The sequence below is a fragment of the Canis aureus genome, chromosome 3, assembly GCF_053574225.1.
Source record: "Canis aureus isolate CA01 chromosome 3, VMU_Caureus_v.1.0, whole genome shotgun sequence".
Classification (NCBI taxonomy): Eukaryota; Metazoa; Chordata; class Mammalia; order Carnivora; family Canidae; genus Canis; species Canis aureus.
In genome coordinates this window covers 40,701,453-41,278,168 of record NC_135613.1, presented here as the reverse complement: position 1 = coordinate 41,278,168, position 576,716 = coordinate 40,701,453, and the positions used below count along the sequence as shown (strand labels likewise).

The 576,716-nt window shown below is 39.9% G+C and overlaps 6 protein-coding genes, 1 long non-coding RNA gene and 4 pseudogenes across 25 annotated transcripts in view; 5 read left to right on the top strand and 6 right to left on the bottom strand.

The window, feature by feature from the left end:
* The window catches only part of LOC144305176 (uncharacterized), a 9,985-nt gene extending 819 nt beyond the window's left edge, over nt 1-9,166 (bottom strand). The window contains exons 1-3 of the long non-coding RNA XR_013372213.1: nt 8,939-9,166; nt 2,712-3,009; nt 1-221 (exon numbers count right to left, since the gene is read on the bottom strand). The exon at nt 1-221 is cut by the window's left edge and continues 819 nt beyond it. This is a non-coding gene — a long non-coding RNA (uncharacterized LOC144305176). The remainder of the gene's footprint in view (nt 222-2,711; nt 3,010-8,938) is intronic.
* The window catches only part of LOC144310718 (uncharacterized), a 100,000-nt gene extending 84,770 nt beyond the window's left edge, over nt 1-15,230 (top strand). For both annotated transcript variants that reach the window (XR_013376386.1, XM_077892072.1), the window contains exon 3: nt 14,967-15,230. The gene's annotated coding sequence lies outside the window, so the exon portion shown is untranslated. The remainder of the gene's footprint in view (nt 1-14,966) is intronic.
* Nucleotides 15,231-21,236: 6,006 nt separating this feature from the next.
* Nucleotides 21,237-89,040, top strand: KANK4 (KN motif and ankyrin repeat domains 4). Of its 8 annotated transcripts, XM_077892041.1 has the most exons (12): nt 21,281-21,390; nt 49,782-49,868; nt 50,448-50,691; nt 57,362-57,449; nt 63,290-65,227; nt 66,525-66,636; nt 68,865-69,083; nt 70,811-70,898; nt 73,296-73,515; nt 77,051-77,193; nt 81,938-82,138; nt 87,138-89,040. In XM_077892041.1, exons 4-12 carry the CDS (start codon nt 57,434-57,436, stop codon nt 87,240-87,242), a joined length of 3,042 nt encoding a protein of 1,013 aa, XP_077748167.1. In that variant the 5' UTR covers nt 21,281-21,390; nt 49,782-49,868; nt 50,448-50,691; nt 57,362-57,433; the 3' UTR covers nt 87,243-89,040. The 8 variants fall into 8 exon arrangements, 7 of the variants coding, with proteins under 7 accessions (XP_077748166.1, XP_077748168.1, XP_077748170.1 ...); XM_077892040.1 differs by lacking the exon at nt 49,782-49,868 and having other exon boundaries at nt 21,238-21,390; XM_077892042.1 differs by lacking the exon at nt 49,782-49,868 and having other exon boundaries at nt 21,238-21,390; nt 50,448-50,695.
* A 13,633-nt stretch (nt 89,041-102,673) lies between these two features.
* Nucleotides 102,674-103,946, bottom strand: LOC144304485 (serine/threonine-protein phosphatase 2A catalytic subunit beta isoform pseudogene; annotated as a pseudogene).
* An 18,299-nt stretch (nt 103,947-122,245) lies between these two features.
* L1TD1 (LINE1 type transposase domain containing 1) lies at nt 122,246-141,067 on the bottom strand. 3 transcript variants are annotated; one of them, XM_077892037.1, is made up of 5 exons: nt 140,947-141,067; nt 139,774-139,856; nt 130,718-130,798; nt 127,135-128,210; nt 122,246-124,308 (listed from the first exon to the last, which is right to left on the bottom strand). In XM_077892037.1, the coding sequence occupies exons 4-5, from the start codon at nt 128,110-128,112 to the stop codon at nt 122,689-122,691; spliced, it is 2,598 nt and encodes an 865-aa protein (XP_077748163.1). In that variant the 5' UTR covers nt 128,113-128,210; nt 130,718-130,798; nt 139,774-139,856; nt 140,947-141,067; the 3' UTR covers nt 122,246-122,688. The 3 variants fall into 3 exon arrangements, with proteins under 3 accessions (XP_077748163.1, XP_077748164.1, XP_077748165.1); XM_077892038.1 differs by lacking the exon at nt 130,718-130,798; XM_077892039.1 differs by lacking the exons at nt 130,718-130,798; nt 140,947-141,067 and having other exon boundaries at nt 139,774-139,984.
* Nucleotides 136,999-137,456, top strand: LOC144305175 (ubiquitin). The gene has a single exon (XM_077883837.1). It carries the CDS (start codon nt 137,047-137,049, stop codon nt 137,278-137,280), a length of 234 nt encoding a protein of 77 aa, XP_077739963.1. The 5' UTR covers nt 136,999-137,046; the 3' UTR covers nt 137,281-137,456.
* A 398-nt stretch (nt 141,068-141,465) lies between the features above and the next one.
* LOC144305174 (glutathione S-transferase Mu 1 pseudogene) lies at nt 141,466-143,369 on the bottom strand (annotated as a pseudogene).
* Nucleotides 143,370-146,044: 2,675 nt separating this feature from the next.
* On the bottom strand, nt 146,045-149,008 carry LOC144304480 (phosphatidylinositol N-acetylglucosaminyltransferase subunit P pseudogene; annotated as a pseudogene).
* A 13,553-nt stretch (nt 149,009-162,561) lies between these two features.
* On the bottom strand, nt 162,562-517,162 carry PATJ (PATJ crumbs cell polarity complex component). Of its 8 annotated transcripts, none has more exons than XM_077892027.1 (46): nt 517,031-517,161; nt 504,859-504,915; nt 504,591-504,757; nt 501,128-501,322; nt 499,626-499,765; nt 492,967-493,162; nt 490,286-490,414; nt 478,866-479,084; nt 476,008-476,107; nt 473,064-473,155; nt 471,582-471,723; nt 467,763-467,909; nt 463,575-463,651; nt 461,107-461,163; nt 448,307-448,441; nt 442,303-442,464; nt 438,717-438,848; nt 414,778-414,987; nt 408,879-408,998; nt 406,707-407,102; nt 400,524-400,647; nt 394,911-395,085; nt 376,058-376,129; nt 374,631-374,808; nt 369,942-370,052; nt 366,749-366,826; nt 355,808-355,907; nt 309,587-309,783; nt 285,803-285,894; nt 266,269-266,341; nt 253,596-253,688; nt 237,014-237,088; nt 232,311-232,400; nt 231,292-231,409; nt 227,364-227,497; nt 208,804-208,887; nt 202,824-203,017; nt 199,865-200,012; nt 198,677-198,763; nt 194,722-194,836; nt 193,933-193,970; nt 189,146-189,268; nt 188,303-188,407; nt 173,445-173,551; nt 169,980-170,103; nt 162,562-164,559 (listed from the first exon to the last, which is right to left on the bottom strand). In XM_077892027.1, exons 2-46 carry the CDS (start codon nt 504,878-504,880, stop codon nt 164,413-164,415), a joined length of 5,820 nt encoding a protein of 1,939 aa, XP_077748153.1. In that variant the 5' UTR covers nt 504,881-504,915; nt 517,031-517,161; the 3' UTR covers nt 162,562-164,412. The 8 variants fall into 8 exon arrangements, with proteins under 8 accessions (XP_077748153.1, XP_077748154.1, XP_077748156.1 ...); XM_077892028.1 differs by lacking the exon at nt 517,031-517,161 and adding an exon at nt 515,986-516,121; XM_077892030.1 differs by lacking the exon at nt 253,596-253,688 and having other exon boundaries at nt 517,031-517,162.
* A 5,825-nt stretch (nt 517,163-522,987) lies between these two features.
* TM2D1 (TM2 domain containing 1) lies at nt 522,988-563,408 on the top strand. 2 transcript variants are annotated; one of them, XM_077892035.1, is made up of 7 exons: nt 522,989-523,199; nt 525,834-525,903; nt 533,866-533,974; nt 539,630-539,721; nt 548,580-548,653; nt 558,734-558,863; nt 561,245-563,408. In XM_077892035.1, exons 1-6 carry the CDS (start codon nt 523,029-523,031, stop codon nt 558,842-558,844), a joined length of 627 nt encoding a protein of 208 aa, XP_077748161.1. In that variant the 5' UTR covers nt 522,989-523,028; the 3' UTR covers nt 558,845-558,863; nt 561,245-563,408. The 2 variants fall into 2 exon arrangements, with proteins under 2 accessions (XP_077748162.1, XP_077748161.1); XM_077892036.1 differs by lacking the exon at nt 558,734-558,863 and having other exon boundaries at nt 522,988-523,199.
* A 1,539-nt stretch (nt 563,409-564,947) lies between these two features.
* On the top strand, nt 564,948-565,682 carry LOC144310710 (rRNA-processing protein FCF1 homolog pseudogene; annotated as a pseudogene).
* Nucleotides 565,683-576,716: the final 11,034 nt, after the last annotated feature.

Sequence of the window (576,716 nt, the reverse complement as noted above, 5' to 3'; positions counted from 1 at the left end):
AGGATCACGAAGCTACTTAGAACTAGGGATCTACACCCAAATCTGCCTGCATGCATCACCACAGACCAGGCCCCATCTACAAAGACACTCCTCTTTGTGTCCCCCCAGACATCTGGAAGAGCACTGGTGGAAAGTTTCCAAAGGATTCCATACAGGGTATTCATGTGCAGAGCTTCTCACAGAGGCTGGAGGGCATCACTCTTCCAAGGATGGCCCGAAAACTGTTATTGATCAAAGATAAGGAAAAGTACAGAAATTGAGAGAAAGGATTGAGAAACTTTTTTAGAAATTTTAATCTAACAATAAAAAAACTAAGGCTTGTATTTTGTGTCTTTGTGTCTTTAAAAATGTTCCTTATTTTATAAAATCATCAGTCTGCAAGGGTTGGAAATTGACAAAGTCTAAACAAACAAACAAATCTGGTCTTTTCTCCACACAGAGTTTGAGAATCACTTTTGCCAGGGGATATGGTGGACAGAGATGGGGAGAGACATGGATACAAATGGGAAAATGCTCTGGAAAACAAAATGATGGACACAGGAGTATGTTGGACTGGAAGAACTGGGGAAGGTGGGGGAGGAGAAAGCATTTGAGTTGTGTTTTGACCAACATCTATAGGTGGAGATGACGCCTTTCTGGATATTCCAGGCAATGGGCTCAGTAGAAGATAAGGCAAGGAATGTTGAAAACAAGGTGCATCAGAGAAGCAGGACATCAGGCAAGACGGGGCAAATGTCCGTGTGTAGTGAGAAAGCAGCCTGGAAGGGTAGTGGGAGTAAATCACGATGACCTTGGAAACATGGTGGGGATTTAGGGTTTTTCAGTAGACCATAAAAAGCCATGGACTGATTTTGAGCAGGAAGCGAAATGATCATATCTGAGTTTTAAATGATAGTATTTGTTGAGTGAAACTAAATTTAAAAAATTCTCAGACACTGACTGTTTCAGAGAAGAGAATTTGCCTCTTTCATCAGAATATACAAATACACAGAGAATGATTTCCATGCTTGGATGAACACGTGCAAGGATGTGCATGAATAAGGCTTGCTCTGGAAAATCAATTTGCCTCTTTTCTCTTGTCCTCTCCTCTCCCCTCATCTCTCTTATTATTTCCTCTCTTTCCTCTCTTGTTCTTTGTGTCTCATTTTGCACTTTCCAGTAGTACTTCCTGTCATGATTGAAAAGGCCTGTATCTGTACTTGGAGCTACTAGCCACATACGGTCACTGAGCCCTTGAAATAGGGCTTCTGTGGCTGAGGAGCTGAATTGTACATTTTATTTAATTTAAATTTAAATAGCTGCACAAAAATTTTTAAATAGCCACATGTGGTTATTGGCTCCCCTACTGGATAGTGCAGAGACTTTTACTCCAATGAAAATAGGGAAGGAAAAATATAGACTTCAAGAAGACTTCAGACAGGCTGTCAAAGGATAGTTGGTTAATAAGAGTAGTCAGAGTAGAAGGGAGATGGAAATGAATCCTGCTTTTAACCCAAATATGTATGTTTTAGCCTATTCATGTGCATTGAGCCTCTTGGAAAGAGGCCTTGGAGCCAGGAGCTTAGGGTACCGATTTTGATGTATCACTTTGAACAGGTCACTGACGGGAAGGGTAAGAACTGATGTCACTGAGCATTAACAAAACACCAGGCACAAGGCGTTAAGCATGTTTACAGATTACTACACTTGAATGTCACACAAAGCCATCAAATAGCATTCTTATTTCTATGTTATAGATGAGGAAAGGAGGAGCAGAGGGGTAAGCAAGTTGTCCAAGCCACCCAGGTTGCAAGGTGTAGAGCCAGTATTTAGGTATTTAGAACCAGCTCTAAGGCCAAAACTCTTTCCACTGCACCTCTGGGCTTCCCTAAACTCTTCTGAGCATCTATACCCTCCCTTCTTGTCCTCCCCCGCCCCTGCCCCCGCCCCCGTGAGACAGGACAGGCAGTCTTCATGCTGTCTACCCTCCTGCCCTCCAGGAGGGTGAAGAAGACCGAAAGGTTGGGAAGGCCCTGATATGTTGACAAGGCCAATGTGCTGAGTGTGCGTAAGGGAGGGAGGTGATATTTTCTGAGAATACAAACAGGGCACAGTGTTCTGAGATGGTTCTCCACTCTCGCGGATATTGAAAATACTTAAAATTTTCCATTTAAGAAATGCCTGAGGCTAGGCCTTCTTCAATCATGTAAAAACCAATATCAGTTTGGAAAGGTTATCACAGCCTTGCCAATTCCAGCCAACATTAAAAATGCAAATGTTTAGTATTTAAATATAGCCTTTGGCCACCGGCATTCAGGACTTCACATAAACCACAGTGGGCAGCCATCTCCCACTGAGGGCTGGGCCGGCCCACTAGGAAGCAAGGCGAGGCTGTGCCTCAAAGTCTGCTTTATAACCAGATGCCACGAAGGTCTGGGTCCTCAGAGGTTGTGTGTTTGCAGCTGCTGAACTAGACATCCACTCTGGGGACAAAGACCCCGTTGATTTTCTTTGTCCTTATCTTCCCAGGGCCTATCCCAGTCCCTGCTTTGTAGGAAGAGCTCAGGGGACATTCATCAAATAGACTAATTCAATCATTCGTCATCTTTTATGGGTTATCCTATCATATCCCAGGCATTTGGGGGAAATATCAAGTAATTCACTATCTAAGAAGGGTGGTAAGATGTGCAAATAAACAATAACAACATAAAATAGTATGAAGTTAATCTTACCGTAGGATTAATTCTGGAGGTCTCTCAACAGGTGTTTGCACATGTTCCAGATGCAGAGAGTTTGTGTGGTCAGACATCGGGATTCTGGGTGTTCTGGGACATGGAGTAACTAGGCAGTGAGATCAGCAATGGGAGCTCTGTGGAAGAGGCTCCAAGAACCACTGCTGAGGGGGGTTCATGTCCTTGGTTGTCTCCTCCACTCAGACTGTAGGTGCTCTGAGGGCTGGATTGTGCTTTATTCAGCTCTGCACTCCAGTACCTCACATGGGGCCTGACACACAGTAGGAAGCAACATATGCTGAATGAATGAACGAATAAATGAATGAACGTTAGGAATCCATAAGGGATCATGGAAGCAGCAGCATTCATTGAGGGTTTAATATGCAGCAAACATTCAATACACATCTTCTTAGTTAATTAGAAGAACCAAGGTGCAGCTGAGGAGACAAAAACCACATCAGCTACTTGAACAGAGAGAATTGAATGTAAAGGCTTGTTAACTGGGTATACAGAGGTTAACTGGGTAACTGAAAGGGTAAAATGAAAACTATAAAGTATAACAGAGCCAGCAACTGCAGAAAGCAGCTATCACCCTAGGGATAAGGAACCACAGGGGGAAAGTCACAATTATTAAAAGTTAGAGGCTTGGTAGAGAAACCTTGTGAGCTGGAACTCAGACAACGGAGCAGAGGCCCAGCTGGCCCAGCGCTGGTGTCTCTGGTTGGATGTGATGAGCCTCATGCTCTGTTGAAAACTATAAACCGGGGATCCCTGGGTGGCGCAGCGGTTTAGCGCCTGCCTTTGGCCCAGGGCGTGATCCTGGTAGACCCAGGATCGAATCCCACGTCGGGCTTCCGGTGCTTGGAGCCTGCTTCTCCCTCTGCCTATGTCTCTGCCTCTCTCTCTCTCTCTCTGTGACTATCATAAAAAAATAAAAAAAAAATTTAAAAAAAAAAAAAAAAAAGAAAACTATAAACCGGCTTCAGCTACTACAGTGGGGAGGCCTTGCTGTTACCAGGTGAAAGAGCATTGCTGGGGTGACGCTTACAGCTACCCCTCCATGCTTCAAGACCCAGTTCAGATGTCCTCTCCTCTGAGAAGCCTTCTTGATCTCTTCCTTCAGATAGAAGCCCACAGGAAGCAGACAGGAAAACAGAAGTCTTATCTTCCCCCTCCAGCCATGCAGCCCCCTCCAGCAACCCCACTGGTAGAACTTAAGAGGGAGCCAGCTGGACCAGCACATATGTGATTTGCAGAGACCCAGCCCCGTCATCACAAAGCAGAGTACAGAAGGGTTTTGGAGCCAACATGCCATGGTGTCCTAACTATACAGGAATCTTCCCATCGATGTCGTGATGTAGGTCCTGCCACTACCCCCATTATATAGATGAGAAAACCAAAGTAAGTAAGGTCTAAGTAAGTCAAGGTGGCCTGCCTAGTAAGTTGATGCAGCAGCAGCCTGATTTGAAGCCACGTCCATCTGCTCTTAATGGCAATACTCTACCAAGTTTTCCTCATGTTTTTATATTAAGAAAGTGTCGGGAGATAGAACAGATTTGAAGTCCCAGTGCTGTTGGGTTGGCAGCTGGGGATGAGATGGGGTAGGGGGTTCAGGTGTCACCTATTAAGAGCAGGGAAGCAGGCATGGTGAAGTTATGACAAATATCTCCCAGCATGCCAATTTGATCTCTCACTCTACTGTCCTTCAAGAAAGTTCAGATCTTTATTACTTGATCAAAAATTAGCCACTCAACAAGCTCCTCCCCATCCTTCAAGACCCAGCTCAGATGCCACCTCCTCTGAGAAGCCTTTCCAATATCTACAGAGCCAGCCATGCACCCACGCAGTGTCCCCATGGGATCTGATGCCGATACCTGGGTGGGGTTTACTTGACTATATGCTGCACTAGATGGCGGGCTACTCGAGGACAGGCCTGAGTCTATCTGGACTCTGCCCAACGCATGGTGGGCACCCAATGTCTAGGGATAATTATAAAGCCTTATTTCTTCCAGAAGCACGCTTCCGTAGGAGCACAAGCACTATGAGGGCCATATTTTTTGGCTCATTCTCTGCTTTCCAGGAGTTCTGGGTCTAGTGCTGAAGACACGTTGAAAAAACACCAAAAAACAACCCCCCTTGTTGAGTCCTTGACTTCCCGCCTTTTCCAAACCATTTTTCTCACTCAGTCAGATGGAAATGGTTTCCATCGGAAACCCCTGCTAAAACCTTCCAAAGGCTTCCTGCTCTTAGGATAAAGACTAACTCTTCAACTTTTTTGCCTAGGACCCCTGCCACCTGTCCCCTGCTCCTCTTCAGCCTTCCATCTCATTGCCCCCATCCACCCTCCCTCCTCCTCCTCCTCCACCAGCCAGCTACTGAACCTCACCAGTTTTCCCAACTCACCAAGCTCTTTGCATCTTGGTCTTTGCTGGTAGGGGTTTCCTCTACCCAGAACCCTCTCTTCTTGCTCCCTTTGCCCAAATCTCTCTGGCTTATCTTTTAGATCTCAGCTGCTGAGTCACTTCCTCCAGGAGGCTATTGGCAGGGTAACTTGATGCTCCCGGAGCAACCTGCTCCAGATCACGCCTCTTATCCTCCGAATTGTAATGGCTTAGGTTAGCTAGGAACAGTGGGCTTCCTGGCACATGCTTTGTAGAACAGGTATGAATGAATTAAAATCTGCAAACAACAAAAAATGAAGAGCGGTCTCTCCAAGGGAGTTTGGATGTCACAGGCTGCCTATAATGTGGTGAAATAGCTCCCACTGTTGAGGCACCTGGTGAAAAGAGGACCTCCAGAATGGTGGGAAAGGCTGGGACTGGAGTTTGAAGGTCAGGGCTGGCACCTCAGTGATCTGGGGGCAACCAGTCTGACACTATGCTATTTTCCTCATCTACATGATAAAGTGTTTTCTTCCATCCTACTAGGTGCTACAGCTCACCCAGGAAATTAAATTGACAAATGACAAATTAGTGAGAGAGAAAACAGAGTTTAGGAGTATGCACAGCATGCGTACACATGGGGAAAACTCAGTGATGAGCAACTCAAAGGGGTGGTTAGAGTTTGGGATATATATATAGCACGTTTTTTAAAAAAAAAAGATTTTAAAAATTTATTCGTGAGAGACACACAGAGAGAGGCAGAGACATAGGCAGAGGGAGGAGGAAGCCCGATACAGGACTTGATCCCAGGACCCCGGGATCACACCCTGAGCCAAAGGCAGACACCCAACCACTGAGCCACCCAGACGTCCCTAGATATAGCATCTTAATAAGGACAATACATTTGTAGAGCAGTGATAAGACGAAGAAAGGGAGGTCTCAACCTTCAGGGGCTGCAAATTGTAGGTAGGTAAATAGATATGGGAGGACGAATGGACGCTAAGGGCTATTTTAGCAGGTGTGCTAAATAGATCCCACTTGGTGCCATATCTGAGCTGCTAAGTGTCTAGAGTTATCTCTTGCAATTAAGAGTTTAAGAGTGGTCCCCCTGGGTCCTCCTCTTCCTCCTGCAGGAGAGGGAGATATCTTTACAAATGGAAATTTATGTTCTGCTTTTAGGCAAAGAGGGGATAAAGGCAGGGCACTCTTTTGGTGTCTGCCATTTCTCAACTGTCGTCAGGCCAAGATAATCCTTATGACAGAGTGGCATACTTTGGGGTGGCCTATTCTGATCCCTTGCAGTCTAAAAATGCTTGTTCCTCCCTCCACTTAGGATTGGGATGGGACGGTGCATGTGGGAACTCTGTGCAAACTGTAAAGTATGGTACAAATGTCAGGCATAACCATTTCCACAGTGATCATCTCCGGGAGATAATCTAGGCTGCAGCCTTGGCGGTTTTAGTCACAGCGGTCCAATCTCAGGCCTCCAGCTTTCTAGCTCCTTCTCCCCCAGGGACAGGTGGGGACTTCTTGCAAAGAAGACACATCAAAGCTCCAACGGGGGATTTTTATAGTTCAACGTTGCACAAGCTTCCTCCTTGAGAAATAGTCTGGAGCAAAGGTGAGGAAGCTAATCTAAACTTCCTGCTCCTCAGCCCTCACCCCCCACAGCTGGCTCCTGCTGGCTCCTTTAAGACCCAGCCTGCAGGCTGCTCTTGACTTTTGTTGGCAGTGCCTCCCCATCCCCTTGCCCCCTTTTCTCCTTGGGACTTTCCTCCTGTTCTCTGAGGAAGCAGGAGAGACACATCTAATAAAAAGGACCCAGTGCCTCCCATGGTCCCAGACCCCCAGAGCAATAAATCAAAGGACAGAGCTCATGGAACATGATTCAGCCACAGGAATGGGACATTTCCAAGAATAAAATCCCCCTGAAATCGACTCCTTAACAAAGCAAAAGACATCCATAGAGTAAACATTAACACATGCTTGTGTAGATGGGGATGTGGATGTGAGGGAGGGGCTGTGCATGTGTTTGTATGTGGCGGGTGTAGTAGCAGGGTAGGGTACGGAGGTGTGGGAGGGTATGGGAAGGTGTGGGAGGGCATGGGGGTGTGCGGATGCGGGTAGGTAGATGGGGGCCATCAGAAGCTGGAGCAAGGAGACCCCCTTGCTAGTAGGTAACAAGAGTAGAGAGAAGAACTCCGCCCCTGTGGTTGTTCCTTAAATCAGGGCTTGGATGTGCTGACAGGCTCCCCAGAGGCAACACTGGGGCCAGGGGACACAGTGACAGCTGCAAAATGCAAATGCCAGAGGTGGTGGGGCCAGGGGTGTGTGTGGCAGGGAAGGAGGAGGGCAGCCTAGAGGCTGTCTGGCAGCCAACTGGGTTTGCTGCTATCTGGGTGCTCCCAGAGATGGACATTTTGGTGGAGAGTGCAGTTTGCGAGAGAATGGGGTTATGCAACAGTGAGTCCACCAGCGAGGCGACAGCATGCTTGTTGTAAGTTATCATTTCCAGCAGTTAAAGCCCTGATTTATAAAGGCTCCAAAAGGCTGTGTTCCTGCCTCGGGGCCAGCGGAGGTTTTAGAAGTACGTTACAAATGTTGGCTATCGGCCTTCATAAAGGAACAATTCAACAAATCGCCCTGGCCGAGAAAGGGGGAAGGTGCATTCCTCAGCTGGTTGCGTCCCACCCCGGGCTGTCCAGTACAGCAGGGGAAGTCATCTGAGCCAACTCAGGCCTGCCGGTGACCTATGACCTAAGGCCCAGCACAAAAAAAGGGAGCGGGGCCAATCAGATTCCCACCTCAGGAATTTGAACCAAGAAATGCTGAGACATGCAGGCAGTTAGCAGCTGGGCTGGAAGCCATAGGAATGCACTGGAAGGTTCTATCGAGTGGAGTCAGAGCCGCAGGGCCATGAGAGAAGGAGAGATCTGGAGCAAGCACAGAACGGGTTAGTAGGTGTGCAGAGAAGCGAGACTCTGGGAAAGACAAGGAGAAAAGAAGCAACAGGCTGTGATCTGTGGCACACAGCCCATGACACCCGGGCACCTGGGTCCTTGCTCCAGCCCTGACTCCACTTACTGCCTTTCTCCTGAGGGATGGGAGTGGCTCTCTGGTCCGGGAAACCAGTGTCTGACAGAACAGACCATGACCTTCCTGCAGGATGGTAGGGGGGTTCTGGGTTAAAGGAACCTGATCCTCAGTCCACTGTGGCTCTGCAGGTTATAACAAGGACACTGAAGAACGGTGTGAGCGAGGTGGAGAGTCCAGGCATGATGATCAGCTGCCTCCAACCACATCGGGGACGATGCAAGAATTTGACTTTGAAGGCCTTCGCACATCTAAGTCACGCCTCAGGAAGGAAGGCAGTGCTGTGGAGTGGTTACTTAATGTACTAGACTTACTTAACTTAGCCTGGGTGCTAAGCACCTCGAATCCCAGATTCTCTTTCCAATGGTGGGAACCGGGAGCAAATGCACTCTCCTAAGTCTCAGTTTCCACACCTCTAAAATGGAGATAGAGGGGCGCCTGGGTGGCTGTCAGTGAAGCAAGCATCTGCCTTCAGCTCGGGTCATGATCCGGGGATCCTGGGATTGAGTCTCGAGTTGGGCTCCCTGCTCAGCAGGAATTCTGCTTCTCCTTCTACTCCTCCCCCTCCTCCCCCTGCTTATGTTCTCTCTCTCTCTCAAATAAATGAATAAATAAAATCTTAAAAAAAAAGAAAGAAAGAAAGAAAGAAAGAAAGAAAGAAAGAAAGAAAGAAAGAAAGAGAGAAAGAAAGAAAGACATAGAAAAGAGCCTCCTCCCTCAGGTTGTTGGAGGTATTACCAGCAGATGACTTGCCTTGGGTAAGCCTTCCTCTAGCTGCTGTAAACTCCTCCAGGAAGGGCTAGAAGTGGAATTAGAGGTTGAGGAATCTCCCTGGAGAATTTTCTCCCTGCAGTGACCAGTGTGGGGCTGTCCACTGACAGGTGCACACCGTTTCTCTTTGTCACCCAGGGATTCTGTAGGGAAAGAGGCTTTCAGGGTCACCCTGGCTGCAGACAGGCCTTACTGAACCAGGCTTATTAATAGAAGCCTCCATTTCTGTCTTAAAATAGCCACACAAGTTATTTAAATGAGCTTCCAGGTGGGTGGTCAGATAGCTTTTTTTTTTTTTTTTTGCCTTTTTATTGTCTTCCTCTTAGGAGAGTTCAAGAGCTCTCATATTTTTCTATTTCATTTATAGCAAAACAGTCATAACAGGAAGATACATTGCTCTGTGTAACTTCCTGAGTCGAGGATGTTCAGGCTGTCTGAGGGGGTCCCACACCAAGTGCCACTCCTACTCACCCTTCACACCCCTCTTTACAGTATCTTTGGCAGACGCTCATCTGCCAGGCATGTTGGGAGTACTGGCTCCAACAGGATGGGCCTCGCTGGGGGAGGGGCCTCCCTAGGGGAGGAGCACTGCATTTGGAGGGGCAAGGACCTGACTCAGACTTTTCCCCTCCATTTTAATCCTTTAAGCCATAGAGGGTCCCTGCCTGCAAGCAAAGAGTCTCTTTCCTAACCTCAAACCCACACACCCCCTGCCACCACCATTTCTTTCCCTCCATGTGTTTCTTACTCACTCTGCTCCCAAATCCTATTCAGCCATTACATCTTCCTGAACCCTCCATCCATTCTGAAGGTTCACATCACTTTTGTCTTAAAAGTCAGTGCTTCCTCTGTGGCTTTTCAGGGGAAAGTGACTCACCCTCTCAGACCCATTCCCATTCAGTAGAAATATGGCTGGATTGTCCTGCCTCTTCATTGTCACTCTGCACCACTGCTTGTCCTTGCTCATATCTTTCTTTAAGCCACATGCCATCCAACCAGTCTTCTCTTAAGCACCAAAAACTCTCAAAAGCTCACTCACTGAATCATTCATGGCCTGGCTCTCAGCCTTCCTCTCTTGCTGCAGTTCTGCATCACCCTAGGAGATTTCAGTGCCCAGGCAGACAACTGACAAGACTGCTACATCTTGAGTATTACTTTTTTCAAAAAAAATTTTATTTATTTATTCATGAGAGACACAGAGAGGCAGAGACATAGGCAGAGGGAGAAGCAGGCTCCCCATGGGGAGCCCAATGCGGGACTTGGTTCCAGAACCCCGGGATCATAACCTGAGCCAAAAGCAGATGCTCAACCACTGAGCAGCCCAAGTGCTGCCTTCTTGGGTCTTCTTAACCCCAAGAGACTTCACCTTCTCTGTATTTCAGCCACCACTCCCAGGCTCAACCCCAGATTGTGTCATGACCCAGGCCTGGGTCATCTAGATTCCAGTAACTTTCTTTATGGTTGCATTCTCCCATCCTTTTAACTATCTCATGACCTCATACCCATGAAACCTGCACTTTGATTTCCAAGAGACCTCAGCTTTTCAGTCCTTCTGTTTCCTTCAGTCTTTCTGTTTCCTTCAGTCCATCAGTCCTGGTTGGAGTTCAGCCCCTGTAGGTGATCATGAACTGCATTGACACCAGTATCATCACTTCCTTCCTGTGGCTATCCTGCTATGTCTTCCTCTCCCAACAAATTCCAGTTATTTTCTTCTAATCTGAGTGGAGACCATTCAAGTCTAGCTCCTCAACCTGTGTCCTGCCCCCTCCCCGACTGACTCCTCTATTCTTTGCTTCAACTCCCCCACTCCTTTGATAGTTTCTTTTTATTCTATAAGCCTATCTAGGTTATTCCCTCTGACAAAAGCTCTCCTAAGACCCTATCACTCTCCAATTTGACGGCTCCCCACTAGAGTCTATTCGTGTGTGGCCCCATTCCTCACCTCCTACACATTCCCTAGCCTAATCCACTCTGGCGTCTGTTCTGACCATTCAGAAAACTGTTTTCTCTAAAGTTATTATCCCAGGTACTATTACTGTGTGATAAATTACAAATTGCCCCAAACTTAGTGGCAAAAAACAACCATTTTATTATGCTCATGCATTCTGAGGGTAAGTTGGATGGGTCACATAATATAGCTTTTCTCTGCACCATGGTGTCTTCTGACCAGAGACCTAAGCATGGCCTCTCTGTGTGGTTTGGCTTCCTTGAAGCATGGCAGCCTCAGGGTACTCTGGTTTCTCACACAACATGCTCTTTGGCTTCTCCCCCAGGGAGGCACTACCTATGTGCCATCAGCTCCCAGATCTGTGCCACCACAGGTCTCTAAGCATCAGCCTGGAGACCCATCAGCCTGGTGGATGTGTCCAAAGATACATGAATTTCAGCATGAACAAAGTTGAACTCACCATCTTCCACTCTAAACTGGCTCTTCTCTTGGTATTCTTCTTCTCTCTTAGGGATTCGTAGTTGTCTAAACTTTGACTCTTCCTTTTTCCTCACTCCTCACTCCTTGTTTACCAAGTCATGTTCATTCTGTCTCTTAAATATTTCTACAAATTTTATCACTTTACAAATGAAAAGATTAAGAATCAGAGAGATTATTACTTTCCAAGACTAAACAGCTATCAAGTATTTATTCTTTCATGTGTCAATCAAACACTTACAAGTACAACTGAGTTCTCTGAACTGGAATGAAAAAGCTTGGGATCCCTGGGTGGCGCAGCGGTTTAGCGCCTGCCTTTGGCCCAGGGTGCGATTCTGGAGATCCAGGATCGAATCCCACATCGGGCTCCCGGTGCATGGAGCCTGCTTCTCCCTCTGCCTGTGTCTCTGCCTCTCTCTCTCTCTGTGTGACTATCATAAATAAATAAAAATTAAAAAATAAATAAATAAATAAAAGATTAAAAAAAAAGAAAAAGAAAAAGCTTGTAAAACATGGTTTCTGGTTTTCATGGCCAGAGATAGGCAAGTAAGCAGTAGATTGCTATGAGGTATGATAAATGCTGTAATTGTGGGAAGCACTGGGTACAACAGAGGCAGTGAGTATATCCTGGGGTGAGAGGAGTGAATGTAGGGGCTTTATTTGTTAGCTATTGCTGTGTAACAAATTACTCCAAACTATGGTTGCTTAAAACAACAAATGTGTATTAGTTCATAGTTTTTTGGGTCAGAAATCTGGGTAGAGTTTAGTTGGCTCCTCTGGCTCAAGGCCTCACAAGGCTGTAGTCAGACTATGTAGGACTAAATCATCTCAATATTTGACTTGGGGAGGAGGGTTTCACCCTGAAGCACACTCACTTGGCTGTTGGCAGGCCTTATACTCTCACTGGATATTAGCCAGTTTCTTGCCCTTCCAGTGGGCTACTCAAGACAAGGTATCTGACTTCTTTCAGAGCAAGGGTTCTGAGAGAAAAAGAGTAAGGGAAGAAGAGAGGGAGCCCAAGAGGCAAGTCAGTCTTTTTGCACCCTAATCTTGTAAGTGATAGCCTATCCTTTTTGCCATATTCTACTTGCTAGAGGTGAGTCACTAGGTCCAGCCCATACTCATGGGGACAAGGTTACACAGAACATGAATATTAGGAGGAGGGGATCACTGGGGCCATCTCAGACACAGTCAGTTGTGGAGGTGAGGTGATACTCAGGAAGAGTTGGTTAGATAAGACTGTCCTAGGCAGGGAGAATGCTAAATATAACACGACTTGAAAGTAAGAAAGACCTGAGGTTGGAAGAATTGCATGCTCAGGAAGGGTAGAGTATAGGCTGCTATCCATATGGAGATTAGAAGGCAAATTGATGTTGTTGAGATCTGTTTGATAACTAACTCTGTCGTCCACCCGGTGACCTGTGTCTCCCAACTTAACAGCAAATTTCTTGCTTAATATGTTATTGTCCACTGTGTAATTTAACCACATTTTAAATAGTTAATCAATATTGACTATTTCACAAACACAACAAAGCTTCATTATATAGAAAGATAAAGAAATTGAACTTACAACCTCTTTCCTTTTTACAAAACCTCAAAAATAGTCAGAATGCTTTTCCAGGAGAGCACATTTATAAATCATTACCAATGTGAAAGGCATGACTAGTATTTCCAGTTATCAGTGGGTGGAGATGAACTGACACTTTGGAATGTATTTATTTATTTTTAAATAAAATTTTACATTAAACTATAACACAGAAAAGCACACAAATAAAGCACAGTGCAATGAATTTTCAGAAAGTAACATAGTTTCATAAGTATTATCAGATTTGAAAAATAGAACATCGTCACCTCCCAGATCTCCCTTGTGCATCTCCAAAGATATCCACAATCCTGATTTCTATCATCGTGGAGTAATTCTTCCTGTGTTTAAACTTTATCAAATGGAGTCGTACACTCTCTACTTGTTACTTGTTACTATCATCATTTTTGTGAAATTCTAATTTTTTTTCCTCTTTACAATTTTTTTAAAGTAGGCTCCACGCCCAACATGGGGCTCAAACTCACAACACTGAAATCAAGAGTTGCATGCTCTACCAACTGAGCCAGACAGATGCCCCTTCCATATTTTTTTATGTAGCAGTAGTTCCATTTTCACCACTGTTTAGTATTCCATTGAAGACTTAAACACAGTTTATCCATTCTACACCAAATGTTTTCTAGTTTGGGGAAATTATGAATAGTACCACTATTACTATTCATGATTATGCCTTATGATGTACATATGCACACATTTTTTATTAGGTCTCTGTCTAGGAGTGGAATCATATATTCAGTGTTAGTAGCTATTGACAGTTTTCCTTTTTTTTTTATTTTTATTTATTTATGATAGTCACAGAGAGAGAGAGAGAGGCAGAGACTTAGGCAGAGGGAGAAGCAGGCTCCATGCACCGGGATCCCGACGTGGGATTCGATCCTGGGTCTCCAGGATCGCGCCCTGGGCCAAAGGCAGGCGCTAAACCGCGGCGCCACCCAGGGATCCCCTATTGACAGTTTTCCAAGGTGGTTGTACCAATTTGCACTCCAGGAACAGTGTTTTTGAGTTTCATTTGCTCTACATATTTGCTATGCACTTTGTATTATTAACATTTTTACAAGTTATTCTAAAGAGCGTGCAGTGATAAATTATTGAGGTTTCATCTGCATTTCTCTAATAACTGATGATGTTGAGCACTTTTTCATATCATTGGCCTTTCAAATACCTTCTTTTGTGAAGTGTTCATTTAAATATTTGCTCATTTCCCTATTGGATTTTTTAAAGATTTCTTTGTAGACATTCTTAATATATTGTATTGGTTTCCTAGGAAAGCCATAACAAAGTACCACAAACTGGGTGTCTTAGACAACAGAAATATATATTCTCACTGTTCTGGAGGCTAGAAGTCTGAGATCAGGGTGTTGGTAGAGCTGGTTCCTTCTGAGGGCTATGGGAAAACCTCTGTTCTATACTTCTCTGTTCTATACTTCTGTTCTATACTTCTCTCCTAGCTTCTGCATGGTTTGCTGGCAATCTTTGTTTTTCTTTGGCTTGTAAGAGCTCTGCCTTCATCTTCACATGGTGTTCTCCCTTTGTATGTGTCTCTGTATCCAAATCTCACCTTTTATAAGGATACCAGTCATATTGGACTAGGGGTCCAGCCTACTCCAGTATGACTTCATCTCAACTAATTATATCTGCAATGACTATTTCCAAATATGGTCACATTCTAAGGTACTAAGGGTCAGGATTTCAACATATGAATTTTGAGGAGGGATACATTCAATGCATAAAATATATGTTTGAAAACATCTTCTCTCAGTCTATGGTTTGTTGTTACACTCTCTTAATTGTGTTGTAGTAGATTAAAGATGACCATAAATTCTTTTTCACGCTGTCTATTGAGAGTTGGTGTTTATTACTCACTCCTTCTGAATCTAGGCTTGCCCTGTGACTGCTTAGCCAATAAAACATGTTGAAAGTGACATGATACCATTTCTGGGCTTAGCCTTTGAGAGATTGAGCAGCTTCTACTTCTTCTCTCTTAGAAAACTTGCATTTGGGACACCAGTCTATGAGAAACCTGAGCCATATGGAGGGGCATGTGCAAGTACTCCTGAGTTAGCAGCCCTTCCTGAACTCCCAATCAATAACCAGCATTAACTAGCCAGCCACTGGAAAGAGACATCTTGGACATTCCAACCCAAATGAACTTTACATAACTCAACCCCAACCAGCATAACATGGAGCAGCAGATCTGCCCAGCTGAGCCCAGTCAACCCACAGAATCAGAAGAGGGAATAAAATGGTTGTTGTTTATGTCAATAAGTTTTTTGTTTGTTTTTAATGTCAGTAAGTTTTAAAGAACAGAATAAAATACTTATTTAATGTATCTTTTGGGGGGTTCAGTGCTTCTGGTGTCTTGCTTAAGAAATATTTGCTTCCTTCTAGCACATGAGATCTTACCTAAGTTATATTCTAGGAGCTAATTATCTTTCACATTTTTAAAAAAGGTTTTATTTATTTATTTGAGAGAGAGAGAGAGTTAGGGAGAGAGCATGAGTAGGGGGAGAGGCAGAGGGAGAAGCAGGGAGCCATATGTAGGACTTGATCCCAGGACTTCGGGATCATGACCTGAGCCGTAAACAGATGCCCAACCGACTGAGCCACCCAGGTGCCCCAACTTGTACGGGTTAATTTGTATTACCTAAATGATTTTTACATATGATATAACATAGTGGGGGCATATTTCTTTTGAATTTAATAATGATAACGTTTTTTAAAGATTTTATTTATTTATTCATGAGAGACACAGAGCGAGAGAGAGAGAGAGAGAGAGAGAGAGAGAGAGGCAGAGACACAGGCAGAGGGAGAAGCAGGCTCCATGCAGGGAGCCTGATGTGGGGCTCGATCCTGGGACTCCAGGATCACGCCCTGGGCCAAAGGTGGCACTAAACCACTGAGTCACCCAGGCTGCCCCTAATAATGATAACTTTTTTGAATTTAGAATTAAGTGTGCAGTATAAAACACCAACAGAGTAGTAATTTAATACCACACGTAAGTAAAACTCTGTAATTATCTACTTTACCTGTCTGCACTCCTATCACTCCCAATAGGTCTCAAGACAATGACGATTTAGTTACTTATTCACTCATGAAACATTTCTACAGAGCCAGGATTTACATTATATGTGTTCGATTCTGAACAAGGTGCTGAAAATCATCCAATGAGATACAGGCCTTTCTTCATGTAATTACAGTCTTGTGGGGAAAATGGGCAATAACACATAGTTTAAGTTGTAATGAATGTGTGAAAGAAAAGCAGAGATGCTATGGGGGTGGAGTCCAGGAACTCCTAAGTTAGTCCCAGGGTTGGAGGTACATCAGAGAGGTTCCTTGCAGAAGTGACATTTAAGCTGAGGTTCACAGGATAAATATTGATTATCTAAGGCAGAATTCGAGGGTAGGAAATTTTAGGCAGAAGAAAACAGCATGTGCAGAGAACTCTAGGCAGGAAAGAACCCAGTGTGTTACAGAAACTAAGAGGAATCTCATGGCTACAGGAGAAAGGGTAAGGGGGACACAAGTTAAGACTGGAGAGATGGGAAAAAAAAAAAAGACTGGAGAGATGGGAAGGGGCTAGATCTATGAACCTTCTTAAAGGATTCCAGACTTTATCCAAGAGCAGTGGGATGCCTTTGATGGGTTGTAAGCAGAGGAGGGGCATGGCTAGACATGTGTATCTGAAGATCACTAAGGCTGCCTTATAATACAAGGTAGACCATGAGCAATGTCTGGCATAGGCTTCAAAATTCCAGGGTAGTTCCAAGCATGGAGAAATCCCATTGTTTGAATTATCAGGAAGGCCTTCATGGAGGAAGTACCATGTCATAGTAGAATCATTCAGACATGGGAAGATGGTGTGTGTGTGTGTGTGTGTGTGTGTGTGTTTTGGGAGGCAGAGAAGGAAGCATCTAGGTGTAGGGAGTAGCCTGCACTCAATCACAAAGCTAGATATGTAGGGGGCATGTTTGGGGAATGGTGAACTGTCCAGTCTGGCTGGAGGATAATGAGAAATAAACCTGGAAGGATAGGTTGTGGACATGAAGGGCCTGGAATGTATACATGGATACATATATGTACGGCCCATTTTCATCATGCGCTGATCTGTGTTGGCCAAGCTGCTTATTTGTAATATTTACTTACAACCCCCAAATAAATACCTGTGGGACTTTTGTAGTCTTTTGTAGACATGTGCAAGTGGTGAAAATTTTTAGTTACCCGGGGTGCATGTTCACTGCTGAGGTTGAGCAAGATCACCCTCTGCCTTCTTGTTTTCGCTCTCATGCTCTAAACAAGTGTCCGTTTTGTGGTCTACTTAGCAGAGCTTTTTTACATTTTTTTGTGCTTTTTGTAGGTGATTTCACTGTTTAAAATAGCCCCAAGGCACAGTGCTAAGTGCTACCTACCTAGGGGTCTAAGCGCAAGAAGGCTGGGATGTGCCTTATGGCGAAAATACATGTGTTAAATAACCCTCATTTAGGTGTGAATTATAGTGCTGCTGGCCATTAGTTCAATGTTAATGAATCAACAATGTACCTGATGGGGATTAAGGAGTGCACTGTTTGTGATCAGCACCAGGTGATGGATTATTATATTGTACACCTGAAATGAATATTACTTTGTATGTTAACTAACTGGAATTTAAGTAAAAACTTTAAAAATAAGCAAGTAAATAAATAAATAAAATAAACATATAATGTATGTTTAACTAAAAAGGTAAAAACAAAGTTGAATATTGATCAGTTGATGAAAATGTGTCCAGAAGCTTGTAGGAACCTAACCCTGTATTTTCCCCTGGGAGCAATGGTTTAGTATTAGCAATTTCAGTGTTTATGGTCACTTTATAGGATCACTGGGAATAACGAGAATTGACTGTATCTGTACACATATTTCCCCCCTCGAAAGTTGGTTATTAAACATTATGGATACACCACTGGCTGAGGCAGACCCTACCCTACACGCTGTGGACGGGTTAGTGAACTACGCTCTCAGAGCTGGGCAGTGTTTTCTTGAAGCAGGATCTTAATGACACATCTCCATGTTAGCAGCAATTTTGAAACCTTCACAGGGGGTTCAGTCTTCGGAGTCACTAAGTTTGAATTCTCACCTCTTCAATTTACTGGTTGTGTGTCCCAGGCAAGTAACATTGTTATCCTTGATGGGAGAACAATGGCCATTTGACAGTTTTATTGTGAGTCCTGATGAGACCATGTATGTAAAACACCTGATTTAGTGCCTGGCACATACATGCATAGGTGACAAATACCTGTTAATCCAGCCAATGGGAGCTAGGAGGCCTTCCATTCTCTGCCTGCTGCTCAGGGCAGGCTTTGATTACAGAGCTTCAAGATACAGCAGTGTTGTGCTCAGTCATTCTAAGTCAGCTTTTCAGACTCACTCTGTCTGAAACACCCAGGCTGGGCCTTGCACTGGAGATGCCCAAATCGGAGATTCTAGAAGACCTGCTGCCCAGAAGGGGTCCTCTCTTTCTAGGACCACACAAGGGGTCCACCTACCAGTCTAACTCTTGTTGTTCCCTTGTTATGGAAAAATAGACAGTTTTCTAGCCAGTGACTCTGGGTCTGCGGCTCCCAGTTTGGGGGGGGTGGGGGTGGCAAAGGGGTGGGTCTCTTCGCTTAGTCCACTTTTCATCCTGTTTCCTGATATGCTAATCTGGGATTCAGAAGCCCTGGCTGCCCCAGTTCAGACCTTGCTTTCTCTGACTCAGCTTTAACCTCAAGATACAGCTTCATTTCTGAGTCATCGGGCTGAGCTTTCGAGGACAGCAGTCTGGCACTCCTGCTCTATCTTCCCAGGAAAGGTGCTATGTCTCCACACCCCAGTGCCAGTCCTATGCCTAACTTGGCTCACAATGCCCAGAAACCAAGAAACAGATTTTTAATGAGTTTGGAGGATTCAGAGGAAAAAGGTTCCAGGACCAGGAGTCAGAAGACTGGGTTCAGTTCCAGCTCTACCAATTAGCAAACTTGAGCTCGTCATGGAAGCCTCCTGAACTGGAGTTTCCTCTTCCATAAAGCATAAGTAGTAATCCATACTGGGTCCATCCCACAGGGACATCTGGAGACCTACATGAAATCCTGTGAAGTGTCTCCAAACTCCAAGGCATATACCCCTATCCCATGGGCTAGATCAGGTCCACAAACTCATTTCATTTGGCTTCAACAACACTGACCTAGAGTTAGAGTGTTTAGCACTTGTAAAATGAGTTACCACAATTGGTAGACTTCACTTAAATATCTGATGTACAGCTTCTCTTTAAAAATGAGAAGATCTGGGGGATCCCTGGGTGGCTCAGCAGTTTAGTGCCCGCCTTTGGCGCAGGGCGTGATCCTTGGAGACCCGGGATTGAGTCCCACATGAGGCTCCCTGCATGGAGCCTGCTTCTCCCTCTGCCTGTGTTTCTGCCTCTCTCTGTGTGTGTGTCTCTCATGAATAAAACCTTTAAAAAAGAGAGAGGGAGAGAAGATCTGGCCATAAATTCCGTGCCCTTGTGAAGATTAATAAAGAGAAACCTCACTGAAGTGGATTCAGGGTGCTAGAAGGGGAGGCTGCTAGGGGGAGCCCTACCACTCAATGTCAATTACAGGAAAAAACTCTCAATTACTGACCCCTAATAGAAGAATCTCAACAGGAAAAAAGTATCAATTACAGGCCCCAAGAGGGAAAGATGTACATTGCATCTCCTACAACAAATAGCCTACCCCTCCAACTCAGCCACTGAAAACCTGTTGTCACCCTTAACTCTCCCTTCTCTCCACTGCACTTTTGTTCCAAACAACCCATCCCAACCCCCTCCTTCTCCATAAAATAACGCTCTTCTCTTTTGTTTGTTGGACTTGCCTATGGTTTTGCTCTGGCTTCCTTGCCCTGGATTGAAATTCTCTGCTATTCCCAAATAAACCCATTTTTGCTGTTACAGTAACTGGCAGTTTTAGTTTTAGGGTTAGTACCCTGATGGGCAACAACCCACTACAGCTGAGTAGCAGCAGCCCCTTCACTCGAGCAGGAGCCTGGAGCTGCCTTCAAGCTCACCACTACTCCCAGTTACTTCCCAGTACCGGGGCCAAACCTCTGTTGCCATTGTTTGTCATCCTAGGGCTATTAATTTGCTTCTAGTGGAGCCCTAGGAGAAGTGGATCTTTATAATAACCATGTTTCCATCAAGATGGGAAAGTGAAAGTCCCAGAACTGTCCCTTGCCCCAAACTATCTCCCCCTTCAGGGTTTCCATGCCAAAAATGCAACCCCTAAAAAAAAAGCAACCCCTTTGGTTAAGTTTTACCAGGTGCCAACTGACCCTTTGAAAGGCGTGTAAGGGCAGTGAGGGCCGGGATCTGGAGTCCAGCAGGGCTCTACGTTCAACTCCTCCCGTGCGGGTTTGTCCTCATCTGGAAGATGGAGTAGTGTCAGTGATTTTTGTCGTAGGCTGACTGTGCACCACACAGGCATTTAGTGCACCGGTCGTTCAAGGTTAGTGACTGAAACACAAACGGTTTGAACTGATAAAAAGCATTGTGGGTGGTGGCAGTGTGAGGTGAAAGGCCAGATTCCTGAGTGGGGCTAAAGCAACGTCTGGGAAGGAAAAAAGCAAAGGGAAAACGCAATGACTTAGGGGGGATCTAAGTTCGGTTACAGCCATCCCCACCGTCAAGGAGAAAACCCCGGGTCTGTACAAGACCTCGCTGTTCTCAGGATTCTGTTAGGAAGCCTGGGTCCTGCGGGTGGCCTGGGCAAGCATTCCCCGGGGCCACGTTGTCTCCACATCTGTAAGATGAGGACAGAGACGCCCCAACAGTTAGTCACTGTGGTCGTGAAGACGGACTGAGAAATGTGCGGGAGAGCACTCTGGAAATCTGCAAAGCGCTACATACAGTTAGGAGTTTTCGAGTCTCTTTACAAAAAAAAAAAAAAAAAAAAAAAAGTTTTTCTTCCAAAGAGAAACTCTGTCCAAGGCCTTTTGAGCTGATCAAGGCTAAGACCCTCCCCTCGGTTTCGCAATGCTGCCCCTTCCTACACACCAAAGCCCGCGCCGCGTCAGGAGGCTTTTTTTTTTTCTTTTTTCTTTCTTTTTTTTTTTTTTTTTTTTCCCCTAGCGAAGGCGGGGACTCGGGTGGTGCTGGCAGCCGGCGACGCCGGCCGCGCCTGGCCAGTCCCGCAGCGGCCGCGGTGGGTGTGCCCCGCAGCGTGTGCGCCCCGGGCCCAGGCCCTGCCCGCCGCAGACAGGGCGCCCCAGGGGGTGCGCGCCCCGGGCCCCCGGAGTGCGCCAGCCCGGGGGTGCGCGCCCCGCGCGGGGACCGTGCACCGGAGGCTGCGTGCGCCCCCAAGCCCGGGTGTAGCCGGCCCCAGGCACCGCCCGCCGCCTCCCTCCCGACTCCTGCGGCGCGCCCAGGTAAGGCGCTCGGGGACCCCGGCCCGCGCCCGCGTGGAGGGGGGCGTGCCAGCACCCGCCCCGCGCCGCCGCCGCCCGGCCGCCTCGCCCCCTCCCCGCCGCGTCCCCAGCTCCCCTGGAGAGCGAGGCTGCGGCAGCCTGGGCCGACCCGGCTGGACCCCTGCGTGGGGTCCGCGACTGCGCGGGGAGGGCTGCCCAAGGGTGGGCGCCGCTCCCCCTGCGCCCCGAGCGGCTCCCCGAGCCCCAGTGCCCGCGAGGGCGGAGACGGCTGGGGAGGGGGAGGCCGCGCCGTCCTTGCGGCTCGGGTGGTGCAGCCCCCGCCCGGCGCTTCCCGGCGGGGCGCTGCGGTCCGGGATGCAGATTGCGGGACTGGGCGCCCTGCACCAGCTCCCGGGACGACCTGGAATCCAGCTCCCCGTCCGTCCGCTGCCTTTTCCGCCAAAGCCGCTCCCCAGGGTGTACCCCCCGGTATCCCTCGGCTCCTGGCTGAACTTTCCAGAGCTCGCGTTGGGTCACGACCTTGGGCGGAGGCGGGGGGGCCGCCCTGGGGAGCCTGCGTGCCGCTGGGTGGGATTCCCTCCTCCTCATCTCTCCCTTAAGGTCAAGCCTTTGACCCCCAAGTACTTTGTCCCTGCGGGGCGGCCAGTTATTACTTAGCCTGAGAGTTGGAAAGTGGAGCCCGGGGGCCCCTACACCAGGTCTAAATTAGCGCTTGCCCTGAGCATCTGCCAGGGCGGCAGGAACCAGCGGTGGCAGCTCTCGAGAGACCTCCGGTGCCGGCCTGGAGGGCCAGGAAGAGGCATTTTCCAGGAGAAGGAGAAGGAGGGTCCCCCCTTCCTGAGGATGACCCCCTGAAGCCTGGCAAAGTCCTATTGAACGAATAGGGTCAGAGGAGGGTCAGATGCAGCCAGTGACCAGGTTGAGGGTGGGGAGAGAGCGTTCTGAATTAAACACAAAGCCTGCGCAGGTAAAACCAAATGTGGGTTCTTTAGAACCTTTCAAGGCATCACATAGAAGAACACAGAGCTACACTTGCAGTAGCAGCAGAGTCCATCCCGATAGGACCTTTTCAAGTCTAGTCCTCGTGCCCATGTCCAAAGCTCCACTCACTGGACCATACATAGTGTGAGTTCTGGGGAATGTGAAAGGACACTGAGAAAGGGGGATGCCTCAGGGTCCATGAACAAGTACTTGCTCCCTGCAGGCACCAGGCAAGGTAGTGGGATACAGAAATGAAGAAAACAGGCACTGTCTGGCCGCATGGAACTTGCAGTCCGCGAGCCAAGACCAACATGGATCAAATCACTCAGGTTGAGAATTCCAGGCAGTGCTGACCTCTTTGAAAGGAAAGGATGAGGTACTACGAGCTTCTGTGATAAGTACAGGGGTCGCTCTGTTGGAAGGCTGGTAGGAGTCAAATCAGTTGAAGAGGACGGAAGGAGCCTTCTAATCCAGAGGAACAGTATGTGAGAGGACTCTGAGGCGACGGGCCCAAATGTCATCCCCTTGCCTGGGCCAATCAGCCATGATAATGAGCAGTTGACATGCCCCTGGCTGGGAGAGGTAGACAGAGGGACTGTCAAGCAGATGCCGGCGTCACCGGCACACGTGCATTTAGTACCAGCACTTTGGTAGACAGCCCGTACCCTCTCAGGGTGCCAAGGGGCAGCAGTTCTTTCTTCCAATTGTCCTCTATTGCCCACTGTGCTCACAACTAACCAAGGCCTCTGCCCAACAGTTAGGGAGATTCATGTGGGGGTGGGGGGTGGGGGCTCATCTTAAGACTTTTAAAGCTAGAATGAACTCATTGACCATAATAAAAAAAATTCTTAAAAAAAAAAAAAATTCTTTGGGATGGCTTATATGGCATTTGCTAATCTGGGCCCTACTGTCTTTCTAGCCCTGTTTTGGGTTCTCCCACTCCCCTATATCCGGACTACCCAACCCCCAGGAGCCCCCTCTGTGTTTTACTCCTGGTTATACTTCAGGCAGTTCCTGGAGATCACATTGTCTTTGTACATGCTATCCTTTGTCTAAAATACTCTTCGGACTTATTCACCCAGTGAACGCATACCCAGCTTCCAACTTCAGCATGACACCTAAGGTTTCTGCCGTCGCTGCTGCTGCCACCACCACTACCAGGGCCAGGGCCATCCCGGAAGGCTTTTCCTGACCAGAGTCTGTTCTCTGAGTTCCCTGGACCTGCTTTTGTCACAGGGAGCATAAACTTCACTGAGCATCACAAAAGCAGGACTCTCCTGCTATATATTTTTTTCCTCCTGTCATATTTGTGTCTCAAGTACCTAGCACAGAGCAGGATATGTTATGCTTATTGGATGAAAATGGTCTAGGATGATATTTCTTGACTTTTTAGGGAGAGGAAGGAGTGTTACACATATCTTGGTGATTCTGATGAAAATTATGGCTACCATCCTTTCCTCCAAGTGCATATAACATAAAATATCTTGTATATAGTATCACATGATTCACAGCCCTCCCATCACCCACTGACCCCATTTCCAGAACTTTGGACTTTAAGTTTTATAGGAAGCAGCGGCCCAGTGAGATGCAGTGACTGTCTAAGCACCTCCAGCTGGTTAACAGCATGCTGTCCTCCCCCCAGTACCCCCTACTGCCTCCCCAATAACCCCCACTGACACCATCTCCCAACCCCCAGCTCCTGACTCCGGGGCACCTTCCAGTTTTCTCCACTTCTCCAAGCCAAGTAGCCTCCTTTCATCCCTGGCACTTTGTGAGGGCCACTGCTCATGACTGGAAGATGGATATTTTGGTTTTGCTTCAGTTCAGTAGCAGCCTAAGGTGTGACAGGGAAAAAAATCTTATTATGGGCAGAGTTGACAATTAGGAAGACGGATGGGCCATCTCCCTGGCCTGTTTGCTGCCCCTTGCCTGCAATATTATTACATCTCTTTTAGCTGGAGGAGGGCACGTGTGCTTCACAGTTATCTTCTGGGCCCTGGATTGAGTCGTGTGGGCCACGTTTGGCAAAACTCTGGAGGGGATCATTGAGAGTGGGGGCCCAGCTCTTGGTCTTGTCAAAGGCTTTTTGCCTATAGAACAGGCTCTGGGAATGGATGAAGAGAATGAGGTTCTTGCTTCCTACCCTTGGAACTCTTCCCTGCCTGCTTCCTGCAACAAAACACCTCCTTCAGGTTATTCGGTATGTTCTGCTCTGTGGATCAGGATCTTCATTCATTCATTCATTCATTCACTAATTCACTTACTCAACTCATCAAAACTGCACAGAGTCTCTGCTTTGTACCAGGCACTGTGCTGATTCCAGTTTATAAGGAAGGATCACAGAGTGTGAGCCAGGGATACAAAGAGATTCTGCTCCGCAAGGGGCAAGGAAGAAGCAACTCATTCTAATTCAACCCAAACCTTGGGAGGTATGTATGGTAGGGAGGATAGTTAGGGCTTCTTTTTTTTTTTTTTTTTTTAAGATTTTTATTTATTTATTCGAGACACACACACACAGAGAGGAGGCAGAAGCACAGGCAGAGGGAGAAGCAGGCTCCATGCAGGGAGCCTGATGCGGGACTCGATCCCGGGACTCCAGGACCACACCGAGGCCAAAGGCAGGCGCCAAACCGCTGAGCCACCCAGGGATCCCCTAGTTAGGGCTTCTTAATGCTGAGAATGTGCTCACTTCCAAAACCCCGTTCTTATGCAAGTTATGTCATCTCGGAGGAAGAATGACTTTTCTTAACTGTAAAATAGGCTCGATAGCAATCTTGTCCTGCCCATCCCTGGGCAGCTGGGTAGATACAGTGATCACCTCTCAGATGACAGATCCACTCACTTCCAACGTAAGAAACGGGAGCGATACACTATAATAATAATAGCGTGCATGTGTGTAAGCCCTGGCACCTGTAATCCTCTCAGTAATCCTCACGATAGCGACAGTCATTACCCCAGGTGTACACATGAGGAAAATGGGGCTCAGAGAGGTTAAGCAACTTTCCTAGGGCATGGAATGAATCAATGAGAAAACTGAGATCGACGGAACTGTCTCTCAGGATATCAGACGGTCAACCGCTTTGTGCTGTTCCGTAGTGGTCAGTGGGCTTAGAGGCGAGGACATACTGGGATGGGAGCCTAGATCTCCCGCCAGCCAGCTGTGTGGTTCACGCTAGACCCCTAACCTCTCTGTGTCTCGGCACCCAAGGTTTAGGCTAAGGTAGGCCTTCTGTGAACAGTTCCCAGTCTACGTGGATAATGCTTCAGAGTAGGATTAAAGGAAAGAAGAGGGCCCCTCCTGCTAAAAATAGGCCTGTCTCAGTTTCCAGGATAAAATGGATGCTGCCCCAAGACTTCAAGTAGGTGGTTAATGTGATATGCAGGCAGTTATAGATTGGTGGTGTCTGGGAAGCTGGCTGAATGCTCCTTCTCCAAGGGAAAGAGACATATTTTCAAAAGTAATGTCTCACTGTCCCGTCTGGCCCCTGGCCCCTGGGGCCTGGGCCCTGCCCCGCACACAGCTTTCTGGGGACACGGGCATTGTGGGAGAAAACATGAGTTCCCATCTGCTCCCCCCTCTGTTATTTTTCCCCCCAAAGTAAATAGAACGTATTGGCTGGCTATACTTATATTTTTAATGTGGCTGTGGCTTTTCCCGCTTTGTGTGGAAGCATCCTTTGTTGTCTCCGTTGGTATGTATTTCTAGTGTGTTGCTCTGACATCAAGTGACAAGTGGGGGGCACACGATATGGCGCTGGGGAAAACTTGCCCCATGCCAAGATGAAGAGCAGCCTTCGGTGCCGATTCTCCTCCACAGGCTGGTTTTTGCCCAGAAGCCAGAGATGCCGGCTCCCCGTGAAATGGATTTTGATTTTCATAGCAGGGTACCAGGCGGCCAGGCTGAGGGTTTCCAGGTGCTGTGCTTCTCGTGGGTTCCTCACCATCCCACTCCCTTCTGCCTCGGCTGGCGCTGCCATCCTCCTAAAAAGATGCGGAATGTCAACTTGGGTGGTGGCTGATTGCACGTAGGTCAGGGCCTACCCTTAGGAGGCCCGATACTGAGTGAGTGGGGAGGAGGGACATTGCATCAGAAATGTTTGCGTTTCCTAAGAGATTGTTTTCGTGTATCATCTGTATGATTGTAAATAAATATGCAATCAAGGCCAGCACCCCTCTGCGCCTCAGGAAGAAGGGGAGGAGGGGAAGGGAGGGGAAATGGCTTCACCTTGGGCTAGCCCTGTGAGCCTGAGCAACTGCCTGGGCTTTTACTGAACTTCAGCCCTCTCATCTGTAAAATGCTACTGTTCATGCTGACTTAAGGCTCTTCTGATAGAGGAAACAGAGACTCCCTAAAGCTGATTGTAATGAAGAGGGGGAACAGCTGTAAAATGCAGTGGTGATAGTTAAGAACAGGCCTGAAAGGGTGGAGGCAGGCCTCAAGGCAGGGTGGAGGAGGTTCTGAGTTCGAGGTTATGCTGTCTGTGCAGCTGATGCTGGTGGGGGGGGCTCAGGTCTGCACTTGCCCGCCTCCCCCCACCTCCCTCAGCCTACTATGGCAGGAACCTCTCCTTTGTCACTCAGTACCAGTTCCAGAGAGGATCCTGTTTGAGCTCAGTTCTCTGGACCCTGAGACTCTCTCTCACTCCAGGCCAGGTCTTGGCTGGTCCCTGGCCAGCCTGGGCATGGGTTGCTGCTGGGGCACGCATCCTCCCTGGGCCGATCAGATGGGAGAGGAGGGCAGAGGGGGGTCATGTGTACAGAACGGGACCTTTTGTGGCAGGAAGGGCTGTGGGTGGAGATTCCTCGAGAAGGAGATGAAGGTGGGCTGGAACCCCTGCGATATGCTCAGCACAAATACTGACTGAATTGTAAGGCCCTCACAGAGATTCTTAACTTGGGGTTAACAGCCCAAGTTAACCCCAGCTTGTGTGTAGAATTCAGGTTGTGATCATGGTTGGGAGAAGAAAATAGCATCTTCATTTAGCATTTTTCTTTGACTATGAATGTAGGCAATAAAACATAGTGTATTTGTAGTATCTGGGAGGTTGTCACAGTAGAAATCACAAATCTTTTCATATCACATTTTAGCTGCTGCAGATACCTTGAACTATGGTTTATACCCACTGCAGCTTTGAAATTACGGCTGGTGCTAAAGCTTGGAATTTAATGCATTAAGAAAGAATGCATATTACTATATTATGCATTCATTTTGAAAAATTTTAATAATTATATTTCAATATAATTGGCTTTCTTTGTAGTCAAGCTATGCATTTTATTTTATATATTTGAAAATATTCTAAGAAAGGGTCCATTGGCTTCATCAGTCTGCTAAAGGGGTACGTGGCACAAAAAGGGTTAAGACCCTCTAACAGGAAGTCAGTAAGCTATAGCTCCTACTTTCCCACCCTCCCTCACCCTAATCTTTCATATACTCATCTATCTCTGTCTAATTAGCACAAGACATTCTTGAGCAGTAGTAAATTTCATTTAATAGTTTGGCAAATTTGCAAGAGCACATAATTTGTAGTTTGGGTAGAAGGTTTTGATGTATATCCAGAGGTTAATTTACAAATTGCAGGCACACATGGGAAAGTGGTTAGGTGATTCCTATCAGCCCGCAAACCCACCAGCCCCTACATGGATTGCTTGGTCCATCCCATGCAAACCAGTCCGTTGAAACAACCACAAAATGGACAATTGTGTTCCTGAGAGGTTAAGGAGCTTGTATAGCTAAGACTAATTGATGAATCACTTGATCAAATGCAAGCTGGAATCCTAGGAAGAAGGAGGAGACTGGGAGAAGAGGCTTTGAAGTGGGCTCTGAAATGGAGGGAATGCAAAGGAAGCAGACAGAAGGAAGGAGGGAGTCAGTGAGGATGTGGGGGGGACTGGCCAGATGTTGATTTTGAGGAGGAAGCCTGGAGAGAGGAGAGCCCTCTGGAGCACATTAAAATAGTGGTTGGGTTTTTTTGCTCTCGTTTATTGAATGCTTAACATGTGCCAGATCTATGCCAAGCCCTTTCAATATAGCAGTTATTCAGTCTTTACCAACTGCCCAATAAGGTGTGACTAGTAGTATTCCCATTGTATTGGGGGAATAAAGTGAGGCTCTAAGAGGATAAGTACTTGCTGTAGGTCACAGAGGGATTAAGTGGTGGAGCCAGGAGCTCAGACCAGATTTGGCTGATTCCAGAACCCAGTGCTCTTAAAAACCACTATCCACAAACACAGAAGCATCTGTTTGGGTTTTCCCAAACTGTGGCTGCCATTTTATTTTAGTAAGAAAGTGCTTACTATCCATCCCTGGCTTCTCCATCCTTCTCTCCAGCCTTTTGCCTGTTCTTACACCTCCTCCCTTTCCCCTCTCTACCTTTACTCCTCTCACAGGTGCACAGGCTACATTAGTGAGGGAAGGATAAAAATAGAGAGCGAAGGCTATAAGGCCAAGCAGAATCGGGTTCTCCCACTGGCTCTGCTGCCTGGCCAAGACCACGCCGAGACGCCGAGCCTCAGTCGGTATCTGTTAGATGGAGGTAATGATGCTTCCTTGTTTTTTTTTTTTTTTTTTTAGATTTTATTTATTCTTGAGAGACACAGAGAGAGGCAGAGACATAGGCAGAGGGAGAAGCAGGCTCCCTGCGGGGAGCCCGATGCAGGACTCGATCCCTGGACCATGATCACGCTCTGAGCTGAAGGCAGACGCTCAACCGATGAGCCACCCAGGTGTCCTGTGATGTTTCCTTCTTAAATTTGCATGCATTCTCTTTAGTGCTTCAGTGCCATGTTGGATAGTTCTTTCCAGTTGGGTGTCTCCAACCTCTGTTTATACCAGGTGATGGTGTCTATCTCCTAGGCTCCTCTAGGAGGGCTTGCCTGAACCCCTCAAACCTGGCCTGTGGGCAGCCAGCATCACTCCTTGTAGCAGTCAGCTCTGGCCTCCAGGGGAGATTTCATGAGTGCTACTTAGGAGGCTGTCCCCTTGGGCAATAAGCTTCCTTTCCCCATCCCAGAGCTCAGTGGAGCACCTGGCCTGGAGTCCTTCTCAGGAGAACTTTGATCAAAGCAGATGAACTGTGTCCTTCGATTCTCTTTTCAGGACCATTCTTGGCACATGCTGAGGTCCATGTCTCTGCGACACCTCACTGGTTACCTAGACTACCCCTCTAGTCTTACAGATGTGGACCAGCGAGGGCAGGTGTCATGCCCTGGTGGCACAGGGTGTGAGCTGGGGTGAGAACCCAGGCCTCTTGTACTAGCTCACCCCCCGGTCCTGACACTAACACTGAAAGTGTCTCTCTCCCACACTGTCAAGCAGGCTGATATTTCGGGGTGAGGGGACGTTTGCAGAGCACCTGAAATTACATTCTTCTGCAGTTGCTTACTTGCCCCACTCTTGTGCCTGCCTCAGGCTGGCCTTCTCTGACCTAATCTCTCTCATTCTACCCCCAAGTCCTCGGCTTTGCCAGCTGCTGAATGGAGCCCTGTGTCAGCCAGGCCTGTGGGTGGCCGCCTTCGGGTGAAGCCTGGTGGTGCCAAAGTCTCCTGCCCAGAGAATTCAGCCCACTGGGAGAATTGAGGCCTGAAATTCCTAGCATTGGAGTCATTCCTTTGGATGACTTGTCTTCTCTAGAGAGCTATTGTTAAAATGCTAACATGTTACCCCGAAGGGGAACCTGTGAGCTCCCTGCTGCGGCCCTGGGCTTTACGCTAAGTCCTACTGCCTCCCTGTCCCTCAGGTTTTTATCTGTAAAATGGGGATAATAAGAGATTGCATCTTAGGGTTACCCCAAGTATGAAGTGAGAATGGGCACATAATAAATACATACAATAAATAAATACAAAATAAATAATAAAATTAGCTTATTTTTTTCTTTCTTTCTATGGCAGGAAGTTATTCGGTCAGTTCTCTCGCTCAAGTTCTGGTTCTTATTAATTTTTGTGTGTGTGTTTCCTTTAAAGTATTTTGTTTATTTAAGTAGTGTGGTCTCCTTTTAAGATTTTTTTTTTCATCTCTAATTATAAAATGGTTTTGAACTTTATTTTCTTGTCTCTAAAATAGGGTAAGAGATCCTGTCTTACTGGTTCATTGAGAATTTATTGAGCTGAATGAAGTACCTGTGGAGGCCGGGCCTGCCGGAGCTGTCAGTGAGAGCCTGGTATTCTGAGTTAGTCTAGAGGTGGGGACTGGAATCACCTGGGGGTTGGGAGAGATTCTGGGTGGCTCACCAGAGATGGACGACAAAGAGGCAGGAGAAGGGGGATGCAGGGGGGACCCTGCTCCTCCATCCCAGCTATTTGAACGTGGAGTCTGGGTCAGAGGGGACCTGGGAAGACTTTCTGGGCTCTGGAGGAGGATGGATCCTGTGATCTTTCCCCAGATCTTTGGCCTTCCAGGCCTGTTCAGAGGTTCTCTCTGAACTCCCTGGAGGAATGGCATCCTTGGCCTCCTTCCATCACTTATTCACATGACTTTGGTGGAGTGGTGGTGAGCAGACCAGTTCAGCCTAGGTCTGGGAGAGGATCCAAGAGCAGGAGCATCCTGGCCCAGCCTTCTGGCCTGTGAATGAAGAGAGGGGTAGGGTTGAGGGGCAGTGTCACAGGAGTTTTCTAGCAGTCCCCAGAGCAGAGAGCCTCACTTCTAGGGTTCTCAGAAAGAGGATCCTCCCCTCTCCCTTGTCTGCTCTGGGCAGTGAGCATCGTGGTCTGCCCTTCTCTTTGCACTAGCCTGCTGTGAGCCTCACCAGTGTGCTCTCCCGCCAGCCTCTGGGGAAGGCTCATCCCCATCGTCCTCATCATAACTGATGTTGTCCTTCCAAAGCAGAGGAGTCTAACTGATGCAGAAAATCACTTTCCCTAGGGCTGGAGACCAGGAGCAAAGAGCAGAGGTGAATACTGGTTCCTAAGGCCTTGAAACCCAGCAGCAAGCTGCCACTCTGGTGGGGAGGGCGGGTGAAGGAGGTACAACTGGAGCCTTCCCATGTACCTCTGCTTTTGGCCTACAAAGAAGCCAGCATCAATTCCAGCCCAGAAGTGGGGCTAGGAACCATGTGGTTGATTATACCTCACATTTGTTGATTGCCTGTGGGCTATTACTATCCTTTCCTCCTTCCCACCCCTCCCTTCCTCCCTCCCTCCCTCATTCCTTCCCTCCCTTCCTTCCTGCCATCTAATAAGCACTGACTATCACTTATCCTGGGCCAGGGACTGTGTGAGGCAGGGAGCTTACAGCACAACAGAGGAAATAAAGAATCAGATAGCTAATTACAGTTTGATGAATGCATCTGACAGATGTTCTTACAAGGTGCTAGGGGAGCACAGGAGTGTGGGGAGGGGGACCAGCCCTGTCTAGTGTGTGGAGAGGAGAAGATGCTGGTAGGTAAAACTGTCTTGCGGGTTGAGTAGGAGTTACCAGATGGAGAAGGAAGGAGGAGGATTCTGGATAGCAGGAGCAGAGGGAGGTGTAGAAGATGGTGTAGAAAATGGGCAGAGTGACAGTATATGCAGAAAGCTCAGGATGACCACTTACTCACTGAGCTTTTGGTTTTCCCTCCTATGAAATGAGGATAACAGCACCAAAGTCATAGCAGGCACACATGTGAACACATCCTTCCTTTTTACCAATTTATGATCTACCAGAAAGACTCAAACATGCGGAAATAACGGCAATGAGAGACAGAATGTGAGGAGTCCCAAAATCAGTGGAAATGCAATGGAAGGAAAGTAGTGTTTGTTAGAAAGCCTTGGAGGCTGGGCAATATTAACTGAGATTAATATTTAGGATTAGGAAGAGTTGGTACCATTTCAGCAGATCCTTGGGATGGGATGGACTCTGGAAGAGAAGACAGGAAAGGGCATCTCAGAGGTTGGTATGGTGTGAGCCCAGGCACAGAGATGCTCAGGCGCAGGGTGAGGGGCAGAGGAGCTGGTGACCAGCCTGGAAGGGTGGTGGGCTGAGATGAGGTCGGCGCCTAACTGGTGGGCAGGCGAGCAGTGCTGGGTTTACATGTGGCTTTTATTTGACCTCCACAGTGTTTACACAAAGAAGATTTAAGTCAACATTTAAAAATCAGATTTTACATGAATCCACATTCTGGCTTCTTTTGGAAAAAGTCAGGTTTGGCAACACTGGACCCGAATTAATATCCACAAGGCAAGACCTGCCCAGAAAGTGAGTGGTGGCCATTCAGGTGATCATGGCTGTCCAGAGTTAGAGGTTGATATCCCACTGGTCAACCAGTTTGCCTGGTCTTTCCACCATTCAGCTCACTCTCAAATTCATACAGTGTGTTCAGAAAGCTCCTACTGAAGCGCTAATTAATTATAAGGGTAGAGAAAGAAAATTCTAAACCATTAACTTTGTAATTCCTTAATCAGATGATGGAATGAACTTTACTACTTGAGAAAATTTTAATTATGGAGTCGTGGTTAGGTGGGGACAACAGGATGCTTGGTGCATGATGGCTTGGGAAGGAAACTCTCAGAAGAGAAGGATGGGAGCAGTCACCTGAAGAGAGGGAGATGTTGGGGCCCTGAGGTGAGTCATTTTGACCACTTCACTCAGCCATGGCATCTGCTGTCTTTGCTGGAAGTACCGAAACTTGCCAAGGACAAGTAAGGTATTTGTTGTATTGTAAGATGTTACCACCTTATTTTATTAACATTTTAAGCTTAAAAAAATTGGACTTTTGAAGGACAAGATGAAATTTGTGTTTGCTTTTTAAAAGATTTTATTTATTTATTTATTTATTTATTCATGAGAGAGACAGAAAGAGAGACAGAAACATAGGCAGAGGGAGAAGCAGGCTCCATGCAGGGATCCCGACGTGGGACTCGATCCCGGGACTGCAGGATCACACCCTGGGCTGAAGGCAGGTGCTCAACCGCTGAGCCACCCAGGTGTCCCGAAATTTGTGTTCTTTTAAATTGATAAACTAATGGAAAAGAGAACTTTTTTCCATTTTTAAAATAATTTTTACAGTGTGTGTGTGGGTAGGTGGGTGGTCTTTGCAATTTGAAAGGTTCAATAAACTCTATTGGGAAATTTTTTATTTAAAATTAGTTTAAAAATCATGCCAGTGAGTGGAAAACATTTACAATAATATAGAAATACATAAAGGAGAAAACTCTGAACTGTTAAGATTTGGTGATTAAGGGGGTGCCTGGCTGGGTCACTCGGGATGGCATCCGACTCTTGATCTCAGGGTTGTGAGTTCAAGCCCCATGTTGGGCTGGAACCTACTTTAAAAAATGGGGCACCTGGATGGCTCAGTCAGTTAAGCATCTGCTTTTAGCTCAAGTCATGATCCCAGGGTCCTGGGATGGAGGCCCACATTAGGCTCCATCCTAATGTGTGTATAGGCTCATATGTGTGTATATATAGCTGGATAGAATTTTTTTTAAATGGGGTTTTACATACTATTCCACTGTTTTTCTCCTAATGCTCCGTCTCGAATATTGAAGGTCATTACATCACCTCTATGCCTATATAAAGAGAGTCTGTGATGGAAAACACTGCCAGATAGAAAGAGCTTGTTTTGAATCTCCACTGTGCCCCCCTGAGCCTCAGTTTGCTCCTCTATAAAATGGGAACAACGATTCCTTCCTTCACAGATTAAGATGAGGGTTAAATGCAATGCAAATTGTGCTCGGCACAGCTTCTTGGATGCTGGGTGACACAGAGCCCACTGCACCACCGAGAAAATGCACACTCTGATTACATCTTCCATTCTTAGACTGGAACTGGGGCGGGGGTGGCATCAATTACAACTTTTCACGGTGGAATTTAACATTCTTTTTTCAGTGCTGAGTTACATTAAAATCTCAAGCAGTTCACTAACAGATACATTCAGGTTTTGTTTAGGACATTTTCTCTGGACTCACTTTTATTTATTCAGCTGCAGGAAAATTCTTGAAGCCAGGTATGTGGATTGGAAGGTATGTCTGATAGGGAAGCTGCTGTGACCTTTGCCTGTCCTTCGTGGGGGTGCCCTCTTGCCCAGGGCGGGTGGGGGGGTGGGAGAGTCAGCTCTTCGCATTACAAGGGGGGGATTCACACCTTGTCTTTGGAGACATCCCCTTCCTGCTACCTACTTCTCCTTTTTCGCTTCTCTCCTTCCCCTTCTGGCTCTAGACTTACACCCTTGCCCTGTCCTCCCTTCCTCCCTATAGTCTCCCCTTCACACCTTTTGCTTGTGTAAACCCCAACCCTAGATTAAAACTTTACTGTCCCATTCTTTTGAAGCTGCCTTGGGACTGATGGATTCATTTTAAATCCATGTCCTTTGACCTCTGCTGCTACTTGGCCTCCCTCATGTTGCCTCTCATCCAGTCTCCTCAGTGATGGTTGTAACTTGGCCCATCTCCTGTCTTCTGGCTCCAAATCCATTCGTAGGTACTCTCTCTTGGTACTTGGTCTGTTCCCTGCTTTACTGGGAAGGTGGAGGTCATGTGGCTTGAACTCTCACCCCCACCTCATCATTTCTCTTCCTCTTCATCTTTGCTCTCCTCTCCCTTGCTGGAGCCCTGCCTTAAAAACCTTCCCCTCCCACCTGCAGAAACACTCTCCCTCAAACTGGCTGTGGAGTCCTGAGCCCAAGCTTTTGGCTCCTCTCAGCTCCGCCCGCTGCTAACTTGGGTGAGTTACTTAGCCTCTCTGGGCCTACTTTCCTCATTGCACAATATAATATGACTAATAAAATCGCCCTGCTGCTCTGTTTGTGGGGAAGAAGGAATTCAATTCTGCTGCCTGTTTGAGCAATGCCTGGAGTATGTGTCGGCTCTTACGCACCTTCTCTTTCTCGCATCTCTGTCCATTCCTCTTCCTGGCTTCTCCCCCTTGGCCTGCAGACATGCTCCCCTTCCTCAGAGCTCATCTTACCCCTCTTTTGAGCTGCTGCCCATTTCTCTCTGGAATTCCACCGAAGCAGCAAAGAGTCGCCCCACCTGCTGCTTCTACCATCTTGTCAACCCCTGGCATCTTCCCTTGTCCTCTGAAACTGAGCCCAGGCTCACTGGTTTCCTCAAGATTTACCCACTTTGGATTTCTGGGCCACGAGCCACCCTGGTTTTTCTTCCCTACCGGCTCCCCACACGTGACTTTCTTCTTATGCTCCTCCTCTGCTCACCCTTGCTGCCTGTCCCCCAGGACTCCCATGAATCTGCGCCTCCAAATCTTTGGGTCTGTCCCGTGCCTTGGGTCCACCTTTTCCACTATCTGCTGGGCCATACTCTCTGGGTGAATCCCTCTCTGTGGGTGGACCCTTAGGCAGGCACTCAGCATGCCCAAGGACAAACATCCATCCCCCTATGCCCAAATCTCTTTTCCCTCCTGATCTTCCTAACTCCCCTTGTCCCCAGTACTCTGGTTACATAGGTTTGATATGCCAGGGCTGCCAGCACCACCCCCTTCTCCCTGATCCAGTGCCTGAACGGAGGAAGTGTTCAGCAAACAAAGGGTGGATAACCAATGAATTCCAAGTCCTGCTGTTTTCATCTTTCTTTCTTTCTTTCTTTCTTTCTTTCTTTCTTTCTTTCTTTCTTTCTTTCTTTCTTTCTTCTTTCTTTCTTTCTTTCTTTCTTTTCCCCTTTCAATTCCCACTGCAGCCACTGTGCTAGACGTTTTATATACTTCATTCCAAGGAATCTGTATAACCCAGTAAAGAGGAAATTGTGTTTTTCCTGTTTTACACATGCATGGACACCATGTCTGGGGGAGGGGGCTTAGGGAACTTGCTAAACACAACTGGTAAGTGGCAGAGCTGGGATTCGTACTTGGACCCACCTTCCTACAAATCCACATTCTTCTTCTTCTTTTTAAAAAAGATTTATTTATTTATTTGAGAGAGAGAGAGAGAAAAGGAGAGAGAGCACAAGTGGGGTGGGGAGGGGCAGAGGGAGAAGGAGAAGCAGACTCCCTGCTGAGCAGGGTGCCCAATACGGAGTTCCATCCCAGGACCCTGGGATCATGACTTGAGTCAGAGGCAGATGGTTAACCGACTGAGCCACCCAGATGCCCCCCAAGTCCACATTCTTAATCTTTATGCTCTCCTGCCTTTAGCAGTTCTAGTATCAGCCTATGCTGTAAGTACTGAGTAAGCACTGGAAGCTGAATACCACGTATTGATAAGCATGTTCTTCTGTGGCTATACTATTCATGTGTTGGTGTTCCAATTACCCTGCTATTACCCAGGCTCATCGCTGGTTTATTTCAGAGTCTGTTCCTTGACCCTTGGGGTTACCACTTGAAAGCTTGACGGAGCCCACGTCCCTGCTGTGAAATGCAAGAGCCTAGAAGTAGGGTTGTGAACATATCTTCAGATAAGGTGTATGTTTTCCTTTCTCTGGGTCTTAGTCTCCCCATCTGCATGCACAATCAGAGAGTTGGAGCAGTTAATTACAAGAGCCTATCTAGCTCTTACGGTCCGTGAATCTGTTTCCTGGTTCTGCTTACTGGTACCTACCGTGTGCTCAGTACTTTGGGGCAATGCACAGAGAGCTTAAGAGGCATTGCCCTGGCATCAAGGGGATGACAGAGTTATTCTGGGAGACAAAGCAAACATTCAGGAAACTGCCAACAACGTAAGACATTATGTAATTATGCCTGCAATCTCAGATTATATACATTTGTGATGGTTCAATAAAGGAGAAGAAAAGCTGCTGCTCTCTTAAAAGAAAAAAAATACATAAAAGGAGCAGTTAGTGAAAAGCATTCAGTCTGGCCAGACTTCTTGTCAGACCCGCTATGCTTTTCTCTCTCAAAATCATTTGTTCATTCCGCAAATACTTACTGTCCTCTAACGGGCCAGGCTTTGGGGACACCGCCCCCAGACACTACACCACCCTCCTCGCTCACTGCAGCTGGAGTGGTAACCGACACCCAGCTTTCATCTGGTCCCTGCTCTGCTGAAGAACTCTCACTGCTTTCCTACTCTTCACAGGGTAAACTGAGCTGACCTCCAGCCCTGCCTCCCCCATCCCCTGCCCTCACCCTGCACCCTGGGCCTGCTGGGCTGGCCATTCCCCAAGCCCACCATCCAGATTTTCATGTCTGAGCTAGGGGGCTGCTTCCTCAGTCTACCTGGCAGGCTCTTATCCTTCAAGCCCAGCGCAAATACCAGGACCGCAGTGGCCTTGTGGTCACTCATAACGCCTTCGCCCACCTCTCTGTGACGCCGCCCCTGCCTCCCGTTTTGGACTGTGAGTTCCTTGAGGGGTCTCTGCTCCCTGTCTTATTCATCCGTGGACCCACAGAACCTAGCCCTGTGCCTGAACAATGATTTCTGATGAATGGCAGACCGAATACCACCTGTAGAGGCCCATCTGTGAACAGCGAGGCTCTCCTGCCTCCCTCAAGCTGCTGGGCTCTCTCACTTCGTGCCTGGGGGCCCTGCGGAGGTGACAGGATGATTGAGAAGGCATCACTGTCTCCTGTCTCCAAACAGTAGTGGGGAGACTCAGCCAAAAGGGCCTCACTTTGGCCCTGGAGGGGGCCTTCAGAAGCGGAGGCGGTGGAAACCACACATGGCAGAGGCTGCGGTGAAGGAGGCATTTGTGTTGGGCTTGGCTGCCAGGGGGTTTTGTGCTCCAGAGCACAAGTGGGGAAGTATGTTGGGCGGCCAGGCTCCGTGCTGCACACACCCGCCGAGGGGCTGGGCCCCAGACGCCTCCTGCCCTGGGAAGAAAAGGAGGCATTGTGTGCTCTGGCTGCGCTCCAAGGGAAATATTCCTGTTGTTCTTCTATTTTAAACTGCTCCCTTTTTAAAGAAGGAAAGTCCAGAAGTGAAAATCGCTCTCCCACTCCAGCACGTCCTGCCCACCGATTTCAAATCAGTTGCTGCCTTGAAAATATTAAGGAATCTACTAATCCATCAGTTCATTCATTCAATTGCTCTATCTTTAGGAAGTGCTGCTACGGGTCAGCCCTGTCCGGGGCACCAGGGAGACAGTCCTCGTCCCCCTTAGACCATATTCCTGATGACTGCGTGTCCAAACCCTCGGGGAACGTGGCCCCACTCCTTCTCCCAGGCCTGATGTCCCTCTGCAGGTCAGCATTCCCACTTCATGGGCTCCATTTCCCCCTACCTGCAACCCGGTCCTGCATTACACCTCCTTGCAGAGCCACGAGTTACGGCCCACCCCCATCCTCTTGACTCAGCCCTTGCAGACGAGTGTGGCCAGAAGCATGCTGCGGTCTGGGTGGTTAGAAACTTAGGGAGGAAGTTTTAAAGTCAGCCCTAGCTCTACCATCCACTTTCTTAGTGACTTGGATCAAGGAACTAAAGTTTTCTGGGCTTTGGCTTCCCAATCTGCAAACCAGAGCGACTAAAACCTGACCTTGCTCACAGAGTCTTTGGGAGAAGGGAAAGGCAGTAGTGTACATCTTGACCCGGTGCCTACCGTACCACAGGCAACTCTCAATAAATAATAACAAAACAATCAATGATTACTGAGCACTTACTAGCTGCTTGCATCCCTCAGACACAACAGCAACCACAACTTCTATATTTTTATATATTTTTTAATTTTTTTAATTTTTATTTTTATTTATGATAGTCACACACACACACACAGAGAGAGAGAGAGAGAGAGAGAGAGAGAGGCAGAGACACAGGCTCCATGCACCGGGAGCCCGACGTGGGATTCGATCCTGGGTCTCCAGGATCGCGCCCTGGGCCAAAGGCAGGCGCCAAACCGCTGCGCCACCCAGGGATCCCCACAACTTCTGTTTGGGTGTTTTCCACATGCCAGATGCTCTGCTAGGGATAGGCATGTTGCCACCTGAACAGCCTTATAAAGTGGATACTACTATCCTGTACCCTTTGGGAGCTGAAGGAAACTGGCTCAAAGAGGTAGAGTGACATGGCCAAGGTCACAAAGCTTACTAGCATGGGAGCTGGTCTCTTAGGCCTTCCCGCCATCCCTTCCCAACCACACCGACCCCCATCACATGCCTGGCTTCTTGGTGCTTGAACCAAGCAGCAGCAGCATCATGATGCAGCAGCAGCATCTCCTCTCCTGAGAGGGTGTTGGAAATGCAAATTCTCATGCCTACTGAATTAGCATCTCATTTAACAAGATCTTCAGGAGATGTACAGGCACCATATAGCTTAAGATGCACTGAGCTACAGTTCACAAAATGTTTTTTAACGTAGGTTAGAGTAGGATTTCTCGACTCTAGTGTACATAAAAATCACCTGGAGGGCTTGTTAAAATACAGATTCCTGCCCCCCAACCCCAAGATTCTGATTTTGTATCTATTGTTTGTTCCATTCGTATTTATGATTTTTCACTTTGGGGGTTCTTCTGAGTAGTCATAGCAGACTTGAGTGGGTTCCAGGCAAACACCTGGCCAAGATGGCTCATGGTTTATAGCTGCTGGAGCCATTAGGGGAAATCTGAGCTGGATTGGGTCCTCACAGAGTCACTGGTAGCAGCGTCTCTCTGCTTTTGGGGAAACTGGCCCATTGGCAGGGAGGTACATCTCTCTCCCAAGTTATATGAGGCAGGACCCATGGATTCCTGCATCAGCCCCTGCAGTGGGGGGGCGGGGAGGCTTTCACCGTGCCCAGATGAACAACACAGAAACAAATTTAAGATGTAACTGAAAACCCTTGTATCTGGCCTGAAAATATGTCTTTCCAATGTAAACTCTGACAGAGTGCTAGATCCGCAAAGAGCAGTTTCTCTAAAACTGGTATCTGTGTAACTTGACCATTGCTATCTGGTTAAATAACAATTAAACATCTCAAGACTCTTTGGAATTTTCAAAGATTATTTGAAAAATAATTGTGGGGACACCTGGGTGGCTCAGCCGTTAAGCTCTGCTTTCAGCTCAGGGCCTGATCCTGGAGTTCAGGGATCGAATCCCACATCGGGCTCCCTGAGGGGAGCCTGCTTTTCCCTCTGCCTGTGTCTCTGCCTCTCTCTCTCTCTTTCTCTCTCTGTGTCTCTCGTGAATAAATAAATAAAATCTTAAAAAAAAAAAAGAGGGATGCTTGGGTGGCTTAGTGGTTAAACACCTGCCTTCTGCTCAGGGCGTGATCCGGGAGTCCCAGGATCGAGTCCCACGTCGGGCTTCCTGCTTGGAGCCTGCTTCTCCCTCTGCCTGTGTCTCTGCCTCTCTCTCTCTCTGAGTCTCTCATGAATAAATAAATAAAATCTTAAAAAAAAAGAAAAAAGAAAAGTAATTGTGTTAATTGATTAAATAATTTCAGGTTAATTAGGAAGTCACTGCATTTCTTAGCTTGTTCCTTTGCAAATATATTTATTTTATTTATAGACCGATTACATGACCACACAATGTTGTTTATATTTCAATAATCATCTGATGGTTAAAGAGCATGGCTGGTGATGCAATTTAATGAAAGACTTGTTCATTTGCTAAATCCTTCTATCTGGTTCCCTCCTTTTCTATCAAGCTCTACTGGCACTTGCTTCATAGACAGTTACGGAACTAGAATCTTCAAGGCAGAAAACACTGCGGTCAAGAGCTTGGTCTCTAGAGTCAGACACACCTCACTTTGAATTACAGTGCTGCCACTTACCAGCTTTATGCCCTGAACCTGTCATTTGTGAAAAGGATAGAAGAGCACCTACCTACTATGGTCAATGTGAAATTAAATAAGTTATCATTTGTACAATATCGGACAATGTCTGGCTAATAATAGTTATTATTTATAATAATAATAGACTTAGTCTGATGATGACACAGATCAGTTTTCTAATCTGTAAAATGGGTGTGTCAGGGAATTAAAAATGTAAACACATGAATATCCAAGGCTTCTGTGCCCATGGAGACTTCAAGTAATTCCCTTCTAAGAAAATTTCTAGCATAGTTTTCTTGGCTCTTGGCCCAGTTATGCAGATTGGGGTCACCCAGTGATGAAAAAGCACTGGGCAAATGGGATCCAATACTGGGATTCCTGGTGATGAGGGGAGAGAGACTGGCAGAGGATGAGTACAAAGATGCCAGAGGTGAAGGAGGTGAACGAGTGAAGAGTCAGGTGGAAGAGTTTAAGGAAGAGATGATGGAGAACAGAGTGCACTGCTTCTGGAAGAGTTGTCTTGCTGGAAATAGATACTGAGAACAGCAGAGATAGGAGAGGAAAATTTGAAGACTTCGCCTTGTGCTAAGAATGCACTTCCCCTTTAGTGTTTTCTCTAGAGACTGCACTGAAGGTTTGGATTGCCTCCAGTTCATTTTTTCCTACTTAACTGCTATTTCTTTGAACACAACCATTGCGCTGAGGTTGGGCTGTGAAGTGGCCATCTTTACATAGTTCCAGGGGAGTCACGACAGCGCTATTCCAGGACTGAGCGAGGATGAGTAAAGGACTCAGACAGAGTAGGTGCTTCTTGGGTGCTGGCGACTAGCCCTACTGCTATGCATCATACTTTCCCTGTAGCCAGAGGCTGCAAGCAAAGGTCACCATGCACAGTTCTCTGGCTCTCTACGCCACACTTCACCGCAATAATGCCATTATCCCACATTTAACCTGGGGACGCCAGCCACATTATTTTTAAAGAGACCAATCAAATCAATTTGATATCCTCCAATACCACACTGCAGACCACGGCCATCAACATGAAGCTTAGAAAGGAAAGCACTCGATCAGAGTCTAGAAAATAGAATCTGACCTTGCCTTGCTGTACGGTGAGGATAGGTCATTGAGCCTCAGTTTCCCCCTTAGGAAATGAAGATGATGTCCCAGGTGCTGTTTTGTGTCTCTGCTTCCAGCAGTGGACAATCAACAGGAGAGACTGAGCACTTGCCCACCTGCAGGGCCCAAGGCTGCTGCCCTATAGCAGATCCAGAAGCATGAAAGAGGGGCCTGGCCTAAAAAAAAATCTCCATCATTGGGCTAGAAGAATAGATGCAAGCATCTTTACTGTAATTGTCGTTAGAGTTAATTAATACAAGTCTCCCTGTGCTACACTCCAAATGCCCAACCATTTTTTGACACCTTTGAGCTGCTGTGGGGTGATACAAACATGGGGTGGGAATTTTGGAGACACCTTTTCTCAGTGACTTTACGCCCAACAAAACCAAACCCAAACCAGCATGGTATACGACCTTTCTTTGTACTGCCCTTGCTGCACTGGCAGTGACCTCCATCTTCTTCAAGGAAGAGCTGAAGTTGATAGAAGTTTCTAGAGCCCTTCCTCTCTCCCTGCCTCTCTCTGGTTCATCTCTGATGATGCCCAACCTTGATCCAGCTGCATGCTGCTCAGGCTGGTTGGTCCTCGCCCTTGTCTGATCCACATCACATAGGCCTACCCTGCCTCAGACAGTGCCTGCTGGAGGGGCTGGCGGGGCCTTGTGAAAGAATAAAAAGCCTTTCAACTTGCCTGAAAAATCTGGAAACATCACTGGTTCCACCCAGGTGTCTGGAGATTACTTATCAAACTCAGTTTGGTTTAACTGACTTGCCTGAATGTGCAGGCTGTGCCAAGATAAATTTTCCTCCCAACCCAGAAGGCAGATGCCACAGCCCACGCAAGCCTAAAGTGTCTGCACCTGCAAACCATGTTGCAAAGCCAGGAAGATGTCTGTGAAAGTTCCCACTGGATTCTGACCTGAGACAAGGATGCTGTGAGCAGGGGCCGCCCAGCAAGGGTAGGTGCACTGCAGAAGGTTTGTCTGTGCCTACCTCGGAGATGCTTTCACTCAAGTGACCAGGGAGGGAGGAGGTGAGGCCTAGTTCCTTGGTTTACTCCAAGCTGCGGTTCCCAAGCTTTTTTGACTGTGGCCCAGTATGGCTAAGCCCAAGACTTCATGGCCCCCAGAGCCCACTGTGCTCCTACGCTGTAGTGGGAAAGAATGTGTAAGAACAAAGGATGAAAGGGGAAGATAAAAATAATTACCGTGGTCATGCAGCAAATACTCAGGATGAAACAATCAACAGAAACTCTGGAAAGTAATCTACAAGCAATATAAATTAATAGAATAGAAGCAATTAAAAATCAAGCTGACACTGACACTGCTTTGTAGCAATCAAGGGTCATAGTTGCAAACAGCAGAACCAACTCTAGCAAGCTGATGTAGAAGAGGGATTTATTAAAAGATGTCGAGTCACTCCACACCCCTCTCCAGAATCACTTGCCTCCAGCCCTTCCTTCTCCAGGGCACTTTCTTCCAATTTGAGATCTGGCCTGTGTGCCTCTACCTGCTGAGCGCAGGTCCCACGTCCAAGTCCTAATGTAAAGGAGGCTTGCACTACAACCTTGGGGGGTGAGACTAACTAAGGAAGGAAATAACCCAAGCATAGGAAGGGTGTTCACAAAGTGCTGGCTAGCCCAGAAAAAAACCCAACAAATATCTTCTGTATTAATAACAAAGCGCCCTCCAGAGAATTGCGGGAATTCCAGCTCTTGGCCTGTGTGCATACACAGGAGTTTTGCAGTCCTGTTTAGTGAAGGATGGAGGTCACACTTCTTTGTAGATGGAGGTCACACTTCTTTGTAGAACAGAGCATTAAGGTTCTCGGGAAGCTCTTGTAATGAACTAATTTTTGTTTATGAATTCATTCACTAGGAACGTTTCTAGTTCCTTATAAAAATGAAATCCCATGTATGGGGTGACGAAAATGTTCTAAAATTAGATTGTGGTCTTTTTAACAATTGGTGTGACGGAAACTGATTATTCATATGCAAAAGAATAAAGCCGGACCTTAACCTTAGACCATGTCCAAAAACAGCCTCAAAGAATATCAAAGTCTTCAACCTTACAGCTCAAACTATAACATTTGTAGAAGAAAACACAGAGGAAAATCTTTATGACAGTGAATTTGATGGTAATTTCATGGGTTGGATACCAAAGCATAGGCAACAAAAGAAAAATTCAGATAAATCGGACTTTATCAAAATGAATAACCTTTTTTTTTTTAAATGAATAACCTTTGTGCATCAAAGGATACTATCAAGAGCGAAAAGACATCCTACAGGATGGGAGAAAATACTTACAAATCACATATTTGATAAGGGGTTAATATCCAGAAAAATCCCTTACAACTCAATGACAAAAACAATTTTACCAATTCAAAAGTGGGCAAAGGACTTGAATAAACATTTCTCCAAAGAAGGAATGCTGATGGCCAATAAGCACATAAAAAAAAGATGTTCAACAACCATCAGTCATTAGGTCAATAAAAATCAAAACCACAAGGAGATAACACTTCACATCTACTACACTTACTCGGATGACTATAATAACTTTGTTTAAATGGAAAAAAAAAACAAATGTTGGTGAGGATACGGAGAACTTGGAACCATTATGCATTGCTGGTGGGAAGGTAAAATGGTGCAGCTGCTTTGGAAAACAGTTTGGTGCTTCTTCAAAAAAGTTAAAAATAGAATTACCATATGACCCAGCAATTTCACTCCTAAATGAAAGCAGGGACTTGAATAGATATTTGTATACCAATGTTCAGGAGCATTATTCACAATAGCTAAAAGATGGAAGCAACTCAAGTGCCCATGGATGGATGAATGGATAAACAAAATGTGCTACATGCACACAATGGAATAATATTCAACCATGAAAGGAAATGAAATTTTGATATATGGTAAATCTTGGATGGACCTTGAAAACATGCTAAATGAAATAAGCCAGACACAAAAGGACAAATACTGTATGGTCCCATGTATATGAGGTACCTAGAATAGGCAAATTCATAGAGAGAGAAGTAGAACAGATGTTACCATGATAAGAGGGAATGGGGAATAATCCTTTAATGGGTTACAGAGTTTATGCTGGAGATGAAAACGTTTGGGGCATATGTAGGGGTGATGGCAACACAACATTAACAAATGTATTTAACGCCATTGAATTCTACACTGACAAGTGATTAAAATGGTAAACTTTATATGTATTTTACCACAATTTTAAAAATTAGGTGATGGCAATGTTTGCACAAACCTGAGAATACGACAACTACTGAATTGTCCAATTTATATGAGTAAATTGTATGGCACGTAGATTACATCCAAATAAAGCTATTTTTTAAAAACATCCTTTCCAGTTCTGAAAGTTTCCGTGATCCATCCACTCAATTATGTATTCATTCACTGATTCAACACATTTTTGTTGAGTTCCTATCATATTAATTGTTCGAAATAGGGTGATAAAGAAATCAAACAAGGGGACTCCTGGGTGGCTCAACGGTTGAGTGGCTGCCTTCAGCTAAGGTCATGATCCTGGGGTCCTGGGATCGAGGCCCGCATCAGGCTCCCCGCAGGGAGCATGCTTTTCCCTCTGCCTGTGTGTCTGCCTCTCTCTCTGTGTCTCATGAATAAATAAAGAAAATCTTTAAAAAAAGATTATCCACCCTTCCCTCACTTAAAACACCATGGGTTTACAAAGGAATCATAGCTAACATGTATTGATTGTTTATTATATACAGAGCACTGGCACAAATACTATACATATTTACCTCATGCGGTCCTCACCACCATGTACTTAGCTGAATGAGGAAATTTGCTCAAGGTCACAGAGCCAGGATTTGAACTTGGTCTGTCTTACCTCAAAGACTGTACCCTTAACAATTCATCTTATGTGGCAGCTGGGTTCCAGCTGCTTGGAATTGGGGTCTTCCTGGAGACCTGCCCTGAGGCCCACCTGTCAGGCTGCCTGATGTCGGAGCATTGAAGGGAGAGTTAGAGATGAAGTGGAATGACCTCCAGGAGGGAGTGAGTTTGGAAAATAAGGCCTAGGGAAACTTGCATAGCCATTTACAGTAATCATTATAAAGCAGGTATACCTATATTTTAAAAATGGTTAGGTTTTGGAATTTCAAATATAAAATCAAATTCACAACTGAATTTATATTATTATATTAATAGCTAATATAGTGTTATTTGTTGAACACAGCCTACACACCAGCCTCCGTTCTACGTGGCTAAGATACATTATATTTAATCCTCCGTGACATGTAGGGTGCATTACTATTCCTATTTTACAAGTGAGGCAGCCAAGACAGAGAGGTTAAGCAATTTGCTCAAGGTTCCACAGCCAGTGGCAGGGCTGGGATTCCAGCCATGGCTTCTGGACTTGGAGCCCAGACTCTTAGCCACCACAGAACTTGCTCTTTAATTATGTTAAGATATACAAGGTCCTTGGATATGAAACTAGTTTTCTCGAGGTGATAGGATTATGGTGATTTCCTACCTTTTCTCCCACAAATAGTTAATCTTTTATTTTCCAAGAATATATCATGCTAGTGATCTTTTTAGGCCAAGAAAAAGAAATCACATGTCCCTGTGACCTTTTCATCTTCCTACTTCACCGTTTTATTTGGTTGTATTTGATTTGGAAGATGCCTGTGCGCCTGTGGCAGGTGTCAGTGGCACAGCTCCCCTGTTGGCTGCGGCTGCCCCGACGCTGCTGCGATCTTCCGGGAGGGTGTGTCCCCTTCTCATCACAGCCTTAGCCACACTGAGGATCGCTGGAGGGGAGGTGGCTCGGGGTACAGGGAAACTGGGTGATGCGCATTAAGAAGGGCATGTTGATGTAATGAGCATCGGGTGTTACATGCAACTGATAAATCACTGACCTCTACCTCTGAAACCAATAATATATGTTAATTAATTGAATTTATTTATTTATTTATTTTTAAAGATTTTATTTATGAGAGAGAGAGAGGCAGAGACACAGGCAGAGGGAGAAGCAGGCTCCTTGCGGGGAGCCTCATACAGGACTTGATCCCAGGACCCCAGAATTATGCCCTGAGCTGAAGGCAGATGCACAACTGCTGAGCCACCCAGGTGCCCCTAATTAATTGAATTTAAGTTAAAAAGTTTTTAAAAATAATTAGAAACAATTTCCTTTTCTGATTTGTAAGTCTGTGTTGTACCATGGTTAGGAGCGGTGCATAAATTGAACCTGAATCTTGGCGCTGATAGTGTCAATCCCCAGGCAGCTAACTACCCAGAGCCTCAGCCGATGGGAACCCCCGATCCCACCTCATGGGGCTATTGTGAGAATTACATGGGATAGTGTTTGGAATGGACTTAGGGCTCCTGGCACAGTGTAGGTTAGACAAAGCGTATGGCGTTTTAATGTTATCTTGCTCCTTTTTGATTAACTCATGCGGTTAGAAGCCTTTCAAATATTGACCATCAGTATGACTTCTTTCCTGAGTTGCCTGTTCGTGCCCCTTCCCATCTGTCTCTTGGAGTGTGGATTTTTTGCAGTGCAATCGGCTGGAGGACTGAGAGTGTCCGGGGAGGGCCTTTTCCCTGTGGCCTTGATGCCTTCCACGTTCTCTAGGGAATGTGTGTCACTGGTTAGTGCAGCCTCCTCTCAGCCTGAAATTGGCCCTGTTTCCTTCCTGAGACGTTTTCACCTGCTTTAAAGGATCAATCTAGAACAGCTGATTTCCCTGGACTGCTACACCCCCAGGTCTCACATGTGTGATTTCTCTCTCCGTCCATTTAAGTTGTGTCCCATCAGAGTGGCTGTCGCCGGGACCCATCTGTTTGGAGAGGCTGTTTCAGTGGCATGTGTACCTAATGAGCGTGCTCTCCTCAGCCCTGTGTAATCACACAGTCTGCCAAATAGTTGACCTTCTCCAGCGAAGTGCAAAAGCCTAAGGGACCGCTTAGATAAAAGGCACATTCTTAAGATAATTTCATCTCCTTTTCCCTCTTGCCTAAATATCCACCTTGCCTGACCTGGAGAGTCCAACTCTTTTCCCATCGTGGGGGCAGACAGGACCTGGGCCATAGAAATTGGCCATTTCTAAACTGCAAAAGGAACCCGTGTCCCCACGTGATTCTTGCCAGAGAAGTTCTTGTGGATAAATGTGTGTGGTCCTGGGAATTCTCCGGATGGCTTGGTGGTAACGTAAAACATGCTACTGTCTTACTTAAGACCTCTGTCTGAGTGAGGCATTGGGGTGGGAGCATGCCAGTTTCGACACATGGCAAGGCCCAGAGGCCATGGAGGGGATCCTCCCAAAAGAAGCATAACCTCCTAGAGAGTTGTTGGGATTTCCCATGAAGACCTTCCCTAAATGTGTGGACAAAACCAATCCTGAAGCTTCCATCCTGGTATTTGTGTGTCTCCTGCACTCACTGCAGGCCCAGTTCAGGCTGTGTGGCTGTGAGGAAAGGGTACTGGATTGCAAGACACAAAATCTGAGTTTGAGTTGGGGCTTTGCCTTTTGTTAGCTCTGTAATGTGGGGAGCCAGCTTTGTTTCCTTATCTGGAAAATGGAGGGTAACATTCCTGGTCTGCTCACCTCCCTGCTTGACCGTGGAGTGAAATGAGTGTAGTGGGCAAATTAGAAAGGTGTAAAAGACAGAAGACTCTCTCCTCCTCCTAGAGACCCAGCGGTCAGCACAGCGTCTGTTCCAACATCTCAGGTGGAGCCCAGAGAAATGAAAGGGCTACTTCTCTCCAGAAAGAGTTCTGAAAAGAGGAGGGGAAACTAGATTAGGAGTGTGTCTTCTTTTCCTGTGGGTCTCTGGTCCTGGCATCTGAGCCAAGCTGATCAGTGGCACTACTAGGGGACTAGTATTTCCTTCCCTCATTTTGCCATTTAAAAAAAATCTAAAGTGGGCAGCCCAGGTGGCTCAGTGGTTTAGCGCCGCCTTTGGCCCAGGGTGTGATCCTGGAGACCCGATCGAGTCCCACGTCAGGCTCCCTGCATGGAGCCTGCTTCTCCCTCTGCCTGTGTCCCTGCCTCTGTCTCTCTCTCTCTCTCCTGTGTATTCTCATGAATAAATAAATAAAATCTTAAAAAAAAACAACTAAAGTCTGCTAGAGAAGCTGAAGTGCTCCCCTGATACTTAAGGAAGTATCTGGAGAGGTGTCAGCTGTGTTTAGAGCCATCGCTATTTATGGATAAGTTCAGTTTCACAAACTTGACATAGCATCTAGCCTGTGATGCTGGTCAGGGACACAGACACAGAGTAGCCATTAGAATTGGGTGGTACCCGCTGTAGGGGAAGGCAGACAGCAGTGGAAGCAGAAAGGCTAGCCACTGCTCGGGAGCGGATGCTGGGTGGAGCCTGGAGGAGGAGCAGGAACTGCCAGGGCTCCAGGAAGAATGGTGGTGGGTCTTGCAAGAAAAGCATTGGGTTGGAAATCAACTCTCCTCTCCACATTGAATGAGGAAGAATTTATCCCTGGGAGAGGGAAAAAAAATGCTTTTATCTACAATACATAGAAGAGTGGGTGGCTGGAAAGTCATGGGATCTGGTGAAATGGAGAGCTTTTTTTCACCGAGTATCCTGGTGAAATAGCACATGCCTCTAGCCATTCTCTGGCCAGTTTGGAAGGGATGGTCAATGATTATTTTTATCTGTCAGAGAAGCAGTTTGCTCCTGGGTGTATCTTTCCATATGACCTCAGAGTTCAAGGTATATTTCTGATTTTTTTAAAATTCTGATGGTTTGATCTGTGTACTCAGTTAATGCAGAAAAATACTTGCAGCAGTCGAGAAAAGTATATGCTGGTGTCCCCTAGCCTTGTGCCTCACGTCCGCCTGGGCCCTTTGGTAAGTCTCTTAACCTCCCTCTTGCACAAGATGCTCTAGAATCTTTCAAGGAAAATAAGGAGTGTGATCTAGTGTAGTAGGAAAAGCACAGAATTCAAAGCCAACAATATTCATTTTAATCCAGCTTCACTCCAGGGTGAGCCAAGAGAGGTCACTTAGACTGTCGGTCTCATTATCTTCACCTGTACAATGGGGATGCTCATCCCCATCTGGCTGCCTCAAGCTGGTTTGAGGATAAATGGGACGCAGAACGTGAAGTGCTTTCCAAGTGTACTGGGCTGGATGCAGACAGCATTTCAGGGTGACACTCAGCTCTGGCATCAATTTCAGTATGGGTTAGACAGGAATCTGTCCTGGCCTTTGAAGCACATCTCGACAGGCAGTGTCTGTGAAGGTCAGAGCTGCTTTGACATGTCTTACTGCCGGAGCTTCATTTCCTAGGAGAGCCTCATTTGGCTAGAGCTCACGGAAGGTAAAGGGGGCGAAGTTCCTATAACCTTTTTGCCAAGCCTGCAGCCAGGAGACCAGATGCTCTCCTGGCTCTTTTTGACCACACCTACCCCACTGTATCTCCTTCAGGTCTGGTTGGTGGTGCTGGTTTGGAGAGCTTACAGCCTCTCTCTGAGCCCAAGCCTCACACCTGCCTCTGCTCCAAAGAGCTGTGGCTGCAGTGGGCTGGCTGAGACTCTTCACAACGTTTGCCTGGGACAATCTGAGACCGTCCTGCTCTACAGCTGCCTTCTCACTGGCTCCTGCACTTGCCCTTCTGAACTCATTGGTCCGTGCTGCAGTTAGAAACACTGCCTGGAGCTGGATCCTTACAGTAGGTATCTCCTTGCTTTTCTCTTTCTTGCCGGAATAGGGTGCATTTTGGTCCTGGGGTATCACACTGGTAGAGTGGCAGGAAGCAGGAGCTGCCAGTCTAGTCCTGGGATCTTACCAATCATTATATCTTCCTGTTCTACCCCAGTGGACTTCCAGTCACTGACCAGCGCAGCCCGCAGTCTAGGGATTGCCTGGAGGAAGCTTTGCACGGTTGTGGGACCCCAGGAGGTGGGTGGAGGAGGAGGTTCCTCAAGCAGAGCCTGGGAGAAAGAGATGTACCACTGGAGGGTTTCAGCTCCTAAGGATGATTCCTGTGTCCTCATTGGGAACAATTTAAAAAATGAGCCACCCAAGCCGCAGGGAGATAGAAGAAGCATAATTAATTAGGACCCCTGGGAGAAGCACCCTAGAGTTGGGGCAGTCAGCAGAGGAAGGTGTGTGGCTATTACAGTGTCGTTAGATGTGGCAGCAGCTCTGGGAACGAACTTTCCAACGAAGGATTTGAGCTTTCTTCCTCTTCTTGCAAGATGGGGTATCAGCTTATTGAGCATTGAATTCCTGTCTGACCCTACTGCCCTCTTCCCGGGAGAGAAAAGGAAGTCAGTATTTGCTTTTCCAGCAAGGTCACGGATCACCTGACCAAATCCTTTAACAGCTGGGAAGCCAGTGCTGCTGTGCTGAACTCCGGAACCATCAGCTCTGGCCCAGCAGCCAGCGCCTCGCTTTCCGCGGGGGGCCCACTCGGCGGCCGCAGGCTCTGCAGCGGGAGGATGCCCGGGCGCCCAACGTGGCTTCGGCTTCCCTCCCGCCGGCTCTCTCTTCTTCTCGAAGCTCCAGATCCAGCTGCTGCATTGCAGGCAAAAATGACAGACACTTGCCGGAAAATGTGAGAACGGAGTTAATGAGGTTGTGTTAACGTGTCATTTACTGAAAATGAGTTATCTCTTGGTTTCCCGGGGCGGCGGGGAGTGAGCCGGCTGGAGAACTCGAGGCAGAATCATTTTCGGAGTCTGGGTGTCCGGCGGCACTGGCCAGTGGCCCCTGCTTCTGTCTCCGAATAGGGGACGTTTACACTGGGAGGCATGGGGCCCTGGAATGGGGAAGCAGGAAGCTCTCATCATTTTGGCAGGATCCGTAAGAGGTATGGGTTGTTTTTCTTTTCTTTTCTTCCTTTCTTTCTTTCTTTCTTTCTTTCTTTCTTTCTTTCTTTGTCTTTTGGAAAAAGTGCTTTGTCTTTGCAAATGATTGTGCAGGGATTGACAGGGCTGCTGTGTGGTGCACTACCTGGCTAAATATTTGACTTTGGAAGGGTGAATTCTCCAAGAATTATCGTGGCAATACGGCTGTGCTTGGAGCCAAGCTTTCTTTTCAAGGAAATCCAAGGTGCTATTTATTTTGGCATGCAGCCTGTTCGAGGATGAAATACGGCATTTTTATTATTGCAGAATAAAGAGAGATTTGAAGAGAATAAAAGTACAGAAGTAGGTTTCAGTTTCAGGACTAAGTAAAGGAAGGTTTCTTTGTACTCGGATTTGAGGTTAGGAATGAGATTGTAAATGGCATCATAAAAGAGTAAATGTGGAGTGGGAGAGGGTGTAGTTAGACACTGCAGGAGTCAGGCTGACTGGGGGAAATCGCGACTGTTCCTAATGTGGCCCGGCAGTTACACATGTTATACATGGGCTGTCGGAGTGGCTGCCTCTTTGGTGGATTTTGGTTTTGTGTGGTTTTTTTTTTTTTTTTTTTTGGTTTATTTTATTTATTCATGAGACACACAGAGAGAGAGGCAGAGACACAGGCAGAGGGAGAAGCAGGCTCCATGAAGGTAGCCCGACGCGGGACTCGATCCTGGGACTCCAGGATCACACCCTGGGCCGAAGGCAGGCGCTAAACCACTGAGCCACCCGGGCTGCCCTCTTTGGTGGATTTTGAATGGGCATCTCTTTACTGCCCATTGGCTTTGAGAGGCAGTGTGGAGGGATGGAGTCCCACAACCTGTTCTACCCTAACTGGGAAATTTTGGATTGGCCACAGAGCCTCCTTGTGCTTTCAATCTCTCGTTTGTAACTCGGAGCCTATACCAGGAACTGAGTGTCTGCCACATGATAGGATGTGGGGGTGTGGAGGTGGGGGTGAAGGGGACAAAATGAGTGCTGTAGGGATTCTGATCTTCACAAGCTTACAGAGCAGGAGGGGATAAAGCTATATATACCTGAAACATCTAGAATATGATAAGCTAATGAGAGAGGCTGGGACTGAAATGGTCATTCTTGATCCTGGGATAGGCCATAAACAAATGAAAAGTTACATCAACAACTCTGGGTATTATAAGGTTCTGAATACCGAGGATACAGCTTAGTGGCATTGAGTAATAAACTGCTTTATGTCAAAATTTATCATTCTTCAGAAATCAAATTCCATTTGAAAGGGAAATTCTGCCCAATAAAGCTAATTTTCATATTCTGTTGTGTTGCAAAGTAGCATGTATTGATGTGGCAGTTGTTCTTCAGTTCCGCTCACAGAATCCCATCAAACACACACCCTTAGCTAAATTCTAAGATGTCCATCCTAAGGACCGTGGCCAAAGTGCAGAACGGGGCTGGGGTGGGTGAGGCTGGCAGTGCTGTGATGTGGGCATGACAGTTCCCTGCCTTCCTTCCTGTGTCTAGCCCTTTTGAGCAATAGATTGCTAAGCCCTCTTCTTCAGAGAGTTGGTGTATCAGATCCATTTAATTTCTATAACCTTGGAATAATTAATTTTATTTTTATTTTATTTATTTTTTTAAAAGATTTTATTTATTTATTCATGAGAGACACACAGAGAGAGAGGCAGAGATGCAGGCCGAGGGAGAAGCAGGCTCCATGCAGGGATCTCCAGGATGACACCCTGGGCTGAAGGTGGCGCTAAACCGCTGAGCCACCTGGGCTGCCCAGAATAATTAATTTTAGTAAAATTCAAGTCTAAGAGAACTATTAGAAGCCTCCATAGAGTGTTGTTTTTTTTAAGATGTGTTATTTTGGTTGAGGGAAGGAAAAGCAGAGACTCTTTAAAAAAAAAAAAAGCAGAGACTCTTTAAGCAGACTCCCTGCTAAGTGTGGAGCCAGATGCAGGGCTCAATCCCACAACCATGAGATCATGACCCAGGCTGAAATCAAGAGTCAGACACTTAACCTACTGAGCCATCCAGGCACCCCTCTGTAGAGTTTTAGTGACATTTGACCTAATGTGTGCTGCATAATTATTTGTAGCTCTAGGATCTGATACATTAAGGGCTGAATCCTAACTCCAACCAAAGGAGTGCGTGTGAATGAACCGTCCAAGGTGATGGTGAGTTTGTGTCAAAGGTCCATCTGTACCCAGATGTTCCTCTCTTGCTTAGAAGGAACCTTGTTGCTTGGTGTCCAGTCCTGGAGAAGCAGATCACACACTCCTTTGGCCAAGAGGCCTTACAAGATAGTAGTTCTCCTTATCTATGCCCAGAAGGCATTCTGTGCATCCTTGTGGGAAAAGCAGAGAAGCATCAAAATCAGAAATATTTCCCCTCACAGAGAGCGCTATGGATCAGTCATAGCATCGGGGCTGGGCAAATGTCTACAAATCACTTTCATTCCCAGGACATGATGCGACTCAGCTAGACTAGAGGGCAAATCCTGCTCTCACACTTGCTTGTTATATGACTTGGACAGGCCTGTGAACTCTATCACCCTCAGTCTCCCTATCTGAAAAATGGGGACAATAATAATAATCTCCTAGGGGTTATGGTGAGGATTGCATGAGATAATTTGAGTATGTCAAGTGCTTTGAATTCTGCCTATTGCTCACTAACGATATGGGGGTGGAGGAAGAAGGGAGCAGAAGGGAGAGGAGAAACCATGATGATGAAGAGATAGGCCAAGGGGCTGAGCTTAGAGTTCATGTCCTCACCCTTCTCCTTCCCAGACTTTACCTGAAACTGCCAAGCCTCTCCTTCCCGCCAGCATCTGGGAGGCTCCCCACCAACTGCAGACTGCTGAGCTGCAGCATTATTATCTGCAGTGTCCTCTGCCTGAAAACCCTCTCTTGCTTTTCTTTCTGTTCAAAAAAATTATCTGTATTTTTTAATTGAGATCATTGAGACATAATTGACATATAATATTGTATTGGTTTTAGGTGTACAACATAACGACTTGATATTTGTATACATTGTGAAATGGCTTCCACAAGAAGTCTAGTTAACATATGTCACCATAGTTACGAACCATGTAACACCATATTTACATAGTTACAATTTTTTTTAAGACTAGAACTTTAAAAAATTCTCCTATAATTAACATATGGTGTTACATTAGTGTCAGGTGCACAATATGGTGATTCAACAATTCTATACATTATTCCATGCTCATCTTTATAAGTGTACTCTTCTTCACTTATTTTGCCCAACTTCCCCCCACCCCACCCCCGCCACTCCAAGCTCCCCTCTGGTAACCATCTGTTTGTTCTTTCTAGTTCAGAGTCTGTTTTTTGTCTCTTTTTTCTGTTTGTTTTCTTAAATTCCACATATGAGTGAAATCATGTTGTCTTTCTCTGACTTAGTTCACTTGGCATTATACCTTCTAGATCCATCCATGTTGTTGCAAATGGCAAGATTTCATTCTCTTTTATGGCTGAGTAATATTTCACTTTGTGTGTGTGTGTGTGTGTGTGTACACGTGTACTGATATATATATCACACTTAGGATGAGAACTGTTAAGATCTACTCTCTTAACAGCTTTTAAATATGCAATACAGTATTGTTAGCTATAGGGACCATGTTGCACATCACATCCTTATGACTTATTTATAACTGGCAATTTGCACCTTTTGACCACCATCACCCATTTCCCCCACCTCCCATACCCTGCCTTTGATAGACAACAATCTGTTCTCTGTATCTACGAAATCGGGTGTCTCTAGATTCTACAAACAAGTAAGATCATATGATGCTTGTCCTCCTGACTTATTTCACTTAGCATAGTGCCCTCAAGATCCATCCATGTTGCCACAAATGGCCAAGATTTCCTTCTTTGTCATGGCTGAACAATATTTCATTATATATACTTTCTTTACCCTGTTCATCTGCTGATGGACACTTAGATGGTTCTAGAACCTTTTCTTTCTAGAAAGGACAAACCACCATTGCCCCAGGTTAGAACCTTCTAGATCTCTCCACTGGCTGCCTCCTTAGTAGCCACACTTGCCCTCCTTCTCCCCAACTTCTCTCTACTCCAGCTCTATGCCACCCCCAAACTCAAGTACTTGTTGCCCCCAAATTTAAGTGAGGTACTTCATGTTGGGATTCCTTCTGCAAGGAGTGTCTCTGCACACAAAAACTACACCTGCCCTTCTGGGCTCTGTCACACTTGCATAGGGGAAGGCCCCTCTGGCAGCTGCATGGAATGGGGTTTAGAGCACTCACAGAGACAGGATACACAAAATTTTGCCGGGCAAACTTTACTTCCTCTCATTTGGTGGGCCTCATATTTTCCAGCCCTCTTCCCCAGTTAACTTGTATGTTCCCCTCTTTTTTATCCTAGGTGGCTAGAAGCCACCCCTCATCCATCTCTTATTCCCAGTTTCCCCAACCCTTCCCTCATCCCTGGTATGCCTTTCTGATCTGGAATTCATCATCAAGCACATTGGAATTCCTGAAACAACCCCGCTTCCACTGCTGAGGTGTCAGATAATTCATTGTTATGATGTGTATGGAGTCACAATCATAAAAAGACAATTTCCTGGGTGATTTATTATAATGGGGGCAGGAGCCAGGTTGTTTACCATTCGAAGAAAGAGCTGTGGGAATGGATTAAAACTTTAAGGAGAATTTATGATCAAAACTCAAGGTATCCTAATTCAGTCTGGACAGTCTTCTGCTTGAATAGTTTCTGATGTCTTTGGAGCACCCAGCTTGAACTTCTCCTGCCCTGCCCAAGGTTAGAAATCACCTCTAAGTATCACCTCCTCCTCAGAACTTGCAATGAGCTTACTTCTATTTTGAATCAGATTGGGAAATCATAGATCATTTAGAGGTACTCTGATTCCATTTTCTCCCCAAAATGGAGTACAGTTCTTTTACCATCATGGAAGGGAAGTAGATGACAGCTTTTGATGTTATGGAAGAACTGTGCTAGTTGTCAGAGCCCTGGGTCTAACCCCTTCACAAGTATGCTGAGAGGCCCCACACAGAGCAATGAACTTTTTTTTCCTTTTTTTTTTTTATTTTTTAATTTATTTATTTATGAGAGGCACAGAGAGAGGGGCAGAGACCCAGGCAGAGGGAGAAGCAGGCTCTCTGCAGGGAGCCCAACGCGGGACTTGATCCCGGGATCCTGGGATAATGATCTGAGCCAAAGGCAGATGCTTAACCACTGAACCACCCATGTGCCCCAGAGCAATTAATTTCTGAACCTTGGTTTCTTCAGCTGCCAAGTGAGGGGGTTGGGCCAAATACTTCCTTTGGTGTCAACCATCACTAGCATCCTGGGAAGACATACCCAGGACCAGATACACTTTGGGAGGAGTGTGGAGCTCACAGGCACTCCCGGGAGAAAGGAAGGGATGGGAGTTCTTTGGGGTTATGTTGCCTCCATCCTAATGCTAACTATAATAAGACTCTCCACTTTTCCGTCTTTCTTTCTTTCTTTCTTTCAGGACTCTTCGAGGAGTTTTACAGACTTATCAGATGAAGACTGCCTGAGAGACCGACTATCTACATTCCCTACGATGGAGAAGACAGATGGTAGGCAGGCTGCTCTGTGTAACCTGGTTGGAAGGCTGTAGCACTTGGGTTGGAAAGGAATTGATATCATAGGTCCTAGAAACAGCCCAAGGAAGAAGTCTCTGCATATGTCACATTTGCTGTTGAACCACTGGCTGAAGCAAGTCACAAGGCCAAGCTCAGGGTCAGTGTAGGAGGGGAGGGCCTAAGAGGGGCGTATGATTGTGGCTGTTTCTGCAAACATTCTAGCACAGGTATTAATACCTACTTCACGGCAGCCCAGGTGGCCCAGCGGTTTAGCGCCGCCTTTGGCCCAGGGCGTGATCCTGGAGGCCCAGGATCGAGTCCCATGTCGGGCTCCCTGCATGGAGCCTGCTTCTCCCTCTGCCTGTGTCTCTGCCTCTCTCTCTCTCTCTCTCTGTGTCTCTCGTGAATAAATAAATAAAATCTTAAAAAAAAAAAAAAACTACTTCATAAAGTTGGTAAAATACTGAATGAAATGATGTATGCAAAGTTGCTGAGTAATAACTACCTAGCACAACAAATGTTTTCATGAATATTCCCTCCATCTCCTGCCCAAGAAACTTACTGAGGATCATAGACTAGACCTCGATCTCTTGACTTCTTCTCTTTTGTTTTAAAGATTTTAAGTAATCTCTACACCCTACATGGGGCTCAAACCCATAACCTCGAGAGTCACATGCTCCACCTACTGAGCCAGCCGGGTTCCCCCAATCTCCTGACTTCTAAAGAAATGCTTTTTCAAAAAAAAAAAAAAAAGAAATGCTTTTTCCAGATGTCGGGAAACAGGAATGCCTATAATCCCCCTGAATCACATGACCCTTCACCAGCACAAGACTTAGGGACAGGACAGTAGTCCCAACCCTGCCTCTTCCTTCTTTCCAAATGTAGTCACTGTGCATTTCAGGAGTCTGCCTTTCTCCTCAGAGAGCTGCCTTTTCAGGGCATCCGTAGAAGTAGTCCCACAGAACACCAGCTAATTCTCTTAATGCCCCGAGGGCTTGTCATTCCTGCCTGCCTCATTTGTCCCTGTTCAGCAACCTCGGCACTGCTGTGCTCCACGTGATTACCCACAACCAGCTCAAGAAAGGCACCCCTCCCTTCAGGCACAACCGCCTCACGAAATAAAGGCAGAAGAGGGAAAAGCTTCCATCGCTGTCTTGGCCTTCGGAAGAGGCTCATTAAATTCCCCTTCCTTTCGGCTGTGTTTTTGGCCACTTTCTCTATAGTTTCTGCTTTTCCTATTTCCTTCAGAAACTGAGTATAGGCTTTTGGACTTTACTGTCTCGCATTAAATATCTCCGATTGATTAGCTCACCTGCTCAACTTCATTGTGTCCCTCAAGATAATCACTGTGGCATCTCCTCCTTTCCCTAGTCCCCTTTTGTGCATCTCTGTGTGAGTCTTAGGGTCGGGCATGTGTTTGTGGGTCATTTCTCAGGGTCTAGTTATCCGGCATGCTTTCCGACCAGGACTCTGTAGGGAATCCTAGGGAGCTCTGAGTCTATATATCTTAGTTTTTTCTTCTCTTGACTCATTTTCCCAGTTCCTCCAGAATTATCTTCTTGGACTCTTGAGGCTGTCATTCTAACACAGAACTAAATATTCCAAAGAACAAGCGTACCCTCAGGGAATCGTCCTCTGCCCCACACAGGACCAGCCCATTTTGCCTTTCTTGAGTACCTGTGCTGTGTTCTCTCTATCCCATTCATGCTAACGACCACAACGACTCTGTAAGTTAGGTTATCATTATTGCCATGTTACAAAAGGAGAAACTGAGGCATAGGGAAATTAAACAATCTGCCCCAAATCACAGAAGTAGGAGATGACAGAGCCAAGATTCAAATCCAGCCAGTTTGGCTGTGTTCATTTATCTGATCAGAAGCTCATTTTGAGCAGAGACGGTCCTCTTAATTAATTCTTGCACTGGCCCAGGGCCCGGAATTCTGAGCTCCTTCATACCTGTCACCAGGTAGAATTAAGAGCAGCAGAGCCAGATGTGAGCACAGGCCTGCTAGCATATCAGATCAACATCTTCTTTCAAGGTCCAGCATTCCTTTTACACTGTGAGGAAGAGAAGGAACACGCTGGTGGGTGGCAGGTGTGTGTGTGTGTGTGTGTGTGTGTGTGTGAGAGAGAGAGAGAGAGAGAGTGAGAGAGAGAGAGATACCCCATAGTACTAGCTTAGGAAAGCGCCTATTAAACCCATCCTCCTGGATTGCTGCTCAGTCTCAGATTCCTTTGGTTTCCTTCAGTCTCCCTTGTGGAAGATTTTGCCTTTGAATCTGCTCTTTCTTATTTGATGCTATTCTTGTATTTGTGCTCTGGACCAGCTCCCAGAGGCCACTGGGTAAATCAGCCTCAATTGAATTGAGGCAATAAGCAGATAAATAATGCAGCCTCTCCTTTAGGAGACTTCTTTGCCTTCTGGGTCATAAATCTGCTCTCTACTTAACTTTAGACAAATATCTCCTCTCTGATTTGGCCTGTCCCTGCAATCCAGGAGGCTGCTTAGTCGACCAGGAGGCTTCAGAGTACAGCCGAGGGTAGCCTGGAAATCTAGCAGAGCAATAGTTCTCAGTTACTGAAACTGCCAGTGTGCCTCTTTGGGGGGAAAGCAGGTTGGTAAGAAAAGTTGTGCAGGTGAATGGCAACGTATTTGGTGTTTGGGGGTGGGGGCTTGAGAAGTATTCACTCCTTACTGCCTGAAGTTCAGGTCTCCGGCACAGAAATGGTGATACCCAACAAGAACCATCCTGTGGGTCAGCACCAGTGCCTCCTCTGTTCTCTGCTGTGGTCATGACGTCACTGCCCACAGGCCCTGTGGCTCTGCTGAGCGTTGAGTCTGGTAGGCATGATTGTGTCAGTGAGCACAGCTTCAGCGTGCACATGTCTAGTTGGCTTTGTTTAGTTCTTTGGACATCACTGCACTTCCCTAAGCACAGAGGGCCACTGACAGCACGTGGCACTGACCAAAAGGAGAGATCAGACGGGCAAGAGGGAAGAGCTCCAGCCCAGTACACCATCACCCTTAGGGGAAAAGCAACCCAAAAAAGCTACCCCAGATAGCATCGCCATTTGCCCCTGCTCTGTAATGTGTCCCTTTCCCTTCATGGCCTGTAGCTTCCCTTACCTTGACCATGTCAGTGGGCTCCCAACTGGTCTCAGGGCCTTTGGTTTGTCCTTCTTCCAGTCCTCTGCAAGGACACTCTGTGCCACCACAGTGGTTACCTGGAGAGAAGAGTCAAGGCTTATTGATGTGCATGCAAGCGGCTCCATGACCTGGGCCTTGCTGACCTTTCCAGTCATCTCCTTCCACTCTTCACCCTTCTTTACCACACTTGGAGCTCCAGCCATATCACCCCACACTTAGAGAACCCCAAATACTTTGGCATTTCATTCATACCGCCATGACTTTGCACATTCTCTGACTTGCCTTTAGAACCTGTCCTGGGTATTTATTGCTGCATTACAAACACCCTAAAACTTAATGGCTGAAAACAAGAATATTATTAACAGAGCTTAGCTGAGGGACACCTGGGTAGCTCTGCAGTTGAGCGTCTGTCTTTGGCTCAGGTGTGATCCTAGTCTGGGGATCAAGTCCCGCATCGGGCTCCCCATGGGGAGCTTGCTTCTCCCTCTGCCTGTGTCTCTGTGTCTCTCATGAATAAATAAAATCTTTAACAAAACAAAACACAGCTTAGCTGAGAGGTTCTCACTTGGAGTTCTTCCTATCTTTGAAATCAGATGATGGTAGAAGCCGGAATCATTTGAAGGCTCTTTCACTCATGCCTGGCACCTGGGCTAGGATGGCTGAATAGCTCAGGCTGGCAAGACAGCTTTCTCCCTCTTTCCACATCACCTCTCTGTGGGGCTTTTTGGCTTCCTCACAGTATGGCAGTGTCAGGGAAGTTGAACTTTGTACATGGCATCTGACTTTCCACTGAGTGGAACCTATAGGCTTCTCATGATCTAGCCTTGGAATTCTCTCAGCATCATTTCTACCGTGTTATTTTGGTCAAAGAAGTCACAGGCCAGCTCAGATTCAAAGGGGTGGAGAAACAGACTCGGCCTCTCAGTGTGGGATTCCCGTTCCTGTACAGATGGTGGGAAGTGATGGTGGCCATCTTGGAGATAAACAGCTACAGTGTCTTTCACCCTCTTCTTCTGGCAAATTCCTGTTTGTTCATTTTATGCCCAATCTCCTGTCACTTTTGTGAAGTCATCCCTTTCCTATTAAGGCAGAATTAATGTCCCGAAGAAATTGGGAAAATAAGGAGGAAGGCTGTCTTTTGGGCATGTATTTGTTACATCGTTGGCATACCACATTGTACCTCTTGATTTTTCTACTCAACCATACATTTTTGGAGGGCAGGGCTGTACCAGAATCTAGCTTAGCAACCAGCACATAGGTATGCGTGAAATAGTGGTTGAGGTGTGCAAACTGAATTACTACTATTTTGTGAGTTTGCCCCTAGGGCCTATTACCCTTAGAGTCAAGCAATCAGTCAGTCACAGAGAATTTGTGGAACCCCTCTTGTGTGCCCAGACAAATCAGCTGCCATTACGGGGTTTCAGTTCTCTGTAGTTTGTGTTTCCACAAAGATAGTAACTACAACATTGAGTATGCATTGAATGTTCATCGTTGTTCAAAGCACTTTATATGTATTAATTAGCCAGTTCTCACAAGAATCTCACCTTGCTATTAGTATTCCCAGTGTATGGTTGATGAGACCTAGGGAGGCTAAGTAATTTCCCCAAGAGCTGAAACAGACCAGGCTTACGAATCTGCATTCTTGACCTCTGCTGTCCGCTAATGCTCTTTCCTGAACCAAGCATTCTTGGGGCACATTTCGCAGAATGTCACAGAGCTAATAAACGGTTTTATGTGAGAACAGATGCTTTAACCTGAAGAAGAGGCTACTTAGAGACAAGTCCTTATGGATTCAGTCAGAGCACTGACTTGTCCGCAGCATCCTCTGCTGGAGTCAAAAAAAATCAATGCCTTGGTGTGATGGAGAACCTTCTCATCGCCATGTTCCCTGATAATGTGGGCTGCCCTGAAAAGTCATGAGTCCCACCTTTCTTGGAGGATGTAGGCCAGTATCCCTTTTACATGGCCCTAGTCCTTTGCCACCTTTTATCCAGTCTGCGAAGAATGTGGTATTTCCTCACTTGACATGAGTTTTTGAAAGAGTTCATGTTTGTTAAGCACTAAGCAGTGTGCAGGTAGAAATGAGCACAGGCTGTGCATGGTTCCAGGTGCCACTGCTCTCTGATCGTCGTGCGCCTGAAGGCTCACACATTATGTATGAGGAAGCTTACATAATGTAGAAGGCGCAGTCTGTGATATCTCTGGCTACAGCAAGATTTCCTAGTGTCCCTTTGAATAATGTGAGGTTCTTTCTTAATGTTGAGGCAATCATGTACCTTATCCCCCAAAGCCCTCAATATTCATAATTCCCAATTAGTACCCTGATCTGGCAAATTCCTGGCCGCTTCAGTTCAGCAATTACATGAATCAAAAGCAGAAAAACAGTACGAGACTGTTTTATTTTGCTGGCCTGCCAGCAGATTCTGCAGCAATAACTGAGATGAATACTGCAAATTGGAAACTATTTCCTCTACCTATTTCCTTGCAGACATTGGCTAAGTACACATTGATTTAATAACCTGGATTCTCAGAATGGCCGGAAGACCGTGAGCATCTCAGCTTAATTTAGAGGAAGGGACATTTAGGAGAAGTCTCACGTGAGAGCGTCAAGTCTAAATCACACATATTAGGCCTCACCATCCATAATTCTTATTAACATTGTGCTTCTTTTTTACATGTCTCCTAGCCAAAGACCAGCCCTCTCAGGGAGATGAAGAGAAAGGCCCTCCAAAGAGCCACCCCTACTCTGTGGAGACCCCATATGGCTTTCATCTGGACCTGGATTTCCTTAAGTACGTGGATGACATCGAGAAGGGAAACACCATCAGAAGGATTCCTATCCACAGAAGGGCCAAGCAGGCCAAGTTTAGTACTTTGCCTCGAAACTTCAGCCTTCCGGACAGCAGGGCTCGCCCCCATGCTGCTCTTTCCCACCAGAACTGGTCCCCAGTGGTGCCGAGAAAGGTGTTGCTGGGGACAGAGGAGCGAGCCCAGTCGCTGCCACCTGGTGAATACCCACAAGCCTCTGCCAGTGGGAGTGAGGTGAGCTACCACAGGAAGGCCCTACTGGCAGAGACAGCCAGACATTTGGAGGCTGCTGCTCCCAGAGAGGCTGAGACAGCCTCTGGGAGTGGACGGCCTCAGCTCCTGAGAGCATCCAGCATGCCAGCCACACTGCTACAAAACAAGGCCTCAGAGGACTCAAACCTAAACTCAGGTTCCCCCATGCCTCCAGCCCTCCCTCTGCTTCAGAGTGAAGGCAGCGTCTGTGATGGCACCTTTGGCCCTGCAGATGGATTTGCAGGTTTTCAAAACTCCACTCCACGAGCAACAACCCAACCCAAAGTCAGAGAGTTTGGGGACCTGGTGCCAGGGATTCCAGAGCTGGTCCAGGAAGGCACTGAGCTTCCAGAGGGTGAAGATGAAGAGGAGGCTCCAAATCACCTCTCTCTCCCAAGTCCTCCCTTCTTCTCCCAGGATGCACTTGTGGTTCTAGAGGATGAAGAAGATGAGCCCAAAACCAGAGAAGCAGAGGTGGTGGTCAGCCCTGGCTCCCCGACACCAAGCCCCCCACCCCTGCCATCACCCATTCCTGAGAATGAGTTCCCCCTAGAAGAAATCGAGCTCAACATCAGCGAGATCCCACCCCCACCACCTGTGGAGATAGATGTGAGAAGCATTGGCATCCGGGTCACAGAGGAAAGCCTGGGCCTCCCCGCGGTGGATCCTGGAAGCATCTCCAGCCTGAAGCAACAGCTGTCTGCCCTCGAGGGTGAACTATCTGGGAGAACCCAGGAGCTGGCCCAGGTCAGAGCTGCCCTCCAGCAGCAGGAAGACGAAAGCAAGGCTAGAGGGCAGAGGATTCAAGAGCTTGAGTGCACTGTAGCTCGACTGGCAGGAAAGCTTAGCCATGAGAACACCAGAGACTCTCAGGGCCAGACCGACGCCATGGTCAACACTGACCCCCTCAATGGACTCTTGACCAGGGAGTCATGTGACAAGAGCATTGAGGTCAACCTTCTGGGCAGCACAGGATCTGAAAGCTGGAGGGCCAGAGAGGAGGGGAACGGTCTCTTATGGGGGCAGGCCGGCCACAAACCCGGGGATCGGAGCCCCCCAAAACTCGTGCCACCACCACAGCTGTCACTGCCGCAAGGACCCGAGATGGTCCTCCCCACCTCTTTACATAGCTGCCTCTCCACTGAGCTGAGGATCGAAGAAGCAGGCTCTGAGCAGGAGGGAAGCCCTCAGGTAGGAGCCGAGGGTCTGGGCAGGGCAGCAGGAGGCTCTTCGTGGAGCAGCGACAGAAAGACGCCCCCAGCAGGGAGAGAGGAGGCCAGTTCAGAGCCGCTGGGGAAGGAGCGCCCGGGGAGGCCACCGAGCTCACCCCCAGATGCCACCATTGGCCAATATGTTAAGAAGATCCAGGAACTCCTGCAGGAGCAGTGGAGCTGCCTGGAGCACGGCTACCCGGAGCTGGCCAGTGCCATCAAGCAGCCCGCCTCCAAGCTCAGCAGCATCCAGAGCCAGCTGCTGAGCTCCCTCAACTTGCTGCTGTCTGCTTACTCGGCCCACGCTCCACCCCAGAAGGGGCCCCCGGCCCCCTCTGCCTCCCCGCCGATGGGTAAATACTGGTGCCCAAACCAGGGAACCATTTCTCCTTTACCTGATGAGTCCCCGGGAAAAAGGATTTTAACTGCACGTATATATTTTTAAAAAGGTTTAAGCACCTCCAGGAACCCAGTGGAATAAATCTATGACCTACATACTAGTGGATGGTCTGTAGGGGCACAGATGGTCTGTGCCCCTACTCTTGTCCTTGCTCTGAGGTTGGGACTGACTGCAGGGCCACCACATACGGATAGCACAGGGCACAAGGATGCCAGCCAGGGAAGGGAAACAGGAGCTGAAATTCAGCCCACCCTTATTGCCAAGTCTGCAGCACTGTGCCCACCCAGAGGGGTGCCTATTTCTCATTTGCACTGAGCAAAGGCAATGTCTAGGGCAAGAGTGGCCCTGGCTGTGTGCGCTAAACCTCAGCCTCCCTTCATTGTTTCCTGGGCTCTTGCCTTCCTGTGGTCCTCTCTGGTTCTTGCACATTGGAGGTTTGCTCTAGTCTGGTTTCGGAGGAGCATTATATTGAAATTTGCAACAACCCATTGAATATTTTCGGGGGTGTGTGTGTGTGTGTAAGAGAGATTGAATGATACATGTGAAAGTCGACCTTTTGGCTGAGCAGCGCTTCCTCTTGTAACAGATCACACACTCTTTTCTGTTGAGTAAAGTGGAACCATATTTTGCTTTGCTCAACGAGCAGCATGCAAGGCAGCTTCCTGCTGCAGATCACAAATTGGCTGCTTTTTCATTATTTTGGTGCTATTTCCAGTCTTGCCCGTTGGAAAATGCCTCCTGTCCCTTTGAGCACAGCAAAAGATGTGCTCTTACTCACGTGTCTACTGTACGTACCTGGCATTACAGGTGTCAAGTGGCACGTAAGCCAGAGAAGACTGTGGAGGTGCCCATGGGCAGAGGTGGGTGCTGCAGCAGGAGTCGTGTGAATGCAGTTCTGCTCCTGTTCTGCTGTTCACTGAGCAGGTCTGAGCCTCAGACTTCCCACCCCAAGACAGGGACAGTGATGGCACACATGCCACGAGGCTCTTCTGGAAGACAGCTCCAGTGACCCACTCTGTCATCCACATGCGGAGGGGCTTGTGAGCAGGGACAGTTTGGCTGGTGTTGACCAGAAGGCTGGGCCTCCTCATAGACCTTCGCGGTATTTGATTTACATGATCTAGTTCTCTGTCCCCTTTTCTCTCCCCACATGCCTTCAACCTGTATCCCCTCAAAGCAAGAGTCCCGGTTTTGCTACATTCTGGGGCATCCCCAAGATCATTCTAACCTGTGATGTTGTGTCTGCCTAGAGATCTCCCCGTCGACCAGCCTTAAATCCATAATGAAAAAGAAAGACTATGGCTTCCGTGCAGGAGGTAATGGGACCAAAAAGAACCTTCAGTTTGTTGGGGTTAACGGTGGGTAAGCATCGCTCATGAAGCCCAGACTGCCCCCTCCACACTACCTTTCTTGCTATTGTCCTTAGCACTCTCCTTTCCTAGGGGAAAGCATCTGGTTTTCATTTTTCTTCAAGGGAATTAACGGCCCTTTAAAACTCCATCTTGGGTTTGCATGTGTTTGGCTCCTTGCCAGCTGTTGTGGTCTTTGGATCCTGTGCTTTTAATGTCTTGGCTTTGGTGTCCCGGGGGCCGGGATTCCAGGTGGTTTCTGGGAGTTTGGGGGAACACATGGGCCCTTTACGGAAGACATTTAATCTGAACCACAACGCTGAAGGCAGGACAAACTCTTCATTTGTTGAAGTTCAAATTTCAACCATCTAATTGTTTTTCCCCTTTTACTAACTTACAGCAAACCAAACCAGCATGTTTTAGGATGAAGAGAAACAACCCATGTCTGTTGACTCAGAACGTGAACCAAACTCTCCTTATATACTCTCGAGAGTAAATCATTGGATTTAGAATATTTTCTAAATCAGCCATTCAACAAACGTTTATTAAATGCTGACAACTGTCTCAAGTGCCAGGGTTAAAAAAAAGTCAAATAAATCATGGTCCCTGCCTTTAGCTCATAGTTTGGCTAGATCTGAAATAAGACAAGAAGTAAAGAGAAAACGCTGATACACTGGGATGGATTCTAGTAAAGAAGGGAGCGTGGGCCCAGTGGAGGGGCACCTCACCCAGCCAGTGGTAGGCCCAAAAGGTCGGAACCCCTGCTAATTCAGGGCAGACCAGAAGGGAGATACCAGATTTAAACATCTTAAGAATACCAGTGCCTGAGCCCCCTCCCTGAAAACTCAGGCTTAATTAGTCTGGGATGCAGAGCAGATACTGGGAGTTTCTACACCCTCAAGTGATTATAATGTGCAGCCAAGGTGAGAAACTTCTGCTCTAATTAATGTAGCTCCTCCTCCCATTACTCTATCCCATGCTCCTTTATTATTTTATTCATTGTTCTTACTGTTGTCTAATGATATTGTTTACGTGTTTTCTGTTTTTCCCTACTAGCCTCTAAGCTCAGTTAGGACAGGGACTTTAGTATAGCATTTAAAACACTGTGTGGCACATAGTAGGTGCTCAATAAATTTCTGTTGAATGAATGAATAGACTTCCAGGTGAAGTTTTTATGGAAGCAACTCTAAGACAAGAACTGCTTGGTAAATGTAATATGCCCCGCCCCCACCTTAATCACAAAAGCAAGAGGTTGTTCCAAGCACAAGAGGAAGAAGGATCTATCTGTGGCTTTAAAAAGACAGAAAGTGAGCATGCCAAGGAGAGGCTGGGTTTGCAAATCCAGTGAGCACGGGGACCTTACATAGGGGCCAACGTTCAGAGAAAGGGCCTAAGGGCATTCAGTGGAAGCTCTGGCCACTGGGCTCCCCTGGTCTCTGTGACAGTGTGCAATGGCCCCAGAGCCTGAAATCTTCATCTTAACTGCAGCATCCTCCATCAGGGGGCTCCTGTTGACCATCAGCAGAGGGATCAATAAATCTGCCAGGACTTCAGTCCATGGTCTGTGGTTTGCCACCTCAGCTGCACATAATTGAACATAAGGCTCGCTGCTGGGGATGGTGAGCCATGAAGCAAGGGGCCCATGCCCTCGGTCTTGCTGTTACAAGCAGTAGCTGAAACAGGCCGCAGCCAAGAAACAGATGCTGGGTTCGGGGTACCTATGGAACGCAGCTGAGAGGAGACACAGGGTCCTCTCGTGTCAGGTGTAAGCTAGGCTAGAACGCCCCTGTGTTCTAGGGAACCTTCACGATCACACAGGGACGGGCTGATCTGTCAGCCAACTCAGAGAATTCAGGGTAGGAGTAGGAGATATTTGCCTAGATCTGGGCCCCTCTCTAGAAGAATCCAACACGTTAGAATTCCAGGAGCAAGTGCTTTTGTGAGAATCTTGGATTGCTTGTCTAGATCATCCAAATGCATTGGCCAACTAGAGCGTGGGTGATTGGTGTGTTCACTGCAAAGAGCTTAGTTATCTTTCCTCCCCAAATGGCTTCTGGTACACATCCTTCTCTGACATAAGGTTCCTGGGGAGTCCCCTCACCTAGGCCTGCAGATATAGAAAATGGAGGATGTGGTTAGCAAGCTGGGAATTATTATCTGAAGCCCACCTTGTTCTTATTTGTGTTTATCTGGGCACCGGACAGGAAACACAGAACGAGTGACCTTTGTCTCCTCCTCCAGCTACGAGACCACCTCAAGTGAGGAGACCAGTGGTGAGGACAGCTCCCCGGAAGACTTGTCTGACAGTGAGGCTGAGAAGAAATGTGATGGCCCAGAGCATAGGCGGGGCAAGGAGCCCCACAGCACCTGCAAGGCTGGACAGGGCATCCCTGAGGGCATCAGCAGCACAGGCCAGGAGAGTGGGCCTGGCGGAGACCTCCCCCATCCCAAGGCAGAGAGGTGAGTCAGAGAGTCAGAGGAGTATGGATGGGGGGGTACTTGATCCTTTCGGAAAGGGCAAGGGCACTTCTTTTATTCTATTATTTGTTCATCTGTTCATTCATCATTTTATCCATTCACCAGGATTTACCGAGTGTCTTGAACATGCCAGGAACAGACGTAACTCCTGCCTTCATGGGATATACTGTCATAGGCAAAGCTCTACATGTAAAGCTAACATCGTCCCAGTCCTGGAAATGTGAAGGATTTTACATGTACTATAATCCTTTTAATCATCCTTTAAAATAGAAATTACTATAATACCCACTTTACAGATGTGGAAAAAAGGCTTAGAGAAGTTAAACGACATGACCAGGCATGGCTTGTGACCCAGGTCTGGTCTGATTCTCAACATACTTTTCTGCCTCTCCCGTTGGGCATGTTGACATAACCCCATCTTTAAAAAAGATGCAGGGTCATGTCACATAATGAAGAGAAGTACTGTCTTTGAGGCTGGACACACTTGGATTCAAATCCCATATCTGCCACAGTGTCACTTTACACAAGGCACCTAACCTGTATTTGCTTCAGATCCCTCATCTGTAATATGTGGGTAACAGCCACCTGATAGGCTTGATCTGGGGACTGGGTGAGAAAAAGTATGTAAAATGCCTAGCACAGTGCCTGCCACACAGCAGACTCTCAAGAAATAGTAGAGGGGTGCCTGGGTGGCTCAGTTGGTGAATCATCTGACTCTTGACCTCAGTTCAGGTCTTGACCTGAGGGTCACGATTTCAAGTGCCACATCAGGCCCCATCCTGGGCATGGAGCCTACTTCAAAAAAGGTGGGAGAGAAGAAATAGTAGAATAGGAATAGTAAATACAATTACCAACATCACCACCCTCAGCCAGGGGAGTGATGATCAGTGAATGGGAGCTGTCAAGCAGGTCCACAGGGCTGCTCCAACATGGCAGCACTATAAAGACATGATGAGGGTAGAGCTTCCTGGTGACACCCAATGCCAGTAAGTCCCACTCCGAGTCTGTCTGCCCTTATACTAACACACTGAGAGCACCCCAGCTTAACTGATTTTCATGTTACTAACTCTACTAGCATTAATGGTATCCTTCATGAAAGAACAACCCGAAAAAAATTGCTGGTATGGATTGGTTCTTTGGATTTTTCAAGTCACTTAGGCAGAAACTGTTTTATCCAAAGTCAGGAAGACAGCCCTCCCTTTTCCTAGTGTATCAGGAATTGCAGTTAGTCCCATGGCCCTCAGAATGCTTTGGTGATCCACCGCCACCTCCTGAAAACAACAGGATAAAAAGGGCAGGGGATCCCTGGGTGGTTCAGTGGTTTGGCGCCTGCCTTTGGCCCAGGGCGTGATCCTGAAGTCCCAGGATCGAGTCCCACATCGGGCTCCCTGCATGGAGCCTGCTTCTCCCTCTGCCTGTGTCTCTGCCTGTGTGTATGTGTGTGTGTGTGTGTGTGTGTGTGTGTCGTGAATAAATGAATAAAATCTTGGGAAATAAAAGGGCAATGTGCTTGACTCACTCTTCAGAAGAGTTGAGAAGCCAAACTTCATTGTCAGGAGGCTGTATTCAGTGTAATGCTTCTTGCCTGGGAAGTCACTCAGTATGGGTGTTTCAGCGGCTGAGAAGCAAAAGTCAAGCTAGGGGACTACTTTCTTTCATATTAATATAAAGACTGATACACATATATATGTATTTTTTTTCTTCTTCAGATATAAACCCTCAGAAGAATTCATCAATGCATGCCGGGCATTGAGCCAACATCTGCCAGAAACTGGGGCCACCACCGAGCAGCTCTTGGTACTGTGATTTTTCATTGTCATGGAAGGATGTCCATACTGTTTAAGCTGTTAGTTCCAACCGGGTGACTCTGGTCCCCTGCCGAAGGCAGCAGTGTGGGTGTACCTGGAATCCCTTTCCTATGGATACCCTCATTTGCCCAAACCCTGCTGCCTAGGTGATGTGTTATATTGGGAGAGGCATCTGATGCATCTGCACGAGGAAGCAGCCTGGTGCTCAGAGTCCTTATGGAGTGTCGTCAGGCATTGCCCCTGAGTGTCCAGCATATAACTATGTGTGGCTTAAAAACAAAACCAAACTGGGCACCTGGGTGGCTCAGTCGGTTAAGCGTCTGCTTTCAGCTCTGGGTCCTGGGATCCAGCCCCATGTCAGGCTCCCTGCTCGTGGAGAGCCTGATTCTCCCTCTCCCTCTGCCCCTCTCTCCTGCTCGTGTGCTCTCTCTCTAATAAATAAATAAAATATTTTAAAAGACAAGCAAACCCCCAAACCAAAACATGTGCAGCTTAGGTTCAAAATCACCTCACAATTGGAGAGAACTATGGGCAGAGTGAAGAGCATGTGGAACGGGAACCGTGGGTTCTAGTCCCAGGACCGGTCTTTGTGAGACACTGAGCTCATCATTTCACTGCTCAGAGCTTGTTTCCTCATTAAAAAAATGAAGGTGGGTGGTGGGCAGTGTGTCTTCATTACCCTCAAGTCCCGGTCTTTAATTCTGTGGTCTTTACTGTTTTTCTTGAAGCAAACTTATGGGTCAAGAGACCAAGAGCAAGAAAATACAACTCTTGCTCCGTAACACTTTCGTGGTCCGCCTAAAATTAAACATGCAGCCATGAGGTTTTACGTTTACTCAAGAGATACTGGCACAAGCACACTTTCCCAAGTCATGAGAGCCAACTGGTAGGCCCCGACATGTAATAGCCTGTAAGCATTTTTAAAGCCCATTTTGTTCTCCTTCATAGAAAACAATTGATTCAGCCCAACCCATTTTGATTATTTTATCTTAGCTGATTTGGCAAACCATTGTTCCCAGATTGTTAAAAAACCAGTAGGTGATATGAATGTTGATCGAAACTCCTGTTACTTAATCTTAAATGAATTACAGAACTAAGCTGTACATTCCTTAATCTTAGGATCTTTCTCCAGATTCTCCTGAAGATTCCACAGAAAAAGGAGATATTCTGATATATAAAAAGTGCTTCAGCCACAAAAGATCCCAGTGTTTCTGCCTAGAAAAGTGATAGAGGAGGAGTGTCTAGCTGGCCCAGTTACTGGTAGAGCATGCAACTCGATCTCAGGGTCGTGAGTTCCAGTCCCACATTGGGCGTAGAGTTTACTTAAAAATAAAGTTAAAATTAAAAAGAAAAGTGATAAAGGATGTGCAAACCTGAAACCACACCCATATTAGGAACAAAGTATCCCCTACCCCCAACCCACTTTAGAAACAAAGCAGGTTGTATAAGGACCTCAATCTGTAGAGCTGTGGAGGTTTAGGGACCCAGTCCTGTTTCATCTCCACTTTGTAGATGAGACAAGTAAGGTTCAAAAAGACTATATGACTTCCAGGGTCATACAGCTGAGCCAGGACTTAAGCCTGCCACATGGGTTTAGTGACTCCAAACCCAGTTCCTTTCCAGAATGAGTGTGGAATCACATCCCCATGGTTTCTTCTCCCGTTTAGATAAATAACTTAAACATGTTCTACTTTAAACATGTAGGTCATGTAACACACAGAACTGATGTCATTCTCTCTGGAACTCTCCTCATTCATGGTTCCAAAGGAGCTCCAAACTGCAGATAGTGAGGTCTTGCCATGGGTAATGAAACCATTTTCTCTGAAGGTTCTAGCAAAGCTTAAAAGCCAAAAAATAATTCAAGCACAGCTGTTTGGGTTTTATTTCTAGCATAAATTGGGCATGTTGTTTATCTTAACTTTCAGCATGAGTTTTTCCCATTAGTAAAATGTTGTGGCTTGCTAGTTATGCCTATTAAAAATGCAAAAAAGTCCTGATAGAGTCTGAGCTAAGGTCCACATGGGCCAGTTATATGTGCGCAAAAGACCGGACCTTGGTTTTATCCTGTGCAGACAGGGGTATGATCTAAACTTACAGTAGATTCACACTGTCACCTAGAAAAGTGCTTTGTCACTGGTTGTTGTTTGCTCTCCCAGGCCTCACACGGCGGGTTGGGGGTGGTGGTGGTCGGTAGCTGATCACATAGGTTCAAACCTCGCCCCCCCCAGCTCTGATCCCTCCAGCAGTGAATCACATGGAGTAAGAGGCAGCTGAGGGGATGGAAGTGGAAGCATCCACAGCTGACTTTTCCCAGTGGAAAGTAACAGCCCCGCCAGGGCACCCCAGGCCAGCTGACCTCCTGGAATTGAAATCTGTTGCTTTTCAGAGGCAGAGTTTGAACACCATCCGTCAAGAGTGGTTCCGTGTCTCCAGCCGGAAGTCGTCTAGCCCTGCCGTGGTGGCTGCCTACCTCCGTGGGGTCCAGCCCCACTCCCCACACTTCCTAAAGCTGCTGGTGAACTTGGCTGATGGCAACGGGAACACGGCCCTTCACTACAGCGTGTCCCACTCCAACTTCTCTGTCGTGAGGCTGCTGCTGGAGACAGGTCAGAAATGGTTGCAGCTGCTCAGTCTGGCTCCCTTCTCCAAGGGCAATTTTGGTACCAGCTTCCTTCCAGCATGGAGATTCTTCACTGGCCTGTGTTCCTCCTGTATTCTAGGAACGGACTAGACCACCGTGCCTTTGTTATGTCACTTATCCTTGACAACACTCTTGTGATGTAGGTGTTACTATCCTCGTGTTGCCGTGTGGGACATTACTAAGCCTAGGGGCGACAGTGCGGACTGAAGGCGTGTCCAGGCCCAACGTCATCTGAGTTTAGGAAGGTTGCATGAGGAATACCTAGGAGGGTACCTATAAGAGATACAAAACCCCAAATGATCTCCACGGATGAGGTCCTCTGCTAAACGCTTGGCATATGAGATCTCATTTAATCCTCATAACTCCTGTTAATAGGGATAATCATCCCTGTTTTATAGATGACGTAAGCGATGCTCCGAAAAGTCAAGAGACTTTTGCATGATTCTGAGATCACACAATGACCCAGTGTGTTGCTGGGGTTTATTTACAGTTGATACCATTGGTTTGTTCTTCCTATTCCTGGCATCCAGAAATTGGAGCACATGCTAGATCTGTAACCCTTAGGAGGCCAGAGGAGGAGTTTAAACGGGCATCAGTAAGTCTGAATTCCAGATCCAACAGCTTTCCTCCACCTTGGATCTTTTTTTCCTTTTTTAATATTTCATTTATTTATTCATGGGAGACACAGAGAGAGGTAGAGACACAGGTTCCGTCCATGCAGGGAGCCCGATGTGGGACTCGATCCCGGGTCTCCAGGATCACAACCTGGGCTGAAGGCAGCGCTAAACCGCTGAGCCACCTGGGCTGCCCCCAACTTGGATCTTATCCACCCTGGCTTAAATACCTCCTATGGCTTTCCCTTGCTCTACAAATGAAAGGCAGCTTCCTCAGCCTGGCCTTCAAAAATCCCAGTTGGCCTCGCCCCTGCCTGCATTTGCTACCGCAGCCACCACCATACATCCTCCTTCCGTCCACTCCAGTCCACTCCAGTCCACTCCTTCCGTCCACTCCAGTCCACTCCCACACACCAAGCTCATTCCCTCCTTGGGACTTTTCTATATGAACCCTTTTTCCTGAAACCCTTCTCATGCCTGGCACCTTCTCATCATTCCAGTTCTCCAAAATTCCCTTAAGCAGGCCTGAGGCTTTTTACCTGAATGGAAAGGCGATGTATCTAACAGCCTAAAATTCTTTCTGCTTTCCACATCATCAGAGGAAGATAAAGTCACAACTCTAACATCAAGCCAATTTCAGTTCTTTATGGATTCACAGACACCACAAAAGGGGTAGCTCAATTGAGAAAGGCACAAAATTAAATGGAACATATCTCTGTGTTCTGTTCATGAAGAATCCAAAGACTGTAAATACAGAACCTCATCTTTAAGTAGCCCAGATGTTCAGCCTGTTAGAAGTTCTCCAAGTGGGCCAGGCCAGGCCAGAGAACAGACAACCTAAGCTTTGGTTGTTACACGTTTCTGTTGACTGAGAATCAGTTTGGTTCTCATCAACCCTAAAGTGACCTGGAAGCTTTCTGTTTAAAATATTGATAGAGCTAAATAGCCAAAAGCATCAAGTATGAAGGGGAGCGGGAGAATGGACCGAAGGTACCATTCCATTCCTTTCCTTCACTGTAGAAGGGTTGTTGAGAAAGGCATATGGGTCACACTCTGAAACCTAGGCTCCCTTCCCACGCAATTGGGAAGCATCCAGAAAGCACATTACAAACCGTAAGGGGCTACACAGAAGTGATTCATCATTACTGAGTATAGAGCCAGTGGGTACACCTCCACCACCGTAGTCTTTTGTGAACCATTGTTTTTTTTGCCAGAACGCCACTGCGGAGGAGAAAGCTCGTGGAACTGGAGCATGCTCAGTCAAGAGCTGGCTCACTCACTCCCTGGTGGCTGCTCAGAAGCATCTGCTGTGAAAGCCCTGGGTCCTCCACCCCTTCTCTGAGCCCTGGGGAGGATTCCAGTCCTTACTACTGTGTTATAAGTCACGTTTCTGAAGAGAGTAGAGAGAACTGTAACCTGAAGATTGTTTACACATCTTAAAAGCAAACATAAAATAGTCATGAGGTAAAAATAAAAGTCAGTAACAAGGAAATACAGATATTCCCCTCTTCATCAGGGCAGAGCTGTGAGGCAATGTATGGAGTTCTATTCAGCTTTCATAGCCTAGCCGCTCATGACTGTGGTTAGAGTGATTTTTTTTTTTTTTTTTTTTGTATCCACTGGCATGCCGGCATCACAGTGGTAGACTTCTAAAAAATTGTTTGAGGTGAGTTGGAGGGAATGTCAAACCAATAATGTTTTTTTTTTTTTTTTGTACCCAAGAACAGAACTTCTGTGTAGCCCAGACATTTTTTCATAAACCAGATTTGTTACAATGAATACCTAAGTCTTCATGAGCCAGTAGCAAGGATATAAAAACAAGAATACTATTCTGGACAATAATAGTGAAACAGTTAATGCTTACTGAGTGTTTACTATGTGCTAGGTACAGTTCTAAGTGCTTTCAATATATTAACTCATTAAATTTCACAGTAACCCCCTATTATTATTCCCATTTTACAGAAGAAATGCCAAGAAAGGCTAAATGACTTGATCTCCTGAGATAGTATTTTTTATTGTCCAAAAGCAATAGATACATTTTTCAGTTAAGCAAGAGGACGGGAAAGATTTTGTTTTCCATGTGGTACTGCCTGTAAGAGGTGAGATTGTTTATACAGCAGATAATGGGCTGATTATCTCCTATGTCGCCTTTGGTGGAGAGGGATATGAATGCATATCCCCAGAGTTACAAGCAGGTATTTCTTGAGTTCTCAACTAATCCTTCATTTTAAAAATATGCTACTTTTCATTCTACTGTGCAGTGTATATTCTTAATTGCTTTAATATAAAAATGCATGAAGGCTCTTTTTCCTCCCTCTGGTTTTTAAATGAGATGGTTATTCCTGGAAGATTTCCTGTGTTTATCCTGTGGCATTTGTCCTGCCCCCGGTACACTGCCAAACATATCTCTAGGCCTTTGAGAAAGACCTGAAAATGTAGCCATCAGCTTAAGAGTTACACACAACATAGAGTAAAACCTATAATGCACAGCTGTAGGTGATGTGTGGTCAGGTGAATGATGGGCTCTAGAGCCAGACAGACCTGCGACCTGGTCTCATTTCACCTGCACTTGGGTGGCTTATGAAGCTTCACTGACCTTCAGTGTCCAGGACATGGCTTTATGAAATAGTCACGATCACTGTACCCCATGGTCATCTCTGACTCTACGACCATGAACTCTTCTTGCTGGGTAGCCTCAGAAAACTTGTAAAGAAAACTAGCCACTTTTTAAAGTCTGCTAAAAATGTCAACATAACCACCACTGGGAAAAGACTGCTCTGTACCTGGCCTTTTACCCAGCAGGGAGGGCCCTGTTGATCAGGCTAAAGTAGACTCTCACTTCTGCTCCCTTGGGAGCTGTTCCAGGGCCCACTGCTCCTCTTGCAGGTGTCTGCAATGTTGACCATCAGAACAAAGCTGGCTATACTGCCGTGATGATAACTCCCTTGGCTTCTGCAGAGACTGACGAAGACATGGCTGTCGTCTGGAAACTCTTAAGAGAAGGAAATGTGAACATCCAAGCTACTCAGGTAGGGTGTGTGAACGTGATCCCCTCTTTAATAAATATGGGTACCTCTCAGTTTTATTCTGCCAATGGGGTGAGAAATTCCACATAGATTCATGTAGATTTAGCCCAAGAAGGCTGAGCCCTCCAAAAGGCATCTGTCCAAAGCCTGTATGTTTGGTTTCCTCAAAAATTTCTGACATCCAGACAGGCTAGGACAGAGGTCCGTGAGCTTGTCATCTATGTCCTGGTCTGCAACTGGGCAAAGTCCATCTGGATCTGACTTCTTGAAAGAAGTGCTCCCATAGTTAGCACTATAGTTAGCAGGAGTTAACTCCCACAGTTAGCAGGAGATGGCATGGAAAGGCTGAAAAGCATTTGCTAGTGGTTGTGAAGGAAGTCCCTGCAGGTGACCCACCTCAATCATGAATTAGAAAACAGTTCAGAGGGTTGGCATGTCTCTGCTCAGCTTCTGGGCCCCCCTACGTGACAGCACAGAGTAGGGGTATGGTGCTTAGCCAGTAGGGCTTTGAGTTAGAGAAGGCTCCATATGGAACAGAGGGAACTCCTCAAAAGACCACATACCCATCTTTGACCAATATGAGAACAAGAGAGTGCATGCAACTCTCCTTTCCCCCCTAGAGTGATGAGAGATATAGCCTGTCAAGAAATGTGAAGGGCCTGAGATTGTACTCTACCTTAATGCTAACAAATTAGAATATACTAGTGTCATTCATGGATGCTGTACAAGACATGAAACTCCTGTCCCAGAGACAAAGGATAGTACATTATTCACAGCAAGAAGAGGAGCCACAGCGTTGATATTTACACCAGTTCCCTGAGCCCCAATTCCCAATTCCCATAGGGCAGTGTGAGGAGGGTCAGATCCCTGTGCACAAAGTGGATTATATTACTGGAGAGGAACCCAGGGCACAGGGAACCTGAATCTTTTATACTGGATATATCTGCCCTCTGTTTGGAAGAAGACACTATCTCTGTTTCTCTTCCAAGGCTGTTCACTGTACAAGCATCTTTAAAAAGACTATCTAAAGTATCGTAGGATTTCACTCGTGTGGAATTTAAGAAACTAAACAGAGGAGCATAGGGGAAGGGAGGGAAAATAAAACAAGATGAAATCAGAGAGGGAGACAAACCAAAAGAGACTCTTCTTCATAGGAAACAAACTGAGGGTCGCTGGAGGGGGAGGGGGAGGGGATAGGGTAACTGGGTGATGGACATTAAGAAGGGCACGTGATATAATGAGCACTGGGTATTATATAAGACTGATGAATCACTGACCTCTACTTCTGAAACTAATAATATGCTGTATGTGAATTAATTGCATCTAAATAAATTTTTAGGGATGCCTGGGTGGCTCAGTGGTTTAGTGCCTGCCCTCGGCCTAGGGCACAATCCTGGAATCCCAGGATCAAGTCCCACATCAGGCTCCCTGCATGGAGCCTGCTTCTCCCTCTGCCTGTGTTTCTGTCTCTGTCTCTCTGTCTCTCATGAATAAATAAATAAATTTTTAAAAATAAATAAATAAATACATAATTTTTTTTAAAAAGTCCATCTAGAACAAGGCAGATAGTGCCTCACTCATTCACTCACTCTGAGACCCAAAAAAGGGGCTCCCAACAATATATTTTACTCCCCTGTCCACCCCCCACAAAGTGACCACAGATAGCCTACTCAGTCACTTTGCACACTTCATCTTTTTTTTTTTTTTAAGATTTTATTTATTTATGCATGAGCGACATAGAGAGAGAGAGAGAGAGAGAGGCAGAGACATAGGCAGAGGGAGAAGCAGGCTTCATGCAGGGAGCCCGATGTGGGACTCGATCCCAGGATTCCAGGATCACACCCTGGGCTAAAGGTGGTGCTAAACCCCTGAGCCACCAGGGCTGCCCTGCACACTTCATCTAATGGCAATCTTATTGATGGCAGGAAACAGACATTTGTAGATCACTTCTGTTTTTCAAAGTATTTTCACCTAGAGCTCCTACACCATCAGATTTAATAAAGCTGTTTTCATTTTAAATGTTAATTTTTTTTCTAAATTGGCCCTCTTGCAAGAAAGGATGCTCACCAAAATCAAAATTAGTGCCTTTCAGTGCCCCTGCCTTTTTTTTCAATATGCCCACCCCTCATGCAGCAGAAGGAGAGGGAAAGAATCTCAAGCAGGCTCCACGCTCAGTGCAGAGCCTGATGCAGGGCTTGGTCTCACAACCCTGAGATCATGACCTGAGCTGAAATCAAGAGTTGGATGCTTAACGGACTAAGCCACCCAGGCGCCCCATTCCTGTGACTTTTTTTTTTTTTTTAATAAAAGACAAACTGATGTTCTAGGAAGGTAAGGTTGAGGTTGCTAAAGGAGGCGGTGGGAATTCATAGCTGCCTCTGCAACCTTCATCTACCCCCAGGGCTTTTACATAAGAGGAGAGCAGTAGGTATCAGGTAAATAAGATTGAGTTGGGAGGCTGGGAGTCTCCCAGGCTAAGCAGTTTATTTCTTTTTGTATCTCCAGGATCAGCACAGCACCTGGCATGCAGCACTCTGTAAATAGCATTGAATTAGACTGTATTGAATTGCACCAGGAGGGAGGTGAGGAAGACAGGGGAAGTCAGACAGAGGGGCAGATGAACATAGGTCATCTGGCTTTAATACCACTTGGAAAGTGGGGTCTCAATTGAACTCTCATGGTCTGGTTAGTCCAGTAGAGGAAGAACCATTATTTCAGGGCTGAATAAAAGCAATCCAAAAGGCAAACAGGCTTCTCTGGAAAGATCTGTCTAGGTTCCAGAGAAATAGAGAACCAGGACACCTAAGAATACATTCCCACATACCGAGTATTTGTCATACATGATCTCTCGTGCTCATAGCAATTAGGGCTAACGCATGCACAGCACTGGAATCTCACAGCAACCCCAGAAGGCAGGTAACATTGCTAAGCATCCCCATTTTCCCAGATCAGGAAAAGTCATCGAGAGGTTAATTTGTCCAGATTCACATAGATAATAAGCAGCACAGCCAGGATTTTCCTGATTGCAAACTCCCTTTCTTTTTTCTAAGCCCCAGCATTCTGGGCAGGGAAGCATAATCCATCAGTGACTGCAGATTGGCCCTTAATCAGTGAACAAACACATCAGCAACCATGTCCTCAGCACTTTTTACATGTAAGACACGGTGCTCAGAGCCACATGGGAGCTGAAAGGACAGAAAACAGAGTTGTTGCCTCATTCTCACAGCCTTAAAAAAAACCCTGAGCTGCCTGGAACCCAGGAGAACCAGGAGGGCAAAATCTAATCAAGCTGTGTAAGAGAGCCATGTATATAAAAGGAAAATCTATGAGAAGTAATGGCCAATTTATAATCAGAAAAATGGTTACCACATACTTTTATATTTACATCCTTTATTTCACTTGATTCCCACAAAAGTCCTGTGAGGTGCATGGGCCAGATCATTTTTATAATAATTTTTAAGAAAAGAGAAAAACCAAGATTCGAGGAATACAAGTGACATGACCAGAGTCACACACTAGGAGAACAGCAGAACCAGGGCTTGGACTCCCTTTCTGACCCCAAGCCATTGCCACATGTGCTAATGACTACTGGCATGGCAAAAATGGTCAATGGTGGGGCACCTGGCTGGCTCAGTCTGAAGAGTATGAGACTCTTGGTCTCAGGTTTGTAAATTTGAGTCCCAAGCTCGGAGTAGACCTTACTTAAATAAAATAAAATTTTTTTTAAATGTCGGGGGCGCCTGGGTGGCTCAGTTGGTTAAGCATCTGTCTTTCACTCATGTCATGTGTGATCCCAGAGTCCTGGGATCAAGCCTCGTGTGGGGGTCCCCGTTCAGTGAGGAGTCTGCTTCTCCCTCTCCGGTTGCCCCTCCCCTCACTCATGCATGCTCTATCTTAAATAAGTAAATTTAATTAATTAATTAAATAACTTAGAAAAAAATTTCAATGGCTATGGATTAGAAATGACCATAGGACCATGCAAGCAGAGATCTTGTCAAGACAAAGAAAGTTCTGAAAAAAAAAAAAAAAAAAAAAAAAAAAAAAACAAAGAAAGTTCTGGATATCACTAAACTGAAAACACCAGGAGTGTTCTGAGCAGACCAAGGCTTCCTGGAGGAAGTTAGTTAGGCTGGGCAGACAGTTGGAAGCCATGGTGCAGAAGCATTCAATCTTTTGTTTACTCTCTCTCATTCCACATTTACCAGCATGTACTCAGTGCCAGGCACTGGGAGACAGAGATGAAATGAAAAAGACAGTCCCTGCCATCAAAACTTTCACAGTCCATAAGAAAGAGAGAGATTGGGCAGCCCAGGTGGCTCAGTGATTTAGTGCCGCCTTCGGCCCAGGGCGTGATCCTGGGGAACTGGGATCAAGTCCCACGTCGGGCTCCCTGCCTGGAGGCTGCTTCTCCCTCTGCCTGTGTCTCTGCCTCTCTCTGTGTCTCTCATGAATAAATAAATAAAATCCTTAAAGAAAGAGAGAGAGAGCTCGACAGGTTGCAATACCAAGTGGTAAGCTCTGTGTTACCGATCACGTGCCTGAGGGGTTAGCAGCGGGCTTGAGAGAGGATGTGTGGCATTTGACTAGCGTTTGGGAAGGGCAGAAGTTTGCTGGGTAGAGAAGGATGCATCCAACCCCAGCAGCAGAAGGAGATTCAGATCAACGTCATTTTCTGGAAAAGTCTTTGCCCCAGTCTGCCCAGGCTGGAGAGGGGATGCTCACCACACCCCTGTGCTCTGTGCGGCAGGGAGGCCAGACTGCGCTGATGCTGGGAGTCAGCCACGACAGGGAGGACATGGTCCAGGCGCTGCTGAGCTGCCAGGCAGATGTCAACGTGCAGGACCACGAGGGATCGTCGGCCCTCATGCTGGCCTGTCGCCATGGCAACGCCGACATGGTGCGGCTGCTCCTGGCACACCCGGCCTGCGACAGCAGCCTGACTGACAAGGTGAGACTTGCAGGCCATTAACAAGTAGGTGTTTCACTTCCCTTCTTGAAAAGTGGCTGGCCAGCCAGCAGAATTCAAGCGACAGAAGTGACCTCATAAAGCTGTTGTGGGATTTAAATGACATGTTCCATGGTAAATGCCAGGAGACCTGGGGCTGGAAAACTCCAAGCCCTAACCTTTCATACCATTCTGAAGGGAATGCACCCAGGCCTGGCCTTGGCCCTGAACCGCCTCTGGTCACAGCAATAACTGCATGTGGGCTTTGGAGCAGCAGCTTGGACAAGGAAGCTCTGCTGCCCATGGGGACTCCTTCATCCATGAGGGAACCGAGTACAAACTATTTCCACATTCTGTCCATGACCCACTTTACGGGATGGCCCATTTCATCAAGCCAGCCTGCTCAAAGTTGCATTTCCAGACGCGTGCTTCTTAAGTAAGCCTCTTTGTCAGCTGATGGTGATGATGATGACGAGGATGATGGTGATGATGGTTACGGTGATGACAGTCATGATGGTGGCCGGCATGTACCCAGTGCTTGCTCAGTGCTAGGCACTGTACTGAGCATTGACTGCGGATCATGTTATTACAGCCCCACAACAACTTCATGCGGTTGTCTCTGTTGATGCCACCCATTTGCTTTAAGGTAACAGTCACTGAATAATTATGTAACACACCCTAAATCACACAGCTGGTGCAAGCCAGCTCCATCAGGCTCTTTAGAGTACTCTCAGGAGCCAGGCCCTTTCCATGCATTAGTTCACTAATCCTCTCGATAATCTAGTGATGGAGACACTTCCATCCCCATTTTTACATAAGGAAACGGAAGCCTGGGGAGTTTACATAGCTACCATAAGGTCACAAGCCGCTGGTTCTTGGAGCAAGGATTCAAGCCCAGGCCTGACTTCAGGGTCCTTAACATTAGTTGGCACTCCAGACTTCTCTACACTTTCTTAACATCCATAGTCTGAAGGGAAAAAAGGCCTGGAGAGAGAAAGAGTCCCTTCCCTGCCCAAGGAAAGACCTTCTCACTGGGCCACATCTGAACCACCTAAGATTGTCCCATCATTGCTTCAGGCAGCACTGATGTGTGGGTCTCTCACCACAACCAGGCAGCACGCACCCTGGACCACTGTCTTCAGTTTCCTTGAGCCCCAACTCTGCCCAAATCCATTTCTGAGATAAGAGCACAGACCCTCTGGAAATGCATGTGGGAATAGTGGTGGGTTGCTGGAAATAAGAACCTCCTGTTCCAAACATATGGTCAGACAAAGGATCTGTGTTCCTGAACTCCCTACAGGGTTGCCCTGGGGCAGAAAGAGGCAGCCACCCCCCCCCCCCCGCCTCCCTGCTGCTTTTCTGGAACAGGCCCAGAGTCCTCCTAGGAGTGACTGTTGCCCTGAGAAAGCCTGAAAGGGCAGGCCTGGGGGACAGGGGGTGTGAACTTTAGAAATCACTTATTAGCTGGGATACCCAGGTAGTGAGTCTGAGAGCATTTCCTGGATACCTCTGTCCAGGTCTGTAGCAGGTAAGAGATAGTGCATGACTGTTTTCAGGAGCTACAGGGCTCTGTTGTCAGCTGGACAAATGGAGCAATTGCTAGAAGCATGGACTTGAAACACTCGTGAGTTGGAAACTGGGTTTAGTAACTGTGGTTCAGACAGGTCACCTAACCACTCTTAGCCTTTGTGGAGGGGAGGCAGGGCTGCTGCTAACCATCCTGCAATAAAGAATTATAGGCAATCTGGCCCAATACATTCATAAACTGAGGAACCCCGGCCTGGGTGAGTACTGAAGGCCAGGCAGGATTAGACCACTGTCTCAGTCAGCACTGGGAAGGGCTAGACCAGGGCTGAGACCCAGGGCAGGGCTGGGATCCCAGGAGGGAGGAACAGGACAGCTACATACATGGTGGCAGAAGCCCATCATAGCAGACAGGGGATCAGGGGACGCCCAGCACCACAGGGGCGCCCAGGGTGTCAGCAGCAGGCCACCCCAATTGTGGCCCACTCACCTGCTGCCTGCTTGGGTTGGGGCTGACTCAGGATTCACACCCCAGTTTCCCAAAGGGAACTTGGGTGGAACATGTCACAGGGACAATGAACTGCTGACAGGCCTTACCAAGCACCAAGTCCTGTTCCTCCAGCCTTAACCCTGGTCACCATATCATTCCAGTGTGCACCTTGCCTATGGAGACTCAGATGCAGGTTTGAATGACCTGATAATTTCTTTGGAAAACTCAGAGAGAATTCATGTCCTAAACTCGGTTTTTCTCAACCTACCAGTACTTAAAGGTTGATGTAAATGTGGAACCCCCAGAACCATCAGCAAGGCACTTTCTCTAGGCTTAGAAGGTAATCTGAGAAGCTGGTCACCCAGCCTCTTGGGGGCTGCCTGAGAGACGAGGAAGAGGAGGTGATGAAGACTGGGTTCTGGGGCTCACACTTTGAAGGCCTCCAAAGTACCCATCACATTGAAAGCTTCCTAAGGCAGAGACTATACCTTGCACATTGGTCATTGAAAGACAACCCCACTACCACACACACACACACACACACACACACACACACACGTGTGTGTGCTGCCTACCTGAGCCCTTCCCACTTCTTCAGGCCTTCAGTGTTCCCCAGCCACGACTTGCCAGGTGGGTTTCCCACTGGAGCTGCACACCATCACCTTGTTCCCAGGGCTCTGGCAGAGGCATTTGAGGGATATACCTTTCCCGAGTGGTCTCTCTGGCCACACTTTCTGAATGGAATGTGGCCCCCTACTCTCCAGGTCTGCAGGTTAGAAGCCCACAGATGCAGGCTGTCATCTCCAGATGTGCCCTGCTCAAAGGTGCATGTGTCCCCTGGGGCTGGTCCATGGCTCTGTCCCATAATCATAGTAATCACAACATCTTCGAGTTCACCTCGAGCCTCAGGGTTGACAAAGGGCAGCAATGGAAACCAGAGTCCAGGGGATAGGCCTACAAAAACCCAGCCCCCTCTCTTCAATCGAAACTATGCAGGCTGCTTCTAGAAGGCTCCTCTCCTTAAGACCTTTGCTTTATTCCACCCTGGCCCAACCTGGAGAATACTCCTTAGGAGTTAGTTCCTTTGCTCAGAATCTTCATGAACTTGAAATGAGTACCTCTTTGTTATCATCCTGCATTCCCTCTTTCAACAATGCTTGCTGGGTGCCGACCAAGGGACAGGCAGTGGGCCAGGTGCTGGGATGTTATTGCTGGGCTGGCAGCCACAGGCCAGATCTAGCGTCTGACCTCATGGAGACCGAAATTTATCAATAGCTCCACAGACACCAATTTCTAAATGCTGGTGAAAGGAAGATACAATCATGAGGCGTTTTCAGGGAAAGAAGCTCTTATGTTTTGTGAAGCCCATGCATATCCTTTGGGGTCCTGCTGAAACACCATTTCCTTCCTTTGCTTTCCCAACCCCAACACACACACACACACACACACACACACACACACACACACACAAATACCATCCTCTCCCTTGAGCTCAGTCTGTTCCTCTTCTGGCTTCTTTGGCTCTTTGCCATGCATTACAGTGATTTATAAGCATGTGGAGCCCCGATGGCAGCTGGACTCCATCCTGATGAAGACTGAAGAGCTTTCAGCTGAGTGTGAACACCTCCCACCTGCTTCTGTGGATTTTCACATTTTAGGAAGTAATTCCACTCATACACAATAGGGCAGAGAACAATTCAATGGGGACTTGGGTGCCCCCCAGCATATTAAACCCATGAATATTTATGAAGCAGAATATAAAAATACTAACTGGGCTACATAAAGGTCACAGATAGCCTCATATTGGGCTTTCACCTCCAAATGAGTAACCAAAAAAAAAAAAAAGTGGTTTGGAGCTGTGGGATTTCAGAATTCGAGAATGAAATTGAAAAGACCATGGCTGCCATCACAGGGCACAGTGTCTGCTGCAGCGAGTTGGCCTTCCCCCTCACTCTTTGTAGAGAATGGCCTGTGTTGTTGGCTGGGAGGTCCTCTGAACACAGCTTCTTTAGGCCATGGGCCTGGCAGCTCCCTGCACTGCTGCAGCACTGTAAAAAGCACGGTGGTATCCTGCATCAGGTGTAAAAATGCGCATGTCCTTCTGTGCCCTAAACCCACTTCTAAGAGTTAGTCCTCAGGAAATAACTAGAAATGGGGAAGTGCTTTCTGTACTAAATCTATGATGATGAAGGCCTGGAAACAATGTAAGTCTCCAAGAGAAGAGAAAATTCAGTAAGTTATGGAATATTACACAGCCAATAAGAAAAATTATATGTTATGACAACTGTGTAAGAACAGGGAAAAAATCTTCTAGTGTGCCATGGTACATGAAAAATAAAAGCAGATTCACAATTGATATATACTATCATTCCTCTTTTTATTTTTATTTTTTAAATTTTTATCTATTTATGATAGTCACACAGAGAGAGAGAGAGGCAGATACATATGCAGAGGGAGAAGCAGGCTCCATGCACCGGGAGCCCGACGTGGGATTCGATCCCGGGTCTCCAGGATCGCGCCCTGGGCCAAAGGCAGGCGCCAAACCGCTGCACCACCCAGGGATCCCCCTCATTCCTCTTTTTAAAAACCAACAACAGATTTGCTCAAGAGAAAACACTAGAGGGAAACATACCAAAAGGCTAACTTTCGTTAAGGTCTGGGTAATGGAAAAATGGAAGAGTTATTCTTTTTCTTGTTTTCCAATTAAAAAACAATTAAAAACCATGTGGGAAAAACCAACCAACCAACCATGTGACACTTCTTTATTTCCATCGGTACAGATTTCCCAGAAGTGAATGTTGTTTCCATGGAAGGCGACCCATTTTTCATGATCCTCGTGCCATTCCAATTTCCACCTCTCCTAGGGTTTCTAGATGCTTGGAATAGTCGTCGATGCCCCATGCCCGCCCTGTACGTCCAACTCACCCTTCTCTGTGGCTGGAAGCAGACAGAATAAAATTTGTTTCTCTTTTTCTTTCTTCCCTGCAGGCTGGCCGAACAGCTCTGTCCATCGTTCTGAAATCACCCGCCCATGTGGAAATCGCAGGGCTTCTGCGGGCCCACGCAGAGCAGGGCAGGTCCCTGGGGCCCTAGGGGCTAAGGAAAAACTGGCAGCTGGAGACAAAAGGCTCCTTCTCTGCACTCCTTAGCCCTTGGAGAGGGCATGGGTCACAGCCAGAGGGCCACCCTTCAAGAAAAGAAACGATGTCAAATATGCACATACATTCCTGTTATATAATTCTGCTCATTAGAACGCTTTGTAGTTTTTGCCTTAGGCCAAACCCCAAACTACGCAGGCTACAGAGCAGGGTATAAGGTGCAGAGTGCATCCGTGTTGTCTAAAAATCCCAAACATCTTCAGCCTTGAATTCCTTATGACTCTATCCTTTGTAGCACCATGTAGCGAGCACACAGGCAGGAGCACATTAGCAAAGCAATACTTTTTACATGGAATTTTAAAGTGCACCATCTTTTTGTTTTGTAATCAGTTACATGAATATGTCCCATTGAATATGCATGTCTAGAGAGGATTGGGCAGGGGGGTGGGGGGAGGTGGATTGAAGCAGCCACCCAGGCAATCATCCTCTAGAGGACCCTAGGAGAATCACCACACAGCTGAAACTGAACAAACCACATCTGGGGCCTTTGTTTAGCTGGGGCTGACAGAGAAATCTTAAAATTCAGGTAAAGTAGGAAGACCATATTGGCATCAATGCCAGATACACAGTCTTGGTCATTCCTGAGTCATTAAGTGGCTCCAATTTGTGCCAGGGAAATTGGAATTAATCAGGAAATCCAATCCAGTAAAGCACACCAAGTGTATTTAGGCAGAGTCTCGTTATATCAGCTATTCTGAATCTATGAAAGAAATAAGCGGGAGCGAGCATCCTCTTGGGGATAGGTTGTTGTCATCCAGAAGCCACCACATTTCCTCTGTAGCCATATGTATGGCCTCATGGGAATCCTGGCTTCTTTCCCCTCAGCACCCTTGAGTGAGCTCTGAGCCCCCATGATGCTCTGAGGTTCCTGGTTGCAGAACCTGCCAACCTGGATGGCAGCTGGAGTGTGGGAGCTGGGCAGGGCAATGGCCCCCCTGGGCTGACTGCTCTCTCTGCCGGACAGTTCTTTCTTAAACTTCCATAATCCAAGGGGCCCACATGTACATGGCTTTTATTCAGTAACTCACACAAGCCTATCTATGAATTTGTTCTTAAAGTCTCTTATGCAAAAAATTCTCTTTATATAAAAAGATAAGGCATCAAAGTTTAGGGAGCCTTGCATTGGAACCTCAAAAGCTTGAGTTCTCATTTTGACTCCTTTGCCAATTTGCTTTGATGCCTCTTAGGTGAGTCACGAAATCTCCGTGGGCCCTGGTTTCATCATCTTTAAGAAAGGAAATCATTATACAACCTACCTTCTGCAGGTGTTGTACAAGGAACAGCTGATAGAGATTTTGCAATCCAGTTTGTAACTCATAAAGACTGTCTGCAGAAACGGCGCAGCAAACTTCTGTACACTGTTGGGATTCACGAGAGTCTCAAAAGTCCCAGAGCAGGACCCTGACATGTGATGGTGTTGCTCAGAGGTAGAGAGAGTGGAACAAATAATAAGCAAAAAGTACTTTAAATGGTTTAGTTTGACCTCAAAGCACATTTTAAGAGCAAAAACCCACCTTAAAAAAATGTTCTAGCCCCGTGCTTCTCAAACTTTGATATGCGTACAATCACCTGTAGATCTTGTTAGAACGCAGTAGGTCAGAGGGGAAAAGACCTGAGAGTCTACATTTCTAACCAGTTCTCAGGGGATGCTGATGTTCTTGGGCCACACCGTGCTTGGAGTAGCAAGGCTCTGGCCTGGCCTGACTGTTTATATATTAAAATGCTGCCTCTCAGTCTTTTGTCTGAAGTTGTTTCTTTGCATTTCTGTAGTCTTGGTTCTTGGAATTTGCATTGTGGGTCATATTCCCTATTGTAGTTCTGCAGACAGCAGTAGGGGGCCCGGGTCCTATACTGCCAATTTAGAGTCTATTTTTGCATCTCATGTTAGGGTGGCAACTTCATTTGGGTCACATTATCTTTTAATGATTTCATTTGAGTCTAGCTATCAAAAACAGCTTATTTACCAGAGAAGACAAGCTGGTTTGCCTAGGATTTGAGGCCTCTGAGTCACTCTCAAAAAGGCTTTTTCAATCCTTTCTCAGATTTTCAGTACGTTTCTTTTCATCTTGACTTAGGAATGAGAACACATGATCTCCTTATAACCATTCCATTCCATGGGAATGTCTGAGCCCAGAACATGGTGAGATTGAACAAGCATAGCCTGTTGCCCTGTCATTGTCTCTCAGCTCCAGTATTCATTCAACCAACAGCTATTGAAACTAGCCAGGTGCCTGACACTATTCCTGGTACTTTTATTTCTGTATTTATTTAGTTCAGTCATTTCAACTTTATTATTTTTTTTAAGATTTTATTCATTCATTTGAGAAAGAGAGAGGGAGAGGGAGGAGTGGGAGATGGAGCAGAGGGAGAAGAGAACAAGTAGGCTCCACACTGAGTGCAGAGCCCAATGTAGGGTTTGATCCCATGACCCCGAATCATGACCTGAGCCAAAACCAAGAGTCAGAGGCTTAACAGACTAAGCCATCCGGAGCCCTTCAACTTAGTTATCTTTTTGTTATTGAAGTATGAGTGACATACAATGTTTTATTAGTTTCAGGTATACAGTATATTAATTCTATACATTACTCAGTGTTCACCACAGTAAGTATAGTCACCATATGACATTATTACAATATTACTGACTATATTCCCTATGCTATATTTTCCATCTCTGTGACTTACTTATTTTTCACTCTAAGTTTGTACCTCTTAATCCCCTTATCTGTTTTGTCCATCCCTCCTTAATATCATTCATCATCAGGGAAATGCCAGTCAAAGCCACAATGAGATATCAACTCACACCAGCCAACATGGTTAGTATCAAAAAGACAAGTGTTGACAAGTATATGGAGAAAAGGGAACCCTCAGGCTCTGTTGGTAAGAATGTAAATTGGTGCAGCCATGGTGGAAAGAGTATGCAGGATCCTCAGAAAGTTAAAAATAGAAATACTATATGATCCAGTAATTCCACTACTAGGTATTTTCCCAAAGAAAACAAAAACAGGGCAGCCCCAGTGTCTCAGCGGTTTAGTGCCACTTTCAGCCCAGGGCCTGATCATGGAGACCCGGGATCGAGTCCCACGTCAGGCTCCCTGCATGGAGCCTGTTTCTCCCTCTGCCTGTGTCTCTGCCTCTCTCTGTGTCTCTCATGAATAAATAAATAAAATCTTTTTAAAAAACAAAACAAAAACAAAACAAAAACAAAAACATTAACTCAAAAACAAATATGCACTGGCAGTGGCTTTAGTCACACCTAGAAAAACAGTGTTTAAGGTTACCATGATCCCAAACCCAGGCTTACCAAAAAGTTAAGCCAAGACACCACTGATTAATACATTTGTCAAGTGCCTGACAGCATGGCCTCCAGGCAACATAAATCAGGCTTACTGGGGAAGATCCTAAGCTCAGACTTGGAGAAAGGCCCACAGATATCTTAGCTTCCCTCACTGCCCTTCATGGAGCTTACAAACTGCTTTTGGAAGACAGGATATATGTGCCAATAGCAAGGAATAAGACCAGGCAATATAGTTCATTCCATAAATATTTCTCCTTTTTTATATATTTTTTATTTTAGTGGGAGAGGGACAGAGAGAGAGAGGTTTTTAAAAAATATTTTATTTATTCATGAGAGACACAGAGAGGCAGAGACACAGGCAGAGGGAGAAATACGCTCCCTTTGAGAATCCCGATGCGGGACTCAATCCCAGGACCCCAGGATCATGCCCCGAGCCGAAGGCAGCGTTCAACCGCTGAACCACCCAGACTGAGAGAGAGAGAGAGAGAGAGAGAGATCTTAAGCAGGCTCCACGCCCAGCACAGAGCCTGACTTAGAGCTCTATCTTACAACCCTAAAATCACAACCTGAGCTGAAATCAAGAGTTGGATGTTTAACCGACTGAGCCATCCACATGCCCCTTTCCTTTTTTTTTTTTTTTTAATTTTTATTTATTTATGATAGTCAGAGAGAGAGAGAGAGGCAGAGACACAGTCAGAGGGAGAAGCAGGCTCCATGCACCGGGAGCCCGATGTGGGATTCGATCCAGGGTCTCCAGGATCGCGCCCTGGGCCAAAGGCAGGCGCCAAACTGCTGCGCCACCCAGGGATCCCTACATGCCCCTTTCCATAAATATTTCTAGAGTGCCCACTGTGTGCAGGCACTGGGTCCACATTAGATACCACAGTTTCGGCTTCCACTTTACCATCTGCTTAGGAAAACAGAATAGTGAGAAGGGAGCCCGTAAGGCTACCACGCTTAGGGGTACCAGCGTGGGTCTTGGGAATTCAAGAAAGGCTTTCTAAAGGAAAAGGTATCTGACCTGAAAACTTAAAGATTAGTGGATGTTTGCAAAAAAAAAAGGGGGGGGGGGAGAAGTGAGAGGTGAGGAGAGTCAAGAGTGTGCCAGGCAGAGAGCAGGATTGCCAAGGCTGAAAGATGGGACAGCAGGCATTTGGACGCCTTCCCTTGGTTCAGTAGGACTTCCATGTAGAGTGTGAGTGAGATGCTGGGATCAAAGGTAGATTCAGAAGAGATGAGACTGACAATACACAAGGACAGATAATAAAGAGCCTAAAGAGGTTTTGTTCTGGGATGCCTGGGTGACTAAGCGGTTTGGCACCTGCCTTCAGCCTGGGGTGTGATCCTGGAGTCCGGGATGGAGTCCCTCGTCAGGCTCCCTATGTGGAGCCTGCTTCTCCCTCTGCCTATGTCTGTGTCTCTCATGAATAAATAAAAATCCTAAAAAAAGGGCAGCCCCGGTGGCGCAGCGGTTTAGCCCTGCCTACAGCCCGGGGTGTGATCCTAGAGACCCAGGATTGAGTCCCGCGTTGGGCTCCCTGCATGGAACCTGCTTCTCCCTCTGCCTGTGTCTCGGCCTCTCAGTCTCTCTCTCTCTCTCTCTGAATAAATAAATTAAAAATCTTAAAAAAAAAAAAGGGATCCCTGGGTGGCGCAGCAGTTTAGTGCCTGCCTTTGGCCCAGGGCACAATCCTGGAGACCCGGGATCGAATCCCACATCGGGCTCCCGGTGCATGGAGCCTGCTTCTCCCTCTGCCTGTATCTCTGCCTCTCTCTCTCTCTGTGTGACTATCATAAATAAATAAAAATAAAAAAAAGAGGTTTTGTTCCAAAGGCCGGCGAGCTAATGAGAAACAGATGGACAACCAAGAGATTGATTCATCTAACCCTCATTTAACACGGATTTACCAGGTATCTACTGTCACCCAAGTACTGTGCTTAGGGCTGGGGACATAGAGGTAAGCAAGTTAGCTACAGAACTGAGTTCTGCAGGAAAGAAAGACAAGCCAGTCATTCTGGTCCAGGATGATGTGTGTGGCAACTGGGAAAGTACGAGGTGCTATGGGGACACATGGGTGGGAGGAGACAGACATAGGCTGACAACTGCGCCATAGGATGAGTAATGGGCATCTGAATCGTGCTGTGGAGACTGCCTCTGCCAGAGCAAGTCAGGGAAGCCTCGCAGAGAAGGGGGCTTTTCTGCTAAGCCATAAGGACATGTAGGAGTTTGCCCAGTCATGCTGGATAGAACAGCAGCCATAAAGATGTAGTGGATGAAAGAGCATGGCCTGTCTGCACAATGGAGAGAATTCTAGAATCACTCCAGTTTGGGTTACACTGTGGAGGAACCCAGACAGGAGGAGATTTGAGAAGGTCTGTAGACACATCTCACTTGTATGTTTGAGATTAGGAATTTCAACTTGGGCCTGTAGCTTGCGGGGGAATCACAGATTCCTTTACTCTCTTCAGAAAAATGTATGTATGTGCAGATTTTGCATTTAAGTTCAGGGGTTCAGAAGTCAGCAGTTAAAAACTTAGTGCTATAGGTAGTGGGGAGAGAATGAACACAGGGTGGGCTGGAGGGAGATTAGAGGCAAGAAGATCAGTTAGAAGGTTCTTGGTAGACGCTGGGTATGAAGCTGTGAAGGCCAAGTCCATGATGACATCAGTGGGGAGAAAGAATAGGGCCCTATGGGAAAGGCATCAGGAGTGGGAATGTGCTAAGATGTCCTGACCAACTGGATGGTAGACAGGGGTCAAAAATGAGTGACAGGAAAATGGTGGTACCATCGTCCCCAATATCCACCCTTCCCTTCCTCCTTAGTAATAGAATCTTCAACTTGTAGCTGGACACATCATCACCGAGAATACTCTAACTCCCAGCCTCCCTTGTAGTTTGATGTGGTCACGTAACGAAGTCCTGGCTAATGGATGTGAATGAAGTGATGTGTGTACACTCTGGCTTCTGTATTTAAAGGGAATACACTTCCCCCTTCCTACTGGTAGGACTGTAGTAGTTACCCATCTTGATCCATACATATAAGGCCAATGCCCTAGGGATCATAGAATAGCAAGTCAGGGGAGCCTGGGTGGCTCAGTTGGTTAAGTGCCTACCTTTGTCTCAGGTCATGAGCCCGGTCCCGGGATTGAGTCCTACATCAGGCCCCCTCCTCAGCAGGGAATCTGTTTCTCTCTCTCTCTCCCCACTGCTCATGCTCTCTCTCACACACTCTCTCTCTCAAATAAATAAATAGAATCTTAAAAAAAAAGTAGCAAGCCAGAAAGAGCTTATACCCCTGACACCACCATCAGATCTGCTCTGGACTATATATTCCCCATTTATATGTGAGCATGAAATAATTCTTTTACTTGCTTAAGCCATTGTACATTTGGATCTCTGTTGCAGTAGGAATTAGACAAATGTACTCAGCATCCCACGACAGGCTCAAGGGTTTTTTTTTTTTTTTTCAAAGATTTTATTTATTTATTCATGAGAGATACACAGAGAGAGAGAGAGAGAGAGAGAGAGAGAGAGAGGCAGAGACACAGGCAGAGGGAGAAGCAGGCTCCATGCAGGGAGCCTGATGTGGGACTCGATCACGGGACTCCAGTATCACACTCTGGGCCGAAGGCAGGCACTAAGCCGCTGAGCCACCCAGGGATTCCCCAGGCTCAAGGGTCTAATGCTATGGGTAGTGGATTTTAAGGACGGAAAAGCCTAGGAAGGCTTTTAGAATGGTTACATATAATGTATATCTCTTTGCGGTCCAGGCTCCTATTCCATGCCCACAGTGAAATCATCCCGCCCACAGAGCCTTGCAGAAGGTGAGGTCTGGTGTCACCCCGGCAGATACCTGAACACAGACTGTATCACAAGGCAGCTAGTCCTTAAATGACATAATACCTGTGAACTGGCCTGGCATGGAAATATGGGCAGGACTAGTGAATTTTCTGAGAAATTTGAATAAAGAAACATGTAGAGTTTCAGGTGGGAGCAGTGGGTTATGGTTAGGGAGTAACAAGAGAGATTGGCCATGAGGGGGAATAAGGCATACGGAGAGAGAATCTGCAAGCACAGAGGATAGATAACAGGTTGAAAGTATGAGCAACCAGGAGCTATGGGCTGAGAAAAGATGGAGAACGAAGAGAAGGGTCAGTCTATTGGGTACACACCTATGGACTGCCTGCCAGGCCCTCCTTTCCTAGGGCGCCCCCCTTCCCCACCCCATTGGGCACCCACATAACTGTGGCAGGAACTGCTGTGTCCCTACAAGAAAACCTGGGCTGGGCTCTGGCCATTGAAGGATGGATCCTGGGACCTGGGCCAATCAGGACTTCCTGGGATTTCGGAAGTGGGCTTTAGGAGATTCAGTCTCCTGGGTGTCTAGGTTATAATCTGTAGATCTCTGAAGCTACTAGTGGCCAGGTTCAGCCCTGTGGATTGAAGAGCAAAAGTGACTCTTGAGCTAGAAAGATTGAAGCAGACTTCCTGGCTTCACCAGAGCAACCCCTGCTCCTTCCCAAAGACCCCAGTAGATTCACCCTTCAATGCCATAACCACCCTACTTGTTTTCTTTACCCTATCAGCTCTCTGGCCTCCGGAACATGGTATCTGACCTATCGCAGGTGTTGAATCCCAACTGGACCACTCAGCCACTCAGGTTCTTAACCCACAAACTGGGGCATGATCATTCCTCCTCTGTTCTTGTAAGTGGTTAATCAGATAAAGCATCCGCATAATACTACTTCCCCCCGGGCCACTTGATCCTTTTCCCCTAGACCTGGCCTCATAAATATAGCAGCTTGCCTTCACAAATCACTTAGAACTACCCAGGCATCAGTCTGAAGGGGGTTATATGAGATCATTTATTCACCTAATCCTATGTAGGTATTTATAATATTATTCCTGTTGTACATGTGAAGAATCTAAAGTACAGAGAGATTATTAAATAACTCATCCAAGGGCACATGGGTGGCTCAGTCGGTTAAGTGTCCAACTCTTGATTTTGGCTCAGGTCACAATCTCAGGGTCCTGGGATTGAGCCCGAGTTGGGCCCCACACTCAGCGCAGAGGAGTCACTTAAGATTCTTTCTCTTCCTCTCCCTCTGCCCTTCCCTCTGCTCATGCACGTGAGCTCTCTCTCTTTCTCTCAAATATATAAATAAATTCTTTAAAAAACCCAGCTCATTCAAGGCCACACAGCTAGTAAACAGCAGCTCTGGGATTTCAAGGCAGGAGTTTTGGCTCTAAGACTACACAGCATCGCCTGCCATATTTCTGGAGTTTTTTGCTTCCTTTCCATACTTTCAGTGACCCAGGCTGGGGAGGGGTGCCCAGCAGCAGGGGGTTGACACTGCTGAGAAAACAAAGCTGCTTCAGGGACCCAGCATTGAGCCCATGGCTGATCTGCAGGTCCAACCGGGTGGCCCCAGGACAGAAGAGACAAATAGAGTGTTTGGGACAAAACAGCTCGGAGGCCAAGACTCTCATGTACTCAGCATTCCTGGAGAAGACAGCAGCCTTCTGTCCAGCATGCAAATGGACTGAACCCCACACTGACTAAACTGTCCCTCGGCAGGTAATTCCTTACAATTCCAAATCTATTCCTTCACCCCACAGAGAGATGGGTCGGGACCAGAGGGAGCCTGGTCAGTGTTGAGGAGGATCCTATCTGCTCTCCTCTCTACCCCACCTCCACCTCCACTACCCCATCCTGCTTACTTGCTCACTGAAGGCCTGGTAACTGCTCTGGGGCCTTTGAAAAAACCATTCCATTGTTCAGTGGAATGGTCTGAGCAGGACTGGGCCAAAGCTCAGACTCTGCTTCTGTTCTGCTGCCTGTAGAGAGGGCTCACGCTGGTGTCTTCCACCCTTTATTGGCTCAGAGGCAGGGCTGGCTTGGGGGTGGGGTTGGGGGTAGGGGGTGATGACTGAGGTTCTGAACATCAATTCTCATGTGTGTAGGGGGGTGATTTCCCCACATCCAAGGGATTCTTGGACACCAGCTAAGTGTCCCACCATTCAGCTCAAATCTGACACCACGTCCCCAGAGAAAGATTCTACAGGTCAGGGCTGTTTTCCAGACTGCCCCCAACCCCCTTCATATGCGAGTCACAAACCCAGGTTCTCACCTGTGCTTCCTACCCACTGGCTATAGATTAGAGGTTCTAATGGCCCTCTCCTTGAACTCAATTTGCTAGAGCAGCTCACAGAACTCAGAGAAACATTTTACTTATTATGTTGTTACTGGCGACTAAGGCAGGAGAGCCTGTGGCTCTGGAGACCCCAAAAGACCAAGTTTGGCCACAATCCAAAGGCAAAGAGATAAATGGTGGTGCAAAAAGAAAGAAGTTTATTTCAGTGAGGCCAACACCAAGAAGAATGGACTAATGTCCCAAGAACTGTCTTCAACGTGCTGGGAATACTTCTAAGTTTATACAGGGAAAACATGGACTAGGGGCACCTGGGTGGCTCAGTGGTTGAGCATCTGCTTTCGGCTTGGGTTGTGATCCCAGGATCCCAGGATCAAGTCCCACATCAGGCTTCCTGCAGGGAAGGCTGCTTCTCCCTCTGCCTATGTCTCTGACTCTCTATGCCTCCCATGAATAAATAAATAAAATCCTTAAACAAACAAACAAACACCCCAAAACGTGGAACAAGGACTGGTGGGTACATGCGGCTAAGCAGCAAAGGTCAGGTTGATCACTGGTGTCGGGTCAATCCCGGGGGGTCCTGCTGGCATCAGAGTAGTCATTATTGGGCAACCTGGGTGGCTCAGTGGTTTAGTACTGCCTTCAGTCCAGGGCGTGATCTAGAGACCTGGGTTCAAGTCCCACATCAGGCTCCCTGCATGGAGCCTGCTTCTCCCTCTGCCTGTGTCTCTGCTTCTCTTTCTGTATCTCTCATGAATAAATAAAATATTAAAAAAAAAAAAAGTAGTCATTATTGCTTAGGAGGTAGTTTTGGTGCCCATCACAGGACGTTTTGCCTGTTGGGTCCCTTGTTGGAGTGAACAGATAAGCTGGAGGGAAAAACAAAGCAATGAAGGGGAATAGGTTGATGGGGCACTGGGTGGCTCAGTGGGTTAAGTGGCTCAGGTCATGATCCCAGGGTCCTGGCTTCCTGCTCAGCAGGGAGCCTGCTTCTCCCTCCCCCTCTGCCTGCCACTACCCCTGCTTGTGCTCACTTCTCTCTCTCTCTCTCTCTCTCTACCTGTGTCAAATGAATAAATAAAATCTTAAAAAAAAAAAAAAAAGAGGAACAGGTTGAAGGCAAATGGAGCCTGCTGTCAGGGCAATGAGTGGGTGAGTCCTCCTTTGATCCTGTCAAGTCACCATTCCGTTTCACTGTAAGAAAAAGGGAGGATGGTCATCTCTTCTGTAAACTACCTCCTACTAACTGGAAATGATGCAGGAATGTTAGAAAGGAAGACTTTGACAGGGTAGGAGAACTTTGTTTCTTTTTTTTTAAAGATTTTATTTATTTATTCATGAGACACAGGCAGAGGGAGAAGCAGGCTCCCTGTGGGAGCCTCATGTGGAACTCAATCTCATGACCCCGGGATCACAACCCAAGCCAAGGGCAGATGCTCAACCACTGAGCCACCCAGATGCCCAAGAACTTTGCTTCTTGAGTTCCTCCTAAGATGGACAGCAAAGAAATACTTAAGAGATCCTATGGGAGGGAGAGTGAGTGGGGGGATGGGGTAACTGGGTGATGGGCGTTAAGGAGGGCACGTGATGTAATGAGCACTGAGTGTTATATACAACTGATGAATCACTGAACTCTACCTCTAAAACTAATAATACACTATATGTTAATTAATTGGATTAAAGAAAAAGATCTTTTTTTTTTTTTTAGAGAAAGATCTTCTATCACAGTTGTCATGAACTCAGTTGGTTGAGTCCTGCAAAGAGTCCTTGTCTGGAGGTGCCTTCTTAACGTGGTAGGATGAATCCACAGCTGTACGCCAAGTTTTGGAGAGGTAGGGGTTAGAAGGATAGCGTAAGGACTTGTCCGTTTTTCAGTTAACTGATCTTCTGGTCCTTGATTCTTCCAAGTCTTTTAATATGACCCCGTTTCATGGCTGAAAAGGGTTCATTGGCTCCTCAAGAAATGGCTTGGTCTTAGAAAAGGCAAACTCAGGGCACCTGAGTGGCTCTGTCAGTTAAGCAACTACCTTCAGCTCACATGATCCTAGAGTCCTGGGATCAAGCCCCAAGTCGGGCTCCCAGTTCAGCGGAGATCTGCTTCTCCCTCTCCCTCTGCTCCTCAACTCATGCTTGCTCTCTCTCTCTCATTCTCTCAAATAAATAAATAAAATTTTCTTTAAAAATCTATTTAAAAAATAAAAGGCAAACTCATGGATATTTGTCAAAATTTGACTCAGCTCCTGTACATACTATTTGATTCTATTTTCATGTTCTAAGTTGGGGCAAATACCCCCTACGCAAGTCTGAGTGGGTTTCCCATATATAATTTCTATCTGAGCCCTGCTTCTAAGGGACACCCTTACATAGAGGACGGCAGCAGCAGGTGCTTTTTCCCATGTCAGGCCAGTCTCTTGACACGTTTTAGCCAGGGCTTTCTTTAAAGTATGGTTCATTTTTTCTGTTTTACTGTTGATTGGGGAGGGGGGCGGGACAGTTCCTAGCCACAGTTTAAGCAGCACCATTCTACATGTCGTTGCACACGCCACATTGCACTTTATCTGTTTAAATCTCTCTTCCTCATTAAGCTATGGACTGAGCACCAGCAGGGAGACTTCTTATTTCTTCAGCTTTTTTTTTTTTTTTTAAGATTTTATTTATTTATTCATGAGAGACACAGAGAGAGATGCAGAGACACAGGCAGAGGGAGAAGCAGGCTCCATGCAGGGAGCCCAATGTGGGACTCGATCCCGGACTCCGGGACCACGTCCAGAGCCAAAGACAGACACTCAACCGCTGAGCCACCCAGGTGTCCCCAGCTTTTAATTCCCACTATCCAGCTTCTGACCGGACAAAGAGTAGACAATAATAAATTGAATTAAAATAGAAGGTCGAGGCTGGATCTCCTAGGACCATAAATGTTGAACATAAAACCAAAGCCTTTGTCCTCCTGGACCAGGATCCCTCAAACCCCATCCCCTTTGTCCAAAGTCAGAAGGAGTTCCAGAACTTGGGGACAGGCCGAGATGACAGATGAGACAGCATGTTACATGCTGCCTTTCCCAAACGACCACCAGAACAACATGTTGATAAAACATGGCTGAGTTCCCTCTTCTCTCTGTAAAATTTCGTCTTCTTAGCATCTTAGAGAGGGGAGAGCAAAGTGAGAGGTTTGTGAGGTTTCAGAGTCGTTGTTAAGGCAGTCAGCCATTTTTAAATAAAGGGTTTGATTAGGATTAGGTAAGGATCACAATACTTTAAGATTGATGGCCACAGCAAAAGGAGCATTTTTACAGCAAAGTCTTGGGGATTAAATTTGTCTTTTGGTGTTTTCTGCAATTTTAAGTTATTTCAACTTCTACCTTCTGTGCCAGTTTCCTGAAATGGTCAATTTATGTTGATGAAGACAGTGGAATGGGAAAGCCACGTTAATGCAGAGAGTGGCTGTGTGGGGTGTAAATGGTTTCAGCTCTCAGGAGTCAGGAGGCCCAACTGAGGTAGGAGAGAGCTGGGGAGGTTCACAGCTGATGGGTCCTTATCTATAAGTTTCTCATCAAGATGCTAGAAAATAATTTTGCAACAGGAAACTCCCATCCCTCCCAACACAATAATGCCATCTGTTCTCCTGGCATGGATTTTTAGTCACTGGTCCTATGGGAAGCTTTTTGGTTTTTCTCCTCCACAGGTTTAGCCTTGACTAAATCAAGAGGCTAGAATAAGTGCTTAAAATCTTTTCACCCAGAGCCTACCATGGTCTATGCGAGCATTTGCCAGTGGGCAATTCACATAGGACCATACCCGTGACCTTTTCCACGCCTCTCCTGGTCTGTATGCAGTCCAGAAGCAGGAGGCCTGCCCTGCCACTTACAAAGTGATTATTCTGTAGCAGGCATCAGGCAAAATGAGCAAGCCCAGCAGGTGGGGGGGAATGCTGACACTCATTAGAAAGGTCAAGCAATGCGGGGAGCATCCAGCTTCTGTGTGGGAGACATGCATGCATCTGGCCCAGACAAGAACACCTAATCTAATTTCTAAACAGGAAGAACATAGTTCTCTAGGATGGAACACCAGGCCTGATTTGCCTAGATACTTATGGGCAGTGGCAGGTGGGGGATGACTACCATTTACTGAGGACCTGTACAGCATCTTTTTACACAGCACTTCATGGAAAAGCTTACCACATCCAGACTCTTTGCAAATCGAGGATTTTCAATACCCTACGTGGAGAAAGACCAAACCAGAGAGAGGCTTCTCTGTTTAAAGGAAATTTATAACAAACTTTCTTTCTGAAATTAAGGAAGCATTCCCTGGTTTTGTTTCTTAACCAATTAACTTCTCTTTGACAGTTATCCAAAAGAAAGTACCAGTCAATATTTTCCACTGGATGCATGCTATCCAACTAGGTGAAGTGAGATCTGACTTCCCAGTCTCGGCCACATCAACAATCTTCTCATCTCATTTGTTAATTGTGAATAAAATAAAGAGATCTTGAAAGGGTAGAGAGCCCATTCTTTCTGAAACTACATAAAGTGCTGCCCTGTAATACTCACTTACTCATTTAGAATTGGGAATGAGGGGTTACTTTAAAAAAGTAAAATACTTGGGGCACCTAGTTGGCACAGCCATAGAACATGCAACTCTTTTTTTTTTTTTTTAAAGATTTTATCTATTTGAGAGAGCGAGCACACACAAGTGGGGAGCAGGGAGCAGAGGGAGAGGGAGAAGCAGGCTCTCCACTGAGCAGGGAGCCAGAGGACACAGGGCTCCACCCCAGGATCCTGAGATCATGACCTGAGCCAAAGACAGATGCTTTACCAACTGAGCCATCCAGGTGCCCCTGAGCATGCAACTCTTGATCTCAGGGTCAGGAGTTCAAGCCTCACATTAGGCATAGCATTTACTTAAAAAAAGGGGGGCGGGGGTTGGGAATGAGGCAAGTTTTCTTTAATTTCTCCACATGCTGCAGCTCTGTCCTCTGGCTTCTAGGACTCTGTTCTCCTTCAAGCCTCTATCTCTGGTTTCTCTTTTTTTGTTTTTGTTTGTGTTTAAAATGGAAGTTTATTTGCTCAGTACACTGAATAGGAAGCAAGAGCACTGTCATGACAAATATACAGAAATATGCAGATCAACATAAAAATAATTTAGTTTAAATGAAGGGAAACCTTTATTTGTTTATTTGTTTTATTTTTTATGGAAACCTTTTTAAATGTTATGAAAACACACTTTCAAAAATCTTTTCTTCTGTTAATTTAACTATACATCTCAATAAAAAAAAGGGTAGTGGATTAAGTGGAAGTGAGCTTGTGAATTTTTCTTAAAAATAAAATTCCAGGGAATCCCTGGGTGGCTCAGTGGTTTAGCACGTGCCTTCAGCCCAGGGTATTACCCTGGAGACCCGAGATCGAGTCCCACGTTGGGCTCCCTGCACGGAGCCTGCTTCTCCCTCTGCCTGTGTCTCTGCCTCTCTCTCTCATGAATAAATAAATAAAATCTTTTAAAAAATAAACAAATAAAATAAAACTCCAAGTCCATCAATCCATACCAGTTAAACACTCTCACTAAAATTTCCAAATAAATGCAAAATGAGATGAATCTTTTTTTGCTTAACAGGCCAGAGGAAAATGATTACTACAAATACAGCAGGCAAACTGTTAAGACTGACCAATCTAGAAAATAATACCGTACTAAATTTCAGTCTCAAATGTGCTAAATGTGGGGCACCTGGGTGGCTCAGTGGTTGAGCACCTGCCTTTGGCTCAGGTAGTGATCCAGGGTCGGTCCTGAGATCGAGTCTCACATGGGGCTCTTCACCAGGAGCTTGCCTCTCTCTCTCTCTCTCTCTCTCTGTCTCTCATGAATGGAAAAATAAAATCTTTAAAAAAGAAAATTGTGCTAAATGCTCATCATTAGCACAGCACGTTTTAGTCCATGATACAGTTTAATGCCAAGACAGATCCCCATTTGTTAAGAAATACATAGATTACTGTTGCTTTTTTGGCTTTGTTTTTAAAGCCAATATACTTTCTCATACAAAGGCAGATATTTCCCAGGAGGAATTTACAGGAAGTAGTTTGGGGTACACTGGGAATATGAGGCTCTCTACCACGAAGTGCGGGGTCAAACTGAGGGAATGAGTATTTTAAAGTGTCATCTAATTCCACAATAGCAGCTGGCATCCCACAACAATAACAGTAACTGGGTGTCCTAAAAACGGTAACCACATTCTGATCCAGACACCAATGTATTACTCGGTTACAAGTTGGTGAGCTCGAGAAACCAGTGTGAGACCACTGGCATGGCTAAACGTTTCAGAAATGTCCAAATATACAGCCAGGACGAGGTAGTGAAATATCCCACCAACTACGATCATCTGGATCTAACCACTACAGATCACACAATAGGCCCTCCTGTGGAACTTCCTGTGAATGATTCAAGGCTCTCATATGATCCAGTCCACTTAGGGATCTCCATCCCTAAATGAGGAGGCCACCATGGATGCCAAATATCTGCCCATCTACTAAAGCTGTAAGTGGAAGATAATCAAATAGATCTGTAAAATATTTCCACACTTTGGCCAATTCCATACTTTCATAGACATTCATCATAGAAGCCATATAATTGGGTAATTTGGCGGCTTTCGGTTTCTTCTCAATATTGCAGTGCGTTGTAGGCCACACACCGTTAAGACCACAAGACAGTCACAGCCTCTACTGAGTATAGCTTATGTCCACATAGTCGCCCATGAAGAGATAGTTTGTACCTGGCAATAGTCAACCAATTCTAAAGAGTTCCATAGGATCATGGGATTGGGGCAGTCTGGGTGGCTCAGCGGTTTAGCGCCACCTTCAGCCCAGGGCCTGATCCTGGAGTCCCGGGATTGTGTCCCGCATCCGGCTCCCTGCATGGAGCCTGCTTCTCCCTCTGCCTGTGTCTCTGCCTCTCTCTCTCTCTGTGTGTGTGTCTTTCATGAATAAATAAATAAAATCTTAAAAAGAAAAAAAAAGATCATGGAATTGACCATGCATATTTCCACACAGAATAGCAGGAAAATGAACCTCCTGCACTTTTGAGTCTTTTGTTAAAATTTCCTTAGCCTTTTTGCCAAGGAAAAGGGACCTACTTGATTATCATTCTCCAATCATTCAGCTGCTTGACCCACTGGTGCAGCTCCTTGGTGAATGCCTAGTCGTCCATAGTGGCCGGACCCCCTTCCCCATCATCACCTCCTTCCCCCTTCACAGCCCGGGCACTGCTCCCTTCTCCAGCTGCTGCCAGCTTCCAGAGGCAGAGGAAGGAGTAGGGAGCAGGGAAGATGGCAGCAGCCCCCTTGCACCACCTAAGGCCAGCCTTGAGGGCGCTGCGTGAACAAGGATGCAGGCAGGTTAGGCGGAGTGCCAGAGGGGTTTAGGGGTCCTCCAGGTAGTCACCACCCTCGCCACCACTATCCCCCACCCTGGTCTCTCCCTTAGGCTTCTTCTTCTTTCTTTTTTTTTTTTTTTTTCCCAGTTCTTTTAAAAGATTTCATCCACGGGATCCCTGGGTGGCGCAGCGGTTTGGCGCCTGCCTTTGGCCCGGGGCGCGATCCTGGAGACCCAGGATCAAATCCCACGTCAGGCTCCCAGTGCATGGAGCCTGCTTCTCCCTCTGCCTATGTCTCTGCCTCTCTCTCTCTCTCTATCATAAATAAATAAAAATTAAAAAAAAAAGATTCCATGAATCTTAAAAAAAAAAAAAAAAGATTTCATCCTCTGGATGCCTGGGTGGCTCAGCAGTTGAGCATCTGCCTTCAGCCCAGAGTGTGATCCTAGGTCTAGGGACCGAGTCCCACATCAGGCTCCCTGCGAGGAGCCTGCTTCTCATTCTGCCGGTGTCTCTGCTTCTCTCTTTGTGTCTCTCATGAATAAATAAAGTCTTAAAAAAAAAAAAAAGGTTTCATCCTCTGGGCAACACAAACATGAAAAGATGCTGAACATCACTTACCCTCAAGGAATTGCAAACCAAAACTGTAATGAGTTATTACCTCACACCTCTCAGAATGGCTAAAATCAACAACACAAGAAACAAATGTTAGAGAGGATGTGTGGAATGTGGAGAAATAAGAACCCTCCCCCTCACTGTTGGTGGGAATGCAAACTGGTGCTGCCACGGTGGAAAACAGTATGGAGGTTCCTCAAAGAGTTAAAAATAGAGCTACCTTAAGATCCAATAATTGCACTGTTTACCTAAAAAATACAAAAACACAAATTCAAAGGGATACATGCACTTCTATTTTTATTTTATTGCAGTACTAAGCTCTATTTTATTGCAGCACTATTTACAATAGCCAAATTACGGGAACAGCCCAAGTGTCCATCAAAAGATGAATGGATAAAGATGTGGTATGTATACACAATAGAATATTACTCAGCCATAAAAAAGAATGAAATCTTGCAATTTACAACAACATGGATGGATCTAGAAGGTATTATGCTAAGTGAAATAAGTCAAAGAAAGACATACCATATGATTTCACTCACATGTAAGAAACAAACGTGCAAAGGGGGAAGAAGGGGGAGAGGAGTAAAGGGGAAAGGGAAGATAGGGAGGGAAGGAGGGAGGGAGAGAGAGAGAGAACACACTGCGGGTTACCAGAGGGGAGGTGGGTAGGGGGATAGGGGAAATGCATGATGGGGATTAGGGGTGCGATTGTGGAGGTGAGTGCTGAGTAATGTATGGAACTGCTGAATCACTATATTGTACACCTGAAATTAATACAATACTATATGTTAACACCAGTGGAATTAAAATTCAAACCTTAATTTAAAAAGTTTCATCCTCAACTCTTCTTTTCCCTTCTCTCCTCAGCACCCTCAGGAGTTCTATGGTTTCTTTCAGCCACACCCTTCCACTCCTAATACTTTCCTGACCCTCTGGGGGCTCCATTCATCCCACCTAATCTAGTCCCAGATCATTTCACATGTGAATCTTTAAAAATCGAATGAATTCTTTGGGATGCTGTTTGAACTACTCAAAAGCAGGGAAGTAAAGGAAATAATTCATTTTACAAAATTGACAAATCACTGCTCTGAAAACCTAATAAAGACAAAACCGCAGACTAGTTTTACTTGGAAAGAGCTGAAAACAATTTAAATATACATATACACACAAAAACCACATATAAATTGTATACATTAAACCAAACCAGCAGTACATTAAAAGAATAACACCAAAACCAAATAAGGTTTGTTTCAGGAATCAAGGAATCCAAGGATGATTCCATATTAGGAGATTTAGTAATATAAATTGATTTTATATTTTATAAGAGAGAAACATGATTGCTTTTACTATTAAAAATGCCTTGGGCAGCCCTGTGGCGCAGCGGTTTAGCGCCCCCTTCAGCCCAGGGCGTGATCCTGAAGTCCCAGGATTGAGTCCCACATCGGGCTCCCTGCATGGAGCCTGCTTCTCCCTCTGCCTGTGTCTCTGCCTCTCTCTCTCTCTCTCTCTGTGTGTGTGTCTTTCATGAATAAATGAATAAAATCTTAAAAAAAAAAAATGCCTTTGTTGGGGCGCCTGAGTGGCTCAGTGGTTGAGCTTCTGCCTTCAGCTCAGAGCATGATCCCAGGATTCAGGATCGAGTCCCACCATCGGGCTCCTTGCAGGGAGCCTGCTTCTCCCTCTGCCTATGTCTCTGCCCCCCTCTCCATGTGTCTCTCATGAATAAATAAATAAAATATTAATAAAAATAAAAATAAAAATGCCTTTGTTAAAATTTGTACACCCATTCCTCCTTATAAACCTCTTACTAAAACCAAAATGGGGCATCTGGCTGGCTGAGTCAGTAGAGTGTGTGACTCTTGTTGTGAGTTTGAGCCCCACACTGGGTAGAGATTACTTAAAAATAAAATCCTTTAAAAAATGAAAATGAAAAAAGAAGATGAAAGGTATTCCTTTATTTTAATGAAAATATTTCTCAAAACCAAAGCCAGGATGTGGTTCATGCTAAAACACTAGAAGCATTTCTGATCAAATCAGAGGAGCTAATAGTACTAATACTACTGACTATTGCTCTAGAAGTTCCTACCAAGGCAATTAGACAAAGACTGAATTAAAATGTATAATTAATAGAAAGGAAGTTGCAAAACTGTCATTATTTATGAGCTTATGACTGTACAACTAAAAAAGAAAAAAACAACCCAGCTTAACCCTACTAGAAAAATAAAAGGTGAGTAAAGAGATTACTTAAAAATTAATATTAGGGGCACCTGGGTGGCTCAGTTGGTTAAGCGTCCAAGTCTTGATTTCTGCTCAGGTCATGATTTCAGGGTTGTGAGATCGAGCACCATTTCAGGCTCTGCGCTGGGTGTGGAGCCTGCTTAAGATTCTATCTCTCTCTCCCCTTCCATCCTCCCTCTCTTAAAAAAAATTAATATAAAAAAGCAGTATTTTATTAAAAATAACTTCTAGTTAAAAATTTAGGTCAAGATGGTAGACTGGGGGCAGCCACGGTGGCTCAGCAGTTTAGTGCTGCCTTCAGTCCAGGGCCTGATCCTGGAGATCCGGGATCGAGTCCCACGTCGGGCTCCCTGCATGGGGCCTTCTTCTCCCTCTGTCTCTGTCTCTGTCTCTGTCTCTCTTTGTCCTTCATGAATAAATAAATAAATAAAATCTTAAAAAAAAAAAAAGATGGTAGACTGGGCATATTTGAAAACACTACTTTCTGTGCCTAATGCATAAAATGCTGGCTAGAATATTTAAAATACTTGAGTTTTAAAATATTTTAGGGCAGCCCGGGTGACTCAGCAGTTTAGCGCCACCTTGAGCCCAGGGCCGGATCCTGGAGACCCAGGATCAAGTTCCACGTGGGGCTCCCTGAATGGAGCCTGCTTTTCCCTCTGCCTGTGTCTCTGCCTCTCTCTCTGTGTGTCTATCATGAATAAATAAAATCTTTTTAAAAAAAATAAAATATTTTAATACATGTCTATAAGGCAAGGAAGGGGGGGTTCCATAGTATCAGATACATAGAGTAGTAGTTGAGGTTGCATAGCCCATACAAGGACTGGAGAGGAATACATAGTCTGTAGGGACTACGGTTAAAAATGCCAAGCCTGGTATTTATTTCTTCTTTAAAAGATTTTATTTGAGAGAGAGAGAGAACAAGCAGGAGGGGCACAGATGGAGGGAGAAGCAGACTCATCACAGAGCAGGGAGCCTGATGCAGGACCCAGAGATAATGACCGAGCAGACGCTTAAATGACTGAGCCACTCAGGCGCCCCCAAGCGTGGCATTTAATGAGAAGCAGGATCTGGCTGTCCATCCACAAACAGAAGTCTGAATGTCCTTCCGTTAGCCCACGTTCTTAGCTAGAAGACAGCCCTCCCAGACTGGAAACAGGAAACTGAAATCCTGAGTCCACATACATGTGGGACCTGTATTCGCAGGATGGCAAAATCCAAGCTAATCCAGTAAAATATAAAATTATCTAGAATTAGGGAACCCAAAATAGAACCTGGGCAGAGGCAACCAAATGGAGACCTTCACAAACCAAGTCAAGTAAGGAGAAATCTCTTGAGCAGAATTTATAATACAAGTGAGGAAGTCCAATGCCACTTAAGTACAATCTACATACTTAAGTAGAACTCATTCCTAAAGTAAAGCTACTAGAACAATCTAAAAGAAGTTAAAATAAATACACTTAAGATAATTGAATGAAGAAATAGCACCATTAAATGTAAACAGGAAGGAGGGGGCTCTCAGAGCAGCAGGACTGAAGCCAATAAGGTTTCCAGCCTCCCCTGGTGTCAAAATCTATGCTCTATGACCACCTCTCTGGCACACAAAACGGACAACAGGCTCTGCTGTGACGCTGTTTTCATTTCTAGCTCTGGCTCCATGAGATGGAAGGAAGGAAGCAGGAAGGAGAGAAAGGCAAAGACCCATGGAAGCCATGAAAAAAGTGTATGATCACATGGGGCGGGCCCAAAGTCACTGCCCAAGAAAATTGAGCCCTTTCCAAAACACCACTTATTTCTTTTTTCATGTGGAATATTAAGGAAAATCAGGTTGGTAGTGCAGGTAAGAGTATGGACACTCCATTTTCAGGACCTTTTTAATAAATAAATAAATAAATAAATAAATAAATAAATAAATAAATAAATAAATTTTTTTAAGGTTTTACTTACTTATTCATGAGACACAGAGAGAGGCAGAGACACAGGCAGAGGGAGAAGCAGGCTCCATGCAGGGACCCCGACTTGGGACTCGATCCCGGGTCTCCAGAATCACACCCTGGGCTGAAGGCAGTGCTAAACCGCCGAGCCACCCAGGGATCCCAGGACCTTTTTTTAAAGTGCTTGTCTAGGAAACCAATAGCTTATCATTATTAGACTCCACTTAGCTAGCAGGCTTTTGGAACTAATAGACTATTACCTGCCATCTCAGCAGCTTGCCAAGTTGGGCCAAGCCTGAACTCAAGACAGCATGGCTGGGTCAGAGTAGGTGACTCTTGATCTTCAGGGTTGTGAGTTTGACTCTTATGTGGGGGTATAGGTTACTCAAAAAAAAAAAAAAGGCTCCAACCAAGTACCCTGCTGTCTCTAAGGGACCACCAGTTTTCCAGGTCTCACCAATGTGACCCTCCAATTACTGAGTGCCTGCCTCCAGCCTGGAGCTGAGGAGAGTAAACAGGGCTGTAGGTCTTCGGCATCAGGGACAGCTTCCTGGAGGAGGGGACGCTAGCTGCTAAGTGGAAGGCATTTCCAGGTGATAATTGGGAGAGGGTCTTGAAGGGTCTTATGGGAGCAGCCTGTGGGTGAAGGCAGAGGGAAGGAGTACAATACAGAGAATTGCCAGTTCAGACAGGCTGGATGGGGAAGTGTAATGAGACGGGGGGAAGCACTTATGGTCTCTTAAAAATTTCTATTGCCTGGAATTAATTTTTAAACTTGTTTTGTCTGTCTCTTGAGCCCATGCAATTTTTTAAATTAAAATTTCCCTAATGAGACTATAAATTCTTGGATGGCAGAGAGTTTGACGTAGTTATCTTTCTTCCCAGCAGAGCCCTATCCGTGTCTGGAGAGACCTACTGCCAGGCAGCCATGCTCAAATCTGGTATCACTGGAAGCACGAACAGAGGATGATGAATGTTGTTGAAGACCCATGAGCTTTCTGCCCCTGGTGTACCCTGGCTCTGCTTGCAACACAGATTCTTCTGGTCCTAAGGCCCTGACAGAGGTAAGAGAGGCCCTGGGGCTGGAGTGGGCAGCACCACACCCCCATCGACCTGGATGAGGCAGCAAGATTCTTGCTTTTGAGATTCACCTCCTGCATCCAATTGCTGCTGTGTTACTTTCTTAACAGTTTGCTTGCGGAGTTCATAATTTTTCAGAGTGGATCTGGGGGGAATCCACATGTTCTTGGGAACTATTGAATTTTGTTTTAAATTTGGAGAAGATGAGGGAAAAAGCCTACTAGAAGCATCTTGTAGGGTCTCCTCCTCAGTATCCGAGCTGCTTCTGTCTTGGCACACTGAGAGAAGGTTTCTAAGTTGATGTGAAGAGAGAAATGCCCCGTGAGAATTAGGTCTCTCCCAAAGGCAGGCATAATTCTAGACAGCCTGTTCATAATCATGCTGTGAACCACTATTCAATTCCAGAAGACCAACATTGTGCATATGGCTATATTAATGTTTTTAATTTCACTAGCTTTGCAGCTTTCTCTGTAATTCACATGCAAGTGTGTTTCCATTTCTTAGTGGTAGAAGAGCTGTAAGCCCAAGGAGTTTAAATAAGCACAAAGCCTAGCAGAAGTAACTTCATAACAGAAAATTCTGTAACCAATTTTTTTTCTTTAGAAGCCAAGCAAATCTGTGAGGCCTTTGACCTTCAAGGAGGGGGGTGGTGCTGCTGCTGGAACCTCAAGCAGCCTATTGGTTCCAAGGCCTGAGTCAGCGCAGACAGCCGGCCTGGCTACCTGGCACATCCATGTCACCTTGACTGCACACCCTACTCACTGGAGTATCTGGCCCACCAACTGGTACATCCTGGAGACCACAGCTTCTAAGACCTTCTTTATGGCCTGTCCCCACACAGATGAGGTGGTAGGCTGCCAATATTATCTCCATTACAGGCTATTGTTAAGCGTTACAGCTAAAGCCATTTTGGTTATCCCTCCTTCCACAAAATAGGAAGACTTGAAACTTTGCCTCTTTTATTTGCAAGTCCAAATTTTGTTTGGATAGCATGTCAGAATTAATAAAAAGACAACTGCTGATCTCATTATTAAGTGGGGATGGGGCAGGCCAGCTTTTACCATATGAACTGTACTCAGAATCTAGTTCAGACTTTTAAGGAAATCATTCACCCACCGGAAAAAAAAAAGACTAAAATCATGAAGGCGGGCAAGAAATTTCAGAGAAGTGATACACACTCTCTTTATAGTACCCATGACTGTTCAAATTATAACAGATTTATTCTAAAAGCTCTGGAGTAGATAAAAGTGTTGCTTACTTAGTAATCCCTACACCCAATGTGGGGCTCAAACACGTGACCCTGAGATCAAGAGTCACCTGCTATCCTGACTGAGCCAGCCAGGGGCCCCAGAAATGCTGCTTACTTAGATGTTGGTCTACTTAAAGTAGTTCTGATGAATACTGGGGAGGGCAGGGGGGGTGTTGGTCATCTAGACTTGCTTAAAACTTCAGTTTGTGCCTATACAAGTTACAGTATAGTCTTTCATGTTTCAAATTTATTATGGAGTTCTCTTGCTTATTCTCTTTAAACCTTACAATATGCAACAACTATGAAGGATTAATCATCTTGGTACAAAACTAAAAAAAAAAAAAAAAAATTTCACAAGGGTTTCCACTTCTGAATTATACTATTATCTCAAAAGTTTAAATACGGTGACCTACTGCTATTGTCCTAACTGTTCAGTATATCAGCAATTCCCTCCTGTGCTTATTAGGAGGGTGAATCCTTAAACTTTTTGCTAGAGCGACACCTGGGTGGCTCAGCAATGGAGTCCCTGCCTTCGGCCCAGGGGGAGATCCTGGAATTCTGGGATCAGGTCCCAGGATCAGGCTCCCTGCAGGGAGCCTGCTTCTCTCTCTGCATCTCATGAATAAATAAATCTTTAAAAATAAAATTTCTACTAGAATTGGGGTGTCATCATGACTAAAGTGGCAAACAGCAGATGGAGATAAGCTTCAAGTGATAGTCATTTTTTTGCTACATCTTAGCTCTGATGATTAAAAAAATCAATTCTGTGTAAAACCAAAATGAGTAAGAGAAACAGGGAAGGAAAAGTCATGCAGTTATCTTAATAAAGACTGGAGGGATCTCTGGGTGGCTCAGCAGTTTAGCGCCTGTCTTTGGCCCAGGGCCTGATCCTGGAGTCCCGGGATCGAGTTCCGCATCAGGTTCCCTGCGGAGCCTGCTTCTTCCTCTGCCTGTGTCTCTGCTTCTCTCTCTGTGTGTCTCTCATGAATAAATAAAATCTTAAAAAAAAAAAAAAAAAAAAAAAGACTGGAAACACTGGGGTAAGAAGTCTGCTTACCAGTCAAGGGCTAGGGTTTTGTATTTCCTTTGAAGAACTTAAGCTGATAAAATCTGTGGCTCTGACACATGGACAAGCATATTCCTTTAACCTTGGGGTGGCAGGTGTAACAAATCTGTTGGCTCCTCAAAAAACTTTCCTGAATCTGGAAACCATCAGCTTACACTGAGAAGCCTGGCCTTTGCCTTCACAGTGGAAACCTTAAAAGTAAGGACTGTATGAAGAATCCAGCCCACAGTTAACTCTACTCCAGCAAATGAGAATGCTCCATAGTGCAATACCTTGATGCATTCTGCTGTTCCTGTGTTGAACATTTAACAGTTCACATGAAAAAAAATTTCGAGGCATAATTGACATGTAATGTAACACTGTGTAGAAGTCCAAGGTGTGTATCGGTGTATATTACCTCTTACAAAGGTAAAAATAATCTTTCTGTATTTAATTTGTATTTTTTTATGGGGTCTTCTTCCTGTTTTTACTACCTCCTTCTTTATCCTAATATCTTCTCATTTAATTCCACTCTTTTTTTTTTTAAAGATTTTATTTATTTATTGAGATACAGAGGGAGAGAGAGGCAGAGTGTCACACAGGCAGAGGGAGAAGCAGGCTCCACGCAGGAAGCCCGATGTGGGACTCGATCCCAGGTCTCCAGGATCACGCCCCGGGCTGCAGGCGGCGCTAAACCGCTGCGCCACCGGGGCTGCCCTCTTTTTTTTTTTTTTTTAAAGATTTATTTATTCATGAAAGACATAGAGGCAGAGACATGGGCAGAGGGAAAAGCAGGCTCCCTGTGGGGAGCCAGATATGGGATTCCATCCCACAACCCCAGGATCATGTCCTGAGCCAAAGGCAGATGCCCCCAGGCATCTCTCATTTAATTCCATTCTTAAAGCATTTACCACATGGGTGCCTGGGTGGCTCAGTAGGTTGAGCGCCCAACTCTTGGTTTGGCTTAGTAGTGATCTGAAGGCTGTGGAGTTGTGAGGTTGAGCCCCAAGCTGGGCTCTGGGCTCAGCACTGAGCCTGCTTGTCCCTTTCTCTCTGTTCCTTTGCTTGCTTGAGTGTACAAGCATGCACTCTGTAGTAAAATCTTAAAAAAAAAAAAAAAATCACCACCGAGGTCTTTGAGTATAGTTTTGACCGGGACACTCCTCTAAACACAACCCTTCAAAAGCTCCCAGACTGAAATAAATCAGAATGGTTCACCTCTAACTCTACAGCAAGAGTAGAAATGGAGGTCCATATATCCTACCTGAACATTTATCTTCTTTAAAGACTTTATTTATTAGGGCCCTTCCAAGGCTCAGTTGGTTAAGCATCTGGCTTTGGTTCAGGTCATGATCCCAGGGTCCTGGGATCGAGCCCCAAGTTGGGCTCCCTGCTCCAGCCCTCTGCTCCCCTGCAATGCAGGGAGTCTGCTTCTCTCTCTCCCTCTGCCCCTCCCACCACTCATAGGTGTGCTCTGTTAAATAAATAAAAATCTTTTTTAAAAATTTTTTTAAAGAGATTTTACTTATTTATTCATAAGCGACACAGAATAGGGAGCCCGATGCGGGATGCAGGACCCTGGGATCACAACTTGAGCCAAAGGCAGACACTTAACCTCTGAGCCACTCAGGCATCCCTCTTAAAAATGTTTTTAAAAATATTTACTTGGGACACCTGGGTGGCTCTATGGTTAAGCCTCTGCCTTTGGCCCAGGGTGTGATCCTGAAGTCCCGGGATCAAGTCCCACATCGGGCTCCCTGCATGGAGCCTGCTTCTCCCTCTTCCTGGGTCTCTGCCTCTCTCTCTCTCTTATGAATAAAAAATTAAATCTTAAAAAAAATAGATTTTTACTTCTTTGAGAGAAAGCATGCAGGTGTTGGGGTGAGGGGCAGCAGACTCCCTGCTGAACAGGGAGCCCATTGTGGGACTCTACCCCAGGATGCTTAAATCATAACCTGAGCTGAAAGCAGATGCTTAATCGACTGAGCCACCCAGTTGCCCCCATCTAAACATTTAAAAATGACAAAACCTAGTGGCTCCTGGGTGGCTCAGTCTGTTAAGCAACTCTAGGCTCTTGGTTTTGGCTCCAGCCCTGAGTCAGGCTCTGTGCTCAGCAGAGTCTGTTTGCCCCTCCTCCTCTGCTTTTTCCTCCTGCTTTCTCTAAAATAATTAATACCTTAAAAATATTTTTAAAAGCTTTTACAAAACCTAGCAAACTGCTACAAATATACCTTCCTGAGGCCATCAAATGCCACATTCCAGTTTGTTATTCTCAGGCCCGAGTTCCATACCAGAACATGGAGACAGGAGAATCATCTCTGGCTCAGGATCAAACTCCTCTTCCAGCCCTCTGCTCATTCTTGAGTATGGAGGTTTCTTGTAATACACAAGTGGACACCCAGACTCATCCACACCTCTCCCCAAGAAAGCATACTCCGTCTTTTCCACCTTTAGGGCCCAAGGATATGCCTAGCAGCTGTCCATCTTTGGGAAATTAGGTCCGCAAGAGGTGTTGCAAAGCCCTAGTACTGGGCTTCCAGCTATTTAGTCAAGAAATTTTGAGTTGGGGGTGGGGGTGGGGGCAGACTCCTCCATCTTGGAGGCCATTTGTGGACTGGGGTTGGGGGAGGGTCCAAGAGGTGAGAGTTTTGGAGAGAAGCACTGCACAGAAGTTAGGATTATTAGGGAGAGTTTAAAGCCAATGGTGGCCTCAAAGTTTGCTTGTAAGCACACTAGGTCCTCTCTATACTTCTTCCTTAGAGAACTATTATTTTTTCTGGCGCTGCTCTAAACACAAACTAGAAAGAAACAGAAGAGCAAGGAGACACAAATACAACCCTAAAATGGAGTAGAAACTGAGGGTAAAAGTAAAGAGTAACTTCAACTGCATTAAGAGTCAAAAAAGAGAAAATGCCTGGGTGGCTCAGTGGTTGAGCATCTGCCTTCAGCCCAGGGTGTGGTCCTGGGGTCCCAGGATCAAGAGGGTAAGAAAGGCATACAAACTGGAAATAAAAAAGTGAAATTAGGGATGCCTGGTGGCTCAGCAGATGAGCATCTGCCTTTGGCTCAGGGCGAGATCTGAGTCCCAGAATCGAGTCCCATGTCAGGCTCCCTGCATGGAGCCTGCTTCTCCCTCTGCCTGTGTCTCTGCCTCTCTCTCGCTGTGTCTCTCCTAAATAAATAAATGAAATCTTAAAAAAAAAACACTACAGAAGAAAAAAGTACAAAGAAACTGAAAAAAGAAAAAGGTACAAAGAAATGAAAAAAGAATAAGAAAAAGGTACATCTTGGTAAAAGAAATGAAACAAAATTTTAATTAAATATTAAAAATTCCAAAGGAAACAGGATGGATATTCAATATAAATTGGTTTTAGACAAAGCCTAAAACCAATGCAAGAAGTTAAAACAGAAACCTTAGAGATAAAAGACTGAGTGGGTAGAAAGAGAGAACATCCACTTAAAGATGTAATCTTAAAAGCACAAGCTACAAGCAGATAAATAAGTACAGAGCATCAGCATAACCCCCAGTGACCTAACACAACCAGGTTTGTAATCTCACTAGAAGACAACTTTGAAAGTTCCAAGGACTCCTTTTCTCCTACTGAAATGTGTTTTCAGTTACATTCTTTGTCAGCAGCCAGGTGAGACAGCCAAAACTTCGAACACCTTTTTTGAAAGCAAGATGGGTAATATTTAGCAAAATGCATAAAATGACCATGCTTTTTGATCCATTCTTTCCAGTCCTGCTAGACTGTAGACTGTCCTCTGACAGGAGTCCTATAGGGCTAAACAAAGGAAATATTCCAAACCTTAAAATTATCCAATTTTATGTTTGTGTAGACAACAAACATAAAACCAAGATATCCAAAGGCAGAAGATTTAACAAATTATGGTATATTTATCTGAGGAATCATGCAGCAATTAAAATGATGGTTACAAGGCCCCTTAATGAAAAGATATCATTTTTTAAGGGACATAGAAAATAAAATTTACTGTGCTCTAAAATTGTACAAGGCATACAAATCATTTAAAAAAAAATCAATGTTCTAATAGCTGTGATGTTTCAGTGATATGTTTTGGGTAATTTCCCCTTCTCTTTCACAAGATGCAAGCACAGAACCCCAAGGCCTCTAAACTGCCACCTTCTGATTCTGCTTCCCAGTAATTGTCCTAAGGCTTAGGAACCTTTGTCATCCTTGTCTGGCTTGGAGGCTGCACTGTGCAATGCAGACCTCTAAGGCAATAAACACCAAATAATGCACTTTTAGCAGCTTGAATTGCTAATTCAGAGGGGAGTGGGATATCGGCACTGATCAGACCTGAAAAACTGACTGAAGTAAAACACCACATTCCTCAATCTTGTGCAAATTTACCAAGATAACAAAACAGCTCTTCTAGTGGATTCCAAAACTGGTATGGCCGATATATTGCTATTTGACTTCTCCCATATCTGGCTCCATGCCTAACATGGAGCCCAATTCAGCGTTTGAACTCACAACCTGAGATCAAGACCAGGGCTGAGATCAAGAGTTGGACGCTTAGCCAATGGAGCCACCTAGGCGCCCCTTTCATATTATACGTCCTCTGATAAACCTTTGAAGGCTCCTCAATCCCCTTTCTACAGGAGAACACAGTATTTCCCCTTTCATAGAACTCCCAATTCCTTCTTTAATGTCTGGCTTTCCCAGTAAGACTATAAACTCTACAGTCAGAGAATGTCTCTCTCAGCATAAAGGTGTTTGAATCCTTGGTATTGAGTTGCCATCTTCCCTTGCGGTAAGAGGACATCCCGATCTCTAACAGCCTGGAATATGTTATCTACCTGGGGGAAGATTACCACATACTCCCAGAGGAAAACTAGTAACTAGAAAGTCAAAAATGTGGATTTTTAGGAGATCTCTAGGCTTGAGCCATACATCAATGGAAATTCCAGCAGGAGTCAAGTCTTCTCAGCACTGGGTTTTCTAGGCTTATCTACCTGGAAGCCCTTCTTCCTATCTTTGCCCATCTAACTTCTAAGGATACTTCAGGGCTTACTATGGGTATCCCCTTCCTTAAGTCTCAAACGTTTGACTTTCCAGACTGCAGATTTTCAGGGAGCAATTAAGTGTCTGACAATGGCTGGAAACCATTCAAGGTTTGTTGCAAAGAATTTACTGATTCACTGATACCTTTTAACGCTCCTCATATGCGGACTGTGAAGACAAGGACACCACGTGGGTAGGGATTTAGTCCCTAGAGTGTTCTTATTTCTTTAAAAATCTGGAGGAAATTAGGAACATAAATAGTATAGTCATTATGTAACACAATATCAAAATCTCCTGAAAAAATTAAAAATTATCATATGATCCACCAATTCCACCTCTGGGTATTTACCAAAATTCAAAGCAGAATCTTAAGTGCTATTTACACACTCAGATTCATTACAGCATTATTCACAACAGCCATGAGGTACAAACCACCCAAGTATCCCCTGACGGATAAAGAAAATGTAGTCTATTCATGCAATGGAATGTCATGCAGCCTTTTAAAAAGGAGATCCTGGGATCCCTGGGTGGCGCAGCGGTTTAGCACCTGCCTTTGGCCCAGGGCACAATCCTGGAGACCTAGGATCGAATCCCACATTGGGCTCCGGGTGCATGGAGCCTGCTTCTCCCTCTGCCTATGTCTCTGCCTCTCTCTCTCTCTCTCTCTCATAAATAAATTAAAAAATAAAAATAAAAAATAAAATAAAAAGGAGATCCTGTCACATTAAAACGTGGATGAACTTCAAGGATGACTAAGTCAAATAAGCCAGTCACAAAAGGACAAACGTGGAAGATGTCACTCAGGAGAGATCTAAAGTAGTCAAAATCATAAACACAAAGTAGAAAGGTGATTGCTGGGGGAAGAGGGGGAATTAATGTGCAGTTATGGTTTTGCAAGATAGAAGTTCTAAAGATGTTGCACGACAATGTGAATATACTTAACACTCAACTGTACACTTAAGAATCTTTAAGAATGCCAAATTTAATGTTCTGTGATTGTAACCACAATTAAAAATAAATTAAACCGGGATCCCTGGGTGGCTCAGTGGTTTAGCACCTGCCTTCATGCCAGGTCGTGATCCTGGAGTCCCGGGATCGAGTCCCACATTGGGCTCCCTGCATGGAGCCTGCTTCTCCCTCTGCCTGTGTCTCTGCCTCTCTGTGTGTGTCTCTCATGAATAAATAAATAAAAATCTTTTTAAAAAAATTAATTAACTAAACCCGAGGCAATATGCTAAAATTCCAGTAACATCAGTTTGATATTGATGACCACTTCAAATTTCTCATCGTTCTCCTTGCCATTTCCATAAACTTGCACAAGTCATGTGTATGGTTTTTCATTTCCCCATTTACAAAATGGGGGCTAATTTCACAGAGTATTTTAGTGATAAGAAAGGAGAGGATGTGTCCAAGAAAAGCACCCTGGTGGGTGTCTCCTGCACAGAAGTTCAGATGCCACCACTCTCCCCCTTTCCTGTCCTCACCAGCCTTCCAACACACTGGCAGACTCCCACAAAGAAAGACAGGCCCAATTAATGTAGATTAGTTCCACAAATAATAAGCATACAATGGCATTTTGTCATGTTTTGTTATTCCACAAGTCCAATAAACAAAATGGATGAGAAATAGATTTTTCATATGTATGTGTGTGTGTGATTTTTTTAAAATTAAATCAACAGCCTCTAGGTCATAAAGATATCACGGAGTTTCCACATACTTCACCCCACACCAAAACTGATTTACCAAAATGGCCCAAGCCTGGGGAGATGGGTTGGGGCTGGGCTGTGGGCAACTTGGATGTGGCAGTGGCAGTGGCAGGCCTCCCCCCAAGACAGCACACAAGAGATCAGTTATTTCCTATACATAGTATAAAGTTTTCTAAGTTTTGCCTAATGGCAAAAAATTTCAAAACTGGAGCTCAAGACTCCTCTGCAGTTGCTATGCCACTATTCTAGGGACTCAGTCAATCACTCTTTTGTAGCCTGAAATCTCCTTAACACTCATACTACTTTGAAATATTTTATTCCTTTCTTTCTTGGAAGAAAGTGGACATAGGGAGCCCGACGTGGGACTCGATCCCGGGACTCCAGGATCACGCCCTGGGCCAAAGGCAGGCGCCAAACCACTGAACCACCCAGGGATCCCCTCCTGACATAATCCTCTATGAAAATGGACTTGGGGTGGATTAGAGAATGAGATGTAAAAGATTAAAATGTAAAGCCACACGCAGTGCTGATGAGAGTATGGAGCAACTAGAAACATCACACCTTGCTGGTGGGAATGCAAAACGGTTTAGCTACTTTGGAAAATAGTCTGGTACATATACGTTTACCATACATCCCAGCAATCCCAGTAGTCATATCTAAGTGAAACGAAAACTTACATTCACACACAAAAAGCATACATACAGAAATGCTTATGGCAACAGTTGTCAAAAATTGCTCTTCAACTTGGAAATGGATCAACAAACTGATACATCCATAAGAAGGTCTAAATGAATACCTTAGGCTTGTTCTCCCTGGGTGAACACTTTTCACAAACTAGAAGGACGGTCAGTTAAGGATAAACTTACATTAGTATCCAACAGGTACTCTTAGCAAGGTTCCTAAGGGAGCAAGAATTAAGATCTTTCTGGGTAACATTCCTTATAGCCGGGATTGGGGTAGGTGTGGGGATAGATGAACAGCCTGAGTGTCCACTAGACAAAGTGATAAAATAGGAATGCATACTATAAAATTCATTAGAAACAAGTTATATGTACATAATAGATTTTCTAAAGTATTAATAGTAATAGATAAGATCCAAAGCATAATTCCATTCACATAAATTACAAACACACTCACAAGAGGACATTTTAGAAAAAAAATATCCAAAGACTCACATGACTCATATTAGTGGAAGGATACTAGGGGAGAATATAAGAATGAAGGCAAGATGAATAGGAATATATCAGATTTTGGGGCACCTGGGTGGCTCGGCAGTGGAGTGTCTGCCTTTGGCTCAGGTCGTGATCCTGGGGTCCAGGGATCGAGTCCCACATCGGGCTCCCTCTTGACTCGCTCTGTATGTCTCTCACGAATAAATAAAAATCTTTTAAAAAATATGTCAGATTTTATAAACTTGATGTAGTAGGGACTGAAGAATATTACCATCTACTTTTGGGCTAGAAATTCTTACCACCCACCCCCCCCCACACACACACCATGGGCAAAAGCAGCTTAAACACTATCCAAGTAAATCTCACAAGGGGTTTTAACTTTCTAAGACTATGTCAATTTAAGCATCCATGTTGAAGGGTACTACGAAAAGTATGGGCTTGTTAATCTGGTCACTTAAAGTGTACTGGCAACAGCGGAATTGTTGCTTGACCTGTTATCATTTACAAAACAGGTTATTAGTAGTCTAGAAGAATGCAATGCTTGGCCCTTGTAACAGAGTTCATGAGCACTGTATTATGTTTCCTGGGGCTGCTATAACAAAGTATGACAAACAGGTGGCTTGAAACAAAAACACAATCCTGGAGACTAAAAGTTGGAAATCAAGGTAGTGATAGGATCATGCTTCCTACAAAGAAATCTAGAGAAGAATCCTTCCTTGTGATTTAACTCAATTATGCAAGATGTTATCACTGGGGGAAGGGTAAAAGGTATAGGAGACTGTGCTAATTTCTCAACACCTTGTATCATCTCACAAGAGCAAAAAGTACTTTTAAGATTATATTTATTTATTCAGGAGACAGAGAGAGAGGCAGAGACACAGGCAGAGGGAGAAAAAGGATCCATGCAGGGAGCCTGACGTAGGACTCAATCCTAGGTCTCCAGGATCACATCCTGGGCTGAAGGTCGAGCTAAACCACTGAGCCACCTGGGCTGCCCATTACAAAGTAAAGAAAAATTGCGGGGAGAAAAGCCTGTAAGCCAGACATAGCAAATGAAATGCAGCAGAGTAGAAAGATAATGGAATACCTCTGACTAAACATCTTGTTTTTTGGCCCACTCATTCCCAACTCAACAGAAAATGGCCTCCTGTGGTAGCACTCTTAAAAATCAACTGGGGGAAGGGGGGCGGCCGGAGAGGGGGGTGCGCAGCCTGGGTGGCTCAGGGGTTTAGCACCTGCCTTCAGCCCAGGGCATGGTCCTGGAGACCCCGGATCGAGTCCCACATGGGGCTCCCTGCATGGAGCCTGCTTCTCCCTCTGCCTGTGTCTCTGCTTCTCTGTGTGTGTCTCTCATGAATAAACAAATAAAAATCTTTTAAAATATAAAAATAAAATCAACTGGGGGGTGCCTGGCTGGCTCAGTTGGTATAGACCAGGCAATTCTTGAATGTTGGGGCTGTATGTTGGCTGGAGAGCTTAAAAATAAAATCAACAACTGGGAGAAGGGCAATCAGCTTTACTTTAGATCTACTGGCGAAGAAGCAGGCTTTCCCATCTACTGAGGATTCTTATATTGGGCACAAGTGTCATCTTGCAGAATTTTACAAGAAACCCATGAGGAAGGAATGAACCCAGTTACAGATGAAGGAACTGGAGATTCAAGTGGCATCATTAGTAACTTACCTCGGGTCACACAGTAGAGTAAGAACTCAAAGCCAGGTGTACGGAGGCCAGGGAATTTGCAATAGCAATCAGTTTGCAGAAAGGTCCATGAAGGTCAGAGTTAGAACAGATGACTTTTTAAAAATTAAATATGCTAAATAAGCCCGTATAATAGCAAAAGCCGTGAAATGGTTACTTCATCCTCTTTCGTTTCTTATCCACACATTGCAAATCAATTTACTCTAAATCATTTAACAACTGAAAATACATTAATGTCCAACATTAGGAAAGATTTGACCTCTCCACTGGATGGGTTTCCACAATAAAAGGTAAAGATTATAAACTATGGAATGACAAAATATACCAGAAAATGTAAAGTAGAAAAGTAACCAAAGGAAGCATATTCAAAGGAAAAAGGTTTAATATACAGATTGAAGATTCACATCATGATAAAGGATATAAAGTTGAATATCTTCTTGCAATAAAAGTTCAAGTTTTGCATCTTTCCCTACTTATACTGTTATCTTTTTTCCTGTGCTTTTCTATTGCTTTCACCCCACCTCTTCCTGTTTACATGGATTCTCTCCCTCTCCCCAGTAGTTTGGAAAGCCTACTCCTACAGAAGCTAAAATGATTAACACTAATTTTAATACACCCTTTAACTTCACCAACATCTAAGAAGCATCTGTAAAGTTCCTTTCCCCTTCTCCCCAAAGTATACTGTTCACGATCCATCCTCCTGGGAAGGATTGTGGCATTTTATTTTTGTTTTCCTTTTTGGCTTTTGCTGTGAGAGGAAGGTAATATGTACTGTGTGTACAGGTTTATTATACTCATCCTAGATGGCTAAAGTATATCCTCCAGTAATTCTTTCAAAGACGGTGTGCAGGAAACAAACTTTGTGAACTCTTCAGTATCAAAAAATGTCTTCATTTTACCTTCAAAATCAAATGCCAATTTGGCTGGGTATAGGATTCTAGGTGTAAAGCCTTTTGCCTGCAGAATTTGTATTATATTGCTCCACTGACTTCTAGCATCTAGAGTGTCCAATGATAAATCTGCGGTCAGTCTGATTCTCATTCCTCTGTATGTTATTTCTCTCTTTCTGGAAGCCTTTAGGATTTTTTCTTTGTCACTAGAATTCCCAAATTTCACCAAGATGTGTCTAGGAGTGAGTCTCTTCTCATCAATCTTACTAGGTATTCGATAAGCACTGACAACCGCAGGACTTGAATCCTTTAGCTCTGGAAAGTTTTCTTCAATGATTTCATTAATTATTTCTTCTGCTCCATTCTCTTTATTATCTTTTTCTGGAATTCCTATCAAACGGATGTTGGAACTTCTCGATCTATCCTCTATGTCTCTTGACCTTTCTTTATTTATTATCTGTTTGGCCATTTGCATTGTATCCTTAGAGAATTCTTCAATACGATCTTCTAGGCTGTCCATTCTCTCCTCAAGTATATTTATTCTGCTATTCAGAACATCTATAGAACTTATTTCTAAGACCTCTGGAAGAGAATTTTTAATATTGGCAACCTCCTCCTGTAGCTCTCTAAAGTTGGTATGTATATTTCTTCTAAAGTTTTCTTCTGTTTCTTGTATTAAGTCTGTTTCTTTAGACGTTTGTGCATCTGTTTGTAGGGTTTTGTGTCGCCCTTTCTCAGTTTTCCTTAAAAATTTGGTGATCCCTGATGGAGTACTCAAATTTGTACTTAAATGCCTTTTCTGCTTATCAGGACTTAGCTCTAGTGATGTTGAGGGAGAGGCCAAACGCAAGGTACGACAGACTGTCCCAATTCCTTGGTTTCTGGGCATAGCTGTTTCCTCTTTATTCTGGGCTTTTTGTACCATCTGGTATTTCACCAGTTTTTTCTTCTCAAAGTCCCGAGCCAAATAATCACAGGCAATTTCTTTAAGTCCATCTGAGGCCTCTTTTTTCTCAATCTGGGAAGCAGTCTTTATATTTTCTACTTCAGAGTCCTCTCCTTCCTCCCAAGATAAGACTACTTCCATTTCCCACTCTGAACCTTCTTCCTCCTCTGGGTCAGAATCTTCTACTACCTCTTCAATTAAAACAATCTCCAAGTCATTACTGTTTTTTTCCTCAACTCCATATTTTGTATTTACCACAGAATGACACTGAAATGTTGAAGCTGGTTTCTTATAGGATACTGAAGCCTCCTCTTCTCCTTCCTCCTCCAGCGCCAAAGCCTCATTTCCCACCTCTTCTTCCAGCTCAGAAGTGTCTTCCTCCTCCTCTAGCCCTGAAGTCTCTTCTTCCTCTTCCTCCAGGCCCGAAGCCTCTTCTTCCTCATCTTCCAGCTCTGAAGAGTCTTCTTCTGGCATCTCTAAATTCTTCACCTCCTCTGGCTCAGCAACCTTTACTTCTTTAACAAAGAGAAAGCTCAAGCCATCACTGACTTCCCCCTCAGCTCCATTCTTTGAATCTAATCGAGTTTTTTCCTGAAGTAAAAAAAAAAGAAAACAAAACTTTGTATCCTGTATCTTTTAAAGGAATCAATGCTTTCACTCTTTAAGTTTAATAGGACCACCATCTTAACAATTACCAAATATCTAAAAAATTATTTAAGTATTACTTATTCTTGAATGCTTAGGTCCTCAAATAAGTTTCCCTTCTGATCACCCCATCACACCTGGTATTGGTGCAGCATTTGCAAATTTCCATGGGGTCATAACATTTAGTGTGTTCCTTCTATATTCCCAACACTGACTCTCAAAAACAACTTGTTAGGTCAACGTCTGATTACATGCAGGACCCTAAGGTAGACACTTCTCTAACTTCAGGAACACTACCAAAACAAACAAACAAACAAAAAGCCCAATATTCATATTTATTTTTTCCTCAAAGGAAATAAAAGTAAATCTAGTATTTCTTAAATATCCCTCTTTGTAGTTCAAGCTCCAACCACATTACTCAAAAGGAAAGCATGTTTTGGTTAGTAGTACAGGCTCATTTGGTAGAGCACGTGACTCAATCTCAGGGTCATGAATTCAAACCCCACTTTGGACATGAAGACTACTTTAAAAAGATTGGCTTGTTCAAATCCAGCTGTCATATTTGCTACTGGTGCATCAGCTTGCCCTCTAGAACAGCATCTAAAGACAGCACTAACAGAATAAATAAAGAGGGGCAGCCCGGTGGCTCAGCAGTTTATCACCACCTTCAGCCCAGGGTCTGATCCTGGACACCCAGGATTGAGTCCCATGTCGGGCTCCCTGCATGGAGCCTGCTTGTCCCTCTGCCTGTGTGTCTGCCTCTCTCTCTCTCTTTGATGAATGGAAAAACAAAATATTTTAAAAATATAAATAAATAAATAATAAATAAGACAGCACTATTTCAGATTGTTGGGAGGGTTAAATATGACAACCTAGGTACTGAGCCTGAGATAGTTATCTCTAATACAGAAATTGGCTCATAATATTCCTTGAAACCCTGTACGTACCTCTGAGCTTTTTAATGCTCCCTCTGTTACAGACTCTTCTGTATTTAGGGCTAGCTGATCACTATTTGTCCTTCCACCCCTCCTCCCCATCAACTGTCCAGGACAGGTTGGGTACCTCATCTGTGTAAATCTCTGGGGAACAGTTAAATTCTGAGGTTAGGTGAATTCTCAAAGAATTTGTTGATCCAAGTATATTTCCTAATTCTAGACTGTCATTTTAGAAATATTTTACACTTCAAAATGTTGGGAGGGCAAAAGAATTGGGTATTCTTTTGAAAACACATCGAAAATACTGGCTTGGGGGGCACCTGAGTGGCTCAGTGGTTGAGCATCTGCCTTTGGCTCAGGTCATTATCCCAGGACCCCATGGGGAGCTTGCTTCTCCCTCTGACTATGTCTCTGCCCCTCTGTCTTTCATGAATAAATAAAATCTTTAAAAAAATACTGGCATAGGATACAGGCCTCTGAGGATACAAATAAATGGAGGTATTCTGTGCTCATTAATTGGTAGAATATTGTTAAAATGTCTATACTACTCAAGGCAATCTGCAGATTCAATGCAATCTCTACTAAAATTCCAATGCCATTTTTCATAGGAATATAACAATCCTAAAATTTGTATGGAATCACAAAAGACCACAAATACCCAAAGCTGTCTTGAAAAGGAATAAGGCAGGAGTCATCACAGTCTGATTTCATACCGAATTACAAAACTATAGTAATCAAAACAGTATGGTATTGCAGGATAGTTCACAAAAACATACAAATCAATGTAAACAGAATAGGGAGCCCAGAAACAAACTCACATGTATATGGTCAACTAATATATGGAAAAAGGAGGCAAGAATATGCAAGGGAGATAGTCCCTTTAATAAATGGTGCTGGGAAAACTGGACAGTCACATGCAAAAGAATGAAACTAGACTACGGTCTTACATCACAGACAAATATAAGAAATATACACACACTGAAGATGGGAGATAGAGAATGTCTACAATATACCACAGGAACTACCTTTTAAGATTGGGATCACAAAAAATATTCAGAAAATAACCTAATGTGTTTTCAATGAAATCAAATACATGGGAACATAATCTAAGAAACCAAGATCTTTATACATGGAATGGGTAACAGCTAGATATCAACATAATGAACCCTAGAATAGGCTTTAGTAAAATAGATTTATTTACTTTTCCCTGACTACCAATGAAGACAATTTAGGACTACTTTATAAATTGAAAGTTGGGGGATCCCTGGGTGGCGCAGCGGTTTAGCGCCTGCCTTTGGCCCAGGGCGCGATCCTGGAGACCCGGGATCGAATCCCGCGTCGGGCTCTCGGTGCATGGAGCCTGCTTCTCCCTCTGCCTATGTCTCTGCCTCTCTCTCTCTGTGTGACTATTATAAATAAATAAAAAAAAAATTAAAAAAAAAAAATTTATAAATTGAAAGTTGAACACACTTCTATTTGGTCATTTTTTTCATAATCCCACTGCATGAGGGCTTTTAACTGAATTTACTCAACTGTTTGTTTCTATTTTTCCCTTTTAATGATTTAAAAGCGACTATCCTAGTGTTTACCCTTAAATACATAACATTTAAATTTTTCTTTTAACATCTGTAATGATGATGTACAAACTCTTCTCAAATCTAACCTCTTCCAATCTTCCAACACCACCCATTAAAAGAAAAAAAGCCTTGAAGTCATTACTCTTAAGGTCATTGCTTTTACTTTTAATTATTTCTTAAAAATTGGTTTAAACTCTAGAAGAACTTTACCAACTATTACTTATTCTCTGCATATAAGCTCCACAGATCTGTATACTTACCACTTTTTCTTGAATTCCGTAACTTCTTCCTTTCTTTATTTTTTCATTTTGTGGGAGTACACCTTTCAGTAATTTGTTCATAAATGGTTTTTGGCTAGTAAAATTGCTGAGACTTTGCATATCTGAAAAGGTCCTTACTTCACCATCACACTTAAATGTTAACTTAACTTGGCATAGAACTTTAGGTTCAAAATCATTTTCCCTCAGAATGTTGAAGACATTACTCCATTGCTTACTAACGTCCAGTGTTGCTGATGAAAAGTCTGCTGTCAACCTAAGTACTGCTCCTTCATCTTCTCTGGAGGCTTTTAGAGTTTTCTCTTTATTCTCTAAATTCTGAGGGATTTTTTCCTCTCTTTTTTCTTTGACCTGTTCATCTTCTCCAATCTCTTGGTTCTCTTGTGTTACTTCTGTAAGGATGATACAATCTTCACAAGTGTTGTCTAAATTGCCTCTGGTTTCCTCCACACTTTCCAGGACTTTGTCATTTTGTGATTCATCATGGGACAATTCCTTGCCTTGGTCCACACTGTAGTCCTCAGGTTTGTCTAATTTGCTACTCAGTTCACTTATTTCTTTTCTTTTAGAAGCCACATTTTCAGTATCTTCAACTATGTCAGAGTTTGCTCCTTCTATTTTCTCTACCGAACATGGTTTTTGTGTGGTTGAGCCTTTTATTTGTTGCCACTCCTTTCTGGTATTGGTGTTGTTTTTATTTTTCACTTCAGGTACTTTACTTTCTACTCCTAAAATTTCCATTAGGTCATTTTTAAAGGATTCCCTTATCTCTTCAACCATTAACTCCAGGCTTTCCATCAAGCCTTTAAACTTCATCAGCATAACTGCTGACACATCTTTGCCTTTTAAATCTAATACCTGAGCCATCTCCTGGTCTTCTAGCAACTGAATGCCTTCCCTATGGTTGCTACATTCCTGTTTCTTTGCAAGTCTAACAATTTCTGACTCTGCAATGGACATTGTGGATATGTTGTTTTATTTTCCTGAAGAGTAACTTTTGTTCTTGCAGGTCTGCTAGACTTTCCCAAACTCAAAAATCTTTATAATATATATATCATCTGAAATATAAAAACAAAAACAGAAACTCATTTACTGATGAATTCTTGAGAAGCACAATAATCAAGAATATGAATGTGGTTAAGTATACCATAGTATGAGAACTCCACCACAATTTAATACAAAGGGTGACAAGATGGGTGTATGCATACTAACAAAAAAAAAAGAATTCAAAATTCATAAAAGATTATTAAGACCACACTCAAGTAAAGCTTTCAATGCCATAAATCAACCAAATAGTAGATGAAAACGAATGACAGAAATTGACCAGTTTCCTATACTATTAACTTTGCTGCCTGTGTTCTCTGTGAGGATTAAACAGAGTACAAGAAAATAGACATTACTAAAATGAATGTACCATACCCAATTCTTAAAGTTTAAGGACTTGAATAGAATCTTATACAAAATGGAAAGAGAAGGCCCTTTCTTTGATGCAGAGATAGTTAACATTAAGACTTTAATTTCTTTAAACATGCTCTCGGGGCGCTTGGGTGGCTCAGTCGTTTAAGATCTGTTTGTTTGTTTGTTTGTTAAGATTTTATTGATTTATTCATGAGAGACACACAGAAAGAGAGAGAGGCAGAGACACAGGCAGAGGGAGAAGTAGGCTCCACGCAGGGAGTCCAACGTGCGAGTCTCCAGGATCAGGCCCTGGGCTGAAGGTGGTGCTAAAGCACTGAGCCATCCAGGCTGCCCAAGAGCATGACTCTATTTCAGCTCAGGTCATGATCTCTGGGGGCTTGGAGCTCTGTGCTCAGTGGGGAGTTTGAGATTCTCTTTCTCTCTCTCTTCCTCTGCCCCCGCTCCACAGGCTCTCCCTCTCACATCAATAAATCAATCTTAAAAAAAAAAAAAAATACCCAGCTCTCAAGTCAATTCAGAATATTACTTTCCAGAATGCAAATATGGATTTGAGAGGAGCAGAAAACCCATGCCTACTCCCACCTCACAAAGGCCCCTTTATCTTTGCATGAGGAGACTCCGGTTGTTCATTTTTGTTTTTCAGCATTCCACCCTGTGGTCCTGACCCTGCGTGGTGTAAAGGAACAAACCACCCCCATTCCTCATCACTTAGTTAACAAGGATAGGAAGCAGGTATGCACAATACACACGCTTTGGACAACAGCTGGGATGCCTGTTCCTGAATCTTTTCCTCTGCAAAACATAGCTACCCACTTGACTTTGCTGCTGATACACTAACAGTTGTACCACCTGCCTTCAAGACTCAAACTGCTTGAACTTACAGGTATGAAAAGAAAAATTCCCTCCTCTGTAAGAGAATTTAGCAACTTAATGGAAGGAGATTAGGGTAAATAAACAAAAGTGCTAGCGATTATCAAAGAAGATGAGCCGAAGAGTAAAGGTTAATAGGACTCATGAGTACTAATAGTAACTTTGAGGAACCGAACCAGAAAACCTTTCAAGCATCGAATGGAGGGATAAAAAACACAGATCATAGCAATAGATAACTCTCACTGGAATGAAGTCATCTGACTGAAAAAAAAAATCATCGGGTCGGGTGCAAGGTTAATAAAAGATGCATATATATCTATATATAATATCGATAAAATTTCTGAATTCAGACATGAGCATAAGTTCCCAGAAACATTTATTTCTTTTTTAAAGGTTTAATTTCTTTGAGAGAGTGAGAGCATGAGCTGGGTGGGGAAGGGGCAGAGGGAGAGGGAGAAATGGACTCCCATCTGAGCATGGAGCCTGACTTGGGGCTCAATCCCAGGATCCTGGGATCATGACCTGAGCTGAAGTCAGATGCCCAATCCACTCAATCACTGAGGCGCTGCCCACTACCCACACTTAGTGAGGGACTGTATACTAGTTACTGTGCTGGATAGGAAAGGAAAAAGATGTTGAGTAAAAAACTGACACAGAGGGGCGCATGGTGGCTCACTCAGTTAAGTGTCCAATTCTTTTTTTTTTTAATTTCTTTTTAAAGATTTTATTTATTTATTCATGAGAGACACAGAGAGGAAGAGGCAGAGACAGGGGCAGAGGGAGAAGCAGGCTCCATGCAGGGAGCCCCGATGTGGGACTTGATCCCTGGTCTCCAGAAACAACCGCTGAGCCACCCAGGCATCCCTAAGTATCCAATTCTTGTTTTCAGCTCAGGTCCTGAGATCAGAGATGAAGCCCTGCATCAAGCTGGTGCTGAGCATGGAACCTCCCTAAGAGTCTCCCTCCATCCCTCTGCCCCCCTTTCCCCACAAAGAGAAAGCAAAACAAAACAAAACAAAACAAAACCCTGATGTGAAGCCTCCCCTGAAAGGGGGTAAATATCTAGGGAGAAACAAGTATCAAATCGCCATTGTGCCCACTTACAAAGTACGGGGTCAAGGGTCATAAGTGTCTATACCAGGTGTCATTTTATGTATTCAAGGGAGACTCAGGAAGGCTTCCCCTGCAGAAGTAGTTCATATGGAATCTGAGAAATAAGCAGCAGTTACATAGCAAAGAACAGAAGCAAGTACATTTCACGCAGGGGAGAAACTACCTGCAAGGCTGGAGCAAGCGTCTTGGAAGGGTAACCCACGGAGGGAGGGAGCAGGAGGGCCGGCTCTGGTGGATCTGGCTTCTAAATGGGGAAGGTCAGGAAAAAGCCAGGTTTTAAAGGAAGAGTACACATTTTGTTGAACTCATGAAGTGTGAAGTGCTCTTGCAATAATTAAGAGAACCAGATAAGCATGTCTAGAACCCAACCTAGTTTCTGCTCTGCAGATACACATTTGTGATTCATATGCCCATAGGCAGTTAACTCCATAACCAACAAACATTCCAAAAACAAAGGAAAAAAAATCATATCAGCGTGAGACTTAAGAAGATGCTATAAGCCATTTACTGGGAGAAAATATTTCCCAAAGACCTATCTGATAAAGGATTGTTATCCAAAATATACATGAAACTCCTACAACCTAGTCCAAAGAAAATGAACAACCTGATTAAAAAAATAGGCAAAAGACTTGAAGAGACATTGCACCAGGGAAGATCTACAAACAGCAAGTCAGCATATGAAAAGATGCTCCATTGTGTGTCATCAGGTAAATGCAAATTAAAATAACTAGATACCACAACACGCCTATCAGAATGGCCAAAATCTGAACTACTAACATCAGATGCTGATAAGAATGCAGAGTAACAGGAACATGCATTCACTCTATTGATGCAAATAATATTATGCAAATATTACAGCTACTTTCGAAGACACTATGGCAGTTTCTTGCAAAACTAAACATACTCTTACCAGATGACCCTACAATCATGCTCCTTTGTAATTCATCCAAAGGAGTGAAAAAACTTGTATCCATACAAAACCTGCGTCCACCCCGAGAGGCTGGCTTGCTTATTTATTTATTTATTTATTTATTTATTTATTTAAAGTTTATTTATTTATTCATGAGAGACATAGGCAGAGGGAGAAGCAGGCTCCATGCAGGGAGCCTGACAGGGGACTCGATCCTGGGTCTCCAGGATCATGCCCTGGGTGGAGGGTGGCGCTAAACCGCTGAGCCACCCAGGGCTGCCCTAGCAGCCTTAACTGAGAAGGAACCAAGATATCTTTCAGTAGGTGGATAAACTGTGGTTACTATTCTTCATTGCTAAAAAGAAAGGAGTTAGTAAGCCATAGAAGACATGGAGGAGACTAATGCATATTACTAAGTCAAAGAAACCAACCTGGAAAGGCTACATACTGTAGGTTTCCAATTACATGACATTCTGGAAAAGTCAAAACTACAGAGAGAAAAAGATCAGTTCTCAGGAATTGAGGGGAGGGAGATAAACAGGCAAGAACACAGGATTTTTAGGATAGTGAAATTCTTTTGTTGTTTTTTAAAAAGATTTTATTACTTATTTATCCACGAGAGACACAGAGAGGCAGAGACGAGACAGGCAGAGGGAGAAGCAGGCTCCAAATAGGAGCCTGATGTGGGTGGGACTGGATCTGGGGACTCTGGGATCAGGCCATTGAGCGAAAGTCAGACGCTCAACCGCTAAGCCACTGGGGTGTCCCAGTGAAATTCTTTTGTATGATACAGTGGCAGATACATGTCACCCAGTTGTCAAAAGTCACAGAAACTCAGAAAATTCACTCACCAAGAATAAACCCTAATGCAACCGACGGACTCTGGGTGATGATGATATATATCGATGTAAATTCAATGATGGTAACAAATGTGCCACTAGGGTGTGGGATGCTGATCACAGAGGCTGCATGTGCGTGGTGGCAGGGAGCATATGGGAGGAGTTCTCTGTACTTTGCACTCAGTGTGCTGTGAACCTAAAACTGCTCCAAAAATTGTTTATTAGTTAGAAAAAATTAGCATGAAATATCTTGTCTGCATAAAAAAAAAAAGAACTTTAGGGACTACTACAAAAAGGGATATAAGAATCATAGGAGGGCAGCCCGGGTGGCTCAGTGGTTTAGCGCCACCTTCAGCCCAGGTCGTGATCCTGGAGACCCGGGATCGAGTCCCATGTTGGGCTCCCTGCATGGAGCCTGCTTCTCCCTCTGCCTGTGTCTCTGCCTCTCTCTCAATCCTCTCTGTGTGTTCTCATGAATAAATAAATTAAATCTTACAAAAAAAAAAAAAAAAAAAGAATCATAGGAGCAGCTAATAGGTCATTCATATTGGGACAAAAAGGATACACACTTATAGTCACACGGTTCAAAAATTTCTCATTCTAGAAAAATCAAAATATGAAAAGTTATGATAGCATAAATTTAAAAGTGAGTCTTTCTATGTATGGCATTTAAATAGTAAAGGTTAGAGGCACCTGGGTGGGTCATTGGTTAAGCATCTCCCTTCGGCTCAGGTCATGGTCCCCCCAAGCTAAGGGTCCTGGGATAGGGGTCCACCTCACATTGGCTCCCTGCTCAGGGGGGTGGAGCCTGCTTCTCCCTCTCACTCTGCTACTCCTCCTGCTCGCACTCTAACTCTCTCAGAGAAATAAATAAAATCCTTAAAAAAAAAAAGAAGGGCAGCCCGGGTGGTTCAGCAGTTTAGCACTGCCTTCAGCCCAGGGCCTGATCCTGGAGACCTGGGATGAAGTCCCATGTCGGGCTCCCTGCATGGAGCCTGCTTCTCCCTCTGCCTGTCTCATGAATAAATAAAGTCTTAAAAAAAAGAGAGAGAGAGAGAAAGAAAATAGCAGCAGATAAAATCCAACACTATTTAAAAGGATACACCAAGATCAAGTCGGTTTATTCAAGAATGCAGGGAGTTGCTATGGAAAACAATAAGGTGGCTCCTCCTAAAATGAAACACAGGATGACCATATGATCCAGCAATGCCCCTTCTGGATATTTAACCACAAGAACTCAAAACAAGGGATGCCTAGGTGGCTCAGTGGTAAGTGTCTGCCTTTAACTCAGGTTATAATCCCAGAGTCCTGGGATCAGGTCCCACATCAGGCTTTCTGCATGGAGCCTGCTTCTCCCTCTGCCTGTGTCTCTGATGAGTAAATAAAATCTTTAAAACAAAAAAAAAAACTAAAAACAAGAACTAAGTAATTTGTACAGACACCTTCAAAAGATGAAGGAAGGAAATGTGGCATACACATACAATGGATTATTCGGCCTTAAAAAGGAACATCTGGGCAGCCCGGGTGGCTCAGCCATTTAGCACTGCCTTCAGCCCAGGGCGTGATCCTGGAGACCCAGGTTCAAGTCCCACGTCGGTCTCCCTGCATGGAGCCTGCTTCTCCCTCTGCCGCTCTCGCGCGCGCTCGCTCGGTTTCTCATGAATAAATAAATAAATATTTTTTTTTAAAAAAAAAGAAACATCTGATAACTTGCTACAACATAAATGAACCTTGAAGACATGCTAAGCCAGTCTCAAAAGGACAAGTACTGTATGAGGCTACTTACATGAGGTACCTAAACATCATCGAATTCACAGAATAAGAAAGTACAATGGTCTTGCCAGGGGGCTGCGGGGAGGGGGAATAGGGAGATTGTGTTTAATGGTAGAATTTCAGTTTGGGAAAATAAAAGTTTGGAGATTGAGGATGGGGATGGTTGCACAATAATGCAAATAAATGTTTAATGCCAGTGAATTTTACATTTAAAGAATAGTTACAGTAAGTTTTATATTGTGTGTTTGGTCACACTAAAAAATGCCCTAAGAAGGGCAGTTGGCCGGCTCAGTTGGAGAGCTTAGGGCTCTTGATCTCAGGGTTGTGCGTTCAAGCACCATGCTGGGCATGAAGCCTACTTTAAAAAAAAAAAAGAGGTGGAGTATGTAGATGGCTCTGTTGGTTAAGGATTTGACTTGGGCTCAGGTCATGATCTTGGGATCCTGGGGTGGAGCCCCATGTTGGACAGGTGTTCACCAGGGAGTCTGTTTCTCCCTCTCCTGCCCCCTGCTGGTGTGTGTGCACACAGGCCTGCTCGCTCACGCTCTCTCTCACCCTCTCAAAATCTCTTAAGCTGCTAGAAGTTTAAAAGCAAATAATTTATACATGTAATGTACTACACTGCTCAAAAAAGAAAACATTAATAGTTGCAAAATATCTTAAACCTACCATTCACTTATGACAAAACTCAAATGATGAGCAGCAGGAGGTCAAAGGAAAAACGTATACAAAAAAATCTTAAGTCAGAGAAATGGTCAAAAGAGAGAAAGAAACATGACTACTAATAGAAAAAGTGATCGATATTAGTTATTCATTCCTCCTAATAAAATAAACTAGAAAATCCAACATCAGGAGTTGTACCTGACGCTTAGTCGAGGCGACAATGAGAAGGCAATGCATAAAGTCCACTGTGTAAGACTCCACAGTCCTCAATACTTCAGTGACATGGGGGCTGGGGACCTATTCCAGGTTAGAAGACCAAGGGGACCTATTCCTTATCCAGATCCCAGTCAAGCAAATCAACGTGGAAGGGCCAGAAATTTTGAATGTGGACCAACTATTAAATGATATTAATGAATGGTATTACCTGTGATAATACTGTGGTTATTTAAGAAATGTTCTTATCTTTTAAGAGATAGAAGAAGTTCAAAAGGCCCAAAATGGTGTCACATAGGTTACAGTCCCAACTCAGTAAACCAAGACTGCATGAATACTTAACATAACTGCAGTTTCAACCCAGGAAGATAACCTTTAAAAAGTTGATCAAGAATTTTCTGGTCAGGGAAGCCTTGGTGGTTCAGTGGTTAAGCATTTGCCTTCAGCTCAGGGAGTGATCCCAGGGTACCAGGATCGAGTCCCACATCGGGCTCCCTGCATGGAGACTGCTTCTGCCTCTGCTTGTATCTCTGCCTCTCTGTGTGTCTCATGAATAAATAAACAAAATCTAGAAAAAAAAAAAAAAAAAGAATTTTCTGGTCAGCACCAATAATCTGTCACATGAGCCCTCTCTTTCTTCTAAAGGACGAGGAGACAATACACTTATTAAAACGCTTTTGTCCCCAGATGGTGGGACCTCACCTGAACTAATCCTTTTTCTCTTTAGGACTTCCTTGTCCAGCCTTTAAAAACTTTTCCCTTTCTGCAGATCTTCGGTGCTCCCCTCTATTTGCTAGACAGGATGCAGCCCAGTTCCTGAATTGTTTAATAAACTTGTTTGAATTTTATTTTTAAAAAATACTTAAGGGAATCCCTGGGTGGCGCAGCGGTTTAGCGCCTGCCTTTGGCCCAGGGCGCGATTCTGGAGTCCTGGGATCGAATCCCACGTCGGGCTCCCGGTACATGGAGCCTGCTTCTCCCTCTGCCTGTGTCTCTGCCTGTGTCTCTGCCTCTCTCTCTATGTCTGTCATAAATAAATAAATACATCTTTAAAAAAAAAAATACTTAAGTTTGTTTTTAACCTGAAGCATGGTTGACATACAATATTATGGTAATCCAGGCATATAAAGAGTGATTAAACAATTACATATATTTTATGTTCACCATGAGTACAGTTACAACAATACTGAAGCTTTTAGGGCACCTTGGTGCCTCAAGCGGTTGAGCATCTCCCTTTGGTCCAGGGTGTGAACCTGAAGACCCGGGATCGAGTCCCACGTTGGGCTCCCTGCATGGAGCCTGCTTCCCCCTCTGCCTGTGTCTCTGCCTCTCTCTCTGTCTCATGAATAAATAAATAAAACCTTAAGAAAAATAAAGAACTTTTTAAAAAATGAAAAAAGAATATCACCGAGGTCTCCCAGATGAAACAAACTGCTTTGTGGGTCTTACAAAAAATACTATTAGAAGGGCACCTGGGTGTCTCTGTGGTTGACCCAAGCCTTTGGCTTGGGTGTGATCTCAGGGTCCCCAGATGGAGTCCCACATCAGGCTTCCCACATGGAGCCTGCTTCTGCCTGGGTCTCTGCCTCTCTCTGTCTCTCATGAGTGAATATATAAAATCTTAAAAATAACAACAAAAAACAAAAATACTACTAGAAATTTAAAAGTATAAACAATATAGTCAAAAGTAAGAATTTTCCTTAAAGAGAAAAAAACTACAAAGTGCAAAATTAAGCATGAGAAATGATCCACTGCAAGGATTTTCTAAAAAGCTCCTTTGCCAATGTATGTTAATAAAAAAGCTGGGCAGCCCGGGTGGCTCAGCGGTTTAGCGCCTGCCTTCGGCCTAGGGTGTGATCCTGGAGACCCGGGATCGAGTCCCACGTCGGGCTCCCTGCATGGGGCCTGCTTCTCCCTCTGCCTGTGTCTCTCATGAGTAAATAAGTAAAATCTTAAAAATAAATAAATAAAATAAAAAAGCTAAAGGAAATAAATAGTATCCTAGCAAAACTTATTCAGAGGCGGCTGGCATTGTTAAGGTGTTGGTGTGGGGGTGACTGGACGTGATTGACTTGCGTTGGTTAGCAGGTCAAAATGCAGATCTTCGTGAAAACCCTGACCGGCAAGACCATCACCCTGGAGGTGGAGCCCAGTGACACCATCGAAAACGTGAAGGCCAAGATCCAGGATAAAGAGGGCATCCCCCCTGACCAGCAGAGGCTCATCTTTGCAGGCAAGCAGCTGGAAGATGGCTGCACTCTTTCTGATTACAACATCCAGAAAAAGTCAACTCTCCACCTGATTCTCCATCTGAGGGGTGGCTGTTAATTCTTCAATCTTGAATTCTTAGTGCCCAATGATGGCATTGCTCTGCACTCTAGCCATTTGCCCCAATTCAAGTTTAGAAATTACCAGTTTTAGTAAGAGCTGAATCACTGGTTTTCTCAATAGCTGTTCAAAATGTTAATAAAAGTTTTGCTGCATGGTTAAAAAAAAAAAAAAAAGTTGGTGCATTTCTTTTCTGCATTCCTACCCCCCCTATTCAGGGGCGCCTGGCAAGTCTTGATATCCCAGTTTGAGTCTGACCCCCACAGTGGGTGTAGAGAGTACTTAAATACATTTTTAAAAAAATCTTCTAATCAAGTATTGATCCACATTGTGTAAAAACACAAACCCCTCATCAGATTAGCATTAGAACAGATAATTTTCTTTTCTTTTTTTGTTTTTAAATATTTTATTTATTCATTCATGAGAGACAGAGAGAGAGGCAGAGACACAGGCAGAGGGAGAAGCAGGCTCCATGCAGGGAGCCCGATGATGTGGGACTCGATCCCGGGTCTCCAGGATCACACCCTGGGCTGAAGGCGGCGCTAAACCGCTGAGCCACCCGGGTTGCCCTAGAACAGATAATTTTCATTAAAGTTCTGAACTGCAAAAAAGCTGAAACAGAAGGGGGGGGCAGTAAGCTAAAATAGGTAAGTGATTCACAGAAGAGGGAATAACATTCTAAACCACCACGCACACACAAAAAAAACAACAGTCTAATGTTTCTTGTAGTAAAAGTTCATATAAATCAATAAGCTAAAATAAAAAAAAGAGGCACTGCAAAGCAATACCAAACATATGAAAAGCTGCCCAATCCCAGAAGATTAGGGAAAAAAAAAAAGAATCCCTTTTACCTCTCTGGAGTGGGAGCAGTTACAACTTTCCAGGAAATTGGAAAACCTCTTAAAATCAGGTATAATACATAAGGACTCTCCACTTGAGAATCTACACCAGGAATAAAACCACCTGTACCTAAGAACACATAGACAATGAACCACGATCCACCACGCGGTGCAACTATAAGCAGCCATTTAGAGTATATTTGGAGACCTAACACTCTGGTTTGGTTTGGAATGTCCTTGATATAGTAAAAAACAAACAAGCTGCAGAGAACACATGCAGTAGAATTTTCATATATACACAAAGAACCAGCAGAAACGAAAAAGGATGGTATACATGAAAATATGCTCAATTTTATGAATCAGGAAAATGCAAACCAGAACAGATTCTAGTGTGTTAGAAAATGGATTACAGCCAATGCAGAGGCAACCTCTGCCCTCTCCAGCCTGAAAGGGGCACTGGGAATTTGCTGAACCTTTTGGGTAATTAAAATGGGAAAAGCATGATGCCGTTTAGAAGGAGTTCAAGTTAGTCTTTTCCTTTATTCTTCTCCCCTGCACCCAGAAAAGACACCCAGACACAGCACACAATGATGCAATGGCAAACCAAACCCTGTGGCCACAGGGAATGGCCCGGGAAATATTAACTCTTCTTTTTCTGGCTAAAAGGAAATCTGCAATACCACCAACACATTCAGGAAAAGAAAAGAAGAAAGAAAGAAAGGAAAGAAAGAGAAAAGAAAAAAGAAAAGAAAAGAAACAAAACACCCCCCCCCCCCCACAGAATTGGCTGCTCACTTTGAAAATGCACCACATAGGAAATGCAAGTAGATAATAAACATATGAAAAAGCAGTCAAGGCCAAGGAAATGCAAACCAAAACAAGATGGTCCATCCGGAGATTAAGGGGAAACTTATCCCCTGACCCTCCCCCCACGGCCTTGGGAGTGTCAATTGCTAAAGATTTCTCGCCCCTTCTAACAGGTTCCAGCCTCTAGAGTGCTATCCCTGGTAAATTAAAGTTTCTTAAAACCTAAATCCAAACTCATGGCTGCACTGATTAAAAACCTCCCAATTTTTCCTAAGCTTTTGAGGGCAGTCTAAACCTAGCTGAAACTCGCCAAATCGAGGGGGGGTGGGGGAGAAACTCGCTAAAGGTGCTCCAGCCTCAGCCTCTGCAAATCCTGTTTCCTTCCCTGATTAGGGATTGTGAGGCCAGAGTGGATATAATTTCAGGATGTCTGGGATCTTGGGCAGGAAAGAGACCACCTATTTATTTTCATTCATCTCTGAGAGGAATTTAGCATTTGACATCAAAATAATACATTTGAGATACAGAATGTGCGATCTTCCTAACCTATTTCACAAAACCGAGTGGCGGGTCTAAACTACCTTTTAATTTGACATAGGAGGGTAAAAGCATTTTCCGATACCTGCAACAACTGAATTGTGAAACACCTGCGACTTCCAGGGGTGACCAAATCTGGGATCCGGCCAACAGGAGACAACCACGGCCCCAGGCACAGGATTCCCAGCCTACACCAGCTGCTGCAAGACTCCCAGCTCATCGGTCCAAAGGTCAATTGCCCAATTCACTCTGAACTATGCACCCCTGCCCTCCACTTCTCCAGCTTCTCAGCCGCTCCACCAAGTCTCACCTGCGTACCCAGCGAAGACCGATCACTTGGAAGAAAGTTCTCTGCAGAACAGGACTTGGTCTCCTGCACAGCAGTCTCAGTGTCTAGAGTTCAAGCAAAGTCCATGATGCAGAATTTAAAGTTTAAGGTTTAGCATGCAGAGAAGTACTCCACTTTGTATATAGGAGGGGGGAAGCTCCTCTCTAGCCTTTTGCTTTTCTAGCTGTGTGTTAGCTTCGATTTACAAGATCATAGGAATTTACGCAAAGATACAAAGTTACTGAGAGTCTGGGAGGGGAGGCTGAGGAGCCCTGCTGGGGAAGGCAGAGATCTAGGGCCCCGCCTGAGGGGGGCAAGCAGAGAGACAGGGATAGAGGATGGTTTTCCTTTTTTGTGCTAGTTGGGGTCTATTTCCTAGGACACTTTGGCAGTAAATATATATTCACCGTTTGAAAAAGAATTCAGTCATTTCTAACAATGAAGGCGATGCAGAAAAAGTCACTACCTTCAAACCTATTCCCTTACTTGTACAGTTTATGGGAAGTACTGCGAAGACGGGGTTGGGGATGAAGTTCAAGGCCTGGCATCCACGAAAAGGGGACAGACTTAACACCCAGGTCCGCCAGGCTCCAAAGCGCTCCCCTCATTCCATCACTCCCCAAAGACACCAAGGAAGTGTTCACCTCCCCCACCCTTTTACTTATTTTAAAGATTGTATTTATTCATGAGAGTTGGAGAGAGGCAGAGACCCAGGCAGAGGGAGAAGCAGGCCCCATGCAGGGAGCCCGACGCGGGGCTCGATCCCGGGTCTCCAGGATCACGCCCTGGGCCGAAGGTAGACGCTCAACCGCTGAGCCACCCAGGTGCACCCCCCCCCCCAACCTTCTTTTAAAGCCCGTACTTAAATATTGCCTCCTTTCCTTGGCCTCACTTTCTCCTCCTGGCACTGCTATTTTACTTCTCTTCCTTTTTTTTTTTTTTTAAACTCTCCCCACCCAACGTGAGTCTCGAACTCACAACCCTGACATCCAGCGTCTCGTGCTCTTCTGAGCCGCCGGGTGCCCCAACGCCGCTGCTCTGCGGGGAGGGGAGGCTGAGGAAGGGGCCTCTGCCACCGGCCCGTCGGGAACAAAGCAGGGTGCAGAGCCCGAGGGGCCCCGCGGCGCCCGTCCCCCCGCACCTGGCCAGCCTCACCTGCAGAAGGGACCCAGCCTGCGGACGCACCAGCGCGCCAAGGGAGGAGCGAGGGGGGGGCTCAGCCGGTTTTGCCGGCTCCTCCCCTCCCCTGGCGGAGTCGGGAAGATTCTAGTCCAATCCCCTCGCGCCCTACACTCCCGCGCCCGCCCCCCACCCCACGCTCCTCCAGTCCCGAAGCACCTGCCGACTTCCCCTCGCTGCCCCCCGCCCCCCAGCTCCAACCTCCGCTCGGAGTCCTCGGAGCCCCGGGCCCAGCGTGCCCCACCCCGCCCCCAGGACCTCCCCCCAGCCCGCCCCCGTCGCCCTCACCTCCGCCAGCCCTGACAAAAGGCTCACATCTCAATAAGGGCCACACTAGTTGCCTAGTTCCTGCTGGCGCTAAGCCCCGCGTTCATTCTCGAGTCCTCTCTCTCCTTCAATCCCCACAATCATATCCAAACCCTTGAATCTGTCCGCCCTCTCCCTCTCCGTGGCCCCTCTGCGGCCCTTCTCCACATCATTCCTTTCTGAGTGCCTTCCTATTTCAGGTACAGTAAAACCCTAACCCCACATCCCATCTTGGCTCCCTCTTTCACGTTGTCTTAGTTCTGCTCCTCATTACAGGTATACAGTCTCCTTTTTCCTCTCCCGAAAACACCGAAAGTCTTGCCTCAGGGCCTTTGCACTAGCTGTTTCCTTTGCGAATTGTATTTCCAGTTCTTTCACCTCCTACTTCTTTTTTTCTTTTTAGATTTTATTTATTTATTCATGAGAGACACACACAGAGAGAGGCAGAGACACAGGTGGAGGGAGAAGCAGGCTCCATGCAGGGAGCCCGACTTGGGACTCGATTCCGGGGTCTCCAGTATCACGCCCTGGGCTGAAGGCCGCCCTAAACCACGAGGCACCCGGGCTGCCCCCACCTCCTACTTCTTTTCTTTTTTTCCTTTCTTTCTTTCTTTTTTTTTTTTTTCCATAGTGCTCAAGGCTTTACTGGAGATTAGGCAGGGCTGGGCAGGGACCACCCCGGGGGAGCAACACGGGCACACCAGGTCACACCGGGCTTCAGGGCAGTGCTGGGGAGCTCAGGGCCAGGCTCTGCCGGAGGGGTAACACCGGGGAAGGAGGAAAATTGCTGAAGTGGAGAGCTGACGTCAAGGGCCTTGATGAAAATAGGGTTGGGAAGGAGAAAAGGGGTTCAATAGGTATTTCATGGGGACAAAAACTGTAACAAAGGGCAAAAAAGCAGGACACCTGTTCTGGTACACAGCAAGCACAGCTCCAGCTCCTTGCTGGCATCTCCTCCCATGCCCCCTTACTTGTCGCCCCACCTGGCAATCTTTAGAAACAGAGGGCCTGGGACCAAGCGGCTGGACTTCATGTAGGCACAAATGCTCTTCAAGCCCTCAAAGCGAGCCTTGACTCCTTCAGGTTGGGGAGCACGTCCAGGGAAGTGGGCTCAACTATGCGGGGCAGGTCAAGGATGTCGGAAACCGGGAAATCCACGTAGGTGAGTTTCTCCCCTGCAAACCAGGGCCTCTTCCCCAGGAGCTGTGAGTAGAGCTTCATCTTGTCAGGGTTTGCCTTCACGTACTCAGGCTTCAGTTTCTCAAAATCAGGGCTGTAGCAGATCCTGGCAAAGTATATGCGGTGTCATAACCTCATTCTCCAAAACGTCCACACGAATCTTCTCCTCTTCCGTCTCCCCATAGGTTGTGTTTGCGAGCAATGTAGCGAAGGATGGCGTTGCTCTGGGTGATCTTGTGAGCCCCATCAATTAAGTAGGGCAGATTGGGGAAGTCCAGGCCCAGCTTGAATTTTTCATTCAGCCACTGGCTTCTGTCATAGCCGGGAGCGTCCCCCATCGTGTACTTCTTCTCCTCGTAGTGCGAGTCGAGTCCGTGTACTCCAGGAGCAGGTGGGCGGCGTGCGCCAGCCTGCAAATGTCCCAGTAACCCAAGATCATGACCATGGTGCCGGATTTTTGCGCTGAGTGGAGGGCCCTCCTACTTCTTTCCATCTTCAGGTCTCAGGTCACATGTTAACTCCTCCAAGAGGCCTTCCAGAACCCTTTCCTTTTTTTTTTTTTTTTAAGATTTTACTTATTTATTCTTGAGACACACACACAGAGAGAGAGAGAGAGGCAGAGACAGGCAGAGGGTGGAGCATCAAGATGCTCAACCTCTGAGCCACCCAGGGTCCCTGATTTTAATGTGTTCCATTTGAGTGATTTTATTAACAAATGTCGGAGAGGCAGAGGAATTTCTTAAAAAGACTATGTGAAAACATGATTGCAGCCATTTAAAAATTTAGAGAAAGAGTCCCCAGTAGAGAAACTGCTCACTCCCCTTTGGTGTAATGGGGCCAAACTCTGGACAGTCTAGTTAGCAACTGAGAAGTTAGCAGGACGGACATCCTGATCACAAGTCTGATGGTTGTGGACTCTCTGAAGATAGAATCGGTAGTCAATCCATGTATATTGCAGAGTAGCTTAGCTGTTAAAATACCCATAAAAAACATTAAAAAAAAAAGATTTATTTATTTATTCATGAGAGACACAGAGGAGAGAGAGAGAGAGAGAGGCAGAGACACAGGCAGAGGGAGAAGCAGGCTCCACCAGGGAGCCCGACATGGGACTTGATTCCAGGTCTCCAGGATCACAACCTGGGCTGAAGACGGCGCTAAACTTCTGAGCCACTCAGGCTGCCCCCCTCCTTTATTTTTTTCTTTTCTTCAACTCCGGTCATTGCCTTCTCCCTTGCTTTCACCCCACAAGCAGGACACTCTTTGCACATTTACCTGAATCTGAGCTCCCCAAATTGCACTTCTTTGATCCCAAATAAACATTTCTTTGCCTTTCACTGTGGCTCTTTATTTTGAGGTTAACGTGCTCTTCATGTATTCCACACACATTGGGCACTACTGGATATGGGTGCATGGCTTCTTAGCTGTATAACTTTGACCAAGTCAACCTCCATCTGAGCCCTGCAAATCATGCCTGGGGAGCCCAACCACCCAGAACCCCTGCCTGAGCTGCTTGGCCCACCCTTCCTAATTTCGGAGATAGCCAACATCTAGCAAGACACAGAATGCCACCAGAGTCCAGGGTGGCAAGTCTGCTCACTCACTCCTTCCCTCCTTCTACAGAAGGGCCTGGTACCTACTAGTTGAAAGTCTGGGTACAGGAGAAAAATCTGTGAACAAGAAGATCAGATTCTTGCCCTAGCAAGGTTATAGTCTATATTCTAGTGGGAAAGTGGAAGAGAGACATTCCAAAACACACAAAATTGAGTTGAATGGATATGTTCAGGTTCTGATAACTGAGAACCAAATCAAGAGGGTGATAATACAGGGTGTGTGACTCCCTGGGGAAGGGTTCTGAGGGCAGCCCTGGTGGCCCAGCGGTTTAGCTCCACCTTCAGTCCAGGACATGATCCTGGGATCTGGGCTCGAGTCTCACATCAGGCTCCCTGCATGGAGCCTGCTCCTCCCTCTGCCTATGTCTTTGCCTCTCTCTATGTCTCTCATGAATAAATAAATAAAATCTTAAAAAAAAAACAAAAACATTAAAACCAAATAGGACAACCAAGTGGCATAAAAAACCCCCAAACAACTTGAACGTGAGTTGTGGTTGAAGGCAAATCCATGAGCTGGAGCAGCATGTTAAGTGACATGGTAAGGATGTGGGCAGCGCTATTCTGAGGGATGGAAACCAAACAGGACAAAGGACCTCGTTTCTTTAAAAAAATACACCAGGAGAAAAAAAAGGGGTGTGGGGCAAAGATTAAATCTCAGTGTTTAAATTGTTAAAAAGAAAAAAAAATGTTAAAAAGACATCATCGGGATCCCTGGGTGGCGCAGCGGTTTGGCGCCTGCCTTTGGCCCAGGGCGCGATCCTGGAGACCCGGGATCGAATCCCACGTCGGGCTCCCGGTGCATGGAGCCTGCTTCTCCTTCTGCCTATGTCTCTGCCTCTCTCTCTCTCTCTCTCTCTGTGTGACTATCATAAATAAATAAAAATTAAAAAAAAAAAAAGACATCATCAACAGTCACTAAACTCTACCTTTGAATAATACACTATTTGTCAATTAATTGAATTTACATTTTTAAAAATTTAAAAAATTTTTAAAAAGTGAAAAAAATAGAGTAAATTAAAAAGTAATAATTCTCTCTCTCTCTCTCTATATATATATATATTTTTTTTTTGGTAGAATTTTATTTGTTCGGGGGGAAAAAAAAAGCAAATAAATAAATAAGTCAGTCAGTCCTAAATAACGTATTCTAGAGAAGAACAATTCTTCCTCTGTCCTTCAAGATCTTCCAGCTAGGCTAAGAATTCAGTTTCCAGGAGAAAGATTAACAGGAGAAAGCTCCAGTTTCACTCTGTGCGCAGGGACGCCCAATAATGAGATGAGACCTAAAGGAATGATCCACACGGGCAGTTTGTATGCTTTTTAGACATAGGGATAATACACTTGTGAGGACTTGATAGGATAGAGAAAACAGATGTTTGAGAGTAAGGATTTTTTTTTTTTAATTTAAGTCCTGGGATCCCTGGGTGGCTCAATGCTTTAGCGCCTGAGTTCAGCCCAGGGCCTGATCCTGGAGACCTGGGATCGAGTCCCACGTGGGGCTCCCTGCATGGAGCCTGCTTCTCCCTCTGCCCTTCTCTCTCTCTGTGTCTCTCATGAATAAATAAATAAAATCTTTAAAAAATAAAAAAAGTAAAACAAAACTAACTAACCAGGTTTGTTGCTAAGCTCTCTTAGCTTTAAAGTTCCTGTCTCTGGTGGTAAGGATGTCATTTTACTTCTTAGTACAGGGAGAGTACCTTTCACATGGGAGACTGGTTTCATACTTTCAGGAGGACAGAGGAGGGTCTGAGTATCCTTGCACCAGCTATTTCTAAAGTAACTTTTATTCAAAATAATCAATATGTCAAAGGGGCACGTTTCGGGAGGCCTGCCCTTAGCCCTAGGAGATGAATTGTTATTACCTGAAGGCAGTGTGTGTGTGTGTGTGTGTGTAGCCTGTTTAGATCCTGACTCAAACACAGAAGAATACCCAAAACAGGAGAAAAAAAAGGAAAATTTGAACATGGGAGTGGATATTTGACTTAACTGACTGAGCCACCCAGGTGCCCCAACATTCCATTTCTGTTGTTAACTTCCTTGGCTGTAAGAAAGAACATTTGGTGCACTCCACTGGTTGGAATATTTTCTAATGCTGTATTGCTTTTTCCTGGTATTTCTTTCTTTTTTTTTTCCTGGTATTTCTTTTATAATTGTATGAATGGAGTTGAGTGGAGAGGTACTTGTTAACTCCCCCCAAAAAGGACACATCCAATTGCTATGGTTATAAAGAGGTAGACAGGTAATGCAACTGCCCAGAGTTTTTGAGGCCAATAGATTAAGGCTAAGAAGTTTAGTTAAGATTCAGAAATAAAAGCCCACACCAGATTAGTATGAAGCCCAGCTGGGAGGGTAAGAAAACCTCAGGACATGTACAAATCACTTTTTCTGGCGTGGCGACATGAATGTTCCACCACTCTCCCTGTGGCTTTGGACAGTCTCAGGGCCAAGTCCTCTGCCCATGCGCCCACCTGACAGTGCAGGAAGGTGAGGGAAAAGGCCTTGGCCCCTGACCTACACTTTGTGGTGCCCGAGTAGCTTTAAGACAGACTACCCAGGAGGTTTGGGCAAACAGGCTGAGCAAGCGGGATCACAGTGATGACCAGTGCATCTTTGAGTCTGCCCAGCTCTTCAGACTTGACTGGCCCAGTCAGGATAGAAGATTTTGCCTGGTTCCAGTTGGATTACCAAATTGACACCCCTCTCACAGGCCAGGGCAACCTTAAGCCTGAAAGGAATGCTGAAGAAGGGGCGCCTGGGTGGCCCAGTTGGTCGAACATCTGCCTTTGGCTCAGGTCGTGAGACCAGGATCCTTGGATCAAGCCCTGCATCAGGCTCTCTGCTCTGTGGGGAGACTGCTGCTCCCTCTATCGCTCTCCCTGTCTGTGTGTGCACATGTGTACGTGTGTGCATGCGTGCTCTCTCTGTCAAATAAATAAAATCTTAAAAAAAAAAAAAAAAGAATACTGAAGAAAGCCAACCTGGAGTTCCAGCTGAGACACTGCCCTTCCACTTATTCTGCTCGGAATGACCTTCCTCACCCAAATTCTGCCCTCCGTTCTAGGTCAATCAACCTATTTGTCTTCCCTTATTCAGGCACTCATCACTTTGCACAGCTACAGTTTACTTGGAATGCACCGATGTCCACCCATAAAGCTGGCTCCAGATTCAGGCTGTTGGTTGAGATCACCACTTTACCAGCTATGTGACTTCGAGTAAGTTAGGTACCGTCTCTGTGGGGCCTTTTAAAAATTTTTTAAAAGTAGGCAACATAGTACCTACTTCATGGTGTTGGGAGAATTTGAGATAATTCAACTAACGTGCTTAGAAGTCAGTAATACATGCACATTGCAAAAGTTTGTTAAATATAGGAAAGTACAGGGACGCCTTGGCTGGCTCAGTCCACAGAGCATGCAACTCTTGATCTCAGGGTCATGAGTTTGAGCCCCATCTTGGGCATAGAGCCTACTTAAAAAATAAAATACAAGAAAGTATAGAGAAGCAAAGATACCTCCAACAAGTTGATGCACATTCTTTCAGATTTTTCTATGCATACATGTACTTACATAAAATACTAACCTCTTACACCAGTGACCTTTCCCTCTTTTGGGATTTTGGTAAGATTTGAGTCAAAAAATAACTGGGGAAGAAATATATACATAGCTCAAGCTTTCCAGCTCTGTTTCCTGTAAAATTAAAAACATTATAGTACCAACCTCATAGATTGTGGCTTGAATGCAGCAAAACATGCAAAAGTTTTTATTTTATTTTTTTAATATTTTTTTTAATTTTTATTTATTTATGATAGTCACAGAGAGAAAGAGAGAGAGGCAGAGACACAGGCAGAGGGAGAAGCAGGCTCCATGCACCGGGAGCCCGACGTGGGACTCGATCCCGGGTCTCCAGGATCGCGCCCTGGGCCAAAGGCAGGCGCCAAACCGCTGCGCCACCCAGGGATCCCTGCAAAAGTTTTTAGAACTGTGCCTAGAACAGGCCTGGTAAGCCTCAAATGTTTGTTATTAATTTTATCATTTATTTCAATGCTTGGCAGGTTTTTCTTTCCCTTTGAAAAGGTGTTACTCTTTTTTGGGGGGGGAGTTCACATTATTTCTGGGTAATAATTATTTTCATTGCTATTGTAAATGATATCCCTGCTCCTCTCCCCCATGTCTTGCTGATGTGTCGGAAAGTAGTAGCTGATATCTTACTGCTAATAGCTCATGACCTAGCATCTCCTGGGAAAGACAGATCTCACAAACAGATTAACATAGCATGTTAATTGAAAAGATAAAGCTAAGCAGTGGGTTCTATGAATAGTAGAGAAGGCTGTCAGCCAAACTTGCAGGGGAGGACTGGGGAAGGATTGTCAGAAGCTGTCAAGGGGACTGTGTCTTGAAGGGTGAGCTTTTTGCACATCTTGCTGCACTCCCATAATTGCTTACCTCTTCCTCAGTGGAGGTGCCAAGCTTGGGGGGCTCTGGCTCCTGCTCCCACTGATGTTAGGACTTCAAGTATTAGAATACCTGCCCTGGGAATAGAGACCCTCTCCCTTTCCTTTTCACTGCACTTCTTCCTAAATTTCACAGAGACCACCCTCTTCTAACAGCTAGCCTTGAATCTGCAGCCAAAAAACCCGAGGGATTGGTTACAGCTCTCCTTTGGGATGTAGTAACTATTCTAGCCTGGAGGATATATCCTAATCTACTAATCTTTCTCTGGAGAAGAATGGTTTCTATGGAGACAGGATATTTAATCCTACCTGTTATTAAAGATTCTGGTTTCCTGTTTCTCATCACAATTTCGGGGCGGGGATGCTCCTCTGGATTTATGTAATAAGAGCAAAACATTTCTTCTGAACAAGATTTTCTTCTGCAGGCACATGAATCAGGTAGATGGAAGACCTGCGCCATCTCCTGGTCATGAGTGTGAGTAGCTTTCTTAAGACCCATTGTTCTTTCTTATCAAATGCAGGTTTTTCCTTTCTTTCCTTGTTGCTAAATCTGAGGCTCTGGGAACTTCAATGGGTGTTCGGAGAAGACTCACCTGAGTTAGGTTAATGCAGATTCTGATTCCTGAGGGTGCAGCTGCCTGCATCGGGATTCTGATGTAAACTGCTCACCGACCACTCAGACACAGTAACGATAATAGGATGAAGGCCCAAATGTAAAACAAATAATGGCTTTTAAAAATTGTTTTCTAATTATAAAGGAAGATTTTGGGGCATCTGGCCGACTCAGTGGAGCATGCATGAGACTCTTGATCTAGGGGTTGGGAGTTGGGTGTAGAGATTACTTAAAAATGAAATATAGTTTTTAAAGATTTTATTCATTTATTCATGAGAGACACACAGAGTGAGGCAGGGACACAGGCAGAGGGAGAAGCAGGTTCCCTGTGGGGAGCCCGACGTGGGACTCGATCCCAGGACTCCAGGATCAGGCCCTGAGTCGAAGGCAGACAGATGCTTAACCACCAAGCCACTCAGGTGTCCCTAAAAATGAAACATTTTGAATTTTTTAAAACCCCCCACTGGTTCATTAAAATGTAAAAGTTTGGGAAGTACAGAAATATTAAAGATGAAAATTAAAATCATATATAATCCTGACAAAAGCGCTAGTTTATCATCTTTTTAAATTTTTTTCAGTTTTGTGTCTGCAGTGCAAAATTTTCTTTGAAAATATGCATCATTTTCCTTTGGGTGGCTCCAAGCCATGTGGTATTTAACCATTCCCACATGGTTACTGGTGGGCCCTTAGGCTGTTTTCACTATTGTAAATAATAGTGTAGTATTGGTGTGACCATACATTTACATTAATCTTTGAGTACAACCTTCATTCTTTCCTTGGGGTATAATGGGAATGATTCTGGTAATAGAATCATTCTTCTATTCATTGCCAGTTCATTGTTTCCTGTTTCAGTACATTGGCCAGAATTTCCATAACATGGAACTGCATAGATGAAGGGAGTCAATTCCTCTACAGTCTCCAATTAGAATCATAGAGACTATCCTTCTCTCTAATGTCTAATGGAATTTTTCAACTCGTATTTCCTCTCTAGGTATATTTTCTTCTATCTTTTGTTTCTCTTTCTCCTTTACCCCCAAGCTAAATTTTATTTTTTGCATTTTAATGACTTGTTTTTCATTATTAGCTTAATTTTAATGAAGAGGTTGGAATAATAGGAGAGCATGGTGAGGAAAAATATATATAGCCTTTTTTATGATGAACTATTATGTAATATACCAAGTTCAGTCCTATTTTATTGAGTGCCAGCTTGGTCGGGCACTAATTAGGCCCGGTGGGTAGGAAGTAAGTGGTGATCTAATTCATGACCTAGAGAGTAACATAAGTATGAAAATAATTACAAAAAATAAGTGATGGATGCACTAATGAAACAATGCTCAAGGTATAGATTTACTAATAACACAGAATTCATCTAAGTTTCCTATGTTACGTTATCCAATGAAGTGGGTATTACTCTTATCACCATCATTTCCAATTTACAGATGAGAATTCTAAGGCACAGGGTAACTTGCCCAAAGTCTTAAGAGCCAGGATTTGAACCTAGGTGTTCCTGCTCCAGAGTCCATGCACATAACCATTAGATAATAATGTCTCTCTGTAATACCAAACAGGGAAGGATTATAACTTTGGAGGATCAAAAAGGATTTTTAAAAATGAAAACTTTCAACTAGTGTTAACTGAACATCTATTAAACTGCAAGCAGTGTGCAAAGAGCTGAATATACAGTGGTGAAAAAGACAGCCACAGTCCACGCCTTCATTAAGTTTGCAAACTAGTGGGAGAGCCATACAGTAAATAAATAAAACCACAAATGGATACATAGTCATATTTTATATAATGTGTGTGTGTGTGTGTGTGTGTAATGAAGGCAAAGAACCAAGTACTAATATAAAAATAATAGTAACAGGGGACACCTGGGAGGCTCAGTAGTTGAGCATCTGCCTTTGGCTCAAGTCGTGATCCCAGGGTCCTGAGATCAGGTCCCGCATCGGGCTCCCTGCATGAAGGCTGCTTCTCCCTCGGCCTATGTCTCTGCCTCTCTCTCTCTATGTCTCTCATGACTAAATAAATAAAATCTTAAAAAAAAAAAAAGGTAACAGGCCAAGGAAGGGGTAGTAGATGATGGTGGCAGCGTGCATGGCCTCTCTGAGGAAGTGACATTCAAGTCTGGAGCTGAAGTATGAGTTAGCCAGACACAAAAATGGGAGGAAATGTTTGAGTACATGTCCTGGGGGCAGGAGCTTGGGGCAAGAGGGACTGAAAGAGAGATTGTGATAGAGGGGAGATGTTGGTAAGAACAGATCATTCTGGGCCACATTTAAGAGAAAGGACTTATTCCAAGGTCAACGAAGGATTTGATGCAGGGGTGGAGAGGAAGTTACAAGGTCCTACAAATATTTCAGGATCATTTGATTCTATGGAGTATGAATGGAGAGGGTGAGGGGGAACTGGGAGAGAGTTAGAAGTCGGTCCAAGAACAGAATGGTGGTGGCCTGGACCAGGCTGGTGGCTCTGTACACGGAGTAAAGTGGACAGCCTGCAGGCATACATTGGGGCACAGCCCACAATTCTTCTGGGTGGCTTGGATGTTGCGGGGGACTTCTAAGGTTTTGACTTGGCCAGCTAGGTGGATGTGAAGTTGTCTACTGAGGTAAAGAAGGCTGGGGGTGAACAGATTTTGGAGGGGGTCACAGAGCTCTCAAAAATCCAGCTCCCAGAAGTGAGCTTTCATTGGAGTTCAACTGGTTCAACTAGTGTAAATAACATTCCTTTTTCAGCCTAATTCACACTCCCCTCCCAATTCATTCTCTCTTCCATCTCTAAAAGCAATCATAATCACCCCCAAATAATAAGCAGTATGACCTGTTGTCTGGAGAAAGGGGAGGGGCGAACTCTCATCCAAGGCTCCTTGGCCCTCACCCACTGCTCTTTTCTCCTCTTGGAGGCTCTTGTGCTCTGACTCTGGAAAATAATAAACTGTTCTCTGGTTGTTCACCCATGTGTCCCTTTTCTTGGGGGCATGTTAGATTTTTTAGTCTTTTTCCCTGCTGAACTCCCAGCCAGCCTTCCCCATTCACAATTAGTACATTTATCACCCCCTCTACCTCTATGTTATTTGCAAACCAAGTTCAAAAGGGAGTGCAGGGATAATTGGAACATTGGTGCAGTGATCTGGGATTTTCAAGGCGCAGAAATCTTGTTCTTAACTCTATTATTAGAGTGATTTCTTTCAAGGGTACGTAGGATCACAAAACTCCACAGATGAAAGGATCTCACAGACTCTGGAATGCTGAAAGGATGAGTTCTAGACTCTGTCCAGTGGCTGAGGGGGTCCTTCCTGACTTGGACCCGGTTGGTCTGCCCACTTATATTTTTCCACTTCTCTTCCCACACGTTCCAGTCACTCTTGACCCTTGATTGTTTGATGAATGCACCATTCTCCATTGTCACCTTGAAAATGCTGTTCCCATCACTCCTTGACCTGGCTACCTGGCTGACTAGCAGGGCTCCTGCAGCCCCTGCAGGCAGCTCCCATAACTCCCCGGTCTCCCTCTCTCAGAGCATCATTTTGCTCTATTTTACCTACTGCTTCTTTATGTGCCCCCAGTAAGCAAGTCGAGGACAGAAAATGGTCTTATTCAGTTTGGTATCTCCTGAGCCTAAAATATGGTCAGCTTTTATACTAATCTCTTTTTAAAAATTACTTATTTATTCATGACACAGAGAGAGGCAGAGACATAGGCAGAGGGAGAGGGAGAAGCGGGCTCAACTGCGGGGAGCCTAATGTGGGACTTGATCCCAGGACCCTGAGATCATGACCTGAGCCAAAGGCAGATGCCCAACCACTGAGCCACCCAGGTGCCCCTCTTCTAGCACTAAGTGAATCCCTACAATAGCAATTTGATTGAAAATACATAATAAAATAATAAATCCCAGCAAGTAGATTCCTCCAGAGTGCAGGTCCTAGAAGGGGGTAAGGACTGAAATCCCTGCTCAAGCCCTGAAACCCAAACATCCAATCTGGGTAATGAAAAAGCAGAGAGATTTCAAGGCCTGGTCATAATCAGGACCAAACCAACAGCCACGAGGATGAGGTTTACCTTCTTGTACTGTTAACAAGCTGGCCAGGTGGGGGCACCCACATTCTGAGGCTCTGCTCGCATTGGAGGACATGCAAGCTTTCATCCGAGCCTGGACTCCCTTGCCACCCCCACCTCTCCACCTGGTTCCCAATGAAGACTCGGCTAAATGGAACAGTTTTTTTTTTTTCTTTTTCTTTTTTTCTTTTTCCTGTTGGCGCGGCCTGGGGTTGCAGACACCCGGGGCTCGCAGCGTCTCTCGTGCGCCCCCGCGCGGCCGCCTCTGAATGCGCAGGCTGCGGCCAGGTGGAAGGGAGCAAGTTTGGGTGCAAGTGGCCTGGGTTTTCATTTCTTTCTCTTTCTCTTTTCTTTCTTTCTCTTTTTTATTTCCTTTCTTTCTTTTTTTCTCTTTCTTTCTTCTTCTTTTTTTAAAGATTATTTATTTATTCATGAGAGACACACACAGAGAAGCAGAGACACAGGCAGAGGGAGAAGCAGGCTCCATGCAGGGAGCCCGACAGGGGACTCGATCCCGGGTCTCCAGGATCAGGCCCTGAGCTGAAGGCGGCGCTAAACCCGGGTTTTCATTTCCAGCCTCTGCAGGTGGAAGGGAGTCAGCCCGCTACTGAAGCACGTGTCCTTTAGACGGAACACCTGGCCAACCTCCCTGGTTAGAATGCTCGCATGGCCGCAGAAAACCAGGGATCCAGGGGAGGAATTTTTTTTTTTTTTTTTTTTTTAAGATTTTACCTATTTATTCACGAGAGACACACACAGAGAGAGGCAGAGACACAGGCAGAGGGAGAAGCAGGCTCCATGCAGGGAGCCCGACGACGTGGGACTCGATCCTGGGTCTCCAGGAAACCACTGAGTCACCCAGGGACCACCCAGGGACCCCCCCCCCCCCCACCGGGGAGGGTTTTAAAGAGGGAGGAATTACATTTCAGCTCGGGATGTATACCTCCAAGGCTGTGAGAGAGGTCGCAGTGGTGTTTCCAAGGAGCCCTTGATCTCTCGCTCAGATCCTTAAGCCATACTGTATTGATGGAGCTTTGCCTTGTCAAAGGATCACAAATAATGGCTTCATGAGGCCTGTGCTTACGGCTGTGGGGCTTTCAGATACAGAAATCGCCTTCGGAGCAGTCAGGACTCTAAGAGGGATGGGGCTCAGGTGGGGTGGGGTGGTCCTCTAACTCCCTAAGGAGACAGGGAGCCCCTCTCCCACCCTTCTGCAATGGCTGGAAACAAGTGTGTTGTGGCCGCCCCACTCCTGAAAACAACACATTTTCAGGTGTTTTTTTTTTTTTTTTTTTTTTTTTTTTTTTTATGATAGTCACAGAGAGAGAGAGAGAGAGAGAGAGGCAGAGACACAGGCAGAGGGAGAAGCAGGCTCCATGCACCGGGAGCCCGATGTGGGATTCGATCCCGAGTCTCCAGGATCGTGCCCTGGGCCAAAGGCAGGCGCCAAACCGCTGCGCCACCCAGGGATCCCACATTTTCAGTTTAATTCATGAGTCAGAGCTGGTCTGTCTGGCCTGGTTCTTACTTTCCCCTTCTGTAAACAAGGAGAACAATAATACCTATCCTGAGGTATTGTGATTCATCAAGTCATCTATCCCCCAATATTTCATTATGCAAAATTTCAAACATACAGCAAAATTGAGAATTTAACAGAGAATATCCCCCAAGATTGTGTCATTTTTTTTTAAAGAATTTATTTATTTGACCAGGGGTTGGGGGGGGGGGTGTATAAGCAGGGGGAGAGGCAGAGGGAGAAGGCTGATGCTTAACTGAGCCACCCAGGCACCTCTAGCTTGTGTCGTTAATATTTCACAAGACTTGTAACACCCCCTCTTTATCCATGAACCCATCTTTTAAAAAGTGCATATCAAAGTAAATTGCAGAGATTTTCTTTTTAATTGTATTTGGGGTACCTGGCTGGCTCAGTCGGAAGAGCATGTGACTTGATCTCAGGATTGTGAGTTCGAGCCCCACATTGGGTGTAGAGATAACTAAAAAAAATCAACTTAATAAAAAATTGTATTTGGCACAGTGCCTGGCCAGATATTTTTTTTCTTTTTTCTTTTTTTTTTTAAGAATTCTTTCCTTTTTTTTTTTTTAAAGACTTTATTTCTTTATTCATAGAGACACAGAGAAAGAGAGAGGCAGAGACACAGGCAGAGGGAGAAACAGGCTCCACGCAGGGAGCCCGACATGGGACTCGATCCCAGGTCCTCAGGATCACACCCCGGGCTGCAGGCGGTGCTAAACTGCTGCACTACCGGGGCTGCCCGTGGCCAGATATTTCAATTCAATATATATTTGAAAAATTATTTTGTGCCAGGAACTATGCTAGGTGCTGAGGATACAATAATGAGAAAGACAGGAACGCCTGGGTGGCTCAGTGGTTGAGCATCTGCCTTTGGCTCAGGTTGTGATCATGGGGTCCCGGGATTGAGTCCCACATTGGGCTCCCTCTGCCTATGTCTCTGCCTCTCTCTCTCTCTCTGTGTCTCTCATGAATAAATAAATAAAATCTTAAAAAAAATAAAGACATTGTTTCTGTCCTTAAGGTATTTAGAATTTGGTGCAAACAAGAGGCAGGTTAACACACACCTACTCTCCTGGGGTGCCTGGCTCGCTCACCTGGTGGAGCATGCCACTCTTGATCTTGGGGTTATAAGTTTGAGCTCCACATTGGGTGGAGAGATTACTTAAAAATATAATATTAGGGCAGCCCCGGTGGCGCAGCGGTTTAGGACCGCCTGCAGCCCAGGGCGTGATCTGGAGACCCTGGATCGAGTCCCACCTCAGGCTCTCTGCATGGAGCCTGCTTCTCCCTCTGCCTGTGTCTCTGCCTCTCTCTCTCTCTCTGCATCTCTATGAATAAATAAATAAAATCTTTAAAAAAATATATATTAAAAATAAATAACAATAGATACCTACTCTCCTGCCCTCTAGTTGATATTATAGGGGAAGCTCAGGGTGATCAGAAGCAGTGGAGAGATGCTTATCTGGGTCTGTGGGGCAGAAAGCTTCCCCAAGGAAGTGGATTTTGTTTTATTTATTTTTAAAGATTTTATTTACTTATTTGACAGATAGATAGAGAGAGAGAGAGAGAACACAAGCAGGGAGAGCAGCAGGCAGAGGGAGAGAGAGAAGCAGGCTCCACTTGATCTCAGGACCCTTGATCCCTAGGATGGCCTGAGTTGAAGGCAGCCACTCAATGGAGTGAGCCACCCAGGTGCCCCAGGAAGTGGCTTTTATTTTTATTATTTTTTAAAGATTTCATTTATTTATTCATGAAAGAGACACACACAGAGAAAGAGAGAGAGAGAGAGAGAGAGAGAGAGAGGCAGAGACATAAGAAGAAGGAGAAGCAGGGTCCCCTCAGAAAGCCCGATGTGGGACTCGATCCCTGAACTCCAGGATCAGGCCCTGAGCCAAAGGCAGAGCTTACCCGCTGAGCCATCCAGGTGTCTCTTTCTTTCTTTCTTTCCTTCCTTTTCTTCTTTCTTTCTTTCTTTCTTTCTTTCTTTCTTTCTTTCTTTCTTTCTTTCTTTCTTTCTTTCTTTCTTTCTTTCTTTCTTTCTTTCTTTTCTTTTCTTTTCTTTTCTTTTCTTTTCTTTTCTTTTCTTTCTTTCTTCTTTCTTTCTTTTTCTTTCTTTCTTTTCTTTCTCTTTCTTTCAAGATTTTAGGAAGTGGCTTTTTTTTAATTTTTATTTTTTAAAAGATTTATTTATTTATGATAGACATAGAAAGAGAGAGAGAGAGAGGCAGAGACACAGGAGGAGGGAGAAGCAGGCTCCATGCCAAAGGCAGGCGCTAAACTGCTGAGCCACCCAGGGATCCCAGGAAGTGGCTTTTAAAAGGAGACTTTATTATATAGTGTGTTATGTAGTGTGATGTGCACATAACTAACTTTATTCTATATCCCAGAGTTGGTGAGCTGACCCTGGAGATGTACCCCAATTAAGAATCTATATCCAAAGATGGGTAACTAGAAACTGGAAGACCATATACTCCTGGATGGCTTTAAACATTATCCAGAACTACACTAAAGGGTGGAAAAATAAAACTACAATAAAGGGTGCATTAATTACCTTAAATGTAACTTTTTCTTTGCTCCACTGATTAGGCCAGCCAGGCACCCCCTTAAGGATAATTTTTATTTTATTTTATTTATTTTACTTTTTAAAAGATTTTATTTATTCATTCATGAAAGACACACACACACAGAAAAGAGAGGCAGAGACACAGGCAGAGGGAGAAGCAGGCTCCATGCAGGGAGCCCCACGTGGGACTCGATCCAGGGACTCGATTCAGGGCCTCCAGGATCAGGCCCTGGACTGAAGGTGGCACTAAACCGCTGAGCCACCAGGCTGCCCTAATTTTTATTTTATTTTTTATAAAAAATTCTTTTTGAGGTTCTTTTCTTTGAGGTTTCTTTTTTTTTTTTTAAAGATTTTATTTATTAATGGGAGATACAAAGAGAGAGAGGCAGAGACACTGACAGAGGGAGAAGCAGGCTCCATGCAGGGAGCCCAATGTGGGACTCTATTCTGGGACTCTGGGATCCCTCCCTGAGCCAAAGGCACACGCTCAACTGCTGAGTCACCCAGGCTTCCCACCAAGGGTAATTTTTAAATGCGTGTAAATAATGTGTTCAAAATTTGTTGTTGACTGAAGGATGGAAGAGGCACCCCCCTTCCCCTTTGTCAATCTGAAGATCGGCACCTTTTGGGGGATCTGCTAGTTCTGGAACTCTGTTCTGCTTTCCCCCTCCCACCTCCAGCCCACCTCCTCAGGAAGGGTTTATTATCTGATAGGATCTAAAGTCTCAATGTTACTTCAATCGCCTTGGGAGTGGAACCTTAAAAACCAGGTGTTTGTGGAAGAGCCTAAAACAACTGTTTTTAACTGGCTGCACGTTAGCATCCCCTGGGAAGCTTAAAAAAGAAATCTGGGGACCCCTTGGTGGCTCAGCGGTTTAGCGCCTGCCTTTGGCCCAGGGCCTGATCCTGAAGACCCGGGATCGAGTCCCAAGTCGGGCTCCCTGCATGGAGCCTGCTTCTCCCTCTGCCTGTGTCTCTGCCTCTCTCTCTCTGTCTCTCATGAAAAAATAAATAATATCTTAAAAAAAAAAATTCTTGGGTCTCACCTTCCCTTCCCCGGTCCTCATTTAATTGGTCTGGGGTGTAGCCCAGGCGTTGAGCATTTAAAATAGCCCCAGATGTTTCAGCGTACAGCCAAGGTACTGGCCTAGGAAGATGCAGTGGGCAGCTCAATGCCCTGCCTGGAAGGTGGGGGTGTGTGTCGCGCCACCTGCTAACTCGTGTGTACATGGGTGGCTAGCTCAGTCAGACGCGGTCTTGGTGGAACAGACCTCAGATAGGAAGGTGCCAGGGGAGGAGGCCTGTGTTCCTACCTGCCTCTAACTTGTTGGAGGCTACTGTTATCTACTAAAAAGAACTTGGTGACTGTAAAGAACCACAGACAGGAAGGAAAAAAGGGAAAGTGCTCCAGCCTCGGGGTTCTCTTTCTTCACTGTGCTCTCCAAATCAACTGGAGAGCCTGTCAAAAAACAGATTTCCGGGGGGCACCTGGGTGACTCAGTTGGTTGAGCACCCAACTCTTGATTTCAGCTCAGGTCATGACCTTAGAGTTGTGAGATCAAGCCCCAAGTTGGGCTCTGCACTGAGTATGGAGCCCGGTTGAGATTCTCTCTCTCTCTCTCTCTCTCTCTCTCTCTCTCAAACAAAAACAGATTTCTGGGCCCTACCCCAGAGATTGGGTTGGTCCAGGGCATAGGATACATTTGCATTTACATTCTCACCAAAGTGGAAGAAGTTAATTCTAGGCACAAATAAAGGTTAACATAACCTTCAGGTAACCAAGAAATTTTAACCAGCACTCACAACCCTCACCAACCATTGCCTTGAAGAAATTATTATGGAAATTTTCTAACTTGCATCAGCTTATAATGAATGTGTTAATGTATATGGACACCATATGACAGCCAGAGATTTTATTTTTTTTACTTTTATTTATTTTTTCAGCCAGAGATTTATATGGAAGCTAATCATGAAGTGCTTCAAAAACCTGCCAAGTTTGGCCTTTCCTCTGAGTGCGGTGAGAAGTCATCTAATGAGGCACATAAACACCTGAGTCCCTGGGCGATGAGATTCCATAAGTCGTCACTCAGTTGTCTGCTCCTGGGGGAGCTGGGGAGGTGGTAGCAGTGACAGTGACTGCACCAGAGCTGAGGACACCAGAGGGGGCAGGGGGCTGGAAAGGGGTTGAGAACAAGGACAGAGAGCACTTCCATGTTTGATTTAAGGCAAGGATATTCCTAAAGGAGTTGTAATTGGGGCACCTGCCTGGCTCAGTGGGTAGAGAATGCAACTCTTGATCTTGGGATTGTGAGTTCAAGCTCCACATTCGGTGTAGAGATTACTTTAAAATATATATATATTTTTTTAAAAGTTGTGATTCAAAGTCCCATGATATCTGTGATAGTTAATGTTATTTGTCAACTTTGAGGGTGCTTTTGGATGACACTAACATTTTTTAAAAAATTTTATTTATTTATTCATAGAGAGACAGAGACACAGGAGAGGGAGAAGCAGGCTCCGTGCAGGGAGCCTGACATGGGACTCAATCCTTGGTCTCCTGGATCAGGCCCTGGGCTGAAGGTGGCGCTAAACCGCTGAGCCACCTGGGCTACCCGACACTAACACTTAAATCAGTAGATTTAGGGGCACCTGAGTGGCTCAGTCAGTTAAGTGTCTTTCTTTGGCTCATGATCTCAGGGTCCTGGGGTCAAGCCCTGCATTGGGCTACCTGCCCAGTGGGGAATCTGCTTCTACCTCTCCCCCTACCCCTCCTTGCTGCTTGTGTGCATGCCCTCTAATAAATAAGTAAAAACTCTTAAAAAAAAAATCAGTAGATTTAGTTAGCAGATTACTCTCCATAATATGGGTGGGCCTCATCGAATCAGTTGAAGGCATAAATAGAACAAGATGATTGGCCTTCCTGAGCCAAGAGGAAATTCTTTGGACTTCATCTGCACCATTGACTCTCCCGGGAGCCGAGCCTGCTAGCCTACACTGCAGATTTGGGGCTTGTCAGCTTTCATAATTTTATGATCCAGATCCCAATTTTTAAAAACAGATGAATCCTATCCCTTAGGGTATGGGGGCCTTGGAGCCTGTTTTTAAACAGCCATCCTGAAGTTCCCAGGAAAATAAATCATGACTCTGGCCTCAAGGGGAGTTTAATACTAGAAGGCCCACTTTTACTCCACCATTTTTTCTGCTCTCCCAGGAGAAGCAAGCTAGGTATGTGACCAGAACTGCCAAGATATCAGGCAGTTGACACTGCACCTATCACCAACTGTGGCTACCTTGAGAAGAAGTATGCATAAAGCACGAGGGTTATGGGAAGTCCTACTTTGGAACTAACTGACTGAGCCACCCAGGTGTCCTATTTTTTTTTTTTAATCTTTTTAAAGACTTTATTTATTTATTGAGAGACACAGAGAGAGAGAGAGGCAGAGGGAGAAGCAGGCTCTATGTAGGCAGCCTGACGCAGGACTCGATCCTGGGTCTCCAGGATCATGCCCTGGACTGAAGGCGGCGCTAAAACCGCTGAGCCACCTGGGCTGCCCTATTTTCTGATTCTTTATACCAAATGTTTGCTGATGTAAAACACGAATGTGAGGAGGGAAATGAGATTGTGTGTGTGTGTGTGTGTGTGTGTGTGTGTATCTCAAGTAAAATTTCTAAGGATGGGACATCCAGTATTTGAAAAGTACACTGGATGGAATTAACATGAGATGAAGCTGACCTAGTCTGTTTTCTTTCTTTTTTTTTTTTTTTTTTGACCTAGTCTGTTTTCAAAGAAGCTCATCATCTGGTGGGGTAGGCTGACTTCTTTGACAACAGAGAGGCAGAAAGTGTGTGGCTGGGTTAAAAGAACAGCAGTTTGCAATTCCAAATTCCTGGAATGAAAGTGTGTACCAGGTTAAAATTCCTCATCATAGGGTTGATGAGACCTGAAGTGCCTCTCCTGGTTCCGGAGGTAGGAGTGCAGGCCTATGGAGTGGATGTTACTTCCTACGCCAGTGGCATGGCTGATGGTGGAAGCCCTGGTTTCAGTTCAGTTGTGGCTTTCTGATAGCTCAGGCTCTAGTTTCTCAAGCTCACATCATTATAATCAGTGTTACAAGTTGCTGATTTTGGGTCACTGTTCTAAGCTAAGCCCCCTCAGTAAAATGTTTTTTTTTTAAAGGTCATTACTGACTGAAACCACAAATCATCAGCATAAATGTCTAATTTCAAGCCACTTCTATATATGGGAAAAGAGGTTTATTGCTATGTTCGTGTAATACTTAACAGCCAGGCACTGTACCAAAGGATTCTACTTGGATTGGACTCATTATGTACTTAAAAACACCTCCACCCTTTTCTAACTGAAGTAATTAAAGAAAGGGATAATTAAATAACTTGGACAAGGTCACAAGGTTGGTGAGTTGGTATTTGAACTCAGGGGGATGCTAAGACTTGCCCTCTGGACTACTGTACTGGCTTTTTTAAAAAAAGATTTTATTTATTCATTTGAGACAGAGGGATAGAGAGAGAGAGAACACATGAGCAGGGGGAGAGGAAAGAGGAAGAGAAGCAGACTCCCCACTGAGCTGGGAGCCCAATGTGGGACTTGATCCCAGGACCCCAGGATCACAACCCGAGCCAAAGGCAGAGGCTCAACCACTGAGCCATCCAGGCGCCCTGTACTGGCTCTTTTATAAAGCACCTATTCTAATGCCTGGCAACACACTTGCCATGAGATAGCCATGAATGGATCCCAGATTTTAACAGGACTGGAAAACTTTGTGAACAGTTGGATTCCCCCCCACCCCTGCTCTCATTAGGAAACAAAATGGCTGAAGAGAAAAACCAAATCAGATGTAGAAATCATACTTTTTCATATATAGCAAGATTCCATTTCCTCTTTAGACGACTACACTTATTTAGAATCTTTGGAAACCTCTTATACATATATTTGGCAGTTTTGTTTTTCCTGATTTACTTCCTTCTCATACTAATTCCAATTCCAATACTTAGATTTTCCAAATGATGTGGCCAAAACAATATATGTGGCTTTGAGAGAACTGCTCTTTTCACAAATTCCCATCTTCATGTCCTTTTAGCTTGTAAGGTGTGATGCAAAAGAGCATTTTTGGCAAGGCAATTATTTAGTCGTCATACAGCAGAGATAGAACCAGTTATGAGAATTTTGGTCAACTTACTGCAGCAAGAAGTAGAAAGCACAGTTCCTTTATCAGTAGACTTTTAGTAGCATGACCCAAGAGGACAATGTGTATGAGACACAACAAAAATGTATTATTTCAAAATGTGTATTTAATGGCCATTCCATCAAAATCAAGCAGAATCACATTTCAAAAGTAACATATGAAGTCTTATGCATGTGTGTGTATACACACGAGTGCATGCACACACACACTTTTTTATTTTAAGGTGCATTTTCAAGTTTTATTTGGGCTTCATTTCTTCTTGGCTGCCTTAGGTATTCTTGCAGGTATAATTAGCATAGAACCTCTGAGGTTGATAGCTTTTCGTGCACTGAAAGATAAGATCCTAACAACATTGCACATCTTGGCTGTGTCAGAAATCCCAAAAGCCATATGTAACTTCAGAAAACTTAGTAGCAGTCACGAAAGACATTTTCAACATAAAATTTAGGCACTCTATACTTTGGAATAGCCACAAAATATTCCAACAAGAGTTAATGCACTTTGTGGTTACATCTACTCAAAAGATAATTCTCAATTAAAATCTGTAATTATTAAATACCATTTTAAGTTAGAGCTCATTCCATTTTGATAATTACTGTGAACCATTTGCAGCATTGTGTTTTAGTTCAAAGATGCTAAACTACTTCTATTACAGATGCTGGTACTCCTCTTTCATGGTACATTTTTTACAGAAGAACCTACATATTCACTGATAAGCATCTCTGTCCCTACATAATACCTACATAAGAACGCCCCTATTCAACTTCAAAGGTATTTTTGTATTTCCTGCTGTGGTTGTTTTCTTAGCCTGTACAACTTCAGCAAATGGGGGACTTCCTGAAGATCAAGAGCCATTAGCCACATAGCCCTCACTGATTCTTAGGCTGAGTTCATTTCCACAGTCACTTTGTGGCCAAGCATGTTGCCCCATCCCTACTATACCTACAGCTTGTGCTGCTAGACTGACCAGTATGGAGCCAAGGAGAAGGATACTCAAATTTGCCATTGCACTTTGCACAAGTCCAAGGCCACTCAGACTTCGTCTGACTGGAGGCAAAACTTAGTGATCTCTGCAGACTGGTTCTGGGGCTTTCTCCTCCTTGTCTGAAGACTAAAGGGTGGGAATAACACCTGCCTACTGAGATGCCATTAACTCCAGATGACCTTCCTGGTCTTGAACATAATTTAGCATGGTTACAATTCAGAACATGGACGTGAACTAATCCTGTTGAGAATAAGGTGCATTTGCTGAGTACTATACATTTATGTAGCTAAGAAAACAATTAGAAAGCTTTCCAGAATTTTCAGATTACAGTCTGCTAATTGACTCATCATTATTACCAATGACTAGCTTATAAAGATCTATCCAGAGAAACAAATTTGAGACTTATTTGACTCGAAGTCGTGCAGAAAAGAGCACAATAATTTCCCATAGGAGAATTGGGTATTTCATCAGCGGGATCAATGGTAAGTTAATTACACTACTAATGTTTTCTGGCATACGTGAAGAGACAATTAGCATAAGTAAATCATGAGTGAGCTGACAAGTTGCTTAACATTTGTTTCTGTTCATCAGATGACATGTGAGCTTGCTGTTAAGTCTCTGAGTGAGGAGGGATGGGTAGAGAAGGGCATAGGAATGAGGGGTGGTTAACTTCGGTTTCAGCAAATATAATCAGAGCCAGTTAGTATTAGTGGATAAATGTGGATATTAGATGCAAATCAGGTAAGACTCGTTCTATTTTAGAAATTAACCCCACCAAGAAGTGATGGCTGATTTGGGCAATTCACGTGGAATCTAGCCGCCTCTCTTGAGCAAAGAGGGTGAGGTGGTAAATGAAGGTGGATTCTAGTGGAGGCTGCTTTTCATCCTTTCTCAGAGCTTCATATTCCTATGGATATTCTACAACATCTATCTTGTGATCAGGACTGGAGGCTCACGATAGCACAGTTAAGATTACAGTCCCTTTTTGGCATTTTAGAATGGCCACAGCTTGCTCATGTGTCACACCTTCCAGCGTCTCACCATTAACAGCTAAAATCTGATCACCTCGCTTCAACCGGCCGTCATCTGCAGCGGCTCCCTACAAACGAGAGACATTCCAGTTTAATCCAGGACCAAGCAGTCAACAAATAATATTAATATTATGGTGTGCTTATGAAAAAAGCAACTTTAAAAACTACTAGTTGAAGTTATTTCTAGGTAATGTTTTTAAAACCAGGAAAATTAAGAATGTAGAATAATGGTTAAATAGTAACCATAACTATGCATTGTTTAAGTAACATACTTGTAGAAATGTACGAAGTTCACATTTCTTTTAATATAAGTAGGGCCTTCTTTCTTTTTTTTTTTTTTAAAGATTTTATTTATTTATTCATGAGAGACAGAGAGAGAGAGAGGAGATAGAGAGAGAGAGAGAGAGAGAGACAGGCAGAGGGAGAAGCAGCAGGCTCCATGCAGGGAGCCTGATGTGAGACTTGATCCCGGGTCTCCAGGATCACGCCCTGGGCTGAAGGCAGGCACTAAACCACTAAACCCAGGGATCCCCTGGGGCCTTATTTCAATATTCAGTACTGAATGGAATTCGAATGTCATACTCATGAATACATAATATAGTGACTAAGGCAGAACTGAATCTGGTGTCAGTCTCATTGCCAATACCATCATTATATAGAGTTCCCATTGCATTATTAAGACATCAGCACAGTGGTGATCCATCAAAAGTGTAGCCTCAGGGTGCTTGGGTGGCTCAGTTGGAAGAGAAAGTGACTCTTGATCTTAGGGGTCATGAGTTTGAACTCCACATTGGGTATAAAGATTACTTAAATAAATAGGGACACCTGGGTGGCTCAGTGGTTGAGCATCTGCCTTCAGCTCAGGATGTGATCCCGGAGTTCTGGGATCGAGTCCCACGTCAGGCTCCCTTCATGGAGCCTGCTTCTCCTCCCTCTGCCTATGTCTCTGCCTCTCTCTGTCTCTTGTGAATAAATAAATAAAAAGCTTAAAAAAAAAAAGATTACTTAAATAAACTTAAAAAAAAGGTAGACTCTAAATGGGGTGAATTGTATGGTATGTGTATTATATCTCAATAAAGTTGTTCTACATAAAAATGCACAAAGTGTAGCATATCTAAAATTTTGCAGTATCATATTCAAAAGCCTCAATGTCATTTATCTTTGATCATTTAGGGTTCTAAATGATTACTTCCATTACATACTCGGTCATGCATGGCTCCTCAAAATGGCACAAAGCAAGTGAAGCTTGGGCTTTTTAAAATTCTATCACCAAGTATCTTAAAATACCATGATATTAGTAGAAATATTTTTGGATGAATAAGGAAAGAAAATAACCTAGAAAATGATTCGTAGGAAGCTTTCTCCTTTTGACTGAAAATCCCTTGAAAAATTAGTGCCAGAAGAGTCCCCTAAATGATGATGAGGTGCTGGGGAAAACAATTAAAGCCCACAGGCACCCTGTCTTGATTGACTCCTTCAGGCGCCAAGCTAAGAGGCACTAACTAGTGCTCCAGAGACCTGTGTCTACCTGCAGCATGAAGGTCCTGAGGGAATGGGTGAATTATCTATAATTTCAAAACTGTGAAAAGGGTGGGATTCTGGTATAAAGGTATAATAAAGAATATTCAAAACCAGGTCTGTACTGGGGGAAATACCAAAATTAAATAACTTGTAACTTCATTCAAATCTTTTTTTTTCTTATAAGAAAGTGTGTTAACTGCAACACAGACAAGATTAAACAACTTGTGGATAAAATCAGAATTACTTAGCTAACTTGATTTTATTAAATGTTACGTGCTAAGATCTAAGGGCTTTAGGAAACCTCAAGTATCTGTGTGGTGTTTTGAAAAGCATGTCAAGTTTTTAAAGTTTTCATTTGCAGACAAGATCAGGCACATTCAGGATGATATGGCGGTAGACTAGTTTGCATTTTCAGCAATGCACAAGAGGATGACCTTTCAACTTTTCAACTTTCTGGGAGGATACATTTTTGCAGGTATTGCTGTGTTTACTTGGTCTTTCCTACTGACCTCTCTAACTTTATCAGTGAAGCATTTGTAGACTAAGTAAAGGAAGGAAGGAAGAAATAAATGATTCACAGACCCATCTAGTTCAGAAATGTGGCTTTACCCACTGGCTGTGTCCCTGACTTGGTCACTTAGCCTTCCGTGATGCTGTAAAATAGGCATTTACTACCTACTTCTCAGCCTGTTCTAAGGATTGAATATACAGCACATGGTATACTCAATAATGATAGTGTAATAAGCTCTAATAGTGATCAAGCTCATGTTTTCAGATTTCACAGTCTCTGAAAAGCTGTTCCCTAAATGCTCAGGATTGTTGTGGTTGTTTTATGGTGATTTCTACTTGGTTTATGGTAAAATCTGGCTGCTGAAAAGGATCAGACCTAAAGCTGGCTTTGATTTAGAAGTTTCCAACCAAACACTTGGAAGAAAATGGAAGGTTCTGATAGCTCGTTAATCAGACTGTCTTAAAAATCCTACACATTTTCAAAGTGCCTGTGCTTCATATTTCTGGAGGAGAAAAAAGACCTTGGTCAAATTAATTTCTTAGTTGAGCAAGAGAATTACTAAAAGAAGCTTAGGGACACTAAAAAGGTCACATTAGGGATCCCTGGGTGGCTCAGCGGTTTAGCCCCTGCCTTCGGCCTAAGGTGTGATCCTGGAGCAGTGGGATTGAGTCCTACATCGGGCTCCCTGCATGGAGCCTGATTTTCCCTCTGCCTGTGTCTATGCTTCTCTCTCTCTCAATCTCTCTCTCTCTCTGTGTGTCTCTCATGAATAAATAAATAACATCTTTAAAAAAAATAAAAAGGCCACATAAAAAGGTCACAGATGCCTGTGGGCATCTGAGATCCAGAAACTTGAGAAGACAAACATGTTAAAGAATATATGATCACTGTTGGGCACCTGGCTGGCTCAGTCAAAAGAGCATGCAGCTCTTGATCTCAGGGTCATGAGTACAAGCCCCACGTTGGTGTGTAGAGATTACTTAAATAAATATTTAAAAAAGTATATGTTCACTGTTAAAAAACATGGAAAACATATAGCTATAGTTTCTACATCCTCAAAATTCCTATGGGGGAAATGTTTAGCTTAGTGTCAAAATTCATTTTTAGAAGGATTTCACCATTAAAAAAAAAACAAACCCAAAAAATCTTTTGCCAGTTTTTGGTTTATTGATTCTCTAAAGAAAACTTTAAAATTTGGATATTTTGGTTTGTTCAAACAAATGAAAAGAGAAAAAGTCTTCAAATGAGATATTATTGTAACAAATGCTATGGAACTATCTAAAAATAATGATAATTGTTTGCAGTGGGATATTCTTTTATCTATTTATTTATTTATTTTTAAAGATTTTATTTATTCATGAGACACACAGAGAGAAAGAGAGGCAGAGACACAGGCATAGGGAGAGGAAGGCTCTATTCAGGGAGCCTGACATGGGACTTGATCCCAGGTCTCCAGGATCAGGCCCTGGGCTGAAGGCAGGGGCTAAACTGCTGATCCACCTGGGCTGCCCGGAATATTCTTTTATTGAGACTGAATTAGATAGACCATTAGCTAGGGCTTTAGAACTTTTTTTTAAAATTCAGAGCTTTTCATTTTTAGGTGTGCCTCACTTTCCAAAGGTTAATTCCTTAAAAAAAGAAAACATATCAAGGATGTTCAGTATTTCTTCTTATGTTACTACTTGCAGAGGTGCTTTCTAAATGAGCACTTTCAATGAGGAACCTTTGAAAAGAGATTCTGTGGGAGCTTCAGTGCATTCATTTGCCCCACTACTTTGTTCCACTGTGATCTGTTGGTGGTTTCTTTCCAAAAACCCACCAGCAATGCATGGCTGTTTCATGCTCAGCTGACCTGACCAAAGTTGCCTGGCCCCAGTCCCACTGTCTATGAGTTGTCAGGAGGGGTACATCGGGTGTGGCCTGCTAACTCTGGGCTGTAGGTCAAAAGACCTGAGGAACTAACCAGTTCTCTGTGTGAACATAGCAGATCCACCTACAGTTATGAAATGAGCAGAGGGTTACAAATATTCTGGAAGGGCTTTATGGAGGCAAAGGCAGGGAAGTAGAATGTGTTTTTCCACTATTCTTACCTATTCTTTGAAAAGCAAAGTATAACAATGGGCCCAAAGAATAATGATTACAACTGCTTCTGGTGTTGTCTTGGGCAAAGGAGGGTCTGTAGGTAGCTTATCCCCTTGGGAATTATTAGACTGGGGCAGCACTGCTATCCAGAATGTTTCTGATCTGCTTTCTCTTTCCCTCTTTACCCATTACCAGGTCAACAAATGTTTGGTTTGGGAATAACAAGTCTTCTTAATAGGCACCCTAACTGATTGGAATCAGGTGGCTAAATCTGCAGTTGCCTAACGTGTTCTAAAAGGAAATACCAAATGACTTAAGGATTACGTCAGGTCATGATTAGACTCAATTAATAGGTGATAAGAGCTGCACAGGTAGCAGTGAATTTGTTATTTAGTGTATAGTATTGTTTTCTAGAAAGAGTACCTAACTTATTTCTTCTCTTGAAGATCTTTATTTCTTTAGGAAAAAAGCAGTAAGAGGCCATTGGATCAATTAGTAAACAAATGACTGTGATAAAATCAATGAATAAAGTTATACTATCAATACTAAGTCCTTTTCAGAGATATTCAAAATTTATAATAAAATTGAATTCCAACTTTAAAAATCACAGTAAGGTCAAAAATAACTTATCTAAGGGGTGCCTGGCTGGCTTAGTTGAAAGAACATGCGACTCTTGATCTCAGGGTCATGAATTTGAGCCCCATGTTGGGTGTAGAGATTACTTAATAAACTTAAAACAAACAACTTATCTAAGAGCCATCTAGAAGCAGCAGTAGGAATGTACACCATGACCTATCCTATCTAGTACGATGTATTGGTATATTTAGTTCCTTAAAAATACTATTACCCAGTCAGAGTCTAATTTAGTGGCCTGATCCTGCAAGTACTTTAGCAGAGGACTGCAAAAGAGAGAACAACTTAAGTTAAAGCATCTTGAGGTGACTGGTGACAGACAGCCATGAATGCTGCACTGACCCAAGGCTTGTAGGGAGCTTTCTCTGCCACAGCCCGCTGCTGTCATCTTTTCTTGAAGGAGAAAGCCAAACTTATATTCTAGCTCAGAAAAATATTTCCAAAGCCAGCTTCCAAAGAGCATGGCACTGCTCCTTATATTGTGTTCTTGAAAGAAGACACTCTTGAAAATCTACTTTTGTAATAGGGTCCAAAGAACATTACACTTTTTGTAACTCCACTCTTATAAAAGAACTTTTTCACTAGTCTGGTGTGGGAATGCCCTACACAAGGTTAAAATGAAATAAGCATACAAGCACACACCCAGGTATAGCTAGAAGTAAGCAAAGCAAACCACTAAAAAAAAAAAAAAATCTCACCTAGATTAAAAAAAAAAAAGTACAGTAAAAAGGAAAAAAATACCTTTGCAAATATAGTCTTGACATAAATTGGCAGGTCTCCATGGGGACTTCCATAACCCCCTACAATACTAAACCCCAATCCTTCAGAGCCTTTCTCCAAAGTAATAATCTTAGGTGGAGGTGTTCTGAAAACACAATGCACGCTGTTTAATTCAAGAATAGATATTGAGAGGGAATTTCATTTTAATGGAAGAACACAGATTTGAGAGACTTTCATACTGCGAAACTATGAAGGCCAGTTCATGTAATCAAACTCTCAGAGACCAATCTAGAAACTTACATTTCCCATGTCATGTCGGACTAATGAGCAATAGGCCTTTAATGACCTTGATGTTTTAGGGGTTTCTCTTTCATAAAACTGTTTTTTAATTAAAAATAAAGTCATGATGCTGAAGCTGTCAAAGCACCCTTCTTTATGCTTAGTTTTTAACTTTTATGCTTACTGTTTAAAGCTGAATGAGGTCAGTCTGAGTGGCTCAGCGGTTTAGTGCTGCCTTTAGCCCAGGTTGTGATCCTGGAGACCCGGGATCGAGTCCTAGTCGGGCTCCCTGCATGGAGCCTACTTCTCCCTCTGCCTGTGTCTCTGCCTCTCTCTCTCTTTCAATCGCTGTGTCTCTCATGAATAAATAAATAAAATCTTTAAAAAAAATAAAGCTGAATGAAACTGTCTTTATATCCTTAGAGAATGTGTATGGAGCCGGAGAGGTGAGGCATCACCCTAGCTAGTGGGAGACCACCAGTCTGCAGGTGGGCTGCTATCCAGAACAGGTGACGCCAGCCCAATAGCTCAGTGCGCTGCCGAGTGGCCTCACACACCTTGCCCACTGCTTCCACCCAGGGAACAGGCTGGGAACTCATTCTTCAAAGCCCACCTCCAATATGATGCTTTCCTGACTCCCTTGGGAGAGTTAGCCGATCCTCCTCTGTGCCCCTTTTGCAGTGGGTACAGATTTCCACTATGGCACTCGCTCTACTGTGGCCGGACTTGCTCCTCTACCAGACTATGAACTCCTTAAGTCTTCGTCATCTGAGTATTCCCAGCGACCTGCATTGTGCTTGTCACAAACTCAGGATCATGACTGTGTGCATGCATAGTGAAATCCAGGAGAAAAGAGAGAAACCAAGGACAAGCAAAATGGATAAAGACACTCTGTTTCAAATGGGTAATTTAGATTTTCAAAGTTTCGTCCAGTGTGGAAGTCTGCTCTCTTAGAAATAACATGGCTAAAAATTAAATGATCTATCTATGTGGGCTCAAGTAGTTTAAGCTTCGCGAATGCAAATTTCTTCTTCCCAAATGCCCTTGTCCAAAGGGTAAAAACCTAAAGGCACCCTGGGATCCCAGTCCTTGCCATCTTACTTGTGGGAGGTTCATATTTACATACTAGTAGCCTCACTTGCTTTGTGGCAGCATGCATGTCCGAGAGGCAGAGGCATGTGATACAAACTCGCCCTTTCATGTATTTAACTTGCAAAACTGGGATATGAGCCACCTCTGAATATGCTGTTCTGTCTGACTAGAATAGTCTTCCTTCCCCCCCTTCTCAATTTTGCCCAGCTTATTTTAGGGTTGATTTTCAGCTGGTTCACACTGATACGGGTTGTTTGTTGATGTACTTACTAATTGTTTACAGCAGGCAGTCCATAGTAACTACTGAATGTCCATGCATATAAATTGTTGACTGTTTTGAATGCCATTCCTGCTTATTCTGATTGTTTTAAAACTAAGCCAAAGCATTAGTGTCTCCGGGGACATGCTTTGGTAGAGTTGTACCCCTCTTCCATGGTTTCGCAGGACACTTTGCTTACTTAGCTTTCTCATGGAACTTGGCTCTCCTATACTATCAACTCCTACAAACATGGAGTTATGGGCCTGTTTTTCCAATTCTCTGGCAATTCCTTGAGGACTTGGGGCAATGCCTTCACCTACATTTTTTTAAGTTTGAATCCTGAGAACCCAGCACTTGTACAGTATCTGGCCTTCAGAAGGTGCTCAGTATATATCTGCTAAAAATGATGAATTATCCCCTATGGCCAAATGGTAATGATGTCATGAACAAGGCTCTACATTTCATGACTTCATGGCCTTATAAGTATTCTTAGTAATGGTCCACTGGCCAGACATGAATTGGATTCATGGTTCTTCTTTCAAATGCAGCCCCCCTGTTTCTCAGGATAGTGAAATAGGAATCCAAATGTCCAGAGTCATTGTTTTAGAGCTAGGCCCTGGGAGCCACCAAATCATTAGAGACCTTCATAATTGTGCCTCTTCGTGATTAGAGACCGGTTTTCGGGGGAGAGTGGGGGAAGCAACTCTACTCCTCAGTTGGCAACATCAGATGGAGTTTGCCTCCATTTATCTCACAATTTCAATTTGTTTTAATTTACTTTCATATAAAACACTAATAAAAAAAATCTCCAAATGTTAACAGTGGTTGGCTTATAAGTAATTTATAAATTCTTTTATGCTAGTGGTTCCCAGCTTGCCAGGAGCTGTGGTTCCTGGCAAAGGAACCAAGATTACAAGGACATCTCTGTATTTACATAGGAATATCAAAGAATGCTAAAGGTGTACTAACTGCTCTTCCTGTAATAGGGTCCTGATTTTTTTTTTAAAGGAAAGGGCCATTGTAACTTGAAAATATCATAATTTTATATATATGTCATATTTTAGTAGCATGCATTTATTACTTTCATAATGAGAAAAAAGTAAAAGGAGCTTAGTTTAATATTCTTTCCTCAAGAAAAATAAACTTAAAGGTATCATTTAAGATGTGAAGTGCCAGAAAAAAGTTAGAAATGTCTGTGATCATTAGATCTTTCCAATGAAATATTCCAATCAGTCAATGAGCATTTAGTGAGCATGTACTGGTGACCAGGCACTGGTATTAGGGAGAGGAAGAACTCTAGGCCACATTTCTGAAAGTACGGATGGGCCACCCACCTGTAGCAGAACTGCCCCAGGGAATCCACTGTGGGTCACCTAATCAGTCTCTGAGAATGGGACTGGAGAAATAAGCAATTTTAAATATGCTCCTTAGATATTTAATATGCATATTCCAGTTTGAGAAACATTGCTTTAATGGACAATTATAACTGTAATGACTGGTTTTAATGAAGAATGCCAGCAAGTCTAACAATAAAATTTAATCTCAGAATGAGATTTTAGCTTAGAAAACAGTTCCTTGCATAATAAAGCAGGGAGCACCTGGGTTGAAAAAGGCACCGTGTCAAAGTGACCAGATGCAGGCCCTGTGACAGCAGTCTCTTAAGAAGTTCTACATGGAACAAAGCCTGGACAGGAGTGAGGAAACCTTGGTGTGTTCCGGGAGATTCTCTAGGAGTTAGAAAAGGTAATGTGTATTTCCCCCTCCTCTTCTTTAGAAAGCATACTCTAGATTCTGGAAAAGGTCTCACTGAGCCTTGCCCGCACATGTAATAGGCACTCTGTACCTAGAATACTCACTCTGTGTCTTCTGGATGGTGTTCAGCAGTGGGAGAACCAAGGTGGTAGCCTGTAGACATGTTTTCAAGCTGAGTTGCTATGGCGCTTATATTGGTATCTGCTACAACCTGGCGGGAAAATTAGAACAAGAAAATCCACTGTTAAGTCTGGAGAGAATTAGAAAGACCATTCTATATTCAAAGGTTGGTTCTCTTCCTGGTCTTATTCAACCTATCTGCAGCATTTGACACAAATGGATTATTCTCTCAAACTGTTTTCTTCATTTGACTTCCATGATACCATACTTTGTTAGTTTACTTTCTATCTGCTGGCCATTCCATCCTACCTCTTAAACCTTGATGGGAGAGCCATAGGGCTTAGTCCTTAAATTTCTTATCTCTCCCATCTAAACATCCCCTTAGCTCATTTTATCTCATCTCATCTCATCTCATCTCATCTCATCTCATCTCATCTCATCTCATGCTACTTGATAATTTAAATACCATCTGTGTAATGGTAATTCCTGAATCTGCATCTTTAGTATCAGCCTCTTAACTTGCGATCTATCTATCCAATCACCAATGAGTGGGATCTCCAGCAGGTAATCTCAAAGCTAACAAGTCTAGCACTGAGCCTACCCCTTCAGACTTCTGGTCTTATAGCCTTTCTCATTTCAGGAAACAACAACTTCATTTTTTCAGTTTCAGCAAATACCTTGGTGTTGTTCTTGACTCCTCTTTCTCTTATTTTTTTTTAAAAGATTTTATTTATTTATTCATGAGAGATAAACAGAGAGAGAGAGGCAGAGACACAGGCAGAGGGAGAAGCAGGCTCCATGCAAGGAGCCTGATGTGGGACTCGATCCCAGGTCTCCAGGATCACACCCTGGGCTGCAGGCGGCGCTAAACCACTGAGCCACCCAGGCTACCCTCCTCTTTTTCTTACAGCCCACATTCAGTCTTCATAAAATTCTATTGGTCTTTCTACACAATCATATCTTGCCTAGAGTTTTACAAAAGCCTCCCCTCCACTTTTTAAAAAGATTTTATTTATTTATTCATGAAAGGCAGAGAGAGAGAGAGAGAGAGGGAGACAGAGACAGAGGCAGAAGCAGGATCCTCTCAGAAAGCCTGATGTGGGACTTGATCCTTGAACCAGGATCACGCCCTGAGCCAAAGGCAGATGCTCAACCCCTAAGCCACCCAGGGGTCCCATACAAAAGCCTCCTTGATAGTCTCCCTGCTACACACAGCCCCTCCCTGAACTCACTCCATAGCAGCCAGAATGGTCCTCTTCAAATATAGATTATTTCTTCTGCTTAAAACTGTCCAACAGAAACCCAACTCCCTAGGATCACAAGCTTACGTCCGTATTACGACCCACAAGGTCATCTTCAGGTGACCTGCCCAGTTATGTCTCTGCCTTCTGCTCTTAACATTTTCTTCCAAAGCCACACTGGCCTCCTCGCTGTTCCTCTAACATGCCAGAGGCATTTCCACCTCAGTGCTTTGCAAGTGCTCTGCCTTTTGCCTGGAGCACTGAGTTCAGCATCTGCATGGTCAGCTCCTTCATTTCCCTCAGGTCCTTGGCCACTGTAACTAAAATTTCCATACCAACACCCAGCCCAACATTTCATACCCTCCTCTGCCTTGTGTTCCCTTCTTACACCATTACTAATAAACTGTATATATTTTACCTTATTTATCTTACTGTCTGCTACTTTATATTAGAGTATGAGAGCATGAAGCTTGTCTGTTTCATTCACTACTGCATCCTCATTATCTACAATAGTGCCTGGCATGTAGTAGATGTTCATTTAATATTTGGTGAATGAAAGAAAGAATGAATATCTCTGACTCCCTATTCTTTTTTTTTTTTTTTAAGATTTTATTTATTCATGAGAGACACGATGAGAGGCAGAGACATAAGCAGAGGGAGAAGCAGGCTCCATGAAGGGAGCCCGATGTGGGACTCGATCCCGGGACCACGGGATATGTCCCAGCCAAGGGCAGGTGCTCAACCACTGAGCCACCCAGGCATCCCTATTCTTTGTTTTTTACATGGTTCCAAACAATCGTACCTGACATGTAAACATTCACTTTATATTTGTAATTTGCAAATAACACTCAAAAGCATTAGGAAACAATATGGTATGACTCTAACAGCTCATATTAGGATACAGGAAGTTCTGGAGTTCAGTTTCTGCCATTTTAATGGTGCTGTGCTTGAATTCCAGCCTCCTCATCTATTGGATGGGAATCATAAAAGCCTGCCTTGTAGGCTTAGCTTGGCGATGTCTTCCATCTCTACTAGTTCAGAACTTCTTTCTCGAGAGCTTCTGGGCTATTCGTGCTTCTGATCAATGTTTCTTCTTCCAGGTTCTAATAGTCAGTGCACCATTAAGTGTGGAGTGAGGGACATGGCACTAACGCAAAGCAACTGGATTCGACTGCAGTTTCAGAATAAGCCAACAGAGGGCACGGCTGCCTAAATTGCTAAGCTTAGCTGCATCTGATAATGACAAGGAAATCAAAAGGCCAGCCCTGGTGAGTCAGAACACATTTTGGTGAAGCATCCTAAACTGAAGGAAAATACAGCTGTGTGTAAGCTATGGCATCTTCTGGAAATCCCATCATACACAGAATGGCTAAATGAACCGGGCAAATATTTAGGATAAGAGACAAAGAAGAAAAGACAGATTCTCCTGGACCACAAGAGCTCCTCTCTGCTTTCCACTTTTTCACTCTCCCCACAGCTCACGTATCAGAGAAGTTGTCTTTGCATATGACCTCTGTAATCTCAACCTACACTATCATCTTCATGAACCACTCCTTTCCAGCAGGCATCCCCATTACCAGACCTAAACTTCTATGACACACTTTCTGGCCTTCCTTCTGCAACTGGGGCCCACTTTTCCAGCTCTTGGCTATCCTACTCACCTTTGTGGCTCAGTCCTGGGCCCAATTCCCACATGCATACTCAGGGTCTAGGTGACAACATATACATTCCCATAGCTTTAAATGCCAACAAGGTGATGAAAATTCCCAGCCTCATCTGCTATATCCAATTGCCAACTTACCATCTACATTAACCAAATTCAAACTCTTGATCCAACAACCATTTTTCAATTCATTTTCCCCTCTGAGTAGATGGCACCTCTGGCTATCTGATTAGAAATGTGCTAGGTGTAATTTTGAAAATAATTGATCGCTGGCTGTTGATGACTAATTAGAAAGGATGCCGGGATACTAACCACACAGGAGCTTAGTCTCTGAATATCAACCTGATACATCCCTCTCTCACCTGCCATATATAATCTACCACAAAGTCCTCTGGATTTTACCTCTAAAATACCTCTAAAATCTGTTTCCTTTTTGCCTTGATGGTGACCAGCCTAATAAATTTATCATCAGGGCAGCCTCCGTGGTGCAGCGGTTTAGCACCGCCTTCAGCCCAGGGCATGATCCTGGAGACCTGGGATCGAGTCCCACGTCAGGCTCTCTGTAGGATGCCTGCTTCTCCCTCTGCCTGTGTCTCTTCCTATCTCTCTTTCTGTCTCTATGAATAAATAAATAAAATCTTTCAAAAAAAACTTAAAATAAAATAAAACTTAAAATAAATTATCATCAACTGCCTTTTAACAGGCATCCCCCTCATCCTCTTCCAATCTCTCTTCTATACAACAGCTAGTTATCTTTTTCAGTATGAAATGGATAATGGCACTCCCCTACTTAAAACCTCTCAGTGGTACTTGGAATAAAATCCAGACTCCCTAGTTATACACACAAAGGCCCTCCCATAGTCTGCTCCTCTAATCCCATCAATCTCCACTCCACCCCACATTCCAGTTCTCTCTGCCCAGAATTCTCTCTTCCCCCCTCAGAAAACAGCTGGCCTGTTATTAGCTTAAAAGTCACTTTCCTTATATAAGCCTTCTTTATTACTACTGCTTAAATTGATGTCTCCTGTTTTCCTTTCCATAGCACTCTCAAAATATTTCTTATGAATTGTGATGATACATATTTGTGTGACTGTTAATGGGTCTCCCCCACGTCCCCATTACAGGATTGATGAGGATAAGGACTGCTTCTCAGTATTAACATGCTTGGCACACAAGATGCTTAATGAGTATTTGTGGAGTGAATGAATCCAAAACCTTCCTAAGGAATAGGGATTATGGGACTCAATTTTCTGAATTTCCACAGAACAGACTGAAACTGTTGGAGGTTACAAGGAGATTGGTTTTGGGTCCTTTTAAGGAGAAAAAAAAATCTAATGAGGCAGTTACAAAATGGAATGGCACAGCTTGTTAGGACATGAGCATCCTGCTAAAGCAATCATTCAAATAGAGGCTCAAAATCTATCAATTCAGAATATAGTAAAGGAGATTCCTGTATTTGGTGGGAATTTGGACTTGGACTCTCAGCTGACCATGAAACAGACCATCCATTATGGGGCTGAGGGAGAAAGTCAGTAAAATACTTTTTCTAAGGTACCTTCAAAAACCAAGACCTGATGGCAACCTCCTTTCTTTTCCCATTTGTTCAATATTTAACAGCACCACGACTACCAAATATCCAAGCACTTACTGTATGCTAAGCACTCTCCTGAGTCCCTGCCAAGGTAGGTACCACTATTATTTCTGAATTTTAGACAGATGAACCTGGGGCAGAAAGGTTAAGTAATTTTCCCAAGGTCAGTTAAGGAGTGAAGCCTGGATTAATTTCCATGTCATTTCACTCTAAAACCTTGTGCTCTTAGTCTTATGCAGTGTTGAGGGTATAGACCTGGTCTTGGACCTTCACACCAGGCAATGACTCATGCTGCACATGATTAAGGACAGGCTAGATATGATGTCAGGGAGGAAGAGGGGCAGAGAGATAGTTGAACAAGCAGTTGCAAATGGAGCAGATCATATCGCATGTGGTTGGCAACAGGAGGGAAAACTTCCTCACCCTCACAGAGTATGACAAGAAAGGCTCACGGCATGGGAGACATATGCCCATGGATATTCCAGGATAGTTTTTTAACTTGTAGATAGACAATAAACTTTAAGAGTCCATGAAATCAGCCATATAAATTGTGAAACGAAAGTCACAGTTCTATTTGGGTAAAAATTACTTTTTTTTTTTTTTTTTATTGAGCTAGAGAATATAAAAACACTTCTTTTTAAAAAATAATTATTTATTTGAGAGAGAGAAAGAAAGCACACAAGCAAGGAGAGAGGTGGAGGGGAGAGGGAGGGAGTAGTTTCCTCACTGAGCAGGGAGCCTGACACAGGCTCAATCACAGGACCCTGGGATCATGACCTGAGCTGAATGAAGGCAGATGCTTAACTGACTGAGCCACCCAAGCACCCCTATAAAACACTATTTTGGAGAAAAACTCACATCCCTCCAAGATCTGAAGGCCTCTGTTCACCTCCAACCCTGAAATAAAAAGGGCCTCCCAGCCACTGATTATATTAAATCCTAGGGGCTTACCTAGGATCCTTGGAACTGTTCAAGTTCCTATTTGGTAGGAGTGGAAGCCAGAAGCTAGTTGGGAAATGTGAAGGATTTTCACTGATGAGTCTTTTGTAGAAAGGAAGGAGAACATAAACTCATCACCCCTAGAATGACTTTATAGCCCCAAGGCATTTGTATTCACCATCCTGATCTCAGAGTTGATTGGTCTTCCCAGGGATTGACTTGTGAAAGATGATAATCTGATCTTGGAAGGGTGTGTATGTTCAGCTGGGTATAAATCCAAGAGATGTGGCCTATGAGTCTTAGTTTGGTCCTGCATCTGAAGTTCTCTTCTGCCATCAACACCAGGGACTGAACAACATGGAGGTAGGCTGGGAAAGGTCTATTTATGCATTTTGAAGAAGGGAGAAGGCAAACAAATGGGAAGGTTACTAATTTTTAATTTTATTTTTAGATTTTATTTGAGAGAGAGAGAGTGTGTGTGTGTGTAAGAGTATGAGAGAGCACAAGAGAGCATGCATGAGCAGGGAGGAGAGGTAGAGGGAGACTCCTCACTGAGCAAGGAGACTGATGCAGGACTCCATCCCAGGACCCTGGGATCATGACTCAAGCCAAAGGCAGAAACTTAACTGACTGAGCCACCCTTTACTCATTAAAAAATAAAATAAAATAAATCTAGAACTCCTAGGTACAAACTTCTGTGGTAGGTTCTGAGGATAGAGATGGGAGTAGAGGAAACCAAAGGAGTGCAGATGCGTTCCTTCCCTCCAACAGACAGGCTTGCCATTGATATTATCTAGTGTGGGGGGCAAATATGAACACATGCTGTTCAAAGTGGAGAAAAGTGTGGTGGGGGGGAAGGATAGGGTTTCTGGGTAAAGCAAAGAAGGCTTTGAGGTCCTCAGACAATAGGTACAAGGTCTGTGCAACTTGAATATGTGGTTCTAAGTTTATGTTCTTTAGTGCTGCACACAGTGCTGCTACATATATCTTGGGTGATTCTTTAGGACAATTAGATGTGGAACTGCTGGGTGGTAGGTATGCACAGAGAAAATTTAATCTTCTGAAGCTGCACGTGGCTGCAGCAGTTTAAACTGGACTTTAGTGAAAGTACTTTGTGTCCTTACCTTCTTCCCAACCTTGTTATGATCAGACATTTACTAAGTGCCTACCTGAGGAGAGGGAGGCCACTGGTCTGAAGGAAGATGAGGAGGAAATCCCTGTACCAGAAGTGGAGACATGTGAAGTGAAAGAGAAGGAGGAAGCCACTCTACCTGAGAGGAGAGAGACTCATGAAATGAAAGAGGAGGAAGTCACTCCACTTGAGAAGGGGGAGACTCATGAAATGAAAAAGAATGAGGGAGCCTCTCTACCTGAGAGGAGGACTTGTGAAATGAAGGATGGGGAAGAAGCTCTACTCTCTGAGTCTAATGAAAAAATGGAGACCTTTGAATCAGTGGAAGAGGAAGAACCAATAAGGATGTTTCCCCCTCCAACTCCTCTTGCCCCTCACAACCTGTTTCCTCCTCCAACTCCCCTTGCCCCTCACTCTGTATTTCCCCCTCCAACTCCTCTTGCCTTTGAATCAGTGGAAGAAGAACCAATAAGGATGTTTCCTCCTCCAACTGCCCCTGCTCCTCACTCCGTATTTCCCCCTCCAACTCCCCTTGCCCCTCACAATGTGTTTCCCTCTCCAAATGGATTTCCTCATCAAACTGTATTTTCCCCTTCAAGAGGGTATTTGTTCTGATATACTTTCTCATGGCTTGGTTTCTTGTGGCATTTAATAAGCAAAACTAATTCAGTCAATTATATGTTCTATATTGAATGATGTATGTCTAATACTTTTCTAATGAGTAATAAAGCACAGGTTTTTATTGCACAGGACCCTGGGATGAGTACCTTTCCTTAAAAATAGGTTTGAGGGATTGCTTAGGAGAATTGAAGTTGGAATATCTTCCAGATAAGGATTATCACAATGCACAAAAGCTTGAGCTCCTTGCTTAGAACTTTACTGAGCTGCTGATCGTGTAGAAGAGTAAGATTAGCCCTTAGATTTGTTAGGACTCAAATCTTGCAGTACAAAATACAAACTCAGCACTCACATCCAACCTGGATCCTAGATCCATAGTGTGTATGCTGAAAACCAACAGGAAGGCTGTCAGGTTGAGGTGATCTCTGAGAAAGCTGGCATCTTACAATGGGGCACAGAGGAGAATAATCAAAAGCTTGCCTTGTCCTACACCTGGAATTTGGTGTAACTTAATGAAATAAAAAGTACATCTGCTTCAAGTTTTTATTTAGAATTGAATGACACTGATTCCAGTGATGACATAATATATTGACTTCAATATATCTGTTTTAAAAATATAATGGTCAAATGTTTTGGAGTGAAAGAAGGAACAGAGTGATTGCTAGTCACATCACCACCTAGTGGCACATACTTTGAGTAAGTGCCACCTGGAAAACCACTCCACTTCCAGGTTTTGTCTTTGGTTTTTTTGAAGATTTTATTTATTTGAGGGAGAGTGAACAAGAGAGGAGCAGTGAGAAGGGCAGAGGGAGAGGAAGAAGCAGACTCCCCACTGAGCATAAAGCCCGAAGTGGGGCTCCATCACAGGTCTCCGGGATCATGACCTGAGCTGAAGGCAGACACTTAACCCACTGAGCCACCCAGGCATCCCCACTTCCAGGGTTTTAAAAACATTAGCATCTGCTGACCTCAAGCCTATGCTATAAAAGTAATAAAATGCCATTTATCCAATGCTTACCATTGGCAATCCACTGTTTTTATTAAACATTGCATCTCACTTAAATCTCACAGCAACCTTGGAAGAAAGGTGCTATGATTCCTATTTATTGAAAACGTGAGTTAAGTGAGAGGACTCACACAACACACAACTTTCTGACACTAAAGCCTACTTGTTCTGTAGGAAGTTCTAGAACTTCCACTGGTCTTCATTTCAACGTTAAACCTTGAGCTCTTTGTCCTTTTCCTGGAGCTTACCACTCCCTTCCTGGCATTACTTTGGCTTTCTATCCATCATGACCTCCATAGATCAGCTGCTTACATATTAGAAACACCTGGGAAGCTTTAGCCTTTCTCAAAATCCATGCATGCCACTCCCCAGACCAGAAACCACTCCTTTAATGATCCATGTGCCTTTAGATGCTTGCCCTGCACCCTCCATCACACACCTTTTCCATTCCTAACCCAATCCATCTTTCTCTAGTAGAATTTGTCTGGATTAAATTGGTAACTGTGATAAGTTCTCTATAAATTCATATCTTAACTTGATCAGCATAGCTCAGCAACCCATTCAACGTGACCCAACACTTATTAGGCTAGGCCCTGTGCTAGGGGCACAGACATTACTTTAGATAAATTTATGGTCTCAGGGGGAAATGACCCCAGGCACTCCCTATTCTTCAACTTCTTGGTTGGAGAGTTTTTTTTTTTTTTTCTTTTTAAGATTTTATTTTGAGAGAGCACAAGTGACAGGAGAGGAAGAAGCAGATTCCCTGCTGAGCGGGGAGCCTGATGCGGGGCTCAATTCCAGGACCCCGGGATCATGACCTGAGCCAAAGGCAGATGCTTATCTGACTGAGCAACCCAGACATGCCGGTTGGAGAGTTTCTAAACAAAGGATTTCACAAGATTTATCAAGAGGGGATGAAGGTTGATTAACATGGATATTCCAGCCATGGAGAATAACATGCTTTACTCTCTAAATAAGCACCACTCCAGTGGGTCTCAGGTTGGCCTCTGATCTGACTGCAGAATCAGTAATCATCACTACAATTTTTTTTTCAATTTTTTTTTCTTTTAAAGATATCCCTACACCCAAAATGGGGCTTGGACTTATAAGCCCGAGATCAAGAGTCTCATGTTTTACCAACTGAACCAGCCAGGCGCCCCCTTCACTGTAAAATTTTTAATCTTTTTCAGAGGTAACATCATCCCTACCTTGTCTTCTATTTCCTTTGCTCCCAACTACTCCTTTGCTCTCTACTGACTTGCCATCAAGTCCGAAAGAAAACAAGTTTCTTTAAAGACTGCCAATGACTTCTCTATCGGTTGTAGTGACTTTCCTGGTTTTATTTACTTCTGCTTCCTTGGTAATTATGCTATTCTTAAAATTCCTCTCTTTCAGTGACTAGTAGAACCTGTACTCTTGACTCTTGGTTCTTTTCTATTTTATTTTTCCAGGCTATTTCTTTTTGTGTGCACATGTAAAAAATTAAATAGTACAGCACATGATAAAAAATTCATCACTGTCACTTTTTAGAGACACACTAAACATTTCTCTTTTCAATTCGAGGTATGAGCTAAGTAATATGCTTATAAGCCTATTTTCAAATTTATCATCTTGTTGATGTCTATCAACTCCCTATTTCAACAGATGAAATATTCCAGTGGATGAAAATTCAGCTTGCCAAACTCTTCCACTTTATATTATTATTTTAAAGTTCTACTTGTTTCCTGTGTTTCTTTAAATATACTTAAACCTCTGCAGTTCTAACAATTTCCAACAACCTCCTTTCTTATTTCAACTTTAAAGATTTACTTCTCATATTTTCCTCTTCATCAACACATCCCAAAAAACTGTGATACTAACATTTTATGCATCAGGATGTTGGATTGTATTGGTTTTATTATTATGACTTAGGGTATTTATATAAATATTATTTATACTGAGTCAACTACTGTACTACATTCCTTTTCTTGGTACAAGTTTCTTTTCTCCAAGGTAACAATGATCTCATTTTGTTTAATTTTTATATACTTAGCGCTGAGTCCCAAAATTTTCCCAGTGATCTCAAACTTCCAATTTAGTTAAATAGATGAGGTAATTCATCTGTTCCTCTTCTTTCCTTTTGATACAGAGGCATATCTCTTAGAATGTCTTCTCCTGTTTCAGTTTGGGCAAGCTGTTCTCTATGCCCACTACACAACTGTCCTGGTACTTCCATGTTTTTCAGCATTGAATCCTCTGGTTTCCCTCTTCCTTACTGACTTTTTTTCTGGAGTAAATCCTAAAGTAACTTTCTCAGAAATAAGCTGCTAAAAAAGAGGTGCCATTTGAATCTCTTATTCTTTGGTAAGCAGCTTATGCTTTTCCCTTTAAAGTTTCAGAATGTATATAGGTATTGTACTTCTTTATCCTGCTTACTGAGTCATGGACTGTAAGCTAAGATTTCTTCCTTCCTTCCTTTCTTTCTGTTTTTCTTTTTGCAATTCCTCTTTGTTAGATATTGAATCTCCTGAATTGGGATCCCTGGGTGGCGCAGCGGTTTGGCGCCTGCCTTTGGCCCAGGGCGCGATCCTGGACACCCGGGATCGAATCCCACGTCGGGCTCCCGGTGCATGGAGCCTGCTTCTCCCTCTGCCTATGTCTCTGCCAATCTCTCTCTCTCTGTGTGTGTGACTATCATAAATAAATAAAAATTAAAAAAAAAATTTATGAATCTCCTGAATTAATCCCAGGTCTTACTTTTTCTCTTCCGTTTTCAGTTGAGGGTTCAAAAAAAGGTCCGTTTTCTCTATATTAATAAATATGACATGTCTCTCTCTCTCTCTCTCTCCAAAGCAGCAGTTGGACCCTCTTAATCAATTTTTTTTTTGTGTTCTGAAGAATGTCCTCAAAGGGCCTCCCAAAATACTTTGTGAACAGACCCTTACTGAACCTCCCTGATTTCAGACTCTCTTCTTCTTCTGTCTCCAAGCCTTTGTCCTATCTTTTTTGTCACCGCTTTTTTCATTTATTTACTCAACCAATTATTTATGATATACAATGTGCCAGGCAGTGTGGATGGCAACAATGAAAAGCCTCAGATGGCTTTATTTACCCTATTCCCACCAGTGAAATCTCTCCTAGCATTGGCAGTATATTTCCTCTGCCTACTGGACATCTCCACCTGGATGTCTCAAACTATAATGTTCTTTCCCAATGTACTCTTCCCATATTCCCTAGTTTAGTCAGTTCTACCTCAATCCACCCATTCTACATTCTACTACACTCTCGAATGTTTGCAAAATCTCTTAATGGACCCAAAACAAGCCTCACAAATTCCTTTAGCAATACAAGATCTTTGATATGCTCTTTGTATCTTCTGTGTTCTCTCTCTATCTCTCTCTTTTTAAGATTTTATTTACTTATTCATGACACACACACACACAAAGGCAGAGACACAGGCAAAGGGAGAAGCAAGATCCACACAGGGAGCCTGATGTGGGACTCGATCCTGGGACCCCAGGATCATGCCCTGGGCTGAAGGCAGGCGCTAAACTGCTGAGCCACCCAGGGATCCCCTATATCTTCTATGTTCTCAAAGAAAGATGTAAAAAAAAAAAAAAGTCTAGCAGAGAGTCTGGGTAAGTTACCTGATTTTGTTCAAAAAATGAGTGGGAAAAATTAGAGAGGGTGACAAAACACGAGCGACTCCTAATTCTGGGAAATGAACAAGGGGTAGTGGAAGGGGAGGCAGGCAGGGGGATGAGGTGACTGGGTGACGGGCACTGAGGAGGGCACTTGATGGGATGAGCATTGGGTATTATACTATATGTTGGCAAATCGAAATTCAATAAAAAAATATATATAAAGGTTTTATGGCCATTCTACAGACAAAAGAGTTTAACCAGACAAACCATCAGACTACACAAGCAAATATAATTGGGAATATTTAAAATGACCCTTTGTAGCCACATCAATCTCCACTGACCAATATAAGATTGAGAATAAGAAACCATCAAACTTTAAGGGCAGAAATATCTACCTCCTTATTACAGCCAGAGACAGCAATTTATACCATGCAGAGAAGCTTCTGGAAGTGTTAGTCTTCTCCTCCACTCTTTCCCCTTCACCATCCTGCAGTCTGCTGACCCAGACCTTAATCTTCCCTGTGCAACCAGAAGTTGCTGACTGCTTTGCATGATACACCGACAGTAAGTCTTTTCCACATCATCAGACACAATTACCTGACCTTCTCTACTGCTCTGCCGATGAGCTGGCTCACCTGATGATAAAAATAATTACCTATTGCCAAGTCAGCTGTAATAACTCTATTGCTGGTACTATATGCACATTGTTCTAATTAAGGCAAATACACTATGTAACTTTGATGTAGGACCTAAGAGTTCTCTGGGTTTTGTGTCTAGAGCCTTTGGCAGTACATATGCTCCATCTCCTTAACTGTGTAGATTATAACGGTAAAAATCTCAAAGGATTCCATTAAGATTTTATTAGTACAGTTTAGAAAATAACACTATCAACTAATGTGATTGATGCAAGAGAAGATTTTTAAAACTAAATGTCATTTTCTTAAAATACAGAAATAGGAAAAATAAGGAACTCCTGCAAAGGTATGCTAATTGTGGCAATCTGAGTGAAGTGTTAATTCTGCATGGGAGAGCTTCGCTTCATTGCCATTTAAGGTGCTTTTATAGTTAATGGTACATTTCATTTCTTTGTGAAGAAGGTGGAGCTGAGCAAGTTATATTGGTGTCTGAAAATACCAGTAATAATTGATTTCGCTAAGGGAGACGTTTTTGTCTTGCCATAATTATTAGTTCAAATAGCTTCCTTTTACTTTTATATTTTATTTATTTATTCATGAGAGACAGAGAGAGAGAGAGGCAGAGACACAGGCAGAGGGAGAAGCAGGCTCCATGCAGGGAGCCCGATGTGGGACTCGATGTGGGACTTGATCCCGGGGCTTCAGGATCAGGCCCGGGGCTGAAGGCAGCACTAAACTGCTGAGCCACCTGGGCTGCCCAAATAGCTTCCTTTTAAAATTCTGTGTAAACTTATAGACCCCAGTCTGAGATTGAGGAGTTGTGCTTTTAGGCCTCTAGGGGTCAGCATAACTCGGAGGAAGAGAAAGTGCAGCAAAGAAAAATCAAGGAAGTGCAGGGTCTGACCATTAGCAAGGTGGGGTGGAAGGAGGAAAGTCAGGTGACAGCATAAGTTCCATTGAAAGTGAGGACTAGGAGTAGAGGGAAAGCTGACTCTACAGCCGGTCCACATTGTGTCCTGGTTTGCGTTCAGTAGAAATCAGGGACCCAAATCACTAATATGTTGCCTATCACATAAACTCCCTTGAAACTACTGAGAGTATTTTTATGATCCCCTTCATACATGCTGAAAGTTGTTCACTTTTTTTTTTCCAAAGGATTGATTTATTTATTTTAGAGAGAGAGAGAGAGAGAGAGAGTGCACGAAGGGGGAAGAGGGAGAGAGAGAGAGAATCTCAAGCAGACTCCCCTCTGAGCGTGGAGCCCAACATGGGGCTCTACCCCAGGACCCTGAGATCATGACCCAAGCTGAAATCAAGAGTTGGACACTTAACCAACTGAAACCACCCAGGCGTCCCACTTTTTTTTACTTTTGTAATGTCTGTTTTGGCCCTTTGGATTTAGACAATTGAAGTGCAAGAGTTAAGCAACACAGATCAGTTCTCCTCGATATAATGGCTTTTCAGTTTGGAATTATTTTTTTCAAGATTTTATTTTTAAGTAATTTCGACACCCAACGTGAGGCTCAAACTTGCAACCCTGAGGTCAAGAGCTTCATGTTCTACTGACTGAGCTAGCCAGGTGCTCCTGAAATTATCATTTTAAGGCTAGAAACGATCTGAGAGGCTGGCTAGCCCTCTCTAAGATACTAAATGGTGGGTTTTTTATCCTTTTTACCTATAAACCATTCAATACTACCTGCAGAAGTGTGGTGATTATAATCATACATTTTGGGAGAAACTCATTAGCAAAACTCACTGCGGTATCATGCTCATGCCTCTCACTGCACCACATCAATCTCAGAGACATGTGGAGCGCTGAAATAGAAGGAGGGGTAATGAACAGCACACCTCCTTTCTACTTGCTGCTATATTTCCCTGTGCATCTGGACAATAGTCTTGGGGACCACAGCTGATAAATAATTGTCTGCCTCAGTTGATGACAACCACACAGTGAGAATTTAACAGTGTTGGCAATCATTTATGCTATGGGAAGAAGAGCATTGTATTTTATCCTTCCTATAAAGGGAGTGGAAGAAACCGTGTTTGGGCAGTTCGGTAACAGTTTTGGGGCATAAGAAAAGAAATCATTTCCTATTCCTCACAAACTTTGATTTACAAAAGAATGCTGGAAGCTAAAAGCCTTGTTGATTTATCATGTGAAGCAAAGAGTAATTTTTCTCTCCTTGTTATGCTTTCATATAATCATGCTCACTGCCTGTATGGGTGGCATTAAAGAATTTCTGAATAAAAATAATAATTTCTTGCTTTCAACCTTCATAATTCACATCAGCAAGCACCCTGCTGGGCGGTGATGCCTACTGCCAGTGACGCTCAATCTTTTTTGCACGCCACTTATCTGCCTCGAGCAGCTGCGTGTTCCATTGATGGCAATACCTGCAGGATAATGCGCCCGTAGGCGTTCTTCAGCAGATTAACCACATCCGCGTGAGACAGCCCATCCAAAGGTTGCCCATTAATGCTGACAATCCGATCTCCAACCTGGAAGTACAAAAGTGGTAGAAAATCACTATCATTAAGAAAAATTAAATTTGAGAAGAATGCTTAAAATTCTTTGTAAGTCATATTTCCCATTTGTGGCTATTGTGAAGATTCTGTGTTTCTACTGTGTGTGCATGTTCCAGAAGCATGAGGAATTTTTATGGCTCTCCCCAAATACAGACCAATCAGAGAAACAAGAAGGGGGTCAGATTTGATTATGGGAAGGCACGGCAGGCCACTTTTGTATTTTGGCAATGGTGGTGATTCATACATTCATTCACCAGTAATAGTGAGGCATACAAATTAACTGTTCAATAAAGCTCTAATGAGGAAGCCAAATGTTTTCTCCTTTATTTTTCTACCTAAGTTAAGATGAAGGGGCAATGAGGGGAAAAAAAATCATAAGAACGTTCGTTCATTCTTCTGGTTGAAGGACGATTCTACGGTCAAATCTCTCCGAGGTGAAAATTAATTCCGGGTGGAATGAAGTGCTAAAAATGGTATGGGAGGCTTTGCAAATGAGCTGCAATTTCTTCTTTCATCGAGAAGCTTTGATACAAACAATAAGATTTTTATATGCCCAGGGACCTAATGAATTTTAGGTGTAAACTTTCTCTAATGCACCTTGCCCTCAGCGAGGGTCTCCGTTGGAATTCCAACTTGAAATAAAGCGCCAGTGGCTGCAACTCTGTCTCCCAACACTTGCTGTTAGCACTTCACCATTCTCCTTTTGTTTACCTTAAGCTTCTGGGTACGTGCAGCCACACCACTGGCCTGAATCATGGCAATAAATATTGGGATGTCTCCTAAGGGACTTCCTTTTCCTCCGGCAATACTGATTCCAAGGGCATCACTGAGCTCCTAAAGAAAGAAGGAAAACACAGTGCTCATGTATTTGATAAAAAAACACAACCTCATTGCTCCCGGATAGCTGTTGAACAAAATCCTTCCATGATGCAGCAGGCCAGGGTAACAGAGAAGTTAAGTGCAGTGTGTTTGGAGTCAGAAAGACCTGTGCTTCAGCTCTAGAACTCAAGGAGCTGGGGGTGGTGCCGGCGGGGGGGGGGGGGGGGTGTATCTTAAGGCAGTTCCTTAAGCTCTTAGAGCTTCCGTCTTTATGCTGGTCTGAGGATTAAATGAGATGATACAGTGCAGTCTTAGCCTACAAAAGAGGCTCAATAAAAGGCAACAGTAGGAGTAAAAACAACAACAAAAAAAACACAAAACAACCCTATGTTACTGCTCAGTTTAGTGGCCAATTTTGATGCAGACTTGGCAAGTATGTTCTCATATGGTGTTTATGATTAAACTGCCACACATATCATGCTCTTCTGGGTGTGAACAAACACACTTGGCTGTAAAAGAGCTGCACGGCTGCATTACAACAAAGGATCCGAGAGGACACCCACTGTAATGACAACGGAGTTTGCAGAGAGCAGTGAGACGCGCCCGGGAACGCCCGCTAAGACTGCGCAGAGGCAGCCTGGTTCACTGGGACCTTGGTGAAGAGGGCCTGGCCCTCGTCCACGTCTGAGCACATTGGTAGCACTGGGTGACTACTTTAAAAATCACTGAAAGGGGATGCCCGGGTGGCTCAGCGGTTGAGCATCTGCCTTTGGCCCAGGGCGTGATCCTGGAGTCCCGGGATCGAGTCCCACATCGGGCTTCCTGCATGGAGCCTGCTTCTCCCTCTGCCTCTCTCTCTCTTTGTGTCTTTCATGAATAAATAAATAAAATATTTAAAAAGAAATAAAATAGAAAAAAAAAAAAAGAAATAAAATAGGGATCCCTGGGTGGCGCAGCGGTTTGGCACCTGCCTTTGGCCCAGGGCGTGATCCTGGAGACCCGGGATCGAATCCCACGTCCGGCTCCTGGCATGGAGCCTGCTTCTCCCTCTGCCTGTGTCTCTGCCCCTCTCTCTCTCTCTCTCTCTGTGTGACTATCATAAATAAAAAAAAAAAAAAAAAAAAAAGAAATAAAATAAAAATCACTGAAAGAACGACTGTGGAGTTCCAGTTTCATTGTGGTGGCATTTGCACAAACTGTAGCCTCTCTGACCTGCTGAGCAAAACGGACAACTCTTGTCAAACACAGGAAATAACGAACTACCTGAGGCTTCTGAAAAGTCAAGGAACCAACAAACCTGGGGGACAGGCAAAAACCTGGAGACCAAGCAGCAGGGGGTGACACCTCCTTGCTGTTTTCCTGAGGGTGAGGCTGCTCAGGGAGTCACTCCCTGACCCCAGTGCCTGTCTGGCCCCATCTTCCAGGCCAGAGGAGCCAGGCGGGGGTGGGGGGGGGGGTCTTGGCCTCTTCTGTAGGCTCAGGCCGCACTGGTGGCCCGTGAATAAAGGAAGGAAGGAAGCTGGTATCTAGGGAGCCTGAGAAGGGGAGCCCTCTATCTCTGGGAGGGAACCCACAGAAGTCTCAGGCTTCATTCTAAGCTACACATGTGCAGGACAGACTGACACAGGGCACACCTGGGATGTGGGCCACTGCTCAGGAACCCAACAGCGACTCTCCTCAGAGTCTACACGGCAGAGCGTTCACGAGGTCCCGGGATAAAGTCCTAAATTACTCAGTATGCAAAGAAAATATGTCCCTTTTTTTTTTTTTTTTTTCCCAGTTCTTTAAAAGATGCAGGGCAGTGAGGAGTAAAAAATGACAATATCGTTTGGTGGGGTTCTCAATTTATGTAAATGTCAACATAGGCAACCGTGGCATAAATATTAGTGGTGTGGGTGTGGTAAAGGGACTTATTTTCTTTTTTAATTTTTAATTTATTTATGATAGTCACACACAGAGAGAGAGAGAGAGAGAGAGAGGCAGAGACACAGGCGGAGGGAGAAGCAAGCTCCATGCAGGGAGCCCGACGTGGGATTCGATCCTGGGTCTCCAGGATCGCGCCCTGGGCCAAAGGCAGGCGCTAAACTGCTGCGCCACCCAGGGATCCCGGTAAAGGGACTTATATGGTAGTAAGACTTTTGAAGTTTGAACTGATTATTTAAAAATATACACAGCTGGGGATCCCTGGGTGGCGCAGCGGTTTGGCGCCTGCCTTTGGCCCAGGGCACGATCCTGGAGACCCGGGATCGAATCCCACGTTGGGCTCCCGGTGCATGGAGCCTGCTTCTCCCTCTGCCTGTGTCTCTGCCTCTCTCTCTCTCTCTCTCTCTCTGTGTGTGACTATAATAAATAAATAAATAAATAATAGTAATAAAAAAAACCAGGATTTAAAAAAAATAAAAAATAAAAATATACACAGCTTAGTGTGCTTCAGTTTTACCTCATAAAGTTGGAAAATGGGAAAAGAACAAAATGACAACAAAAAACATAAATGAAAGAACTTCAAAAACCCATGTCACATAAGTGTGAGGAATTACTATTTATTATTAATGATACTTTTAGGGACGCCTTGGTGGTTCAGCAGTTGAGCGCCTGCCTTTGGCCCAGAGTGTGATCCCGGGGTCCTGGGATGGAGTCCCGCATTGGGGTCCCTGCATGGAACCTGCCTCTCTGTCTGTGTCTCTCATGAATAAATAAATAAAAATCTTTAAAAATAAATAATAATGCTTTAAATGCTGCCATGTCAGGCCTATAAAAGAAGAATGGCAAAGCTGACCTCTCCAGTCATGGGTAGTTTATACCTGGTTTCGGACGAATTTATGTCTAGCTTATATTTTTTGAGTGCATCAATAGTAAAGCAAAGCCTGCAAAATGGCAAGATGCGCTTCATTCATCACAAAGGTTTCTGCTTGGAACATGTGTGGGACAATACCGTTGCTGGGAGCAGCCCATTTATAAAAGCCTGTAAAAAAGAGTGGCTGAAATAACTAAGGAAACATAAAATTATATATATATATATATATATATATATATATATATATATATTTAAAGACTTACCATTTATTTGAGAGAGAGAGAGAGAGCACATGTGAGCCAGAGCAGGAGGGGTAGAGAGAAGGAGGGAAATTCAAGCAGACTTTGCTGCTGAGCTCCTAGGCTGACGTGGGGCTCAATCTCACCACTGTGAGATTACAACCTAGTTGAAACCAAGAGTTGGATGCTCAATCAACTGCACCACCCAGGCACTCCCATGAAATGATATTTTATAAACCTTGGAATGAGGAGAGATTTATAGAATAACTTGGCTTTGTTTAAATCCATCATAATGCTTCTGTAATTTAACTATGTAGATACTGGCAAATTTAACTTTCCCATCATAGGAACACCTGGGTTGCCACACTGATGGAACGATACTAGGAACAAATAAAGCAGATTTACTTCAAGTTGTAGTCAATAATAATGGATGCCACTTGCTGGACATTTATGATGCATAAGTACTATGCCAAGTATACTACTTGCATTATCTCATTTAATCCATACAAAAAGATTTACCTTGTGAGGTCAGTGTTGTCATCCTCAGTCTATAGATGAGAAAACTTGAGCAACTTGTCAAAGGCCATAGAGCTAATAAATTCTAGAGTGCCTTCAAACACAGCTATGACTGATTCCAGAGAACTAAGTTATGCTAAATATCGCTGCAGTTGAACCATGATTATAACAAGGAGATATATATATGTATTAGTACTTCTTGAATCCCAAATTTAATGGTTAAAAGTGATCAAAATAAAGTACTTTCCAATATTCTAGGTATCATACAAGAGTTTGAAAATCAGGATATGACCACTTTAAGAACCTAAATATATCTTACACAATCTTTTCAGGAAGGCAATTTAGCAATATGTATCAAAGCCTTTAAATAATAGGTGTGGCTTTGGACTCAATAATTTCATGTCTAGGAATGAGTCCCGAGGAAATCACCCAAGATATAGACAAAAAAGAAAATCAAAGATGTTGCTATAAGAACAAAAGTTGAGAAGTATGCTAATTGTTTAGTAGGAGAAAGCTGATTATGAAAATTACAGCACACTTCTATGATTGAATACTATGCAACCAATAAAAATCATGCTATACGCTATCAAAAAATACTAGCATGGCTAAAAGTTCATGCTTTAAAGTGAAGAAGATAGGGGCACCTGGGTGCCGCAGTTAGTTAAGCTTCTGACTCTTGATTTTTGGCTCAGGTTATGTCTCAGGGTGGGATCAGGCCCCGCATAGTGCTCCATACTCTGCCAGGAGTCAGCTTGAGATTCCCTCCTTCTGTACCCCCCACCTCATGCTCATAAATGCTCGCTCACTCTCTCTCTCCCTCTCTAAATAAATACAATCTTAAAAAAAAATAAAGTGAAAAAGACAAGCTACAAGAGTATGTTTAATAGGATACCATTTTGAGGGGAGTTGTTTTATAAAACTTAAACATGCACAAAACATAGCAGATGGGACATACCAAAAAATTCACAGAGGTCCCCTATGTCTATTTATGCTATGTAGACTACTTAATTCCTTCAGAGCACACTTAACTTAAAAGAGCACACTAACAAGCCAACAAATTGTATTGAGGAGGAAATATACATTTTAGGCAAATATAACAAACCAGAAAAATAGCAAAATTATTGACTTACCCTGATTATCTCAACAGTCCTTGGTCCCATATCCATGCCTATAAATAATGAAGCAATGCAATTAACTTTTTAAAATTAAGAAGTAACATAAGATTTAATATTCTCCCATAAAAACAGTATCATTTTCTAGGCCTTTCAATAGAGAATACAAAGAGGCATTACATTCTTTCTTAAAATCCAAACTGGCAACCACTGATTAGGGGCTATTTTAAAGAGGGCTTCTGTTTGAGGTAGATGTCATAACCATGTGGTCTGACAAAAGCTGATGGTGGTACCAGCAGCTGCCCAGGATATGGTGCTTAAGTGGCTTGGAGGGGTTGGCTGCTTGGGTTTCACTGTTACATTTTCCTGCCTTAATCGAAGACAACACTCTCCTCAAAGAAAGACTTAAAGACACCCCTTGCTGTGCCCCATCCACAATGGTATATGCACTTTTGACCTTCCTCAAGTGACCTGTAATTTGACATTTTTCTCTTTGGAAATGGTTTTTCTTTATAAGGTACTTTAGATTTCTGCTTTCCTGTTTTCCATGTAATTGGTATAAAGTTAAAGGCACGTACCCAAAATGAATTTCTATGGCTTTACTTTCTTTAGAACAGGCTTTTCATAAAGCTTGGGGCTTATGGGCACATGTTTGAAGATTTAAACACATCTGAATTGAAGGTGAAGAGATTGTTTTTAAAAAATATTTAATATTTTTAAAAATTTGGGTAGCAGAGTTTTTTTTTTTTGTTTGTTTTCCGTTCTTTTTTTTTTTTTTTTTTTGCTGGAGGCATGTCCAACTAATACCTGAACTTTTTAGGGAAGGATCTGTAGCTCTTTTTGTGCCGACCAGGTTTTGCAGGCTGGTGATGACAGGAGCCAGGGAGGGATGGAAGCTGCTGTGGGTGCTGTGCTGGCTCCCCTGGAAAGGAAACCTGGTGGTCAGCTGTGCTGAGACACTGACATGGTCTTAAAAATACTTAGTATTTTAATTACCAAAGTAGCCATAAGCATGTAATAGAAAATTCTGTAGAGGCTAAAAGGGAAAACATAAATGACCCCTACTCACATTCTTACCACTCTGACCCAATCCCACCTGACATTTTTCCATTGCTTTCCCCATTACATGTGCTTTTATATATGGTTTCAATCACCAAGATAGAAAACATGCAATAATTTAAGCTTTTCTTGCTCCACATGAAGTCAAAAACATTTTCCTAGGTTGTTACATAGTGTTTATATATGATCAGTTAATGGCATTCTGTGTCATTTGGGGCTACAGTCAACATTTATTACCTTATTACCCAAATTGCGTGATCTGTTTTGCTAAAATAACTATAATGAAATCTTGACTAACAGAAGCTTTCTCCTCAGCTGTAGGGGAAAGCAGCAAATGTCAAGGGAACATGCTGTTTTAGGAATGGGTTAAATTTTTTTTTTCTCAAAGATTTTCCTGGAATCAGTGGTAACTGAGTCCAATTAGTTATACTTCCATTATTGTCCTTTTTATTCATTTAAATAGATATTTGGGATCTATGTTATATAGTCAATATAGCTAGTAGCTATTCAATGAGAATCTATACACAGTGGAAGACCTTTCCAATGCAGAAAATAACGTAACCAAAAAAAAAAAAAAAAAAAAAAAAAGTAACCAGTAATGAATAAAGAATGTTTTCTACCAAGTATCGAGGTTATGTCTAATTGCCTTAAAATTTTGGACTAAACCTAAGATCACGATTATAATCTGATAAATTATAATTTGATCCATTTCCTTAGTTCTTTGAAGCAAGTTGTTTACTATTTTAATTCCTTAAATATGAAAATATTCAAACAAACAGAAAAGGTGAATTATGCAGAAGACTTTCATATGCATACCACCTACATTCCACAATCAATATTTTGCTGGATTTCCTTTATCACATATTCATTCATCTATTCATCAATTTTTAAAAATTCATTTCAAAGTAAGTTACAGACATCATAACTTTCACAATGGATATATGTACATATACATATATATATTTATTTTTTAAATCTTTTATTTATTTATTCATGAGGGATACAGAGAGAGGCAGAGACATAGGCAGAGGGAGAAGCAGGCTCCATTCAGGGAGCCGGATGTGGGACTCGATCCTGAGACTGCGGGATCACGCCCAGAGTTGAAGACAGGCGCCCAACCGTTGAGCCACCCAGGCATCCCTGGATATATATATTTAAAGGAGTATTTTTATATTTTTCCTGAAAGAATATGACTTAAATCAATAGTGCTATAATAAATATTCAGAATTGAGGAAGTAGAGCATATTATAACTTTTCCCTGAAAAATCTTAGAACAGTGTTTGCCACAGCCTTTATAAATATGAACTGTGCCTGGCAGTGTTCCCTCAGTTATCTGAGGAAAAGACTTCTCAAGTGCTTTTCCATTACACACTTTCCTCTGTGGAGTAAAGATACTCTTTTTTGGTTGATGGGAAAAGACATTAAAAAAAAAAAAAAAAGATGGTCAGTGGCCCCAAGAATAGAAGATCTCTCTTAATGAACCCACATTCTCTAGGCCAAGTCAACAAATTATAATTCTCCTTGGCCCTCATAAGAAAACATTTATCTTCCCATCTTATAATTTCCAGTAAAGAAATCTGTGCCCTTAGAGGGTCTGAAGGTAGAAATGTTTGGGAATGGGATCTTCTGTTTCTCTGGTCAGGTCATAGGCTGGTCTTCAGCTCATGATGATGGAGGACATTTACTTTTCATAGTTAGCTATAAGCCTTCTTTCAATTAGCCAAATATCATGGTGGATTCTCATATCATCTCAGCTAAAATTTTAAGGATGAAGTAAGGATAAAACATATTTACTGTTTTTCTTCAAATTGAATTAAACTTCTACACCCGGGGCAGCCCTGGTGGCTCAGCGGTTTAGCGCCTGCCTTCAGCCCAGGGTGTGATCCTGGAGACCCGGAATCGAGTCCCATGTCGGGCTCCCTGCATGGAGCCTGCTTCTCCCTCTGCCTGTGTCTCTGTCTCACTCTCTCTCTCTGTGTCTCTCATGAATAAATAAATAAAATCTTAAAAACAAAACAAAACAAAAAACAACTTCTACACCCTAAGGTAAAAATTCTGTGCAAGTGTTAGATAAAAGTATTAGATACTTTGTCTTACATTTCCAAAACAGGACAGCTCTCATTTATATATTAGCTGAATGGTGATGATGGTTTTATTGACATTTAATAATAGAGCTTCTAAATTTGTTAGCTCTGTATTTAACCTGAGTGTGAATTTTAATAATCACTAAGACATTCTTATACATGTTCCTCAAGGACAGAAATCTAGTTCTACTTACTACTTCATCTTTCAGTTCAAACTTTTCTTAAAACACATTCTGGAATTCTTTGTATCCCTTTGTGTTTTTGCATATGCTATTCAATCTGTCTGGGATAGCTTCTCCCTCTTTTCAATGGATCAAACTCCTTTTGCAGTGAGATGCAATGGAGCTTCCTCTGTGGCACCCTCCCATATTTTCCAAGGAAGAAAAATCTTATCCTCAGTATTATTCAGTGTGAATTCTGTGTACTACAAGGCTTTAGTGAAATCACTCAATCCTTCCTCTAAGGAAGAAGCTGAGACAACTATTTTGCACCTGAAGTTCCCACTGTTGATACAAGTCTGCTCAGAATCACTATCAACCATTTGCTCCTGGAGTCCCACTGCCAACACTGTGCCTGGTACACAAGATATTTGCTGCTCATTGGGTAGGCCAGAAATGAAAGAGAAAAAACAGTCTAAACTTAACATGATGTTTTGAGTTTCACTGCATTTAAGATTCTCTAAGACAAGACAGCTTGTCTGTAATCCTAGCTGAACCACAGTATTTTTCTTTACCTATTTTCTACTACCAGTGAAGCAAAGAGGCCATTCATAGCATTCCAGAAGCACCTGTGTGCTAACCCCAACCTCAGAAGGACTTCGAACAAAGGCGTAGGAGAGGCTTTAAGTCTAAGGCAACCAGGGAGGGGACCAAAACTCATGCTTTTAACTTCACAACAAAGGCTCATCTATAACCCACAAAGGAGATGGAGGTCACATGTAAATTTCTACAGCTTCATATGTACCAACTGGGACTAAACATACAGTCTACCATCTTGATTTTGTTAGCCATTATAATGAAAACAAAACAAAACAAAAAAACCCCAAAACTTTGAAATATACTTTGTTAAAAAAAAAGTGGCACTTACATCAGCCTTGCAAATAAACGTAAGATGTTTGCTAATCCACAAAATATCACCCATTAAGGCCTCCCTCTCAGAGGAGAACCCCCCACACTTGTTCTCTTAGGAATATGCCATTAATTGCCCTCAGCATGTGTGAGTGGCTATTCACAAGTTAACTTTATAGCAATATTTAATTGAATGAATAGAACAATGTTGTGCTAATGAGGGTCAAATTGCCACCAGATGTTGCTTCTTTTCTTTTTTTTTTTTTTTTTAAATAAACACAGCTGTGTACATGCATGCATAGACGGTATAGAACTACTAGTGGACGAGAAAAGTGGTTCTAAGGAAACACTGGCAGGCACTAAAGGAGAGAAAAATCTAGGGATTAACGAATATTAACAAATTTCCATCCTGCCTTTCATTTTTATTTCAAACACCTGAAAATGCACTGAACTTGGTGTTGTACATATTATTTCCAATCATTTATGAAACAGAGGACTCTCTCCCAGTGGGGATAGGTGAGTGAGTCAGTCTGACAGGAAGCCATCAACAACCTGACTGTTCTGTGAGGTCTTCCTCGAGGAGGTCCAGGAACCAGCTCGGAGTCTTCCAATCTCTAGTTGAACCAGCCCCTGTGCACACTTGGGAAGATAAGAAAAGACGTGAAAAACAGTATTTGTATTCTAAATTACCATGGCAGAGCTTCCACTCATCTCTGCACCAAGAATTGTAAATGGGCAATGAAAGCAAGAGGGAAAAAAGTAATTCAGTAATCAAAAAAAAAAAAAAAAAAATCACACAAAATAAAAAAAATTAATTAATTCAATGGTATTCATCTCATGACTTCATGACTTCTTTAAACATGGTAAAAGTATTACATTTCAATTCACCTCTTCCTTCTCCCTCTGATGAAAGTATTCATGAGCAGTGATATAATTAAGAAAAAGTGGTGAACAGAAGACAGAAAAATCAAGCATAGAGATAATCTACAAATAACAAATTCTCTCATTAAGTCATAAGTGACAGTTGACTATACTAGGAAATCAGGATTTTAAAATAAGCAAAGTTTATTTGTCTTTGCAAAAGTTTCCAGAGCTATTTGTGAAACACTTTAAGATGCAGCTGGTTATAGTTGAATGGAAATTTACCAGAATTTTTATTAATCAGTTTCCTCCAAGGGAGGTAGGGTCCACGTAGCAGAGATACTTGGAAGGTTAATTCTGAACCTAGTTTCTCTACAACTTCAGTGAGAAACAGCTTGGATGGTGGGAAACCCACTCAGTCAAATCCTTCTCATTTTGGACATGCTGCTCTACTTTTTCAAACTTCATTTGTGAAACAGAGGAACTGGTCTAGATAATCTTTGATGGTCCCTCAAGCAATAAAAGCTGGATTTGGTAAATTCATGAAAATACAGATTTAGAGAGAAAAAGATGAATCTTGTGATTCCAGGTGAACTTACCCATCTAATGCATTTAGAGGATAATTGTGGGTACTTGGATTCTCCCAAGCATAAAAACTAGCTTAGAAATCTCCAAAGAGGTTTCTCTTCAATCCTGTTAGTCAACATAGTGGCTTTCTTGTAACGATAGTTATGATGGTATAAAATTATCAGAGATTAGACCTCCAATTAAAACTAGAGTTAGCACATGTCTAACCCATTTTATAACCAAGCTCGATTAGAATGGTTCCCTCTGGATGTCAGTTATATCAGCCAGGCAGACAGCAGCCTAGGGACTCACCTTGAGGACAGTGGCCACTGTCTCCTGTGAAGCATTTCTCATGTCTTCCCCATTCACAGATAAGATCTGATCTCCCTGAATCAATCTCCTATCAAGGTCTGCAGCTCCTCCTTTCACGATGTCAGAAATAAACACTCCACTTCCATTTCTGTGAATACCATAAAGCAGGGGGTAATGGCACAATTTAGTATCACTTTAGTAAATATGAGATTACTGACATTCTGTAAAGTTTCACTAAAACCTAAAGAAGGGTCCTGCAAAGCCATCTCATCCAATAATATCCACTAACTTCCAAAATGATAAGCCTCAGAATGCTTGCCCTTTAAATAGTTTATACCTATTTATGCTGCCTACTGTAATATTCATTTTTATTGGCTCAAGGGCATCATTTCTGCAAGAGGATAATCTCAGTGAATGAAATGAAATTCACTTAAAAAGTAAAGTACTCTTAAAATGTACAAGTTATTTCCTTATAGATCAGCTCAATTATTAGCATCTGATCTATTTCTATTTTCTCACTCTCCCTTTTCCTGTCTTTATTATTGTTTTAATTATATTTATTTGAGGAGTAAATAAATATCTCAAAATTCAAGAGTTTATTTTACTTTTAAGATTTTTTTTTACTTATTCATGAGACACACACACACACACACAGAAAGAGAGAGAGAGAGAGAGGCAGAGACACAGGCAGAGGGAGAAGTAGGCTCCATGCAGGGAGCCCGAAGTGGGACCAACCCTGGGACTCCAGGATCACGACCTGAGCCAAAGACAGACTCTCAACTGCTGAGCCACCTAGGTGTCCCAAACTTCAAGAGTTTAAAAAGTAGAGAAAGATGTTGAAAAGTCTCCTTCTCACCTCTGTTCCCCAGACCCCAAATTCCTTTTCCAGAGGTAACCAATGTTACCTTTTTCTTGTGTACCTTCGAGAGAGATTTCTGTGTACACATCACCAAATGCATGTACGTATAGCACATATGTGTGTGAATAGATAGATGTATATGCACATACTCTCCTTCAGAGTTTTTTCCTCTAGTTTCATTTTTATTTTTTTCACTTGGAACACCTTGGCAATTGGTTTTTTATGAGTACTTGGGGCTTCCTTGTTGTTTTTTTAGGGCTGTCTACAATTCTACAGATGTTCCTTAATTTCATGAGGAGTAAACTATTGATAAAAAATATGTATAGGTTATTGTCATTCACTAGCTATTGCAAACAATGTGCAACGGATAACATATTGACAAACACACCATCAGAACACACTTTCATTCATGGAATTGCTAAGTCAAATTATGAATTGTGAGGGCTTATACACTTGACCCTTTACAAGGGAACTTTCTGGGCTAAGGAATGTGAATGTTCCTTACAAACTCCATCTGGGGATCCCTGGGTGGCGTGGCGGTTTAGCGCCTGCCTTTGGCCCAGGGCGCGATCCTGGAGACCCGGGATCGAGTCCCACATCGGGCTCCCGGTGCATGGAGCCTGCTTCTCCCTCTGCCTGTGTCTCTGCCTCTCTCTCTGTGTGACTATCATAAATGAATAAAAATTAAAAAAAAATTACAAACTCCACCTGAAATGCTAGTCTTGTATGAAGATTGTTTTATCAATCCAGTACGAGACAATAAAGTAAAAATCATTACCCTAAGCAGTCTCCCCAGGCAACGGGTCACAACAAGTGAGCAAACTTCAACATGGGCTCTCTCAGGTACTCTGAACCCAGGTGTGCATTGAGTTTAGTTAGAAATAGGAGACTCAGCTTTTTTTGGTTTATTTCTTAATTTTATTTTTTTAAAGATTTTATTTATTTATTCATGATAGACTTAGAGAGAAAGAAAGGCAGAGACACAGGCAGAGGGAGAAGCAGGCTCCATGCCGGGCGCCCGACGTGGGACTTGATCCCGGGACTTCAGGATCACGCCCTGGGCCAAAGGCAGGCGCTGAACCACTGAGCCACCCAGGGATCCCCAGCTATTTTGATTTATAATGCATTTTCAGAGTGATGATTTCATGGTGCAGAATGAGATCATGATAGCACAGTACTTGGCACAAAATCAGTGCTCTCAAAAACTGTCTCCAGTATTTTTATTTTAATAACAGCTTGGACTGCTGGGATAAAGCACTAGGCTAGCCATCAGAGGTCTGTGAGGTCATAGGACGTGACATATAAAAAACCAACTTCAATTCTTCCTAAGAAGATGGCTGATAACCACTTAAGGCCATATTGAGGTGTCATCTGGAAATCTTGTAGCCCTGTTGGAATAAATAGACTCTAAATATCTAAAACCAGTGAACCATGGAAGCTGGAATTGCAGTTTCAAAACATTACTTACTTCTCTAATCTACTACTATTATTCTGTAATGCCTATCATATGGGTAAAGCAGCACAGACTTCAAAAGAAAAGTCGAGCCAATAGGATCTACCTACATTTTTGTCACAAGTTATTCTTTTGGGGACACCTTTCTTAATGAAAACTACTGTCATGAAAAATTTACATTTGTCTCTCAACTAAACCTATTCAGCTGATTTTTGGAATTCACCAATTAGTTGTAGTTAACATCACATGAAATTAACATGGTACTCCATGGCAGAGCAATTTTCTTAACTCAAAACTGAATAAATCTATCTCTTGATATTAGCTGTTTCTTGGGTATGGTTGCTTTAATTCACCCCTGCAAGGTGCAGATCTAAGGGACCCCAAGGTGAGAAAACTCTTTTGACTCTGTTCTTCTTCTATATGGGGACAAATTGCCTGGGCTTTGAGCTCTATCTTCATATGACACACTTTTTCTGGTTAAGATCTTGCTCAGAAATGTGACCTGTGTCACTCTAATGTTTATAAGTAGGTTAGTTTTAGAAACCATATCATTAGTTTACACAAGACTTTTTCTTTCAGTGTTTGTAGGCTCCCTAGGGCTCCAGAAGGACAGGCCAACCTGTCCTAACTTGCACATATTTCCTTACCGTTTCCCAACGATGCTCAGACCCAGCCCTCGGCCAGCCTTTTTCTGCAGATCCACTGGGAAAATCTCCAAGTTCTCCTCATCCCTGTAGTGTGCCTCATCTCTATATACCACCAGTCGCACCTTCTGGGGGGTCTGCCTCAGGGCTGTGATGGCTTCTTCGTGGCTGGCGCTCCTCAGGTCAATCCCATTAACCTGGAACAATGGACATCCGAGATGGGCTGCTGGCAGCAGAGGCCTCTATGCCTGCTCTGTCTGCTAGGCCCCTTAATCCAACCAGTGAAAAACCTCTAGAAATTTCCAGGGCTTCTGAGGCATACATGTAGTGATTACTAGTAGTAGTAGTTGATTCACATAAGGGAGTTAACCCTTATTCTCCCCCAACCCCCCAAAAGCTTAGTGCATATAATAATGCAATTTTGCATAGCTGTGAACTTTACCATGGGATCAACATGGTTAGGGAGGGAGGGCAAGAGGGAGTGGGAGGGGTGGAAGGGGTGGACTGGCTCATTTAATTGAGGTCAAAAGAGAAATAAACGTTAGTATTTGGTCAGCATTTTAAGACTCAGTTTGCTTATTGAATCTGACATCCTCACTCTTAATTGCAAATGTCACAACAACTTTAGAATAAGTTGGAAGGAAATGAGAGACCAGTATTTTCAATAGTGTCAAAAACCCCCTTGAATTATATTCTTCTGAACCTGGATCTGAGTAAGCACAAATGGGACTATGAATTAGAAGCAAACTATCCTGGAAACAGTACTGAGTAAATACATGGCTCTGCTTCTGGCAAATCATATGAATTTGGACAAGTTGTATAACTTCTTATAAGCCTCCGTCTCCTTGTCTGCTAAATGGAGATCATAGCCAACATATTTGTTTACTTAACAAACGTTTGTGTAGTGCTTGTGTATTAGCCCTTTAAAAGATTTACTCATTGAATCCTTATACTAACTCTCCGAAATAGGTACCATTACCATGTTACAGATGAGGAAAGTAAGGCATGGAGAGGCTAAGAGACTTGACCAAGGTTACACAACAAGCAGATGGAGGATGATTTGAATTCAGACTATCTTCCCACCTTTAGTCCCTATACCATTCTTTTTTTTTTTTTTTAATTTTTATTTATTTATGATAGTCACACAGAGAGAGAGAGTGAGAGGCAGAGACACAGGCAGAGGGAGAAGCAGGCTCCATGCACCGGGAGCCCGACGTGGGATTTGATCCCGGGTCTCCAGGATCGCACCCTGGGCCAAAGGCAGGCGCCAAACCACTGCGCCACCCAGGGATCCCTCCCTATACCATTTTGTCTCAACTTACTCTTAGAACGAGTTCCTGGAGACCCTTGCCACAGAGAAAAAGTCCAGTACTGTTGTGGATGAGTGGATTTGACACAAGGGAGAAACTGAGGGGCAGAATGGCCAAGGACTCAAAGGAAGAGAGTCATGGATCACTCCCTTGAGGTCACAGCTAGGAAAAGAGTCAAAGAGAAAAGGCCCAGGTCATGGCCAGAGAAGATGGCGGAATGGAAGAGTCCCTCAAGATGCTGATTCCATTCCATGTTCTAGTCCATCCCTGCCTGTCCTGGCACTTCAGGCTCATCTCTGGTCCTCTATTCCTTCATCAGTACAGGGGTTGGTCTCAGGCTTTCCCAACTCTAACATTCCAAATACTAATGACTTGTGGCATAAAGGATGGTTACAGAGAAGGGAGAAGAAAACAACTGAGTCCTTGGAGAAGGTATGATGTGAGCTATTATTTAAAGTTAATTCTGTGAGCCAGAAAAAATATTTTAAAAGCCCAATTTTCAAACTGTTTTTTTTCTTTTCTGGCCTATCTTGGGTTTGTGTTCTCACTTAAATTAACTACACCCAGCTTGACAGTGGTTAAGAGGTGCCTGGCTGGCTCAGTTGGTAGAACATGTGACTCTTGATCTCAGGGTTGTGAGTTCAAGCCCCACAATGGCTGTAGAACTTACTTAAAAAAATAAAAAAATAAAAAAGCAGTAGTTAAGTATGGGTTTTGGATATAGACGGACTTCGGTTTGACTGCTGATTCTAACTTACCCTGTGAAACCTCATGTTCGTTACTTAGGCTAAGCTTCAACTGTGTCCTCTATGAATCGGAGGCAATATCTACTTAGTGTTGTGAGGATTAAGTGAAATAAACCCTCTAATGCATTCGGCACAGGACTTGGCCCCCGTAGTTAAGCTCAGTGTAAATTAGGAGTTGATAATTTACAAGGGATTGAAGTAACCCGGGTCACGATGGTTTTTCCGTCAGGGCCAGCATCCACTGCTAATTCAGGCCCACACTGCATTCTCATTGTTTGTGAGGTAAATCCACAGAACAAAGGGGAAAACAGAGTCTCTAGAAAATGTGGGCTGAGCTGATTATTTCCCCCTATTCCAATAGATGGCACACAAGACCACTTCTGTTACTCAACTGCAACACAGTTACTTCCATGGATTGAAGGTGAATTCTCTTAAGCCTCTAAAATACCTTTTGAAAGGCCCTAACAATTATACTTTCAATAAAAAGCACTGTCATGAAACTAATATTATAAAAGCAATTTATCCTAAATTCCAGCATTAAGATGCCTGCTCAAATCCAAGTGATCTGCTCCAAGTTCCTAGTTTTCATTTCCTCCTCTGCTTATCAAAAGGCACCACTAAATGCACCGGTAATCATAAGAGAAATATCGCTTGTGGCTTGAATATTGTGGAGTGATGTATTACCTTAAGTGCCTTACAGAAGCACTAGATGCATTATTTAGAGCATTGATTGTAGGGGTGGTAATAGCAGGGCTTCCTATTTGAGAAAAACCACCATAGGAGGCTCCAGTTGTCAATGGGAGTGCATCAGACATCTTGGGTAGGACAAGGAAGTGGGCGAACCATTACTTCTAAAGGAAAGAATAACCAAACTAGGCAGCAATTCCTCGCTATTTTATTCCACAGGGAAAACCAGGCATTCGCCCTCTACTCTTTCTGCTCCCACCTTGCACAAAAATCAAAGAGGATAATGGAGGTAGGGGTAGGGTTAGATGAGGGACTTTGTTCGGGTTTTTTTTTAGAAAAAAATTCAGAAAGAGCGAAGGTGCATGCACATGGGGTAGTGGGGTAGAAGGAGAGGGAGAATCATAAGCAGGTACCATGCCCAGTGTGGAGCTCAATGTGGGACTTGATCCCACAATCCTGAGATCATGACCTGAACCTAAATCAAGAGTCTGACACTTAACCAACTGAGCCCCCCAGGTGCCCTGAGGGACTGACTTTAAAACAGAATCAGTTGGGGCACCTGGGTGGCTCAGTGGTTGAGCATCTGCCTTTGGCTCAGGTTGTGATCCCAGGGTCTTGGGATCGAGTCCCACATGGGGCTCCCTGCAGGGAGCCTGCTCCTCCCTCTGCCTGTGTCTACCCCTCTCTTTCTGTGTCTCTCACGAATAAATAAATAAAATCTTAAAAAAAAAACAAACCCTAAAAAACAGAATCACAAAGAAGATAGTCCATGCTAATTATAGAATCCTAAATCTTGCCTTGCTAAAAAAAATTATTGGACTATATCTTTGTAAGCAAAATCCAGCTTGTTCCAACTTTTAAAAAGTAATCTCTACACTCAATGTGGGGCTTGAGCCCATAGACCCAAGATCAAGAGTCGTGGATTCTACTGACTGAGCCAGCCAGATGCCCCATGGCTTGTCCTAATTTTAATATGAGGATAGATTTAAAACCATGAAAGAGGCCAGCTGCCAATGCAGAGGACTCTCATGAGCAGAAAGGCCATTGTCTGAAATGCACTGAGTAGAATTCTCTGGTTTCATGATCTTTAAATATACTACAGAAGCTGGCCTGTCTTCTTAAGGCAAACCTGCAGGCCACAGGCTGATTATGCATCATTATGTATCTATACACATCCACCACAACTAGAGCAAGTCCAAATGTGGGCCCTAAAGAAAGGAAACATGTTACCTGACCAAACAGCTATTTCTTAACTAAACACATCATATGCTCTTGTGGACTAGATGACTGCATGGCATAAAAGAACAGCCTGTCCTGACAAATAAAAAAGATAACTTTTTAGTTGATACATAATGTTCCATTATGTCCTGGTCATCTTTAATAAGAAGTATAGACCATCCCTCCATACTGGGTAATATAATTCAGCTGGACGCCAGGAAATGTTTTGAGTTTTCAAAGCTCTCCTTCCACTTAATTGCTTTTTTCATGTTAACCTGTTGCTTTTTTCATGTTAACCTGTTGTTAACCTGTTCATGAATACAGTTTATGGAAGAGAGGAGCTATAGCTGAGGTCTATCCAATACAAATAGATACAGTTTTAAGAAGTTTTTTTATTGAGATATGACTGTTCTGAAATAAATTATATTTGAAGTGTACAATTTATACTGTGAGTTTATGTGATTTAAACCTATGCAACCATCACCGGAATCAAGAAAATGCACATATTAGATTTAGTTTCAAGTGACCATTACAGAATAATTTGTGGACTTACAGATCACATAAGTATCTAGGCATGTATGTATCTCTACTTTTGAATATTCAATCTATTTATTTTACAAAGCCGATTATGATAACAGCAGTTAATTAACCCAGGGAGGAAAAAAAACCCCTCAAAACTTCTGACCACTAAAAAACAGTGTTGTATGCTAAAGTGGTCAAGTGAATTCCCAGAGAGGCCTTGCTTATTTTTCTAACCTCATACACTTGTGTTTTAATGAATGTACTGGGAATATGTCCTAATCCAATGATGAAGCACAGTAAAAGTCTGCAGAGAAACCCTGAATTTAATTTGCAATGAGCCTGGCCTCTCCTTTAACTCCTTCTTGCCTATATTTTCTGCCCTTAATTATATCTGTGGTTTCATCTTGGGAGGCAGACTGGAACCACCAAAGGGAAAATAAAATTCTATGATGTCATTCATAACGTGCTATATTAAAGTTGCACAGCAAAAATGCACATGCCCACCATAAAATGTTAACTATTCAATTAAATTCATCCAATGAAAGAAATAAATGTTGCCTAAAGGTTTCACACCATCAAAAAGCTCTTTCGTTCCACCTACCAGAATGCCTGGCATTGACCTGCCATTCATCCGTTCCCTAGTTCAAACACTGCCTGCCTCGGCATTTTTTAAAAAAGCCTTAACGCCTTTGCTAATTGAGAGTACATTTAAAAGATGTGGGCTAAACATTTCAACTTATTAATAAGTACCATGTACCACCTAAAAGAAGACTCTACATTTTCATCAACTAGAAAACAAAAGAGGAAAGGCACGGACCTCTGCTGTACTTAAAGATTTATTGCAAGTAAGAAGACAATACTTGAAACTGCAGTTAAAGTCTTTAAATCATCAGGTGTGCATGTTTATGCATATGTGTCTATAGGTCTGTGTTTTTAGGAGAGAATTTAGACAGGTATAATGGAGAGGCAAAAAGCCCAAATTGCAATACCATACACTCTCATTCGATATTAAGAATATAAAACTAGATAGGTTATACTTTTCCCTTTAATTAAAGTTTTCACAGATTTAGATGGATAATCTGCCATGATTCTGATGACAGTTATTCAATGCACATTAAAAAAAGAAAAAAGTTAAGATACAATATTTGCTAAATGGGAGAGAAGTGAGGATATAGTTGAGTGACAAGGCAGTTGAGTAAATGGACTTTGTGCCTCAAGATCAGTAAAGGAATTGTATTTGCTAGTATTTTTTTCTAGAGATAGATTTATTTATTTATATTAGGTCTTTAAATTTATAAAATTTTTCAAGAGCGGGGAGGGGCAGAAAAAGAATCGTAAGTAGAAACAGGCTTCATACTCAGTGGGGAGCCCAACGTGGGCTGGACCTCACAACCCTGAGATCATGACCTGAGTCAAAACCAAAAGTCTGACACTTAAGCAACTGAGCCACCCAGCCGCCCCTGTATTTGCTGGTATTAAATAAAATTCATAGTCCTATACCTCTAATATCTGGTCGCCAGCCCAAAGTCTTCCATCTCTGGCTGCTGCTCCTTCTTCGTAGACTTCATGTATAACTATAGCATCCTATAAAAAACAAATTCTTATTAATTTTCAACAACCATAAATGCTTCCTTACACAAACAACCAAACCATAGGCAGCAACCCATAATTTGCTATACACTAATAATGTCATACTTTATTTGACCTAAAGATAAACAAACTACACAGTTATGATATATTCAGAGGTATAATTAATTTTTCCTAGGTTTATTATTTCATTCTTTTAGGACTGGCTTTGCCTAATATTTCAAGTTAAACTTCCCCCATGTGTTTTACTGTTAGCCTGTACATTGCTGCTGTGTGTGAACTTGAGGTGAACTGTGTGTCATTCTTATTTACATTTTATGGTATATTTTGAAACATGGTTTCAGGTATTTATTAGTATTCAAGGATTTGGCATAGCTGTGTGGCCTGATGCAGGAGGTCTGTCAGGCCTCATTACTTGGGCAATGAAAGAAAAGAACTGAAGTGGAATGAAATGATCCTGGAGGATGAAGCATGGAGAAGGGGAAAGCGTGTTCATGAACCTAAGTATAAGACAGTTGTGGGTTCAAATTCTGACCTGCTGTTGTATAATTTTGGGCAAATTAACTCCTGAATGTAGCATTCTGGGCTGTAAAATCAGGACAATACCTAAGGTAGGTAAACTTAGGCTGGGGAAAGTGTATCATGGATAATGAATTTATTTTTTATTTTTATTTTATTTTATTTTATTTATTTATTTATTTTTTTATGGATAATGAATTTAAAAGATTCCTATCTTTTCAAATTAATAACCTTACAGTTTACATCTATACACCCAAGTATTTACATGTATATGTATTTTCGTGAGACTATTTTTAAAATATTCATTTGGGGGATGCCTGGGTGGCTGGGACGCCTGGTGGCTCAGCGGTTGAGCATCTGCTTTTGGCTCAGGGCATGATCCTGGGGTCTGGGATCGAGTCCCGCATTGGACTCCCTGTGGGGAGCCTGCTTCTCCCTCTGCCTGTGTCTCTGCCTCTCTCTCTCTCTGTCTCTCATGAATAAATAAATAAAATCTTTAAAAAATTTCAATTGAATATGATCACATAACTTCTGCTTCATGTTGAGCAAATAGGGTTTTTTTTCTAAAAAGATTATTTATTTTAGAGAGAGACAGAGAAAAAGAGCTTATGAGTGAGAGGGGCACAGGGAGAGGGAAAGAGAATCTCAAGCAGACTCTCTGCTGAGCACAGAGTCTGAGCAGGGCTTGATCTCACAATCCTGAGATCATTGTCTGAGTTGAAATCAAGAGTCTTGACTCTTAACCAAATGAGCCACCCAGGGACTCCATAAGTAGGGGATTTTTATGGAGCTGAAAACTGAACCAGAAGTCATTGGTTTTTGTTTGCTTGTTTGTTTATCAGACTGACTGGCACTGAAAAGCAATACACAAGAATATTAAGAGGTTCTACAACCAGGTAACCAACTGGATTCCAAATATCTTTATAATATTAAATACTTTCATTTAGAGAGGTAGCTCTCAGGAGACAGGAAAAATTCCTTAATCCAGTTTTCATTGTGGATTCTGTGTCACCAACAGATTTTAGACCACTCTTTGTTTTAACTCTGATTTATGAAATTTTCAGATCCAGGGAGCATCTACACTGCCAATAGTTGGTTTCTCTGAACTGTTTCAGGGAAACGGTTTTGTGGAAACATGCTGGGTCAGTGGCTTCAGGTGATCCCAACAACACTGCCAAGATGACGCCAAGGGCCACTTTTATGAAAGAAGTGCAAAGGAGAAACTAATGCAAGCTCCTGGTAACACTCCATGTCATGCTGGCTTTCCATGTCTGGAGGCCAAATGCCCCATCTTCACTGGACTAGGAGAATCAGACTGAACTCTTACTATACATAGTTTTTACAGAGTTAAACTTAGCATAAATAACTTTAATCTTGCAACAATACAAGAGTCAAATGGGAAATTTCTCTTTGTTTATGCTTAAAAGGATTCTTTAAAAGACCCAATGGAGTTTTTATTTCGTAAAGGTAGCCTGAATCCAAAACTCTTCAATACTTTCTGGGTGTTCAGTGAACTCTTATACATTAAAGAAATATACTGTCTCTCAAATGTCAAACTTATGGCTGATGATCTGTTTTTGGTCCGTGAGTCTGTGTGAGAAACTCCCTATTTCTTCCCTTGACTACTGCTGTTAATATCTCTTAAAGTTATCAGTGAAAATACAAGAAAACATGAGATACTCTGACCTACCAATAGAAAAAAGTTACATTTCTTACCATGTGCCCTGTGTGCTGAAAGTGGGTTGTGAAGTTATGGCTCTGACAGCTGCATTAACTAGGGGTGCAAGAGGTGAGGGCCGACAGCTAAATTAGAAATGTGGGCTGGTGAATTGAAAAGAAAAATGGATTTATTTTTCAAAACTTACATGGTTCATAAAGCAGGACAGAATAATAAAAAAAAGATACTGCATTGAGATATTTTAGGCATCTATTTGATAGGGCAGTATTAAAATTTTATTTCTTTCTGCTTTGAAACAATTGTGATTAGATGAAATAATGGGTCCTTAATGAAAGAATGCCCTTTATGGTTTTAAATAAAAAATTTGGAGTTGATTATACATATATTCTTATCTCTTCATTGTATATCCTCTTAAATGTTAATGATTTTGAGCTATTCCAGCAAAACTGCTTGTTGGCACAGTTCTGAGTGCCTTCTCTCCCACTCCTATCTCTGCATATTTAAATAACATTCCTTCACCCTAGAATACCTCAGTGACTCTGTCTAACAGTACCAATGACTTCTTCTAAAACGCATCTATTCCAGAAGCAGTGTATTAATCATTTCCCTGTGGGTGGGTTGCTGGCTTACACTGAAGAGAGGCTGTGGAGACAAATGATTATGAGCTAAGTCTCTGGAGTCAGATTTCTTAGTCCAAATCCTGGCCCTGCTACTTCTGGCCATGGGCCTTGGGAAGACTCCACAGGCCTTAGCTTCCTCATGTTTATATGGTTTTAACAATATTATCTACACATAAAGCTTTATGTACAATGCCAGCACATAGTAAGGAAGTGAGAACATCTCATTTATTTAATACCTCTGTGCCAAAGCTGCTGCACGCTTCCCATCCATGCCATTCAATCCTCATAACAAGGAAGCAAGTGCAGTATTATTAGTCTCCTTTACAATTGGGGATATGGAGGCTCAGAAGCATTCAGCCTTGACCAGATCTTTGCAGCTTCTAAGTAGGAAAGATCAAATTCCAACTTGGGACTGTTTAACACCAAAGCCTGTGTTCCTACCACTACTGCAAGCATCTCATCTGTTTTGAATATTTTATTTTGCACTTGTATAAAAGCTAACTTGGGATTTTCCATATGGCATCAATTCTGTTGAATTATTGTCTCCTCAACTCCACAGCAAAAACCTTAAGGGCATAAGCTGATCATTTTATAGAGAGTGAACAAAAAGACAACTGTGGAAGTGAAAATTGAAGCCTTTGGCTTAATGAGGTGCGGTGATGATCTATGGACCTCACTTGCTAGTGCTGGTACCTGGTTCGGGGTTTGTGCTACAGAGAGCACGAGTCTCCCCAGTCCAACACAGAGTCTCTCTCTTAATTCTGTTTGTTATTCTTGTCTCTTTCCTTCCTTCCTTTCATTTTTTTCCATCCTCTTTCTGCATATCCATATTATTCACTGAATGATTTTTTTTCCTACAGAAACAGCTATAAAAGAAAATTATATACAAGGGATGCATTGAGTTTAAAATAAAAAGTTGTTCAGTCCAAAAACATATTAATTCCTAATTAATGGCAGACTTAAGAATCATTTATAGATGACCAAGACTGACATACAATCAGAAACTAATTTCCTCTTGGTAGTTGTTTTTTTTTAATATTTAATTTATTTATTCATGAGAGACACAGAGAGCAGCAGAGACACAGGCAGAGGGAGAAGGCTCCATTCAGGGAGCCCGATGCAGGACTCGATCCCAGACCCCGGGATCATGCACTGAGCTGAAGGCAGATGCTCAACCGCTGAGCCATTCAGGCGTCCCTCCTCTTGGTAGTTGTGATTTTCACTGGGACAAGAGAAATTTAAGTAAGATGATCTGTTTATTTACTCCCTGAGACAAGACCAACAATTTTTCTCTAAATGACTACTACTCTAAATGACTACTCTAAATGACTCTAGATGACTCATTTGTGACTGGCCAACTCTGATGCCAGGGAAGAATTTTATCAGTGAGAATCTCTCAAATACTAGGTTATTCCTAATCAGAGGGGGTCAGGTGGATTTCAGATACGTAGGAAAAGTCTTCTGCTTAAAAACTTCTCTCTCATCAGTTTCTGTCTGAAACAGGTTTAACCAGACACACAGGAAGAAGTAGCTGGCTAGTAAATTTAACATATTATTTAAGGCACCGCTGTCTTAATGTCTCCATTCTTAAAACAGTAAGTATTTTTTAATAGAAATAATATACATAGAGGGTACTAGACTCAAAATAGCATACACTGAAAAGATTCTCTGGAACACTGTCCTTCAGTCACCATATATCCCTAATTAGAAATGAAAAATATGGGCAGCCCTGGTGGCGCAGTGGTTTAGCGCCGCCTGCAGCCCAGGGCGTGATCCTGGAGACCCTGGATCGAGTCCCACGTCAGGCTCCCTGCATGGAGCCTGCTTCTCCCTCTGCCTGTGTCTCTTCCTCTCTCTCTCTCTCTCTCTGCATCTCTATGAATAAATAAATAAAATTAAAAAAAATCTTTAAAAAAAAAGAAATGAAAAATATTAAGCTTCTTGTGTATTTTTATGGAGGTGGTCTATATATCTATATTTGGAAAGTACAAAGTCACCAAAGGCTTGAAGGTCATGGTCTCTTTCATCTGCTACCTCTTTTGTTTCATGAACTTGTACTTGAGCCAGGCAAGTGCCACCTCTTCTACAAAAGTTTCTCTCTCTCCCCTTGGAAAGGTTGATCAACCTTCCTGTGGTTACTGCTGTATTTCTTAGTATTATTGAACTTATCACAGTATCACAAGAGCTTCTTCATGGATTGAGGTCCTGTATGACACCCTAGCCTCAGTGCAACCTTCCAATTCCTCCTTGTATCCTAGTGCTGAGCCCAGAGTAGGCAATGAGTAAATGTTTGCTAAATGATTATCAAGAAATTGGTTGGAGATTGAAAAAGGCATCAAAATGGTACAGAGAGAGGAGGCTGGCAGGGTACGTCATAATCTTAACCTAATCCAACCAAGCTTCTCTGTTTTTAAAAATCCCAATCAAGCTTCTAATGGCAAAATATTAGTGATATTCAATCAAAATGCCCGTCACACATGGATATTAAATCCATGTGAATTTCTAGAGGATGCTTTAGCTCAAAGAGCAATTTTTTGAAGGAGGAGGAAGGGCAGAGGGAGGCAGAAGGGTAGAGGGAGAGCGAGAATCTCAAGCAGATTATGTGCTGAGTGCCAAGCTCAACGAGGGGCTCAATCTCACACCCTGAGATCACAACCTGAGCTGAAGTCAAGAGTCAGATGCTTAATTGACTGACTGAGCCAACCAGGCACCCCTCAAAGAACAATTTCAAAAGTCAAGGATGTGGGACTTTATCACTGAGCCCCACAAAAATCACAAACTCCTCCAGGGGGATTTAAACTCTGCATTGCTGGTCAAGAATTTTACAACACGTAGTAATGGACCCTTATGGTCAAAGTCATCAGACACTTCAGCCCATCTGCCACCATTTTCTTTATTGTTCAAGCTGCCAACAAGTAGATAAAGCAACTCATCAACATACCAGTCATTCAGCAAAAGGCAATTGTATTATGGTTACCACAGGCCCAGAACCCTTAAAGAAGCCATGTGTTAGAAAAAGTAACGGGTCTTCTGTGGACTGACGAATAGCAATAAGCACCCTTGCCTAGGTGAACTCTCTCCACAGAATGAGATTTTATAGATTACATTTCTAGATATCCAGTGGATTGTTTCAACAAGCATTTCAGAACCAAATTTTGATAAAGCATTATGTCCTAGGTATTACTATAAAGGACCATGTATATACAGCTTAATTTTACTGCTTGTAGGCAGTTCTTTAATTTGGATCACTCTAGAATTAAACCCAATCTTTGCCATACTCATAAAAGCCCCCATCCCCATTCTCCTGAAAAAAAAAAAAAAATCCTAAGGGACACTTTAACTACAGAAAAATTTCACATTAAATTTCACATTTAGGGGGAAAACATATTACCAGCAGTCCCCAAAGAGTTTTATGTCTTATTTCCCTGCTTTATGGGAAAAATCCCTCCTAATAAGAAAGACCCATGAGGACCAAAGAAGGATTAAAAAGATTGTGTATAAAATGGGCATTGTTTTCCATCTGGAAGAAACCATGGTTCAGATCTGTAGTCTTAGAGGAGTAATGCTCCTTTTAAACATCTTTTAATAGAGTTCCCCTCTGTGGCTGTTGCTGTTCAGAAATGATACAGACGTGTCTTCTATACAGTAGACGACTTTCTCAGCAGGAAGGCCAAACCAGCGAGGGGTGATAATATAGCAGGGTAGTAAAGTGCTCGGTGCTGTGCAAATCAAAACGACCTTCCCCTCTATGCCGAAAAACACATGTAGATGTATTAAGTTACTGATTTGTGATGTCTACTGTAGTTAGAGAGTTTAAAAAGAAAAGTGTGGGTTAAAACTGCGAAAGAATATCTCACTTTGAACAAAGTTGATAGGCTCCAGACTAAACTTATGTAAGTAAAGTGATGAATGTCTTTAAAACATGATGCTTTTCTGTCCCAAACCCCTTGTGGCCAAATTCTTTGGAAAAAACAAGTGGACCAACCAAAAACCAAGCTTCCCTATTATATTTCAATTAGAATATGATTTGGAAAAAAAGTGTATGTGGGGGGGTATGTTGTGGAAGAAGGACCCAGGATTGAGAAAGAGAGGAGTTAATTTTTCTCATAAGCTCTGAATGGCCAGTTTTGCAAGTGGTTCTACATTAACCACTTTGTTCATGACACTTATCAGTAAAGCACAGAGTTGAAATACATGGTTTCTAAAGTCATTCCACCTCTAAAACTGAACGCATATGGAGTGCAAAGCAAAGCAGAGAGAGCCATTGTTTTGTAGGCAAATACTTAGCCTACAAAACAATGGCTCTCTCTGCTTTGCTTGGCCTAGGAATAATAAGACCTCCTTCTAAATGGCAGAGCAGAAGCATCCCAACTCACAGGCTGAAAGAGATCAGAAGGATACTGGGTTGGGGAGAGTGGGAGGGCTGGGTCAGACTCTGGATTAGTTATCTTTTGTTGCGAAATTTAGTGGCTTAAAACAAAAACAAACCATTTGTCTATGATTCCCTGAGCTGGCACTTTGGGCTGGGTTCAGGGGGCAGTTCTGTTCTATGCTGTATCATTTGGGCTCATAGGAGTTTGTAGTCAGGTTGGCTGGGGCCTCAGCAGGGACAGCTGGGCCCCTCTCCCGCCATGTGCTTTCTTTCCAAAGGTGTGTCATCTTCCAGGAGGCCTGTCTAGGCTGGTCTGCAACATGGCAGTCTTTCAGGAGGACAAGAGCTAAGCCATAAGGCCTGGAGGCTAAGGCTTGCAAGTCATTCACTGCCACTTTCACTACTATTGGTCAAAGTAAGTCAACTGGCCAGCTCAAATTCAAGGAAACTGGAAAGAGTTGCACAAAATTTATGATCAATTTTAGCCTCCTACAGACTCTATCAAGTCTGCCAGAGGAATTTTCCAGGCTGCAAACAATGGAACACAGCAATGTACAGTGGGAAGAATCCTGGATACGGCCACATAAACCTGTGTTCAGAGATCAGCTCTGCCACTTATCCTAACTGTGTGATACTTCTATTAAGGTATTTAACCTCACTGAACCAGTGTTCCTATATCAGTAAAATGGAGTAAATCCTACCTTTTAGGGTTTGAGGATGAAGTGAGATTATGTATATAATGTCAAGCAAGGTGTCGGCCAAGTGGATGTCGAATAATTGCTAATGAGGACTTCCAACTCATACATACCTAAGGTTGTAGGGGGTCTGTCTATATGGGGCATGAAGGAAGGAATGTGTGTCAGAGTGGTTGAAAGTCATGTCTCTAAGGATGAATGACACTAGTCTTGGTCTGTTTTTTAATTTCTATTTTTCCTATAATTATGGTGAACTAAGAATACAATTGATTGCTGTTTTTCTTTTCTTCTTTCTTTACTTTTTCCTCCTTCCTTCTTTCCTAGATTTTATTTTACTTATTCATGAGAGACACAGAGAGAGGCAGAGACATAGGCAGAGGGAGAAGCAGGGTCCCTCCAGGGAGCCTGATGTGGGACTCGATCCCAGGACCCCTGGATCCCGACCTGAGCCAAAGGCAGATGCTCAACCACTGAGCCACCCAGGAGTCCCTAGATTTTAAATAATCTCTACCCCAAATGTGGGACTTGAATTTACTGAGATCAAGAGTCATATGCTCTACCAACTGAGCCAGCCAGAGGACCCCCCAACTGCTAATTTTTTTCCCGACTGCTGATTTTTAAAAAAAAATTTTTTTTTCATTTATTTATGATAGTCACACAGAGAGAGAGAGAGAGGCAGAGACATAGGCAGAGGGAGAAGCAGGCTCCATGCACCGGGAGCCCGATGTGGGATTCGATCCCGGGTCTCCAGGATCGCGCCCTGGGCCAAAGGCAGGCGCCAAACCGCTGCGCCACCCAGGGATCCCCAGACTGCTGATTTTTAAGAAAGATTATGCTAAGGGATATTTCAGGTTCTTTTTTTTTTTTTTTTAAACGTTTAATTTATTTATTCATGAAAGACAGAGAGAGAGAGGAGGGAGAGGCAGAGACACAGGCAGAGGGAGAAGCAGGCTCCATGCAGGGAGCCCAACGTGGGACTTGATCCCGGGACTCTAGGATCAGGCCCTGGGCTGAAGGCAGTGCTAAACCGCTGAGCCACCCGGGTTGCCCGATATTTCAGGTTCTTCTTTTCTCTTTCTCTCTTTCTCTCTTGCTTTCTTTTTCAGAGGGAGACAGAGAAGGGCAGGGCAGAGGGAGTCAGAGAGAATCTTAAGAGCCTTCATGTCCAGCAAAGAGCTCAATGTAGGGCTCGATCTCACAACCCTGAAATCATGACTTGAGGTAAAATCAAGAGTCCAAATGGATGCTTAACTGACTGAGCCACCCAGGCACCCCTTTAGGTTATTCTTTCATTTTTCTTTTCTTTTCTTTTCTTTCTTTTCTTTTCTTTTCTTTTCTTTTCTTTTCTTTTCTTCTTTTCTTTTTTCTTTTCTTTTTCTTTTCTTTTCTTTTCTTTCTTTTTTTAAAGATTTATTTATTCACAAGAGACAGAGAGAGAAGCAGGCTCCCTGCAGGAAGCCTGATACGGGACTCGATCCCAGGACCCCGGGATTGTGCCCTGGGCCAAAGGCAGGCAGTCAACCGCTGAGCCACCCAGGTGTCCCTAGGTTATTCTTTCTAAAGTCATGGACCACTCAGGGCTAAGGCCAAGGGACCATTTGAATCCCAACAAGATCTAAGCCAGATTGCAAAGTCCTGGTATCTTGACATTTTTAATTTTCATTAAGTATAGTCAGTATTCCCTGTTTTTGGGTTCCATATTTGCAAATTCACTCACTCCCTCCAAATCAAGGTTCTTAGGGCATTAACAGTCATTTGTGGACATGGGCAAAGTGGTGAAAAATTTGAGTTGCCTGATTCACTTGTTCCCAGGTGAAGTACAACAGGGTGACATTTTGCCTTCCTGTTTCATCTCTCATGCTGTGAACAAACACCTTTTTTGTGGCCTTTTTAGTGCCACATGTTTTATATTTTGTGCTTTTTGTTTATGCTTTTGCTGTTTAAAACATCCCCCAAGCACAAGACTGAAGTGCTTATGTTTCTAAGCAGGAGAAGGCTGTGATGTGCCATATGGAAAAAGTACATGTGTTAGTTAACTGTTGTGCATTTATGAGTTACCATGTTGCTGTCATGAGTTCAATGTTAATGAATCAACAATAGATATTAAAATAACCTATTTTTAAAAAGTGACACACATAAAACAAGATTATGTATTTATGACTATTAAAAAATGTTGTGACCGTGGGGTGCCTCGGTGGCTAGGTCTGTTAAGTGTCTGCCTTTGGCTCAGGTCATGATCCTGGGGTCCTGGAATCAAGCCCACCATCAGACTTTCTGTTCAGCCAGGAGCTTGCTTCTCCCTCTCCCTCTGTCTGCTGCAGCAGCACAAGCAGGATAGATAGATAGGTAGATAGATAGATAGATAAATAAAATCTTAAAAAAAAAAAAAAAAAGTTGTGACTAGAGGAATCCATCTCTGCATTTACCCCAGAAGTAATGGTTTAGTATTCACTATTCAGTGTTTGCTATGACTTTATAGAACACGAACACGATTACTGTGAATAACAAGAACGGACTATACTTCCTACTGTTGCTTCTCCCTGGTGATACTTGTCTACAACACAGCTGGGAAGCCTCATGTGAAAGTGATAAAGGCAGAAATGCAAACACAAGCTATGTATAATAGGGATGGCAGGACTCCTATCAACAAAGGCAGGTCTCTGTTTCCCCTGCTACAGTGGGGCAGTAGGTTGATTAACCCAGGGATGAAGATGGAATGCATGTTTTTTGCTGTAGCATGTGTTACTATGATTACATTCCATGTGTTCCGTAGATCTATATTTTTTGTAACCCATTACAAAGGTAAAAAGCAAAAATGCTAATCTGCTCCACCTTAAACCTCCTGCTTTGATGCAAAAGGTATTTGGCATACCCTCACGAATTCATGAGAAGCAACATGTTAAAGAGATTACTTTCAATATCTCATAAGAACATGCACGACTTAAGGCAGAATGTAGCCAATAAGTACCATATTTTATTTATTCTAAGATGACTTTTCTCATTTTATTTTAATTTTATAATTTGGATGAATCTCAGAGTCAAGTGTACATTCAATATACTGCTTTCCTGCCATGGATATGATAAAAGATTATTACTTTAGAAGAAGTACAACATCTGTCAAGCTGATATAGTTCTGCTTGCCAACTTTATAGGTTGAATATATAATTGTTTCTGTTCAGAAAACCTGAAGAAGTCATATAAGCTATCCAAGGGAAGTCAACAAGAGTCAAAAATAACTTATATTTGGAATCATACTTTTTGAAAACTGGACACTCTTGCTAAAAAATTAGGGTTCACTATGTAGCTTTTCTAAGAATCTCAAAACACAGTCTTCAATTAATCCCCATAAAACTCCACTGCAAAAGGAACAAAGGGCAAGTCTCTATATCCTAATCTCAATTTATTCATTTATTCTAATATGCTTTGGTTAGGGTATGAAGATTCACACCTACCAAACCTTCAAGAGAAAGAAAATAGATCACAATGTTCAGTACCTACTATATTGAAATACTGAAATATTCTTGGGTAATTAACTAAAACAACATAAATGAGTGTTAAATCAGCAACACTAGTGGCTCTTTTGAGTAAAAGTATGGATCAAATGATCAGATACACAGGAAGCAGTAACAGCAATCTGTGTGTGTGTGTGTGTGTGTGTGTGTGTTTTAAAGCAATGGATTAAAACGCAAGCTTGGGGATTGCAAACTCTTACATATTATAGGTAACTAAAATATGGAATGAAAATCACAGCAATAAAACAGCTAATATAAGAATTGCAATGAATATATAAAAAGTTTCACATTTTAAGGCTCTGAAAAGCTTTCCCTTCTCAACCTCAGAAAAGAAACTGTTTTATATTTACTTAAAATGGAGTTCCCTCGCCAAGACTGATTTAGCAAAAGGTTGATACTCATCAATATGAATATAATTTTTCATACTGAAATAGATTTATTTTAAGGAAATGGGATAATATTTGCATTATATTTTCTAAGTCCCTATAGTTCCATCTGGTCCTTATTTATCTAAACTTTACTCAGCTTGCATAATATTTTTGCTTACAGTCATATTCTTTAAGATCAGAAATGCCCAAATCTGGAAATTCAGAGGTACTATTCGTTAACATTCTTTCACTGTGATTCATAGACTTTTTGCAAACTCTGCTTTGATTTTAAAATAAAACTAAGGTAATAAGATGTTTTGTGTAAAAATATATGACTTAAGCAATAATGATAAAAGGAGCCTGGCTTTGGGGGATTACACGCCAAAGCAAACCACACTCCTCATGAAACAGACCGTGCAAAGTTCATTTGAAGGGGAACAGCAAAATAAAACACTTAATCAAATGTAAAATAGTTTTCTATTCTGCTTACTTTAAAAAAAATACCTAGTGGTTTAAATTGCTACAGTTCTACATTTAAATGGTCAAAAGCAGTAACTGCTAAACAACAGCATGCAACATGGTAAATCAGAGTTAAGCGAGGTGACTGCAGACCTGAACACATGGTTAGAGCTAAAAGACATATTTTTCACTTCAATTTCTAAATGATGACTTTACCACATAGTAGCGAAATGTGACAGCCCCTCTACCTCGATGCTTCTTGCTAGTATACCTCTCCTATCTATAGAACTTCTGTTTAATGAGACTGAATTAAATCGGTACTAAATCAGGTGGTGAAAAAAAATGGAGAGAAATAAGATTCCAAATCTGACATTCCCAGGCCTTTTAAATACTAACAGTATCTAAATTTTACAATCTGTTCTGGGCATCCATTGACCTCATTTACAACGGGATGGTACCAAGAATATAAAGACAAAATAAATGCCCTAGGATAATTGTTTTCCTCTTGCAAAGAGATAAGTTATCTCCACCTCAGAGATACAATACAAATATAACAACTAGGGCTTATATTCATAAACTTAACCTGTCTAAAAACGATAACAATGACTAGCTTCCATAAAACAAAACCAAACAATAATTAAGCCTTATTTTCTAGTTAAAAAAACTCAAGACTTTGAAGCTTTGAGAAACTTGTGAGATGGGAATGCAAAGAGAGAGAATGAGTTTCATCAGACTGACATAACCTTGAGAAAAAGACTTATTGATGTAAATGTTCCTGCCTGATTAAAAAATAAAGCTCAATAATAATATCCTTGCAAAGAGTGGCTGCCTGCATTTGTCAAAATATTTCTTGAGATTTGGCACTCACTACATACTTCATTCTACCTTTGCTCAGCTGATGTTTTAGAAAGTTCTTCCTTATGAAAATGTGAAATCTGTTTTTCACTGAGCTCCTTGGAAGAACCTGTTCGTATCCATCATCCACAAAAAGATAATCTTACATATGTTTGCAGAGAGTTGTCATTGTCCCTTCTGATCTTCTCTTTCCTAACTCTATTCAATTCTTCCTCACAATGATGTGGTTTCAACAACGTCCTTGTTGACCACATAAACACGCCCAGAAATAAACAGGATACTCTAGCTACAGTTGATCAGGGGAGTGCTTCAGACAGATCTAACAGCAGGTGCAAATGCCTTGAAAGAACTGAAAGAGGCCAGCATGGCCAGAGTTCAGAATGGCTCTTTCTCCACATTACTTGTTCAATACCAAAAACAGTCCAAGTCTGCCAATATTCTGAAATAAAAGATTTGTTCAAATTTTTCTTTCTCTTCTCTAGAATTCCCAAGGCTGATAACAAAATAAGTACAACAAAATGACACTGGAGAACTATGTTTTACCCCTTCTGAGGGCAATAGAGATAAGACTTCTGATAAATGATACAACAAACATTTCAGAGAAGGGGAATTGAAGGATTCAGGGAGAGGCTTCAGAAATATGTGGTGAACATCACAAGAGGTAAGAGTTCTTGGTCTTTCATTGGTCAGAATATGCCACGTCTGCCGAGTTGCAAGATTTCATGCAAACTAGCACCCTAAGACCAGAAAGAATGGTGGTGGTGGGGAGAGATAAGATGATGGGTGGATGGCTGGTTGGAAGGAAATAAAAAATAGGAATAAATATATTACCTATTTTATGCCTTATCGGATTTCCTTGCTGTGTGCCCCTCTAAACTCATATGTAGAAACTCCAATGCCAATGGGATGGTATTAGGAGGTGGGACTTTTTGGAGGTGATTAGATCATGAGAGCAGAGTCTTCATGAGTGAAATTAGTGTCCTTATGAAAGAGGCCTCACAGAGGTTCCTTCTACTATGTGGGGGATATGAGAAGTCTACAACCTAGAAGAAGGCCTTCATCTGACCATGATAGCAGCCTGATCTTGGACTTCCAGGCATCAGACTATGAGAAATAAATTTCTAATGTTTGTAAGCCACCAGTCTGTGGTATTTTGTTATAGCAGCCTGAACAGATTAAGATATTGGCTTACAAGAAATATATAAAAATTTATCCATATTAATTAAATCTAGAAAGTGTGTACTGTAGTTCCACTTCTTTCTTTCTTCCTTTCTCTCTCCCTCTCTCTCTTTCTTGATGTTGAACTCACAACCCTGAGATCAGTACCTGAGCTGAGATCAAGAGCTGGACGGTTAACTGACTAAACCACCCAGATACCCCTAATTATACACTTTTCTACTTAACAGAGAAAATCCTTATTTTCATAGTCCTTAATAGGAACTTTCATTGGCCAGTCCCTTATCTTAGACCATAAACACTGAAGGTAGTAGAATAAACTTGACTGAATGTGTAAGGAGAGGGTTATTTCACTCAACTTTATGTCCTCAGCACTAAGGAAAGGGCAGTCTTTTTTATTTATGAGAGACACAGAGAGAGAGGAGAGAGGAGAGCGCGCGCAGCAGAGACACAGGCAGAGGGAGAAGCAGGCTCCACGCAGGGAGCCCTACACAGGACCGATCTCAGGTCTCCAGGATCACACCAGGGGTGGGGGTGGGGGTAAGGCGGTGCTAAACCACTGAGACACCCGGGCTGCCCCGAAAGGGCAGTCTTGAAGCAAACATATGCAGGCTATCACAGATGAACCACATTCACCAAAAACAGACCTGAGAGCACATCATAAGATTAAAACAACAGAGGCAGAAGTTTGTCTTTGAGGATTGGGTCCAGGTGTGCCCGTAAACCTTCCAGAGAGACTCATCCTCACCATTATCTTGGTTTATTTTGAAAGGCTTATTTAGATGACTGGCTGCAAACATATTGGGATGCTAAGTGAGATCTCCCTCTCTGATCTCAGAAACCATCTGCCTTGTCTCTGGAGCAATTATTTATAGCAGATAGCAATGATGTGGTGTCAAGACCAAGTCCCAGAGGTTTTATTCCTTCAAAGGCGGCAAAAGTATCTATTGGATACACAACAAAGAGGGCCCAGAAACCCTAATTGGGAGAGTTGGCGCAGTTGCTTAAGAAGGGTCACCAGCACTCAGGATGTGCTCTTTCCCCACATCAGAGCTAAAGGAAGGATGCATCACACAATTAAATGTGCAAAGTGCAAAGGTACTTTCAACAGTGGCTCACCACTGTCCCTAATTTCCTCTCAGATACTCTCATCTTTATTTGCTAACTTCCTGGTGGCTGGGTGCCGTCCCATGACCTAACTGGATAATGTCACCTAGAGTGTCAATTAGGCTGCATATGCCATGTTAAAATTTGGAAGGAAAAACAAGATCTCTGTAGCAAACAATGGTTTTATTTGTTAAAGCATCTCCCCCAACCCTGCTGTTCAGCTTCATCAAAAAAACGACATGGCTATATATAACTCAGGAGTCTAACTTACAGCTTTTGATGAGGTACCTGAGGTTAAGAAATAAAAGCTGTGTCCCATTTCTCATTTTTAAGTGGTACTTATCCTTCCAAGGACAATGGGATTTACAGTCTCAAAAGGCAGAACTATATATTATGAACCTCAGAATGCTGTTAAAGAATTTGGGGGGGGGTGCTGCCTTGTGGTGGCAAGAGAAGCAGAATATAGTATTTAGTAAACAGCCTCGCATTTAGGAAGCTGTAGGTGATGTGGAGCATCATGTGGAAGCTCCCAAGCTGGTAGCCAGTAGCACAAATATATGCAACGGTAAAGACTGAAGAGCAACACAGGTACATCTTACTCAGGTTATCTACCCCACCCACATAAAGCAAAATCATATTAATAACAAGGAAAAAAATCAGTTAACTCATTTGGCTAGGCAAAACACGCTATGAGATTTCCTACTGGAAAAAAAATTCCCTATTTCCTATGGGGAATCTAGTTCTGCCCAATTTTAAGCAGTATAGACTTAGATTTACAAAAAAATAAGAGGGTTATCTCTTCATGAAAGAATTTGCTACAGAATTTCCTTAAAATATAATTTCCCTGGGTTTATTTCAAGTATAGATTTATACAAATTCAGTTTATTTAATATTTGGAGATATCTCTTTGGAAAAATGAGGAAACAGGCCCTGGAAGGAGGGAGAAACAGTCAACGTTCAGGGTCAACCAACAGTTTCTGCATACATACTACCCCAAAGATATAACAGGTATAACAGATACATGTAATATGTTTGGCATAATAGATACATGTAATATGTTTAAAAAGTATATAATATGTGTATATATTCATTTCCTTAAGTGAAGTGAATCACTATCATTTCTCATGATATGGCTTAGGAAGCTATGTATTCAGCTTTTGTCACTGAGGAAATGGGCAAAGTTTTCTTCAGAAGTTCCCCTTCTGGGACGCTTGGGTGGCTCAGTGGTTGAGCCTCTGCTTTCAGCTCAGGGCGTGATCCCAGGATCCTGGGATTGAGTCCCACATCAGGCTTCCTGAGAGGAGCCTGCTCCACCCTCTGCCTGTGTCTCTCATGAATAAATACATAAAATCTAAAAAAAAAAAAAAAAAAAAAAAAAAAAAAAGAGGTTTCCCTTCAAGTGGTTTGGTCTAAGCTTTATTTTTAAATCATATTTAAATCACAGCCCATGAAAGGGTGGGAGCTAAAACTGGCTGTGGAGCTGGTTAACTCCAGGTTAACTTCCCAGTCCCATCCCAGCTGATGAAAAAATGTCCTCGTGAATGCAAGATGCCTCACACAGCAGGCTCTCCTGCACAGGCCAAGGGAGAATAATTCAGGAAATAAATTATCCTTACCTCGGGAGAAAAGTTATAGCCATACTTGAATCAGGGGGATGAAGATAAAAATCCTTTAATAATAAACCCCCACCTCTAAGTACATTCCTGTTTGGGTTGTTCACTAGCAGGGTGTGGTGCTGCCTGCCTAGTTCGGGTGGGACAGTGGGAGGCAGCAGGGTGGTGACAGGGAGCGTGCAGAAGGCTGGGAGATGAGGGTTGTGCCTGAGTTGCCCAGGGCTTCTGGGGCCTAACAGTTACTACTGGAAAATATAATGGGCCTCCCCACTTCCCAGCAGTGCTAATATGGAATTATTATAACCAAAACAATTTTTACTAATCCTATTATACTTGTTTTATCTGTAAGTCTGGCACATATAATTCATTCTTTACTAACTAAAATGGGTAAAAGAAATACCAAAATATTCATGTAAAAACATATTCATTAATAAGCAGCTTTGTCTCTAGGGAGAGACCTGGGTTGGGTTTGGAGGGCAGGGTTAGGGTTAAAGGGTTGGAGGGAGATTTGCTTTCTACTTTATATCCTTTGGCGTCAATTTAACGAGTATAATGTGTATGTATTACCTATTCGAATATGTATATGCATTGATTAATCACATCTTTATAAACTGAAACCTGGAAAGTTTTACCAAAAAATGGTGCTGTGTAGTGACATCAAAATATACTGAATAGGGACCCTGAATGGCTCAATTGGTTAAGCATCTGACTCTTGACCTCAGCTAAGGTCATGATCTCAGGGTTGTGAAATGGAGCTCTGTGGGGGTATGGAGTCTGCTTAAGATTCTCTCTGCCTCTGTCCCTCCTCCCCCTCTCTAAAAAAAAAAAAATATATATATATATATATATATATATATATATATATATATAATCAAAGATCCATTTCCAAGCAAAACCTAAATTATCGTGCTAGAATAACTGATGTATATTTTTATCTAGCATTCTACTAAATAATAATGATGATAATAACAGTTCATACTTATTTTACAATTAGTATATACCAGACACTGGCCTAAAACCTGTTATATTTCTTTTTTTTTTAATGTTTATTTTATAATTTAGTAAATTGTGAAAAAGAGAGCACATGTGCAAGTGAGCTGGGGGGAGGGGCAGAGGGAGAGAGAGAATCTCAAGCAGACTCCCTGCTGAGTGTGGAGCCTGACTTGGGGCTCAATCTCATGAACCTGAGATCATGACCTGAGGTGAAATTAAGAGACAGATGCTTAACTGACTGAGTCACCTGGGTGCCCCTAAATTCTGTAATAATACTTCTAAATGCTGCTATAATGCTGTTGGTCTAATAAGCATTTATAAAAAATACTCAATTTAGAGAAAATCCTGGTGAGAATGAAACACTGAGAAAAACTTGAAAGCTGGCCAGAATATGCACACATATCTATGATTGTGTCTTTTTCCATGCCATGAAGAAGCCAGAGAAATGATAAAGGTTCAACAACTAACTCTGTGACAGTGGATATACTTCACTTCTATGAACTTACCAAAGGTGTGTCCCTTCCTCCCACAATGCTGAGACCAAGACCTGAACGTCCTTTGGATATTTCTATAATCATTTCCTGGCCAGGAACAATGGGACACGTGGCAGGGTCCACTGACAGAGGAGCCTGGAAACCACCTGGAGAAGGATTAAACACAGAATGACTGGCAAGTAGAAGAAGAAGCCCAGCACGCATACTCCATTAGCTGGGGAGTGCATGGTTTGTATGTGTTCATCACTTCATTCTTTTCCTGCTAAGCACCATGAAGGAAAAAGCTTAGTCATTAATGCCCATTCAGGAAAAGATAAAACCTGACAGTTTTGAGATTTTTTAAAAAAAAATTAATTAATTTATTTATTTAAGAGAGAGAGAAAGAGAGAGTGAGCACAAGAAGGGAAATGGGGCAGAGGAAAGGGAGAAGTAGACTCCTCACTGAGCAGAGGCTCAATCCCAGGACCCTGGGATCATGACCTGAATAAAAGGCAGATGCTTAACCAACTGAGCCTCTCAGGAGCCCCACTTTTGAGATTAAGGGAATAGCTATCCCCTTACTCAATCATCTATTTTTATCTACAATTGAACTTTTTAAAATCTTAAAATATACCCTGAAAACTTGTACAGAAAGATGTAAGATGATTAAATGAGTAAGTACATATATGCATATGTCATAATGAAAATGAAGAGTGGTATAAGAGGAGAATCTGAGTTATAGTTATAAGATACTAAGAAGAATTAGTGCTCAAATACTTTCAATGAGAGCATATAATGAATTAAGATATATAAAGGATTTAATCAATAAAGTATGATATGGCTGAAAATAAGAATTACCTAACAGTGATCCCAAAAAATATACATAGTAAAAAAAAAAAAAGTGTCATAAACACAACATTCAAGAACTAATTGCTAGGTCCATAACTGTAAAACTTGTTAAAAGAGTTAATGCTATTTTATAAAGGCTTACTTTTTACATTTTTTTAAAGATTTAATTTTTAAATCTTTTAATGTAATTTCTACCTTTGATGTAGGGCTGGAACTCATGAGCTGGAGACTAAGAACCTCATGCTGTACGACTGAGCCAGCCAGGTGTCCCACGGTTTACTTTTTAGAATCATTGTTTTAGGGATGCCTGGGTGGCTCAGTGGTTGAGCCTCTGCCTTTGGCTCAGGGCATGATCTCAGGTCATGGGATCAAGTCCTGCAACAGGCTCCCTGTGGGGAGGCTGCTTCTCTCTCTGCCTGTGTCTCTGCCTCTCTCTCTGGGACTCTCATAAATAAATAAATAAAATCTTTTTGTTTTAAATCATTGTTTTATTTTTTTTCTTAAGTGTGTTCCACCCTAGGTGTGGAGCCCAATACGGGGCTTGAACCCATGATCAAGATCTGAGCTGAAATTCAACCAACTAAGCTTGGTTGGTACCCCTAAATCATTGTTATTTATTTATTTATTTATTTATTTATTTATTTATTTATTTAATTGTTTTTGGTTGGGTTTCTCTATAAACTGAGAGAAAAAAATTACTGGCTAGGAAAAGATGTTTAACACAACCCCCTTATCTAGCGTAACTTCTACATATGTGCATTTTCCAGATGACTGAACCTAACTAATTGAAAAATCAAAATATTCAAAGTGTTAGTTTCAAGAGATTCTTGCAGAAATAACAGCCTCCAGAGAATGTAATCTTTTTTGACAACTAAGTTTGATCATCATGAGTACTGATTCTTACACTGGGATAGAATCTAGCTAAGGGCTGATTATAAAGGGCCCCACCTGCTGGTCAGCTGCAGCTAATGCACAGGTTGCCAACCCAAGATCCACCAAGCTCATTAAACATCTGTATAAGCACGGGTCCGCACGCAGGCTAAGAATGATTTTTCACATTTTCAAAAGGTTAAGAAAAAAAAAAAGGAAAGAAAAATAACATTTCAAGAATGTGAAAATGACATGAAATTCAAATTTCAATGTCCATAAATGAAGTTGTATTGGAACACAGCCCTGCTAATCCATTTACTTCCAGTCTACGGCTGTTAGCACCCTACGACAGCGGAGTTGAGTAGCTGCAACAGAGACCATATGCTCCACAAGCCTTAAATATTTACTATCTGGCTCCTTACAGAAAAAGTTTGCCAATCCTTGATATTAAACAAAAGGAAACAGGCTCTAGGTAAGCCTGTGGAGGGTTCTGTTCTGACTCAGCAATAATAACAATAATAAAGCAGGTTTTGGAGTGGTGAGGATGTGGATTTAAGTTCCCAAGAAAGAAATTAAAAGGTGGGTGAAACGGAGGCTCATTCCTCATGCAAAAAGTGTGTGAACTAACTGCTTTCTAATAGGAATTAAATGAACAATGTGTGAGATGCCCAGTCCGGCAGCTGGCATAATGTAGCATGCACACAGTTGTTCTTTCTGACCACATGGAACTTATTAATCTAATGGCCTCCTAGTTAAGAGTGAGAAATTTAGTGACACAACCTCAGTAACAATAAAAAATTCCCTATTAGAAGGAGAATATTAAATTATAGACCTAATTTGACTCTAGATCTTTTGGCAGCATATGTATTTCATACTGTATTTTTCATTCATTTACAATAAAAACAATGTGCAATAGTGCATAATTTCATGAATGCTTTACAAAGTTTATACTCCTTTTGTAAATGGCTGGTTTAATCTCTTGAGTGAGAAGAGAGGACAGGTAGGCAAAGATGCTGGTGATGGCGCTTCTCTTCCTCAACTTCTGCCTCAGCCTAGCCAGTCTGAAGTGTTGGTGTGTGTTTCTCTCATATACAACCCAGCCCAAAGCCTGACATACCAAGCTCCTGATAAATGTTTGGTAAGAAGATGACCAAATGAGTAGAATTTCCACAGATTGAATTATAGGATGATTAATTTGTTATCAAGATACAAATAAGTGATGCATCTTATCAAAACTCAATTGGTCTACATTGTGGTTACTTTCTCAGTAAAAGGCCAGGTAGTAAGTATTTTGGGGTTTACAGACCATACATTTTTCTGTTGAGCTACTCAGTTCTATCCTTATTGTTTGAAACCAACCTTAGACAACAGGTAAACAAATGAGTATACCAAAAATATTTTAGTTATGGACATGGAAGTCTGAGTTTCAGATAATTTTCATGAAACACTCTTTGACTTTTTCCAACTTCTTAAACATATGAAAAGCATTTTTAGCTTGCAGACCGCACAAAAACAGATCAGATGGTGGGCCAAATGTGACCCATGGGTTATAGTTTGCTGACCATATTCATCAAGTATTTTAGCAAAAATCTAGTGCTTTAAAATAATACCTGCTTGCTAAATTTTTAGTGAGTTAATATTTATGAAGAAAATGTAAAAGACAAATACATAAAGGTGTCAGTCCTGCTAAATTCATGCAGGGTTGTGCTTTGCCACTGGTAAGCAGTGTTTTAAATAGGGCACTTTTTTTTTTTTTTTAATGGACTTCTATCACATAAAAACAAAGTGGAAATACTCATTTTAAATTCTATTTTCAACTGCCAGTCAGCATAATTCAGCCAGAAACTGAATACTCATGTCTTTAAGCACTGAAAATTAACAGTCTTCAAATAACTTACATCAACATATGCAAGGCTAACATTTGACTGAATATGATTTTTAAGAGATATTACTTATACACTAAACACAATCTTTTGGCGAGATTACAGAATAGTTTGTAAGCCTCAGATGCGAACAGTATTTACTGAGGGCCTTTTTTGTTCTAGTACTTTCATACTCAATAAGCAGTAGGCAATCCCAATAGCAGGTGAGGTGAATGGTGACCTGCCCAAGTCCCGGAGCTAAGGAAGTGGAGGAAGAGTGCAAAGCTAGGCTTCCTGACTCCTGGTCCAGTGCTCTTTTCAGGATATCATAATCCCCTCCTTTTCTCATGTTTGAGGAGTCAATTCAGAAAGCGTCATACCATAGCTTGTGAAATCCACATCTGTTGAATGGTATGATGGAGCTGGTGCTAATGGTATCTCTTGTGAACTGAAGGAGACTTTTGTTGAATATTTTTGTGGTTTCATCTGGCTGACAGCCTACAAAAGAAAATTAGATGAATGTCAAAGAGGATAACAATAACTAAAGGATAAGACTTTAAAACTGGTGTGTTGTTACCAAAATAATGGTGGCACTCCAAAAATGTCTTCTGAGACTTTAAAGTGGAAGAGGTGGCAGGAGGGAGTTAGGATGATTTCTATTCCCTCCCCCATGGTTCCCTATTTAAATTTACATCTAAAATGCTTCAGGGAAGGATGGATGGAGGAAGGGAAGAAGGATAACAGTTGATGAGACTCTATCATTGTGGTCTCTATATGATGCTGGGGTTAGGAAGCAGAACAAAAATTTTTACAATTTCTATTTATTCTGATGAAATCAGTGTGAAGTCCACATAACTATGTTGTGCCCATTGAAAAGCATTCTATACTGCAGATGTTCTGAGCATACAATAATATCCTTCTCTTCTGGATACGTTCACAATAGTTAAATGCATTAGGCAGGTTAATTGAGCAACATGAAGGCCAGGAAGAAGAACTAAGCATCCATTAAAGGTCTACTAAGTGCCAGGTACACCAATTACATTTTAATTCACCCTGAAGAACTATACCTTATTCACCCTTGATTCCCAGTACCTGGAAAACAGTAGAGCCTCAATAAATGTTTGATGAATGAATGAATAAATCAGTGAGTGAGTGAATGAGTCAATGAATGGATATAGAAGAGCGAAATGAAGACATGGAAGTTCACCATTGAAAATGAATTTGTAATTCAACGAAAGTACAGAGACCTTTGCTGTGTGAGCTTTGGAAAATTAATTTGTAATTCTGGATTTTTGTTGATAATATCTCCAATGAGTATTAGTATTAGATAACAGAGAAAAACCAAAAAGACTCCATGCGTGCTTAACAGGCAGTTAAGAAATATAGGTAGTGACCTGACCTGCCTTCTGGATCTGTAGTTAGCCAGGGAACCCATCCCCAGCTGGAAGATTCTGGTAGAGGCGGTGAAGCACCAGGCTGTCTCTGGAGTCTAGAAATAGGATCAAGGTAACTGCTCCAGAACAATGACACCTCGAGATGCTGTCAGTGGAAGGCTGTACCTCAATACAAGGCACTGTGCAGGATATAAAAACTAAAACACCACCAGCCATTTTGTATCTGCATTCTGCTTTCCAGTTTTTAAAAAACACTTTTACATCCATGAATTCATTTGATCCTGAGAACCTGGAGAGTTAGACAATATTACTTCCTTTTCCAGATAAAGAAACCAATGTAAGTGACCTATCTGAAATCACACAGCTATTTACAGGAAGAGATCAGACTGAAAGTCAGTAGCGAAAGAAAGCTACACATTATTTATTTTATTTTTTAAAGATATTATTTTTATTTATTTTAAGATTTTATTCATTTATTCATGAGAGACACCAAGAGAGGTAGAGACAGGCAGAGTGAGAAGCAGGCTTCCCGAGGGGACCCCAATGTGAGACTTGATCCCAGCACCTGGGATCACGTCCTGAGCCAAAGGCAGATGCTCAAACACTGAGCCACCCAGGCATCTCTAAAGATTTTATTTTTAAGTAATCTCCACCCCCATCGGGGGCTCGAGCTCATAATCTTGAGACCAAGAATTGCATGTTTTACTGACTGGGCCAGCCAGGCACCCCAGAATGCTACAGATATAAAATATTTATCAAACAGCTTCTGGGCACTGATTCTATGGATGTTCATCTTCTTTTCTGCAGTTTTTCTCAACAGCATTTAATAATGACTGTAACTTACTCAAAAAGACTTCTTCAAAGACATATTTTTAGTGATTTAAAAGAGAGGGAAGTGGAAAAATGACTACCAGAAAATTAAACAATGGAATCACCTAGATATCAATTACTCTGAGGACCACATTTTCCAGTGTCCGAAGCTAGATACATCTGCAGACTAAGTCGTGGTCAGTAGGATGTAAACAGATGTGAACTGTACAATTTTCAGGTCATTTTCTTCATTTGCCTTCCTCTTCTCCCTAACTGGAATGCAGATGGGATGACAATACCCAGAGCAGTCATCTCAGACCAAAAAATGGATGCATTTTTTGAGGATGGTAATCTAATAAGAATGGTAGTCAGATAAGAGGCACCTGAGTCTGTGACACTGTGGAGACACCGTATCATCCTTAGGCTGCTTATACCCAAACTTTATGTAGAAGAGAAACTTCTTTTAGAGATTGAGCCTAACCTTAACTCATACAGTACTTATGTTCAACTTTTGTTTTATATCACTTTTAAAAAGAACATCAATAACAAAGCTGAATGCAAGCTAAAGAGTTCTTTTATGAAAAAAATCATGTGATTAAAAAATATCTATTTATTTGAGAGGGAGAGAGACAGAAGGAGAGAGAAAGAGAGTACATGACTGAGGGGGAGGGGCAGAGGGAGAGAATCTTCAAACAGATTTCTTGTTGAGCCCAGAGCGCAATCCATGAGATAATGACCTGAGCTGAACCAAAGAGACACCTAACTGATGAGCCACCCAGGTGCTGCAGAACCATGTGATTTTTATTTTATTTTTGAAATTTTTATTTATTTGATTTTATTTTTGAATCATGTGATTTTTAAAATAGGAATGTCTATGGTAATCATTACATCCCAGCTCCAGGTAGCATCCGCTTTCATTGCGCATGTTTCCAACAGATATTGATAGCATTGAACTCAATTAAAAAACAAGGAAATAAAACAAAACAAAACAAAACAAAAACAAAAACAAAAAAACAAACAAGGAAATAGTCCATAGAAACCAAGGGAAATGTGCAACATATATATTTATTTTTTAAATTAATAAATAAATTAATAAAAATTTTATTTATTTATTCACAAGAGACACACAGAGAGAGGCAGAGACACAGGCAGAGGGAGAAGCAGGCTCCATGCAGGAAGCCTGATGCAGGACTTGATCCTGGGACCTCGAGATCATGCCCTGAGCTGAAGGCAGATGCTCAACCACTAAGCCACCCAGGCATCTGCCAACATACATTTTTAGAGACAGACCTCTTGTGGTGATGGATGAAATGTGTACTCTTGTGACTTATCCATTGGTACAAAACCAAACTACTAAGAATAATAGATAAGAAAGGTTGGATTTGCTGTTTAATGTCTTCTGTTCAATCATGAGAGTGAAATGGATGTCCTAGGTTATCCAACCTAATTAAACCAGTGGTTCTCAAACCCTGTCTTCATAATAGAAATTGCTACAGAGTTTTAAACATTTATGGATGCTGAGACTCCCCCCATCCTAGACCAAATAAATTGGTACCTAGGTTGGAGCCCAGGCACGTTTTGTTTGTTTCAAGAATTACTGCTTAAAGTTAAACCATGGATTCTTAACCCAGGGTAAATGAATTTCAAAGAAAGCCACAAAAGGCATTTTGGGAATTATAAAAATTCTGTGTTGTACCAAAATTATGTTTAACAGTGTTTTTCTGGGAAAGAGTTTACAGTTCATCAGGTCTTTATGATGGGAAAACAAAAACCACCATTCAAAAGAAGATATGAAGTGTTGAGTTTGCTAGTACTGATTAGCAGTGTGGCCAAAGACAAGTCACTTCCACCTCCCTAACCTAAACTTCCTCATCTATAAATTGGTAGTGATATCTCTAAGCCCTGTGAGCTTGTTGTAAAGATCAAAGGACATAAATAAACCTATCACTATGCCAGAAACAGTTAAAGATTTCAACTGATAATAGCTATTAGTGTTTTTATGTCCTTTGATAATAAATGACCAGGTAAGTTCCTGATTGAAAACCATTGGGATTGGGTTTGGAACAGCTCAGAGTGGTTTGGAACAGCTCAAGGGGTTGGGAAGTTCTTCATAATGAGCTGACACTGCCTCACAGCAGGAGTTGCACACTGACCTGGGGCTGGTTCTCTTCTGCAGCAATGGAAAAGGTTATAATCACTTTCCCAAAGAACAATACTTTAGATATTTAAGTGCTCATTTTTCGGCATGGAAAAGAAAGGGTAGGTGGTGTTTAGACTTAGTCCCAGATCTACAGTTCTATGGTTGTAACATTTTAGGGATGCCTGATATGTGTCTTGAGATAAGTGGCAGCATATAAAGCATTAGCATATTAGTAGTATTTACAAATACATTATATAAAGTAAAAAATTTGGTCTTAAATTTTAAAGGGTTCCTTACATGTTTCCAGTTGAACCAAATCTGGTTATTTTTAAGGTTCTTTTTATACCTACTCATTTTTTAAAAGTTTTTTTTAAAAGATTGTATTTATTTATTTGAGAGTGAGAGACAGGTAGCAAGAGAGAGAGCAAAAGAGGGGAGGAGAGGGAGAAGTAGGCTGCCCACTGAGCAGGGAGGCTGCCATGGAGCTCAATCCCAGGGCCCTGGGATCATGACCTGAGCTGAAGGCAGGTACTTAAATGACTGAGCCACTCAGGTGCTCCTAAAGTTTTTTTTTTTTTTTTTAAGATTTTATTTTTAAGTAATCTCTACTCCCAACATGGGTTGGAACTCAAAACCATGAGATCAAGAATCTCATCTTCTACTGACTGAGCCAGCCTGGAACCCCAATACTCATTTCTTTAGAAATTTCTTTTAGAGAGAGAGAGTGTGTGAATGAATGAGCAGGGGAAAGGGCAGAGGGAGAGGAAAGAGTCTCAAGCAGACTTCCCACTGAGCGTACAACCCAATGTGAGGCTTAATCCCATGAATCTGAGATCATACTGGAGCTGAAATCAAGAGTTGGATGCTCAAGCGACTGAGTCACCCAGGCACCCCTACACCTACTCATTTTTATTTAGGTTTTTAGCATATAAGTTTGGAGACTTTTCAAAGGTATTTCCTTTGGCAATGTTTGAAATATCATGTAAGCTCTAGTTTCTTAAACATAAAAATAGTTAATACAGTAATGTAAATTTCAGTAGTATGAAAGTATAACCTAGCACATAGAAATACGAATCAAGATTTTTTAAAAAATATTTTTTCAAGACTTATTTATTTATGATAGACATAGAGAGAGAGAGAGAGAGAGAGAGAGAGAGGCAGAGACACAGGAGGAGGGAGAAGCAGGCTCCACGCCGGGAGCCCGACACGGGACTCGATCCCGGGACTCCAGGATCACGCCCTGGGCCAAAGGCAGGCACCAAACTGCTGAGCCACCCAAGGATCCCCCGAATCAAGATTTTAAAAAGAAAAAACTAATGGGAACGAAAGTGCAAAAGTTTGACAGAAATTTATGGTTCTTTTTTTAAGAAAAGGGAACTCAAAATGTAAGGAACACCAAAGTTATTATATTTATATTTTTACAGAACTACAAATTCTCCCACTTAAAATTTTTATTAATGTCATTCAGTAAGACACATCACTCTCAGAATTTAAGTGCAGGTGTGTTTGTGGGGATGGCTCACATTTAAACACCTGCTCAGGGTACTTGGTCCAGGAAGATGCACAGAGAATATATCCACACACCTTGAACAGAATCAGTGATATGGCTGTGGGCTGACTTCAAGTTGTAAGATACACCATAGGCTTATAGCAAGTAATAAAGGATCTAATTTCATTGCATTCACTTTCTTTTTTTCTGGAACCCCTTTATAATACATATCATCCCAGTAGAGCAAAACCTAAAGTCAAATTACATACATTGTCAGTTGGGCAATCCAGTGCCTTCTGCTGACCTGCCACCATGCCTTGACCAGCCACCTGGGAGATGTCCTCCTGAAATGTAAAAGATACAACCACTTAACAGCATTGTAGGGCCCAAGTGCACTCTCCAACTTTAACAAATACCATGGAGGCTTTGGCTCTACAATAAAATGACTAAAGCACTGGTCACAAAAGTTCTGTTCATTCATCTGAACTAACTCTCAGAAACGAGTGCAGCCTTGTCATTTCCAAAGGCTTCTTTTGGGACCTTTCAGATCTATCAGGCTTTAAATCTATCAGATACCCACTGATGGTCACTTCAGCTAGAGATTTTTCTTCTTTTTTTTTTTTAATTTTTATTTATTTATGATAGTCACACACACACACACACACAGAGGCAGAGACACAGGCAGAGGGAGAAGCAGGCTCCATGCACCGGGAGCCTGATGTGGGATTCGATCCTGGGTCTCCAGGATCGCGCCCTGGGCCAAAGGCAGGCGCTAAACTGCTGCGCCACCCAGGGATCCCGAGATTTTTCTTCTTTTGCCATTCCAATAATCTCTGTATCTGTATTTGTACTGAAACTTAGTTCTTTCAGGGTTTGAACTCTGATATTAGAATTTTTTCTTCCCTCCAGACATTCAATTAGAGGCAAAATGCCATTCACGAAAGATGCTGGGTGGGGGTTGGGATGGGGTGCAGAGTTAAGTTAGTCCTGAACCCCACGGAAGAGTGCAGAGTCCACACTTAAGAGAGAAATAAACTACCAAAACACATAAGAAACCAATGCATACTTAAAGGGCAGTTTATTGACACCAACAAATTGAACATAATGCACCACATCTCATCCTTCTGTATATGTAAAGTTACAAGGGAAATTATCATCTGATGGTTTACTCTGAGGCATGAACTCCTGCATTTGGACTAGGACAAAGTAGGGATCTGGTAGATAGAATGATTTGGACAGGAGAAAGGATGGGCTTACTCTAGCCTCGGTAAATGTCTGAGACACCAGATAGTAGGTCTACCATACAGACTGCAGGTAGGTAAGCTATCTGAAGATGACACGAAATGTGTGATGTGTATGACAAAGTGATAGAGTTTGTGACCCTCGTTCTTCAACTCTTAAATTGAGGAGATTCTGCAACCCTGAGCAGATTATCTGAATCTCCAAGCTTCAATTGGTCTCCTCATTTATAAAATGGGAAAAAGTAAAGGTTGTTATGCTACAGTGATGCCGAAAGGATGAAATGAAGCAATACACGAAAAGCACTTAGCATGGTACCTGGCAAACAACAAATATGTAATAAAGATGTTAATGATGATAGTAAATGGAATTGAGCTCTGATACACCCAGATTCCCAATGCTGCTTCTGGGTTGGGGAAAAATAATCATGCAGACAGGACACTTTCTCCTTTGGGGAATGCTGGAGTCCTATCTGATATCCCCCGCTCCCATCCAGGTTTCTTTTTTTGAACATACTGACATGCCCTTAATTCAACAGGCTCCCAACAGATTCGTAACAATACAACAGTTAATGATCAGGTCATGCCCAGCCATTGATTATTATTATATTAGGCTACAATCTCATCAATTCACTAATGGTTTACAACCTGAGAGATTTAACCCCACTGCGTAATATCCTGAGACTGCAGCCTAGGTCCCCTAGATGATTGTGACTTCCCTTATTTGTCCACTTATTTTTTTTAAATTATTTATTTATTTATTCATGATAGACACGGAGAGAGAGAGAGGCAGAGGGAGAAGCAGGCTCCATGCAAGGAGCCGGACCCGGGCCTCAATCCCGGGACCCCAGGATCATGCACTGGGCCAAAGGCAGGTGCTAAACCACTGAGCCACCCAGGGATCCCCTGTCCACTTATTTTTTAAGGACTCTAGCTCTTTCTCCTTTAGATATAGATTCTCCCTAAATTTCTCCCGTATGGGACAAATACTCTAGAACTCCTCCTAACAACCCTCCCCGCAACCTACCCCTACAAGCTTTGCTCCTAAACAGATTACGTGACACGAATTCAGAAGTTACTTCATGTCATAATTCTTCCCCTGAGCCCCATCCACAGCATGAGCAATTTATTTTATCACAATTTATGCAACATTGTGTTGTATCTTTTTATGTGTCTGTCTCCCATATGCTAATATGATTGACTTTGTCTTATTTGTTTCTTCAACATAAGGAAGAATAGACCGTGAGCTTGGTAAAGGGCTAGTGCTGAATGAATCAAAGTTTAGGAACTCAAATCTTAAATGCACCCGGGTGGATTTCAGAGTCAGCCATGAAAGAAAGGATGCACAGTGAAGGTGATCCTGTGGCCTCCACTTAAAAGGATCACAGTTGAAAAAAGACAGACATGGGAGGTCAATAAATGGTGCTCCCAAGAATTTTTAGAATAAAACTTCTAAACTGCCGTATAAATGCTCAGGGTATTGTGCCTTCCAGTGTGGATCAAACGGCCTTCCAAAGAGCAGAAGCGTCTCTATTTGAAAATGATACTGCATGTCTGCAATTTTACCTTTGTTTAAACCCAGATTAACTATCGTGGGACGAAGGAGCTGACCTCCCCAGCTGAAGACTTAAAAACCCAATTTGCATATTGCACAGGGCTACTACTAATTGGTTGAATGCATCCTCATTTGCACTTGTAAATAAAAAGGGCACCGGAATAGTAGCCAGAAAAGTCTGGGTTCAGATTGGTTCCACCACTTATTAGCAGCAGTAGTGCTCAGAAACCTTCATTTTTAGCAACAGTAAGAATACAGTAACAGCTACCTAAATAAGGGGCTGCCAGCAAAGTTGAATTCAACACATGCTTACAGAGCATCTACTCTGTGCCAGAAATGAAGAAGACCAATGGGGCCTTGCACTTACGACATTTACATACCTGGTGAGACAGATATTAGAGAAAAAGTTATGGAAACTGAATAACTTTGAATAGGGAGGTGTGTGGCAGTTAGTAGGTGCCTGAGAAGTGGCAGTTTCCTTTCCTTTCTCTTGCCCTCAAAATGAGGGGAGGATGAGATGAGGAAATCAGAGCTCTGAAAAGCATCTGGTCCAACACCCTGTCCCATTTCTTACACTGATTACCCTTACACCTCTGGGTCAAGGGACGGGGCCAGTTCATGGTGATGATGACGACAGCTAAAATTTACTGAGCCCTGACTGTGCCAATTACTGAGCTAGATACCATTCCCATTTCAGATGCTGATGTACACACAACAGATCTATGGGAGAAGTATTATTATCCTCAGTTCAGAGTTAAGTGGGGCACGAGAAGCTGAAGTATATGCTGAACCAAAACTTAATCCAGACGCATTGTGCTGCAGAGCTCCGGCTCTTAACCAAGGATGAACCACAAGGGAAAGGCAAAGTGCTGTTTACCTCCTCCCAACGACACACATGAGATTCTCAGGAGCCAACCTTAACATAGTGATTCCATTTTTAGATTCAACATTAAGTCAGAACAAGTCATGCCAGCTTATTTTGAGCTTGGGCAGGCAAAAAAAATTCACAGCACTAGCCACTGCAGTGACCTAGGGTGCGTCACTTTTTTCTGTTTTGTGTTTAAACATAAATTTAGAACTTGCTAATCTCCCAACTACTGCATCAAGGGAGTTCTTAGTGCCTTTAAAGCTGAGATTCTGGGACATTCTCAGGTGTTGACTTTGCACAGGGGACCTCTAAAGAAGAAGGCTGAGAAAGGAGTGGGGAAGGATTATCTCAATTCATGAAACAAACCGATAGAACACATTCTGTGTGCATTATGTTACAGTACTATAAACTCCTGAAAGAAAATGCTTTGTGGGCCAAACAAATTACTGTGATCAAGAAAATGAGCTTTTAAGGAGTGGACATAAAAAGCAACACTGGGAATATTCTGTATAAGAGATATAATGAGGATGTCCAGTTTATAATCACCAAAGCTGGTTGACTTCCACCCCAAAGTTGGGTAAATCAACATGCCCTGCCTGTCCAGCTAAAGTAATTGGTCCAAGGGTAGACATTTGGAACACACAAGAACATCCTGTGGATTTTCCAAAATGGACCCAAGGGAAGAGAGTCAGCCCCTTTCTGGCTGAGAGGCTGAGGAGCTTTTGGTGGCCAAGCTCCCACTATGCTGAGGAAGCAAGTGCACAGTAGAAAAGAATCAAAGAGACATCTAGATACCTCTGGCAGCACCAGGATTCAGGTTCCAAATGTCCGCAAGGCTGTCAACCCTGTCTTTCCTGTAGTAATGTAAAAAGGACCTGTAGCTGATCAGTAAATTTCTTTGTCTGTAAGGTCAAGCTGAGGTTTTATCGCTTGCAATCAAGAGACTACTGATTAAAATGAGGTGAAGCCCAGAAAAGATGTATCAGGACAACAAACTCAGGTAGCTAACTGGAGATGAAGGAAATGAATGGAGTATTAGACAGCAAGGTAGAGAGGGCTGCTCAGCCTAAAAGTAGTCACATTGAGAAGTATTCAAATTTAATGATTTTTAAAACATACCTGTCAGACACAAATGATCTACTGCTGATTTGGGTCCTTGGACTCCCATTCTGTAGCATGGGGATACACTAAACAGGACAGCCTTTGACTCAATCATTCCCACCCCAACTGCTCCCCTCACCCAACCACCTGGATTAGCTGAAGCCCAGTCAGCAAGAGCTCCCCAGCACCTTCATATGCCTTTCTGCGATTCTTGGCAACACTAGGAATTACTTAGATGAAGTTGCATGCAAATCCTGGCTGTGCCACTCAGTTGAGTCTCTGGGCCCCAGTTTCCTTACCAATCAAATGGGGCTGGTAATAGGCTCAATCTCCTATAAAATATGAATCAATGCACTTAGAACGATGCCTTTTGGGTCACATAGGAAATGCTATGACAGTGTTAGCTGCCATTATTCTCATGCATTCCTTTTTGTGTATTGAATTTTAGATTTCTGTGTAAGAAGGAAACTATTATTGGCTATTCATTATGTTGTCACTTAGTAGGCACTTAAAAATATTACCTCATTTATCCCAACAAAAACAGTAGTAGTAATAGTAATAATAATAATATCCTCCATCATATGTTGATCACTTAATATCTGTGAGCATCTGAACACAATGTTTATCTCCATCCTCCCCATCATGAAAACATTATTATTACCATGTTCATTTTGCAGATGAGTGACCTGAGTATTTCAGAAGTTAACACACTTGCCCAAAGGCTTAGGGCCACTAAGCATCACAGTAAGGATTCAAAGCCTTATGTGTTTGATTCACATGAGTGATCATGCCACACTGCCTCTCTGAGAGATCGCTGACATTAACCTATGAAGCAGCAGCTGAGGTTTAGGGAGGTCTAATTTGTCCTTAACTATAGGTAGAGAAATGTGGATGCAAACCACTATCCGACTCCGAAGTCCAAGTTTTCACCTCTTGTCAGTAATACTAAAAAGTTAGACTCATGAGGGACCCGTGAGCTTCAACTGATTTGTGGGAAATATGCAAAATAACCACATGGAGAGTTCTTCATAAAACTAAATCTATTCAGTTTCAAGGACTGCCCTTTAAAACTGCGCCCTACCTAAATTTTTAGTGTTAAAATGGCTCTTCCTATGTGACATTATGGTAATTATATATGGAAGTAATTGGGAGGAGAGAGGACTTTAATAAGTTGAACCCTCTGGAATCACTGAACCTTGACGATTTCCTGACTTACAAAATGGCAAATTCACATGCTCAAATCTCTATTTCCTTGGTTTTCGTTACTGGGGGGTGGGTGGGTGGGTGGGAAGAAGAGGAGTATCTCTGTATTCCCAATGTTCTTCTTGAAAACTTTCTGGTCTGTAAAATTCCAAAGTCTGATGCAATCTATTTTGCTTCATGTTGTGTCCCTAGAATCAATCGTACTTTGCAAATGATTCAGTTGAAGCAAACAAGGAGAGAGATTAGTAAAAGCTGACTGTGGTTTTGAATCTGGATAAGTAGGAGGCTGATACTGTCTCTAATGTTTAAAATAATAACATAAAAAAATGAGAAGAAATAGATCTGTAGAGGAAGATAACGAGTTTAGTGTAGAATTTTAACTTTTATGGGAATAATATGCCATGCGATTTCTGATACAGGTTAAGTTTATCAATTTTTATATTTTATTTTGCTTGAAAAAAAATTTAAGTGATAATCAGTAACAGTTTATCCATTTTGACTACTGTGCTTGATTACAAATTATTCCTGAGTGTTTTTTAAAGTGCTAGCATCCCAGCTTGGAAAAATAGCTTTAAATGTTCTGATGATTATATGTCTTAATTCCAGGCTGGAATGCTCAGATATATAGCCTGCTCATTTTAAAAAAGCTGGATTGTGTACTTAAAATCCATTTTTACCCTCAATTTGTAGTCCATCAAGAACTGCAGGAATTCTGGTTTGGCTAAGGGAGCAGATGTCACCGTGCGAATCTTACTTTCTGTTTCAGATCCAATATGAAAACTGCATCTATGGCAAGAGCCTAGGAATTCTCTTGTAAGAAGCCAGAGAGACCATGTCTGAGTCAGCACTGGCCTCTCTTTTGTGACAGTATGCAAACTGCCAATGGCAGAGTTCAAGTGCATTCAAATATGTGGCATTTTTCACAGCTCATTGTACTTTATATCTTGTATTTCTGAAAATCACTTGAGATTTGCCTACATGATAAATTTCCCTTTCCTGGTCATAAACAAAAAAGACAGTAGATATACCGTCAAGTCTGTTCCCTTCATGAAAGTCACAAGAGGAAAGCTTTTGGCTTTTTCCTCTTCTCTCTCCCTCTGCATTGTAAATGAAGATAATATAGAGACCTGTGGGGAACAGGTAAAGGTAACCTCATGAACTCAAAAACAGCAGAAATAGAGGTGCACATTTTTAACACGAATTCCCATCTTTGATGTCTGCTGGCTTGTTTCCACTCCCAACCTCTTTGACTGGTCTGCTGTGAAGACCTGCTATGTGAAATTCGGCTTGCTTGGAAGGAGACTGTTGCTAATCAGATTTTTCTAAACTGAGAAAATAATTTTACAATCAAAATCATTAGCACCAAGAATCCAGAGAAGGGAATGAGCCCAGAGCTCAGACCTTCTTAACTGAGTCTAAGTGCCCTAGTTGCTGAATTCTGGAGCTTGTCAGAAACGCAGTGCTGCTCACACATTGTTCTTTGAGCCCGTTTTCACTTCTCTGGAGAAGTCCTATTTGTCGACATCATTTTTAAGGTCCTATAATCTAAAACCCATATTGTACATCTTATCTTTCAAAGGGAGCAGAAATTAAGCATGTTTAGCATTATAGGCCTATTATGTCCCAGACACTGTGCCAGTTGAAGGAAATATCACAGTGAACAGTGAAATCTTCTCTTGAAAGTACTTTCAGAACTGCCAGGAATAATGGTAGTTAACACTTTCACATCATTTCCTGCGTGCTCCAAAAGGGCATCATTCTAAATGCATTGATTCATATTTTTAAAAAAATTTTTAAAATTTATTTATGATAGTCACAGAGAGAGAGAGAGAGAGAGAGAGAGAGAGAGAGAGAGAGGCAGAGACACAGGCAGAGGGAGAAGCAGGCTCCATGCACCGGGAGCCCGACGTGGGATTTGATCCCGGGTCTCCAGGATCGCGCCCTGGGCCAAAGGCAGGCACCAAACCGCTGCGCCACCCAGGGATCCCCCTATTGATTCATATTTTATAGGAGATTGAGCCTATTACCAGCCCCATTTGATTGGTAAGGAGACTGAGGCCCAGAGACTCAAATGAGTGGCACAGCCAAGATTTGCATGCAACTTCATCTAAGTAATTCCCAGTGTTGCCAAGAACCGCAGAAAGGCATGTGAGGGTGCTAGGGAGCTCTCGCTGACAGGGTTTCAGCTAATCCAGGTGGTCGGGTGAGGGGAGAAGTTGGGGTGGGAATGATTGAGGCAAAGGCTGTCCTGCTCAGTGTATCCCCATGCTACAGAATGGGAGCCCAAGGACTCGAATCAGCAGTAAACCATTTGTGTCTGACAGGTATGTTTTAAAAATCATTACATTTGAATACTTCTGAGTGCAACTACTTTTAGGCGAGCAGCCCTCTCAAGCCTGTTGTCTTACACTCAGTCCACGTCAGTCACCCTTCCCTACAAATATGCTCTTCCTCCTTGCTTTCTTTTCTTAGTAACAGCACCCGCCACCCAGCCGGTTAGCTCTGTTTCCAACATTAGAGCCAGGATGCAGACTGACTCAGGTGTCTACAGGCAAGGAATACAGGAAACAGGTTGGGGTGGGGAAATGGCTGGAAAAGTCGGGACAGAAATAAACTGGCTGTGCTTAATTGATTTATGGGGCAGCTTGGAATGCTGGTCTGTTTTCAGGAGAAAAGAGAAACCTGGAATTTTCTGTGACTATCTCCTGATTTGTAAAATCAAACATCTTCAAAACACATCATGGAGGTGAAATAAGATCTGGATGGAACTCTGACAGCCAGTTTGTGACCTCTGCATCAGACCTAATGTGTTGTATTCCTGAATGAAAGAGGTCTTATTTATCTTTACATTCCTGGAGCTTGACACATTGCAGGTTCTCAAGAAATGTGTACTGAATAATGAAAGTCCTGGCACACCTAGATATTTTACAGGCAAAATCTGGTATTAAACAATAGCTACATTTACTGAGCCCTTACTGCCTGCCATGCACTGTGCTAAGCGCTTCATGTATAAAATCATAATCCTCACAACAGAGAGGTGGACATCCTCCTTCTCCATTTTTGGATGAAGAATGCAGATAGACAGGACATGGCACTTTCCCTAGTGAAGAGCAGAGGTGAAATCTAAGTCTGTTCAGATTTCAGAGCCCATGATTTGTATCTGATAGCCTTTTCCATTTGAGAGAGCAAGTACTATCAGGCCATTTGGAGTCATGGGTAGTATCTACAACACTCAACACTGATTTTTCAACAGGTATGTTTGAAAATATTGTATGGATCAAGTATGTCAAGTGGAGAACAAACAGTGTTCCTAAAATGCTGCTATTGTGGCTGGCGGGGACTCTGCAATGATAGAATGCACTGTCAGTTATAGCGTGAATTTCCATGTCACAGCTCATTTATGTTGGTGATAGTTAATTCAGAAACAACCCATGCTTCCTCAGGCATCTTGCTATCCTGTACATTCCAAAATCTTCACAAAGAAAGAATTCTTTGTTGAATTCCACCCTGAGATGACCGAAATACCCTCATTTTTCTATTCTTGCCCTACGAGTCAGAAGTATTTCACAATGAAAGACAACAGTAAAATCATCGCGGACAGTTGGGAAAATCCAAACATTTTGAAACATTTTGAAAAATCTAAAATGTTATTGAGGCTGTTGTTATCAGATCTATGATGACAAGGATCATTTGACACATAGACACATAGACGGTATTGTTGCTAAGCAGTTTCATAAATTGGGGAAAGAACGCTGAGCACATCTATTGGGCGCATTTCCTAACAGGTTTATCTTGGGCTGCTGGCCAAGTCCTGGGATGACGCTTGTTTTCAAGACCCAGATGGTACAACAATTGCCATTTAAATAGCTCCAAGCCTGCATTCAGAGGCAAGTTTTAAAGAATACACACCGCAGAAGGTTTGCATACTGGAGGCAAGAAAGGTAAATATCTTTACTGGCAACCCTCTGTGGAACTTCTTTTACCTTGCTGTTTATGAAGATCTTTGCATAGACAGAGTATGAGAATATACAGTTGTCACCATCTCTTGCGGATGGCCATTGCTACCATGAACTTCCAGCTCATCAGTCAGCGTCCATCTTGTCCCCTGTCCAACCTAATCACCACATCACAGCTACAGTTTAGAGTCACCTCCTGAAGTCCTGCGTGGCCTCCCGCTGCTTTCAGCATAGAGATCACCTCATTAACATGGCGTGGCTCCAGTTTGGTTTCTATCTCACCAGTTCTCGCAACCATGCACTTTCATACTTTCAGTTCACCAGACTCCCTGAGGATCTCTTGACATTTCATACACATTATATGTGGTTGTAGTATCATGTATCAGTACTTCATTAGCTTTTATTGCTAATATTCTATTGCATAATGTACCACATTTTATTTATTCAATAAATAATGAAATTATTCAATTCACATTTTATTTATTAGTCAGATGGTGGACATTTAGGCTGTTTCCATTTGGGGGCTATTATGAATAATGCTTGAACATCAGCATACAAGTTTTTGTATGCATATGTTTTCATTCCTTTTTGGTGTACACCTAGGAGTGAAATTATGGTATGATAATACAATTATGTTTAATATTATAAAGAACCGCAAACTGTTTTCTAAAACTGGCAATATATACTTTATATTCCCACTAGCAACGTATGAGAGTTCCAATCACTCCACCTCCTTCCCCATACTTGTTATTATCTGTCTTTTTTATTATAGTCCTCCTAGTAGGTGTAAAGTGGTATTTTATTGTGGTTTTGACGTGCATTTAGTTTCCTCATGGTTAATGAGGTTGGGCATCTTTTCATGTGCTTATTGGCCATTTGTATATCTTTAGAGAAATGCCTATTTGGATCCTTACCCACTTTTAAAAAATTATTTTTATTTATTTATTTTTAAAGATTTATTTATTCATGAGAGACACACAGAGAGAGGTAGAGAGATAGGGAGAGGGAGAAGCAGGCTCCCTGTGGTGAGCCTGATGCAAGACTTGATTCCAGGACCCTGAGCCAAAGATAGATGCTCAACCACTGAGCCACCTAGGTGCCCCTGTCACTTTTTAATTGAGTTGTCTTTTTATTATTTTGTTGTAAGTTAGTTGCTTTAAAATGATTTTACTATTAGTATCTGTAACAACATGGAGAAGGAGACAGACAAGAACAAAAGAAAAAGTAAGCTGGTTTTACAGTTTACTATAAAGAGCAGAAAATTATGATATCCAACAGGGTTAGAGGTCCAAAGGTGGCAGCAAGAACAGAGGTTAGCTACTTAGAAGAAAATGGTAATATCTCTTCCTTTTCTTCTCTTGCTCCTTCCCTCCCATTGGCCACTGAGCTTCCAAAGACAGCAAGCTGACATGAACACTTGTCCTCAAACACTTCAAGCTCTTTAAGAAGCCCTAATAGTTCTGCTCATCACTGACTCTTCTGCACACAGCAAGATATACTCAATTAATATTTGTTGCTTGAACAAATAGACCACATAATAATATTTCTGATATTCCAGAAAGACGGTCTCTGAGAACTACACAATGAGGAGAAAACGGGCTTTTGGGGCAAAAAGAACTGGGTTTGAGTCCCAGCCACACCACCTACCTGCTGCAAGACCTTAGGAACATACTTGTCACCTCTCAGCCTCAGTAAGGTAGGGCTAATAATATGTGCAGCATGGGTTAAATAAAATAACCAGTACAAAAATGACTAACACAGGCCAGCTTCTCAAAAAATTTTAGTTTCCTTCATTTTATGACACATCTGTTTGGAGGTCTCTATAACCTTACTTGCTAACGTAAAAGGTAAATTTCTCTATCTTTATCTGTTTCTATGACTGAGTTTTCTATGTTGAAGTCAAGATTTAGACAAAAGGGAAAGAAAAATCATGAAGTTCAGATCCCAGTGTAACTTTCTTATTGTCCTTTGACCTCAGTTTTGTTATAGGTATCTCTCTGAAAGGTAGTAGTGCATAGAGGTTTAGAGACTAGCACTCTAGAGACAGTGCATGGACCTGGATCTATGCTTCACTGAGTGATTATTTATTTGTTTGTTTATTTAAAATTTATTTGAGAGGGATCCCTGGGTGGCGCAGCGGTTTGGCGCCTGCCTTTGGTCCAGGGCGCGATCCTGAAGACCCGGGATCGAATTCCACGTCGGGCTCCCGGTGCATGGAGCCTGCTTCTCCCTCTGCCTGTGTCTCTGCCTCTCTCTCTCTCTATCATAAATAAATAAAAGTTAAAAAAAATAAAAAAAATTTATTTGAGAGAGACAGAGAAGAGGGGAGAGAGAGAATCTTCAAGCAGACTCCCCTCTGAGCACAGAGCTCAGACCCTAGGACCCTGAGATCATGACCTTGACCTTGAGTGATCATAACCTTGACCTTGAGCCAAAACAAAGAGTCAGATGCTCAACTGACCGAGCCACCCAGGGCCCCACTGATTATTTAATGTTTCAATGCCTTCATTTCCTCATATCTTAAATGGGGATAATACTAGTACTAACCTCATAGGACTGTTCTGTAAACGAGCTTAGAATAATGTCTAGCACATAGGCATTCAATAAATACCCCCATCATGACCAGCATTTGCATTTTTCAGATTGAAAAATTCACTTTGGTTTCCTAAGTTACACCTTAACACTTAGCACACAACAGCTAATCCTTATGTGGCCAACCCTAAATGTTTCAATCAGAATAACAATCATCATTATTAACAATTCACCCTTGTACCGAGATTCCAGTGCACTCTGTCATGGTTCTGCATAGTACTTTAGAGCTGGAACAGCTCTCACAACAACCGTGGTTGCTTCTCCCATTTTACAAAGGCAGAAACTGAGGCACAGAAAGGTTATATGCCTAAGATTATATTGCTAGTCAATGACAGAGTCAGGATTTGAATCCAAGTAGTCTGGCTCCAATATTTGTACTCTTGATAATTTAGTTTTACTGCCTCAAAAGAGCATATTATATTAATGCAGATATTCTCAACATGATAAATACACAGGTTGATATCCAAAAGATTAAAATAATTACTTTAGGGATTCATGACCTTCTATGTCAAGATACCAGGGAGTCAGAGACCCTTCAGGATGAGCCCCTGCTCTTCCAATTTCCTGTTTTGTGATTTTTCACTAAGCAGATTAAGGTCTCATCTGTAAGTCTGTGATAAATAATTCCTGCCCTCCCTTTTACATATGGTTATTTTGAGGATAAAATTAAAGAAGATCACAAGCAAAGTATCATTTTAGAAAAAATTAAGATATTGGAAAATTAAGCTAATGAGCTAATAACACTTTGTTTTGCAAGTCGCAAAGCTCTGTGCAGATAGCTTTTTAAAAGTTCCTTTAAAAGGCTTAAAAAATAGTCCTAACAGGCTCTCACCTAGACTTCTGAAATAGATTCTAGACACTTCCCTGCCTCCAGTCTCTCACAATTGGAATCTATGTTTCACAAACCATCATCTGATCAGTTGTCTAAAAACAAGTTATTCTCCCTTTAAAAATATTTTAGAGAAATCCAATACCACTGAAGTTATTACAACCCCTTGGCTGAGAATCTAGGGACTACTTAGATATGGACTGGAGCCAACAATAATTAAACAGCGAAAACAGTACTGGAATATGTTGACCCGTGGCTCAATCTTAGCTCTGAAAACAGGTAGTCTTGAATTTAATAGCTCTCTGAAGTATAGTTTCTCACAGGTAGCACCTTGTACATTCATGTATCCATGTAGCCACTTAGCCACTGAGCGCTGAGCACATAAAGATGAATAAATTCATCTATAATTCACAGCATATAGTTCCTTCAGTTCTATGAGTCTGCTGTTCAAATTGTATTGCTTGTTGTTGCCCCACAAAAGCCCAGTACTTACTCGCTACTCCATAATCCACACCCGTTTAGCTGGTAAACCTCCTATTTATGCCAACCTCACCAGTCAATTGCTTTCTCATCTTCAGAGATTTACTTTAGAGGCCATGATTCTAAGAAACCTTCCCTAATCATCCCTGAATAAAATGGTCTTCCTTCCACTTTTGAATGCATGCAGCACAGCAGTTTTTTCTAATATATTTCTGTATGTGTTAATTTTCTAGATACAAATTCTATTATCCTCACTGATTCTAGAGGATCAGCTGCTGAAGAGCAAGGCTTGTGTGTTTTTCCTGATCATTCTTGCAGGGGCCAGCATAGCGCCTGATGAGACATAGGTCCCCCATATGAAGCAAGCAAGCAACTTTTAGAGGGTTAGGGCTTAGTGTTTCCCACTGTCTTGACCATAAACAGGGGGGAAAAGAGTTAAGACCCATACAAATCATATGCTGTCCTCTGACAAGATGCATGGGGCAATAATCCCAGGGTAGTGTAGCAATCCTTGCACCAATCTTATAGTAGAAATAATCATGATAACTAGTGACATTTAATTGTTATTAATACTTTATAACACAATAACACATAGGTTGCACCATATAAAATTCTTACCCACAAAAACAACAATTTCTTATGACCCAGTCTAATATTTTGCTAATTTATTATCTATTCTCCTCTCCCTACTCATCCTGAATAGAGTCCCCAGGAGATCAGGCATTTTTAAAAAGATGTATTTATTTATTGAGGGGAGGGCAAAGTGGGAGAAAGTCTCAAGCAAACCCTGTGCTGAGCGCATGGAGCCCAACATGAGGCTTGAGCTCACAGCCCTGAGATCATGACCTGAATCAAAAGCAACAGTCAGATACTTAACTGACAGAGCCACTTAGGTGCCCTGAGAGTGGGCATTTTTCTACATTTTGTTCACTGTTGTATATCTATTGCCCGGAACATATTGGCATTAAGCAAATATTTGTTGAATTAATGAATGAACTTGCTGAACACCAACTATCTGTCCTGTATTCTACTCCTTGATTTACAGCTTATAGCCTATTTGTTTCCTCCTAACATCCTGATTACTGTTCTTCCTCGGGTGAGAAAACTGATGGTTAGTGTAGTCAAGTACCTGGCCCAAGACCACACACTTGGCTAATGTTTTATGGTAGGCCATTGTATTTATGATATAAAAGTTGTTTAAATTTAGGCTCTCCTTTCTCTCTCAACTAGACCATGCATAGATTCTACTGGAAACAGTGAGAAAGAATTGTAATGTTAAAAAGAGAGGGAGGTGGAAAAGGGAGAGGAGGGAAAAAGAGAGACAGTAGTCAGTAGGTATGGAGAAGGTTTTCATCTTGGTGAAATACAGTATAAAACATTATCTAAAAATTACCCTCAGTTTTTCAAGTCCTCTGCCTGAGGGTGAGACCCTTCAATTGTCTTGACACTTGGAGCCCCATTACTGGAATTGCTTTCTTGGGAACAGCAATGGGTAATGGATGGCTTTGTCTGTAGCCTACAAGTGAATCTCTTTGGACTACCAGAATCTTCTAGCAAGCAAGGAAGTGTTCTCACCCTTTTAACCATTTCCTCTATAGACCGTGTTGGAAGCCCCTACTGACAAAACCCTATTGCTTTATAAGACTTTTCCCTAACCTATCTATGGAGATACAGCGCCCCCCAAAACCAAGTTAATAGTGTTTTTAAATGAAGGAGCTGTGAGTTCAAACTTTGTTGATGTTACTCATTCCCCATCTATGTAAAATGCTGTTCAATTTTTTAGAAAGGGAACAGTGTAACCTTGGAACATCTTGTTCAAGAACAATGGTTACAACCCACTAGTCCCAGTGTTCTTGACACTAGGGTTCTTGGGTCCCATTTGCAATATGTCAAGGTCATTTCCACTTTTGGTGAAATGTCCTCTTCCCTCAGCCTGAAAGAATAAGTTTCTTTTCTAGGACACAGAATCTAAGACAGTCCCAATAAACATTTTCTGCAAGTTGAAAGAAGATAAATGATTTCTCAAACTCCCTGAAGTATAATGAACAATTCTGTGTTGCCATAAAATCAGGGTGACCCTCCCAAGTGATAATTCTCTGAGATTTGTAAGACATTTTGAAATAAAGAGAAAAAAAGCCCACATTTATTTCTAGAAGTTGTAGTCTAACCCTGTAAGTACAAGGCTGCAAAACAAAAGATGGATGGTGAATTAGGCATGGGAGTCAGACTGAATGGGGCCAGGGTGGGGGGTGGGGTAGGGGGGTTGGGCGGGGTGGTGGTGGCAGTAGGCGGGAATCTCCAGGTCTACCAAATTCTAGTGAGTGGCCTCTCGCAAGTTAGTGACCATCATGAGCCTTTGGTTTCTTTGTATGTAAAAGAAAGGTATTATCACCTGCATTATAAGGATTAGGAAATGAATGTAGCATACAGCACAGTACCCAGTACACAATAAGTATGAAATAAAATATCAAGCACTTAAAGATGTAAGGAGGGAGCATTCTCTAAAACTGACTCTCTTTGGAGCAACTAGTTGGATCAGGTCGAAAAAGTATGTGACTCTTGATTTCATGATTTTGCGTTCGAGACCCATGCTGGATGTAGAGATTACTAAAAAATAACAGTTACTTAAAAAATAAGAACAACAAAAACTAACTCTCTTCTAATGCTCCAGCCCCTCAGTAAGCTTAACCATCTTTTATTTTACTATGAATTAGTGGAATATATTTAACATCTTTTTCTATGCCTTTAGGGACCCTACCCTTAAAGAAACCCAATATTAAACAAGATTAAAAGAGAAATTGCTTCTTTTGTTCCAGACAGCACAATTCAAGTGTGAAGACAATACGAGAATATGCTCTTTGTTGGAATTAATGGGTCACTCCATATGGAAAAGCTTCTACTAGCTCAGAGATCAAGATTTCTAGAGAAGCAAACAACGATGCAAGTTGATCCTTTCCATGGTGGTACAAAATATAAATGATACACTTTTAAAAAAAGAACATTGGTTGAAAAACACCCAAGATTCTCACCAGTTTGGAGCTTTCATTTTCAGGCAATTGTTTAATACCAACTTCAAGACTCCCATCTTCCTCACTGCTAACAGGCTCGGTACCACTCTGATCCTACGGGGCATTAGGAAGAAAACCGTAAAGATGTTATTCCTCACTCACACTGCCCAGAACTATATAGATACTTAATCACAACTGCTTGTTTTATTATTGTTGTAGATACTCTTTCTTCTCTAGCGCGGCTATTCCTATTTTCTTTCTTTCCACTAGAAGGCCATCCCCACAACCTCCCCCCACCCCACCTCACCGGGGATGTGTTCCTGCTGCTTACAGATGTGGCTTAAGAAAAGCTGATTCCTATTGTCTGTTCCAATATCGGACCTGCCTGTCTTATGGTTAATCCCACTCTTTTTTTTTTTTTTTAAGATTTTATTTATTTATTTGAGAGAGAGAGAGAGAGAGAGAGAGTGCACAAGTAGGGGCAGAGGCAAAGGGAGAAGCAATCCCAGGACACAGGATCATGACTTGAGTCAAAGGCAGATGCCTAACCCAAGTGAGCCACCCAAGTTCCCTAATCACACTCTTTTTGTCAATGACTTTGTCAGGAATGGATGTTATCCAGTTCTCCTCAATGAGATGTAAAGAGACTTCTAGAAAAGTTCTTCCTTGGTCTTTTTAAAAAATATTTTTATTTTTATATTTTTAAATTATTTATTTATTTATTTATTTGAGAGAGAGAGAGAGCATGAGCAGGGGGAGGGACAGAGAGAGAGGGAGAAGCAGACTCCCTGCTGAGTAGGGAGCCCTATGTGGGCCTGATTCCAGAACCCCAATTATTATGACCTGAGCCAAAGGCAGATGCTTAACTGACTAAGCCACTCAGGGGCTTCTAAGATTTTTATTTTTTAAGTAATTTCTACACCCAACACGGGGCTTGAACTCACAATTCCTAGACCACGGGTCATGTGCACCACAGACCAAGCCAGCCAGATGCCCCATCCTCCTTGGTCTTAAGAGAACCAGAAGAAGTCCCCCCACCTCCCAAATTAACAAGAAAGCATGAAGCTCAAATTGCCATGGGCAACAATCTCATGGATCTGAGGAAACCAGCCATGAGATGAATCTGACACTGAATGACAGAGCAAAGGTAGAGATGGAAAAATCTGACTCTGATGGCAAACTGGGCCGCTGCATCAACCTGACCTGAAGTACAGTCTTATTCTTAGCAGCCTTCACGTGGGAGCTAAAAAATTTACTGTTTCAGCAAGTTAGCTATTCTATTCCCTCTAGCTAAAACTTTCAGAGATGGTTGTTTATCTTCTGTGCAATATTAAACTACTTGAGATAAGACACTTATTTATCCTGTTTATTTCTGAAACTCAAGTACCTAGAACTATGTGTGGTACATAGGAAACACTGGACAAATCCTGGCTGAACCAATGAATGGAATAGTTGTTTTATTTAATATAAATGAGACATCCTACAAGAATAACCCCCATTAAAATTCCAAAACAGGGGCACCTAGGTGGCTCAGTCCATTAAGCATCCAACTCTTGACTGCAGCTCAGGTCATGATCTCAGGATCTTGGGACAGAGCCCTGCATCAGGCTCCATGCTCAGCAGGGAATCTGCCTGAGATCCTCTCCCTCTCCCTTTGTACCCACCATGTACATTCCCTCTCTCTAAAAAACACATTCAGTATCTCCCCAATTCAATTGTAACATTAAATGTTATATTAATTAATCAGAAGTTTACTTCCTGAGGCAACATACGGGAGAATAAGGATGATAAATGGAGTATCTACATTGTGTTTATTTGGATTTTCATATTAAATTACTACCATTTTGGGATTAGTACAAATTTAGTGGGATTGTATAGAGAAATTAGTTTTGATTTTGGGACATTCAATCTCATTTATAATTAAGTAGTGCAAACTGAAGCAAAGATATTGTGTCCTTTCATCTATCAAATGAACAAGAGAATAGAAAGAGAGCATTCAGTATTGATAATGTTGTAGAGAAAGAGGAACTTTTACATGCCACTGTAAGAATGTAGGTTTGAGCAATCTTTTCAGAAAAAAGGATACAAAATATACACACATATAGATACACATGCAGGAATATATTTGTCAGCATATAGGACAAATTTTTCAAATTGCTTACTTCTGGGGAATAGTATTAAAGAATGGGGAGATGCATTAGTTATTTCTGTACTGTTTGATTACAGAAGAATCCGCATGTATTATTGCAAGTTTAAGAAAATAAAGGAGAGCTATGAGAAATATCTAAAAGAAAAAAAAATCTAACAAAGAAAGCAGCATAGGGGCGCCTGGCTGGCTTAGTCAGAAGAGCATGCAACTTGATCTCAGAGTCATGAGTTGGAACCCCACATTGGGTGTAGAGATTGCTAAAAATAATAATAATAAACTTAAAAAAAAAGCATAGATGTTAAATTGGTCAGATCCAGGTTCAAATCTCAACTTTACCGCATAGAATTGTTTGACTTTCAGCAAGGTTCTGAGTACTTATTTTTGAAGCACAGATAAAAGAATCAGATTAAAAATACTACCCTATCAGGTTGGCTTGAAGATTAATATATTAACATGCAAAATGTCTAGTAGCACAACACCAGGTGCAATTAATTTGTTTCCAGCTTTTTGTCGAGACAGGTTCTTTATCTCTTTATCCATCCTCTGTTTTGTGTAGTTCTTCGTAACAACCCTACATAAGTATGTACCAATCTCATTCCAATTCATGGATGGGGGGATGCCTGGGTGGCTCAGTGGTTGAGCATCTGCCTTCGGCTCAGGGCGTGATCCCAGGATCCGGGATTGAGTCTCACATCAGGCTCCCTGCTAGGAGACTGCCTCTCCCTCTGCCTGTGTCTCTGCCTCTCTCTCTGTGTCTCTCATGAATAAATAAATCTTTAAAAAAATTGTTTTCTAAAAAACAACAACAAAACAATTAATGGATGGGAAAATGATACATTTTAAATTAACTTGCCTAGCTAGTGAGAGTGAACCCAGGATTCAAAGTAGGAAAGACTGACATTAAAGGTCCTGTTCTTGTTAACTATGCTGTAGGCCCTAAGTAAATGATGCTCTTGTTTCTTTTCTCTCTTTGTTCCCTGTCAGCACTGAGGGTTGATAACTAATTTTATAGAAAACAGGATTCAGAATCTTTTTTTTTTTTTAAAGATTTCATTTATTTATTCATGAGAGACAGAGAAGCAGAGACACAGATAGAGGGAGAAGCAGGACCCCTGTTGGGAATCCGATGTGGGACTCGATCTCAGGACCCTGGGACCACGCCGTGAACTAAAGGCAGACACTCAACCACTGAGACACCAGAGGTGTCCCCAGGATTCACAATCTTAAAAAAAAAATCATCATCAGACCATCAGAACATTAAACACTGTTATAGCATTTGTTAACCAGAAAATTTCATTAAGTAGAACATCCTCTTCTCAGTGAATTTGGGTAATGAAGAAATCACCAAATAAAATAAACATGCCCAAGTTAAGAAACAAAGCCTGAGAATATATAGGTTTTCAGCGTCTTAGATAGTGGTTAAGTTCTAAAGACAGAAAAATTCAGAAGAAATGAATTACACATATTTTTTAAAGATTTTATTTATTTATTTTGACACAGAAAGAGAGCACAAGCAGGGGGAGAGGCAGGCAGAGGAAGAGAGGGAAGCAGGTTCCCTGTTGAGCAGGGAGCTCGATGTGGAACTAGATCCCAGGACCCTGAGAACATGATCTGAGCCAAAGGCAAACACTTAACCGACTGAGCCACCCAGGTCCCCCGAATTACACTTTTAAAAACCAGTACTTAAAAAAAAAAAAAAAAAAAAAAACAGTACTTAATCTATGGGAAACCTTTAATGCTCCAAATCCTTCATGTGTCTGCTTCTGTAACCTGTGGTGAGTCCCGAAAAAGCCTTGGAGGGGCTATGCTATCCAACTGAGGCTTTGAGACAGTCAATGTTTGTAACTGCAGCACATTCAATTATAGAACAAACACATAGAGAACTCCTCTGATCCCAAATGAGAGATTTTCACCAGGATGGTGGTCAGCTGATGTCAGTCATCTAATTATGCATCTATCTTGTTGGGGAAAGCAAAGTGCTGTTTAAATAAGTCAGAGGCATCTTTTATGTTTCTCAGCTATGGGAATATGGAAGTGAGGTTCTTGGTCTTTATAAAATGAATACTGGGGTCGGGGAGAAACCAGTTGTTTGATGTTTCACCTTTGAAAAATGTAAGAAAATATGGGCAAGGGAGCCTAGGTTACAAATGGTCTGTATATCTTTTAAAATGGGAATAAAAACAAAAAAGAATACCCTTTACATCTGTATCTACAGTATTATCACACAAAGTGTCTCAAATGTCACTTACTCCATAAATCCTTTCCTTCTCCTTAGCTAGAAGACATCTCTTCTTCTAACCTCACTTAACATTTTACCTGAACTTCCTATGTCATTTATCATCTCATTTGTATTCTAATTACGTATGTATGGAATTGATCTTCCTGTGAGGCTGAAAGATTCTTGAATCCAACATCTGTGCCTCATTCATTTCCTTTGTCTGACCCTTCTTTATATTCATCCTAGGTCCCTCTCATTTTATTTTATTAATTTTTTTTAAAGATTTTGTTTATTTATTCATCAGAGGCAGAGACATAGGCAGAGGGAGAAGCAGGCTCCCTGCGGGGAGCCCGATGCAGGACTTGATCCCAGAAGCCCAGGAATGCGATCTGAACCAAAGGCAGACGCTCAACCATTGAGCCACCCAGGTGCCCTCCCTCAGATTTCAAAGTCAATGCTCTTTATAACTGTACCATGAACTCCTTCTATTTTTTTTTCTTTCTTTTTTTTTTATTTTTTGTTTTACACCATGAACCCCTTCTAAAGCTTTTCCTCTGTTTTTAGTTACTGGTTTGGTTTGAGATGGTTCCACAGAGGAAGGTTTGAAGTCAAAATCCAGATGGAGAGGAGTCAGGTAAAACAGGAAGTTGGAATTGAGAGAGGTTAGCAATAAAGCATGTGCTTTCCTAGGAGAGCTACTGCTTATAGAAGAGTTTTCATGCTTCAGTGAGGCACAGAACAAAACAAAGTAGGTTCTGTTCTGAGAACAGAATGGCTCACATGTGTTAGTTAGGCAAACCTTTAAAACACCCTGCTGACCAGGAGCTCAGAAATCAGGAATCAGTCAGGGATGGGAAGAGGAAAGTAGGTCAGCAAGCATGACTTCCAAAGCACAATTGTATCACAGTGGTTTGAAGACCATCTGGCTGATGGATGGTGGCACAGTGACACCCAAGATGATTCAGCTCATTTGGATAGCTGGGTGTTCCCTTCCTTTCTTGCTGATCCTCAAACCACCTGTCCAAAGCTGCCCATGCAGTGAAGTCTGCTCAAGGACAATGACCTTTCCCCATGAAGACCACAGACAGTAGCTTCTGTGGTGAATTATGTTTTAAAGATGAATAAAGCACTGTATACTTAATACAGACTTTACACACACACACACAAAAAAAAGTTGGTAAGAAATGCTATTCAATCCTCAGAGAAGTCCCTCCTAAACCTTCAGGAAGTCCTAAATTCCCTCCCCTGGGCTCCTCAAAATCTACATGAAGTGATGATAAGTGGTGATAGTTTTTATTTTTATACTACTTAATTTTTTCATACCACTCACTACTTACCTATAGTTTTCCCCAACTAGAAAACTTGAGACCAGGAATTTATGTTTTTATTTGAAAGCAGGTTATCAGAGGCGCCTGGGTGGCTCAGTTGGTTAAGCACCTGACTCTTGGTTTAGGCTCAGGTCATGATCTCAGGGTCCTGGGATCAAGCTCTGTGTCGGGCTTTGCACTCAGCAAGGAGTTTGCTTCTCCTGCTACCTCTATTCCTCCTCCTACTCATGCTCACTCTTGCTCTCTCTCTCTCTAAATAAATAAATCTTATATATAAAAAAAAGAAAGCAGGTTATCAATAGAAGTTTAGTTAAGGATGTTACTGAGGATTGGAAAAACCACACCTCTGACCAGTTATATGCTCCATAGTGTTGTTCACTACTGTTTCCTCATTTAACGTGATGAAACAGTATATACAGTATATACAACTATTTTCCTTTAAAGGTTTTACTAAGCAAATTAAAAACAAAACAGCAACCATACCTCCTTGATATAATCAAAAGTTTCTTAAAAAAAAAAAATAAAAAACCTTTTATTGGTTTAAATTTTATCATTCCCATTTTTCCTAAACCCAATGCTCTCTTGCAAAAAAAACCACAGGATGATTTATTCATTTCATTGCCAGCTTAAATTCAAATATTTCTTTCTGTAAGTCATGTTGACTGGATGTGACAAATTGAATTTCTTTCTCTACCCCCATCATGAGCAAATTTTCTAGGCTACTCAGAATTCCAGGAAGGCAGTGCACAATTAAAGGTAAAATGGGAATTATGCTAATAGCACTCCCTGGGTAATCAACCTGTCCATTCTTTATGAGGCCTGCCTCGTCTCACTTAGTATTCAAAAAAGCACAACTTCTGAGGGAAAGAAAAAAATGAAGTTGCTTGCTTCTATAAAGATATTCTAAAAGATTTATCCTACCTTGTCAAGGAATGGAATAAATATCTTGCAACCCAAGTGTACTTGAGACTTGAGAACCTCTTATAAGACCACAGCAGTGGCTTCCTAATTGGGTTTCCCTCTCTGAGAAATCCTTCTCGTTGCTATTAGACAAACCTACCTGAAGGAGAGCTCTGATTAGACTATTTCATTGTTCAAATGCCTTCAACAGCTCTAAGTGCCAAATACATGAAATTCCAACCTTCTGAGATTTAAATTCAGGTCTCTCTCATTTGACCTCCATTTATTTTTCAAACCTCATTTTCTATTACTCTCTTTTACATACTCTTAGATTCTTCTCCCCATCTCACATCCTGATTTTTCTTATTTCCGTGTTTTTGCTTGTGCTATTCCCACATTTTTACCTAACCATATTCATATTTTAAAATCCAATCTACCTGTCAGAAATAGCTATTTTCTTACCAGGAAATAATTATTCATCTCCTCTGAACTTCTCTTAAGGCTTTATCTCTTAGGACACCCTTGTTTTAGTAATATACATGTCTTATTTTCCTTATAAGAGTTGAAGTTCTTTGAGGTAAGACACTATGTATATGATCTACAAAGTGGATATTTGATAAATAAATAGCAGAATAAGTTAAATCAGTAAGAAGTATCCAGCACTGAAATGAAGCATCAAGGGATACAGTAGAAAAGCTTAAATATAGCTCACCCCATGTTTTAGAAAAGGGTCCCTCACTTCTATAAGGCCCAGGTGACGTCACAGAAAGGACAATTTTTACTTTTTAAATGAACCATGAATATTACTTAACTATGAAGGGAGTTAAGATTACTAATGTGGGATAAAATTGGTCATAATAATATCTCACATTTGAATATTTACTATATTCTACGTGCTATGCATTATTTTATTCATTCTTTAAAAAGATTTTATTTATTTGAAATAGAGCACATGAGTGGGGGGGAGGGGCAAAGGGAGAGGGAGAAGCAGACAACTCCCCTCCCCCAGGAACTGAGCAGAGAGCCTGAAGCGGGGTTTGATTCTAGGACCCTGAGGTCATGACCTGAGCCACCCAGAAGCCCCTATGTTACTCATTTTGAATAGAAAACTTGGAATCTTTCAAAAATAATCCTTCGAGGAATTACTGGTTGTGAATTAATAAAGACCAAAATGTGTGTATGTGGATGTGTGTGGGGGGGTGGTCAACAGATACATGTAGTGTCTAGGGCTTTATTATGCATTAATGATAAAAAAAAAAAAAGCTGATTAAAAGTTAGGGAGGTAAATACAAAGCCCTAATTCTAACCCTGAAACAAGGATTCTGAAACAAAGATGTGCTAGGCAAGAGGTATAAAAGGTTTTTGAGCAAGAGGACAAATATAGTAATATAGGAAGAAAATAACTGGTGAAAATGGAAGATGCTGGAGGCTGGGAGTTTTGCTAGAGGACTGTAATAATATAAGTATAATCACAAACTAAAATGAGTTTTTACTGTGTGCCAAGAATAATACTAAGCGTTTTATAAACCTGATTCAATTCTTCTAACAAATCCATAGAATTAATTATTATTATCACCCCCCCCCCCCTCATCCGCCCCAAATGTTAGGAAATGGAAGCTTATAGTGCTTAACTGGCTCAAGTTCACTCTGCTAGTAAATGGCAGAACAAAGATTAGGACTCGGATCTGTCCGACTCCCAAGTTTATGTTCTTAATCACTGTACCATACAGCTGCCCCAGCATTACAATTACCAAGAGCATAGCAGCAGAAATGCTAATAATCCCTTATGTATGTATATAGCTACATGGATTATAAAATACTTTAACCTACATTTAGTGCTTGATCCTCATAACTACCTGCTGACACACACAGGGGAGGTTATGAATGTGGCTTCACAGAAAAAGCAAGACTCTGAGAGGGCAACTACCTTGACAAGGTCATATGCCCAACAGGTAACTGGTTGAGCTAAAACGAGAACCCACATCTTCAGACTTCTTGTTCATTGTCCTATTACCTTGTTCACTCTGCTAGCACATGACTGCATGAAGTGATTTTGATCTCTGCCATATTCTTGGTATCTAAAATGGTACCCAACATATAATAAGGGCTCAATAGATATCTGTTCAATAAGGGAATGAATATGACATCCCATTAGTATATAATAATAGTGCTATTCAATGTGCTGAACTATCATCAGGCCCAAATTAATAATGACAGGGCTGTATTTCATCTATTTGGTTATGATTTAAATGGGCGAGTGCTTTCAGCAATATGTCTGATATGAGTTATGCTTAAGTACTTACTAGAAACAAGTGAGGAAGGAAAAGGCCTAGTGAGAGGGTCACACAGGTCAGTGGGAAGGGATAAGGAAATGGACAGGAGACTACAGCATACCTATAGACTTCACATACCACCCATAGGGGAGGTATCACTCATCATTTGGTGGCAGTGGTTGGAGGCCAAAAATCCAGAGAAAAACTAAAAACCCTCTTTGTAAGATAATTCGATTGGTATACTCAATTGTAATATGATAAAAATTTTATTTTTTACTGATGACTGAATGACTAGAACCCATTTCTGTAGTTAGCAATTAAAAAAATGAAAACAATAGATAATGTATAATATACTTAAAAGTTTGAGTTAAACATACTTAAATATTTGAAGAAATAAATAGTTTACATTTCTTGAACATTTACTTTGTGCCATGAGCTGTACTAAATGCTTTATATATATTACTTCATTCGCTCTTTACAAGTCCATGAATGTCTGGTGGTAACAATCCTAGGTGCAGATGAAGCAGCTCTGAGCATATGGACATACTATTTAGCCTCTCTAGACCCCTTCTGTAATGTGGAAATAATAATACTGTCTTTCGAAGGCTTGGATGTAAGTGGGACATGAGAACACATTTTGAAGGCCTATAAGACAGTGTTTGACATAGTAGACACTTGCAAAATTCAATCACTCCCTTAAAATTCAGTTCCAAGGAGCTATTTTGTTGGGAATATTCATAACTAACAATACTATAGAAAAAAATTATTCTAGGGGCACCTGGGTAGCTCAGTGGTTGAGTGTCTGCCTTTGGCTCAGGTTGTGATCCCAGGGTCCTGGGATCGAATCCTGTATTGGGCTCCTCGCAGGAAATCTGCTTCTCCCTCTGCCTATGTCTCTGCCTCTCTCTCTGTGTGTCTCTCATGAATAAATAAAATCTTTTAAAACATTATTCTAAAATGATTCCCCTTATCCTCCCCCTACTCCCTCCAAAAGATTTATATGACATTCTATAAAGACAAAAAAATTAAGAATTAAGTAGTAGTGCTTACTGAGTAGCTACCATGTGTCAGGCACAAGATTTAATCTTAACAACTCTATGAAGCAAAACTATTGTTACCTCCCTACAGATAAGTAAAGTCATGATAGAAGAGGTAATGTATTATTCAGGGACATGTGTCTAGAATATAGCTATGTGAGGTTTTGAACTGAAGCTGTATGGCTCTGGGATCCCTTCCTTTCTACCACCCTGTCTACCCTAGTTCTTTTTTTTTTTTTTTTTAAAGATTTTATTTATTTATTCATGAAAGACACACAGAGAGAAAAAGGCAGAGACACAGGCAGAGGGAGAAACTTGCTCCATTCAGGGAGCCCGACGTGGGACTCGATCCCAGGTCTCCAGGATCAGGCCCTGGGCTGAAGTGGCGCTAAACTGCTAAGCCATCAGGGCAGCCCTACCCTAGTTCTTAATTAGAATGAAAATGCCCAGGGCTGGCAAGCTGTGGCTAAATGGCTATTGGTGGGGCATCAACACCATCACTACAATCTTTTCAGACAGAAAATGGTTAATATAAGTGAAAATTTTAAAAGTGTATAGTTTATGACTCTGCAATTGTACATTGTGGGAAATCTTTGCTAGAAATAAAAGCACTAGCACCTAATAATTCTCTCATACACACTCATAATCTTTATTTTGGTATTCTTTTACTGGCAAAACATTTGGAAAATCACTTGAATATTTGTCAGTTGGAAAAAAAAGTATAAGAGTGTATTAAAATATGGCCATTACGCTAAACAAAAAAAAGCAAAATTTTAAAAAAATGATTAGAATCTATTCCAGAAGGATGTAGAATATACATCTCAAACTTATCTAAAATAAACCTAATTTCTGCTTCCTTGTTGAAGAAAACTCTTCAATAGACTATAATAAATGGTACCACTATCCACCTAATTGCTCAAGCCAAAAATCTAGATTTATTCATGATTCTATTTCTTCTCAGCTCCCACATTTAATCAGTTAAGTCTGGTTCAACATCCAAAACATCAAGAAAAAATATACTTTTCTTTCCCTCCAACACCCAACCACAATCTTCATCTAAGTGCAAATGGGTCTCACGTGGGTCTCCGCCTTCTAGTGTATTACTTTTACCTTCCCATAGTCCATTCTCTACCTAGGAGACTGTACATCAAGTCATCTCATTCCTCTTTACAAGCCCTCTGCTGGCTTCGAGTGCCCATAGGCTAAAACTCAAGCTTCTTACTCTGACTCACAAAGCTCCCACCCCATACCACTCTCCAGGCTCCCAATATGCCTCTAGCCATATCCCTCAACCTCCCCAGCATTTTGTCACTTGAGAGTTATTTCTGTCCCCTCTGCAAAGAAAACTCTTCCCCCTTTATTTTTGTGTCTGGCTCCTTCTGATCATTTTGATCTTGTGTGCATTTCACCTGTCCAAGAGGACTTCCCTAAAACCAACTGAAGCAGTCACAAGCTACATTCCCTATTTTAATTCTCCACAAGGCACTGACCACTACTGGTAATTCTCTTGGTGTATTTATTTATTTGTTAATTTCCTTATTAGAATGTAACCTGAACCACAGCAAGGAGTCTTCTGTTTTATTCACACCTATGTCTCTAATACCCAAGACTGCCTGATGCATAATGTGCACTCAATGAATGCTTGTTGAATGGAAAGCATGTGTATTACACAATTGAGTTTTTATGAAAGGAGACATTATTCATATATAGTGGTTTATTTTTGTGGTAGAAGCAAAGGAAAAAGTATGGAAAGATACTAAACAGTAAATATTAACTTCCTCAGGTAGGTGAGGAAAGGAAAGTTAACTTTTTCTTCTGATAACTCTGCATGGTTTGATGAGTTACAATATGTATGTATTTCTTTTTGGAATTAAAAACATAACTCAATAAATAAAAAATGTAAAGAGAATGTAATATTCCCTCAGCTGAGGAGACACTTGATTATATAGTTAGCTATCTATATGTAGGACTGTCTAAAAGAAGATCAGTCTGACAGCAATCTTGTACTAGTAATTTCTCCATTAATAGATTAAAGTAATTATTTAAAGATATTTGTGATCATAGGTATTAAAGTGTTGTGAAGCCATAAAGAAAGAGATACCGATGGTTACCAGAGGGGAATAGGATGGGGAGATGGATTAAATAGGCGGTGAGATTAAGGAGCACACTTGTTCTGATGAGCACCAGGTGATGTAATGAAGTGTTCAATCACTATATTATACACCTGAAACTATTATTACACCATAAGTTAACTGGAATTTAAACAAAGACTCAAATAAATTAAAAAAAAAAAGAAAAAAAAGATAATCTTTTCTAATACATTTTGAAATGTCCAATTAGGGCAGATTATAGATCCAGAAGAAACTTTAAGGAACTCTGAGGAAGGCAATATTCATATGCTAAGTTTTAATGTTTTGACATTATTTTATATTATGTTTTTTGTTTGTTTGTTTGTTTGTTTTAAGAAAGGGAGCAGAGAGAGAGGGATGGGGGAAGGTACAGAGAGGGAGAAAGACAATCTTAAGGAGCCTGAAGCAGGGTACAATCCCATAACCCTGAGATCATGAACTGAGCTGAAATCAAGAGTTGGACACTTAAATGAGGCACTCAGGTGCCTCTATATTACTTTTAATTCTACCTCAAATACTTTCTAATTAGGGAAATTCCCTATTTAACAAATTATATGAATTTGGAATACCAGATACTGAAAATCAAAAATGCTAGATGTGGAAAAAATAATCATGACAAATCCATCTAAGTCACTACATGCTAATTAGGAGCCATCTGACCTCAAGAGAAGACGGGGAACTTGATGGTACTGGAAAGGGAGCAACAGCCATCTGATTGACTGCATCTTCATTTCTGTGGATGCAAAAATAGGCAGAATCAGTACACAGCAAATGCAAAGTTTCTGGCTCAAATTAAAACCATTCCCTCTATTGAAAACGTACGAAAAGCACCTTAGAATAAAAATATGTGCAAATATATACTGGTTTAAAACTGCAGCACTATTAAGCACAAAACGGATGCATTACTGCAGGGACACTAGAATATGGTTACCGGCGACAGAGAATGATGATGCTAGGGGTTAGCTAGATCCTTCTTAGTATGTCAGGTGCAGCAGAGGATCATTTTGGAAAGACATCAACCCTTTCACCACTGTGGAGTATAAATTTTTAAAATGGCCGTGTTTAACCTCTAGACCCATTAATGTCCAGAGCATTTTGTTCTTTGAACTGGAAAGATTCCTGGCCTCCTCACTTGGCTTCTTTGTTCTGCCAAATGAAGGATGATGGCATGTGTACAACAGGCCCTACACAGGTGCATAATGTGAGGAGGAGTGATGGATGGGGAGAGTGGAGATTCACACAGTGCTTTGTGGGTTAATTCCACTCCTCCTCATCCTAATGGAAGCAGAGATGGTAGGAGCTAAGACATCATCACTAGGGTCACAGGCACAGAACAACTCCTAGAATACCAGTTGTACTTATTTGAACCTATTTCCACAACGTTACCAGCAAATGATAAGCAGTGGTTCTGTGGGAGATCTAACCTTTACTATTCATTCATGACACAAAACCAGTATAATTATCTCAAGGTTTATGTGACATATGACTTTAGGTTTCACAATATAAACCAAAGAAGATCATAAAATGCTTCTTCCTGGTGTGCAAAGATCTAATGAAGATTGCTCACAGATCTCTCTCCATATGACCAGTATAGCCATTACCTGACTTGAGAGGGCACTCAAAATCCAAGTTCATCTTATTTTTTACTTCTCATCAATTGGAAAAAGATCCATTAGTCCATGTCATTCCTGCTTTAGTGCTTTCATCCTATCACTGCTTTTACCTGAAATGCATTTCTTTATTAAATTTATAATCGACCCATCCTTCTCCTCCAGTGTGAGTTTAATAGCCTCCATAGGTGAATTATTCCCTTAAATCAGAAGACCACCTATATATTGATGTCTTCCAGATTCACATAGTTAGCCCAGGTCTTTTTTTGAGCTTAATATCTGATATCTAACTCCTATTTTATATCTCCACTGGATGTCTTACAAGTATCTCAAATAAAAGAGATATTCCCACTTGAGAGTGGGATATTTCTTATTCCCACTTTGTCACCAGAGGGTTTTATGATCAATCCTTCTCACTTGAGTAAATGTCAACAGTGTACACCCAGTTATTCAACCAGTAACCAGGTAGTCATTCTTGAAACCTCTAACCCTTCAACTATATATCTAATCAAGAAGTCTTGTTAATTCTACCTTCAAAATGTATCTTGGGTCTTTCTACTTATTTCCATCCTATCTTAGGGCAAGTATGATCCCTCCCTCCCTCCCTCCCTTCCTTCCTTCCTTTTTTTCTTTTTCTTTCTTTCTTTCTTTCTTTCTTTCTTTCTTTCTTTCTTTCTTTCTTTCTTTCTTTTCTTTCTTCTTTCTTTCTTTTTCTTTCTTTCTTTCTTTCTTTCTTCTTCCTTCCTTTTTCTTTTTTTCTTTCTTTTCTTTTCTTCTTTCTTTCTTTCTTTCTTTCTTTCTTTCTTTCTTTCTTTTCTTTTTCCTTCCTTCCTTCCTTCCTTCCTTCCTTCCTTCCTTCCTTCCTTCCTTCCTTCCTTCCTTTTCTTTTCTTTCTTGGCTTCACACCCCCAGTGTGAAGCCAAATGTGAGTCTTGAACTCATGACCCTGAGATTAAGACTTGAGCTGAGACCAAGAGCTAGACATTCAACCAACTGAGCCACCCACATGTCTCTATCATTTCTCACCATCATTTCTCTTATCTATTCTCCAATCTAGTCTTCACCCAGCAGTTATTATGGTTCTAATACATAAATCTGATTATCTTTCTATCCCCTGCTTAAAATTCTTCTATGGCTTCTTGTTACACTTAGCATCAAGTCCACAAGTGTTAGGGAGGCTAAAACCTTGAGCAATCAAACCCAGCCCCCAGCTCTGGCTTCCTCTTGTTCTCTCTTCTGTTTCATTTTGCTCCAGGTCCAGCTATAGAAGATTTCTTCCCATTTCTCAGCTGGGCCAAGCTCCATCCCACCTCAGGGCACTCTTCTAGCCTTATCCTCTTCTGCTCTGTATCCTTGTTATCCAAATCCTTTGTCTGATTTATATCCTTATTTCTTCATAAATGTCATTTCCTGAAACAAGCCTTCCAAGAATTCCATTATATGCATACAGCACCCTACACAAAGACTGTAGTTCTGTGTCTTTCCTAATTTACATAAGTGATCTGTATGAACGTGTACTTCTAATCTGCCTTGCCCTAGATGGCAAACACTCCAAAGACAGGAATCATGTCCTTCCTACTCTCTTACATTACCTAGGGCAAACAGTGCTGGCAAACAGTCTGTACTTAACATAGTTGTTAAATGAACTGAGGGGATCCCTGGGTGGCTCAGCAGGTTGAGCACCTGCCTTCAGCCCAGGACCTGATCCTGGAGACCAGGGATCAAGTCCTGCATCAGGCTCCCTGCATGGAGCCTGCTTCTCCCTCTGCCTGTGTCTCTGCCTCTCTCTCTCCATCTCTCATAAATAAATAAATAAATAAATAAATAAATAAATAAATACCTTAAAAAAATAAATGAACTGAACTGTGATAATTCTAGGCTGATGTAAACTCTTTGTGGAATGAGGCAGGGTATAAGTAAAGAGATGAAGTCTAGGTACCATTTTTTATTCTAACCTTCTAAGGTTGTTGGATTATCTACCATGTGAGCCAAACCAAAGCAAAAGGGTAAAAAACTAAAACCATAAAGTAACACAGTATAAAGAATATATCTGTTTTTTCCCAACAGTTTTACAGATGCCTTGAGCAGGTACTATTACATTAAGAGATGGCTATTGTTTTTCAGGGAGTACAATCCATTCCTTGGCAGTTTGCTCAAACACAGAGGTAATCAGTTACCTTTGGATAGTAATAGTATTTTCAAAGTGGTGATTCCCTTTCTCATTCATTTTCTTCCACTGAATAACACAATAGGACTCAGCTCTAGCTTAGACCTAAGAGCCAACAGGACTCGTCCGCTCCAGATTCAGAGCTCATGGAGCAGAGTATATTTGGTTGTAATTAAGTAGATGGTTTTTCATACCACTTTCAAAGGTTACTAGTATTAAAAATATGGCTGCACATAAATTCTTATTGAAAGTCATGATTACTTGGACCAAGTTACTTCAAATCAGCCAAGTTATCCCTTCATAACTTAATGGTTTTCTCCAAATTAGTATGACTTTAATGGCCTTTAAATTCCATATTAATTTTTTTAAACCTCACAGAATAGAGAACCTACAATTACTCTCAACGGAGAGAAGGAAGATGCTTTAAGAAGTTACATTTCATAATCCTTTATAATCCACTTACTAGGAGTGTTCACACACCTCCACATCAAGCAAAGACCTGACAATTTTAAAGAGAAATGAATAGGAAGAGGGAAGCCAAAGGACAGAAAGCATTTATACTTCAAATAAGCAGTTAATCTGAATGACTTCTGGGGACCCCCTCCCTGACCCATCCTCTCCTATGATTCTCATAAGGAGTAAAATGTTTGCTTTATAACTTTCCTTTCCAATATAATTAATGTAAGTATCTTAGGCCCAGGCCCCCCATACAGGACACAATCAGAAATTGTAATTGCTTGTTGGTATTTTTATAATTATCTTTAACAGCTGTTGAGAGGGATAATGGAGTGCCACCATGGGTAAGAGTAAGACACAGTTTTCCAGAGGACAGAACCCTGCATGTATATGTCTGTATCATTGTATTTGCCATGCTCTGTTAAAGTTGCCTGTGTTGCTCTTTATCCCTCTCCAAGGGCAGGAATAAGATCTTATCTCTGCATCCCCCCCACACCCCCAAGCTTGCAATTGGGTACCTGACAGACAGTAGGTATACTATAAATGTCTGTTGAATAAAAGTGACCTTAATAAGGCAGGAAAAAGATATGGAAGCAGAACTTTCAGAACTATGCCCTGAGTTTTCAAGCTGCTTCAATGAGTTACTAACAGTATACTGAGTCTAACCAAGAGCTATCAGTATTGCCTCCTTAATGGACATTTCTTGGGGTGTCTGCCCAGCTCACAGAGATTCCCTGAAAATGCCAGAGTAGCAATATCTACTATCAATTTATAACAATGACAGTTTGCCTTAACCTCAGTGGATGTAGGGAGCAAACATCTGTCTCAGTTTGGGCCAGCCAGATTCTTTCCCAGGGACTCAAAATTTAGAACAGATCTAGAGATCTAGATAATACCAATGGAAATGCTTAAGGCTACAGAGGGGGTTCAGAAGTCTCTTCTGTTATATCTCTGGAGTCATCCTGGTTCCTTTGCCTCTGTCTTAGCTGTATGGCTCCTTCTTAAGAGTCCCTGAGACATCTCTGCAGTCTTATAATGCATTCTCCTTTTAATTTAAACTGGGTTAGCACTTAACTTAAATTGGTTGAAATTCAACTGACTGAAAATATAACTCTTATTTTGTTTTGAATATATACATTAGTTTATTTAACAAATATTTATACTACAGGTACAAAGATGAATAAGACATCATTCCTGCCTTTTTTTTTTCATTCCTGCCTTTGATGATATGAGAAATCAATGAGGACTATAGCTAAATAAGTAAACAGATTGGGACACCTGGGTGGCTCAGTGGTTGAGCCTCTGGTTTTGGCTCAAGGGATGATCCCGCCGTCTCAAGATTGAGTCCGGCACTGGACTCCCTGCATGGCGTCTGCTTCTCTCTCTCTTCTGTTTCTGTGTCTCTCATGAATAAATAAATAACATCTTTTAAAAAATAAGTACACAGATAATTACAATAATGAAATTATTACACTCTCAATTTAGTTTTTCCCCAAAACGATGCTAGGAACACCCCCAGTTCATTCTCTTGTTTGTAGAATATACACATATATTTTATTGTACATTCTAGATCTTGATTTCAATTTTATTTTGTTATAAATACACTCACTGGTACTTAGTGCCAGGTAGAAATCTAAGGCGGCTCTCAAGATTCTTGCCCCCTGGTTTACATACAGAATAGGGTCAATTTCACTTCCCTAGGTTATAGGTTATTAGGTTATATTATATAATATAATATATATAATAGGGTCAATTTCACTTCCCTAGGTTATAGGTTATTAGGTTATATTATACAGCACAGCTGACTGTAAGGCAAAGATTATCAGTTGGGCCTGACCTAATCACATGGGCCCTTTAAATCTGAAGATTTCACTTCTCAGAGCTTCAGTGCCCTGATGTCCTCAGTTAGTAGGGTGTCTTACATGAATCCTAAGGAATGCATGGAGGTCAGAGACAGGAAGTCAGGGGTTAGCACCACTGCTGGTTTGAGGATTATGGATGTCATATAACAATGAATATGAATGGCCGGTAGGAGCTGAGAGAGTAGTCCTCATTTGAGAATCAGCAAGCAACTAAAAGATATCACCTAGGATAAACCTGAAAACTAATTTTTTTTTTTTCCAAGTCTCCAGACTAGAACTCAGCCTGGCCAACACCTTGATTTCTGCCTTGTGATACACTGAGCAGAGAATCCAGCTACATTGTACCAACTGTGAACTAATAAATGGGTGTTGTTGTAAGCCATTAAATCGGGGGGGTAATTTGTTACACAGCAACAGAGAATGCACAACAAAACTCTTTGATTTGGAAAATATGGTCACCAGAAACATAACATTTGAGTTCTTACCATGTACCACAGTTCTAAATGCTTTTCATAGATTAACTAATTTAATTCTCATAACAATGCTATGTGGTAATTACAATTATTTTCTTCATTTTACATAGAAGGTAAATAAACTGACCAAACTCACAAAGCTAATGAATATAGAGCTGAGATTCAAACTCGGCAGTCTGGTTTTAAAAGCTACTCTTTTAACTACTATCCTACAGTGTTTCTCATTTTAGCAGCCTGTCCCAGAGCCATATGTATCTTCTCTTATATACTCAACGCTAGTTATTCCCAGACCCACCACAGGGAAAAGTTAGACTGGGTCACAATTTGTTCTTAAAGCTATTTCACAATTTTCCATAGGGTAAAAAGCATGAAAGATTCTGCATTTGCACACTATCAACTTTTTTTTTTTAAGATTTTATTTATTCATTCATCAGAGACACACAGAGAAAGAGAGGTGGAGACACAGGCAGAGGGAGAAACAGGCTCCATGCAGGGAGCCTGATGCAGGATTAGATCCCGGCTCCAGGATCAGGCCCTGGGCTGAAGGTGGCGCTAAACCGCTGAGCCACCCGGGCCGCCCCTCTATCAACTTTTTATATTTAAGTTCCAAGTGTCATATCATCATTACCTAGTCCTTGTATAGATATAATGACTATAAAATGCTTTAAAATACTCATCATGTTTGATAGTGTGGGTAGCATGGTAAAAAATACAATGGAGTGTAACTCCCTCAGTACTCTTCTGTGATAGTAATTAGAGCTGTTCATAAATTCTCTGGCTTATACTTTTCTTCCCTTTTTTTTTTTTTTTTTAAAGATTTTATTTATTTATGTGAGAGAGCACAAGCAGGGGGAGTGCCAGAGGGTGAGGGAGAAGTTGGCGCCTGCTGATCAGGGAGCCGGATGCAGGCCTCCATCCCAGGACCCTGAGATCATGACCTGAACTGAAGGCAGATGCTTAACCAACTGAGGCACTCAGGCAGCCCCTTTTCTTCTCCCTTAAAGTTATTATTTGAAACGAATACTCAGTAATCATAAAAATACATGTTGATACCTTGCCTTGGGTACCTAATGATCATAGTGAGCAGCGAGGCTCCCTTTGCTGAACACTGATGGACATGTAACATGATAAAGCAATAAACCTTTGTTGTTTCAAGCCACTGAGATGTGGCTGCAAGTTCACTGAACCATAACCGAGTTTATCCTGACTTATACATGTCCTATACAAGTTGATTCTACAATTACTTTTAAAAGTCATGCTTCTACTGGAAACACCCCAAATGTCCACATACAGAAGAATGGACTAACAAATGATGGTATGTTCACAGATTGGAACATTTCTCAGTAATTGGAATATTTCTCAGTAATTGAAGAAACAAATTATTGATACACTAACCACATGAATAAATCTTGAAAAAAATTATGTAAAGTGAAAGAAACCAGACCAAAAGAATTAATCCTGTTTGATTCTATTTACATGAAGTTCAAGAACAGTTTAAACTAATCTGTGATGACAGAAATCAGTAAGTGTTGTCTCTGGGGCCCAGAGGGATTGATGAGAAAGGAGCACCAGGAAGGTTTCTAGATGAATGATTTGTACTATATTTATGTTTTGTGTGATGGTTACCAAGGTATATGCTTTGTATTCTCAAAACAACCAACTGAACAATTTGAGTCTATTGGACTGAGTGTAAATAATGCCCCAATTAAAAAATTAATTGTTACATGCAGTGTAAGAAGACTATGCTATTCTGGCAAGAAACCTAGAATGAGGCCAACCTAGGCAAAGGTACAGAGGTGCAGATTCTATTACTAAGATATAAGTAGGATACTAAACAACTTTTTAAAATCTTGGTTTCTTAATCTATAAAATTGGGATAGTGTCTCCTAACAGAATTGTTGTGAGATAAGATAAATGACAAAGCACTAAAGCACAATAACAATTGTTAACATTCATTGTTTTCTGGTTTCATGAATGTTCAGTCTCAAATGCTTAAATTTCCAGTGGCCAAAAGTGCTCAGTTACCATTAATTCATTCAGCTTGATCCTTATATCCAAAGAAATCACTAAGTCTGACGGTTTCATTTTGGACTTCATTCTTTCTTCTCATTTTCTCTAGTCCCATAGCCTCTATCCTAATTCATGGACTTTTCATGTGTCTTTTCTATGGCAATAGTAACCTTTTTGGTTTCCTTGTTCTGCTTCCTCTGTTTCAATCAATCCAAATCACTCCCTTCTCAATTATGAAAAACACTCCTTTAAACAAGCCTGAAAATACAATCTGAATAACTCAACATCACAGAGTTCCTTCTATAGGTGCTCCTTTTGCCTGATGTATAATAATTTATTTGTATGTCTTAGAAGTTCTTAAAGAACTTATTATTTAACTCTATGATATTATTAGCATCTGACATACAGAAGGTACTTGATAAATGCTTGAACTAAATTTGTTCAAGCAGTTTGAACTCAATTCTTTCCTATGTAAATCTACCCAGGTAACATTAAATAGCTTTTGCTGTACTCACTTCTCCAACAGTAATCTTTCCCTCCTCTGAATTTCAAAACTATTTACATTCTTTTCTCAGTAACTTCATTCTATTCTTGCAAGAATACTTCACTGCAATCTTAGAAGCACATACATGTCATATACAGGGCTTTGTTGATAAAAACTTATACGTGTATTGCCTATCCATCAAAGTTGTAACCATAATTCAAAGTGTAAATCTCTTATGATTTCATTAACATGTTACTTGAAGCATTTATCCAACAACTACTGAGCACTTCCTTAGGATAAATATGAGATACTGTCTTCAATATAACCTTTAAAAGAACATGACAAATTATGGTCAAAGGAAAGATTCGTGGGCTACGTTAAGAACACATTTATCAAAAAAAAAAAAAAAAAGAACACATCCTTCAGGAAAGCACGATGAGTTCATGACAACAATTTATAAATAAGGAAAAGAAAACCTGATGTAATGGGTGGCATATGTATGTAGAATGCTTTAACTTTTCATTTATTACAGTCAGAGATCTCTCCAAGGAGTATTTCTACATCTTTTCTAAGTGAATGTGTTCCATCTAAAATCCATATGGCATCTCAAAGGATCTTGAACAGCCAAAACAATCTTGAGAAAGAAAAAGTTGAAGGTCTCACCCTTCCTGATTTCAAAACTCACTACAAAGCTGTAGTAATGAAAAGAGTGTGGTACCAGCATAATCAGAGACATATAGACTAATGAAATAAAAGAGAGAGCCCTGAAATAAACTCTCACATATTTGGTAGAGTGATTTTCAGCAAGGATGCCAGGACCATTCAATGGAGGGGGGGGAGCTAATTTTTTAAAAACAAATGGTTCTAGGAAAACTGGATATCTAAATACAAAATAATATAGTTGGATCTTTTCCTTATACCACATTCAAAATTAACTCAAAATGGGTCAAATCCCTCAACATAAGAGCTAAGACTGTAACACTCTAGAGTAAATCATAGAGGAAAAGCTCTATGCCATTCAATTTGGTGATGATTTCCTGAATATGACACCAAAAGCACAGTAACAACAATAACAAATAGATAAACTGTACTATATCAAAATGAAAAACTTCTGTGCATCAAAGGACATAATTGACACAGTGAAGAGGCAACCTAAGAAAATATTTGCAAATTGTAGATCTGATAAGGGTTTAATATCCAGAATGTATAAAGAATTCCAACAACCCAACAACAACAAAACAACCAACCTGATTAAAAAACAGGCAAAAAAAAAAAAAAAAAAAAAAACAGGCAAAAACATTGAAAATAAATTTCTTAAAGAATACATGCAAATGGCCAATAAACACATGAAAATATGCCCCACATCACTAATCAGCAGAGAAATGCAAATTAAAACCACAATGAGATACCATCTCACATCCAATAGGATGGCTACTGTCAAAAACCTGAAAACAAGTGTTGGTGAGGTTGTGAAGAAATTGGAAGCCTTGTCCACTGCTGGTAGGACGTCCTATGGTATGGCTGCTATGGAAAACAGTATGAAGGCTCCTCAGAAAATTAAAAATAGAATTATTATATGATTTAGCAATTCTACTTTTAGGTATATATCCAGAAGAACCCAAGAGTAGAGTCTTGAAGTCATTTACACTCTCATGTTCATAGTAGCACTCTTTACAATAATCAAAAGGGAGTAGCAACCCAAGTGTCCCCTGACAGGTGAATGGGTAAATACATGTGGTATATACAAACGATGGAATATTATTCACCATTAAAAAGGAAATTCTGTCATGGTACAATGTGCATGAGCCTGGAAACATGGTGAGTGAAATAAGCCAGCAAGAGAAGGACAAATGCTATATAACTCCATTTTTATGAGGTACCTAGTATAGTTAAATCCAGAAACAGAAAGTAGATAATAGTTGCCAGGGGCTGGGGAAAGAGGGAGAGAGAATGGGGATTGATTGATTGATTGATTTTTAACCAGGTACAGATTTTTAATTTTACAAGATATAAAGAGCTCTAGAGATGGATAGCGGCAATGGTCGTACAAGAGCATGAATATACTTAACTGCCACTGAAGTGCATACTTAATAGTGAAGATGGTAGATTTTATGTTATATAAATTTCACAATTTTAAAAAATTAAGTGAGACCAAAAAGAAAGTGCAAGTGTGACGAGAATATATTTGAATAAGACTATCACTTAAATATCATTATTGTCTTCTGGACTACTGTTGTCCTGCCACTTGGAAATTCACTTTCACTAAACCCACAGTATCTTATTTCATGCTAACAAAGCAGCACTATATCAAAAACAGAAGTTATGTGCCTGAATTCAGCCTGGATAGCTGAGTAGGTAGATTTCATTTTGTTTTGAAAACTGTTCTAAAGTAATTACAACTGCAATCTAGTGCCTAACATGTTGTTTAAATACACATACACACACAATGAATAAATGAGGAACACATGAACCCAGCTAAAGGGTCCTAGATATTATTTTCTGATTGTACTAAATAAAGTGATGTGAGACACTTGAGGACAGAAAAAATAAACTCTATATTTGTTATATTAATTGAGACATGACATTGAATTAACATTTGGCCAGGAAAGCTTGATGTAAATGAACCAGAAGTCACACACAAAACAAAGTGCACCATTTATTTCAGTGGGAGCAAAACTCCTTTCTGAAAAGACTCCAGGAGATATTTCTAACTCTATGAACAGAGTGAATAGTTCTTAATTTCCAATTGGAAGGAACCACCAAAATAGCAATATGCTGAATTTGAAATAAATGACCAAAGACAACAGAATCATGGACTTTATTTTCTTGGCATTCCAAACAATGCCAATCACTAATGAGGGCTGCTGGGAGTAACTCAGCATCCAGACCCACATTTCACAAAGGTGGCCCCAGGCAAGTTCTAAATAATTGTTGCCAGTTGTGCAGAGGAAAAGGTGGCTCATAAAATATTTGGCAATGCAGGGTGGTAGAAGTGGGGAGCTCAGGACTGGATGGATGGGATAACTTAGCCTAATAAGTTTCTCACAGAGGTTATTTCTGAAAGATAATGTAGTAGATACCTTCAGCAATTCCTCTCTTTATCCTGGCTGGCAAAACTTTAATGTTCAAATATCTAGCCCTCCCCATAAGGCCATGTTCTGGGGAAAAGTGACGTCCCCCCAAGTCCCAGGGATAAATCTGGGATAAATCCTGTCTGATTCCCCTGAGATAATCTTGGCAATCTCATTTAAAGAGCCAGTGAATAGGGTGGCAATGGAAATGTGTCATACTGAAGACCCTCAGTAGTGACTTGCTCAGGGGTCTTGGTTTTGATCAATATAGACCAATATAGAGTTTTGTTAAAGAAGTTTGAAGGACAAAAACTTCTCAGAATCAAGTCTAAAAGTCTATCAGGTCACAAGAAAATATGCAGAAGGAACCAAATATCTCACTCTGGTTGCTCATAATTTGTCCAGATAGCTTACTTTTATCACCCTTCCCATTCATTAGGATCCTTTGGCATTGTCAGCAAGCAAGAGAAATAAATTTGGACCAATTGACACAAAAGGGAATTTATTAAAGGGATACTGGGATCTCACAAAACATATACAGGCTACATGATTGGACTTGGAATGTACTAAGAGACCTCCGGAGGACAAGGAAGCAGGAAAACAGAATGATATCATAGCAGGAACCTCCCATTAAGGCCCTGTGGTTTCATGAATAAACACCATTCATATAAAATCACTCACATTATTTGCCTCCTATTCTAAGCTAAGGTATCATATTGCCAAAGCTTAGGTCATATGACCAACCCCTGACCACATATCAGCAGTGAAAGATTTGGTTCCTTCAGCTTCCACAGGGGGAGAGATGCACCTAGATGTACTGCTTTTACTGTTCCACCGTACATACGTTGTCTGTGTGTGTATGTGCATGTCTCAAGAAGAAGGTTTCCTTAAGGGTAAAGACATTCTATGAGGATAGGAGTATAAATACTGACCAGCTAACAATACAGAACAACAACAACAACAAAAAAAAACAAAAAAAACAAAAAAAGAAAACTGTCCACTTCATCTCTGTAACTAGACACAATTAGGTGTTTCTGAGTGCTACAAGAAATCAAACAAATAAGGTCATAATCCCCCACAAGCTGGCAGTATGTTAAGGAAAGGGGGTAGCAAAGAAAGAATTACCAATTCTGTCCATGAAATAAAAATGATTTTCAAAGATATTTTATAGGTCAAAGCAACACTTTACCTAATACACTGAAAGTACTTGATTCATGAATGATATTGCAAACTTTTGGGTAACTTCAGATTGACTAGTTACAACTATCCCCCAAAAGGGGAAAACTAGTGGCTTCTGTGGCTATTCAAAAGAATATGCCATTGGCTTTCAAGAGGAGTCCAGAAATGTATGACCCAGTGGAGTCGTAACTGGGTTAAATGTACGCTTCCCAAGGTTACCACAGTAGGCCAATGCGAACAATGCTTCTTATTTGGATGCATAAATTCCAATGTCTTCCCAAAAGATCACAACACTTCAATCCCATTCTGGTCTTGAAATAAAAGCCTTATAAATTCTACTTACAAAAATAAAATATACAATTAAAATTACTCTTTAATATGGTTAGTATAGGAAACAGGTACTGAAGAAATTAAACAAGAATCAACATTTCAGAGCACTGGGGAGACTCCTAAGAGTCTACTATACAGTCCAACTAAACAAACAAACAAACAAAAAAACAGAAGAGCCCTAAATTGAAGAGTGTCTCTAACTTTCTTTCTCCCACAATTCCTAGTAAGAACTCAAGCCAAGTGACAAGTCTGTTCCTCAAATCTTGTCATATATCCTATGGACGATATTTTACTGTGTACTTGAAAAGGGCTGGGCAGCCTGAGTGGCTCACGGGTTTAGCGCCGCCTTCAGCCCAGGGCCTGATCCTGGAGACCCGGGATCGAATCCCGATTGGGTTCCCTGCATGGAGCCTGCTTCTCCCTCTGCCTGTGTCTCTGCCTCTCTCTCTCTTTCTCTGTGTGTCTCATGAATAAATAAATAAAATCTTAAACCCAAACAAACCACAAAGTAGAACTTAAAAAAAAAAAAAGAAAAAGAAAAGGGCCACTGCCTTGTTTAATGGTTCATGAGAGTCAGAAGAATGCTTCCTCACATATTTCAAAGTGGCCTATGTACCCAGCTGTACTCATCCAAAAATAGTGCCCTAAAGGACTGCTTTTCTCCTAGAAGTAAATGTTCAGGGACACTGGGTATAATATCCAATTCCAGAAACTTTTGGGTTTCTGTATCTACTACAAAATACCTTCTCAAAGACTCCAGAGATGAGGTTAATTGTTCTCCTATGAGTGTTGAAGTATCATAGCACCTTTATCTCTGGATGATGTACCATCCACCTCCCTACTCTCCACCTCTTCCTCTTCCAAGGTAGAGCTTGTGTTCTTTCTATCGCTGATTCCACAGCACTGGCACAAGTAGAAACTCAGCAAACACTTGCAGAATAGATACGTGAATAGTTCTTTATGGAAGTAAAACTCATGCTTATTCCTACCATCTTTTTCTCTGTTATTTAGATAAGAATCGAGAGCACAATAAAGATTTTAACCAGAGGCATTCAATTTGCTTCTTCGGATGGACTTGTCCCACAGATGACTCTGACATTTCCTTTAATTTCAGGTCAATATCATCTTTTAGGGATATGGCCAGAGGATAATGTGCCACACTATATTTTTAATTACAAAACAAGACATCTGTTCAATCGATCCTGTACGGTGGCTCCCACGGTGAGTCCACTTTGACTCAGTAGGGCTTGACAGCCAGCACTAAATCTTTCCATGGGGTTCAGTTTCACTTGGCCTCCTCGAGCCCCAGGAGTTTTTATACAGTACACATTTTCTACATGTAATTAAGTAATGGAGAGTGAGTTGTGATACATGACATTTAATTTTCGATAGTGGGGGGGAAGGTATGACAAGAGCTGCAGGCAAGACCATTAATCTCCTTGGATTCCTACACTGCCAAATACAGCAATTTCTTCTTTCTTGTATTAATATAGCTCTCCTCCTGAACTTAAATTGTAGCGCTTGTGTAGAGAGGATAATGTCAAATAGGAAAATCCACAGAATTGAATGTGTGCTACATTTTAAGAATTTAGGATTGTAAAGTACATCTGGATTAACCACCATGGAGTAATTTAGTATACCAAAGTCCATGTGTATCATAGACACGAGTATGTGATTACTAGATTGTCTAAAATCTAATGTGGGGACAAAGAGGGAGGAAAGAGCGATTATGTAAGTCATGTATACATAGCAACAAGTTGCTAATTTTCACTAATGACTCACAGATCTCTTGTGATTTAGATCCATCATTATATGACTAAATACAAATGTTAAGAGAATATGAGAAGGACATGAACACACGAATGTACATCAGTATAGACTAAAGGCCCCTGTTAATTAAAATGTTGCCCGCAGCATGTTTTTAACAGCTTTCTGTGATTACTGCTAATCCTACTCCCAAATCTGTGGCCAGTTCCATTTTTATCTCCATTGTCAATAAAATTGGAAAAGAGTTGCTGAGGCATAAAAGCCCAAAATTTCTCTATCATGGAAATGCACAGAGACTCAATAATTTCAACTAAGGAAGTTATGTATTACCAAATAGAAGCACTAAGTGTAAAGAAATAAAATTTGTAAACATCAGTTTTTAAAAACATTATACAGCCTAATTGTAATTTAAAAAAGCTTAAAAGTGTAATTGCACCTGTTGTGCTGAGATGATTTAAGTGTTAACTTCCTGAAGCATGACAGCAAATCAATATTTAACTGCCTTAAGATTTGGTTCCAAAATAGGCACAACTAGGGTTCTTGTACCATTAGTCTGAAAGAGGTAACCTATAGGCAGAGGTTGAAAGATGTATCTACCTGAGTGATGAACTAGATAATCAGCCTGAAGGAGAGAGGATAATGTGTGGACAGCACCTAAAGTGCACAGGTTACCACACATAAATAGGACACCGATCTACCATTTTTCCCTCACTGGTGATATACACAGCAGATGAGCATAAAATATTTTCTTTTTTTGGTTTCCTTCACTGATTTAAATTTTGACACTATTTGATACTACTCACCTCAGTAAAATCTTTTATTTTATGGATATGGGGATTAATTCATGTTAATTAGATTCCTCTTTATACAGTCTTTCATTAAATGGTATTCTACGCCTTGTTAGAATATCAGATCATCATTTAAAAGGAGAAGTGCCGCCTGTCTGGTTCAGTTGGTGGAGCATGCAACTGTTGGGACCTTGAGTTTAAGCCTTACTCAGGGTGTAGAGCTTACATTTAAAAATAATAATAATAATAAAAATAAAAAAGGAGGAGGAGAGTGGGAGAAGCAGCAGTAGACAAAGAACTAAAAGAGATGTTTTAGGCAGGCTGTGTCCATGTTTCTCTCTCTCTCTCTTTTTTTTTTTTTTTTTAAGATTTTATATATTTATCCATGAGACAGACAGAGAGAGGCAGACATAGGCAGAGGGAGAAGCAGGCTCCATGCAGCAGGGAGCCTGATGTGGGACTTGTTTCTGGACCCCAGGATCATGACCTGAACCAAAGGAAGACGCTCAACCATTGAGTCACCCAAGCGTCCCTGTTTCCCCTGTCTCTTATTCTAACATTTATTAGAAATATTTTTATATCCTATCTACAGTTATATAGTGGTCTTTAAAAATTTTTATTTAAATTTTAGTTTTTTAGTTAACATACAGTGCAATACTGGTTTCAGGAAAATTCAGTGATGCATCACTTACATACAACATCCAGTGCTTTCTCTTCTAGTGTTTAATCATTATAATGTTAATTAAAATTCTTAAACTGTGAATGCGCTTCATTTAAAAAAATGTTCAAGATTCCGAAATGCAATGAAATATACATGAAGGAGTGGTTTATCTTTTTCCTCCTCTTTCCTTCTCCCTAAGTTATTCTTTTTTTTTTTTTTTTTTTTTTTTTTTTTACCTCTTTCCCTGCTCTCTCCCTCACTCCCTCCTTTTTGGACCACCATCATCTTCATCACCATAGCAGCAAGCATTGCTGAGCCCACATCACCAGGTAATTTATACATACTGACATTGGACAATCTATGAGGCAGACACACACACACACACACACACACACACACTTACCACTTGACTTTTTTTTATATTCATTTATTTTAGACAGTGAGAGAGCATGAGCAGGGGGAGGGGGAGCGGCAGAGGGAGAGAGAGAATCCATCCTGCCAAGTGTGGGGCCCAACATGGGAATGGATCCCAGGACCCTGAGATCATGATGTGAGCTGAAATTAAGAGTTGGCTGTTTAAGTGAGTCATACAGGAGCCCCGAGACCACTATATCTATTGTCTGCCTACTGCAGGTCAGGAAACTGGCCAAGCTCACACAGTTGGGGTATTTCAGAACCAGTTTTTTTTTTTTTTAAGGTTATTTACTTATTTATCCATGAGAGACACAGAGCAAGAAAGAGAGAGAGGTAGAGACACAGGCAGAGGGAGAAGCAGGCTCTATGCAGGGAGCCCAACGCGGGACTCGATCCTGGGTCTCCAGGATCACGCCCTGGGCTAAAGGTGGCGCTAAACCGCTGAGCCACTCGGGCTGCTCCTAGAATCAGTTTTCATACCAAGACAGAGTGAATCCAGGGTTTCAAGCCTCTTTTAATTACTAAGCCTTAGAGTTCAGGCTTGCTTTAAAAAGAATTTGTCACTTTAGGTAAGAACTATTCAGATGAATAGTCGAATGAATAGTTCCTTCCCTTATGGAAACTGAAGCATTAATTAATAAAATGTTGGCACACAAATCACCAGATATGTATCTATTGAATCAAACAAAAGGCTGTCAGCAGTGCGTACATTTGTCTTGATTCAATTTAAACTTATTTTCCTTTACACAGTCTCAGGTGGATACAATAGATTATTCAAAATCACACCTACATCTTTTTTTTTCTGCCTACAAAGGAAGCTAGAGAAACTTTTTCCAACTTAGATTATTTGGGAAAGTACTGAGGAAAGGGACTTAAACATGAGAAACTTTGTAAATAATGACTTATCTCTACGTATCTTTTTTTTTCTATGTATCTTTAAATCCACAAAATAAACTAACTTACTATGATTGTTGCCTTTGGAGAATACATAATCTGGAATTGCTTAGAATGAGCTGAAAGGAAATTTATTCAATAAAGCTTTCTGAATGCTATGTGCTTAGGCACTATAATTTAACGACCACACAAGAAAGGTTCATAATTAGATTACATATTTTGAATGTATATTGATACTTCTAAGTTGCTTAAAATCCTTCCAGTAAAGTATTCTGTGGCATCCTCAATCATGCTTACACCATTAATTTACTGAACAAATCATTTCCTTGATTCTGATCTCTGAATGATCAGAATTGAAATCATCAGATGCTAAATTAATGTGGCTTCATTACTATTATTAAAATTCTCCGGGACACTTGGGTGGCTCAGCGGTTGAGCATCTGCCTTTGACTCAGGGCATGATCCCAGGGTCCGGGATCAAGTCCCACACCGGGAGCCTATTTCTCTCTTTGCTGGTGTCTCTCTCTCTTTCTGTGTCTCTCATGAATAAGTAAATGAAATCTTTAAAAAAAATTAATTAAAAAAATAAAATTCTCAGGTTTCTCTTCTGTATTCTAAATAACTTCAAATCATGTAACTTTTCTTTCTTGAAGAAGGAGGGTTCTATTTCCCAATGACTTAACTGCATTGATGGTTTCCTTTGGATCCCATTCAATTTTTCTTTTGCTCTCTTCAAACTGGGATGACCCCGCATGGGTAATAAAGACCCCGCCCGTGCTGAAGAGGTAAGCAATGCTGAGGACAGCATCTGTAGCAGTTGCCACTACATGTTGAGCATGAAGTGCAGACACTGGTGAGTGCTGTACGTGCTCACAAAACCTTCACGGGACGCTCTGCAAGTTGTAAGCCTCCATGGATTTCTGTCAATGGACACCTTCATCTCTTTGAGTGGCTGCCCTTTCCTCAGGTCTGCTCATGTTTTCAGCATCTAACTCTAATTTTGTAACTTCTGGCAATGCCAGGTAACACTCTTTCAGTCATTACTCCATGTGAAAGAGTACATTCAACATTTAAAATTTTTGACATATCACAATGAATGAGGTAGATGCTTTATTATTTTCATTTTACAGCTGATACCTGAGACTCAGAAGGAAAAGAAATAGAGCAACAGTTAACATACAGGGTTAGTTACATCATGTGCTGGTAATTCAGATTCATCAGTCACTTTGGTCCAATAAAAGGAATCAAACATTCCATTGCTGAAGAGGGAACAATAGCTACCACCAATGACAATTCCCAATTCTGACTTACTTAAGCCAAAAGGACACAGTCAGGTAGCAGGCAGGTATGGAAAAATGTGGAACCCCAAACATACCACAAGACTCTAGAGAGCAAAGCTCATATCCACTCCCCTCTGGATTTCTCACCAGTATTTTTTTTTTTAAGATTTTATTTATTTATTCATGAGAGACACAGAGAGAGAGAGAGAGGCAGAGACACAGGCAGAGGGAGAAGCAGGCTCCATGCAGGGAGCCCGACGTGGGACTCGATCTCAGGTCTCCAGGGTCACACCCTGGGCTGCAGGCGGCGCTAAACCGCTGAGCCACCGGGGCTGCCCTCTCACCAGGATTCTTACTCTGAAGCTTCTAAAATGTTCCTGGGTTCTGTTTTCCTGCCTATTCTTTAATATAGACATTAATGAGTCAGCAAATATACCACATGACAGTGACAGGAGGAAAGGAAGCTAGAAGTTTCTATAGAATGGACAATCAGCTCCAGGAGGGGAAGAAATTATAAAAATCGAATACAAATACTAGTCTCAACCACTAATTCAATCATATGAAACATAACAAGAAAACCTCAAAACTAGAACAATCTTTATTTTCCTTAAAGTAACGGTTAAAAAAAGAAAATGTATTGTTAGGATATAGTGATTTTGTTAGACAAACCAAAGATAAGATGGTCTTATAAAATGTATCTCCAGAAAAAATCTTAGATTTTAGAAAACCAGATGTATATCTATCTTACCTGATAAAAACCAGCTTAACCTTTGATGGGGCAGTCTTAATAACGGCAGATGCATTTTGGTGACTTCTTCCATACAGGATCTGATTGTTTATCTATTTGGGAAAAAATAAAACACACTTGTAAAAATGTAATATGTATAGTTTGTATAAAAATACATGTATATATTTGTACATTTGTGCAAACAGATGTGTATATATATACTTGGAATTATCAATGAAGTCCATTCATTTTTTTAGGTGGGTCCATGTAGGACTCTTTAATGCTAAAAATCTTAATATTCTCTATAGCATGGATTCAAATACTAAATCTAAACACCTATTACCATCTTTTAAATTCAATTTTGAATGCAGTTAATAAAAAATATCTAGTCCTTGACTCTTTTGGTAAACTTCTAGAAAACAGTAGTTGAGCTAACAGCAAAAACTTTATGGGAAATCTATTTCCTACAGCTTTTCCAGATTCTAAAAATGTAGAAAACAGACCAAACTGTGGTATTCACCAGAGTTCTGGAGGGCCCATTAAACATGATTCTGTAAATGTGTCAAGGTTATTACAAAGCATAAATCTTGTTACTCCAGAGGAGGTAAATACTATATCCCCATTTTAAATCATATTTTAGATCAACTGCACGGAAACATTTTACTATACACAATCAATGAGCCATCTGCTCTTACCCAAGAAGTGGTGGGATTTTTAACTAGATTGAATTCAGCTAAACATGATTTAAAAACATTTACATTCTAATTTTTTTTTACTCCAGGTTTTTCCACTGAAAACTATGATGATAGCCATAATTAATCTTTTATTTCATCCAACTGATAATAGCTCACACAGTTTTTGCCCTTTCTCCTTCTGTCTCTCTAATAAGTATTTAGTAATCTATACTGTCCCAATGTAACTGAGGCCTTGAAATTTTCTATTTAAGGGGAAGAATAGTACACTATATAGGAATAGTAAAAAAAACAGATTTCCACTTTTTGTAACTTGCATTGTCCTTGACGTCTCTGAAATTTTGTGTTTGAAGACACACCTGCAAAGGGTTTTTTGTCATAGCCGCTCTAATGATAAAGTGTATGGAAATGAACACTTCAAAGGATGGAGTTGTCTGAAATGAAGCTCATCCATCATCTTGAAGGGCTAATGTGGGTATGCGCATCAAAGCCTGCTGCAGAGACTAAACCGGAACCACCTCCTCTTTATGCCCCTCATTCTATCAGCTTTTGTATTCACCAAGATTATCAACCTCCCAGAAACCCATTGATCTCCACACTATATCTCTGTGCCCCAGTATTTTTTTTTAAAGATTTATTTATTTGAAAGAGAGAGAGTACACAGGCATGCATGAGCTCAGTGGGGGAGAGGCAGAAGGGGAGAGAGAGAGAGAGAGAATCACTCAAGCAGACTACAAGCTAAGCATGGAGCTTCACACAGGGCACCATCCCAGGACCCTGAGATCATGACCTGAGCCGAAACAGAGTCGGCACTCAACTGACCACACCACCCAGGTGACCCTTGGTTTTTGCTTCTTGAAAAGGAATCTAAGCACCTACTTCATAAAACTATTGCGAGGGGATCGCTGGGTGGCTCAGCAGTTTAGTGCCTGCCTTCAGGCCAGGGCGTGATCCAGGGGTCTCGGGATCGAGTCCCACTCCCTGCGTGAAACCTGCTTGTCCTTCTGCCTGTGTCTCTCATGAATAAATAAAATCTTTAAAGAAAATAAAAATCAAACTGTTGTGAGAATTACATGGTAGTGCCCTTACATTTTATTTATAATAATTTTAATACACAAAGAATTTTTAATTTGGGAGTGTTCAAAATTACTCATCTTTTCAGTTAAGGTTTTTACCTTTTTAATATTATATATTTAGAAATGTGCCCACTTTCTGCATGATACTACAATGATGGACACATGCCATTATACATCTGATACCACAGAATAGTACACCACCAAGAGTGAACACCAAGAATGTAAGCTATGGACCTGGGTGAGGATGATATGTCAGTGCAGATTCATCAACTGTCAACAAATGTTATTACTCTGGAGGAGGATATTGGTAATCTAAAAGGACATATGGGAAATCTCTGTACTGTCCTCTCAATTTTACACTCTAAAAACAAAAACTTTTTAAGTGCCCACCCTTTCAATTATGTTTTCTCCTAATACTTTCATGCTTTTATTTTTCTCATATTTACATCTTCTTATCGAACTTAGTTATAAGGGAAAAAATGGTTAAATAAGTCATGTAATTCAGAGCAGTGTGAAAAATACCTAATGACACAGAACATGCCCAAATGTACTAAACAGCAAAACCCAATTGTTACAAAATAGTATGTCTGCCATGATCATTTCTTTTGCAAACCATATTTCTCAATCTCTTTCATTTACAATGAACAATAAATAAGGAACTTTATTTATTTACAATTTTATTTTCATTTATTTGAGAGAGAAAGAGAGAACCAGAGCAGGGAGGAGGGGGAGACAGAGAGAGGGAGAAGTAGACTTCCCCATTGAGCAGGGAGCCTGATGTGGGGCTCGATTCCAGGACCTCAAGATCATGACCTGAGTCTAAGGCAGATGCCAACTGACTGAGCCATCTAGGCACCTCATAAATAATTTTAAAATGAACAATTTAAAAATGAGATGACATGTGGAATATGCCTGATTTAATGTCTGTCATTCAGGCAATTATTTGCCAATGTCTTCCACAGTGTGTCTGGCCTGTGCTTTCAGGAAGTAGACCTATTAAATCTTCCAGTCTTTGAATTCTGTGCCCCTAGATTTAAAAATGTTCATATTGCACTTACAGCTCACCTTGCAAGGTAAAGTCAATCCTTGTTAGGAGGTAAGCACCAGTGCAGGCACACAGCATTTACTGAATGGAGGTCAACTTCTTGAGGGCAGGAACTGTGTCCGCCACCAGGTACTGGCCAGCCTGTCCTGTGTAGCTTGCGCACAGTGGCACTATGTGAGGATGTATTGGATTTCAGAGCCCAGCATGGAAGTAGTTCTTCCACTGATCAACTGCTAGTATGCTTTCTCTGAGGTGAGCTCCAGCCTTCAAAGGGATTGAGAATTTTTTCTTTTTAAAGTCTTCTTTTTTAGCAAAAGCTTGAACATACAGAAAATTAGGCTGTTTCATGTTTATGGATATGTTTGCTTTTTTAGCTGTGATCTTCCATTTTGATAGAATACAATGTATGGTACTATTATTCTTAGAGGGAAAAATTACAGCCTGAATGAAGAAAGAGGGTCATTCATTTTAATTTATCTCAGAGTAAATTTACGGTTAGGCCTTCACTGTGCGTCTGCGACCATCCAGGCAGGGGCTATAACTGTAGAAAGGTGGAAGAGCTTACTTGCTGTGGATGTTTTTTCCAGTGCCAAACAACTGTGCCATTTACTGTTATGGCAGTTGCTCCTGCCAGGGTTTGGAGGCCTCTGGAGAAATGCTGTTATGCACTGCAAGACTGGGAACAGAACAAGAAATTCAAGAAAGAGGGAAACCTGACTGAATTGGATTAAATCAAAAAGGGAAATGCAGATCTCTGGATTTAAAAATTTAAGACAAAGCCTTTCTTCTGATCTCAGAAATAACACATTCACATTCTCTGAGTTCCAAGACAGTAAGATCTCTTTTGTGTTTTTGTAGATCTTATTTAATATAAAATAATTTCACCATTTAAATGAAAGGCACATATAGCTTCCAACTGCATAAGCAGTTTTTATATTTCTTCATCACTAAAGGAAACACACTCCAGAGAAAATTCAGTAAGTAATTAGAAAGAATATGATGCATTTTATGCACAATTAACTTTAGATTGTCACTTTTTCTATTTTTGAGAAGCTGCTGTTCTCTGAGGGCACTATTCTTTTTTTTTTTTTTTAAAGATTTTATTTACTTATTCATGAGACACAGAGAGAGACAGAGAGAGAGAGAGAGAGGCAGAGACACAGGCAAAGGGAGAAGCAGGCCCCATGCAGGGAACCTGATGTGGGATTTGATCCCGGGACCCCAGGATCATGTCCTGGGCGGAAGGCAGGCACTAAACCACTGAACCACCCAGGGATCCCCTGAGGGCACTATTCTTTAAACAATAGATGTAGTACATCCTCTAAGTATAGCATAGGCAAAAAAGCAAGCATCCGACACCTCCTGGAAGTCTTTCAGGTTAATTCTAATTAATAACTGCTACCATTTATCTAGTGCTCACTTGGTGCCAAACATTATGCTAAGTTCTTTAGGTACAGTATCTCATTTAAATCTCAGAGCAACTGGGGTATTACGGAATTCCATGAGCTTAAGCAATTTGCCCTCGGTGATTTAGTTATTTGTTTAAAAGCTCATAATCCTAAGGCACACCTAGAGGTCCCATCTGCATGGTGCACATAGAAATCAGATGATTTTGAAAGTCATTTTTCTAAAGGTGTCTGTTAAATCAACTCTGAGTGGGAACGGGAGAATGCTGGTGACCTACCATCTTCGGTCCTAGAACTCTGAGATAAGGAGTTCAGAATCCAAGCATTAGACCACAGTGCAAAGAGGAAATGCCTGATAGCTGACTGCTAGATTTTTCAAGTCCTAAATGCAAAGTGGAATCCCCTAAGACTATATTTTTGTCTTTGTACAAACTGCAACCTGAACAATAGTAGACACTTATTATGCTTTCTTTTGTTGTACAGATATTATATCTAGACTGATCACCATTTTAATTTTTTCTGACTCATGCCAAAGGAAGACAATTAAAATATTTCATTTGGGGGCAAATACTGCTCCTATCCTTTAAGAATATGAGTGATCATTCAGAGTGTCTAGAAATTAGAAAAACATCATTTTCTTTTTTTTTTTTAAAGATTTTATTTATTTATTAGAGATGGTGAGAGAGAGAGAGAGAGAGAGAGAGAGAGAGAGAGAAAGAGAGAGGCAGACACAGGCAGAGGGAGAAGCAGGCTCCACGCAGGGAGCCCGACGTGGGATTTGATCCCGGGTCTCCAGGATCAGGCCCTGGACGGAAGGCGGCGCTAAACCGCTAAGCCACCGGGGCTGCCCACATCATCATTTTCTATTTACTTCCAGTAAATGGAGAAGAGCCTTTCCCAAAGTTTCTCCTTTCAAAGGTGACTCAATGATATATAAAAAGAGTAATAACTTATTTAGAGATGTCTTTATTTTTTATAGTATTCTTATTGGTGGAAAGAATTATCCTTAGTTCTGATTTGGTGTTCCCATTATACCTAAATTATCTATCTATTATCTTAAAATCTGAGATCTAGAACTCTTCAAGGATAATCACATGTCCTACTTCTTCTGGGACAGTTCAGTTTATGCACGTTGAGAGACAAAACGATTTTCTACATCTCTCAGCTTCTGTGAGGTGACCATACTTGGCCATGTGGATGAAGGAGTAGGAAAAGCCATCATTTCCAGAGGCCCCCAGGCAACCTGGTATCCGGGTTCTAGAAGGGACATCCATACTATTACAATAAATTCTCCCTTTTGATCAAATTACCTTGAACTATTTTCTGTTCTTTGCTATCAAAAAGTTTCCACCCATAGAGTATCTGTGGTGCCTATTTCTATATATTAATTTATACATTCAAGTGACATATCTCTTTCTATCTCCTAAGTCTTATGCTCTCTCAGACACTTAGTAACTTATCTTGGCATTCAAAAGGAAAAGAAAGGAGGAAAATACAAAGGCAAAAGGCTTTCTATCCAAAAGAGCTTTCTATGCTCTTGAGCTACAATTCTGGTTTTCTTATCTGTGTTTGGCTTACTCTCCTGAATACTGACAAAAAAGGGCTTTCTGAGATCCTACACGCGGTCTGTAACTTCAATCTCAGCTCAGTGATTCCTGGTCCCAGAAGGACACTAATATTTTATCATGGGTAAATTCGCTCATCTTTTTCTAAATTCTGAATATCCAGTTCAATGAGTTATATCATTCAGGGACAATAATAGCAGGTCTAGAACCTGAAAACAATAGCCTCAAATGAGAAACATCTGTTTTTATAAAACTCAGAAGTCATATTATAAATGGGTTTTCTATATGATTCATATTTTTCTTTATAGGTTGATTTCTGCTACTGGGAGGAAATATCCAGAAAACACAATTTTGAGGTAAATCCTTTATGTTAGGTACTAAAGATAGGATACTTAATTGCCTTATTTTATAATTTGTAGAATTAGGGTTAATACAGCAAGATTCAGCAAAAGTAAATGGATGTAAATCCTTTTGTTATACTACATAAACTTTCACTTAGAGGTCTTTAATGAGATTTGTTTCAATAAAATTAATTATTCAAAAATACAACTCAATTTTTCATAGTTCAACTGAACATGAATATAAATTTATGCTGGAGAGCAACTCAATTAAATCTATTTTAAAAAACTTACCAAATTGGAAGTCAAAGTTAATTAACTTAAGCTGGGATTAGAGATATTAATTATACAAAAACTAAAATTTAGTTCAAGCAACAGATTTGCCTGAGGTTTGAATATCATGTTATAATATAATACTCAACACCATCACCTCTGCCCATTCTTTTATCGAAGTAGAAGGATTTATTATGAACAGTTGAGAAATTATTATTAGAAAACTGAGATGGAATTCAGGTAACTAGAACTCTTGATAATGAAATCTGAGAGTCCTTCTCCCTACTTAACTTTTAAATATATTCTGTATTTTACATTTCATGACATTGGAATCTACAGGTTAACTTTTTTCCTTTAATAAGCTCTTTTATTGGGGATCCCTGGGTGGCGCAGCGGTTTAGCGCCTGCCTTCGGCCCAGGGTGTGATCCTGGAGACCCGGGATCGAATCCCGTCGGGCTCCCTGCATGGAGCCTGCTTCTCCCTCTGCCTGTGTCTCTGCCTGCCTCTCTCTCTCTCTCTCTCTGTGACTATCATGAATAAAAAAAAAAAAAAAAAAAAAACTCTTTTATTGAGTATAAGACACAAGAAAAAAAAGTGTTTATAACTTGATGAATCTTTTTATAGGTTAATTTTTTTACAAATACTTTATTTGAGAGAGAGAGAGAAAGAGAGCATGAATGGGGAGAGGGGGATAGGGAGTCTTAAGCAGACTCCCTGCTAAGTGTGAAGCTCAACATGGGGCTTGATCTCATGACCCTGAGATCATGACCTGAGACAAAATCAAGAGTCAGATGCTTAACTGACTGAGCCTCTCAGGTGCCCCTATATGTTAATTTTTTAATCTAACAATTTCACTGCTAAAAATTTATCCTAAAATGATCAAAATGTCTATCATGACTATATGTATAATAGAGAAAAAATGGAAAAACCATACACTCATCAACAAAATGTTTATTATATTTGCCATTGTTAAGCTGATAAATATAAAACTGTGGCATTAAAAGGAAGAGAAGGATGACACAGACCTAGATCCACTGCTATAAAAAGATATTGAGTGAAAAAAGTAAATGATAACATATCATGTTATCGATCACATTATTTTCATTTATGTAAAAGTTCTGAGTCTAAAGATAGCTCTGTATTTACTAAATGTCAACAGTGAAGATACGTCTGGTGGGATTTGAGGTGATTTTATGTTTGTTCTTCTCTATTGATATTTTATTACTACTTTGTAATAACACTATTTAACAATACTTACAACATACAAGGCAAACTGCATGTACATGCATCTTTTTAAAAAGATTTTATTTTTATTTATTCATTTATTTATGTCATTTATTCATGACAGACACAGAGAGAGAGATAGGCAGAGACACAGGCAGAGGGAGAGGCAGGCTTCATGCAGGGAGTCCGACGTGGGACTCGATCTGGGGTCTCCAGAATCACACCCCAGGCCAAAGGCAGTACCAAACCACTGGGCCACCAGGGCTGCCCTTATACATGCATCCTAAATACATTATTTCACTTAAGTCTCACACAAATCAGTAGAGGAATGCATTATCACCTGATTATACAGATGGAGAAACTGAGGTGTAGTGATTTTAAGGAACTTAACCAATAATGACATATCTAGAGCCAGTTTTATAGCCAAATCTAAGCCCAAAAGCCTGTCCTGTTAACAATTAGAAAACATTCCTAAGGGTATTTATCTGAGATTTTTAAAAAAAGTCATAGGATAAGCAACTCATTTTTAATCCTGGGAAATTTTAAATCCAATTAACAGGGCCTCACAAAATAGAAAACCCAGAACAAGAAATATTCCAATTGCTTCTTCCAATAGAAGTATAATAGATATGTTATATCCATCCATTTACTCATTTATTCAACAGTCACTCTCTAAGTGATGAGGACACAGGAATTTTCATTACCATCATTACCACAGCTACTATATATCGAGCACCAGGGATATTCTAGATACCAGATTCTCTGAAAGTCACATTATAGGAATTACTTTATTCAGTCAGATATGGTTCCTGCACTCAAGTATCTGGTACTTTAGAAAGTGACAGTCTTGGAAACAAAACATTACAGTGCCATATGATAAATATAGGCATAAAGTAAGAAGTGATTATCTCTTCTTGGAGATGGGTGGGTTGGTCTTGAGGCGTAGACAGAATTTTAGCAGGCAAGGGAGGACGTGAGTGGCAGGAAGAGCACCAGGACCAGGGGAAAGCATATGAAAAGATGGGCAGGTAGGAAACTGCAGGTGTCTTTCTAGGAGCCACAGGTACTTTATTATAGCTTTGGGGAGGGTAGGCAATGTGTTACAGAAGTAACCAGGTCCTGTTCAAAGACCTTGTAGAAGATTTTCTCTTTCCAAAAACTTTGGGCACTTAGCCCCCATGAAGAATGATGCTCACTTGTTTTCCAAACCACCATCAGTTTTCCAAACCACTGTCTGTTTTGCAGATGGGAGAGAGGAAGAGATGAGAGAGGTAGCAAGGCTTGGACAGAACAGGGAAGATGACTGAAATTCATGTGAAAACAATTTCACTATAATGAAAAAATATTTCTGAATAAATTGTCACATTAATCTTTTTCTCAGAAAGACAAAATAATACACATCAAGCTCCAATAATTTAATACTTCGGGCAAAGGAGCAGGTTTTAAGGACTCAGTTTAATGACGCAGTGCTGAAATGAGGTCTGCAACTTCAATGTAATCTATTTCTTGTGAAGTAAAATGTTCCCAAAGGAACAGATTCATTTAAAAGGCTTAAGCGTGAGAGATTTATTTTCTCTCCAACAAATCTAATTAAATGGAAATACCTTCTAAAGGCAGAGTAATAGTAATATGTAGCTCGCCTCTCTCTAAACTTGATGTATTCAGAAAACAAGATGTTCTTTTGAATTCTAAATCTTGACAATTCTGAAAAATACTGACTTCGAGGAATTGAGCAAAAGAATTACATTTATGTTTTGCTCTGATTGTTAGTGTTTCTGTGGAAGTTGCCCCAATTGCCACAGGTTGGTTGACCTGATCAAAAGGAAGGGGGTGCCTGTAGATAATTTCCTATTACCTGCAGGGCATAGGAAGGAATAAGTGAATGAAAGCAGAAGTATAATCTACCTCTTAATAGCTCATTAATATTGGAAAGGAATCATGTTTCCGTAGGAGACTGAGGCATTACAAGTCACATCTATCGGTGGCATTGTTAGTCACATATGCAAATAGGACTCAGGTGACCACTGACCTGGAATTTCTTCTTCCAAGAACATTGGTACATGCCATGAGTCAAGACATCCCCCAAACTAGTAATGCTCCACGTAATGTTTGCTTCTTTCATACAATGATCTAATTAGAGGTCCACCCCAAGTCCCTCTGTTATCAGATTTCTTCCTCTCTTAACTTCAAAATATTTTCGTTGACCCTTCCAGAGACATGGTCACAAACCTCATCAGTCATCAAAGGACTTCATCAAAGTTCCTAATGCCCTTCTTCCCAACTTCAGCTTCTCTTTAAAAAAAAAAAAAAAGTTTGACACAAATCTTGTCAGTGAATCGGTCCTATAGAGTCAGGATCAGATCATGTACATATTTAAAGCATGTCTCACAGAGTCTCGCATCGGCACACTGTGCTGCATGACCAGTGGGCAAGGAAGGTGCTCCTGCACTTTGGTGATGAGGACACTGAGACTCAAATGTGGGGACTTGTCTAAAGATTCTAGGGAAGACAACAGCAGAGCCAGAATCCAAACTGGCATCTCCTTATCCCAAAGCCTCCTCTGATCGGGTATGGGGCTGGAATGGGATTCCTGCTACTATGCTTAATACTCATTCAAATCACCTATAGCACAACCACTTTCCTCTCTCTCCAAAATAATTTCTCAGCACCCAATTCTCATTCTAAACTCTGCAGCAGTGAAGGCAGATAAAAATCCAAGTGGCAGGGATCCCTGGGTGGCGCAGCGGTTTAGCGCCTGCCTTTGGCCCAGGGTGCGATCCTGGAGACCCGGGATCGAATCCCACGTCAGGCTCCCGGTGCATGGAGCCTGCTTCTCCCTCTGCCTATCTCTCTGCCTCTCTCTCTCTCTCTCTCTCTGTGACTATCATAAATAAATAAAAATTTAAAAAAATTTAAAAATCCAAGTGGCAACGTTAAAAACCTCCTCTCTAGAGTCCTACTTTCTCAGTCACTTCCTTATGTAGGTATATGTAAATATGAATGATAGATATGTAAATAATTTTTTGTTCAATTAAAAAAATTGCATCTGTCAGGTTGGCTATGGTCTGATTACATACACTGTTTGCTAGGTTGGGGTGGGGCAGGGGTGTGGAAATAGCCTCTTACAAACCGTGAGGTAAAAAATTGTATAACATGGAAGATGGTTTTTTTTAATACTACATATTCAAACAACTGCACAAAGACATATGTACCATTATGTTATAGTATTATTTGTACTGACATATAAATAATATATATCATAAATGACATTATTCAGTAAAAAAGATATGTACAATATGATTTTGTTTACTTACATTAATTTTAAAATCTATCATGTGCACAATGTATGTGACAATGCATGAAACCAATAGGAAAGACGGTAAGTTGACAGGGGTTACTTCTAGAGGGCTAGTATTACAAAGGTAAAAGAGGAAACCTTTTTTACTAGTATTACAAAGGTAAAAATTATTACTTTTATCTGTACCATTAGAATTTTTTAGGATTCCATAATATTTAGAAGCACATAAAACAGTGTAATCTGTGAGTTAACAAAGAAAATAGCAGAAAGAATTAACATCTTTATGACAACTTAGTATGTTAGGGAATCAATTAGAATTAAAATCTATTTGCCAACCTAATACTTTTGAATCATAGCCAGAAACATAAAATAAGGATGGGCAATAAAATTTAGAGTAAAAATAACTTTAAATTATGATATTTAAATATTGTGCAAAATTGAGCATTCAGCTGAGAAATCATCTTATTTTCCTGTCCTAATTTTTCTAGCCACAGCCCCTAAGTTACCTCGATCCCATTCTCTGAGCATTTAAAAGAGAGACTCAGTTTAAAGAGCCATAAGTACTATGGACCATTTAAGGATCTCTCTTCCTTTGCCTTTTGCGGATTCCAGGACACCATTCAGTGCTACTTGGTTGACAAAATTACTAGTTACATCACTGAGCACATTATTTTATTTCACACAATGTGTGTAATCTGAACTGAGTAACAAATGGTTATATTTTCTACAATAAGGCTACAAAGGTTCCTGGTACTTCTTTTGATGTCCTTCTATGACAGGAGCAAAAATTCACACTAGACTAGACTAGTGACTAGACTCCTAATAAGATTTGTGAAGACTTGTTAAGACTAAGACTAGTGAAAAGCACCCCTAAGCACCACCTTCAGAGATTCTCATCTAGTAGGATGGGGTGGAGGGTTGTTATTTAGGTGAATCTGTCCTGCGATTCTGATTCATAGAGTTCATTGAGGGCAATTTATACATCTAAAGAGATTTGCTGGGTAAAACTTTTGAGAAAGGATTTATAGCTTTTATGTTCCTCAGAATAGAGATTTGAAATTCCTTAGGCTAAGTCACATTCTAAAGTTTGAGAAGCAAAATTTTAGATCCCAGAATCACAGAACATTAAGTTTGAAAGATTTTTAAAGATATTACTGAATCCTCTTCCATTTTACAGTTAAGATATGACAAGAGAGATTAAGGGATTTATCTGAAAAAAAAATGTATCTGGTATTATAAGCCATCTCTCTTATTAAAAATAGTACATTTTAAACAAATAATAACTAATATTCTTGTTTTTCCATTCTGTCATCTTTACCTTTGAATTTCAGGCCAATTAACTAAGGTTAGCATTTAAAAAAATCTATACAGGGGCGCCTAGGTGGCTCAGTCAGTCAAGAGTCTGCCTTCGCCTCAGGTCATGATCCCAGAGTCCTGGGATCAAGTCCTGCATTGGACTCCCTGTTCTGAGGGGAGCCTGCCTCTCCCTCTCTCTCTGCATCTAACCCTGACTGTGTTCTCTCTCTCTCTCTCTCTCTCAAATAAATAAAATATTTTAAAAAATATATACAAAGAAGAGACATCTGATCTAAATAAGGGTATTTATGGTAATAACAAAAATAATGTCATGAACTTATGCCAAAACAGTTGGGCTAGGTTTTTTATTTTTTTTATTTTATTTTATTTTATTTTATTTTTTTAATTTTTATTTATTTATGATAGTCACAGAGAGAGAGAGAGGCAGAGACACAGGCAGAGGGAGAAGCAGGCTCCATGCACCGGGAGCCTGACGTGGGATTCGATCCTGGGTCTCCAGGATCGCGCCCTGGGCCAAAGGCAGGCGCCAAACCACTGCGCCACCCAGGGATCCCTGGGCTAGGTTTTTTAAAATGTCTCTGGAAGTATAGTGAATAAAATACACTGGCAAAAGATTGGAATGAAGGAAATGCACATCTGATTCGAAGACTTATTTAAGTAGTTCAATGTAGCTGGATCATATAATGAAGGACTTGGAATATTAGGGTAAGGAGTTTTGACTATCCCATTTAGTGAGTGTCCTTTTGTGTTATACTTACATTTCATTTTAAAACAAAATAAATAACATCTTTTAAAAAGGTAAGAGTGGAAAGTGCCTGGATGGATCAGTCAGTTAAAAGTCTGACTCTTGATTTCAGCTCAGATCATAATCTCAGGATAGTGAGATTGGAATTCTTGTGCGCTGGGTTCCCTGTTAAGCTCAGAGTCTGCTTGGGATTCTCTCTCTCTTTACCTCTGCCCCTTCTCCCACTTGCACCCTTGTCCACACACTCTGTAAATGAATAAAATCTTTAAAAAAAAAAACAATTATATATAGATAACATAAATAGGTGCCTAAAAGCACTTGACAAAATACAATGTCAAATTGTGGTTTAAAAGGAAAACCCTCACATCAAATTAGAATTGAATTTCCTCAGCTTGATAAAGGGCATATATGAGAAACCTACATATAGCTAAGCTGTTATTTAATCATCCAACACCAAATGGCTTCTGAGATTGAGGGGAAAAGAGAGAGAGAGAGAGAGAGGAAAATGAAGGAAGGAAGGAGGATAAATGTCATAAAGATTGAAAGTGAAGAAATAAAACTCCCTATACACAGATGAAATGATCATCTACCTCCATAAATGCTACAGAATCAACAAAAACTACTAGAACTAGTAGGTTAATTTAGCATGATTATAGGACACACGGTCAATACACAAATATGTGATAATCAATTGTATTTCTATATACGAGCAACAAATAAGAATGAAACGATAAAAATTTGACTTATAAAAGTACTTAATATAAAATACATAGGAATACACTTAAAAGTCCTACACTGAAAATTATGAAAAATTTTAGAAAAATAATTAAATGGAGAGATCTCACATTCATAATTTGGAAGACTCAATATTGTCAAGATGTCTAGCCTCCCTAAATTAAACTATAGATTCAATACAATCTCAATCAAAATCCCAGCAGGCTTTTAAAAACAAACAAACAAACAGAAATTTACAAGTTGCTTCTAAGATTCATTTGGAAATTCAAAGGACCTAGGAGAGCCAAGACTATTTTATTTTTTTTAAAGATTTTATTTATTTATTCATGAGAGACACAGAGAGAGACAGAGACACAGGCAGAGAGAGAAGCAGGCTCCATGCAGGGAGCCCGACGTGGGACTCGATCCTGGGATTCCAGGATCACACTCTGAGCCAAAGGCAGATGCTCAACCGCTGAGCCACTCAGGCATCCCAATTTTTAAAAATAAGAACAAAACAAGGATTTAGTGTTACTTGAATTCGAGACTTGCTATAAAGATATGGTAATCAAGACAGTGTGGTAATGGCATGAATGACAGGCAGATTAATAGAAGAGAACTGAGAGTCCAAAAGGAGACACAGTTATAGGGTTATTTCATTGTTGACAAGGGTACAAAGGAAGTTAATGAGGGAAAAAAAGTCTTTTCAACAAATGATGCTGGAACAACTAGGAACTCGCATGGAAGAAAATCCATCAACCCTTATCTCACAGCACACACAAAAATTAATTTAAGATGGATCACAGAACTATACATAAAAGCTAAAACTATAAGGTTTTTAGAAAAAAATATAGGACAATATTACTATAATTACTGGAGATAAACAAAGATTCTTAACTAGGACAGTAACTATAAAAGAAAACATGAATAAATAATGTTTTCATCCAAACTAAGAACTTCTATACATAAAAAGATATCTTAAGAGAACAGACAAGTCACAGATTGAAAGATCCATAAATCATACACTTGATAAAGAACTAGTATCCAGGATATATAAAGAACTTCTACATTCAATTCAATTATAAAAAAAAAAACCTAATTAAAAATGGGGAAAAGGCTCAGACACTTTATAAAATAATCTATCTGACTGGCTGCTAAAGAAGAAAAATACTCAACATCATAAGTCATCAAGAAAATGTAAATTAAAGCCACAATGAGAAACCATTACAAACCCACCAGAAGAACTAAGGTTGTGGAGCAACCAGAATGCTCATACACTGCTGGTGGGAATGTTTAATGGCCCAACTACTTGGGAAAGGGGGCTGGCAGATTCTTTTTAACACACAACTACGCTGTGTCTCATTAACTTACTATTAATATTTATCCAAGAAAAAGGAAACTATCTGTCCTCAAAAAGACCCATCACACAAATGTTCCTAGCAACTCTATTCGAAACTCTGCAAAACATCTAAAAGTCCATCCACAGGTAAGCTGATAAACAGATTGTGGTGATTATACAATGGAATATTATTCAGCAATATTATTCAGCAAAAAGTAACCAACTACTAATACATGTAACAGGACAGATGAATCACAGACATGCAAAGTGAAAGAAGCTGGATATAGAAGAGTACATACTATATTATCCCATATATATGACATTCTAGAACAGGAAAAAAAAATGAAAGTAGAAAAAAAAAATCCATGTAGTATCAGCTCCCAGGATGGGAGAGGTTCCAATGGCAAAGTACATAAGACAAGTTTCTGGGGAAGACAGAAGTGATAGAAGTTTGGATTATTCAGGTGTATACAGTGGTCAGAATTGTACAGAGAAGATCTGTGCATTTATTTTTTTGTAAATTTTACCTACTATAAAAATAATAATTGCATAGGGGTGGATATTTGGAGGTATAGGGACACACAAATGACTGAGTGTGGGCAACCACTGAACTATATGATGGCTATACAGAAGGATTTCATTACATCATTCTGCTTACTCTATAAATGCTAAAAAAAATCAATAAGAGTTTTTTTTTTAAAGAGGAAAATCACATATGGGTACCTATTAGAAGTTTTCCTATTAGAATACCTTTCGATTTTCAATCCTCTAACTTCATAGGATTTACATATACTCTTATATAGGAAAAATTTATATCAATTTCCCCAATGCAAAGTAAAACATTTTAAACAAACCGTTTAAGGGAAAAATCCCAACCCTACTCCAAGTAGAGAGTTGCAGAGTGACATTTTAAGCTATACACTGAGTAGCAACAAGAAGGATGTGAAGTTTGGATGTTGGTAGAGTGAACAGAAACTGTGTTACTGTATACAATGCAACTGTGTTAGCAATCAAACTATTTGGTGGTTCTGAAGAAATAGCAGACACTTCATATCCTAACACAATTATGTGTTACCTATAAGCAATTATTTTTATTGCACTTCACTAATATTTTAAAAAAATGGTAGGAGGGAGGGTTGGGGTTGATGTGCAATGCATAAATTCTTCTGACTTAAAATAATGAGAGTAGCTCATGGCTACTCTTTGGGTAGAACGTCTGATTTTCAGTTTGGATTATTGATCTTAGGCCTCCTCTTAAAAACTGTAATTAAAAGACACATAATACAACCATATTTTTGATGAGTTTAAGCAGCTGTCTGATATTGCTAGTAAGTCAAACATAGAATAAGAATCTCATTAACACTTTCCTTTCAGACTTCATGCCTTAAGATTGAATAGTGACTGCAAGAAATTTCCATTGTGCAAATGGAGCCAAATACAGACATAACTTATATGTTGAGGCTGATATAAAGAAAATCTTCCCAATAATCTAAGAGCATACCTTGGGCACCTGGGTGGCTCAGTCAAACGTCTGACTTTGGCTCAGGTCATGATTTAGGGTCCTGGGATTGAGCCTCGCATTGGGCTCCCTGCTCAGTGGGAGTCTGCTTCTCCCTCTCCTTCTGCCCCTCCCTCTGCTTGTGTTTGGTCTCTCTCTCAAATTAAAAAAAAAAAAAAAAAAAAAAATAGAAGCGTATCTTTCTCAATTACATTTCAAAGAGGTACTTCTTTGGTTACTATAATGACAAAGAGCAAGTCTGGAAAGAAGTAAAGAAACTGGAAAAAGCAGAGAATGGAGGCCTAAAGAACTATCCTAATATGTCACATAAGGCTGAGGGAAAACTGCAGAAAGGAGAGTCTTGAGATACACTGCTAAAAACCAATTATTCTTTTTTTTTTTTTTAAAGATTTTATTTATTCATGAGAGACGCAGAGAGAGAGAGAGAGAGAGAGAGAGAGAGAGGCAGAGACACAGGCAGAGGGAGAAGCTGGCTCCCCGTGGGGAGCCTGATGTGGAACTTGATCCCAAGATGCAGGATCACAACCTGAACCTAAGGAAGACCCTCAATCACTGAGCCACCCAGGTGTCCCTAAAAACCAATTATTCTTTCCAAGTGGCAACTTTCTTCCCCAGCATACATCCCTATCTCTATTTTTCATATTCTTTTCATGGTAATCTTTCTTCTATTATCCTCATTTTTACTTTCTGCTTCCATGGCACTTTCTCTTTCATGCACTTTATCACTGATTTTAAGATAATGTGGCTCACTACAGAAATTCCATATAAAGCTTTTGTAGTGATAATGAGGACTACAATAATAAAAATTAAATGATTGTCACTCCTCCAAAAGATAAGAAAGAATACAGACTTTCAGCCTAAATATCTCAGCAGTATAAAGATAGCGAAATGTGACTAAATAATCCAAAACTCTTCCCCTAACAAGCCAGAGACAGAAACCAATGCCAAGACTTCACCTCAGGAAACACATACAAGAATGAGCCACCCAATATGAGCTAGGGTTTACATAATATTTCCTGCAGCCTGGAAAGAAAACCTTAACTTAATAATGGTATTGAGGAGGAAAGCTCTTAAGTTATGAAGTTCAGAGAAGTTCTCAATTTGGGCAAGAAAAAAACCTCGAAAAAGGATTACTTTTCTTCTTTGATTCTTGAGGGATGGCTGTAATTTCACTGACTGCATTCTTCCTTTATTGAATTCAAAATGGCATCCAGTTTTAAGAAGATAAAAAGAGTAACAAGGTATTATATTGTGAGAAACTATCTCAGGTATTTTGAACTAGTACCAGACTAACTGCATTATTCTAGATCTACCAAAACTACAAAATGATGAGAAATTCACTTATTATTTTTTAAATAAGCTCTATGCCCAACATGGGACTTCAGTTTGCAACCCTGAGATCAAGAGTGGCAGGCTCTACCGACTGAGCAAGCCAGGTGCCTCCACCAACCATTTTTTAGAATCATTATTAATCCAGAATGAAATAACTTAAGAAGATAGCCTTTAGAAACAAAAAAGGTAATGTCTGCATGTTGACTGTACCCCTTCATACCTCAGTCTCCTTATCTGTAAGATGGGGATTAAAAGAGCACCTACTTTCATAGGTTTGTTGTAAGTTAGGAGAATGCATGTGAAGAATTAATCAATTAATTATTTTATTAGGATTTTATTTATTTATTCATGAGAGACACAGAGAGAGAGAGGCAGAGACACAGGCAGAGGGAGAAGCAGGCTCCATGCAGGGAGCCGGACGCGGGACTTGATCCCGGGTCTCCAGGATCACACCCTGGGTTGAAGGCAGCACTAAACCATTGAGCCACCTGGGCTGCCCACATGTGAAGAATTTTTAGCACTAACTTGAAAATGGTATTTAATGTGAGCTCAATTCCCAATACGGCTTCCCTACCCCCAAATGTTTTCTTAATGAGCACGTCTTTTTGTAATTCATATTCGATATCATACGACAGACAATGTAGGAGAGATGACTTAACAAGACATAGATAGCTATACGCCAGAATAACCAGGGTGCTGCACTTTGAGGAAAGGAAATATGTTACACACACACAGCAGAAGCCTCAGGACTGTTTTTATGTGAGACTGACCCCTCAGAGAGCACCACATTCTTCTGTTGACTTCCAGAGTTGTGAATTAGACTGTAGACTATTTTAAGAGTCCCCAAATGGGGTCAGTTTAGCTTTGCATATGGAAGGTCATACTCAGGATCTGCTAACAGTATTTATTTTTATCTGGCTCCGTCAACCAATTTTTAACAAGCGCATTGAGACCTAACAGATGTATAATACATTACTGTTTAAAATGTAAAGTATGACACTTATGAAACCATTGCCACAATAAAAAAAATTGAGTCAATCAATTTAGTTTTGCACTTTTAGCTATTATAAACCTATCTCTTAATAAAACTAGGGAAAGTCATTTTATTGCAATTTTGCCAATTCTTTAGTCTTCTTTCTGCTCCTCAAACTAGTGTTTCTAAAACAGGACATTTTATTACATGAGGTCTCTTAGGGCGTAATTATTGCATTAAGAAGCACACTTTATAAAATTATGTCCATGCATGGTAATAATCTAGAAGAGCCGATCTAAGATAACAGAAGCTTCTGACTGAAAATTAGAATCTTATCTATGGATGCACAAAAGAGAGCAATTTCTTTACTATTCTACTGTACTTCTAAATCACATTTAAGTCTTCCAAAAGATTTTAAAAACAATTCACTGGCAACAAGCAGAGAGTGAAGAATAGGCGCTGAGACTGGAGTGGCGTTAAGAGCCGTGAGGTAGGAGTTTTGTCCTGATGCAGCTACGTGTATCTGGGCCATTTAGGTTTTATGGTTTGTTTGTTTGTTTTTTCTCTTGTAAAATAAACATAGCAAGACAATAATATCTGAGTTTAAGTGTGGTTCTACGTCTTCATCCCTAGCAAGTATGGGAAATATTCGTGCTTTTTATTTGTAGTGTAAGTAAACATATTACACACTTGGAAAATAACATTTAGCTTTGGGTTATTCTGCAGGTAAATGTTTCAAAGGGAACGTACAGCCTCTCTCTTGAAGGGCGTGGGAGCCAGATGAGACACAGCTCTATATGCCAGCCCAATCAATTGTGGATGTCTCGTGCCACCCACGTGGCTTCTTCTGGCTACTTTTGTAACCCGACAAATCACTCCAATTCCCCACGCAACATTATCCACTCTCTCTTCCCACACTTGCACTGTAGGGAAGATTATAAATAAATCCTATATTCATATGATAGCACCATGCTCAGGCCTGTGTATTTTCTGGGACTAATTGCTCAGGGAAAGCCAATACTCTGGTGCAAGTCTCATTCCAGTCTACATGGTAATTATATGCTAATGCCTTTTGAAATTAATTCAGAACCCCCACACCAGCATTGCAGTGAAGGGTAAAGAAGCTGAGATTTAATCACACTGTCTTCTGGGGGCTTAATTTAAGATTTCTTTTATACATGAACTGGGCCATCGATTGACAGAACTCACTGGGCTGTTCTTACGCTGTAACAATGCAGTCCCACGGCAACAGAACTGCTGGCGAATGGCCTGCGGAAAAGGAGTCACACACAGGCTCTAGTAAAGAAGCTGAGCTTCTGACTTCAAAGAAGCCACAAATGTGTGTCCCACCAATCTATTCTCTACTTCCTATAAATTAGCCTCACCTTAGGTCCTAAAATAAGTCAGATCGACTATAAATAAAAGGAGGCTCAGGGCAAAAGAAGAACATAACAATAGGCAACAATGTAGTCCTGAGAAATAACAGGAATAAATGGTGGAGTTGTAAAAACAATCAAGAAACACAGATAACTTTACCTCATAGAGAAGTCACAAAAATAAATGGAGTGTGGGTGGTAAGCAAATAGACAAGATTTGCTCTAGCCCAGAAATCTAGTAAGAATAATCTAAAAACCCACTATAAATGCCTCCCACACAATGCAGTCCTTCTACGATCTAAGGCACTGCAATATCCAAAAAACAGCTATTTTAACACTGGCTTGTAGCTTTCCTGGTACTCATCATTAAATCAATTTCCTATTCTCAGTTCCAAAGGACATTGGATTTGATATCATGTGATATACAAATTCCTCACGTATCATAGAAAAATGATTAAAATTTTTTCTCAGCTATAAAAAGAAACCAGGGAAATGTTTCCCACACAAATTTTTTCCTGTCATCACTGACCTAGAGCCAAAAGTCACATGAGAAGATGGGTGGGTTATAACTGCTTAAGAATGCAGTCTGTGCATTTTTCCATTCTCCCAGTTTTTAAGATGCTACATGGAGCTATTGAGGAAGATGATGGTTTCCCTTTGGGACATACTTTCAGAGACAAATGTATTAATATAAATAAACTAAAAAAAACCCAAATGCACATACAAATATTATTTTACAAATAGTATCAGCTAAATGCATTACTTTGTGCTGGATACTGTGGCAAAATCTAACTATCTTCTCTCATTAGTTCTCTGAACACCCTCTAAAGTTAATACTATATAATCACTAGGCTGTAAGCTCTATGAGAACAGGTACCATGGATTTTGTTCACCAGTGTAAAATCAGTGTCTTGTTCACACACTGCTTCCTACATGACAGATGCATAGCAAGATACTTGCTGAATAAGTAATTTTCATTTGATAAAGGAGGCAGCCGAGGGTCAGAGAAGATAAGTAACTAGCCAAAGATATGGGATGCTAGAATGTATGTTCCAACATATTTTCTTTAGACAAGAAAATCAATGGGGAGTGGAGGAGGATCAACTTATTGCCATGTTTAATCTTCTCGTCCTTTCCATCTCCACAAGAAGATAAAGTTGTTGAATAGCGACAAAAGAGCCAAACTCAGAAAGTCAGAAAAAAAAAAAAATAGGTGGGGTTCCAACATGGCAAGATGTTAATATCCTTTTTCAGACAAGAGAGTTCTTCCAGCATCTTGCCTCAAAAACGGGAGACCTGAATTTTCTAAGGAGGAAATGTGGCTAATTACCAGTCAACTATGTGCACTGCACTGTGTTTATTAAGCTCCTTCTGAAACGCAACTAAGAACTGAAAGAACTGGGATAAGTTAAAGCAGGTCTTCCAAGCTCAGTCTTGCTGTCCTGGTCACAGTGTGGACTTTTGTATGTGGACTGTAACACATTCTCATTACTCTGTAGCCATTCCTCATTTGTTACTCCTATCTAATACAATGTCAGACAGAGAAATAAAACACCAGTGCTCCTGTTGGTCTAGATCCCATGGGCCATTATTCCATCTAGAGTCTTAATAAAATAGAAGAAAACTAGAATCTTCATGTTCTAAATTACAGCCTTTGGAACATTTTCATATACCACACAGGACAGGAAATCCATGTCTAGGTACATGTAACACAACACAGTTACTTCTTATACATGATTCCCTAAAGACTAGAGCATCATAAATCAGCATTCTCATGGATCTAAACAAATGGGGTTTGGTTGAAATACCATGGGGAACACAGTCTGCTTCAGTGGGTAGAGCATGAATCCTGGAGTCTGGCAAGCCTGGGTTCTTACCAAAACTTTGTGACTTAGTTCTGTAAAATTAAACAAGTTATTTGTGCAGTTTTCTTATCCATAAAATGGGGATAGTACGAGTACTTACCAGATAGGTCTCTTAAGAATACTGAATACAAATGTGGGAGCCCCTAGGTCAAGTGCCAATAATAACTCAGGAAATCCGTTTTTATGTTCACCTTAATTACTACCACCATCACTTTAGTCTCTATCACTGAGGAAGTCTTCAAGCATCAGCCAAAGGAAATAAACTTGAAGTGATGAATTATATTGGTTGGTTAATACATACTGCTGTCTTTTGATTTTTCCTTATTTAATGATTACACTGGTGACAGCTACTACCCAGCATGGGTCCCTTTCATGATGCCATTTTACAAAAGAACAGGAAAATAATTCCAGGTTAACTTCTTTGTGGAAACGGCTTTAAGATGTGGAGAAACTACTGGGGCCTGGGAGACAAGTAGGATGCTAACAGGCATGTCTGACCAGTTTTGGCTATATTTGTTATTAAGCAAATCAGAGATTATGGGTGACTGCGAATGCTATTCTGAGTCAAAGTCTGACGAGGAAATTATAAAATGCAAAATCAGAAAATCTCATTCTAAGTGAGCAGTCTGATTCCCAGTGCCTCTGTGATTTCAGGTCTTCTAAATACCCAAGTGCTGGAGCATTTTATCCAGCAGGCTGCAGAGTGCACTGGTTAACAAAAGCTAAGAAGTCAAACTGCCTGATACCGAATCCCAGAACCATCATTTACTTTGTGACCCCACCAGTAAAAAGGCTGCTGTATCTGACACTGAGTGTATATATATGTATGTGTGTGTGTATGGATGTATATATAAATATATTAGCTGCTGCTGCTGTTCTTCTGGTTATTTTATTTTTCATTTTGCAGTGCAACAATCTTCTCATGTCTGTGTCCTTCCTCTAGACTGTGAGCTCTCTGAAGGAAGGGACCAGATGTATTCATCTTTCTTTCTGTGTCCACTACTAGGAGATGCTCTAACAAAGTTAGATGAATGAATGATGGACTGAAAGAGCAAATGAACATCAAAGCAAGAATAACTTGGAACAGAAACCTTGACTTTAAGTTGAGGAAAATGAGAATAAATAAGACTACTGATGAAATCATCTAGAGAGTAATTAGCAAAAGACCAGCCATCTCCTCAGCTCTCTTACCTCTATCTTATTCCTAAATAAGGACTCTGTGTGGTCTTAATCCACATCACTGACTTTACAGATAATACCCAAGCCCTGACAACCAGCTCACAGGATTTGCTGGGTTCTAACACCTTCCCAAAAAACTAAATGACAACAACAAAAACAAATGCCATACTTATGGTTTATTCTAAAGCTAAAGAGAATTTTGATAAATAATAATAACAGATTAATACACAATTTAGTTTTGAACATTTTGGAATTTACATTAAAAACAAATCCCATTCCTTTAATAGGCATTTATGAGATTTTAACTTAAGGTTCCCTAAATTATTATGCAAGATTAGTTTTTACTCAAGCAGCAAATAACATTTGCAAGCAACAATATGATGTCTGTTCTTCCTCTGGAAAATGATTTTGAGTGGCTGAAAAAAATATAATTTGTAACACTTTTCCCTGTCACCTCATTTTCCAGTGGACCATCCCCTTTACTTCTTCACCTTACCGAAAATGAAATTAAAAATCTATGTCCCTCACCTCCAACAGTTCATCTCCAATACGCATTCGTCCATCCGTGGCAGCAGGTCCTTCTGGGTTAATTCCCACCACAAATATGCTCATGCGTGATCTGTCTTTATTACCAGCAAGGCTGAGTCCAAGTCCATTCTTATCCTTTTCAAGCTCAATAATGTGCAATTCTCCAGGAAGGTCTGCATATCTTTGCCTGATTTTTTCTATTGAGAAAAAAAGGGGGGGGGGATAAAAAATGTAAATAGAACACTTAAATGTATATTACAAAGGAGTTAGCATGTCCTCATCTTCTTACCATGATGGTCTTTTCTTGAGAATGAAGCAGCTGAAGTCATTCATAACCTTCTGTATAAATTACAGTTAATTATTCCATCTCCATTTAAAAACTTTAGTTCACCAATAAAACCTTCTCTGATTGTTCAGGTTCACATTGGCCTAGACTTTCTGTCCATTATTTTCTTACCTAAGATAGTCAACAGGAATGTGGTAGAAACCTTGGCTTCCCTATTCCCCTCCAAAAACAGAGGAGGTGGGTGAGAAACAAAGTATATACACTAAACATCAGCTATGTGAAGAGAGGGTTTGGTCCTGGATATATCATGCTAAGCAAAATAGACATGGTTCCTATTCTTGTGGACTTGCAGTCCAGTAAGAAAAAAATCAACAATTAATTCTAAATAATTATGTTTCTTTAAACTATGCAAACGGTATAAAATATTTTATTTTATATTTTTTAAAGATTTTATTTATTTATTCATGAGAGACAGAGAGAGAGAGAGAGAGAGAGAGAGAAGCAGAGACACAGGCAGAGGGAGAAGCAGGCTCCATGCAGGGAGTCCAATGTGGGACTTGATCCCGGAACCCCAGGGTCATGCCCTGAGCCAAAGGCAGATGCTCAACCACTGAGCCACCCAGGCATCCCTAAAATAATATCTTATATTAAGTGGGTAAAACAAGGAGAATTAAGGATGTTGGTTTAGCTGTTCAATCTGAATTCAATACACAAATCAACCATTTACTCAATGTCCAATAATTAATACATTATTTTGTTCTATGGAATTCTATTTCTTCCTGTGTAAAATGGGCATGGTAATAACCACTTCATGAATCTTAGGAAAATGAAATAAAATACACATTAAAGAACTTACAACTAGCTCATGGTTTATAGGTATTCTATAAATTTTTTATTCAATTTTTTCTCTCTCCTTGCTACCCCCTACTCTTTGGTCTAAACACCCCGTTTTAGGATTTGGCTGGTTATACTTCACTTGTGTTGATTATGTGCAACAAAATCACGTTGGAAGATCAGTGTTGGGAATGATACTGGTTTAAACATGTCTTACACCCCACAAAACACCAGCTCAGGCCAGGTATTTTGCTGGGGCTCAAAGGCTGACATCTTCAACTGTGGTATGATGCAATCATCTCATCAGCTTAATAACCTGTTGGCAGATCGCATCTATCCTGGAACTCTATGCTCAGTCTAATGCTTGACTTAGGCTCACTGTCCTTACAGGGAAACTTGCAAATTCAAAGCTGAACTCAAATAATTAGTGTTAAAGGGGATGGGGAGGAAAACAGCCTAGCCATTGTATCACTTTACCACACCTAACAAACACTGCCTTGAGAGCAGATAAATTTAAACTCATAAAAATACTTTAAAAGAATTAACCATATAAATAAATGGGTGCATATTTTAGAATGAGAATACATGTTTGCTTTATAATTATTATGAAAAGAATTTAACTTTCATGGATAAAGCTTATTATTAATAATAAACAATACATTTAGCAAAATATAGTAAAATACAGGTCTTGTGACATAACTGCACTCTATATAGGAAAAAATACAGTCATATTAACATTGAAGTAAATAAGCTTAAAGTATTTTTGTTGGTCAACTATCAAAAACAAGATACTATGTGGGTATTTTAATGAATGGAGACCTGTAAGACACACATTACCCTCAAGATACTGACATCGCAATATAAGGGAAGCAAACAAATGCAATAAATACCAAACAACTACAATTATTTAAATAGAAGTTTTGATCACCACAAGTGCTGGTCATGGAATATTAATTTATTAGGGAATAAGGTCAATGAATAAATACTAAACAAATTGTATGAGCAGTGACTGCTTTTAGAGTTTTAAGAACTGATATTTCTAGGGGCCTGAGTGGCTCAGTGGTTGAGCATCTGCCTTTGGCTCAGATTGAGATCCCGGGGTCTTGGGATCGAGTCCCACATCAGGCTCCTAGTAGGGAGCCTGCTTCTCCCTCGGCCTATTCTCTGCCTCTCATAAATAAAGAAATAAAATCTTTTAAAAAAAGAACTGATATTTCTAGAAGAGATTTCATGGAAGAAGCAGAATTTGAGAAAGGTTTTAAACAAGGTACAGAATCTAGTTATGAGAAGAATCCTGTAGATGGAATAGCAAGTGGAGAAAAATATGCAGGTAGAGCAAGGAGAAGAATGTGAGAGTCCACTTGGCTGTAAATTGAAAATTCTTTGGGTTAGCGGGTGGGTGATAAGGAATCACAGTACAAGGTTTACAGAAATTCCAACTGGGGATCCTGTGGAAGTCCTTTGGGGTCCCCCAGGGATGGACCTTGAGAGGATACTCCATGTTAAAACCTCTTCTCCCAGATTCAAACAGACCATTTCATGCCCTCATTGCTTTGTTTGTTGGAGTTACAGGGTAAGACAGTTAAGAGATGCCAGTACGCTAAAAAAAAAAAAAAAAAAAAAAAAAAATAGAACAAGAATTTTAACACATCCTCCTCAGAAAAATAACAGAAAGAGATTGTTTAAAAAAGATACTGAAGACTTTAACAACACTATAAGCTCAAAGCAACAGACATAAGAGAACTCTGCATCTGACAGAAAATATAGCGAGGGAGGCATACGCACAACAATTACTGAAGCAGACTGTGTGTTGGGCCATAAAAGAAACTTTGATAACACTTACAGAACGGATATCATACAGGCTGTCTCTTTGGACACAGTGCAACAAAACTATAAATTAACAACAAATATAACTTTAAAGCTCTGTGGTGTTTAGAAATACATTAATGTTGTGAGAAGCCCAAGATTTAAAAGGGAAAAAAGGAAATTAAAAAATACAGCACTAACAATCAAATACAAATGATACTTCTAGATGTCAAACTTGAGGGGTTCAGTTAAGCAGAACCTAGAAAGTAATTTATAATTTTGAATCACTTTTTCAGAAAACAAGAAAAGTGAAACAATAATAATAAGCGTTATACCCAAGAGGTTAGCGAAAGAGCTACTTAGCAAATGCAGAGAAAATGGTAAAGCAAGGTCATAGGCTAATAAAAATAGAATCATTACCACCAATCAGAGCCAAAAATCCACAGAACAAAAGCATTACAATAAGGATCAATGAAATTAAAACCGAGTTCTTTGAAAACAATAACAAGACAGACACTGCAATAACTGATCAGGGAAAAAAAACGGATGATAGAAATAAATTCTTGAACTAGAAAGGGGAAATAACTACACAGAGATTTATAAAATAAGATTATTATGAATAATGTATTGCTATGAAACGCTGGCACACTTTAAAATCTAGAAGACAGATACATTTCTGAAAATTTAAAATGCCAAATTTCTCAAAATTTAAAATACCATTCTCAAAAATAAATGTAAAACTGCAATACACCAGTAATTATTAAAGAAATTGAAATGGTAGCCAAGGATATTTACTTTAAAAAAAAAGCCGCCCCCACCCCCCCAGTTCTAGACTGTTTATATTTGAATTCTATCAGATGTCAAGTTTTTTGTTTGTTTTTTAAGATTTTATTTATTCAAGAGAGACACAGAGAGAGAGAGAGAGAGAGAGAGAGAGAGGCAGAGACATAGGCAGAGGGAGAAGCAGGCTCCATGCAGGGAGCCCAACAAGGAACTTGATCCCAGGTCCCCAGGATCACGCCCTGGGCCGAAGGTGGCGCTAAACCACTGAGCCACCCGGGGCTGCCCAGATGCCAAGTTTTAATGAATTTAATCAATGTAACTTGTTCCAGAACATGGGCGGGTGAGAGGAGGGAGTTATCCTCTTCATATTTTGAGGCTGGTATAATCCTGATTTTCCTTCCAAAAATAGAGACAAATCAAGAAAATTATAGCCTGACTTAACTTAGGGTCATAGATAAAAAATATTTTTTTAAATAATTTAATTGAGAGTATATTGAAAATATTTAATTTGACCTCTATGATATGGCCAGTATTTGACTATTTCCTGACTTAAAAAATTGCAATTTTAGGGATGCTAAAATGCTCAGTGGCTGAGCATCCACCTTGATGATCTTAGCATCTGGGATGGAGCCCTGTATCAGGCTCCCTGTGGGGAGCCTGTTTCTCCCTCTATGCCTCTGCCTCTCTCTGTGTCTCTCATGAATAAATAAATAAATCTTTAAAAAAAAAAAGAAGTAGCAATTTTATATGATTCAATCTAAGAATACATTATGAGTAAGGATGTATTCCAGGAATGTAAGGATAGCTAAATATCAGTAATTTTTTCAAGGAAATTTTCACATTGATAAAGCAGAAAAGTTGAAAAATTATGTTAATAGAGAAAAACATTTGAGAAGGTACAATATCTACTTAAAATTTTTTTTAAAATCCAAACTGTTGGCAAACTAGAATAGAAAGTCATTTCTGGACTTAAAGTGACAAATAGAAAATATAACAGGAAAAAAATTTGCATATTTAAAACCAACAGGGCAATTAAAATAAAGAGAAGCAGAAAAAGATTAGCAACCTCAATAAAAATCTGGCCAAAAGATACAAAACTCAACAGACATGTGAAGAGATGCTCAACTTCATTAGTAATTATGGAAATGCAAATTATAGTGAGATACCAGTTTTCACTAGTAGACTGGCAAATATCTGAAAGCTGCATCATTAAGCCTTATGGAGATACGAGGAAGATACTATAGGAATCTTCATGCATTGCAGCTGGGAGTGAATGGCACAGTCTTCTGGAGAGCAGTCTGACACTACACTTAATCAAATTAAGCACGCACATATTCGACAAACCAGCATTCCACTCTTGGGAATATCTTAACAAATTCTTACACAGGTCTTAAAGGAATGTTATTTACGATAGCAGAGGAGTTGGAGGTAACATGGGTATCTGTCACTGGGAAAGAAGATAGATGAACTGTTGGACATCGCAGTGTACCATCAGCAGGTAGAAGCAATTAACTGGAAGTAGTAACAGAGATTTCAAACAGCGCTGAATGCAAAGGGAGGGAAACATGGGCCAATACCATTTATGCAAACTAAGATTACCACTCTTGGGAATATCTAAAACATAAAAAAACATAACACATGTTTTGGAAGTCCATATACAAAGTTGCAAATGTTTAACACATTAGAATGGCTAATTATGGGGGTGGTGGTGGAAAAAAATAGGAATACAAGGGAGTGAAGAAAACCAGTAAGGGACCCCCAGCAGACCAGTGACTATAATATGATATGAAGGATTATACCTAATGCAATTCCCTGTCCCTGGTGACTGAAAAAAACAAAGATGCTGAGAAAAGGTTCAGTGTTGTATTAATATGAAAAGGCAAGTCAAAACTAGTCTGACTTGTTCAATTTTCAGAAGAAAAAAATTTAACCCTCATGGTCGTTAACTATATAGTCAAGTGCTTAGACATGTCAATAATTAATGACAAGAGTGATTCTTCTTTGATAAAATATGGCGCCATCACAGTTATGAAGGCCTCAAATTAACTGCTACAAATGGTGAATCTCTATCAACATATTCTTGGGGCAGAATAGAAAGAGCAGAGGCTAAAAGGTCAGAATGCCTCCTAGTGGAGGCACATAACATCCTTGGTTCCTGGACCACCTACTGTACCTCCATGAACAGATTTCTTATTTGTAAAATGGGGTTATTACCTTGAAAATGGATGTTAGCTAAAAATGCTGGAGGATGCAGGATCCAAACAACAAACCATGACTTTGTTTCCATGATTTAGTTATGTTGAGGTTTTAAGTTAGTCTAAGTTCGTGGCAAAGCTATTCTTTTCTTCTTTAAATTTGTCTATCTTGAGGAAAATTGAGACTTGTGAAAGGAAGCAATGGACCCTCCCCACCAAACAATGACTTGAAAGAAGCAGTCACACAGTCCTCCATGGGAATCACTAGGGGAAGGGGCTAGCTAGCATCACTGTCCCTCAGATTCTCTTCCCTGAGTTACTCCTTCCGAGGAGCCCCTCGGACAACTTCTGCAGGTGCAGAGGAATCACGCCACCAGGTCAAGTGTTTGTCCCATGCTACATACTCCATTGAGATGGCTTCAAAATTCAAGACAGTTAAGCATCTGTCTTTGGATCAAGTCCTGATCCCAGAGTCCTGGGATCGAGCCAGGCATCGGTCTCCTTGCTCAGCACGGAGTCTGTTTTTGCCTCTCCCCCGCTTGTGGTCTCTCCACCCTCCCTCTCTCATATAAATAAACAAAATCTTTAATAAAAACTGTGTGGTAATAAAGTGTGAAATTTAAACCTTTTTATTTTAAACCAGCAAAAATGGGTTTATTTTTAATTTTTATTTTTTTTTCAAAAATGGGTCTATTAGGGAATAACAGAGAATTGCAATCAGGTACAAGCAAGCTATGGCAAAAGCCACAGGCATGGCATGTTTCAGAATCAGAGACTTTTAATTCAGGGAAAACAAACTAAGAAATTGTACAAAGCTACATTCTCTTATAGAGAATCACACCGTCACCCCCAGACTCCATTTTATAAAGAAGACAGAAGAAATGAAAATCTTGTATAAGGTTATGAAGCTTATTTATAGCTAAAAACTAAAGTCTTCTAACATAGTTAAATTCTTTCTCTATCAAATCATGTTCAGTTTATCCAATAACATTTTGTAAAAAGATTTTATTTATAGAGAGAGACTGAGCATGAGAGAGAGGATGAGCAGGAGGGGAGAGGGAAAAGGAGAGGGAGAAGCACACTCCCCACTGAGCAGGGCTCCATCCCAGGACCCCGGGATCATGACAGATGCTCAACCGAGTCACCCAGGCATTCCTCTCCAGCAACGTTTTTAAAGAATAAGAATTACTTCAGCTTTCTCCCTAAGTCAAAGAAGCTATCTTTAGGATCTTCATAACACCTCCTTATAAGAAAGAAACATCTGATAGTTTGTCATGTCCCTATATCTTTGTAAACATCTCCATTTGCACGTTAGTGGACTAACAGGTGAGGTGATTTGGTCAGTATTTGGGCCAAGTTGGGTGAGTTCAAGCTGTGATTTCTTCATCATACCACAACTATCTCTTAGACTGGTAGAATTTTAAATAAGAAGAAGATTCTCCTAAAAGAGCTCTAGCTATGGTTCCCAGGCCTAGACTCCTCAGAATTACTAGGCTGGCCACCTAAAAGTCACCCTTAGAGCCTATAAAACAGAATCATGATTGGGCTCTCACAGCTGAGATTCTGAGCCAATGACACGTTTAGTCAAGTCTAGTAATGGGGTAAAGTTCTCTTTGTAACAGGGTCCTTAGATGATTCTCACAGGCAGCTAGATCTGTAAATAACAGATTAATCTACGCAATACAAAATTTTTTTCTATAGTGATGACAGTCAACTGTAAAGTTCACAGATACCAAAATTTAAGTCAGCCTTTAAATACATCCTTCACAAGACTGATTGAATATTGAATATGGAGCCAGAATATCTGGCTCTATGATCCATGTTTCAGGATTAAATAAGAAATGTTTCGATTATATAATAGGTTACTTTAGGATCTCGGTCTCAGCCTTTCTGCGTCTAGCTCCCATCCTCCTGGGTTGCCTCCCTCTCTCTATCTCAGATGTTTCCTGAAATTTCCATGACTATTTGTTCCTACTCTGTAGCTGAAATAAAAGGTGAGCTAGATTTTCAAAAGGGAAGATGGAAAACTAAGTCTTTGCGGGGAAAGTGGAACAGCACCCTCATCTTTGAAAAATCAAGACACTGCATGCCAGCTTGTTAATTCAGATTCTGAGAAATTGTAGTCAAGCTTCTCTGGCTGAGTCAGCACCAACTGTTCTGCACTGTCAGGCGTGTGGCTCTGCCGCAGGGGAACCCCACACCACCTGGTATTTGCTCTGAGGGCAACTGGGAGTCATTTCCAGGGTAACCAGTGGCTAAGGAAGGGGAACTTCCCCAGCTGAGAAAGGGGATAAGTGGGAAGAAAATGTATAAAGAGAATGGTTTTCTTAAATCTTTCAGTTTCACAGAAAATACAATTAAAGAGGAGGGGGAAAGAGTATTATTTTATTTGAAGCCAATGGGGCTCTCCTCTGAAATTAAGAAAATAGAACCCTTACTTTGTTTCTTATACGCAAGCAAATACCCCTATAAATTATGTAAGTATCAGCTTTCAGCAACAAAATATTAGAAGTGTTCGATGATCCAGAATCTTACTATCCCCATTACTGGTATTTTCTAGAAATATTTGTAATAAATAGCTAACCTTTACTGATTTTCATTGACTTTCACAATGTATTAGTCAAATGGTAGTGTAGTTCATGTCTCAAATAACCTAGATGCCCTCCATTTCTAAATACAAATCAGATTAGGCTATAAGAAAACTACTTCTTTGGCACCAGGCTTTACTTAAGTTTCCCTGAATGAACATCAGCCTAGAATAACTAGAGAGAATAGTCTTTTCTACTCAGCTGAACAGTCATGCTTGTTTTATATATGGATTTTCCAGCCCCATGACAGTGTTATCTGAAAAAAGGAATCTTTTTTTTTTTTTAAGATTTTATTTATTTATTCCTAGGCACAGAGAGAGGGGCAGAGACACAGACAGAGGGAGAAGCAGGCTCTATGCAGGGAGCCCGATGTGGGACTCGATCCTGGGTCTCCAGGATCACACCCCAGGCTGCAGGCAGTGCCAAACTGTTGCGCCACCGGGGCTGCCCTGAAAAAAGGAATCTTAAGCTGCTCATCATTCTGTATCAAAGCAACAATGCCTTTTCCTTGTCCAAGAAAGCCAGTAAGATTTCTCCAGTGTGATCTCCGGGTGTTTTCCTATCATCACAAGATACCAGGTGTTGCTAAGTAACAGGGCCTTTTTCCCAAGAAAGAAACTTAATTCAAGTCCCTGCCCAGTATTTTAATACATTTAACACACCAGATACAGTTTCAGAATCATTAGTTATCTGGTCTGTTTTTAAATTACAAAGGATAAAACAGAGAAAATATTTAAATACATTTTCTTTACATTAAATATAAGCAACCACTTGTAAATAATTAGGTTCTACTAAGCACCTTTTAATCTAATTTTTTTTAAAGATTTATTTTTTTATTCATGAGAGACACACACACACAGAGAGGCAGAGACACAGGCAGAGGAAGAAGCAGGCTCCCCACAGGGAGCCCAATGCAGAATTCGATCCCAGATCCTAGGATCATGCTCTGAGCCAAAGGCAGATAGATGCTCAACCACTGGGCCACCCAGGCATCCCATTAATTTAATTTTTTTATGCAGTTACCAACTTTTAATTCTCTGAGTTGGATAGTACCTGCAGATTTGAGAAGTAAAAACATATGAAAGAAAATCATACCTAATCATAAAAAACAGCATATAAACTTCAGTAGTAAGAAGCAAATCTCAAGGGAAAGTGCAGACCAAGTAGAGCAAATACTGAAAATAAGTCAGTGTAAAGAAATTATATCTTACATAACAATAAATAAACTTCCCTCTTACATGTTGTAGATGATTTAGCCAGTATATAAATGTGATATTGTATGGATCTATAAATAGAAATTAATAATTGAAACATTCAAACATGAGAACTACAATTAAGTATAATAATAGGTATTATTCGAAGTACTTCATTATTAACTCAGTCTTTATGAAAACTCTATGAGATAGGTATTATCTCTAACTTTACAGATGAGGAAACTAAGGCCCAGATCAAATAGGTAACACACAGTTACACAACTAGGTAATGGTAAAGCCAGGATTTGAAACCAGAAACTCGAGCTTTGGAGTCCATGATCATAGGTGAATGCCAAGACCAGAATTAAGCAAAGAGTATGACTCACAGAACTCAGAAGGAAAAACAGAGATGTCAAATCATTTCATTCCTTTCCTTTCATTCACAAAAAATTCAATCCACATTAAACAGAAGATGGAAAGAAAAATCAGCTATAAATCTAAAGTAATAAAATTTGGGCAATTAGAACAAGAATCAGGTGTGCCTGGGTGGCTCACACAGTGAAGCGTCTGCCTTTAGCTCAGGTCATGATCTCAGAGTCCTGGGATGGAGTCTTGAATCAGGCTCCCTGTTCAGCAGGGAGTCTGCTTGTCCTTTTCCCTTTACCCTTCTCCCCAGTCTCTCAAATAAATCAATAAAATCTTTAAAAAATAATTAGAACAAGAATTATTAAGGCTATTTTCTGAAGAGATCATACAGTAAGAAAAAAAAGCTTCAATAGTGAAAATCTAAAATCGTCCCATTAGATGAATCAAAATTCAATCAAATCCATATGCAATGAACAAATTTTAAACACAAGACACTATATTAATATTACTTGAATGTTCACTGTTAGAAACTTCACTGATCCCTTTATATATTTTGCATGATATTGTAAAATATAATCTTCAACATGTCTATTTACAGTAGAAAGGACAAACTATGGCATATTCAAACAATGGAACTTTATTCAGCAATGAAAACTAACTAGTACTACCTGCAACCTGTTTGGACATTAGAAGCAACCTGTTGAGTGAAAGAAACCAACACGGCAAAGTGTATATACTCCAGTTCCATTTTTATTGAGTTCAAAAACACAGAAGCTAATCTATGGTCTTAGAAGTCAAGCTAATGTTAACATTTGGGCGAAAGGGAAGAAATAGTGAATCAGAGGGGCACAAATTAACTTCTCGGTGATAGTAATGTTCTATTTTGTGGCCTGCATGGTGGGTGAAAATTCAAACGGTGTTACAGTTTTGTTTGTATATATTTCAATAAATTTATTTTTTAGAAAGAGACTTGACAAAATAATGTGAGGACTCGGTCTGAATCCTGATTTGAACAAACTAGAAGAATCCATTTCAAGACAGTAAAAGTTTTGATTGTGGGTTGTGTGTTGGATGAAACCGAAAAATTATTGTTAGGTACATTAATAGTATTATGATTGCATTTCTAAAGATGCTTATGTATGGATGAAATTACATGGTGTCTGGAAATGGCTTTAAACTATTTCAGTAGATGAAAAATGAGGGAGAGGTGAAACTGATCCAGCAAAACCTTGTTTATTATTGAATCTGGGAGAATAATATTGAATCTGGGAATTCATGGACCATTCTCTTCAGGTTTGCAAATCTTCAAAAATTTTCACAACTAAAAGAAAAATAAACAAACCCTCTTAAAAATTCTAAAAGGTATAATCATCCCACCGTACAGATGATGAAATGGAGGCTCACTTGAAGTTACGGAACTCGTCTAAACTTGCATTTAGTATTTGGTGGACCTGGGGTTCAGATTCAGGTCTGCCTCACTCCGAATCCTACCTGCTCACCAACCACACGAGAGGATAAAGACGTTTGCTGTGTTCACATCTGGGAGAGTGGCAGAAGAGAGGTCTAAAACCTGCCTTAGTCCTTTTGGAATTTACGATTTGGTGGGAGGCAATCCCCAGGGCCCAGCCTGTGGGAGCAGTCTGCAAAGGATGATGTGCAGAGGAGAGCTGAGGACACAGAAAGACCAAGAGGAAGATAATACGCACAGGATGATGGGGGGCGGGGGATAGAGGGAAAGCTAGCATGGGGTGGCAGGAAACAGCTGACACATAAAACCAATAAGGCTGCGAACCGTTCGGATGTTGGAGGTACAAGGGCTGGGGAAGGGAAAGGATAACAGGGAAACTGAGGTCTGAGCCTCAGAAACAAGGAGTGAAGCATGAAGGGATGACAATTCAGTTTGAATGGGCTGGTTTGTGGTATCAAGTACGGGGAGTTGCTGAATTCAGCCTGGAGCTCCAGAATGAAGGAGAGGCAAGCCCAGAACTCCTGCCAGTCAGGCAAAGGTGGGTGAAACTCTGAGCAGTTTCTGAGAATGAATTTGCACCCAGCTGTGTGAGTGCTCAGGGGGAGAAGGATAGGGAACCTGACCGTTTAGGAGGTCATTACTATCCACCCAAGAAGTAATACATACATCTGGGGTTAGGTGTCAACTGAAATAGAAAAAGGAACACAGATAGTCAAAGAAATGAGTAAAAGCTGACTTCACGTATTCATTAATACACACACACACACACACACACACACACACACACACTGAATGCTTGCTCTGGGCTACTGGCTAAGGATATAAGTCAGGGGGAATTAAAAGATAAAAGAATAAGGATTGGATTAGATACTAGCAAAAACGTAAGAGATCCAAATATGATTGGGATCTTTCAGTCACATAACAGCAAAGATTCACCTTCTGTACTCAGTACCTAAATGCTTAAGAATCACGTTTGGTCTGGAGAGAGAAGGAAACCAGTCCAGAGCATTCACAAACAAGACACCAAGGATCATTGAGGTTAATCACAAATGGATGGGAGAATCGGGAACAGAATCCCCAAGTCCCTCTTAATTCGTTTCACTAAGTTTCAGATATTGGGGCTATTAGGCCCAGTCTAAACTGGAGTTGGAGGTGGGCTACTCTCTTTCACCTCTCATTTTCATACATCTCACCTCAATTCCTTCTTCATTTCATGCCATGAGAAAGCTGGTCACTCTGCCAAAGCCCTCTGGTAATGAGGGATGTGGGGTAAGGCAAACATTCAGGGGTGGGGAGGAACATACTACTGAAATATAGACAAAGCACAAGTTCCCTGACTGCCTTTAGGCTTAACATAAGAAAAGAAATTAGTTGGGACGCCTGGGTGGCTCAGTGATTGAGCGTCTGCCTTTGGCTCAGGTCATGAGTCCAGGGTCCTGGGATTGAGTTGCACATGGGGCTCCCTGCAAGGAGCCTGCTTTTCCCTCTGCCTGTGTCTCTCTGCTCTGCCTCTCTCTGTGTGTCTCTCATGAATAAATAAAATTAAAAAACAAAAGAAACAAAATTAGTTTAGTACAGAGCAAAGTTTATCTACCCTAATTAGGGAGGATGATCATATTTGCACCTTTGCTCAAACACAAAGGTTCACACAATCAGGATTGATAGCTATGTCCACTGAGGCTTTCTGTAAAAGCACCATCACACCCAAACCAGTATTTCCCAAAATGTGGTCCCCAGAGCACCTGAGGTAGTTCTGTATAAAAATCACATGTCTGGGCTCCAGGCCTGATCTACAAAATCTAAATTTTGAGATGCAAACAAGGAATCACCACCTTTTTTTTTTTTTCCCTTTTAAATAAAGATCTCTAATTCACATTAAAAATTACTAAAAAACCTAAGACAGATCCCCATCCAAGCTCCAAATGCCTTTGTGGACCTAAGAGATGGCTGAAAACAGGGTATAAAAAACGATTTGATTATCACTGGCTTTAGATTTTTAGTAAGTCTTGAGAGAAACCAGTAAAAACATTTTGGCTTTGAAAACAGTACTGAAAAAAGTCAAATGCAATTTTAAAAACACTCTTCACAATCATTCGTCGGACATTTTAAATATCAGGAGAACATAGAATATGGTTCTTTAATCACTATAAAAGCACTGAGTCCCAAGCTCATTATGGTTATAGTGTGGCAGAAATGTGTTGGAGCTGCACTGCTTTTTGCTCCCTGGTCATTACCCAGTCATGCAGTAATGCTCAACAAAAGCTCCATGTTGGCAACAGATCAGGAAATCAGCAGTGGCACTGACAACATTAAGGTGTTTAATTATATTTTCTGGAAGAGAAAAAAAGTGGCAGTTTGCAATCATTAACGAAACTGTAGTAGAATGTAGAAAAAGGAATATAACACCGTTATTTTCCAAGTTTACCTAGTCCTGTTAGTGACTGAGTCTTTGGAAGCAAACTTCCCTCTGCATACCTGCTTAGGAAACCATCTGGCTTTGTTTGCCCAGGGCCCTGTACGTATGCATTAGTTCCAATAACCATCAGAGCAAGGTTTAGGGAAGAAGTAGAATACTAGCTGAGGTTCGACAGTATTCTGGGTAGTTATCTTTAGTGGTTTATTGGTTACATTTCCCCACTATCACGAGAGAAGAAACTACCTCTCTTCTGGGTAGGCTAAGTTCTTGGCCCAGAGCAGGTGCAGCATAAATATATGAATAAATTATGGAAACAAAAATTTTACAAATTCTTCATTATCTGAACTGGTCAATCAACAGGTTAATCAAAATTTCTAATTAATACAGAGTTATATTTTCCCTAAGAATTAAATTATAACAGAAGACTCTAAGATTAAACTGAGAAGAACATCTTTTCTGAGTAATTAAGATGTTTCATCTTCATTAGAAACTATCTTTTCGGTATATTAAATCAGATTGAATTGGAAAAAAGGAAAAAAAGTACAGGAGGTTTAGAGTCAAAAAGATCCTCACCACGAGGCATATACAGAAGTCAGAAAGTACTACTGTTCAAATTCCATTGATGCCACATTGTATTTGTTTGACCCCTACCCCCAAGCTATTTAGCTTCCCAACCTCCATCTTTAAAATAACATTTCCTATCCTAGGAATTTGAGAAGACAGAACTAAAAAACACCTAAAATGTTTACTTTAATGCCTAGCACATAAAAGCTTTATTCCCTAACCAGCCAAAACTTTCCTTTTTTTATTGTTTGTAGTTGGGGAGCTCCTTAAAGTACCACACAAACTAGCTTTAATTACATTGTGCTGCTTTTTAAAATGATTTTTATCTTAAAAATGAGGAAACAGGCTATGAGAATTTAAGTAATAGGCATAAGGTTGCATGGTACATTTAATTTTTTTTTAATTTTTTTTTTATTTATTTATGATAGTCACAGAGAGAGAAAGAAAGAGAGAGAGAGAGAGGCAGAGACACAGGCAGAGGGAGAAGCAGGCTCCATGCACCGGGGGCCCGATGTGGGATTCGATCCCGGGTCTCCGGGATCGCGCCCTAGGCCAAAGGCAGGCGCCAAACCGCTGCGCCACCCAGGGATCCCGGTACATTTAATTTTTAAATAAAGACAAGGAAATATCCCATGAGACTTTTTAAATAGTTCTATAAGATAGGTCAACACGATTCCATCATTCGTTATATGATTTAAACAAAATTAATTTTGTTCAAACAATTTCAAACAATAGCAGAACTTTAGCTTAAGAATCCCATTTCACTTGTTTAACAATTCTATAGCATGGGAGAGTCCATGATATTTTAAACAGAGCTTAAGCAAAGAAACCAGTCAACCGAAAGATCTCCATTAACTCTGCAACAGGCAGATGGCATATTCATGTGTGTCCAACTCCAAAGGGAAGTTACTTGGTACAGTGGAAAGAAGCAACAGAACAGAAGAACCTGGACTCTACTTTCTAGCCATGAACTCTGGGGCAAATCATGCACCTTAGTCCAGTCTCTGTCTGGTCTTCAGTTGAAATGAAAGTAATCTTGCCTGCTTTTAGCATCTTACAGGATTTTTTTAAATTTTATTTGTTTATTCATGAGAGACAGAGAGAGAGAGAGAGAGAGAGATGCAGAGACACAGGCAGAGGGAGAAGCAGGTTCCATGCAGGGAGCCCGATGCGGGACTCGATCCTGGGACTCCAGGATCATGCCCTGGGTGGAAGGCAGGCGCTAAACCACTGAGCAACCCAGGGATTCACAGGATTTTTTAAATGATAAGGAGTACTTGCAAAATTATCTTAAAAACAGTCATGCTCTAAAACAATGTAAAGAAGCTGGCAATCTTCTTATACAAAGACTTTAGTTCTGAAATCTTTTCTTAAAGATTTATGGGACACCTGGGTGGCTCAGTGATTGAGCATCTATCTGCCTTTGGCTCAGGGTGTGATCCCAGTCCAGGGATCGAGTCCCACGTCGGGCTCCCTGCGTGGAGCCTGCTTCTCCCTCTGCCTGTGTCTCTGCCTCTCTGTGTCTCTCATGAAAATTAAATAAATAAAAATTAAAAAAAATAAAAATAAAGATTTATTGAGAGTAAGGGAACTTCACTCTGATTAAATTTCTGTTTCAAATGACAACTAAACCAGGGGAGTGAAAAATCCCAGAGGTATCTTAGAGTTTTGCAGTTTGGACATTGCACACTTGGATAGTAATATCTTTTGAACAGTTTAAAATTTTCTTCACTAATAGTTAACTCCTTGGGGGAAAGGAGAGATAAATAGGTGGAGCACAGAGAATTTTTAGGGCAGGAAACTATTCTCTATACTATAATGGTGGATACATATCATTATACCTTTGTCAAAACCCACAGAATGTACAACACCAAGAGTAAACCCCTAAGGTAAATTATGGACTTTGAGTGATAATAATGTGTTTATCTAGGCTCATCAATTACAATAAATGTCCCACTCTGGTACAGGATACAGGATGTTGATAGTGGGGGAAATTGTGAGGATGGGTGGAGTGAGGGAGAGGAGGATTGGCAAGAGATATAAGGAAACTCTATGTACTTTCTGCTCAACTTTGCTATGAACTAAAACTATTCCAAAAATCAAGTCTAAAATAAATAAGTAAATAAAGTATATATTATCAAAAATTATAAACTTCCCAGAAGAAAACACAGGGGAAAAGCTTTATGATGTCATATTTGGCCATGATTTCTTGGCTATGATGCCAAAGGCAACAATAGCAAAAACAGACAAATTAGACTACTTCAAACTTACAAACTTTTGTTCATCAAAGGACACAATTAACAGAATGAAAGGGCAATCTACAGAATGGGAGAAAATATTTGCAAATCGTGTGTCTGATTAGGGATTAATATCCAGAATATGTAAAGAGATTCTACAACTCAACAACAAAAAAATTAACTCAATTTAAAAATAGACAAAGGACTTGAATAGACATTTTTCCAAAGACATTCAATGAATGGCCAAAAAGTCTATGAAAAGATGCTCAACATCACAAATCATCAGAGAAATGAAAAACAAAACCACATTGAGATAGCACCTCCTTCCTATTTGGATGGCTACTATCAAAAATAAGAAGTGTCAGTAGAGATATGGAGAAGTTGGAATCCTCCCGCACTGTTGGTAGGATTGTAAAATGATGTAGCCACTCTGGAAAACAGTACAAAGGCTCCCCAAAAATTTTTTAAAAAGATTACCATATGATCCAGTAATCCCACTTCTGGGTATATATCCAGAACTGAAAGTAGGGTCTCGAAGAAATATTTGAGCACCCGTGTTCATAGCAGCACCATTCATAGTAGTTTTTATCACAATAAACAGATGAATGAGTGAATGAATAAATGAACCTACTGAAGTATATATTAGGCAATGTGTTAAAGATTATGTTGTAATCTAGATCTGCATGTGCCAAAATGACAACTGTGAGTGGAGAAGACTGCATATATATTCTGTGGAAAAGCAGCGATGAAAGGAAGCATTATCCCATATACCTAGATATGCCAAAAGATTACGTTCTAAAAACCGGCGGCTAAGATGATTATGATAAAGACACAGAAAAGACACCAAAGACTGTCAAAATAAACTGCCAACTTCCTCCTTCATGTCCTTCCCACAGAGGAACAGATACTTGTTTTCTCTCTGGTGTTGGAAGTTTTGCACTATTTAATTCCTTATCCCTTGGGTTTTAATATCTTCTTGGCTTTTTTTCAGGCAGTCAAGACGATAACATGAAAAAGGAGTTATTTCAGGAGTTGTAGCCAGTCTGTTCTCATTTATGTCTCGTCTTTGGGCTGATCACACACTGAAAGAAGCTGACAGTCAGAACCTGGACAGGATCTTGCACATCAGTGAACAATTGCTTTTTCCCAAGATAAAAGAAAAGATAAATGAGAGGGGAAGGGACTGAGAGGAAGAAGCAAGCAAAACAGAAAAGCAAAAGTAACAGCAGAGGAGGAAAGCAAGCAGGAAATGTCTCTTGAAGACTAATCTAAAATCTCCTATGGGCAATTCTGAACCCAGATTTATAACAGTAACAGATGCTGCCTTTTCAGTGACAGTTACCTTCAAATAAATGATCTCATTTAGTACTTCAACAGCCCTTTCTAGAAATAAGAAACACTGAGCCTGGGTGGGATTAAGTGAACTGCCCACGAACATTAGCTAGCAAAAGTGGAATGGATATTTTAACACAAATCACAGAATCTTTAATAAATTATAAATCATACATGTTTCTTTAAAAGGTGATATAAAATTATATCTGGCACTCTGCTCACCTTTTTTTTTCTTTTCTTTTCTCTATTTATTTATTGATGATAGTCACACAGAGAGAGAGAGGCAGAGACATAGGCAGAGAAGCAGGCTCCATGCACTGGGAGCCCGACGTGGGACTTGACCCCGGATCTCCAGGATCGCGCCCTGGGCCAAAGGCAGGCGCCAAACCGCTGCGCCACCCAGGGATCCCTTTTTTTCTTTTTTAAAGATTTTATTTATTTATTCATGAGAGACACAGAGAGAGGCAGACATAGGCAGAGGGAGAAGCAGCTCCGCGTAGGGAACCCAACATGGGACTCGATTCTAGGACGCCGGGATCACACCCTGAGCCAAAGGCAGACGCTCAACCACTGAGCAACCACTGAGCCACCCAGGCATCCCTGCTCCATCTTTTTTCTAATGTGCAGTCAAGTTAATCTTATGGAAAGTGGGTACTGAATGCTTACTAAAGGTATCTTTCGGGATCCCTGGGTGGCGCAGCGGTTTGGCGCCTGCCTTTGGCCCAGGGCGTGATCCCGGAGACCCGGGTTCGAATCCCACATCGGGCTCCCGGTGCATGGAGCCTGCTTCTCCCTCTGCCTGTGTCTCTGCCTCCCTCTCTCTCTCTCTGTAACTATCATAAATAAATAAATAAATAAATAAAAAATTAAAAAAAAAATAAAGGTATCTTTCCTTGACTAAAAAGTTCAACTCTTAAGAGAGAATTTACATGTTGAATGTCAATTGTTACCTCAATTATTTAAAAAAAAAAAAAAGATAATTTAAGGTAAAATTAGTAAACAAAAGTATCACAGGCAAGTTTATAGAAAGATAAAAATTTTAGGGATAAAATGTTCTTGACTTAGTATGGGTTAATAAAAATAAAATGACTATATATATATATATATTTAAAATATATATATTTTAAAGATTTTATTTATTTATTCATGAGAGACAGGGGCGGGGGGGGGGGGGCAGAGACACAGGCAGAGGGAGAGGCAGGCTCCATGCAGGGAGCCCGATGTGGGACTCGATCCAGGACTCTAGGATCAGGCCCTGGGCCGAAGGCAGGCACTAAACTGCTGAGCCACCCAGGGATCCCCCGATTCCTTATATTTTTGATAGCTTCATTAAATCCCTAGCACTCCTAGCTCCACACAAGATGCATGAAAGTGTTCAGCTCCATTTTCTGCCATGTTCCCTTATGTGATGCACTGTAGCCACATCATAACATCATGGCTCCCCCATTTTCCCTACCTTAGTAACTTGGTACAGTGATCAAAGAAGCATTCCATGACCCCTCTGGCAGGAGTCCTTTCTCTTATTTCCAAGATACTCTGAGCCTTTTTCTGTGAAAACTCTTCCACAGTGAAAACTGATTACTTATCTATCTTCCTCAGAGGTGTGGAGTTCCTTGGCAACCAGACTCATTTTATATCCCCAACACCTATTATGATATCTGGCACATAGTAAACACTTAGTTAAATGATTAATATTTGAATTGCAACGCACAAGAAGTTAATGATAAGAGATGCAATATTTTTTCAGGTTTGCCTTTCCTGACAATTCACTTTTGCTTAAATTTTGATGGAATTCTATGGCCCTAACAGATGACCATTCAAGAATAAAGACAAGGGGGCATGGGCAGGAGAAAATCCAAGGTACTTGGTACAAAGGGCACTCAAAGTCCACTTTAAAGCCTATATAATAGCTTTCTGAATGGATTCCCAGGTGAGTGCTGCTGAGAGCCTGACTCTTCCTGTCTCATCCTCCTGGTACAAATAAATCTCTTATGCTCTGAGCATCCAAAGCAATGCTCCATCCAGTTAAATTGGGCAATAAAGCTTAGTGACTAAGGGCAGGGCTCTGGCGTGATTCTGTGGGTTCAAATCCCACTTTTGTCACTTGTAGTTGGAAAAACTAGGGCTGTTTAACTTCTGTCTTTCCTCAGCTATCTTGGGTGTAAAGTGAACATAATAATAGTGACTGTGTTTGGGGAATTGTGTGAAGTACTGTGTTTGAAGCCTAGTATAATACCAAGTCTTCTTTCCACTTTTACTCTATACTTTCTTTACTTTGCAGAATCCTCTAGTTCCCCAGATCTGCAAACTTTCCGCATGATAATCACCCTACAACCCACATATTGCTATGCTCTCTCCCTATACTCCTTGCCGTTAGCCCCTGTCACTGGCTTGCTCTGTCCCTGCTTGGTCAACTGAACTACTTAACTCCCTGGTCCTTACTTCTACCCCATGAGTTCGAAGAGTAAGAATAAAAAAGGTTCCATTGATCCACATGGAGAGGGGTGGGGGAGTGGGGTTTCACTTTCAGAACCATGGTGTTCACTACATGATTATATAACTTTTAGCTTAGAGAGATCAAAAACAGGAGATGAACGCAGAAGATGTTAAACATCATAATTATATTCAAATGCAAATAACATCTATTGATAATGAGGTTTATATTAGGTATGCACAAGGCTCTTTCATGTATTTTTTCTCAATTAATCCTCAAACTAACATTCAAGATAGGCATTAGCTATGTATACTGAAGGTGAATAAACTGAAGTTCCCCAAATTTAAATGACTTAATTGAGGTTACATCTAAAAAAAAAAATGACTAAGGTGAGTGAAATTTCAATATGGATCTTCTGATTCTACACACAAAGCTTCTTTGGCTATACTTCTTTTATTTCCAGAGATAAAAGTGAGTTACATGTAGGTATTTTTCTTAATCAGGATTAGTAACATGAAAGTGAACGTTGCTTAGCTCTCCAGTATGAAGTATAAAGGCTGAAAATTATGCTTACTCATTCACTCGCTCAAAAAGGCTATATATATATATTTTTAAGATTTTATTTTTTTGTTCATGACAGAGAGAAAGAGACAAAGACACAGAGGAGAACCAAGCTCCATGCAGGGCCTGATGTGGGACTTGATTCCGGGACTCCAGGATCACCCTGGGCAGAAGGCAGGCGCCAAACTGCTGAGGCACCTAGGGATCCCCTCAAAAAAGGTTTTAATGGTACTTCCTATACATAAGCATGATTCTTGCTAGATGTTGATGGCCAATGGAGCCTGACCCTGGAGTTCACCACCTAATGCAAGAGACAGGTTTAATAATCACAGAGTTAACAGAGGGAAAAAAAGGTAGAGAAAAAAATGCACCACAGGGAGTGTGCAGAAGTTTTAGCATCTGAAATGGACATCAAGAAAGTCTTCCTTAAGGAAGTGAGGTTTGAGTTAACAGCGTTGAAAGAATAATACTAACTAAGCAGGGGAAAAGTACATGCAAAGGCTCTAAAGCAAGAAGGAGGATAGTCAGTATGCTAGAGGAACTGCCTCTTTGGACAGAAGGCAAGAGGCACACAAGACACTGGAAGGATGTGGAGAGAGATCCTGCGGCCAGACCCTGAGAACCTTTGGACAACTCCAATGGGAAGCCACTGAATTGTGGGGCAGGGATTGTCAGCAAAACAGGATGCATGACTTATCTATAAAGGTATTCAAATCTGAAATATGTCGTAAGTGAAAACTAATGCTTGCTTAAAGATTATATATATATACATATAATTAAATTAAATTTTAAAAAGCCACTAGAATGTCAACTTCCATAGCAAGCAAACAGATTTGTAGCAGATCAATCAATCAATGAATTTTAAAAGGCTCACCAATTCAGCACATTTTAATACATAAAACATCAATATAAAATCCTGTTCATAAATACAACCACAGATTGGAGGTCTTAAAATTTTTAGTTATAAAATTAAATTGTCTAATACCCTTTTTCATTTTTTTAAAGATTTTTAAATTTTTAAGTCATCTCTACACCTAACATGGGGCTCAAACTCACAACCCTGAGGTCAAGAGTCACATGCTCCATAGGCTGATCCAGCCAGACACTTCTCATTTTTATACTATTTCAAGCATATATAATCAAATAATCGGGTAGGGTAATATATAAAAGTATGGCACTTATATGTGATTTGATTTTAGCTCTAACTTAACAAACTTACTTCATTAAGAGTAAATGCCGCCTTATTTTCTTTCCAAATTCCAATTTAGGAAGAACTTAAATATCTTTTCTGTATGTCAAAGAAGTCTCTTCTGAAAGCTTTAATCTGCCAAACCGTCACATTTTTATTTAACCGGGTATTTTAAGAATAGTCAAGAACATGTAAGAAATTATGTTGCTTTTTGATATCTTAATATAAAGTATAATAAATAATAACAAAATACATATTATCTTCTAGATATCATTGGAATAAACAACATTGAACTAAAATCATAAACCAAAATCAAAATATAATACAGGCCAAAATTTTCACTCTCTTCTGGTTTGGATAGACCAGTATAAGAAAGTAAGCAAACAAACAAAAGGGATAATGTATGCTGGTTTTTATACTATCCTTCTTAAACAAAGTGCTTGAGGTTCTATATAGAAAGTATATTTTGGTCTCATTCCACAAATAGAAAAATGTGCACTTTAGAACGGAAGAAATGTAGTATTATACTACAGCTTCTTCCCAACTCTTATTTCCAAAGTTCTAAACCTATGTCAGAAACAGAAAATGATAGTCAAGACCAGAACTGAACAGTAAAGAAGCCAATAAATTATAAGGCTGAGGGTGTTGGGCTCTGATGCATACATTGGCCTAAAGGTCTTCAGTCCCTCTTGTGAAGTTCAAAGAACTTTATTGCCAAAGGTTAAAAGCTCCACCTCTCCCACACTGACTTCGCTCTTAAAGGATCTTTCTGATGTCACCGGGGGAGGGGGGCGGCGTTGTGAGACATGTTCCCTGACCATCATACCTGCTCTCACATCTTAGGTCACGAGCTCTACAGCAATGACTCCCTTTACATCTAGAACCACACTAGGTTCTCAGGATGGCTCTCGATAAAAAGCTTGTCACATGAATGAACACAGATCTTCTTTCCTAAGAAAAGTTCTACTTATATTAGCCTATGGCCTTCTCTCCATATTTCCTAGAATATTAAAAATGCCACCATTGGAAAATCTGCTAACTTAGTCTCTATGCATCCTACTCTACCTTTCTTCCTAATAGAACTGCATATTTTTAGCTGCACATGAGTCTGCCCAAAAGAAAAATAACATTTCTCAGCCTCCTTTGTAGCTAGTTATATTACTAAACTCTGGACAGTGGAAAATAAGCTAAGGAAATATCATTAAAGGAGGAATGTTGTCCTCCTTTTCTGTTTTTTCCTTCTTGGCAGCTGGAATGCAACCTGCTAATTAAAGCTAGTGTCTTCCTAATCCTGAGGTGATGCAGGGAATGGAAGGGGTACAACAATATGAAAGGGGCCTGGATCCTCGACACTGTACAGCGCCTACTTCCAGATTCATCCCTTCAGGAAAAATACATTTTTGTCCTATAGAACAACTATTATTTGGCGTTTCTTCACTCATAGTTGGAACTTAATCCTGATACATCTTCTACACAATTCTCTGTATCCTCTCCTTGCATTCCACCAAGTTAATTCCCCTTTAAGATTATAGTGAGATTTAAAAAAAAAGATTATAGTGAGATTATTCTTCTGGCTCAAGAGTTTTAATCGTTCTCTACTGAATAGAAGAACAAGTCTCTTTGCTCAAAACCCTGCAGCATCACACCACAAACCTTAGCAACTACTGAACCTACACACCTAGGTTGATGTAACTTACATCTGCTTTGTCAGCTACAAAACTGCTTTGTGCAAGTAACTGAAACCTAAACACTCCAGATAGGGTATTTGAAAGGACTATTATAAGAAGAAGAAGAAGAAAAAAAAAGAACACAGTCAATGCCAAACCTTTTTACATACCTTCTGCATAATTTTATATAACCTGATGTTCATCCATTTACTCACTCATTTAATATTTATTGAGTGTGTCCTCTGGACAAGGCAGTAACAAGACGTGCTGAATTAAAAATAAATCAAGACATACTATCTCTGTGAAGCTATAAGCATAATGAAAAAGCACATATGAATAACCATAATATCACAGTAGGCTGTAAAAGTAAACATGAAATAAGAGAAGAACTGGGAGGGATCCCTGGGTAGCTCAGCGGTTGAGCGCCTGCCTTCAGCCCAGGCTGTGATCCTGGGGTCCTGGGATCAAGTCCCAGATCAGGCTTCCTCTTCTCCCTCTGCCTGTGTCTCTGCCTCTCTCTCTGTGTCTCTCATGAATAAATAAATAAAATCTTAAAAAAGAGAGAGAGAGAGAGAGAGAGAGAGAGAGAAGAACTGAGAGAGCGAGTTATGGAAGACAATATTTCTGGCTAAGACAATCAGGACAGGTTTGTTAGCTGGAAGAAAAGATGGAAGCATTTGAGCTCTGACATGAAGGGCTGCGTGTTTGTGTGAGCAACCAGAGGCTGCTGTACTATTTCTTGTGTCTGTTGTATGTAGTTTTTCTGCCTTGTCTTTTGCTGTCAGGATGACACTTTTCCTTTGAGGACTCTGCAGTTAGCAGACCTGCCTATAGTCACTCTGTCCAATACAGTTTTTGTCTCATTCTGTGTGATGGTTTATTGTTACAAGGTATCGAGGCTTGCACCTTTAACTCCACCCCTTTCAGTGACAATGCATCTTGCTAAAACTAGAAGCATTAGAAATCAGTGTTTCCTCCATCTAGAAATGAATGAAATCATGAATAATGAGGAAAAATGCTCAGTAAAATGATCTTTTTAGGGTACTAATTTGCATCAAGATTGTAGGAAATTTCTAAAGAATCAAGAAGGATTTAAATGTTCTCCATCAAAATTCTATTTCATTCAAAGGTAATACAATTTTTATGAGGAATTTAGACTTGTATAATAGAAAAGCACGAGGCAAAGGATGGTCACGATGAGAAACTACCATGTGCACATCTCTAGTATACGTGCTCCAAGCAGGCAGGATGCTACGTACTTTGTCTGCATTACATCACTTCGTCCTCTAAACCATCCAGGGAGCTAGGGACTCTCATCTCCACTTTACAGTTAAGGAAAGAGTTTTGGAGATATTAATAAAGAGATAACCTGGTACTAAAATGATCAAACTCTAAACCTCAATCTCTTAACCACTAAGTTATAAGTCATATGAATTTATATAGAGCCAAAGATAATTAGACTTTCGGGCAGCCTGGGTGGCTCAGCGGTTTAGTGCCGCCTTCAGCCCAGGGCCTTATCCTGGAGACCCGGGATCGAATCCCGCATCCGGTTCCCTGCATAGAGCCTGCTTCTCCCTCTGCCTGTGTCTCTGCCTCTCTCTCTGTATCTCTCATGAATAAATAAATAAAATCTTTTTTAAAAAAAGAAAAAAGATAGACTTTCATCAGAACAATGTATAAGAAATACTGATGTTGAATAAATAGCTTTAAAACATCATTTATTCTTTCACACAACACATAGCAATTATTATTATGCACAAAGGACATGTGTTGGGGACCATGTGACAGAACCATTCTGAACATGGCAGGAGAATTCTTTATAGAAGTAGAAATTGTTACTTCCTCAACTTTGAAGATTCATCCATTTAATTTTCTTAAGTTACACTGCAGCTTATGTTAATTTTGGAGATAAAATGTTATATATTATTTATCATCTGCTCTGTAATCATTGGTCCTGCATTAATTTCAAGAGTCATAGTGTACTCTATAATTCTATTTAGTCTGTTCTGATTTAAAGTGTCATCTAATCATTCCTATCCAACATGGATTTTATAGATTAGAATAGTGGTGTTTTATGGGCTTCATGGATAATGTAATACAGAGAAGTACCCTATCCTAACCCCAAAAACATATATTCCAAACTTAAGTATAAAATTCAAGGGATTGACAGTTATCCTTAGACTTCTGAAAAATCCCTAGCAAAAGAAGCCCAGATTACAAATTAGGCTCTTGGGGCACCTGGCTGGCTTAGTCGGTGGAACATACAACTCTTGATCTCAGAGTTGTGAGTTTCAGCCCCATGTTGGGTGTAGAGATTACTTAACAAATAAAATCTTTGAAAAATAAGCAAAGAGGGGCGCCCAGGTGGCTCAGTCGGTTAAGCATTTGCCTTCAGCTCCAGTCATGATCCTGGGATCCTGGGATCAAGCCCCACTTCAGGCTCCCTGCTCAGCAGGGAGTCGGCTTCTCCCTCTGCAGGCTGTCCTACCTCCACCCCAGCTTGTAAGCTTGTGTATTCTCTCTCTGTGTCAGAATCAATGGATAAAATCTTAAAAACAAACAAACAAACAAATAAATAAAAATAAAATTTAGGCTCTTAACATTAGTTGAAAATAGGTATTTGCAAGGTTTTGTCTGCTCTTACCAAACAGAGTATGCCTTCCCCTAAAAGTCATGGAACTGGAAGAAATCTTACAGGTAATATAGTCTCACACTCATTTTACAGATTAAGAAAGTGAAGCATCAGAGTCAGTAACTTGTCACAAACTAACAAGAGGCAATAATACCTTGTTGATTTTTACACCTTATTTCCTCTGCTCTTCCAGGAATGCCAGGGAATCCCTCTGGACCACAATTTCTCCTCTACAGTTTCTGCGGAAATGAGAATCTCACACATATTTGAGGCCAGATCCATAATGGGTATTTGATACAAAAAACGATTTCTCAAAAGGACTAGAAAACACTGCTTAAATCTTGAGAAAATCTTCAAAGTGAATCTCCATGAATTTTTTTCTTTTTGAGAGAGAGAAAGAGTGTGGATGCACGCAAGCGTGGGGGTACAGAGAGGGAGAGAAAGAATCTTAAGCAGGCTCCACACACACAGCAAAGCCCAAAGCGGGGCTTGATCTTACAACCCTGAGATCATGACCCAAGCCAAAATCAAGAGTCGGACACTTAACTGACCAAGCCACCCAGAAGCCCCTATGATGCCTTATGATCACAGAGTACCTTATTTAAACACCGAGGGCTTTAGGGGCAGCCCAGGTGGCTCAGTGGTTTAGTGCTGCCTTCAGCCCAGGGCCTGATCCTGGAGACCTGGGATTGAGTCCTGCATCGGGCTCCCTGCATGGAGCCTGCTTCTCCCTCTGTCTGTGTCTCTGCCTCTCTCTCTCTCTGTGTCTCTCATGAATAAATAAAATCTTTTTTTAAAAAAAGTTAATTTAAGGTTTGTGCAACTGATTTTTTTTTATGGCATGTAAAAAACTTGAATAACCTGGCTGACACAATTTATGCCATCAAAGTAGAAAGGCTTAGAAATAATGAGTATATCACTAATTGTATCTAGAAGATAAATATACAACACAAGCATGTAAACAAATTATTTCATAGTAAGAGTATACCACAATTAAGTTAACAACTTTCAATCTTTATGAAGGAAAAATAATATACCAGCTAACACATACACATTTTATGTATATCTATCCTTTTCAGAGTGCTTACCATTTAAAAGTGACATATTAAGTACTTAATATATTTTAATGCTATTTAATCACCAGGAAAAAAACTTATGGGAGAGATGGTATTATCTCTATTAGTAGAAAAGGAAATCAAAGGTCAGACAATTTTGCAATAAATAATTTCCCCAAGACTATACAGGTACCAAGTTCTAAGGCAGAATTTGAACCCATACCTGATTGAAAGCTTTAACTTCTATGGTATAACTCAGGGGCTGGCCAACTTTCTAGAGATAGTACATATTTTAGGCTTTGTAGGCTCTATGGTCCCTGTTGCAACTAATGAATTCTGCTGTCTTTTATAGTTCAAAAGCACTAGAGATAATAAATAAATGAATAGGTGTGGCTGTGTTCCAATAAAACTTTATTTACAGAAACATGCGGCAGGTCAAATCAGGCCCATAGGCTGTCATTTGCTGAATCCTGGAATAAATGATTAATTTTAAATATGCTCACCCTGCACCAAAAGTTTGCTGCTTACAAAATTAAAAAGTTGCTACTTTTTCCACTTGGTCAAGAAACTATCCTGTTACTTGACCTTTTACATGTTAACAATGTATAATTCGTATTATAGATTTGTTCAGAAACCACCAAAGAAGCACACAAAATGTCTGACTTAAAAAAAAAAAAAAAAGACTGAGAGCAGAAAAATAAACTCATCTACCCATTCTTCTACTGCCACCCTCCCCAAGTACATAAATTCCTCACTTAAGAACTTCTTTATGATTGTTGAAAAAAAATTTTTTCTAAGAAAAATCATTGCTCTAGCAGGAGAAAATATCCTTTTCTTATATACTATCATCGCACACTATGTAGCCCATAAAGAGAACCTTCAAGTAATACTTGTAGATGATAGAATAATTTCATCTTCTTTAGTGAGCCACTGTTCCACAAGAATGCTTCCTTTATAATTGAATAGACTTGGCCATTCCCTCATGAATATTCACAAGGTTTCATGCAAAAATAGCTTTTTCTACATCAGTTCAAAGAACATTTACTGACCATCTACAATGACCTAAGCTTTGACTATAGCAGAAATGGATTCCTAATGACCTAACCTTAAAACAGTACCACAAGCATAGTAAGAGCCAAAGGCACACATGGGAAGTGATTATTTAGGCATAAACTGAAAGAATTAAGAGCACAGACACATGATGAAAGTTATAGATTCCACAGGGACTGAAGAATGAGCAGCTAGTTTCTGTAGGTTCTGTGATCTGTGAAAACATAGATTATCTATCTGCCAAAATGATTCTTCTTGAAGAACAATCAAAACAGAGGACTAAGCAACTTGTGAATTATTATATAAATGTGCCTTGGCAATCAATCAAGTCCAATGTCTGTCACTGGAGGAACCAAAGCCTTTAACTTAATTTTGTACAGGAGCAGAGAGCTATTTTCAGAGATTTCTTATGACACAGATGAACAGCCATAACCAATGTAATTTTATTATTAGACCATCACTATGTGCATGTTTTAATCCTTGCAGGTATAATCAAAACATCTCCAAGAAACATCAGATGTAATCAAGAAAACACTTACATGGGAAGCTAACAAACTGTCCATTAGATAATTTAAAACAAAACTTATATAACTCATGATCTTTTGCTTTATGAGGCTGAAAGGTGCTACTTTCTCAATCCCAGAACACTCTTGTATCTGCATTGGCTTTTGAAATACTGGAGGGATCAGATATTGAAAACCTGAAGCAGGTATAGGCAACACTGAGCCAAAACCCAAATGCAATTCAAAACATTTACCAAACTGCTAATGCATTTCTATATCACCTAGGATGAACCTGAAAATATCAAAGGACTCAAAATATAATTTTTAAAAATTTCATCCACGTATCTGATTAACCTTAGATACTCACCCATTCCCTTCTGGTTGGCATCGGGATACTTGCTATTTCTTTTCCAAATGTAGAAATTTTTCAGTAATGGAAGAGAAATTTGTTTATTCTCAGAAGCCTGATTCATGCTGTGCAGTGTGTGATGCCATAGTGATGTGTACCCTGAAGACTAATGGCACGTCTCCATTACTGTATTTTTCCCCAATTCAGGTACATTCGGTTTGTGACTTTTTCTTTTAAATTGGAACTTTCAATATTAAAATGTGCTTTGCTGAAGAATGTGGTCAACATTTTTTTTGGAATTCAAAACTTTAGTATGCTTTTTTTCTTTTTTGGAATTCAAATTACGTGTCTATTTATCCAATTATTGGAACAGAGGAGAGTAATGGATTTGTCTTTGCCAATGGAATGAATTACTTCACAAGATCTTTGAAAATATGTAAAGTTAAAATTTAGTAAAAGTATAGGCTTTGGAGTCATCTAGACTCCATCTATAAAATAACAAAACTTTAAAAAAGAAATACAAAATTATATGGATTGAATAATGTATGTAAAACATTTAGCACAGTGTCCAGAACATAAGTATTTAAAAAATTTAAAGAAATAAATGAAGCTGCAAATTTTATTTCAACTATTTGGAAATGTGATTTCAATGGGTTAGCTACCACTATAATTTCCATTTCAGAAATAATAAATTTGTGAGCTTCCAGGTTTAGAATTCTTGCTCCTCTAAAATCTGGTCTTTGTCCTTTCTGCTTTACTGCTTGTAACATTTCTTTGCCTGAGTGGACTCCCACGTCAGGAGCTACCATACTCCTGCCAATCCTATCAATTTCTCCACCCCAGGTTCTGCCAAAGGGGCTTTGAGTCATTTTGTTTCTCCACCTATACGCATCTTCTCTTTTTAGGAAGATTATAAACTTCCTGAAGGCAGAGGTCCCATTGGTGTATTTATCCTCTTGATCTTAGGAAGGTATCAAGCTCTAAAAATTTTTTATATCATCATAGTAACTGAGGTTATGTCATACTTCCACCAAGCCCTGAATAACACATTCCAAGCTTTCTAGAAAAAGAGTTTTGCTATCTACAAAATGGGAATAATATGACTGATTTGGCACAGATATATTCAGAATACACAATATGAATTCTTCACATTATTCAAGTATCTTAGAGTCCTGTCATAGCATCAATGTAAAGGAAAAGAGATAAAGTGAATATTTGTGCAAAAAAGCATATAACTATAGAAACATAGAAATGATATTTCTTACCTTCGCTCTCCATTGTATTCACCAAAAAAAGAGGTAGTTTCTCCACAAAAAAACCTTTATAGGATACTTAGTTTTTGGTACACTACTTCCCTACTTCAAATTATAATACTCTCTTTGTTCAACATTGGATCAATTTTAATGATGAGTGTTTAACCTATTCTCATATGCAAACAGGAAATATTTTAAAGTGGCTTCTTTTAAAACCACCTATACCAAAGCAACATAAACTCATTTAAAATAACATATTTCCAAGCAAGTACAAAAAAAAAGAGTAAATTCTCTGCAGACTGAGGCCTCATCTTTTATTTATCATCCTATGTATAACTATTTGTAAAATATGCCAGAAAGAACCATGAAATAAAAGGATGCTTTTTAAATTAACTGAATGCAGAGCAGGGAACATAATATAAAGACTATTACAAAGCATGAAAATACGCTGGAGTTAAATGTTTATACACATTTAAAGGTAAATAGAAACCTTTAATAAATATTGAATATGTTTGTTATGAAAATCATGAACAATTAATCCTGAGCAGGAGCACTGGAAAAGTAACTTAAACACATAAACATATGTCTATTCATGAGACACATTTACAGCTAATAAGATAAAAATATTTTCATATGTTATTTGAATAAAATGCAAAAATACAGAAATTCCTACTGAGTAGACATATTGTGTGCAACTTCTAGAAAACCCACTGTGGGGATTCATGAGGGTTCTACTGTGGTTTATGAAGCTGGACAATGGCAACTTTAAGCTGGTGACACAGAGATTAAGGAAATTATCAGGGATGACAGGTCACAGTGAGGAGACTAAAGCATTCACATATTTTTAATCTGGAGAAATAGATTTTTTAAATGAAACTCCTAAAAGAAAAAAAAAAAAACACAAACTGCTCTAGGGAGTCTGAAGAAAAAGCAGGTAGGGTCTATCAATATTCAGGATCATTCCTATGGTTGCTGTGTCAATACAAGTTTGAGAAGTAGTATTGAAAAGATGACCTTTAGACAAGTGAAACCAATTCCAACTATAAAATAAAAAGAAACACAGTGAGGACAGTTGTCATTACAGGGAATCTGTGACACATCCATATAAGGGCTAACATTTTCTCTAAATCTAAATCACATTTCACAATACTAAATAGCTCAGGACTCCAACAATGAGATCTGCAGCAGCACAGCCAAGAATAAGGTTTGCTAGCTTAAATCAGGTATGCAGTATATATCCTGCTATTGCAGTAGAAATAACCCAATTTGCGTGTGCACTGCTGAAAAAAATGGCTGTAATATGATGTCTAGCTCTTTGAGTTTACAGTTGCCTCCCTTAGGCAATAATGCTCAGGTAAGGAGCACACCCCCCCACCCCCCCCACCCCCGCCCCATGATGTCTAGATATTCCACATCTTACTTGGACAAAAAGCTCTGTTAATAAACTTTCTAAAAGTCAAGCAAAAACATACACCAAAGAGTATCCTAGGGTATGAAATTCTATTACCAATCTTACAATAATTTCAGGAACCGTGTGTTAACAAGGAAGTCCCTGATAATGCTTCCAAGTGCTGAGCCCCCACCCCTAATGAATTTGAATTTGTAGGTTTAGATGGATGGGACTTTGATCACAATTAGCAAATAACATTTAAGACGTTATTTTACAATTTCAAAAAAAGCAGCCTTTTGTTTACTCCTAGGACTCCTTAATGATATTCTGCTTTCATCTACCACAAAATGCTGAATGGTCAGTTTTTAATAATTTATCAGAATAACCTCGTTCTGATGTAAATCATCTTCCCTCTGTTGATTATGGTGAAGTCACAAATAACAACAATAATAATAAATGTCCAGGAGATCTACCTCTGAATTACAATTCTGAAGGGAGAGATATAGCACAGGAACACAGTGTTAAGAATTTTGGCACTGAAACTCACTAGTATATTCCTGACAGATAAACTGCTCTACTTTTCAAAAACATTACAGGGAAAATTCCAGCTACAATACACATGAAAGGACATTTCTGGAGGTTCGTTTCTAACACACAATTGCTTTGCACATGCATATGTACCCTCACTCTTTCACTAGAGATTAATGCCTTAGCTTACTATTGTTCCAACCTTTAAAACAATATTCTGCAGCAACACTACAACAGCTTCCGAATGCATTCCGAAAGAGCCACAGATCACACAAGCACAGATATCTTACCTGGGAAACCCCCTTGGACCATGGCTGTACCAGTGTTCCCTTCAGGGGATCTGCATTCCTGATAAACAGTCAGTGCTGGAAGCAGCTCAAATCCTCACCAGACTCTGTCCTCTCTTCTGCCGACCTTGGGCCTATTTTTTTTCTCCCCCTCAGATTTTATTCTCCTTAAGGGCAAGTTGTCAGTCTATTTCTATCATGAGAAACAATCAATTAAGCTAATTTCAAGCTACCACTCAAGCTAACAGTCACATCTGTCAGTAGGTAAAAGCTGCCTAGAAAAGTATGCCGGGAGAAGCAAAAATCCCTGGTTTCCAACATCTGACCCTCAGATGCTTCACACTGCCGGCTGTGGCACTCAGTTACCCTGCTCACATCGGGATGATTGCTCTATTCCAGAGCAGAAGGCAATATAAACACAACCATTTATTTTGTGGCCAGCTTCAATTAATATCATTTTAATGACCCAATTTCCCTGCTGAGAAATAGTTCAGCCCATTAGTTGCATCTTTCGAATGCGGATTAAAAGGAAACAGAGGTGGATTTTAGCCTTTCTGAAGTGAATGAAACAGTCATCAACTTACTGTCTCCTTATTGCTCACATCACTGAATCATTTTTATAACAAAGAAACTGGTGAACTGCACTGAACATGTGGTATCCCTGGTGAGATTCATTTCAGTCTCACTAACGTTTTAAATGTGCAGTCAAGATCCTGTTTAAGCAGTCAAGTCTTCAAGTTAGCTTTTCAGGGGGAAAAAATTATGAAAAGAATGGAAGCTTCAGAGAAATCATTAGAAAAATGATTGTGGTCTCCTTAACTTTTTAAAAATGCCTCATTGTACTTCCCACCTCCTCCACAACAGAATAGAACCATATAGCCAATTGCAATTACTTCATGATTATCTATCAATTACTACAGTAATTGATAACCTTTCTTCCTGAAATGCAGAATACAAAGTCACCTACCTGATTATATGGATGAGTCATTTAAAATCAAGGACACCTAAACATAATTTAAATGCTTCTCAAAAGATCTTAAATAATACAATTTTTTATTTATAGTTACAATAAATACATCCAAATTCTATCAAAGGCTGAAGCTCTGGGAGTTTCCAGAATTAAAAATCCACTAAAAGAGAAAGCAACATTCACCTGTCTCCAATGATAGGACCAGAATAAGAATCCTACTTTACTTAATTATAAAGATAAAGGGTTTGGAAAGGATAATTAAATATAGGAAATGAGAAAAAGAATTTACATAAAAACTAAAAAAATTAAAACTTTATTTCTTAATCTTTCCTCTCTGGTTTTGCATTGTCAACAACAAGAAACAAAAGGAGAGACCAAATAAATCCATATATCTAGGGAAATGAACACAGAAATATTGCTAGAAGCCACTAACAAATGCTGTTTGCTGATTTGAGGTGAGCATTCTTTACATTCTTTAAATCCTTGATAATTGCTGTTGATTGTAGTGACATCTATTGGCAAGGTAGAGATCAACTAGAGTCCACAATGATACAAAAAAAAAAAACAAAAACCCAAAAATTTAAACCAAAAAAAAAAAAAAAAAAAACCTACTAGTTGCTCAATAAATCTTTGTTGATCATGAGTCAGCTTCATGTTAAAAATTGGCATGGTGCACGCAGGAAGACCCTGAAAGGGAAAGTTTAAATATGGCCCTGAATATCAAATGAGACCTAGACTCATTCTTGATCTTGCAAATATCTAATTCTGTGACTCTGGGCAAAGTAATCAGTTCAGGGGCAGGTGATATCTTCGGATCCTTGTAAAATTAGACCAGATGAGTTTTAAGGTCCTGAGATCCCAGCACTATCAAGGAAGATATTAAGGATACTATTACTCCCTTCCTCAAAGTGATTTGCTTTTTGATCACCCTCTTCTTTTAACACAGACCTTTTTACAGTAAGTTTTAATTATCCTTTACAAATGTGATTCTTTAAAAACAACTTTATTTAGATATAATTGATGTATTATATTAGTTTTAGGTACACAACATGATGTTTTGATACTTGTATATATTGCAAAATGATCATCACAATAAGTCAACATTTATTACCATATATTACTGCAAAATCATGATGAAACTTTTAAGACCTGGGATCCCTGGGTGGCTCAGCGGTTTAGCGCCTGCCTTCGGCCCAGGGCCTGATCCTGGAGTCCCGGGATCGAGTCCCACATCAGGCTCCTTGCATGGAGCCTGCTTCTCCCTCTGCCTGTGCCTCTGGCTCTCTCTCTCTCTCTGTGTCTATCATGAATAAATAAAATCTTAAAAAAAAAAAAAACTTTTAAGACCTATTCTTGGCAACTTTGAAATATACAATACAGGGCTATTAACAATAGTCCCCATGTTGTACATTATATCCCTAAGATTTTCTTTATAGCTGAAAGTTTGTACTCCTTCACCTAGAAATGTGATTCTTCAACTTAAAATTATGTTTAACTTTGAAATAATTTTAACAGGCCTTATTTAATAAAATTTACATATTAAATTCACCTGCTACAAGCATGTATTTCAATGATTTTCAGTTAGTTTGCAGATTTGTGTAACTATCACTATAATCCTGCTTTAGAGCATTTCTACCACCCTCGAAAAATTCCATCAAGCCCAATCCCAGCCCCAAATATAGGCAACCAATGACCTGTTTTTTAGAACTAAAAATCTGTTTTTTATGGACATCCTATGTAAATGTTATCATATGGTTGGTAGTCTTTTGCACTGGGCTTCCTTTACGAAGCATAATGGCTTACATACGTATTTTGCTTTTTTATTGCTAAGCAGCATTCCACTGTATGGATATATATTATGTCTACCAGTTGATGGACATTTGGCTAATCTTGTTTTGAATTATTATGAATAATGCTTCAATGAACGTCTGTGTAGGAGTCTTTGTGTGGACATATGTTTTCATTTCTCTTGGGTATATACCTAGAAGCAGAATTGTTAGATTATATGACAAACTTATGTGTAACTATTTTTTTTAAAGATTATATTTATTTATTCATGAGACACACACACACACAGAGAGAGAGAGAGAGAGAGAGAGAGAGAGACAGAGACACAGGCAGAGGGAGAAGCAGGCTCCATGCAGGGAGCCCCATGCGGGACTCGATCCTGGGACTCCAGGATCACGCCCTGGGCTGAAGGCAGGCGCTAAACTGCTGAGCCACCCAGGTGTCCCTACTTAACTATTTTTGAGAGAGAGTATGCATGTACAGGTGCACACATGCACTAGGGAGGGAACGGGGAGAGGAGTAGAGAGAGGGAGAGACAGAATCTTAAGCAGGCTCCCTGCCCAGCCTGGAGCCCAACATGGGGCTCAGTGTCACAATCCTGATATCATGACCTGAGCTGAAATCAAGAGTCGGACACTTAACCAACTCAGCCATCCAGGCGCCCCATGTCTAACTTTTTAAGAAATAACCAAATTATTTTCCAAAATGGTTATACCCATTTTACATTCTCACCAGGAATGTATGAGGGTTCTAGTTGTAGTGCCCACCTTTTTCTTAAAACCATTTTTGTGAATGTGTAGTGGTTTTGATTTGTATTTCCCTAATAAAAATGTTGAGCATTTTTATGTGCTTATTAGCCATCTATCTATCTTCCTTGGTGAAATGTTATTTCGGTTTTGTCCATTTTTAAAAATTGGGTTGTTTTCTGGTTGAGCTGTAAAACTAAATGTTTTTTTTCTTCCAAACGTTTTTGTTATACAAAATTCAAGTGGATTAAACAAATTTGAAAGTAGATTCTCCTCAAAACTCCCTTCTCAAAGTAGTTGCTATACATACTTTTGTACTTTTTTCAATTAAAAAAATACTAAGGATTCTGCAATTTTCAGCTTTGGCTTCTGGAAAGCCAAAGATCTGAAAGACCTTGGAGGTCACTCAGGTCCCTCTGAACTCATGCAAGATCAGTGATCCCTGGACAGCATGGATTAACAATATAAAATAAACTGTGTATTAATGGCAATAACTCAAACAAGGTTGACGTTTTGATTTACTGTTAATTCCTAGGTTAGAATTCTTGATGTAACTTTGAGTGAAAAATTTATGTGCCTGATATGTTGAAATCCTCTCATTTGACTGAAGAATAAATGTTCATTACTAGAAGAGTAACCTACTACAAATAATTAAAGATAAGGGTGAAAGCTGCTAACATTTTATATTAAAAATTGAAATTTTCTAAAAGATTAAGTAGGAAAATATATTAACAGTTAATGTGAATATCAAGAAAATTAACTCTGTGAAGAACATTGTGACCTTTGTAAATCAACAAGTTCATAAATATTTAAATACTACAAGGAAGAATAAGAGAGATTAAGTCATGTCATAAACTTTGGAGGATTGTTTGGCAAGCTAGCACTCATATTAAAGTAATCTTTGAAGTTTTATATATATATATATTTTTTTTACTATATATATATATTTAAAAGATTTTATTTACTTATTCATGAGAGACACAGAGAGAGAGAGGCAGAGACACAGGCAGAGGGAGAAGCAGGCTCCACGCACAGAGCACAACGTGGGACTCGATTCCAGGACTCCAGGATCACGCCCTGGGCTGAAGGCGACGCTAAACAGCGGAGCCACCGGGGTTACCCTGAAAGCTACATTTTTAATCCTCCTATATATTTTCCCACATTGGGAGCAATGAAGTAAAAGTAAAATGTCAATCCTGCAATGGTAAAAATTCCATCGGAAGAAAAATATTACAAAGTCATAAGCAAATACTTCTATGATAATTCTACTTTGAGTCCAAAGAAAATAAAGAGTAGAAAGAGAAAAACACTCAAAAAAAAGGAAGTACTCCAAAATGCCTTTCTCTTCCAGTGGTCTCAACTGAAAGTGGAAGAGTAATAGTGTCACAGCACATAATGGTGATCAGAGAGTATCCCAGTTGTACAGAGTTGTTTAATGATAATGTTAAAAAACTGGTAAACATTTAAAAAATTAAGCTATGGTAAGTTGTAGTAGAATTTTAATATATACATATGTGAGAAATTTTATTCTCTTTTTTTTTTTTTTAATTTTTAAAGTAGGCTCCACACCTAGTGTGGAGCCCAACATGGTGCTTGAACTCACTACCCTGAGATCAAGACCTGAGCTGAGATCAAGAGTTGGACACTTAACCGACTGAGCCACACAAGGGCCTGCAGAAATTTCATTCTGTAGTGGCAATATTTGGCAAACTCTGAAGAAGGTTTTAGTACTACTGATAATAATAAAGAGTAGTAGCCAATATCTCTGGAATACTTGATATGTGTCACTTCCTATATAAGGGTTTTACACACATTATCTCTTCTAGGCTCTCATAGCAACTCAGTGAAAGGAGTACTGTTAGTATCTCCATCTGATTCAAGTCAGATGACTACAAATGTTTAAAGACTAAGTGACTTAATCAAGGTTTTATTACATATTACTTAAATATAACATACACCGCTGGGAACCCCAGATGGTGCAGCGGTTTAGCGCCTGCCTTTGGCCCAGGGTGGGATCCTGGAGACCCAGGATCGAATCCCACGTCGGGCTCCCGGTGCATGGAGCCTGCTTCTCTCTCTGCCTATGTCTCTGCCTCTCTCTCTCTCTCTCTGTGACTATCATAAATAAATAAATTAATTAATTAAAAAAACAAACAAACAGGGATCCCTGGGTGGTGCAGCGGTTTAGCGCCTGCCTTTGGCCCAGGGCGCGATCCTGGAGACCTGGGATCGAATCCCACGTCCGGCTCCCGGTGCATGGAGCCTGCTTCTCCCTCTGCCTATGTCTCTGCCTCTCTCTGTCTCTGTCTCTCTCTCTCTCTGTGACTATCATAAAAAAAAAAAAATACACCGCTATAAGTGCCGTTAGCGAAAAATGCAGCAGGACACATCTTTGTAGGTATATACACATATACATATACAGACACATCTATTCACATGAGCAATGAATCCCTTAGGCTATTTCACTGGAAGCTGAATTATTCAATCAAAGAACATGCACATTTAAATTTTTTAACTGTGCTGCCAAATGGGTCTCCAGAAAGTGATACAGGAATTCATATTCCTGCAAACAGTAAATAAGTACTTCTATTTTTCTACAACCTCTCCAACAATCAGCAATATTAATTATGTTTTTTAATTAATATTTTTAATTAATAGTTTAATTAATTTAAATTTAATTCGTTTTAATTAATAATTAATAACATATTAATTATGTTTTTATGTTAAAATCCTAAGTTATCTGGTAGGTTAAAAAATCTGATTAAATTACATATCTCTCATTATCAGTAAGGCCAAGAAGACTTTTCCTATATGTTGTGCAAATCTAGTTCTTGTTACACTCTGTCTGATCTTTGCTTTTCTATTGATGTACATGTCTTTTTCTTCTGACATGTATATATATTTATGTATACATATATACATATTTTTTATTATCTCCTACTTTTCATACTCTATTTTTTATACATGGATAAATGATTTCTACATCAGGATATAAATTTTGTTGGAGAATGACCAAGAACATTTTGAATATTTATTGGTAGTCATATTGTTTAAAGACATATATTTATTGTTATAATTGTTTTCAATTTTTATGTAAGCAAACATGATTTTTTTCCTTTATAGTGTTAGTATAACAATATGAAAGGCCTTTCCTTGTACCAAGATTATGGTTTTCTAAATCTTACATAGACTTTTTATAGTATTATTATGGTTTCAGCTTTTAGAAGCAAACAATATTCAAAATTAAATTCTAATTTTATATTTCTCCCCCTAATTATCATATACCCCATCATTCATTGAATAATCAATCCTATTTCTATTTATTTTTAAAGATTTTACTTATTTGAGAGATAGAAAGAAAGTGAGAAAGAGCATAAACGGGGTGGGGGGAGGGAGAAGCAGTCTCACTGCTGAGCAGGAAGCCCAAAGCGGAACTTGATTCCAGGACCCCGGGATAATGATCTGAGCCAAAGGCAGATGCTTAACCGACTGAGCCACCTAAGCACCCCTATTTCTGCTATTTCAAAAAAGAACACTTTTTATGTTCTAAATTCTTGATACCTAGGTTTATTTCTTGACCATTTTTATTTGCAAATACAAAATGGATTTAATGAATTATATAGTAATGTGGATTATATCCCAAAAAAGCTCTTATTTTCTAAAAAGGCAACCCCTCTAAACTTACAAATATTGTGACTCTGAATAATTTGCTAATATATCACATTTTAGACGGTCTTAGCTAATATTATCCAATCTTTGAAAAAATGAAATAAAACAAAGTAAACCACAAAAATGCAAGATGTTAGTAATCTAATTTTTATTTGCATGGTGTAACTCAGGATAATTTTATTATGCTTCATAACCTGAATATATGCTTTTTACCAAATATTATATAACATATTAAAGTATTAAAAAACAGCTTTAAGAGGCCTTCAGTATGTAGTTCCATTCACATCTTTGCTATACCACTTAAAAGCCAAGTGTCAAAGAAGTCAATTATATTCTGAGTTTCTAGAACCTAATATGCATCAAGAGACATGTCTTTGTATGATTTCCACTGTTTCTTTATGATCACTTTCTTAGAGGTTACAAAAAAGTCATTCCAAAACCTTCTGCTCCCTGATGTTTAAAAATGTTGTTGAAAGAATGAATACCAACAGGTTAGGAAAACTGGGTGAAGTAAAAGCATTTAATATCAGGGATCAAAAGTGAACAATGCAGGACTTTTTAGAGATAGTAGCTTCTCTCCTTAGGGATCAATACTTTTACATAAGGTGAGGGGTGACATACTAGGAGAGAGAAGGCAAGCTGTTCTGGACAGAAGGCTCTGAAACTAGACAAATGGTGGAGCTCAGTGGAAAGGAGATCTCTAAAGCACTACAAGCACACCTGGATTTTCATCACACTCCCACCATCATGTGCAAGTCACATACCCTCAGTCATTAACTTGGCCAAAATACTGAGTTTCTATACTGTGCCAGGCCAAAACAGAGAGGATTCGTAGACTCATGGAACTTGTAGGATCGAGAAAGATATTAAACTAATAATCACATAAATAATCACATTTTGTTAAGTGCTATAAAAAAATACAAGAATATTTATTAGAATAAGGAGGCCAATAAGGAGGCCAGGTTTTCCAAAGAAGGTGAGATTAAGCTGAAATCAGCAGAAAAGATAAGATCTCCTTTCAAAGACTCTAATGTAAATCAAATGAGAAAGCATTTAAAGACTTGAAGAAAATGTCTGACACAGTAGGTACTCACTAAATTGTGATTACAACAATCTAGTTATTAAAATTGTGGCAACAAAAATGCAGAGGAAGCTACAAACATGGAAGAGATTGAAAATGAAGATTAATCTAGGAAGAGAAATAAAAACCAGAAATGAAGTATTAGTCTGGGGTAAGGACTTTATGAAAAATTGAGAATTTAAGGAAAAAGGTCAGCCTTCAGGAAGAAACACATTTGGTGTTGCACAAAAGATTTAAAGTGCTAGTGGAAAAAAGACATTGTGTATGTGTGTGTGTGTGTGTGTGTGTGTGTATATTGATACATATATATTTTTTAAATACATATATATACATACATATATATATATATTTTAAAGATTCATTTGTTTCAGAGAGCATGGGGAGGGGCAGAGGGAGACGTTAGAAGGGAAGCAGACACCTCGCTGAGCACAAAGCCAGGATGCGGTACTTGATCTCACTCTGAGATCATGACCTGAGTGAAGATCAAGAGTTGATGCTTAACCAACTGACCGTGCCACCCAGGAGCCCCAACGTGGTATATTTCCAACAGCCAACTGGAACCAGGTCAGGATAACAGAGAGGTTATGGCTAAAAATGAAGATTTGAAAGTCACCATGTGATAGTGAACTGAGTGACACTTCATGCCCTCAGTGATCCTGAACTTTTGATAAGACTTTACAAATTTAAGTATTAAAGATTATTAGCATAAAGTGAAGTCTGAAGTTCTGCACCATTGGTAACCTCCCTTTGACAAATCCTGCAGGACTGATAAATGGTAGTTTTTCAACAGCTAGGCATTATGTAGATTATAAATCTTAATTAAAATTTAAGCACTTTTTGTTCAATTGATGGATACAGACTTCCTATAATTAGACAGCAAGATGTCATGAATTATGTCCAACTATGAAAGATAAGGGATCTATGATGCATATATCCATCATATACCACTTTCTATGCTATTTGTAACATTTAATTCTAACAAACTTTACAATCATTATTTTATCAAGTATTCCTTTTCTTCTTATCAGTTATATATTGCTAAGTTCAGTGATTACTCCCATGATTCTAACCTTCTCAACCTCTCAGTATCATCCCACATTTGGCTACTGAAGTTCAGTGACAAAACCCTTCTTGAAACACGTTCTTCTTTTAAACAGCCTAAGTCCACAGTCTCATGGAAATGTTTTATGCTAGGATGCTCCTCTGTTGGTCCACAAAGCTCATGCTGGGTTTGCTCCCCAAAGTAATAGTTAGTTGCTGTCTACACATCACGCCTAAACAAACTCACCACCTCCTATGATTTTGAATACCAGCTAGATCAATGGTTTCTAGAATATGATCTCTGGAAGGGAAGTATCACCATCGCCTGGGAAATTATTAGAAAGAGAAATTATCCAGTCCTCCCAGATGTAAAAAATCAGAAATTGGGAGTGGGCCCAGCAACTAGTGCTTTAACAAGCTCTTTTGTTGCTTTGGATAGCTCTGAAGTTTGAAAACCAGAGCTCTAGACTAGTGCTTTTCACACTGCATGTTGAGACTCATTAGTCAGTCAAGCAATAAACTGACTTACAAACAGAATTTTAAAAAATGAAACAGGGTGCCTGGGTGGCTCTGTCAGTTAAGCTCTGCCTTCAGCTCAAGTCAAGATTCCAGGGTCTTGGGATCAAGCCCTGCATGGCTTTGGGCTCCCTGCTCAGATTGCTTCTCCCTGTCCCTGTCTCTGTACCTCTGCCTCTGCCACTCCCCCTGCTTGTGCTTTCTCACTCTCCCTCGCAAATAAATAAATAAAATCTTAAAAAAAAAAAGAATAGAAAAACAATAACATTCTTCATATGTTATAAAACTAAGTAGTATTAAAAAAAAGTAGTATTCTGTGAAACCTTTTTTTAAAATTATATATGCATGTAAGTCTATGTGTACACATTTATACTTCATTGTTAAGTAAAATATAGGTTACTATGGATCACAATCTGAAAGAAAAAATCTGACCTATAGGAACATCTTAAGCCAGCTGTTCGTATGTATGTCTGGTTCCTTCTGATCACTTTGGTCTTATTTTGGCCTTTCTTTCCCATTCCACTTAATGTCGACTCCTCCAAAGCATTTATTCTCACACTATGCTGTTTTATTTTATTTAAACTATTTATCAATATTTTAACTATCTTATTGTTTATAATCTTTCTCTCTGCTGGAATATAAGCTAATATGAAGAGAGATCTTGTGCCCTGCTATGTTCTTCCCAATACCTAGAACAATGTCTGCCCACCTATAATATCCACTCAATAAACATTTTCTGGCAGGATGAAGTTTATGAATAAGTAACTTACCAAAGTTCACCTAAGTCTGATTTTAACTGTACTTTAAAATTCTACGTATCCCATGTCTATGATCTAATACAATCACCACTTCCTGATGGGCCTAGGGCTTGGATTCCTGCCATCCCCTTCAAAGTCCTGGACCATGGGAGAGTTAGAAAATCATCCCTTCACAACTGTAAAAAGAAATACTTAGTTTTGTGACAATAAGAATCTGATAAAACAGTGAACCGATCTACTCTTAGTTTTGGATAGAGGAGCGGAGCACTCATTTAACAAGAGTTAAGAAACAAAGAAAAAGTCATGGGATCCCTTTCACAAAGAAATATAAAAAAGCTAGAGGCTTTAGGCTCACCTACATTTGAAATGTGAACTACCTAATAAATACTCCATACAGAAAAAAAAAAAAATACTCCATACAGTTTAAACTCTTCTAAAAAAGAGGTTAACAGTGAATTCAATGGCGGTAAAATGGGAAGGGAAAAGTATGCTAGGAAGGAAAAAATTAGGGAGCAAAGACAAATGGGAAGCCATACTCGTAGCTCAAACGTATTTGCTAGTGAATCTGTGAAATGTTATAGTTAGAAGATGATTTAGAATTAGAAGGGTTTTTCTGCCTGCAGTGTAAATTGGTGTCTTTCCTGAACCCCATGAATGTTGTGAATGTGTTTGTGCACATGTGTGAACACACATGAATATGACTGGACCTCTGGGGAAGGTGCTGCTACTATTCTATCCTATGGCCTCAAAGTGATATTCACTAGATATCCCCAAGTCCTTTGTACAGACCTCTGCAATAGTAAATGAGATTTAACTAATGGGAAGTATAGATGAGAGTGTAGGCTCTAGAGCCAGAGTATCTGGGTTTAAATTACATTTCTACTACTTTCTCACTGTGTAACCTTGGACATATTCCTTAATTTCTCTGAGCCTCAGTTTCTTTGTTCGTATAATTAGAGACTTCACAGGTCAGTATGTTGACTGAGTTAATAATACATAAAGGCCCGGCACATGGACACCAGTGTTGACAGCTATCACAATCCTTATACCAAACTCCTCATATGCTTTTCTGCTCAGAGCCTAACAATCCTATGAGGAAGGTTATCACACTCATCCCTTCCCCCTAGGGAAGTATGTGAGCCATGAAGGGGTTAATTAACTTGTCCATGAATTCACAACTAAATGGAACTAGGATTAGAATACAATCTTAGTCACACACCTAAACCAGATTTCCTAGCAACTATGCAAATATGGGCATTCTAGCATCCCAGAAATTATGAATAACCAACGAGGTATCTCCACTCTGCTGCAGCTGTCCTAATACCTGTATCAGAACAAGGGATTATGTTACACGTGTGCATACACATATCAATCATGTCCATCATGTGTAACTCTGAAAGAGAGGTTGAGAACCAAGGCACTATAGCATATTTATCAAATTTTGTTCCGACACTTTTGTATCCTCCCTTCCAGGTTGGTGACCCCAACAAGAAAAAAGGAGCTATGTTTTATTTATTTCATAACAGACTTACTTAACACTGTTAGTAAAAAGCAGTTGGCTTTCAACAAAGATTTGCTGAATAAATGAAGAAAATAATGCATGAAAAAGGGTTCTATAAAACGAAAGTGCAAATCAATTTTTTACGAAGCCAATTAAATGATTATAAACATATCTATTTATATTTAAACTTACATACCTAACTACTAAATTTAGAAAAATATCAAGTTATAAAATCAACATAATAATTATTAGTAAGAGCTATAAGAATACTTGTTGAAATTTCACTATATGGCAGGCTAAAGGCTCTATCACCTTATTTTAATCTTTCCAACACCCCTCTCTAAAGGTAGAAACATGATTTTTATAGAAGAGGGCATGCTGAAGGTCATACACTAAGAAGTGCGACAGCCAGAATTTTAACTCTTTCGTTATCTATATCAAATTCTTTTTCTAAATTGTGGAGGGAACAAGATTATCTTTAAAAGAACATATGTATACTTATTTCATAAACTATAAAACCCATCCATTTAAATATATAATCCTGTAGATTTTACTATATTCACAAAATGTGCAATCATCATCACAATCTAATTTTAGGGTATTTTCATCCCCCAAAAGAAATTCTATGTAAAATAGCAATCAGATCTAACTATACTTCACATGCATAAAAGAAATGCAAATTCTTTTAAATAAAGCCTCCATTAAATATATGTATGAATGTATATTTGATACAGCTAATGCAAAGAAAATTATGAAAGGAATTCTAAAGGAGAAAATATGACTTGGTGGTTTTTCTAATTTTGCATTAGCAACATCACCATCAATTTGAATACAGCAAATAATCAAGAGCTGACATCCACATCTAACTTGGATTACTGTAGGCCAAACTGCAAGTTAAAGGACTTCTTAGCATTCCTGCATTCATAGCCAAATAGTAAAACTAGGAGGAAATGTAGATAAAATAGTGTAAGGCCTTTGATTATTTGCTGTGTATTAGTGTAAAGGAGGAAAGTTTAAGAAAATAAAGCCACAAAAGTTAAGGAGATGCAACATTTCCTTTTCAGCAATATATGCTTATACACTTTTTCTAAGAACCTACAGCCTTGCATTTGATAATTGACAATACTCCCGAAAGCACAATTTAATAAATTCTGCATTCACTTCAAATAATGAAAAGAAACTCACTGTTAGTAAATGCATATTCTTCTTCATTTTCATCACTGTCATCAGACGGAGCTTTGTAAGGAGGCGGCAGTTTCATTGGAGGTGGAGGAGTTCCTTGTCTCTGGAAATGCAAAATTTGAGAGAAGGGTTAATTGCCTTTGCACAATCCTCGTCCTCAACGACAAACAGGATAAAAAGATAACCTGGAAATATTTTGATTGCATCCAACTTCAGTCACATAACAAGGATTGTAAAACAATTTATTTTCTTATATTTATTTTGTAAGTGACTCTGTGATGTAAGCACACCACTACAGAAAACAGGAATTCAAAAGCACAGCATTTAAGACTGTTGACCTGCCTGGAATAATGCATTCCTTTCCCCAGTGAGAAAGCCAATTATATATATTTTATTTACACTATTATGAACCAAATAATCCAAATGGAAGACATTTTAACATAAATGCAAAAACTATCCACTGTATTAATTCTACATTTACACTGTTCATTCAATTGTAGAAGGTACAGATTTCATTCTTTAAAAAAGAGTTGAATAAAAATAGTTGAAATACCAACGTTTTCTAAGAAAATATTCATCTGTAACTTAGAGTCAACACACATTTTACTGTTTTAAAAAAGAAAGAAATCAAAAAAAAAAGAAAGAAATCTTTATAATGAATACTTTTGTACCTCTGTGTAACTACTCTTTAAATTTACACACCAAATGATACAGCACATAAACATTAACTAAAGTAGAACAAAACTCTATGATCAGATTACCTTCACAGAACGTAGAGATTTTCTTGAACGCTGGGAAAAATAAAACATGCTAAAGTTTACAGAGATCCAAGCTGCTAAAAAGAACAGGAGCCGATAGACCTAAGCACTCCACAAATACCAAAATAACTGGATTAAGATTTGTTTTGCTACAGGACTTCAGAAGAGTACATTCAATTATGCTTTATATGACAAAACCACTAATGGCAGGATACACTCCAGTAAATGGACAATGACTGGTCCATTACAGAAAGCAGGCATGTAATAAATTCCTCCAAAGCAGAAAACACTCTCTGGGATCCATAAACAAAAACACACACCCAAATTTATTTAAGATAATGTCTAACTAATCAGAGCAGTACTTCATCTATACATAGAATATCCGAAAATCAATAAAACGCAGGAGTGATGAAGAGAAGACACCAAATATAAAATGCCTATTAAGCGACAAAAGAATACGGAAATGTGATCATGCTATGTCTTTATCCTTGCTTGGAAAACCTTAAAAGTGAGTTAAATGAAGAGTAAAAAAAGGCAAATTAATTTCTTTCAGTAAACCTTTTCCTTAGAACCAGAACGTTGTAGGTCAAAGACAATACTTGGTACAACAGCCAGGTTTTACTACTGAGAGATGAATTCTCTTTAATGGGGTTTTCAAAATATATTTAAGAGGAAACTGTTTATACCACCAATTTATTAAAATAACTTCTACTGGCACTCTTGAAAAGAATATAGGATAAGCATGTCTTGGTCAGTGTAGAGTTTGAATGTGGGTTGCCATATACGTGGGGCATCTTTCTACTGCACATGGGGGAAGGTTGCAGGCAGGGCCTGGTTCCCTCTGTGGCAATGAAGGCTGGAGCAAGGAACAAACAATATGGCCAAGTGAATATAATCTCCTTGAGGGCAGAGACCAACAGTGTGGTATTCTCAACTCTGTGAACAGGGCCTGGTACAAAACAGGCCTTCTTTAAATATATGTTGAATGAGCAAAACACTAGTTGTCAGTCATGCTAATTAGATCTTCTAACATATTGACTTTCAGAAAAATGACCATGGTGGAAAAGGTTCTTGTCCAATAGCAGTGCATATTAATTCTGACTGGTAGAGATGCAAATTATTTTAGTTCTGTAGAAAGGATAACTCCAAAGGTGATAGTTTTTATTGCCCTGTAAGATGTTAACTGGTTTTGTATCTAAATTTGAATCTAATTTAATGCAATCTTTCTTTGAACAATTAATAAATATTTCATTCTAATTCTCTCTGAACCAGACTAACCATCTTGTTGATTCCCTCGTTAAGGAGTTAAGTAAATAACTGTACATTTTGCATAATTTTATAGGTCACTTTTTTTTCTTAAATTATACTTTGTCAGTTATGGAAGTCCCACTGAGATGTTCAAGTAGACTCACCTTCCAGAACCAGTTAAACAGTGATGCCTGAAATAATGCAATTCATGAACTGCTTTAAGCCCACATATATGATTTCTTGGCACCCACAGTAAATCCTCAGTAACAACAGAACTTTGGCTTTTTGACTCTATTTCTCTCATTTCCAACCCTATGATTTTGTTTCTGATACTAAGCCAAGTTTGGTTCTGATATGCACTTGTGCTGTAAGCTATTTCCCATTAGTAGCAGCAATAAGTGGAGTTTGGTTTTATGGTCTGACAATTTAGTGGTATTTGAGAATCTATTATATATTGGTTCTAGAGGGATCTATTCTCTATAGGTTGAGCGACAACAGCAAATGTTAGTCTTTGTTTGCCTGTTGGGTGTTTTCTGTATGGCAGGTTATTTATTTATTTATTTATTTATTTATTTATTTATTTATTTATTTATATTTTTATTATTTTTTATAGCAGGTCTTGAGTCCACTGGAAAGAGTAACTTTTTGACATATATACCAGTGGTTTTGTGCATTTTTATGACTACATTTGTTGTATGGCTAAAGCTACAGGATAGAAGCTGAAAGTGCACTGCGTATCTGAAAGTGAGAAAAGCCCTTACTTCTCACTGTGAAAAATATTTCCCTACCTTCAGATAGGTGCTAATAAATTGGAAAAAAATCTCTTTCTGATCCATTTGTAGAGATTAATAAGCATTATTTAAATCTAATATTCCCAGAGTTTTCTGAAAAATAGTAAAACTAAACTCATATTACCTTAGATATGACAGCCTTTTAATTAAAAACCAAAATCCCTTTTTACAGAAACCACTAACTCAGAAGCATTTTACAATCCAGATTCACAAAATCAAAGTGATTTGGTGATTTACGGGCAGCCCGGGTGGCTCAGCGGTTTAGCACTACCTTAGGTCCAGGGTGTGATCCTGGAGACACAGGATCAAGTCCCATGTCAGGCTCCCTGCATGGAGCCTGCTTCTCCCTCAGCCTGTGTCTCTGCCTCTCTTTGTCTCTCATGAATAAATAAATAAAATCTTTAAAAAAAAAAAAAGTGATTTGGTGATTTAAATTTAGAAACAGCTATACATTCTCCCTGATATTCTTGATCTTATTGATGTGGTATATAAAGCAAGCAAAAATATGTAACACTATAAAAATATTTACACCAATGTTGCATGATCTCCACATTCCACATGTCTACATGCTGTTTATGTATGTATATATATATATTATACTTTCTCTGATATATATATATATATCAGAGAATATCACAAATTTTACACATGGCAGATAATTATTAGCCAACTGTAAGACCCAGCTCAATGTGGAATATCATGATAGAACACTGTATTACCTGTTGGTGTTAAGAATAATCAGAGTTGGGGCACCTGGCTGGCTCAGGTCATGATCCTGGAATCTGGCAATTGAGCCCTGAGTACGGCTCCCTGCTCATTGGGGAGTCTGCTTCTCCCTCTGCCCCTCACCCCACTCATGCTTTCTCTCAAATAAACAAAAAGAATCTTTTTTTAAAAAAAGAATAATCAAAGAACACATCTTGTAACATTCTAAGTGCCACTACAAGGATCACAAGAAATCATTTAATCTTTGCAAAAACCTTCATGAAGTTCTCCTTAGCCCCAAGCTCTAGCATATCTAGAATTCTCACTTGAAATAGATGCATGTCTTCACATCAACCTTATGGAGGTATAATTTACATATAATAAAATGTACTCAATTTAAGTACTTATTTGGGATAGACACGTTTTAATAAGTTTAACATGACTGCCTTTTTAGGGACTATTATGTTTGGTGGGAGACAACACTTTCATTTGGGTTGTACATAAAAAGAAAATGAAGAGAACTAACAGCAGGAGACTACTTCTCTGGGAATGAACATCTCCCAGTTGTCTGAGTGTCCATGACTCCTTTAAGACAAAGAGAATATGAAGTAACAATGAAGACAATTTTTAAATATATATTTTTAGGATTATTTATTTCTTTATTCATGAGAGACACACACACAGAGAGAGAGAGGCAGAGACACAGGCAGAGTGAGATGCTGGCTCCCCACAGGGAGCCTGATGTTGGTCTCGATCCCAGGACCCCGGAATCACTACCTGAGCTAAAGGAAGATGCTCAACCGCTGAGCCACCCAGGCGTCCCTGAAGACAATTTTAGAAGGAAAATAATGAAGAGTTATGAGCAGTAGTTAATATTAGTAGATCTATGAATCCTGATGGCCTGTCATTTCACACTCCATGATGAAAAACAGCACAGAAAATAGTGAATTGAGAAAAACAAGAAAAAAAAAACTAGGAATTTATTCAAGACCTGTTTATGGATTTTTTAGGGGGGAGGGTAATTTAGTTTCTTAGTCACACTCTCCTAAAAAAAAAAAAAAGATCTCCAGTCAAAATTTAGATTTCTAGCCTAAACCTCTCCTAGTAATTGGTTCCAGGTACTTTTTTTTTTAAGGTTTATTTACTTAATTTGGGGTGTGGGGGCGGCAAGCAAGTAGTGGGAGGAACAGAGGGAGACAGGAGAGAGAATCTCAAGCGGACTTGCTGCTGAGCAAGGGCACGCAGGTGCCCTGTTTCAGGTGTTTTTTATTGTCTGTCAGTAATTCTAAAGAACATGCACTGCCTTCATATTAAGGAAGAAATAATGCATAAAAGGAATCATTTCTAATGATGATACTTTTTAAAGAGATTTTAAAAGAGTTAATGTAATTTGTAACATCTGACTTTCCAATTTGGGAACATCCCTCTGCCTATGCTCCCCATAGTATCCTGGGCATGCTTCTATCATCATAATTATATTTGTTTATTTCACTACATGTCACATTCATCAGTGCACCTCTTGGAGTACTTCATCCAAGTACTTCATCATTCCAGAAGGTAGTATAGTGCTTGGCATGTCAACTATAATCTCAGACAAGAGACATAGTAAAGTACATTTTGTAACCACTGAATACTATAAAGTACATCTTGTAACCACTGGAAAAATCATCCTGTAATACAGCTGCAGATGCTGGTCTCTCATTGCAATCTTAACTCAGTGGTTAGCTTTTCTCTATACCACGGAATTCAGCTGGACAGTCTTTCAGGAGTTTTGGTATTACAGAGCTCTTACTGGATATTTTTTTATTTGAATGCAAATATCCTTGCTTTGTATTGAGATTTAATTTGGTTTAATGAAACAGGCCAAAGTTGATAAGAACCTATATTTATCTTTTTCCTTCCCAGGATCTTATGTGGAATTATCCTGAATCAACTAAATTACCTTGTCCCCAAAAGTAATTAAATTAGTAACCAGTTTATTCATCTGTGTGTGGTTATTATCAGCAGACGGATCTCTTGTCTGCTTCCTTTATATATCCTCAGACCGCTGCACAGTAGTAACTGCCACACTAAAGGTTTCCAATAGACACTGATGGATGCTCAGATCTTTGAATCAAGACATGAATTGACAAAATTCCAGCAATAGGATAGGCTAAATATTCTGAGAAATTCATCTTAACCACATAAAGATGACAGATAAAATTTCAAAAATGTGATTTTGTAACTTGTGACCGAAGCCAGAAACAACCATAAATCCTAAATCATAAGGTAAAGTGGGGCACAGGACCGTGGCACTTGCCCAGAGGGCATGTGCCAATTCCTGGTGACCTGAAGCCAGAGATTTTCTGTTTTGTTTTTAGGATCCTTTATTCATTCATCAGATATGTACTGTGTGTCAATTAGGTGCCAGGCAGTGTTTTGGGCAATGGAGATGAGAAAGATGAGCTCCTTGTCTTCATGGAGCTTCTTTTCGAGACCCTTTCAGATGCCACATTTTGTGGGTCTTCATATCTTGTCCCCAAATTACTTTAAGGTGGTAGTCACTGAATTCTACATTGTTTGCCTTGCCCCACTAGAATGTAAGCTCCAGGAGGCTAGGCAATTTTTGTCTTTAAAAACTTCATTGTGAGATACAGACACCAAAAAGTACACACATTTTAAAGTGCACATCATTACAATCAGGATAGTGATTATAATCATCAATCCCAAAAGTTTCTCCATGCCTCTTTTTAATCGCTCCTTCCTTGAATCTCCATTCTCTTGAACTACTAATCTCCTTTTTGTCAGCATAGGTTTTATTTTTCTAGGCATTTAATCCCTGTAAATAATGGCTGTTACCTCCAAAAGGCTGATAAAAATTTCTGCAAGTAATGACCTGGATACTGTACATAACCAATATTTCTACAAGCAATAATCATGGTCTTCCAGAATCTACATATTATCTGTGTCTACTAACAGTTGCCAAAATTAACTATAGAATCCTGAACACACAGCATATGCTACTGCTAATCTGATTATAATCTATGTGATTAAAATCTGAATTCAAAGAAGGTGGCCAACCAGGTTAAAACACAATTCTATAATTCAGTGAGGAATCTAATAATACGGGCGCCTGTGTGGCTCAGTGGTTGAGCATCTGTCTTTGGCTCAGGTCATGATCCCAGGGTCCTGGGATTGAGTCCCGCATCAGGCTCCCTCTAGGGAGCCTGTTTCTCACTCTGCCTGTGTCTCTGCCTCTCCCTCTGTGTCTCTCATGGATAAATAAATAAATAAAATCTGAAAAAAAAAAAAAAAAAGAAAGAAACTAATAATACTTTTCTTACAGTTTTCAAGAACCTTTCCCCGCTAATGTTTTGATTGATCCTTATGTACATGTCTGTAAATAAAGTTTTCCGAAGTGATCAATTCAGTTATAGTTTGGGTTTTTTTCCCCTTAAAACAGGGTGAAACCCACAATGGGTGAAGTTTAACAACAGATCAAACCCACCAACCCTTTGATCACAGAAGACAGTAAGAGTATTTCTTGGCCTTGGCTTGAGGTGGAAAAAAAAAGAAAAAAGGTGTTTCATGAGAATTCCTTATAAGCCCAGGCTCCCTCAGGTTGGAGACCTGAATTCATTCTGTGTATGGCTCAAAATTTTCCAAGCCAAAAACCAGGCACATATGAAAATAAAGTGGTCATAGATTTAGTTATATTAGATGAAAAAGATGTTAGGGCATTACTAAGTAATGCTACATATGAATAAAGATAAAAAAATTTTTTTAAGTTGTAGACATCTAATAAATTACTTGAAAAAAATGTAAAATAAACCTGGAAAACTACATAAAAGAGACTAATTTTACTATCTAAATGGGAGATTGTTAGATTACCATGACCCAACACCCCCTGCCCACAAAACTGGTAAATATGTAGAATATCTGAATAACTTAATTAACTTGCTCTAGTGACTTTGTATATAAACCTATACCCATTAACTATTATGCTAGGAGTGCCAGCTGGCCAGTGGGTGCAGTGTGCAACTTCTGATCTCAGGGTTGTAAATTCGATCCCCATGTTGGGTGTAGAGATTATTTAAAAATAAAATCTTTAGGGGCAGCCCAGGTGGCTCAGCAGTTTAGCGCCACCTTCAGTCTATCTAGGGCATGATCCTGGAGACCCAGGATTGAGTCCTGCGTCGGGCTCCCTGTATAGAGCCTGTTTCTCTGTCTGTGTCTCTGCCTCCCTCTCTCTGTGTGTCGTCTCTCATGAGTAAATAAATAAAATCTTAAAAAAAAATTTTTTTTTAAAGAGAAACTATTATGGTATTCTTTTAAATCATGGATATACATTTATAATAACTAAGAATGTGATAGGCCATAGGAAGTCTCAACTAATGTCAAAGAATATTACATAAACCACAATCTCTGATTATAATGGAAATAAGTTAGAATACTATAGGTTTTTAAAAAACATTCATGTGGAAATTTAAAAATATATTTCTAAACAAATATAGGTAAAAAATCACGTAAGGACTAAAAAAACCTTAGTATTGAATAACAGATATTCAACGTAAAATCCTGGGATATAAAGAGGGACTTAGAAGAAAACGTACAATCATTTAATGATTATTTTAGAGAAAAGGAATGGCTAAAAATTAATAAACTCTACAACTATCTAAAGATTATGGTGGGGTGTGGAGTGAGGAGTAGAAGAAGAAAACCAGAGTAAGACAATATAAAGATGAGGACAAAATTAAGCAGAACAAACATAATACAGAGATGACTAACAGAGTTGAAAAATTGAAACTTCAAAGAGAGGAATTATACACTTTGAAGCTAATATAATGTTGGGTCATACCCTAATAAAAATTTTTTTGAGAAATTAAGTGAAAATTGCCTTAAAAACTAAGAAAAAAAAGTTAAAAAAAAAAAACAATAACCCTATATTCACAATGAAAAAGAACTATGGACAGAGAATGTATAATTCAAGCTACGATGATAACTTTTATACCAACAAATGTAAAAAAATTAAGTGATATCAATATTCCAAAAGAATCAGTAACTAAAACTGACTTTAGAAGAAACAGAAAATCTGAATATTTCTGTAACAATTAAAGAACTGAATCAGTATTTTTCCCACATAGAAAACACAGGCCCAAAATGGCTTCACAGGCTAGTGTGACCAAAAATTTAAGGAATGAATAATTACTATTTTACACAAATGCTCAGAGAACTGAAAAAGAAGAAATACACATACACATACATTTTAGTGCACATACATTTTAGTATTTTAGTGCACATACATTTTAGTAGTCTTATATATTCAAAAGCAGATAGAATATTACATAAACGGGAAATTCCAGGTCAATCTCATTCCTAACCACAGATGCAAAAGTCCTAAAAGAAATAATGCCATCAATTTGCAAAAAAAGATCATGGCAAAACTAAATTTAATCCAAGAATTCAAGATTGGTTTGATATTAAGAAATCTATTAATGTAATTTATCACATTAAGGGATTCAAGGAAAAAAATTAAATACACACCCACAATTATTTCAGTGAATGCAGATAATACATCTGATAAAACTGAAGGCCAATGCCATTCATGATAAAAATTCTTAGCAAAATAAGAATGAAAGGGGATACTTCCTTAACCTGAAGGATTATCTATAAAAACTTAAGCACACATCATATTCAATGGTGAAATGTTAAAAGCAATTTCTTAAATATTAAGAAGAAAATCACCAAAAATGTTAGCTATTGTTACTTCTTTATTAAATACAATGGAGGTTTTAGTAGATATAATAAGACAAAGATTGGGGAAAGGAGAGAAAAGAAAACTGCGTTTAGAGTGGTTATTATTACCTACACAGAAAATCTAGAAATAAAAATCTACATTAGTATTAGAATTTGAGATTCATATTCTCATTAAAATTACTTTATATACATTTATGGAGGACAAAAAGACAATAGAAGGTTCTACATATAGTATTTAAAATATTTAGTAAGTTTACCTTTAAAGGTGGGTTTATGAGTGATTTTTGTTTCAGCTTTTTAGTTTTCCCAGCGTTCTGCACTAGATTATTTTATTTTTTTTAAAAGATTTTATTTATTTATTCATGAGAGATACAGAGACAGAGAGAGAGGTAGAGACACAGGCAGAGAGAGAAGCAGGCTCCTCGCAGGGAGCCCGATGCGCGACTCAATCCTGGATCCTGGGATCACGACCTGGGGCAAAGGCAGGCGCCCAACCGTTGAGCCACCCAGGCCTCCCTGGATACTTTATTTTATAAGGGAATATGGGAATAATGTTACAAGATGTCAAATAAATTCATAAAAATCAATTTTATGTCTATATACTAGCAAAAAAACAGAAATGCAATTTAAGATACTTAAAAGCAATACAAAATATAAGGATATCTAGGAACAAAACCAAACCAAAAATTTACAATACCTTTCTGAAGAAAATTATAAAAATTGAAAGACAAAAAAGAATTTAATATACAGAATGATATACCATGTTAATGATTAAAGAGGCTACATAACATAAAGATACAACTTCTTTACAAATTAAACCTACAGATGCGACACAGTTCTCATCAAAATCCTCAAAGAGATTTTTTTTTTTTGTGGAATTTGACAAGCTAGTTCTAAAATTCATATAGAAAATGAAAAGGACACAAACAGTTAAAGACACCTCTAAAGAAGAAATATATCAAGGAAATTGCTCTACTAGAAAACAAGCTTTATTACTAGGCTTTAATAATTGAGCTATTGCAGCATTTGTGCTGGGACAGATGGGAAAACAAAGAGAAAGCTCACAAGCAGATTCCCTCTGATAACTGGAGCGAGGACAGAGGTTGCACTACATAAGTCAGTAGGAAAAGGAGGGCCTATTTTAAAAACAGTAAGATAGTTATCTTTATGGAGAAAAAAAATAAAAATTCATCCTTACCTGATACCATATCCTAAAATGAATTTTAGATTGAAAATCTAAAATTTTTATCTCTAGAATAGAGGTGGGAAAACAGGAATGGATGACTAATTCTGATTGATGGTATGGATGTTCTCTCAGTAGAGATTATCTTTGAGCTGCTCTTTGGAGGATAAAAGGAAGAGCAACGTAGGAAATGGATTTCCAAGCTGAGAGAACAGCAAGATCAAAGTCCCATAAACTCCCAAGACTAAGAGGCATTTTCTGGGCATGGACAATCAGCCCAACTGAACAAGAAAGACAAAGATGATGAGGGACGACTGGTGCTTTATCACATTTTTGCACTTCTATTTCACTATGTTTCTGGCCTTCATCCTGGCCAGAATCAGCTATATTCACAGGAAGGAAACATTATTAGTGCAGTCCTTCTAGCCTAGTAATAGTCAAAACACCATTCTTATTAATTGCAGCTCAGATAGGCAAAAAGACACCAAAAACATTTTTTAAAGGCGTGAGAGGTTCAAATTACCTTTTCTTTTTTTTCTTCAGTATTTTGATCCTGGTTATTAGCGATTTTGTTGGCCTTGTTATGCACACTAGGAATGACCTATGACCACACACACAAACACACACATAAAAGAAGGAGTAAAACATTTAAATGTTGCAATCATTACATTTCTTAATGTATTTTTTAAACAGTTAAAATCTTACTTAATTAAGTGACTTCATCTAAAAAGTAAAGACATGAGAAGTAGAGTTCAAGGGGAACAATACAATTTGAAAAGTACTACAAGCTAGATAACCCAAAATATTGTGTGAAAGTGAAGTAAAGATAATGCTGACTAAAATGAAAGTCAGGATACTGATTGTTATCCAAACATCTCATTTTGCAAAATATTTTTAGGAGTGAGCTACATGAATCCCTAGAACATGGATGCATCATTTATTGGCTAGATTTACCTTATTCATTATGGTACCCCAATTCAAGTATGTTATCTGCACATTGTGCACTCAATAAATATTTCACTATCACTGTTAGCATGAAGATAAATTACAAATATACCTATATCCCTGGATAAAAGCTCAATGAGAGCTGGGATTTAGTGATTTATCACTATATACATAGCACTCAAAAAGAACTTATTACATAGTTGCACTCAATAAATGTTTATACATGAAAGGAAATAGTTTCATTTCATAGAAATACTTTTAATTCTCAATGGTGCCAACAGCATAGATTGTTTTATAAAAAGAAATGAGTCAAAAAGTAATCTAAAAATATAAAATTTTTAGTGATTTTTAAAAAAGGCTTCTCAAATAGTTAACACAAATAATCTTGGCATAGAATCTGATGACAGACATGAAGGTTGTAAGAAAAAACAAATCTTCTTTCCCAGAAATGTAAAGAAACTGCCTGCCTAGGGATAATTTAAAAAACAAAACAAAATAAAAAACACCTCTCTCTAAATACAATTTAAGATTATATTTTCTTCACCTCACCTTTAGTATGGATTCTATAAAGAAATAAACTAATATTGGAATAAACAAGAAAGTTGCAGAAATGTTTCATTTCAATAAAAAACAGCAGGGGCACCTGGCTGGCTCAGTCGGTAGGCATGAGACTCCCTACATTGGGCATTGAGACTACTTAAAGACGGACAGACAGAAAGAAAGTAGTAATGACACATCAACATATATTTAATGTTTTATATGTGAACAGACAATGTGTTAGTGCTTAAGTATTTATTCTTCTATTTAATACACACAACAATCCAAGTCAGAATTCAAAAACTGGTAGGTCTATAGAGATGTATATCTTGTCCTGAAGAATCTTAAAGGACTTTGCCTCCTTGACAAGCTTAAATTCTTGTCCACACTGTATCTATTTTTCCTCTGGGAAAAACTAACTGAAGCTGAACAACAGAAGCTCTGGGATGGGACAAAACTGCTTTTTGAATAGCCAGAAATATACCTCTGTAAGTGTATCATTAGCAAAATTTGGAAAATCAAAGGCTCACTAGGAAGACTGCATCTTTAGTAAAAATAGAAGGCAGCGTATTTCTTGTGGAAGAAAAAGCCATATTTTTATATGATCAATATGCAAATATACACATCAGAACAGTTTAGATGCCATTATGAAACAATGGCATTAGGGCAACAAATGGAATATAGGGGAAAAGAAAGCAACATATGATAATAAATTTAATGAACTGAAGTAATGACCCCCAATTTCAAACAGGTTTGTTTCAGAATGTGGAAAAATAATATAGATGCTACTGTGAAATGTAGTTATGTTAAGTGGAAAAAATTTACCCTGGCATAAAAACTTTCTATAGAGAAGTGTAGTATAAATTATTGCTTCTGCTCTTAAATAAGAATTTGCCAAATAAATCTAAGTGGAAACCAGGAAATAATCTGGAACTTTACCTTCTGAACTCAGTTTCCAGAAATAAAAGTGATAGTCTCGACTGCCTTCTCAATATTGTAAGAGTTAAAAGGATTCCAAAAAGGAATTAAAAAGTGGATTCCCCAAAATGTCATATATGACAATGAGAAGACTCTATTCAGTTCACCACTCTCAATCAGTCTTTGGGGTATCAACACAGTACTAAGACTGGAAGGGATCATACCGCACCGCAGTACAGCACAGCAGAGCTGCCCTAGTGGGGTGAGACTGCAGACAGGTCAAAATAGAAATGACACCCCTGCCCTCAGTGCAGCCAAACATCTGTTTGCCCAATTTGCCCTACAAATAGTATTTTCTGTATGCCTTGACATACAAAAGGTTGAAAAGCACTGCATTACTTATTGAAAAGCATTAAAAAAAATATGCAGGGACGTCTGGGTGGCTCAGCAGTTAACCATCTGCCTTTAGCTCAGGGCATGATCCCGGGGTCCTGGGATTGAGTCTCACATTGGGCTTCCTACATGGAGCGCCTATTTCTCCCTCTGCCTGTGTCTCTGCCTCTCTCGTTAATAAATAAACACAAATCTTTAAAAATAAATAAATAAAATATGCAGGTTTTCTACTGCTCAGAAGTGCCTATGTTTTGAACAGGTGTCCTCCACTATAAAAAAGAAACATAAACATTTCTTCCAGTCACAGGGCTTAAGGGTGATATTTCTGCTGCATATTGTAAAGTAAAATATGTATCCAGCCGGTGACATCTATGAATCAGAGTTCTAATTCCATACCAAAAGAGCAATTTATTATAGATTTATGGTTAAATATTGCTAGTTTTGAATTTGGAATGTCCAACAGAACATGAACCATGTTTGTATTTTTACGCTCTTAATAAATAGAATATGGTGATACCTCTAGAATGTTTTCATGCCCGACTCCCTTTATGTTGTTCAAAGTATTTTATAAACAAAGTAACTGGCTCAGAAGAGTTAAGTAATTTGTCTCTAAGTTAGCAAAGCTGGTAAACAGTGAATCAAGGAATGGAAAACAGGTCTGACTCCACAGCCTGTGATTTATACCAATGCAGACCAGAATGACTCAACGTTGACCAAAAGACCAAAATCAAAGAAAAATTGTGAAAGTGAAGTTATTATAACTAAATCTGTATATAAGTAGTGCTGTTTCTGGGTAATAGTAGGATCAAAATGAAAATATGTAGAAAAATACATGGAGGCAAAAGCTTGGTCCATAGATATACAGAAATATTTTTTGAAATATATAGAGAAAAACATTTTTGAAAATAGCAACTAAAGCTTACTCTTGGAGTGGATGACAAGCTCTGAACAACGAACACCACAGGATTTCCTGCATTCTTAATGGCCTCAACTGCTTCTCTGTGTGAGGCATTCTGCAAATCTACTCCAGACACCTAAAACACAGAAGTAATTGTATTTCAATTAGAAAGGCTATAGAATTCACATGTATTATCTAGTTATGAGAACAGCCAGAGTCCAATGAATTAGACCAAAGTAAAAAAATAGTAAGACTCACCCACAGAAAGCTTTGTTGTTTTAAGAGAACATATTTAAGGAAAATAGTACTCTACCTTCAAGAAAAGTAAGACAAATATCTTAATAACAAGAGCCCTGGTTAAATATAATTATCCAAAATAGGTAGCTCAGTCAGTGACACAACATTAAGAAGCTTCTGAGCTGAGATGCCTCCTCTGCCATTAACACAGCACATAATCCTGAGTGGGGACAAGGGAGGATGGTCTGGACTTTTAAATTGAGGAGTATGATATTTTAAGCAAATTGTCCATTATTTCAATTGAACAGTTGAATATTTTATCAAATTATGTTTTAAAAAAGAACCATGAAAATATCTATAGGTTTTTTTTACTAAAAGTGTACTCTGTTCAATAAATTGAGTTAAGTATAAACAGCTTCTCATACAAATTTCAGAGAACCTAACTTGCAAACATGTTCATAATCTCCAAGAGCATTCTGTATTTAACATATTTAACAGAACCAATTTTTCAAATTGAAAATGTAACAAAGCCTTGAAAAATCTTGGGGTAGCTCATGGTCACTGTGGCACAAGTTAGGGAGACTGGCTTTAGACAGGAGCACAAATATTTCATGTGTTATCCCAGATACAGTCAGAAAAAAGAAAAAAAAAAAGATACGGCATGCAGTGAGAGCAAGGGGAAGTTCCTTTTTGACTGCTTCTATTTTCTCCGTGAAATAAGAAACATGTACCATAAAGTGAGATTAAGATTGAGGAAGGCAGTTTAGGAGGTGTGAAGGAGTTACCTCTGGAACCAGGAGAATGAAACACCCATGGAAATATTACAGGATTGCAGGAGAGAACTAAAGATTCACTTGATAAGGAGCCCATGAGTTTAAAATGAGACCAGACAGCATAGCTGGTTATGTTCTACAGCCATGCTGGGGACCTGAAATAGGCAAAGAGCTGCATTTAACTAGGATGTGTTTTCCCCAGACAAGTTCAGTAAAAGCAAAGGGGATCCAAGTTGCTGGAAGGGATGAGGATGATCAGTCACTGAAGCAGGGCAGAGTAAGGAGAAAAACGAGCTTATTCAAAAAAAATTTTTTTTAAAGATTTTATTTATTTATTCGAGAAACAGAGAGAGAGAGAGAGAGGCAGAGACACAGGCAGAGAGAGAAGCAGGCAGAGAGAGAAGCAGGCTCCATGCAGAGAGCCCGACGTGGGACTCGATCCCGGGTCTCCAGGATCACGCCCTGGGCTGAAAGCAGGCGCTAAACCGCTGAGCCACTGAGGCTGCCCAGTGAGCTTATTCAAAGCTGAGGGACACAGAGGTAAGGGCACTAAGGTAGGAGACAGGAGCCTGGTGTGTGAGAGGGGTTTAAATGCAGGGGAGTATAAAACACAGTGGAAGAGGGAGAGTGCAGAGAGGTGGTCAGGGAGGCAGCTGAAGCCACACAACTGAGAGGCCATGGCAAGAACTTTGGCCTTTGATTCTAACAGACATCCACAGGAAGGTTTTGATGCTCTGTAAAACCTCTTTTCCCATATGAACTCAGGAAAGATATGAATAGTAGTAAACGAATATAGAAAAAAATTTAAGTGAAGCTTAAAAGCCATCACAACAGTTTGATAAAGCACTTTTAAAAAAATATTTTATTTACTCATAAAAGATACAGATACAGAAGTAGAGACATAGGCAGAGGGAGAAGCATTCAACAATAAGAGAAATAGGGGATCCCTGGGTGGCTCAGTGGTTTAGCGTCTGCCTTCAGCTCAGAGCGTGGTCCTGGAGTCCTGGGATCGAGTCCTGCATCGGGCTCCCCACAGGGAGCCTGCTTCTCCCTCTGCCTGTGTCTCTGCCTCTCTCTCTATGTGTCTCTCATGAATAAATAAATAAAATCTTTAAAAAACAAACCATAAGAGAAATAGAAACTATAGAAGAATATCTTCCAGTAATAACCAGCTTTTGTTTCCCCAACACAGATTTCCACAGGGTTAAATGGGAATCACTGAAGTTGGGAAGTTAGGGAAAAAGTGGAATTCTGTTATATTAACAACAGAAGTATAATCTTAGGTTTTTCTCAGCTTTAAATTGATAACCCTAGAAGTGTATCCATTCACACAGGTAGGATCTATTTCTTAAAATGAAATTAAATTCTAACTTTCCAGTTCAAAGAATTCTTCTTTATAGAGACCTAGATCCTTTATGCAATTGTTTCAAGGCGGTGAGAAATGAGTATTAAGCTTTATTTAAAAACAAAACAAACGATGACTGCTTTTCACTGGAAAAAAAAGTAAACAATGACACAGTGTGCTTGACAAAATAAATCTTAAAGTGTTAATATTTCAAATCTGCTGTGAATTTAAATAAATTGTTAAATCTGAGATGGAACAGTGGGTTCTTATTAGTATATGAAAGTGATGATGGATTAAGTGAGAGAATACTTTGTATTCAATTAACAGCAGAGAAAGATGAGGGGGAAAAATCACAAAATTTAAAAAGATAAAACAATGAACAAGCCAATTAGAAGATAGGCAAAAGCCATGCACAAACATTTCACTAAAGAGGACAGGTACAAACAGCATGAAAAGTTCTTAATCATTAGCCATTAGGGAAACTCAAAACAACAATAAGAAATCACTACCTATGAGAATGTCCAAAATGAAAAAGAGTGACAACACCAAATCTTGGTGAGGATGTGGAGAAAATGGATCACTCACATATTGCTGGTGGGAATGTAAAATAGTACAGCCATTGTGGAAAATATTTGCTTTCATAACTAAAAATAGACTTAACCATACAACCAGCAACTGGGTTCTTGGGCATTTACCTCAGACAAATGAAGGCTTATTTTCACTTAGGAACTTGTATGCAAATGTTTATAGAAGTTTTATTCATAATACCAAGAACTGGAAACTACCCAGGTGTCTTTACTTATATTTATATTTTTAAGATTTATTTACTTAAAAGAGAAATGATGAGCATGTGTAGTGTGGGGAAAGAAGAGGGAAAAAGAGAATCTCAAGGAGATTCCTTGCTGAGCACAGAGCCTGATGCAGGCTCATCACACAATCCTGAGATCATGACCTGAGCTGAAACCAAGAGTTGTCACCCAGGTGTCCCAACCCAGGTATCTTAAAATGGGTGAATGGTTAAACTGTGGTACCCACATCATGGAATACTATTCAGGCATAATAAAAGGTAATGAACTATTATTGATGGACACAACAAATTAAATCAACTTCAGTAAAATTATGCTGAGTGAAAAAAGCCAATCTCAAAAAAGATGCAGAATACATCATTCCATTTTTGTGACAATTGTGAAATAACATAATTATAGACATAGAGACATAGATTATGGTTGCCAGAGAGAGGGAAGTGATGGGGGATGTGGCGGAAGAAGAAGGATGGCTGTAGAAGGTAGTACACGGGAGTCTTAGGGCGATACAGCTGAGTTTCTTGATTGTGGTGGTGATTTTGCAAGGCTACACACGTGACAAAACTTAGTAGAGCTATAAAAACATACACGGTCATACATCAGTGCATGTATAACTGGTGAGATTGAAATAAGGTCTATGAGTTGTGTCAATATCAGTATTTTGGTTTTGCTATTGTACTATGGCACATTAACACTGGGGGAGGCTGAGGGAAGAGTAATGGGACTTCTTTGTACATTTCTTTATAATTTCCTATGACTATTTCAAAAAAAAGTTAAGGAGTTGGAGCACTGGGTGGCTCAGTGATTGAGTGTCTGCCTTTGGCTCAGGGCATGATCCTGGGGTCCTAGGATCGAGCCCCACATCAAGCTACTACCCACAGGGAGACTGATTTTCCCTCTGCCTACGTCTCTGCCTCTCTGTGTGTCTTTCATGAATAAATAAATAAAATATTTAAAAAAAAAAAAAGAAACTTAAGGGGTCTTTAAATTCTGTGTCCTTTAAATTCTGCTCTGTAAAGTCTACCACAATGGATTTACCCCTTCTCCAATAGAGTCTAGGAGGATGACCATGGCTATCCCACTGACACATATTTATAAAATGTAGAGCTTGTTACAGGGGATATAGCCAATAATATTGTAATGATATTGTATGGTGACAGATGCTAACTACACTTGTGCCGAGCATTGTGTTATAGGATTGTCAAATCACTATGTCGTATACCTATCACCTACAACAACAAGTTGATTTAACACTGTATGTCAACTATACTTCAGTTTAAAGAAGAATATTAGAACTTTTTTAAATGATGAAAAAAATAAGAGTTTGTTAAAGGCTATTGGAGAAACATTCTGTTAAATTGTAAAATTGTCTTTTTAGGTCAGCTGAGCCTTCGTATCTCATAAAATTATACAAACAACATACAAACTAGGGCATCAAAAGAAAATACACCAGTTGTATACACACATAATCCAACAAATGAATCAAGGACCTCAGGTTAAATGATTACAGTCTTAAAGTATGTTTCAAACAAAAACAGAATTTTAACATCATTTACCTCAAGTATTTTATCTCCAGTTTTAAGAGCATTTGTTTTTCCTGCTGGACTGTCTTCCAAAACTTGTTTGATAAATATACCTTTAAGTTCCTCTCCATTCTTCAGGCGTTTTATAACAGTTTGTCCACCAACAATACTAATACCAAGAGATACGTTGGGTTCTCTAAAAATCTCAACACTGTAAAAAGAAAATAAATTCACTTATTAACAAGTTAATATAATTTGTTGGGTTGTCACTGTGTTTGACTTGTACCATAATCTTGTGACTCATATTTTTCTTGTGGCTCATATTTTATATTAATATATTTTTACAAATGTTATCAAAATTATACCTAGTTCTGAAATTATATGACATTATCAATAATTCATGGCACATGTGAAAGCTTGAATTTGGAAAAAGATTTCTAAAACAATAAATACCTCTTAATATTCAGAGATTTTGCTAGGTCTTAATGTTCCCTTTTCCTATCACAATATATTTTCTATAATTAGTTCTTTTAATCTATATCCATAACATTAGCAAAGAATGGGTGAAGGAAAAAACAAATGGTGAAAAAAAATCAAGAAAGTAGTATTTTGGTAAAAAGCACAGACTTTCACAATAAAATAAATTTGCCACTAAAAGGTTCTTTGCCCGAGTTGCTTTTTTCCAATCAGCAGTTTAACCTGTGGTTCTTTAAGTAGGGGGACAGATTTTACTCTTAAACCTGCAAGGTTCTCTTTTCCTCCAACTCTCCACAACACTTTTTAAAATAAACTATGGAATAAAACTTGCCCTTCAAATGGTTATGAATTTTGCTCAAACAGCACAGATGTGGCCAACAATTAACTGAAATAAGAAAGTAGTTCAGAAAACAGCTCCCAAGAGTTTTTTTAAGACCAAACTCAAAAGTGCAAGAAGAAAACAGACAATGTGGGTGGGTACTATGGAATTAATAAAGCATACAATAAAGAAAGAGCAGCTAAAGGAAGACTATTATATTCTGTTAGTCCAAGGCACAAACTTGGACTAACACAAGAGGAGGAGGATAGAGATAAATGAATACATGACAGAAGCCTCAACTACTGTTGTGTGTATTAAAAAAAAAGAAAAAAAAAGAAAAAGAAAAAAAAAGGAAGAAATTTCACTGCATTCAAGGTAGTGATGCAATTATAAAGAACACTTAATCCATCGGTTACATGGACATCTGTAAATTGCTTTTTCTGAAAAAGTACGATAAAAACTTTCCATTTAATGTTGATTATAGTCATTTTGCCTGACTAAAAATCCCTAGATAAGACAAAATGAAACTGAAATTTAGGCCAGCCTACATGTGTATTATGGCAATTTCTCAATCAGTGCATGTCCAAATGACACTATAAAATTAAAGAGCAACTACTTGATTTGTGTTCGCCTACTGAGAAAGCCAATAATGTCATCAACATACATTCTTGGTGGACCCCAGTGGCTGAAGTTTGGAGTTTCTTCTCCTTCACCCTCTTCTCTTTCAGGTAACTCACTACGGAGAGAGAAAAGAAAAAATACGCACACAACTTGTAAAACACAGTGTTGTATTCAAGGTTCATAGAAACTCTTGAAATTAACCTATATATAGCTAAATAGTTCTTAATTTTTAAGCTTTAAAATATTTATGTCATCAGTTAACTACCCTTACTAGCAAAAACATATTGCTTTAATGTTCAACTTAATAAATATCCACCTACCACAAGAAAATCATAGAATTTATATAAACATTTTCATTGGTGACATTCGAGGTGCTATTTTCTTTTTTTTTTTTTTTGAGGTGCTATTTTCTAAAAATCTGTGTTTGATTTGTACAAATTCGCATTTGATTCTCTATCAATATGGAAAATATTAGGAGATATATTCCTTAAAACTTGGTCCAGATTGACCAGTGAAGAGAATACTTCAGCATAAACCAACATCAATAGCTGAAATGGCTAAATGGTTAGTAAGCACAAATGCTCTTTCTAGATCTGCTACCCTGGCCCTAAATAATTCCCTTGTCATTTGTATACCATGAATGTTTTGTGTCATCATCCATCATTTTGCAGTCTGCAGAGAGATTTACTTACGATAGACCAAATTCGATCCTCCCACCTACCACTACCATACTTTCACCCACTGACTTACGTTAGTATGGAAAAAATAACATAAAATGCTGAATTATAGACTAGTTCCAAAAGTAATGCTATCGAAAAGAGCAGGTGCTTTACATACATTATCTGGAGGAGTCATCAGGAGTCCTAAGCTCCAGTCTAACCTATACTATCAAATAGATGTGTGACTCTGGACCACCAAATGAGACCATAGGTCTGATAGTATAAATTGTATTACTCTCTACAAAAATGTGGGCACTACCTCTTCTGTTTCATGTTCACAGAAAACCTGTGAAGCAAGCACACTGCAGGCCATACTATTATAATTTCCACATGAGGAACTGAGCTCACAGAAGGCTCATACACAACCTCTTCACAGTATCCAAATCTTTGTTGCAGCACTCAAAGTTTCAATGCTCCATTTTTCTCTGAACTCTCAAATGGAGATTTTTTTCTCTCAGACTCTCAAAAAAGTAACAAAACTCCACCTATTTGCAGCTTCTACAGACAGACTTTCTAGGGTATAAAGGTTTAAGGGTAAATAAAATCTCACCCACTACCAGATGGCTTTTTTTTGCCTCAGCCAGTGTATTTTTCATGATTAAGAACATCACAATATTCAAGGAAAAAGAGCTTGGCAGATACTTGCCAATTATTTATCTAATGTCCTCTTCCTTCTTCCTTACCAACATAACCTCTCTTTTATTCCAGGTGGCACTATGCTCAGCTTTAAAGAAATATATTTTCTGGACTTCTTTTCAGCTAATGGTAACTAGGTGCTAAAGTTCTAAAATGAAAGTAAAAGCCCCTAGAGATTTCCAGAAAAACCCATTAAATGGAGAATCATCTGGCAGGAGCCTTTCATTCTAGGACCTTCCCTTTCTTTTTTCTTTTTTTTTCTTTTTTTTAAAGATTTTATTTATTTATTCATGACACACACACAGAGAGGCAGAGACACAGGCAGAGGAAGAAGCAGGCCCCATGCAGGGAGCCCGATATGGAACTTGATCCCGGGTCTCCAGGATCACGCCCTGGGCCGAAGGCAGTGCTAAACCGCTGAGCCACCAAGGATCCCCCGGACCTTCCCTTTCCTCTTGCCTAGAAGGCAGAGCCAACATTGGTGATGAAGCATCCATTTTAAAATCATGAAGAAACAACTAAAGCAATACATTAAGAATAGCAGAGCAGAAAGGAAGAAGGTGTTTAAGGCCCCGACAGATCACCTTCCTCAGGAGTGTTTTTTTTTTTTTTTAAGATTTTATTTATTTAATCATGAGAGACACAGAGAGAGGCCAGAGACATAGGCAGAGGGACAAGAAGCAGGCTCCCCACGGGGAGCCTGATGTGGGACTCGATCCCAGGACCCCAGGATCATGACCTGAGCCAAAGGCAGATGCTCAACCACTGAGCCACAACCAGGTGCCCTCTTCAGGAGTTTTTACATTAAAAAAATTAAGGCCCTGTTTGGTTAAGCCACACTAAGTGGGGTGTTTGTTTATAAGCAGCTGAATGCAATCCCTAAATGATAGGCATGATCCTACTAAATTAAGTCTTCATTTTATCACAGTACATTATTCTTTGCACATGTGCATAGAAGTTTGTTGGATAATTGTAATAGCAGAAACTTTGGTACTTTGATTACTCTATATAATAGTAGAAATTAAATGATATATGACTGGCATTTAACTGAGGCCGAATATTCATTTCCTTTAAAATTTTTTCATTTGAATTTGTATCAAAATTTTCCCCATGTATTATAATTACTTTTTATTTATTAGCATCTTGATAGCCTATCCTATTGATCTAATTTATCTGCTATCCCAAATATGATACACTGAGATTATATCCTGTTTTTTGGAATATGGACATTACTGCAAGGAATATCTTTATGCTCTGCTATATTATATTTTTTTATTTTAATTTTTTATATTTATTTATTTTAGAGAGAGAGAGAGAGAGAACACACACATGCAAGCAAGGGGAGAGCCAGAGGGAGAGGGAGAGAGAATCCTCAAGCAAACTCCATGCTGAGTATGGAGTACAATGTGGGGCTCCATCCCAGGACTCTGAGATTATGACTTGAGCCAAAATCAAGAGCTGGCCGCATAACTGACTGAGTCTCCCAGCCACTCTGCCCTCCTGTATTTTAGAATTCCCCTTTAAATAAATATTAATTGAAGATTACAATTAAAAACCCAAAAACCAGGGGATCTTTGGGTGGCTCAGCGGTTTAGCGCCTGCCTTCCGCCCAGGGTGTGATCGAGTCCCGGGATCGGGATCGAGTCCCACATCGGGCTCCCTGCATGGAGCCTGCTTCTCCCTCTGCCTGTGTCTCTGCCTCTCTCTCTCTGTACCTCTCGTGAATAAATAAATAAAGCCTTTGAAAAAACAAAAAACAAACACCGAAACCTTTGTTCTCTCCATTTTCTACTTTCCTGTATCCCAAAATTGTAACATTGTGTTAATAAATAAATTTGGTTTCCATCCCTGGTCCTGACACTGAGCTTCTAAAAGCCTTAAATTTCTCAAGTGATAGAGGGGATAGGATCATCTTTTGTTATTTATAATAAACCCTTTTCAACCATACCTGAATTTATTATGCTAATAAGGTAACTTTTGGTGAGAACCTAGATACCTTCAGGATGGGGTTTGATGGCCAGGAAAAACAACCATATGGTTAGTTAGAACTTTCAGTCCCTCCCTCCTCTGGGAAGAGGAGAGGGGTTAGAGATGGGAGTTCAATCACCAATAGCCAATGAGGTAATCAATCATGCTTAATGTAATAGAACTTCCATAAAAACCCCTCAATAGGGTTCAGAGAACTTTCAGGCTGGCAAATACATCAAGGTACTGATACCTTGATGCTAGTACAGCTAGCAACATGGGACTCATGACTGGTATCTGAAGGCAGGTCAGTCTTGGACTAAGCCCTTAGCCTGTGTGATCCACACTAACTCTGAGTAGCTAGTGGCAGAACTGAATTGAGCTGTAAGACATCAGTTAGTGTCCAGAGCATCAGTTGGTAGGAGGAGGGAAAAACTCCCACATTTGGCATCAGAAGTGTTGTGAGCAAGAACAGTTCATAAGAGAAATTAAGAAAAAAACCCACATAGGTATTTTCACTATGGTATATGTATGCTACTATTCTTTAACTTTTAAAAAGCTAAAATAGAATGGAAACCAAGTGTTTGTTTGTTTATTTTTTGAAATCAAGTTTTAACATTAGTATGGACTATTAGTTTCCCTATTCAAAAAAGTGAAAACCCAAAATTTCCAAAACAGCTGGCTTTCACACACAACTAAAGGGGAAAAGAAAACGCTGTCTAGAATATGCAAATTTTTAGTTTTCTTTGATGGTATAACAAAAGTATTATTATGTTGGAAGAAACTTACTGACTTTTCCAAAGCATATTATCTTTTTTTTTTTTTTTAAAGATTTTATTTATTTATTCATAGACACAGAGAGAGAGAGAGAGAGAGAGAGAGAGGCAGAGACACAGACAGAGGGAGAAGCAGGCTCCATGCAGGGAGCCCGATATGGGACTTGATCCCGGGTCTCCAGGATCACACCCCAGGCTGCAGGCGGCGCCAAGCTGCTGCGCCACCGGGGCTGTCCGCATATTCTCTTTCTTTAGGAAGTTGATACACACATGTTTTATTCAGATTATTTCACACCTAGAGAGAGAGAAAACTTGCAAAAGCTTAAGGGTACCTGGTTGGTTCAGTCAGTGGAGCATGTGACTCTTGGTCTCAGGGCTGTGAGTTCAAGCCCTACACTGTTTGTGGAGATTACTAAAAATGAAATCTTAAAAAGAAAAGAAAAGAAAAGAAAAAGAAACCATCTTGCAAAAGCTTATCCAGATAGTGTGATTTGTTTTGGAAATGCCATCATAGGAGATGAGCAACTATACAAACCAATGTGGTCACTTTATATTGATGAATGCATATACCTTTTAACCCAAATTAAAATTTCACTGAGAAAGTATTTTTACTGCACATCTAAAGATCTAAATTTAAGATCTAAATTTACCCAAACGTATTTAAAACATTAACAATGGATCTCTGACCTCAAATTTTATAATTTGCACTGATTAATCATGATCACTACCTCAGTCAGAATCTCATTTTAAAATAAATGAAATTCACATCTCACACTCATCCAGAGTTTTATAATCAATTTTTCCCCAGAGGAATTAACCATCCAATAGAAAGTGCTTTTTATTTTATTTAACAAATGGCCAAAGTTACCAGTTTTTTACAGAATTGAGAGGTAAGGTGAAGCACCCCATTCATGAACAAGTGGATATTAATGTAAGATTTGATCATAATATACAATCTGTTTGCAAACCAAATTTGCAAAAATTGCAAAACATCATACAAAAATCAGATGAATCAGAACTTTTCTTTTCAACATAACCTTTTCCCATATAAAATTTTCATATACTAAGTACTAAGCCATAATAAGAGTCAAGTAAACTCAGCCCTCTAAAATCATGTAAGCAAGATGAGTTTTGGTTATGGCCAAACGATCTCAAGATTTCTTTTTCCTCTTTAAGTACACCATGACACACCATAGGGGATATGAGCATTTGGAACCAGGGATGATAGCACTAGTATTTTTCAAACTAGTAGAGCTATTTACCCAATGTCACACTATGATTTTGAAGTTGCAAAGCAAATTATTATCTGCCACCACTATACATAAAGAATTAGGCATTCTCTTAAAGTTTAGAAGGGAACAGACTGTGCTGAGGAAAATAAGCCAGACTCAAAAAAGTACCTACTGCATGATTACATTTACATGCGTTCTAAAACAGGAAAACAATTTACAGTGTTAGAAGTCACATTAGTAGTTGCCTGGGGGAGGACACTGCCAAGGTAGTGACGACATATCTTGATCAGGCTATTGATAACATAAATCTACCAAAATTAAGCAAACTGTCCCTTAAACTGTGTGTATTTTATAAATATGTAAAATTGTGTTTAAGAGTCTTATTAAGAATCAAGAGCTAAAGCCAGAATGAATAAGTTGCTTTCTTACAACAAATTTACTTCTCATTACTTCCATAGAGACTGAATTAATAAACAAAGATCTAATTATATTTTTAAATGCATGAGTGTAGGGGCGCCTAGGTGGCTCAGTTGGTTGAGTGTCTGCCTTCGCCTCAGGTCATGATCCCAGGGTTCTTGGATCGAGTCCCCCATTGGGCTTCCTGCTCTGCGGGGAGCCTGCCTCTCCCTCTGCCTCTCATGAATAAATAAATAAAATCTTGGAAAACAACAACAACAACAAAGGCATGCATGAGTGTAATATGAGTGTAATGCTCTATGTATCTCCTGTCCTAATTTTTCACATTTGTCTTCACCTGCAGAGTATACAACAGCCCCAACAGCATTATACTAGAAATCACACGTTTTCCTACCAACTCAGACATTCCACGGTAGTCTTCATTCAAATGCACACGTGTATTTTCCCCTAATTCTCAGCCTCCCACCAATGTTCTGACTCTATACATAATTTTTGGCAGTTTACCTCAAAGATAAACCTATTAGATATCCACCATTGTCTTAGAAGGCACGAAATGCCAAGCACTATACTGGGGCTCAAAATACAACAAGAATTCATTTAAACTTTTCCACAACTATGACAATCTGCTTCCTATTTCACCTGCCATATTCATCATAAAGGATCAATCCCAGAAAGGATTTAATTTCATTTGCACACTTGTATACCTATAACATGACTTTTTTTTTCAATTTTATTTTATTTTATTTTATTTTATTTTAATTTATTTATGATAGTCACACAGAGAGAAAGAGAGAGAGGCAGAGACACAGGCAGAGGGAGAAGCAGGCTCCATGCACTAGGAGCCCGATGTGGGATTCGATCCCGGGTCTCCAGGATCGCGCCCTGGGCCAAAGGCAGGCGCCAAACCGCTGCGCCACCCAGGGATCCCTTTTTTTTCAATTTTAAAATAAATCTTTCATCTCAAATTTATCTTCCCAGAGTTTAGGGTCTGATACCTTGTTTTCCACTATCAGTTGATATTACTCATCACACACACACACACACGAGCTACAATCTCCTTCTGTTTTAATAAACTCAGCAACAGAGAAAACTGCCCTAGAAATCTCTGAGCCCATGAGTCTATCCTTGTCATCTAAGATCACTGCCAACGTTTCATTAAACACTGTTCAAGGCATTATATGAAATCCTTTATATGCAGTCTTAATTAACTTAACTACCCACTTTATAAGTGAGGAAATACAGACGTGAAGGAAGCCTTCTCAGGGTTGTATAGCTACAGATAACAGAGGAAACGTTTGAACAGCACTTATGATATAGCTATACTAGAAATCTGCTATTAGTCTGAGAAATATCCATGTTTACCATTCTGGGCACCCATATGTCTTTAGGCAGCAGGTGATGACAAAGATGAGTTAGAAAATGACTGAAGCCAGGTGGATTCTGAAGACAGGATCTCAAGTGACCTTACAAGGAGAGAAGATACTGGCACAAAATCACTTGGATTCCCTCCAGTGGTTTCATACCCTGCTTGCCCAGAGTCCCCTTCTGGAGATCTTCACTTTCAAGGAGCATCTGATCCCTACCACCAGTCCTGTTGATCGCCTGACTCTAGAAGCCAGAGGAGCTCATGTTCCTGTTCACATGGGATTTTAAAAATCAGTGTTACCCAAAAAGGAGTTCATTATCTCCAATCTGGTGCCCCAATTTTTGTGACTGCTGTAGAGGGGACACCTCTACATTGTTTGGCTCCTGGGACCAATTAGGCTTATACTCATGAGTCCCACTAGATTGTAACCAACAGACAAAGAATTCTTTAGCAGCTACCACCCCCAGTGCATAGCAACAGACCCAGGAGCTTGGTCTTTCCATGAAGGAGCCTATTAATCATTAGGACTGTGGCCTGAGAGGTAGGGTTCTAATAAAGCACACATCTTGGGGCTGGGTAATCCTTTCCAGAGACCTTGGAGGGCAAGTGCTCTCATCATGCTCACCCTCTCTCACACTCCAGAGTGCCACTGACTCCTGGAGTGGAGCTTTCCCTCAGTCTGGTGCCCAGTGTTTGCAGTTGACATCCAGAGGACACCCCTTGACTGCCTGGCTCTGGTGGATGAAGGATCCTGCATTCCTAGATCCCACAGGACTATGGCAATCAGAGGAGGATTCTTGTCAGGCAACTGCCACCAGGGCAATTCAAAGACAGCAGACTGAGACATATGCCACAGTCTTTCTGTGAAAAAAGGTCACTTTACTTACTCTGAAGCTGCAGACTGAGAGGCAGATTTTAGGTTTGGCAGACATTCAGCGGCCTATAGTGCTGCTCTAAAGGAACTTAGGCTATGAACACCATATTGGCACTCTCCCTCTGCTTTGCTCTAGCTCACTGGTATCTCCCAAAAAGGATCTTATCTACTCTCCTGGAGCCCCAATTTTTGTGACTGCCACCCATGGCACACTTCTAGATTACCTGTCTGGTGGACAGTAGGGCTCACACATGTGGCCCTTCGGGAATATATATATTTGCATGCTTTTAAAGCTGCTTCCTTCCAGTTGGCATGAGTCTCCCCTTTGGGACACTGGCAGGTATTGGCACATCCTCAACTACTGGGAGCTATTAAAAATCCAATAGGCTGATTGGAAAAGTACAGAGGTTTGGGAAACAACCAAGAGCTGTGATAGAGCTGAAGAAAAAGTTTCATCTCCTACACAAGGCAACTCCTTTGGGAGTGGGAGAGATGGCTGTTTCGTCAACTGTGCAGAAACCAACACAGAAAGTCAAGCAAAATGAAGAAATATTCTAAATGGAAGAAAAAAAAAAAAACTCAGAAGAATACCCTAATGAAATGGAGAAAAGCAATTTACCTAAAAAAGAGTCCAAAGTCAAGGATATAAAGATAATCAGTGAACTTAAAAAAATAATGAATAAAAACAGTTAAAACCTCAACAAAGACATGGAAAATGTAAGAAAGTACCAAACCGAAGTTATGAAGCTGAAGAATGCAATAACTAAACTGAAAAATACACTAGAGGGGTTTAATAGATGACTAGATGAAATGCAAGGGTCAGGCAACTCAAAGACAAGGCCATGGAACTCACCCAATCAAAGAAGCAAAAGGAAAAATGAATTTAAAAAATGATAATAGTTTAAGGGATTTATAAGACAACACCAACAAACTTTTCATTCACTTTTTATAGGCCTCCCAGAAGGAGAAGAGTGAGAACAAGGCAGAAATCTTATCTGAGGAAATCATGGCTAAAACTTCCCTAACTTGGGGAATGAAACAACCATCCAGATCCAAGAAGCCCAGAGAGTTCCAAACAAAATGAAACCAAAAAGATTTACACCAAAATGCATTATAATCAAAATGCCAAAAGTTAAAGACAAGGAAAGAATATTAAAAGCAGCAACGGAAAGAAACCTTGTTACATGTAAGTTCCACCCTCCTCTCCATAAGACTATCATCAGATTTTTGAGCACAAATGTTATAGGCCACAAGGAAATAGCACAATATATTCAAAGTGCTGAAAGAAAAAAAAACTTCAAACTAAAAATACTCTATCTGGCAAAATTATCATTCAGAATTGAAGGATAGATAAAGAATTTTCCAGACAAGCAAAAGCTAAAAGCTAAACCACTAAAGTGGCCTTACAAGAAAAGTTAGAGGGACTTCTTTAAGCTGAAAAGAAAGGTGCTAATTAGTAATGAGAACACATGTGAGATATGAAATCTCACTAGAAAAGTAAATATATAGTAAGGGTCAAGGATTATTTATAAAGCTAGTGTAATGGTTAAAAGATTTTAAAAATTGTAAAAATAACTATATTACGATAACTAATTACAATAATTAGTTAAGGGGTACACAAGATAAAAATATGTAAAATATGGCAGCAAAAGTAAAACATCATGGGGGTATGTAAAAATGTTGAGCTTTAGAATGGGATAAAATATAAGCTATTATCAACTTAAAATAGACTTATAGATATAAGCTATTATATGTAAGTCTTGTGGTAACCAAAAAGCAACAGTAAACACACAAAAGATAAAAGAACATAAGCATACTACAAAGCAGTCGTCAAATCGCAAAGAAAGAAAGGCAGAGAAGAAAGGAACAGAGAAAAACTACAAAAACAGAAAACAATGAACAAAATGGCAATAAACACATACCTGTCAATAATTACTTTAAATGTAAGTGGACTAAAATCTATAATCAAAGACACAGAATAGCTGAATGAATTAAAAAACAAGACCCATCTACATGCTGCCTGCAAGAGATTCACTTCAGATATAAGGACACATAGATTGAAAGTGAAGGATGGATAAAGATATTCCATGAAATGGAAACCAAAAGAAAACTGGAGTAGCCGTATTTGTATCAGACAAGACGACTTTATCAGAGACAAAGAAGGGTGTTATATCATGATAAAGGGATCAGTCCAATAAAAGGATATTTTATAAATATTTATGCCCCAACATAGGAGCACTTAAATATATTAAGTAAATATTAACAGACCTAAAGGCAGAAATAGCAAAATAATAATAGTAGGGGACTTTAATTCCCCCATTTACATCAGTGGAGAGATCATCTAGAAAGAAAATCAATAAGGAAACATCAGCCTTAAACAACATGTTAGGCCAGATGGATTTAACAGACCTATTCAGAATATGCCATCCAAAAGTAACAGATACACATTCTTCAAATGCACGTGGAATGTTTTCTAAGACAGATCATATGTTAGGCCACAAAACAAGTCTTAATTTAAGATGACTAAAATTAAACAAAGCATCTTTTCTAACTTCAGTGGTATAAAACTAGAAAATAATTACAAAAACACTAGAAATTTCACAAATATGTGGAGATTAAACAGCATGCAACAATCAATGGTCAAATAAGCAATCAAATGAGAAATAAAATATCTTGAGATAAGCAAAAATGTAAATAAAACATACCAACCTTTATGTGATACAGCAAAAAGGAAGCACATGGTAATAAATGCCTATCTCAAGAAACAAGAACCACCGAACTTTACACAGTAAGGACCTAGAAAAACAAATGAAGCCCAAAGCTTGTAGAAGGAAGGAAATAACAAAGATTAGAGCAGAAATAATGATATTGAGACTAAAATGACAGTAGAAAAGATCAATGAAACCAAAAGCTAGTTCTTTGAAAAGAAAAACAAAATTGACAAATGTTTAGCTAGACTTACCAAGAAAAAGAGAGGACTCAAGTAAATGAAATCAGAAATGAAAGGGATGTTACAACTGAAATCAGAGAAATAAAAAGAATCATAAAAGACAACTATGAACAATTTTATGCCAACAAATTGGACAACTTAGAATAGATAAATTCCTAGAAACATACAATCTTTCAAGACTGAATCAGGTAGAAATAGAAAATCTGAACAGACCATTAGCAAGAAGATTGAATCAGTCATCAAAAACCTCCCAATAAATAAAAATCCAGAACCAAATGGCCTCACTGGTGAATTCTACCAAACATTCAAAGACATTTAAATACCAATCCTTCTCAAAATCTTCCAAAAATACAAAGGGCTGAACTCTTCCAAACACATTTTACAAGGCCAGCATAACCTTGATACCAAAACGAGATGAAGACACAACAAAAAAAGAAAATTATAGGCCAACAACCCTGATGAACATAGTTGGAAAAATCCTTAACAAAATATTAGCAAACCAAATTCAACAATACATTGAAAGGATCATACACCATAATCCAGTGAGAATGATTCCAAGGATGCAAGTATGGTTGACCATTCACAAATCAGTGTGATACAAGACATTAACAAAATGAAGGATATGGGTAGCGTGGATGGCTCAGCGGTTTAACGCTGCCTTCAGCCCAGGGTGTGATCCTGGAGATCCGGGATCAAGTCCTACACATCAGGTTCCCTGCATGCATGGGGCCTGCTTCTCCCTCTGCCTGTGTCTCTGCCTCTCTCTCTGTGTGTCTCTCATGAATAAATAAATAAAATCTTAAAAAAAATGAAGGATAAAAATCATATGATCGCAATAGATGCAGAAAAAAAGCATTTAGCAAAATTCAACATCCATTCATAATAAAAAAACTCTGTTAAACAAAGCCGGCATGGAGAGAATGTACCTCAACATAATAAATGTGACATAATAAATATGCAAACCCACAGCTCATAACAGAGTCAACAGTGAAAAGGTGAAAGCTTTTCCTTTAAGATTAGGAACAAGACAAGGATGTCCACTCTTACCATTTTTATTCAACATAGTACTGAAAGTCCTAGCCAGAGCAATTAAACCAGAAAAAGAAACTAAAGGTATCCAAATTGGAAATGAAGAAGTAAAACTTACTATTTGCAGATGACATGATATTTATTATGTATAGAAAACTCTAAAGGCTCCTCAAAAAACTGTTAAATTCAGTAAAGTTGTAGTATACAAAATCAACATGCAAAAATCTGTTGTTTCTCTATACTAATACAAAGTATCAAAAAGATAAATTTTCTTACAATCTCATTTACAATTCCACTGAAAAGAATACCTAAAAAAAGCTTAACCAAGAAGATGAAAGATTTGCATATTGAAAAATACAAGATATTAATGAAAGAAATTGAAAACAACACAAATAATTGGAAAGATATTCCATGTTCATGGATTAGAAAACTTATTATCATAAAAATGTCTGTACTATCCTAAGTAAATACAGATTCAATGCAACTGCTATCAAAATTCCAATGGTAGTTTTCACAGAAACAGAACAAACAATCCTAAAATTTGTACGGAACTACAAAGAACCAGAAGAACCAAAGCAATCTTGAAAAAGAACAAACCTGGAGGCAATATGCTTCCAGACTTCAAACTATATTATAAAGCTATAGTAACTAAAATAGTATGGTATTGGCATAAAAAGAGACATAGATCAATGTAATACAGAGCTCAGAAACAAACTCATACATAGATGATCAATTAATTTACAACAAAGGAGCCAAGAACATACAGTGGGGAAAGGATGGTCTCTTCAATAAATGGTATAAGGAAAACTGCACAGCCACATAGGAAAGAATGAAACTGGACAATTCTCTTACAGCGTATACAAAAATTAATTCAAAACGGACTAAAGACTTGTAAGAACCTGAAACCATAAAATTCCTAGAAGCAAACATAGGTGGTGAACTCCTTGGCATAGGTCTTGGTGATTATTTTTTTAATCCAACACCAAAAATGAAGGCAAAAAAAGCAAAAATAAATAAGTGGAATTACATCAAACTAAAAAGCTGCTTCTGTTCAGCAAAGGAACCCATACACAAAATGAAATGGAAATCTACTGAATGGGATCAAATAATTACAAATCATCTATCTGATAAAGGCTAAAATCAAAATATTTAAAGAATTTACACAACTCAATGCCAAAAACCAAACAACCCAATTAAAAAATGGGCAGATGGGCAGCCCTGGTGGCGCAGTGGTTTAGCGCCGCCTGCAGCCCGGGGTGTGATACTGGAGACTTGGGATCGAGTTCCACGTCGGGCTCCCTGCATGGAGCCTGCTTCTCCCTCTGCCTGTGTCTCTGCCTCTCTCTCTCTCTCTCTCTAAATAAATAAATAAATCTTTAAAAAAAAATGGGCAGATGATCTGAGTAGACATTTTTTTTTAAAGAAGACATGCAGATGACCAACAGGTACATGAAAATATGCTTAACATCTTAAGTCATCAGAGAAATGCAAATCAAACCCTTAATGAGATATCACTTCACACCTGTTAGAATGGCTATTATCAAAAACAAAACAAGAAATAACAAGTATTTGGTTGGCAAAGACATGGAGAAAAAGGGAACTCCTGTATACTATTACTGGAAAGGTAAATTAAAAGAAACATGGATGTTCTTCAAAAATTTTTAAATACAACTACTGTATGATCCAGCAATATCACTTCTGGGTATCTGAAAAAAATAAAAACACTAAGATGAAAGATATATGCACCCCCATATTCACTGTAGCATTATTTATGACAGTAAGATACAGAAACAGCCCATTAATAGATGAATAAAGAAATCATGGTGCGTGTGTGTGTGTGTGTGTGTGTGTGTGTATGTAATGGAATATTATACAGCCATAAAAGAGTGAAATCTTGCCATTTGAGACAACATGGTTGGAACTTGAGTGTATTATGCGAAGTGAAATAAATCAGACAAAGAAAGACAAATACCACAGGATCTCTGGGTGGAATCTAAAACAAACAACAAAAAGACAAGCTCATAGATACAAAGAACACATTAGTGGTTACAAGAGTCAGGTGGTAAAGGTAGGAGAAATAGGTGAACTGTTTTTGTTTTCAGTTTAAAAAAGCTGAATAAATATTCTGAGCTATAGTCAGACATATTACCCATTGCACCACTGGTCCACTTTAAATTGAATATTAAAAACAAAAAACAAAAAAACAAGCTTCCAAAGGTACAGGGAAGTCGGTATCAGTGTGATGCAAAAGCACAGTGCAGATTAAATAACTTTGCTGGGTCCTACACAAAAATTAATGCAAAGTAGAAACTCTAAAATGCCATTCAGCATTTCATGATACCCTGATCTAAAAGACTGTCTTCCAAAAGAATTTATGCATTACTCAGGAAAGTTCCTGACTCCATGGGGTATATCTTGAAAGACTAAAGGGGGGAAATAGAGGAACTCTTCTAGAATCTCCTGAAATTTCAATAAACCCTGAATCTATGGCAGCAAGTCAATAAAACAACATCCAAATACAAGACTGATCTCTCAAGACTAAAGTTAAGTCAAAACTCTTGAATGGGGCAGCCTGGGTGGCCCAGCGGTTTAGCGCCACATGGGTCCAGGGTGTGATCCTGGAGACCTGGGATCGAGTCCTGTGTCGAGCCTGCTTCCCCTTCTGCTTCTGTCTCTGCCTCTCTCTCTCTCTATCTCTCATGAATAAATAAATAAGGGATCCCTGGGTGGCGCAGCGGTTTGGCGCCTGCCTTTGGCCCGGGGCGTGATCCTGGAGACCCGGGATCGAATCCCACATCGGGCTCCCGGTGCATGGAGCCTGCTTCTCCCTCTGCCTGTGTCTCTGCCTCTCTGTCTCTCTCTGTGTGACTATCATGAATAAATAAATAAAATCTTTAAAAAAAAAAAAATAAATAAAATAAATAAATAAATAAATAAAATCTTAAAAAAAAAAAAAACTCTTGAATGCCTGTGCCTGCATAAGAAATCAGTTTATCAAAGTTACTTTAAGAGAAAAAGTAGTGAATGGGGTAGGAATCAAGTGCATCTTCCTTCTCTGAAGCTGGAAGAATTGAGTAAGACAATAGATATTCCATTTTGTCTTCTGCATAAGAAAGGAGGGGTGGTCTTAGAAATTTGTTTAGATATTGTCCAATTCTGCAGTCATAGTTCTACACTTTTAAAGAAGCAGCCCCATTTCCAAATTCTTTGGCCAGATTCAATCATTAACACCAAGCCTAAGAGAAATTTAAAAAATAAAGATGTCTCATTTGGAAAGTAAGTTAATCATATTAAAAGTAATAAAATTCGGGTACCCGAGTGGTTCAGTGGTTGAGCGTCTGCCTTTGGCTCAGGTCGTGATCACCGGGTCTTGGGATCGAGTACCACATCAGGCTCCTTGTGAGGGGCTTGCTTCTGCCTCTGCCTATGTCTCTGCCTCACTCTCTCTGTCTCTCATAAATCAATCAATCAATCAATCAATCAATCAATCAAATCTTTTTAAAAAGTCATAAAATTAGGGGCACGTGGCTGGTTCAGTAGGTGGAGCACATGATTCTTGATTTCAGGGGTGTAAGTTCAAGACCCATGCTGTGTGTGGAAATTACTTACAATTTTTTTTTTCAATTTTTAAAAAGTCATAAAATCGTATTCCTCAGCCTTCCAATACCTCCACCTCCAGGCATCTCTCCTAAAGAAACAAATCCACTGCCTGTTTAAGGCTAGGCATTTCTCCCGAGAGCTGGTGACATCACTCACACCAGGACACAGGATCTGTCAGCACCTCCCCTGTGGAAACTGGTCCAGGGATGCTGAATGAAAAAACCACCAGATTCTTCCAAGTAGTTGAGCCTATCTGAGCCTCTCCTTTCCATTCAGAGAGGAGCTATGCTGAAGCAGAGACCAAGTTTTTGTAATATGAAATTTCTATCTAAAACTATAGGTCATGAGGCTGCTGAACAGAGAAGTGATATCATTCTAAGACACTTCATATATCAACACAAAATTCAACTGAAGTTTTAATAAAAACATGAAGGCCAATAAATCCACCTTATCTCTCATCCCTGTTATGTTTGGTCAACATCTCCAACTCCTTCCTTCCCTGCTGCTCTGTCTTTTCCTTGCTTCCGTTCCCACAACCACCTCCAAGATTCCCCAGCCAAACTACCCATCATACTCCATGCAATCTCCTTGAATTGTCAAGAAACTACTCCACACCCTGACCTCTTCACCGAATGTTCTCTCAACATCTTCTGTTCTTCCTACAGCTTCTGGTTCTCTGCCACAGATATCACACCAGTGAGTGATGCACACCGTCTTACTCTGGCAAGTTGGAAAAGGGGAGCCAAAATTTTTCTGAACTCCCTTCCTCCACTAGGCTGTTACTCTCCTACCCTTGTTTCAAAAATGAATCCCTACTCTGACACCTCTCCTTTTTTTTTTTTTTTTAAGATTTTATTTATTTATTCATGAGAGACACAAAGAGAGGCAGAGAAACAGGCAAAGGGCTCCCTATGGGGAACCTGATGCGGGACTCGATCCCAGGCCTCTGGGATCACAACCCGAGCCAAAGGCAGATGCTCAGTCACTGAGCCATCCAGGGACCCCTGACACCTCTCCTTTTAATGCTCATGTTACCACCACCTCATCACTGTTTTAAAATAACCTCCACCTAAATGACAAAAAACATAAAAAATAAAAGCTCTCTTGTGTCCCACAGGACACAAATAGCACTCTACCTGTACTTTCCCTTTCATTCCTGGCACCTGTCTCTGTGAGTGAGGTAAACTTCTTCCCAAAGGAAAGAAATTTCAATAAACCTCTCTAAGGTGCGCAACGTCCTTCTCTCCTTCTACCCTCTCCAGCGACTGTATTTGATCACCACCTTTCTAGCCTTTGCTAGATCTTTCACAGAAAGACACACATGCATGCACACACACATAATATATATGTAGTTATATATGTATAACCTGTTCTCCTTTACCTCAATCTAGTAAAACCCTCTAGCTATGTAGGTAATATGCATTAAATCAGTCTCTCTTCATGACCAGGATTCTGAAAACACTGGTCTTACTGCGCCTAATTTCAGACCTATTCAATTCTCAACCCACTGCTAATTTTTACTTTACTAAAATTGTTCTGTGCTTACCAAGGGCATCTGTGTAGCCAAACCCCATGCAAAGTATTCTGTTTTATCTGCTCTGATCTCTCTGAAGCATATAATGATGGTCTGTGATGACCTCTGTTAAAATGTTCTCCTCTCTGGGAGTGCCTGGGTGGCTCAGTCAGTTGAGCGCCTGACTCTTGATTTCAGCTCAGGTCATGATCTTAGAGTCATACAGGGAGTGATCTGTATTCTGCAGGGAGTCTGCTTGAGGATTCTCTGCCTCCCTTTCCCTCTGCTCTTCCCCTTGCTTGCACACACACATTCTCTAAAATAAACCTTAAAAAACAAATATCTTCCTGGTTTCTATGCCTATCACTAAATTCATCAATTTCCTCCAACGTTTTGTTCATTCCACTTCACTATTTTCTTCCTCCATTTATACCTGTAAGATTGCTGCTTTGCAGGACTACAATTTTGGCCCTATACTCTTATTATTTGACCTTACTCTGGATGACTATTCAAGTCCAACAGTTTCACCTACATTTGATCTTGATCCCAATTATCCACATCAGGATAGACCTCAACATTAACCCCCAGTATCACACATATAATTGATTCCACTTCACTTTGCGGAACCCTCATGTCCCAAACCAAATTCATTTTCCCTTTGAACCTGTTCATGCTCCTATAAACATTTTTTAAACTGAAGTATAACATACGATGTTATATTAGTTTTAGGTGTATAAATATACTGTGAAAAGCTCACCATAAGTGTAGCTACCATCTGTCACCATAAAAATTATCATATTATTAACTATATTCCTTATGCTGTACTTATCCCCATGACTTATTTATTTTATAACTGGAAGTCTGTACCTCTTAATCCTCTTCACCTATTTCACCCATCCCTCTTCCCTCTCCTCTCTAGCAACTATTACTTTGTTCTTTTTACAAGACAGTTTCTTTGTTCATTTATTTGTTTTGTTTTGTAGATGCCACAAGTGAAATCATATGGTATTTGTGTTTCACTGTCTGACCTATCTCATTTAGCATAATATCCTCTATGTCTATCCATGCTGTTGAAAATGGCAATACTGCATTCTTTTAATGGCTGAGTAATATTCCATTGTATACAGACCATTTCTTTTTTTTTTTTCTTAAGATTTTATTTATTTATTTGAGAGAGAGTGAGAGAGCAAATGAGCACAGAGAGAGAGAAGCAGATTCCCCATTGAGCAGAGAGCCTGATGTGGGGCTCAATCCCAGGACCCCAAGGATCATGACCTGAACTGAACACAGATGCTTAACCAACTAAGCCACCCACCAGGCACCCCAATACCATGACTTCTTTATCCATCCATCTATCCATCAATGGACACTTAGGTTGCTTCCTTTGCTCCTATATATATAAAAGAATTTAAGATGCCACAATCCATTTATTGTCCCACACCAGAAACACAAGTTATCCTTAACTATGTCATCTCACCATAACACGTAATCAGTCACCAGTTCCATCAAATTCTCTAACTCTAAATCCATTCTGTCCTTAATTTGTCCATATGTCTCGCTTACATTAAAATAAACTCTTAATTAACCTTTTATTTTCTAACATATATTCTATGTAGTACATTTTCTACACAACTGCAGGAATACAAAATTATATATATGGCTCAATTTTAAGTATGTGAAATTCTCATACTAATTGTCTAATATTCAATTTTATTCATATTTTCTCCATTTTCCAATGTTCCACCATAATCATGCTTTTTAAAAAAATAAGATCAAAAACTACTTTATAATGTGAAAACAAAGATAAATGGTATCATACCATGCACCAGCAGTATATCTAGAAGATGATGCTCCTGTGTATGCTGAGGCCTTGGAAACAACTCGGGTCCTGGGGAGCTGGTATAAGGGTAAATCTTCTTGCTCCCTTCTTTGAGCCACAGCAGGGAGTTCAACAAGCATACCAGGACCTTGGACATCATTTGGAATCATCATGCCTAAAGAGCAAACCCAGATGATAGTGAATACAAGATGCTTCTTTCATTCATCCTTCATTTGTTCAATAGTTATGGGCATCCACCAGGCACAAGCCCTTCCAGGTAGGAATCTTATTTATACTAACCTGAATAAGTAAAATGTTTAATATGTCAGATGGTGACAAGTAGTATGGTGAAAAATGAAGCAAGGAAGGGGGATAGGGATTGCTCAGTGCAAGAGAGTTACAATTTTACATATGGCCTCACGGAAAAGATGACATTTTAGCAACATAAATATTTTATCAAAAAAAACCCCTTAATAATTGTGTTCTTAATCTCACTATACATTTTCCCTTCTCAACCTAAGTTGTCCCAAATGTAGGTAGTCCTACACTTCAGTTATTTAAAAAAAAAATTCCACAGAATAAAAATAACCAAATAAAAACACATTTAAAAATTTTTTTAATTTAATTTCTGTACAGTTAACATACAGTGTTACATTAGACTCAGGCATACAATATAGTGATTAGACAACTCCATACATCACCCAGGGCTTATCATGTTAAGAAAACACATTTTTAAGGGAGCTTTGTATTAAAAAAAAAAAATTCTAAAAAAAGGGAGCTGTGTTTACAAATGTCAGAAGTCATTTACATTTGTTACCTCATTTAATTCTCATATCAAACTATGAGTTAGAAAAGATACCAGCAACTTTTCTATAGATAGAGAAACTCAGGCTAAGTAATTTTGCAAACTGGAATGTGCAAATTTACCTGACTTGCCATCAGTGTCATTTCCCCATTTACTGAAAAAAGGACTAGGGCAGAGTTAGTTGTGCATCGAGTCCTATAGCATATAGAGACCTGCACCCATATTGGCATGGGTCCATTCATCACCCTTAGGATACACCCCAGTAATCTACTGTAATCTAATCTATTCTCAGCCAACCTTTCTTTATTTTTTTAAAAAGATTTTATTTATTTATTCATGAGAATACAGAGAGGAGAGTGAGAGAGAGGCAGAGACACAGGCAGAGGGAGAAGCAGGCTCCATGCAGGTAGCCGACACGGGACTCGATCCCCGGTCTCCAGAATCATGCCCCAGGCCGAAGGTGGCGCTAAACCGCTGAGCAACAGGGGCTGCCCCAGCCAACCTTTCTTTAGCATATTATTCAAATATGATGAATTGCCCTTACATGCCTTCCTTAAATCCATACATTCATAGTATTTCTTGGAGCTCTGGTTTCTCAGAAAATCAGAAATGATTTTTAAGAGCTAAAGATATTGTCCTAGAATTTTTCCTATAAGCATCACCCAAACTCTTTCCATTTCTTCATAATGAACAAATATCCTAGTAAATTCACTACTACTCCTTTTAACTTGCCTAGAAACCTGGGAATCAGAATCTAATCAGTCGGTAATGCAACAGACTCTGAAGAGCAGGTGAAAGTAACTGTAAGGCTTAGGTGGTGTTACAGGAAGTCTCAGAGCCTGTCCCTCATCCCCGTGTACCCTTGACTCCTGTCCACTGGGGCCTATACTCCTGCAAAGCACTCTATTCCATATCATCGCCTCAAAGTTGTAGCTTTGCCTAGGTCTGCCTCCTTCCTACTGAGGATATACCAGGGGTGGGACTCGATTCTGGTCAGAATGGCTAAACACCCGTGTCAGGAAGAGGGAACCGGCTCTATTTGCGGAGCAGTTTCCCAGCCACAGATGCTGGTAAAAGCAGACCTCTAAATTACGGCATTGGGTTTCACAGGCTGCCGTGGTCTGTTTCAAACTTTTCATTGTTCCACAACGAGGCTGCCCGTGCCCTCTGCTCCATTCCTCCTCCAAGGACCCCTGGGGCTGGTGCTCAGGTACACATTTCTGTCACAGTGCTTAACACATGCCTTACAGAGCTGTTCACCAAGTGCACTGCAATACCCAGAAGCCATAAAACAAATAGAGTCCTTGAGGGCCTACACAGGTGTTAGGTAAGGGCCGTAACAGAAGCACAAAGGTTAGAAAAACAAAGTTAAAAAAAAAAAAAAAGGTCGTGGACAAATGGAGGTTAATGTTTACAGCAGAGGAATGGAGGAAATTTTCAAAAGGTTTATACTTGGTGAGGTGCAAGCACATTATGGTCAACAGAATAAAGGCAAGAAGAATGCAAGTAGAGAGGAGGGTGGGCTGTTATATAACTTGGCCATAGGGCGGGGGGTGGGGGTAGGGGGGGGTGAGTGTAGGGAGCGGGGAAGCCTTGGGATTGCAATGCTGTTGAATAACCACACATAAGTAGCATTTCCCTTTCTCATTCAACAAATATTTCTTGAGCACCTACCATGGTAACACAATCAGATACAAGCCTCACCCTCTAGAAGCCTAGTTTATAGTAAGAGCTAGGCATACAAATGAGTATGTGTGCCTGACTTTTGGGTGCGACAACAGATTGATCCAAGCTTCCCTGAGGCACCATCTAGGCAGGGGCAGTCAAAGATTAGGAAATAGAACTACTTTCTGTCTGAAACTTTCTGAAAACTTGTACACTAAATGAATTTTTTTTTTCACTAAATGAATTATTGATTGGAATTTATCTTGTATGCTTTTCCTTATTAATTATCCTAATTTATGGGCTGGTTTCATAGCTCATGAAGAATAGAGGCTCAAAGAGGATACATAATGTTGAATTGAGTGAGTATAGGGTTAAGAATAGCACTTTACACATAAGGTTCTTAAAAATAATTTTTAAACTAATTGTTTGGAAAAAGAAATTTCATTGTTCAGAGATAAATCTAAAATTGTCTGTTACTAATAAAGTGATCAAAGAGTCACAGATTTAAAAGAGGGCTCAGAGTACACTTAGCTCAAACCTTTCATTTTATAATTCAGGAAACAGAGAGGTTTGGAGAAGCCTGAGGGATTGCCTGGTGTACCTGCTTAGTACAGAGACCTGGGACTGAAACCATCAGCTGTTTGCTGGACAAGATCTCAAGAGCAAAATCAAATTTTGAGTAGAATTAATTCAATATATATGCTGCTGAAATCTGTATCGACTCTGTATTAATAATTTCTTAGCCTACCCACAGTTAGCATTAACCCAAATAGTCATCCCTGCCGCACAGCATTCTAGAGGCTTTCAAACAATTTTCCTAAAAGCATGTGGCTATGAATGCTTTTCTAGTGAGGGCAGACCTAAGATATATAAGTCTAACTGTATTCCTGAAACTAGAATCTCTAAAAATTGAATTCCCAGGGCTTTGCAAAGTATTAGATTAAGGCAGTGTAGTGGGCACATTGGGGACCTCTCTAAAGATAGACCCAAGCCACAAAACCTATGAATGTAACCTTATTTGGGAAAAAAAAAAAAGTCTTTGCAGATATAAGTAAGTATCGTGAGATGAGACCATCCTGGATTACCCAAGTGGGCCCTAAATCCAATGACAGATGTCCTTATAAGAGACAATGAAGAAAAGACACAGGGAAAAGAAAAGAGAGGGCTGCCATAGGAAGACAGAGGCACATATGACAGTGATGCAGCCATGAGCTGCCAGAAGCCAGAGGAGGAAAAACAAAACAAAACAAAACAAAACAGATTTTCCCCTAACAGCTTCAGAGGGAGCACAGCACCTTGATTTAGGACTTCGGGTCTTGAGAACCGTGAGAGAAATAGTTTCTGTTGTTTTAACCCACCAAGTTCGTGACAACTTGTTACAGCCGCCCTAAGAAACTTATATAGGCAGCAGAAGTCAGAGGAAATAACTTGGAATCACTTAGATAATACAGAGTAGAGCTCAAGAGGGACTACCTTCTCTGTCTTCTTCCCAACTCCACAGCTCCTCCCCACAAACACCCACCCCGTCCAACCAGTCTGTCCTTTCAATCCTGACAGTATAGAGCAGGAAGCAATTCTCTGCAATTTTGCTCCCTGGGTACATCTGGCAATGTCCGGAGACATTTGATTTTGATCATGACTGGGAATGTGAGTACCACTGGCATCAGGGTTAGAAAGCAGGGAAGCTGCTAAACATTCTACGATATACAGGTCAGGTCTCCAAAGCGAAGAATTACTTGGTCCAAAATAGTAATGGCATTGCTATAAAGTATCAACGGCAATCAAACAGATATGGCTATTAATTCAATTATTATTTCATTTGTGCCATAAATCTTCTCCAAGTACTTAGTTAGAGGACTATAGAGATGTACTAAATTTTTCAAAACCAGTATAATGGGACACTTAGTAAGGGGGAAAAGTCCCATTTTTATCCTAGTCACAACTGGTTATCTATCATGAAACACAGGATAAACTCATCTAATCTTAGATATTCAAAATAAACTATCCATGCTGTGTTTTGACTCACAAGGATTTGACAATTGTTATCATCTCATAGATGATTTCAATCTTTTATGTTTGTTCTTCTGAGAGAGTAAGCAAGAGGGGATGGGAGGGGGGCAGAAGGTGAGTGAGAGATTGAGAATCTTAAGCAGGCTACACACTCAGCGCAGAGCCCGATGCCAGGCTTGATCTCATGATCCTGACCATCATGGCCTGAGCCAAAATCAGGAGTCAGATGCTTAACCAACTGAGCCCCTCAGGTGCTCCCAAATGACTTCGATCTTTAGCAAGTATTCCATTCTTAAGATATTATTCAACAGAATGAATTCATAGAAACTATTACATAACCTTCCACAGTACACTGACTCCTACAGAGTCATGAGAAGGGCCCAAAGAGAAAGACTGGGGCATACAACATGAGAAGTGCCCAAAGAGAAAGATTTTTCCTATAAGCAGAGTCATAACACGTGAAGGACAGCATAAATCCTGAACAATGGCTCTATAAATCCCAGTGCTATGAAAGAACTTAACTGTCTCACCTAGGGATCTTAATAATCTAACAACCTTCAATATTTCAGTATTGGATAAAGAAAAATTATTTTTCAAAGTCAAGTTTTCAAAATTATATAAGAATCAATATTGGGGGTAGGCAAGGAGAGGCATTATACTTTTAGGATTCTTTAATGGAAACTAAGTTATTAATGTACCAAAATTGACCATAATATATGGCTATAAAAATGTTCATAAATGTTTAAAATATGCCTCTCTTTATTAATATTTAACAACCCCATTCAATGAGCTAACAGTATCACTTAATGGCATCAGAGATTTTAATATATATTAGCAGAGACTTATTTCAGTTTTAACATATAAGGTACTAGTTTTAGTTTTAATCCATACTGCTCATAAAAAGCAAAATCAAGCACTGAAAATACAGCCCTCTCAGGAAATAGAATCTGAAAGTTCTTTATTGACATATAAGCCACATTTATTCTAGATTTACTGAAGCAGATTAATAAACAGATTTAAATTTGCATCATAATGAATAAAAATATGACAGTAAGAGTTATAGTATATAAAAATAAAACTGAAAGATTGCAAAATAATGTAATTTGTGCTTATGAGAAACAAAAACCACAAACCTAAATCCAGACTGCTTTTTGTTAATGAATTAAGATTTTCCAGATCATCAAATCTGCCTTGTTGACTGTTTCCTTCAGATGAGGGGATGGAGGGTAGGGAATCGATGCCAAAATTTTCTTTTATCTTGAGAGGAAGAAAGACAGAAATGCATTAGTACTTTGTGATAAAGTGAGGAACATTGTAATGTTGTTCAAACCAGATAACAATGACAGCAGAAAACTGCCCTGAAATCAGGCCTTCTCAGTAACGGTTTATACTGTTATAACAAATAACAAATGCTGGTAACTTAATATCTGCAAGGCTACAAGCTAATAAAATCTGGTTTGGTTTTGTTTGCAAACACTGAATTTTTTAACAAAAAATTTGTTTGATAAACATTAATAAGTAGATTTAAGTAAATGATCACAAAGGTATAATAATAAAGATCTATCCAATCAAGCAAAGTTAATGGCTGATACATAATAACTCATGGATCACATTGGATCACAATCTCAGTAGCTTCACTGACAATCTCAAAACACCTGGTGGATTTTCACAGCTATAAGTTCTTGCTTCACCCTCCCTACCACTTTTATCTACCTGGTGAACACCAGTTACCCACACTTAAAACCTACAGCTAAGCACAATCAACGATTTTTGCATTTTCTGCTTGCCTTCCTTTGATAACTGTCTTTATGGTTTCTGAAAGTTATAATCTCCAGACATACAATCTTCACTAAAATATTTTATTATGATATTTTACAAACTTTTATAAGCATAAAATTAAATGGCAACATCAGGGCCACTAGAGGGATATATTTCAATTCATTTAAGATGAATAATACTGTTATTCTCTACTGTTGGAAATTTAGATCATTCAAAACAAAGAAGGTGATGACATCTTTTACATGGTCCATTGTTTTCATTAACATTATATTGGTCAGACTTCAATGGTAAGAGAAGGATGTCTCATAAGCTGATGTGCCAAATACTGCTAGCTTTTTCTATAGATTATGAATATAGCTAAGTATAGAACTCTATCAGATATCTAATGGTGCCTACAGAACACAGAATTCAACTCAAATATTAAATTGGGGTGAGAAAGGAGATACAACTACCTAGCTGCCTAGAATAAAATAATTTCTTAGAGAAGGGAGTGAAGGAAGAGTACTTAGTACTTAGTACTTGCCAGAAGAAATTTTAAACAATTTTGGACTTAAAAAAATGTTAATGGCAATTATGTAACTGAGGAAAAGAGAATTGGTATCTGAATCTGAATTTCAATACAAAGGATTAGCTCTTTAGGAAAATGAGTTTTTCTAAATAGAGAAGAAAATAAGTGTTTTATTTAATTAGTGTTAAATAAATAATCCTCAGGTAAGACTCAGATCTTTTGAAAAGAGGCAAAAAAAACTTGTACACTTCTCCAGAGAATATATGAAGATGTTTGATGAGCACATGAAAAGTAACTCAACCTTTCCTAATAGTAATAATTCAGAAAATGCAAATTAAGACTGCAATAAGATACTATTTTGCACTTATTTAAAAAACAAAATACGAAACAAGTATTGCCAGGCATGTGGAAAAATTGGAAAATTGGTGCATTACTGGTGGGAATACAAAATGATGCAGCTACTGTGGAAAATAGGATGGGGGTTCCCCAAAATATTAAAACAATGATTTGAACAGATACTTTATATCAGTGTTTACAACAGCATTATTCACAGTAGCCAAAGGTAGAAACAATCCAGGTGTTCATCAGCTGATGAATGGGTAAACAAACTGTGGTATATAATAGAATATTATTCAGCCTTATAAAGGGACAAAATTAGGCACCTGGGAGGCTCAGTGGTTGAGCGTCTGCCTTTGGCTCAGGTCATGATCCCAGGGTTCTGGAATCAAGTCCCACATCAGGCTTCCCACAGGGAGCCTGCCTCTCCCTCTGCCTATGTCTTTGCCTCTTTCTGTGTGTCTCTCATGAATAAATAAATAAAATCTTTTAAAAAATAAAAATAAAAATAAGATAAAGGGGAAAATCCCAACACAGGCTACAATGTGGATGAACCTTGAAGGCATCATGCTAAATGAAATAAGCCTCATACAAAAGGACAAATAATGTATGATTCCACTTACATGAGGTGCCTAAAGTAGTCAAATTCTTAGAGAAAGAAAGTGGAACTGTGGTTGTTTGCCAGGGGATGAGAGAAGGGAGAGAATGGATAGTTACTGTTTAATGGGTATAGACTTTCAATCTGGAAAGATGAAAAAGTTTTGGAGATGGATGATGATAATGGTTGTATAATAATGCAAGTGATTTAATGCTACTGGAACCGTAAACCAAGAAATCGTTAAAATGGTAAATTTAATGTACAGTAGCCCCTCCTTATCTGTGAGGGATACATCCCAAGACTCCCAGTAGATGCCTGAAACCAAGGATAGTCTCAAACCCTGTATGTACTATTTTTTCCTATACATACCTATGATAAAGTTATAAATTAAGCACAGTAAAAGATTACAATGATAACTAATAATAAAATAGAACAATAATAACATATTATAATAAGAGTTAGGTAAATGTGATCTCTTTCTCTCTTGAAATATCTCATTGTACTGTACTCACCCTTCTTTTTATGATGATGATGTGAGATGATAAAATGCCTAAGTGATAAGACATAGTGATGTGAATGATGCAGGCATGTGTTAGCTTCTGGCAATATGTCAGGAGGAGGATCATTTGCTTCCAGACCTCAGTTGACTACAGATAATTGAAACTGGTAAAGTCAAACCATAGATGGGCCATGGGGGGTGGGGGGTGGGAGGGGCTACTGCAATGTGTATTTTACTACAACTAAAATAAAGAACCAGATCTATAAATCTTGATAGTTTTGTCCTTCAATTAAAATAGAGTAAGAGAGTAGCAGACAATGGTAAAGTAGTCAGGAACTATTTGCGCTCCACAAATACAGCTATATCTGTAGTCCAAAATGGATATTATAATGAAGACAGAAGTGATAATGTTACTCTACCCTCTGGAGGGCACTCTCTAAAGGAGTATTGAGAATTACATATTTGTATGGTATTCAAATGTTTTAAAAATCTACCCAAGGCTTGTAATATTAGATAACAAATTTTCATCACATGAGTTCATTTCTGAGGAAGCAAAAAAAAGATTCAAGCCCATCCTGATCTTACGTGTGTAACTGTTACAGAGAATCAGACCATTCTATCAAAAATATGCCACTTTGGAAGAAGGATTATCCTGAGAGGGAGACAAATGAGAAATAGTATGTACAGAAAAGCTATCTTCCCCTGACTGTTAATCACCAGAAATGACTCTAAGTTTTCTTCAGCTCAGAGACGGCAGCAAGAGGAACATACATAACAAATCTTATTAAAACAACCATTATCTTCCATCAATTTTCCCCTTATATTTACCTTCCTACAGCTCTGATCCTAAAGTCTAAGCCCCTTTTTCCTTGTCTGGTCACTTCTCTATAAGTTTACTCTTCTTTGTTAAGATGCTATGTGAGCCCAAGTTCTAACTACCCCTTTGAGTCAGTCATCAATGAGTTTCTCTTGCAAAAGTGCATGCCACACTTGTTAATAAATTGTTTTTCTTTTGTTAATCTTTTATCAGCTGAATTTCCAAGGCCCCAGCCAGAGAACCAATGGGGGTAAAAGAAAAAATTTTCCTCCTTTATACTGTGTGGAGTTCAGGAAGAAAGGAAAATAATTAATGCCCCAAACAAGAACTTATAATTATTTAAATAGAATAAAATATTCTGCAGACAAGACACATGAAAGCTAAAACTATTTTAAGACAGAGTGTGTAAGTGCCTGGGTAGCTCAGTCGGTTAAGTGTCTGCCTTAGGCTTAGGTCATGATCCCAGGGTCCTGGGATTGAGTCCCTTGTTGGGCCCCTGCTCGGGGGGGAGACTGCTTCTCCTTCAGCCTGCCACTCCCCTTGCTTGTGCACACTCTTGCTGTCAAATAAATAAAATCTTTAAAAAAAAAAAAAAGGAGAGAGAGTGTGTGTGCAATTGGGGGGTGGGGCGCAGAGGGGAGAGAAAGCATCCCAACCAGGCTCCACACCCAGCACAGAGTCTGACATGGAGCCCCATGTGAGGCTCGATCTCACAATCCTGAGATCATGACCTGAGCTAAAACCAAGAGCTGGATGTTTAACTGACTAAACCACCCAAGTGCCCGTGGGACTGAAACAATTTTAATCAGTGCCCTTTTAGGGAGCTTACAAAGGTAACTGCACAGAATTAGTAATGGAAAATATGAAGGAAGCAAGGAAATTTAACAGACTTAGTAATTAGGATGCATGTCTTTCAAATTGTGAGCACTGAATGTTGTTATAAACAAGCTTTTTAAATAGCACTCTAACAAACAACAGAGTAAGTAGTTCTATTGTGAAGATTATCATTATGTGCTTACAAAGGGAATTCTTGTAAAGTCTATTGTTATGCAAATGAGTACTCAAGATCAGGATAAAATTCTGATATTATGGATTCAAAAATTACTGTATCTCAAACAATTTTGATGAAAATTAAGATGGTATATTCGGAAAGCTTTGTTAAATGACCAAAAGGTGATTCTAGTGATAATGTATTTATGGACACAGATATGTGTTGAAAGAATCTGAATAAATTTAAGTCATTAAATGTGGGAATAGGCAAAAAAATTTAACATTTGACAGTTTTAAAAATATGAATGTGTAAATTTATAAAGTAAATACTGTGAACATACCTTTAATGACTTCATCTGGAACCCTAAAAGTTTATGTATTGAAATGGGCCTCTATTTCAGGTTGCTTTATATTTGGAAAAATAGAAAATTTTCTTTTTATATAAGAAAGCTATAACAAGTGAGTATTTATGAATATTCACTAATCTGTAGTTAGAATTTGCTCCAATAACTAATATTCTGTTTGGGTTCACGTGCTTACAGATACAGGAATGGGACTGGGCAAGGAAAGAAAGCATCAATGGCAACATATCAGGTGATTCTTTGTTACCTCTTCCCACACCCAGGCATTATTCACATAATCCCAGAACATCTGTTCTCTGGTAGACTGCCCAGAGTCTGCTAATCCTCTTGTGTTCCATAAATACAGCTAGTACAGCCTCTTGCACAGCAGAATGACCCACAGCATTTGCAAAAGGGGAAAAAAGTCTGACAGAGGAGAGCAAAGAAACCAGCCCTGCGGGCCCGGGAGAGAGTAAAGAAAAGCACTCTCCTCAGAGCACTGCAGGAAAGTTGCTGACCTCTGTGAGGGGAGTATTGTGCTGGACCTAAACATACCGTTAAGTGGCCTTTTAAAAATATCCCTCGAGGTGCTTCAGTGACTCAATCTTTAAACGTGTCCGACTCTTGATTTCTGTTCAGGTCAGGATCTCAGGATCGTGAGATGGAGCCCCATGTGGTGCTCAGCACTGCTTAAGATTCTCTCTCTCCTTCTCCCTCTGCCCCATCCTCCCCTCTCTCCCTCTCTTAAAAAAGAAACATCCCTAACATAATAAATTTCTTTTCATTCACTAGAAGTTAATCTGGGATACGAAATGAACAAACAAAACTAAAACACTAAAAAATGTCCCTGATGAAGGACTCCAATCAGTAGCTAGTTAACTGTAATTTTATACAGTTTATTGGTGATCTAAGAGAAGGGCAAACCTACTGAAATATAATGCTTTCCTGCCAAGTTGAAAATAGGCAGTATCACAAACATAAAGATAATTTTTAAGAATTCAGGGTCCTTTGATTTAGTATCATATATAACACAGAGAATAGTATGGATAAGCAAGACATATTTTGCCTTGATTTTCCCTGATAAATACAAATACACAATGTGAGAAATATAGAGGTGTGTGTCTCTGAGGGAATAAAAAAATCACAAATGGCAAAAGAACTTTTCTTTGAAATGGACAATCTGGAGAAACAGATCACTAAAAAACAAGGCTAGAAACCACTACAAAAGGCAACTGCAGCTTACTGACTCTAAAAGTTGTATAAGAAAAGATTAATTTATACTTACAGCATTACACCGTATGGTACAACTCAGAAAAACGATTAATTACAAAAATTACATTTTCCATTACATTTTGGTTTTTTGAAAGTTACAGGACTTAGGAAGAGGGAAGAGGGAGGAAGGGGAAAAGAAGGGGTAGGGATATGGACGATCTGTTCTGATCCCTTACCATGTTTTCAGTGCTATAGGCATATTGCTGTGTCTCCTGGGAATACATATTCATCATGGATCTTGCTTCTTGAAGCTCAGGTGGTTCACTGTCATGTAACCACTGTGTGCCAAAGTGAAGTTCCTTTACAGAGGAAACAGGAGCAGCCTCTTGAAGGTGTGACGAGGGATACAAGTCCATCGACTGAAAGTGATCTTGATATAGGTCACATTCTTCATCAACAAGCATCTCTCTCTCTTCCCCCATCTCCTGCAATCTAGGAGGTAGAAATTCTTGCATCTCCCAGGCCTCCTTGCTGTTGTCTATCTCTTTTTGTTGGGACTGGAAAGCCTTTCCCAGATCCAGGAATGGCTCATCTACAAGTTCCTCCTTATAATAGGGTTCATCTCTAAATCCCTGTAAATAAAAGTTGCAAAAACAATTTTAACTCCACCTGCCTTAGAGTAGCACTCTACACATTAACTGGAAAAGTTAACCCCTGACATAACCGCAATGACTACATTCTATGCCTAGGCACAGTTAACTCCAACAGCTCTCCATTACAAAGGAGGAGAAATAAAAGCTCACTCTCCCTCAACCCTCAAAGCAAAGAAAGGGACAAACAGTAAGTAGCAGAAATCTGCCCTTGGCAAGGTGAATAATTATTCCAAAAGGTGTGTTATACATTAACCACCTGAAAATTCTCAATCAGAAATAGGAATTTTGTCAAACTGCTACACTGAACATCGAACTCATGCATCTCATACAGAAGTAGTACATAAATATAGACACACATCATACTATTTTCTAAGAAAACAAAGATGTAAATAGTATGGATTTTCAAGCTTATGTAACTCAAAAGAAATTATGACTATTGAAATGATCAAAATGCATTCTCTATAAAGGATATGGGATGTATGTCTCAACTACTTTGAGTATGACTATCTTATAATATGCCTGTAACAGAAATGTATTCTTTCCATCTGTACTGAAATTACATAGTAAAAAGGAATGAATATAGTATGCTTTTTAATTAATTTATATTTCACTAATTAGAAGTACATACAACTGAAAATAGTCATACATGTGCAGAAATTTTGCCGAGTGCTTAGGTAACACCTGAGGATTATATGGATTTCCTGAGCCTCTAACCTAACCCTGGAGATCCTCAGAATGCTGAGCACAAAAAGGCCCAATGCCACTGAGAGATCAGTGACATTTCTTATTTGAAGACCTACTCATTAAATATTACCAAATGTGGGACACCTGGGTGGCTCAGTGGTTAAGCGTCTGTCTGCCTTTCGCTCAGGTCATGATCCCAAGGTACTGGGATTAAGTCCCACATCAGGCTCCTCGCAGGCAGCCTGCTTCTCCCTCTGCCTGTGTCTCTGTGCCTCTCTCTCTCTCTGTCTCATGAATAAGTAAATAAAATCTTAATAAATTAATAAATATTACCACATGTAAATTCATGAAATGAATCTATTACTTTTCCATCTTTAAATTATTATAGTGCATCAAATACTGCAAGCTAGTTCATTTTTTTAAAAGGTGTGTTTACGGAGTATATTTGAAGATGTCATACACTTATGAAATTTTAACAAAAACTGTCTACACCAAAAAAAACTCCCCACAATGTATAGTATAGAAAGAAGTATCAGTATCAGTGCTGTCAATAAATTATGCAAAGAATATCACCAGATAGTTATTATCAAGTAAAGTAGTACCATACTCTATTTTCAAGGAGCAAAAAAAGCACAATTCATTTTAATAAAAAAAGAAAAGCTTCAAAATATACTTTCTAAAATTAAAGCATAAAGAAGAGTTTTGACTAAATAACTCTTTTCTTTAGAACGTATTCAGCAAGAAGTCCTTTAGTATAGCTCTGTTTTCTACAGGATTTTAAATGCAAGTCTATTTTTGAACATTGTGTTCTACCCTCAAAATTTTAAGAGTGTATTAGTGGTATAAAATAAGGTTTGTTTGTGCTTTGAAAATGCCTTATATCTGGCCTATGTTATTTATGAAGCCAATGTGACACAATGGGGAAAAAAGTTCATTAAAAAAAATAAATAAAAGAGGAGTATAATTTAATTTGTGTCTCTTTAGCCAAGATTGGGAACAAGCTTTTGTCTTCTTTATAGAAACACTAGCTCATGGCAAACCATTCAAATAGGAAATCAGTTTACTACATACCTTGGGTGCTTCAAGTATTAAAGATGAATTTATATCATGAATTGTTTCTGAAAGTTCAGTCTCGTCTTCATTATTGTTTGAATGTAAAATATAATGACTTTCCTCCTCTTTATCATTATCCTGAAAACAGAAACAATTTTTATTTTTTAGCAAAATTGAAGACATGTTTTTTGTCAACCATGAGGCTATTTTTATTAAAATAACTGACATATAACATTATACGTATTAGTTATGTGTACAAAATAATTAGATGTTATGTATATATTACAAAATTATCACATAAGGGGCACCTTGGTGGCTCAGCCGGTTAAACATCTGCCTTCAACTCAGGTCATGATCTCAGAGTCTTGGAATTGAGCCCCATGTCAGGCTCCCTGCTTAGTGGGGAGTCTGCTTCTCCATCTCCCTCTGCCCCTCCCCTGGTTCCTGCTCTCTCTCAAAAAAATAAAATATTTAAAAAAACTTATCACAATAAATTTAGTTATATCTGCATCTTTCAAGTATATAATATGGTATTGTTAGAGACACCGTGGTGTACATTGCATCCCCAGGACTTATTTACCTCAAGACTGGAAGTTTGTACCTTCTGACCACCTTCATCCATCTTGCCTACCACTCCCTGCCTACAGCAACCACAGGAAGTACTTTTATAATCAAGAAAATACTTTAGTTTTGAATTCTCTTCAAATTAATTCTCATCTTTCCATTAAGTGCAAGAAACAATAAAATTTATGCAAATTATTTTATTAGAACAAACTCTTCTTTAAAAAATTAAAAAGAAAGTCATATTTGGATCAAAGCTTCTCAAACATTTTTTTTCTTTTTAAGTATTCCTTAAACTACATGCAAAAGAAAGAAACTGGACCACTTTCACCACACACAAAAATAAACTCAAAATGGATTAAAGACCTAAATGTAAGACTTGAAACCATAAAAGTCCTTGAAAAGAGCACAGAGAGTAATCTCTCTCTAGATATGTCTCCTAAGGCAAGGGAAATAAAAGCAAAAATAAACTATCAGGACTACATCAAAATAAAAAGTTTGTGTACAGCAAGAGAAACAATCAATAAAATTAAAAGCCACCTAAAGAATAGAAGAAGGTGTTTACAAATGACATATCCAGGGGCACCAGGGTGGCTCAGTGGTTGAGCATCTGCCTTTGGCTCAGGTTGTGATCCAGGAGTCATGAAATTGAGCCCTGCATCAGGCTCCCTGTGGGGAGCCTGCTTCTCCCTCTGCCTATGTCTCTGCCTCTCATGAATAAATAAATAACATCTTTAAAAAAATGGCATATCCAGTAAAGGGTTAGTATCCAAAATACATAAAGAATTGATACAACACACATGAAAAGATGTTCATCATCAGTCATCATCAGGGAAATGCAAATCAAAACTACAATGAGATTGAATAAAAAAAAAAGAAACCCTACAATGCGATACCACCTCACACCTATCAGAATGGCTGAAATCAAAAGTACAAAAAAGAACAAGTGTTGGTGGAACTGTGCAGAAAAAGGAAGCCTCATGCACTGCTGGTAGAAATGTAAACTGATGCAGGCACTATAGAAAACAGTATGTTTTTGGTTTCCCAAAAAGTTAAAAATAGAAATATCATATGATGTAGCAACTGGATATTTACTTGAAGAATATCATATGATGTAGCAACTGGATATTTACTTGAAGAATATGAAAACACTAATTTGAAAAGATATATGCACCCTTATATTTACTGCAACATTATTTATAATAGCCAAATTATGGAAGCAAGCAGCTCAAATGTCCATCAATAGATGAATGGATAAAGGTGTGGTGAATATACAGACAATGGAATATTATTCAGCCATTAAAAAAAAAAAACAATGAAACCTTGCCATTTGAGACATGAGTAAAACTAAAGAGTATAATGCTAAGTGAAATAAGTCAATCAGAGAAAGATAAATACCATATGATCTCACTCATGTGTGGAAAAAAAACAAAACAAATGAGCAAAGGGGAAAAAAAAAGACAAACCAAGAAATAGACTCTTAACTATAGAGAACAAACTGATGGTTACCAGTGTGGAGGGAGGGAGGAAATAGATGAAAGAGATTAAAGAGTACACTCACCATGATGAAAAACAAACAAATAAACTTTAAAAAGAAAAAACTCAACAGAAGCACAAATTAGACTTTCACAGGTTGTCAGATATAAGATCAAATTACAAAGTCTGTATCATTACCTTTAAATTAGCAATAGCTAATTTAAAAATGTAATAGAAAACAAGATATCATTCACAAATGGAGGGAAAAACCAATAAAGTATTTCAGAATTAAACTAAAAAATATTTGCACAACACATTTAAGGAGAAAACTGTAAAAGAAGACTTGACTAAATAAAGAGACCTACTATGTAAAAAAAAAAAAAAAGTATCCCTTTAGACGCCTGGGTAGCTCAGCAGTTAAGCGTCTGCCTTTGGCTCAGGGTGTGATCCCAGGGTCCAGGATCGAGTCCCACATCGGGCTCCCTGCATGGAGCCTGCTTCTCCCTCTGCCTGTGTCTCTGCCTCTCTCTCTCTGTGTTTCTCATGAATAAATAAATAAAATCTTAAAAATATATCCCTTAAATTAAAAAAAAATCACTTTATCATAAAAGGACCTTAATATTAAGAAATGTATCAGTTTAGGGGTGTCTGTGTGGCTCAGTTAGCTGAGTGTACAACTCTTGGTTTTGGCTCAGATCATGATTTCAGGGTCGTGGGACTGAGCCCCAAGTCAGCCTCCATGCTTGGCATGGAGTCTACCTGAGATTCTCACCTTCTCCCCAGCCCCCTCCTTCCCTCACGCTAAGATAAATAAATCTTAAAAAAAAAAAAAAAAGAAACGTATCATCATACAGAGGATAGATAGTATTCAAAATGTTTAACAATGGTATAGTGCAGTCACTTGCCATCAGAAAAGGTACAGCCATTCTAGTACTTACCAGCTCAATAGCAGTCCTAGGCTACTATTTATGGAACCATGTGCCAGGCATAGGTTTAAACATTTTAAATAGTCAATTCATTTACTATGTTAATATACATCCTAAGAAGTAGGTATTCTTATTAAACCCACTTTACAGATCAGCAAAAAGTTACATTATTAATCAGTTACACACCCAGAATTTGAACCCTAGCTGTCTGGCTCTAAGGGCCTGGGATCTCAAATACCATGCCATGCAATCCCCATCTTATTACACAAAAACGTGGGAGCTGGTGAGGTTCAATAACTGGCCCAAGGGCACACAGCCTTACAAATCACAGAACTAAGCAAAAAACCCATGGCTGTCTGGCTCAACAACTCCATTGCCAGTTCTGACCTATTAGTTTTGAAGATGCAAAGCAGTTTTTAAAGTCGTTCATTCATTTTTCAGATCTGGTATATTTGATATTAATTTGCAGAAAAGAGAAGATAAGCCCCATTAATGTAATGTTAATGTAAAAATGTATATTATGAAATACATTATATAGGCAATGTATAATCTATGTAATATACGACTTAATAAAAAATTGGGTTCTCCTAACTTTTATACATTCATAGTCTTTCTGGCCTGAGCTGATTTTGGGCCACCTTCTTCACACTTTCCACCCCACTTCCACAGAGGACTGAATGAATGCTCAGTAAATATTATGTGATCAGATAACTGGCCACCAAGTGGACCACAAGAGAGACAGAGACCACAGAGAAGATCCATGCACCACTATTTACAGTTCAGGAGCAAACAGTTTTGCTAAAGGCACCCAGATGTTAAAAAAGGAATTAGTGGTAATTCCACTAAGAATTTTATACAGTCCTGAAAGTGACCTTTGTTTTCATCTCTTTTGTGGCTCCCCATTCCCCAAGTATCCTGGAAATCTTCTACTCACTGAGGGAAGCCTATGCAAAGGTCCACCTCACAATTACTACATTCCAAAACCCTTTCATAATGTGGCTCTGATATCCTGACGTCTCTGCAGCTCTACATCTGCCAGAAATAGCACAGGAATCTACACCCAGCTAGTAACTAAGCTCTGTTTTTTTTTTTTTTTTTTTTTTTTTTATACCACCTGACACTTCCCTAAACTGCTTCAGAGTAAAATCATGGTGGTTAAGTCCTTCAGGACATAAAATAGTTTGGGATTTCCTCTAGCAGCCCAAATAATCAGGCAAGTTATCATCAGGGAAAATCTAGACAAAATTTCCCCCACAACCAAAATAACAAGAAGATGAGATCCCCATAAAAATATCAAGTTTCTCCTCATAACTTAATTTGTCCAGAAATCAAACCAGGCATCTCATGGTGTCTCATGTTGACTATGGCAATACCCATACACCAAATATAGAATACAAAGTTAAGAACTTAATTAGCTATTATACTCCATTTTGAAATATTTAGAGTGTCTGATAGTATAAACATACTGGGATTTCTATGGGGAATTCATGAAGGCCATGTTGAGTTCCCCAATGCATAAATACTCTGTGTAACACAGGCATCTATTTATATCAATATATCTATATATCTATAAATGAACACATTTATCTATATCTACCTATATATATAGACATATGTAGTATGTTGACATATTCATATAGTATATATTATTTCATAGAATAAAAAAATCTTAGAGTTTAGAAAGATTTTAGGAGTCCTCTAATCTTGTTCAGTCTTTTCAGAGATGAAAAAATAGGCTCAGAGAAGAAAAGTGGTATACCTATTATCAAATTACTAACAGAATGTTTCTCAAAATATGAAATTCTGCATCAAAATTACATGAGTGACTCACTGAAGAGGCAGATCCCTAAATAACACATACAATTACTAGATGAGAATCTGAGGGTAGGACCTGGGAAACTACATATTAACCATCTCCCAAGTGATTCTTATATATATTATATACCTTTGCATTGAAACCCATTAGGCTAGCTCATAGGAAAGCCAGAAACAGAATCCAGGTTTCTTGAAATCCAGTCTAGTACTCTACTAGGACCATCTATCTGTTTTGCAACGAGTTAAATATTTAGCACTGTGGCTAAGAGCAGAGAGTCTGAAGCCACTTGAATTTATATTCCAACTCTGCCCTGACTCATTACATCCCCTTGGATAAATTGCTCAATTCTGTATCTTGATGGGCTCTCATCTGTAATGAGGCTAACAAAAGGACCACTTCTTAAAGTTGCCAGAAGGATTAAGTTAGTTAATACATGTAAAGGTTTTAAAATACTGACATACAATAAACACTCAGTATTTTCATACTCCTTGCAAATTATCATCATCAAGTATTTTGTTGCATTGAGGAACCTTAAAAGCACCCTAATTGTAGTGCAACCCTCAGTCTTAAACATTAATTTGACCCAGTACATAAGATTAAGCAGTAAGAGAACTTCAAGATGGTTTGACCACATAGAATGCTAGATGCTAGGGGTTATGAGGCACTTTGATGGACAGAAAAGCATATTAATATCTCATTGCCTATGGTTAAAATGATATAGTTAACTGGATTTCAACTTGTCATGCCATTTCAACATCATTCCCAAGTGAAAGTTAAAATGCATAGACTTATTTTAATTTACATAATAAGGGATGTGATGAGAACTTACAAATCTGTGTTAAAATCACGAAGATAAAAATAGTAGTAAAAGTGGTAGGTAGTAGGACTATTAATGTTAGCAGCTACTATTTATATAATATGTAAGCACTTGATGAATATAATCTTTAGTCCCCAAAACCTTATGAGATAGACATTGTGTTTTTAATTTTTTAAGTCAAGGAAATAAGAAATTTATATTAGGACACACACAGATTAAGCAGTGGAACAGGGATTCAAAACCAGGTGCATTTGTCTCCAAAATCCATTCTTAACTATTACACTATTATCACATCTTATATTAACAAAATTGAACACTTACCACCAAAGGCTTACAGACGCCAAGGTGTACAATGCCTGGTGGCACAGCTTTCAACACTTCAACAGCTTCAGCAAGTGTGGTGTTTTCCAAACAATATTCATTAACTGAGACCAGACGGTCTCCAGGTAACAGCTCTCCCCCTTTTTCTGCAACACCATTTGCCACCAGGGAGCGGATCACAATCACTGACCTTGTGGGATCTAAAGGGTCCTAAGGATCAAGTCAAGAAGAAAAATAAGTCAGTTTCTGAAAACACATAGACTCATGAACCTCATTTAACTATTTACATTAGGTATCCAGCATTCTGGTGAAATTCTTCCAAAGAAGTCAAAATCTACTACAATATCACTCTACATATCCACATAAGTATCAGCTTACATCAAGGTGGGAGCATAATCTTAATTTCAGTTACATGTCTAAAAGGGTTCAAGTACATACTTCTTTAAACTTTCAGTGACTGATATTTGTTGGACCATAAGAAGTCTGGTGACAGTTGAGCAATATTCTCTGATATCCTCAAGCATAGTCATATTAGGGACCAAAGACAAGTCTGCTCTTGGATAGTAAGTAGGCTCTAGGAGAAGTATACTATGGTAAATGATGCTTCATTTTTATGTATTCCACCACTGTAAAATCCTCTTGCTAAATCAATGGAGTTCAAAAAAGATATGAAATCCATGCAATAGTCTACTGTATGCAAAAAGAAGTTTAAAAATAATATAATTTATAATATATAAATTGTAACATGGCATAGGGACCCCTAGGTGAGAACTGTTCCAATACAAGAAAATGAGTGTTCCTTCATGAACAAAACCAACGTGAAAATAACTGCCATCCACTGAGAGAGCCCTATTTTTCTTAAGTAGCACTGAAGATAATGTTGACATTCAATAAATACATTTGGCTAATAAGAATCAATTTATAGCCCATTATTTTTTATTTTATTAGACACTGATATATAGCACTCACTATGTGTCAAGCTCTATTTTAAGTGTTTTATTACTACTTGTCTGTTTCTGCAGATGAGGGAACTATCACTTAGAAAGTTGAGGAAACTTGCCAAGATTACCCATGTGGTAAGTGGCAGAGCTAGGATTCAAACTTACCCAGTCAGGCTCCTAAGTCCTTACTCTTGACCACCATGCTCTGCCACTTGCTCCACATTAAATAATGGTACAATTACTAAGCCTCAAATTTAGTAAAGGGGAGAGAAAATAATCAAATCACAGTCGTAACACTTGTTTTTCTGTCTATTTTCTTCTTATTGTTTCATTATGCACATACTGTTCCACAAAGGCAAGATGTAGTAACATGAGATTTTACCACTGTTGAACCCTTCCCAACAAATTAGAGAGAAATGGTCATGCTTTGTGTTAGAATCAGAAGACTATGGAATTGGGGTTGAGCATCTGCCTTTAGCTCAGGGCATGATTCCGGGGGTCTCAGGATCAAGCACCACATCGGGACTCCGTGGGGAGCCTGCTTCTCCCTCTGCCTACGTCACTGCCTCTCTCTGTGTCTCTCATGGATAAATAAATAAAATCTTAAAAAAAAATATGACAACTATGAAATTAGCAAAGTGAGAATCTGCCAAGTTCTAGGTTTTGTCAGTTTCAATTGGTTGATGGTTCTTTTGAAGTTTGCTGACGAACTTTTCATCTCTGTTTCAGAAATCAAGGTTCATTTTTAAGTCCTGTATGGAATTTTAACCAAATATATTTAAATCAACAAAAGCTACATAGCTAATTCCTTGAAAAATGCCGTCAGGGACGCCTGGGTGGCTCAGTGGTTGAGCATCTACCTTCGGCTCTGGTGTGATTTTGCAGTCCCGAGATTTGAATCCTTCACCAGGCTCCCTGCATGGAACCTGCTTCTATGTCTCTGCCTCTCTCTGTGTGTCTCTTATGAATAAATAAATAAAATCTTTTCAAAAAAATGCCTTCAAATACAACTTATCTTACTTTCCTTAACCTTGCTTTTCTGCTCTAAGGTCAAGAGACTCTTGATAAATGTTTTAACACGCTCTGATGTATAACACCTCATATTTATGAGGAGGATAGAAAGTAAAAATAGTCACGAGTACTCACTAATAAAGTACATACTGTTAAACTATAATTACACCAATATTTTCAAGTAGAGGGAGCTATTGCATAGGAAGAGAAAAGAAAAGAACAAAAAAAAAAGTATAGTGGTATATCAGCAGGCAATCAGTGCAGATATAAAAGAGCTGTCTATTTTGTCACCGGCAACCATGAATCACAACACACTTTTCATTCTGAAATATGAAACCATTACATTTTAAGTTTGACACACTAATAAATAAGCTGTACAATTATGTCCTTCATTTAGGATGTCAGTTTGTGATGAAAGGCTTTTTTATTAGGGGGGAAGGGAAACTACATAATAGTATATTCCCCTCATGAAATGCACAGAAAGCAGCTAGCATTACTTCATATTAATAATTACTAAACTTTCTTAGAGAAAATTGCAACAGTAAAATATACCAAAAGCAAATAAATGATTTCACTAACTTGGTGCAAGCAATCTCTGCGGTTTCATGTAACACCAAATCAGAAAGTACTATTTTTGCCCTGACTAGGTGAATAGGTTTTCAAAATGCAACCAGCTGAAATGATAGAAACATTTCAAAGAAAGATTAACCAGGCAATAACAGAAATAGAACGATTAATAGATTTCCCTTATTATAGAAAAGTCATGGTGAGCATTCATTTAGACAAAGTACAGTCTTCTTTAGAGCTTAAACTAGTTCCAGGTGTGCTTGCTTACTAAAATTTATTCAGGCTTAGACCTCTAGTTATTCTCAACACTAGGTCTAATCTACCACCCTCTCTCCTGGAAGAGAGATCTCAAGGGTAGCTCCTTTGTCATTTAAAAAAAAAAAAAAAAGACAAACTATCCACTTCTGAAGATGCCCCATTATGTATAATCACTATTTCATTTTCTGGGATGACTTTTCTGTGTGATTTCCCACATAGCTGAATGAAGTTGCTTTAATGAGCAACGGTCATTTCCTTTCATGGTCATCACATGTAGCAGCCGCACTATGGAAAAAGAGCAGCTGCTACTGCCTACTGAGGCGACTACTATTCTTGAGGCTTTGCTGCATAAAAAATGCTGAAAAACCAGCCTGATTTAGCCTACTTGTCATCAGGAAGATCTGTTTTCTGAAAATCTAGCCCACAGTAGCATACTCATGTTGTAGCAAACGAAATGTTACAACGATAGTTCTTAAGACCTCTACCCAACTTCCAGATCCCATGCAATTTTTTTAAAGTCTCCATTAGTTTTTATCATCTTTTATCACAATTTTAATACCTCTAATTCTTCCTGTTTTGGTAAATAACACTGCAAGGAACACGGTTTTCCAATATCAAGACATTGCTTTAGACTAAGCAGTCAATAGAGGGCGCTAAAGACTAATCACAGAACACAAGAAACAGCATCTTACTATGCTAACCTTTTGCTTCTGAAGGATTTTTTCTTTATTTAAAAGCCTTATATTATTATACATGTTATAACAGTATCCCACATGTCTGCCTCATCTCAACCATTTATGAAAGTTGTTCCCTACAGCTCGTAAAAATATTATCTAACTCCTACAATCAATTAAGAACAGTTAACCTCCCTCAGAAGACAGGAGATCTGACTTGAATTCTTCTCACTACTTAAAACTATGAAATCCTGAGAACCCAGATAACTGCTCTGTCTCACAAGTGAATACAATCACCTCACCTGCCTAAAGAAAAGTGCATATAAGAATTTTTGAGATTTGCTGAAGTGACGCTAATGTTTGATATTATAAACACAGGATGTTTTCATGTCGGGGGAAATCCAAGTTGACAGACTCCTCTCCTCCCATAATCCCTGACTGGTATTACCATATATACCCAAGCATTCACTTAATGCCTCTCCCCCCACCCTTCCACTGAGTTGCTAGCAAAGGCATGTCAATTTGATCTTCTATTTTCTCTGTCTGACTCTTTCTCTCCATTTCCGCTGCCACTACCTTGGTTTAGTTTCTCATCATTTCTTGCCTGGGCAACTGCTAATCTCCCAGTCTTCAATCTTGCCTCCATCAGTCTATTTTCCACAGAGTTAACAGAATGATTGTTAAAAATAAAAACCTGAGGCTCCTGGGTGGCTCATTTAGTTAAGCATCAACTCTTGATTTGGGCTCAGGTCATGATCTCAGGGTGGTGAGATGGAGCACTGCATGAGGCTTTGCATTGGGTACAAAGCCTGCTTAAGATTCTCTCTCTCTCCCTCTCCCACTGCCCACCCTCTCCACGCCTCTGCCCAAGCACATGCTCTCTCTCTAAAAAAATAAAAATTGGGGAACCTAGGTGGCTCAGTCAGTTAAATGGCTGACTCTTTCTTGGGATTCTCTCTCCCTCTCTCTATCCCTCCCCCTGATCGTATGCGCTCTTCTAAAATGAATAAATATATCTTTTAAAAAATAATTCAAAAACAAAATAAAAATGTAATCACAATTTCTTCTCTGTTTAAAACATTTCAGTGACACATAATTGCCTTCAAGATCAAGTCCTAGCTGCTTGATAGAGCAACTCCCTCAGATCTGCCGATTAATGTAAACTCCTCTTGCTTTTCCCCATACATACCAATGCCCATCCCCATTTGCCCCACACATTGTCCCAACAATACAGAACTACTGAAATCCAGGGATGGTGAAATGCTCTAACACGCTTCGTGACATCCTACAAACCATTCCATCTGCCAGGAATACTTTCCCTGCCCCATTGCCACTTCTCTACATCTTTGCTACCAGAGTCAGCTCAAGTGTGTGTCCACTAATAAGAAGCTTCCCTGACTCTCCTCAAAGCTGACTAAGGAACTTTCTACTCTGTGATATCCCTAAATCCAAAAGAGGACTTCATATAGCACTTGTAATAATAGAGTTTTCCTTGCTGTCCCATACCTCCTAGAATAAGTTGGGTCTAGATGCATCCATAGCACCTTGCTTTTTCTCTATTATAACACTTGACATTTTACAGAAATTATTTTAACTGTGCTACCTACTAAAAATAAGCTTCACAAGAGCAAGGGTATGTTTGCTTATTTATTGCTTTATTTCCAGGACCTACTATAGTGACCACCACTTGGAAGGTACTCAATGGTAGCTGAAATATTGAATGACTGAAACTATTTAGTTTCTCTCTCCTTACTGGACTGTTAAGTATATCAAAGGCAAAAAATACATCCCATCATAGGTGAGTAAGAACAACAGTTAGCACTTACTCAGTTCTTGCCATGACAGGTATGTCCTAGGAATCTTACTTATTAGAATTCATTTAATCTTCAAACCACCATGAGGTAGGTACCACTATCATCCCTATTTTCAAGATGAGAAAACTAAGAGGAAAATTAACCAAGGCACACAGTTGATAAATGGCAGAACCAGAATTTAAACCAGCTGGTCAAGTTCCAGAGTTTATGCTTTTAGCCTTTAGGTGATGCAGCTTCTCTATCTTCAGGTATTTGCCAAATGAATTAATATTGAAAGAAGGCAAAGTGATAGAAGATACATTTATTACCTTGCCAAAGTATGTAAACTGAGTCTTATTTATCACACTTGGCCACTACAGGTTTATATTTCAATACCTAGCTGATGAAGTTAGCACAGAATGTGCAGCATGGCTAAATGTTTATCACACTTGGCCTCTACAGGGTTACATTTCAGTACCTAGCTGATAAAGTTAGCACAGAATATGCAGCTTTGCTAAACATACAAATAAAACATGTATTTGTTTGCCAAATTTTAATTTATATCTGCTTTCTCAAGAATCTACTCATTTGGTGAGCTAGGGACAACTTTAATGAACAGGATATAAACATGTGACAATAATTAGTCCAAATGGATGGGATTCAAAGTTTCTGCAGGGTCTATAAAATGCAGTACATGAATATTTGTGTACATTCCCACAGATCAAAGAGATCAGAATCATGAACTAAGACAAGGTGCAGGGGTAGCACCTGGGGCAGAATAGTGGTTCAGTTGAAATGTGGGCTCTGTGAGAGATAGATATCAACCTGAAGATGTGGGGAGCTCTAGCCAGGAACCTGGTCCATAAGGAAAACTACAAATATGCACGACCAAACATGGCAAGCTCAATAGAAGGGCATGGGAAGACAAATGTTATATAAATAGGAGACAGAAGAAATGAACAAGAATAGGGGTCACATTTAATAAAATTGGCAGTCCATCAGTAAGAGGTATTTTTTTTAAAGATTTTATTTATTTATTCATGAGAGACACCACAGAGAGGCAGAGACACAGGCAGAAGGAGAAGTAGTCTCCCCACGGGGAGCCCAGTGTGGGATTCAATCCCAGGATCCCAGATCACAACCTGAGCCAAAGGCAGAAGCTCAACCACTAAGACACCCAGGCACCCCAAGAGGTATTTTTTAAAGAAGAACATGAGACCTATACTATGGATTGTCCTGACATTCAACATTTATACGCTTTACAGTGTTACTCTAATGCAGAAAAAAACAGAAATCAAGATGTAAACAAGGACTTAACTACATGGATTCAAAATAAAGAACTTTTGGATTTTAAAATTCTGTATTCAAAACCCTAAATTGTAAACGCATTAAGGAAATAGCATAGGAATTTTGACAGCAGAATGTCAAAGAGACCATATTTTATTTCAGATAAAAATTGTGTCGGGATCCCTGGGTGGTGCAGCGGTTTGGCGCCTGCCTTTGGCCCAGGGCGCGATCCCGGAAACCCGGGATCGAATCCCATGTCGGGCTCCCGGTGCATGGAGCCTGCTTCTCCCTCTGCCTGTGTCTCTGCCCCTCTCTCTCTCTGTGTGTGTGACTATCATAAATAAAGAAAAAAAAAATTAAAAAAAAATTTGTGTCTAGTAGATCAATGGAACAGGATAGAGAACCTGAAAATAAACCCATGCTGGTATGGCCAATTAATCTGTGATGAAAGATGCAAGAATATACACTAGGGAAAAAATCGTCTTTTTAATAAATGGTGTTGGGAAAACCGGACAGCTACACACTATATGAAACTGGACTGGGATCCCTGGGTGGCGCAGCGGTTTGGTGCCTGCCTTTGGCCCAGGGCGCGATCCTGGAGACCCGGGATCGAATCCCACGTCGGGCTCCCGGTGCATTGGGCCTGCTTCTCCCTCTGCCTGTGTCTCTGCCTCTCTCTCTCTCTCTCTCTGTGACTATCATAAATTAAAAAAAAAAAAAAAAAAAAAGAAACTGGACCATTTTCTTACACCATACACAAAAATAAATTCAAAAGGGATTAAAGACCTAAATGTGAGGCCTGCAATCATAAAACTCCTAAAACACAGGCTATAATCTCTTAGACATCAGCCTAACCAATGTATTTATGGATATGTCTCCTCAGGCAAGGGAAACAAAAGCAAATATAAACCACCGGGACTATACCAGAATAAAAACTTTAGCACAGTAAACACAACCATCAACAAAACAAAAAGGCAACTTACCAAATGCAAGGTGTTTGCAAATGTTATATCTGATAAGGGGTTACTATCCAGAATATATAAAAAACTTATACAACTCAACATCAAATACCAATCTGATTTTAAAAAGATAGTGCTGCCTGGGTGGCTTGGTCAGTTAAGTATCCAACTTGATTTTGGTTCAGGTCATGATCTCAGGGTCATGAGATCAAGCTCCCCATGGGGTTCCATGCTGGATGTGGTGCCTGCTTAAGATTCTCTCTATTCCTCTCCCCTTTGCCTCTCCCCCACTCTAAATAAATTAAAAAAAAAATAGATATAGGACTTGAATAGACATTTTCCTAAGGAACATATACAGATGGCCAACAGATACAGGAAAAGATGCTCAACATCACTCATCATCAGGGAAATGCAAATCAAAACCACAATGAGGTATCATACACTAGTAAGAATGGCTAGTATCAAAAAGACAAGAAATGACAAGTGTTGGCAAGGATGTAGAGAAAAGGGAACCCTCATACACTATTGGTTCAAATGAAAATTGGTACAACCACTATGCAAAAACAGTATGGAGGTTCTCTAAAAAAAATAAAGACCCTAAAAAAAAAAAAAAAAAAAAAAAACCTATGATCCAGTAATCCTCCTCTGGGATTTACAACAGCCAAGATGTGAAAACAATGCAAGTGTTCATCAGTAGATGAATGGATAAAGAAAATGTGATACATACACACACACACTGGAATATTACTCACTCATAAAAAAATGAAATCTTGCCATTTTTGACAACATCAATGAACCTAGAGGGCATTATGCTAAGAGAAATAAATAAGACACAAAATGACAAATACCATATGATTACTCATATTTTTATAAAAAATAAATTAAACAAACAGACTCTCAAATACAGAGAACTGCCAGAGGGGAGGTAGGAGGGGAAATCAGTAAAATAGGTGAAAGAGATTAAGAGGTACAAACTTCCAGTGATAAAATAAGTCATGGAAATAAAAAGTAGGGGACACAGAATATAGTCAATAAGATTGTAGTAACATTGTATGAAGACAGATAGTGGCTATACATCATGGTTAGCAATGAGAAATATACAGAATCGTCTAATCACTATGTTGCACACCTGAAACATAACATCGTACATCAACTACACTTCAATAATAAAAAAAATTGTGCATAGGGGAAGCCCAGGTGGCTCAGTGGTTTAGCACCGCCTTTAGCCCAGGGCGTGATCCTGGAGACCTGGGATCGAATCCCCCATCGGGCTCCCTACACGGAGCCTGCTTCTCCCTCTGCCTCTGTCTCTGTCTCTCTGTCTCTCTCTCTGTGTCTCTCATGAATAAATAAAAATTTAAAAAATTGTGTATAAATTATTTTATCTGATAATTTTTGATACTTATTGTCAACTGAGTTTATTAAAACATAAAGGTGGCCTACAGTAAACTCATGATAAGAAATATGGTTAAGTCACATAGTTTTAATCCTATATTTAATTACTCAAATTAGTTCTTAAAATTCTGTGCTGCTGAATAGGTCACCACACCAAAATAACTGTTCTTCTCTATTACTGGAGTCTGTCACCAAAATGGAATGATTGCAAAAAAAAGTTTGAGAAAACAACTTCAAACAATTAAGAAATAAAAAGTGCTCTACAAATGAACACATGTCCTAATCAATGAATTCAGTATTGTGGTGTACAGTATCACAAAATGAGGCTGCTGAGCCTAACTCCACAAATATTTATTCACACTTTATAGAAGTGTGGGGAAATATACTTTAAAGATAATTTTAAAGGATCGACATGCATTAATTTCTGGAAAACATGAGGTAGATAGCTATGGAATATTTGATAAGAGAATTACTCCAACTCAACAATGGTTAACTGAGAAAAAGCAACAACCAGTAGAAAATGCTTGTTTCTTGAAGGGTATACTCTTAAATGTGGCATTATTTGAACTGAAGAGTATTGAGTTAAAATCTAAATAAATTCACAAGTAAATTTTCAAAATAAGATATCAAGGAAGTTACTAAAATGGAGAATACTGAAAGAAACCAATGTATTTAAAAAGAAGACCACTAACTCTTCCATCCTGGAGGTAGGTGGAAGAACGAACTGGTACAAAGGCAAAGGAAAGGTTCTTTTACACACACACATACACACATGCACACACACAAATATATATCTTAAAGGAAAAACAGGGATCTGCAGAAGCTCTGATGTACAGCTGGCATGAGTTAAAATTTCCATTGTGAGCGAACGTCAATCAGGAAACAGAATCCAAAGATTATTTTTTTAGGGGAGAAAATGTACATAGGAGAGAAAGACAAGGAAGACAGTGATTCGCTCCACTAGTGGTAGGATGGGTGTAGATTAAAAGTCAGGGGACAAGTTTTGAGTCCCAGCTTGGTGCCAGCCTGACCGTATATAATTTCACAAGTTCATTTCTCTGGGTCAGTTTCCTCAACTGTAAAACGAGAACATGACAGTTAGAATCTGTTTCCCCAACTCCAAAATCCCATAACTAAATTTGACAGAGTATCTTGAGTCAAATTTGTCATTAATTTCTACCAAAACATTTCAGAAAACCACTATAAGAAGCAGGGAATGATGGAAGTTAATTCGAAACATGGCATCAGTAATGAAAAAGATGCACACTATGGTCACAAATATGGTATGATTTTTGTTAGTGATGTCTTTTAAGAACTCATAAAAAAGCCACTGACGGGCAGCCCGGGTGGCTCAGCAGTTTAGCGCTGCCTTCAGCCCAGGGCCTGATCCTGGAGACCCAGGATCGAGTCCCACGTCGGGCTCCCTGCATGGAGGCTGCTTCTCCTTCTGCCTGTGTCTCTGCCTCTCTCTCTCTCTCCCCCCCCCCCGTGTTTCTCATGAATGAATGAATGAATGAATGAACGAATAAATAAATAATCTTTAAAAAAAAAAAGGCCACTGACTACACAAGATCTAACTTGCTGGGTATTGTACCACTGAAACAAAACATAAAACAAAGTATTTATGACATATGCCCTTTTTTTATATGCTGAACCTTAAAACAACTTTTTTTTTCCTTTGCCATTTTTAGATTGCATCAAAATACATGTCGGGGACTATTAGCTGAATTAAAATCACCAGGTTAGTTCTTGTTTAAGATAGTGAAATGTAATTAATTATACTAAAAGAGCTTCTGATTTGACCAACAAGCTAAGCATTTACTTTTAGGAAAGAGAAATAAATGTATTTTTAGTGAATGCAAGGCAATAAATAGATGATTTAATGAATAATGAACAAGCTACCTTATCAGAATCTAATCCCATTTTTAACTATTTTATAATATAGCCAAGTATTACACAAATCATACCAATTACCGCAACACCATCATGTTCAAAGTACCCACAAAATACATTCAGTGCACTCAAGATAGATTAAACTGATATGGTTCCTGGCTCCTTGTGTCTTATTACTTCCTAAATACTATTAGGCATTAAGAATAGATTTTTCCATGCATCATGCATAGAACTAAACAGTCCCCAAGCAGCACAGTAAGCACAGCATGTCAGGCAATTAAAAGTGCAGTGGAAGAGAAGTGGACAGAGAAACTTGCAAAAAAATCAAAATATATTGTAAAAAGGAAAGAAAATACATAAGCTTGCACATAATTTTATTCTGCATAGCTTGGTACTTTAAAGTCTATTTTAAGCGCCATAATAATTTAAATGGTTCAAGCAGGAGTCCCGTGGAAATTACTTCTTGAAGACTATTTCTTACTTCTGATCCCTTTCTAGCCTCCGATTCGATTTTTTTCCCTTGGATATTAGATCTGTTGCTTGAATGTTTTATATCTTGAACATTTTTTGTCATGCTGTAATTGTTGCCCATTTACTCCGGGCCCAGGACTTTTGCTGGTTTTAAGAAAAATAAACAAACCACACAATGATTCTTGACCTACAAATCCCATCATTTGGCTGCATGTCCACTAGGCAAACAGTAGTACTCAAGCACAAAGTCACACCTTCTATTAAAATTACATTTCTTGAAATGTAATTACACTTCACACTATGAATCGCACACTTAAAAGTGGCTAAAATGGTCAATTTTGCGTTATGCATATTTTACCAAAAAATATTTAAGTAGAAAAGTGAATTTTTACATAAGAAATATCATAATATCGTCCAGGGAAAAAACTACATTAGTTGAAAGTTATCATGATGCAGGGAAAGTGTAGACATGTCAAACTTGAAAAAGCTTTTCTAATGTTAGTTTTGGAGTTTATTCTCATTTTCCAAATAAATCATTCTCAGCCTAAGCACTGACAAATACTAGCTGAGACTTGGGTTTCTCATTGGTTAAGTGGTAAGAACAATAGTACAGATTTCACAGAGTTGTGCAAAGCATTAAATGACACAGGTCGTATGAGGCACTTTCTTAGTCCATAGAGGTCACTTCCTAAGTGCTGTCAACTGTTCTATGGTTATCACTGTGAAGATGATGATGGAGAAGTCAGCAGGAAATATGAGACTCAGAAGTCAACAATTACCATTGGGTTTACTGTCTTCTGAACTCAGCTGAGCATGTGTGATTTAAACCAACAGCGCTATCAACTACTAATCCACTCATGATATCATGCTTACATAGTTACAAATGAAAATAAAGAGCTGACTCTCTACCTCTCCAGATACGTAGACCTCTGCATCTAAGACAAGTTTTAAGAGCAGTATGGTATCCTCAGCCCTTTTTCTCCCTTGGAGCAGACACTGAAAGACAGGAGCTCTCTCCAGCCTGGGAGGTTTGCAGACACACATGGCTATATCAAGGACATAGGATGCCCTTCATCCTTTAGAAAAAAGTTCTATGATGTTTAAGAAAAATCCCTGAATGGGCAATCAATTCTATGTAGTATGCAGCAGCATATAACATGCACAATAAAATTTTGCCAACTTTGAAACCGTACAGGAGAAATGCCACAGAGTGCTGCTGGGAAATCTGGAACACAACACATGCCATTTGTATTCTCTGGCCATAGAAAAGTCAACAGGTATCTAAAGAGCTTTGGCCAGGTGGGGGTGGCGGGGAGGGGGGGGCGTAAATGCAAGGATCCACAGAATTCAGAAACGATCTCAAGTAAATCTTTGGGAATTGTACTAAGTATTTTTCTCTGGAAAGACAACTGGAAATTTTTTTGTCATTTATCATTGTGTTAAGCCACAGTTATGAAAAATCGGTGTCGTTTCTGCTCTGCAGACTGTACTTTCACTGCTAGAGCACAGACTTAGGGGCCCAGCTCCACTCCCTAACTGGGAGATACTGAGCAAATTCTTCAACCTCTTGTCATCAGCTTCCTCAGCCATAAAATGAAGATGATTATAGGACCTACCTCATGGGGCTGTGGGGATGATTGAATCAGTTTATGGGGGCAGCCCAGGTGGCTCAGTGGTTTAGCACTGCCTTCAGCTCAGGGCCTGATCCTGGGGACCCAGGATCGAGACCCACATCAGGCTCCCTGCATGGAGCCTGCTTCTCCCTCTGCCTGTGTCTCTGCTTCTCTCTCTCTGTCTCTCTCATGAATAAACAAGTAAAATCTTAAAAAAAAAAAAAAAAAAAGAATCGGTTTATGTATATATCAATGTTTTAAGCAATGCCTGACACAGAGTAAGCAGTACATAATCCATAATTACAGGCTATTATTACCATGCAAAATGGTAGTCCTGTTTTCCAAATAAAATACAAGAACACAAAGTTTCTGAAAGGATTTTTCATTAAAAGAATAAAATTCAAAAGTTTAGATAGGTAATACCCACTTAGGGCACCTGGGTGGCTCAGTGGTTGATCGTCTGCCTTTGGCTCAGGTCATTATCCTGGGGTCCTGGGATTGAGTCTCACATCAGGCTCCTTGCGAGGAGCCTGCTTTTCCCTCTGCCTGTGTCTCTGCTTTTCTGTGTCTCTCATGAATATATAAATAACATCTTAAAAAAAATCCACTTAAAAAAAAAAAAGACTTGAAATAAGGACCAAGTAATCAATTCCAGGACATTCCTGTGGCTGGAATGTCCACTACCTGTTTGTCTATAAAGCATACCTCGTTCCCTGTGAGGCCCCTCTGAATCCTAAGAAGCAATCATCACAGTCTTAGTCTTTCTTCCAGCACAGCTAAAACCATAATGTATTACACAGAGTTATTCTCAAATCTGTTTCCTTTTGTATATACATCTTTATTTATCCACTTATTCTCTATTCCCAATTGAATTTAAACTCCATGAGGACATGGAATCTATGGTTTATTTTGTTCACTACTATATTCTCCATGTCTAGAACAGTGCCTGCCATAGACAATGTTTAATACACATTTGTCAGAGACCTTTAATATCTCTTTTCATCTTTATATACCTCATACTAGCCTATATTAAATGGACAACAATCTTTTTTGAAGGAGAGAATGAGTAACAGGTATAGCCCCTGTGTTTTCAGATTCTATTTTTTAGAATCATCATCATTTTTAAGTAACTGGTAACATGTTCTTTTATGCCTAGGAAGGTGTGGGCATTTATATACATCTTTTATTTAGTCTTTACAACTTAATAAGGCAAATATTTTTTTAATAAGGCAAATATTATTTCTAACTCAGAGATTATTATTTTGGTAAACCAAGAATAAGAAAGACTAACAAGCCTGTCCAAAGTCCTAGTAGGGAGTCACAGCCAGAGTAAAAATCCTGGTCCTTTCTGATTCGTTAACAGCTAGTGCTGTTAACCACCCTATATGTGCGCAGTGGTGCACGGGTGAATATCTTATCAGACTAAAGGAAAATACAAAAGATGGGATGCCTGGATGGCTCAATGGTTGAGCGTCTGCCTTCAGCTTTTGACATGGTCCCGGAGTCCTGGGATCAAGTCCCATGTCGGGCTCCCTGCATGGAGCCTGCTTCTCCCTCTGCCTGTGTCTCTGCCTCTCTCTGTGTGTCTCTCATGAATAAATAAAGAAAATCTTAAAAAAAAAAAAAAAAAGGAAAGAAAAGAAAAGAAAAGAAAAGAAACAGCTGAAAGGGATACCTGAGCCCTAGAAAATGGTATGTAAAGATCAAGCAGCCAATCCCTTTTCATGCATCATTAACAAATTGGCCCTTTGGTACCAGAAGGAGGCAGCACCGCTTCCTGGCCCTCACTGGGGAGAACACGGCCTCTCTGGATCACTGCCGGGCTCCCAATGGCAGCAACAACCAGGGCAGAGCAGTGCAAAACACCATGCCTTGGGAAAACAAATTCTCAGTATGTCTGGGTGCTTTTGACTCAGTCTTTCTGCCATACTGCAGGAGAGGCTAGGACTGCCATCTATTACCATGGTTCTTGACGGTGACATCAGAATCAAGTGAGGACTTCTGAAACATAGTCATACCCAGAGAGGTAGTGTGAAGCCTGGTGATGAAACAGCTCTGGAGAATGAGTTTCTCCTCTAGACCAGCGTTTTTTTTTTTTTTTTTTTTGTTTTGTTTTGTTTTTGTTTTTTGACAATTATTATTCTGTTTTTAATTACATGGGAGGCAGATACACAGCTAAACTGATATCCACTAACTTCCTAGAATATGTTCAGCATTTCATGAGATGTAATTGCCAGGTTTTGCAGTAAATCTGAGCATCTTTACTGCCTCTATTTTAGCTTTCTGTGGCTGTTCCACAAACACTAATACTTACAGTTTGGCTACTTGTGAAATACTCATGAAAGGTAATACAACAGCTATACCATTTTGAGGATCTGCTCGGCAATGCCTTCTAGTATGAAGCAGAAATAGTTATTAAGAAACATTTGTTAAAAGAGGAACCACCCTATGAGAAAGTACCAACCATCTGATAAGCATTTGCTGCCTGCCTTCTATTCTCTCTCCCCACCATTAGACACAATGGGATTTATTTTATTTTATTTTTTTATTTTTTTTATTTTTGCCAAATTCGTATTCCAGAGGAGCCATGAAATTCCCGCAAAGTTCAACATCAGGCCTGACTTAAGATCTTTGCGGCCTCCTGCTAACTTCATCCCCCTGCAGCTGCCTCGCTAAGGCAAGCTTTTGATCTGTACTATCTGGATTTCAAGCTGATATACACACAGCCTCTTTGATCTCTTATTAAGTGGCTTCTGGTCTCCTGATGCCTTTAGTCTTGCTGAACTGTGGTTTTTGGAAGTCAGTCATCATCCTGAGCACACTACAAACTCCACACACCAGGAGTAGGCTCCCTTCATTCACCCACTTCGCAGGCTTGAAAAGCAATCTTTAAGCCATAAGAGAATTTCCCCACTAGCCACAATCAAACCACTCCATGAACACACTACTAAGAATTATTTTTCAAATGAAGCAGCTTAAAATGATTTAAAGGATACAGAACTTTCCCATAGAGGGAAAGGAAGCAAATCCTCTGTGAAAAGAAATCTTCACCTCAGTTGGCACTGGAGCTTACAGTACTTTGATGTTAATAAAAATAAATGTGGATAGGAATCAGGGATGGGCACCATATAGCCTTTATCAGTCCCAAGTTCCACTAAGCAAAAGTGACCTTTCAATGCAGATATGTGGTTTGTTCATCAATAAGCTATATGATATATTTGCAAGAACATGGACACTGCCATTAGTAGCAGGTTGACGACTTTTTTCTTAGTCTTACTATCTTAATCCTACATAGGTAAAGTGAACCCAAAGAACTCCTTAAAAAGAAAAAAAGACAAAAAACAACCACAAAAGAAAAAACCAACCCAGATATTGGTGTCTGTATTATGAGACCTCTTGAGCACGAAAGTTTAAGTATATAGTAACCTACAACACATGACTGTCCTCCATGTCTTAGATTCTAGAAATAGTAATAGGTTTGTATCTGACTTTTTAATATTACTAAAAGATGTACTACTATATGTTAAAATTATGTTGATACCTATCTAATTCTATATCCTAGATCCTGTGAACTAATTGGCTAATAGGAATATAAAGGTACTGCACCTCCACAAGTTAGTAAACACTATGTACTGTTAGTAGCATCCACCTAAAAATAGCAAAACTTAAAACCCTTCATTCCTTCCACTTATAAATTCAATTTTCTGATAAAGACTAAAATTGGAAGAAGAAATAGGAATAGACTTTTGGGTACTAATAGCATTGTCTGAAAATAAACCATGTATGCCCTTTAGCTACAAAAATCAATAATTTCTGCCAATATAAAGTTGAAACAAAATGGATAGTTCTATATTGCTATCACTTAATCTGTCCACATTATGGAAAACCATTAGCAAATTCATGAATTAGGCACCTGCTTACACTTTGTTTTCCAGGAGAATAATATAATTAAAGAAATGACACTACATAAGAAGGCATCAATTTTAAGTGGTCTAAAACATGAGTCTCACAAATGGTTACATTCAAGCAATCCAGTAAAAATGTACCAAAATTTAAAAGATATGTACTCTTCTAATGAGCAATTCTAGGAATTCATCACAAGGATTATTCCCACCTTTCTACAAAAGTCAGTATGACAAAGATATCCATTACAGCTTCATTTGAAATACCCACACAGAGTATAGGAAATTGATTAAATAATTGTACATCAACAATACTGTGCAGTTTTTATTTTTTTTAAGATTTTATTTATTCATGAGAGACAGAGAGAGAGAGAGAGAGAGAAGGAGAGAGGCAGAGACACAGGCAGAGGGAGAAGCAGGCTCCATGCAGGGAGCTTGATGTGGGATTTGATCCTGGGTCTCCAGAATCACGCCCTGGGCCGAAGGCAGGCTCTAACCGCTGAGCCACCCAGGGATCCCTTCTGTGCAGTTTTTAAAAAGATTACAGGGATCCCTGGGTGGCGCAGCGGTTTGGCGCCTGCCTTTGGCCCAGGGCGCGATCCTGGAGACCCGGGATCGAATCCCACATCGGGCTCCCGGTGCATGGAGCCTGCTTCTCCCTCGGCCTATGTCTCTGCCTCTCTCTCTCTCTCTCTCTCTGTGACTATCATAAATAAATAAAAAAAAAATAAAAATTGAAAAAAAAAAAAAAAGAATTACATAGCTCTATAAATACCTACATGAAAGAACATATAATTGAGATAAAAAGTAATGTGCTTTAAGTATGTATGACATATTCCATTTATGTGTAAAAAAATTAAAAAACCATTAAGCAACAACAAAAAAAACCCTATTACTTTTATAACTGTGTATGTATAACATCTCTCTGAGAGGATTGACAAGAAAAACAGGAGTTTTTATCTAAGAGAAGTGAAGGACTGTGGTCAGAGATAGGTTTCCTTTTCACAGGATACATTATGTACCTTTGAATTTTTATGCCATATGTATGTATGTATGTATTTATGAATAGAAGGAGAGACGGAGAGAGAGGATCTCAAGCAGGCTGCACTATTCAGTGCACTATTCAGTGCAGAGCCCAACTCAGGGGCTCGATCTCACAACCCTGAGATTATGATTTGCACCAAAATCAAAGTCAGATGCTTAATCAACTGAGCCACCCAGAAAGCCCCTTTATTACTTATTTTAAAAACATTTTTAGGAGCACCTCACTGGCTCAGTCAGTGTACATGTAACTCTTGATCTCAGGGTAGTGATTTCAAGCCCCATATTGGATGTAGAGATTACTTAAAAATAAAATCTAAAAAGGGGATCCCTGGGTGGCTCAGCGGTTTCGCGCCTGCCTTTGGCCCAGGGCGCGATCCTGGAGTCCCGGGATCGAGTCCCACGTCGGGCTCCCGGTGCATGGAGCCTGCTTCTCCCTCTACCTGTGTCTCTGCCTCTCTCTCTTTCTGTCTATCATAAATAAATAAAAATAAATCTTTAAAAAAAAAATCTAAAAAAAAAAAATACACACATGCATTCCTAATGTGCAGAGAAAATCATTCTGTTGCACGCATGAAAAGAAAAAAGCCAATTTAAAGCCACATGCATGAAACTTACACAATCTCTTCCTACAACTTTTAAAATCTTTTAAAAAGAATTTGTTAATGGAGTTAGGAAGGAGTCAGGCAAAAACTAAAAATTGCACACTAAGTTTTTATCAGAAATAGTAAGGCATACCATATCCAACACTCAGCAATACTACAATATTTTATATTCATACTATTTGGGCTTTATAACCCATTTCTTCTGTTAAGAAAAATTAATCACTTTTTTTCAGGGAGGAATATTTACACTATTGTTTTTAGTGAGTCATTATTGGTCTTTGGTCTTTAAAACAACTTTTAAAAATATTACTAACAGGATTTATGTTAATCACCTTTCCATGGCTTAGCTATGATGCTAATTTTTATTTTAATGTCTAAGAAAAACCTGACGTCTTTAAAAACATCTACTTTGGCAAAAATTGAGTCTGTCCATATCAAGAAGGGAGAGAAATGAGGACTGGGATGTGGATGGAGGAGAATTATTGGTTAATAAATTTTATCTTCTAAATCATTGAAATTCAAAAGTATTAAGAATGGCAATATCATGGCTAATGTTCAAAAATTGGCTAATGTCAAACATTTCCAGTGAATTATAATCATGAGGGGTTATTCAAAGTTCAACATAAATCAAAACACCAGAAAATATCCACTTGCCATGTTTAATATATAAGGTCAACTCAAGGTGAAATCCACACAATTCCAAATTTATTTCAGGCTTTTTGGAAGAAAATCACAGACTCACACTAACTAATAATTGCTTCATTATTGAACACCAGCCTATAACAAATTAGTTACACTAATTTAGAATTCTTAAATTTGTATTTTTCATTTGAAGCAATAAACAAAACTAGCTCTTACACAATGCATATGAGCACTCTATATTAGTTTTTAATACTTACTAAACTTTCATGTAAGCGTTCAAAATGAGAATACATCTAGCAGCTTGTCCTTACGATATGACATTTTTTACAAGCTGGAAAAACAGGAAGATCTGCTGTAATATATTTAGTACAAAGATCTCCTGTTAGAAAATGCACTCATAAGGAAAGGAGCAACATAATATAGTAGCTTAAAGGCATAGATTCTGGGAGCCGACTGCTTGAGTTCATATTTCAGTTCTGCCATATTCTAAATGTGTGAATTTGGACTACTTACGTGACCTCTCTGTGTCTTGGGTTCCTCACTTCAAAAATGAGGATAATAATAGTACTTACTCCACAGGATTTTTGTGAGGAATACATAAAGCAATCAGAACAGTGCCCAGCAAACAGTAAACACTCAATAAATGTTAGCTATTGTTATTAGATTTGTATTAGTTTTATTTGTATTAATATTAGGATTAGTACGAGTATTAGTAATATTCCAAGGAATAAAGACATTACACGTAATCAAGACAAAGATAACTAAAGTACAATATGTAAAAACTGGCAAGAAATTATACTGTGAAAAGTTATAACCAAATTTCTGAAGTTTTATTTTGCTTAGAAACAGAGTACATAGTTAAGCCATCATATTCATGTTCTTGATAAATTATGCACATCATTGTTTTCCACAACACTATCCCATAAGGTATGACATTGTAGTGACCAATGAGCCTTCTGATATGGTACACATATAAGGCAGGATTTTAACTAGCCACTACATGGAGTAGGACATAGAAATAAATATTTGAGACTAATAAATATTCTACCTGCATTCAAATCAGAGCCAATAAAGCTATTACCATTTTATTATAACATCTGAGGCAGCTTATACCTTGAATCATATTTACTATTCTTCCCTATTGCTTTCTCCTTTTCCTTTGCCTCAATCTATTTTAAATGCCTTTCATGAAAATGAATTTCCAGTTTGCTTTTTGCATTTTCAGACTTTCGCCTATCCAGAGAGCTACCCCATAGTTCCATGGCCAAGATCCTTTCTCTGCTCACTCATCTTTTCCTAAGGTTGGTTCAGTTCAATTTATGTAAATAGCAAATGCTGGCCCATAATCCACATTAGATAATTCACATACGGCTCATCAGGAGTTGACTTAATTTTAGAATATAATTTTACAATTCAATGTAGACTTCACTAAACAAAGGCATCTACTTATTAATTTTCCTAATCTAACTAGATAGCTACAAATTGATAGGGTTCAAATACATTGTAGTATGGCTATACCTTCAAGATAATATCAAGACTTTTTAGTTTATTTTCTAAATTGGATAATTATCAATATCCACATACCCATAGTAATGTTAACATTTCCTACTTCTTTTAAGTATACTTAACCCACAACAATCCTTTGAGCTTGACATTATTCCCATTTTATAGATGAAGAAATTGCATAAGCACCAATGAAACAGATGCTGTATATAAATTTTGTCAGGTTCTGGGGAAGTTCTTACTATTCTAGAGAAAAACAAGTTAGTGAGAAATTAATATTGCTAAGTAAATTTTCAATCTCTTCAATACTGCTAATGCAGTCCTTTACAACCTGGAAGTTTTCCCACTCTCCTAAAACTTTCTCCCTGTGGCCAGGGATGTTTCTACAGTATTCTTATTCTAAATGTGCTAAGGGGGCAAAAAGGATGCAAGTAGATCTGCATCAGCCCTATTCAGCTACCCAATAAATTCATACAGGGTGCATCAAATACAGTAATAGCCAAAACATGGCCTTTCATGACTTTTGCAAAACCTTCACCTGGCCTTGTAAAAAATTTTTTTAAACTATAGAATTTATTACCTAATTACAACTGGGGACAATATAATGCAATTAATTAACTTGCCCAAAACCAAATTTTAAATTGTGCTTATGTATCATCTAAATGTCTAGTGTTTAACAGTTCTACATACCACTGACAAATGGTGAATACGTGCTGAATACAATAAGTAAATATTCTTAATATTGACTTAAGAAAAAAATTGTTTAAGGCAATGTTTTTCTTCCAGGGTTTAGCTACAGAAGTAAATAAGCCAAGCACTTTAATATGAATCAAAGTTGCATTTCAAAAATGAAATATTTTTCTATCAGTTCTCTGAGAAGCAGAAAGGCAAGAGGAATATCTAACACTTCTTTTGCAGCAAAATTACTTTATATAATTTGTGCAGAAATGTCTGCATGTGTAGTGATGATTATGAGGAAGATGGAGGGGAGGAGAAACCTAGAATTTTATAAAAAAATTAAATTAAGAAAAACCAAAGCATGCCTTAAGGCATACCTATATGAACGCAATGAGGAAAAAAATTTCCATATTTGGAACTTTTTTTTTAAGTGTAAAGCTCAGAACTGATACAAGAATTTTTTCTGTTGACTAGAGGTTAAACTCTTAAGGACTCTCCACTTTTCCTTTCTCTCCTTTATTGAGGTTTTTTTTTTTTTTAATTTCTAAAGGACTTCTCTGCTTTAACATGGGCAATATTCAAAATATAAAACTTACACATGTCATTTAAGAGAGTAAGAGCACCATTATAATATATTATATAATTTTCAAATACGGGCAGCCCCTGTGGCACAGCGGTTTAGCGCCGCCTGCAGCCCGGGGTGTGATCCTGGAGACCCGGGATCGAGTCCCAGGTCGGGCTCCCTGCATGGAGCCTGCTTCTTCCTCTGCCTGTGTCTCTGCCTCTCTCTCTCTCTGAATAAATAAATAAATAAATAAATCTTAAAAAAAAAAAAAAGAATTTAAATACATATAGATTCCAACCATAATGGAAATATAGTTGAATATCCAACACTTCATCTGAAAGGTGTTTTCTAAACTAAATCCTAATTATCAAAACGGTTAACAAAAAAGTCTCATTGAATGTATTCATTTACTTCCAGTTAATTTTGGCTAACCTAAATTTTATTCAATCAATCATTCTGCAAATACTTATTTATCATTAATCATGTGGAAGTTAATAAGGGTACATTGGGTAAGAAAAATTGAGATGGTATCTGTAATTTATTTTATACGCCCTTATATCAACCAATATAGAAACTTCTAGAGGGATGCCTGGGTGGCTCAGCAGTTGAGAATCTGCCTTCGGCTCAGGGCGTGCTCCTGGAGTCCTGGGATCAAGTCCCACATCAGGCTCCCTGCATGGTGCCTGCTACTCCCTCTGCCTAGGTCTCTGCCTCTCTCTCTCTCTCTTTCTCTGTCTCTCATGAATAAATAAATAAAATCTTTAAAAAATAATAATAAAGAAAAAAACTTCTAGAATCTTACAATGTGATACTTCTTGATAAAAATATTTCTCCAGGGCAGCCTGGGTGGCTCAGTGGTTTAGCGCCACCTTCAGCCCAGGGCCTCATCCTGGGGATTCGGGATCAAGTCCCATGTCAGGCTCCCTGCATGGGGCCGGCTTCTCCCTCTGCCTGTGTCTCTGCCTCTCTCTCTCTCTCTGTGTGTGTCTCTTATGAATAAATAAAATCTTTAAAAAAATATTTCTCCAAATATGCATTATTTAGAATCAGTAAATCATACTTCAGTAATATTCCAAAGAAACATTCTAATAACAGAGAGGGTTATCTGGCACAGAAATATGCCAGCAAAAATGAACAATCTATTTCAGTAATCTTAAATCACACTACTTAAATATGGAATTTAATGTTCTTACATAATGCTCAAAGTATTTTTCTTTTAATCTGTTCCCGAATGCCTTATTATATTAAAAAAAATTGATTTTTATATCACTTGGCATTTTATGTGCTTTGATAGAGTACATTTTGCTTTATTAAACCACAATGTGTTTAGGCAGTACTAAAGTATTAAAATATGCATCTTAAAAGTGAAGAGATTTTTTTTGCCAACAGTTTTAAATTCCCCATGATAATCAGGTCTAAAAATACTGTAAACCAGTAAACTGATAGAACATAATAGATATCCTACTGTGATCTTTCACACACCACCACCCAAATGCATTAGTGACTTTAGTTACAATTGGAGTACATATATAGATAAATAGTATTATTTATACAATTTATACATAGTATTTCATGTTGAATATAAATACGTATTTTCATGAAGAACATTTATATTTAATCAAGCTCATTGAGATTAACAGATAAGCAAAACAACAGTTTCATGTGAAGAGGAGAGAAAGAATAGTAAGAGCTGGGAATGACTGTAATGTGGACGAGTCTTTCTAGGGTGATGTAAGGGTTCTGAAATTAGACTGTGGTGATGGTTGCACAACTGAGTATAGATTGAAAACAACCAAACAGCATGCTTGAAATGCATGAATTTTATGGTATGTGAAATAATCTCGATAAAAATGGGGGGGATCCCTCCATATAAAAAAATTCTTCAAGCTCCAGTCTCTAAAAGTATCCATGGGTATAAAACTGCTGCTTCTTTCACTGTTCAATTATTATATCATCCATCATTTCATTAATTAAGAAAACTACTAAATGCAAAGGTAACAGTGGAAATCATAAGACCTATCTTTGGGTGGTAGCATTATATATCAAATCATTCAGTTTTCCCTAGAGAATTCCTTAAATAATTACTACTTCACATACCTTTAAAACAAATCTCTCCAAAAACTCAATATAGATTCTTATACCTGGTAATCCAAGATGCTGAACCCCAAGCCTTTATGATCTTTTACTAGTTCAACAATCTTGACTTCAGGAGACCATAGTGCTAACTCCTCCTCCTCCTCTTCTTCGGTATTGATGTCTACATTGTGGTCAGCCTGAAACACCAAAGAGGATAAATGCTTCAAACGTTGTCCTTTCAATTCTGAAAAGAATTAACATATTGGGAATCTCATAGCTTCTTCTCCAACTGGGAATTCTCATTGGCATGCATGCTTTATCTTTTTAATCTTTTCAGAAGGGGCATGCACAGGGGCACACACACTCTAGTATATATTCATGAAAATTCAAGTACTTAAAAAATGCAGACTGTTTATACAGTTGGATTTTTTTAATGTAAAGTACCTGTTTCACTCAAAATATTAACACTGACCTCTTATACTTCAATGAGTTCTGTCATCCCATTAGAAGCATAAAAGGAAAAATATGCAATTTAAGAAAAAATGAAAATATCATACAAAGTCAAAGCTTATAAGATATTATATAAGTAGCAATACCTGAATTTATATTTACAGTGAGAGACAGAAAGAGGCCTGCCAGAGAGAGGATAGTACAAGACATAAGAGAAACCACTTCTGTTGGCTCCTGGAAGTTTTCAAGAAAAACTTCACTAGAAGAATAAAGTGGAAAAAATCCAATTCCTTGGGAATCATGTAAATCTAAAAACTGGTTAAAAAAAAATTCAGTGAGTTGAAATAATGAAATCTAGTCTTGGAGGACATAATCCGGCAAAACTATCCAAAAAAGTCCATGGTTATTTTCCTTGACTTCATACTCCCAAATCCCCCTATTCCAAGCTCCTCCCTCCTTTTAGGGAGAGTCATTGCTATAAGGAGTTCCAGGAAGCTAAATAATAGTGAGTCAATGAGTTGACAACACAGAAGAAGAGCTGCTTCAACCTTCAGTTTTTAATACTATTTATAGCACCATATTATGTTTTCATATAATTTATCTTCCTCAAAATACTCTGACCTTCTCTCTGAAGCTCAAAGATTATCTTCTTTTTCTTTGTAGCCTCAACTAACAAGATGACAGTCTAGAATGGAAACTCTGTGTGGGCAATCATGGAGTTTACCAATAGTTATCCACTCAGCCCACAATAAAGCCTGGCTGGCAGTAGGTGCTCAATAAATATTTGCTCAATACATTAGCAAATCATCCATCTTTGACTGCATTTCCCTTGAATTTTTTTAAATACAACTACAGACTAAATAATAATTTTTAAATTTAGTTTAAAAATTTTGGGTGCTCCTCATAAATAAAATCAAAGTGCATCATTCCTACAAACATAATTTTGAATGGCTTGCAAAAGAAAATCCGTTTAATGAAACCAAAGGGAGGGGACCCCTCTAATGTGGAAGAGTAAGACGCTACAGCAAGTACAGAAACATTTTCTAAATTATGGTTGGTCCAGATCTCAAACTGTCCCTGCAGGACATGGAAAGTCAATACTCAATCCATGTGTGGATTGAGTCTAAACATGGGAATGATTCCTGGGTTCTTGAATTACAAAACTTGAAATCCCTGGGATGTTCTGGATCAATAACCTCTGTATATATGAGTCTGATGTGAGGAAAGGATATTTAAAAAGAAAACATTATACCTTCCAATAAAAAGTAAAGTTTCAATGGCTAATACAATATGATTGATATTTTCCTGGGGCATTTAATACCCTCACTGACTAATGAGCATTAGAATTTTGGCTGAGCTGCCTAACCAGATAAGACTTAAGAACCCAAGATGAAAAGAAAAAAAAAAAAAAAAAGAACCCAAGATGATATGGGGATAACTGGGGGGGGGGGGGAAGCAAGCCAGGATTTTAAGAAACCGTACACACTTATAAAACCTAAGTTTACAGAAATTTCAAGGCATCCAAGGTATATAAGATATTGTACTCCAACCTAAGATATATCACTTTGATACAATCAATCCTGCATAACTCCTGTATCTACAGAATGGGAAGCAATCAACTAATGGGCAGCAAGGTTGACATTTAGAATAATTCAAAGCTGTTGTTTACCCATTGTGGTAAAGGATGACAGATGGGAGCACTGAGTCAGCAAGCTGGGTGATTTACACACCCTGTAAAATGAGATTAAAGGCATTTTTATCAATCTTTAGAGGTAAGCCCTCATCCCCATTGAATTTTAGTAAAGATACTAAGAATCACAAAAGTGACATGAGTCCCTTCCTTGAAATATGTTTTACCAAAGATAAACATTAAAAAGAGATTTTCAATCAATAATGGACTAAGAATTCTTACACACCTGGTACAGAATAAAAACACTATGAGAGACAAAATAATCTAATAATATGACTCTGCTCACAGGAGCTAAGTTTTCTTGTAAAAGCAAGCTTAAAACACATGAAGGTATCTGTGACCCTAAGACAGTGCCAGCCTCTTACATACTTTAGGAAATCAGGAAACAAAGATGGGTGGACTGGAGGAGGCAAGAACTACAGTTAACTTTTCCCAAGCACTTTGCACGTGCGAGGCATTGCACTAAGAGCCACAGATTACTTCATTTCCTTCTCACGCAAACTAATGAGGGTAGTAAATACTCTAAGTGTCCCCAGTTTTCAAAGAAAGAATATGAACAGCAAGTCAAGTTATTTGCTCAAAAATTCACAATCATTAAACGGTAGGGGCACGATTACGGTCCATGTATCTTGAAGCTTAGACCACAGTGGAATAAAGGGAAGGGTCTACATGTCTAAACTGGTGTTAATGGAATTATAATCTGTAAGAGTCCGGAAAGGGGGTTGAGAGAGTAGGGTAGGGGAAGTGGCATAAAAGATGAGGTTACAGGGGTGCCTGGGTGGCTCAGTCAGTCAAGAGTCTGCCCTCAGCTCAGGTCATGATCCCAGGGTCCTGGAATTGGGCCCTGCATGGGGCTCCCTGCTCAACAGGGAGCTACTTCTCCCTCTCCCCACTGCTTGTGCTCTAATAAACAAATAAAATCATTAAAAAAAAAAAAAAGATGAGGTTACAACTGGTGTAAGATGACAAAGCGCAGGCTTAAAAAAAACTGTTTTCATAATCACAATGTTCTTTAAAAAAAAAAAAAAAAAAGAGTACCAAGAGCAAAGAAAATGTTATTTTATTCGCTGACCTTCTGAAGGCTTTTACAGCAATTTTTACTCACTTCGAAATTGGTCATAGATCTTCATATTTCTAAGGCTCTGAAAAAAGGAAGTCCATTAGATACTCAACACTCACCAGCATCTTAAACTTAAGATGAACTGAGTTGAACTGGGAGCCAAAGGTAATGAGCCCAGGAAATTACTAAAAATAAAAAAAAGTTTCTCTAAAATCAAAGTGCATGCACATTAATGTCATCGACATTTCAAGGGGGGAAAAAAGTAAGAAAAAAAGTTTTATGATGTTAAATGAAAAGTAACAGTTCGTAAAGTTATGCATTACTGCCTTGGAGCACTACTATAGTCAAAAGAAGAAGGAAACTTCTGCCCCCCTTCATATTAAATACACTCTTCAGGGCATCCTTGATGAATGCTCATTCCTGTGGGAACCACAGTATATTTAGTTAGTACCTCCATCTCAGGAAGAAGGGTTTCGGTGGTCCTCGGTTCATCCACAGAAGCTTCATCATCAAATAATCGTCGACAGCAAACCAAGGTAAAGGGAGGTGGAACCTCTTTGAGAAAAGAGACTGCCTCTCGGCGAGATTTCCCATACAGTTGGACACCATTAACCTGGAAAGATAAAGGGTTAAGTCAGAATTGAGGAGGCCCAACGGGGCACCTGGGAGGCTCAGTGATTGTCTGCCTTTGGCTCAGGGCCTGATCCCGGGGTCCTGGGGTCGAGTCCCACATCAGGCTTCCCACAGGGAGCCTGCTTCTCCCTCTGCCTATGTCTCTGCCTCTTTCTCTGTGTCTCTCATGAATAAATAAAATCTTAAAAAAAAAAGAGGCCCCAAAGGAAAAAAAACAAAGTCCCATGATCACAACAATCTATCAAAATAAAAGCAGGGTTATTTTCTCTGTGAACAAAGGGTCTAAATGTAACCACATTATTTTAGTAGTAAATAAAAACATTAGAAATCAAACGTATAAAAATTAAGACTAAACCTTTACTGAATTTCAGTGAAGTATGAGATGTGTGCAGATTACAAGTGATCTGCCTAATTTTTCATACCTCAGTCATGGTTTCTCTTTTCTACCTTCCAATGCTGAATTATCTCATCTACCTCTACACTTACCTCCTTAAACACACTAAATATCATTGCTAGCCTTCCTAAGACCGTCTCCTTTTGCTTTTTCATTTCATTAAAATATCACTATAGATATTAGCACTAATTTTAAGGCTACAACTAAAAACCAATCAAATTATAATGTGTAGTTAACAAAATCTAGGATACTCAGCTGTCAAAATTTAGCATCACTTTTCACAATTTTCTTTCACATGCTATGAACTCTTGATACCATCCTTGAGAAATCATGTCTATCGAAAAGATATACACGTAAGTTTGCCTCCATTCTATTCTTACATGCTCTGCTCACAGTCCTCAAGGACAGGAAGTGTGTCAGTTTTCAAACTGTTTGATGTGTGTTCCATATGCTTAAAAGAACAAAAGGATAACCAACTACTCCTTACTAATGCTTAATGCTTATCACCACAAAATTATCTAAGTGTCATGCTTTAGTGCACAATAATAATATCTTGCAAACATTATTTAGAAAGGTAAACTTATTCTCATTTTTTATGTATTTGACTTAAGCTCCAGAAGCTCTCTCGGTTCTGACTCAGTGCCACTAAAAACCAATCTGTCTGCTACTCCCCAAAAGCTGAGGCATGAGCATAATCCAGGCATCAACCAATCTTTTTGCATCTGACTCTCACCTTCTTGGGAGGGTTCAGTGGCATGATTGGTTTTAAAGATATTTCTGGTTTTAAAGATATTTCTGGGCTGGCATTAATTTCTGACAGGTCCAGTGCTAATGTCTAGATAACTATCACAGGGCTGACTTTCCTGGGAGAAACCTCTGCACAAAATCTGTCATTCTCAGAGAATATAACACTGTGGGTTGTTACAAGTACCTCAGCAGCAGCAGCCTGAGCCTCAAGTCAATCATCCCTGGGAGCCACTCTCAGGCCTGCAACATACAAGCACTTAGCCATCAGGCCAGACACCATCTCTCTGGCTCTTAATTATTTACAGAGATATCACCACAGAGTAAAGAGACCCATATGTGCTTCAGGGTGCTGGCCCTAGCAGAAAAGTAAATATCATCTCTCAAGACTTTCTGACTGATGAAAGGGATCCAGGGGACAGCAAGTTCAGCAGCTGATAAAGGTTTTTCCTTATTAGAACTGAAAGTCAACTTTCACTGGTCACATCATGTCCTCAGTGCCAACTGGTACCAAAACATAGAAAGTTCTAAGATCATCCAAACGGGTAGTACTCTATACTGAAAACAAAGCAAGCAGATACAACCAAAGCAAGAATTCTACGCATACGCAGGCCTTAGTTTGTGTTTCACATTACTTCAACAAATTAGAAAATCACTTTTCAGGTTTTTATCTTGGAGTACATTTAAATATTTATTTAGCTCATTACTTATTCATTTGAATTGTCTCCAATTATTATAGCAGTGCCTGGTAGTCCTCCTCACTACTCTCTATTGTTAAAGGGATTGGTCACATTTCCCATTACCAACTTCTATCTAAGAGGATTTATGGCTGCTGTAAATAGCTGCTCTGGGCTGAGACTTGGCACAATGTCCTAACCCCAAAGCATATTTGTGTTTCTGGTTTTAAGCTCTAAGGAGTACACTATACACACACACACACACACACACACACACACTTTAGGTTCAGGAGTTTATTTGGCTAACTTTAGAGAGATTTTTTTTATTTCTATATTTGGTTATTCAGAATAGGCCAATTTTTATTTTAGAGTTCACAGTATTTCTCTGGGCCCTCCTACTTGAGACCCTCTTAAGTGCTATCAAGTCTCAATCATTCAGACTTTGTGATTAGAAAACACACACAGTACACATTTGCAGAATACATAATACTGTACAAGTATTAACCCACTACATTACCTCATTCAATCCTCATTCATCTTATCCCATAAAGATTGTTTATGCCTTTTCACAGCAATAATACTGCCAAGATCTCACAGTGAGATAATGCTTTAAAGGTTACATGGATGAGTGCAGCCACTCTGGAAAACTGCACAGAGGTTCCTCAAAAAGTTAAAAATAGAACTACCCTACAATCCAACAATCACACTACTGGGTATTTACCTAAACAGTACAAAAACACTAATTCAAAGGGATACATGTACCCCAATGTTTATAGCAGCATTATTTACAATAGTCAAATCATGGAAGCAGTCCAAGTGTCCATTGACTAATGGATGGACACACACACACACACACACACACACACAGAGGAATATTATTCAGCCATAAAAAAAGAATGAAATCTTACCATTTGCAATGACATGAATGGAGCAAGAGAGTATAATGCTGGTGAAATAAGGCAGTGAGTGAAAAGCAAATATGATTTCACTTGTAGAATTTAAGAAACCAAACAAATGAGCAAAGGGGGGGAAAAGAGAGACAAATCAAGCAGGAGATTCTTAATTACAAAGAACAGAGGGTTACCAGGGGGGAAGTAGATGGGGAGTGGGTGACATAGGTGAAGGGTATTAAGGAGTGCACTTGTGATGAGCGCTCGGTGATGTAGGAATTGTTGAATCACTATATTATATACCTAAAACTATTAAAATACTGTATGCTAAAAAAAATAAAGTTTAAGAGATACCTGGGTGGCTCAGCCAGTTAAGTGTATGACTCTTGATCTCGGCTCAGGTCATGATATCAGGGTTGTGAGATTAAGCCCTGCATCAGGGTCGACGCTCAGCATGGAGTCTGCTTGAGATTTTTCTCCCCCTCCCCCACCTTTGCTCCTCTCTGCTCTGCCCTCCCCCAACCCTTGCTCACACTCACTCAAATAAGTAAAATCTTTCAAATAAAGTTTACATTGATGATATTCCATTAGATCCTCACGAAAACATGGTGAGACAGACATCTATTGATAAAAAAACAACTGTTGGGATCCCTGGGTGGCGCAGCGGTTTGGCGCCTCCCTTTGACCCGGGGCGCGATCCTGGAGAACCGGAATCGAGTCCCACGTCGGGCTCCCGGTGCATGGAGCCTGCTTCTCCCTCTGCCTGTGTCTCTGCCTCTCTCTCTCTCTCTCTCTCTCTCTGTGTGACTATCATAAATAAGTAAATAATAAAAAATGTTTAAAAAAAAAAAGGAAGGTATTCCCTTTAAAAAAAAAAAAACAACTGTTAAAAATTCAGTAACATGTCAAAGGACATGATGTAAAGTTGTGGAAAATTTAAAAACAGAAGCAGCTCTTCTGACTTCAAACCTGTGCTTCACTCCCTACCTCCAGTTTTTTCACCAGAAATCTATACTTAAGAATGTAAGTATACTACCCTTATTATACCACATTCCATTACAAGATGGAAGGCCCATGGGATCATAATCTTGGCTAAAGCACAGAGCACTCAGTCGATGACTGGGATCATGCACACTTCCTTCATACTTGCCAATAATCCTTTATCACTTACCACATACTAGTTTTTAATCATACTTAATGCCACTGAATTGTACACTAAAAATGGTTAAAATGGTAAATTCTCTGTTATATATGCATATTTTTTTCTTGGAGAAAAAGTTTATTACTTTTTTAATAATAGAATTAAAATTAAAATACAAGAATTAAAAATTTTTAAATTGTAGTTAACCTGTCACATTACATTAGTTTCACATATACAATATATGTATATTCCTCACGAAAAAAATGATAATCAAACTGGTTTTCACTAATTCCACTTCTCTCCAAACAAAAATATCTCTTTTCTTAATACCTAAAAACTACACAGTATAGAAATAGCCTCTAATCTATAGATTATCATGTGTGATATCCATAAAGCTATGTATGTGCCCTGGCAATCAAAAGAGAAAGATATGATCTCAGTACCAAAACAAAAAACAAAAACCAAAAATCCCTTAAGTCATGCAGTAAAACCCAAAGGCATTATTCCTCAATAAGCATCCCAGTATGATTCCTTGAGCACTTTTTTTTTTTTATTGGAGTTCAACTTGCCAACATATAGCATGACACCCAGTGTCCTTGAGCACTTCTAAAAATCAGCAACTTACTACATCTTAACACAGGACTCCAATATCTTGCCCTCCCATGCTATGACAAAATTTAACAACCAGTCATAGCAGCTTTCCCTCTGACCTCAAAATCAGCCCAGAATTCTGAACATACTTTTCTGGGTGGCCAGACACTGCTAAAAAATGCAGTTGCATCCAAAAACAACACCATTTGCTATCCCTGTCATTTCATTTTGAGTAAACATAGACTTTAGAAAGACATCTCTAAAATCAAGGCCCATGGGAGTCTAATCTTGGCTAAAGCTATGAGGTTGATTCTATTAAACCCAAGTTAGAGCTACTGTGGTTCCCAACTCTTGGCAAAACCCTCTTTTACATACCCTTCTCTAAGTTTGACTATTCTCCACTTTTTTTTTTTTTTTTAAAGGAGCTTAGGAAATAGTATATTTGAAAAAACAGTGAAATGGGAGATAGAAAACATGAATTAAAGTCCTCATGCTATGAGTGTATAAAGCTGGGGAAAATCAAAGCTTTATTTTCCTGTCTGTAAAACTGGAAGATTCAATGCTGTTTGCTTGTTATTTTAGCTCTAGAACTATTCAATCTAACAAAATCTCTCAAGGTCATGTCAGAGTAGAAGTACTCTAGAATTGCTCTAAGTAAAGAAGGCTGGGGAGCCTGAGGTCATCCAGCTAGCCTAACTCTTTTAAATATAACCAATAAAACTTGCAAATAAATGTGACTACATGCTGCAAACATGGGGTAGGAATTCATCTCTTAGAAAGAATTTTGCTAAAACAAAACAATACAAAAACCTAATTATGCTATCAAACTAAAATGGGACATTAGCTTCTTTCTCAATCATTTAAATAAAGCACTCAAAAGGACATCTGAGGAGTCCTAAAAGATGGGGAAAATGAACTGAAAGCATATTATCTATTTTCTTTATCATTACATAGGCTGTATTTTTCTTTGCCTTTATTCCTTTTTTCTAGTTTTACTGAGGTACTGACGCATAACATTGTGTAAGTTTAAGGTGGATAATGTGATGATTTGACATACATCTATATTGTGAAATACTCTCACACTGAAGTTAGTTAACACATTCATCACCTCACATAGTTCCCATTTGGTGTATATGTGTGTGGTAAGAACATTTAAGATCTACTCTTACGGTGACTTGGAGACCATCGTTAACAATACTATGTTGAAAAAAAAAAAAAAACAATACTATGTTGTATACTTGAAAAGATAGTCTCCAAGTATTTTTCAATTTCAGTAGTTCACATTACATGGGCTGTAACGTAACTCAGTGAATTTCTTGTAAAAATACATTTTCCTACAACTTAGAAATTCCTGTTCTGTGTCTTTTATCTCTCAGAAACCTTACCTCAAGAAGTTCATCCTCTGGCTGCAGGAGGTTCAGTGCATCAACAGGACCACCTGGAGCAATTGAAGAGATATAATGGTGCCCATCAAAGGAATCCACTTCCATGCCAAGCCTCAGAGTGTGAATGGGCAGCAGCTGTAGCAAAACACAAAGCAATAACATCAAACGTGACAAAGACACATCCAGCTGTTAATCCTCCATCAAGTATTATTTTGACATGAAAACCCCACCTCTTGAATAAGATCACCAAGATCCCAGGAGAGGACAGTAATGGGAAAACTAGCCACCAATAAAATATGAATAATTGTCTTCTTGTCCTCACTCCTCTTTTCCTTTCAGATTCCCTAGGAATGGAGAGATAGATGTACAAAGTCTTGCCTTCATTCTAAGTAGCAGGCTTTCCAAACTTTCTATAGTTCCCAGTATGTATTCCATGTTTCATTTCTCTGCAGGGTTTCCCATCTCCCAGAACATTCTAGTTCCTCTTTATTACCTACTTTCCACTTACACTTCAATACCAAGGCAGTGTCATTTCCAGGAAGCCCTTCCTGATATCTGAGTTACTGTGCCTCTGTTTGGAGTCCCAGATCACCCTGTACAGATCTCTATCACAGCCCACGTCCTACTGTGTTTAGAATCCCTATTTTCTGCTTAATCCCCGAGTACAAAGTCTATATCTTCTGCTCTCTATAACCTCAGGCCCTACGAGAGTACTAGGCACTAAACATTAAATTAAATGTTTTTTTTTAACTAATTAAATGCTTTTTTAACTAATTAACTCATTAAATGCTTTTTTTTTTAACTAATCTATGAAAAATGATATGTCACTTGAGAACTCCTTTTCCATCTCACCAACTTAAGTGAGAACAATTTCTAGTTGAGGGACAGTAGGTATGTAATAAGGAAGGCAATTATTATTCCATCCTAGGATTGATGCTATTGGCTTAGAAGGATTCATATGGGCTCAGATATGAGTTGAGGGTTAAGAAACTCTAGCCAATGTCAAAGTAAAGAGATGAGACTTGGTGTTGTTGGCGGCAAAGGTCAAACGCACTCACCAAACTCTACTCTCTTAACTTTTAAAGATGGAGCTCATGATTTCTCATTGTGGCTATATAAACTCAAATGTGGTAAATGGTAAAAATTATGATTTTTATGATAATTATGAAATTATGATATTTCCTCTACCTATAGTCTGTTTATCTAAAAATACAAGACCCACCTCTAGCTATATATTTGATAAGGAGAAAATTCTATACAGCATGGCAATGCACCCACAACATGGCTCTTTCCTTCATATTTCCTATTCTCTATGATCCCTCATCTCTGACTTGTCACCTCCCCTTAGTCATCTACTGAGTCCCCAGAGTTCTACAGGCCTTCCTCCAGACATCATCTGGGGCTCATTTCCTTCCCACTATACACACAGAGACAAATGGGAATTGGTAAACAATCCAGCACACCAAGACCTCAATGACTTAAAACAGGCATGAGGGACTTCTGGCCCTGGGCTAATTTTCTGAAAATTAAGTGCTCTTGACCACCAAGCACTTCAGAATCTACAACTACCTCTGGCAAGAAGATGTTCTAGTGCTCTAAACGGAAGGTTAACATTGATTTTACTCTTGCCCCGTCTGTGATTTCTCTATTTCTCACTGTTGTCCCCTCATTCTCTTGTGCAGTCATTGTACCAAATCATGTATATCAAACCAGAAGAAGACATGTTTCCTTATTAATGTTGATGTTTGGTTTTTAGTTTTTTTCTTTAGTAGTAGGAGGTTAATAAAAGGAGAGATATGTTTCTGTAATAAGAACTAACCCACCCATCTCTGCCTCCTCTCTCCCTTTCTTTGTTATGGAGCAAAGAGTGGTCAGTGCATCCATCAATAGGTCATCTCAAGTGGTATGAAGACTGCTTGCAAGAAGAGATTGCTCAATTTTCAGGAATTTTGCAAGTCAGCTGTTAAATGTAGCTATCACTAAAAATTAAATTCTGTGAACCACAATTAAATAAATAATATTAAAAAATATAAGAAGCACTCAAAATCCATCACTTCCTATTTTTACACTTTACCTTCTTTAAGAGACTTCTGTTATACATGTACAGTAGAAATACTATCTAAAAACTATCTAAATACTCTCTTCATGTACTACTGAAGGGATGAACTGAAAGATGAAATGGAAGATTTGTTGAGTTGCTAAATGAAGCTGGGGTAGGTAGTTAATTAGCTCTGTTCCCACAGAGAAATCTGTAATGATGAAGTGCTATTGTGAATCGTTTCCCAATTCAGTATTCAGTGATGTCATTTTGGTAGCTTGAAATCTGCCATGGTTGGACTATTTACACCACAGATACTGGTAAATGCTACAAATTTGGGTTGCTTTTTTTTTATTTCTTTTGTTGTTTTGAGAGCTAGACACTTACCAATATACCACCAATCTACAATCTTGTCTAGACATGATATCTAGCATATATTTATAGGATATAAAATAAACTGTGTGCAAGGATTTGAGTTATGATCTGGAATCAGGTGAATGAAACAGTCCTGACCCCCCACAGCACTAATATCTAGTATAAAATACAGATAATAAATAAGCAAGAGGGCAGGCAGATACAAACAAGTAAGAAAACAATTCACCAACAGGGGAACCTGGGTGGCTCAGCTGGTTAAGCGTCTGACTCTTGATTTTGGCTCAAGTGATCTCAGGGTTATGAGATAGGAGCCCTGCATCAGGCTCTGTGTTCTGCAGGGAGTCTGCTTGAGATTCTCTTCCTCTGCCCCTCCTCCTGCTCACACTCTCAATTTCTCTCTCTCAAAAAAATAAATCTTTAACAACAACAACAAAGAAAACAATTCGCCAACAAGCAAGTGAAAACCAAATAACTACTAATTGTAACAAATGCTATGAAGGAACTAATGAGGGTAAAGATACTACACACCATTGGTGGAGGCTATTTTGGAAAGTTGGTCGGGGTAGGCTTCCCAGAGATGGGGAGATTTGCGATAAGAATTGAAGGGTAAGGGATGCCTAGGTGGCTCAGCAGTTAAGCGTCTGCCTTTGGCTCAGGATGTGATCCCTGTCCTGGGATCTGGTCCCACTTCGAGCTCCCTGTGAGGAGCCTGCTTCTCCCTTAGCCTGTGTCTCTGCGTCTCTCTGTGTCTCTCATGAATAAAGAAAGTCTTTAAAAAAAAAAAAAAAAGAAGGGTAAGATCGCATCAGCTCTACAAAGAGCCTGTTGGGGGGCTCTGCTTGTGGGAGGTCAATGAAAAAGGTAATTGCTAAATTTTTGTTCAAGCAAATGAGTAGATGGTGATAGCAATTTCTGCATGGAAGTGCCCAAATTAAAAGACACTGCTTTACAAACACACTGTTGCTACCTACTTAAAAATATGCCCCCATAAAAAAATAAAAGGATTAAGGAGGGAACTGATCTTCATTCAGCCCCTGTTACTAATCCTGAGCTTTTCATTCAGCTGACCCCACTCCCCACCACATTCATGCAACAGCTCAAGTCAGCAATAGGCTGGAGCATAGAGGAACAGCAAGAGGGTCACCCATGAAATCCCTCACCTTCAGACAGAGGGCTATACCCTTATAGGCTATTCTCTCAGTTATCTATAAACAGCACACGCTCCCTAGAAACTTAAACCATGAACTAAACACACATGCTCCATCTTCAATCACGCTGAACAAATAAACCTGAAATGATGTTTACGAAATCTGTCAATCTGAAAGAGGCCTACTTAATATTAGTTCTGAATCTAAATCTGAGTACAGCTGGGTTTTTGAGACTTCATGTTACATTGCTGCAGGCTTCTCTGCGGCTTCTCTGCGGGAGCAGGACTGTTTAATTACCTGTCCCAGCTGCATTTAGCAACTAAACAAATCAACCATTTCATCTGTCTCTTTCAGATGTCCACCCCTCTGGTATTCTGAGTTCTTAGAGAGAGAGCAGAAAGTGCTAAAATGACAGAAGTGGGTGCAAGAGACAGATGATTGATGCCTTCACACACATCCCATGTTATGCTTTATTGATGCTTATTCAATGTGCTTTGCAAGGGGTCCTATTTAAATTGACAAAGTTAATGAGCAGCAGGATTTTCATGATCCTGATGTGACAAGTAAAAGATACAAGGAAATATATACAAGGAAAAGTATGACCATTGTGTGATTTACTGTCAGTGCTAAAATGACAAAGATCAAATGAGACCTAGCAAGCTAGAGTCCTTCAAACTGTGAGTGGAGAGACCTGTCATGAAGCAAACCGCAGTTCATTCATTTTGCTAAAAGATCTACTTTTAGGACCCTAAAACAAGATATCAGAATGCTCAAGTGAGAATATAAATGATGTTGCTTCAGGGTAAAAAAAAAACCCTTCTGGAGAGGAACAGATATGTCAGGAGAATGGGGGAGGATGCTTCCAAAAAGCTGAACTCAAAATAGGAAAGAACCCCATGATTGGCTCTTGTAACATACACACACACACACACACACACATTGAAGATGTTAAATGCCATTTATGTTTAAAAGTTAGAGGGAAAGAATTACTAATTTTACCATACAAAAAAAAAACCCAAACTTTAAAAAAAAAAAATTTACTCATTCATGAGAGACACAGAGAGAGAGGCAGAGACATAGGCAGAGGGAGAAGCAGACCCCCTGCAAGGAACCCAGTGCAGGACTCGACTCCGGATCCCAGAATCACGCCCTGAGCCAAAGGCAGATGCTCAACCACTGAGCCACCCAGACATCCCAAAAACAAGCTTTCCAAGAATGAAGCTACAACTTTTAAACAGTGAAATACAGGGCAGCCGGGTGGCTCAGCGGTTTAGTGCTGCCTTCAGCCCAGGGCCTGATCCTGGAGACCCGGGATCAAGTCCTGCGTCGGGCTCCCTGCATGGAGCCTGCTTCTCCCTCTGCCTGTGTCTCTGCCTCTCTCTCTCTTTGCCTCTCATGAATAAATAAATAAATAATATTTAAAAACAAAATAAAAATAAACAGTGAAATATAGCATAAGCCCCTCGCCCATCTAAAATTTTAATTCTGAATATTCAAAAAATACACACTGTGTACTCTTTTGTACAGAAACACAGCAAAGGTTCTTTTTAGGTGCCTAACAGCAAGGTCAAGAGTCAACTGGCATTTATCCTTTTGTTTTGTTTGGCATTTATCATGTTAAATATCATTGAGGTTACCTGCCTAGCCTGCATGATATATGAGCTTTTGACATCCGATCTAACACTTTGCACTTATGACTCCTGTTCTACTTTTGTTCTTGGTATTTTCTCCACCTGGAATACCCAGTTATTTCCCTGAACTCATTCTTCAGGGTACACTTCAAAGGCCATCCTCCCAATAAACCTCCTTTGCCTTTCTTGAGAAAGTCCCACCTCCTTCTCTGAGCAAATAGAAGGCCTTTTAACAATACCCCAACAGTATAGCGTTCTCAGTGGAGTGATGCAAGGAAAAGAATCACAACTTCTTTAGGGACCTCACCATAAACTACAGAATCAGAATAATGGTTGGGAGGAACAAAACAGGACATATGTATTTTGAAAAAGCTCCTGTTTCTCATAGGCCACCTACCCTATCTGAGCACCTCGATTACTACAGTTACTCGATCCTGTGCCTTCCACTCTTTTTTTTTTTAATATTTTATTTATTTATTCATGAGAGACACAGAGAGAGGCAGAGACACAGGCAGAGGGAGAAGCAGGCTCCATGCAGGGAGCCCGATGCGGGACTCGATCCCGGGACTCCAGGATCACACTCTGGGCTGAAGCCAGCACTAAACCGCTGAGCCACTTGGGCTGCCCGCCTTCCACTTTCTACTGAAAAAGAAACCAGCAAAGTGTAAAACTCACACACCTGAGAGCTCACAACAGTAGCTGCCTCTGGGGAGGAGACCAAAGGGACTGGGATGGGAGGGTAACTTATTTTTTTGCAGGATGTACTTCTGTAACTTTTTAATTTTAGGGCTTGCCCCTATATCATTTATTCAAAAGAAAAAAGAATGGCACAGATCTAGAAGCCAGATAACCTCTGACTTGTTTCCCAGTTTTGCCACTTACTTGCTGCATATGATCTTGGGCAAGACACTTTACCTGCCTGACACTCAGTTTCCACATATTACAGTTGGAAAGAAGAAAACAGCTGCTGACCAATAGGTAACTGTGACAAATAAAGGAGAAAATGTATTTAAAGCAAAGAACCAATCCTGGTAATCAACTGGTAACACTGCAACTCTTAGAAGGCCGGGTCCATCCCACTGACTTAAAAATTAGATTTACTTGTATTGAGTGAAGGGGAAATTCACATTGGAATGTCCTTTAGTTCAGAGAATACAATTCAGGAAGGAAATAAAGAGAAATTTGTCAGCCTGTCTTGTCAAAACCAAAGAACAGGACGTGTTATTTTTGTTTCCCACGCCAGGGATCTTACTAATGCTCATTCTGAATCACAATTGATGGCCAGCAAAAAGGTCACTGGAATGAGCTTAATGCTTCTCCCTCACAGTGCTGTGATTATCTTAAGAGTAAACAGTTGCCAAGAAAGCCATCCCTAAAAGTACAAGTCTCCCCAGATGCGGGAAAACTGTTCTCATGTCTTGATTAACGGCTTCCTAGAAGCAGTGCAGCTAATGCTCAAGCCACTGTAAATTGCTTTCACCTCCCTCTTTCCCCATAACTTCATCCACCTCACTAGAAAACTATATCTATTAACACTGGCCAGTAAATATATGCAAGTGCTTCTTGAATGGTCATCAAGAGTGGTGGCAATAGGGTAGTAAACTGGAGTAACCATCTGAAGACAGGTAGACCCTTAGGAACACCAGCTATAGTCATGAAACATGACTACAGCTACATGACTATAGTCATGAAACTGAGCCTAGGTGGCTCAGGGTTGAGTATCTGCCTTTGGCTCAAGTCCTTATCCCAGGGTCCCCAGATCAAGTCCCACATCAAGCTCCCCGAGGGGAGATTGCTTCTCCCTCTGTCTCTCATGAATAAATAAAATCTTAAGCAAACAAACAAACATGGCCTTTCTAATTAGAAACCTGATGAGAGGGATGCCTGGGTGGCTCAGTGGTTGAGCCTCTGCCTTTGGCTCAAGGCATGATCCTGGAGACCTGGGATGGAGTCCCGCATCGGGATCCCCACGGGCAGCCTGCTTCTCCTTCTGCCTGTGTCTCTGCCTCTCTCTCTCTCTCTCTCTCTCTGTGTGTGTGTGTGTGTGTCTCATGAATAAATAAATAAAACCTTTTAAAAAAGTAAAAGAAAGAAAGAAACCTGATGAGACAGAAGAAAAACCTGCAGCTTTGACCTCAGATCTTGACATTGCACCACTAAACCTTCCACTGGCGTTACCTGGCACTGCAACTGAAGCCCCGGCTTATCACCATGGATCTGGAAGCCCTGCAGCACCTGCTCTTCCACATCAGCCTCATTTAACATTCTACTCTTCACTTCTTTAGACCCCAACACTGAAACAAACAATTTCCATTCTCCCCACAAGCGGGCCCTATCTTCCCACAGGGCTTTTACACCTGCCACTCGCCAGTGTCCCCGCTCCCCACGTCCTTACCCTTCCAGCCTGAGCTCAGAAAGGCTTTCTCTGGATCTCTCCAAAATGTTCTCTCCTCCCCAGTGATGCTGTCACAATCTTGTTTAATCCTTTGCATCACTATTAATAATCTACAACTATTTTACCAAGTTATTTTTCACTTGTTTACTATCATGCCCTTACCCAAACCCAGAGTCTAAGCTCTATGAGAGCAAAGCTCTAGGCTCCATTTTGTTGTCCACTCTTGATAGCAGTGCTGGCAGAGTAGGAACTTCAGAGATGAATGAATGTGCTCTAAACTGCTTCTGCTACTATCTAGCTGTAAAACTTGAGGTGAGTCATTGCACCTATGCAAACTTTAGTATCCTCATCTGTGAGGTTCTACTAGGATAAAGACTCCTTTACATATTGCAGGGGGGGCACTGAGAAGCTGCTGAGTCAAGAACTAAACTCACAATTACAGGAAGATTTTAAAAACTGTAACTCATCAATATAAAGAAATAATCTGTGGACATTTATAGTTAAGAAATTATAGAAAAAAGTATGTGTGATGTTATGTGAGAAAAGCACACATCCCCTCCCTTTCATGCATACATGACATAAAAGGATGGGTATACTAACTACAAATATGTAAATATATACAGGTAACAGCTAAATATGAAAAGGAAATAGTGCAATTATGGATGACTCTTCCAGGGCAAAAAATGTTAAAGAAATAAATACCTTGGTACAACAAAATTTCAATTAAATATTAAATGTTTTAAAATAGCCTCCTTTTTTTTTTAAAGCTATAGTCATCAAGACAGTATGGTACTGGCACAAAAACAGACATATAGATCAACGGAACAGAACAGAAAACCCAGAAATGGGCCCACAACTATATGGTCAGCTAATTTTCGACAAAGCAGGAAAGAATATCTAATGGAAAAGAGACAGTCTCTTCAACAAATGGTGTTGGGAAAACTGGACAGTAACATCTGCGGGGAGCCTGCTTCACCCTCTGCCTATGTCTCTCCCTCTGTCTCTCATGAATAAATAAATAAAATACTTTAAAACAATAATTAAATAAATAATAAATTCAAAATGGATGAAAGATCTAACTGTGAGACAGAAAACCATCAGAATCCTAGAGGAGAACATAGGCAGTAACCTCTTTGACCTAAGCCGTAGCAACTTCTTGCTAGACACATCTCCAGAAGCAAGAGAAACAAAAGCAAAAACGAACTATTGGGACTTCAGCAAGATAAAAAGCTTCTGCAAAGCGAAGGAAACAACAAAACTAAAAGGTGGCCTATGGAATGAGAGAAGATATTTGCAAATGACATATCTGATAAGGGGCTAGTATCCAAAATCTCTAAAGAACTTGTCAAACCCAACACCCAAACCCAAATAATCTAGTTAAGAAATGGGAAGAAAAAAAATAAAAATAAAAAATAAAAAAAAAGAAATGGGCAGAAGACATGAATTGACATTTTCCAAAGAAGACATCCAGATGGCTAACAGACAAATGAAAAGATGCTCAGTGTCACTCATTATCAGGAAAATACAAATAAAATCACAATGAAAAAAAAATCACAGGGGATCCCTGGGTGGTGCAGCGGTTTGGCGCCTGCCTTTGGCCCAGGGCAGGATCCTGGAGACCTGGGATCGAATCCCATGTCGGGCTCCCGGTGCATGGAGCCTGCTTCTCCCTCTGCCTGTGTCTCTGCCTCTCTCTCTCTCTCTCTGTGTGTGACTATCATAAATAAATAAAAATTAAAAGAAAAAAAAGAAAAAAAATCACAATGAGATACCACTTCACACTGATCAGAATGGCTAACATTAACAACACAGGAAATAACAGATATTGGCAAGGATGCAGAGAAAGGGGAACCCTCCTACCTTCCCTGGTGGGAAGGCAAACTGGTACAGCCACTCTGGAGAACAGTATGGAAGTTCTTCAAATAATTAAAAGAACTACCCTATGATCCAGCAATTACATTACTAGGTATTTATCCAAAGGATACAAAAACACAGATTCGAATGGGGCATATACATCCTGATGTTTAGAGCAGCATTATCAACAATAGCCAAACCATGGAAAGAACCCAAAAATCCATCAACTGATGAATGGATAAAGATGTGGCATACACACACACACACACACACACACACACACAGACACCATGGAATATTACTCAGCCATCAAAAAGAATGAAATCTTGCCATTTACAATGATGTGGATGGAGTTAAGAGTATATCATGATAAGCTAATGAGTCAGAGAAAGACAAATCATATTATTTCACTCATGTGGAATTTAAGAAATGAAACAGATGGGAAGGGGGAAAAAAGAGAGAGTAGCAAACTATAAGAAACTTGACTACAGAGAAAAAACTGAGGGTTGATGGAGGGAAGGTGGGTGGAGGATGGGCTAAATAGGTGATGAGCATTAAGGAGGGCACTTAATGATGAGCATTGGGTGTTCCAGGTAAGTGATGAATCACTAAGTTCTACTCCTGAGACCAATATTACATTGTATGGTAACTGAAATTTAAATAAAAATGTGAAAAAATATTTTTGAAAAAAGTTTTTTTAAAGGAGACTTTGAAAGTTTAGAGACTAAAAATGAAGCACACAACTGGAAAACAAAATCACCATTTATTGAACAATTCTTATGTATCAGCACTGAGGTATATTAAGACATACATTATATATATTTATATTTAATCTTCTAACAGAAGTATTATTGTTCATATTCTGTAGAAAAAAAAATTAGGCTTCTTATTTCACCTCCTAAAATGCTTTCTCAGATATCATCTTAACTGACCTTCCCTGGTCAACCTATCTAAAATTGCAAACCCACTCACTATCCTGAATTCCTTATTCATTTTTCCTGCCTTAAATTCTGCATGGCACATATCCCACATATAATATAACTTCCTTATTTTTGTATCTCCCCTCATGAAAATAAAAGTTCTGTAAGGCAGGGTTTGCCCTTCCAAAACCCCAGTACCAAGAGGACCTGACACAAAGTAGACCTCAATAAGTATTTGATAAATGAATAATGAATGAATGAATGTACAGCTAAATGCACGGGTGAGTTTGTATGAATTAGTTCTGAAAGTCTGTTCAATTCAAAGCCTTTCCATGTGCTTCTACCAGAGTTGCTGAGTAGACTCTCTCTCTCTCTCTCTCTCTCACACACACACACACACACACACACACACAGTCTCCTTATCAAAAAAAAGAATGAGTCTCCTGGACAAAGATAACATCACCTTATGCTTTTGTAGTTGTCCTGCATAATGTTAGACAGTCATTACATTATAGCATGATGAGATAGACAATCAAATAACAAAAGAAAATATTCAACAATAGAAACACATACAAAGTTGATTTAGATGTTGAAATTAACTAAAGTCCTTATAAGCTGTGGCTAATTATGTTCAAGAAACAGAGGAAAAGATGGCAAATACAAATTTTTTAATTGCAAATTCCACCAAAGAATATAATATAAAAATGAATAAAGCAGAAATTCTAGAATAGAAAAATATAGCAACTAAAATTAAAAATTCAATAAATGGGCTTCAGCAGCATATAAGGCACAGGAAATATAGAAAACAGGAAAACAGATAAATAGAAAATATCTAATATCTAAGAGTTTAGTCTATATTATAGAACAATTTTAGGGGACAGCATCATTGATTTTTATGGTAATAATAATAGTGATGCATCCTAGCATGTACTTGGAACTCTTCTAGGCACAGTATATTTAATCCCTATAAAACCAATGAAGTAGGTAGTACCCTATTAACATCTCCCTTTAAAAGACAACAAAACGGGTGGCTCCCTGGGTGGCTCAGCAGTTTAGCACCTGCCTTCAGCCCAGGATGTGATCCTAGAGACCTAGGATCGAGCCCCACATCAGGCTCCCTGCATGGAGCCTGCTTCTCTCACTGCCTGTGTCTCTGCCTCTCTCTCTCTGTGTCTCATGAATAAACAAAATCTTAAAAAAAAAAAAAAAAAAGACAACAAAACTGAAACATAGTTTAATATTACATGCTAGTGAATGGATAAGTCAGAATCTGAATTCAGGCAGTTTGACTCCAAAGTCCACGTAATCAGTAAACTGTACTGCAATGATTAATAACAACTGAAGTGTGGTATGGTTTTTATATTTCTTAGTATCATCTTAAATTAAATCCCTCTCAACATAGTTAGATGGAATTGCTAATTAGCGACTATCTAACGATGATTTTGTAAATAATTTAAAATTAACTATAAGTTGTGCCATGTTGCTTTTATATTACTCATCTGAGAAATGCTTGGTCTGTTGGCCCCGTAGGTGCATTAAAGAGGTGACAAGATGCAGGTTAGGCTTAGGAAGAAAGAAATACTCTCTACAAATTCACACGTGTAAAATGGCAGCCCATATAAAATAAAATTATGGAAGAGAAATATTCAGCATAAATACTCAGAAAAAGAAATGGTAGAACTATCTAAAGAGATAACTTCTTAAAAAACCCTCATGGGACACGACACAGAGAATTCATTTTGAATGCTGCATGTGACAGCAGAGTTTAAGCGGGGTTTAGCTCATATACCCATTTGGGATTACAGTATAAATTCTGGAACTATTCTGACAAGAAAATCTTTCCTTTCTCATCATTTGTTGAGAAAGCCAAGAAGTCTTCTCTAAGCATCTAATACCCTCTTTTTGATTATCCGGAATAGAAACTATAAAATTAATTTGTAGTGAGAAAAAAATAAAAATGCTGGGGGAAACGCATTTTGCCATTTGAAATAAAACTCTCACTATAAAATTTTTTAAGTTCAAGAAAAAAATGCCTCCTATAATGTACTTTTCTGCCTTTAAACACCTGGACCTGAAAGATTTTCTTAAAGTCTATGTTTGTGGTCTCAATTTTTAGGAAATATTTTAAAAGTCCTGCTGATAATGTCTGAAAGGCTGACACACTCTGGACGTTACTTTGTATACTACCTGTAAGGTGAGCAAAGCAATCAAACCAGGGTTTTGGCTTCTGAAAGTGGCACAGGCACCCCATGTTCTTCCCAGGCATATCTAACCATCATCTTTCCTAACAGTGAAAACCTATCACATTTCTAGAAAACATCTAGGACTAAGTTCTGGAAACTTCTGGTCACAGCACAAAATTTAATTTCTTCAACAAGAACTCAGAGAAAGTTCACCAAACAACAAAAAACTGGTAACATTTTTTAAAGTAATGCTTACCTTTGAATATTTCTGTAACTCAGCATCATCTGCAATCTGTGTATCCAAAGTAGCAACCTAAATTTGCAAGAAAAAATATCCCCAATATTTATAAAAGCATAACTTTATTTCTTCTTAGGTTTTCTGAAGAAAAATCTGTAAACCCTATATATGGATAACACCATCACATCTGCATTCATATCTATTTTGGGTATTTTTGAAATCCATAAGTAAAACACATAATGTAAAATTTCAGAGAATATTTCTTTTTTTGTTGTTACTGTTCACTATAGCTATCTTTTCCCCTAAATTACTCAGAAGTTAAATCAGAAGGGGAGGAGCAAACTCCTACACTATTGTGAAAAATCCATGACCCCTAAAATTTTAATATAATCCTCTAAAGAGTCCATAAAAAATTTTTATTTATTTTTTTTAACAAAGCCAAGAGTATAATCATTTTTACTCTTAAATTCAGGCCTTAAAACAAAGTTTGTGAGGTCAGTAGAGTGAGAGGAGTCTGGAAAAACTGAAGCATCTGACTTTCCACAGCAAACTCCATCATTTCCCTCAGAGAAATAACTGGCAAGGACACAAACAGAAAGACCTGGCCTGGTGAGAAGTTCATGGAATACTTAAAGCTCTTAATCCTGGCCTAAAACTATTGTTCTAAGCCTCAGTGGTAGAGATCCACAGAAGTGAATTCCTAGCAAGCAAAATATTTTACTGATGATTTGCATCTGTAAGTTGTTAATAAAATATGGTGCATCTGGAAGAAGGGGACAAGTTAAACAATGATCCAACTTAAGCTTCTAGAATGTACTGCACTTCACATAAGTAGATTCTAGAAGAAAAATGAAATAAGAAACACTGTTGTACATGAGTGTATGCATACATTAATTCATCTTGCCTGGCTTCTCTTTTCTGCTCCTCATTGCTCAGAGCAGCAAGAACCCTTAGTGAATAAGTTGTCACTTTAAATTCCCAACCTAGGGACACCTGGGTGGTTCAGCAGTTGAGCATCTGCCTTCAGCCCAGGGCGTGATCCTGGAGTACCAGGATCGAGTCCCCCATCAGGCTCCCTGCATGGAGCCTGCTTCTCCCTCTGCCTGTGTCTCTGCCTCTCTCTCTCGTCTCTCATGAATAAATAAATAAAATCTATAAATAAATAAATACATACATACATATCCACCCAACCTCGAATTCTGCCTCCTATTTCTAGCCATTATGTTATGCCCTCACTGTGTGATAGATAAAATTTGGAAATGTAGTTATAAGGAGGAAAAAATCTTAACCAAAAAGAGCCCATCCCAAAACTGTCCATTTATAAATACTGGGACACCCAATTGCTTTGAATATCAAGCCACTAAAAATAGTAGAAAAAGTTATTTGCAAAGGTGATTGATAGCCTAATGACAAAACACCATTTGAAATCTATGAAGTAGGGATGCCTGGGTGTCTCAATAGTTTAGCATCTGCCTTTGGTTCAGGTCGTGATCCCGGGTCCTGGGATCGTGTCCTGCATCGGGCTCCCCACAGGGAGACTGCTTCTCCCTCTGTCTATGTCTCTGCCTGCGTCTCTCATGAATAAATAATTTTTTTAAATCTTTAAAAAAAAATCTATGAAGTAAAGCAGCAGCAATTCATGAGTACCAAATGCAAGTACAGAATTAGCAACAATAGAGTATGGATGTTTTAACTTATCTTAACAACAGTGGAAATTTTCTGACAATAGATAGTGGTTGTATGTTCTGAAGCAAGAAAAGAAAAAAAATCCCCACAAGCAGCCAACAAGTACTAACGATAAACATATGTAAGAAAACATGAATGACAATAGAAATTTAATAGAATATTTTATTACTAATGCATTTAGCGAACACTATAGAGGCTTTTCTAAGCACAGCTTTCTGCTTTCACATGGATTCATAGGGGGAAATGTAATCAATCCCTTACTCAATGAATCTAATAACAGGTGAAAGGAAGTCTAATGGACCACTGGTGCTATAAACTTATACCTAACCTAAATTACTTCCTGTTCTCTCTAATACATTTGATAATCATTCTTTCATTTTTCTCATAAAACTGTAAGATTCTTTGTGAAACATAGGACTAATATCCATAGCCCTTTCAGTGTACAATAAAACAAACAGATCATAAAAGCAATCATAAAAATGCCAGCAATTTTAAGCAGCTGATACAGGTTATAAATTTAAAGGCAAGTCTTCTAAGATTCTCCTGCCTACCGTTGACTTAAATGTTTTCAACATGAACTGAGTGTCTGCTAATAGTAACTGAAACTTGTGTGCAGGCCTTAATTGTTCTTACAGCTTAAAATGCTAAAAAAAAGAAAATAAAAATCAATTGATCCACCAGGGAAGGAAGGTAGGAGGAAAAATAAAGGCAAACTGGCTAATCTTGGGCTCTCCTTTTCTTTAAACTGCAATGTTAGGAACTTGACATGAATGGTTTTTTATTACCACATTTTAACATACCATTACTTCATAATCTGGGCCCAATAGGTTTTCCCATCTAGATTTCAGCTCATTTTCTGGAGAGTCTGGGACTCTTTCTGGATTAAAAAAAAAAAAAAAATTAATTGAAGCTACTGTAAGCCAAACTTGACTACTAAATTCCTCAATAATAGCACAATTCCACAATTCCAGTAAGTAAAAGGGAAATGAATAGAAAGGAACATGCATTAACTTGAGTCTACCAGGTAAAGTAAATCAGAGGTGACTTAAAAATGTTGTGTCCAAAATATGAAGGGGCTTTTGTTGATAAGGACTATTTGAAAGGGAAGAGGAACTGATAATTTAAAAATGAAATTTGAAATATATGCACTTTATATGTAAACACCCTGCCAATTACAAGTAAAATACATCTGGCTTTGCTTTACAATATGTTAAGACAAACAAGAATCTAATTTAAATGTTAATCACTTCAAAGTAATACCTTCCACTCACCCATAGAAAAAGTAAAACTTTATCAAGACATCTTTACCATCAACTGGCCATTATCAACACAATCCTGTCAGACTTCTCATCTGGGCGGATATAAAACCACGTCTGGTTTAATTCAACCAGGAAGATGCATGGGCTTTAATAGACTAGAAACTCTGTGTACTTTGGTCTCATGTGGTTACTTGGTTATACCTTTGTGACTCTTGAGTATAATATTGCCTTTTTGGCATAGGTAAGATAATATTAAAGAACTAAGACAGATTTTAAGTGCCCTGCCTGTCCTCCATATGATCTTAGCCAGAAGCTCAGGGCACAGTTCATAGTCTGAGTAATGCCTAATAGGCAAAAGTTAAAGTACTAAAAATACAATTTCAACTTATAGCAGTAGCAGAAAATAAACCTTCACATTTTTTTTTCTTGAAGTTAAGGAAAAACTCTTTCAATTTTGTGACAAGATTAAACAAGTCACAGAACACTTACTCCAGCTGACATAACCATCTGTCTAAAATCAAACATAACTTGCAATATCAGCTCTTTCAGTCTTCAGCACGGACAGCTCACCTTGGATGCATATAATCCTTAATTACATAATGCAAATCATCAAGTAAAACAGGCTAACCTCAGAACTCAGAGACTAAGTTTATAAACACTAAACAGCTTAACTCACTAGATGTACAAAAGAATATCCATGAAATAACTGTATCAACTGACATGCTAGGTTACATGTCGAGGATAACTAACCAAAGATCTTATTAAAAGCAAAATATCATTTATGTGGGCTCTGCACCTTTGTGCCTATCTATTGCTGTCATCACTTCCATAAGAAATTACATTTAGATTTCTACCGTCTTTGTTAAATTTCTTCCGTGAAGCAGTTTATCTGGTAAGTTAATTTGCAAAGTTTTGGTTGAATTGTAAGCTTAAAAACATGATATTTATTTATTTATTTATTTATTTTTTTAAAACATGATATTTAAAGATGACATTTCATACACATGTATAATATAATATTTCACCTACAATTCTTTTGACTTTTTCATCTTTCACTTGTACAATGGAAGCACTTGTACAATGGAAGTCATGAGTTTTAAAGCATGGTACAGCAAAAAAATAAATAAATAATAAAATAAAGCATGGTACAAACTAAGTCCCAGAGGAAAAGACTATTTTCAGCAGCCCAATAAATCCTGGACTATACAAAATGACTTAAAACCTGAATAGTATGATGATCTGAAATAATTATTCAAATAGCAAAGAAGGGGACCAGAATATGCCATTTAGCATATAGAGTATTTTGAGCTGACGGCAATCAAGACCTGACAGAAAAAACTTTTACCTCTCTCATTACCTAAAAGAATTTAGATAGGAGGTCTATGCCAGAAAGAGCTATTACCATAGATGATTTTTTTTATCTGAAAGACCTATTGGCACAGCAGAGCAAACTTAATTACCGAACATTTGTTCTCCTTATCATGTTGCAAATTTCCATCGTCCTCATCTTTGAAGCCTCTATCCTATTCCTTAATTTAGGATGGTATATAAACCTCAGTTGCCCAACTTACTCTTGGGTCTCATATTTTTATGGGGCTCCCATACTCATGAAATTTGTTATTCTCCTATTAATCTGTTTTATGTCAATTTAAATATTAGACCAAAGAACCTAGAAGGGAAAAAAGGGAAAGCTTTTCTGCAACTACAGCAAAAAAGACAGCTAACTTCTTAGCAGCTCAACGACTTTGGTCTTACTGTTAAGCTTAAATTATACACACTCGTGAAGAAAAAAAATGCAACGATGGACACCTAGGTGGCTCAGCGTTTGAGCATCTGCCTTTGGCTCAGGGCATGATCCCAGAGTCCCAGAATCCAGTCCCGCATTGGGCTCCCTACATGGAGCCTGCTTCTCCCTCTGCCTATGTCTCTGCCATTCTCTCTCTCTCTCTTTCTCTTGAATAAATAAATAAAATCTTAAAAAAAGAAAAAAGAAAAATATGCAGTAAGGTTGAACCAAAAAGAGCAGATAGGGCAGCCCAGGTGGCTCAGCGGTTTAGCGCCGCCTTCAGCCCAGGGCGTGATCCTGGAGACCTGGGATCAAGTCCCACGTCAGGCTCCCTGCATGGAGCCTGCTTCTTCCTCTGCCTGTGTCTCTGCCTCTTTCTCTCTCTCTCGCTCTCTCTCTCTCTTTCTGTGTGTGTGTATGTGTTTCTCATGAATAAATAAATAAAATCTTTTGAAAAACAAAAACAAGAGCAGATAAAAATGTCTGAAAATATTTCTAAGTTCAAAATGTATTTGATTTTCACCCAATAGTTCCATGAAAACCTATCTGGGTTCACTTGAATTTTTTTTTTAAGATTGTATTTATTTATTCATGAGAGACACACAGAGAGAAGAGGCAGAGACACAAGCAGAGGGAGAAGCAGGCTCCATGCAGGGAGGCCAATGTGGGACTTGATCCTGCAACTCCAGAATCACGCCCTGGGCTGAAGGCAGGCGCTAACCCACTGAGCCACCCAGGCGTCCCATGGGTTCACTTGAATTTAAGTAGCAAAGATATAACTACAATCCAGTTGGGTCAAAAAGAATAAAGCAAATTTTCAAGTTATGGGAAATTTTTTTCAGCTTGAATAGTGTTACTCCCTCCTTCAGGTCATCCTTTCCTGAGGCAAGACAATCAAAACCAAAACTTCTCTGGAAGAGGATGGTGTTAGGTATCCCATTTCATTCAACTGTCAAGGCTTTCCTGAGCACCTCTGTACAGGGAATTGTATGAGACTGTTATCAAAATGCTTGCAGAACTGAGTCAACTATGTAGCCAAGGTATCAAAGTACAAAGTAAAAGGACAAAGTTGCACATAAGATCAAAATAAGATTAAAATATAAATATTTAGCAATCTGGCAGTTTTATAAAACATGTAAATATGTATACATTATGAATTATAATGGTAAAAGGAAACACTGCTGTATGTATACAGACAGCTAGATATCTACAGCTGTATCAATGAATATACATAAGTTAACATAGGCAATAATTAAAAATGCTTACAAGCTTAAAAAATAGTTAATATATACTAATAAAAATGCAATATTCAAAATTAATTAAACAAAGATTACACAATAACATGCTTGGTCCCCAACTCCCACAATTGTTAAGATGTTGATATTAAGAGACGCCTGGGTGGCTAAGTGGTTGAGTGCCTGCCTTTGACTCAGGGTGTGATCCTGGAGTCCTGGGATCCAGTCCTGCATCTGGCTTCCAGCAGGGAGCCTGCCTCTCCCTCTGCCTATGTCTTTGCCTTTCTGTGTGTCAATCATGAATAAATAAATAAAATCTTAAAAAAAAAAAAAGATGTTGATATTAAGAATATCCTATTTGGGGGGCACCTGAGTGGCTTGGTCGGTTAAGCATCTGCCTTAGACTCAGGTCATGGTCCCAGGGTCCTGGGATTGAACTCCATATAGGGCATCCTGCTCAGTGGGGAGTCTGCTTCTTCCTCTTCCTCTCCCCCCCGCTCATGCTCATGCTCTCTGTCTCTGTCTCTCTCTCAAATAATTAAAAAAAAAATATATATATATATACACACACACACACATATACATCCTATTTTGCATCTTCAAAATGCCTCTAAAATTTCTCATATTATATTAACTATAAAGAGGGAAAACAGTTAACAAATGAGAAAGTCAAATTACTTTGTTTTGAATTGAACGCTTTGTGCCTACCTAATTTTTCTAAGGCTTGTATGTTGTCATTTTTTAGATTATCCATTCTTTCTTCAGTTTCCTCATCCCCACCATCCAAATTAGTTTCCGTTTCCACTGCTCCAGTTACATAGCGAGCTGGTGTTCCCGATGGTTCTACAACAGTTCCTAAAATAAGAATTACTAACTTGAATCACTAGTAACTGAAGACCATATTTAAGTGAGCTTATTACAATCCTGTTCACAGACTCATTACAAACATCTCAGGTAACCTACGTATAGGATTCCTTTATTCAAAACACCATGTGAGATAACCACTTAAGTCCTTAAAAATTAAGAAACTGCTGGTAATATTGAAAAGGATAAGGAACCAGGCAATGGGAAGGTAAGAACAAGGTAAAGTCATTGACAAAGGAGTAGATACTTTTCAACCTAGCCTTGGAAAAGAAAAAGAACACTAAGGTCTTACAATCTTGTGCTTGTGGTGGTAAGGAGCAAGATATGCAAAAGAAGTCCATCCCTGTGCTCCGGACTCTGCTAGGTTCTAAAATGACATCATCATGAGTTAAAAAAAAAATTAATTCTACATAGGTAACTTTATGAACTGCAAGGGAACTGGAGAGAATTCCCTTGGTTGCAGTGGTTCCTGCCTTAGCTAAACTGAGCTACGTAATAAGATATCCAAAGCTTTCAATCTCAAGCATGCAAGTCATTACATATCTCTTAAATACAAGAAAGGTTGAAGAAGAGTCATTTTAGATCATTTTTTAAATAATCACACATGACTTATAAAGTATTCCTACCAAAAATATTTAACCTGGATTAACTAAGGCTTTATATCTATCTTCTCACAGGAAATATAGTGGATAGAGAAAGTAGTTAAATTACATTACAATGACAATCAAATTCAGAATGTGGTATTCTAGTGACAAATGAACAAATCCCTCTACAAAAAGTCTGTGCCACAGAGGCGGGGGGGGTGGGAGGGTGCTTCTAGATTAAGAAACCAAAGAAACACAACGCAGGCAGTAAGTCCAATGTGTGACTGAATCTTGATTTTATGAGGTTTTTATTTCAGAGAAGGGGAAATGGGAAAAGAAGCTACAAAAGACATTGGGGGCAACTGGCAAATTTAAGTATGTGTTAAGTATTTAATATTAGGAAATTACTATTAATTTTTTTGATGTGATAATATTATTATATATCTTTATTCTTACAAACTACAGATTTATTCTTACAAACTAAAGTGTCATGATGTCTACTACTCACTCTTAAGTGGTTAAGGAAAAAAGAGAAATAGATGAAACAAATATGGCAAAACAGTAACTGTTGAATCTAAATGGTAGGTTTGTGGGTATTTGTTATTTTTCAATTTTTCTATACATTCAAAATTTTTTATAATAGTATTGACCCATGAACAACGAAGGTAGTTAGGGGCCCTTCCCCTTCTCCATGAAACTGAAAACCCATATAGGGACATCTGGGTGGCTCAGCAGTTGAGCATCTGTCTTTGGGTCAGGGCGTGATCCTGGGGTTCCGGGATCCTGGGGTTCCGGGATCGAGTCCCACATCGAGCTCCCTGTGAGGAGCCTGCTTCTCCCTCTGCCTGTGTCTCTGCCTCTCATGAATACATAAAATCTTAAAAAAAAGAAAAAAGAAAAAAAAATATAAAACTTATGAATCCCCCCAAGTGTAACTACTAACAACCTACTATTGACCAGAAGCCTTACTGATAGGCATAGTCAATTAACATATTTTGTATATTATATGTATTATATACAATATTCTTATAATATAGCTAGAGAAAAGAAAATGTCATTAATGAAGTCATTAAAGTCATAAGAAAAAAAGTAAAAAAAAAAAAGAAAGTCATAAGAAAGAAAATACAGTATAGTACTGTATTGGAAAAAAATCCATGTATAAATGGACCTACACAATTGAAACCTGTGTTGTTCAAGGGTCAACTATAAAAAGTTGGAAAATATAACCAGTTAAAAGTTTCTGTGATCTTGGGGCGCCTGGGTGGCTCAGTAGGTTAAGTGTTAGACTTCTGATTTCCACTTGGGTTGTGATCTCCATTTCCTGGGATCCAGTCTGGGACTCTGCACTCAGCAGGGAGTCTGCTTCTCCCCCCTAGGCATGCATGCCATTGTGCACTCTCTTTCTCAAATGGAAAAATCTGTGTAGACAAACAAATACTGTAAAAAAATTTTTTTAAGTTCCTATGATCTTAATATGACATTTTTAACCATACATAAATTTTTTAGATCGTTAATCCGGTGATACACACTAAAAGCACAGCCTAGTACTAGGCAAAGTAATGCGGCCAGAAGCTGCTAGCGCAGGTGGGGAAAATAGCTACATACCAGAATTTACAGTACAGAGCAGTACATGATGTAATTGCATGCTGCAAGTAATATACAAATTGGTACACAAATAAGATATACAAGGTATACAAAACAGTAGGGGTTTAGAGGAGAAAAAGACAGTTTTAGAATGGTAGAGGAAGGTATTGCACAAGAGCTAGAAGTTGTACAGTTTGCTTCAGTAAAATAGACAAAATGCTGGCTATGGAAGGCACACAAAAGTGTTGTTACATGGGGCAGGGAACAAAGGCAACACCCTTCCCCTATATTACAGTGGCTACATGTAAAACAGGTGATTCCAACAGGGCGTGATAAATGCTATGGTAGACCACTCTTTCAAGGATGCTAGTAAAATCCACATGAAGGTCCTCTCAACCATGGAAGAAGTGCAAATTTAGAGTCAAAATTTATTCCAACATAAATTTAAAATGTAGGCATGCGCAGGAAAGAATTGCTAATTCGCCGATGACATACTTTATTTGATACAGTAGGCTGAAGCCAAGGGCTCTATCAGAGCTATTAAAAACCATTATGTTGATATAAATATTTATGTAAACCTTTTAAGGTCAATATAGCATTTGTACAATTTGTACTATTTAGGCAATTTTTAATTTCATACATACGATGCAGTTGACAGGGCATCTGTCTTTCAGCGGCAAAATTTCCACTATCACATAAAACTTAAAAAGTTCCAATTTAAATATAAATCAATATCAGTTGAAAGCAAGGCTTCCAGGCTTATTATATCTTCAGAAGAGGGGGGGGCAAAATGTATTCATCTTCTGACAAATTCTAATGGAATTATTTCTTACTCGCTAGTTCTATAACTAGTCATTCATCTTAAATTGAATTTGTTTTCAGGATTGTCAAATTTTGTTGATCTACACATTAATAACTTGATAATTAAAAAACTGCCATGCATATTATTATGTATTTGTTCTATGATGAAAATCTGCTATTCTTTAATCAAAATAACAAATATTTCACAAATAAAAATGTTCTTAATAGAAATCCAGGTTTTATTTTTCCCCTCTGTATTTCAAAGAGTAAATCAGGAGACATTAGAATCAAATATATCGTTAGAAGTAATATGAAATCTGAAGTGTGCAAAATGTCAAAGCATTAGACAAATGAGAGCCCCCTAGAACAAAAGGTGTTGAAGCTTTATTATTCAAATATAAGTAATAAATGAAATTTAGAAGCTTTTTTGGAAAAATGATTTCCATCCCCATTTAGAACAGCTCTCAGAGCTTAATGCATGTCAGGGTTCACGTTCTAACATTTGGACTGGCACATTATAATAGGCAAGGAAACTCTTCTTCAATGCACAAATGAGCTGATTCATTTCTCCATCACTGCATTACAAAAAGACAGGCAGTTTTTCCTTCCCAGACTCACAGAACAACTTCCCCAAGTAAGCTATTCTTCCAAGCCCAGACTATGCGGTGGGGAGAGGGATACTGGAATTAACTACCTCTGTCTGAAGACCGTTCAAGGGGAGAAGTAGATGAACACATCTTCCTTCGAACTAGAGTTAGGTGTACCACTTGCCCTGCATTTCGTAATACTTCAACAACATCCTGGTTGGTAAAACCCTGAATATTCACACCATCAACCTAAAACAGGAAGAGACACATTAAACAGAGAGTTCAAGGTAACTGCTATTTTCAATTCTAACAAGGCAGAATAATATTAGGCAATTCATTTCATGCCAAAGTGAATTTGTATTAAACCTAAGTAATTATCTTTGAATAGGATGCAAACTTGGTAGTAAAACATGCTGACAAGCTTCCTGAAAACCTAAAGAGCAAACTCAAACTTACACTCCACAGAGTCACACATTAAACTGACAACCCGAGAGGTCAAAGTTCTTAGTCTCTGCTGCTATTCAAAATTCAAAGTCCTATAAAAGATGGTCAACTGCTATACCTAGCTCTTAAGACGTACTAAGTAGAAGCCATTATTATAAAAAATCAAAGAGGTCATCCAACACTTCATCCCACTATCCTATAACTATGTGGTATTTTCCAGAAGAGACACACAGATATCCCCGCATTGGGTTTTCTAGTGCTGTGAAAAAGTATATTCAAGAAACAGATTTACTAATCTAAGTCAAGCCCAATCCTCATTTCTGAAGTCCATCAGGACAAATAAGCCTCAGGTTCCACCCAATTCCCTTAAGCTGGCCAAACCATTACTTTAGCTATCCCCAGAAGTATTCTCTCCAAAGCATCCACCGCTATTGCTTGCCTCTATACCTTGCAAATTACAGGACATTTCCTAAACTAAGAGTCATGAAAGATGCTTCCTTAGATGGACCTGAAGAACAAAGATTCAAATGATAGTTACAAACATCTGTTTCTATGTAAATCACTAAATTAAATGTGTGTGTGTATGTAGAATGTTTATGCTTCAAAAGTATTGTTCAAATAAACTTTAAAGCTTAACCAATTTCCACTAAATGGAGAAAAGACCAGTCTGAATTGCCAAAAGGTAATTATTATATCCTTCAATATATAAAATATCTCAATTTTGTATGTACTAAAAATTACTGTTAGAAAAATTACTTCCATGAAGAGATAAAAAGAGCCAATTAATAGCCTACTAAAATGTATATAAAATGATTGAGTTTAAAGAACACAGAGGTGCTTGAAAGTCATTTTTAGGAGAATGCTAAATCATCTTTCAGGTATATGTGTGTGTATATATATTTTTTCCTGCCAATATGGCTGGTGACTCCTTTCTTCATACACAGTGAAAAAAAAAAAAAACAAACAAAAAACAAAAACAAAAAAATCTAGGACCCTACGAGTCTAAATCAATGAAATTTCACTGAACTTAATTTTTTAAAACATTATGAGACCATATGAAGATATTCTCCTCTCACACATATTATAATAAAGATAACTTTTTTCCCCAACCTGATTCAATTATAAGACAAAGGGTAGTTACTTACAGCAACTATTTTGTCATTCACTTGAATTTGGCCGTTGTGGTATGCAGCACTGCCGGGTATTATACTTTTCACATAAATCCCTGAAGCCTCCCCTGAGGTACATGAAAACATATGGAGAATGGAAGAAAGCTCTAATTAGACCTTGATTGCAAAATTCATATCAAGAGGTTAATTAGCTACAGGGGCTGACTTGAGGCTTGATAAATACTATTTTGAACACAAGCAGAGAAATTGATGGATTATTTCAAACTGTCACCATCACAAGTGACCCGAATTTGAAATGATGTGACTGATGACTATTTCTGGAAAAATAATCAGTAATGGAAGCTTGATGAAATTGCACTATAAGCTGGAATTCAGGAGAGCCCAGGCAGTCTCATCCTCTTCTCTTGGGCTTTCTTCCTTCTTCCTCAGGCCCTGGAGCCTTATCACTTTTCACCAGCTCTAAGACTAGAGTCTCCTACCTGGTCTTCCTGCCTACATTTAGTTCACTGCTCATGTTAGCTTCCCAGACATAGAAAAGTACACACAGAGTTTAAAAACAAATTAATTTTAAAACTTAGCAACATTAATCTTTACATTACAAAATATTTAAATACAAGCAAATGGCTAAATAAAAATTACAACTATATAAAAAGTATACATGCCTATGGGCAAAAGACTAGAAGAGAAAATAGAAAATGAAAAACTGTAAGTTTGGATGATTTTATATTTTTATTCTTTCATTTCAAATGAACTCACAATATTGTCTATAGAAGAAAAATAAACATCAATGAATTCCTATTTCCTACATATTAAAATGCAAATTTCACAGAATCATATTCAAGGACCTCCATAATCTGCCCAAAACTTTTTTTTACACTTATCTTCCAACTGCCATCCCTCCAAAACAAAAGCGCACACGCACAAGACTTGATATTTCACCAAAACACTAAATATTGTCATGATGTCATATCCCTTTTTTTTAATTCATTTTTTCTTCCTCTAAATCTCATCCCTTCTACTAAAATCTTTTTCCATTCCTACCACAAATGGCTGTGAATTCCTTATTTTGTTCTGTCAAATTTAATCTTTCATCTGCCATATGATAGTTTGCTTATATCTCTGCTAGGACACATATTTCATTTATCCTTAAACATTTTTTTTTTTAGGGCAGCTGGGTGGCTCAGCCATTTAGCGCTGCCTTCAGCCCAGGGCATGATCCTGGAGACCCGGGATCAAGTCCCATGTCAGGCTCCCTGCATGGAGCCTGCTTGCTTCTCCCTCTGATGGTGTCTCTGCCTCTCTCTCTCTCTCTCTCTCTCTCTCTCTGTCTCTCATGAATAAATAAATAACATCTTAAAAAAAAAAATTCTTTTAGGGCAGCCCAGGTGGCTCAGCGGTTTAACGCCACCTTTAGCCCAGGGCTAAAATGTGGGTTGTTTTTTTTTAAGATGTTATTTATTTATTCATGAGAGAAACAGAGGGGGGAGGGGCAGAGACACCAGCAGAGGGAGAAGCAGGCTCCATGCAGGAAGCCTGACATGGGACTCGATCCCAGGTCTCCAGGATCATGCCTGGGGCTGAAGGCAGGTGCTAAACCACTGAGCCACCCAGGGATCCCCTATTCTTAAACATTTAAGAGTTATTTACATATTCCTTTCTCAGACTAGACTTTTCTTAATATTCATTTTTCTATCCCTTTCAGAACTAAGCAAAGTAACTCCCTGAAAAGTCCAATGAACAGAATAAAGGAAAAATTACTCTGAAAGACTACATGTTAAAAACCATACTGAGTTTTTAAATGTTCTCGTTTTTGGATTTGCCACTGTCTCCCTCTCCCAAAGTCTCCAAAACTTCTTTTGAGAATAAAGAAGTAAAATGACTCTTTCCTTTATTCAGTAACATAAGTATCAAATTTTCTCAATTTTCTATCAGTTATCCACTTTCACTTGACTTGGTATGTATATTGTTAGGTTTACAAGAACACTCCAAAAACTTTATATAATAAAGGTTCATAAGCCACAAGTTTAGGAACTAAGCCATGATTTCTCTAATGAGACAGCATATTAAGAGCTATTCAATATAGCTTTTTTTTCCCCCCAACATTATTATACAATCCATACTTAGCTCTTTTGGAATTCATTTAAATTCTGAGCCTAATAAAGGTGGCACTTAGAAAAGTCTAAAGGTTTGAAAACAGTTATTTCATTAGGCTAAAATAGCACAAGGTGGTCTGACATGAATTTCACTCAGGACTTTGAATACATTAGCACTCTTAATCTTTCCACCTGCTGTAAGTATGCAAAATAATATTTTTTTTTAAAAAATCAACTTTCTAATCTTGTTATTTTTTAAAAACTAGAACATTTCATAACTCGGAATTCATGTTATGAGCAAATATTTGTCCAAAAGGTTTATTTTTCCTTACTTTAATGATTGTCTTACTAATAATAGAGTAACTCTTAAAATAAGTTACCAAAGCTTTGCATGTAGGAGTTGAGGCAGTGTTATTCAGAGATACTTGGGCCATGTATTTATTCTTACAATAGAATCCCTTTAAAGGACAGGAAAATAATTCTAATTAAATAATTTATTCTATATTATTTTTTAGTAATTACAGTATTTTTGACATTCATAATATGAAACATACACAGTAATCCTTTTACATTAGCACATCCAAAATGTCAGAATATGTAACAGTCACAATATTTATAATTATCTATCTTAGAAAAATGTTATACACTAAGTTATACAATTTGATCCTTTTGCTAATGACAATCAAGTCAGCTATAAAATTACTGAGATAAAAGTATAAATCTCTAATCACTGGAAAGTAACTGGCTGCCACTATAGATAACACAGTTTTATTGTTCAGTATTAAAATTTGCACTTATTTAATTTTACTATCTAGAAAACTTCACACCCTTTACAATTATTTCCAAATATAAAATGATTCATTTACCTGTATGAGCAGTTCCAATATAACCAACAATTCTAATCCCAAGACTCTGTCCATCTTTTTTAATGAGCTCAACACCATAAGTTTCATAAAGAGAACTGTCCTAAAAGGGAAAAAAAAAAACAATTTTAGTGATACACATTATTTAATTCCATAACTGTGTGTAGTCAGTTTGTGCATGGTTTGCCAAGTATTTTTTTTTAGAACCTGTGGCAGAAACTTTGATTCCTGGTGCTATTGCTGTGTTTATGTTCCATTATGTGGCAAAAGGGAGATTAATCCAGGTGCATCTGATCTAATCAGGGGCCTTTCAAAAGCAGAGTTTTCTAGATGGCCACAGAAAAGGAAGTGAAATTGAAGCATAAAGGCTGGACTTGTGGTAGGAGGTCTGTGAGAAGTTACATTTCTGGAAGAGCTGAGTGTGGTCCTTAGCTGATAGTTAGCAAAGAAGAGACTTCAGTCCTACAGCTTCAAGGAATATATTCTACCAACAATTAAATAAGCTCAGAAATGGACTGTCCGCAGAGCATCCAGATAAGAGTCCAGCCAGCCCTTAATTTTGGTCATATAGAAATCTAAGCAGAGCCTAGCCATGTCCACCCAGACTTCTGTCCTACACAACTAACAAAGCAGGTTGTTTTAAGCCACTAAGTTTGTGTTGTTGGTTTTTTTTTTTTTTTTTTTTTTTTTTTTAATGTTTTGTTTTGTTTTTGAGAGTGAGAGAGCATGTACGAGACATGAGGCTCGATCTCATGGCTGGAGCTGAGATCATGACCTGAGCTGAGATCAAGAGTCAGACACTTAACTCACTGAACCATCCAGGTGCCTTAGTGATAATTTATACAACAACAGAAAACTAATACAGCTATTTAGAAAACACTCAGGATAAATTTTTATCTAAAAAAAACCCAGGGGTGCCTGGGTGGCTCAGTGGGTTAAGCATCTGCCTTTGGCTCAGGTCATGGTCTCAGGGTCTCAAGATCGAGTCCTGCATTGTGGGGCGAGGGGTGGTCTCTGCTCAGTGGGAGGCCTGTTGCTCCCTCTCCCTCTGCCCCTCCCCTTGCTCGTGCTCTCTCACATAAATGAATAAAATATTTAAAAAAAAAACAAATGTAAAGAAAAGTTTAGAAACAAATGGTAAAAATTACTGTGAGTAATTATTGTGAGCAAAAAATATTCAACTAAAACTTACTTTCATACTTCTAATTTAAAATATTTCTTTTAAAGAATAAAATGTCGGGATACCTGGGTGCCTCAGCAGTTGAGCACCTGCCTTTGGCCCAGTGTGATCCTGGAGTCCCAGGATCAAGTCCCACATCAGGCTCCCTGCATGGAGCCTGCTTCTCCCTCTGCCTATGTCTCTGCCTCTTTCTATCCGTGTCTCTCATGAATAAATAAATAAATAAATAGAATCTTTAAAAAAAATAAAATAAAATAAAGAATAAAATGTCTAAAAACATGGTTCAATTCAAACGACTAACATTAGAAAGGAAACAGTTAATTGCATCAAATTCTCACTTATCACAGAGCTACATTGTCCCCACTACTGAAATGAAGGCTCTAGACAGCTAGAGTAATAGAGGGGAAGAAAGTGGCTACAACCGATTTAGAGAGGAAAACAAATGATGCTAACATCTCAGACAGAAAACTTCCATTCACAAGGTTCCAAGGAGAGGCAAACAATTTTCTAGAACAGCCCCTCAAATACACATAAATGATGGTCTTCTACCCCTCCCCACCAAAATCACTTCTCCTTTCTTTCCCCGGCCCCTCCTTTTAAAAACTATTTCTTTTCTTTAGCTTTATTACTCCTTGATTCAGAGCCTGTGACATGGCTAGAAAGATCCTGGAATAGACCAGAAAGATCTGAATTCAAATTCCAGCTTGCAACTTACTCACTATATGATTTTATTTATTTATTTTTGAGATCAAGATCTGAGCTGCCTGAAATCAGGTTTCGGACACTTAACTGTGCCACCGAGGTGCCCCTCACTATATGACTTTTAAATGGGTAATTTATTTTTTTTTAAGATTTTATTTATTTATTCATGAGAGACAGAGAGAGAGGCAGAGACATAGGCAGAGGGAGAAGCAGGCTCCCTCTAAGGGAGCCTGATGTGGGACTTGATCCCAGGACCCCGAGATCATGATCTAAGCCAAAGGCGGACGCTCAAGCACTGCCCAGGCACCCCTTAAATAAGTAATTTAGACTTGAGTTCCTTCAGCTAATATGATCTTATCTTAATGAAAGAATAAGACCTATCTTGAAGAATTCCTGTAAGAATTGCAGATGACCTTGACAATTCTGGGTATTTGATAACAATAATGATTATTGTTTATTATAATGGTTATAATATATATTATTATCTATTCCCTTTATTCATTCTGTTCCTGTGATAACTTCTACACTGACCAGTATTTAGTTTCCCATCCAATATGTGGATGACCATATATGGAGGTGACCACTCTAATGACATACAAATGGCAAGTACCAGCCAGGCTCAGTCAGTGGAGTATGCGACTCTTGATCTTGGAGTCATGAGTTCAAGCCCAACATTGGGCATACAGCTTACTTTAAAATAAATAAATAAAATTTTTGAAAAGCCTTTATTTTAAAAAAGAAATGGCAAATATTATTTTCCAATTTACTAGATGATTAGCTGAAGTTTAGTGAGGTTGAATGATGCTGAGAAACAGCAAAAAAGAAAATCAAACTTGTCTAATGTCTCCCAACTGGGCTCTCCTCTGCTTCACTGGGAGGCACTACTCATACTCACATGGCACTTTGAGTCGAAGGCATCTCAAATCTTGCAGGGTCTCATAACTAGTATTTATAGCAGAAGAACTATTTATATACTCACAGTACTAGGGCTCCTGTTAGCTACAGCAGGCAGGGCAACAGGTAAGGCTGCAGGGGTAGGAGGGGTTACAGAAGTTTCACCAACTGGGTCTCTTGCAACAAGCATCCTGACTGAATTTCCACAGTTCCTTAGCACTTGTGCAACTTGCTCGCTGGTCATTCCCTGCACATCTGTGTCACCAATCTTCAAGATGTGGTCCCCTGTCTGGAGTCTTCCATCCTTTAATTGAAGAAAAAAAACAAAATTATTCCAACAAATCAATGGTTTAATTTCACTAGCTAATAATCAATTCATCAGACTTTCAATTCTGGTAGAATGGCTGACAAAGAAGCCACCTATAATATGCTCAATGGGACGCCTGGGTGTTTGAGCATCTCCCTTTGACTTAGGGCATGATCCTGTGGTCCTGGGATCAAGTCCTGCATCAAGCTCCCCATGAAAAGCCTGCTTCTCCCTCTGCCTATGTCTCTGCCTCTCTCTTTCATGGACAGATAGATAAAATCTTTAAAAAAAAAAAAAGCGTATTGTTTTAATGAATGCTGAACTGGCAACAGAGAAAAGGAAATCTTTGCCAAAAAAAAAAAAAAAAAAGATGAGGTGGAGGATGTGTTCAAAAGAAGAGTAACTAGAATTCTAAAATGGACATTTACGCGAGGGCATCACTTCATGCCTAATGGCCTAGAGCCAGGGCATTAATGACCACAAAGATAGGGAGAGATCAGAAAGTCCTGGGCTGCAAAAAGGGCGGGAGTTTGGATCAGAAGTTTCCGGCATCAAGCCAGGAATTCTGAAGGCCAACAAACTCAGTGGCATGTTTAAGGATCAGCAAGATGTCAGTATGGCTGGAAGAGGATGAGCAAAGAGTAGAGTAATTAAGAGGAGATGGGAGCATTAACTGGAGGTCAGCAGTGCAGAGCATTTGCTCTGAACCAGTGGGAAGGGAAGTCATTGAAAGGCTTTGAACAGAGAAGGGACATTATCTGACTTCTTTTACCAAGATCCCCCAAACTTCTGTACTGAAAACAGGCTATAGGAGAGGAAGCAACAGAAGCAGAGAGATACCAGTTAGGAAGCTACAACAGTAACCTAAAAAGAGATAATACTAGCCTGCGGACTGGGTTAGCAGTTGGAGTGTGGAGGAGACTCTAGATGTAGATGTATTCTTTTTAAGATCTTATTTATTTATTTTGAGAGACACACACACACACACAGAGGCAGAAACACAGGCAGAGAGAGAGAGAGAGGCAGGTTCCCTGAGATGAGCCCAATGCGGGACTCAATCCTAGGACCACAGGATCACAATCTGAGCCAAAGGCAGATGCTCAAGCACTGAGCCACCCAGGTGCCCCTCTAGATGTATTCTTAATGAACTTTCAACAGGCTCTACTGATAGCTTCTACATGAGGTATGAAGAGAAAAAAGGACTCAAAACTCCAAGTTGTTAATCCTAAGCAACTAGAAAGTTGCTATTAGTTGAGAGAAAGAGGACTACAGAGGAACAGATAGAAGTAGAAATCAGGCATTCAGTTTTAGAGATATCCAGTCTGAGATCCTATTAGACATGCAAGTGGAGATGCCAAATATGCAGCTGGATATACAAATTTGGAGTTCAGGAAAGAAGTTCAGGCCAGGGGATCCCTGGGTGGCTCAGCGGTTTAGAGCCTGCCTTCAGCCCGGGGTGTGATCCTGGAGTCCTGGGATCGAGTCCCACATCGGGCTTCCTGCATGGAGCCTGCTCCTCCCTCTGCCTGTATCTCTGCCTCTCTCTCTATGTCTCTCATAAATAAATAAAATCTTAAAAAAAAAAATTCAGGCCATATATTAAATTTAAGAGTCATTAGCATATAATATATTTAAAGTTAGGATTCTGGATGAATTTAGAGAACTTAGAGAAAGGATACATAATGTTCTATTTCTTAAGCTCGGGATATGTACATGGGTAATTATTGTTATTTTTATTTAAATGTTATATTTCTTTAAGTAATACATACATTGGTGATTATTGTCATTATTATTTTTAACTTTTTTTTTTTAAGATTTCTTGGTTGGCAGACACAACCACTGAGCCACCCAGGAGTCCCTATTGTCATTATTTAAAATGTGCATAGCCCAAAAGAAAAAAAGAAGTGCATAGCCATTATATATACTTTTTAATATATATTTTCATATCTATATTTCATACACAGAAAAGTTTAAAACACAATTTATCAAAAAGCATAGCAGTTTAAAATGTTTAATATTGGGACAGCTGAGTGGCTTAGCTTTGACTGTCTGCCTTTGGCTCAGGGTGTGATCCCGTAGTCCTGGGATTGAGTCCCACATCGGACTCCCTGTGAGGAGCCTGCTTCTCCCTCTGCCTAGGTCTCTGCCTCTCTCTCTGCATCTCTCATGAATAAATAAATAAAATTTTAAAAATAAAAATAAATGTTTAATATTTCCATTCTACCTCTATTTGTCAAATTATTGAAACAGCAACAGATCTGCATTTCACCTCATCAGAAATTGTGAATTCTCTTTATTCAAAATTTGAATTCTTTTTTACTATAAAAAGATACCAAGATGTAAACATAGTTGGTTACAAAAAATTATACCTACCTAGTACTTTACAGGTCTTTTTATGCATCATCTCATTCAGAGAGGGACAGCTTGAGCAAATGGGATTCAGAAAGGTTGAGTGACTTGGCCAAGGTCACAAAGGTTATGAGAGAATCAAAGTCCAACCCAGTTGAAATAAAAACCAGTTCTCATTTAGTCCTTTGTCTCATACTTGGATACCTCCAGAGTGACACTAATAGTCAATAAATTTACTTTTCTCCTATTCTCCAAGAAACTGCTTATGACTGTCAAAAAGCTTAAATAAAATGAAGATGAAAAGTAGATATTTTGCAACTGAGAGAGAAGGACAGCCTGAGAATAGAGCAATGACCCCTCAGGCTTGTACAGTGCTAGGCTCCATATTCCTGGCTCCAAAAGGCACCATTTATATGGTTTAGATGAAATTCAGAAGAAAAAAAAGTAAAAAAAAAAAAAAAAAAAAAAGACTTAAGAAAAAGTCTATTCTCCATCCTTCCTTTTCTCCAATTTTGCAGAAACCTGAATGAAGGAAGGTATCAGATCAAAATAATAAGTAAAAAACTATGGGCTTTGTTGTGAAGTCTGCAGAAGGCCCTCGAAGCAACTGGAAGAGGAGAAAAGGAGAAAAACAGAAATGCAATTCAACTCAGAAACATTTACAAAGATGTAGAGAAAACATAGATGCAAAGAGGAAATAAGAATTGGTGGATTTCTACTTTAAGCACTAATAATTTGATAGTGTATCAATGCAACAACCTGAAATAAAACAAGTAACTACTCAAGAGAAAGACAGTGGTCATGATGAAAAACAAGGGTAAAGCTGCCTCTATAAATCAAACTCTTCTTGAACAAAATTATGCCTGATCAAGAATAAAGAATATGTCAAATAAGTGAACTTGGCTTGGCCAAAGGAGGGCACTTCAGCATAAGTACATATTTAGTCACTTCCTAGGCACTATTTTTGTTCCTATTTTACCTCTATTCAATTTTAAATGATGTAGATAATTTGCATCTGTCACTGAAAGTCAAACATTTTCGTCTTCCAGAAAAACAGGTGTTCTAAGGAATTCATAAGTGCAAACACAATCATTAGTCAGACTGATAGGAAAGACACCAAAATGACAGCTACCTTGTTTAAGTCCAGCAGCCAGCCTGGGTGGCTCAGTGGTTGAGCATCTACCTTCAGCTCAGGGCATGATCCCGGGGTCCTGGGATCAAGTCCCACATCCATTCCCTGCATGGAGCCTGCTTCTCCCTCTGCCTATGTCTCTGCCTCTCTCTCTCTCTCTCTCTGTCTCTCATAAATAAATAAATAAAATCTTTAAAAAAAGTCCAGCAGCCCCAAATATTGCATTTTATTGATATTTTTTGATCAACATTCTCCTTCCATAACATGTCTACTATGCAAGGAAATTAAAAGGCATAGGGTTTTGTTCTTTAACAGAAATCATAAATCAATGATAGCCAATAAATAGCTATGCCAAGATTCAAAGACTTAGCATGCTAATCAAACATTCAAATATAAAAGTATATTAACCTATAGGTTCTTTCAAAAGAGGAAAACAATTATGCATATAGGCTAGAGAGTATGGAAGGCACAAAAATTAATACAGCTGATGTAATAAGATATCTTGCATTAGAATGAAAAGGCTAAAAGTATTATTTATTAACTTTAATCTAAGTTAGCAGGTATAAGCTAAAAAATGTATTCCTTTGCATTTTAAATTCCCCGATAAGCAGTATGGATGATAATTTCAATTCAAAAAAAATATTTGAGGGGCATTTGGCTGGCTCAGTGAGCAGAGCATGTGACTCTTGATGGAAGGGTCACAAGTTCAAGCCCCATATCAGGCATAGAGCCTACTTAAAAAATAATAATTCTTTAAATATATTTTAATTAAAAACATATTTTTAATTAATAAATAAATAAATATAAAATATTTGAAAACCTAAAGGATTCAGGCCTGACCTACAAAGTTAAGAAATCAAAGTTGTTTCTTTCAAAACAAAAACACAGAAAACAAACTTCTAGTTTTGATTCCAGGCCAGTTCTATCATTGATCTTTAATCAAAAGGCAATATAACATTGGCAGGAAATAGCAACTTTTTAAAATGAACACTCTTTCCCTCAAAAAACTAAAGGAAGATACCAAATCTAAAAACATCTATCCTATCCTCCTCAAATTCCCAGAGCCCTTATCAAGTGATTTTTAAGGATGAGGAAAAGATCTGTTTATAGACTTACTCAATGCAAAATTTCTTGGGAATAATTAACTATTCAGTGGCCTCACGCTGGGTCTGGCTTATTCTAAACTGAAAATTCCTCATTGTACACACCCACTCTCCAATCTCTGCTTGGTTACATTCCTTCTTAGTATGAAAGATTACTGGATAGCTAATATTACTTATAATATAATTGCCTAACACCAAAAAGTCAATAATTCATGACGACTTTTAAACAGACTGCATTGTTATAGTTACCTTCCAGGGAATGGGGTTAATTCAATGTATGTGACTGCCCTAGAATTTCTCTAGACCATAAGAAAGATACTTCTGTTAAATGAAGTTTTACACTATCCATTCTCAATCTAAAAACAAAACAAAACAAAAACAAAAACAAAAACAAAACAAAACAAAATCTTCTCTTTAAAATTTTTGGAATTTTTACCACAACTGAATGAAATTCTGAAAAGACATATGTTTCAGGTACTGTGAATTTTGGAGACTATCTGAGGATTATAAATAGATATGGGTTTATAGATTTATAGGTTTTAAGATTGATGTATTATTATATATTATAGATTTATAAATTTAAGACTGATGTATTATTATATATTACAGATTTACAACATAAATTATAAGTCTTTTAGTTCCCCTTACACGATACCATATAATTTTCCCAGCCATGGAATTGGCCCTGATTACATTTACTGATTGGTCATTGTAACTAAATCTCAACAAGTGTTTCTTAAAAAGCTCATTATGAATCAATATTTTTCCGTTTCATTTACTTTCTAACATTAGAGGTAGAAGACAACAGAAGGACAAGTAGTAGAGGCTTTGGAGTCAGATACACCCAAGTTCAAATCCTGGCTGTACTTTGATCAAGCTGTATGGCCAAACATCAGTTATTTATTCTACCTAAATCTCAGATCACTCTTCAGCAAAATGGGAATAAATCCCTCTCTCATTGATCTGTGAACATTAAACTCAATACTATATGTAAAGTCTTTAGCCTACTGCCTTGCCTATAGCACATCATCAAATGCATCCATTTCTGATGCCCCTTTAGGCTGCAGTGACATCAGTTAGGTGTTCTTAGGCACACCCCCTTAATTATTCTCATCTTTTTACAGATTATATATAAATAATCTGTAAACACAAAAGAAAATGTAAAAGGCTATTTCATGAAACTTTTTTTTTTAAAGATTTTATTTATTTATTCACAAGAGACAGAGAGAGAGAGAGAGAGAGAGGCAGAGACATAGGCAGAGGGAAAAGCAGGCTCCATGCAAGGAGCCCAATGTGAGACTCGATCCTGGGACCCCAGGATTAGCCCCTAAGCTGAAGGCAGATGCTTAACCACTGAGCCACCCAGGCTTCCCATGAAACTCTTTTAAATAAGGAATACTGACTTCCTTTACTAACTTTCTATTATCTCATTATATATTCTTTGAAGAAAGATTAATTAACCCCATTAGCTGAACATAGGTATCACTTTATGATCAATCTTGATCACATCTAAACTAATGACCTAGGACATCTATATTCCCTTACCATAAAGATTGCCATAGCCAACAGTGAGCATTAACATTCAAAACATGAGTATATTTTAATTAAAAGCAGTAATTCCCATTCATTCTTTTAAAACTAAGGTCAGGCTACATGAGCAACAACTTGTAAAGGCTTAGCAACAAAGCACAGAGCCAGTTGAAGAAATTTTATCGGCCATAAGCTGAGATGAAAGAAAGAAGAAGGGATGGCTCTGTCTCCTATGCTTAGACCTCACCACATTCCCTACAGGAAAAAGCCAATAGTTCTCTTGCTTCTAGAGCTATTTCCTGATAAGCTTAGACCAACCCTGGACAAGTATACATCTGGAAAAAAAAAATATGAGGATGAACTTTAGATAAACAGATTTAAGCAGTAAAAGACAGGCTTCAGAGTCAAACAGATGTGGGCTCAATTTTGATTTTATCATTTCCTAATAAGTAGCCTTTGGCAATTTCTTAACAGTTTCCATATCTATAATTTGAAAATAAAATTTATGACTGTTTTAAGGATTACATGGGAATAATGTATATTAGGCAGATAAGAATGTCTGGTATAAACAAACATTTGCTCTTGCATCATGACTGATGGGCTTACCCCAACCCCCTCCTTGATGACCTGAAATAGTGACAATCCCTTCCAGTAAAGGCTGAAAATCAGACCTGGGCCTTTCCCAACAGTATCTCAAAGGGATTAATTTGGGAAACTGCACATCATATTCTCCTTGTGACAATTATTAATGCACATTAGGATATTAAAAGCTCAGACAATTCTTACAGTAAAGAAGTCTATTTGATTTTGTTTAACTTGGTGTTTTCTAAATTTATCTGACCCTTTGTTTTTCACAGTGACTATACCACTTTGCATCTTGAAAAATGCTACTCCAGCAAATAAGCCCATGAAAATTGCTAAGGGTCAGGGGATATGTGGGAAAAGATATCAGAATATTCCACAGTACCTCATTTTTTATCAGATTACAAAAAATCTCCAGGGACACCTGGGTGGCTCAGTGATTGAGCATCTCTCTTCGGCTCAGGGCATGATCCCGGGGTCCAGGATCGAGTCCTGCATCAGGCTCCCTGTGGGGAGCCCGCTTCTTCTGCCTATGTCTCTGCCTCTCTCTCTCTCTCTATCCCTCCCTCTCTCTGTCTCTCATGAATAAATAAATAAAATCTTTTTACAAAAATTCCCCAAAACCCTTAAGAATATATTTTCTGCCACAGATGTGTTTTGAAGATCCATAAAATGACCATTCTCAGTCTTTCTGGTCTCAGAAACCCTTCACACTCTTAATTATTGAGGATGGAGAAACGGGCATTGCAAAGACACACAGGAACTCTTGTGGGTGATGGATATGTTCTTCTTCTTCACTAAGGAGACAGATGGTATGACGGTTAAAGTCTGTATGTTACCTTTTCTAGGCTATGGTACCCAGTTTTATGGTGAAACACTAATCTAGATATTATGTGAAGGTACTCTGAAGATATAATTAACATCCACAATTGGTTGACTTTAAGAACATTACCCTTGATAACATGGGGGGGTGGGGCTCTATCAAATCAGTTGGAAGACTAAGAGCAAACCTGAGATTTCCTTGAGAAAAAGGAATTTTGCCTTAAGACTGTAACAGAAATCCCATCTGAGTTTCCTAAGAAATCTTGCCAAACAGCCCTACAAATTTCAAAGTCCAGATTGCATTATCAAGTCTTGCCTGAGTTTCCATCCTCTAGCCTGCCCTACACATTTCAGACTTGCCAGTAAACACGTCAGATTCATTAAACTGTATATTTTACGTGTGTGCAATTTATTGTATGTCAATTTTATCTCAAAAATTACAGAGAATCTGAAAGAGCTTTTGTTTACGTGATTTTCTATGTTTTCTACTGAATTAGAAAATAGAGAAATTTTAAAAATATTTAATACAGGGGTGCATGGGTGACTCAGTGGTTGAGGGTCTGCCTTTGGCTCTGGTCGCAATCCTGGTCTCCTAGGGTCGAGTCCTACATCAGGCTCCTCACAGAGTCTGCTTCTCCCTCTGCCTATGTCTCTGCCTCTCTCTGTGTGTCTCTCATGAATAAATGAATAAAATCTTTTAAAAAATATTTAAAAAAATAAAAATATTTAATACATGTAATATGCTAATATATATTTTTATATATTGATGTATACACTTTTTACAAATAAAAGCTACATTTTCTATAGCAAAACAGTGAGAAGAGTGGTATTTTTTTAAGATTGTATTTATTAAAAAAAAAAAAAAGACTTTATTTATTTATTCAAGAGAGACACAAGAGAGGGAGAGGCAGAGACACAGGCAGAGGGAGAAGCAGGCTCCATGCCAGAGAGCCTGACATCGGACTCGATCCCGAGTCTCCAGGATCATGCCCTGGGCTGAAGGTGGCGCTAAACCGCTGAGTCACCCGGGCTGCCCAAGTGATATTATTTATTTGATTTTATTTATTTGAAAGAGCAAGAGAGCACAAGCAAGGGGGGTGGCAGGCAGAGGCAGAGGGAGAAGCAGGCAGCCTGATGTGGGGCTCGATACCAGGGTGCTGCTGGATCATGATGACCATGACTGGAGTCAAAGGCATACACTTAACCAACTGGGCCACCCAAGGGGGCCCAGAGTGGTATTTTTAAATATTTTTGGAAATTTTTTTTAAGATTTTATTTATTTATTCATGAGAGACCGAGAGAGAGAGAGAGGCAGAAACATAGGCAGAGGGAGAAGCAGGCTCCATGCAGGACACCAGATGTGGGACTCTATCCAGATCTCCAGGATCATGCCCCAGGACGAAGGTGGCGCTAAAACGCTGAGCCACTTGGGCTGCCCTGGAAATCTCTTTAATGTCTGGCTTAAAAGAAGATAAAATCTGGCCTCAATTGGATACGTAGTTGGAAAATGGAGGAGTATTTTAATAGTCCTTTGAGTCCATTCTTCTTTGATAACACACCAAAACTTGGTAAGTTGTGGTTTCTTAAAGATCAGCTGCAATATAGAATCTCCAACTTCATCAACAAACCTTCAAATATGGTTTCATTAAAATCTATTGCTCAATCTTGAATTCTGAATGGAACTTTTACCTATATATAGTCATATCACACATTGGTCTTCATAAAATATTGATCCACAGACTCATGCAGATCTTTCAAATGTTGACATATTTCATTATATAATATTTTAAAAATCATATAAATATCAGCAATAATATAACCAGAAGATCTTCAAATATTGGAAAATTTCAAGCTCATGGTAAAACACAACTTTTCCAGAATTCTAATGTTTGCTTGAAAGTTCAAATTTTATCATCACCAACAAATGCTGTCAGTTGTTTTCCTTGAAGTGACAGGCTTGTTTCATTTTCAAAGAAATGTCTGCCAAGTACCCAAGTCTGAATAACCATAATTTTTCTGCTAATTATTCTTTCAAAAGTAAAAATGCTATTCCAGATTGGGGTTGCCAGAAGTTGGGGTGGGTGGGTGGGTGGAAACAGGTGGACCAAATGTGTGAATAAATAAGTGATAATTAACAATACTGTATTGTATATATAAAAGTTGCTAAAACAGTTAAGTAGATCTTAAAAGTTCTCATCACAAGAAAAAAACATATAACTGTGTGGTGATGGACATTAACTAGACTACTGCAGTGGTCATTTCACAGTATAAACAAACATCAAATCATGTTGTACAGTTGAAAGTCGTAACACTATAGGTCATATTTCAAAACACTTTTTTGAATGACAGAAAAATTTTTTTTAAATTTTTAAATGTTTTCCACATAAAAAGGTGGCTAGTTTGTTTCACAAATATTTTTCCCAAAACAACCATCATAATTCAGTGTGTGGCAAAAGTGCTGTGCAGTATGTTCCATTTTGTCAAACAATATTTTAAAAAATGCACTTAAATGTCAAAATTTACTAGAAATAAAAATTTTTGCTGCACTTTCTTAAGTAAGACAACTTTTTTTTCTCTTTTGTTGCAGCCACATGGTGGTGAAGAATGCAATGAATACTAGCAGTTTGATGCCATTTCCCTGTCTTGATCCCATAGATCCCCTGCAAGAGTCTCAGGGATCCCCACAAAGCAAACTCTGAGAGCAGCTTCTCTATATACAAATAGAGGCTGAAAATAGGAATATTAGCAGCTCCACAGTTTGTGTAAGGTGGAACAATCTTGAATAGAAATGGGGAATTGAGGAATTTACCCCAAAGCTGCATTTGCAAGGCAAGTTCATTTTTACTTATGTTCATTAGAAGGGATATATTTAAAGGTAATTGAACATGAATTAGTAATATTTATGTATTATTCTGGCTATCATGGCCAGTTCACATACTATGGGTTCACTAATAAGTGATGTTATAAGCAAATTTCTAAACTGCTTTTCTAAAAACTAAATGCCATGTTTAACATTTTCTTCAATATAAAACTAAATAGTTCATAAGTTCTAAAATGGCCCACCCTTGGGGGCATCTGGCTGGTTCAGTGAGTGCAGCATGTGACTCTTGATCTCAGGGTTGTAAATTCAAGCCCCATGTTTAGGCATGGAGCCTAGTTTAAAAAAAAAAAAAAAAAGAGGCTCATTTTCATTTAAACACTGCTAAATAATGAAGGGTAGTCATTTGAATTAAATGCAAGAAAACCATAATTCAAGTGAAATTTACTCCAAAAAAAAAAAAAGAAAAAGAAATTTACTCCATATAATATTGGGACAAATGTTTATAATCACTGTAACTTCTAAGTTTAGCATTTAGGTCCTTGAAAGATACACTGGGAGAGAGCACAGATATTCAACATACAACACCTATTAATAGCTCTTCAACAAAACATATTGTCCTCTGATGGAATCAAGAAGACTGTCAACCGCAGGCCAAAAAAAAAAAAAAAAAAAAAAAAAGTTGGCTTAAATGTTTCAAATAAAAAACCAAGTGAGTGTATATTAACATTAATGGAAATAAAAAAAAATTTAGCAATACTTAAATTCTAGTTATGGAATCATATATCCTAGTAATCTATGTTATAAAATTACATTTCAAACTATACAATTTAAACTGTATGACACCAAAATGAGAACTTACCCGATCTGCTAACCCTCCAGGAACTATTGTCCTCACAACCACGCCACTTGATTTTCCTCCAACTATTCCAAAACCTAATCCAGAGCCATCATTAATGAGCTCAACATCTTCAATATGGCCCCAATGAACCTACAAATTAATGGCAAATAAGAGCCAAAGTGTTAGTGAAACACAGATGCTTAGTTTTCCAATACAATAATTACTAATGGAACAGATATACAACAAATTGAACATGCCTACAAGTAATCAGATCATCCTTCTAGAGTCTAGGAGATATATAAAGATGATCACATGGTCCCTGCCCTTGGGAATCTTATAATCCATAGAAGATCATCTAAAACACAAATAATTAAAATATGAGACAGAATGTTTATCATAAGACACATAGCTCGAAGAGGATAGAGACATGTTGCCTCCTTCTCCAATCTGTACCCAATGTCTAGCACCATGCCCAACATGCAAGGAGGAACCAATAAATGTGTTTACCTGAATTGAAAGAGAATCTTAAAGTATTATAAAGATTAGGGGGAAGGTGGAGGCAAAGACAAGAAGTCAAATCCGAAGAAGAATTACGGAAAGCTTCAAGGAAAAGGTAGCATTTTATTGCACTACAAAGAAAAACACACATTTTCAAGACAAAGAGAAATATAAGAGCAAAACAGAACCAGATAACAGAATGGGTCAAAGAATGGTGAAAAGATTGGATTTACTTACTTGGATAAGCAAAAGGAATAATTGAAGGCTTTAGAAAGGAAGGACGGGAACAAAGCAGTGGTTTGGGAAGATTAATTGGGCGGCAATGCGAAGGATGAAATTCTGAGGACATGAGGTAAAAGAGAGTAATTAAGCAGGCTCTTATGTGGGAGAGGAAAAGTAGGTCCCACTGGGGCAAAAAAGGACTGTGCAAATCAGACTGAGAGACATAAGCATTTTCCCTCTAGCAGGCTTCCATCAGAAAAGTGCATAAGGGGTGCATGGGTGGCTCAGTGGTTGAGTGTCTGCCTCAGGCTCAGGTCATGATCCTGGTGTCCCGGGATCGAGTTCCATATCAATGTACTTCCTTCAGTACATTTATTCAAATAATAAGCAGGCTCCTCACAGGGAGCCTGCTTCTTCCTCTGCCTATGTCTTGGCCTCTCTCTGTGCATCTCTCATGAATAAATAAATAAAATCATTTAAAAAAAGAAAAAGAAAGAAATGTGCATTAGGGGCACCTGGGTGGCTCAGTTGGTTAAGCGTCCAATTCTTGATTTCAGCCCAGGTTAAGATCTCAGAGTCGTGAGATCAAGCCCCACATTGGGCTATATGCTCAGCAGGGACTCTACTTGAGATTCTCTCTCTCCCTCTGCCCCTCTTCCCTACCTGCTCCCTCCCCAAAATAAATAAATACAACTTAAAAAGAAAAGAAAATGTGCATTAAATTCACATAATCTAACTGCAGAACAAAATTCTCCAGATCTCAAGCTTCTTAGGGTATACTTACTGGTTTTACTATTATACTAAGTTGGAAAGTTACTATACAACATTACTATGCAACAAATAACCACGAATACTGGGATATATAATAAATTCAGGTCTGGAACAACTAGTATCTGGGAAGTAACAAGATTTGCTAAAATATGCCTGAATTAATGATCACAGCTAAAATTGATAGAGTATATATTCTACACCAGGCACTGTGTTTAGCTCTTCATATGCATTCTCCTTTAATCCCTATATTAGTTCTGTGAAGTGGATACTGTTACTAGTTCCAAGTAAAAGCAGAAGAGCCTGAGGAGTGGAGGAGTCAAGGAACCTCTCTGATATGACACAGCTAGGAAGAGGAAGAACTAGGCTTGAACCCACCTTAGTCTGGCTGCAGAGCCCTTGTTCTTAACCACTATGCAAAGCATTCTCTCGCTTTGTTCATTGTAGTTATTATGTAAATTGTGTTGTATAAATATTATGTAAATTGTGTTGTATAAATATCACTAATTACAACAGTGAAAATGTCTATATGTTAATTTTTGTTGTGACCTTGTGCTGTACCCAGACGGTCTATTGTTTCTTTTGTCCCAGTGAATGAAAATTAATCAGCTAGCACTTAGTGTTATATGAAAATAAGATTTATTCGCTTGCATTCTAAAGGTGGAGGCCAAAATCTGTAAAATGTTATAAACCAAGTTTAAAGATTCCAAAAGAGATGTATACTTTTATTCTTTTAAATTGCTCAGCATACCTGCTTACATGAAAAGGTATGAAAGTAAAGAAAACTTCTATAATTTTGCAGTGTCAATAATCTAGTCATAAACATCCAATATAATTTACAAAAAAATCTTTTTAAATAAATAACTAAATCTTACTTAAGATATTCAACAGTAAATCTCTAATAAAAATTCTCAGCTTAATTAAGGAACTGCCTACATCACCAAGGAACCTAAGACTATTTCCGTCACCAAAAAAGTTATGCATAATACAACAGTTCACCTTCTACATTAAATATAATCTTAAATAAGAAGAATCATAGGACATTGAAAAACAGAATCCTCTGTGAAATATCTTGTTCAATATGCTAATATTTTACTTAGAGATATGATCATCTTTCCTGAAGTATGACAAGTAACACCTTTAAATGTCTTTACACTTCTTAAAATCATTGGCATAATTCAAAATTAAGTTATTTTTCCAAATTTGCAACTCACTGTTTCAGGCAAAGTTGTATCAGTTAGGTTGATAGAAGTTCTGCTTTTTGTGTGGACCGGTTCCCTGGCTACAACCAGATGCAAAGATCCAGTGGTTTGTTGTAATAATGCAATTGCTTGCTGATGGGAAATGTTCTGATCCAGTGGAGTGTGATTAATAGCCAATATTTGATCATTTTCCCTTAATCTTTGATCCCTTCATATAATAAGAAAATTCCATCATAAGTGACACAATAGCATAATTTTTAAAAACCTGTTATTCAAGTGAAGCAGTTTATTTCTTATGGCACTACTTCCTTTAGTACATTTATTCAAATAATCATATAACAGAGCTTTTCAGAGTACTTTTCATCAAAGCATGTATTACCCAATTAATTGATTAAGTGGTGCATCCCTAAACATGTGGATGCACAAGTGCCCATGCACCTGTATACATGGGTGCATGCGTGCACAGACACACACACACACACATACACACTAAAATCCATTTGGCTATAAAAATAAGCAAAAACAATGAATGGGGCCCCACTGCCAAGGTTTGAACAAATAAGAACACTGCCCCTATTAACTGCACACCTTCCAACCTGACTTCAACATACCGCACTGGGGTATTTGTATCCTCAAATTCACCAGTAATCTTTCTAGCAGTTATCCTATCTCAATCATCCTCTGCTTCTCTGACATCTGTCAATTATTAGAACAAACTCTACTTCCAAATCAACAGATGTTACCTCTAAATCTGTATTTAAGCCCTTCTCTCTGTTCCAATCCCCAACCACTAACCAAAGTAAAAAAAAAAAAAAAAAAAAAAAAAAAATTATTTTTTAAAAGAAATTAGCAAAACTTTAAGAAAAAAACTCACTATTATAGCTAGTATTTACTGAGCACTTGTTAGAAACTAGGTACTGTGCTAGATGCATTACAGGCATCATCTCATTTAATCCTCATAACCAACTCTTAGCTACAGGGGTGCCTGGGTGGCTTACTCAGTTAAGCATCCAGCTCTTGATTTCAACTTAGCCATGGTCTCAGGGTTGTGAGATGCAGCCCTACACTGAGCCCCATGTTAGGTCCCATGTCAAGCCCCATGTCGGGGTCTGAGCTCAGCACAGAGCCTGCCTGTGTCTCCCCTCTTGCACTTTCTCTCTCTCTCTAAAATAAAGTTAAAAAAAAAAAAAGTTACATTTTACATGCAAGAAAGTAAAGCCTGGACAAGCTTAGCATCTTATCTTAGTAGACTCTGAAGCATATCATAGTCTTACACCTCAGTGGGATTTCCTCTGATTTATGTATTTGACTTCATTACCTCCCATGACATCACTCCTCCTCTTCCCATTTCTGCATCATCACCTCTTCAATTCCTTCTTGCCCCCTCTTTATCAATCTTGCATCCACCCATCTTTTTCCATTCCCCATGTCAAGCATCCAATGGAAAACCTTATCGTAATGCCTAAAACTGAACTTTCAAAATTTCGCAAGGTTTATTTTGCTAGGTTATCTTTATACTGGTATCACTCAACTCAAAAATGTATAATGATTATCTATGATCAGTGAACCAATAAGGAGAGAGTCAAAGGAAAAAGAACGAATTCTTGTCATCATTGTTTCATAAAAGAACATTATTAACCTTCAAAATACAAAATCTCCCTGAGACGGGATTTATCTCAAAACAGAGAAATCTAATGCATAAACTCAGAATTATGAAAATTCCATTAGATTGCCCTTATCTTATTCAGGTCATAACAGATTCAGCAAAACTTTGTCATGCATAGAATTCGGGAACTTCTTTTCTTTTTTTTAAGATTTTATTTATTTATTCATGAGAATACACAGAGAGGAGAGAGAGAGAGAGAGAGAGAGGCAGAGACACAGGCAGAGGGAGAAGCAGGCTCCATGCAGGGAGCCTGACATGGGACTCGATCCCGGGTCTCCAGGATCACACCCTGAGCTGTAGGCGGCGCTAAACCGCTGAGCCACTGGGGCTGCCCTTTTTTTTTTTTTTTTTTTTTTTTTTTTTTAAGATGTATTTATTTTAGAGAGAGCTAGCAAGAGTGCAGGGGGAGACAGAATCTCCAGCAGATTCTCCTCTGCGCACAAAGCCTGACGCCGGGCTCAATCCCATGACCCGAGATCATAACCTGAGTGGAAATCAAGAGTCTGATGCTTAAGCAACTGAGCCACCCGGGCACCCATGGTAACTTATTTTTTTTAAAGATCTTATTTTTAAGTAAACACCCAACATGGGGCTCAAGCTTACAAGTGTAAGATCAAGAGTTGCATGCTCTACCAAATGAGCCAGCCAGGTGTCCCCAGAATTTAGTAACTTCTGAGCTCAGATACAGTATAAACTTGGTTGGTATTTAAAGACCTGCACATTTGGTCCCCAAGTACTCCTTCCAACTTGGCTTCCTCCCCACATAAACAAACCCCTTTTCCAATCATCTTGATCTACTCTTTCCTACTCAAACACGTTTGACATTTCCCACTCGTGTATAGATGGTTTCCTTCATCTCTGATGGCCTTTAATTCTACTCAGCTAAATTCAATCCACCCTCCATGATCCAGCTGAGTGTCTCTCTCTCTCCTACCCTCCCCATCACTTGCCTCATTATCACAGTGCTCTGAATCACTCATTTATCACTCACTGGATATTCATTTATACTAAATATGCTGTTGACAGAGCTAGCCAAATCCTACTAAATTATAAGTTTTCTGAAGATAGACACTCATGTTTTAGATTCTCCTTTGAAACTACCAAATCAGATATGGAAATATCTATTTTTGATGTCAAAATCGTTAGTGGCTCTCATAATAAATCAGGTATCATTAAAACTCTTATGCCTGGGCAGCCCGGGTGGCTCAGCGGTTTGGTGCCGCCTTCAGCCCAGGGCATGATCCTGGAGTCCCGGAATCGAGTCCCACGTCAGGCTCCCTGCATGGAGCCTGCTTCTCCCTCTGCCTGTGTCTCTGCCTCTCTCTGTGTCTCTCATGAATAAATAAAATCTTAAAAAAAAAAAAAAAAACATTCTTATACCTCCTGGAGCACTTGGGTGGCTCACTTGGTTGAGCGTCCGACTTGATTTTGGCTCAGGTCACACTCTCAGAGTTGTGGCATTGAGCCCCAGGTCGGGCTCCCATTGGACATGGCATCTGCTTGGTATTTTCTCCCTCCCTCTCCTTCTGCCCCGCCCCAATGCCCCTCATTGGCTCTCACTCACTCTCTCTCTCTTTAGAAAATATATACATACATACATACATATATAAATTTTTAAGATGTTGCTTATACATCCTTTTATTAATATTAGGAAAAGCTTATTACATTATAAGAATAAGATATAAAACTGTATATGTTCCATGACCTTGCCTTTATAAAAATAAAACATTCTAACATATTTTCTAGTTGTCCCAGGGTAGTCAAAGCCCCAGAGTTTGCTTATTACATTTCTATATTTTATAGTTTTCTATTATACGTATTACTTCTATGATTTTGATATACATATATTTTGTAAATTGAGAATGTTGCTTGTGCACCTTTCCCCAGCCCTAAAGAGACATTTGTTTTTAAATGGGACCACCCTAGGATAATACCAGAAATCACTTCCATTTTCACGTTTCCGATGTCCTGCTTTCTCTGACTCCTTCACCCAAATTCCTATTCACAGCTTGTTCGTGAAGGAAAATGTCTTAATTAATCCCAAATGAATGAGATACTCTCCAATCTCTTCAACCCTGATGTAACTCATTTTGTATAAGTTCTTAATTTACTCACATTCAAATCTTCTATTTTCTGGAAATCAATCTATTTTAATCTACCTTCCCCCACTACCCAACAGACTGTCAGGACATTGCATTTCTTTCCAGTTACTACCTGTTCAGGGAATATAAACTCAATCTCAGATAAACAAATTGTAAAGGAGAGAAATCTCCTGGAAAATACGATTTTGATGCATTCTAAAGTTGAACAGAATTAGTTTTACTGCTACTATTATTATTTATAATTTAACTCTGTAGGGCAGCCTGGGTGGCTCAGCAGTTTGGCGCCACCTTCAGCCCAGGGTGTGATCCTGGAGACCCAGGATCGAGTCCCAGGTAGGGTTCCCTGCATGGAGTCCACTTCTCCCTCTGCCTGTGTCTCTGCCTCTCTCTCTCTGTGTCTCTCATGAATAAATAAATAAAATCTTTAAAAAAAATTTAACTCTGTATATATTGAATTCATACTTTGCATTTAAGAGGATACAAGTTCTTGTCTCTTCATTGCAACATTCAAAAACAATTAATGACTTTGAGAGCCAACGGGCCTAAAGGTTTAAGGTAAACTCCTAAAATAACACAATTCTACGTGGAAAGTCCTCAAGAAAAACGAAGACCTGATCATGAAAACCACTTAACATGATCTATAAGGTCATGCATGACTGATCCCACCTCTCTCCAGTCCTTTCTGGTAGTCTCTTGTACTCAGCTCCCATACCAGGTACGAGCCTCACTCCAAGGATAGAAGCTATGTTCATCTCTCTACAGGACTACTGCTCACAATAGTCTCTGTATTCCTCTGACACCTTCCACTCTTTGCAGACCTTACTATCTTCTCTCAAGTTCCCTTTTAAGTACTGCTGTCTCTGGGATGCCACCTGACTGCTTAGCCTTGGGTCAAGGCTCTTTACACACTGACATATCAAACTCCTCTTTTTGAAAATGCTCACCTCTATCCATAACTACAGACTTAGTATAGAGTAGCTCAGACATAAGGATTGACCACAAAAAGGTTGCACAGGGGCACAGGGGCACCTTGGTGGTTCAGTCAGTTAAAGGTCTGCCTTTGGCTTGGGTCATGATCCCAGGGTCTTGAGATCGAGCCCTGCATCAGTCTCCCCACTGAGTGAGGAGCCTGCTTCTCTCTCTCTCTCTCTCTCTCTCTCTCTCTCGCTCTGCCACTCCCACTACTTGGGCTCTCTCACACTCTCTCTCTCAAAATAAAATTTTAAAAAAGAGCATGCATCATTGAAGATACACTAAAAACACTGAATTGTACACTTTAAGATGGTGACATTTATGGTATGTGAATTGTAAACCAATAATTTTTTAAGTTAAAAAAACTTAAAAGTTGGGCCAATAAAAGTTAAATAAGTTTTTTGTCAAGGGACTTCGCAGCCTCAAGTAAACTATTGGTAAGTGACCCTACATCCAGGCTCACCTGAGATTGTCAGGTTTACTAGAATAGCCCTACTCTATACCTGATGTCTCAGTGTTACTAAAAGTACCCCCTCTCAGACCCAAAACTATCCCAACATGGACAATAAACTATATGGTTACCCTAACTATATATATACCCAATCTCCAAGAAAAGCATAGGATTTCACAAATATATCTGACTACTTCTAAAGTTCCTTAGAACATACTTGAGGAAATGCGGCATGAAATGGCAGTACAAAAGCTGTAAAGTCATGGAAATCCATTATTTTTGAATATTCAGTTGGGGAGACTAGAAGTGATGCCCCATGAATGGAGAATGTAAATTCAAACATTTATTATTGGCCGAGAATTTTTACACTAATAGAAAACCACTACTGCTGCTGTTTTTTTAACAGGGCAGTAGTAATGTAATAAATAATGTGCTTGTTAAAAGAAAAATAAACAAAAGATTTACATATACCCCTCAAAATAATAAAACAACAGTACAAGGGCAATAGGGGGGAATCATACAGATTTGAGGAAGCTGAACCACCCAGGTCCCAAGGAGGCTTTTCATTGACAAAAGAAATAATCAATAATGTGATAGGACCACCAAAACAGTTGTTATAAGCTCAAGTTTAATAAACCACCCAGTAGGGACACCTGGGTGGCTCAGAGATTGAGTGTCCGCCTTTGGCTCAGGGTATGATCCCAGGGTCCCGAGATCGAGTTCCACATTGGGCTCCCCACAGGGAGCCTGCTTCTCCGTCAACCTGTGTCTCTGCCTTTCTCTCTGTGTTTCTAATGAATAAATAAATAAAATCCTTAAAAAAATAAACCACTCAGTATGCAGAATGCAAATTTCAGTATATCCATCTTACCGGTCAGACATAGCTAAAATATCATGTTCAATTATGGGAGAGGATTGTGGGATAGAAAGAGCACTAACTTTGCAGTCAGACTGTCTTGGAATCATATCATGGCTCACATTTCCAGCATTAATAGCTCTGTGACTCCAGGTAAAACAATGAACCTCTCTGAAACTCAGCTTTCTCATCTACAGAACAGAGTAATGACACTCTTAGCTAGATTGCTGCCATAAGTACATATGAGAATATCTGCAAAAGGTCTGACAAATATATATGAAAAGGGAAAGTATTTTTTAATTTAATTTGTTTTAAAGATTTTATTTCTTTATTCATGAGAGACAGAGAGAGAGAAAGAGAGGCAGAGACACAGGCAGAGGGAGAAGCAGGCTCCACGCAGAGAGCCCAATGTGGGACTCGATCCTGGGTCTCCAGGATCATACCTTGGGCTGAAGGCAGTTCTAAACTGCTGAACCACCTGGGCAACCTGGGTTGCCCAAAAAGGGAAAGTATTAACTGCTTTGTTAACTGTTTTTATTACTAGTTTCTTATTCTCTTTAGAATAATGTTTTCAGAAGTATCAGAAAAAAAATTAGCAAAAGGCAAAAAGAACATCCTCCTCACCTGTCTGCTATACTCCCTGGTTGCACCTCCTTCACAAAGATATCAACTTCTCCCAGATTTTGACTTCTAAGGGCCACCACACTAAATCCAAGGCCTCCAGTTGAAGGCCGTTCTATATCAATATATTCAATTTGCCGGCCCTAATGAAAGGGGATTTAAAAAAAAAGAAAAAGTCAGTGAAATACATTTAACCACTGTACCCTTTCCAAAGAAATGAAATTACTATTTTCATGAATAACACAAAAAAACAGTTCCCCTAAGTCATCTGTATCAAAACAAATAAACAAACAAAAAACCTACACAAAAAAAAAACAAACCAAAAAGCAAAAAATCCCTCAGCATTTCAGCAATAAATTATTTCTGGAAATCCTCTCACTTTATTACTTTCAGTAGAACATAAGAGGGAATGTGCAGCGTTCCACCACCTCAGGGAATCAAAGAGATATTTTCAGACTTCATTCACATTATGAAATGAAGCCCAAACTGGATGAAAATTCCTGAGAAAAACAACTTTTTCCACAGTAAATCCTATATTACTTTTTATACTGAATCTCTCTAAATTCTCTACAAGCAAAATATATTTTTTAATGAGGGAAGCCAAATAGATATCAAACATATACTAGTGTTCAGCCTAAGTTACAACCTGCTGCATTTGTTAGGGTTGTGTTTTTAATTATATCGTGATGAATCAATATTCCATTTTATTAGATTAATTCAAAAGATTATAGAAAGGCCACCATTCAGATGGGTTCTATGTGTAATAAAAAAATATTTGATTGCTTTACTTAATAATTACATTTATGACATGAGAACTTCATAAGTGTAATCACATAACAAAAGCATCACATAAAAATAATTATTAGAAAGTTAAGAGGATAAAGCTATAAAGTTAAAAAAGGAATTAGGTATAGATTATTTAAATATTTCACCTTAAACAGATTCTTTTTAACCTTAAAATTCAGCTTTCATTTTTTAAAGACACTTATTAGAAGGTGAGTTAAACAAATACAAAGCTAACACATCCAAAAATCCAACAGTCTATTTAATTTTTAATAGGTATTGGGGACAAAACTGGATTATTCTTCAATTTTTTTTGAGATTTCCTAAATCATATTATCTCTAACTTCCATTAATTCTGTTTTGATAAAAAATTAAAAACAGCTTCAAAGGAATTTCATCACTTCTGGTAGACATCAATCTTCCTATAATCAAAATCATAAGAATCTTTTGTAGATGTGTAGATATGTGCTAAATTGGAGTAATTGTCTAAAAACTGCTTGCCACACAGATATTTTCCTTATTAATTTTAACCCAATAAATTTCCAATACACAGGTTAGAAAATAGTATCAATCTTTTCTAACAAAATAAAGATGCAAGCAAGCCACACAAAGTAGCAAATTTTAAGGCAAAATGAGAGAGTATTTTTCTTTTTAAAGAGTATTGTTTAATCTATAACAGGAGAAAGATAGCTAAGTAATCCCATGACAAGATATAACTTTACCTGTGCCATCTGTTGGATGACTGAGTTAAAGTCTTCATTTCCTGACTTAGGAGTCCAAGGAAATAACCCAGAGACAGTCAAATTATTAGAAGGTCTTTGAGCATTCCCATTAGTAATGGCACTGTCTGTAAACACTAGTAAACCTTTCCTAGAAAAATCAAAGTTGGTCGAACAATCTGAGGGTATGTGGCTGAGCTGTTGGAGAGAAAAACAAAAAGAATCATCAATAGAAACCTATAGAAAATAAATATTTCTATTCACTAAATATTATTTTTTGCCCATTACATATATAATCTGCATATTAAATATTTACATATAAAAACACAGATATATGAATCTGTGTTTGTAAGGCTATAAATTTATTTATCTAGTATTACGCAGATTTTTTTTAAAGATTTTATTTATTCATGAGAGACACAAAGAGGCAGAGACATAGGCAGAGGGAGAAAGCAGGCTCCCTTCAGGGAGCCCAGTGCAGAACTTGACCCTGGGATCACAACCTGAGCCAAAGGCAGACACTCAACCACTGAGTCACCCAGGTGCCCTATACAGAATATTTAATAGTTTAAAATATGTTGCTTTCTGGGGCACCGGGTGGTTCAGTCAGTTGAGTGTCCAACTCTTGGTTCCAGCTTGGGTTAAGATCTCAGGGTCACAAGACTAAGGAGTCTGCTTGAGATTCTTTCCCTCTCCTCTCCTCCCTCTTCCTCTGCCCTCTCCCAGCTCACATGCGCTCTCTAAAATAAATAAATCTTAAAAAAAAAAAAATGTGTTGCTTCCTGCCTTCTACCATTACCTCATTAACAGCATGTACAACACTTCATTACACTTCACATATACATCCAGTCAGTCGGATAAACATCTAAGACACTGAGCCCTTTTGCATTTCCATGTAGAAGGCCACAAAAAAATCCACAGGTAATTTCAACAAAAATAACAATAACAGTATTTACTGAATGATTGCTATGAGCAAGGTCTATACCAAACTCTTAACATATTATCTCATTTAATCCTTATAACAGACCTCAGAGATAATATTATTCCATTTGCAAACATGAAAACTAAGACACATAGGTTAAGTAATTTGCCCAAGATTAGTGGCAAATGAATCACAGAGATACTTAAACATCATAGAAAAAAAAAAAAAAAAAGGGAGAGAGAATCCTGTAATTATGGTGAATAGGAAAATAGAGGTTAATTTTTTAAATATCATTGGCTGTTTTGAGTGCTACCACAGTGGAATAAAGGTAACATCAAAAACGAATGTCAGGGCCATGATCCCACGTTCCTGGGATGGAACCCCATGTCAGGCCCCCTGTTCAGCTGAGTTTGTTGCCCTCCATACCCACCTTTGCCTCCCCAACCCACGTTCTCTCTTGTTCACTCTCTCTCAAGTGAATAAATAAAAGCTTACAAAAAAAAAAAAAGAATATCAACAGGATCTGATAGACAAAAATCAGCAACCATCAAAATTTTATGAAAACACTAAAAAAAATCAGATTTTACAGTTGAATGAATAAAAATATGATTATGCATATAACAACTCTAAACTGTATAAATATAAAAGACTGTTATTATGATGGATGGGTTGGTCGAATCCACTCTTAGTCCAGTAACAGATATGTAATGACCTTTCCCAATTTCTGTTGCTACCAACAGCATTCACTGTTGCACTATAGGATTCATCCCATGACCAAGGAATACCAATATGGGAAATGCTAAAATTATGGTATAAATTCTGATCTGGAGAAAGAAATTCACAAAAAGACATATGCGCAGGGTTTAATTCTTAATTAGTTATAAGAAAAATCACTTGCTAAATATTTATGGACAGTCATTTTGGTGTATCAGCAAAAACCACTGTTTTCCCAAATTTTATTAATTTTCTCCTAACAACCATGATACATTATCTCCAATTACATTTAATATTCTGCCAATGAGGGATCCCTGGGTGGCGCAGAGGTTTAGCGCCTGCCTTTGGCCCAGGGCACGATCCTGAAGACCCTGGATCAAATCCTACGTCGGGCTCCCTGTGCATGGAGCCTGCTTCTCCCTCTGCCTGTGTCTCTGCTTCTCTCTCTCTCTGTGTGACTATCATAAATAAATAAAAATTAAAATTAAATAAAATAATAAAATAAAGTAAAATAAAATAAATAAAATAAAATAAAATTCTGCCAATGGGATGCCTGGGTTGCTCAGTGGTTAAGCACCTGCCACATCAAGTGCCACATCAGGCTCGCTGCTTCTCTCTCTGCCTATGTCTCTGCCTCTTTCTCTGTGTGTCTCGAATGAATGAATGAATGAATGAATGAATAAAAATAAATAAATAAAATTCTGCCCAAAGTAATCCATAGGATAGCTACTATTCAAGCCCAGCTTGTAGAATAGATGATTTAAAATCAATTTGTCATCCCAGACCCCAAAACATAGCAACCAAGAGCACAACTAAAACTATTAATTTCTAGTACTCTAAGAAGAGGTGATATGTATCCAATAAGTCAACACCTGTGTATGTAGAAACTGCAAAAGTCCAGGTACTATGCTATATGTAGTGGAGGAAACATAAGTAAAACAGGAGTTATAATGCTAAAACTTTCTGATCAGAATATCTGTGACATTTAATACTTACTTTGATAATTATTTGACAAGAATTTTTTTAAAGATTTTATTTATTTATTCATGAGAGACACAGAAAGAGAAGTATAGACATAGGCAGAGGGAGAAGCAGGCTCCTTCCAGACAGCCCCATGTGGGACTCTATCCTTGGACCTGGGATCATATCCTGAGCTGAAAGCAGACGCTCAAATGCTGAGCTACCCAGGCATCCTAAGCATTTGATATTTGAGAGGTGTAAATAATATGCTACAAGGCTATGATCACTTCTTGCTAGAAAAAGACATCATGAAGAAAATACATTTTATGTATTTTCTAAACACCATTTTATGTTTTAAAGAAAATGCTGGAAAAAAGAAAGAAAGGGAAAGAAAAGAAAGAAAAGAAAGAAAAGAAAGAAAGAAGAGAAAGAAAGAAAGAAAGAAAGAAAGAAAGAAAGAAAGAAAGAAAGAAAGAAAATAAATAAATGAATGAATGAATGAATGAATGAATGAATGTTGGGAAGTCTGAAAGCACCTGACCTTTACATATTTAAATAAGTGCAACTTATATTCTAAAACCAAACACAAAATTTATTATAAACATTTTAGGTAGGCTTTATGCCCAACATGGGGCTTGAACTCAAGACCCCCAACATAAACATTCATATGCTTTACAGAGTAAACCAGCCAGGTACTCCCCCATAAACATTTTTAAACTATCCATGCCAATGCTACCTAGAGGTCATAGGGCCCAGTAGAGTCTTCTTGCTGAATTAAGCACACTTAGAGACAGTTGGTCTGTCTCTATCTCCTATCGCTCTTTGCTGTTTTGAATATACCAACATGTAAAACCCTGATGAGTAACTTACTTGCCCTTTCAGTTGCTTGATGGACTGCTGAAGTGTGAGTATTTGATTGAAGAGAGGGCTCTGTAGTGTCTCATAAAACAGAGAGAGCTTCTCATTCTGTGATGTGTCCCCCTTCTCCTGCAGTTTCATTTTTAGGCGATCAAGAACTTGTAGGACCTGCAGTTTATCTTGTTTGAAGAAGGATAATCAGAGCACAAGTTAATCTCATCGTACATTCCATTTTCCAACCACTAATTAATTTACTGATAGAAGTATATATCTAGTGTACCTGGAGCAGGATTTTCAGGCATTTTGAATTATTGTCTTCAATCCCTTTTAAAGAAACCTAAAGAAAAATTTCAAAATGCAAAAGATGGTTTTTTCATTAGTGTATAGTGGCTTATAGTTCTATTAAAGAAAAGCTCTAAGAACATTCTTCATCAAAAGACTTCACACAAATTCAAATTAAAATTACAATAAGGTGCCACTATATACCCACTAAGATGGCTAAAACTAGAAAAATAAAGACAATTTGTTAAGTGTTGACAAAGACGTGAAGAAACTAGAACTCTCAACATCACTAGTAGGAACATAAAATGGCACATGCACTTTGAAAAGTTGTTTGGTAGTTTCTTACAGAGTTAAAAATACACTTACTATATGACTTAGCACTTCCACTTCTAAATACTTACCCAAAAAAATGAAAATACAAACTCACAAAAGACCTATACGTGAATGTTCATTGCATTTTTATTTATAAAAGCCCTGAACTAATAACAGATGAATATATAAGCAAACTATAGAATGAAAACAGAATGCTCAGAAATAAAAAGGAAACAATTATAAATATATACAACATGGATCGATCTTGAAAACAGTACGTTGCAGGACAAACAAAGGTTACAGACTGTATGATTCCATTCACATGAAGTTCAATGTATAGTTCTAGATTAGTTTACCTGGGCAGGTAGAAAGGAGCTGAATGGTAAGGGATTTAAAGGAGCTTTTAGGGTAATCTTTCTAAATTTTGAATGGGGTACTTACTGTATTCATAGATGTGTATATTTGTCAAAATTCATTGACCTACATATTTTTTTTTTTTTTTGAGAGATACAGAGAGAGGCAGAGACACAGGCAGAGAGAGAAGCAGGCTCCCCACAGGGAGCCGGATGCGGGACTAGATCCCTGGACTCCGGGATTAGGACCTGAACAAAAGGCAGCCGTTCAACCCAACCGCTGAGCCACCGAGGTGCCCTAACCTACATATTTTAAATCAGTACATTTTATTGTTCACAAATTATACTTCAATAAAGTTGATTTTGATCCTGAACTGGAAAAGAACATCTAAATTATTTAAGAGATGAAGATTTTAGAGAGATTAGGAAAAAAAATCTCCAAGCTACACAGTCTGAGATTCCTTTTTTTTTTTTTTTTAATTTTTATTTATTTATGATAGTCACAGAGAGAGAGAGAGAGAGGCGCAGAGACACAGGCAGAGGGAGAAGCAGGCTCCATGCACCGGGAGCCCGACGTGGGATTCGATCCCGGGTCTCCAGGATCGCGCCCTGGGCCAAAGGCAGGCGCCAAACCGCTGCGCCACCCAGGGATCCCACAGTCTGAGATTCCTACCAGTCATCTGAATCTCCAAAACGTAACTACTCAAAATATTGGCATTTTCTGTTTTTATTCCAGTGATTTATTCAAACTGGCCTAAAATGTAATGTAATCACAACTGAAAATGCTAGCAAATCCTCTGCTATGACCAAAATGGCACTTTCACAGTGGTCATTTATACTAATGGTACACTAAGTTGTAGTGAACCATCAAAGAAATAGAGTATTATATAGTCAAAATCCTCTTAACATTAACTCTGGATACAGTCACCGAATGAGGTCTTTATCTTCAAATTCAAGGTCACAAAGTAAGAAAGCGTATTAAAAGCCAGTAAGGGATGCCATCTGCATTGATAAAAGGTCCAAGTATTCCATCCAAATGTTCACTGGATTCGGTGAGAACTACCAAAGAATAGCTGAATAGGGTGTCACAGAGACGCTACTGATGAGCTCAGCATCTCAATTGTGCGACCTTTCAAACTACCCATTGACAGGTAACTGAGTAACAAAAGACCAATACAATGGCACTGTCCTTTTCTATAGCAGCCTGAAGCCCTAGAGGATTGACAAGAGCAGCTCTGCAGTCATTAATACATCAACCTCTCTGAAAGAAAGAATGCAAGCTAAAACTCTGAGATGCAATTTTTTTACTGTCAGATTGGCAATTTATTTTTAAAATTAATAGCATGTACTCTAGATGTCATGGAAAAACAGGTGGGAATATAAATTTGCACAATCTTTTAAGAGAGCAACTTAGCAATAGCTATCAATATATTAAACCTGCATTCTCTTTTACTCGGAACAATACTTCTGAGGATCTCTCCTAAAGAAATACTTGGAAAGGTCACACAGATGCATGGTACAAGGATACTTACTTCATTGTTGAGAACAAAACTCCTGGAAAAATTAAACTCTTAAAAGCAATCTGTCATTGTAATAATAAAGTAGGTTGGAATATACTGAAATGAGAACGGGAGGAAAATAGTTAACAGTAAGCCTGTGGCTGCCTCTTTCAGGGAGGAATTCCCAGCTTGATAACCAGAACCCCTTACAAACATCCTCAAGGTTTTTATTTTTTCCTCAAGGTTTTTAATAGATAACAGCCCCTCATTTTTAAATGTCAGGAAATACCTGATCTGTCTTAATTGCTTTTTATACATAATCTGAGAATGTATGGATTATGGGTCATGGCTGACTAGAAGATAGGAGATAATCACACAGACACTTTCTGTATGTGTAAGTAATGGAATATAAAACTCAGGATTCCCCAAACACAAAAGGTTTCCTTTGAGAAAAATGTGTTTATACATACTGTTGAGAACTTGGTTAGTAACCCAAAACAAAAACGTGTTCTAAGGTTGAATTTACTCCTGTAAACAAATTAAAAATTACAGTTAAAGTCTGACAGAAATACATTTATAAGGGACTTAATGTCAATCTATATGTAACTAGGTATTTTAAGTGTGTCAATAACATGTCCTAAGAAGAAAAGTGACATTCTTTGGGACGCCTACTGGCCAGATAGAGTTTCTCCAGCAAGAAACGTCCATGCCTACCTCCTGCCTGTAACCGCTGAATCATGAGTAAGGTCTGGTGATGTTTGATCTCTTGTTTGCATGAGCATGCTTTGATTCAACCCTCTATGTTAACACAAGGATGTTATCAAACATACACAACTGAAGAGGGAAAACAAACTTTCAGGATATGTGCATTATTCTTTCTGTAAGAAAAAAATATGTGTCTGTATGTAGGTTTTAGTGATTACTTCTAGAATGTGGGGATGGGGAGATAAAAAAGATTAAACTTTAACAGATTTTAGTGCTGTCTGAACTTTATTTTATAACTTAAAAATTAGAAAAGGGGGCACTAGATGGCTCAGTTAATCATCTGTCTTCAGTTCAAGTCATGATTTCAGGGTCCTGGGATGGAGCCCTGGATCAAGCCCGCATTGGGCTCCTGGCTCAGTAAGGGACTTGCTTCTTCCTCTCCTTCTGCCTGCTGCTCCCCCTGCTTGTGCTCTCTGTCAAATAAATAAATAAAATCTTAAAAAAAAAACAAAACTAAACTAAAAAAGACATAAAATAATGGCTAAGATGGCCTAATGAGAGAGCAAGCAGGTACAAAGATAATGACAACACAACAGGACAATTATATTGTAAGGCATATACATCAATAGCAGAGGTGTATGCCATGTGCTAAGTGAAATCACAAGGGGAGAGGGACTAAACCTGGGTGGGGATGGTTAGAATGCTGGAATGAGAACACATTAGAAACTTCTCTTGTAAAAGCTAAAGAAAGAGGTGTAAAAGGAGAGTGAAAAAAAAATGAAAAAAAATAAAATAAAAAAATAAAAGGAGAGTGATCATTTGCCCTCATTTGCCTAAAATAGTCTCAGAATACAGAACATCATTATGGATAGTGTTCCATTTCTCTCTCAAAAGTGCTGCAGTTACTGATAGAAAAGATGTGGCATACATACACACACACACACACACACACACACTCACACACAAATAGGTATTATTCAGCCATAAAAAAAAAAGAGACTTTGCCATTTGTGACAACATAGATGGGCCTACAGAGTATTATGCTAAGTGAAATAAGTCAGAGAAAGATAAACGTCGTATGATTTCACTTATATATGAAATCTAAAAAATAAAACGAGTAACCAAACAAAAACAAAAACCACCTCTTAAATAGAGAGAACTGTTGGTTGCCAGAGAGGAGGTGGGTGGAGGGATAGATAAAGATGATTAAGAGGTACAAACTTTCATTTATAAAATTTTTAAAAATTGTGTCAGTTTGAATGACATATAGGGTTACCCTTGGTCAGTGGTATTCAAATTTTAGCACCCATTGTTGAGGGCTTGTTGAAACACAAGTTGCCAGGGCTCACCCTCAGAGTTTCCAATGCTGCAGGTCTGAAGAAAGCCAGAGAATTTGCAGTTCTAACAAAGTTCCTATGTGATCCTGACACTACTAGCCTAGAGACTGTACACAGGTATAAAAGCTCATAAATTTCTGTGAGGAATATTAATTAGCTTTAAATGACCTAGTATAAGGTCTCTGGACATAGGAAATAATGTTGTTTTTGTGTTGGGGGGATTGTTTTGTTTTTTGGTTTTGGGGCTTTTTTCTTACTGCAAATGTGGACTGCAAAATGGATGCTTGGTTCACAGAAAGATAAGTACCCAAACTGAGAATAAGCATTTAGAAACCATGCAATGTGGCAGAGTAATGCTGATCTATTCAATTTAGTAATATAACCTTGACTTACCTTTTATTTCTTTTTTTAATGTCGTTTTTTTAACAATTCATTTTTCCGATAAATAATGCTACAAAAATATCAGTCCTTGAAAGAGTGGGGGTGCAGGGAAATCCTGATCTCTTCACCGACAGTTTAAGAAGCACAGACTTATATAGACTTTGAGAGGGTCCTTGTAAATAATGCTAATTAGACTGGTCTTTATCCTGTAAGCAACAGGAAGTAATTAAAGGCTTTTAAGTAGGGATGTATTGAGTCCAGATTTCTATTTAAAAAGGTAATTCTGGTAATAGGATAGATTAGTGGTCTTCAAACATTTTTAAACACACATTCCCATCAGTGAGAATATGTTGACCGTTCACCTTACTTTTTTATAATTATATACACATACTATTATAAGTTACATGTCATATGTTTCAAAACATACATAAAATAAAAATGCCATGAAAATAAGGTAAAAACACTAAAAAGCAAGGGTTTATTGTCATCTTCCTACCATCCCAATGGATCACCCTGTACATTTTGGAATCCATGGTGTAGAGTATTCCTCGGTAAAGGTTACGAGTAAAAACTGATTGGCTATCCAACCTCTGACTGGTATTTAATAAAGGCTAAACTTTATCCACCAAGCAGGTCTGGAAAATTACTACAGTCCACGGTGTTAGGTAATATCTAGGGAAGAGGACTAAAGTCTTCAGAGTATACGAGGACAGAAAGAAGAAATACAACACTCGACAGCTGAATATCCAGGAAGCAGTACAGGCTAAGTGGTCTTAAATCTTCAACCAGGGATCCCTGGGTGGCGCAGCGGTTTGGCGCCTGCCTTTGGCCCAGGGCGCGATCCTGGAGACCCGGGATCAAATCCCACATCGGGCTCCTGGTGCATGGAGCCTGCTTCTCCCTCTGCCTATGTCTCTGCCCCTCTCTCTCTCTCTCTCTCTCTCTCTCTCTCTGTGACTATCATAAATAAATAAATATTAAAAAAAAAAAGAAATCTTCAACCAAACAACTCTGAACTATTTGACTATGCTGAGAAACAGGGAATCTTAAGTTTGTTTAAACATGGTAAAGCAGAGTCTAACTTGTCAGAGATAGGCTACCTAGAATTGGTCATCGCCTGGATATTAAAAAGCCACAGTGTGCCGCTATCCTCATAGTTGTACAGAGAAGGCATAGTTATTATGCTCAGTGGCTTCCACTCCATCATTGATCAAGAGAGTTTGAGCCATGAATTTTTCATGTCTGGTTCACTGTAGGATTTGACTGAAGGAAATTATTATAATATTGTGGCTTTTCCTTAATACCCATGCCTTTAGCCATCACCAATTAATGGAGTATTTGAAAAAAGTGATGCAGAGATACAAATTTGATTTAAATTTCTAGGTGGAGGAAACTTATTGAATAGATTTATTAACCTCCTCAGTTCAAGAACTGAAGTGAAATAAGGACCCTGAAAAACATACTTTTCAGATTCCCTATAGCACACAGAATAAAACGCCCCAAGACATCATATACTTCTACCTTGAACATTTGGGAGAAAAAGATCACTGGCAATCAGTTTGGCAAACTACAGGTATTCAGTATCTAACTGCAGCTATGAATTGGGAGATCACAAACTCCTCATTGGGAATTCTCCAGAGTGCAAGGGAACCAGGGAGTTCGAACAGTCTAAAAGCCATTAACTTTAAATGAAGTCGTGATTTCAGAAGTTATTCAATAATACAAGTCCACGAACAAATTAAAGTTGCTATTGCTTCCTTTAGTGTGCAAAGCTCAGGTTGTATCTAATTATCATGCCTTTGTCCCCAAAGCTCAGCATTTGTGAGGTACCAATTAAATGGGAAACAAACACTCCTAGCCAAAGTAAACACATCTGCTACCATGCTAATGTGGATTCAAGACAGTTGTCATAGTCTCGTATCCCTAACAAATGACGAGGCCTTTTCTTAAACCCGTTACATGTAAAAGATAATATATTTTTGGCTGCTGCCAAAACACTACATTCCTGGAATTCTAGAAACAGATATATAAATTCCAGAACAATCTTGATATTTTGGGGCCATATGCTTAAGCGTAAGCAACGCTTAATCAAGTCCACTGAATGCTGAAATTGAAGATGAACAATACCATTGATAAACTCTGAATCAGAACTGAATTGAGGGATCCCTGGGTGGCGCAGCGGTTTAGCGCCTGCCTTTGGCCCAGGGCGCGATCCTGGAGACCCGGGATCGAATCCCACGTCGGGCTCCCGGTGCATGGAGCCTGCTTCTCCCTCTGCCTGAGTCTCTGCCTCTCTCTCTCTGTGTGACTATCATAAAAAATAAAAAAAAATAAAAAAAATAAAGAACTGAATTGAGTCAGTTCTTCAGACTAAGCCAGTTGGCTAAGTACTAATTTTCTTATTGAACTATTCAAAGTTAATCAATGCATATCAATATTCTGCCTGTGATTTGGCCAGGGTTTAAGAAGGAAGTTAAACTGTTTTATGGTAGGCTTTTGTATTTCTGTTGGCAGTTTTCTCTAATGATTGACCAAAAAAAAAAAACCAACAACAACAAAAAAAAAATCCCCAAATCTGAGCAATTTTCACACTTGTGGATCTCTAACTAGTGTAACTACTGTAACTAGTCCCCCACTGGGAAGATCCAGGTATTCATAAATGATTACTTTCCACCTCAAATATTCTGTTCAATTCTCCCCACGCTGTAGGCTGTATGCCCTTCTCTCCAGAAATGCCATCAGGGCATTTTCCGGCATGCTTTGTGATATTCCAAACAATCCTAGAAATTGTGAAATAGACCAAACAAGGTTTGCCACCAGTGTTCATCTTCCTCTCCTTCTTCCTCCTGACCTTTTCTCCAGACCATTTTATCTGTCACTAAATCACATAATTCACCTTTTGGTGTCTACTAAGCACCAAACGCAAGGTCATTCTGTAAAACATCTCCTTTATCTTAACAACATAGTATTATTATCACCCTCAATCTGCAGTTGCAGAGAACTTGCTAAAACTTCAAAAAAGCAGGAAGAGAAATTTCACCTTGGGAGGAGGGAAGGTCAACTGTTAATGACTTTAAAAATGAGAGTTGGATATTTCACATTTTTAACGAAGAGAGAATGTTTGTCAACCTAACCCTCAACATCCACTTAACTCACTCCCCCTCCTACCATACTCTTGTCCTGGGGCTTCATTAAAATCTCCAGAAATTAACTCCAAGGGGTCCTGACTGCCCTTTTCAAGGCAGAAGTCTTATCCAGCCCCTATTGTCAAAGTCACAACTATCAATTAGGGGCCAAGGTTACATGAAAATTTGTCTGCCCCTGAAAGCTACCTACTAACTAGGCAAGATATGCAGAACACCGAAAAAAAAAAAAAAGAAAAAGAAAAAGAAAAAGGCAGGACTGTTTTTTTGTTTTTAAGAGTAAGATCAACACGAGAGAACGCTCGCTCACCTCACAGAGACTTTACTCTTTTTTCTTTTTAAGTTTAAGTAATCTCTACACCTAACATGGGGCTAGAACCCACAACTCCAAGAACAAGAGTTGAGTTGAGTCACATGCTCCTCCAACTGAGGCAGCCGGGTGCCTCCCACTAACCTCTTTTAACCTGAAGGCAGTTTTACAGATGCATGTAATCAATATACAGAGAATTCAAATATGAAATTCTTAAAACACACACTACCTTTGTTCACAATATTGTCATTCGATGGGTTTTTAAACTATATAAATGGCCACCGCACTATATATTTATCCTTCAGCAATTTGTTTTATCTTATCCTTACAGTTTTAAGATTTAGTCATAAGAATATATGCAGCTTCTTTATTCACTGTAACTAGTAAACAGACTTCCACTGGAGGAATTTGTTCCCCCAATCTCCCGCGAATGAGAATTTAGATTGTTTCCTATTGGTGACAAACGTAAAAAAGGATTAGAACTAAATACCTACCTCACTAATCTGTTTTCCCATTGATTCAATAACCAATTCATAAAATAAGGAATATTCTATACCCTATGAGCTTTGAAATCATGGAGACCTGGGATCTACTGCTAGGATCAGCTCTGTGTTCTTATGCCAATTGTTTAAATTTCCCTATACCTCCAATTCCTCATTCGTGAGTTAATGAAAATTACTACATACTTACAGTTAAAAGGACAAGACAAGGTCTCATAAAACATAAAGCCTGGCACACAGCCTACATTCAATACAGAGTAGCGACTACTGTTAGCAACAACATTGCTTTTCAATCAAAATTATTTAAAGTATTTTAGGGGCTTCAAAAAAACTAATAATTTTTTTAGCTGAGATTTTGCTGTGTACTCCATAATGGTTATTTCTCAGCAGACAGAACACAAATGTTCAGTAATGCAATAAAAACAAGGGAGGGGAGAGTGGGAAGGCCAATAACTTGGGAATTTTAAAAACCTATTTATAAGTAGGAACATAAGTGCTTCAGTCAACTAAACCCTCTCAAGGATAAACATACTCATGGTGAATCCTAACCCAGTGCTGTTCAACAGAACACTGTGAACCACAAAAATAACTCCAATTTTTCTAGTAGCTGCTGAAAAAAGTTAAAAGCAACATGGAAAGTTAATTTTAATAATATATTTTACTTCACCCAATATATACAACCATTTCAACATGTAAATAATATTAAAATATTAATGAGGTATCTTTGTTTCTTTTACACTAAATCTAAAAAAAAAAAAAAATCTGACATGTCTTTTACATTTGCAGCACCTCTCCATCCCAACTGGACCTATCTGAAGTGCCCAATATGTGCAAGTAGCTAACCATGTTGACAGCACAGTTTTTACCTATGACTTTTCAGAAAGATCCCTGTACAGTTTTGTTTACCAGCTAAGATGGTCTCTAAGGCTTTTATCAAAGTAACTCACAAACTTCAGTTCTTCCCAATAAAAATAGCACAACTCCATTAACTTTGTCAGAATTTATCAGAGTGGAAGAACAAAAGGGCATAGAATATGGCTCACAGTTTTATAAGACACATTCTTAAACAGGATTTAATTTCAACCTCCCCGAAGCTCACTGAGGTAGATCATTTACAGATGGGAAAACAGAGGACCAGGGTTAAGTGACTTGTCAAGAGTTATATGGTAAGTGGACCCAGTACCATGTCTCCAAACCCCACAGGCTGCACAGCTGTACAAACGCAAAACATAAGTGGGCTCTTCATCTTCGGCAAAGATCCACCCCAATGACTGAAGTAAGAGTAATGACAGGCTCTAAATTTCTATTTGCACCAAAACTTAAACTTAAAATGAGGCCTTTAAAAAAGGCATCCAAATCTATACAATCTGAGTACTAGCAAACCATAGATAGCAATGGTCAAGTGATCTCAAATATAAAGATGGAATAGTTTTGGCTCTCAAAAATTTACTACCAAGGTGAGCAAATCTTTACAAATTAAATTCCATTTTGGCTTCCCCAACCTAATGTATTTTTGTTAAACTTTAACAAAGCAAGGAAACTCAGACTACTTGATTGTTTAGTTTAAGGACCGTTACTAAATGTTTTTAAGTAAAAATACAATTCAAAGGATTACTGAAGGGACACCTGGGTGGCTCAATGGTTAAGCATGTGATCCCTGGGTCTGGGGATCAGAGTCCATATTGGGCTCCCTGCATGGAACCTGCTTCTCCCTCTGCCTATGTCTCTGCCCCCACCCCCCCACCCCCCCCCCCCGTGTGTCTCTCACGAATAAATAAGTAAAAGCTTTAAAAACAACAACAACAACAACAAAAGATTACTGAATGCTGAACCCCTAAGAATCACAAGGTTCTAGTAGTAAAATTACTGTGGGAAAATACACAGGTTTCCCTTTTTAAGAATACTAACTGAAAGACAAGATACCACAATTTTATTAGTGATTACTTTCAGTGATAAGTGAGTTTATTTTCTCCAATGTTCTATGACAAATATAGGTTAGCTTTATAGTTTAATATTAATAAATGAGTTAAACTTATTAAGGCCTTCAGAGGTGTCTGTTTGGCTCAGCCAGTAGAGCATGTAACTCTCAATCTCTCTGGGTGAGTTTGAGCCCCAATCTTGGAGGTAGAGTTTACTTTAAAAATAATAAAATAAATGTATTAAGGCCTTTAAACACAGATAAGAGCTTAATAGCAGTTCTTTTCCATTTTTTAAATTTTTAAATTTTTTTTTAATTTTTCATTTTAAACACAACTATCATTCTAATGCCAGTCATCTTATGTGACTTTTAACAGGATCTCAATTAGCAAGAGCAAATCTCTTCAGAACGGAGTCAACAAGTTCTATCTCATAAAGTACCTTCCAGCTCCGATATTTATTAACTTTTTAATTATTTTAAAAATTAATAACCCTTATATAGGCGACAGAAGCCCAGAAACATCAAGTTCATTTTAGTTAAAAGTCACAATCCGTCCCCCCTCCTTTCTGATACAGCGCAATGAAGGATTTTAGTTTTTAGGCTCACAAGCTTTTTTCTAAAAAAAAAGATGTGTACAAATGAATTTGCAGCCAATAGGAGCTTATACCCTAGAATGTGATATCATCATTCTCAGCGTAACTGAGATTTCTTCTTCTAGGTCTCCAGGAGGCTTCTTCATCAAGAAACACTTGGTTGTTGCGCACCTATCCTGGACCTTAGAAGCAACTTAAAGACAAACAGGGCCCTGAAAGGCCAACCCTCTCGATCGCAGAGACAAACCAGTAAACAACTAATTCGAATCCAAAGTGGCAAGAGCCATCTGGAGCTGTGACAAAGTGCCAAATGAACACTCGTGGGGGAGATGATTTTGGCCCACCTCCTGGGTGCGCCGCCGGGGGGGGGGGGGAGGGGGGCTCGGAGTGGGGGAGGGGAGGACTTGAACAAGTTCTCCCGAGCTGGACTTCAGGCAGGAATCCAGCCGTAGCCCCAGAAGCTGGAAGCCACAGTACTTTCCATCTGATCCTCCCCATCATAAAAAAAAAATAAAAATAAATAAAAAAAAGCGAGGCTCGCAGAGCCCAGGGCTGACCGGCGGCCCGGGAACCCGGCTACGTGACCCGCCGGCCGGCAGGTGGGGCCGGGGCCAAGCCGTCCTCTCCGGTAAGATCCGGGGCCCCGACCCCCTCCTTCTCCGGGCCCGCGCCGGCCACCACCTGTTCGCTCCTCTCACCGTCCCCAGTTGGGGAAGAGACTCCGCCCCGCTCGGGGGCCAGGCGCGGGCGGCGACCCGGGGCCACGACGTGGTCCCCGCCAGCCCCGGAACAGGAGCGGCCCGAGATCTGAGCGCCGCCAGGGCCTGGCGAGGCTGCGCGGCTCCGCGGCCGGCGGCCCCCGCGAGCGGGGCACGGAGCGGGCAGGGGCGCGGGGGGCGGGGGGGCGGGGCGGGGGCCCCCCGGGGCTCAGGGCGGCGCCCCGCACCCTCCCGGGGCTGGCGGGGCGCCCACCGCCTCCCGGGGGCGGGCGCAGGGCGCGCTGCGGGGCGGGGAGGCGGGCTCGGGCGCCGCGGGAGAGGAGCGCGGTCCCGCCCGCCTGGGGCGCGGGGAGCAGCGCCCGCCCCGCACGCGCCCGCCCCGCCGGGACCCCCGCCTTACCTGGGCTGGCGGCGGCGCGGCCTCGGGCCTGCCTCACCTGGGCGGAAGTGAGCGGCCCCGGGTGACCGCGCCTCACCTGGCAGGCCCTGCCCTCACCGCGACCCTCCCCGCCCGGGGCGGGGCGCCGGGGTGGCGCGGGAGGCGACTCGGAGGCGGGAGGGCGGGGGCGGCGGGCTTCCCTCTCTGCTGCAGGTGAAAGTCGCCTGGCTGGGGGCCGGGGGCGGGTTAGAGAACCTGCGAAGGGAGGGGTCTGGGGCCGAGTGGGCAGGTAAACCGCCAAGGGGTGCGGGCAGCCGGCGCCGATGCGCAGGGAGAGCTGGCTGGACAGGTGTTGTAGGAGGGCTGGGGGGAGAGCGAGACCCGAGGTCAGGCAAGTGAAAGGAGGATATGGACGAAAGCTTGGTCAGATCTAACTAGTCCCCCACATTCCCTTTCCTTTCAGTTCGGTCATCTCTCCCTTGTGTTTTCTATATGGGCTGATCCAACATAAAATCCTAAGAAGTACACCTGGGCAAATTTGGTTGGGGGAATAAAGGAATCAGGCAATATGGGTCTGCAATACGCCGGGCACTATCTTATACATACTGATGTGGAAAACAAGGCAGAAGAAAAAATATTAACTTTCCTTACCATCTACAGCCCATTGACAAGCCCTTGAAACAGGCAGAGAAACTGTATTCTAGGAACTCCGGTGCCTGGATGTTAATACCTTGCTAAGGGCAAGAGGCAATCTTAGCATGGCCCCCTGGATCCTGTAAGTCTACTTTACCATATAAAAAATCTCTTTGGAAACTTAATCTCTACCCACAAGATACATGTTGGTAGTCATCCTCCAAGGATATGACCCACTGATTTACATCTAAAAGGTCTCAAGCCTGAGAGTTTACTAAATAATAATAAATGACCTTTCCCAGTAATAGCCAGCCCCCTCCAGATCCTGGAAACCTTCTTTCCAAAATACCTGACAAAATACCTAGGAGGCTTACCCTATCCCTAACCCCTCCCAACTTGAAAGTCTATAAATGGGCCACTTCCTCTTGACCAGCATGAAGCTCTTTCTGCTCGTGCGTGTTATCCCCATGTTTCTTTAAAAAAAAAAAAAAAAACTTTTCTTTTGCACCAAAGATGTCTCAAGAATTCTTTCTTGGCTGTTGACTTTGAACCTGACACATCTTTCCTACCTCATTTTCCATACCTCATTTTCTCTGTGAAGAAATTGATGAAGAGGGCAGCCCCGGTGACGCAGCGGTTTAGCGCCGCCTGCAGCCCGGGGCGTGATCCCGGAGACCCTGGATCGAGTCCCACGTCGGGGTCCCAGCGTGGCGCCTGCTTCTCCCTCTGCCTGTGTCTCTGCCTCTGTGTGTGTGTGTGTGTGTCTCAATAAATAAATAAATACATAAATACATAAATAAATAAAATCTTTAAAAAAAGAAAGAAAGAAATTGATGAAGAAACTGTGCTCCTGATAGGTCAAGTGATTTGCCCAAAGTTTGGGACAACATAGGATTTTCTGACTTTTAAATCCTGTGTTGACTGCACTGTACGTTTTAACATTTTTATTCTTTATTTTGTAATATTTTATTTATTTATTCATGAGAGACACAGAGAGAGAGGCAGAAACATAGGCAGGCTCCCAGCAGGCAGCGAATGTGGGACTCTATCCTGGACCCTGGGATCACACCCTGAGCCAAAGGCAGGCGCTCAACCACTGAGCCACCCAGGTGCCCCACTTGAGCCACCCAGGTGCCCCATAAATAAAATCAACCGCTGAGGCTGCTTCACCCTCTTCTTCTCCCTCTGCTCCTTCCTGTCACTCATGCACTCACACACTCTCTCTCAAAAAAATAAAATCTTAAAAAAAAAAAAGAACTTTTATCCTCATAGCACAATTGAAAGGAAGATACGGAGATTTCCCATATACCTTTTACTCCCACACATGCACAGCTTCCTCCTCTATCAACATCCACTACCACTACCAGAATGGTATGTCTGTTACCACTGATGAACCTGTATTGACAAATCATAATCACCCAAACTCCACTTTTTATATTAAGGTCCACTCTTGGTGGACCCAAGACCCATTCTATGGGCTTAAACAAACAGATAGTGACACGTATCTACCATTATTATAGTATCATATAGAGTATTTTCACTGCCTTAAAAATCGTCTTGTGCCCTGCCTATTTATCCCCCGTTCACCCCCCCAACTCCTGGCAGCCACTGGTCTTTTTATTCTCTCTGTAGTTTTGCCTTTCCCAAAATATCAGATAGTTGCAATCATATAGTATATAGCCTTTTTACATCAGCTTCTTTTACTTACAAATATGCATTTAAGGGGCACCTGGGTGGCACAGCTGGTTGGGCACCTGACTCTTGGTTTCAGCTGGGGTTGTGATCTCAGGGGTGTGGGATCAAGCCCCACGTCAGACTCTGCTAGGCGCAGGGTCAGCTTGGAATTCTTTCCCTCTCTCATGGCCTCTCCCCCAGCACTTGAACTCTCTCTCCTAAAATAAATATTAAAAAATATATATTTTAGGGCAGCCCCGGTGGCTCAGTGGTTTAGCACCACCTTCAGCCCAGGGTGTGATCCTGGAGACCCAGGATTGAGTCCCATGTCAGGCTCCCTGCATGGAGTCTGCTTCTCCTTCTGCCTGTGTCTCTGCCTCTCTCTCTGTGTGTGTGTGTGTGTGTGTGTCTCATGAATAAATAAACAAAATCTTTAAAAATAAATAAATAAAACAGAGTCAGAAGGCCTGAAGAGGGAGTGTTCATGCCCCACCAACTTGAGGTCAATTGCAGACCCCCAAAAGAAGCCTATTTTACTACCCCAGCAAAAGGCAGGAAGATTTTCTCCTTGCCTAGAAATAGCCCAGCCAATGAGAAGCTGCCACAAGTCAACTAATGACAAACCATCACCAACCTGAACTCTCACTTGCCTCCAATGGACCTTCATTGGAAGTAGTCCCTCTCAGCTTCCTCTCTTTTCTCTATAAAGTAACACTCATCTCTTTTGTTCTCCTAATTTGATGATGTTTTGCCATAATTTGCATGACTCAAATTGTAATTCCTCTTTTATTTCTGAAAAAAAAATTTTTTGCTAGTGAAATAATGGACTTTTATTTTCAAGGTGAAATAATGGACTTTTATTTTCAAGGTCAACAATGCCAAGGAGCTTAAATAGGATTTTGAATACGATACAGGGTTGTTGTTGTTTTTTTTTTATGAAAGATTAATCAGAAGCAATATAAAAAAAATGGATTGACAAACTTAGAGAAAGGGCCTGGAATCAAAAAGAAGGAAGAAGCCACTATAGTAAGGTAAATGGGAAATGAAATGAAATGTAGTAAAATTCCAAATATGCAGCAGACTCTAATAAATATTTACCAGGGATGCCTTGCTGGCTCAGTGGGAGGGGTATGTGACTCTTGATCTGGAGGTTGTGAGTTCAAGCCCCATGTTGGGTGTACAGATTACTAAAACTAAATAAAACAAACAAACAAAAAGTCTGCCAGAGCTTTGATATTATGAGTTTATCATGAGAGGAAAAAAATGTCCATCAAAGTGAAATGAAAAAGAAAAATTTTTGGAGAGCAACACCTTTTATCTTTTAATTCTTTTAACGTTTTTATCCTAACCATGGAAATGGGAGTCAGGTTGGTTTCTTTCTTTCTTTTGTTTTCCTAAGATTTTATTATTATTTTTAAAAGTAATCTCTATACGCAATGTGAGGCTCAAACTTACAACTCCAAGATCAAGCAATTGCATGTGCTACCCACTGAGCCAGCGAGGCACCCCCCAAATTGGTTTCCTCAGGAAGTTTTGTGATGGGTGAAACAAACTGTTAATGTAATTAGGTCTATGCTAGAGTTTTAGAAATGGAAAGAGCCAATGTGCAGAGCCCTTAAATCCCAGAGAAACTTTGCTTCAGGCTTCACTAGTAATCTTCTTTCCTAATGTTTCTATACAGCAATTTCCATATCAGACTGTGGTATTCAGTCTTTTGCTTTCTAAACAGTTCTGTATAATTTACACATGACAAAGAAATTTGACATTGAAGACATACCAAGAATAGAAATTTAAGAATTTATTAAAATGAGATGTTATAATCATGTGATCAGAGACTATGTGCACAAAGAAATAAAGTCATGTATTTTACTGAGCCATAATAAAATAGATTAAGGGGCGGTAGGTAAGAAGAGGAAGTGATTTTTTGTTTGTTTGTTTATCTACTTGTATTTTTTGGTGGAGAATGTGGGCAGTGAGCTGAGAATGTGAATTTTCAAGTGTACCATCAGTTCAAGAGTTAAAAATTCTGGGATGCCTGGGTGACTCAGCGGTTGATCCCAGCAAAGTCCCTCATCGGGCTCCCTGCATGGAACCTGCTACTCCCTCTGCCTATGTCTCTGCCTCTCTCTCTCTCATTCTGTGTGTCTCATGAAGAAATAAATAAAATCTTAAAAAAAAAAAAAACTGAGCGCAGAAATTCTAAATTTCCTATCACTTAAATCTTCAATTAAGCATAAGTATTTTAATTTGAAAATACCATAGTAGAAGTGTGACTCTTGATCTTCCAGTTGTAGGTTCAAGCCCCATCTGGGGTGTAGAAATACTTTAAAAAATTAAAAATAGCATAGTAATGCCAAAAAATTGGCTTAATAAAAATTTTAAATGTAGTTACAGTACTAAAATATTACTGCTAATAATCTCCTCTCCTCCTATCCCAAAATGATACTTCTCATAGTACATTATCTCATTTACCTCAAAGTGTGGTCTCTGGATTAGCAATCTCAGCATCACTAGGAAACTCTTGAGACATGCAAATGATCCTGCCCCACCTTAAATTTTCATAACCAGAAACAGGATGGATCCCATTGTTGGTGGTTTTTTAAAAAAAATATTTTACTTATGTGTTGGGGAGAAAGAATGAGCGAGTGAGAGAGAGCAAGCACAAGTGGGGGGCACAGGGAGAGGGAAGGGGAGAAGCAGACTACTGGATGAGCCAAGATCCCTGATATGGGGCTTGATCCCAGGACCTGAGATCAGAACCAGAGCTGAAGGCAGCTGCTTAACCGGCTAAGCCACCCAGGGCCCCTCCCCCCCCATTCTTGGTGTTTTACCAAACCTTCCAGAGAACTCTAATGCTCCTTAAAATTTGAGAACCACTGCATAATGCAATTCTTCAAAATTAGTGCTACTGTGAATGAAGAGGACCAAATTCAAATATTTTTACGTTAGAGAAAATGCCTTACTCTCACTAAAGAAAATAAACCTGTTGCCCAGTATAAAAAAATATCCCCATTACTGAACTTTCAGAATATACAAAAATTAGGAAAGAAGGAGCAAAGAAACTTCAGCTTTCCACTTAGTGTAGTGGTAAATTCTTTAATCTCCTTTTCTTACAGGCCCTTTCGTTCGCATAATTGCCCACTATTAAAAATAAAAGTGTAATGCCTATTTTTGTGATGGGCTCCTTAAATCCGAGCCTTCCACAAATTCTTCTCTAAGCCAACAGACAGGTCATTATATCCTAATAGTTAGAGCACAGTTTCTGAAATCGGGCACACATCAATTTGATTCCAATTCAGTAACTAGCGTCGACATGCTTTGTAGCGTCTTTGAGCCTGGCTCTTTTTTTTTTTTTTTTTTTTTTTTTGAGCCTGGCTCATTATCTGTAAACCCAAATCCTAGCAGGACTAGCGGAGATAATGTTTGTAAAGCGCTTAACAAATCGCCGGGGGCCGCTGGCACTTTTATAAGTGGAAAAGTCACAGCAAGGTTAGCTGAGCAGTGGATGCAGGGCCGCGGATTCTCAAAGCGAGCCTTCTTGGGGAGCCGCAGCTCTCCCAGGTAAATCCCCCGTCCTGAAGGGAAAAGAACCCGTCTGCAGCCGGGGCACGGTCCCTTTAAGAGTAAGAGCTTCGCTCGCTCCGCCCTTTTCCCCGCCTCCGTCTAGGCAAAGGCGGAACCGGAAGTAGCGGGGGACGCGCCGGTCCCCAGCATGGCGGCCGCCTGGCCCTCCGGGCCGGCTGCTCCGGAGGCCGTGGCCGCCCAGCTCCTGGGCGTCCTGTGGCTCGTGTCAGTCACCACGGGACCTTGGGGAGCGGCTGCCATCGCCGCAGCCGGTGGCGAGGAGACGCTTAAGTGCGAGGACCTCAAATTGGGACAATATCCTCTGTGAGGAACCCCCCCCACCCCCACCGTGGAGGCGAGGTAGCTTAGGGGCCGCGCGTGGGACGCGGCCCTCAACACGGGCCAGGGGTGTGCTTAGGGCACGGGTGACTTGTGCCTTCTAGTGACGGGCGGACCCCGGGAGGAGAAAAGGGATGTGGGGGTGGGAAGGACAGAGGCCACCCGGTGTGATTTCCTGGGGATATTACTGGTCCTTGGCGCTTCCTCTTTTGATCCACCTATTTATTTATTTACGATCCAACTAATTTTCTTTCTTTCTTTCTTTCTTTCTTTCTTTCTTTCTTTCTTTCTTATTTATTTATTTATTTCCAGTGGGCTTATTTGTTTAACAAACGCCTAGGTCCTGAAGTATGACGATCCAACTTTATTTATTTATTCATTCATTCATTCATTCATTCATTCATTTATTTCCAGTGGGCTTATTTGTTTAACACCTAGATCTTGAAGTATGACGACCCAACTTTATTTATTTATTCATTCATTCATTCATTTCCAGTGGGCTTATTTGTTTAACAAACACCTAGATCCTGAAGTATGCCAGGCCCTGTTCTAGGCATTAGTAATCAAAAGATCGATATGCTCTACGCCAGAACTTTGCCCACTTGGGGGCGGAGACAAATACGTTGTTAACCATACAGCCAGGTATATGGCCCAAGGTATTACTAACTCTGTGCGAATTACCTGATAAACTCCGTGAGATGCCGGACTGTCAAGGGGGCAGATTATCGCCCTGCGTTGCAACCGAGGGCCAGTTATCTGAATTCTTATTTTCTCGGGTAAAGATGTAGGTAACAGTAATACCAATTTAAAGGTTTGTTGTGAGAAATGAGTGCAGGTTAAAAAAAAAAAAGAGAGAGAGAAAGGAATGAGTGCGGGTGAATCATATAGGGAAATGCAGCTGGCACATAATAGGGACTAGTTGTGTTCTTTATTTACAGATGAGAAAACTGAAGCTGAAGGAGTTGAGCGTTATCTGTGCATTGTAATAGCTCCGATGTAGGGAGGAACAATATGACATGGGAATTACAGTCCAATTCAGATAGCTACTGTTGTACAAAAGTAGATCGTTTTATACAAATTGTAGAACAGAAAAATTAAGGGAAGCCGGAGATATAAGAAAGATTCTAGGAGACAAAATTTTTATTTTTATTTATTTTATTTTTAAGATTTTATTTATCCATGAGACACACACAGAGAGAGAGAGAGAGAGGCAGAGACACAGGCAGAGGGAGAAGCAGGCTCCACTTGGGGAGCCCGACTTGGGAATCGATCCCCGGTCTCCAGGGTCAGGCTCTGGGCTGAAGGCAGCGCTAAACCGCTGAGCCATCCGGGCTGCCTGGAGACAAAAGTTTTAAATTAAAATTCAGTGCTATCGTATTTTCATGTGAGTTGGGGGAGAGGCGGCCATTATTAGATGCTTACACAATAGCTCTAATTTGCTGAATTCCATTATACTTGGAGTTTGAGAATCACTGACCTAGAAGTTGAGTCTTTTTTTTTTTTTTTTTAATTTATGATAGTCACAGAGAGAGAGAGAGAGAGAGGCAGAGACACAGGCAGAGGGAGAAGCAGGCTCCATGCACCAGGATCCCGACGTGGGATTCGATCCCGGGTCTCCAGGATCGCGCCCTGGGCCAAAGGCAGGCGCTAAACCGCTGCGCCACCCAGGGATCCCGAGTCTTTTTTTTTTTTGGCAAAAAACGTCAGAGTGATGCTAAGAAATAATTGGATGGTGTGAAGAGTTGTACGATTTGAACCCTAGAGAGATGTGGCTGCATTTGGTCATGATAACTGGAAAATGTCTGTTACATCTGTCCCGAAGATGAGGTTTCCAGTAGTGCTTAAAAAACCTTAAACAGATGTCATGTTCTGTTTCCAGAGACATCTTGTGAATACCTTATTTATCCCATTTTAGTCTCAATAAAATATTTAGGAAACAAAAGCCACCCACAAGCTTTTTGAACATCTAATAGAGGCAGTTTTTAGACCTATTTTCAAAAGCTTAAAATCCTTTTGGGGAGACCATGTAGACACCCCTAAAAACTATCTTCCCTGTAGTCTAATGGAAAGTGCTCTAGACTTGGAATCAGGAAACCTAATTTTACTCTGTATCACTTGTTACATGACTTGGAATAGGTCTCAAACTTTGAGCCTCAATTTGTGCTTCTGTAATATGAGAATAATAGTATCTACTTTACAGGGTTATTTGTGCTCCATGAAGTTATGTATGTTACCATCCTGTGGGGGCCCATAAATTAGTTCAGTCAAATCTCCGAAAACTGATTATTTTTAACCTGAAGCTTTTTTATAATACTTTGGTAAAGATTTTAATTTCCATTTTTCCTTTCTGCTTTATGCTTAATCCCTGACTGATGATCTTTAAGGAGGGCATCCTTTACTAGTACTTTCAATATGTATTAGGTTAATATACTTAATGTCCCAGTATTATGAACAATGCTAAAAGTGTATTTGTGGTTGAGTTTGTTGCTCTGGACCAACTAACAGCTTTTCTTTACATGTGATGTAACCATGAGTATATAATACAAGATATTAAAGACAAGATGATGTTTTGTGTTGGAATGCCATTCATATTTCCTTAACTTTTCTCACATATATTTGTAAAGATCCAAAAATAAATGATGCTACACAAGAACCAGTTAACTGTACAAACTACACAGCTCATGGTAAGGCTTCCATAAGCATGTTTTTAAAAATAATTTTTGAAACATTATTTTATAAATCAGTGTATGATCACTAAAAATAATAAAGGTGTGCTTTTTCTTGAGTTATAATATTATTCAGTTTCCAGAACAACTTAAAATTGGAGAACTGGCTAAGGGTTGTTAATATTTAATTTAAGAAGAATGTTGGTTATATGAACCGGAGAGTTTTATATTTTCATTCTTTTTTTAGACTTTTGAAATTGGTTTATGTAGCTTATGCAAAGATGCTTCTTAAGTTAGATTTTTAATTACTTGAAAAGAGCTTGAAATGAGATTGAATAAGCCCCAATGAGAAGTTATATCACCCATATTATACAGTTATAAAATTACTCGGGTACATCCTAAGTATGAAAACAGTACAGTTAAGATTTTATATGTGCATCAGTGTTTTCTTTTTCTTCTCTTCTCGGTATTATATAGATGTTTTGATAATAGATACCACCCTCAGCCTAATGATTTGGGGGAGCTTCTGTTATTCTAAAATATGTAGCATGCCAGATAAAAACTAATGAGTTGTTCTGATTGGTCCTTTCTTCTAAAGGGGTATGTGTCAGAAGGGAGGACCACAGATGTATATTGAAACTAGTCTTCTTGCTTGGCATGGTACATAATGATGGCAGTTACATGGTGTTATTTTGAAAAAAGAGCACCTATTGAATATATACTGATTGTTTTATGTGTTAGGGAATAGGACAGTAATTGATGTTTTCTTTATAAGTAAAATATCCTAAATAGATTCATTATGTAAATGAGGTTAAAGGAATTATTTTTCTTACAGCAAAAAACTTTCATATTTTTCTTTTTTTTTAAACTTCATGTTTTTCAACATATTCAAATAATTGACCTCTTGACTATGAATTTGTATATATTTTAAAGAGCAGATCTTCTTTAATCTTGTAATATCATTACATTTTGGTACACTACTAATCCAATTATGGTCAACAAAGATATTTGAAAATAGACTGTGTTAAACTTATAATTGCCATTTAGCTACTATTCTGAAGTAGTAAAATTTTACCACAGAAACAGTATAGAGGGAATCTCTGGGTGGCTCAGTGGTTTAGCTCCTGCCTTGGGCTCAAGGCAAGAGTCCTGGAGTCCCGGGATCAAGTCCTGCATCAGCTCCCTGCAGGGAGCCCGCTTCCTTCTGCCTGTGTCTCTGCCACCATCTCTGTGTCTCTCATGAATAAATAAATTCTTAAAAAAAAACCAGTAATATGTTTCATATATATATATATATATATACACACATGATTTGTATAGCAGATATTGCTTAATATGTATACATTTATTTAGTTTAGATGGTTAAAGGAACTTTTTTTTAGTTAATTTATAAGTATACTCTGATTTGCCTGTTTTACAGTTTAGTTGTTTATATTGTGCTTTTGGAACACAGAATAGAGTTAACATATATAATGAATACTCAGCTTTCAGATACTCAGTCATTCCCATGAAAGATACTAGAAATGTATGAATACTGTTCTGACTCAGGTATCTAAATTAGGAAGCAGGCAGCCACCTATCTCAAAAAAGCATTTTCTAGCATGTAGGGTTCTTTCCAGGTATGAGGATTTTGAAGGAAGTATTATAACTAAAAAGAATAGTTTCTGTCCAAAAGAGCTTTGCCCTTCATTTAGGAGTCTCTTATATAAAATAAGTTTTAATCCACTGTGCAATTATTGGCAAATAAGTTTATAAGCATACAAAATGAAATGATCAGACTAGTAGAAAATAAACAGACTTGGAAGCATTGTGGTACTATTATGGCCTATCAGGTAGGTACACATAGTTGATGTAAGTGAAGAGCTACAGGAAAAATAAAAGGAAGGCTTTCTATTTTTCCTTTTTCTTTTTTTTTTTTTTTTTTTAAGATTTTATTTATTCATGAGAGAGAGAGAGAGGCAGGCTCCATGCAGGGAGCCTGATGTGGGACTCGATCCCGGGTCTCCAGGATCATGCCCTGGGCCAAAGGCAGATGCTCAACCACTGAGCCACCCAGGGATCCCCAAATAAATAAAATCTTAACAGGAGAAAATGTTAGAGTTGTGAGAAGTGTGAGTTAAATGATCTTTCTCAGCCTCCAGCCAAGATTGTTACTCTGTTTTTTCACTGTATATACAAAGGACTGTTACAGAATCCTCAAACTAAGTTTAATTTTCTTCAGTACTTTTTGGGTAGGGATGAATAAGAACAATGTGTTACAAAGAGGGGAGGTTTAAGATAGAAGAATTGGAACCAAAGGCAAAGTAACTGAATTGTAACAACAAATTAATGTTATCTTAAAGTGGTTCCCAATTAGAGATACAGGCTTCCAGGTATGGAATGAATTAAGTCACAGGGATGTCAGATACAACGTAGGGAAGTCACTGGTATTGAAACAGCATTGGAACAGATGGTAGCTACACTTGTGAGCACAACATAATGTATAGACTTGTCTAGTCACTATGTTTGTGTGTACATTGTGTGTCAACTCTATACTTCAATTTAAAAAAAAAAAACCCAAAACTTATGGACAACCAATCACAAAAAGTGAGACCTTTCCAAATAAGGCAAATCCTTAAGGTATAGCCAATCAAATAACTTCCTTGCTTTGCTTCCACTTCTTCTCTATAAAATATAGTCTTTTTCTGAGATTCCTGGGTGGCTTAGCAGTTGAGCATCTGCCTTTGGCTCAGGGTGTGATCCCGATCCAGGGATCGAGTCCTGCATCGGGCTCCCTGTGAGGAGCCTGCTTCTCCCTCTGCCTGTGTCTCTGCCTCTCTCTCTGTCTGTCTCATGAATAAAAAAATAAAAAGTCTTTTTCCTAGCTCCTGCAAGGGGGACAGAGCACTCTAACCACTTTCAGTTTGGCACTGCCCAATTCAAATAGATTTTTGCTCAAATAAACTCTTAGAATTTAAAAAAAAGGTTCTCATTTAGCCCAATGCCAGCTAACAAGCATATTAATTAATTGGGAGATGATTTGTAATAAATAATTTGATAATTAAATTGATTAAAATAAATGGATCAATTACCTTAACGAAAATTTATAGGGTATTTATTATTTATTGAGAAATTATTTATTTATTGCATTTATTGAGAAATAACGTGACAGGCTTCTGCTAGGCCGTATAGTTGATATATGAAAGAAGACGCAGTCTCTGCCCTCAAAGAGTGTTCTGTCTAGATTATACAGACATACATAGGCGAGTGTTTTCAATTTTCCGATCAGTGAAATGCACAAATATTTAGACTCCCATCTCTAGAAAATTTTGCTCTGGTCCTTTGGTAGGTCTTTTTTATTTGTTTTAAGTTTTTATTGAAATATATTTATAGGAAAGTACACATAAGTGTAACCCAAACGATTTTTCTCAAACTGAACACATTTGTGAATGCTTCCAAATCAAGAAACAACATGATTAACATACCAAAAGCCCCCTCCCTCATTCTCTCCCAGTCACGGTTCTGCCCTCTCATGTCTCATTTTTCTCTCATATGTCTTATGTCAAATATAAATCATTTCCTATAATAGAAATGATAAAATATCATTGAAAACTAAAATTGTAAAAATATATTGTTGGAACCATTAATAGTATCTAATTGAAAATAGAAAGGTATGATTTCTTAGTATTTAATATTTTTATAAGACATTTTTACAACTCACCTATAAATGTTTGATTTTTTTTTAAAGTACAGGAAACTCATCTCAACAAACTGCACTTTTATTAGGCAAGCTGTATTGGACAATAACCCAACTTGATTCATAATTATAGCATTTTGCATTGCAACTATCTCTTAAGATCTGGTTTTAGATAGTCTGCAGGAAGACAAGAAAGTGACAGCTTCAAATTGAGCAAGTAAGTGCCAGGTAATACCTTTAGAGGAAGATTATCCAAAAATTAGCAATAGAATTCTGTTTTATGACACAGTTTGCCAATCCAGAACTTAAGCTACTTTGAGGATTTAAAAAAATTTAAAGATCCGTTTTGAGGAAAAACTTGTGTTTATAGACTTTTTGCAGGTCATTTCTTTGTAGAGGTGGAATGGTCCTCATCAAGGCAAAAACTAACTTTTTAAACCAGACATCTCTTTGATTTATATGCCTGATGCCTAAACTCTTGTACATATACTCCTGGAGGTAGATAGAGCTTTCCAAGAGGTAAACAGGTATTACTGTTGAATTAGTCTCCTAGGGTTGTTATGAGAGTGTTACAAGCTGGATGGCCTAAAACAACAGTCATTTACGGTGTTGGTTCTGGAGGGTAGAAATCTGAAAATCAAGGTGTTGGTAGGGCCATGATCTCTCTCAAGCTCTGTATGAGTATTTCCTACCCTTTTCTGACCTGCTGCTGGTGGCGAACAATCCTTGGCATTCCCTGGCGTATAAACTGCATCAATTTGGTCTCTGCCTGTCTTCACATAGCGTTCTCCCTGTGTCTTTAAGTCATCTTCTCCGTGTGCATGTATGCTTGTAATTTCCCCTATTTATAAGAACAACAGTCTTACTGGATTAGAGCCCACCCTAATAACCTCATTTTAACTTGGCTAAATCTGCAAAGACCTTATTTCCAAATACTGTCACACTCAGAGGTACTGAGGGTTAGTTCTTACACATATCTTTCGGGTGGGTGGGTGGGGGCATAATTCAGCCAATAACTGACTGGTGTCTTTAAAGGCATTGATTTCCAGATCCTCAGGTATTTACTTTTCTTAAAATTGATGTAAATTTTATGATTTTTATTTTTTTAAGATTATTTATTTATTAGAGCCTTCCTGTACAGTGAGGATGGGGGGTAGAGGGAGGAGGAGTGAGCTGGATTCCTGCTGAGCAGCCCAATGCAGGGCTTTGATCTCAAGATCCTGAGATCATAACCTGAGCTGAAATCAAGAGTCTTAACTGACTGAGCCAACCAGGTGCCCCAAAATTTCTAAATTTTCAAGAGGAGCTCTTTCATATCTATTCTCTGTTGGATGATGATGGCTATTTAATTGCTGTGGTGTTTAGATTACATTGTAAAGAGTGCTATAACACTTAAATTTTAATGACAATATTTATAATATGCTGGAAATTATATTTTCTCCAACCATTTAAGTCCATGATGAAAAACTTTAGATGTTAACTTAAAAATGTGTAAGGGAATACAGAGTTGTAAAAAAGTTAACTTTAGGGTAAATTTTTTGAAAACCACTGATTTAGAGCAGAGTTTCTCAACCTTGGGACTATTGATGTTTTAGATTAGGTGATTCTTTATTGTGTAGAGGGTGTTTTATGCATTGTGGAATGTTTAGGAGCATCCCTGGCCTTTACCCCTTAGGTGCCAGTAGCCTAGAAGTAACAATAAAAAATGTCTCCAGATAATTGCCCAGTGTTCCCTGGGGAGCAAAATTGCCCTTGGTCATTGACATAGAGCCTATTGATTTTCTTTCAGTCAGTAACATAGAACATAAGCATTTCAGACATTTGCTAATCACAATTTTGAGTTATCTACTATATAGCTCTAGACATGACCTAAGATGGCAGATTTTCTAAGAGATATCACCTAAGGGTCATGATAATAATTTATTCACACAAGTCAATACATTTTATCCCAGGATCAAGGCAGGTATCCAAACAGCTACATAAATTGTTAACTTTCGCCCTATCTCCGTGGATCATAAATCCTTGCTTATATCTGGAATCAAGAAATGGCTGTGTGGAAAACCTCTATGTTTTGTAAACATTCTTATTTGAGGGCTTTCTCTGTGTTTCCACTGGGTCATGAACCAAACAAACCAAGTTCCCACAGTTGCTCAGAGGTGAATTGGAATGCTTTCTTTCAATTATATCATGAAAGCTCTGTAAAGCTTTTTTGTCTTAACTATCAGGAAACTCTGACCTAAATTTGTGGCTCAATTACAATGTCTTCTCTTACTTGTTTCCTAGTATGGTTGACACTTGAATAATCCAAGGGTTATCAGCATTGACCCCTGTACATTAGAAAATCTGTGCATAACTTTTGATTCCCCCAAAACTTAACTACTGATAGCCTACTGTTGACCAGAAGCTTTCAGTGGCAGTGATTGACACACATTTTGTATGTTATACATATTATATACTTTGTCCTTATATAAAGTAAGCTAGAGGAAAGAATGTTGTTAAGAAAATTATAAGGAAAATAGATCCCAAGATCAAGATCATCCCATGATTTCAGTTCAGTGTTGTATTCATTGAGAAAAATACACATATAAATAAATAGGCGTACGCAATTCAAACCAGTGTAATCAAGAATCAACTGTGTATTATTTCCTCACTCTTCCTCTTGCCTTCATTTTATTACTTATTTCCTTGTTTGTTTTTTTTGGGGGGAGAGGGGAGAAACAAACAGGCTTTCATGAATTGGCTGAATTTTTTTTCCTTGTTGAAATGGTTCTCAGTTACACTGCGTCTTTTAGTGTAAGCCCCTTGTTTTAGAAATATAAATACATTAAATAAAGTTTATAGGTAACATAGTTTGAACTTTAAATAACCCAACAAAAGTATGTAAAGTTATTTTATGTTTTTTTCCAACATCATTTTCTCATTGTACTACTCTGTCCTTAAAAAGGACAGTGATTTGTTGGAAATCATAATTGTAAAGTAGACAGAAAATGAATACCATTTTCCTCTTATGATAAAACTCTAGGGCTCCTATGGGTTTTTTAGACTGTTATACAGGATTCTATTTTCATTAAAAACAAAAAAACACAACCCTGTAATTATTGATCCTGAGCATAGAGATAAGCAGTCTGAAACTAGCCTAAAAGCATTAGTAGTATGTATGTATGTATGTATGTATGTATGTATTTATATTTTAAGATTTTATTTATTCACTCATGAGAGACAGAGAAAGAGAGAGGCAGAGACACAGGCAGAGGGAGAAGCAGGCTCTATGAAGGGAGCCCGATGTGCGACTCGATCCTGAGTCTCCAGGATCAGGCCCTGGGTGGAAGGTGGCGCTAAACCACTGAGCCACCCAGGCTGCCTGCCATTATTAGCTTTTAATCAGAAATGGTGAAGAAGGAAAAGTCGTTAACATTTTTTTTTTAAGATTTTATTTATTTATTCATGAGAGACAGAGAGGCAGAGACATAGGCAAAGAGAGAAGCAGGCTCCATGCAGGGAGCCCGAAGTGGGACCCGATTCCGGGACTCTGGGATCACGTCCTGGGCCAAAGGCAGGCACTAAACCGCTGAGCCACCCAGGCATCCCAATATCAAAAATTCTAAATGCTAAAATGTTATACTAAAGCAATTCCTAGAAGGACTAGAGCAACAAATACATTTAGAATAAGTAATCTAGTAGGGGGGCACCTGGTTGGCTCAGTCAGTAGAGGCATGTAACTCTTGATCTTGGGATAGTGAGTTTAAGCCCCACATCGGGCGTAGAGATTATTAATAAATAAAATGAACAATTTAAAAAAATAGAATAATCTATTTAGAGTAGTAGGTAAAAAGAATCTTAGTTTATAGTAACTGTCTTCTGCAAGAGTTGATGCAAACTGAAAATACACAATCAGATCATGTTAAATTTAATGAATTACCCAATGAGTTACTAACAAAAATTTGAGAAGTATTTACCCTAGAGATGAAGTAGAGGGCAGTAATACTGTGCAATTCTTCCCTTGTCACCTTTGTCAGAGGCTGAAGATTGAACTGAATGGGTCATGCTTTGAACCCCATGTGACAGTTCTTATATTTTTGTGTTGAGACCACTATATTATCCTTTATCTTGTGTGTGTGTGTATATATATATATACATATTTAGATATTCCTATCTAAAGTCTCATGTCAGATATTCTATTGGGAGGTCATGTGTTATAATTTTATATTTTCTTGTGCTTTTTGCTAGTCTTAAACATGATTTCCTGCAGAAAAAACTACAGTGGTTTCTTGCTTTTTTTTTTTTTTTTTTTTTTCTGCCTTTAGTTCCTTGTTTTCCAGCACCCAACGTAACTTGTAAGGATTTCAGTGGCAATGAAACACATTTTACTGGAAATGAAGTTGGTTTTCTGAAGCCTATATCTTGCCGAAACGTGTAAGTCCATTACCTAAGCTAAATTTTCAGGTTACTTGCCTCTGTTGTATCTTGACTGCATGGAGTAAAGAGATAAAAAGTTAATTTATGGAGAAAATCCTACACTAATATATTCATCCTTTTTGCCTATCTCAGAAAACCTCTATTTTAAGTGTGCATATTGTTAATATAAATGTGGTTTACCACCAGGTAAAGCCCAATAGTTCACTATGTGGGATAAATAAAGACTGAAAACCTCGTGCCATGTTAACTCAGTTTATGCCACTAAATGAGTTATGAAAAATTCTGTTTTTAAAATCTGGGGAATTTCTAGAGTGCAAATAAGGGATCATGTATTTTTATTGGGGTGACTGAGAGGCTCATTTGGTTAAGTGTCTGACTCTTGGTTTCAGCTCAGGTCATGATCTCAGGGTGGTGAAGATCAAGCCCTGTACTGGGCTCAGCAAAGAGTCTGTTTGAGATTCCCCTCTCTGTCTCTCAAATAAATAAATCTTTAAAAAAATAAAATTGGGACGCCTGGGTGGCTCAGTGGTTGAGCGTCTGTCTTTGGCTCAGGGTGTGATCCCGGGATGCGGGATCGGGTCCCATGTCAGGCTCCCTGCATGGAGCCTGCTTCTCCCTCTGCCTATGTCTCTGCCTCTCTCTCTGTCTCCTATGTCTCTCATGAATGAATAAATAAAATCTTTTTTAAAAATTAAAAAATAAAAGAATGCTAATTATTAATCGTTTGCATATTAAGGGCATTTTGAAATTTGGTTTCATTCTCTGTAATAGGTATGGATGATGAATGGCTAAAACAATTCAAAAATTTGGAACATCAAGACAAGTGGCCTTATTTTGTTAGGAGTGTTCTTTGTTTAAAGGACTTTTAAGTTTGCTTTTTATTTTTGCTGTAGTAAAACTAACCTCTTATTCTTATATTTTGCCTTGTACTAAAAACATGGTTTAGTTTTACCATTTTTATTAATTGGTGGCACTATATTTTTATCTCTTAACTGTACATTGTTACATTTTATTTGATGGCACCTATTTGCAGTTCTATCAAGAAATAACCACTATTTGGCTCTTTCCTTCTCTCTTTCTCTCTTCTCTTCTCTTCTCTTCTCTTCTCTTCTCTTCTCTTCTCGTCTCGTCTCTTGTCTTTTCTTTGTTTCTGTTTGGCTGTTGCTACCAGTTCTATTAGAATTCCTAGAAATTACTAGGGGACTCTTAGTTTTCTTTTGACCCTACTTCACAGAGTTAATGAAAGGCTTTAGGTTCCATCTTGCTGTGTAATCCTAAGCCAATCACTTAAGCTTTTTGGGTTCCAAGATTTCTCACTGGTAAAGTAAAAATTGCTAAAAGGAATTATTTCCCAAGTACTTCTGTATGGTTTAGCCAAGTTTTGAATTTATGGATTGATATTTCTACCATAAAAATTCCAAATGACAATTTATTAAATGCTGATGTAAGATATAGGTTATAATACAACAACTTAGAAAATCATCTATTGAAAACAGCTAACCACTTAGTTTGGACTTACAGGTTTATATTACCTGTGATGGTAACACTGCAATGGTCTGTTATTCAATTTCCAAGTTAATTCTGATCTTTCTTTCTTTCTTTCTTTCTTTCTTTCTTTCTTTCTTTCTTTCTTTCTTTAATTCTGATTTTTCTTTCAGTGTTTCTGGGTAGATTAGGCTCAGTGCCAGTCATGCTAACAAGACACTGATGTCAGTTATGAGAAGAAATGTAATTATCAGGGAAACCAGATAATCACAAGCATATTGGCCAACTTATTCCCTTCCTATAGTAAAATCTACAATTCCAAAATAGAATTTGCTTAATGAACGCTGAATCAGGACAAGGGGAGCTAAATTGATGGATAATTTTAATGATAAGTCATAAAATTAAGATCACCTCATAAATCATTTTCTTATATCAGAATATTCAGAATATATTCAGAATATTCAGCCTACCAAAGAGCCAGCTGCTAGTCAGCTACTAAATATTCACTGACAAATTCTTATTCATTGAATGTTTCTTTTCCAGTTTACATTTTCCTTCTGTTAGCATATTCTTTTTCAAATTGCATGTAATACTGATACTTGATTAAAACTTCTATCTTAATATTATAGATACTGTCATTCTATAATGTATTCTCTAGCAACAGAAGTCTGGTAACCATGTCTGATTGATCATCACCAAGCCACACACCTACTTATACTGGCCAACTATTTTAGTTGGAGCAGACTAACTGCTGTAACAGATGTCTTTAGAATTTCAGTGGCTTAACACAATAAAAGTTATTTCCTACTCACATCATAATCCAGTTGGTGTTGGCTTGGAGGCCTGGATGAGGTAAGGAGAGTGATTGTTGCTCCATGCAGTCATGCAGGAGCCTTGCTCCTTTCATCTGTGGCTTTGCTTCCTCTCGTTCTGAATCCTTTCCAGTCAGCCAGCAGATGGGAAAGAGGAAAAGGAACCTTGTGTAGGAGTGTTTTATGGACCAGATCTAGAAATGGCATACATCACTCTGTCCTCATTACATTGATCATTACATTGGGCAAAACTCAGTTATGGCTACACTTAAATGCAAGATGGGCTAAAACATGTAGCTGTGTGTCCATGAGAAAAAGAGTGGTGCTTCAGTGAACAAATTAATCTCTGCTATGCCACATGTTTTCAGGTTATTCTTTAGGATGATCTAATATATAGATAATTGTGTTTCTAATTTCATTACCCTTCTCAGCCAAGCTTTTTGAAAGGCTTGTTTTCACGATACTTACCTTTTATGAATTTTTTGCCTAATGTAGTCTAGCTTTTGGCAATGCTGAAATTCATCAGCAATCTTTGTTCCAAATCAAATGGATCTTTATAGTCCATATCTTAATCTTTCTGCAGCATTTAGCATTTCCTTCTCATTAAAATACTTTCTTTGATTTCTAGTATAAAACACTTTCATTTTCTTTGATTCCTCTTCTTGTTTTTTCCTTAAATCTTAAATCTTTCCTAAATCTTGTTTTTTCCTCTTCTTGTTTTTTCCTTAAATCTTGATATCCCCAAGATTATATACTTGTCCTCTTCCTTTTTCATTCATTCACCTCTTCGGCTTTTCTCACCATTTTTACGTATATTAAGGTCCCAAACTGAATCTGTCCTCTTCTTCAAATCATCTCCTTCTTTGTCTTAGTGAATGGCCCCTGTCCTACTCAGTTTCATAAGCTAACACTTTGGAGTCATTCTTGACCTCTCCTTTTTCCTCATTCCCCACATTTAGTGTGGTTGCTTCTGCCTTAGCATTTCCCAATTTTGTTTACATTTCTCTCCTACTGCTACTGCCCAGTAGGTTATAATTTGAGTTTCTACAAAGCCTACTAATTTATTTCTCTATTTCTAGCCTCATTCCAGTGTAGATGGGACACCACTGCCCTCAGCATAAAATCCGACACCCTTGCAATATTAGATGCATAAACAGTCTCTGGGCCATCTACCATCTCCCCCAACTCTGCCAAAATATCCTAATTGTGAGTGAAATGCAAAAACCATAGGATTGCAAGGCTGACATAATCAGATTTGACTTTAAAGTGATAGCTCTAGCTACCTCCCTGTTTCGTCCCTTTTGCAGCAAAGCTCCTTCAAAGAGTTGTCTAATATTTCTGTTCTTCAATTTTTTTTTTCAATACAGGCTTTCTTAAGCCTTCTCTGTTTGGTCTTTTTCCCATACCACATCACCAAAATTGCCCTCACTGAGGTCACTAATCAACTCCTCTTGATTAAATTTAGTGGTAAATTCTCAGCCATTACTTATATGATATTAGTCACATTTGGCACAATTGATGACTCTCTTCTCCTTAATACACTGTACTGTCTTCACTTGACTTCCATTTAACTTCTAGTTTTATTTCTTTTTCAGTGTTAGCTCTTTCTCAGTCTCCTTTCTAGTATTTTCCTCTTCTTGATCTCTTAATATTGGATTATCTCAAGGCTCAGTCTGTGAATCTCTCTTTTTTTTGTTTGTTTGTTCCTTGTAACTTTCTAATTTATATCTCTAGCCCTGACTTTTCTCCCTGACTCTAGATTTGTAAATCCAGTTGTCTTTTGAACAACTCCACTTAGCTATCCGATAAACATCTCAAACTCACATGTCCAACAATGAAGTCTTGAACATCCTGCCAAGGTCTTGTCTACCCTCAGCCTTCATCAACTCAGTTAATGCTAGCTTCATCCCCCTAGTTATATAGGACAAAATCTTTAGCTTTATTCTTAGTCTTTTCTTTTTTCATTCCCCAAATTGAATACATCAGGAAATCCAGTGAGTTATACTTCTATATCTGGAATCTGATCACTTCTCAGTGTTTCCTTTGAAAGAAGAACTTTCTCTGACTCCAAGTCAAGCCACTATTAATTTTCATTCTCGATTACTATAAGATCCTTCAGACTCCTTTGTCCCTGTGATAGTTTGCATTTGTTCAACAGATTCATCCCTCCTAATCACTGTTACCTGGGTGAGGTATTCTTTCCATTCTGTTGATTTGGGGCTTGACCATGTGATTGTATTTGGCCTACGTAATGCTAGCAGATATGAAATAAGCAGGGGTGCTTAAACATGCTCCTGAGGTTTAGCTTTCCTCTTGAATCTTGGTTCTGAAAAGAACTTGCCCCAGGTAAATGCTATACCTTCAGCTTGGGCCCTAGAAAAACTTAAGAAGAACTGATATGAATTAGATAAGTTAACCTGGATGCAAACTGAACCAATCTTTAGCCTGAAGCAGCATCTCCTGCTGAACCCACCCTAGATAAGCTGAACCACAGCCAATTGCAGTCTGCAAATGTGAGAGTAATTGCTTATTGTTATAAGCCACTGAGGTTTAGGGTGGTTTGTTATACAATGTTATTGTGACAATAGCTCACAAGTACTCCTACAGTCTGTGTTCAACACAGCAGCTGGAGTTACCATTTTCAAATCTAAATCAGATCATATCACACATCTACTTAATCCTGCAGTAATTTCCATGTCCTTCAGAGTAAAACCAAAGTCTTTACAATGGTGTTCATGGCCATCCATGATTTGCCCTCTTTGCCCCTTGTTATCTCTCTGACCTCAGCTCCTACTCTTCTTCTGTTCTCTAATTCCACTCCTGCTCTCATGGCCTCCTTTATAGACATCAAACATGTCGGTTATACTGTGCTCACCATAGCTATTACTTTTGCCTGAGAGGTGTTGGCATGCTAACTAACTCACTTCCCTCAGGTCTTTGCTTATATATCACCTTCTTAATGGTGCCTACTCTTACTCTCCTATTTATATCATATATCACCCTTGTCTGTACCCCGGGCATTCTGAATTCCCTAAATGACCTGCTCCACTTCTTTTTTTCATAGCATTTATGACTTTCTAACATAATAAATGATTTGCTTTAAAATTTTTTTTTTTCTTTTTGCCTATAGATTGAAAGCTCTTTAGGGGCAGGGATCTTTGTTTCTTTTGCTCATTAACATATCCCAATAGCCTAGAATCGTGCCTGGTGTGCAGTAGCTACCCAAAAGGCATTAATTAAATGAATGAATAGATGAATGAACAAATTAACAAGTGATAATTAACAGTTTTGTTTCCTAAAATGTTTACATGTTGGAAATACATGTATATAACACTCAGGTTCTAATTCTGTACAGAAATGGCTATTCATACAAAGTGGCAGTTGCACTGTCTCTTTTTCTTGGATGGTTGGGAGCAGATCGATTTTACCTTGGATACCCTGCCTTGGGTGAGTATGTTCCACCAAGAAGAAATCCTTGTGAAACTTGTAGGTAAATGTACCTATTCTTATAGATTGAATCTTTGCGTGGTATTAATAGTTATAAGTTCCACATAACTGGAGTTGAATACTTTTCCTCTGTGAATATAGAGCTAGCTGTTAGCTCTACAGTTCAGCTTGGGTAAGAAATAATTGACTTTTCCTGTATTTTCATCTTTATGAAAACACATACAAAATAGTATAGGCACTTGCTTAGGACAGTAGGCTTGAGCTGTCATTTAGTATTGGGCAACGTGGTAGACATTTAAATAAATATTTTATGAGTAAATGGATATCTCTTCTATCCCTCTTAAAGTATTAGCCTTTACCTAAATCTCTGTCAGTGTTCCCTTGGGAGAAGAAACTGTTTCTTTCAGGAAAAGTTTGGGTTGGAACTATGGCAACTGGCATGAGCTGGTGTGGAGCCTGCTATTTAGGAACCTTAGCATCCCCCAATATGTTCCTTCTAGCTGTAATCTTCCATTTAACATAGTTACTAATGCTTGTGAAAACTATTTACATTTGATGATAGCTTTTGTTTAAAGAATACTTGTATGTGCTTGCCGTTATTTAAGCCTTACAGCTCTCTGACTTTATCATCCTCTTTAAATCTTCTTTACCAGGTAGGGAAATTGTCACCAGAGAGGTTAAGGGATTTACTCACTCTAGAGGCCTTGCTTTATTCTGTGACATATTTGTTGTTACCATCCTTATTTTATGGATAGGGAAATTGTCATGAGATTAAGAGATTTACCCAAGGACACTCAGTTAGTGACCTGAATTTGAACCCAAATTTTCTGGTTCAAGAGATCATGCTTTATTTACTATAGTATGTAGTATTCTGCTTCTATATTAGCCCTTTACTAAGCAAAATTTAAAGTTTCTGAGTGCTCTGCTTTCCAGTGAGCAAGGCTAATCTTATTCTTTCCATGTTGCTACCCACCAGAGATCAAAGAGGAATCTTTACTGTGGTGTTAGTGGGAAGTATATTTCTGACAGCCTTACCTGGAACTCACAATTTTGTTCAGTTAACAGACATTTATTCTACATTTACTACCTGTTAAGTAAGTAAGTGTTCTGGAAGTAATGATGAAGATCACAGTTCATATGATTAAAAAGGAAATAAATATGAAATAAATATGTTTGTGGGCCCATTTATGATACAGTTATAGAACCATGACAAAGTGCTATGAGAGCACTGAAGAGGGACTGATTTCGTCAGCCTTAGGGTGTGGGGGAGCACTTCTTAGATGAGGTTTGAACTAGATTTTGAAGAATGAACTGATTACAGAGATTGAGGGCATGTGAGAACAGCATGTGCAAAGGCACTGAGTATCACAGCATGTGTGCACACAAATGGTGGATAGTTTAGCTTTCGGTGTAAGAAGAATAATGGTAGGAGATGAAAAGTGACTGCAGAGGCAGTCTGTGGTCAGATTATAAAGGGTTTTGAATGTCTTGTTATAGAATTTAGACTTTACCTTTTATAAACATCAGAAGCCATAAAGTTTTTAAGTGGAGAAGAGTCATGGTGAAACTCCTATTTCAGGAAGATGCTACTGGAGGAATCAAGGGAAATGGCTTAGATGAAAGAAGGACTGGTGGCAGAGAAAGGTGGAAGGAGATTGATGCCGTCCATAGTCTTGGCCTGAGTGATGGCACAAGGGCACTTTCCTGCCATATGTTAGAGCAGCCATGCCTTTCAAAACATCAGAAAGCCATTTAGTCTGTACAGAAGGCCTTGGAGTTGCTAAAATAGTGATCCTTTAGTCTAGCTTTCTTTTTAGATGGATGGATGGATGGGATGGATAGATGGATGGATGGGATGGATGGATGAGTAGATGGTTAGAGAAACTAGATTCATAATGAGAAAGCAAAATGATATGGTGATGGTAAGAATATATCTGAAGCCTGCCTTTATCCTTATATTTTCTTCTGTGTTCTCTTTAAGACAGAATTAATATATTTTGGAAAGATTTCTAACTTGTAGAAGGTTTTTAAAAGGTTAGGATGGAAGAGGAAACACTATTTTTTTTAGAACAGTTTATTCCATGATGATTTTGAATAATAAATCTATTTTATATATTGGCTTAATGAGTGACTTTTTGGCTTTGTGATGTGTGTCAGATGAGCTGTCACGTCATAACGTGAAAGTTAACGTTTTTGTCTTACAGCAGCACATAATAATATGTTGGCATGTATATTGTGAATTTATTTACTTGCACAGTAAAACCCTAGGTAATGAAGCTCTGTTAGTGGCTCTGGTTAGTGAATGTTAGTTTCCTGCCGAGAGCTGCCTCTCTGGCCCCTGCTACTCCAATCTATTCTTAGCTTCAGTCAGAGAGAACTTTTCCCTTGGTGGCTAAGATTCCATAAACTTGCAAGTGTAATTTTTAACATTCAACATTATGCTGCAGTGTAAAGGTTTTTGTTGTTATTGTTAATCATTAAACAGTTTACTGTATTATCACAACAACCTTTCTGTTTTCATTAGTTGTTCAAATACTTTGACTGTCGGCCCAAGATATAACTTTCTTGAGATTGTGAAGTCTGTCATTTGTCTGCCTTCCAGCTTCTGAGTTTTTGTTGCGATTGTCTTCTCTTTTATTCTCTTTATCCTCTTGGGTTTGTGGACTTTGAAAATTCCTTACCATCTTTTAGTAGGGTCTCAGAGTGAGAGGAGCTAAGTAGGCATGTCAAAGTCATGATCTTTAACTGAAAATCTTATCTCTTGTAAGCATTCAAATATTTTGATTGTATCTTACTTGCGTTTAAGCTGTCTTAACGTTAAGGATTTTGATATGTTTTATTAACTAATCTAATCTAACATGTAAAGTTACAGTGTTTTTATATTTTAAAATATTAAATGTTTTAAAATTAAATTTTAATTTTTACTAAGAATTCAAGGTTAAAAAATTTTGGTATTTTTGATTAAAATGATTACTACCATTGTAGTACTACCCTTACTACAATGTTGTCTGGTATGAAAATAGTTACAGATGGAACTTAACATTATATTTTTCTTATAATCTTATTTAATCTTCATGGTTATGAAAAGCAGTGGTAGCTTGTTAAAGCACTTCCTTAAAATTGTTTATGATCGTTGGAATTTTATTAGAAAAGAATAAATAATATAAATCATACAATATGAAACTTGCTTTTTCTAAGTAATTTAATGCTAATGTGATATTTCATTATATATATATTTTATTTCAGGATTATATAAGGGAAATGTGTTGAGGGTGAGACTGAATAAAATTTGATCAGATCTAAAAATTCCTTTGCAAAAGTATTTAAAAATTATTTTTAATTTTAATTTTATTTTATTTTGAACTCATGATCCTGAGATCAAGACCTGAGCTGAAATCGGGAGTTGGGTGCTTAACCGACTGAGCCACTCAGGTGCCCCCAAAATTTTCTTTTCAAAAATTTCAAATTCCGGGACACCTGGATGTCTCAGCTGTTGAGCCTCTGCCTTTGTTCAGGGCGTGATCCCAGGGTCCCGACCTGCTTCTTCCTCTGCCTATGTATCTGCCTCTCTCTCTGTGTCTCTCATGAACAAATAAATAAAATCTTTTAAAAATATTTTTCAAATTCCTTTATAGCTTGTGACTGTAACTTTATTTTTTTTTTTAAGATTTTATTTATTTATTCATGAGAATACACAGAGAGGATAGAGAGAGAGAGAGAGAGAGAGGCAGAGACAGGCAGAGGGAGAAGCAGGCTCCATGCAGGGAGCCTGACCTGAGACTCGATCCCGGGTCTCCAGTATCACACCCTGGGCTATAGGTGGTGCTAAACCGCTGAGCCACCAGGGCTGCCCAACTGTAACTTTATATATAGCTTTATGTCTTTTAATTGATTCCTCAGTATACAAGTGCTATGTTAATTGGAAGCTTTCTTTTCCTTTTTTTTTTTTTTTTTACAATGAAACCTTATTTTTCTAACAATATTCTCTATATTCTTAACTGTAACCTCTGTGGTTTATTTTATTTTTATTTTTTATTTTTTCATATTTTATTTTTATTTTTATTTATTTATTCACAGAAAGAGGGAGGCAGAGACATAGGCAGAAGGAGAAGCAGGCTCCATGCAGGAGCCGGATGTGGAACTCGATCCCAGGACTCTGGGATCACATCCTGAGCCAAAGGCAGATGCTCAACTGCTGGGGCCACTCAGGCATCCCTGTGTTTTGTTTTGTTTTTTTTTTTAATGCAATAACTAGTGTATTTTGTTTTGCCCATCTGTAGCATTAAAAGATTATGAATTCTCAAAGATAATAGCTCTTTTGGAGCAGTTAACAGGAGAGATACTCTTTTCATAGTGGTATTTCTTTTAAAGTGTAAATACTTTATTATGAGAATAACAAGTGTTTTTAAGCCTAAATCTTAAAAATCTTTGGTTATATTATTCCTTTTTTTTTTTTTTTTTTTTTTTTTGTTTGAAGTTACCAGTTTGGACTGGTATATAATATCCACAGATCGTGGGACAAATAAAGGGATTTATAGGTTAACTGTTCTAAGATTTGAAAACTCTCCTTTATAGTTCCAGACACAAAAAGAATAGTGATAGCTTATTACCAAATTATTATAGAACACCTGTGGTCTGGCAAATAGCAACTTCAATATGAAATAATCTGCATTCTCTACAACAGTTATGCAGACAGCAGTATTTGCAAGACTCAACCTGTAATAAAAGAAAATAACAGAATTTTAAAAAATACCTCAAATTAATCTCTGTTCTTTTAATTTTATACCCAAATAAATCCTTTGATTGAATTCATGTTTTTAAAATGTAAAGTTTAGGTTACTAAAGAATAAATAAAGAACCCTCAAAAACATGAGCTTTATTAATGTCACCTGGCTGCATCTTTTTGAAAGAATGTATCTATAATAGTAATGGTTCAGGATAAAAATGGATCCTTCTTGATTAGAAACACTTTTATTTGGCATTTTAAAACAGTTTTTTTTTTAAACAGTTTTTAAAATCTAAAACTGATACTCCTTTTCACAATAAGAAGTTAGTAAATAGTGTCTGTACAAAGAGACACTTTTTAATTGGAAAGTTGAGGGGGAAGTCAATCTACTTTTGGTAGCTCACAAATAACATCACTTTTTAAAAAAACTGGTATTATGTTCCAAATAATGAAATCTATAACAAGTAATGGTTTGTATTGGTTTTAATAAGTGCTGTTTAGAATGTATGCTACTTTGTGTTCAAGTTGATCATTGTTCATTTGCAAATAAGATAATTTACTATTGATATAGTTTGCTACTTTAGTAGTCATATTGACTAGATATGGGAGTGACACAGCATTGACTTCCAGTTGCTTATAGAAGGGAAGAGGGAGGGATGCCTGGGTGGCTCAGCGGTTTAGCGCTTGCCTTGGCCCAGAGCATGGTCCTGGGTTCCTGGGATCGAGACCCGCGTCGGGCTCCCTGCATGGAACCTGCTTCTCCCTCTGCCTGTGTCTCTGCCTCTCTCTCTGTCTCTCTCTGTCTCTCATGAATAAATAAATAAAATCTTAAAAAAAAAAAAAGGGGAAGACAGATCAATAAAAGTATGTAATGAGTTACCATGGGGTATGTGTGATGCTGAAAGTTAAGGGCAGGGCTGGGGAGCATCTAGGAATATTATTAAATTCATCTTGAGGACATTAGAGAAGACTCTTTAGAAGTTTTAAACAAACCTTAGGAGTTATCTTATTTTCATAAAATATTTTTATATTTAGGAAGCTAAAACAAGTTTAAGATAGCAGTATTAGCAACTTCCATTAATAAACTCATCCTTTGTGTTACATTTGCAGAAATAGATGGACCATAGTTAATATTACAGGTTCGGAGTGAAACAGGATGTAAATCACTGTAATGACTTTAAACTTTCAAAGTTTTTTTTTTTTATAATAGTCAACTTAGTCCCTTAATTTCTTAAGCAGCTTTAAATTGAGGTACAAATGACATACATTAAAATGCACATTTTTTTATTTTTAAAAGATTTTATTTATTTATTCATGAGAGACACACAAAGAGAGGCAGAGACATAGAGAAGTGGGCTCCTTGCAGGGGGCCCAATGTGTGACTCAATCAAGGACCCTGGGATCACGCCCTGAGCTGAAGACAGACCCTCAACAGCTGAGCCACCCAGGCATCCCTGTTACAGGTTTTTAATCAGCACCAAGAAGGCAATAAATAGGGAAGAAGTGATAAGGTAAGGGGCTTCGGGATAAGTGGTGTGCAGCTTTAGATAGGCAGGTTAGAGACTTCTCTGAAGTAGCCTAAGAAACGAGAAAATCTAGGAATAATGTTGGAAGGGGTCATGACAAGAACAAAGGCTCTGACATGGTTATGTTTTCTTAGTAGAGTAGCAATTAAAGACAAACTTTTTTTTGAAACATTCTTCTTCTTTTTTTGGAGGAGAGGGGCATTGGGGAAGGAGCAGAGGGAGAGAGAATCTTAATTGGGCTCAATCCCTAATGTGGAGCCAGATGTGGGGCTTGATCTCAGGATCCTGAGATGACCTGAGGTGAAATCAAGAGGCAGAGGCTTAAGCGACTGAGCCACCCAGGTCCCCAAAACCATTCTTAATCTTTTTTTTCTTTGAAGATTTTATTTATTTATTCATGAGAGACACACACAGAGAGAGGCAGAGACACAGGCAGAGAGAAAAGCAGACTCCATGCAGGGAGCCTGATGTGGGATTCGATCCTGGGTCTCCAGGATCACACCCTGGGCAGAAGGCAGGTGCCAAACTGCTGAATCACCCAGGCGTCCCAATATTAATCCTTTTTTTTTTTAAGATTTTATTTATTTATTCATGAGACACACACACAGGGGGAGAGACACAGGCAGAGGGAGAAGGGCTCCACACAGGGAGCCTGACGCGGGACTCAATCCCGGGTCTCCAGGATCACGCCCTGGGCTGAAGGCGGCGCCAAACCACTGAGCCACCTGGGCTGCCCCCAATATTAATCTTTATAAGAAAATTGAAAAAAGGGAGCTTCTGTATATTTCCAAATTTACACTAAAAAGCTATGTGAAGAGGGATATTTTTCAGAAATACAATGAGTGAATGGATAGAATATACCAAGTTGAGTGGATCAAGTTCCCAGAGCAACTATAATAAAATGTGGCTAATGAAAAAAATAATTAAAGGAATTGTTATATAGGATAATGGCTAGGGGTGCCTGGGTGACTCAGCCAGTTAAGTGGCTACTGGAGTCCCAGGAAGAGCCCCTAGTCGGGCTCCCTGCTGGCAGGGAGTCTGCTTCTCCCTCTGACCCTGCCTTCTCTTGTGCTCTCTCTCTCCCTTTCAAAAAAATAAATTTTTTTTTTTTAAAGATTTTATTTATTTATTCATGAGAGACAGAGAGAGAGGCAGAGACACAGGCAGAGGGAGAAGCAGGCTCCATGCAGGGAGCCCAACGTGGGATTCCATCCCAGGTCTCCAGGATCAGGCCCTGGGCTGAAGGTGGCGCTAAACCGCTGAGCCACCCAGGCTGCCCCAAAATAAACAATATCTTAAAAAAAAAAAAAAAAAGGATAATGGCTAAATAGTTAGAGAACTTTAAGAAATAGAAGGGCTAAGACAATTTATTCATTTTACAAACATTGAGCATCTATCATGTGTTAGGTAATGTAGGTACTAAGGGCGCAGGAGTAAATAAAACAGGTAAAAGACCCTCCCCTAATGGGACTTCTGGGAGACAGATAGTGAATAAATATACAATATTAGTAACATAACAAGTGTTTTGAAGAAAACTGAATGCAGAATTTTATATAATTTCTCTATTTTAGTACTTTTAAAGTGATTTCTAACATGTGATATCTTAGTACTTACAACATTATTGTTCTCTGTGTCTAATACTTAAAAGGGAAAAAATAATCATCTAATGTACCTACATATTTCAGCCTTATTTGTGTGTTTCCAGATTATGTGCAGAAGGTGATCTCATCGACTCTTGTGATTTTAGCTGGCATCTATTTGTAGTTGATACTTAGAACTACCCTTTCACGAAGAGTCTTGTTTCCTACCATTTTTATATCTGGAATCCGATGTCTGGAAAGCAATTTAAGTTTAAATATAGAAGAGAGATTACTCATCCCACCCCCACCCCCAACCTGCCTCTTTATTCCATCATCATGGTTTTGTGTTACATCGTTGTGTATGTCCTAGTTTCTATGCTCTGTTATGATCTGTTTAAATACCTTAGTTCCAAGGTTGCGACTGAAGGCCGAGATGTATATACTGTATAGAATTGATGATTTTGACTATAGAGTTAATAAACCTGAGATGCTTAGGGAAAAAGCATAGGATAAATTTAAGATAATTGAGTATAGGACAAAGATAATTGGGTTGCTAATAAAATTTTGCAATTTAACTGTAAGGTCAGTTTTATCCTGGTTATTTTTTCTGTGCCTTTGACAATTTTTATTTGTTCAAACTTTCTATTGTGGTATGTATTAAAATTTCAATCACATAATGTATTAAGTCTAAATAAATAAGGACTAAGATGTTCTGTAGCTCTATTGTACTGAGATTTAAAGATCTATTTCTTTAGGACTTTAAAGAAATTTTGTGAGGCTACACTGAGTTTTCATTTCAGTTCATTATATTTAAGTGAATTATATTTTTTTGTGACTTTTCTATATAGAGGGTCATTTAAACTTTTCTCATATTTTCAGGTAAAGATTTGAGTTTTTAAAATGTTAATTTTATATTCTTGATATAAAAGAGTTTGCAGTACAGTATACCTAATGGTTATTCGGAAATAGAAAAATTAATATTTGTAAGACTTTCCAAGTTTTAAGTGACTTTATCTTCTTTTCTAGGTTTGTTAAAGTTTTGCACTGTAGGTTTTTGTGGAATTGGGAGCTTAATTGATTTCATTCTTATTTCAATGCAGGTAAGTTTCAGTCTAAAAGATGAACTACTTTTACATTCAAACTTGAGTTCTGTGATCTTTTCCTGGTGTATTTTAAATATATTAGAAAGCCCACTTTATCTCTTAACTCAGGCAAAAAAGATCCTGCTGGCATAGGAAATGAAACTACCCCCTCAAGCAATAGAGACTGCTCTGGCCAGCAAGACCCCACGTGATTAACCCCAAAACAATGATCAACCTGACCTTTACTTGCCCCTGCTGCAATTACCCACCTACCTTTATCCCATATTTTCCTGATAAAAACCTAGAAGTATTTTCAGCACTTTGGAGACAGATGCTAGTCTGCTCTCTTCCCAGTGTTGACCTCATTGAGATAAATTCCTTTCTTGTTTAAAAAATAAATAAAAGTAAAAAAATAAAAATATTAGATTCAGTTTTTCAGAATATAAATCTAATTCAGTTTTCTGAATAGTAATATTCAGTTTTTCTTTACATGCTACATCTAAGGGATCATAGCCATGTTTCCAAGTAGCATTTCCCAACCTGTGTTTTAACCAGTTAGTAGTTCTAAAAGACTACTGTCTTTTCATAAAAAAAGGATTTTGTGCTCAAATATGATTTGTAAATGTGAATTCAACTGAGATTTCTTTACTGGATAATTTCTGGGAATCTTTGTAATTTGTATTATGAATTTCTGATAGGGATTAAGATTATTTCTCAAATTTATTACTTCTTTTCCTGATAGTCATAGCCACATTGTCAATTACAATAATAGGGTATTGATGGGGATCTGATATTTACACATGAACATATGGAGGCAGAAACTATATATATATATTTTTTTTAATGGACAGGCACCCTATATTAGTATTCTCTTGGTTATAAATTATAGAAATTAAAATCCTGCTAGCTGAAGCCAGAAAGGAAGAAGGAATATCTGAGCATTCTGTAGAAAATCTAGGAGTGGGGCTGGCCTTGGGCAAGACCAGTCAATATAATCAAATGATGTGTTCAGGAACTCTCCTGATAACCCTCTCTGCTTCTCTGTGTTAAACCTCATTTTTTCCTGCTGCAGTGGTGTGGAGGCAGGCATAGTTTGTGAAATGCTATCCTTTAGCATTTAAAAGTGCCACCAGATGTTTTATATTAAATTACACTGAACCGATTGTGGTTAACTCATGAGGATTCTTAAATTAGAGGAGGAGATGAATTTATCACAACGAATGTCACAAAACAGCAATTCAGTAAGCATTTATGGAGCACCTAAAGTCTTCAGCAAGAGTGTCAGTATATATGTAGATCATCATCAGTTTTGGTCTTCTTTCTCATACAATATTTCCACTCCTCAATTCTGTCTGCTTGATGTTAATCCTTATGTTTCAAAAGAAAGTCAAAATCCAGGAGATTTTGGTAGCATACTGTGAGGAGGGTACCATACTGTGAGGAGGAGGCAGCATATGGACCAATAAGATACCAGAATTAAACAAGGAAAATATTTGGTTTTAAAGTTGGAATTTTCCTGTCTTTATTCATAAACATATGCCTAACCAAATATCCTGCCGCCTTTGACTGTGGGACAGGCAAGCAGGCATGAAGAGGCTAAGGTATTTGTGCACATATGCTTGGGAATGGATTTCTGACTTTAAAATGAGGATACAAAGAATTTAATGTATTATTGGGATTCTTTAAGATATCCAGAATTCAGTGCCTTCAAAACCCATTTAGTTAATATTTTCACCCTAGGTTCTTTTTTTGGTGATGTCATTGCTTTATAGCTTTATTTATATCAAATTATAGAGCTTATTTGATTCAACAACTGCTTTCTGGTACATGAATGCCTGAACTTTTGAGAACAAATGGTTCTTTTCATAAAGATTTTGAACTGAACCTATTGCATTAATAAATATTGATGCAGAGTTAATGTGTTTGAATTTTTGCAGTAAATTTCCCTAAGTAAGACATTTTAACAGATATGGTCACTTGGCTTTAGGCTGCTTTCAGATTGGGGGAAAAAACGTTTTCAAATATAGCCAAATAAGAGGGGTAGCCTTAGTCTGCATGTGATGTTGACTATATTTTAGTTTTTAAGAATTATTTTTTCAGCAAATAAAATGTTTTTAATATAAATATCATAAACTATGTTAATGTTTTTATCCCAAATACATTTTTTCCAGTTTCTCATAGACCTTTTACATTTGTCCATCATCTTTTTGTTTATTCTTCTTTCTCATTCTCTCCATCCTGTTTTTTTTTTCTTTTTGCCATTAAATATTGTTCCCCACTGAATAGCAATGTTTTTCTATTGGGCTATGATCCCAGAAACATATTGTGCATGAACTCAAGACCTATAAAAACATACTTTGTTATAGTGTTTATAACAAAAATCTAAGAAAATCCTCTTTAAAAAAAATAGGTCTAGTTATTTCATCTTTGAATCAAAATGATATAAAGTATAATGCACATATTGCTAAAGTAACTTTTACATGTCACAATATTTACTGAAAATAATGAGTATTTGTTAATAAACTTTTGAAGTTTCTCCTTTATTTTTGTTCTTAAAAAGTATGGAAATGGCAGTGTGAATTAATAGTAAAAAATAATACATAGAATTAATATAAATATAAATTAATGATATGTGTGTCTTTCAATTATAGGTAACTGTAGTATATAATTACTATATGTATAGTTATTTATAAGGCAGTTCTGAGTTCTTTTAAAAGAGCACTCATTCTTTGTGCTTATATATTTATATATATATGTTATGATGGATTGATTAAATATTTAATTTATTTATCAGAAAAAAATCTGAGTATTTTGATTTCATTTAAACTTCCTTTCTCACTCACACAATCTGGACATTTTTAACTATACCAAAACCACTTATCTGCCAAACAAGTTTCCTCTGTTGAGTGGAGACAAGATAGCCACAAATCAGAAAGATGAAAACGGGTAGAGAGAAAATGGAAATATGAGTTGGAATGTAGAAAGTTGTTGGAAGGAAGTATGTCAGAGTACTTTGTGACAATTTTTAAAAATTCTACGCATCACAGAAGAAATTGCTTTCATTTTTATTCCTAATAACATATCAGAGTAGATCTCCTTAAGGGACTAGAAGAATACGAACAGTAGAAATTCACAAAAGCAGAATAATTTCAAGACATTAACAAATTTATAAAATATCTCATTAGTTTGGTATTTAATATAGATAATTCATTTTAGCCCAGGATTATACAGTAGCTTTGTGGTTTTTTTTTTTTTTTAACTTTTGGACACCAGGTTTGACTTTGTACACGTAAATTTGTTTAGAAAAAAATGTTTTTTTTACTGTAGCACTAGTAGTATGCTAAACATAGTATACGCCATCAAAAATTTTGGCTGATTTGAACTGAATGCAATATACCTTGTGAAAAGTATGTCTTTGTACCAATTACAGGGAAGATGAGTAGCTAAATAAAGGTAGTTTTTAAAGTGCTTGCTTTCCTTTAGGACCTTGAAGTTCTAAATTTCCTAGAGTCACTAAGAGGTAATGAAGAAAATAAAAGTTGATGATAAACTATAAATAGTAAGTTTTATGCCATGGTGAAAATGGGTTTAGTGAGTACTAATCAGGTATAATAAATTGAGGTCCTGCCTTCTGCCGTAGAGGACAGGACTTCACATCCCAACTCATCCCAAAAATGTTCTGATAAGATTCCATTTATTATCAGAAGTAAAATGTTTCCTTGGGAACTATAGGCTTAAAATGAAAGTGAGTTATCTTGATTTTTATCTTGTTTAAATTCTTTGAATTTTACCAAAAATTTTAAAAGCCTAGGGTTTTTATTATTTATTTTATTTTATTTTATTTTATTTTATTTTATTTTATTTTATTAAGATTTTATTTATTTATTCATGAGAGACACAGAGAGAGAGAAACAGAGACACAGGCAGAGGGAGAAGCAGGCTCCATGCAGGGAGCCCGAGGCAGGACTCAATCCTGGGACTCCAGAATCACACGGGGGGCCAAAGGCAGGCACTAAGCCGCCACACCACCCAGGGATCCCCAAGCCTAGGCTTTTTAGACTAGAGCATAAGCAAGCCTCAAGTTGTAAGTTCACTTCTGTGTAAGCCAGTTTTGTCCAACACCTAGCCTATTCCCTTGCCATGTGACATGCATATACTATTGCTCAAAAGAAGGACTAAACCTGTAATCACCCTAAATCTGTTACCAGTACTAGAAAAGTTGATCGAAGTCCTTGATAGTTCACTAGATGTAGGACAGCAATATATAAAAAACAGACATTTTATAGATATCAAGTCTTTCAAATAGCCCTCTGTATTATTTATTTAACCCTGGTGCAATTTGTTGGGGAAATAAACTGGAAAACTGAGGAGACTGATATTGTGTAGCCTCTGCTCTGTCATGTGACCTTAACTAGATAGATTTCACTTTGTTCACTTAACCTGTGGGCAGATTTTTATTTAATTTAGTAAATTAAAGGAATGTTCAAAAAACAATATTTTTAAAAAGATTTATCTATTATGTTTTTGGTTTTTAAAAAAGATTTTATTTATTTATTTGAGAGAGAGCGAGAAAAAGCATGAGCGGGGTGGAGGGGTACAGGGAGAGGGAGAAGCAGGCTTCTTGCTGAGCAGAGTCCAACTCAGGGCTTGATCTCAGGACCCTGGGATCATGACCTGAGCTAAAGGCAGGTGCTTATCTGACTGAGCCACCCAGACACCCCACAAAGAGTATCTTAAACTAGTTTTGAGACTAATCCCAAAACTGTGTTTTCTTCAGGAGATAAAACGTATGAATCTTATTCATTTCTTGAGGAATGATGTTTATATTGGTTATTTTTAAGATTTTATTTATTCATGAGAGACGCAGAGACATAGGCAGAGGGAGAAGCAGGTTCCATGCAGGAAGCCCAATGTGGGACTCGATCCCTGGACTCTGGGATCATGTCCCGAGCCAAAAGCAGACGTTCAACCACTGAACCACCCAGGCGTCCCTATATTGATTATTTAGGATTAATACTAACCAGTGTTTAAATCAAATGAAGTTAGGGGGTCTGAATGCATGACTTTGGCACTATGTAGGAATTTTGGTGTTTAATTTAAATGTGACTAATTAGATAGTTTTAACGGCCTTGTATTAAAATTAACCACACGCAGAAGTCAGCTGTGAACACAAAACTATAATTTCAGTTTTAAAAGAATATACATTTATTTTGGGGGGGAGAACTAGGATGGACACATGTTGTATCATTGTCCTCTAATTGCAGACAGTTGAGTCATTTTATTTATTTCACCTGGTTAATAGGTCTTTAGGAGAGGATTTAATCTTGCCAGTGTTAGTATTTGCATTCCTCGTATGGAGAAACTTCTAAGTGGATTAGATAGAAAAAGGGTGCATTGATAGAGTTGTATAAAGTGTTCTTAGTTGTCCTTTCCCTCAATTCATTCATAACATTTTAAATTTGTAAGATAATTTGAAATACTTAAGCCAGTATGACTTCAATGACAAAGACATTAATAAGGGAGCATAGTTAGAAAGCTATTGCTAAAGTACTTACTAGTAACCACATTTTTTAACTTAATTTATTAGAATGTTACCTAAGTATATTCAAACAAAAATACATTTCCTACTAACAATCAAAAGTTTTTAAATTGCAACAAAACTACAATATTAAAGTTCACATAAAGTAAGCACTTTTCTGGCATGGTAAAAAAAATATATATGATATAAAATTACTATTTTAACTTTTTTTAAAGATATAGTTCAGTAGCATTAACGACATTCAGAGTGTTGTACAACTGTTACCACTATTTCCAAAACCTTTTCATTGCCCCAAACAGAAACTCTGTGCCCATTTAGCAATAACTCCCCTTTTCCCACACCTCCCTATCTCTGGTAACCTTCAGTCTACTTTCTGTCTGTGAATTTGTCTTTTCTAGATATTTCATGTAAGTGGAGTCATATATTTGTTCTTTTATGTCTGGCTTATTTCATTTTAAATAATGTGTTCAAGGTTCATTGATATTGTGGCATGTATTAAAACTTCATTCCCTTTTATGGCTGAAGAATATTCTATTGTATGTATCTACCACATTTTGTTTATCTGTTCATGTGTTGATGGACACTTGGGTGGTTTCCCACGTTTGGACTGTTGTGACTCATTCTGCTATGAATATTTGTGTACAATGATCTATTTAAGGCCCTATTCAGTTCTTTTGGGTATAAACTTTTATATAAAGCTAACTGAAGAAAATATCTTCATGACCTTAGATTGGTTAAGTCTTTTCAAACAAGATCCCCAAAATGTAAATCATAAAGAAAAAAAGAGTGAACTGTTTACCTTAAAATTAAGAAATTGTTTTTAAAAAGATGCCATAGGCATAGATAGGCTTAACACTTAATAGACTGAATAAAAGGTAGTAAAAGGAATTGATATGTGGAATATACAAATAATTTCTGCAAATCAACAAGAAAAGATAAATCCTAATAGTTAAATGAGTACAGTAAACTAATAGGTGATTCACAGAATCACCTGAATAACTAATATATAAATAAATACTTGGCATTTACTCTAAAAAATTTGTATTGCTGTCCACAGGGGTTATGTGTGAAGATTTTGTCTGTTGTAGCCTGTTTGTGGTAGCAGGAAGCTGGAATCAAACTAGATGTGTATACTAATAGGAGAATGGATACATCCTTTAATGCTAGGCCACAGTTACAAGCACTTACCCAGATGTACCTTTGTTCATGGAAATATCGTAAAATTATAATACACAGAGAGAGAGAAGCAGAGACATAGGCAGAGGGAGAAGTGGGCTCCATGCAGGGAGTCTGATGCGGGACTCGATCCTGGATCCCTGGATCACACCCTGTGCCAAAGGCAGATGGTCAGCCTCTGAGCCACCCAGGTGTCCCTCCTTCCCCCCTTCCTATTTCTCTTTTTTCCCTTCCTTCTTTCTCTCTGCCATCTTCAGGTCCTTTGGTTAGCATCACTTCAAGACATAGTGACTTTCAGAGACAGAAAAAAAAATCCATTTCCTCTCACACATATCTTCTTTTCTTTTTTTAAAAAGATTTTATTTATTCATGAGAGACACACACAGAGAGAGAAGGCAGAGACACAGGCAGCGGGAGAAGCAGGCTCCATGCCGGGAGCCTGACGTGGGACTTGATCCCGGGTCTCCAGGATTACGCCCTGGGCTAAAGGCAGTGCTAAACTACTGCGCCACCCAGGCTGCCCATCACACGTATCTTCTTAAAGACAGATGTACCATTCGTGAACTTGCACCACAGGTGGTCGGCCAGAATGAGATTTTGTGCCCAGGCTGAACCAGTCTCTGGAAGGAGGATTGGAACTACCATGACAGAACTAGTTATTGAGGAGCCACAATTACATAGTTCAAGTGGAGAGGAATGGTAATCAAATGGCTAAATTAGATACAGAGTTGGATCAGGTATTACCAAGTAATAAAATTCTGTCCTTTGGGGCTATCCTCTCTACAGAACAGAGGAAAGAATGAAACAAACCAAAACAACACCTTATCATTTTTCTACATATTAACTACTAACTTTACAAGATTGTAAAACATCTAGATCCTAATTGAGTTTTAGTCAGTTTTTCATTTCCCAAGAGAGGCAAGTGAGCCTCAGGTAGGCTTATTAGAAATGCATGATTATTAAAAGCTCACCAAATCAGACATTCCTTATTTCCAACCGTGAATACCTCTTTTCAACAGGAATAAGTATAGTTGTTAGGGGAGATAGCAAAGGAAGAAAAAGAGAATGGGACAAAAGGCCTGGTTCCAATCCGTGCATATATTCCTAATTAGAAGGGTTTTTTGCCATATGATTTGATTTATTTCTATAGGCTAGTCTTTACTTTTTTTTTTGTTCTGCTCATATAGTCTCAAAACATGTTGTGACTCCTAGTTACCCGTTCTTTTCCTGGCTTAGCGCTCATCGTAGTTTCCTCTGGGACCTTGACCATTAAAAAGGTTTTATTCTTTTTTTTAATTAAAAAAGATTTATTTATATAGGTATTTGAGAGAGAGAGCAGGGGGAGGGGCAGAGGAAGAGGGAGGGACAGAATTTTAAGCAGACTCCTATGGGGTACAGAGCCTGATGCAGGGATCAGCCTCTGGACCCCGAGATCAGGACCAGAGCCGAAATCAACAGTCAGCCACTTAACTGACTGAACCACCTAGGCGCCCCAAGGTTTTATTAAATTCTTAAATAACAGTCATAAATGTCAAGCCAAATTAATTTAATCTTTGGAAAATAAGTCAAAGTGCATAACAGCATACAACATAGTATTTAGCACAAAAGTGCTTTGTGTTATTTGAATATTAATATTCATAATCTATAGCTCACTAGTATAAGCTCTTTGTGGGCAGAGATTGTATCTAACTCATTGCTGTGTGTATAATGCCTAGCACAGTGCCTGTAGTGTTGTAGGAATTCAGTATTTGTCAAATAGTTTAAAAACTAAACTTTTTTTAAAACGAAGCATGTGCAACAGCAGTGTTCTTAAAACTAGTTGTATAACTCCTGAAAGAATTTTTAAAAAAATCCCTACCCTCCTCATGTTTTTAAGTTGACATTTAAATTTTTCATCATAAGTTTAAATAGTTGCAAAGGATATAATTTCTGTTTTGCAAATATTGACATATTTAAATAAAACTGTAATATCAAATTTTAAAATGTATCCAACAGAATATAAATACCATAGAATTTTAAATATCATTCATTTAAAAAGACAAGAATGAACCCTTCACTAACCATTGTGATTTTTACATAGTTTCTTTTTCTCCTTGAATTTGTATTTCTAGTTCCATTCTCCCACAGAATTTTATCCTAATGTAATATATTTTTATGATTGAAAAGTCTGCAGGTCATTTTTTCTTAAACTGGAAAGATTTTAAAATTTTCTGAAATTACTGGATTGTTGTCATTATAATTATTGATACACAATTGATCAAAACAGCATGAACACATTACATATTATAGAAATAATTCGGCAAATTATCTTTAAGCAAAAAAAGTAAAATGTTACTGGGAATGTGTCTTTTGTACAAGACCAGGCAGAGCGAGCAATTTTTGGACTCTTAATTAAAGGAGATTTCCTGAAGTCCGGTATTTTGAATTATCTCTTTGTTTGGCACATCAGAGGCAATGTACCGTCTTAAGACCCAGGTGTGCTTTGATGGCAGGTGTGGTTTACTGTCATCAAGTGGGAGAAAGGACCATAAGGAGGGGGAAGTAGGAAGGAGATCTAGCATGATGCTTCCGCCATAGCTTGGTATCAGGTGGATCACTTTTACAAATAGTATTTATGGGAATTAAGAATCTCAAAATTCATTGAAACCATCTGGGTTCACATACACCTTGGTAAATCTTTGTGTGCTCCTAAGGCTACAGTTTGAAGATTACTACCTTAAAGAATAACTTGTAGAGATCATGTTAACTGGATTGTTAGAAATATGATTAAGTGGACAAGATGACTGCAATGAGCATGTGTTGTTTTTTTCTATCTCTTCCATTCCATATGGTTCTGGAAGGATTGTCAGTCACACTACCTCACTTCCTACGAGGACTGGCTTAGCCAATCCTATTAATCCTCTTCCCTTGGCTATAGTAATTTGTCCAGCAGTAGGCATAAAACCCATACAGATGACTCAGTCCCTCAGTGGAATTGGTATACAAACACTGAGGAAGAAAATTTCTTTCTTTCTGTGGGGAGCTGCTGAGCTTTGAAGATAAAAATCTGGAGCTGTTGGCTACCAAGTGGGAGTGCCTCCCTGCAGAATGAAGGCAATAAGAGCTGAAAGGCCCAGAGGCCAGACCAAGGTCCTAAGAGGGCATGGAATTTCAGTTCTTAAAGCCTTGGTTCCTGTAGCTCTTGATCCTGTAGTCTTCCCCAGTACCCTTTTTTCAGCTATAGGAGCCACTAAGTTACTTTTTTTTTTTTTTTTTTTGCTTGAGTTAGTTTAAGTTGTATTTTGGTGCTACTGAAATAATTTAGCAACAACTAAGCAGAGTGAACACAAAGTATAGTGAAAATGTCTTTGTAAAATGATAAGTTTGAAAATTTTCTTTTTTAGATTGTTGGACCTTCAGATGGAAGTAGTTACATTATAGATTATTATGGAACCAGACTCACAAGACTGAGTATTACTAATGAGACGTTCAGAAAAACACAGCTATATCCATAAATATTTTTAAGAAGAAACAGTAAGTGATATATGCCTGTATAATCTTTATTATAGTATATTATCTGTACAAAATTATGGAAATTTGAGAGCCATAGGAAATTTCAGGAGATCTTCTAATGTTCTAAACCTCATTTTGCCTGTCTAGGAACACAAGTCTCCATTTGCCTGAAACGTCTCTAGTCTTTTTTTATTTTTATTTTTATTTTAAGATTTTATTTATTTATTCATGAGAGACACAGAGAGAGAGAGGCAGAGACACAGGCAGAGGGAGAAGCAGGCTCCATGCAGGTATCCCAACGCAGGACTCGATCCCGGGTCTCCAGGATCACACCCTGGGCTGAAGGCAAGCGCTAAACCACTGAGCCACCCAGGGATCCCAATCTCTAGACTTTGGAAAGCATTTTTATGTACCCTCATTGCTCCTGCAGTTCCTGATTCCGTCTCTCTCTCTCTGTCTCTCTTTTTTTTTTCTTTTTTTAAAAAGATTTTATTTTTTTATGAGAGACTCAAAGAGAGGCAGAGACAGGAGAAGCAGTAATACACATGAAATACTGTGTAATACTCCATGAAAGGAGCCCGATATGCGACTCGATCCTAGAACTCTGGGATCACACCCTGAGCCAAAGGCAGACGTTCAACCCTCTGAGCATCTCTGATTCAGTCTCTGCAGAGATTATGGTTGGAAGAGAGAGCTCACCACAAAAAGATAATACCAAAGCAAAAAGATAGTTCATAGTATCATAGGATGGTAATGAGGAAACTGAGTTGTAGATAGTTTCATACAGCATGTCTTTCCTTCTCTAATGCTTTCTTGGGGGTCAGTATGATCCTTAAAGCTCTTCTCTTCTCTTCTTCCTTAAACCTGAAGGGTGATTGAATCTTAACCCTGAATGACTATAAAATACTTACTCTAACCTAAAGTTTGGCCCCACCTATAAGAATTGTTAATTGGCCGAATCTTTAAACAAGTGGTCCACCTGAATAAGTCAGGTGATCCAACTCTTCTTGTCCAACTCTCTGGTTCTCTAAGACCCTGCTACTACAAGGCTTTTATTTCCAGGGCCATACATTAGTCTATCCTAATAAATAATCTTCCAAAAATGCTAGATTTTTCTTAGGGTTTTGATAGATTATCAGGAAAATGATTCCCTGGTACAATCTCCTCTGCAATGGAGAAGTCCTATATAACATGTAGGGTGCAATTTTCAGAGAGAGAAGGCAGAGAGAAAGACAGGCTAGACTTTTTTTTTTTTTTTTTTTTTAATTTATTTTAGAGAGAGGAGCACCTGTGTGAGCCCCAGGGCAGAGGAGGGGCAAAGGGACAGACTCCTCAAGCAGACTCCCAGCCATGGAGCCCATCATGATTCTCAGTCCCACAACCCATGAGATCATGATCTGAGCTGAAATCAAGAGCTGGACACCCAACTGACTGAGCCATCCAGGTGCCCCAGTACAGGCTAGACATTTTGGCCAGAGTCATGGTCCTAAGGTTTTCAGTTGATTCTGTCTCAGAGAGTACTTTAGAGGCCAGGAAAGGAACAGACGTTTATTTTTCTTTATTGTGAATGTATAAATAGGAGATGAGGATGAACTTTGCCAGTAAGGTAGATTTTTCTTTTCTCACAGTAGAAATTATGGGATATATTTTATAGTTATTGTCATGAGAGTTGAACAGTGACAGACCCTGTTGGGATCTGAGGAATTTATTCAACTAATTGTCCAAGAAGTTTTTCAGATCTTTTCTTACTATAAGAGTCTTTGGGTTTAAAACTGAAATGAAGGTTAGACATCCACCTGCCTCTTCTTACCAGGGGATAAATTGAGACCTCAGTAAGTTGAGACTAAGATACAACTAATCAGTACAACACTGTTTGTTGAATGCGGGTCTTCTGTACATTCCACTGGTGGCTCTGCTCCGCCCACTCCACCCCGTCCACCATCAACTCTGTCATTTTGCAGTAAGCATCTTCATTTTGGAAGTTGTTAGTCCTACTTTATAAGAAAGGTTGTATAGTTTCACATAGCCCTGTTTTCATACTGTAAATTGTTGTGTCTCTTTCAAAAGTGTACAGATTTTTTTTTGTACAGATTGTTTTTAAGCCATAATGTTGGGAAAATTAAGCAAATGCAATTTAGAAAAAAATTTCATTCTCTGTAGTCTATTATATAAACTTTTAATTGGGATTCCAGACTCAGATTTGATATTTAAAACTTGAAGAGCTCATTGAGAAGGTAGATCTCTGCACTGTCATTCATGTTATCTCCTACAGCAAATATGGAAGTGCTTTAAGAGAAAAAAAAATGTCCTGAATAAATTGAAGCATTAAAATGTGCATCTACAGTAACCTCATTTGACTCCTAAAATACTGTGTTTTAACGTATTTCTTTTTTCTGTTTTAGGATTTGGGCTCCCTTGATTTCAATCAGTGTGTGGATTTCCAGATTTTCCTTTTTCTTCTTCACATACCACTTTATGGATTCTATATCACTTTTTGTTGTTCTTGATATTTTTTTGTTTTGTTGCTTTACTTGAAAGCATGTAATTCTGAGATTTATTTAATTGGACTTTCTTTGAGAGCTGTGTGCTAATAGAGTCATGCGTGGGCTACTGTCTCTATGAGATAGCTTATTACCCCGATATTCTTTAATGTCCTTTCCAAAGGCAAGTTGCCACTTGCCATTTTCGCTTCTGAAAAATAAAAGTATGACTTATTCACATTTTTTAGTGCTTTATTGTCAAGAAAACCTTAAATATTGAATGCTGCTGTCTTCTGCATTTTGATCCTTCAAAACAGTTAATCCACAATGTGAACATAAACCATTACTCTATTGCCTGGGGCCACAGTTGTGTATGAGAACCCACCTGTTTTTCTGCAGCTTGCAGATCTGTATCTGCCTTGGTATCCAGGGAGCACAAGATCACTGGGGAGTCTGAGACCTTGAGGCTACATGGATACTTCTGGCACTGATTCAGGCCTCTGAAACGTGAACTTTTTCCTTTTTGCTTTGGGAGTGATGCACTAGCTTTTGGAAGACCAGCTGCTGACTCATCTAGCTCAGTGCAGTTATTTTTGAAGCTGGATGGACAAGGTGGGAACACCAAACACATGATTAATGTCTTCCATCTGTTTGCACTGCCAGGCAGATGTTGGCACAAGTGCCATCAGGGATGCACCAGTGTCTTAAGGAAGCAGCCCCTGTACATTACCACTGGGTTTCTTACTGTGTTTAGGAGGGTTGTAAGAAGATGGAAACACATGAAATGTTATGTCCTCAGTTATATCATGCTTTCTTTAGTAACAAGCATAGTGATTTCACAATTACTTCAGTCCAGACTCCTTGGGAGGAAATACCATAATTTTTATCACTCATTTTATTCAAAAGTATGCAGTTATAGTACAGTTAGCTTCATAACATCTTCATCATTCAGTAACAGCTTCTCCATTTGGTGGGAGATTTTGCAGTATCAATAAATAACATGAAATTGGATTGACTCCTCATGTACATGAAAAATGGTCTCTGATTCATTTGTTAGTTAAAATACTGAGTGTCTACTCTGTGGGAGACACTGTTCTAGATGCTGGGGTGCAGCAGTGAACAAAACACAAACGAACATGCCTGTCCTTAAGGAGCTTATGTTCCCTGGGGACCAATTTTTCACAGTTGTATTTCTATACTATCGATGGTTAAGCTAGCTGGTAGATGCCCATTTTCTAGTATTTCCTAGTTCCTTTTGATTGCAGAGAGTGCTTTGGAGTTTAACCTCAGGATCACCTAAGCCCAGATTTGAAGCCTTTATGTTTCTACAGCCATGTAGGTTCAGTTATGTAAGAAATACTTGGAATCAAATCTTGAAAAGTAATCTTGATTCTTGCTGTGATTGTTAGTTATTAAGTTGATTAGTGGGAAGTCTGTTTGAAAGCAGGTGCTTCTCCAAGTATTTATTCATATAAGCTGTATTCCAAAAGGGTTTTAGATAAAATCTGGAAATAAAGTCTCTTTGCAATACATTCTTAAACCTGTAGATTTTATTTTATCTATAATTTCCTAAATTTACATGACAACACTAAAGTTTTTCCAGTTTGCCCAATTCTCTGTTGCCTAATATATGTAATTTTTAACAAATGGTTTTTCTGTATCTTGTATTTATTTTTATGTAAATGCATGTAATACATGTAAATGCAGTTTTGTTTTGCTTCATTTTGCTTTAATGGAGCATTATTTTATTTTGGCTGTTAGTAGTGTCTGTGAGTACGAATCATATTTTGATGCCTCTGTATGAGATGTTTTATATGATAACTCTGCTTTTAGAGCAGTGGCCAAAATTGTGAGATGGATTAGCTTGGTCACTACTTGGGTTACTCCTAACACCTCTAGTAAACCTCTAGTATGGAATGGAATGGGTTCTTTCAATGCTACAGAAACAGTGTGTCTAAAGAAATATTTACAAATGATAACTACTGAAGCCTAAAATAATTAATACAATTTCCAGAAGTACTTCTTTACCAAGGAGGATTTCTTACCTACACTGTATTAAAATAAAAGACCTCTTTAGGACCTCAAAGATTGTGCTATGTGTATGGCCAGCATCTGTTCATGGGATTCCTAGGACTATAAGAAATATTGATTTGTATGTTTTGTTTTTGTTTTATTAAAAAAAAGTCTTTTCCCCTTATTTTAACCTAGATGCTCAAGGCTAGGTTAAGTATATAATACTAATAGGAGGCTAGGAAGCTAAAATAGATCTAATAGCAAGAATTATCAAAAAGAAAAATTAGTTCTTAAAAAGTACAAGTCTGAGATGTCCATTCCTCTTCCTCATCAAATACCTTAAATGTAGATATTCCCAGGTTCTGGCACCTTCCCTCTGCTTTTCTCTCATTTTGCATTTTTCTATTTACAAAATTAATACAAGTATGCAAAAATTCTGGGAAACACCAAAAAGTACAAAGAAAATGGGGCACCTGGGTGACTCAGTCAGTTGGGTGTCTGCCCTTGACTTAGGTCGTGGTCCTGGGATCGAGTCCCACATTGTGCTCCCTGCTCAGTGAGGAGTCTGCTTCTCCCTCTGCCTCTGCCCCTGCTTGTGCTATTTTGCTTGCTCTGTCAAATAAATAAATAAGATCTTAAAAAACAAATACAAAGAAAAAACCTTATCCCACTGCCCAAAGATAACAATGTTCATATTTTTACATATGTCCCAGTTTTTTCATGCATCAGTTCCTTCACAAAAATAATATAGTCTCCATATTGTTTTGTTGCCTGCTTCTTCACATTGTAAAGATTTTTCTATTTCAATAAATATTCTTTAACAACACAATTTTAATGGCTTACAACATTATTTTTAATGACTGCACAATATTCCATGCCTGTATCATAATTTACTTATGTAATTCCTTTATGTATTCTTTGGTATTTAAGTTATTCCAGTAAATCAGCAACGTGTTTGATTCTTTTTCTCTAGAATTGCCATTCTTAGTCAAAAAATAATCATATACAGTCCTGGCTAACTAGGGTAATGGAGAAGAGTTCAAACAAAACGGCAGTCAACCCTCAATTATCCTGGTGCAGATTAACTGTGGTTCAGATACTGTAGGGACTTGTAAGTACCACTGCTCTGCAGTTAGGCCACTGCTCACTGGTGCTCATTGCTGCCCCTCACATCCCACAGGCTGCAGAAGAGCAGCTGTTTGAAAACAGGACAACTGCTGGAGAAAAGATGCTGGTTATGAGTATCAGGGAGGGACAGCAAAGTGACTCGTTTGGCCCAGGATGTTCAACAGTGGACTGAATTATCTAATGCCCTCCAGAAAACTTCAAGATAGAGGCTTTTTTAAAATTTTTTTAAATTTTTATTTATTTATGATAGTCACAGAGAGAGAGAGAGAGAGGCAGAGACAGGCAGAGGGAGAAGCAGGCTCCATGCACCGGGAGCCCGACGTGGGACTCAATCCCGGGTCTCCAGGATCGCGCCCTGGGCCAAAGGCAGGCGCCAAACCGCTGTGCCACCCAGGGATCCCAAGATAGAGGCTTTTTAAGGAGTAAGTAGGTGATCCCTGAAGAAACGAGTGCAGTGTGAATATGGGGAAACGAAGGCAAATATGTGACCATGGAGTGAATGCTTAGTCTCAAAGATGAGAGACAAAGAGAGGACTAGATTGACATAACTAAAAAGAAAGAAAAGATGCCAGTGTGCTGAAGGAAAGAGAAGTCTCTCAACATCCTTCCTGCTTATTCTTCCAATATAACATTTAGCTGGGCCCACCGGGCCACATCCTGGTTGATACCAACTTTATCAACTTTCCCATTGAAGCCAAACTCGACTTAGTATAGTCAATGATGGACTGTCTTATCCCTCGAATAACTGACCACAATGGCTGAAATTGAGAAATTGGGGCCGAAGTATCCAGTGACTCTAAAGATTGCCAGGGATCTAAGATTTGAACAATTACTGTCCACACACAAAGGAACCTTTGCAGATGACTGTTTCTGTGCAGAGAGTAGCTCACAAGTTTTACATTGTGGCCACAGTTGACTGGGACCTTAAATGAAAGATCTGAAAGATCCCTGGAGTTCCCATCAGGTACATTTCGTTAACCATAGGGACAACACTGAGTGGATGCCAGATGATTATGGAGCCTCTTGGTTCTAATTCCTAAAAGAGTTCCACTACCTTCATCTACCAACCTTTTCTATTGCCCGTTCATATAATAATAAGCTGTAGCATGAATTATTTCTCCATTTATCCATTTGCTCTGTTACAAGCTGAATATGGTTAAATATACTCACTTTTAGATGCTGTGTTGAAGAAAAAAAAATAAAAGAAGCTCAATCACAATGGTCTTTATTTTTCCCTACTGAGAGGAAAAGAAAGGAAGATTCAGAAAATGAGAAAAGTTACTAATTAAGAATGAATAAACATTCTAAACAGCACTGAGTACCCAAATAGTCCTGGATTAATTCATTTGTATCTGAGTTGATGACCATGATAACATTTATTCTTATTATCCCTCTCCCCCTCTCTTTAAGATTTACTTACTATTTGAGTGTGTGTGTGTGTGTGAGTAGCGCAGGAGGGGCAGAGAGAGATTCTGAAGCAGACTGTGCTGAGTACAGAGCTGGATGCAGGGCTCGATCCCACAACCCTGAGATGACCTGAGCCGACATCAAGAGTCAGATGTTTAACCAGTTGAGCCACCTAGGTGCCTCTCTCTCTGTCTCTTTTAATTAATCTCTATATCCAACATGGGACTCAAACTCACTATCCTGAGATCAAGAGCCAGATGCTCTACCAACTGAGCCTGCCAGCCTAGTTAACTTTTTAAATAGAGCTAGTATCTTATTTCTTAGTAAATGTAGCAATGCTCTTAAAGCCGGTCATTGTCTGATGGAGACAGAATGTTATCTACCTTCTTAGAAAACAGATATAAAAAAAAAAAAAAAAAATTTTAGGAAGGATTTATAAAAATATCAAGGCTCAAAATCTTAGAATTTCAAGGATTTTTTTTTAAAAGATTTATTTATTTATTCATGAGAGACACACAGAGAGAGAGAGAGAGAGAGGCAGAGACACAGGCAGAGGGAGAAGCAGGCTCCATGCACCGGGAGCCCAACGTGGGATTCGATCCTGGGTGTCCAGGATCAGGTCCTGGGCTGAAGGTGGCGCTAAACCACTGAGCGCCCCCCCACCCCCACCCCCGGGGCTGCCCGAATTTCAAGGATTTTAACTTAAAAGATCCTTTTACCATTACCATGTGCAGGGTGTTATGCTAAGCTCATTTAAAAAAATATCGATTTATTTGAGAGAGAGAGCAGGAGCAGAGGCAGAGGGAGAAGTGGACTCCCCACGGAACAGGGATCACAATGGGGGTGCTCAATCCCAGGACCTCAGGATCATGACCTGAGCTGAAGGCAGACACTTAACTGACCCACCCAGATGCCCCTATGCTAAGCTCATTTTATATTTTAAATGATTTAGTCCTCACAACATTTCTGTAGGATCTTTCTAAAGAGTTAATATCATCATCCCCATTTTCAAGATAAGTGAGTCCCACAAAAATTGAATGACTTGCTTAAGGCCATGAAATAAGTGTTGAAGCCAGGATTGAAACCCAGATCTTTACCTGTTATCCTGCCTACAATGGGATAGTTACAACTGTTTAATTCTATGAGACACTGCTAATGACTACGTAATAAGAGATGTTCCTTAATAGATTGTTTAATGTTTTCAGTATGGAAATTATCTGCCTATACTGAGGTTTTTACTTAACCAATAGTTTGCTGTTTAAAAACACAAACTTGGGCAACCCGGGTGGCTCAGCAGCTTAGCACTTGCCTTCAGCCTGGGACCTGATCCTGGAAACCCGGGATCGAGTCCCACTTCGTGCTCCCTGCATGGAGCCTGCTTCTCCCTCTGCCTGTGTCACTGCCTCTCTCTGTCTCTCTGTCTCTCTCTCTCTCTCATGAATAAATAAAATATTTTAAAAATAAAAAAAAAAACTTATTTAGGGGCACCTGAGTAGCTCAGTGGTTGAGCATCTGCCTTTGCCTCAGGTCCTGATCTCGGGGTCCTATGATCAAGTCCCACATTGGGCTCCTGACAGGAAGCCTGCTTCTCCCTCTGCCTATGTCTCTGCCTCTCTCTGTGTGTCTCTCATGAATACATAAATAAAATAAAATAAAACATTTAAACTTCTCAACTTTACATCATGCAGATGCCAACATGGTTTATGAATATCTAAATGAGACTATAGATGGAGCAATGATTTTGTAAAACCCAGATTTTTCTGCTGCCGCCTTATCTGACATTTGCAGCACAAGTCTGATTATGTTTGCACGACAAGGAGACAGATGGTAGGTGGGACCATACTGTCATAAGCTCTGCTTAGTCCTGCTAACGTCAGATGATCCAGACACATCTGTAGATGGTGGGATTGCAGGTGATTTTTATTTAGTTAGGGTGGGTTTTGTTTTTTGTTTTTTGTTTTTTGTTTTTGGTTTATCTGAATTTTCTAACTTCCACAATAAACATGCATTATTTGTATGCACATATTTGACACAGTAAATGATAATATGGGTAAATTAGAACTCAAGAAAATCTTGTTCTTTTCCTCCCCTCTCCTTCTTCCTCAAGATACACTTACCCTAATCCCTGATGTGACTCTGACTTTAAAGAATAGATAATACATTTAAAAGAAAAAGGCAGATCTAACACATGGTATCAAAGGTCTGACATCCAACCAGCACAGTTTGGTGGGAAAAGCATCAAAGCAGTACTGTAGAACCAGGCCTGAGTCAGTATCCTGCCTTTGTTGCTTGTTTTGTGACTAAACACATACAGTTCCGAGCCCCTCTGACTTCATATAAACAGGGATCATCATATCAATTAGGTGATGTTGAGAGATTAAAAATGACATAGGTAACGGTCATTATTTATTGAATATATTTTAAAGGAATAGAATGACGACATTAGGCATTGGGTGGGTCCCTCTGAATTTGCAAGGACTTCCACATACTTGGGCCATAGTGTGGTCATACCTAGAGTGAAATACCAGTTGGCTCAAAAGTTCGTCTTTTTTTTTTTTTTTTTAAGATTTTATTTATTTATTCATGAGAGACACAGAGAGAGAGAGAGAGAGAGGCAGAGACACAGGCAGAGAGAGAGAGAAGCAGGCTCCATGCGGGGAGACCGATGTGGGACTTGACCCCGGGTCTCCAGGATCGCACCCCCGGCTGAAGGTGGCACTAAACTGCTGGGCCACCAGAGCTGCCCTCGAAAGTTTGTCTTACAGAAGGAAGGTAAGGTGTGTTCTTGGAGCATTATTTACCTACATTTTTCTTACCTTTATTAACACTATCATTACATATAGCTACTCTGTGTAACACGGGCCAAAAATCTCTACTTTCTCAAGAAAGTAGTCTTTTTTGAGCAGGGGTGAGGAAGAGACAGAAGGAGAGGGACAAACAGACTCCCCGTTGTGCAGGGAGCCCAAGGCTGGGCTTGATCCCAGGACCCTGAGATCATGACCTCAGCTGAAGGCAGGTGGGTCAATCGACTGAGCCACCCAGGTGCCCCCCAAGAGAGTAGTCTTATTGGCACCTTTGGTGCTTGAAGACTTTTCCTTAAGTAAGGGAAGGCTGCAATGTGGTAGATTTTGTTTTTGTTGCTTTTAATATGAAGTTTGTTGGAGATATCTGTCTAATACATTTAGAAATGTTGCTATGAGGCAGAAATGTTGCTACTTTCAGCCCAAATTAAGGTTAATTGCAAGCAATTGCTACACATAGAACAAAATGCTGCTTTTACCTTGTCAATGTTATCAGAATATGCCAAGCCATGTGGAGATTAAAACTTGAAAAATGATGAAGGTTAGAGCTCTTTGGGCTGCTATGCCAAAGAAAAACGTCGTCTTACCAGAACACTTTAGAAAATACGTGGTGTTTGGAATTTTTAATCATGTGAGCTTATTTTATATGTAAGAGGGTGTGATTATGAAGACTTCAGGGTCCGTTTTTGGTTTTCAGACAAACCTCAAAATTTGACTATTCATTTGATAATCGCAACATTAGAAACATAGGGGAAATGACATGTTTTCTTTATGTGATTTGTGATTGAATCAAGTGTTGAAGTCAAGTGGCTGGAGACGACACAAATTGCTCTAAATAACTACAGCAAGTCTTTAAAAGGGTATTTGAAAGGCATGAATTTATTATTAATTCTCAACTATATATTGACCTACTGCGTACCCCTTCTGCTCTTGCCCTTGTACATATAACAATATATTGTTCACACACAGCCAAAACAATAAAAGTAAATGAGAACATGTCACTTTCCTGCTGATTCTTAATGGTTTCATGTTGTGCTTCAAATATGCCAAATTGGTTCCTACCTCAAGATTTTCATACTGGCTCTTTCCTTTGCCTGGAATGCTCTTCCCCAGGTTTTTGCAACCTGGCTTCCTCATATCTTTGAACCTCTGCTCAAATAATCCCCCCTGACTGTCCTTCTGGAGTACTACCCCAGTCAGTCCTCCACTGGTCCCTTCATTTCTATTCACAGCACTAATGCTAGTTGAAATGACATGTGTTTACTTATTTTCCCTTTGGTTCCCCTCCTAGAATGTAAGCTTGGTGAGGGCAGGGACTTTTTCTTGGATAGCACTGTACCATCAGTTCTTAGAACAGTCCCTGGGACGTAATAGGTGCTCAGCGGATATTCCCACTAGAATAGGTTAATAAGAATATAAATTAATCTGAGATTAAATAACCTTCTGCTTTGAATAATTTACTTTAGGCGTTGGCATCCAAACATGATCCCAACCCTGATTATTGTCTACAGGGAGGGAGTGGTAAGGAAATGAGCCTATGCTGATTTATTCAAGTCCTTGGTGGTCCCAGGGCTTGGGACAGTGCCTAGAACAGTATAAGAATTTTATCAACGTTGGGATGCCTAGGTGGCTCAATGGTTGAGCATCTGCCTTTGGCTCAGGTCATGATCCCAAGGTCCTGGGATCGAGTGTCACATCAGGTTCCCCATGGGGAGCCTGCTCTTCCCTCTGCCTATGTCTCTGCTTCTGTGTGTGTGTGTCTCCATGAATAAAAAAATAAAATATTTAAAAAAAAGAATTTTATCAACATTGAATTCTTTTTTTTTTTTTTTTTTAGTATTTTATTTATTCAATTTGACATAGCACGTGCACAAGCAGGGGGAGCCGCAGGGAGAGGAAGAAGCAGGCTCCCAGCTAAGCAGGGAACCCGACAGAGGGCTTGATTCTGGGATCATGACCTGAGCTGAAGGCAGACACTTAACCAACTGAGCCACCCGGGTGCCCCCAACATTAAATTCTTACCATGGGATGGGTGATTGCTAGAGGTGGTTCTCAAAAAGGAAAAAAAAAAAAAGAAAAAGAAAGAAAGAAAAGGAAAAAAAGACCAGTAAATAGATTATCAGAAACAATAGGAAGGAGATAGATTTGGGGGGGGGGGGGGCGCGGCTACTAAATCACCTAATATGTGTCATATTATTATATGTCATTATGTACTTTCCTGACTTGATTATCGTGTAGGTAGGAAGACTAATAGCCTTCTGGAGATGTCAATGTCCTAATCCCCAGAAGCTGGGAATATGTTACTTTATGTGACAACAAGGACTTAGTGTGGGTGATTAAATTAAGTTCATAAAATGGGAAGATCATCTTGAATTGTATGGGTGGGCTCAATACAATCGTAAGAGCCCTTACAAGGGACAGAGGAAAGAAGGAGAGCCAAAGATAAGATGACTGACCGGAGGCCAGAGAGGAGAGAGATTTGAAGATTCCACACCACTGGCTTTTCAGATAGAGGGAGGAACCATGGGCCAAGGAATGTAAGTGGGTGTTAGAAGCTAGGAAAAGAGGGAAGGGATTCTCCCCTGGAGCCTCCGGAGGAACACAAGTCACTGACACCTTGATTTTAGCCTTGTAAGACCCATCTCAGACTAGTAACTTCTAGAACTGAAAGATTATACATGTGGGTTGTTTTAAGCCACTAAGTCTACCATAATTTGTTGCTGCCCCACTAGGAAACTACTATAGTTGTTACGTTCAAAGTGAATTACTTATAGACAGCATGTTGTGGGATCATCCCTTTTTCCCATTATGCTAGTCCTTGTCTTTTAATGGTTATGTTTAGGCCATTTGCATTTAAATTAATTATTGACCTGTTAGGCTTAAATCTGCCATCTATTACTTGTTTTTTTGTCTTTCTCTGCTTCTCATTCTGTTTCTCTTTTTTGCCTCTTGGGCATTACCTGAACATTTTTTTAAATTGACATTTCTTTATTTACCATGCTTTGGAGTATATCACTCTGCATAATTTTCTTGAGTGGTTGCTCTTAACATTACATCAGACATCCATAACTTGTCACAGTGTACTAATATCAACATTTGACCCCTATTAGTGAAGTATTGGACGCTTACCTCAGTTTAGGCCCCTTTACATTTTCCACTTTTTTTAAAGTTTTTTTTTTTTTTCTTTAAAGTAATTTCTACACCTATTGTGGAGATCAGACTCACAACTCCGAGATCAAGTGTCAGTCGTGTGCTCCACCAACTGAGCCTGCCAGGCACTCTCAACTTTTCTACTTTTATTTTATTTTATTTTTTGTAATGCAGATTTTTAAAAATTTTATTTATTTATTCATGATAGTCACACAGAGAGAGAGAGAGGCAGAGATACAGGCAGAGGGAGACCTTTTCTACTTTCAAAATGGCACAGCCATAATAAGAAACTAAGGCAAGCCTCAGAACCCATTTTACACATGGCTACTTCTGTTGGCTTAGGAGTTAAACTTCCCAAGTTCAAATTCTACCCTCTGCAGTTAGTGTGTTGTGTGACCTTGAGCAAAATCCTCCCTGCTTTGAGTCTCAGTTCCCTCATCCATAAGTTGAGAAGGAAGTAGTAATACTAAATTACCCATTAAATGTTTCTATTTATATTTCTTCAGGGTCTATATGCAGCATTTTCAAAATTATTCTCAGCTTCTTTTTTATAAGAGGCTTTATTTTTTAGAGCGGTTTTAGGTCACAGCAAAGCTGAGCAGAAGGTACAGAGATTTCCCATATATATCCTGGCCCCACCCATGCATAGCCTGCCCCATTATCCACATCTCTCACCAGAGTGGCACTTTGTTATCATAGATGAACCTACACCCACAGGTCATAATCACCAGAAGTCCATAGTTCATGTCAGGATTCACTCTTGGTGTTGTGCATTCTACGGGTTTGTACAAATGTGTTGTAACATGTATCCACCATTATAGTATCATACAGATACTATATTTTCTCGGGCCTGGAAATCCTCTGTTCTCTGCTTACTCAAACCTCCCTCCCCTCTAACCCCTGGCAACCACTAATCTTTTTACTGTTTCCATAGTTTTGCCTTTCCAGATTATTGTTAGAATTGTGCAGTATGCAGCCCTTTCAGATTGGCTTCTTTCACTTAGGAATGTGCATCTACACTTCTCCCTGTCTTTTCATGGCTTGACAACTCATTTCTTTTAGTGCTGGATAATATTCCATTGTCTGGATGTATCCCACTTTATTTATTTATTCATCCACTGAAGGACATTGTGGTCATTTCCAAGTTTTGGCAACTATGAGTAAAGCTGCTACAAGCATCTGTGTGAAGGTTTTTATGTGGACATATCTTTTCAATAACTGTGGGTAAATACCAAGGAGCATGATCGCTGGAATGTGTGGTAAGGGGATGTTCAGTTTTGTGAGAAACCTTTACATTGTCTTCCAAAAGGCCATATTATTTGACATTTCCACCAGCAATGAATGAGAGTTCCTGTAGCCCTCAATTTTCACCAGCATTTGGTCTTATCAGTGTTTTGAATTTTGCTCATTGTAATAGGTTTGTAGTGGTATCTTCTTGCTTTATTTATTTATTTTTAAAGATTTTATTTATTCATGAGAACACACAGAGAGGATTGAGAGAGAGGCAGAGACACAGGCAGAGGGAGAAGCAGACTCCTCACAGGAAGCCCGACATGGGACTCGATCTCAGGTCTCCAGGATCACGCCTCAGGCTGAGGGTGGTGCTAAACTGCTGAGCCACCCGGGCTGCCCCTCTTCTTGTTTTAATTTGCATTTTTCTTATGACCTATGATATGAAGGAGGTTTTCTTTTTTTTTTTTTAAAGATTTTATTTATTTATTCATGAGAGACACAGAGAGAGAGAGAGAGAGGCAGACACAGGCAGAGGGAGAAGCAGGCTGCCCGCAGGGAGCCTGATGTGGGACTCAATCCCAGGACTCCAGGATCACGCCCTGGGTCAAAGGCAGGCACTAAACCACTGAGCCACCCAGGGATCCCTGTGAAGGAGGCTTTCATATGATTATTTGTCATCTGTAGATCTTTGGTGAGATGTCTGTTAAAGTCTTTGGCCCATTTGTAGATGTTATTTGTATACTTATTGTTGAATTTTAAGAGTTCTTCATATACTCTGGAGAGCAGTCTTTTATCAGATGTGTCTTGTACAAGTATTTCCTTTCAGTCTGTGGCTTGTCTTCTCATTCTCTTAAAAGTGTCTTTCACAAAGTAAAAAGTGTTGGTTTTAATGAAGCCCAGCATAACAGTTAATTCTTTCATGGATTGTGCCTTTGGTGTTGTATATCTAAAAAGTCATTACCCAATCCAAGGTCATCTAGATTTTCTCCTATGTTACCTTCTAAGAGTTTTATAGTTTTGCATTTTACATTTAGGTCTGTGATCCATTTTGAGTTAATTTTTGGGAAGGGTATAAGTAAGGCCTGTGTCAATAGATTTTTTTTTAATGTGGATGTCCAGTTGTTCCAGCACCATTTATAGAAAACTCATCTTCATTTGTTTTTCTTTCTTTCTTTTTTTTTTTTTTTAAAGACTTTATCTATTCATGAAGACACAGAGAGAGAGGCAGAGACATAGACTGAGGGAGGAGCAGGCTCCCTGCAGGGAGCCTGATGTATGACTCGATCCCAGGACCCCAGGATCACGACCTGAGCTGAAGGCAGATGCTCAACCACTGAGCCACTCAGGCACCGCCTCATCTTCATTTCTAAATTTATTCCTCCAGTGTCCTTATGGTGGGAGATAGCAGCACCTCTACCATGGGCGAAACTCAGCAGTTCATTTGTTCTTTCCTTCTCTCTCACTGTCTCTCTTTTTAAAGATTTTATTTTTTTAAGTAATCTCTGTGCCCAGTATGGGACTCAAACTCACAGCTCCAAGATGAAGAGTTGCACGTTCCATAGATCTAGCCAGACAGGTGCCCCTTAGCAGTTATCATTGATGATAACTCTCTTCTCCCTACATCCAATACATTCAATTCCACCTTATAAGTACTTTCAAATCATTACTTCATCCTCACTCCAACTGTTTTTCAGGCACCTGAATCCCTGTTATCTGGGAGCTTGTGACAAACTCCTGTCTGGTCTACCTGGTCAGTCCCAGCTTCTTCTCCATCCACCATTCCTGCTCCCACCATACTGATCTTTCTTTTTAAAGATCTTATTTATTTATTCGTGAGAGACACACAGAGAGAGGCAGAGACACAGGCAGAGGGAGAAGCAGGCTCCATGCTGCTTCTGGAGTCCCGAGACTCCAGGCTCAAGATCACACCCTGAGCCAAAGGCAGAGGCACAACCCCTGAGCCACCCAGGCGTCCTCATACTGATCTTTCTGAAAAGCAAATCTGATCATCTCTATGCTGCTTGGGGCTTTTCGGAAGCTCCCTATTTCATTTATAAGATGAAATCCAAATCCCTTTTCTTAGATTAACAGGTTTATCCTTAGTGAGTCCCAGCCACCATGGTTCCCCTCTCTCTACCACCAGTACTTGTGAGCTGACCCCTTGGAGTGAGGGAAATGTGTCCTAACCTCTTATTTCACAAGAGAAAAAAGAGAAATCAGAAGCACGTAGGGTGAATCACTAGCATATGTGTAACACAGGTGTCCATTACACTACTTCCCTTCATCTTAGTTACATACATATTAGTTTTGACATAACTAAAACCTTGCCCCTCCCAAACCTTTCTCCATCTTTCCTCCCTGCAGGTAAACACTAACCTGAAGTCAGTGGGGTAAAGTCTTGACTCCTCTGTCTCCCTCACTACACAGTGGGTGCCCCAGGGAGGGCGGGGAAGATGGGGGTTGTTCTGCTGAGGTCTCTCTGATGCCAGCACTTAGCACAGAGCTCGTCACAAGCACCCCTTGAACAACTGGCTGGCAAAGCTAGCGTCAGTGGCTACCCTGAGCCCACTGCCTTCCAAACCAGCTCTTTCTAGGGTCTTAGCTCCACCTGTTGTTCTTACTCTGGTGAGAATTTGCTCCTTCTCAGAGAAGGGCTGAAATGATTATTATAGGGGCAAAAGGGAACAGAGGACAGAGCACGAATTTTAGAGTCAAGCTTACTGGGTATGTGCCTTTCAGCAATTACTTAATCTCGCTGGGCGTTTAATTTCCTCTTTTGTAAAAATGAGGCTAATAATACTGATTTAGCAGGGGTTTCGTGAGGATTAAATAAAGTTAACAAATGTGAATGTTCCCTTTATGGTGGAGGAGGTGCTCAATAAATGTTGCTATTGCCATAAAAGTAATTAAGTATTTTATCTTTTTGTTTTTCTTTCTCAGATTTTTTCCCCCTCATGGGCTTTTTATTTTGTTTCCCTCATTTCCCCATTCGTTAACACCACTGCTCCTTCTCTCATTCCATTTCCACAGCCCGGGAGAAAGCTCCACTGTGCACTGCCCATCTGTAGCCCATGTACCCTGGAGGTCCAGCTCCATCCGGTTCTGAATATTCCAGCTTTCTTGTCCTCTTTTCTTCTTTAAACTAGGTCATAGATCACTTATCTTCTGTGATATACTCTCGAATGTGGCATTTACATTGGAGTGTTCTTTCCCATCCTCTTTGTAAGCTCCTCAAAGGCCCAGACTGAGTCTTCTATTTCTCTATTATTTTCCACGCATCTCAGTCCTAACACAGGAGGTAGGGTGATGTGGAGTCAGGCTATCTGAATTCAAATCCTGTTCTGCTACTTGCTAACTGTGATCTCGATCAAGTAACTTAATTTTTCTAGACCTCGGTTTTCTTATTTTGTTTTATTTTATTTATTTATTTCAGAGAAGAGGGAGACCAGCATGAGCAGGGGGAGGGGCAGAGAGAGAAGCAGACTCCTCACTGAGCAGGGAGCCCATCATGGGGCCGGATCTCAGGACCCTGAGGTCATGACCCAAGCTGAAGGCAGACACCTAACTGACCTAGCCACCCAGGTACCTCTAGACCTCGGTTTTCTTGGGGTAAGTTGGGAATAATAATAATCCCTCCACTGTAAGATTCTTAATGTAATCAC

Bases quoted from the DNA above. Each gene is read 5' to 3' on its own strand.
- L1TD1 (XM_077892037.1), bottom strand. From the start codon at position 128,112: ATGTCCATTGCAGAGTCAGAAATTGTTAGACTTGCAAAGAAACAGGAA. The intron at 124,309-127,134 runs GTAAGTATACAG...TTTTTACTTCAG, and splicing joins ACGGAATTCAAGAAAAAGTG to GAAAAAACTCGATTAGATTC.
- LOC144305175 (XM_077883837.1), top strand. From the start codon at position 137,047: ATGCAGATCTTCGTGAAAACCCTGACCGGCAAGACCATCACCCTGGAG.
- PATJ (XM_077892027.1), bottom strand. From the start codon at position 504,880: ATGCCTGAAAATCCTGCTCCAG. The intron at 461,164-463,574 runs GTATGTTAAAAT...TTGCAAATTTAG, and splicing joins GCCCAGATTATGAAGTAATG to GTTGCTACTTTGGATACACA. The intron at 400,648-406,706 runs GTAAGGGATCAG...CTTCCTCTCAAG, and splicing joins CCTATAGCACTGAAAACATG to ATAAAAGAAAATTTTGGCAT.
- TM2D1 (XM_077892035.1), top strand. From the start codon at position 523,029: ATGGCGGCCGCCTGGCCCTCCGGGCCGGCTGCTCCGGAGGCCGTGGCC. The intron at 523,200-525,833 runs CCTCTGTGAGGA...TTTCTCACATAT, and splicing joins ACCTCAAATTGGGACAATAT to ATTTGTAAAGATCCAAAAAT. The intron at 548,654-558,733 runs GTAAGTTTCAGT...TTTCTTTTTTAG, and splicing joins TCATTCTTATTTCAATGCAG to ATTGTTGGACCTTCAGATGG.
- KANK4 (XM_077892040.1), top strand. The intron at 65,228-66,524 runs GTAAATACTGGT...GTGTCTGCCTAG, and splicing joins CTCTGCCTCCCCGCCGATGG to AGATCTCCCCGTCGACCAGC. The intron at 66,637-68,864 runs GTAAGCATCGCT...CTCCTCCTCCAG, and splicing joins TTTGTTGGGGTTAACGGTGG to CTACGAGACCACCTCAAGTG.